This window comes from Micropterus salmoides, unplaced genomic scaffold (genome assembly GCF_014851395.1).
Source record: "Micropterus salmoides isolate LMB-PRFRI ecotype aquatic unplaced genomic scaffold, ASM1485139v1 Ms_hic_scaffold_3, whole genome shotgun sequence".
Classification (NCBI taxonomy): domain Eukaryota; kingdom Metazoa; phylum Chordata; class Actinopteri; order Centrarchiformes; family Centrarchidae; genus Micropterus; species Micropterus salmoides.
Genome location: NW_024042261.1, coordinates 4,964,280 through 5,540,995, shown reverse-complemented (window position 1 = coordinate 5,540,995; position 576,716 = coordinate 4,964,280). Strand labels below are relative to the sequence as shown.

At 40.8% G+C, this 576,716-nt stretch overlaps 4 protein-coding genes, 1 long non-coding RNA gene and 1 pseudogene across 8 annotated transcripts; 2 read left to right on the top strand and 4 right to left on the bottom strand.

The window, feature by feature from the left end:
• Nucleotides 1–211,498: 211,498 nt before the first annotated feature.
• On the bottom strand, nucleotides 211,499–218,829 carry LOC119883062 (dehydrogenase/reductase SDR family member 13-like). Its single transcript, XM_038693556.1, has 5 exons — nucleotides 218,559–218,829; nucleotides 215,923–216,041; nucleotides 215,162–215,285; nucleotides 214,658–214,984; nucleotides 211,499–213,023 (listed from the first exon to the last, which is right to left on the bottom strand). Exons 1-5 carry the CDS (start codon nucleotides 218,683–218,685, stop codon nucleotides 212,764–212,766), a joined length of 957 nt encoding a protein of 318 aa, XP_038549484.1. The 5' UTR covers nucleotides 218,686–218,829; the 3' UTR covers nucleotides 211,499–212,763.
• Nucleotides 218,830–229,147: 10,318 nt separating this feature from the next.
• phf12b (PHD finger protein 12b) lies at nucleotides 229,148–241,591 on the bottom strand. 2 transcript variants are annotated; one of them, XM_038693291.1, is made up of 15 exons: nucleotides 240,917–241,591; nucleotides 240,430–240,611; nucleotides 238,395–238,467; nucleotides 237,823–238,279; nucleotides 237,214–237,334; nucleotides 236,987–237,119; nucleotides 236,692–236,856; nucleotides 236,128–236,271; nucleotides 235,035–235,779; nucleotides 233,763–233,867; nucleotides 233,523–233,669; nucleotides 233,245–233,340; nucleotides 232,451–232,533; nucleotides 232,193–232,331; nucleotides 229,148–230,316 (listed from the first exon to the last, which is right to left on the bottom strand). In XM_038693291.1, exons 1-15 carry the CDS (start codon nucleotides 240,980–240,982, stop codon nucleotides 229,871–229,873), a joined length of 3,102 nt encoding a protein of 1,033 aa, XP_038549219.1. In that variant the 5' UTR covers nucleotides 240,983–241,591; the 3' UTR covers nucleotides 229,148–229,870. The 2 variants fall into 2 exon arrangements, with proteins under 2 accessions (XP_038549219.1, XP_038549220.1); XM_038693292.1 differs by lacking the exons at nucleotides 240,430–240,611; nucleotides 240,917–241,591 and adding an exon at nucleotides 238,694–239,554.
• A 166-nt stretch (nucleotides 241,592–241,757) lies between these two features.
• Nucleotides 241,758–243,540, top strand: LOC119882923. The gene is made up of 2 exons (XR_005440568.1): nucleotides 241,758–241,885; nucleotides 242,302–243,540. It is a non-coding gene; the product is annotated as an uncharacterized LOC119882923 (long non-coding RNA).
• A 10,645-nt stretch (nucleotides 243,541–254,185) lies between these two features.
• On the bottom strand, nucleotides 254,186–479,523 carry sez6b (seizure related 6 homolog b). Of its 3 annotated transcripts, none has more exons than XM_038694227.1 (18): nucleotides 479,138–479,523; nucleotides 396,190–396,765; nucleotides 392,894–393,027; nucleotides 343,637–343,826; nucleotides 312,473–312,658; nucleotides 309,362–309,530; nucleotides 297,375–297,541; nucleotides 293,230–293,424; nucleotides 292,300–292,438; nucleotides 280,142–280,338; nucleotides 273,689–273,883; nucleotides 269,987–270,178; nucleotides 262,766–262,960; nucleotides 258,502–258,537; nucleotides 258,116–258,224; nucleotides 257,163–257,262; nucleotides 255,624–255,632; nucleotides 254,186–254,779 (listed from the first exon to the last, which is right to left on the bottom strand). In XM_038694227.1, exons 1-18 carry the CDS (start codon nucleotides 479,208–479,210, stop codon nucleotides 254,750–254,752), a joined length of 2,892 nt encoding a protein of 963 aa, XP_038550155.1. In that variant the 5' UTR covers nucleotides 479,211–479,523; the 3' UTR covers nucleotides 254,186–254,749. The 3 variants fall into 3 exon arrangements, with proteins under 3 accessions (XP_038550155.1, XP_038550157.1, XP_038550156.1); XM_038694229.1 differs by lacking the exon at nucleotides 479,138–479,523 and adding an exon at nucleotides 410,210–410,357; XM_038694228.1 differs by lacking the exon at nucleotides 255,624–255,632.
• A 12,246-nt stretch (nucleotides 479,524–491,769) lies between these two features.
• On the bottom strand, nucleotides 491,770–502,321 carry LOC119883217 (annotated as a pseudogene).
• Nucleotides 502,322–525,906: 23,585 nt separating this feature from the next.
• On the top strand, nucleotides 525,907–576,403 carry pipox (pipecolic acid oxidase). Its single transcript, XM_038693552.1, has 8 exons — nucleotides 525,907–526,093; nucleotides 533,041–533,189; nucleotides 537,821–538,034; nucleotides 552,980–553,162; nucleotides 559,142–559,294; nucleotides 563,196–563,345; nucleotides 568,590–568,665; nucleotides 575,832–576,403. Exons 1-8 carry the CDS (start codon nucleotides 525,983–525,985, stop codon nucleotides 575,960–575,962), a joined length of 1,167 nt encoding a protein of 388 aa, XP_038549480.1. The 5' UTR covers nucleotides 525,907–525,982; the 3' UTR covers nucleotides 575,963–576,403.
• Nucleotides 576,404–576,716: the final 313 nt, after the last annotated feature.

Here is a 576,716-nt window from a genome sequence, read left to right as displayed (position 1 = left end):
TATGTTGCCTCTGTTTTTGTTAAAGTGAGCTCGTATCTTGCTGACAACATCCTTGCTTGTGTATGTATGTACAACACATGTAAGACACACCTAACTGGTGCTTTTGAAGGTCAGCTTTTCAGGTTCCAAATCTTATTTAGGGGTTGTACCAGAACAGGTTTACATGGTTTAATTTTCAAAAAACACCTTTTTTTTTTTCATACTGCACATTGCTGCAGCTCCTCTTTTCACCCTGTGTTGAAGGCTTCGTTTTAGCTATGGAGTGATACATCTTGTCTCTAAATGATTTTTGTTGGGAGTTGCACATGCGCAGTTCCTAGTTAAGGACTACTAGCCAATCAGAAGCAGAGAAGGGCGGGTCAGTGAGAAGCCGGTAAACACGCTGTATTTCCCCTCACCAGTTTAGCAACATGAACTGGAGCAAGAGATCCAGAGTGGTGAGTTATTAATCTGTAACAAAAGTATCTTTCATCCATAAAGTTTTAACTGAGCTCTGTCTCTACATCACAGTAACAACTTTATGTTCACTGACTACCTGGAGGGTAGCTAGTGTTTGGAAGGGAGAGGAGAGGTGTGTGCTGCAGCTCAGTGTTTTTCCATCTGTGTTTTTGAGGAGTAGCCACTTGGTGAGTGTTATATGACGCACATTGACGTCACAGGGATGAAAGGGAAGCAGCTGGACTACAAACGAGCTGTTTTCCGACAGTCAGACAACAGTTGTTCCAGATTATTTAAAACACTTTATTTCACACCTGACGGTCACTAATAATCCCTGTGTCCACTGTGTCCACTTTTTGCTGAATCTTGCGCATTTACATTACACTGTTGTTCACATTGATATGATTATTTATTTATGTGAATGGCACTGTGAGCTTTGAATCTTCTGTGCCATTGCATCTTGGATTGTTGGCAGGGGTGTTTTTCTTTGCCCACTATGGTATTTTTTTTGTTATGTAAAGTCCCAAGAAAGCTCCTCCTATGGGATTGATCAACACACACATGTGGATGTGATGGAAAAAAACAACAGCCTGAAAATGTTTGATGAATACATCCTTTTTTGTGTGTTCAAGGAATTGTACACGCACATATCTGAACACAGTGATGAATGAAGCATGAGACAGTACAATGGAGTTTTTTCAGGGCAAGCTTAATCACACCATGCTACCATAGAACCATCACCCACTACCTTCTCCCTCCACCCCCCACCCCCATCTGTGGAAATGTCACAGAACAAACTGCGGTCGTGTAGGGACATGACAGCAGCGCTCTTGACAGAGCTGGCCCTTTAAATACCCCCCACCTCTTTATTCAAAGCAGGGGCCTGATTTCTCGTGCCGGTGCCGATAAGAGGTTTGAAAAACAGGAACCCAATTCCCATTATCTGCCTCCCTTATTGTCTGTATTAACCTTCCCCCATGGTGACTTGTTCCCCCCGTAATGCTACACTTGTCTGGCCACAACACACCACCGCCGAGAGCCAATTGCACCATGCAAATGAAGGCGCAAACTCTATTGTGAGGGGAGGAGGCAAAGGGAAAGGGTAGAAAAGAGAGAGAGAGAGGTGGTTTGTCAGGAAGACGTGGGTCCTGCCAGCTGATGATTGTCTTGTCCATAAACGCATGCATACACAAACACTCTAAAAGTGCACCAAGTGTCAGTGTGTCGGTATATGTTTGGCCAGCTTGTACATGAATGTGTGTCAGCAGAAATGATGGAGGGGTGGAGGGGTCTGGAAAGAGAGGAAGAGAGTATGGGGGGTTTGCTTTTTTTGATGCTGGCTGCATTTTCCCTTCTCTTTCCCACGTCCTGAACAGGACAAAAGAGAGAGACAGAGTGTGAGGGGGACACAACCACTGTAGCCATAAAACGAGCACTGCAGTGGTATCAATATGCAGACAGCCCCCCCCCCAAGTACAGCACTTCAGGCCCGATTGAACTCTTAGCCTCTTAGCCTCTGACTCCACAACTGGCTTGGAGATGACCTGTTTGATATGTAAACCTCAGTGACCACAGACTGGGGCTGCAGCCCATCATAATCAGGAAAAACACATGTCACAGGAGATTCAGATGGACATTATGATGATGAAGGGAGACGGTCCCCTGGGCAAGTTTTGTTTTAAGCACATTAAAGCACCATTCATCACATCCCGTCTAGACTACTGTAAGTCACTCTACTCATGCTCAAGCAAAGACAACCTTTCCAGACTTCAGTTCATTCAAAATGAGTCCAAATAACTATATAATAGCTTTAGCTTTATTACACTGGCTCCCTGTGTGTTTAAGAATTGGTCACTATCTGATGATATGACGATCACTTTTAAGGCCTGGATGGGACTGGTTCCTGAGTATATTAATGAATGTTGAATCCCATACAGTGTAGTGCAAGTTCACACATTGCAAGAGCAAGCTGAAAGTTCAATTCACACAGGTTAAATCGAAATAGTTCAAGTTCTAAGTTTACAGTATAGAATTTTGAACTAAGGTTACAGTCCCAAAAAGTGAACCTCATTCATTTCTTCCGTTTTGTTTGTTTAAATGCTGCGAGTTTGACTTGGATGGAGGAAAGTTACGGCTGTTGGTCTTCACGTGAACACGTTCTCTTAGCATGTTTATGAATAACACTGATCCCATATAAGCCCAAGTATAGCTGGGGATCCTCTGATGAGTCCCTTTAAGAGATTCCACAATCTGGTTGTCAAATAAAGACAAAAAGGCAAAATTGCCCCCAAAAGATCTTTAAAACAAATTAATTTAAACTACGAAAGAGAGAAAAACCCAAATTACAATGAATTATGATGTTTAATTTTCATGGCAGCTGTAGTTTGTATGCCGACAAAATAATTGTTGTTTAACTTTGTTAAACTCATAAAGGTTTTACTTTCAAATAGCAATTGCAATGTAATGGATGCTACAGAGGAGGAAGATTTGTCCAAGAAGTAAGATGAAAGAAATGCTGAATGAGGGATTGCACTGAGTTACAGGAGCTGGTGGAACAGAGGCTGGACAGGAGGTGTTGTCATGACTTTGGTTCTCTATTTCTTTTAAAACTGTTGTTTTCTCTTAGGCTCTGTGGACTGTAGTACAGTGTGGACTGTCTCATAGAGCCTGATTCATTCCATTCCAAATTATCAACAAGCAGAAATAAAAATATATTGAATACTGGAAAGAAACGACCAAAACACAAAGTAAATTCCAAAGTTATCTAAAAAAAATGTTACCCTAAAAAGAGAATTCACGCTGGCAAATTACCTGAACACAATAAAATGTCCTAAACTAAGAAAAATGTTGACAACATACAGACTGAGTGAACGCAGCCTGGCCATAGAAAAGGTCGCCACAGACAGAGCTGGCTACCACAAGAGGAGAGACTCTGCTCCCAGTGTGACAGGGGTGCACTTTCTAACCTTATGCCCTAAATATAAAACACAAAGACAAAAACACTTTGCAAACATTTCCCAAATATACCCCGAATACGAATTCATATCAGACACACAGAAACTCCCCTATTTACTGGGAGAAATGCCCAAATGTGAAATAATTGCTGCAAAATATGTTTCCTCATGCCATGAAGTGAGGACAACCAGTAGAATTTTCAAATTATTATTATTTTGATTGTTTGATATTTTAGTAATTGTTTTGTTTTTACATTTGATAACGCTTTCTTTTTATTTATTTATTTATTGTTATTATTATTATTATAATTTTTTAATCAATTAATAAAAAAAGTCTATTATATACACACACACACGTTACTGTTTTATTTATTTATTTTATTTTTAATATTTTTTACTTTTTTAACACACACACACACACACACGTTGCTTATTTATTTATTTATTTTATTTTTTTAACACACATGCTTACTGTTTTATTATTTTATTTAAATTTTTTTCTATATATTTAAATCTTTCTAATACAAACACACATACGCTTTAATTACTTTAAGCTTTAATTACTTGTTTAATGAAATGTATGGGGTTGATTGTTCTTATGTAGTTTGTATGATGCTTTGGCAATATTGTTGTTGTACATTCATGCCAATAAAGCTAATTTGAATTGAACTGATTCATCATAGCCTAGTTTTGGTCAGGGCTTCTTGTGTTTCTAAGTCAAGATAAAGCACATACAAATACAGCAATAGAAACAGAAAACACGCAACAATGTAACGGTGAACATGTGACATTTCAGACAGCGGTAACAATGAGGAGAAACCTGAGGGAGATGACTGGATTGGTGGTGTGTCCTGGCTAGCTGATTCTTCATGGTATAATGTCATCTGCACTTGGGAGTGTCTGTTTAGACTCAGTTTTCATCCTCTGCATGTCACAGCTCTCCACCAGCAGCAGCCTCCACCTGTGGCTCTGTTTCTTCAAGGTTGGAAGGAACAGAGCCCCACATGGAAGTCTGCACTGATCTCTGCCTGTCTTTCATTGTTAAATTATGTTTCTCAGGTAGCGATATAAAAGAGTCAAAAACAAAATCTATACTAATTTGTACTATAAACTACTATGTTGGCAGTTCAGTGATGTTGTAACAGTACCAATCTGGAATACTGCCTTGAATCTAAACCTTCACCTGTATCAGTTATATAATAATTTGAAATGAGTGATCACAGAGAAGATTAGAGGAGACAAAAGTGAGGTTTACAGCAGCTATGCAGCCCCAACTAGACTTATATCATTATTCAAATTTCAAATGTATATTTTGGAGAGAGCATCGTTTAGCTTCGTTTTGGGGCAAGTAGAGGTAAAATTAAGTTTTTGAATCTGCACTAATCAATGTTTTTTAATTAATTATGGGTCAAATTACTAATTTGAAACGGGTTGCTTGAATTGACAAATTGACCACTGTAGATCCCCTCAGCTCTATGGCAGAGATGCTCTCAAGTCTTTGAGCTAGAGTCCAAGTCAAGTCTCAAGTCTTGGAGCAAGAGTCCAAGTTAAGTCTCAAGTCTTGGAGCAAGAGTCCAAGTCAAGTCTCAAGTCACTGAGCAAGAGTCCAAGTCAAGTCTCAAGTCACTGAGCAAGAGTCCAAGTCAAGTCTCAAGTCTTGGAGCAAGAGTCCAAGTCAAGTCTCAAGTCACTGAGCTAGAGTCCAAGTCAAGTCTCAAGTCACTGAGCTAGAGTCCAAGTCAAGTCTCAAGTCTTGGAGCAAGAGTCCAAGTCAAGTCTCAAGTCACTGAGCAAGAGTCCAAGTCAAGTCTCAAGTCACTGAGCAAGAGTCCAAGTCAAGTCTCAAGTCTTGGAGCAAGAGTCCAAGTCAAGTCTCAAGTCACTGAGCTAGAGTCCAAGTCAAGTCTCAAGTCACTGAGCTAGAGTCCAAGTCAAGTCTCAAGTCTTGGGCCAAGAGTCCAACTCAAGTCTCAAGTCTTGGAGCAAGAGTCCAATTCAAGTCTCAAGTCTTGGAGCAAGAGTCCAACTCAAGTGTCAAGTCACTGAGCTAGAGTCCAAGTCAAGTCTCAAGTCTTGGGCCAAGAGTCCAACTCAAGTCTCAAGTCTTGAAGCAAGAGTCCAATTCAAGTCTCAAGTCTTGGAGCAAGAGTCCAAGTCAAGTGTCAAGTCACTGAGCTAGAGTCCAAGTCAAGTCTCGGAGCAAGAGTCCAAGTCAAGTCTCAAGTCACTGAGCTAGAGTCCAAGTCAAGTCTCAAGTCACTGAGCAAGAGTCCAAGTCAAGTCTCAAGTCTTGGAGCAAGAGTCCAAGTCAAGTCTCAAGTCACTGAGCTAGAGTCCAAGTCAAGTCTCAAGTCACTGAGCTAGAGTCCAAGTCAAGTCTCAAGTCTTGGGCCAAGAGTCCAACTCAAGTCTCAAGTCTTGGAGCAAGAGTCCAATTCAAGTCTCAAGTCTTGGAGCAAGAGTCCAAGTCAAGTGTCAAGTCACTGAGCTAGAGTCCAAGTCAAGTCTCAAGTCTTGGGCCAAGAGTCCAACTCAAGTCTCAAGTCTTGAAGCAAGAGTCCAATTCAAGTCTCAAGTCTCGGAGCAAGAGTCCAAGTCAAGTGTCAAGTCACTGAGCTAGAGTCCAAGTCAAGTCTCGGAGCAAGAGTCCAAGTCAAGTCTCAAGTCACTGAGCTAGAGTCCAAGTCAAGTCTCGGAGCAAGAGTCCAAGTCAAGTCTCAAGTCACTCGTAGCTATAATGAATGTTGTATGACCTGCTGCGTTCAATCCAGGCAGCTGTAAGGAATTCTGTAACTGTAACCTGTTTTGCACTTACAGAGCACCACCATGTAATGTGCAATGCAATCAATGACAGCTTATTAACTACTTTAAGTCAAGACATCCCCCAGACTCTCAGACCAGTGAAACATTACTAAATAAAGCTGTAACGTTACATGATCAACTAATAACCTGTGACCTAATTTGCAGAGCACTACCATGTAGCCTAATGTACAATGATTCTCAACCAGTGTAACGTTATAACTAAATAAACGTTAGATGGCCAATGCTAAGCTAAACATATTTAGTAACCTCAGGTTTCTAACCTATTTGAAGTCACTGTGTGTGCGACTTAAGTCGTACTCAAGTCCGAGTCTCAAACTCGAGTCCCCATCCCTGCTCTATGGAGCATATTTGCATCTTTCAGCGCATTGTTTTGGTTCAGTTTAACCTCTCTCATCATCTCTGTTTCTAGTAAAGTTATCTTGAGCATAACGGAGCATTTCACAAATAAAGAATTCGAACCCTGGTCTACGGGATACCAAACATGCAACTTGACCGCAACGCCAAAGAGCCTCGCCCATTTGTATGGCAGTTACAGCGCAAACTCAACCGTAGTGACAGTGGTCCGTCACATGGTCATTAGTGAAACTGCAGCCAAAGGCACTCCAAGAGGAAAGACCAAGCAGTGGTTTTGAACCAGAAAGGACATTTATTCTCTACATGGCCAGCTGTGAAGTCATTTTCATTAAACCGCTGGTCCATTTGCTTGTTAGTGTACACACAAAATGTTTATCCCCCCCCACCCTTCTGTCTCACTGTCATTTACAACATTCCTCCTCTTCCTCACTACCTCCACCCCCACCACCTCCACATCTTCACTGTGGATGCATTTTAATTTATGCCCACCATAGGAACCACTCAATACAGCCCAGTGTCTGCAGTGCAGTAGATAGCTGTTAATGAGAAGAGGTCCCCCCCTCTTTATCTCTTTTCTTCTGCCCCCCATTATCTGGGTGCAGTCTATAAGCGTGCAGTTACCTTACTAGGTCCGATAATGCCCCAATAGGCAACCAGCACTGATGAGCTTTCTATACAGTGTGCCGTGCACAATGCCACTATCAGGAGAGCAGACCTCTGGTTTAAAAAAAAAAAGAGATGGATGCAGTCACACAAGCAGGGCTAGCTCGCTCTGAATATCCTGCAAATTTACAACGGCGGCCCCCATCGAAAAACGACTTCTCACACGCCTGATTCTCTCTCTCTCCTTCTCTCTCTCTCTGCCGGCTGCAGCAGTTTCTTATCTCCTCCCCCCCGCCCCCCCTTTCCCTCTTCTTCCTGGGAGATAACAGTAATTCTTCTCCATGCTGTATCCCGCCACCTCACTAGCCTTGCAGACACACACACACACACGCACACACAAACCGGCACATACACACGAACACACACATCCCATAGTCCCTCCGCCTCTCATCAAGCTTTCCAATTCCGGCACATACTAACACATAGCCTACACACACATATTACTAGCACATGGTCGCACACACATATGGACACACACACACACACATACACACACACACATACACACACACACACACACACTCTCTTGAAAGCTCTCTCTCTCTTTCACACACACACACACACACACACACACACACACACACACACACTCCCACTCCCCCCAAGCCTAACACAGAGAGAGATGCTGGCAATGTCTTTCTGCTCAGTCAAGATAAAGGGTTAAGACTGCACTCGGACGGCCCTTCTTTGTGAAGTTGGGGGGGGAGAGGAGTAAAAAAAATGAAATCAAGTATTTAAGTACAGATTATTTTATCAGTTGTACAGTGTAAAAAACTGTATTTTTCCCCATTCACTTCTTTTTTACTCCCCCTCCTCAATTCCCTCTTCTTCTTCTTGGTCTTCCTCTATATACATATATATATATATATATATATTATTTTTTTTTCTTTCCTTTTTTGAATGTGGCTGAAGCCCGGAGTGTTGCAGCCAGATAAAAGAATTAGTGGTTGCACACAGGGACCCGGGCGCTAAGTACAGCCGCGAATTAGAATGTCTATCTCTGTCGCTCTTGGCTCATCCGCTCGAGCTAGCCGCGCTTCGCACTCGTAAACAATTTAATCTTTTCACTACAGTTTGGAAAGGAGAGAAGAAGGAATAAATGTGAGAGAGAGAAGGGGAGAAAACGAGGAGGAGTCTTGGACATCACCCCCCACCCCCACCCCCCACCCCCCCTCGCTCGCCACACTTCTCCCTCTTTCTCTTCCTCCACATCCTCTCACCAACCTTTCCTTTTAAACAAGAAACCTGACGCAAACGCTTGTAAGGTGCTTGAAGATTGAATCAGCTCGCTTTCATTTTTCTCCCCTCGCTCGTTCTTTTGGGCCCTTCTCTCCATCTTTTTTTTCATGGCATCCTATTCACCCCCCCAACCCCCATACCCCCTCGCTCTTCCTCTTTTCTCCACCGTTTTGAAATTGAAGATGTGTAGAGGCTTGGGCTTTGGGGCCAGAGTCTATTTGAGAGCTGTAATAAAATTCATAGCCTGACACACACACACACACACACACACATCCACATCCACATCCACACACACCTGGTCAAGGGAATCACACTACTGTATATAGTGGTCTCTGCTGTATTACCTTTAAACCATCCTTCATATGTGCAGCGCTTCAGCAGCCACACCATATTTTGTAACTCTCCAACAGTGTACTGTCTTTATTCATAGTAAACTATCAATTCACTGCAACTATATACTTCACAGTCAGCTGTGGGGATATACTGTAGCTAAGGAGAGAAGAATTATGGGAGATGCCAGCATACACACTCAATAATGTTGATTAATTGGCTTTCATGTAGCATAGTGCCAACATCTCTGCAGCTTAAAAGGCATTTTATTGCCACGGTTGTGGTACAGTTTGTATTTTTCTACTCCTACCTGAAGCAGCATAAATAAACTCTACATTATTTGCCTATCTGTAAATTCTTTGGGCATCAAGAGTGGCACACAGGATGGATAAGTTTGCAACATGCATTAAAACAAATTGCAAAACAACAACATGCATGTTGGTAATATACAGTATATAACATACCCTTTATCCCAAACACACCCTTTATATACAAATTTGACACAGAGAAATCTACAAAATTACAATTATCCTTCAATAAAGTGAGGTGAATGATTGTTATTGTGGCCATTTCTACTTGTATTTACTTGCCTTCCTTAATCTGCAGGAGGGAATCTGCTTTTGTACACATGTGGGTGTATTAATTAGAGATCTAGAGATGCATGTGTGTGAGAGATGTATCTGTCTGAGTATTCGGGTGGGGATCCATTTCTTTCTCTCAGTGTGACTTCTGTCCAATTCACTTGCTCATTAGTAGTGAAAGAGACCTGCTGGATGTCTACGTCACACACACAAACCTACAGACACAAACAGGTTTTACACGAGAAATTAAGTAATTAGGGACCCGGCAGGACCAGATATGACACCATGAACCATATGGATCAAAACTGAGGGCGAGAGAGGTGAGGACAGAATAGGACACAGAGAGGGAGTGAGATGGTGAGCAGAGGAAACAGGAACTAAAATAAGGCAAAAATATACAGCCGTCCTGCAGGGAAATATATTTGTGTTAATGAATTGAAATACTAATTTATGTAAATGAAATCCTATTGTGCATACTGTATATAAATCATGCTCATGATTGCATAAAATATACATGTAGGTTAATAAATAGACCCCCTCTGCAGTGGCACTGGAGGTAGTCTGGTAAAATTAGGTAAAAGTAGAAATACTTTAATGGAATATTACAGTGGCGAAAGTGAAATAACTGCCTTAAGATTCAACTTATAGTAAATATCTTAGCATCAGGAAAGAGCAGATATAGAAAGTGAACGGATTATATATGGATTATTTGGTGAATGAATGTATAAATAGACAAAATAATGGATGAAATAAAGGATGGATGATGGATGGATGAACAAACAAAATGATTGGCGAATGAAAAGATGGGTAAAGCACTATTATCAATTGATTCCTATGCAGGTGTTGTTAATGTAAATAATCTTTGGTTGCTGGCCACACCCCAATCTGTGATGCTACAACAGGTATCTTGCTTTTGACAGCCAATGGAAAACCACAAAATAATTCTAGTTTAACAAGGTTGTAGGCTGTATTTAGACACAGCTGTACTTTGAGATAAATGTTAATGTCAGCATGCTTACATGCAGGTGTACCATGTCATCATATTTTAGCATGTTAGCATGCTAACATTTGCTTGTTAGCACTATACAGTAGTTTAGTTTATATTTATTTTCTCACAACGAGGAAGTACAACGAGGCTTAAGGAAATATCGTTAGCTTTGCAGGTATTTGGTAATGTATCAAGTATTGGACAAATTAAGATTTTTGACCTGATGACCTGTCACCAAATTTATAGCAATCTATTCAATAGTGAAGTTATTTCACAAAACAAGGTCAACCTCAGCGTGGTGCCAAGTTAGGGGATTTTTAAGTAAGTAGCATTCAACCTGTGGAGACCATGAATGTCTAAACAAAAGGAATGGTAATTTATCTTACAGCTGCTGAGAGATTTCAGTCTGTGGTGGACTGAAAGATTGACAATGACATCTACAGGGCCATGTCGGCCATGTAGCGTGGCTACAAACAGATCGACTGACACTTCATCAATCAGCTGTCAATCTTCCTTTATATAGCCCACCTGCAACTATTAAATCTGTTTCAAACAAATTGCCATTGTGCTTTTTCAGATCACAAGAAAAAATGAAAGAAACAAAATATAGAACAATTCTGAAGTGTACAGCAGCTGAAAAGCGTTGTATGTTTGATAATGTTACGGTACATTAACGACCAAATATTAAGGGCAAAGTATTTCCTGAATTCAAACACTTAAATAATTTGGTTGGGATGTAAAAATATTACAAAAGGGACCAAATATGGATTGATTTTGAAAAGCCTCCATGTCATTAACCATGTCCCCATTTAATTTCACATGAAAGAAAGGCTGACAATATATATCGTGCAAGTCCCTTTATGATGGATCCATGCCACAGGTGGTTTTCCATATGATACTGTTAAGCTTGATTTATACTCCTGCATAGGGTCTACATGCGTAGCTACGCCGTATGCTACGCACAAAGCCATGCATCGGTGTCTCTGTCATTCTGCAATTACACCCCCAAACGCTAGGCGGCAATAGCGCTACAGCGTCCACTATGTTGACTTTTGGCGGCAGCCTATTTAGCGCTCCGCTAACGTGAATGGGGGTAAAATTGTATACGTGCGGCTGGTGTAGCCTTTTCAAATGTTATCGACCGAATGGATCACATTCTGATAGCGAAACAAGTCATTTTGCTCGGGTTGTGACGGTCAAATATATTGATCCACTGTGTTACAGTCATTGTTTTAGCCGCTAGTAAAAGTTACTTCAAAGCACAGTGCACTTCCTGTCGGCTCGGAGGCATTGCGAGGCTACCCAGCCAACCAATCACAGAGCTTACGGTTCACATCGCCTCGACGTGTAGTTACATTTTTGAGGAGGTGCACGTCAGGCTACGGCGTAGATGACGGGGCTACGCAGAGGCTACGCCATCGATTCAACGCAGAAGTATAAATTGCACTTTACAGTAACAGTTACAGTAACAGTTACCTTGATGACATATTGGAGCTTCATCCAAATCTCCATAAGCCCCTGTCACCTCTTCATCTGGCTTCTTAAATTGGACTGAATAGCACTATGTCATTGACTGTTGAAACGGCCCAATGACATCCATTAGTATTTTTTTTTTTTTACATAAGAAGTTTAGAAATTTGATCTTCTTCACAGTTTTGTAACTTGGTACAGAGGGAGGAGTGAATCATGGGCAGCAGCATGTTTACGGTTGGACTTATATTTCCTTCTATTTTCACAATCTCTTCTCCAACTTCCTCCTCATAGCACTCAAGTGTTTGCAAGCACCACCACCACACCACACTTATATAGCTCAGCCCAACTTCCTCGCTCTCTCCATGTCTCACTTCATTCCTCCCCTCTCAGCCTCACTCTCTTCTCCTCTCAATTATTTTGTACACCCCTTCTCCCTTGTATCTCTCGCTCTCTCTCTCTCTCTGAGCTGTTAGTGTGGGCCCCAGTGAGATTCAGGTCAGAGACGGAGAGGCGATGAAAATTTGATTCCAGCCCCCCCGCTGTCCAGACATGTAGTGGGTGACAGATTTAAAGGGAGGACAGTGATGGGGGGCGGAGGAGCGATGGCAACAATGAAAAAAAGAAAAACGCCATCACTTCTCTGCCAGTCCCCACCTCCTCGCTGCTATGCCATTTTGGATCTGGTTCAGTCACAAACATGTGAGATGGAACTAGCTAGTTCAGGCGTCATAAATAGATATTGTACATTAATGAAAAATAAGTACATATTGAAGTGATACGTCAGTATGTATTTATTGATGATTCCTTATTTTCCATATATATTTATATATCTATATATATTTATATATACATATATATACACGGTATATATAATATATGGGAGTGTATAGGTGCTGATACAATGTTGTGCTATCTCAACTAATGTGTCTTCTGTAGGTTTTCTTCTCAAATAAGGAAAAATCACACACTTGCAAACTTGAGTTTTCAGCCAAAGACATTCTCTCATAACAAGTATGCAACTTTTCAGCATCAAAATTTTGTCTAATACAATAAATGCAAATGCCTTAACTATCACTATCACCTCTTCCCTGACTAATGTTGACACTTTATGTCCATTTACAAGGTTTTTGAAGATTTATTGTCAACATAAATTAAATCATGCAGTCTATAATGATTAATGTGGTACTGTGTGATTTTATTGTACTTCCATACAGTTGAGGAATCAGAATCAGAAGCTTTAAAGCAGCACACATCCTGACTTGTAGTCTGAATGAGTCAAGTTCCAAAAATGCCCGATCTTCCAAATCCACCCCCTCAGTTTGTAATGGAAAATTTATGTTGTAAATGTCTCTAAATCTGAAAACTAGTTTACAGAGTAGGTAGTACTAACCATGACTAATAAAGTGATTTTAACATGTAAAATCACTGTACTTTCCCTTACAGGTGGATATACTTGACATTTTTATAATATCAATGTTAAAATTACAATGCAAAAAACGTATAAAAATGTGAAAGGGGTATCTGGTAGTGATGAACCTACCGAGAATTGTTACCTTAATGTGGCTTTACTGTGCTTTATATTGACTATCAGTTCAGTGTCAAGCTGTCAAGCACACAACTTTACTGTTCTGGTTCACTCTCACCGCTTTCATAATGTCTTTTCTAGCAGCAGGCAGCTGTTTTCAATAAAAAAGCTCTGAAAGCCCCACTGTAAACTACCTGCTCAGCATCAAACAGCAGACAGACACAGTTAGTGGCTAGCTGGTGAACAAAGTGGTGCATTTGTCAGCTGAAAGAGCCAGATGTTTATATAGTCCTCTACACATGCTACTTCACCATGCTCACTGTCACCAGCAGGAACAAAAGCCTGAAAATCACGTACAGTGCCTCCAAAATCATTGGTCTCCCTACAGCTAACCTCCCAGCTCGGCCATCACACACAAAGCGCTTATCATAGCACACAGCCCCTGAACTCATGCTTCACTCTTCTCCCATCTACCAACAGATACAAATTTCTGATCTGTAAAAAAGCACGCTACAGTAAGAGCTCAATGCGAACACCCTAATGGACTCGTGTTCTCCTGTGTCCCATGTCTCTACGTGAATATATGTTATGTTTTATGTTCCTTAATTGTTCAAGAAACACGTACTCAAATGCACACACACACACACACACACACACACACAGGTGCTTAAGAGGCAATTTCTCAGCTCCATCTTACTGCTCCATCAGCTTGATTCTTCAACTACTAACAGATAGGTGCTATAGGTAGCACATACACCTCACAACTAACAGACAGGTCTGATTTGTGACTTAACCCCTCACATCAAAGCCGGCTCATCTAGGCCCCTTTAGCCCACCTTCAAATTAGCCTCAACTTCAGCAAAACACATTTAGTACGACCACACACAGCTGAGATCCCTCATGTAACCAGCCTAGGGACGTGAGGTTAAACACGTGCCATCATAGCTGCCATCCTAGCCTGGTAACAGCCGACCCCACAGGGCAGGTGCCATCACTTCGTCCCATCTCGCGGGTCAGCCCCCCGACTAATCCAGCTCAAACGCTGACGACAGCAGAGCTTAAGGAAAAGGGGCGCAGATGAGGAGAATATGGGAGGTGGCGGATAGATGGTGTGGGGTGTAAAGGTTGACGAGTCGGAAAGGAGAAAGAGGGAGAGAGAACTGTGATGGTGATGGTGGATAAGACTCAATTTGAAAAACCGTGTAGTGGGAAATAACAGTTTTTGCCCCATCATGTCATACAGCAAGGGCACCTACGTGTCAACCCACTGGCTATAGACTGGAAGGGAGGAGTGTGTGTTTGTGTGCATGGCCAACCCCTTCCTTTTTTTTTTTTTACATGTGGGATTTACTTGGTCTGCAGTTAATAGGTGATAAAGTTCAAGGGGGAGGGAAGGGTGGCGGGATTAAAGATGGAGTGTCGTTAGAGTGGGGAGGGGGTGTGGCGGTGAGGAGAGAGTGTTTATCCACCCACTGACAGACAGGCAGACAGATATCCAGACAGGCAAGAGTGCAGTGGTGTTGATGCTGGGCCCTCTGCTGGCCAGAGTTCAGCCATGGTAGATTAAGATAATGAAAGAAAGAAGTTCACAGTTTTGTTTCTTTTTGTGGTTTGTTTAGATGTCTCAGTTTCTCACAGTCAATTATTTTGGTCTTTTGGTGTCAGTTTCTTTTTAAAACAGACACTGGAATGGAAGTACGTAGTGTCTATAACCATCCCTTGGTTTAGAGATGGTTGTTAGGGACTTTAAGAAAACTTAATGTCATATTGGATATACTGTCAGTATTCATGAAAAGTGGCATGAAATATCCCATTAATATACAAAGGAGTCATTTGACATAGTTTCAAAAATCGTTGACAAACACAAGTAAGTCATATTTCATTTATATAGTATATTTTCAAGGTATTGTCTGAGAAATTGATGATCATAACTTTGTGTTACTACTTAGACGGCTGGTGTTTAGGGGCACAGATGTAAAGGTGGGTGAAATGACCATGGATACTGGACCTGCTGAGCCTGTTTGGTCATTAAAATCCACATTGCCGGTACTAATTTCCCAGCTCTGCCCACAAATTGTTGTATTTTCACTATCAAGACATTTGTTTTACGTGCTGAAAATTTATTTTGTCAATATTGGACTTCTTCATTCAGTTTAAAAATACTATGATTCCATTAGCAGAAAAAAATACTATTGCTATATACTGTAAATACTATAGGAATTACTGTTGTTAAAGCAACATTATGTAAGATGTGTTTCTTTGTGCGATTTTCAGTGTAATTCATCGCTGTTGTAAATAAGGACAGCTCAACACGTGCATTTCTTATGAATACATTACTTATGATCAATAACTTGCAAGTCTGACAACTTTGCTAACACAGCCAAACATAAAGCAAGTGCGACAACACAAGACACAGCAAAATTACTGACTAGTCCAACAGTAAGAAGGCCACAAGTGAAGAAGAAATGGTTTGTGCCGTTCCGAATTGTGGCAACAGAACGCAAAAATACAAGAACTTAAATTTTCATCGTCCTTCCTTCCCATGACCTTGAGATTCTGCAGTTGTGGCTAGTTGTACTTCAACTTGATGTGCAAACTCCCATACAAGTACCACATGCTAAAGATTACCGCATTTGCAGCTAACACTTTGACAAGGATGACTACACAGACACAAACACAGCGGGGCCGGTTGAACAAAAATGCCATTCCGTGGACGAAGAGGGGTGCAGCCACTGTGGAGGTAATGTAAACTTTATTTATCCCTCCATTTGGGCACACACGGCTTGAGGAGAGATGTGCAGTAATACCTTTACCTTACCTTTACCTTTTTCGGCAACAGCTGAGTTCCCACGGGACTCCGAGACTAGACAGCTAGCCGTCTAAAACTTTAAAATTTAAACAATGGCTAAGTTGCTAAAAGCATCTTGTTGTCATGTCAGGGCCCTGTTCGTGTTGGACAAACATTTTAATTGCATTTTGTGTTTGTTAAGAGGCACAAAGACACTCTTTATGTATATGCCCCCATAACTGCCATTTTAGCTGAGTGGGAGCTCTGGGCATTAGCTGTAGCAGCTCCGTGTTGCAAGCACTAATCCGGTTCAGTTTTTTTCTATAGACAGCACTCACAAAGGTATAACGATCAAGATTAACTTAAAAACTGCCAGGAGTTCTCCTTTAACTTTCTTCGACAACATCTTTGGCTTCTTTGAAGCCTCTGCCATGATATCCATACGGAGAATACCGAGCTAGCTTCTTCCAAAAAACTTACATTGTACATTCTTTACTTTTTGCTTCTTCTTATAGTTTCCTTGCTGAAGAGTGAGACTGATGTGTTGTGGTGCCATAAAGTATTACGCCATTCTCGCTATAGAAATCCGGCATGGGATTTTAATCTCACAGAATGCCAATACCAAGCACCCCGAGCCAGAGTGGCAAAGACAGACGCCATTCTCCACATTACAAATCAGTGTACCATCAAAATGATTTTGAAGCTGTGATTTAAAAAAAATCTACATAATGTTGCTGTAAGTTAAGTTCTTTATTGTCATATGACAGTTACAGTAAAGCGGTTGTTGGCAATGGAATTCATAGATCTCAGGCCCCCCGCAAAAATGCTCATACAAATATGTACAGTGAGTACGGAAAGTATTCAGACCCCTTTAAATTTTTCACTCTTTGTTTCATTGCAGCCATTTTCCAAAAGTCAAAAAAGTTCATTTTATTTCTCAGTAATGTACACTCAGCACCCCATCTTGACAGAAAAAAACAGAAATGTAGAAATTTTTGCAAATTTATTAAAAAAGAAAAACTGAAATATCACATGGTCATAAGTATTCAGACCCTTTGCTCAGTATTTAGTAGAAGCACCCTTTTGATCTAATACAGCCATGAGTCGTTTTGGGAAAGATGCAACAAGTTTTTCACATCTGGATTTGGGTATCCTCTGCCATTCCTCCTTGCAGATCCTCTCCAGTTCTGTCAGGTTGGATGGTAAACGTTGGTGGACAGCCATTTTCAGGTCTCTCCAGAGATGCTCAATTGGGTTTAAGTCAGGGCTCTGGCTGGGCCATTCAAGAACAGCCACGGAGTTGTTGTGAAGCCACTCATTCGTTATTTTAGCGGTGTGCTTAGGGTCATTGTCTTGTTGGAAGGTAAACCTTCGGCCCAGTCTGAGGTCCAGAGCACTCTGGAAAAGGTTTTCGTCCAGGATATCCCTGTACTTGGCCGCATTCATCTTTCCCTCGATTGCAACCAGTCGTCCTGTCCCTGCAGCTGAAAAACACCCCCACAGCATGATGCTGCCACCACCATGCTTCACTGTTGAGACTGTATTGGACAGGTGATGAGCAGTGCCTGGTTTTCTACACACATACCGCTTAGAATTAAGGCCAAAAAGTTCTATCTTGGTCTCATCAGACCAGAGGATCTTATTTATCACCATCTTGGAGTCCTTCAGGTGTTTTTTAGCAAACTCCATGCGGGCTTTCATGTGTCTTGCACTGAGGAGAGGCTTCCGTCGGGCCACTCTGCCATAAAGCCCCGACTGGTGGATTGCTGCAGTGATGGTTGACTTACTACAACTTTCTCCCATCTCCCGACTGCATCTCTGGAGCTCAGCCACAGTGACCTTTGGGTTCTTCTTTACCTCTCTCACCAAGGCTCTTCTCCCCCGATAGCTCAGTTTGGCCGGACGGCCAGCTCTAGGAAGGGTTCTGGTCGTCCCAAACGTCTTCCATTTGAGGATTATGGAGGCCACTGTGCTCTTAGGAACCTTAAGTGCAGCAGAATTTTTTTGTAACCTTGGCCAGATCTGTGCCTTGCCACAATTCTGTCTCTGAGCTCTTCAGGCAGTTCCTTTGACCTCATGATTCTCATTTGCTCTGACATGCACTGTGAGCTGTAAGGTCTTATATAGACAGGTGTGTGGCTTTCCTAATCAAGTCCAATCAGTATAATCAAACACAGATGGACTCAAATGAAGGTGTAGAACCATCTCCAGGATGATCAGAAGAAATAGACAGCACCTGAGTTAAATATGAGTGTCACGGCAAAGGGTCTGAATACTTATGACCATGTGATTTTCAGTTTTTCTTTTTTAATACATTTGCAAAAATTTCTACATTTCTGTTTTTTTCTGTCAAGATGGGGTGCTGAGTGTACATTACTGAGAAATAAAATGAACTTTTTTGATTTTTGGAAAATGGCTGCAATGAAACCAAGAGTGAAAAATTTAAAGGGGTCTGAATACTTTCCGTACCCACTGTATATTAAAAAGTCATGTCAAGTCAAGAAAAAAACTGATTAGAATCATCAAATACATAAAATGCTGCAGCATAAGAATAAAATATAATGCAAAATAAAATAGAAGAGACTACTGTTGTTGACAGCTGCACAGTAATAAATGTAAACTGAACCATACACCATAATTTAAACAGGTTGTGTAGCAACATAGTAAATGTATGTAAGTAATGAGAACAGGTTATAGAAAGGTATGCACATACTGTATGTAGTATTGTTCAAGAATTCAACAGTCTTAAAGACTGCGGCATGAAGCTGTCCCTTCAAAATGGTTCAAGCTGTTTGTGGCTGGGGTGATGAAGCCCATGACAGTCGTGTCATCAACAAACTTGATGATAGTGTTGCTGAGATGTAGGTGGCCACACAGACGTGTGTGAAAAGGAAGTAAGGAAGATGGCTGAGCACTCTGAGGAGTGCCAGTGGAATTTGGAGGATGGGGTTTGGCCTTTCCACACTGCCTCGGGTCAGGATCAGTCACATAGGGAGGTGTTCAGGTCCAGGTGGGAGAGGGCAGTGTGCAATTTATACTTTTTTATACTGCGTTGAATCGACGGTGTAGCCTCTGCGTAGCCTGTGCGTAGCCCCCTACCCTACGCCGTCACCTATGGCGAGCCTGACGTGCACCTCCTCAAAAATGTAACTACACGTCAAGTTGACGCGGACCGTAAGCACTGTGATTGGTTGGCTGAGTAGCCTCGCAATGCCTCCGAGCCGTCAGGAAGTGTCCCGTGCTTTTAAGTAACTTTTACTATCGGCCAAAACAGCGGCTGTAACACGGTGGATCAGCGAAATGAAACTCGTTTCACTATCAGAATGTGATCCATTCGGTCGATAACATTTGAAAAGGCTACACCAGCCGCACGTATACAGTTTTACCCACATTCACGTTAGCGGAGCGCTAAACTGGAAGTTAGCCGGCTTGGCCGGCAAAAGTCAACACAGTGGACGCTGTAGCATTACCGCTGACAAGCGTTTGGGGGTGTAATTGCAGAATGACGGGGACACCGACGCACAAGTATACTTGCATGGCTACGTGTGTAGCCTACGGCGTAGCTACGCACGTAGACCCTACGTAGACCTGTTTGGCTTGTATGCAAATTGTAGTGGGTCCAGTGAGTCAGGAAGAGAGTAGGTGAAGAAGGTTTTGACTAACCGCTTAAAGCACTTAGTGATGGTAGAGGAGGGTTTTACTGGGCAGTAGTCATTTAGGCAGTGTGCTTTAGTCTTTTTAGGGATATTGACAATGGTGGCCTTTCTGAAACATGTGGAGACTACAGACTGGAGAAGTGAGAAGTAGAAAATGTTTGTGAAGACATCCACCAGTTGAACTGTATACACCTTTAAAGCTCGGCCAGGGATGCCTTAAGGTCCAGGTGCCTTTGATTAGTCCTTTTAAAGAATCTGCACACATCTAGATATTAGGCAGGGGTCCTGGGCCTTTTGTACCTCCTCAGATGGGAAGTTGTCAAAGTGTGCATAGAAGTTGTTCGATTCATCTGGGAGAGATATAGACATTATCTCAGCACTTTTTTTCTTTTCTTGGTCCAGACCAGATGTTCCTGGGTTGTGGGAGGAAAGAGCACCACTCTTTAATATTTGCATCTAATGCATGTGTGAGAGTGAACAGCAGTTAGTTAAATTTGAAATGATCAGGAAAAAGAACACTGTTTTTGGTTCTCTGCATCACTTTTTAAAAACTTATTTTGCTGGTGAAGCCTTAATCACCATAGCGCGTGTTCACCCCTGCTTTTCACAGTGAATCCAGTGGTACATGTTCACATCAGTTTGATCATTTAATGTTATTGGAGAGCAAATTCTGCTGCCTGTTTTAAAAGGTCTGACATGTATAAGCATTGAATGAAGGACGTTGAGTTGGAACTCTCGTTTAATTCTTAATATGCTCACATACTAAATAAAGCCTTCATTAAAGCATTAATGAAGCATTTAATTAACAAAGCATTCATCCGTGCAGTTAGAATGAAAATTGATAATATATGAGAGAGTGCTGGTCAGATTATTACTGTGGTTGTACAAGATGTTTTTTTACCTCTCTTGCCCCAGTCACACCACAAGGGGAAATAGTTGAATGAACTGATGTGAAAAGGAACTCCTTAACAACTTCAAATAGGCTCTTTTACACTGTTTCATAGATTATTAAAGTGATCTGATTTTCTCTGTGCAGAAGAGATGAAGACTGAGATGATCTTAGAAGTTGCAACAGGACGCACATTGCTCTCTGTCTCTGCATGTTACCTTGTGCTGCTGAGGTTACTATTGTAACCATGATCATCCCGAAGTCCTAACCAAGTCGCTCTTGTCATCTAAACCAGTATCTTTTCCTAGCCCAAACCATGTCACTTTTGTGCCTCAACAAAACCTTAATCATAGCTGTGCAAGATCCCAAACCAATTTAATTTTTGTAGTAGTGATTTGCAAGGGTTTTGGAAGGCTTTGACAAATGACATAATCCTGCGAATTGTCGCATCACATCTAAAAACACTTCTATGCGCCATTCAAGAGGGCACTTAGAAACGACACATGCTATCATTTAATGTGGAGGACTTCTATAATTCCACTCAAATGGCGGTGTACGTTGATATATTGTGAACTTGATATATATCAGACATAGTAACATTTTATGGAATTCATAGTAACCATTTATATATTAAATTACCGGGACATACTGTCATTTAGCTAATCCATCGAATTAGATACTTGACATACAAAGGTATTTTATCACATACATCAATCTGTAAATCCAATCATACTATAAGGCAGACCTTGTTGTTGATTTGCAACACTGCCCACAATGTCTGATGGAATTGATATTAAAGGGATAACTACTTTTATATTGTACTGCCCAACCCTAATTACAGTTCATTACAAGCTAAATCCAAAACAAGGTGACAGGCTTCCCAACAGGTCTGAAGTAAGAGTTGAAAGGCAGCGTGAAATATTTATTTCTTATCTGACCCAAATGTACTGTTGTCAAGACACACTGTGCAATGCCCCTGGATTAGCTTCCTCTGCACAATGAAAGTCATCCATCTATCATCTTTTGTGTCTCTCACATCTTTCATTTCTGACTCTTTCATGGGGTCCTCCCATTGCCCTGAATTCCCCCTGTTCTTTTGCTCTCCCATCCCCACCACAACCCCTCTCACCCTGGTGTCTCTCAGTCCATCCCATCTCACTCCTGGAGGGGCATGCGCGGGGGTCGTGATGTCGGGGTGTCACAGTGGACTGCTGGGTGCTGTGATGTACTGCTGCAACCGATCCTCTCTGCTGGTGATGATACCTGCGTGTCATCACTCCTGGCACCCTCTGCAAACTTCACAGGGAGGCTGAAAATTAAACAGGGGCTCCCTTCCCTGCCTGTGGCCAAAGGAAACATGTGTGAGTGGTGTGTGTATGTGTGCTCAAGTACAGGAGTGCTTTTATATTGGGAGAGGAAGGTACATGCGGATGTGTACGTGTTGAAAGACAAATTTTTGGCCTTGTGCTTGCACGTTATACTTAAGCATGACTTTTTACTCATTTCTGTGGCATCATACAATAAATGCTAGTTGCATGTATTCATGTGGCCTTGTAAGTTGTGAACTGATGTTGTGAACGTGCTAAACAAGCAAAAGCCTGCCTGTATTCCTTATTTTCTACCTCGTTCTTTCTTACTCCCTCCACTTGGCTTCTCTGACCTCCAACACTTCTCTGCAGACAGCAAAATCATCACCAAGATGTCAAGGTACACTGGTGCTGAAAACACAAATACACATGCATGTCAGTGAGCATGCACACACAGCAGGCTTTTAGCTAGCCAGCACAACAAGCCAAAGCCAAACTTCACACCTGGGCTGGCTGGCATTTATTGGGTAAGCTCCCACCCGGTGGGAGGGGGGGACAACACCTTGCCACTGCTAAAACAATCTCACAGCTCTGTGACTGGGGGAAAACAAAGGCAGCAGTGCAAAAAGTCAAGAAATGGCACCCATTTGCTAAATTGCATTAACAGAAAATTGTGCTGAAAATGTAAACCCAGCGTTGGGAATTTAATCGCTTCGCTGGCTCATAATGGTCAAAGAATCGTGTAACTTCTCAAGAGGAAGTGTTTGTTCCATCTAGTGTCAAATTCAAATCCATACTTGCTGTTTATGAGAATACACCTACAACTAAAGCTGAACTAATACATATTTTATACCTGAACAATGGATCCAGTGACCATGTAGAATGTGACAGATGTCGCTCATAGTGACAAACCAACAGGGAATTATCAGCAGACTCTCTCTGTCCCTCAGCTCTACAAAGTATTTAGCATCTGTTTTCTGGTTTTCTGGCCTGAATCTTTACTGCTTCGGTTCACTCTCACCACGCTCATCACACTCATTTCCAGATGCAGCAGTCAGCTGTTTTCAGTGAGAAAGCTTTGATAAACCTGCTGTATTTCTCTGTATGCTACTGTACCTGCCCATCACCAAACAGCCGCCAGACAAGCTATAGAGCAGTTGGTGAACATAGTGGAGCATTTAGCTGCTAAAGAGCAGATATTGTTATTTGGAGTTGGTTTCTTGTGTGATCAGAAACATGACTGCAAAAATAAATGCTAACATTGCTAATGTGTAAATACATTAGCCATTACAACTTTTGTCAATGTTGTTATTATAGCTGTGTCTTCTATTGCCGTCAAGTACACACACACACACACACACACACACACAAAGATTTGGCAATCTTTTCTATCTGTAATGATAACCCCAAACTTACACAAGTAATTGCTGAGATCTTGGAAAATGGTGCCAGTCAGACACTCAGACAGGTTGTAAACAAATGGTTTATACAGATTATCTAAACTGCTACATAAAGCTGAAAGTGAGCCCAGCTAAAATGTCTGATTCCTCATAGCACAGAAAAACTGAGTGTTCACAACGATAAGATTTTCCAGAGCTTTCTTTGTTATCACATGACCAAATACTTGATAAAAACACATGATTACAACTGAGCCAACATCATGACAACTCATTTTACTCATGGATACTCAAAGACTCTGGAAAAAGCTATAAAGTGACCCTGAGTCAAATTTCCATGTTCTAATAAACTGGAATTCTTCTGCAATTTTTTTACAAATCTCTTTAAAACACTTCAGGTCACTTTGTTAAGGTCAAACTACCATCCCTGCAGCCACTATGAGTACAAAATGTGCACATTATTTCCAAGTGCCAAGACATCTCCATAGTTTTCAAAATGGATCCAATTTACACTTCCCGCTCAACACTTTATTTTTATGTCCAGCCCTTGAGAAGACAACGACAAGACTGTATTAGACCTTTTATGCAATGGTTTGAGGAGACTTAGTTGTCAAAAATCCTAATAAAACACTTGCTGTGATGGCGAATTCACCATAACCACGGCAAGTACTTTGAAGGTGACCTGTATTTTATCTGTGCTCATTCTTTTTTTCCTGCTGGTGTATTGAAAATGAGTTATGGCAGGGATGGGAGTGAGGGGCGTGTGAAGGGCAGGGTTTTAAAGGGCCGGCGGAGCGAGGACAGGAGGTCTAAACAAATGAAAGGTTGAAGGGCAAAAGGCACACGGAGGGAAGGGAATTGTTTGAAAATGTATGGAGAGGTTCACAATCAGGCAGGGAAACAGGGAAGGAGAGAGGAGAAGGTGGGAGAGCAAATAGAGCTTTGCACTACGCAGCGCAAGGTTTAAACAGCACAATAAACTAACATATTACTGACTCTTATTTGCACCTATAGCATCAAAACACAGCACCATTAAATACTGTTAAATTGGACTTTGTTCAAAAAGTTCTTAATTGATCAAAGACAACATGAAGTAACATGAAATAAGAAGTCTTACAGAGGTCTCAAAGATGATGAAAGCAGGTGTAAATAAAGTTGTGAAATGCACTTCCCATTCAACAGCAAGCCACCAGTAACCAGTAACTGTGATTCTGGCAACTTTTCAGGACAACAAAGAGAAATAGGCAAACTCCTCGGACAGGCCAGTCAACAAACAACCCAGTGCTACTCTCTGTGTTTAGGACTACCGTGTTCTTCAGCATCTTACATTGTGTCACTTTTGTTAAATTAACAAGTGACTAAGATATGTGCCATTGACATTTTCAGTATTTCTCAATAGCAGAGTATAGTCGCATCACACTTGGGCTAACAGCTGTTCCAAAAGCCACAAACTATCTGTTTTAAGATTTCTTTTAAACATGCTCCTGAGGTTTACTATCCATATTGAAAGATAAATCAGTATCTACAACATCAATTGTTAGAATTTGACATTAAAAAGTGAAAGAATTTATTCATAGTAGTTTGTTATTTTTTACAATCTTAGACAGCATTGTGTATATTATACTGTATGTCATGATAACTGATAACTCCAATGTCCAATATTTTTCAATTTTTATAAGCTGAATAATCTCAGCTATCTACACTAGGCTGGCCTCAGTCTGTCATGTGGGCGATGTTTAACCAGTGACTTGAGGTTGTGGGACTGAGTATGTTTAGGCTGCTTCAAACAGAAATGTTGAACTAACAAAGATTTTGGAAATTTGGAACAACTTTCCCTGTCTAGACAAATTAAGTGAACTGAACGAAGTATTATTGAATAAGATTATGTCAGTGACATAACATTATGACATACAACAGTGTGATCTTGAATGAATTTTTCTTCCAGCACATCAGAAGTTGAGGCAGATGATCCGCTGTGGCGACCCCTATGGGGGGCAGTCGTAGCAAGAAGGATTCTATGCATCTTAAAGAAAACTGAGTATTCAAAAACACTTTTTATATGTCTACATATATAAGAAAACTTACACTATACCATAAAACTGCTCTCATCTCATGCATACACGCTGGACACACAGCCTGCCCTGCACTCCCTGTTCTAGTTGCAAATATTATGGATTTTTTTCCTTGAGCCAAACTGGCTTTCCATTGCTGTTATTCTTTAATTATGAAGAACACACAAATATCAAACATCAGTGGAAGCTGTCTAAAAATGCTGCTTTAAAGATGGTGTTTTAAGAATACTGAGTTCCAGATTTCTGTGAAAGATGCAGGTAGCGGTCGGGGACGTCTACAGATGTCTGAGCTCTCATTTAGACGTTAAAGTTGAAGTAGTTGTCAATGTTGGTGCAGCTGTTCTGTCAACATCTTCTCACTGTCAACACACTGGGCTGTGGGGTAGAACAACCGAACTAACAGGATAACAGCAGTTTTATTAGCTTTTTTTTTTCACTTGTGAGAGTTTTCTTTTTATTATTAATCAGTTAATTAGTACCAGATAGAGACCTAGTGAAAATAAGTTTGAACACTGTATTTTAACTGGATATTTACCACAGGAAGATAAAGAAACCACCACAGAGAGAAAGGAGTAAATGTTCAGTGACAGGAGAGACACACATCTACAACTGCTCCTTTCCAGCGACCTTGACTCCAAATCCACAGCTGCAATTACAAACAAAATGAGGTGAGCTGTCGCTGAAAAACACTGAGATTGACCCACTTGCGTGCAGTCAACAATGAACTAGCTTTTCTTTACCTTTTGTTGTTGCCTCGCTCCCTGTCTCCTTTGCTGCTGGGAGGGGGAGGTGTTAGGGGAACAAGGTCTTTGAGTGCTAAAATGACTGTTGTTGTGCGATATTTACAGTGGCCTCAGAATCAGAGCGACAAATTACACTGTCAGGGACACATCCATGTGGGATGAAGAGGAGGAGAAGCTTCAAATGTTCACCATTGAACACCTTCAATAGCTGGTAATACAAGAGGCGTGGCTGCTCCTATTAAAATGTAGGCCTGAATCAATACGAGGCATAATTAGAGTTGTTAGAGCAAATTAAAACATGGCTATTATGTGTCCGTACAATGTTGTTCTGTAAACTGTTATTACAAGGGGAGAAGCTTTGTGTTTATGTGTGTGTGTGTGTGTGTGTGTGTGTGTGTAATAGAGTGAGGATTTGGGCAGTCGGTTAGAGATGGAGGATTAGATGTGATAGTTGCCTCTTTCTACTGTAATTACCACTCCCTTTATTGACAGAATGCTCACTTTTCTCTGGCTTTTGTCTAAACTACAATTTCCTCCATTGTACAGTAGTAATTTTGATGTGTATTTCTGCAGCGGTGGTGCCTCTTTTTCACTGTTTGAAATTGTTGTTATCCTCACCTTAGATGAACAGTAAGCTGCAACACCCACCCTCGTACGCACACACACACACACACACACACACATCACTCAGCCATTGTGTGTTGTCTTTAAACATTTAAAATCTAACAAACATATTTCCGATTAACAGCCGAAGACACCACTTCGAAGTACTGAGTCAGTCTTTCACATGTGTCATCCTCAAACATGATGTAGTATTTTTTTCTATTAAGTGTCGTTCTCTCCTTTTCCACCCTTTGGGAAAATTATACTTTCTGCCTAAATGTAGTTGTGAGAATCCAAGTAACATAAATTGTCAGCTGCTCATGACCTCTGCTGACCACACATAATAGAAACACATACAAATGTTCCTCCCACATGTGTGTTGAATGTCAATGTGGCATGTAGTATGTACAGAATAGTTACTTGCATAAGAAAACTGGAAGACAGGCACTACACACAGTCACACATATACCTGCGCTCTTGTGTGGTACAAATATATCAAACTATACTCTAACACTTCCAGTTAATGTACTACATTTTGTCTTTGGTCAGACAAACTTGCTTCAATATCTAACCACAAGCAGTAGCAAAGAAGCCCCCCCACATGAAGATAAAACAATACCAGAAAATAAAATAAGGCTGAGGTTGGGGTGAGCCAGTGATTGTGTAGCATGGATGAAACACCTGATGCCAATCAGCTAATGCAAAGGCAAATGATTTATTTTATTTTTCAAAATGGCAGAAATCGTTTTCTGCAATTTACACAAGTGACTCTCTGTGTGCAAGCAATGCAGTGACCATGTTTTCCCAGAGAAAAAGTCACGTTGTAATGGCCTTGCTGTTTGAAGTATATATCAATGTGTAGACTAATGTGTAGAACTAAACATATTAAATAGATGGAATTACATGTCAGCAGCAGAACATGTTTAGTTTTATGAAGATTATACGTTAAAATTCCTTTCAGTAATAGGATTAAAATTTATTTCACGGGTTTATTTTTACATTTTATATCATTTTATTGATTTCCAAATGATTGGTTTGCATGTAAATGTACCCAGTACAAATGGCAACATTGGGGTCAGTCCATCCTCAACAGAAAAAAGGGCGTTATAGCTTGATTGTGCAGCGGATGATTATGACCCATATTTAATTGTTTTGTTAGGCTATGGTCTCTAGTGGCAGAAGAAGTAGGGTAATGTAGGGTAAAGAGCGACAAAATAATGTCAGGAGGTTGTGAGGTGGATGGCTGTGTCAAGTAAACTCAGGACTTTCACTCAGGAGACTGCGGTTAGTAGTCCTGTGTGACAGAAAGTTTGACAGTTAAATAACATTTTGTAGATGACTTATGTCACATGAAATACGAAATGTACTTATTTTACCCCAAACCACAATCTTTTCCTAAACATAACCAAATTACCACCATTTCACAACATTTACCATGTGTTAAAAGTCATGTGACTTAGGGCACGTGACTTTCGAGTAACATACTGAAGGTCCACTGGACTTGTACTTGCCAACGCTCGTACACGTTGTTATGGAGAATGGTGAAATATGTTGTTGTGACTTCCAACAAACAGATATGTCATTTTGGAAAACTGTCTTATGTGTCGTTTTGGGACACTTGACAATCAACCTATTTTGTTGTTTAGGTATAAAGACGTGTTGTTACAGTAACCTGTGCTGGTGGGGAAATTAGGAGAAAGGTAGGGTAAGGGTAAGACTCCTCAGTCTTGTCCATCACCTTTTGGGTGTCAAAACCCAGGCGGTGTTTTTTTTAAATGTGTGCTCTACAAGTGAAAAGTTTAGATTTTTAGTGTGCACTTCTCAAACGAAAACACTTATTACAAATTCTCACAATTATCCAACTGTGTTTGACCAGTTATCAGGGACAACAAAGCCAAGCAAGAGGCATTCCCTACCTAAATATGATACAGGACAAGATGCAGCATAATTGTAGAGTGCTCACTGACAGAAATCAATATGAGGCGTGCTAATGGCCAGAGTCCTCCATTGGAGAGTGCTCTCATTGACTGGCACGGCGTTGTATCTGGTAAAGAGCAAAGTTGGAACAATTACAGTAATCTGCGTGCAGAGTGATGGTCCTCCATCTGGAGTGGAGCTGTGATGAGTGGTGCTCAGCTTTGATCAGCCTGCTATGGCAAAAAGCAGTAAAGCAAGGCACAGTTTGGAGAAGTGTATGATGGGACGCTGATGTTCCACAGGGACTGGAGGTATTGATTGAGAAGATTGGCAGTAACTGAAATGTTTGCTCTCATTAAAATAGTTTACAATGAAAATGTGGAGGAGAAGAGGCAGAGTTACAATGGATTCACATGTACTGTGCAGATTTATTCTAGGGCTGAACAATTTTCTGAAAATTTCAATTGCAATTTTTCTGAACAATATTGTGATTATTAAACCTAAACTGGCATTGATGATCTACATCAACAGGCTTGTATCATGCGTAATAAAACACTTGTCAACACCAACACAGGTTAGTAACATTATATTTATTGACATCAGTTAGTAATTCATTGATAACAGTCAGTCAGTTAGGTTAATAATAGCTATACTGTGCTTTGTGTATACCATTTTATCACAAAATGAAACTAAACTAAAGTAGGTTACATCTGACAATAGTTGACATCCGACTGACAATCCCTAATGATACTGTTACTGTCGCTACTGGCAGCTCTGTATTTTAGCTGCTTAATGTTAATGTTAGCTTTACACTGCAGGACAAGCTGCTTTGTAGCCTTGAATCTCAGGGATTCTGATGCAGAGCTTTCAAGTTTAGGATAAAGTGATGATATGAAGTTTAAAAATTTAAATGGAGACTCTGACAACTTCCTCTGTCTTCTGTCAACTTCCAAGCTACCTGCCAGCTACCTATCTAAAATAAATATGAGGTGATCACCTAAATCATTTATCTAGAGAGAAGACTAAGGCATTTAATTAGTCTCAAAACCCCCAAACATAAAAGCCAGGCGTGTGCATGTGATACCAGTGCACAGAGCAGAATGGAATGGAAAAACACTAGTGCAAGGGTGTATTTTCTAATTTGGGGGCATTGTGTTTTTAAAATGGAAACTTCATCAGCATTATGGCTATGAGGATGACTTAAGTAAGTGTAATTGTAATTATCTGAAAATGATGCAAAAATAAAGTTAGCTACTTAACTTGGATTTAACCTGGTCAACCCATCCTATCCTGTTTGTCTCAGTTTTCTTGATAACAGACTCAGACTTCGTGCTTAATCACACACTTGCATCAAAAGTGAGACTAATGCTACATTCAATTAAACCAAAGAATCAACGCATCATCTTTTCAAGCCACATTTTAATTCAGCAGTCAGACCGCAGCCAATGTTTCAGCCTCGTGGGCACCTCCACTCAAGCTACTCAGCCAGATCATTCTCAGGCTTCCTCTCCTCCGTCTGCGAGAATCGTGAAAAGCCAAGAATTGCAATCCACCACGGCGCGCCCTCCTTCTGCATTGGCTGTTTTCATATCTATTAGGGCTGTCCCCGACTAAGGATTTACATAGTCGAATCAGAATCGTCAAGTCCTGCCTATAGTCGACTGCTAGTCGAATCGTGTGTGTGTTTTTGTGCACGGCGACACACAGTAGCTCCGCTTTAATCTTGAGAAGCTGCAGAGCTGCAGTCTCTATTCATTCAACTTAAACAGTAAATCCTTGAATCCTTTTCTCTCTCTCTCTCTCTCTCTCTCTCTCTCTCATTCACCGGGCTTGTGCAGAGTTTTACGTGCATTACTGCTGCCATCAGCTACATGCAGGTCGTGGTTCCCCGCGGGGTTATTTCAAGTAGCCGGCTGTTTAAAAATGATAAAATATTCTTTATGTGGTTCATCTACGCTGATAAATAATCCGAAGGTCTCGCGAGGTGGGAACAACTCGGCACAACACCGTGAAGCTGGGGCTAGGTCTCTTCAGCAAGTGTTCCTCCACTGCCACTACACACACACTACGCTTACACATGCGCACTGACGACTCAGGGTTAGGGTTACAATTTTGGATTTATTCACGCACTTTAAAAACATTTATTGAAAGTTTTACTGTTTTTACATGTTTATTTACAGCATTAAACATTGAAATGTATATTGTATTAGGCTGAATATTAACTTCTTGGGAGAAAACTGGTAGTTCTTTGTAAAATCAGACGTTGAGCACCCCCATATCACCAAAATGGCATGATCCTTGTTTCCGCTGAGTTGAATCAGGCTCCGCCCATCGAAGCATCGAATCTTCGACTATTTGGGGTCAGCCCTAATATCTATCAATACTCATGTGTCAAGAAACACAGAGCCTCCCGCGCTTTCTGCAAGACACGGCTTTACATTTTATAGGGACAGGTTTTTATAGCTACCGTATTCTTTTTGCTACCCAGGCATCAGGGCCCCTACATCAGTTTAACCAGGGAACATATTGGGGTGTTCTAGATTACAAACTTTTATCACATCTTTGCAGATCGTGCGTCTCTCTTCTGCGAGCTGTGTGGCGCCGGGGTCCCACCCCACGACAGCATGCACAGTCTTCGCTCCCCGACCTTACTCACGATCCTCTTCCTCCCAGAATCCCCCAGTATTCAACATTTATTCCCCACTGCTCCCATCATTCCTAAACCCATCAACATATGCCTTTCAGTTAACAATCTCATCCCAAAAGGCGTAGACAAACGGGACGGCCAGTTCTCTACCAGTGATGCAGGATGCTGTGCAACAATTTGAACCATATATGATGCCTGTACCAGGAAAAGTTGCTCACACAACCCAACCACACTTGCAGACTGACTAGCAAGCACCTTGGATGACACATGCAAAATGGAAATGCGCCTCTGGCAACACTTCCTGTCTTCTGCATTCCTTTTGGCACATCCGACTATACACAGAGGCAACTCCTTCTGTTTTGCTTGTTGTTATGGATGGAGATGGTTCGCCACGCTCAGGTCACTCAACACCCGAGACGGATCCCCTAAACTGAGTTTCCTCCCTGGCCTTCAATATATCCATCCCATACCAGCCTAAATGGATAACTTCTTCCCCCATGTTCCTCCCTCACACCCATTTATCCATCTATTTTATTAAACCTTTAAAATCACATGGCTGTGGTGTGTTCCTTGCTAGTGAACTTCCAACCAATCACACTTGAGTGTTCTCTGTGACAATGGTGTAATACAATACATGGTAATTATTATTATAACATTTGGCTTGTAATAATGAAAAAAGTGTTTTTATCTACTGCCACTGAAAACTCACTTTCATTTGTGTCCAATCAAAAATATTACATCATCATGGCGTGCTGTTTAGCTGAGACGAGCATGCGCACCATGTACTAAGGCCAAGTACTCAGTCCAGGTTCGACCCGCGGCTCTTTGCTGCATGTCACTCCCTTTCTCTCTCCTACATTTCCCGTCCCTGTCCCCCTGTACTATCCAATTAAAGGCAAAAAGTCATAAAAAATATAAATATAATATATATTTGCTATTCATCATCCAGAATTTCAGCTGAAATGAAAAAGTATCTTCATTGCATCAAATTATTTTGAACCAGCTCACCTTTAATCAGATTGTTATTAATTCTCAACACCAAGAACCTAAATACATATATACATATTAAATAATCTGAGAAGGGCCAATACACACCCCTACATTCAAACATTTGACTTGCTTACTGTATGTGCACACTGTTCTCATTCTTTGTTTCTGCTCTCCTATCTCTGGCCCTGTTCTAACTGAACGGCTAGAGAGCTATATCATACTCAGCACATCAAGGCTCAGCACATATAGGATAAACAATGCCACAGTCAGAGCCATCACTTGGCTGCATCCCCAAATCAATTCCTCACACTCTTCTGGATTAGCCATGGATGACTTAATTGATTCAGCACAGTCAAGTGATCTTCAAACAAACAGGCTTTTCCAACTTGAAAAGGGAGTGACAGCCACCAAACCTGAACTCTCTGTAGATGACAAATCATTCCTGCAGGCGACAGACGTTATTCTTAACAATGGTGGCTGGCTGCTACTGGAAAGATATCTTCTGCCTGTCCTACATTTCTACATAAAATGGGCGAAGAGCGAACCAAAACCAGCGATGGGTCATTGCTGCCGTTTACTAATCAAGAAGTCTTGAAGATAAATTTCTGTGATAACAGAGACGCCTCGTGGTTGGCGCGTGCCTCTGCGCTGTCTGCGAGAGTGAGACGGAGACTTTTTTAGAGGTTTATCATGACTTTGCTTTTACACCACCGTTTAATCTTGCCTTGGAGTGGCAGGATGACAGACAGAGTGATTAACACTGGTTCTATCAGAGGGCAGTTAAGCGGCAGCCATTCTCAGTGGACTTCTTCTTGTGCCCAAGCCCTAAGGAAGAAGGGTTTTCATTGTAATGTACAGTAATTGCAACTTATTCCCAGGAATATTTCTAAGCTCATTGTCACTCCTCGTGTTCTACATTCAGCACCTGAAAATCATACCATCATATTTATGGGTATCTGTGTTGCCAAATCAAGCTACATTTCCAATTCCCGACAATATATAAAAAAACTTCCTTCAAATGGCATCTTCGACAGAGTCGGGGAGTGAGTGATATGTATCCACAGCTCTGTTGAACATCATCAGACAGGAAACAGGGAAGTGTTTACTGGTCTGCCAGGAGGATGTGCTAGGACAGGTTTCTCCCACAGCAGGCAGGCTGAGTGCGGAGATTGCAGAGGGAGGTGGGAGCAGGGTAGAAATGATGTGAGGCTTAGAATCAGCAGCAATGGAAATAGTGTCAAAATATCCTCAGACGCTAGTACTCTTACTTTATGTACAAGTAGGGGGAAGGTAGTTGGTAGGCAAAAAGATTGGTTCTTTTGCGTTCACATTTTCACTCCTTGAATAACCTTTTGAACTCAAAATGTGCCTACATTGCTTATTGTAATGTCATTTCTGGAGTATCTTTAAAGGCTTCATTTCCCTAACCTAAGGTTATGTTAGTAAATCATAATAATTGATAAAGGTATTGAAATTGTGCCATTTTTCATCATATTTTACTAAATAAATACACAAAACATATTGATCTAAAAGATTTCTAAATGTAGAAACATGAACAAAATATATCTTAACACTCCACAAGTATTTGAACTATGTCAGTTTTGGGGGGATATATGCTCTGAGTTCATCTGCTCATAGTTAGTCAGTGAACCTGGGTATCTTTTCTTTGCCATTAAGAATTGCCAATGCCAATTAATAATTTGTTCCAAAAGTAGCCATTTTGCATTGTCATGTGATTTTTCACCACGTGTAACATAACCTAACACCACGTGTAACATAACCTAACGACGCTCGGGTCAGTTTACAACGTGATGACCCAAATGACACTGGAATGAACACTCCGGTCTTTGCCCGTCTATTCTTGTGAGTCCCCCATCTTTATGGAGATGCAATACTAAAATGATGGGGTGCTCCTTTAAACTATGCTTATTTTCCACACTGCAACATAGTATGGGTTGGTACACTATCTGCAACTGCAACTGCAAGTGTGTTAGAAATATCTGACACATTGATTAAGATTTTCTTCTCAAATGTGTGTTGAATTATTTTGTCAATCTCCATTGCACCTGATCATTGTGTTACTTTATCATAGACACATTACATTAACTATCTGTAGTATACTATTCAACCAATCTAAAGCAGTCAGTCACTGATCACTGCGAATAAGATATTGAAAAACACTATGGAAATGCTTTAATTTTTCTATGCTTTAACTATAACTTTGCAGTCAAATAACATAAAAAACACACATACACACATTCAGCCATCTCTGGAGTTTAAGTGGGGTATAATGACTGTCTGTCAAACTCAATTTATGTAGATTGAATGTATTGAGAACACTGATGTATGATGACTTTTAAATTATTTACATAAATAGTACACGAGATGTTGCCATGCTGCTTTGTGTGATACACGTTTTCAGACCAATTCAAGACTATTATTAGGTACAGATTTATCACAGCACAAGTTATACAATTATTCAAACGTCTTCATTTTTTATCATCTCAGTTTGCTTAAGATATAAAAGTGGGGGTCACGAAGATGCCACTTTAGCAATGTTCTTTCAGAAACAAATTCATGCTGAAAAAGTTGCTAAATTAAGAAACAAGTGTGTGTGGATGGGGCTGACAGTGAGGAGAAAGACTTTACAGAAAATTGTGATTAAAAAGAAAAATCAGTTAAAAGATGGAGGTAGAGAGGTGAGAACATAAACATGTATAGAGAAATAGAGTGAGCTAAGGTGTGTGTGTGGGGGGGGGAGGGTGGTGGTGGTGGGGTTTAGTGTGAAAGGGGTTAATAGCAAAGTGGAGGCTCAGAGCTGATCGAAATGCAGAGCGCGTCCCCCCAGCCCTGTGCTCAGTGATGAGTTGGAGCTGAGATCTGGCGCCCGCTATAAAGGAGCTCATTGAAAATAATTCAGAGTGACGGCTGTGCAGGAAGGGAAACAGGGAAGGGGGTGGGGGGTGGAGGAAGGAGGGAGGGAGGGAGGGAGGGAGAAGGTGGTATGGCTACAAAGGGAGCTAGATGGAGAGCGAAAAGGGTAGAGTGGGAAGAAAGAGAGGTGAAGATTGAAATACGAGGGGAGACGGGCATGGACGACAGCTGATAAGTTGAGAGGGGTCAGAATTATGAAGGCGTCGGGAAAGTAAAAATAACAATCAGCATGAAGAGAAAATGCAGCTGTGTGTGTGGAGAGGTGTATGGTGTATAAATCATACAGGACTCAGCACTACACCTGCGCCAACACTCAAAGTTCTAAGCCTACTACTATTACACCACACAATACAAAAGTACTGGACAGAATGAACAATATGGCATCTTACAGTGTTCATATCATGTGGGATAGAGAAAGCAATGGGAAATATTCCCATGCTTGCATTGTCATCGGACAACTCGACACGGCGGCTGCCAGTCTGATTGTGCTTCTGCTTGTCACTATTACACTTAATAGAAAATCAGCTGTATAAGACAAGTCAAGTCACTGTTTACAAGGATAGGACCCTCTTGAAATTGAGATGATGCATCTCAAGAAGCTATCCTTTAATAAATTCAAATTCAAAATAGACCAAATTAAGGGACAATTTTCAAGGCAAGGTCAAAAAACTGTGGCGTAAGAACAAGCAACACAGATATAGAACAAAGGACTTTTAGAAGTGGGGGAATCAAGACGGGCCTGCCTGCTTATTCTGTTGTAGCAATAAATGGATCTGAATGTAACAGGCATGGCTATTAAACTAAATGTTGTATTTATGGATGATTTATCCAAGAGGAAAAATAAATAAAATGGCTACTGGAACAATTAATGTTATTCATGCAACACTGAGCAATGGTTTAAATGGATGCAGTTGGTCATGTGGAGGGTTAAAAATACTGTGCATGGTACATCACCATGTCCTTTCATTTTAACAGTTTATCTTGAACAACATGTGGCTAGATGTTAGCTTTTTAAGGGACTCACACATTATAATTGTAAATAAAAAGTCAGATGTACAGGAGCTGTCAGAAAAATTTAATTTTCTTAGTCATAGCACAGCTTGGATGTTGACATAAACATTATTTTACTACAACTGGTATTTTGGAAACTGGTAATACAGCATTGCCTGAATTGGGACAATTAATATCAAGCTTGTCATGAGGTCATCCTCTGGGGAGCACGAATGTGCTACATTTTATGGCAGTCTGCCCATTAGATTTGACACATATGTTTAAGTAAACATTTTGGCCTGCGGGTGTTGTTAGTGGAGAGGTCAGGAGGTCATTATAACAACTTTACATAAGAAGTTAGGATTCATTTTCTGGGCAACATCAATATGTAGAGCGAGTGGCATGGCAATCTGCCCAGTGATTGTTGAGACATCCTGCTCAGGACCAAAGTGCTACCAGGGTAGGAAGTTTGAGGATATATAAAATGCAGCATAGAAATTAGTCACAAGCTGCATTGCATCAGGACTGACCATACATGTGCGATGATCAAATGTAAAGCAATACCAAGGACTCTGAGCTGTTCAGCAAATCCCTTCCTCAACACTTTGGCTCATGTGCCAAAGGCTTTGCTCACCTAGAAGCCCCAACACATCAGCACAGTGCTAAAGGCAGCACAAGCCGTCACCTTACTGCGACTGTTTGACCACTGCTGTCAACACACAGAGATGAGAGAAAGAGGTTGTAACCCAGCTGTGGGGTTAAAGTTTACATTACAGCACGAGGATGGACATGTCATCACACCGCCAAATGACTCGTCTCAGAAAAAAAAGAAATAAAGATAGAAAAATTGGGGAAGGCAGGGTGTAGGGTGGGAGGAGTGGGAGGTGTAAGTCATGGCCTCCTCTCAGCGGCCTTACTATATTAATGTGGAGCCCTCCAAGACCTCTATTAAACTGTGCAAAGCTCATCTGGAGGAGCAGGCACATCTTTTACGCTAACGCCACTGTGTTAAGCACACAGGGAGCCTGCAGAGAGGCAGGCGGGGGGTTAATGGGGCTTGATGCACTGCAGGGGGCGAGATGAGGATGGGCTGGGTGAGGCAGGGAGATGGGGGGTACTGATGGTGCGTCAGACCACAGCAACACCCAGCTGGGACTCCCACCCCCTGTTCCAGAGCTGTTACCCTCTATAGTCATAAATGCTGTGTTGAGGTGGAAAGAGTAGGAGCAGGGGGTCGCTTGGATTTTATGCCCCACAATTAAAGGATAATTCCCGGTTAATACAAGTTGGGTCTTGGTTTTATATTTTCAAATTGTGATTATCACTTTTTAACTTGGGGGTACTGGAATTTCTACCCCCTACACAAGATATTAAGTAAATTATGCTAAAATTCTTAGTTTAAAATTCGAACACGTGCATGGATTTACATGTTTACATATTGTATACGTGTTGTCACAGACTTAAGATTTTTAAATATAGAATTTTGAAGGAAATTCATTCTGATTGAAAAAGATAATAGATTAAAATGTCTATCCGTATTCCTTCATGTCTTCCTAATAAAACCTTATTTAAAAACTATAACTGCGGAGTTGCATGTCCACACTCTGTGGGTTCATCACTATCTTTCTCAGGACATATTTGATATTACACATAGTCATTTGGGCCATTGTAAATATAGAAAATATTGATATGTGCAGCTTTAAATACATCTTTGCACACCTCAATGTGACAGGTGGGCTGGAGGGTTGCAGAAGTTACTAAAGTGAAAAAGGTGAACTGTGTTTGCAATTATTATACTCACAATTTTTGATGATATACTTATAGACAGCCTTCTATATCTATGCTCTTTTGTAAAAATTATATAATATGAGACTTCCCCTCTTGGCTGCCAGTGTAATACACTATAACACCAGTGAGTTCACAGGTATATCTCTGCTTATTCAGCTGCATGCACTTTAGCGCCTCTGACAAAAGAAACCATGTTTTCTCTCTAAACTGTGAATGCATAAAAGTATGCAGGATTCACCGGAGCACACATTAATAAATCAGCGTACAATAGTGCATTCACTGGTCAATATAAACACCATACACACACTGTCACAAAGCACGTACGCCTGCGAATAGATAGTTGAGCCTTTGCTCATTGCTTGGGCCACTTTCTGAACACTACCACGTGTATGATGAGATATCGAGCTGGGGCTTCACACCGCACTCTGATTTATAAAAGATCATCTTGGAGCATGCTGCCGTCCTCGCTCTGTATTTCACCACTGCAGCTTTTCAACTTTGAGAGGCGAGGGGAATTCAGAAGGGCAGGGTGAAAAAGTGAGAGGGGGTGTTCAGGGAGGAGAATAACAAAAAGTGCTTGGAAGTTAACTGAGAAATTTCAACTTGGAAGAAAACCAGATTAATTGCAGAATAAGTCTAACAAATCAAATCAAACATGTCGAATATGCCAAACAACTGGTAAGCAGCTTTTAGAAAGAGATGAAGAGAGGGAAGGGAGGTGGGGGTGGACAGGAGGGTGTGTTTGCATCTGAAACTCCTCACTATCTCCAAGTGGGATCAAATCACAGCCGCTCACTCTTTGCTTTTTTTTTTTTTTTTTCAATAGCCGATCAATTTAGCACAGCGCGGAACATTGCAGTAAACATCGACGGAGTCATTTTCTGGCATATTAATGTTTACATCCAATCAGCAGGATGTGGGGGCGGCCTAATTAACTCAATCAGCTGGAGGAATGTGCCAGCAAATGAGAGCCATACCTAGGGACCGCGCACAATTGATCACTTCAACAGACTCTGCACTCAATTGTTTCTTGACAGCACTTCAGAGCACCTGAATTAGTGAGGGTGCATGTGGTGATTAAAAAAGACATTTTTCCCTTCGTTTTTCCTTTCTCATAACTATGTTTGAAAGAGATACTGCCAGCATCATAATCTAAGTTTGTAGAGGGAAGAAATAGTTGGCATACAGCAGCAGCATAATAATCTTTTCAGTTTTTCCACCCAGCAGTTTAATTACTACTAGAGGAGCACAAATGATCAAACTGAATATGTTCTCCATTTTGGAGAAATTATTTCTTTCTCTGGCATGAAATTGATCAAGAATTGATTTGGGATGGGATGTGAAGGTGGGATATGGATGATTGCAGACAATCAGTGAGTTGCACCCAAGTAATGCCTTTTTACTGTGGGCTCACCTATCAGTTTCTCTCATGTAGCAGAGCCAGAAGCTACAGTATGTGAGCGAGTGTCTGGAAGTGTGTGCGTGTTTAGAGGGGAGGTGTGTGTGTGTGGGGGGGGCTGCAATATCAGACCAAGACAGAAAAAAAAGGCTCAACCCAAACACAATAATAAAAACCATGGCGTTATCTTCTACACTCCCAACACACACCACCCCTCTGCCTCTGTCCCTGCCCATCTCTCTCTGTCTTGCTCTCTCTCTTCTTCTTTTATTTTTTTTACGAAACTAGCCTAGCTTCCTTTCCGTACCCCCCTCCATGTGTATGAAAAATCAGCAAATAAAAAGTTACATTAACCCCACAATGACCTTTCCCACGTAATACACTGCAGCCTGATGGGCCAACCCGGGAGCTTCATCGAAAAGCTGTCATTCTCTGCTATGCCAAGCACTGCCTGGGGAACATTTACCGGATAATTAATATATTAAATGCATGAAAAATAGTTACACAGGGGCCCCTTTGTCAGCTCTTCCACCGCACGGGGGAAGAGGGATACAGCCTGTGAACCATCAATATACAAGCATCCTACTTCAATGGGCCATCATAAAAACTGCTCATAATTTTATGGCTTCATTCACGGCCCCCGCTGTAAAGGAAGGCCATATTTCCTCGTAATTCACTGGAGCTCGCGGTGGCTTTTTTATGATTTGGCGGTTTTAAGCCGCCGCCGCAATTATGGTGGTGCTCCTGGCCCCGGTGTGAAGGACGAGCAGGGGTCAGCGGTGAGCAGAGGCGTGATGGAGTGTGACTGAGGCCCACCAAACACATACACACACACAACCTCTGGCTTTGTGCACCTTGGTGCTGGTGGCGTGCGGCTGACACACTGTCAGTCAGCGCTGTTGCTGTCCCCTCAGTCATTAAGAGCTCAGATCAGATGCTATAGATCAGCAGGTTTAAGCTCTCTCTGTGACTGTTTCTGAGGTGGAGTTAAGATGTTGGCCATGCCAGTGCTTATAGGGCCAGTTGACTCATATTACATAAAAAACAAAAAAAACATTTTCTCACTTGACTCTAGTGGTATCCAGCCAGATAGCTTTGGTTATTTGCCCAGGTTATCCCACCCCAAGTTATTTCCACCTCCACCCCAATTAAAATATATATAGATATATAGATATATATCAACAGCAAGGTCTCTGTCCAGAAACAGTGCTTTTGTTACTCCAGACATCACTGTCTACAGTTTATTTCTTTGGAGGTGAAAGACAACTATTTAAGCGTGGAGCGTTTATTGAAAACAAAAGTTATGTTTACATTGCAGTGTGTTGTTTTCCTTAATGTTTGCAAGCTAGCAGTATTTTGTCTTCCCCTCATTTTGATAGTAGAGTGCTGCATTCTGTGGCAAATTACTGCCAACTGTCAGTCTCCCACAGGGTACATTTCAGTACTGTTGAAATTGTATAAGTGCAGAAATGTTTTTCTATGTTGTCATTTAAGGCATTTATTGTTGTTTTCACAAATGGACTTAAAGGATATGTAGAATCGATTTTCTTTGTCTGTACTTGACCCTGAATGTGGATTTTAAACTTTGTCTGTATAAAAGCCCCTTTACACTGTGCGATTTTGGGCAGTCTGAGAAAAAATGTTGCGGTGGTTGCGCTGTGGAACGTGAGACAAGGCCACCAATGGTGGGCATCTTGCAGTTTGTATGGTTTTGTAGTTTTATTTCCTAATTTGAATAATAAGTCACGTGCATTCTGTGGTTTTTACAATTACTGGTTGTTAAACATATGGACATGACATGTGGATTTTGGAGAATAATCTCTCTATGGACTCCAATTCTATGTTGATGTTGATTGCCCTTTTTTTTATTTGGTCTCCCTGAGAGCCCACACCTCACAAAAGAGTGTGCACTAAATCTTTATTGAGACAGTGCTCTGACACTTAAATACTAACCAGGTACAAAATTTAGGTGTGCTCAGTTATCTGAGTACAAAGATCTTGGATTGTCTGATTCCTGCAGCATGGATGCCCAGTCAGGTTTTAAAAACAGTGAAACATGGAGTTTATATCAGTTTGTAACTCGTGTCTCGGGTTCAGTAGGATGCCGATTGTACAGTACATATGTACTCACTTATCTTGTATAAAATTTTGTATCTAATTTAACAAAATCAGGAGGGATTTTCTTTTTTTGCAAAAAAAAAAGATATTGCATTTGACTTAGAAAACCTTGAGTTCATTACGTATGAACACTGCAGACATGCTCCATTTCACAGTCTGGTTTTTGGTGATTAAACAGCAGTGTGCTATTTACATGGGGAATTAACTTGAGACCGTGTGATGGCTATTATCCTCCTACAGACACATGAACAAATATCCAGATACTGTACGTGTACAGACCAGCAAGCGCACGTGCACATAGACAAATACAGGAGCATATGTTATGGTTGTTGTATGGAGTACAAACACACACAGTATGCTTGTGCACGGAATACATATTTGCACACTCTTATTGAGAATTCACAGACATATTCATCCAAATGTTATACAAACACTATATATGCATATTTCCTTGCATGAAATGTGCTCCCACATATATGAATGTATGCATGTTATCAAATTATCACAGCAATAATTATCTGCACACGTGCATGTGCAGTAACAAGGCCTTTAAGATAGTGTGACATTATAGAGAAGTCAACACAATCTAAAGTTAATATTGGAGTATGTTATTATTATTTTTACTGATGTGTGATTATCCAAAGAACACAGTAACACCTGACCCTGTTAATGCCTGAATTTCTCTGTGAATTCCACACTATGCACTCCCATAATCATGCCTGCACACCTATTTGTTACCAAGAAATATACCCTACGACCTAGACGTTGATAATAGTCCTATTCATTAAATATTACTCTTGTCAAAAGGGTGCTGCGGGTAGAAGGGCATTTCATTTCTGATGAAACACAAGCCTGAAGAAAGAGACAGAGATCCTGGAGGAAACCACATTAATTTTCTGAAGCAAATGGCCCCGATTCCTCCAAATGACATTATGTACCTCTAGCATTTTATTCTGTGACATAAATGGCATTGAGGTGTAATTTAATACCAAAATACTGAGATACTCAGGAGAGCTTTCCCAGGATTCAGTGAGGGAAAATCACCAGACTGGAAGGTCAAGCTAGGACTCAAGTAGTGCTTTGTTATTATAACATGTTAGCTCTGGAAGTAAGTTATAACCTTATTAACAAATGGGAGGTAGATTTAGCAGGAGTGATAGGCACAAATCCGATCTATACTGGATTGTTTAACATATTTTGATCTTTCTTCTCTCTAATGCAGGTATTGGCTGAGAGTGGAACTAGCATAATGTCCCTGTTTTGTACCTGTTGAGTTGGGTAAATCTAACACACAGACATCATATCATATTGGAAAGAGACCGACAGCCACAGTCTGGGTTTTAAAAATACTGTAAACATGAGTTAGATTTAATTTCATCCACCAAGTGTTAGTTTGTTTCCATAGACTGTAACTTCCCCCTAGGTTGTTCAAACCCCCTAAAATTCCCAGAAAGAACACATAGGACATGAAGTCCCATCAATGGCAGCTATGTCCTAGCCTGATTCCACAGCTCTGAATCACTGTCCATTTCATTGGTTCAGCGACTTATAGGGTTGGTGTTGTGGAGGCAGGATTAAGAATGGGGATGTCATTTTTCCATACAGTGAAAAACCCAGATGAGAGCGTATAGGTTGTTATAAATTCCCCTACAAAAATATCCTAAATAAACATATTTCATCAATCCATGTGATAAACTTTAACTGCTTCTAGTAACGGATTCCACAGTGTCGACCCCTGCTCGACCTTCACACTGAGAAACTGAATGAAGAAGATTTGGCAATTTAACATCACTTCATTTTTTCAGATAATAAGGCTAGCTATGTAGGTAATGTGTTTAATACGTGTTACCTTTTGTGACACATCAAGGGTCTTCATTCCAGTTAAGAATTCACCACAGTTTAATACTCATCACCTCGTCCTACATATCTCAGCCTCATTTCCTCTACAACAAAACACGTGTTAATCCAGACAAATCTCACTTTACAAAGTCTGCTTGTCTGCTTCATACACCACTCAGACAGTTTAATCAAGCAGTGTGGTATTTATGCAATCAAACAAAACAAATCAAAACTAATTTTGCTGCTCATGAGAATATTTAGTTAGACCAAATGAACAGTGTTACCAGTTTGATGTATTTTTGGGGGGGTCTGGTTTGCATGCTGGTTTACCTGTGCTTTTTTTTCTTTATGTATATAAAAATCTGTAAAAATCTGACTGCAACCTGTGTTTTTAGTCTATTCAAATTAATCCCAATTCATAAACTGCATGGCAAATTAACTCAGATCTCCCATTTAGGCCTGGATATGATTGGCCTCTGCCTCCTCTCAATCCTCTTCTCTCTGCTCGAGGGAACCACATTCGTATGCTCCTAATTCAAAGAAAAAGAGGAGGGGAGGGAAAAAACAGGCTGTTGTAGCCAAACTGGTGAGCCAGCATTGTGAGTGTACAATATGGAGTATAGGTGATCCCGGAGAGCTCACACTAAGCAAGCTTAATCCTGTTGACTAAGAATGGGGACAGGGAGCCATGCCAGCCAGCACTGAGCTGTGGGTATGGAGTGATGACAGGGGAATTACTCACTATGGCAAGGGTGGTCCTCTAAAGCACGAGCTGTGGCTGCTGATGGCTGCCAGTGGGCACCAGCACTGGGACAGGCTTACCAGTCAGCTGGTTACCTGCCACAAATCCCCACTCTCACTGACCGGAAGTGCTGCAGGCAATGGCTTTGTTGGCTTTAACTTGGGAGGTGTTGCATTTCAACGGGGAGTTCTGAAATGTTTCAGATCAGAATCAGAATACTTGATTGATACCTGATGGGAAAATCTTACAGATACTAGCAAGGCATTAAAGGAATAGAAATATAGCAGAAGTTGGTAAGTAGAGAAAAGAAAAGTATGAAATCTAAGAACATAACAATAATAAATGTGGATATTTAAAGTATTATACACAATTAACAGAACTGTACTCATAAATAACAGGAATTAATAAATAGTACAATAATAACAACAACAACAGTAACAACAACAACAACAACAACAATAATAATAATAATAATAATAATGAGACGGGCGGCACAGTGGTGCAGTGGTTAGCACTGTCGCCTCACAGCAAGAAGGTCGTGGCGTTTGCATGTTCTGTGTGGGTTCTCTCCGGGTGCTCCGGTTTCCTCCCACCATCCAAAGACATGCAGGCTAGGTCGATTGGTGACCCTAAAATGTCCTTAGGTGTGAGTGTGAGCGAGTGGTTGTTTGTCTATGTGTGGTGATGGACTGGCGACCTCTCCAAGGTGTACCCCGTCTTTCGCCCAATGTCAGCTGGGATTGGCTCCCCCCCCGTGACCCTGTACGCAGGATAAGCGGTTGACGATGGATGGATGGATAATAATGAGCGATGGTCATGATGAGGTGGCTTAGATTAAAACTAACCCAAGTAATACAAACAGTACAATATTTGCACCATAAGTTATTGCACTACTAAGTGTCTGACACTTTGAGGGTATAACATCATAGTTACATTGGTCGCATAATACCACCAGAGGCTCCTGTACGTGCTGAGTGTGGTTTCAATACTGCAGCTATCATAGGTCAATCCTATTAGTGGCCAAAACGCTGAATTATATTCAACAATGTTTTGTTAACGTCTAAAAAAAATGTAATGTACAAAAACACTATTGTATTTGACGATTGTGCAGGTTACATTTCGACCTTTCAGTACCCATGCAGGAAATAGTGTGTCAATTAATGTAGCAATGTAGCAAAGTTGGAGTGGTGGTTCGGCATGTGGCGGATCTGAATTGCATGCAGAGGACCAGAGTTCACCATGACCATATCACTGTAGCCATGCACACATAAAAAATTTTGCACTGAATATTTAAAAATATTTTCACTGTAAGTAATCAGGTATTTCGGGAATGTGTATTGAACATTACAATTGATGATATTTTGTCATTTGGTTTACAATAAGTGAACTAATTCAAACTTTGTTTCCAAAATATTGGAAAACGACTTGCAGACTTGCATCATTACATCATCATGAAGTCAAAATATACTTTTTTTGTTGATATTGTGCAGACATGGTTCATGTTCTGATATAAAATGTTTTTCTCTTTAAACTCCAAAAAATTAATTGACACACTGCAAATTAGCAGGTAGCACTGCCCTGACGGGAAACATCTTAAATTGCTTCGTATTTGGCTTATAAACATGAAAGTATGGATCTTCTCAGCTAATTCTTGGCAAGAAATTTTGAACTATTCCTTTAAAGTAAGGTGCGCATCACTTTGGCTGCAACATTTTGCAGCTTTGTGTGGGGTCTAATGGACCTAGAAGCAGATTTTTGAAACTAACAACCACTGATTATGATGTCTCAAATCATCTTTATAAGATGGTTTACCTGCAGGATTTTTTTTAATGTAAATTAAAATGACAATTTTAATTAATTTTAATAATTAAGTTTGGCTGTGGTTAAGGTTTTGTTAATTTCACAAAAACTGAGAAACACAGAACTCTTGTAACGCAGCAGAGAGAAGACCGCTCTGGGGAATATGTTAGAACAGCTATACAGACCTGGGATCATTGGTGTCCAATGACAATATAAATGTCTGAATACCTCAGAATGTGAGGGTATTGTTCTCTAGTTTAAGATACCATATTTATAAAGAACAATTATTTCTGAATAGTAGCATGACTGGCAGAATGCTCGCACTAATTCAACATCCAGCCCTGCTCTGAAGGAAGGTCAGGCTTTAACAGCTTTAACAGGGAAAAATCCTATGGAAATGTGCCGACCTGTTGGAATCTCTCACTTCAGATTAGCGCTGTCTAACCGATTAGCACATTCTCATACACGTAGAGCCATAAGGAGCGGAGACAACGCCACTTAAAAGCTACATTGTTCTGCAGAGTGAACATGTCAATCCTAATTCCTTTAGCCGCGGTTAACAACCCATCACCGAGCTGGCAGTTGCAGATTGAACACTAGTTGAGTCTTAGTCCTGAGCCGAGATCTTCCCTAGGCATTACACCAGGATGTCGTCCTCTAATACCATGATCTAGATTGAGGGAGAATACACAAAGGCAGATACTGGACACATTGTCAATGCTGGGCTCTTCTCCAGCTACCCCCCATCCTCCACAACTCACTGCTTCACCCTTAAATGACTGAATATGAGCTGGTTAATCAGCTCCGCTTGAGGTTAGTGAGGTGATACAGTCCAACGTCTTTCTACGTGACCACTACGGGCCGCCGCTTGGTGAGAGAAACGAGATGGGAGGGACTCCTCAGGGGGCTGTAAGAAGAGATCACCTCCACCCCTCCATTAAATCATCCCTCCCTCCTCGCTTCCATCAGAGGAGGCTCTTCTTTATGAGCTGTGTCCTGATGGGCCAGCAGACGGCCGGCTAAAGGCCAGCCGTGCTACTTGGGTGCCTCCAGAAGGAGAGCAAGCCAGCGGAAGGGGCAGTTAGTACAAGCAACACTTTTGCACACACACACTTAGATACACACATATATGAGCCAAAACAATCATTGTGGGGCATTTCCTGCAACTGCTAACATGCATAAAGGCTTGCCCCTGTGAGTGTGTGAGTAGGGAGTATAAAACTTGGTTTCGCATCACAGGCTTTGAGTCACAGCCCTGTTCTGGATCAAGATATGGGGGTATTAGGTATTAGTATCCAGTTTGGTCCAGTTTTGTCTGGTCCCAATATAGAGTTTAAAATTACCATAGGTTTAAATTGTGTATAAATGCTAATGAAGGCCATGAGATGTGGTTTTAAAAGCTAGTAAGTGGACCTTGAGTACCAAATATTTTAATTGTCAAACAGCTATTCCAGAGGTCAAATTCCAAATTTAACATGAAAATTCCTGTGTTGGGTTCAGACATGCTTAAATAATTCCTTTTAGCTGAGAATGAATGTCTACATCCACTGGATTTCATGTCTGTTTTCACATAAAAATCCTGTGTGGAAGGCGCTAAAAAAGTAAAGAATATCACCTAACTGTTACTCAAGCTTCCACTCACCATTACGTGCTCCAGCTCCACCAGAAAACAAAAACACAAAAGCCTGGGAAGCAACAACACATGCATCTTGACATGTACAGTTGAATATAATCACATAAAGGTAGAAACATACTTGGTTTGGCCTCCGCTAACTCCAACAATGAGGGAAATAAAGTTTACAAAAATGTAACTGAAAACTGAAATCAATACTCTTTTTTTAAATGCTAAGTGTAACTTTAAGTTTACAGAGTTTGGTCGAGGCTCGCCGAGCTGTAGGGCTGAGGACTGCAAGGTCATCTCGTCAGTATTTTTTGAAGGTTTTACATTCTACAAAATAAATAATTAAAAGAACATATGAAGGCTTCAGTGCTTCCCCACTAGAATGCAATTCCTGGCAGTGTGGAGAAGTTTTGTAAAATATAACCCCCACCCGTAAATATAGATGAACTGTTAATAATAAATGAAATATGAAGAGTCCAAATCATTTGCAACATTTTAGATCCTTTAATTTTTATGACTGGCCAACATTTTCTGAGATTTTCTGAGGTTACAATGGAACTTATGACCTCAGTATTTTCATACCTGGCTTTAGCCCTCTTTTTCACCAGAAGCAACATCCTTCACATTACACATAGTCGTTTGACCTGCTGTTAATGCAAAAAAAATATTGATTATTGCAGCTTTAAAACTTGCACAAAAGTTTAAAGGAAACATAACCCCTGACATTTTGCTAGGTGGAATACTTAAAAATTCATGTAAGCAGTGGCCTCAGTGGAGCCATAATACTTTCCAGAGCTTGTGTTTCGCTGGGCTTTGAATGGTGTGATTAAGAAGTGGTCACTGTTCTGCATGACAAAAGATGGAATACAATCAGACGGAAAAACAACAAGCAGCAGTCATTCCACTGTCACCAACTTTAGGTTAGAAAGAGTACAAATATGCTTGTGAAATTTTGTGAATAGGAGTAGAGTGTGCGTGTGTGTGTGTGTGTGTGTGTGTGTGTGTGTGTGTGTGTGTGTGTGTGTGCGTGTACGCGTGCATGGGGGACAGCCCCGGGCCGAGCAGCTGTGAGCAGATGTCAGAGTAAGTGAGCAAGGGACTTGGAAGAGAGAGAGGAACGTGGCTGGGCCAACCCTCTAATTTACGCATGAGTGGCGCTGCACCACCGATATTTACATTTAAATTGATGTTTCAGATACTTAATTAAAGACGAGGACTGGGCTCTTCTGGTCGGCGGCGGCCTCTTCCTCATCTTCCTCCTCCTCGGCAGAGTGCACAGACTGCTCACTGGAACCTGCAACACTTCCCTGAGCCCTGTCAACAATATTTCACTGGAGGCCAGTTAGTGACAATGCACCCTGTTTTGCGTCTATGGTAATTTTCTGGGCGCATTATTGAATACACAATGCCCCCTGGTGGTTTGTGACACAGGCCCATATACACACACAACGCAACTCCTCCTTCTGTCCTGTGGTTTGTAAATAATGACAGTTGGACACATACTGAGTGCATCCAGTGTGTGAATTGGGCAGTTGTTGCAGAGGTTCCTGTTGGAAAGGGGTGGCTTCTATTGTCAAACCATTAAAACTGACGTCCACATGCAGCACAGGTGGATCAACATCAGTATAGTCTGGGGTTAGAAGATGCAGATGAAACTTCTGTTAAAATTGTATTTTTTTAGAGTTATAATATTTAGTTCTGACAACATTTTGTCTTAAAATGACTTACATGCAGTGATTTCCCCAGATTTATGTTCTTATCAGAATGAAAAAGCCCTTAAAATCAATTTAGACCATCATATTACCATAAAAGAAGAGGGAATATCATCTTAGCTCATGGAGCTGTACTGTAGCCTTTAGCTCTTACATATATTACTGATGTATTTTTACAGGTAGCCAATCCATAGTCTTGTACTGTTGAACATTATTGTATGTATATGTTAACTGTGACCTGCCAAGGGAAAGCTCAAGGAACAATACACATGTTTTGCACTGTACATTAAATAATAAAATAATAAAATCAAGTCTGCATTTATATTTGTATGTGTCATATTGTTGTGACGTGATCATTCAGTTTAAATGCATATTGATTTGAAAAGTCTGCACTGCATTTCCTCAAAACAATAACACTGACAAAAATGAAAGCAGACTTACTCTTGGTCTGCTCACCGATTTCCATATTGAAATTAAAGGAACATTTATTAAACACAGTAGCATAGTTGCAGTTAGCTGTGGTGTTAAGGATACGTGATTTGTAGTAAATGGGTTAAAATATCAAACACCATTACTGTGGTCATTTAAAGCTGCATTATTTGGCCAAAGAGAGCTGCACATCCAACAGAAATCGAACAATGTTAGTATTTATTTGGAATAGTGCAGCTCCCGAGAAAAATATCTGCTATGCTACTATGTTCACCAGCTGGATTCTACCTGTGTCAGTCTGCTGTTGCTGTTACAAGGCAGGATCTGTACGGTGGGTTTATCAGAGCCTTTCCCCTGAAAACCAAAACAAGGAGCTGAAGGATGCTAAAATGTGCTGTGTATCATTTTTCCTGGGTTTCTCATTATGAGTGAGCCCTTTCATATTATATCATAGCTACCTGATCAATTGTTAATGAATTAGTGCACCTTCAATTCTGCCAACTGGATGAAAGAAGTCCACTCCTTCTCAGTGTTCTTTTTTAAATATAAAACTACTTCTGTTTATTTGTAATATGAACAGATAAACATGTGGTATTGTGGGGCCCTATGATTTCATAGACACGGACAGAATCATGGAATTTAATCCTAAAAAATGGAATCAACTGTGAAATGCGGAAAATGGTGGAATCTGCCAAAATGTGGAAACAATTCATAAAAATCAGGTTTCCCCTAGTGTTATAAGTGTGGGGGGGAGGGGGGGTTTCCACAGAATTTAAGCCAAACAAACTAAAAAAAACTGTTCTGCTGTGTTTTGGAGCCATTTATGGGTGCAGTTTCTGCCCTCTGTGTTACCGGTGCTTTGCCTCCTTCACACGCACACTCACACACCATACCACAGTCACTGTGCTAGAAAGAGCTCATCACTTCTGCAAACTCTCAGCGCAACTACAACAGCAGATGAAGACGCAAACTCGGAGAAAGCTCTGTGGCTGTGTGGGCGTTTTCCATTCTGGTCAAGCTTTGTAAACAAGGAGGAGCGTTGTTCACGTGAGACCAGCCCCCGTCAGACCCACTTACCTGTAATCGAGCAGCATATGGGGGCTGTCCTCCAGAAGATCCGTGGGAAGACATTATCAGCAATCAGCTATGGTAAGAATAGAGGACAATTCACAATACATGTACTATAATAATGCATTCATTGTGTGTACTATTAAATAGTATTATAGTATTTAGTACTATGCTGATGTTCTACTATACTATTTAGTATCTATTAAATAGTACTATAAGTTTTTGAAATATAGAAATATACATATATATGAATATTTCTGTATGCATGTTTGCATGATACATCAAATTCATTGACATTTACATTTTATATTTTGTTATTGAATTGTTGAAATTGTATTCATCCACCACATGATTACACACTCTGTGATGACAAAATGTGCTTAACTTGTAAAAGAAAGAATTCAGAAAAATTTTAACGGAAAACATGGAATTTGGGGAAAAATAAAATGGAGTCTGGAAAAACTGGAAAAAGATTTCATAGGGCCCTACTATCGGCCCAATAGTTCGGGAAACTTAAGTCCAATCTGGGTTTGTGCCTGTACATGTGTGAGCTGTAATGTCTCCTAATGGCTGAAAAGATACACTGCACTGTATTAACAGGGTCTCCAGTGAGGCCAAAGTCCTAATGCAGTGGCACTCCAGTCCTGATGAACCGTACTCCCAGCATGCTCGGCTGTCCTCGCCGGGGCCCTCAGAGGGGCAGCCTGACTGCCCACAGGCCAACTCCTCTCCACCACTTGTTCCCAAACAGCCTTTTAATAGCTTTTAAAAGAGGGTTATTAACATCACCTGCTAATTATGTTAAGGACCTAATTAGGGAATTAGAAAAAAGGCCTTTTTGTCTAATTAGGTTTTCTTTCTAAGTACACTGATAACCAAGGGAATGCTGAGATCTCTGTAGAAATGAGAGTGCAATGAGCCAGTGAGAGGATGCTTCAGAAAAAGAGTTAACCCTTTCATCAGAGCCTTGACTCTATTAACAGGCCACTGGCGGAGTGCAATTACCACCCAAATCGTTTATTTGGGACGTGTTTATCTGAAGTGGGAGTCTGCATCATTTAGCGCATTATAAACTCAATAGTAGCTTCATTAGCGATTACAGTCTGTGGGTGGTATTACCTGCCTGATAGCCGACCACAGCCTGATGATATCAGCTCCCGTCACTGAATTACAAGGCAGGGACCTAATTTTTCAGCCTATGCTGCTCGATCCTTGCTGTTTCCTCCACTCAAGCGCTACCCGGTCGGTGTACTGCCAGCAGCACTTCACTGGGCCTTCAGCTGCAACATGGGAATGGGAAGAGACAACATACAATGGCTTAATCACAAAGCAGGAACAAGAGACGCTAGGGCAGGGAGAGAGGAGTGTATAAAGGAGGAATTGTGTGATATTCCAGCCTCGTCTCATTAAAGTTGGTGACATGACTGGCGTGTCTTACTAACAGGTAGAGGTCTGACATTGAAACAAACAGACAGTATGTGAATGGAGGCTGGAGGGCAGAGGGCAGATATCAGGAGCCACATTAGTTTCTCCATTTCTTTTTCTTATTTGACCAAAACCTGTTAGCAAAATTAATGAAAAGTTTCAGTTGCTTAATGTTATTCCTTTTAATTTTCTACATTCATAAACACAACTATTTACAGACAGCTGATTTTCACAGAATGTTGTCTAATTTGAGTTTGAGGTGTTTTTGTATTTGCACAAATTAAAATCAAATGAGTGACGTAAAACTAACAATGCAGAGAGAGGAAAATGCCCCCAAATTATTCATTCATTACATCCACCTAAATAATATTAAACATTCATGATGTCAAAGATGAGGTTAGCACAGAATTATCTAACAGGCTAAAAATGTATTTAAATATGTTCTGTAGGATTCAGAGAGGTCTTTCAGTTGTATTAGAAAGTAAGTTTTATCAAGAGCTCACGAAGAGTGAATCAGTGAACTGGTCTGAAAATACAACAAGGTTCTGGAGGATTTTCCCTCTCTCATTTGTGTCTTGTGTGTAAAAGTACATGAGTACATATTATAATAACAACACAAATACTAAGTTTTAGTGTCAACAGTTTTTAATCTACTTTTAAGAGTATGCTGACCACAGAAACACAGTATAAACAGCAACATACCACTGAAATAAAGGGCCCACATAACCGATACGCAGCAATGACGAAACAGACCTTCACTAAAACACAAGGAGATGCATGTGGTGTGTAACAACTGTAATATAATCAAATGTGCCAATCCAAATCTTTGACGTTTGAAGTTCTATCACAAATAAATAAATAAAAGCAATTTTGGAGACTTTGAAAATTGGAGACAAATAACTTTTTTTGCTACATTGAGGTTTTGTTACAGCTTGTGAATTCAGTAGTAAGAGCTATAGTACCAAACATCACAGTTTCTCAACCTGAGAAACATTTTCAAAAGTGAACATGATTCTCAATGTTGCTCCACCACTTTTTTTTCACTTTCAAGACAAAGGGAAATGTTAGTTTGCTCATGTAGTTCAGGTGTGACAGGCCTTGGGAAAAGCAGTAAAAGTTTGTTGAAATTAGTGCTCAGTTTGGAAGTGACATTGCTGATGGTCAATTTAATATCTTTAAATGAACATTAACATATTTTTTTATGTCACACATCAACACAGACTCTAGCACATTACATTTTTTCAGTTTTGCCTAAAAAGCACATTTGGATCACTGGACAGTAAAACTGTCAGCTGCAGCACTTTATCAGTGCCTGTTTCTGTCAACTTGTCAAAATGCCTCATTACACTCAGCCCAAGTTCTCAAAGACAGTTAGTGCAGTTCTGATCAGCTTGAAAACATTTTTTATCAAACAAACTATGTCCATCAATTCACCGACTGGCTTCTGTTCTGGGCAGGTTTTATAAAAAATATGATACAGTAGTTATCATGTGTTACTGAGTTTCTGTCTCCACCAAATCTAAACAAGTGACAGTTATGGAAATATTCCTGTCGAAGAGTGGAGAGGTGGCTCAGAGGTTTCACACTGTTAGACATCATAAGAGTTTGGATCTGCTGAGGCCTGGCATCATTAAAGGTCAGCACATCATATTTTCCTGGTGCCAAAAAAAGCAAATAGTACAGTCTCATTTAACAATGAGGAGATGGAGGTAAAGATAGGAGGGTAACGAGGAATGAAAACGAGCTAGTGAGACGCCTCTGGTCGCTTGGCGACGGGAGTCAAGTGTTGGGAACACGCAGCAGCGCTTCCTGTGTGATTACATGTTTAATTTACTTCACATCTCAAAAATTGTCTGCTATGACAGAGCCAATTTACAGTGATCCCCATGTGAGTGTCAGGCAAACGAAAGGAAGGTTGCAATGAAACCGTTCCCCGCAGCCTCTAATGGAATCTCAATGAACCCCGAGCCGGCGGGTCTGGGAGTGCAGACAGCCCCGCCATTAGAGCCGAGGACCCGCTTTACCCGAACACCCTTCGCCTCGGCCTGTCTGTTATTATCGCTTCACTCTCCCAGGGTGAAACGCTGCCAGGCTGAAAGAAGGGGAATAAAGCAGTGGAGAAAAGGGGAGGTACCTTGACATTTGCTAGATCCAGTTCAGTCAGGGTTGTGGGTGAGGGGGAACAAGATAGCAGCTCTCTAAATTGACGGAGCTGGACACTGTGTTTAAACTGATCGCTGATCACAAGGCTGCCCCTGATGTCCAATCTTGAATCCAAATAGACAAGCAAAGAATGGATATTGCACACGGTAAGTATCTATCTGGCTGTCATTTTAAAGCAAGGTAAAAAAGAAAAATCCATCTGTGAAACAGAATTATTCAAATGATTTTAATGTTCTGCGTCTTGGAAAATTTCAGGTCAAATTGCAGAGCTGCGATTGAAGGTTTGCGATGTTATCTCAAATTCATAAACATGTTGTCTTAGAACAGTCCATCGTCCACCAAATTCAATCCTGGAAGATGCAAATTAAAGACTGCCATCAGAACAGCAGCAATACATATGTTAATTCATTTCAATTTAAATGAAATTTTAACATCCAAACTGAGCAGAGCCTTCAGCCTTCAACAAAGATAATATTAATCAAACTATCTTACCTAAAAGTTGATTTGATTACAATAATCTGTTCCCACCACCTCCAGCCTACATTATGTAAAGTAACAATTTACAAATACAACATGTCTTTTAATGTTGTGTGTTGCAATGTCATCGAACAATGTGGAACTAATGCTTTGTGATTTATTAAAAGTTAAATTCAAGTAGTAAAAGTAAGTGAACACTATATGTGTATTCCACACAGTTTCATACTACATACTAACTTATAATGGAGTATGAAGAGTATTCACACTAGAAAAATGACTAAATCAGTATACTCAAAAAGGTCAGTATGCATAAAACATCCTGGGCTGAATCCAAATATTAATCCCACTTATATCCTGAAAATATACTTCAAGACTGTCTTTACTTAGTAGGTCAAAGCCTTAAAATTTAATGCATATAATAAAGTGAAGGTACATTTTTAAAAGGTAAATACGAACATTAAATCTGTCATCAGCCACCACTATAAAACTATTGTTGAATCAGCATCTTTCAGATTACCTCTAGGCTATAAGGTTGGTATGGTTGGTAAACTCTAACAATGACTTAAATCTATTCCACAAACAAAAGTTGATCTAACACCTCTAGACCCCTGGATCTGGTTTAATCATAAGACATGGATTAAGTCTGTCCTGTTCCTGTCTTGCGATACTACCGTCCCTCTGACAGCTCCACACTGAGGCTCTCCCTCCTGAACCTGCTGTGAAACCAGCCTGAACACGTTTCAGTGTGCAGCGTGGAGCTTCACGAAACACAAAGCCCATTTGCGTTGGGGAGGGGGGAGGGGGGTAGAAGGCAGGGTGCTGGGTGTTTACTGTTTGCCGAGACCGACCCCGGCCATGGAGAGACAAGATGAATTTGACAGCTAATGTAAAAATAACAGACAATCATAAATCAAGGAAGCAGGCGTTGTGAGTCGATGATGAGAGTTAATCAATACAGGCCTGACTTTGCCATTGTGCGAAATGGCACTCCATTTATTACAGGGGGGACTTGGAGGAGAAACATTATTCATATTAGAGTATGCACACGCTGGTGGGGGAGAGGTAGGGTGTTGGAGGAGGGACCTGCTTAGTCATTGTACTGCTGGCGCAAAGGGCCTGTACTTAAAGGAAGACTTGACCCAAAAATGAGAAATTACTCTCCATTTACTCAACCTCATTTGTGTGTGAAACCCAACTGATGATTAAATGTCCACACAGCACGTCAGCTAGAGCTGCTCCATGTCAGCCTTCTTGTCTAGACAACTCATGTGGAGCATTTCAGAATGGGCAGTGAATGGCCATCAACATTCTTCAGACACCCACTGCAAAAAAAAAAGTATTCTGTAGTAAAATGATTTCACTATGGATCTAAAAGTATAATATTCACCTAATTCCCTGGGATTTTTCCCCCAAAAAGCTCTGGTCGTACTGCTGCGATCGGGCGGAAGGGTCACTGTGGATCCAAATGCTCCTCGTAAGTTTTAGTGAGAAAGCCACGGAGAAAAACTACTGGTCTGTATTAAAGCACTCCAGAGAGTGAAACTGTAAAATGCATCTGCACAATCTTGCAAAATAGGTGCCAAAAGTTATTTCTGTAAATCGTCTTACAACAAACTGGACAGCTGCATCCGTCTCATTGACACTAGTTACCATTTTTGTGGCAATTTCCCCTTTCATGGATGTAGCTAAGTAGTTAAATACCTCACCATTCCTAGTGTTTCCAACAAAGCTCTGATTAGTTGACTGTTTCTCCAACACTGGAGAGCCATCAATACCAGATGTATTTGAATTGCTGAACAAATTGGACATGTAGGCAGTGATTCAGAGATTGGGAACCAGGTTACCACTGAGTTCAGCATTGTCAAGATTCTAGGATTCAAAGTTGTTGGTCAACAACATAAATTATTTGAACGTTCACCAGAAGTGAAAGTACCAGACAAACTTTCTTTGCCTCCACAAGCGAATTACCTGACTACAGCAATTGATTTTGTCTCAAAATGTCACAGTTATAAATGCTGGTGTTGCAAGCTTATAGTCAGAAAAAGAACGGTCCCAGAAACAAAAGCATATGTAAGTGGTCCAGAGCTACAACTTTGTTTTTTCTAAAGTTGGCCACAAGTTATCTTACAGTGACACCTTAGCTCTCACATAAAATGGATCTTAACCTTTTGTATTAACGCATTTTTGTCTTTGCATGTAGTATAAATCACTCTCTGTGCAGAAGAGATAATAACTATTGAAATTGTATGATCCATGTTTGTTCTTTTTGAAACTATACAACATGTTACTGACTGTATGTGCTAACATAAAAATAACTTTGTCTATTCACTTTTACAAGGGGCAGAAGATGATTATGGAATTTAAATTTCTTCTGTGACATTCCTCAAAGCGACAATATTTTGATGACCAATTCCTTAAAAAATCCAAAAGACTGTGACCATAGATGATCTACTACATCAACTATATTAAAAACCATTTCTTTTAAATCTATAGGCAGTACTGCACTTGAAAATGGCTCGTTCAGTGAGACTAACCTGTAAAACCTCTGACCCACCCATCTGTCACAAAGTCACGCTGTGCTCTTAAACCTACAAAACGCTCTTGTTTAAATTTTATTGAATTTAGAGGAAAAGTGTAGAAATGTCTCTGTCTCCTCTATCAGGACACCTCTGGGTGTTTAAAGCAGTGTCTAGTTAAGGTATTTCTGTAGAAATATATTTTTTTAACAGTTTTAATCACAATGCAGGTCTGCAACAGACAGAAGCATTCTTGGCCTAACTGCCAATAAAATTCTAACAGGACTCTCCTAACTACTTTGCTTTTATATTTTATCCTGTTTGTTTCCTTTTGTTTGAAGCTAACAATTCACATTACATACAATGGCCAAAAATCTCCTGACTTTTAATGAAAACTTGAACCTCTCCATTCAACACAAACACACAGAATTCTGTGATGAATTCAGTTTCTTGCTCACTATTCACTCACAAACACAACAAAACAAAAGCTATGACGTATTGTACAAGTTTCAGTGCAAAGTATTGTGGCATTTAACCACAAAGAAAACTTTATGAAAGTGTTAGCAAATCTCGACTGTCATCAGCATCTGCCATCAACCCCCACCCTTGTACCACGCCATTTTTAGGATATTTGGAGTAGTATTGCCCTTTTGGAGAGTTGAGGCAGATGTAGAGGTAGTAGCAGGAGATTACAGACAGCTCTCTGGCACAAGGGCTGATTTGAGTGGCTGTGGCTGGCCTCCTCTGGGGAAATCGGGCCTTAGGAGTGGGGCTTCTGATTTACTCCAGGCCCTGGCATGTCTTGCTGATGAGCTCCAGGCAGCCCAGGCCCCATGTGGGGATTGGCTCCGACCAATATGTTCCCTTCCACTCAAAAGGACAGGGCTAATGTGCTAGAATCCAGGCCCCAGCACCCCCTCGGCTCCCCTCAGCAAACCCCCCTTCCACCTTCATTTAAGACTCTCTCTATCTCGCCTGACTCTCCTGCTCTCCCATTGCTTCTTCTTCTTCATATCAGAGCCTCTCTATCTGTCGCCACCTCTCTCAGCCTCGCTCATATCAGGACCCTTTTTCCCATCTTCCCTCTTCTCGCCTTCACCCCTCTCTCATCCCTCTCTGCTGCTGCTTCCTGCTGCTGCAGTAATTTTTCCTCACCTGAGGCTCATTCCTAGGTCCGGGGGAATGTATGGCTTTATTTGTATGGCGCCAGTATTTTATTGGATTCCTATTGCTTTGGAACAGAGGTACCACATTCTGAATTCATCAAGGGCCAGTTTAATTCAAAATTCATGAAGTGGGCATCCGTCAAGGTGCCGCCTCCAATGCGCTTTGTGTGTTCTCAGGGTGCCTCCTGTATGCACAGGAGACCATCAGTAACTCCAGTCCCATTTCCCTCTGATTAGAAACTACTGGGTGGTTTCCTTTCGCTCAATACTAGATTTCATCATTGCTTCACTCTGTTGGCCAACATGCATCATAGACGAGTATCTTCCATGGCCTAACTTGAATCTAATACAGTCAATCACCAGTCAAGAGCTGTAATGGTAAATTTGACATGAAGCTTTCTTGTTCTGACACATTTGCATCATACCATCAGTAAAACTGTCTGTTTTACTTATTCTAACTAGGTGAAGCGCTGCTTTTCGCACTGTTTTATGTATGCGAATATGTAATATACAGTCGTGTCCAATTCCATGCACACTCAGAATGATCCATTATTGTGTTAATTACCTGTCAAGATTTTGAGGTACAGTTCTCCATTCTCCCGCTAGAACTTTTTTGTGTCTGTATTTCCAGACTTCCTTCAGAAACTGCCCGTCTTGCAAGGTGAGAGTGCTCGTTTGGGCAATTTATGGGCCCCTGATGGCTTTCTTGTGCAGATTTAGCAAGCTAATATTTGGAGTTTTAATATGCATTAAGAGTTCCTGGAGGCTGGCTGGCTAGTTCTGCTGGAAAGTACAAGTTATAGCCAGAGCTAGTATGATAAATTTAAATAAGGTAAGACTTGCATAAAAAATGTGTTGAATTACAGAAAGAATCTTAATCATAACAACAGGTTTACTGGACTGTTTACTGTAAAATACTGACTTATTCCTCTAAGGGTTGTACATTGTCTCTGTGTGTGTATGTCTTTCATAATTTCTGTTTCAATGATGTTTGAAATCTAATTAGGTTATTGTTACATTTTCAAATAAGATTAATAATTACATGCACTTCTATGTTTTATGGAGGTTACAATATGTACCTTTATAAAGAGGATTTGTTCAATAACCAATAATGCAAGCATATTTAAAAATAGAAAACAATACAGTGTCTCTCTGTATACCTTATGATTAATGTATTAGTTATAAGTTATATATGAATTAGATAATGTTTTACTTTTTGTTTAGGTAATATACATTGCACCACATTTCTGCTGTCATTCTTGTATATATTGTTTGTAATACTTACCAGGTTAAAATGGGTTCACTTAATACCTCTGAAGTTGGATCTGAATACTTGTTGTTCAGCAAAAATCAAGGTGGTACCATGAAAATGTGAAAGAATCCAATCCAAGGGGCAAAATTTTACACATAAAGGTCAGTTTATTAATTACATCGAATACCACTTGGCCTTTGAAAACAGTAGTATAATGTCTTCTGTGGCTCTGGAGGAGCTTTATCTCTAATGAAATAACCCTGATTATGTCATCATGGTTGAGTTGGGTGGGAGATCTCAATATTTGCCCCTAGTTTATAACCTGTGTAATACATTGGGAAGTTGGAGTTTGAAAGATGATGTTATTTAACAGGTAGGGACAGTCTAATGAAAAATGCTACTACTATTTTTGAAGCTTGACCGAAGTCGGTACTGGACCATTCTTTTTTTGGAAGGCCAGTCCTAACAACACAAGCCTGTCTGTGGTTTACTGAGTGAGTGAATGAGTGAGTGATGAAATTACACCAAAGGTTGGTTGAGTGTTGTAGTTTTCCTATAGGCAGTTGCTCTTTCAAAATGAATTGGCAAGAATGTTATGTAGCATAACTCTACATTCTATAGGTATAGGCGTTGCGCTCGCTCACGCACCACTGAAGACGTTTAGTCTGCACCCGCTTACTACAATGGCCCCACCTTGGACTCACCTTGCGTACAATCCACTCCCAAAAACAGCTTTTTTTTAGCTTGTTAAAGGAACCAGTGGGGCCATAGCTTAGAGGGCTGTGCTTATACTCATAGAATCGCTACATAACTAACATTCTATATTTTATGTAGACTTCAACCTCTTTCGAAGTTGAATAAGGGCCAAGATGCACACTCCCACTTCAGGAGAAATCAATAACTAGCCCATACCTTGCCAATGCATCACAGTGCAATTACACATCACATATGCATACATACGGCACAGAGACAGTATAATACCTGAAATTCACTATTAGGGAATGACATTGGAAAACACCATAAAACCTACTGCTGTGAGAAGTGGAGATGAAGGTTACACACTGTAACAGTCCAGCACAGAGCAAAGCAGGAGAGAAAACAGCTCTCCATGGGCCAACAGGCATGAGGGAGTTAAAGCATCCTGTATAGTTAAAGCATCCTGTATAGCAATCACTCTAACAAAACACAAAAAAGAGGGGCATCTTGCAAATAGAACTGAATGAAAGAGCAGGGGAGTTAATAAATAATTACTATTAGTAGTAGTAGTAATAATCAAACACCTAAGATATGAGTGGAAAGTATTGATCTTGCAACTGCATTTATTAAACAAAATTAAAAATATTCAAATGTAGCTTAACCATGTCTTGTGATATGCTACTTCAGTACACTTTAAGAATAAATAGTACTGTGACCACTACAGAGAACTGCAGATAAACATTTATATCCAGGAATTCACATTATAGACACTGCCACTGCCAAACAGTGGCCACAATACACACTGACCATACACGGTCCAGTATTTGTTTTTTTTTCCTATTCTTGTTAAATGTGTCTCTTGCAAGTCCCCCAACTATAACAGAGTTCGCTGCAGCTCATTTGTATCACATTGTGGCAGTTTTCTTCAAAAAGAAAAAAAATAATAATACACATATGTGTATGTGTATTATTATTATTATTATTATTATTATTATTAGTAGTAGTAGTAGTAGTAGTAGTAGTAGTTGTTAGTTATTAATGGTGACTATAAAAGAATTACTAATATTATTGAAACAATGTTACATTTACCACATCACAGAGTTTTCTTGATGGTTTAAATGAATATCCCAGTGAGTCTTTATGCTAGAAACATAGAGTAGTTGTAGAATAGAGTACATATAACAGTGTATCAAGCTGACAGGCCACAGGTAAGGAGTCTGCTATAGCCATCTCCCCTCATTCTGACCTCTGAAGACCATGCTGAAAATTTCACACAATCTCCCTGCACAGCAGTAGTTGCACCAGCGCTGGGAGCCAATATGTTGCCATAATTGGGCCTGTAGTGGGGGCAGAGTCCAAGGCAATTAATCCTTTCCTCCTGTTGTTTGCACCCTGGTTGGCAGTGACAGGGTGCAGCGTAATTGGACAGGAGCACACTTGTCCCCTCCATTTTACATTAATATCCCTTCAACTTCAGACTCTAATCCCGGCCAGGTTGAGAATCCCACTTCTGCCACCAATATCCACTCAGTCTCTCTTTCCTGCTCTCCCACTCCCACCTGTCAACTCTCCTCCATCCCCATGCTGGGCTAATCTATGGCCCAGATGAAGTGAATGGTTAGCTGAGATTGAAGTGGGGAAAATGGGATGAGGAAGGGTGGTTTGTGTGTGTGTGCGTGTGAGAGTGTGTGTGTGTGTGTGTGTGCGTGCGTGTGTGTGTTTGCGTGCAAGCATGTGTAGAGCTAAGCAAGGTTTGGGTTCATAAAAGTGCACAAGTTAGAATTTGAACTGAGGTGTGTTTTCTCACTTTTTCTACAATGAACAGATGGAATGCCAGCAGCACAGCATCTAAAGACCAAATCCATTTTAATAAAGAGTTCTGTGCAAGGTCTTTTTATCTTTCTTTCTTTTTTATTTCAAACAAAACTAAAAATAAACTAAAATATGAAAATACAATAAGTGTGTTGCGACATATAATGACAAATTACATTATAAACAATATGTGTAATATGTCTTTTCCAGAGAGATGTGTACATGAGTAAGAAGAGCACATATTTGCGAGCGTTTCCTTAGATGTAATGGGCGCTTCAGATAGAGACAGCCACAGGCCTGATGGCAAGCCTGTTAGTGATAGCATTAGCTGGAGGCACAAAGGAGGCTAACCCTACCTGCTAGCACGGCCGATGTGCACAGCTGTAGGGTTAGCCAGTCGACATGCATAACACGCTGCGGCTGCAGCTGGTGGACTCACGAGCATTGATTATAATGGCCGCGATTATCTCCAGTAACCGCGGCGTAGCCAGAGTCAGTGGAGTTTAGGGGTAACATTTCTGATGGTTGTCGTAAGGGTAGGGGGCTTCGGGGGGGCTGTCAACACATTTAACATGAACGTTAGCTAGCTAGCACTTCTGGTCTGTATGAGACGCCCCAGAGGGGCACACCTCTGGTGTCAAAAATAACTACGTTTTGTCACTTTTTCTGAAAACTTTGGTATTGGACGCCCTGAGATGAGAACGGGCTCGCCAATTTATGATAGAGTTCAACCATGTTGAGTGCCTTGGGAGGGTCTCTTGGGAAACAAGCCAGTTGTGTGGTCTGCTTTGTGGTCACTTCTCCCGATTGCAAACTGATTTTCAACCTTTGCCAGCCACATTGGTAGTCCTATTGGCCTGTGTGCCATCCCCACCTCTGCCTACAGGGTTAAACAATGCATGCTAATAACAGGAGACTCCATTACCTGCAATGTTAGAGTATCCAAGGAAAGTTAAAATCAAAGGCAACTGGACTTGGTTGAAGATACTTGAAGACCGCTCATCCAAGAGGCTTCTTTAGTTCTGACTGACTTGATTTCAACCTTCCTTGGTTAACTATGACCTGGATGACTGAGAATCTTCACAGACAATGTTAGCATCGCCAACTGCATCATTTACTGTCTACCTGAGGCCTACTGCCTACTGTCTATAAGCTAATCTGAGGGCGCTGGCATAACATAGGGAGAGGTAGTGGACCCACGCACCAGTATCGTTCTATACAGTATATGTACGTTGACTTCCTCTCATTTTCATTTCCCCTCCAGCCAGCAGTCAACATGGGTGACATCACTCACAGTACATGTGGACAGTGTTTCACGTTCCATATATTAGTGCTCACTCACTGTATGTTAGGAAGAGGTGTTAATAACACTTTTGTTTCACCGAGACTTCATTATTGTTATGTTTTATTTTCAGGCCTGCCAAGTGCAAGTACTATAAAAACTCCAAATGGTTCAGAATGCTGCAGCTAGAATCTCAGGGCGGCTGTGGACCAGGGGATAAAGGGCTTGTCCACTCGTCCCCGGCTCCCCCAGTCTGCAGGTCAAAGTGTCCTTTGGTAGATACTGAACCCCAAGTTGCTCCCGGTTTGTTCCATACAAACCATTTGAAATTGTATGAATGCGTGTTTCTGATGGCAGAGGCACATTAGCCTAAAACTAGAAAATTTGATCATATTACACCAATTTTAGCTTCCCTTCATTGGCTCGCATGTCAGATCAGACTTTAAGGTCCTTCTGATGACTGTAAATGGGCTTTCCCCTTCATGTCTAAACTTTATATATTCCACCCAGTGTTCTCTGCTCTTGAATACAGGACTCCTGTGTATCCCCAGAGTTACACAAGAAGTCAGCAGTCTGTAGGGCAGGGGTCGGCAAATAAGTCTGACATAGTGCCATTTCAGTATTTCAGTCTTTTGGATACTCATGTGCATGTTTAGCTCAGTCGGTAGAGTGTGGGACTCCTGTTGGAGGAGCTTTATGATCAATCCCAAAATGCAGCAGACTTTTTTTTCTCCCTTGTTAAACAAATTGATCAGCCTATAAGAATCCTTTTCACATGCTCGCAATAAAGCATGTGCTACAGTGTGTTTGATCCGCATTCATAAACCTATGGACACTAATTTTCATTTCCCTGGGGAAATTCAGGGGAATCCAATCACTCGTTTACTGACGGCTTTTACAGAGGTGTGTCAAGTAAGCCAGAGACTCTTTTGAATGTCCTTCACAACTTCTCAAAGTAAGAGCCCTCAATAAACTCAACATGACAAAAACGTTCTCACGCTTTTATTTTGGAGGCACAATCACTTAAGAGGAAGTGATTATGTGAGTAACTGTTGCTGTCTTGACTGCGGTCTATTTCAGCATCAGCCGCTATCAGTTTATTTATTTTTTATTTTTCTGCTATCAAAGCAATCTGGATGCGGGCCAGATAATATTGCTGGCGGACCGGCCTTTTGCCGACCACTGCTGTAGGGCCTTTTCCCATCACATCCCCTTTTTCTAGAATAACCTACCTACCTGACACCTCTCAATAAATACATTAAGACATAGTACATATTTTCCATATTTGTACTGGGTGGTGATCGCGCAATGGATAAGACTTACGCCTTTGATGTGAGAGACCCGGGTTCAATCCCCCATTGTGACCCATCACCTGTGTGTCCATGAGCAAGATCCCTAGTTGCTCCAGAGGTGTGCGACCTCTGACATGTATAGCAATTGTAAGTCGCTTTGGATGAAAGCGTCAGCTAAATGAATAAATGTTAATGCTAAATGCTGTACTGCTGAAAAACTTATAGCACATTTTCTGGAAAGTAATACATTTCTTCAACCCTGTTTATTTGTATCTATCTCTTTCTCTCTCTCTATTTCTCTCTCCTTAGTTTCTCCTTGTTGTCCCTTTTTTTAACTTTTCTCTGTGCTGGACCATCGGCCTTCCTGGGACTGCTCTCTCTCTTGGCTGTCATTCCACATGTTTTGGATCTGGATCTCCATCCTCCAAAAGATTCAGCCTCTCTCTCTCTCTCCCTTTCTTTCTGTGTTGTGTGCATTTTGACCTTGTCTCTTACTGCCTCTGTGTGTGTTTGTTTCTTTCTCCTTTCTGTGTGAATGGTGTTCATGAGCTTTACCTTTTGTGTTTCTCTGTCTTCTTCCAGGTTCCACGGTGGAGAGGTTGTGTGGCTCAGGTTCTATATGTTCAGCGACCCCTGAAGTTGCTCAACGTCCTCTTGGATCCATTCTTTATGAATGTTAGAATCTATTTATAATTTTGTTATCCTGATTGTCCATTCTATAATTTCACTAGGTCTATTCTTTACACACATCTATAACATGTCAGTCTGTTCTGGGAGAGGAATACCTCCTCTGTTGATTTTCCTGAGGCTTGTAAGCGATACGGATTGTAAAGCCCCTTGAGGAAAATGTGTTATATTGGGCTATCCACTGTACAAAACACTAGACTTGACTTTACTCTTATTTTTTTATTACTGGAGCTGAGGACACACCTTCGAACATGGCACAGAATGACTGGAAACCTGGATAAGGCGTTCACATGTCACAGTATTGTGGTTAGGGCAAAACAACAGACCAAGATAGCAGCTTACACCGGACTACCTCGTAGAGACGAAGCCATTCAATTTTATTTGGATCACCTCCACCTTGGATAGATATGGACACAAACTGCAAGTGTTGGGCACTTGTGATCCATATACAGCACCCGCTGCTGTATTTCCGCCGTTTGAAACCGCCAGGTCCCTGCCAGAGTTCGAGTAATGTTTGTATTTACCTTGTGGGGAATCCCTCACCTAACACAGCTCAGGCTTGTCTCCTCCTCAATTAGTGCATCCGAAAGCACAACAACCATCCAGCATTTTGCCAATGCAAAAGTAACAAATTCAACGTAACAGAGTATCACTTGCTTCCTGGTTGGCAGGCAGTGGAAAATAACATATTTTTTGCCCTCCAAGGGAGTGTTTTTCTTGGAATGTGACGTCACATGAAAACAATTACTTGGTGTACCTCCATATAGAATTTACATTTCTCAAAACTCAGATATGGATTAAATCAGGTTTCTAAACCCAGTATGGGATGTTTACGTGTGCAAAACCAGCATACTCCAAAAATCTGATCCTAATCTGATAATAGTTTTACATAAAAGCAAAGATTGTATGCATGGTTTCTTCAGTGGTCATGTGTATGGTCTTGTTACACACTGAAAGGGTAATGATCCCAGGTTGGGAACCCCTGTATATGACTTATACATTGCAGCTCCAAAATGTTGTTGGGTACTTCACATCAGTAGAAACAAATGAAAAAAAAGTTATCTATTGGAAAGAGGACATTATGTCTCTCTTATTCATACTTTGTTTAACCTCAGACCTTTTGAATTGCATCATCTTCTTCCTCCCCTCCCTCTAATCCCCAAAATTCTCATATTATTTCTCTCCCTTAAACACCCCACCACCCCCCCTCCAACTCCCCCCCCCGCCTCTCTCTTTCCCCCTCTTTTTCTGGGCCATTTCTAATCTCTTCAAGCGACTCTTCTAAGCCTAGGTGTGCTTCAAAAACAAATCAATAGAAGTATAATAGCACTATGCACGCTTTGTAATTTTTATATCATTCTTTTTTTCTTTTTTCCCCCTTCACCAAGCTTACTTCTCATGCATCAAGAGGGAGGGCGGAGTGGAGGGGGGGTTGAAGAGCGGGCGGCATACAGTAGAGTGCCCTCGTAAACTTTATTTAGTATTCTATGAATTTCAGATCAGTTATGTTTCATAATGACACAGCAATGCGGTCGGCTGGTGGAGGGAGTGTGTGTGTGGGGGCCAGGTGGAGAGGAGACAGGGAAGGCAGAGGGAGAAAAAGGAAAAATCAATACAACTAGCACACTTTTTTCCCGGCATGGCAAAGAGAGGGGATCTATTGTGGGGGAATGATGATTTATGTCAGGGGTGGAAGGGCCGTCAGGGTGCGTCGGGGACGAAGGTGTGCGCCAATAATGATTAATGCCCCCCCTCCATCCTGGAGACAACCCAGCCAGCACTCTTTCAGTCTGCCCCCACACACCACCCCATCCCGCCTCCCTCATTCACCACTACCACTCCTCCTCCTCCTCCTCCTCCTCCTCTTTGACACAAGACTGTTACCTCCTTTTCCAGACTGCAGTACCAACCTTCTCACCACAGATACAGACATTTGCAGTTGAAATGTATTGCAGACTAAAAATGAAAGTATCAACCAGCAGTGACTTTTATTTAAAACATAGAAACATCACGTATGCAATATGCATCGGCATCTTTGTTTTGTCTAGCTCAGCCACTTTGAGTTGTGTAGCTTGCAGTTTGCAGTGCTGCAAACTTCCGGATTTACACCAGCTTTACTCATTTGTTTAAACAGGCCACTGGCTAAAGCCATGAAAGTGAAGCAAATCACTCTTAAAGGGCTGACAGTAAATACAAACCAAAATCCAATTTGACTAAGCATAGGCATTATGGTTGGTTTATGGTTCCAATGTTTTGGGCTACATAATTTACTTACATATACTTCTACTAATTTTAGGATAACTCTGCGTTTACGTCATGTTTTGAGGACATTGTGCCCGGTACATAATTTGTGTTGAACTGGATCCAACCATGCTGTAAAAATGACTTGTTTAGCATTAGAACCGAGTATATCTGGCCTGACAAACCTAGGCTTTAACAGGAAAAATTAGTAGAAAAAATAAGGAAAGTTTCAAAACATATTTTAGTTGAGAAATGATATAGTCTGGCTGGTTTCTTTTTTTTTTTTTGGAGAGGGGGCGACTTGTACTTCATCTGATGATGTCTTTATAACCAAATATCAACAGAATTTTGAAATCAGACAATACATGCAAATTAATTTGTCGGGGAAGATGTTGGGACAAAGGGCGAGCTGTATCTCTGCATAGATGTTCCCAATCATGACTAACATGATTAACCTTACTGTCTTCAGCTAAACCAGTTGATAAGTATTACCAAATTTTGGCCAATATAGTGTTTGGCGTGTAAACCAAGAGCTACATTTGAGGAAAATCATTCCAAAAAAATTTTTAATTCTCCTAAACCAAACTATATTGAAAATCTTAAATTTGGTGACCTCGGCGATGTTGATCATTGGAAATTGTGACAGCTGAAGGTTTAATTGATTTAGATTTGGAGTCTCCACAAAAAAGTAGCAGTATCACAAGACAGTTTGGGCTCTAGCATTTAGATGTAAACAAATTACAGGAGAGGGTGAAACGCTTACTTTATCAAGACCAGTTGATAATTGCAATGCATTTCTTTCAAGCACACTGCAGGCTGATAATTTAAATGTTTACATGAAAATAAGACTGTTTAGGTTAAGTACTTTTTGAATGTTGTCTGTCCCATACAAAAATTCATCAACTATTCCCATCAGAAAATGTTCTATGTTTTACATTTATGGTATGTGTTATAATGTCTGCAACCTTGTTAATAGTGCTGCTGCCTGCTTTGGCAAGACACTCTTGGAAAAGAGATTTTTAATCTCAATGAGTTTTTCTTTCTGGTTAAATAAAGGTAAATAAATAAACAACTGATTGTTACCCTGCTGCACTATGGGTTTTACAGCAGGCAAAGGTTAGCTACCTAGTAAACATGATTTAGAACCATCTCATCAGAGTATCTGTAAAAACATATGACTACAGCAACAGGTAGTTTAAAAATGCTGCAGTGAATAACAAATGAAAATGTTAATTCTTTCCTGAACTAGTGTACTCAGTTGCACTCCTCTGGTACATCTGACAGGAGTTTTGAGAACAGTTGTCAATCATATCTGTCAGTCATGTCGAGCCACATCCCTTTTTCTATGATGAAATAATAAAAAATAAAATCAGAAAAATGAACACTTGAACATAAAACAGCGCAATAAGACTACTAAGCTAACAGTGGCAGAAACAGTGATGGTGTGGTGAGAATTGTGCTGCAGGGAACAGTACATGATCAATATCTGACACTGGATCAATGGCAGGAGGTGATCATACTGGTCTTTCTGCAGCGGTTCCAGCAAGGAAAACTGCTATTCTTTTTGGAAGGCAAAGAGATGAAGTGAAATGTCTGAGCAGATGCAGTACTTGCAGATGCACCCCCAAACTGAAATAGACTGGGTGTTATTCCCATGGGAGGTGACAAACATCTTAAGAACCAGCCAGTTGCTCCTTGACAGATGTGTTTCATTGGCCAAGTAGACACTACAGTGGATGCTTTAGCAAGATTAAATGCTGTCACCGATCACTCCCACTTCAAGTCTAAGAGTTTACATTGGTTCTCCCTGCGTGTTAGTTACCTAACATGCAGGGAGCATGCCTGAAAGCGATTATTCATTATTCGATTTATTGACAATTGCTGAAACTTACAACTGAGGTGAAGCAGGTAGCCCAAACAGTGCAATATACGTCCAGAATAGACAATCCAAAAGACACCAGGGAACACAATGAACAGTGCTGAACGCTGGAAAGACTGAGTACAAATTGACAACCAAACAACTGTTGAAACAAATACTTAAATACACAAGAGGGAATAAGATAATGAGTCACAGGTGGAAACACTGAAAGGAACAATGACACCAGAGGCCAAGCAACTTCAAAATAAAACAGGAAACCTCCTTTTTGAATCAGGTTATTTTGAGTCCACCTACTTTATGGAAGTGCAATAAAATGTATAGTCATGTGTTGGTTTAGAGGTGAGGGGAGTAACATAAAATTGGTTGGAGTAATATGAAGAGTCAATTAGTTCAGCATTTCAATTATTTGTTTTCAGATATAGAATCTTAAATATAACATCAAGGATAGCCCTGGCCAAAAAAAAAACAAACCAACCAGCACTGAGTGGAAATAAAAACACAATACCAAATAAACTACTTAAAAACAAAAGTTACAGTCTTAAACCTGACTCTCTATCAACACACAGAAATAAAAAACATGAGATAATCCCATGCCAATGTAAAAGACTCAAACCTGGAAGAATGACTCCTGTCCCATTCTATTCCAGCTAAAAAAAACTATAGAAAACGTTGTTTATTCATATTAGAAAAGCATATTTATACAAAAAATGTACCTGTGATTTCTGTCCCATCAAATCCCATTCACATTTTATCCTGTCCTTTCCCAGTACCGTGATGAATAGTGAAATTGACTCCCATCCTGCAGTAATCTCACAGAAATCCTGTGACCCACATGGGAAAAAAAGTCAGCCTCTAGCAGAGGAGGCTGAGGAGCAAGGCAGCACATATTAATACACATTGCATCAGTTACACACATATAAGGGAATGTAACATGTCTGTATGTGACTGAGCCAACAGCCATTTTGATTTGGGAAATAAAAATAATGGATCCTATACACCGTTAAAATCTCACAACAAGAAAACTATATTAATAAATCCAAGCCAAGTAAATTTTGTAGCTGCAAAATCATTGAGTGTACTGAATAAGAAACGGTGCATTTTATTACTTATGAACTGAACTTCCTATATGTAAAAGGAAGATTTTGTTATATTTTACAGTCATGTAGTAAATATGGTGGTTTAATATTGATGTGATGGTTATTTATCACAATTATTAATTCATCTTTTATTGCACATGAACATTTTAAATTGCTTGAAAATGTATTTTACTTTCCTGCTGTACTTAAAGTACACATAAATAAAAAGCATCAATATGGCACCTGATAAATGTTAATTAATGGTCCAGCTCTATGTTAGCCACAAATCCCTATTGACACACTGCAGTGGTAAGGTAATTTTTGATTTGCAGAATGTGTTGTTGTTAGTTTTCCAATTACTCTCTTTCCACCTGCCCTCTTGGTCTCACACCCCCACCTCCTACCATCCGTCCTCCTCTCTCTCTGTGCTTCTCTGGGTATGCCATGGGGTGATGGATCTCTGGCTCCCCAGCTGTGTGGCTGCAGGACAGGGGCGGTCACTTTTAAGCCCAGCATCAGCACTTTGTCTCTGCCAGAGCTGTCAGCTCTCACCACTCGGTACAAAGAAAAAGAACAGGGTAGCAAAGAAAGAGGGAGGTGGGAACGACAGAGCGGGCTGAGGGTGAGATGGACAGCCAGAGATAGCTGCCTGATGAAGGAAATGAATAGATGGGGGAGACTCAGCAGACAGGAGATGGAAAGAGAGATGAAGGAGAGGAGACAAAGTGCTTGTCTCTTCTGTCATGCCACAGCTAGGAAAGGCCCTGCAGACAGTGTATATATGTGTGTGTTTGTGAATGTGAGGACATTTTGCTGGTCCAGTGTCTTCTGATGTGGAATTGTTCAGCACGCTGTGCAACTGTTGTCACAACTGTGGCCATGCCCCAGCAGATTCCCGAGTGTTTCTTGTGTTTATCCCTCCCCTGTCTGTCTCTCCCTGTCTGTTTGTGTGTTGACTTGGCAGTGGTTTCCCTTCCTCACTCTCCCAGCTCCAAGGTCCATGATTACCTTTGCACCTGCCTTCTATCAGCTCATCTACCTGCAGGCTAGGGTCTCAAAATAAAAGCAATTGTTCCATTTGTCCCAAAAATTAGAATAAACCAGAATTTTGATGATTTTGATCTTCAGTGTAGATGAAGATAATGGAAGTCACAGTCACGAGGACAGGGGAAGTGTAGCTGCAGGCAGCCATGGAAAAGGAAAGATCTGACACACGCACGCGTAGCGGAGACAGATGTGATAGGCAGCAGTGATGAAATGAGTAAAATTAAATAAATGATATGTAACGAATCATGATTTACACACTGTTCCACATTCACCTATTATTTGCCACAGTGGTAGGAAGCCAATTTAGCTTTATTAATTGAACATACTTTAGCTGTGTTCCATGCCTGTTGCAGACCAAGACCAGTAACCCTCCTACAATAAACCTTTTTCTTAACCAACACTTCTTTTCCCATGTCTTGTGTTTGGGTATCTTTTGAGATTGTAAGAGAATGATTTGGCCAACATGGACCCAGCGGACATGGACTACCTTCAAAAAGCTTTCGCCAACTAAGGCAACGTGACCTAGATTGGAACACAAGTCAATATCTTCACCACACCTTTACCCTCTGTCCCCTGCAGCCCAACTCAACTCCTACATACTCTCCAGCCACACCAGTTCCCCTGCTGGAAGACTGCAGACTGAGAAACTGGCTCAAGAGTAGGCTAAGAGCTGGAAGGTTCAGTATGGGAGTCTGGAGATGAGTTCAAAATGGCCAGCATGGTGAATATTGAATAAATGTTCAGACACGTATGGGGCTTCCCAAAACCAGGGTTGAGTGTCTCCTTCAAATGTAGCAATATCCCTCAGCTTAAATGGAATGTCCATTGAACTACACAAATCACAAGAAACTTTAGCCATGGCAGGCCTCACCCCCTTCACTTACACATCCTCAAAAGAAAATGTCATGTCTGCTGGGTCCATAATGGATACTGTCTAGGAAAATTGGAGAGTACAGACACAGGGAATTTGGACCCAGACACAGAAACACCAAGCAGAGAAGGAGCAGTTTCTAGTTTTATTGTGAGAACACAAAAAGGCACAAATTTATGGTGGGTGGCTGGCAGTGTCCAAAATATACCAAAAAAGCAGTCTGGAACAAGAGTGAAATAATCCAACAAGGCACAGGCAAACCTCAAAAGTCCACAGACAAAAGAAAAGCATTAAATCCAGACTGGGAAGGCAGGCGAGAATCAAAGTCCACAGAGAACAGACATATAGGCAAGGGTGATTAACACCCGTGAGACACATTAGACAGTGAGACAGGAAATAAAGATGAACACAAGAGGCAGACAAAATAAAACAGGAAACAAACAGAACCTCAAGCATAACCATGACAGTACTTTGATAGGGTTGTGGTCTAAAATTTTTGTAGTACTTTTCTGTTTTAAACAGGCCTGTGAGAAAGTGGGAAGTAGCTCTCCCCTTAAAGATATGAAGCCATCACAATAAAACAAATGATGCTTTTCCTCAGCATGACAGTCTACTGTAGATACCTGAACAAGCACAAGCCTCTGCAGAGCATGACACGTGATCATGGACTGAGACCTATGGACTGACTAGGACTGAGAAGTAATAGCATTACAAACTCCTTTACAAACATTTTTTTCTCATGTAACACCTTCTGTTTCTTTTGTAGAAATGGTTGAAGCATGGAAAAAAGCTCCTGCACAGGAACAAATAAAGTGGAAAGACTCCTGTTGTCTATAATGTAAATAATGAGGTTGTCCCTATGAGGCGTCCATGAATACAGGGATGTCCTCATCAGGATAATTAATGCCTAAGGGGGGAGGAGGAGTTTGACGATGCTATGCTCAACTACTGAATTAACCTCTCCAGCTCAGTGAAGTTTGTCTAAACACAGGTGAAAGCAGCCTCTACCAACCTCTCTACAAGGATCACTGCATTCGCTGCAGCCTAGATACTGGGTGGTGGTGAAAGACTGAGGGAGGCATCATTGAAGGAAACCACGTTGAACGCTACCATTTCAGGTGTTTCTGCTGGGAAGGTAGCAGAGATGGCATTGTGCATGCACACCAGAAGAGAACCAAGATCAGGACATAACCCGACCCAATACCTGAAGGCAACAACAGGAGAAAATACTCATCTGAGATGGTGTTTACCTTGGAAGGCCAGGACAAGGATGAGATTATTAACCCCAGCTTGCAACTGGTCACTCCCACAATGGACAACAGACATTGACCTGTACGGCAGCCAATACCTCTGGGCTGTGTCCTAAGAGGGGCAATTTGTGCCTTGATAGGACTGACTCTTCTCCTTGTGTTGCCCTTCCTCTGGTGGTGGCACCACACATCAGGTCCCAATATCAATACAAGAACCGGATCTCTGCCCAAAGTTAAAAAACATTCAACCAATTAACAGAAGCCACGAAGAAGCGTTGATCTTTTTCACGCACTGATGTAATGGGTCAGGGATGCCCAACAGATCCAGCCAGATCCAGGGAATGTTCCTAACTAACACTAACCATCTCTATGTGCCCGACTCCTTCCACTCCACGGTCCTCCAGTGGGCACAAACTTCTTGTCAGTCAGTTGCATCCTGTCCCTCCTGAAACAGCATTTATGCTAACAGCCATGCATTTGTGGCCCACGGAAAGGCCTCCCCCCAGCCACCTTCTGGCCTACTCCACCCCTTGCTGGTCTCAGCTACCCATGGTCTCACATTGCTTCTCAACCCTTCGTGAATAGGTTTTTTAAAGTGGTACACTTTGTGGCCCTTCCTAAGCTCCCAACATCCTTGGAAACAGCCGGCCTCCTAGTGTCCCATGTCTTCCACCTTCATGGAATCCCCATGGACATTGTGTCTGACCGTGGCCCCCAGTTCATACCCTGAATCTAAGTTTCTATATTCTGGTAACCACACAAACAAACGGTCAGACCAAGCGAGCCAACCAGGACATGGTAGCGGTATTCCATCCAGCAGCTACTGGATGAATGCTGCTGAGACTGGGGCATCTGAAGTCTCTTAATTGCATCATCGTTTCCAAATCACGGCTCGATCAGTCTGTAACATCTGTAGAGACTTTTGATGGAGTTTGTGTCTGCACACACGTGTAATGTGCTAACTAATAAAGGCACAAAGTTATCACTGCCAGAGGAGCAGTGTTTTATATCTATAGCTGTTACCCGTTTAACAAATACCTGAAGATGAATAACAACCTGCATTCTTTATTTATACTGTGTATTGCATCCTGCTCAGAGGCACAGGAAACATTTCTACCCGCAGAATGCGTTTATTGTTTAATTTTTTATTTGTTTGCATTTGTATTAATTGATTTTCTGATTGTGAATTTTATGGTTTCTCATTGAAAAACCCTGAATATCATTATGGTGTATTTTAAACATTGGAAATGATTTATTAGCTAAAACTTTAAGGGAAATTTGAAATTATGTAACTCTTATCAAACCTGACACTCAGGACTTATAAGCCTCACATGTGACTGAATGGAAATGACAATAAGTGATGTAAAAAAGCGTTTCTTGCTAACAGACAGACTCTGCTACTGCCTGTGCCTGAAACTTTATCCATAATAAAAGTTAATGAGGGAAATAACAGATCATGAAAAAAGTTTAATCTGTTAGCTGGTATGAAACTCCAGTGATGTTGTGAAGTATCAGATCAGTCCGATCAGCTGCAGCCTCCAATCAATAACTGATGTCCAATAAGGGGGCTTGTCAGCCAGTAAAAGACATCATTGAAGGCTGCTCTCATGCATCCTCTCTGATGGCTCCTCCTCGGAGGATCATCTTATTCCCGCCTCCCCGCCTGCTTGCTGTCCTGCCCCTGCTCGCTCCTGCCTCCCAGATATCCACTCACTCCATACTGAACGTCCAGCCTGGAGTCTGCATTACCCACTCTCTCCCCGTTACCAGCCCCAAGACCGCTAATGCTCCTAGAATCAACCTTTTTGTTTGTCCTTGTCTTTGTTTGGGTCCCTCCTGACATTGTCACAGCTGGACCACCTAACCTCTGAAACCACTGCCTATTGTGTGTTACTGGACACACAATAGACACGCCGTGGAATTTAACATTTTCTAAGCTAATTTTGTATGCTTGCTTTGCAAGGATATCTTCTCTTTTTTGGGAAATTTGGAAGTAATTTAGTTTTAAGTAATTAAGTTTTTAAACTTAAACATCTATGAAATATGGTTTATGTAAACATTTTATTTGTATACGTTGAATATTTACGGTCAATACCCACTAAATGCACTCAGTGGAGACTTGCAGGCAGCAAGCTCCATACATATTGTAGGCACCCCCTAAAAGGTGCTAAGGAGTAAAAGTCATTTTAACTATTGTATCCCATGTTGCTTTTGTCTTAATACACAACACAGATTATAATAGGTCCCTCCAGTACCAGTTGGTACGTTGATGTCAATATCGGTTACTTCAATCTGTACATCTATAATTAAATTAAATTAAATTACTGATATATTCAATTTAATATTTAAATGATTTGTATGAATATTTCGATATAAAATGTCCGTCCTTAATCCCATGTTCATCAACATTCAAATGACACTGAGCACATAGAAATATGAACTGTAAGGGCAAAATAACCTGATACATTGACAATCCTTTTTGATATCACCTTTGGTCCACTTAAAGAATGAGCAGGGAGATTGGATTTCCGCGAATGATGCGGCGCACCCAGGAGGCCATTCATACCCGGTACATGTTCTCACTTTGTGTTGGCTATTCAAGAGGAACCTCCATGTGGAAGGCAGCCTTTGGAACAGACCTTATTATTACCTGTGAAGCAGGGAGCGCCCCTGTGAACTATTCTAATGTGTGAATGGGACATGAGGTTGGCGGGAGGAGAGGGGTGGAGGCAGGGAAAAAGGAGGTGAGAGGGTGGAGGAGGGAGACTATTGTGTCCTCTATTGCTTGTGTGTCCATCTCTGCAAACAGCGGAGGATGGTTAATACCAGCCTCTGCAATGGCCTGTTTCAACCTTAAAGGGGCACTGTCCCTAAAACCTTCACCAAAGACAATAACAAGGGGACAATAAGGGATTGCCTGAATAAGTAAACACGTGATGCTGACTATCTAATTTGCTCTGTGTATGCGGGTTTAGATTTCATAGGTAATACTGAATGAACAAGGCACTGGGTACAAAGGCTGAGGGGGGAACAGAGGTGGAAGGGGGGGCTGAAAACCTCATTTCCACCCTCCACTGCCTCCCTCTGCCTGTGTAAGAGATTACTCTACAACCTGATGTGAGTGTGTATGAGTGTGTGTTTTTAGGCAAGAGAGCAGTCCCCTTAGTAAGAAAATAGAAGAGTTGTTGCAGAATGAGAAATGTTCATAATAAGATAACACTGAGAAGACAAAACAAAACAGGAGTAGTGGTTAGATGACAACAGCTGGTAAACTGTATTGATTGTTTCTGTCTCCAAATTATCTGAATGACTAAATTCAAACAGCTTTTTACACTTGAAGCAGTGCAGGGACATCAATTAGAACTGGATTAATACACATCTAATTTATATATACAGTATATATATTCCGAAGAGGACACTTGCTGAGTTTCAAATATGAATAAAGCAGCTTAAACATCCTGCTGATGATGACAATATCAATTTACTTTTCTGGTCATGTTAAAGAGTCATCATGTTTTCTGTGCGTAATAGAGTGTGATTTTAATAATAATAACTACACAAATCTATACTGAAATACCACCATAGTGCCATAAATAAGATTAAAGTACAATTCAAATGTGACATTTCTTTCTATGTTGTATTCTTTTTTACATCTGAAATATGTCATTCAGTTAAATTTGACTGTTTTACTCAAAAAAAATCTTTCTTACAGTCTGGGAACAAAATAGTTGCCTCCTCATAAATAATCCTGGTAATTATACACAAATAAATGACTTTATATTAAACTCTTGTTTCTGGGAACACTATAAAATAAAAGCTCTCAATCACATTTACCTGCGTTGTAATAAAAAAAACTCCTGCCGACACTTTGCCCAAAAGTATGGCAATGAGGTGTGTGTGTCATAGTAATAGTTACTCATTTAGCAGATGTTTTTATCCAAAGTAACTTAGAAATGCTATACATGTTAGAGGTTGCACGCCTCTGGAGCAACTAGGGGTTAAGTGTCTTACTCAAGGACACATTGGTGGATGTGTCACAGTGGGATCGTACACGGGTCTCTCACACAAAAGGCATGTGTCTACATGTGTGTGTGTGTGTTTTGTAAACATGTAAATAATACTTTTGCTTATTTGTTGAGGCTCAGCCTTGGGACTTAGCCTTGAAATGTAGCTCTGGAGCTGGAGTCCAGCCCGTTAATCAATAGAAAATCAGCCCACTGGGGAGAGGACAGAACAAGAATAGAAAAGGACAACAAAGGTGTGCCCTGCTCTCTCCATTTCACCCAGCTGCATCTTTCTCCTCTCACCTTGCTCCATCGACCCCTGGCCCCATGCACGCTCTGAATGTGCCTGTGTAAACACAAAGCTACTTGCCATTCTCTGTCTCTTGACTGTGTGAGTGTGTTTGCAGTCTGCTGCACTTCAACCATTCATGCCCGAATTCTTAACAAATCACAATAAGATCTCATGCCACATTCTGCTTTTCAGATCCCACAAGCTAAGACACTGAAACGGAAAAGGCATTGTTTACTCGCATGTGTTACGTATTTTCAAAACTGCATTCAGCAGATTGTATAAATTTGAGGAACTGTTTAAAATAATCTGTTTGAATTCAATAGCACTTAAGAAGCACATAACTTCTAGTGCTGTTGTGTGAATGGAAAAATGGCGTGATGTGGCAGACTGGCTCAGCATGGACATCACTGGATTTCAATGAATGACACAGCTAATTAGCATAATTTACATACACTTCAGGAGATGTATGGAGTAAGTGAATGGACAATGACGTAAATAAAGATAGGGAATAATGATATTAATGTACAACAATCCTGCAGTAAAAATGGTGCAAAAGGCTGAATGACAGAACAGCCCCTTTCACAGCAAGGAGAACAGCAGTCACATTCATTCATTCAACCTTTATTTAAATTTTGAGGAATCATTGAGGGCATGCCCTCATTTTCAGTGATCAAAACTACAATTAAAACAGAAAAAATAATTAATGAGAAAATACACAATCAGACATCAAAAGAATACAGTTAAAAGAGTTAAATTCAAGAGCGGAGGAGTTTGTAATCAATTGGTACAATATAGGTGCATTTTTGTTTATTTATTGTATTTTGTTGTCTTTTTACAATCCTCTTTGCTTGCTTGAATTTACCCTATAGGGGATTAATAAAGGAATATCTTATCTTATCTTACTGTTTGAGATGCCCACAAAACCTCTTTATACAAGACGCAATGATGAGTAGAGAATAGTATATATTTAGTCTTGTTTGCATTCAGACTAAAAAGTGCAATTTGTATGCAGTATTAGCAAAGCAACACAGAACTGCATCATTCACATAAAGCAGCGCTTGAAGTGGGCCGGTACTCAGCGGTTTGCGTCAACATTTTACTCTTTGGTTTACCGTTAATTTCTCTTGCGCATTGGGACTTCTCTCAAGCTGCCAATCGGTAGCTGAGCCAGGCGACCTCATACTCTCACTAGCAAGTTGCGTGGGGCCCTGTATATTACGCAAAGGCCACTCCCAGCCCAGTGTTCTGTGACTTTGTGCCTGAGAGTCAAATACAACTATTTATAATGTTGTATATGTCAATGTGCAACAGAGTTTATAAACTGCAGCTCAAAACAGATAACCACATCATTCAATTCTATTTTATTTATATAGCGCCAAATCACAACAACAGTTATCTCACAGCGCTTTTCATAAAAGAGCAGGTCTAGACCGTACTCTGTGATGATATTTACAGAAACCCAACAGTTCCCACCAAGAGCAGCACTAGGCGACAGAGGCAAGGAAAAACTTCCTTTTAAGAGGCAGAAACCTCGAGCAGAACCATGGCTCAGGGTGGGCGGCCATCTGCCTCGACCGGTTGGGGTGAAGGGGAGAGAGAGAGAGAGGGGGCAAGAGATATGACTTGGAGGGGTGGATTCATTTAGGCTAACATATTCTCCATCACCCAGCCAGGTTTCAGTAAGACCAAATAAATCAATATCATAATCTGATATTAGTTCATTTACTAGTACACCTTTAGAAGAGAGAGATCTGATGTTTAAGAGTCCACATTTAATTTTCCTATTAGTTTGCACTATTGCTCTTGTGGGTTTTAATTTTTATGAGGTTTTTATGCACAGCTCCTCTTCTGTTTACCTTTGATTTAAATAATTTCAATGGTCGGGGGGGCAGACACCGTCACTATAGGATTTTCACTAAGTAACTCCTGACGACATGCGGCTATACATGTCATCACTGGTCAGATTTGGCAGGGGTCTAGAGAAAACTACGGTGTCCGATATTGTTTTTGCATATGTACACACCGACTCAACATTAATCTTAGTGACCTCCGATTGGCGTAACCGGGAGTCATTACCGCCAACGTGAATAACAATCTTACTGTATTTACGTTTATCCTTAGCCTTAAACCTGATCCGTGAACATGCCTTCATTTCCACCTGCATGAAATGTTTCCAGCAGCAACCTCTTAGCGAACCAGTCTAGACAGTATATGGGCCTGATGGCACTCATCATAGACACACATAATTTTAAAACAAGACAATGATTATCTAATCTCTCATTCAAGGCTTACTTACAATCTAGACTAATGCAAGATAGAAAGCAATGAACTGACTTTGACTAAATTAAATATTGAATTTAAAAGGCGCATTAACTGAACATGGGCAATATGGTTTCACATCTCTCAGTAAATAATAACCTTCAAGTATTCTGCCAAGCCAGAGTATAAATAGTATTTTACATTTGTGTGAAAGTGTAAAAGGAACTCTGGGGGAGCCGGTTAGAATGAGCCTGATGCAGCTGATAAAATTAATAACAGTATTGTTATCTATAATTTACAGGTGCTATGCATCAGTTTGTCAGTAGAAGAAAAGCTGGATCATCAGCCAGTACAAGCTGATGGTCCAGGAGATGACAGATGAGTTAATATTCACTAATCCTATTCAATAAATATTGTTTCTTTATAGCTCATTCTGTCCTGTAGAGGTCTACTTATTCTGAGACCGACAGATGGAGCTAACTGTTTTCAAGGAGAGTGTTGTAGGGGGAGCCCAGTGTGAGGTTAGTCTAAGTAATGTTACATTAACATTACAAGCACTTTTAATACATTTGATATTTTTCTCTAATAATTCAAACTGGGGGGACCCCTGATTAAATAAATAAACATATGTGGTGTCCTAGTGTCTTTTAATTCACTGTACAATTTCAGAATGTAATCCAGCAAGTAAAGAGGCAGAATACTGGCAATTTCTTTTTTCCTCTTCAAGCATTGGCATGAAGATGGGTATTGAAATTTGTTATAAAGGATGTAATATTGTTAATATAAATTGTTAAGACAATAGGATGTAGGCCTGACCAGTGTTATATTTGTTGCTGAATGAATTGTGTATGACAAATGAAATGTAACTAAAGAACTTAAGAAAGGAAAACTAAAGTTGCTCCCCCATTTAACATCGCTGCAAAACCAAATGAATTCATGATGAGGGGGCAAATTCATTACACTCGGGTTTGTCTTACATGTGGCCAAAAGTTACTTATGTTATCTTTAAATGACTACCTATGTAGTAATCCACTACATGTGTCGAATACCACTACAACAAATCTGAAATGAATAGGTTTGAACCATATACATGACTATATAGATAGGTCATCCAAAATAATATATCACACCCATTTAAGGTATATGGAAGAACTCTACATCAGGTCCCTAAATCAGCATAGTGCAATTTCAGTTTAGTCAGTCCAAAATGTGATGGAGGCGGCCGTCTTGGTGATGATGTAGATGGTCATGAATTACTGCACAAAAATGTCTCATGATCATCTATCACTCAATCACAAATTTATAATTTCTAAATAATTTCTGAACTTTCAATGCGCTCAACTTGCAGACACAGCACTTGAATCAAGCAAATAGGTAATCTATTTCTGTGAATTTGTCTTTTTCATTGTTCTTTGTTGTTTTGTCACTTTATTGTTGAATAGTAAAGCCTCATTTGAAAAGTCTACTGTTTTCCAGTGCTATGAGAAGCTCTAAAAATCTAGTTTGGCTGCTGAACAGCAGGGTTGTAGACGGCCATGTTGACCTTCAGCGTTTTATGAAAGACTATAACAACCATACAACATCCACATGTATTTATACAACTGTTATGAATCATTTCCATATGCTCATTAACACCTTTAGTGATGCACAAATCAGCAGATGACATCCTGCACAGACAGGGGATGGGAACACAAAAACCTCTCTCCCTGAGGAGCTGAGACATATCCAAGCTAGAGAGCTTTCCCATCAATGCAGCTATAGTACAAGTCCCTCTTTTCTTCTCGCATCATAAGAATGAACTACTCAGCAGCTAAATATAGAGGTGAGCTTCAGAGTCTGCGTCTCAGGGGCTCTGGACTCTGGACAAGTCTTATTTGATAATTTGACCTAATTTTAAACACAGACACCTAGTAAAGGGGCTAGTGTGTGTGTGTTTGTGTGTTTGTGTGTGTGTGTGTGTGCGTGTAAAAGTCCACACAGCTGGGGCAGTTTCAACTGAGCGAGAAAAAGTGGAGCGGATCCCAGTGGTGAGACTATTAGAGCCTGTGAATTATAAAACTATTAACCAGAATGTAGCTTCCAATTAAAAGATGATTCAATATCAAGATCTGATGGCTGAATTTTGATTAAGCAGAGACCCCATTAGGAGCACAGGGAGATGGACGGTGGTCGGCAACTGGGCCTCCGCTTAAGAGGCAGTGGTCTAATAGAGATTTGTCTCTTTTTGGGCAAATTAAGGTTAATTACTTTAAATAACATGGCTGGGAGCGAATGGAGGGAGATATGTGTTTTAATTCTCTGGATAGTCGAAGGGCAGGTGGAGAAGGTGGACCTGCTTGTCTGCTGGAGGATATTGTCAGGCAAGGGTGAATGGGCACACACTCACACTCACATTTGTTTTTACTATACTGGTAAGGACTTCCCATTGACTGTGTGTTTTCTTTAAAGCCCTCAGCCTAATTTAAACTTAATCCTTATTCTAATCTTGACCCTAAACACAATTTTAACTCTAAACTTACTTTAACCACAGTTCCCACTCTTATCCCAATCCTTATCCGAATCTTCATTCTTTATCCAGACTCTTATCCTGAAGTAGGATTTGGTTTGAAGTTCAGATTAATGCAGACCTCCTAATAGCCCTTAGAGTATAGGACTAAAAGTGTTGTGAGATAGTTTGCCCTGAGTATGGCACTAGACCATGCAATCATTATTAATCATATCATTGTTATGTGCTCCATACATTTAATGTGCTCTCAGACGAGAGACTAAATGTCATGCATAAGGTTGACTATTTTTCCTGGGAGTGGCACACTAGATGAAGAATCAGGGTATGTGCAAAATGGAAAGGGTTCATCATCTGGGGAGCATAAAGGTCTCTTAATTGGATTTTGACATTTTAGTGTATAAATAGAAATGTTAGCCTGACAGTGGTGCTAAAGGAAAGTTCAGTGAAATCATCTTCCGGGGGCTACAAACTTCAGGGAAAAGATCACAGATATCCCATACATTCTAACTCCCAACACATTCTCATTCTCAACACCCCTTTAATGCCCTGGGTCCCCCTTTGGTGTTGTTTTTCGATGTTTAGGGTCAAGTTAGCAATAATAAATATGCAAAGTCCAGTTAGACTTTAAAAATAAAAGTATGTCGGTAAACGTCAAAATTTGATTTGTCCATATGTGAAGACTTGGGAGTAAGAATGGGTTGGGATATCTGGCCCGTAGTTTTTTGAGATATATTTTTATGAGGAGTTGTTCAAGCTGAAATTTAAAGGTGGTGTTGGACCCATAGAGTTATAAAGAAACTAGATATTGTGTTCCAAGACAGCGCCACATTCATTCCAATAACAGTTATTCAACAGGCTTTTACATTTCTTTGCATATGCAATTCTCTGGCTGAGACAGACAACTCCCCTTGGTTGGACGATGTATATATATCAAACAGCAAAATTCATGTTAATTTGATTGGCCTTTAGTTGTCAGATGTCTTAAGGTGGACCAGGATGTTGGTTAGTTCCCTCAGCTACTTGGGCAACAATAATTGAAAACTCAAAGCAGTTGTCACAAAAGCCATTGTCACAAACATATGTAGTCACAGTCAAGTACCAGTGACTGCCGTATGTGATGTTAGACAGAGCCACCACATCCTCCTCAAGTCAAATTGCATATTACATTACATACAGCTGATTGAATGATAATAGAGGACAACAGTGTGCAGACTCTATACATTAACACTGGCAGGCAGGAATCAAGTGTTTGCTTTTCACCTCTTCCTGTTCCATCTCCCAGTGGTGTTATAACTGATGATGTCTGTCATTGATTGGTCAAACATAGCAGAGAATGTAAGAGAGACACACACAAACACACATATACACACAAATCGAGGTAGTCATGTGAATCCTTTGTGGGTTCATACTGCATACACACACTTTACTGAATTACATAACGCTGTCCATGGTTTAATAGAGTATGCTGTCGCTATCTCATTACTGTAATTTGGAGAAAACCTTACAAATGCTGATATGTTTCAAGTGGTGGAAAATACATTTACAGAAGTACTACTTGAGTTATATTATAGTATTTCTATTCAATGCTGCTTCATACTTAAATTTCAGATGGAAATGTTGTATCTTTACTGTAGTCGTGTTTGCAGGGTAAGATTTCCCATTAAAACATGTGATCAGCCTATAAAATAACGGTCAAAGGTTGTGGATATTGAATCAACTTCAAACTTTTATTTTCATATGTACAGGAAACATCAGAGATTAATGAAACATCATAAGACAAATAACAAGTGACATAAATAACAATGTGCAAAACTGATGTAGTTGTGCATGTATATGTCATGTTAACAGGAAGAGGGTGCAAAGTCTACTGAGGTAGGTTGTGAGAAGATGCTTGTGTCCATCCCCGTGCGCCATAGCATTTTCCTGAAGTTAGAAGTGTGAATATGTTATGCTGGCAAGTCTCACTTGCTCTGAATAGGCCTACACTCACAGGAGCCTGCAAATCACCCACTCAAACAAGCAGTGGAGGGAGGCTTCAGCAGACTACATTGGATGCAGTGTGTGAGGGAGAAGTAGATAAATAAAAGCAAGACAAGTGAACAAATGCCATAGAAAAGTGGATAGCTACACACTGCATGCTGATTAGTATATGGGGCAAGATGTTGGTCTTGGGAACGTTTGTAAAATCGCAATGTAGTCGCTTGGGCCCATAGGGTCGGTCTACGGCAGACGTCACAAATAGACGGACCCTGGTCCGGATCTGGACCTAGCCACTGTCCTCTCCGGACCGCTGACCTACAGCCGATTTACTATTGAGACTTACTACCTCGTGATGGAGTGTTTCTATTTTAACCTGCACAACTTTTCTAGCATTTACTGTACCAGTTTAGCCGACCAGGAAACTCACTGACAAATCGCATGTGCTCCAATCGTCTCATGTGACGCTGCTCAGCCTATCAAACTTGCGCATTCCGATGCTTGCGAGTTGAGTCCGCGAGATTCACCAGAGACGTTTTGGAAACGCACACGAATTGAGGAGACGAAAGGGAAAAGACATTTCTCATGGCTTTTAATCAAGAATGTACAGATTTTTACATGTAGGCCTACGTTCCTCCCACGGGCAGTTCAACACCAGAATATCTCAAGGTCTCCAGTGCTAGCTGGCAGGACAAACTAGAGCTCACGTTTCTCACTGAGCAAGAGACAGTAGGTTTATAAGAGGGAATGAATGAGAAGAGGAGGCGTTACAGCTGTGTTGAGTGTTTATGTCAAGTTTGATGTCAAAACTATGCAATATTCTTGAAATATTATTTGATTTGACAGTCCGTTGTTGACTAAAAACATATGTTGATACAACTATACGACTTATGGTACTGAATGATAACGCAAGTTAGTTGTTTTGATGTCTTCATGTGAACAGGTGCCTGTTATGATGTTATGATCAACCGGCAACCTTCCAGTTTCCTGGGTGAAGCTGAACCAGAAATGCCCAAAACAGCCTGGTACAAAAGATGGTTGATTTTGCCTTTCTTGACAACTGTGTGTGTGTGTGTGTGTGTGTGGGGGGGGGTTATAACTCACCCATTTAAATAATATTAAGCCTTAAAATTGTGCATTATTAGGGGCATGGCCACTTTGATTGACAGGTGGCTGCTGTCAGTCAGGAGCTCAGCAGCTCTGCTCTGTTGGAGCCTTTTGGACATTTCTTCATGCAGATTCTAGACGAATAATGGCAGGCTGTGCAATTTAATGGAGAGAAAGGGAACACTCACCAGCCTGTGCTCCAGTTGGTGAGTGAAATTATAGTATTTTAATTATGTGTTACAATAATTAGCAGGTATGGGTACATAATGTTAGCTTGTTAACTTAGCTATAGCTATCTACCTACCTACCTACCTACCTACCTTGAAGCTGGCTAATTAGCAGGCTCTAGTACTGACTCCTTATTTATCTTTATATATTAAGTAGAAGGTAGAAATTGAAAATACTCCTGCACACACAGAAGTAGTACACTGCATGAGTACTTTTCAACATTTCATGTGAACCATGAAAATTTTTGGGAGCATTTTCACTTTTCAACTTGTACTAGACTGATGTCCCTAAGCAAGAGTTCAGCTTTGATGTTTGATATTTTATCTGTGTTGTAAGATTAACTTGTCCTTGGAATTAACAGACATAATCTAAAATCTAACATTTTCAGTCAGTAGTAAAGACAAAATTAGTGCAAATATATTTAGAGAATTTATTGCAATGTGAACCATAATTTATATATTTTTAAATGTGCATAAAAACACATAAGGACAACATTTAAAACTAAATGTAAACGTCACTCCATGCCATCAGATACAGACGTCCAGAGGATGCGTTCCTAGCCATCACAATAAATGCTGATTCATGGCTAACAGGTGACATAACAGGCCATTGTTTTATATAGTCCATGGTTATGATTGTGGCTCTGGACTCTGATGGTAACTTGTTTTAACAAGCTAGATAAAAGGTAGACTAATAACCTGGCAGTGGCAAATAGCTTTGGTTTTATATTTGATTTGATTACATTAATGTTTAAGTTGAGATTTACAAGAAATATTTTATTGCTTCTGTGTAAAGGGAATACTGCTGGTAAAAAGCACCTTATTTGTTTAAAGTGTTCACAAACCACATTTCAGTAGTTTATTTTGGCGGTGTGGCTCTGTTCTGGGACCCCCCTGCCTCTCCACGTGCCTAAATGGAGAGAACAGCAGCAAAGACCCCCCAGGAAACAGAACAGAGCAGCATCAATAATACAGAACACATAGATTGGTCAGGAATTGACTTACAGGAGGAGCTAGGGTGGCGGTGGGTAACAAGCGGCTCGCAGAGAAAGCAGCAAGGGTAGGCAGGCTAGGGCAGCTTAAATAAGGCGCCTTGTATGGCTTTGCCAATGAGTGCCTAGAGGGAAAACAGCTGAGCTGTCAGCTGATGTGGCCTGACTTGACATGGGTTGCTATGGGTCATGCAGTACATTAATTCATTATTAAATTTTATGCATACCCTCGACCCTGTACACAGGATAAGCGGTTGACGATGGATGGATGGAAATATCTGCCTGGATTGAAGGACAGATTTTTTGGGGGGAACTGATGTCTTAAGTTATTTGCAACCAATAAGGAACTCAAGGCTTTGCTGTAGGCAGATATCTGTTGATATAAAGGACAGAAGTTAATTACACAAACGCAGACTTTAATCACTCTTGAATAGACTTTATCAGTTGGCTTGCTCTTTAACCTTCAACTGCCAACATTTGCAGATGTATTCCAGTTTCACTATGTGTCGAAAGCTTGCTCTATGTTATTATCTTTAAATTAATTATTGTAATTACTTCAAATAAACCATCCCAACCTGACATCTTTGCCACCATGATCTTCTGTTGTGGTCAGTCTGTTTACATGCCCCCTGGTTACACTCTTTGTTCAGGCGCCTCCAAGGCTGTTCCTTCTGAAGGACATCCTTGCCTCCACATCTCTTCACCATTAGCAGACCTGACACATGAACCACATTATTGACACAGCCCTTCAAATCCTCTGCTTCACAAACTTTGGCTTCTTTTTTTTTTTTTTTTTTTTTCTTAGAAAAGTCATTGTATAGTGGTGGTTGTAACACCATTTTCTGGCTGTAGAAAAAACAAAACTTTAATAACACTTGTATGGACACCACCCTATTATCAGAGAAATAAACCAAATTAATGAATAACTTGGTTATTAAATTGACCAATTTCTTAAGAATTGACCTTGCCTTCTGCTTCAGAGAAAACACACAGAGAACTTTTTACTGGTTAAATGAGGACCTTTACGAAATGCCTAACTGAATAAATGAAGGATTAATAACATGTAATGTTATATAACAAAGAAAAAGAAACAAGCACAACAGATGAATAGGAGATATTAAGTGATGAATTTAACCTGATCTTATTGGCATTGCTGAAGTGAAGTATTTGATCTGATTAACAATTAAACAACAGCGGTGAGACTAACATAATGCTGGGGCAAGTGTCTTCTCTGAATGGAAATTAATATATTTTCGACACCTCCGCGCTGGCAGAGATGAGATGTTCCTGATGGCTTTCAGGCATTGTGTGCAGGGTTGAGGCTGCCATGGAGGTGTAGGCCTCTCTGTAGTCTCTGTTGCTTAATTCAGTTCAGTTCAATTCAATTTTATTTATATAGCACCAAATCACAACAACAGTTATCTCAGAGTGCGTTTCATAAAAGAGCAGGGCTAGATCATACTCTGTGATGTTATTTACAGAAGCCCAACAATTCCCACCAAGGATAAGCACTAGGCAACAAAAGGAAGTTTTTCCTTGCCTCTAAGAGGCAGAAACCACCAGCAGAACCATGGCTCAGGGTGGGCGGCCATCTGCCTCAACCTGTTGGGGGTGAGAGAGAGGGCAAGGGAGAGACAGAGAGAGAGAGGGAGGGAGGGAGAGAGAGGGGAGGGAGGCAGCCAGCGTACACAATATACACACAGAGGTATAGACAGTAAAGGTAATGTTGCTATAGACTGAATGAAAAATGGTACAGATATTTATAGTAGTGTTAATGATAATAATCATAATGATAAAGATAATAATAATAATTAAAAAAATAATAATAATAACAATAGGACTAGGAACAATAATTGCAGCAGAGGGTGTCAAGCAGGAACACAGGGGCAGCAGGTCACTCGCAACCACAGATCCAGACTCCACAGCTCCAGAAACACCTGCTGGAAGTGATAGGAGGAGAGAGTAGAGGGACGAGAAAGCACAAGACTACGGGAAAGGGAAGAAGTCAAGTTAGTAACATGCATTAATGGGATGCCAGCCCTAACTATAAGCTTTATCAAAGAGGAAAGTCTTAAGCCTACTCTTAAATGTGGAGATGGTGTCTGCCTCCTGAACCCAAACTGGAATCTGGTTCCACAGGAGAGGAGCTTGATAGCTGAACGCTCTGGCTCCCATTCTACTTTTGGAGACTAGGAACCACAAGTAACCCTGCATTCTGGGAGCACAGTGCTCTGGTGGGGTAGTAAGATACTATGAGCTCTTTAAGATAAGATGGTGCCTGACCATTAAGAGCTTTGTATGTGAGAAGAAGGATTTTAAATTCTATTCTGGATTTTACAGGAAGCCAATACAGAGAAGACAGGAGAAATATGATCTCTTTTCCTGGTTCCTGTCAGAACACGTGCTGCAGCATTCTGAATCATCTGATGAGTCTTAATGGACTTTTTTGAGCAGCCTGATAATAAGGAATTGCAGTAATCCAGCCAAGAAGTATTTAATGCATGGACTAGTTTTTCTGCATCATTTTTTAGACAGGATGTTCCTGATTTTACAATATTACATAGGTGAAAAAAGGCGGTCCTTGAAATTTGCTTAATGTGAGAGTTAAACGACAAACCCTGATCAAGATTCCTCACAGTAGTGCTGGAGATCAGGGCGCTGCCATCCAAGGAAACTATATCTTAATTAACCTAATGCTCAGGTGCTTGGGCCCTAGAACAATAACTTCTAAAAACATTTTAACATCCTGAACGCACATTTGAAGTTTAGCTAACTGATGAGTTTCATCTGGCTTGATCTATAGATATAATTGAGTATCATCTGCATAACAATGAAAGTTTATGGAGTGTTTCCTGATAATATTGCCTAAAGGAAGTGTAACAGTGTAAATAATTAACATATGTTTATGGCTAAATTCCTGTTAAACTTGGGACTATTAACCATGGTCTATCTACTCAGTGGTATTTTCTTTTGTTAACAGAAATTCTCAGCAAAACGTTGTTTTGAGTTAAATGCAGTGCATTATGGGTGACCCACAGTAGTTGGGAATGCCATGCTATGGGTAAGTTGGGATGTTTTCTGCTCGGACACATATTAAGAAATAAGTAATGTAGTTTACGTTTCCTATGATGTGTAAAAACTGTCAGCATTCACCATTAATATTGATTTTCAAAGACAAAATGTCAAAATTCGTAGTTATAGTGCTCTACAAGCTATCGTTCGTTGAGTGTGTAGTAACAAATAGCATTTTGGCTAGCTGCTAACGAGTTCTCTGGTGTACGTGACAGACTAGTCTATTAATCTGGAACCTTGCTTTCTAGTTCGAGCGAGAGCGGACCTCTGACCAACTTCTCATTCATGCTGAGTAACTGTGGTTGTGTTTGTGTCCCATTGTTGCAGGTATGTTTATATATAAAATTGTTAAGCATTTTATTGCAGTGTATGTAGTTGACGAGTTAAACTGGCAGGAGTAAATTTGTGTAGGCTGCAGACAGGCCTGCTATACTCCATTGCCACCACAAGGTGGCAGCACAGCATATCCTGGTTCTATATTTGTAAAACGGAGCCTTAGAGTGAGACTGGGTTAAAATGTAATCCATGTAATATGTCTATGGCAATGTAATAGGAGTTATTTTGAATATTGTCATTAAATATTATTGCATTTATTGTTGACAGCTTACTATTACAAAGCCTAGAATATGTTTTAATTTCGTATGTTTTTGTAACCTTTTTTTTTTAATATGTTTATTTATATTCACATTTATGTTTTTTATATAAAACTGTACCACTATACGATTGCATTATGGGTGACCCACAGTAGTTGGGAATGCCATGCTATGGTTCGAGCGAGAGCGGACCTCTCACCAACTTCTCATTCATGCTGAGCAACTGTGGTTGTGTTTGTGTCCCATTGTTGCAGAATAAACTATTCTGAGTGCTCCATCCATCTTGACTCCAGCGAAGTATTTGAGGATAGCAGACAGAACAAAATAGAGAAGGTCACAGAAGCATATATAAAGTGGATTGGTCCGAGCACAGATCCTTGTGGAACTCCATGACTAACTTTGGCGTGAATGGAGGACTCATTGTTAACATGTACAAACTGAAATTGATCTGATAAATAGGACTTAAACCAGCTTTTTTAATGCCAATTAAATGTTCCAGTCTCTGTGATAGGATCTGATGGTCAATGGTATCAAAAGCAGCACTAAGATCTAATGAGACAAGTCCTTTGTCTGATGCAATAAGGAGGTCGTTAGTAATTTTCACCAGTGCTGTCTCTGTGCTATGATGAGCTCTAAATCCTGACTGAAAATCCTCAAACTATTGCTCTGTAGAAAGTCACACAGCTGTTTGGCGACTGCTTTCTCAAGGATCTTACAGAGAAATGGAAGGTTAGATATAGGTCTATAGTTGGCTAGAACATCTGGATCAAGGTTGGGCTTTTTCAGAAGAGGTTTAATTACAGCTACTTTAAAGTACTGTGGTACATAGCCTGTTGATAAAGACAGATTGATCATATCTAGTATAGAAGTGCTGACTAAGGGTAAAACATCTTTAAGCAGCCTAGTCGGGATGGGGTCTAAGAGGCAGGTTGATGGTTTAGATGAAGAAATTATTGAAGTTAGTTGGTAAAGATTGAGGGAAGCAAAACAGTCTAAACATATATCTGGTTCTACAGCTGTTTCTAAGGTTCCTGAGTTTAGAGATAAGTCGGTGCCAGTTGAGGGCAGGTCTTGGTGAATTTTCTAATAGTTAGAATTTTATCATTAAAGAAGTTCATGAAGTCGTAACTACTGAGAGCTATGGGAATACTTGGCTCAATAGACCTGTGGCTCTCTGTCAGCCTGGCTACAGTGCTGAAAAGAAACCTGGGGTTGTTCCTATTTTCCTCTATTAATGACGAGTAGTACGCTGCTCTGGCATTACGGAGGGACTTCCTATACGTTTTTACCAAATTAAATGAGTATTTTCTAGTTTAGTGGAACGCCAATTCCTCTCACGTTTCGGCGATATTTGCTTTAATTTGCAAGTTTCAGTATTATACCATGGAGCTTACCGTCTTTGTTTTATTATTTTCTATTTTAGAGGGGCTACAGAGTCCAGTGTCATTCGCAGCGAGCCTGCAGCACTATCAACAAGATGATCAATTTGGGAGGGACTGAAATTAGCATAGGAGTCCTCCGTTACTTTGTGACTTGATAATGAATTTAGAGCTGATGGAATCGCATTCTTAAATTTAGCTACAGCACTATCAGACAGACATCTTGTATGGAAATTTTTGCCCAATGGCGTGTAGTTCAGCAATACAAACTCAAAAGTTATCAAACAGTGGTCAGATAGAGAGGGATTCTGTGGGAACACTATTAAATGTTCAATTTCAATACCATACACCAAAACAAGGTCGAGGGTGTGGTTAAAACAGTGAGTCGGTTCATGGACACTCTGAGAGAAGCCAATGGAATCTAACAGAGAGATAAACGCAGTACTAAAGCTGTCATTCTCAACGTCCACATGAATATTAAAATCCCCTACAATAATAACTTTGTCCGTTTTAAGGATTAAAGTTGACAAAAACTCAAATTCAGATAAGAATTCAGAGTACGGGCCAGGTGCTCGGTACACTATAACAAAAAGAATTGGTTGCAGTGATTTCCAACTTGGGTGTGAAAGACTAAGAACAAGGTTTTCAAATTAGTTATAGTTTAGTTTAGGTTTCGAGCTGATTAGTAGGCTAGAGTCGAAGATAGCTGCAACTCCACCTCCTCGGCCTGTGCCTCGAGGAATGTGAGTATTAATATGACTGGGAGGGGTGGATTCATTTAGGCTAACATATTCTCCATCACCCAGCCAGGTTTCAGTAAGACAATATCATAATCTGATATTAGTTCATTTACTAGTACACCTTTAGAGGAGAGGGATCTGATGTTTAAGAGTCCACATTTAATTTTCCTATTAGTTTGCACTATTGCTCTTGTGGTTTAAATTTTTATGAGTTTTTTATGCACAGCTCCTCTTCTGTTTACCTTTGATTTAAATAATTTCAATGGTCGGGGGAAGACACCGTCACTATAGGGTTCTATTATAGGGTTTACTAAGTAAATGGAGGAGCAGAGAAGTGTGTTAGACTGCGACTCTGCCTCCTTAAAAGCCCAGCTGCAGGTTGCTGCAGGTCCAGCTCAGAGGTGATTCCTTGAGAGTAGATGGTCACCAAGCAGATGAGATCTCCCAGCTGGCCAGGCAGTCTGTCTTGAGAACGATGAATCCAATGTTCTTGAAAATGATCATTTTAGATAATTCCGGTTTTATACCAACCTAGGTTGGAACTGATGAACAAAACTAACAAATAAGACGTGAGTTGTAATTATTAATGCCTTTTTTTGTTCTGAAATGCACTGTGCAACCTTACATAGACAGGTGTGTGTGTCTCTCTCTAAATCAGATCTAGTCAATTACACTGTGTCACAGGTGGACTTCTACTGGATGAGAAAGCAAAAGGCATGAAAATAACATTTTTCAGGAATTTATTTTTATTTTTTCCATTTCAGTGGAATAGTATCTAGAAACATGTTTCAAATAATTTTAAATTAAGTCTAACGTTTATTCCATGTGCCGCTTAAACAGTGTTAGACACAGTGATCCGACCTGTTGAATAATCAATCTACTTTTTCTATCCACTGGATTCATTTAAAGATCGCAAAATATGAGAAGCTCAAGCTGTGTGTGAGCTAGTGAGTTACAAGGGTGGGTACATGGAACCCCCCCCACACACACACCTCCATATCCCCACCCCTAGTGTCTAGTGGAGCCACTATTCCATCATTCCTATGTGCTACTTTTCAATTTATAGCAAAGAAGCAGTCTGGTCCCTGCCAACCTTTTGTAAGGGAGATGAAGAGCAGCAGTGAGGGGAAGATGGGATGGGAAGGTGGGCTGTATAATTGAAACTGACAGCAAGCAGTCAGCCTTGATTAGTCCAGCCTTGGTAAGTACTTCATTAGCAACCTGGGTTGAAGGGAATGGCTGAGAAGAAAAGATTGAGGAAAGTACAAGATGTGCAGAGACATTTGTGGAAGACACTGTATGTAAGGATGACTGATAATTAAAGCTGCATTAGGCAATTTTGCACCTTGGCGACCCTAAGTTGTTGGAAAATGATTACTGAAATTTGTTTAGTTGTTTATCTAAAAGTTTTTTCAAGGAACCAAAGACTTTTAATTTATTTTTATATGACATCAAAAACTCATTAATAAACAGGTAAGCATTTTTTCTACCTGGTCAGTCAATGACATCAAACAGATAAGAGAGGCAAAACATAGTTGTCCAGCAAACATTCCTCTTAAAGTCATTTCCTGTGTGGGGATTTCCTGAGAGTCTTCATTTTGACATCATGTACAGCCTCTCAGTCAATTTTAGCCACACTAGAGGCGTGGCTAAATGTGGCTCAATGAATAGTAATGTCAGGCGGTCTGTTGGATCAATTACCACAAGATTGCGTTCATGGACCCCAGAGGATGGATCATAATGACATTTCAGTCAGGACAACTTTCATCAAAGAGACTGATATTTGCTCTGCTCCATGTAATGGATGCTAAGAAGGGACTCAGCTAAGCCGTCAGCCATTATACCCCAATGTACAACCCTGCAGAGCTGCATGGCTGTCGGCTCTAAGGCATGGTAAACAGAAATCTCGTCTAGTTAGTTTTAGGTATCAAATAGTCTGGCATTATACATGTTACACAAGTTTGGCAACCAAAACTAATTATAATTAGGAATGGCCTCTTTGGTCTCTATGCGTCCAGTGGAGCCAAGCTGTTTCAGGCTACTGTCTAAAATCGCTACACCTGGAAGTTTACTGTAACATGCTGTTTCTTTGATCCCTGTCAAGAGCAAACGTTAAATGATCTGTAGATGCGAGAGATCTGTTAATGTGGGCAGCGTCAGTGAGAGCACATGAAGACAAGCAAACTGTTTGTCTTGCTCAAGAGTCATCCACATGTTTGCGTTAATAATGGGTAGTTATTAGCAGGGGTGGAAAGAGTACTAGAATGATTTACTGAATTAAAAGTACTGTTGCTTTAAATACATTTTACCAAAGTAAAAGTTAAATTATTGCATGGAAATGCAACTAAATTGCAGAGACATCTTGAAGAAAATCCGTGCATACCCTAACCATTGACGGTATATCATTAGGTCTCGGAGTGTCTTCTCATGTGAGCTTTTCTTCCAGGTTATATGACTCTGATGCTGTCTTTACTTCTTTTTCCTTTGAGAGATGTCTTTACTCAAGTCAGTGTAAAAGAAGTGAAGAATGATGCTGCTGATGGCGATCATCATGGTTTCGTTCGCAGTAAGGTACATCTTCATTAGCTTTTCTTTTCCCAAAGAAATGAAGGAGGGAAACAAAATGGGAAACTGGATGCTCTCCCTGCCGTGAATAGAAGACACTAAAAGACAATAGAAGAGAGAATAAATGTCACCCCAGTCTGTTCATAGTGGGCGAGGCAGTGGGGAGATTGCACAAAAGGAGAAACACATCATAATGTTCTCTCAATGGTGGCTGACGTCAATACCTATATCCTATTATGGTCTATTGAACAGGATGTGGTTGGAAAGGAGAGAGGGGATGATAAGGCTTACATTATCAAATCACTCTGTTTGTCTGTGTGCGTGTGTGTGTGTGTGCGCGCGCGTGTGTGCGTGCCTGAAAGAAAAGATATTCTGAGTCACTAAAACAAAGAAAGATACAGTAGAGAGAACAAAAACAGAGCAGGGACAGCAATGTGTGAGCAGAGGAGTCAAGATAGAAGCAAAACAAGAAAAGAAATATTTAGTGTCATCAGTAGAAGTTAGCCTTGAGAAAAATTTACATCTTTTAAAATTGAGTAATGATCCAACAGTTACTTTGTTATGACAGATACATTTACTATACTACAGTACAGTTACAGTAAAAGGCCGTAACTATGATTTTGGTTGAAAATGTGTTATTGTCCTTTTTGGAAGATTATGAAAGGTAACTTATTGTTTATCATGGGTACAGATATCTTAAGTCAATGTTGTTGTTTTTTTTTGGAGAAAAAAGTGGCTAGTTTTTGCCGCTCAAATTGAGTTAAGGTCTATTATTAAGGTACCTTTGTTTTGTTTTTCTGCACTTCAAAGTGAAGTTAACTTACAGTTTATTGTGCTGGAGTTACGGTTTTATGACCACGTATAATAAATACATGTCATCAAAGCATTTGTGACACACACACAGCTTGACTGAAGTATTATGTTTGAGCACAGTGATTGTTTTTACTAACATTACATGTAGTTTTTAAGAATGGACCATTGCTCTCAAGGGAAAATGTTGGTGGAGATGCAGACTCCAAGATCAAGGAAAAAAGGATTATGCTATACACATTGATAGGCTAGGCTATTTATTTGTTATCTAGCTAGCGCAAGCTAGCGGTAACAGTTAACAAAGAAACTGCTCCTGTATGTGATCAGAATGCAAAAAAATCTTTGGAAACAAACTAGCTAACTAGCGACAGCTTGCCAGCTAAGTAATCATAAAGCTTGAGTTTTGAGCATTAAGTACTCACATGTGTTCAACAGGTTAAATAACAAGTTGTTCTTTAGGATCCTACTCTGACATTCATCCAGAGAATTTAAGCTGGAATTCTGCATTTTGTATTTGTTCTTGTCAACTCATTTGTTTCAAATCAATACAACAATGGAATTATGTAATGCACCTTTGTGGCCTGAGTTTATTCACATTTACATTATATTATATTTAAGTTTATATTCTATTAAACATAATTGTGCCATGATCAGTAACCTCCAGAATTGAGACTGGATTCATGTATTGGCTATCCCCTTTTTTAAAGGTGGTGCCCCAAGGTGAATTTCATGTGAGTTAAATTTTGTATAGTATAAATATTGATTACTTATAATATTCTGAAGTTGAATGCAGTCATTCTACTTCATCTTTTGTACCAATTATGAAATATTGTTATATATTTTGATACTACCTTTATCACAAGTTACACCTCTGCATTTCCTGCAATGTAATGTTAAACATAAAAACCTCAAGAAAAGTGTGAGCACCTTCAGGTAAAGTCTATCGGGATGGACAATATGGACACTGCAATAAGACCAAGAGTATATAGCCTACTACTATATACTAGCCTCCTAGTCTGACTTAGCCTACCTTTGTAAGGATAACCAAATTTATTTAGGATAAATGGATATGGATTATTGCATGTCAAAAACCCTAACCCACACATCACTGCAGTTTTAAGATTAAACACTGGGTGTTCAAGGGCATTCCTGACACTGGTGCATTTTCATTAGATTTGAGGCTTTTTATATAAAACAATTCTGTGCCTGACAAATTCTGTCAGTCAAAATGGGAACTCTATGACATGACACTAATAGTTTGCCACTGTCCACTAAAATATATTCATAATATAAAAAAGAAAAAGTAATTCAAGGAAACATACAGGTATTTGGGTGTGAAGTAAATGTCTTGTCAACCTAGCGATCAATCATCCAGTGAATGTATATGAAAGGGGTCACTCATAACATCATCACCTAATACGAGCATTCTAGTCTCTTTTACCTCATTGTTTAGTTATTAACACATTTGCTGCATGGTTCAGTCTAAAACCTCTCAAGCCCCTTTTCTGAAGGAAAACCAGCTGTACACTACCTGTGAAGCAATAAAAGACAAAGAAAGTTAGTGACAAGCTTGTTAAGAACAAAAATTGCCAAAATTATACCAGTGTTCAAATCTGGGGATAAAAATGATATGTGCAATTATCGTCCGATATCAATCTTGCCCACAGTTTCTAAAGTTTTAGAGAGAGTAGTGTACAATAGGCTATATGGCTACCTTGATAAACTTAATATTATTGCTTCTTCTCAATTCTTCTCAGGTTTTAGGAAGAAAAGAACCACATGTATGGCGGTACTCGATCTGATTGAAAAGATCAATGATGCCATTGATAAAGGCGAGAGTGGTATTGGTATCTTTTTAGATTAACTAAGGCGTTTGATATTATTGATTTCGACATCCTATTAAATAAATTACACCATTATGGAATTAGAGGATTAGCCCTTAGCTGGTTCAGAAGTTATCTATTTGGTAGACAGCAGTATGTAAGTATCAATGAACAAATTTCAATAAGCAAACCCATTAAATGTGGAGTCCCTCAGGGATCCATTTTGGGCCCTCTTCTTTTCTTAATATATATAAATGATTTTGGAAATTCCACAATGGCTTTATACAAGGTTTTATTTGCTGATGACACAAATCTATTTATGTCACATAAGAATCCAGACGATATGGAAGAAACAATAAATAGAGAATTACGAAATGTTGCTATCTGGTTTCGGTGCAATAAATGATCTCTCAACATAAGTAAGACTAATTACATCGTGTTTCATTCCAAACAAAATCAATTGGTAAATAAGTATGTCTGTCTTAAAATAAATGAACAAATTATTCTTTAGTGAATGAGTCTTGAATGAATGTCTACAATTCAAATGTCATATTGACCAGTTAATAACCAAATTATCAAAATACGTTGGACTATTTTTCAAAGTAAGACATTTTCTCCCGCAGTCAGCACTTGTTATCTTATATAAAACATTGTTTGAGTCCCATTTAAATTATTGCAATGTCATATGGTGTAACACTTTTACTAGCTACCTGAAAAAAATACAGTCTTTACAGAAAAAAATTATACGGGTAATGACGTGGTCTGAGCCAAATACCCCCTCGCGTCTATTGTTTCATCGCCTGGGTCTATTAAGACTTACCGAATACAATTCTTTTCATAATGCTTGTATGATATTCCAGGTTGTTCATAAGCTAAATGACCGATTGTGTGAACTTGTCCCAATCAGTCGACCCCAGCATACATATCACACAAGGGAAAAAGACTTAATTACTGGTAAAATCAGACGTTTGAAATGTACGAGCCTGAGTGTAGTCTGTAGAGGTCCGCAGATTTGGAACAAGCTTGAGGAAAACCTTAAATTGGTGCATTCTGTCTCCGTTTTCAAAAAAAATCTGAAGGAAAATTTGCTCTTAACATATACTTTTTGATCATTTTGGAAGTGTTATATTTGTTCTGGGATCGATCTTTTATTTGTTTGTAGTGCTTGTGTTGTATTTATATTATTTGTTCTTATGGCGTGAGTTTTTTCTTGAATGTTATATGTTGTATGTGGATATTGGGCCCCCTCTTAAAAGCTTTAATAGCTTCTTTGGGGTTCCCCCTTTTCACACAATAACCTTCCTGTTACCATTGTAATTTGTCCTTAAAAATGATGATGTGTGTGTGTGAAATAAAAATATGAAATGAAATGAAATGTTAAGAAAATTGAACATCTGGCAGCTAAAGAACCTGAGCTTCATCTAAGGATTGGTAAAGACCACAACAGAGCTAAAAGACTAGTGCACATTACATTCATTAGGCAGAAAAAAACGCAACCACAAATGAAGCTTTAATAATGTTAATTTGACACTGCTTGTTTGTTCATAATATCATTTCAAAAGTAAATGAAGAGAATTGGTCCAAATCTGATTTGAATGACAGCTCTGGCCTTCTATTTCACCAGACCCAGATATGTCGGTGTAATCCACACACATATAATACACAGTGGTGCTCAGAGACAAACAAAACAAAAAGTCTCTGAGGCTTGAGCAAGCAGCCAACAGAAAAAGGCCATCCCAAACATTTCCATGATCTAAATCCTAATCAAACATAATTTACAGCTTGTTTTATTTGGGTCCCTGAAGAGACTGTCCCTCCGCGCATTTTGCCATGGCAACCCGTCTCTCATTTCACAAGTGTCATGCCACATTATCATCCAGCTGGCTCACATACACTCCCGCCTGACAACTTCACCATGGACCCTGGTAAAAAATAACCAGCCTTTTTACACTGCCTCTTCACCTTCCTTTCTCTCCATTTCTGTGGATTCCACACCCTGCCGTACTTACCTGTTCGCCTCCTCCTCTTCTATGCTTCTTTCTTCTCTCCGCAAGTAACCAGTGAAGACTGGATGGGTGATGTATACCTCTTCTAATTGGAAACAAGTCCAAGCACCTGCATCGGTGACAGAAATAGAGAATGATTAGCCAAAAGATGGATTGGACATGTATGGTGTCTAATGTGCATGAAAGTGTAATGGTTTTACATCAAGGTCACACAGAAACGGTTAAAAATCACACAAACATGCATACAATACTGTGGTTGTGCTATGTTGTGGATTCATTAATCAATGCTGGAGAATAAGTAGTTCAGTACAAGCCTGGTTGGCATTGTAATATATCAAAATATATTAACCTAAACTCAGCAATGACAAACAATACCTGTGAACCTCCAGCCATTGTAATTTGTGTTTCACAGTGTCTCCCTCAGTCAATCTTTTCAGCCACTCCACGTTCCCAGGCCCCTACAGTGTTATTATTTCCTTGTCCAGCAGATGCCTTCTCTTATTCACCTTACTCCCACATCCAGCCATCTTGTCTTGCAATAACCCTATTTCCCTCCATTCCCATTCACCTGACCTTCCCCAACCACCAGCCCACCTGTGTCCACTGTCCCTCGTCAGCTCTTTTCCACTCACTCCTTGCTGGTTTGTCAAAGTTGACATGTACCTCATGCTTTTGTGTTCAAGCTAGTACCTAAACCTGCCTGCCTGTCTACCAGTACTGAAGCCTGCCTTCCTACCTAACATGACAAAGTAAGGATGGTTTCAATCTGCTCCCTGAAACCATCATGCTGCCTTTACTGTCTGCATTTGGGTCCTTCCCTGGATGTTACTCTCCATTGAAACTGCTTGTGACAGTACGGAAAAAGGTTTTCCAACTGGTCTGGTATGCATACGCAAAGGTAAAACTGAAATGTTCCAAATATTTTAAACAAAAGCCATGTGGTGGAAATGGTGTTTGATTATTGACAAGGATGGATATTTCATGTCACTGTTGGTGGGGACAATCCAAACTTTTTTAGAAACAATGTCGCATAGGACATAATCTCTCATAATTTAAAAAATGCATTGGACTCATAGCAGAGAACAAAGCCCAGCTTAACATAAAGCAAAGATTGATTTGTGTCCACAGCATCTCTTCTCATCTTCTCATCTTTTCTGATTCTGAGATCCATTATTGAGATTGCCCGTGAAAATATTTTACATGCATGCAGATGCACATTTAATTTAATATTTGAGATGTGCTATGGATTATTTTGTCTGCACTGAGAGCTGGACAAACTGAGAAGGCAGCAAGGGCAGAATTCTCGACAAAAAAAAAGGTAACTTCTGCACGTCCTGTGTCTCAGTTGGCTGAGGTGCCAATTGTATGTGCAACATCGTAGCTTCAAAATGAACCTGGGCTTTTATAGATTGTGAATTCACCTTGTTTCCATTGTGTTTGTGTGTTTTTACTGTGAATTGTCCAATAAAGAAAAAAACACTATAAAACTCATCTTTAATGGGGTAATTCCTCAGACCCGCTAGAGAGGTCTGAGAGGATGCAGCTCCTCTGGGGAGACATTTTTGGAAACCTATTTTCTGCTAGGGGTTTTCAGTGGTAGGTCCACAGCATGTCAAAGGACAAAATATAATCGGCTCACATTTCTCACCAATACAACTACCAAAGAGGACTCTACTTTTTCTACTTTTGAAAGCTAACTGCCACTTCCCACTGCCCCTGATTTATAGTATGTAACTACATTTACCTAATGAAAACAATACAAACTACGATTAAATAAAAAAATAGCCAGGGTTTTTAGTATGTGTAATACAACACCACTGTTGCTGAGAATACGCTGACAATGGATTTTAACAAGCAAGTATTTAACATCTCAGATAATGTGTAGTAAAACACTGTAAAGTTTTTAACCTGGCAGCATGGGTCTAGAGATGGTAATGTTGTATGGACAACACATTCGACGGATTGCCGCTAATGTGCGCATACGTATGATCCTCAGCGGATGGTTCCTCATGATTTTGGTAATCCCCAGACTTTGTGCCATCTTGTGCCACCAGGCAGTTGAAATTTTTTGTTTTGAAGTAAAATGTCTCCATCGCTATTAGATGGATTGCAATTGTGACACTTACAAATGTTTGGTAATGCTTGTTAAGTTGGGATTGTTGCTTTATGTATTTATCTGTGAAACAGCTATTTACAGTTTTTACTGTAATGGTTAAGCTGTATTTCTTGAAGTGAAGTTACAAGCAAACAACATGAGCCAGCCGTCTGTTGACGCCTCAGTGTCCGGTGTGCTTTGCTTTGTGTTTGTTTGTAAATTTCTCAGCTGTGATTCCCGGAGCTCTTTCACCAAAGAAAAGCTCATCAGGGGAACACCTGCAGATTTATTTCCCACTTTTAGATCACGTCATCAGTGGAATTATTGGACATTTTGGTGATGAGCTCGCTCGCTGTTGTTCGGGCATGAAGTGGACGAGGAGAGGAAAACGAGCTCTCTCGTGTTTCCACCACCACAGACTCTGTACAGTGCTAACGGGAATATTTCTCTTCAATTTGTGTTCACTGTGCAACAAACTGGATGAACCTCAGGTATTGGCGGGGCAAAACAGAGACTTTTACTCATCTTCTGTTCTATCAGTTTTATTTCTCTGGCTCATTCACAGAATTTGCTGGTGAACAGATAGATTTACTTGTTGCTAAAGTAACCGCTAACCGCGGCTAGCTCAGTAAGCCGTGCAACACTGGTCATAGCTGACCACGCAGACCTTTTGCTGCATTTGAACCTCCCTACCAGACTAAAACGGCGAATCCAAAGACCTAAAATGGAGAAGTTTGAAAATGCTGTCGACCCTGTTTTCGTTTTCAAACTCCAGAGTAGAGTTTTAGTGCGGACAGGTGAGGACTCGCAAAACAATGTCGATGATGTTCATATTTTGGTATTTTCATTAAATATTTTGCACTGTGCATGTTGCTGTATTTACTTTGCGACGACTCCCAGTCAGTTTCTCCTGCCAAAATCGCTTTATGCTCCCGTGTTACTAACAGTTCCACCTCGTTAAAAAAAAAATCTCTTCATGTGGTTCTTCCCATCTGCAGCTGACCTCATTAACAAGGCACGGGATCCCCACTGACTCTGACTCAACTCTGACTCCGCTCAGTAGTGAATCTCCAAGACTTCCAGTGAGTAAAGACTTCATGACAGCAAGCTGTGGCCATTGACCAAACTCAAGGCTCAGTGTCATGGCTGTCAATGATAAACCACTGATGTATGATGGTTTGGTGGGAGTGAAGATGAGCCAGTAACCCAAGCCTATCAATACAAATGCCATTTCTGATGAGTAGTGGCCCATAGACCGCTGATTGGTTTCAATGTAATTTAGCAACTACTGTTGGGACTGAATGAGGGTACAGATCTCATACCTATTGTGAGTCTCATTTGTGGTTCAGTGAACCTCCAGGATGACAAAGCTACAGCATTAGTTACCTTCATCCAGACTAAACTGTTTTTGTCGGTCAAACTTGCATGATGAGGTTATTCCAGTTGGTCAGGTCAGACATGTTAAGTGCATCTACATTTGACACACAAACCCACTTGTTACAACAGCTGGATGTTGTTGACAGCCTCATAGTGATCTGTCAGGCAAATAAGATATGAGAGTCACCATTCACAACCGCACCAAACATGATGTGACCCTGTCCTGCAGAACACAGTGATGAGCTAAACCTCATGGGGATGAATCCCCTGAAATGCAGCCAAACAAGGAGGGTAGTGATTTACAGGAATGGGACAAACCAGAAAATTGTTAAGAAAATGAAGCGATAACAGTCAGCATTTCATAATTTCAGAAACCATATAACTTCCTCCCAAAACACAAAGGATATTCTGGTAAGAGGTTAGATTGTGAAGCCTAAACCCCCTTACACATCACCTGTAGTCTGTGTGCAAAAAAAGCTGGCATGCTTACACTCTGTATCAGATATCATCTCTTGAGTCAGCAAACCATTCCAGACTGCCACACCTTACCCAAGACCTCACAGATGCTTAGGGTTGGTACAATTCTCCACAGAGGAAAAGGCACCACCAGAGGTTTAATGGTGGCAAGAATGAAGTTTTAGCAACTGAGCAGAGTGGAACTACAGCAACTGAGCAGGGACATTCACAAACCATCACCCTCAGGGCAACTCATCCGAATGGTTTAACCATTCTGTATTGTAATTGCTGCAGACCCTAGGTGAGAAGAAAAAGGAAAGGTGGAAAGATTACCTCCCCCAGATTGGCCATGCAGTGTGTGCCATGAAGCAAATGGGTACGTTTCTTCTTGCTGTTTAGCTGACAACCACGTCTGTCCCTAGACCTTGTTATTCAAGGTGACCACCAGAGCAAGAGGTTATGCTGAGAAATGGGCAGAACGCATGACCGAAGCTTACATTCAGAAAAGAGCAAAAAGTCGAGTGCTCTCTTGCCAGACTGCAGCAGGGTGAACATTTCTCATTTATTAGGATCCTGATTAGCTGTAGCTGAAGCAACAGCTATTCTTCCTCAGGTGGACAGGCTGTGGCTGTGTTAGTATTATCTTTTAATATCCTTTGGGCTCTGCGCAGGCACCCCAACTTAAGCTGCTCTGTAGATTCAATGATCTTTTGAGCGGTTTTAATAACCTGCTGCAGAGTCCTCTGTCCTGGGCTATGCTCATCATATGCTAGTTTGTGATGTTTCCAGTCAGGATGCTTTCTATTGCTCCTCTGTAAAAGTTAAAAGAACTTGGCATTGGAATTGAGTTGTCTGAGTTTCCTTAAGAAATACAGCTGTTTTTCACCAGGGTGGAGATGTGAGATGACCATGTCAGGTTCTCTGTGATTCACAGGAGCCTGAAGGTGCTCATCTGCTCCACCTTAGATCCACTCATGTAGACAGCAGTGTGTTTCTTCTACTGTTTTTTCTAAAAACGATCAGCTCCTTGGTTTTTCTGATGTTGAGCAGTAGGTTGTTTTCAGTGATCCATTCTGCAAGACTGTAGATTTCCTCCAGAGAAACAACAATAAAGTCTCATCGTTTTTTGAAATCCGGTCGTTGGCGGTGGCGTCGTCTGCAAACTTCAGACGACAGTCTTCTCTCCATATCGGATGGCCCCCTTTTCAGGAGGGGGCTGAGAACACAAACCTGTGCTCCACTGTTGAGCAGTAGAGTAGAGTAGGTGTGACCGCCAATCTGAACTATATGTTTGTGAGGAAGTCCAATATCCAGATTAAGAGTATGGTAATTAAGTCCAGAGTGCAAATTTTGGCAATCACTTTCATGGTGGAGATTGTGTTGAATGCTGAGCTGAAATCAACAAACAGCATTCTGATGTACGTGTTGTTTTTCTGAAGGTGTGGAAGGCAGTGGAGATATCATCCTCTGTGGATCTGGTGGTTCTGAAAGCAAACTGGTGAGGGTCCAGTCTGGCTGGGATGTTGTTCTTTGTGCTGGAGAACCAGTATCTCAAAGCACTTCATCAGAATGGGGGTGCCACAGGGCGTTGGTCATTCAGACTAGACACTCGAGACTTTTTAAGTACAGGGACAATGGTGGCTGTCTTGAAGCAGGTGAGAACCCTCTCCTGAGTAGGGTTTGTTTTATATAACAGATTTTGTTGGTACGATTATAGTCTGAGGAATAATCACAGTTTCATGATTAATATGCATTAATTAATTTCACAACACTAGTAATGTCTGAAGTTGATATTTAATTACATTAACAATTATATTTCTATAATATGTAAGTATTATTAATATAAGACTAATATTAACTTCATTTATCCCCCAAGAGAAATTCTAATTGAGGAGAGGAATAAACTGAACTGTTGTTATCAACTCTCATCCAAATTATAGTGAAAATGATAGAAAGAAAGTGAAACATCTCTCATGCATTAATAACTGAAATGCAGTTAATTGGTAGTCCTGGAAGTCTGTAAGCTCCTGATGTTATGTTAATGTTTTACACCTGGCAACACAATGCTCAACACAGCAACAAACCGCCCTGGTCGCGGCGCAAGCCATTGAAAATAATAGGCCTCATAGTGCAGCGGTGCTGTTGTTGCAGTGGGTCGGAAAGGTTACACCTGCTTTGTTTATTTATGTTGCATTAAAAGCTCGACTCTCACCGCTACCGCATCGATTGTAAGTGACACGTTTATATTTAATCCCCTGCCAACTTGCCACATTATTTAACTCAGTTATTATGTGCTAGCTTTACTTGGGTGTGCAAAGCTGGGTGGTGATCCTGCAGGTTCTGCATCAGTATCAGAATCGGCTTTATTGCCAAGTAGTGTTACACATACAAAGAATTTGCTTTAGTGATAAGGTGCTACACGTAGACAAACATAAAGTTGATATGGAATAAACAAATGCAGTTATATAAGAATAATAAAGCAAATAACTGCAGCTGCATATATAATAACAATTAATTTAAATTAATTGTTAGGTTTTGTTGCTTTCTGCAATCGGTGTTTCCCTCTGCTATTTCCTGTTATACACACCCCCCATCCCCGTTCTCTTGAGGGATTGAGGTGAGGGATTCCCCACAAGGTAAACACAAACATTAACGTAGTCGAGCAGCAGCAGGGACCTGGCGGTTTTTAACGGTAGAAATGCAGCAGCGGATTCTGTAATGTTATATGGATAGGATATGCCCAACACTTGCAGTTTGTGTTCATATCTTTCTTTTTCTTAAAGGTCCAGTGTGTAATATTTCTGAGGATCTATCGACAGAAATGCAATATAAAATCCATAACTATGTTTTCAGTGGGTGACCTTACATAATAAACCATTATGTTTTTATTAGTTTAGAGTGAAACATTTATAACTCCATAACCGCAGGCACCCCCTTCCATGAACGTCGCCACGCTACATTGTCATGTTTCTACAGTAGCTAAAAACGGACAAACAGCGCTACAGAGCGCGTTTCGTCACTACGTTCTTCTTGTTCTACTTCTGGTAGAATTCGGGCCGTCCAGACACTCATAACTATGTATGTTAGAAGTAGTAATAATATACTGCAGAGGTCAGCAAATAAGTTTTGCATCAGAGCAGTTTTTTCAACCATTAGATGGTGGATGAGAATATAAGCCGTAATATTGACTTTGCTTGCCATGTTGTTCGGTTAGCTCAGTCAGGAAATGGATTCTGCAGTGAATGTTTCTCAGATCACAGCATGTGCTGCACTGTTTTTGTCTCAGTGTTTGATCCTCATCCATCAAACTATGGACGCTTTTTCATTTCCCCAGTATCTCCAGGCAGAGAAGATTAAGGGGAATCATGTTTTTTGACGGCTCTTTCAGAGGTGTGTCAAGCAGGCTACAGACTCTTTTAATGTCGTGGAGTTTTTCAAAGTAAAAGCTCAGTTCAACTTCAATGCTGCATTACAGTAAACAAGCTTCTCATGCTTTTATTTTGTAGGCAAAACCACTAAAGAGGAAGTGATTATGTGTGTAACTGTTGCTGTCATGACTGAGATCTATTTCAGCACCCAAAGTATTTATTGATTTATATTTTAATGTGTTTCCCTTGTCAATGTTTGTTTAAACTTTATCTAATGTGTTTTTTATAATGGACTGAGGTGCAGAAACAGTGACCGTGTTTCACACTCTTGGCTTACATTTGTACATTTGGCTTACATGTTATCTGTCAGTGGCCACGTCACAATAACATATGGTTTTCCTTAACTTTACATCTCACGTAATGTTTATATGGCTTTTTGTTTTCAATGCATGTGTGACTGAAAGCACAAGTCGGCAAACCACAACCGGACCCAGATTTATCCTGGTTTCTGTGCATTTTGACATGGTGATAAAATCTATAACGTTACAGCGTTTATGCAGATAAATGATATTGTTTGCATAACTTTAAATATGATGCTGCTTTCTTGACAGCGCAAGTTAAGTTCAAATGACGTTGGTTTGGTTAATTGTTTCCTACAATAATATAATTGGTGTTTAACCACTGTTAACGTCTGGTAATTGAGTTGATTTTTACATAACATTAACATTATTACTCACCGTTTGATGTTAAACCACCGTAAAGTTTCACCACAGCTGTCACCGTCCAACCGTGCAACAGCCAGAAAAGACTCCAGAAGAAGGCACAGACATCACAAAAAGTTATGTTACACCAACAGACAACAAACTGAAAAAAAAAATTAACAAGAGATGGACTTAAATCACGACGATACGGCCTAGTTAACATATCAAATACTCCTAAACTTCGGTCAAGCCAGCCAGCCTCTAACATTAGACGCAAAGAGGTTTAAAGTTAAGAGACGTTAACATACCGTGTAACATTAGCTTGCGGCAGAGAAGCATAACGTTATAAATGGTAACATTAAACGTTAACGTCTGTTAACGTCTAGCTAGCGGCAGATGAGCATAACGATAATAACGGTAAACGTTAACAGACGTTAACGTTAGCTAGCTATTGGCAGAGGAGCATAACGGTTACTAACATACAGTCCTAAACACTCTAAAATATTCAGTTAACTTACCCTGTTTTACATCAACCTTATAACGTTAACATTACAAGAGGATGAAACGACCAAATAATGCTAGAAAAGCTGATCTACCTGGGTTAGTTCGCTAATATTTGAATAATCAACAACCAAGCATAACTAACGTTAACCATACCAATGTAACCTTAACAGTTAACTTTACGTTAACATTAATAACCTTTACATTTTATGACAGTGGGAACAGTAAGTTAACTAGAAAATGTGAAATTTTTACATATAACAGTGTAAATATTATAGCTTACTTGTTTTTGTTGAGTTGTTTTTTCTCCTTTGTCCTTTTACCGCCACTTCCAACAAAAATATATCCCCTCCCATTGGTCATTTTTTCGCGGGCAGGTTTATTACTGTAAACTGATTTACAGTAGAGAAGAATTACACTAGTGAGGAAATATTTTCCCATAATTCTTTGCTATTTACAGTAATCTACTGTAAAGTATATATACAGTATTTTACTGCACCTGTTACAGTAAAATACTGTTCAAAATACAAAAATCAGTTACAGTGCACCTTTTGTGCTGTTGTCAGCCACCGTATCTGTCTTACGCTCTTCGAAAGGTTAGGGGGCAGTGGTAGACTGGACAGATGGTCAGTGGGGGACCCAGGCCTTGTTAATGAGGCTAGCTGCAGACGACAAGAAGCTGTTTTTGTGGCGAGAGGTTTTGGTCCTGATTGACTGCAGCCTCTTGTCAGAGGGGAGAGTCTGAAACACTTTGTGTCCGGGGTGGGAGGAGTCAGTGTGCTGAGGTCTCGAGTGGCTCTTTTCCTAGAGGATGGTCGGATGCGCTCCCCCCGTGGCACAGGCCCCACGGTCGCGTCGCGGCAGCTCCGATCCTGGGGATCGCAACGCAAGATCGCCAAGGGTGCCGGAACGGCTGAGGCCTTTTTCCGGTCCTCGTCTGCGGAATCCTCCTCCCCTCGTCCCCGATCGGGAGCCCGTTTCTCGGGTTCTCCCACTCGAGGGGTGAGTCCGGAGAGGCTGACACGATCTGGCTCTGAGGAGCTAGATGTGCCTAGCATGGAGAATGACTTTGGGGAAACGGAATGTCATCAGCCCTCGCCAGGATACGAGGAGTTGTTAGAAGTGGTGACGCGGGCTGTGGCCAGGCTGCACATTGATTGGCCACAGGCGGTGCAGCAGACATCGGTGGGCAGTAAACTAGACGAGCGGTTTCTGCAACACCGAGCGCCACCCCCGCGTCGGCCCCTACCATTTTTTCCGGATCTACAAACCCTTCTCTGCGTGGCTGTCTACGTTCAAGTGAGTCCTGAACCATCCCTTAGTTATGCTGCTATAGGCCTAGACTGCCGGGGGATTTCCTATGATGCACTGAGCTCCTCTCTCCTCTACTTTCTCTCCCTCTGTATGCAACCTCATCCCATTATTGCATGTTACTAACACAACTTCTCCCCTTTCTGGTAGTCTTGTGCTTTCTCATCCCTCACCTCTCTCCTCCTATCACTTCCTGCAGGTTTTCTGGCTCTGGAGCTGTGGAGTCTGGATCTGTGGCTGCGGGTCACCTGCTGCCCCCGTGTTCCTGCTCGACACCCTCTGCTGCAACGACTATTGTTACTAGTCCTATTGTTATTAATGTTATTATATAATCATTAACATTACGACTGTAACCATTAACACTACTATAAATATCTGTACCATTTTTCATTTAGTCTATAGCAACATCACCTTTACTGTCTGTACCTCTGTGTGTGTATATTATGTAGGCTGCCTCCCTCCCCTCTCTCTCTCCTTCCATCCCTCTCTCTCTCTCTCTCCCTCTCTCTCTCTCTCTCTCTCCTTCACCCCAACCGGTCGAGGTAGATGGCTGCCCGCCCTGAGCCATGGTTCTGCTCGAGGTTTCTGCCTCTTAAAAGGAAGTTTTTCCTTGCCTCTGTCGCCTAGTGCTTGCTCTTGCCGGCGCTCCCCACCAAGCCGTGTCGGATGATGTCCGATTTGGTGGGCAAGGATCGGCCAGGCCGATCTCCTTCGGGACTGTGACGTAGGGGGAGGTCCCTCTGAGGAGGACCTGGCGGAGCTCCGTAGAACGACGGACTTGGCTCTCCATGTGACCAAGGAAACGGCCCGTTCCATCAGCCGATCAATGGCGGCTTTGGTGGCTACAGAGCGCCATATGTGGCTCAACCTATCAGGCATCCAGGGGAAGGAGAGGGCTTTTCTCCTGGATGTGCCCCTCTCGCCTTCTGGCCTGTTTGGCGAAGCAGTGGATGCTGTCGTCAACAGGTTCCAGCACGCCAAAACTCAGGGAGAGGCATTTGAGCAATATCTCCCCCGCCGGTCAGACTCCAGGACCGCGACAGCTCAGGAAAGGTGGACGCAGCCTTCGTCCAGCACCTACCGCCACAGCCAGAAACAGAGCGTCGCTTCACGGGATCTCCCTCAACCAACCTGGGACGCAAGACGGCGCTCTCACCCACAGCCCCCCGGGAAGACGGATCTGAGGACCGTCATTCAGTCTCGGCGGGCCCGGGGGAAGAGGTCCTGAGACCTCGAGTAGGGGGACCAACCACCACCCGCCCAACGGACTACGTTCCTAGGGGTGGTGTGGGCCTCAACAACGATGCGGGCCCATTTTGTCCACAATGAGTGCAGTTAGGCCGCACCATCACTGTAAAACACTTTCAGAGGGTGTTGGGTCTCCTGGCAGCAGCGTCCAGTATAATACCTTCCGGACTACTGCACATGAGAGCCCTGCAGTGGTGGCTAAAATCCAAGGGATTCTCCCCAAGGGGAAATCCGCTTCATCTAATACGGGTTACGAGCAGGTGCCAGTGATGGCCTATTTGAATCACCAGGGGGGCTGCACTCGCACCCATTATGCAAACTGGCACATCATATCCTCATGTGGTCCCAGCAGAGACTGCTGTCCCTCAGAGCGATGTACATCCCTGGGACCCAGAATCAAGGAGCAGACCTGCTGTCGAGACAGGGGCTGAGGCCCGGGGAATGGAGACTCCACCCCGAGGTGGTGGAGTTGTTATGTGAAGAGTTTGGCCCCATAGACGTGGACTTGTTTGTGTCCCGAGAGACGGCGCACTGTCCCCTGTGGTTCTCCCTCTCGCCCCCAGTCGCTCTGCTCCCGGGGGCTCTGGAGCGGGTCTGCCAGGACGGCGTCAGTCTACTACTAGTAGCCCCGTTTTGGCCGGCACGAGTGTGGTTCTCGGATTTAATATCACTCCTTGAGGGCCCGCCCTGGCAGGTCCCTCTGCTGCCCGCCCTGTGGCAGCTCTGGGTCTGGCCTCTGAGGGGGCGCAGTTCCTAGAGGCGGGCCTGACGACAGGAGCAGCCGAGACGCTGCTCAGCTCCAGAGCCCCGTCCACGAGAAGGATCCCACCTGGGACCTGGCAGTGGTTCTCGAAGCGCTAGCTGAGGCCCCCTTCGAACCCCTGGAGTCGGCTGAGGCCAAGCACCTGACCCTTAAGATGACCTTTCTCCTCGCTTTCACCTCTCTGAGGAGGGTGGGGGATCTCCAGGCACTTTCGGTTTTTCCCCGATGCCTGGAGTTTGCCCCGGGGAGGGTCAGGGCCATCCTGCACCCTTGTCCAGGTTATGTCCCTAAGGTTCCGGCGAGACTGGCTGGGTCCACGGTGCTGCAGGCGTTTCATCCCCCACCTCATGTGACAGCAGAGGACGGGAGACTTCATCTGCTCTGCCCTGTCAGAGCACTGAGTATTTACACTCTGAGGTCTTCCCGGTGGAGGAAAGCAGACCAGTTGCTGGTGTGTTTCGGGTCCCCCAAGGCTGGGCTCCCCGCTTCTAAACACACCATCAGCAACTGGATTGTTCAGACTATTTCCCTGGCCTATCAGGTGTGCGGTTTGCCTTCACCTATGGCCGTAAGGGCGCACTCTACTCGAGGCATGGCGGCTTCTAGGGCCCTCCTCGCAGGGGCGTCACTCCAGGATTTGTGTGACGCAGCTGGCTGGGCCACCCCTCACACTTTTATCCGGTTTTACAGTCTGGACCTTCCTTCTGCACCCGGCACCCGTGCGCTCTCCTCCTAGTCGTGCCATCAGGTTCTGCACGCTGGGAGCAGGCGGGGTTTCAACGCGGCCTAAGTGGATATCTGGTTCCCATACTGTTGTCACCAACGCAGTTCGAGTTCCCTCGAAGGGGAACGTCTTCCCCGAGAAGGGGATCGAGACACTGCGTCGGTCCGCCACACCTCACCCCACCTGGAGTGCCTTGCTTCATAGAAAGGGCTAATGTATCCTATGTGCCGGCGTGCTTATATACCCCCTCCAGTTACGCCGTCACACACTACCGTTCTAGTAACACCAATAGGATTGGAGTAGTATCATTCATAGTTCAGCCCTCCCACGACCAGAGGCGTTCCCATAGTGTCGTCACCGACGCAGTGTCTCATTCCCCTTCTCAGGGAACAACGGTTACATACGAGACGTTCTTGGCTGAGGTTTCCTTTGTTAAAGGCACCAAGAACAATAACAAGGGAGTCCGGGTTTGTCTGCTCCACACAGTATACGGCTGAGCATCTTGCACGTTGGCCTGCGGTGGAATGTAAACACCGACCAGAGTGATTGAAGCAAACTCACAGGGAGAGTAAAACGGTTTACGGTTATTGATAACAGTGCTGTTGGATCACAGTCATGTCAGTACACCAGTCATTGTTAATATAAAAACAGACACCACGACCTTTGGTTTTGCCAGAGAGTTCTGTGTCGAGGTCCGCTCTGTACAGTTGGAAGCCAGCCAGCTGCAGCACAGATTCCGGTATCAGTTCACACAGCCAAGTCTCTGTGAAACACAGAACAGAAGGTGAATACTAATGACAGCCCTATCAGCATTACTATTAATGCTGACTATTACTATTAGCATCACAAAGATTCTTAACATAGAAAATATTGCCATTGTGAGTGTTGTGCCATGCTGATGTTAGCATTTAACTCCAAGCACTGCTGTATCTGAGTAGCCTCACACAGGAACTAGCATGGCTATTGACTTTGGTATTTTTGGACAGAATATAAATCAATCCTAGAAGCAGCATGATTTCATACAAAGTCAGTGGAAAGAACCAAGTGGGCACAAAATGATGTAAATTTTCTCCCTGCAATGCAAATTGAGGAGAAGACGTGTTTGCATAAAATGTTTCAACTTCAGAATATTTTGCTGTGATCCTGAGGCTTTATTAATCAAATTCAAAAACTTGTGGAGACAAATAGAAAAAGGGGAGAGACTAGAGGAAAATAAAAGACCTAGAGCTCCTGGTGAGTTCTAAGATCATTCACAGAACTGTCACATAAATACAGCCACACATCCTATACACACATCAGTGCATATGTTAATAGCTAGCTGCAGTTATTGGCTAGCTATTGGCTGTTTGGGCTAAATGCTAAATGTGCAGTCCAGTGGTCAGTTTCACACAAGGTGAAAATTCACTTTGCATTCTGTCTGAACACACAACACAAAGTATTGGCACAAACAAGACTAGCCACATCCAATAACTACATCCATTGCAATTTCCACCACAACATGTGACAGGTACTTAGACTTTAATACTCTTGTCTGGTAGGCTTTAGTCTTAAGTTAATAAATTGTAGGAAAAAGTAAAATACTCAAAACCAAAACACCATGTTGTATCACTTACCAAATCCAAAATCATGTGTAACTGCTCAGCACTACTTTCCAAAAACACATGGAAGTTCACTCAGCTAAAGTGAGACAAACCTTTGGGGTGTCTTCTGAATTATAATATATATTTCCCATATCAGTGACATGTAGAGCAGCTGGTAGGCCCTCCCTCCCTCTGCCTAATCATTCTGATAGGCTGCCTTCACACCAGGATCCAGCACATATATGGGATCTCCATTCCAACAATCATCAGAAATGTCTAACAAAGTGCGTCTGTTTGTGTGCATGTAAATAAATAACCATATTCACTTTCAACCCTTGTATTGGCCCCATGACAAATTTACTGTAAAATCGAGCGAGGATGCTCCCGGGTCGGCCACAATAAAGCTGGCAAATTGCATCGAGATGCAAACATCCCAATAAAAAAATCTCATTTCACCCCAAATAAACCACAGGTTCCATTGATTGCAAACCACCACTGTTTTCATATCAAGCAAATCAAATGATATGACAGCCCCCCTCCCCTTGCTTACAACCAAAACACAGCAAGGCCCCCCGGTTAATGGGCCCAGTTCATGCATTTCAGCATGCAATGCAAATTAGGGGAGGGGAGAATGGAGACGGGGCTCGCACTTCCTCTTCTGCTGTTTTCTAGCATCATTGCAGGGTTAGGGCCTGATGAGAGCCAATCACTTTAGCATAATATTTGCTTGCATGTGGATAAACAATAGTGTGTAGCCCTCCATCTACAGTCATGGTGCTGAGATAAGGCATGTCAACATGGCAACTGGAGGACACCAACCCTCCATTCTTTTACCTCCTTACCTACTGCTGTTTGTCAGCTCTTCTTTTGTTGTATTTCTTGTGCAAGGGCTCCCACTGTTAATTAAACACATTAACATTAACCAGAACTATTCCAGTTGTCGTTTTCCACCTCATTTTTAATCCCAATCATATGTTACTGCTCTCCTTAATGAGCCGGGTAATATAGGATATAGGTTAGCGTCAGATCAGGATAGATAAAGGTAAGGGATGGAGAAAATGCATAATAAGAAGGAGGCAAGGGGGCCGGTGGGATAAAGGGAAGAAAGAAGATGTCAAGGGAAAACCGGAGAAAGAGGTAAGGGATGTTGGAGAAATGGAGAAAAAGAAGAGGCTAAGGAGCAAAAAAGATGAAGAACAGGAAGATAGGAAATGAAAGTAAAAGTGGGGAATTGGATGGAAGGATGGAAAGAAAAAAGTGTAGGGAAAAGGGAAAAGGTGGAGAAAGGGGGGGCAAAGAGGTTCAGGAAAGAGGTAAAAGAAGTAGGGCTGGAGGAAGGTGAGAGTATGAAGGAGATGGAAGGAGAAGTCGTTCCCTTTATCCTTGATCTTGTTCATCCCTCCATACAGGCTTCCATCACCCCTTTCCCTCCTTTTCCTCTCTCCCTAGCCTCCTTACATTCCTCCAACCCCACATCCTTCAGTTCTTTCGTGGGTGTCCTAATTCATTCTTCTTCTAACCTTGCCTCTTCCCGTTTCCCAACACTTCCTTCCCTCCTTCCTTCACCCTATTCCCCCTTTTTCCTCTCTATTGCTCCCTAGCCTCCTTCTTTTTCTTTTTCTCCATTTTGCTTCCATCATTTCCTTTCTGCCTCCCCTGAGATTTCCTTCCCTCCGTTCTTCCTTCCTTCCTTTTCCTTTCTTTTCTTTTTCTCCCCTCTGTCCATTTCCCTCCATTCTTTACCTCCAACCTGCTTTTTCCAGACATTTGTTTTCTTTCCTTCCTTCCCTCCAGCCCTACTCTCTTCACCTCTGTCCGGAACCTTCCCATACCTTTTCGTCTTGCCTCCCCTCTTCCCTCCTTCTTTCACCACCTTGACCCCATTCTTCCTTACCTCCTTTCCTCTTTCTGCCCCACATCTTTCCTGCTCTCTCTTCCTTTCCCTTCTCCCATCCCTCGATTTTGCTTCGTACAGTGGCAAAATGAAATTCCCATCATCAGAGGCAGCAATTTTCACAAAACAATGTGAGATTACATGGAATGCTGGAGAGCCTCCACCCCCCACCCCCCGGCCCCTGAGGCGACCAGTGCCTATGTAGATTGGAGGATTAATGTTCTTTCAGTATGTGTGCGAGCGTGTGTGTGTGTAAGACCGAACAACAATGGCAACGAATTTAATAGTATTTTAAGAATTGTATGCATGTGTGTGCACATGTGACTGTGTGTGTGTGTGGGTGGTTGGTTGGAGGAAGCACACACACACACACACACACACACTTACTAACAGGACGGGAGGTTCAGACAGGGTAAATGGAGGGGGTGAGGTGGGCTGTGTCGCCATCTTTCTTCTCAGCATCTCTCTTTTAATATCAGTGTTTTCAAAGGATTGAGCTAAGCTGCCGGGGTCCTCTTGAACATGGGAGACACAGATAAGAAATGGGATTGTGGAGCAGAGCAAAGAGAGTTAGAGTGACAGCGTGACTTTGCCAGAGGAAAGTTTGTCAGACGTAGAAACAAAAGGATGGAGAAGGTGTCACAAGACACTGGTCCAGAATTTTTTGTAAAGTCTTTGTTTCATCGTGCCATCTACTGTACATGCAGAGGCAAGACAAATAATCAGAATCAGTGTAGTATTTGGTAGACCACATTCTGAATTGATAGCTTAGTGAAAACATAGTTGAACTTTTGATCAAATCTGGTTGAAGTATGTTATGCTGATAAAACCCCAGACCTTTTTGGAAATTAACTGCATAAAAAATGGTTTTGGCATGTTTATGGTGTCCATCCATCTATCCATCGTCAACCGCTTAGCCTGCGTACAGGGTCACGGGGGGCTGGAGCCAATCCAATTGGGCGAAAGGCGGGGTACACCCTGGACAGGTTGCCAGTCCATCGCAGGGCCACACATGGACAGACAACCAGTCACGCTCACTCTCACGCCTAAGGATAATTTAGGGCCACCAATCAAGCTACTCAGCATGTCTTTGGACGGTGGGAAGAAGCCGGAGGACCCGGAGTGAACCCACATAGATGCAGGGAGAACATGCAAACTCCACACGACCTGGAACGACCAAGGTTTCGAAACCACGACGTTCTTGCTGTGAGGCGACAGTGCTAACCACTGCACCACCCTCCATTTTTGTATGCATTTCATAAAAATATAGTCTCTTAATCATCAGATCAGAATCAGAACATTTTATTGATCCCAGAGGGGAAATTCTTTGTTACAGATAGATCCTTGCTTGCACATAAAGCTTATTGGGTAAATAGAGTGTAATACTCCTAATAATGATTCAACATAGCCAATTTTAACTCTCATCCCGGGGCCAATGCCCAAAGGCATTGTCCAGATTGAAGGTATAGCACATACTCCTGTGTATTTACTCCTGTGTATTTTCTTTCTAGAAAACCACTAGAAGAGATCTATTTCTGAAACATCTATACTATAATAAGCTAATCTGATCTAGATCTACAGAAATTCCACTGCATATTAATATATTGAAATTGCATTTTATAAGGTGAGTGTATTTAAGTTTAATATCTCTATTTTTAGTGGCCTTTAACAAACACCATTTCCCACAAGCACAAGACTGTCAATGGTGAAATGTCACCAGTACAGACTGAGGTCAGCTGAGGTAAACGTTTTGAGAATGTAGTATAATTTTGTACCTTTTTAAAAGACGATCCCAAAAGAATACATAGAGGAGAAATCCAGTAAAGGATACAGGAATGCAGCAATGTCGTAGAATTAGCATGTGGCCACTGGGAGTTGTAGCTTTTGTACCGCAAATAAATTAATTGCTGTTTAACTTGGTTAAAATCAGGAAAGGTTCAAATTATAATAGTAAGGATAGTTACTCATTTATCTAGTAAATATATCTAGTAAACCACAGGAACATTTTTAACTTTTCCAGAAGAACAGATGACCAACATCTGCCTATTGAAAGTTCATCTAAGGACTTTCTATTTGGTACCATACTGGAATATTAGTTGTCCCTGATTATGAGTAATGAGTCAAGGATTACATTTTTACAAGTAACTTGCCCAATATTTATCAGTTACTGCTTGCCCTGTGATAATGGGACCGATTCTTATTCCTGTGCACCTTATGTGGTGCAAATGGCTACTTGCACACAGACAGACTTTCTGTGCGTGTGTGGAGTGCAGAGAGCCGGGGGAGTGGGACCTACTTCTCAGTCCCTGCTGTAATTTCCTGGAAGGCTGGCAGCAGTGAGGTCGGCCCTGGGCTGCAGCCGAGCCGAACAGCCCTCACCTCACTGACCCGAGTTGCTGCTAAGCTTTTCCCACAGCGGGACGCTGGGCCTGCACAAGCCGCTGTTTCTTTTGTTTCTCACCTCAGGAAGACTGGGGGGGGGTTTACCTCAACTCACTTGTACTTTTTTCTTTTTTCTTAAACCCACAGGCCCATATGGACTAGCACACACACACACACACACACACACACACACACACACACACGCGCACACACACTCTTATTGTTGTTTTAGGTTTTGAAGAGGGATAAGCAACAGAACAGCTCTGGATGTAGCAGAGGGAAGATTAGTAAATCTGCTGGCTGGTGCTTGCTTGTGAGATGAGATGGTGTGATAAACAATGCAATAACCAGTTCTCTTTCGTCATTGAACACAGTAAAAAAAAGTCCTTAACATCATTTGCTAACTTATGTCCTTCGCAGAAAGGCCTTTCAAGAAAAAGCTTCACTTGTTTCTCCATCCATATTTACATATTCCTTATATTTGCATCGGGTGTTTATGGAACACAGAGGATGAATCATCATATTTTTCACTGACCTTTTCTCAAGTGCCACCATTGTGCCAATTCTTATTGTACTAATATGTATATATGATTCCTGACGAAGGTCCATGCCCATGCATTTCTATGCAACTCAGTGTCGGGGAATACAACATTTTCTTTTGCATGATTTAAATTTCCTACACACCTGTCTGCCTGGTGTGCATTAGACAACAATTTATTTTACATAAGAATGTTCAGATCTAATCAGCAGATTGCCATGAAATTTGCTAAGCAAATGCCCCCTTACAGGACAAACCGTTTCCATTTCAGACTCTCCATGACCTTGTCTGTAGTACCGCACACTTTAGCTTCTCTGGTAAGGTTGGATGATAAGGTATTTAACAAAAGAAAATTACAAACAAAATAACTAAATCATTTGGAACTAATCATATACACAGTGACCTATTGACACACTGTCAATTGCAGTAGTTTAGTAGCAGATTGCTTGTCTGTTTTCACATTTGAGTTTCAGAATAAGAATGACTTTTGAAAAATATTATTTTATTTGTTTGATATGCTGTATTACTGTAAATACAAATAGCTACAAAAGTCAAAAGTCTAAATTCCAAAATCTAGAATCTAACTTTACACTAAAGTAAATGGTACATTTTTACAAAATGATGAAAGTGATCATTTGACTGTGCATGTTATTTAGTTTTTTGCACTTTGTAACGACAGAAATTTGTGTTTGAAGGTAAGAATTTATCTTGTTGTGTTAAGAATGTTGTTAAGAATTTTGCAATGTGTCTTCTGGCTAGCATATCATTCAACATAAGAACACAGATTTCATTAACAAAGGAATAATTCCACTGGAAATCAACAACTGCTTATTAATACAGCTAACTTTCTAACTAGGGGCCCTGAAAGGATCACATGCTCAATAAATGTCAATGCCACCAGCCCTTTATATAATTTATGTACAAGCAGAAATTAACATGGCACTACAGAACAGGCATTCATTCAAAAAGCATTAATATCCACAACCAATGTCCATGGTATCCAGCCAATGTACAGTATGTCCCGTATATAGTGTCAAAATTGTGGCTTGAGGGTGGCACAGGAGGTCATCAACTGTCCAAAATGGAAAGGGTTCATTCTCCATGGAGCATAAATGTGCTGAGTAAACATGTCAATCTGCCCAACACGTTCTCATTCCCAAGTCATCATATATGGGCGAATGGTCAAGGCATCATTTTGTAACGCACTGGGGGAAGCCCTGTAGTGTCATTTATAAATAGTAAAGGTCAGTGTGGAATAGAAACTTTCATCCAGGAGACCGGTGTTCGTTTCCCATGTGAAACAAAAAGTCAATATTTAAAGTTTTTATTTAAGTTATGTAGGTTACATAAGTTGCATGACTAGTTAACGTGACTAGTTAACGTGACTTAACTTACGTAAGTTAAGTCACGTAATGTTGTTAGTTTAACCCAAACCATGATCTTTTCCTAAAGCTAACCAAATACTTTTAGTGCTTAATCCAAATATTGTTATCTTTACCGCCGAGCCCTACACATCCAAAAACAACACCAAAGGGGTAACCAGGGTGTTAAAAAGTGATACCAAAGGGTCTTGACCAAGAATCTATATGTGACAACTTGGGAGTGAGAATGTGTCGATCTGCCCATTGTGATATTTCTTGTATACAAATGGCAAATTGATCTGATGGTACTAAAAGAGAGGTCTGAAGGTCAACAAACAATATGATGAAGATTCATATTCTTGTTGATTTCTATGTTGTGTATTGATACCCCTAAATGTCTAAATGATGTGTTTAGTTTGTGTTTTATTATGAGATGAAGAAACTGCTATTACGACTGCATAACATAACACTTAAATTCAATTTATAACCATGATTTATTCTTATCTTTTTCTGTAATTTAAAAATCTGTTTCATTCAAAATACTCTTACACATGGCATAAATGTAGTGTCAAAAATTTATATCACTTTATAAATGTGGTATACTGTGTTGCTGCAAATATTAAGATTCGTAAACTACATCCCTGGATATCCAACAATACTCATACACACACGTTGCACTCCTATCCAGAAGGTGCCCGTCAAACATCAAATTCCACACACCACATTTAGCGAACTCTTGACACCTCAGTTCACTCATAGTGGTTAGAAATTTCACAGCCGCAAATTAGCTAATAACTCACGGACCGTAATGAACCAGGGGGTTGTCATGTAAAATTTATGCCGTGTTTTCAATTGTGTGGGGGGGATATTCATTTAGCTCCAGGAGAGAAAGAAGGGGGTGAGCAGGAAAAAATTAAAGGAGCAGAATTGGAAAACTGCTCTTGTCTGTGTTCATATTCCTCTGTGAGAATTCAGCTAATTGTCAGTGACATTTTCTTATAAATAAAGGCATATTTTGCTCTTCACTCCTAGTGTTTAACATATTGGTGCCCCAACCTAGAGTAAGTTAAAATGTTCATATTTGTTTTGATGTCGATAGTATCACCCACTATAGTTCTGAGGGATGTTTTTAAGATTCAATGTGTGCCCATTGCTATTATGGCAAGTAACTAAGGAGCTAAGCAGACCAAGCAAAAACCACCTAGGAGTGTGATATATTGAGTTGCATGTCAATCAAACAAGCAAGGAGCCCCACAAGATGCCTGAAAGGACAAATCCAGCTATTACAAACTGGGTTTTATTTTTACCATATTGTCCATCATTTCTCTCGGCAATGATTACACTGTAGACACCAATTTAACTGTTGCAGTCTAATAACACAGCATCATACAGGCCCTGATAGAAACAATGGCCAAAAGTACAAAAATAAGGCCCATTACTAAACTAAGATTCTTCTTTAAAACATTAAAGAAGTGGAATTAACTATTGATCCTGTAGCATCTTGTGTATAAAAATATTTGACTTTGTAATTTGAAAGACAAAGTGCAACTTTTTTCTGTACTACTGTAACTATACCAACAGAAAAAAATGGCGAAAAACATAAAGAGGATGAGCACTGCACAGTTTGTGTTTTAGTTGAATAAAACAAACTCTGCAGCAGAAATGACTTCCAGTAAAAGTAAGGCACATTTCTTCTATCATAGTGAAACATGTTAATATTGCTCCAAACAACTGCTCCACGTTGAGTGAATATGACTTTAGTGGGACAGATGCCTCACTGGCTACTGATTGGTTAAGGCAAAAAAAATAAAATAACACAAAATGGCATTTTAGTCATATTAATAGGCCAACATACTTTTGGACTAAGGATGCATCTCTGAAGATCTGTTTCTTTTTGCCTGTTAGTGTTTTTTAGTTTTCCAACTCATTCACCATTTTAATATATTTTCCCCAGAGAATTGTGGACATCTTTACAGAGACTGTCCATATTAAAAAGGGATGCCAACTGGTGTGATAAGCTACTTTAAAGGCGATTGCATTGGCCTTAAGCGTCTTTGGCGGGGAGTATTGTTCAAATGAAATGAGGAGAGTTGTTCAAAGGAAATAGTTAATCCACCTCATATCTGTGAGGAACCAAGTCACTGTAGCTGTTGCCATTGTGATGTTCATGAACTGGCTGACTGAAGCTGCCACAGGACGACATCTGTGCCGATGTAGACCAACACAGCAGATTTACTCAGTATAACATCCTCCAACAAAACACAGTATATCAGTTTTATAGGAGCTGTACCAGCAAACACACACTCACACACACAAAATGCATAACTGTGCTTATTTCAATCAGGTGACATTTGTTAGCAACTAACATGAGGGAGGAGCAAGGCACACCACTGGCTAACCTTTCAGCTGTGAATTATGGGAATTTACCTTCATGCCTCAGTGCGTTTGCTGCCGGTCTGCCTTTCGTGTCTAAATCAAAGGCTGGGATCTGCAACATCGGCACTTTCCCCTTCTTACAAGGGCACGCACTGCACAAACGCCTGATGACGAGTGACATTTACAGCACATTGAGTCTTGGACTGCCACTGCAAACAGCACACACACACACACACACACATATATACATATACAGGAACCCACAACATTGCGTGGAAGGGAAAGCAGAGTCAAACAGCAGTGGTGGTGTCCATTTAGACCCCAACAGTGACTACACATGATTCTTGTGTGTATACTCTTGAGTGTCTCTGAGTGCAAGTATACATATGGGTGTGGAAAATAATTGATTTTTAGATGCATCAATGAACAAATGTCAATAATCGATTATATAGAGGTTAATTTATTTAATGTTGACGGAACAAAAAAGGCGGAACTCGGAAATGTGGAAGTGCAGCTCCGTCTGTGCACACAACGGAGACGTGTGGTTCTCCCCGTTTAGCACAGACAGACAGTTATTGAGTGAGTTACTGCTGCTACTAAAATTTCACATGATCAATAAAGTCAATGTGTAACTCACGTTAATGATTTTCACCTCCACACTGTGCAGCGCGGTAGCTTAGCGAGCGTCCTGGAGGCGATACCTGCTCACGGCATCTACCATCCAGACAACCAGACCAGCCGGACCAAACATCACTGCAAGCGGTGTGATAGAACCAGGAAGAGAGAAAAGCAAGCTGGAATAAGAGCTAAGCTAACCCAGGTCAGACCTAAGGCCACCCCACTACAAAGCCTGCTCCTGGCCATGTCCAGTCTCAGGAAAAAATAAGATTCAGGCTAACTCAGCAATTAGAAATCAGCTGTGCTGTGCCCTCATCTTTACTGAGACCTAGTTGCACTGCAACGTCCTGAATCAAGCTATTGCCCTTCAAGGAGTGCTCAGCAAGGACACAACACGAGACTCCTGAGACTCCTGTTGATGATGCTTGATGCTCAAATGCAGTCGAAGTGACTGGAGAGTGTCTACCAGATGTGGAATTGGAAGATGTCGACAATACTATCTGCCCAGACCATTTACAAGTGTTTTGGTAGTCGGCCAGTAAGAGATGTGATTGGGCCAGTGTCAGTATAGAAAATCACCAGATGGGCAGCTGCTTGTTGGCCCATTTTTAAACAGTTAAATATGTAAATAATTTACATTACAACAGCCCCAAAGGTTCGTTAGCCCACTGGGCATTTGCCCGGTATGCCAAATTACCAGTCCACCCCTACCTAAGAAGTCTGCAATGTCTAGTCAGAATGACTACCGCTCTGTGGCATACCTCCATTCTGATGAAGTGCTTTAAGAAACTGGTTCTCTATCACATAAGGACAACATCCGAGTCAGCCTGGACCCTCACTAGTTTGCTTTCAGAACCAACAGATCTACAGAGGATGCCATCTCCATTGCCCTCCACTCAGCCCTCACACACCCTGAGAAAAACAGCACCAAATCAACATTCACGTTTGGATTGGTTGATCAGTGGAGCTGAGGTGGAGCAGGTGAACAGTTTGAGGTTCCTCAGAATCAGCATCACAGAGAACCTGACATGGGGCTTTTCCGAAACTACACCCTTGCCACTTCCACTCCGACACAGAGTGAACTCTGGTCGGAGTCACCCTCACAGCCAAGTCGAGCTCCCTAACCCACTTGGGTGTAAATACAGCGGACAACTTTCGGATGAACTACCCTCTCCCCCCGGAGTAAACAGGATCTGACGTTACCGCCGCACTCCCTGCTAATATGTGCATCAAATAAACAACAGTGGTATTAAGATTCAGGATTGATGTCGCAATAACGAAACTGAAAGCATTTGTCATTCATTTTGTGTCTGTGTTTGTGTTGAATATTTCTTTAAGAACATGACTTTAGATATTGACGAAAATTAAATATTATATTCTTCTATGAAAAGAATGATATTTATTGTAAAAAAAAGAATATATATTTGGACCTCTTTATCTTAGCTGATATGAAAATGTTACATTCACAAATTCAACATTTCAATATAAATCAGAAATTATGAAGCATTATGTAGTCTGAAGAATTTAAAACAGTTCAAATGTATAAAGACTTAGGCTAACTATTTTTCTTTAATGCCTTTGTTGCTTTTTACGTGATCCCCCTGTGGAGCATGTTGTGTCATGTTCTATTATTCTGTTGTTTACTGAAGGCTATTTTGTTTTGGCTGAAGATTTTCATATAAGATGAATACGATTCAATAAAAACAACAGTTGTATTGCCTTTTTTTATTAGACACAATATAACCTTTGGGCTACATTGTTAACCTGTGAATGGTGACGTGACATACAATGTTAGTGTACTTTTGAAATAAAAAATCCTACATGTTAACCGGCGAAGTCACACAGAACGCAAATTAAAAGAAAGGTCCCCCATCGTGCAGCGAAGGGTGTTACACAACTTCAACAAGCCAGCATTGGCGCTGACTCGGCATTCGAGGGTTTAATAACCCACTACCACTCCACCCTCACTGGTTTGGGATGGCACTCAATGTGGCGGACCCTCCGCATGAACATGCAAACGGAGTGGAAGTATGTAGGGAGAGGGAGTAGCAAGCAGTTTTGGAAAGGCCCATGGTCATCTCACATCTCCACCCTGATGAAGAAAGCTCAGAAATGGCTGTGTTTCTTAAGGAAACTCAAGAAGGCAAAATTCCTGTGGCAAATTCTTGTTAACGTTTACACAGGAGCAAATAATAATAATAATAATAATAATCCTTATTTGTAGAGCACTTTTCAAAAACAAGTTACAAAGTGCTTTAAGACTTAGACTTTAGACTTTGTGCTTAAAGTAATCCCCACTTTTACAAAATGTACCTGTAATCTGATTATGTCTTTTTTTCATTACTGTAACAGATTACAGTTTACAGATTTTTGTATCCTGGTTACATAACGCCGTTACATGTAATCTGTTACTCCCAACCCTGTGTGTAGCCTTAGGACATGGATGGTCTGGCGGCATCTGCTGATGAGTAGCGTATGTTCTAAATACAAGCACAATTTGAACGGAAACAACCAGAGGTGCTTGCCCGCATGTTGGGTGTTGTGCGTTTGGGTATCGATTTTAAAAACACCCCCCTCCTTTCCCTGTCTCCTGTGAGTGTGTGTATACGTGTAGCGCTTTCTCAGTATCATCTAGCATGAGATACAGCGCCCTGGGTTCTTAATCTGGTAATCTGCACCCTATAGTATCAGTTACAACTTTTAACCACTAACTACTTTAGGAACACTCAGAAGAGAATTATATATAGAATTATATCAATTTTACAAAAGAAAATCCTCTGCTTCAAATGTGTATATTTATTACAATGACAAAGAGGTAAATCTTATGACATAGCAGATTTATTTACTAAATTTTTTAAATAAAATAATATTTAAAAAATAAAATAATACAAATAATAATAATAATAAAAAAATAAAGTGACCTTTAAGGTTAAGAAAGATGTCCCCTCAATTACCTTAACCAATCAAAGTTTACAACCGTCCACTTGTTCCCCAGATACTGTAAACTGATAGGTCAGTCTGTACCTTTAAAACTCTTGATGGAAACTTAAAGTTCTCTGCCCTAAACACTTACTGTAAATATCTAAATGTACCTTAGCAAACACTATTTTTTCACATTCCAACTGCTAATGAACATTCAGCAGCAAATACCTCAGATAACTTCATATAAATCCATAACCACAGCACTGTAAATTACTCAGTTACTCTAATGGGCCCAAAAAAATAAAAGCCGGCAGTAAAATAAACAACCCCTGTTGCAGGCCTGAATGCAGCTTGAGCGCGCTGAATGACAGATTACAGAGGAGCGGATGGTCCCTTCGCTCCCTGAGGAGGGTACCAGTGAGTTACTCACTAATGGTGAACAGTTCAAAAGTCCCCTTACTGTTCCAGGCAGGCGACTGTCCACTCTCAGTCCCAGTGATGTTGAGGTAGAAGAGGAGACCACTCCTTAGGCAGTCCCAGTGGTGATGATGAAGAAAAGGAGAACACTCCCAACTCAGTTCCAGTAATGACGATGATGAAGAAGACGGCTTTTCTCCCTTGGAGCCAGAGGTGCACCCGTGTTTTTCACAGGGGGCGCTATCTGGTGTTCTGTCCGGGCCTCTCAGTCCACACACACACGGCAAGCAAGCCATGAGATACTATGCTAATTAGCCTACCGGCCGAAGTTAGCTCAGAGATACACAGTAATGTCCACAGCAGACTCATAGCCAAAAACACACTTCTCTTAAATGAGTCAGGCTAACACTGGGTCTCTACCCTCTAATATTCGTCTTGGTTCGTAGCTATTCGCCACTCAAATACAGTCGCACACTCACGCTGCAGCGTCTACTTCTCTCGTGTGTCTCGTTTTTCTGCTCCTCCAGTTCCTCTGACTACAAGTCCCGCCCTCTAACCAATCATACCTTTTAGAAACTAGATGTCTCTGTCAGTGGACTAATCAGAGGCACATAAATAAAAGCATCAGTTTAATATGTCTCACCTCGTGTTGAGTGATGTACGTTCTAAACAAACTATGAAAACAAGGAACAGCGCCTACTATAGTAACAATGTAGGGTTTACACTGCTGTGTTTAAATGAGCTCTGGGGTTTAACCCAGGGGCTACACCCTCCCCGACTAAACTTCTGGATGTCCCTATCAGACTGTAGGGGTTTTTTATCATGAGGACAGGGGAACTAAGCTGTCAGGTCCTGAGGGCTTGTGCTCTTTTGCTGCACCTGGAGCAAAGGGCTGTGAAGTTGTAGGGAGAGGTAGGGGATTCTGTGACTGCTTCGCCTGCATCCTTAACGAGGTAGATTCTCATTCCTCGGTACACAACGACAAGTGGTGTGTCAGTGGGCTTCCCTGGTTCATCATAACTCAGACGAACGACTGGCTTGACTGTCCATTTAGCCACATGGACACTATCTGAGTCCGCCCCATCATCGGGCTCACTAAATGTTGGGACGTCTCCCACCTCCAGTCCTGTGTCCACCACAGGGTCCTCTGATGGTAGTGTAACACTATTAGTTTCCTCTTCTGCAGCAGAGATCAGATCAGTCAAACTTTCTTCACCAGGAAAAGTACCAGGAGCACCCCTTCCTTCTCCACTACTAGCATCTGGATTGTGATCAGCACGGTTCAGTGACTGGAATGAAGGTGGGGAAATCGACCAGTCACCATTTAAGATTCCTCTGGAAGAATAGTAATTGTCCTCTTCCTCCTCAGACTCTGACCCACTGGCTTCTCGTTCATCAGCTTCCTGTCTCTCCTTCCCTGGTACTCTTGGCTGAGTAGGGACTTTGGAGGCTCTAGTCGATGGTCTCTGAGATGAACAACCCACTTCTTGAACGTATGGCATCCTTACTAGATACCCAATGGGTAAGAGATGGTCTCGATGAAGGGTTTTTACTATCCCTCTTCCTCCTTCTGGCCTCACCCGATACACGGGCAAGTTTGGAAGCTTTCCAATGACCACATAGGGTTGCAGGTTCCACTTTTCCTTTAGTTTGTGTTTTCCTGGGACTCCCAAAGCTCTAAAAAGTACTCTGTCACCTTCTTGCATGTAGTGGACTTGGACTCGGTTGTCATAGCTTCGCTTGTTTTTCTGATGGTTCTTATGTGATGCTTCTGATGGAAGGTGGTATGCATGACACAACTCCCCTCTGAGCCTTTCCACATATTGTTGGTGGCTGGTTGCATCCCCTCCATCCACAGACATGCCAAAACACACATCAACCGGCAGGCGAGCCTCTCTTCCAAACATCAGGTAATATGGCGAATATCCCGTCGCCTCATTACGTGTGCTGTTGTAGGCGTGCACCATGAGAGATACATGCTGACTTCATCTGTGCTTGTGTTTAGGATCGAGAGTGCCCAGCATGGACAAAAGGGTGTGATTGAATCGCTCAGGCTGAGGGTCTCCCTGCGGGTAGTAAGGGGAAGTTCTTGATTTTCTTATCCCCAACATAGTTAGGAGCTCTTTTACGAGGTGACTCTCAAAATCTCGTCCTTGGTCAGAGTGGATGCAAGCAGGAAGACCATAATGGACAAAGAACTTCCCCAACAGTACTTTTGCTACTGTTGAGACTCTCTAGTTGGTGGTGGGAAAATCTTGGGCATACCTACTGAAATGATTGGTGACCACTAGAACATTAGCCACCCCCTGGGAATCAGGTTCGACTGACAAAAGCTCATACATATATACATACGAGGTCCATCGGACCACTGCTGGTGATCTGATGCAATGGAGAGGCTTTATGAGGGGAAGTCTTCTGGGCCACACACCTCCCACATGTCTTGACGTACTGGTCTATGTCAGCGGCCATTTTGTGCCAGTAGAACCTATCCCATACCAGCTCAGTGGTTTTCTCAATCCCCAGATGCCCAAATTCATCATGCACAGACTGAAGTACTTGACAGCGATGCTTTACCGGGAGAACCAGCTGGATCACTTCTTTCCCAGTCGACTTTAATATCCTCCTATACAGGAGCCCATTCCTCAGATGGAGCTTTTCAACTTCTCTTCTCCTTCTCGCTGAAGGAGAGAGATTTCTGGATGAGTGCTCTGAATTGGAGAGGGCCACTTCCCAGCTCTCTTTTCCTGTTTCACCCTCCCGATAGCTTCATCCTGGTCCTGGTCAACTGCTCCACTGGGCTTTCACACTTGGTACACATATAAGTCTGGGATGGCAGAGGGCGGTGCACCAAGCTGATCCACACACCGACTCGGGCGGTCTAGAGACTCAGAGACACTCACTCTTTTGCAGAGGGCCTTCACTCCTCACGGGGGTATCCCTACTCCACATTCATCGCTACATAGCCATTGTAAGGGAAGCTGGACTCGCTAAGGCCCCAAAGAGCCAATTTAGAAATGGGATGAATAGGCAAGTGAGACAGATGTGCTGCGTACCAACTTTCAAATATTATAGTGACACTGGAGCCACTGTCCCTCAGTGCGGTGGCTGGCTGGCCCTCAATGATTACTTTACCGCTGGTTGTTTTTACGGTGTTAGTGGACTGCATGTCGTTAGCTGCTGTGTTGTCGCTGTAATACGAGACAGGCTCAGGAGCATGCACAGGGCTGAATCCAACCCGGAGACCTCACATTAAAAGCAGAATAGTGGCTGATGCAAGCAATGGAGAAAACAGGCGTGTGCTTCATTTCTAAGTGAGTTTTGAGCCCATTGACAATAAGGCAATGAAAATTTTATTTATTAAAATCAAAAAACTTACATATAGCCCCTTTAAGTTAAATAATCTTATTTAATGGCTCTGGGAGAACTTATTCAATGAAATACAGCTCTACTTATTAAATGGGACTGCCGATCACGTTAAGCTAAGTTAAGTATCCGATCTGCTCCGGGTCTTTATTAAATATTTTTGCTTTTATTTCACATTTGCTTTGGCAATATGGCAATAACATACACACACACATGTTAGCTTAAGTGGATCGGCAGCTAATATTAGTGTCGTAACATTAATTCACCGAAAACTAGTATCCGTAAACACTACAACATACAGCCAATCACAATCTGCCACGTCATCATGGCCAATCACGTTATGTGACGTTACTAGCAGGCGCAGGACCCGGAGCAGATCTGACCACCTGAGCAAATCTGACCACCTGAGCAAATCTGGCACCTACACCAGCTAGGGAAGCTAACGAGCTGCCCCCCGGTGGAGGATAACGAGCTGGCCAGCCAGTCAGCTCACAGACCACTGCACCCGACGTAGCAAAGACTCCAGCAACAACAGCAGAGAAAAATACAGCTGTAAGATTTTCAAACGCGTTCTCATCTCAGTGCGTCATTACCAATGCTTTCAGACAGCAAGACAAAGCCTAATTATTTGATGCTACCCTTCAGCATCCATATGAAACGCCACAGTTTGCTACGTCGCAGCAACACAAAGGAGGCTAACCCTACCTGCTAGCACGGCCAATGTGCACAGCTGTAGGGTTAGCCGGTCAACAAGCATAAAGTCACTGACTTAGGTTTAGGCACTAACATTTCTGATGGTTATGGTAAGGGTAGGGGGCTTCGTGGGGCTGTCAACACCTTTAACACCAATGTACAGCACTTCAGGGAGCGTCTCATAGAGACGCACATGAGGCGTCTCACACAGACACTGAAATAACCATGCTTTGTCACACGCATTGGTATTGGACGCCCTGAGATGAGAAGGATCTGGATTTTTGTACCGCTATTCTGTCTTTACATTCTGTGTAATGTTGAAACCAATAGACAGCTGGTGTGTGTGGGTCACGCTGAACATTACATCGCGGCAGTTGTGTGGGCACTGTTATGACGACCAGCTATATTGAGGGGGTACAATCTGGAAATGGAAAACGGAAGAAGGCGAGCCAAAACTGTGTTGAGTCGAGTTGAGTCAAGCTGGTACCAGTGGTGGAAAAGGGGCTCTGTCTTATAGACTGTAGTTTGTGCTTACATGAAACTAAACAAATAGCATTTCTAACCTACTACACACACACTTGTCATGACCAGGCTCGAAGGCCATGACAAAAAGTGGGAAAGACACAGCGATTCAATTAACAAGGTTTATTGTAACATAAGACAACCAAAACAACTGGAAAACAGCATCTCCCACAAAGTCATTACCAAGAACCCACTTCCTCAATAACACCAAATAAATAAATAAATAAACCAGCCAGGGCGTTGCCCAAAAAAAAAGTGAATCCCCTCAAAGGGCAACGCCGGACACACCCCTACAGCTACTTCACCCTGCACCAGCTCACAGCTAAGGACCATTTTGTGTAATGGAGTAGGCAAAACAGTTAACCCCATTCCATGACTCAATATTCGATCACCAGTGTCAGTGGCCTCTGATAACGGCAGCACAGAACCCACTATAAATGAGTCATAGGCCCCTGTATCTCTCAAGATTTTCACTGGGACTTTAGTCTCATCTCCAGCCAGTGACACAAAACCACTTCTAACAAAAGGAGCATATGCAGCCAAAACTTCAGGTTCACAATCAGAGGCAAATAATTCGGAGACTTCACCAGTATCCACAGGCGCAGCAGCCACAGCAGGCTTAATCTTATGTTTGCTGTACTTATTTCTGGACTGCAACACCGGACACTCATCAAAAAAGCATCTGGGTCCTTCTCATTAAACTGTGGTAACAATCATAAATTACTAATGTCAAAGGGGCGTACGCCCGCAGGCCAATGCTTAACACAATCTTCACTGGACCACCTGCCATCTTCACCCAGAGACAGGCAATAACCCTCCAGATCTAACTTAGATCTTTCTGTCTGCTGACGAATCATTTCTACCTCAATTTGTTTTCTAATTTCCAATTTATGTTTAAGTTTCTCATGCTCCATTTGGATCAACAGCAGCTCCTTCTGTTGCTAAAAAGTGAGACCCTGCGCCTGGATTGGTCTAATAGTTGAAATTAGAGAGGGTTCCTCTAGATCTACAGTTATAATTCCCCTTTCTACTAATTCAGATTTCGTAATATTTTCCTTGAGACGTTTGTCCCCGACCAACACTGTAGAATAATGCTCAGCAATTTTAAGCAACTGCTCCTTTGTGCATTTCTCCAAAGCCTCCTCAGACGGAGCCGCAAAGAACGCTTCACAACCCGCCATTTCTACTACAACTTACAGCAAGATCTAAACAAAGAGTTTCCCCGCTAACTAAAGATCAACCTGACTAGCTAAGCTCCCCCCTCTTCATGTAGCTACTTGTGGTCGCTGCGTCAAGAGAGCGACTAGTGAACCAGCAGCCCTCCCGAAACCACGGACATGCTCCCACGCATAACTTCACCCACGTTCGCCACAGCACTAACCCAGATCAGCTCAATGAGCCCAAAAGGGGACCGTTGCTACAGCCTACAAGAGAAAACTCTGCACCGCTTTTTAAACAATAGCACACAAGGACCCACCTGGCACCTGTAGCACCACATCTGGAATAAAATTCTCCTCCCTCAGCTTAAGGTAAGAAAATCCAGCAACACATTAATTCCAAACACAGGCCTATTAAGTGACACTTAAGTGACACTAAATCACACTGCGTCCTTTCCCTCAAACACACAAAGAAACCATCACTTACCAAAGTAAGACAAACAGGAACACACACCAAAGGTCCATCGTACTTGAGCTGCCATGCTCACAAACAAACTGAACTCGATAGCCAAACAATGTAACAAGCGCTATAAACTATCAACTGTCCGAGCAATACTAACCTTCTTTGAAGAAATATACAAATATTTCACATAGATTGTGCTACCCACACAGTTCCAAAACGGACGAGCCCCCATTTTGTCATGACCAGACTCGAAGGTCATGACAAAAAGTGAGACAAAGCGATTCAATTAACAAGGTTTATTGTAAAAACAGACAACCAAAATAATGCTTTATTTATGGGATGGGTTAGTCAGCGACATCAGTAGTGTAAGTGTGGATGGGTGATCGTGGCACATACACCATCAAGCCACACAGGGGCGTCACACAAGGCCAGAACACAGTCTGCATTATCATCACTAATTCCTAATTGTTATTACAGTTTTAATAGTTAGTTAGCTAAATAGTAATTAGCTAAACAGTAACTTAAGGCAAAGGTTAGAAACTAGCTAACTTTCATCCATATCTATTCATCCATAGACACTTGAGACAATCTAACTGCGAAACTCTGAAGGTTGGAAAGTTAAGTGTATTAAACAAGCTAGATAGCTAACTACTTACATTAATCATTAGTCTCCATTAACTTGTTGTGTGACGCACTGGACTTTAATGAGCCTCTGGAAGTGATGCAGGCAGACGTGACCTTCAACTAACATTTTAGGGGTGTCTGAAATCGTATTTCAAGAGGCATGAATATGGAAATTACATTGTAATATTTACAATTACAGGTAAGAAAGACCCTCGTTTGAAATGGTCCAAAATCCTCCCCTGTAATTTGAACAGTTAGGCCTCTAATACCACTAGGAAAGCAACAATCAATTGTCTGCAATGTGGTTAATTTTTTTCAATTTGATGCAAAATGATGCGTTCGTGGATATAAGTGACCTGTGTTGCTCCTTTGCAACATTAAAGATTACTGAAAGTCATCCATGACAGATATTATCTAAAAGAGCTATGAATCTAAGGTGTGAGGCAGAGACTCAAAGACCAGGAAAGCACATAGCAACAAAAGATGCTCAAAAAGCAAGTAAAGACATAAAAGAACATTGTCCTCGGAGAAAGTGGCGGGGTAAAGAGAGTTCCACAAATGCAGGCTGAAATATAGAGAGGGAAAATGAAAATAGGTGAGATTGTTTCTTCCCCTCAATGTCTGTCACGCTGCCTTGGGAAAGCAAGGCGACCGGTGAGCCTGACTTCGCAGAGCTCCGCATCTCAGTCTCCCCACTTCACCAGGACATTTATTATTTGAACAGCTCAACAGGTAATTTTCCAGCTAAAATCCTGATTTCTGCAGACGTCTGCTTCTCTTCAGCATGTATTCTAATTACCGGTGGCTCACTTTGATCTGAGGCCCCTTTACAGCTTCACAACTTCCCTTCCAATCACTTTTCATCAGGCCTCCTAATTTCTTTTTGGCACAGTAGCTTTTTTTTGTAATGGTGGATATGCAGGTTCAGTTACATGGCTGAGATAAATGCAGAAGGTAGTGTTAATAAAACCAAACAGACAGGAGAAAAATTTACACAGCATCCCTGAGTTTGACATGGTGTTATGACAATACTGTGTGGGATAGAGTGAGAGGTCTGAATTTTCACCTCATTAAAAGTTGACATTATATGCATGTGAAATTGTCATCTGCCCCCAATATCAGTCATGCGACAACACACGTGTACCAGAGTGGTAATTAGAGCACTGTTTTTGGAAATGATTGGCGATGTTTAGAGGAATCATTTGCTTTTGTTTCTTTTGAGGTCTTCTCTGTCAGTTCAGGGAAGAGCAAAAGTGACAAATCCTTCCCCCAGACCATCTTTGCTCTTAGTGTCATCGCACTCCGAAAATCCAGTTGTGACTCCTTTGTTTTTTATCCCCAGGCCAGTCCGGGATAACAGCCTGATCAAAAGCTTAACCTAAGTCAGAGTATCAGCATATTACGCTCTCTGCATTACTTGGAGGATAAAACGAGGTTAGACCTTGTCTGCCAGACTGTAAAGGCTTTGAGGATGAATTCCTGTGCATACTTATCTCGTTCTTATGTCATTAGCGCTCTGCGCGGTCTATTCACTCTTCAGCCTACAAGCTGGACTGTCATCGTCTCCGCACAGTGTCCACTGTCTTTAGCCCAGGCAGGATGTCAGGGGGAGAGCTTTTTGTTGGAGCGAAGTGAACAGTTTCAAGCTTATCTCCTGGGGACAGCGTCGTTACGGAGCGCCACATGCTGCAAACCTGCGACCTCCAACCCCCCTCCACACCACCTCCGTCTTGCTGTGCACCCATTAAGGTAGAGTTAATTAAACCTCAACTCACTGCCTCAGCAGGAGGGGGTGGGAGGAGAATAAAAGGAGCAAGCCTGCTGTACAAATATACATTGGCATTTACCTACCATTTTCAATGTATAGCGCCATGGTGGTCACCTCTCAATGCATATGCGACACTCTTACCCCCATGATGCTGCAGTTCAGTGCCTGTATATGGCACGCTAGAAGTCAGCAATGCTTTAACTGTGCATCTTATAAAGAATCTGCACAGGGGCAGGTGGCAGGTGGGCAGGTGACAAGCGACGATGGGGCGAGCCGTTTTGCTTTCGAGCAACAATATGTGAAGCAACCTGTCCATCTGCCAGTCTATCCACACAAGGTCATCAAGTGGGGAGGTGGGGGAGGGGGTTTCAAACACTGTTACCTCGCCATGCAGAGCTGACTATTGCGCCTCTCTTGCCCCCTCTCCAGTCGTCAGATATGCAAGCCCGCCTTTACCTGCTGCGATTCCATTACCCCGGCTGCCTGTTCCGGCACTCGAATATTTCTGTAGCATATTAAACAGATTAATAGAACAATGCTCCAGGGAGAGAGCAGCCTGTCAATCTCTAAAAACACAAAAGCAGAAAATTAAAAAGGCCCATGGCTGAGCTCCAGCACTGATAAAAAAAAAACAAAAAAAGTACTGGAATCTTGCTTGGTGGAGAGAGAGGGGAGTAAAAAACACCACAGATGGTAAATATTTATTCTCCTATCCTGCTTACAGAACACACACACGTGCACACATGCACAAATAGATAGGCCATAGTGGTAGCTGAAATGACAATGGGGAAAATTAGCTCTGAAATTATCAAAGAATGTAGAGGCAAACACGGAGTGCTTTGTTCCCTTTTGTGTGACTATCTCTATATTGGGGATCAGCAATAAGAACTCCAATCTAGAAAACACGCTCCTGCTCTCCGAGGACGCTGCGTTTCATGCCAGATGGACTTTACTTTGTTTATCAGTGAATTCCCACTGTTGACTAGATGTAAAATCTAAAGCAAATCCAGAACGTTCCTGCAGTACAGCCGACGCCGTCGCTCCCGTCTGGGGAGAAATATCAGAGGCGTGCATCTATAGGGCCGCAGCAGGAGGCATAGAGAGGGAAGTATCCTCCAGTGACGTCCACTCTCATCCTGGGAGACTCCAGAGGAAAATTCAATCTGTTCTTCTGCTTGCAGAGATATTGGTAGATTGAGTGAGGCCTGCAGACAGCGGTGAGGGGCTCTGCTTGGTCTTTACATTCATGCTCATGTTGCTTGATGGTAAATACAGGCTGAGAGACGCGGCCTGCATCACAACAGTAAGAACACAGGCTCTGTCCAGAACACAGTGCAAAATGTCTCTGTAGTAGAATAACTCAGGAGTCATAACCAGAGATGGGTAGTTTTAAAATAAAAAATACATTTCCAAGGGATGAAATAACTTCACAAACCTGCGCTCTCTAGTACATAGGCGTAGGCCTGGATCTATTCCTAAAGCAGCACACTGACTCAACTGATGATGAAGTGGTCAAGCAACTGAAGCAGCTTTTCACTGCTTAACAAGACATATTATAAATCTGACATTCACCCCTGTAATCACCCAGATAAATGTGAGTTTAATAACTGCAATATGCAAATACATATATTAAGATAAATATCTTGAAAAATGCATGGTAAAAGCAAGCATCCTTCTGGGGGGCTTGGTGCAACGGCAACTACACTATTGTATGTCATTATAATAAATATGTTGACTAATGCCTACCAAAAAATAACACTTCTATATAACGGCAAGTGTTAAACCGTTCTGTTTTTTGCTATACTTACAAATACTAAGAATGCTCCATTCTCATGCCTCTCAAACAAGCCTGGGCTGGTTTGCATTATACATTATGTGATATCATCAGGCAGAAAGTTCCGGATAGTAAAAAGTATTTTGAGTATTCTTAAAATAGAAAAAAACAGAGCACTGAAATATTCCAATAGAAAATACCAAAGCATTTCTACCAAGTCCATCAATTACAAATGCCAAATATATATATATTTAGTATTTCAAATTTGAGTTTTAAATACATTTATCAGAAATACTGCCGGTCCCTGGTCATAACCCAGCAGACATTTAGATCTTTAGCAGATACATCAACTACATGAAGATTACATGTGGTATCAAATAACCGCTATAAGCCTTTGTTTTTTGTCTGATATTCCATATTATGTCAAGCAGCTTTTAGTTTTAAGTACTAGAGATATACGGTATATTATACTTTTTTAAATAAAGAAGCATTTTGCTGTTTTTGATATAATCAGTCCAACAGCAGATGCAATTCAATGGGAATTAGACCAAGTTTACTTTTTCTTACTACCATTTCAGAGGTCAAAACTTTTCTTTAATGCTCAAACGATAACATTAATTAAGCAAAGATTGATTAATTGATAAATGATTAACTTTACAAAATGTCATCAACCCAAACTAGAGCTGCAACCAAAGATAATTTTTTACATTTGTCAAAATAATCTTGACTCAGAAACTAGTCAGTAGACCTTGAGTAAACATTTTCTGTGAAAAAAATGGGCCTGCACACCAAATAGGCACTCTCAGAGAAAACGTAATAAGTACAGCTGCAATGTTTTGAAATGATGCATTATGTCATTCCATAATACTCAGCACGCAACCAAGAAGGTCCATATGGATGTCTTCTGATGTCAATCCCAGGTCGAGCCCTACAGTCCCTTCAACATGTACACATCAAGATATTTACAGTGTTAACAACATCAAACTCTGAGTTTCAATGTTGTTTTTTTCCTTTTTGCCAAAGCACCTTATATAATTTTGAAACAGAACCAAAGGTGACATCTTCAAATCTTCAAGTTTTCTCACAGAATCTGAATCGCAGAAATATCCAACATACAATGATGTAAAACAGACAGAGAGAAAACAAAGCTTTAATTGAAACATCAAATTCATAAGTCAGTAAAGACCAAATGTGTTATTTCAGCAGCCTGAATTAAAAAGAAAATTCTGGGCATTTTGCAACTTAATGTTTACCTATTTATGTAGCAGCCAGAATAATTTAGACTACAAACAAATATTTGTAACCTTTGTAAAAGGCCCCTTGATGAAAGCAGATGATTTAGAAGCAATCAAAACTTTTACACAATTATCCATAAATATGCAGTAGGTGAATGTAAATACAGAGATCATATAAATCCCAGTAAATAGAACCTTAAGATACTGTTAACACATTAACATTAACAAAATTATTATATGTATTTATATTGATGTTTAGGAGTTTTTGACACATTAATACATTAACTGCTCACTGTTAGTTACTAATCTGTCCACTGACACAATCCTATCCCCCCCATGAACAATGCTGAAAAAAACGGGCTCACGGTTGAACCTGATTGCTGACCCCTCCTGTTTTTATGTATTTCTGAAACCCTTGCTAAGGCACTATGGGTACAGTAAATAGAATTTAGCAGAATAGTGAAAAACTGCAATATACGAGTGGTGCTAATACTTGTAGTCATTCAGACAAATCAATCAATATCCAGTATCAGTTCCGATCCAGATTTTACTATCACCATTGAAAAAGAATTTTGTCCTTAATTTGCTCTTTTATTGCTGAACTCGGCTCTCTTTAGTGCATCAGAGTCCCTCAGAGGCATCCTGGGAACATACTGGTTAGTGGCCTAATGTGCCATGTCTCTAAGACCTACCCCCACCATCCAAAAACTTTGTCGATCAACTTGCTGCATTTATCATGTCCTTCCCGTCTGAGAAGAAAAAAGGTCTTCTAATCTTTATCTGCCCAACAATGAGAGAATAAGGAGTTAACACTATCGTCAGCCAAACTCAGGTCGCTCTTCCTATCTCCTCTGTGCACTGGAACACTGCAAATCATCTTTAATAGTCGTCATCTTGATGGTTCATTACGTTAAACTATCTCTGCTAGCATTCTCTAATCCAATGGCTCTCCTATGGCCTGAGGGGCTATGAGCTCAGGGAGGGAGAAGGCTGCATGTGTATCTGTGTCTGTGTGGGTTGGATGAGGAGGGGGACTTGTGCTCACTGTATTATTAGCAGGTTAATTGCCCCGGTGCAAAAGACTGGCCGGACGGCAATAGGATGCCATTTTAGTTTAATTGTTAGCCATCCTGTACTGTAAGCCCCAAGTTCTGCATCAGTGGCCCCCACGGGTGCATGCCAAGAATCCACCAGAGGCTGGCAGCTGTGTCATACTGTATATGATGCGAGGCACATAATCATGACACAGTGTCAAAGAGAGGAGCTGGCACACAGCACCACCTAATGGGGGCAGAAGAGGACAGCATGCCTGTTAGGTCTGTACCAAACAGTGGCTGCTCTGCAGGATGGTTAAATGGTTAGATCATGTACTCTGCCCAGAATAACTACACTCCTAGATAGTGAAGTAGAACCACTTTTTTGTGTAATTTATTTTACTGTATAATTTTGACAGTATAGGTGTCTTCTGTTAAACTTAATAATTTTTCTTTTTGAGATCTCTTGAAATACAACAATTCTTCCTTACTGCTGTGTTGGAGGGAACATCTGACATAGATTTTTTAAGTAAACAGAAATACTGAGTGATTACTCACAGTCATGCAGGAATACAATAAAGCTGCCTCAAATTGTTCCTGTTGTGGTTTATCAAATCTTGTTTGTAATCCAAACTGTTGTGGAAAGAATTGAAAGGAGGGAAAAGCAAAAAGGCAAAAGAAAAATATCTTCGGTTTACAGATGAATCTGCCACTAAGTGGTGGAAGAAGAAGTCAAACCCTTTACTTAACGTAATGTTTTTAGCAGATACATCAACTACATCATTAAAGGACAACAAAATTGTACAGAAGTATTACTATCATCAATATGTACAGTATCAAGAGTAAAAGTACTCAATATCCAGTGAGGTCCCTGTGTTTATACTCAGCTTTGTTTTATGGAAGCGCATTTTCGTGGTCATCAGCTCTTGCAAAAAGAGTAAACAGCTCTTCATCCACTTTTAGATTCTTGAAATTAAAAATGATGTTCTCATGAAACCTTTTCCCAAGCCAGTGCATTTTGTTTATCTCAAGCTGCAAACACATGATATAATGGCTTTTATATACGACATAAAAGCCAATAACTCCAGTTTAGCCATGACCAGTGATTTCCAAGATCACAGAGACTCTCCAGTTATCTGCATAAAATAGGTCAAGCCACCCTGGACGCTCAGCAAGTTCAATCCATTATTAGAATTTTTAGTGGTGTGGGACAACACACTACAAGACATGTTTAGGATTCACATCTCTAACCTATGGAAAAATGCAGGCTAAAATGGAAAAAGTTACTTATAAAAGGAGAGACGCTTTGACTGTCAGTTTCAGAAGGATGTCAAAAATGTTGTTGAACATTAAAAGATAGTTTAAGTCTGAAATCTTAAAGGTACCCTTTAAAGTTTGTCTTAATTACAAATAGTTACTCAGTTTTACTCACCGAAAACATTCTGTGTATCCCTGAGGTCTAACAAACGTGCTCAGTGCAATTGCAAAGCCAATTTTTAAAGCCATAATGAGTAGGACTTGTCAGTTGCAGTTTGTAAACGCCACAATGCAAAGTTGGTCCCTCCTCCCTGGCTCAATGAGAGAGAGAGAGAGAGAGAGAGAGAGAGAGAGAGAGATTATGTAGTTTGTATGATGCTTTGGCAATGTTGTTGTTACACATTCATGCCAATAAAGCTAATGTGAATTGAAGTGAATTGAATTGAGAGAGAGAGAGTGGTCGTGCAAGCTAGACAGTGAATAGGGAGAGGGAGTAGCATTAGCGAAAACAAAGTGGTAAGAGAAATAAAACACTCTTTCCCCATTGTTTCACGGCAGTTATGTTCTAAAGCACAAATAAACATGGCCACACCTCCGCACAGCGCTGCAGGAAGACGTCATTTTTCCCGATTTTGTCAAAGCCACATTCCATAATGTTTGGGTGTGTAGCTCAAACAGACACACAGTTTTTTAAAGAGTCACTCACACCCTTTGTGCTGCCCAAAGGTTGGCGCCCAGAAACTTTATAAACACAGCAAAATATGCTAATACAGGCAGAGGGCAGGATCTCTGCAGATACAGACACCGCCGCAGCCACACACTTCAGCTGCCTTTCCCCTGATATCTTTTCAAGAACTAAAAGGTTCCTTCAGCCCATTGTTGTGTGCGTTTCCACCGTGGTCTAAAGACCTGCCAAGATTTAGCAAATTTAACCAGCTGACGTAGGCTGCAGACGTATGATCTCAGGTGGACATCGGCGAGACTTATGTGTGCTATCTGACTGTTGATTGTGATTTATTGGTTTGCAAACAACGGTGGAATAGAGAGGAGCAGTAGTAAAAAAAAACATGCTCGATTTAAAGCCAGTAGCCTCTACTCGGCCATTCAGAAATTCACTGTAAGGCAAGCCCCCCCAAAGTACCGGTACTTTCAGAAAGTACTACCCCCTGAGCAGGGACATTTTGGGGGGTACCACACTTCGGTGGAAACGCAGTGAGTTCCTCCAAAGGTTCCTACTTCCGGGGAATAGTTCCTTTGGTCCAAACACGGCTTATATACGTGGTGACTGAGAGGATTTATTTTTGTACAAGTCTATAGACTGCTTTTTAGGAAAATCCTGTTTACATCCATGTTTATCAGCTAGCAGTCTTCTTCTTTCCTGTCTTTGCCGGCACACTGAAGTATATCTTGGCGCATTGCCGCTGCAGATCTACCTCCAACCCAGTGCTGAGATAACTGTTTGTTGTGAATTGCCGCTATATAAATAAAATTGACGGGAATGTTTGTGTGTTTTGTGTCACCCACATGCTTGTGCATTTGAAATATGGTAAGAGCCATACCCTCACTCTCACCCATGATATTGCTCTGCCATACGACCCACTAGCTAACAGTCAGGTGTGGATTCACAGTCCCCTCCAAAAGTATTGGAACAGTATGGCAAATGTCTTTGTTTTTGTTGTCCACTGAAGACATTTGGGTTTAAGATCAAAACATGAGTATGAGACAAGAGTTCAGAATTTCAGCTTTTATTTCCTGGTATTCACATCTAGATGTGTTAAACAACTCAGGACATAGCACCGTTTGTATTAGACCACAGCATTCTTAGGTGAGCAAAAGTAATGGAACAAATAATCTTAAAGTAAATAACATTTAATATTTGCTTTCAATAACTGCCTCAAGCCTGCGACCCATCAACATCACCAAACTGTTGCATTCTTGTTTGTTTCGGGGTGTTTCTCCCTTCAGTCTCCTCTTAAGGAGGTGAAATGCAGCTCTGTTGGGTTAAGGTCAGCTGATTGACTTGGCCATTCTGAAACCTTCCACTTTCCCCCTGATGAAGTCCTTTGTTTTGTTGCCAGTGTGCTTTGGGTCATTGTCCTGCTGCATGATAAACTTCCTCCACATTAGTTTCAATGCATTTCTCTGTAAACTGGCAGACAAAATGTTTCTGTCCACTTCTGAATTCATTCTGCTGCTACCATCATCAGTTCCATCATCAATAAATATTAATGAGCCTGTTCCAGAAGCAGCCATGCACACCCAAGCCACGACATTACCTCCACCAGGCTTCACAGATGAGCTTGTTTGCTTCGGATCAGAAGCAGTTCCTTTCTTTCTCCACACTTTGGCCTTTCCATCACTTTGCTAGAGATTAATCTTGGTCTCATCAGTCCATCAGATTGTGTTGCAGACCTTTTGCAGCTCATCACTTCTTTGCAAATTTCAGTCTGGCCTTCCGATTCTTGCTGCTGATGAGTGGTTTGCATCTTGTGGTGTGGCCTCTATATTTCTGCTCTCTGAGTCTTCTTCCAACAGTGGATTGTAATACCTTCACCCTGCACCCTTCACCTCGCTGCTGATGTCACTTCCTGATATTTTGGGTGGGGGGGGTTTCACAGCTCTCACCATATTTCTGTCATCAACTACTGTTGTTTTCCTTGGCCGACCTGTTGGACGACTGTTGCTCAGTACACCAGTAGTTTCTTTTTCAGGACATTCCAAATTGTTGTGCTTGCTATGCCCAATGTTTGTCCAACGGCTCTGGTCGATTTTCCTTCTTTTCTCAGCTTGACAGTGGCTTGCTTTTCTCCCATAGACAGCTCTCTGGTCTTCATGCTGGTTTATCCTCTTTAACAGGAAATGCAGTCTTTATAGGTTTGAACCAAGGATGAAAACTTAGACTAGTCATGCAGAGCTATTTAATGTTTGGACAATCAACCTAAAAAGCAACATCTGGGCAACAAGAAACATCTGGCAGTCACATGTTCCAATACTTTTGCTCACTTGAAAAATGGGTGGGTTCAAACAAAGGGTGGTTAGTCCTGAGTTGTTTAACACATCTAGATGTGAATACCAGGAAATGGGAGCTGAAATTCTGAACTCTTGTCTCATACTCATCTTTTGATTAGTTTCATCAAAGTTGATACACACCTGAGGTAACTCTATTAACACCCATGACCAGTTTGTGTAAAATCCCTGAAAACAGGAGTATTTGCATGAAATATGCCAGGGCACAAACTTTCCTCAGATCATCTGCATTATTGAGATAACCATATAAAATGAGTAAAATGTGTTAAGTGTCAATATCTACAGTAGGGCCTTCTGGAAAATAACATAGTAGACTGTAGTGTGTAGAAAACGTACATCAAAACTACATTCTAACTTTTCTATCCCCAGAACAAGCACTTGAATTCATATTTTCAACTTTGAATAGAATAGATAAATAAATACAGGATTTCAAAAGATACTGTAACTAGGCTTAGTTCTAATATACTGATAACATATTGCAACTCACTCAGAGACACATTTCAGCAAACATAAATACAGAATACATAATTCAATAAATATTCCTTGCTACTGACAAAACTAAATATTGCGGTGAGAGTCTGGTATTAATTAAAGACCTTGATTAAAGTCTTTCAACCTATTTTTGATATTGCTATACAGGCCTTCTAAATCTGTCTTTTAGCCAAGAATAGTCCAGAGTCTCATATCTGTGTCATTTCTTTTCTAAAGATGTGTGTTTTGTTTTCTTCATGAAGTATTGTGATTTGCAGCCCCGATTCTGCCACACACACACACACACACACACACACTTGCATTCAGACGCTTCTCCGCTATCTTTGGGACTCTCGCCTTGACCTTCTGTCCTATTCTACAGCAGCATTGCCTGCTTTGTGCACTCGTCTGAGTCTGACACCTTCACCAGCTCATCTCACTCATTCCCACACACACCTGATCCCCCACACCTCCACCCTCCCCCTCTTTTATTTTTCACCCCCATCTCTTGTTCACATTCCTCTCCCGGTGGCTTGCCAGCCCCACAGATCATCTCCCAAGCTCCATGTGCCCAGGCCGGGCCCTGTCTGTTTTCATTCCCCTCCTGGAGGACAAGTAATTTGGGGGAGAGAGAGGGAGAGCAGATGACCACTGGCTCCTGACCTTTTCTCCCTCAATTTAACTCCTCGTCGCCGTGTTCGCCGAATGTGGCAATCAGGCTAGGCAGAAGTGACACCCTCATCTGAGCGTTGCTGGGCCCCGCACACAATCACGGTGTCACTTTCCATCTATATGCGGGGGCCGCAGCCAAGTGGTAGTGCTGGAATCAGGGACGTGGAGGTGAGGGAGGAGGTGCCTCAGGTTAAAGCTAGATCCCTGTTAGCTCACTTGGCTTCGTAGTGCTGCCATTCATGCCAGCAACCTAGCTAAAATATCTAGGTGTTCTTTTTTATCACACTGTCACCAGTTTACTTAGTTTTTATTTCTTCACAATCATGTGAGTGTTGGTTGTATTTAAAGGCAGATTTGCAGATTTGTGATACTGTTGGCTCTCTTGCTTCCCATAGCTTCTCTTCAGTCTCCATTAGAAGAGGATTCCTTTCCTTAACTCTCTAGTGTTCATCACCATCTTTTCCACAAGGTGGGTGAACTAGCTCCATAAGCCAAGATGGGGAAAATCACAACATATTATTTTCACGGACCTGCTCAATATGAGGGAGCTTCATGACTGTCATGCGATTAGGCTGGCGTAAGCCAGTGTGAAATATAATGAAACCCAGAAAGTAGAGGAACATGTGTTGGAACATGAATTGCTATGTAATAGACTGGCTAATAAGGAGCCTGAGAGTGGAGAAACATGGGAAGAGGGCCTGGTTTTTTAAGTTAGCGGAACAGCCAATGTGTATCCTCATCTGCAGAGACAGCGAGCCACAGCAGGCCCGGGAGCCCGGTGGTACAAAGGATGGAGGGGTGGAGACAAAGTGGGAGACGGGTGTGGATTATAGTTTGTTGATAGCATGGAAATGTGAGAGAGAAGTGTTATTGGCTTTCCACTTCCTCCTTTGAGAGCAATTTGTCAGAGAGAATCAGCCAGGGAAGATAAAAAGCTGGAAAAATAGCTTTGAATAACATTCAGTGATTGTATGACTCACCCAGTGTTTGTTACACTTTAACAAAGACGACCAGAGAAGACAGTCAATAATATCATGTATGTGGTACTACTGCACTCATGATCCAATGACATCTTCTGCTTCACCTGAAATGCATGCATGAAGCTGCTTTTGTCTTCTGCATCATATCCAGTATGTACATGCATTCCTGCGGACCATGACTAGTATCTGAACCTGAGTTTGATTCCATATAAATCTTGTGGAGTATACATTCAAGTACATTTTACTGTTAATATGTATGTAGTGCTACTAATAGAGTATTTTTACATCATAACAGGGTGCCCCTGTAGCCTGCGATATCACAAGTTCAAGGCTGGCTGGGACCATCGTTCTCCTTTGTTTACTCTCATCTCTCTACTGGCTTTATCTAATAAAGGTATAAAATGCCCCCCAAATATATATATATTTTTTCTATTGCATTACTATTTTATTTTTATTTTTACACAAGTACAGTATCTGTATTCTTCTACTACTGAGGTGAAGACTATTTTGCGAGTAACTTTCATCTACGCTGCTAATGAGCTCATAACTGCAATACACCTCACACATGCTTAACTGTTTTTTCAGGCCTGACCTTGCATGTCCGCACAGAGAGGGGCAGAGCAAGAAAATCTAAATGATGATCCACCTCTGAGGGGGACATTATCATCTGAAAGGATCCAGGTATTGTGCAACTCGTCCCCTCTGTGCTGAAAATGAAATTGTCTGATGTAAGATTTACCTTTGAGACGTTGTGGCCCCTGGACAGGCACTGAGGGTTGCGAGTGCCACGTGTCATATGCTGGCACTGCCAGGGCGCCTCCAATTTACACACCAAGTTGCTCTGCATTTCAAAGGAGCCCCGGCGCTGGCCTACTGTTAGCAATCGCTCTCTGGGTCCCGCCGAGGGGAGATTAGGGCCGGCTTGACAAAATGCTAACCACTACCCCTCCACCCCCAAACCCCGTCCCCTCCTCAACACCCCCACCTCCCCTCAACACATTTACATTATCATATTAGATTTTCCTCCTCTGCTCGACCCCGCCTGTCAACACCATGTTTCTCTTTTGTACCCCCTTCCCTGGATCACCAGTACTCTGTCTTTCAGCCACACCAACATACCAGTTTACCCATGAAGCTGATTTTGTTGTTATATTAAAATAAATGCCGAGAGAAGAATATGATGCTCTTCAGTGGGTTTTAATAGAATTTATCAATACTTCACTGGTTGCCAATAACCTGAACTTATTCTAGTGACACATTTTGATACGATTCCACAAATGTGTTGAGAATTATATATTGTTATCAGTATATCACACATTTAAGGATCACATGATTCCAATGCTATTAAAATGAAGCAAATTCAGTGACAAAAGAATTCTCCCATGATGTAGAACAAATAACTTACAGCTAATAACAAAGGTGAGCATGTTACACAAACTGTCGATTAGATCTGGCAGCGTTCCTTCCTGGTGTGACCTATACTACACCATACCTCATGTAGTTGTGTGCATATTCAGCAGTGTCGGAGTTGAACTGACCATTGTAACACATTTTGCGTGCCTGCATAAATATTTCCACTTCCACAGAATTGTTAATTAGATAATATGGTTATTGAACTCTGGACCAGTCTGACACTTATTTGGAGCTATGTCTTCCACACCAAATTATCCTTTTATATAGCTTGTTTAAAATTTGGGAGGTATAATAATTAAATATTATATACATATGTGCTCAAATGTTGAAAAATCTGAAAAGTGCTTTGCTGTAGCATAACCACGGTATTGTTTAGTAGTGAGTCCCTCGGTAGTTTAGCTGTTGGAACGTGTTTTGATTGATTTGGTTTTTGGCGCTGCATCCATCCATTTTGGAAATTCATTGTTGAAGTGTCCTGTGTTAGATATTGGCACAAAATATCAGCAATCTAGCTTCAGTCAAAGATTAAAAATATTATCATTGATGAGCAAGCATTGGCAAAATAAGTAGTCTTCCATTACATGTAAAAATGCTGAAATAAATTTGAAGTGGATCTGGATCTGAGTTGTGCTTTGCAAAAAAACCCTGTTTCATGCTGTACCATTATGTCATCATTTGTACAGCAATGGACATGATTAACATCTTAAAGATGAATGATTTAAGCATTGATACACATCTTCACAATAGACATACAAAATGTACTTACTAATCAGGCATGCGATTGGCAAAGGGCAAAAAAGCAAATGGAAATATACTGAGACCCCCCCACACCCCGATAAAACTGGGGGTGGCTTTATTATTAGCGCCTGTCTCACTGGCTGTGCGAGGCTATCTCACAGGCCTATGTGTCAGCCGGTGTATCTCCCCTATGGCATCAGGGCGCACTTCCTCTGTGGCATTGCACAGTCGAATGTCGGTGGACGACATCTGCATGCTGGCCTCCTGGTCTTCCCCGTGCTCTTTCATCCGTTTCTACCTGCGGGATGTCATCCCGATTCTCGCTGACTCACTCAGTACTGAGCGTTCTGTCTGAATGATTGTCACCTGTGAGTGCGCGGTGCGCTTCTCCCATCCAGACAGTGGGGGGGGGTTGCTGTCATGACCTCGTCTGCACCTGCAAAGCTGCGGGGTCCCCCAATCCGGTCCCCGATTCTTACACATGGGTCGGTTCTCTGCCTTCCCGTGTTGCGCCATTGGTGATTGCGCGCACGGCGACACCAATGGCGCAGGCTACGGTGGATCGGGTGGCTTATTATGTTGGCTCTGGGTAGGTGGCTCTGTGCTTGGTGGTACCGTATGGGCCAGTGATTCGTTGACTCATCCTGCTTCGCCTCTAAACCCAATAGCGATGGCCTTAGAGGGCGGAGCCTATACGAAATAGAACAATAATTACGTATTGTAACTCCAGATTCTATGAGTATAGGCGCAACCCTCTAAGCAGTGGGCCTCACTGGTCCTTGGTTCTCAGTGCTGAAAAAAAAAGCACGATGGGAGCCGATGGCTGGGTCTCACCATTGTATATATACAAGATGCGGACATAGGAGAGGCCCACACTGTGGGTGGAAAAATCACATCCCTAACCAACCTAGATTGTTCTTTCTATGACTGTCTTTGGCACAATGGATAACACACATGCCTTTGGTGTAAGAGACCCGGATTCAATTCCCACTGTGACCCATCTACCATTGTGTCCCTGAGCAAGACACTTAACCGCTAGTTGCTCCAGAGGCGTGAGATCTCAGACATATTGTAAGTCGCTTTGGATTAAAGCGTCAGCTAAATGAATACATGTAAATGTAAATAATGGCAATACACATGTCTCCTAGCCTGTTTTGAAAATAATTATGTCGTCTCTTCTGAAAATCCCTTTCATAACCACATCAAACTATTGAAACATTATGTAGATGACACTTTCATGATCTATGATGGTCTTGGTGATGTTTTATTGCAGTTTTATGAGTATCTTAATCGCCACCGTGAACATTCACATTTAGCATTAATAATGATTAAATGTGCAGTACAAAATATTGGACCCTGTGCATAGACATTCTCGATGGGCCCCTTCCCGCATCTACGACTATTCATTCTAGTATCTCTTTGGGCCCTCCTCACGAGCCCTGAGTGCTCAACCCGTTCTCACTCCCAGGTTGTCATATATGGACACATGGTCAAGACCCGTTGCCGTCAGTTTGTTACGTATTGGGGAGCCCCTCGGCATCAAAGATCCACGCAGTGGAGGAAGCCCTGAAGCATCATTTGCGCACGCTAAAGGTAGATGTACGATTTACAGTATAACACAAAAGTAAGGAGGTGGCTGTGGCAGAAGGGTGGGCCAAACACCGGACTTTCACCCAGGAGACCAAAATGTCAACATTAAATGTTTATATTTAAGTTACGTAGGTTGTGTAAGTTGAGTGAGTTGTGTAAGTTACGGAAGTAACGTTACTTAACTTAATAGCTGAAGTTATGTAATGTTGTTATTTTTACCCAAACCATGATCTTTTCCTAAATCTAACAAAATACTTTTTGTGCCTAAACCTAACCAAATTGAGACGTTTCAATATGTTAGCCACTGGTTTTATTTTGAAAGTGTAACTGGAAGCTGCATGTTTATTATTGCTAACTTAACAATGAAGCCCTACATGTACAAGTCTTTGAGCTAGAGTCCAAGTCAAGTCTCAAGTCATTTGTGGTTATAATGAATGTTGAATCACTGGCTGTGTTCAATCAAGGCTGCTTATAAAACTTCATAGCTATGAGGAATTCTGTAAACTGTTTTTCACTAACTAACTAAAGCACGAAGCAAGCTGACATTAGATGGCCAATGCTGAGCTAAACAGGTTTACTAACCTCAGGTTACTAACCTATTTTGCGTTCAGCACTTCCTTGTTTCCTTATTGTATGAAGTTTTAAAGCCAAACTTTATGATGAATGGCTCAGCAGCTGCCGGTGTTTGTTGTCCTCTCTCACGTGTTGCCGTGCACAGCTGATACTACGTGTTACGTAGGCAGGTTATAGGTAATGCATGGAGGGGAATAACAAGTCTCAAACTCGAGTCCACATCTCTGCCATATACACCCACCTGATAACGGGAAAAACAATGAAAGTAAGAGGCACTATATCTCGTTCTAAAAGAAATGTTATCTATTTTATCAAATGCTCATGTGATTTCACAGGAAAAACACTAAGAGCAGTAAAAACCCAGATAGCAGAACTTTAAGCTAAATCCAGACCCAGATATTTAGAAGAAGTTTTCCGTGCTCCGTTCTTCATGTATTATTAATTTGTTAATTGTTTTTGGATGTTTATCACCATGGGTGGTTTGGATGGTTAACCACACCTGCCATAAATTTGTGAGCCTGTAGGTGTGCAACATTCTGACCTGACAAAGATCCAAGTGGGATAGACATATTGTCATTATTTAACTTTTGTGGTATGAAGCAAGTGTGCAGGCTTTACATTTTTTCATTCATGTCATTTGTCGTGCACCCAACTGAATTATTACACTGGATTCAGAATATTAAAAATATTAATATAATACTGGCCTTGAAAAACATATCGGTCAAACTATAGTTTCTCCCCCTGCAGCTCACCTTCATCCCTCCCTCAGAAACACAAAAAAGTGGAGGAGGAAAGGCAGTTAGCTCATACTCCCCTTCAAAATCTTCTTATACATGCACTTTGTTTCTGTCTCATTCTCCCAGAAGCCCCTTCCTTTCAGCTAATGGAATAATTAATGAAACTTTTGATGTAAAACAAATAATGGAGTTAGTTGGCTGTGCTGCTTTCAAGTATTTCATCTTTAGGAGCGAGGAGAGTGTTTGAGTGAGAACATAAATAGATCAAAGACTTACTCAAATCTCAGAATTAAAAAAAGAAAGAAAACACATTCAAAAAGTATCGTGAAATTAAACGAGCTCCAGATAACGGCGAGTTCACACGCTCGTGAGAGCCAGAGAGTCGTTTCTGTGAATTGAAGAGTGAGCCCGGGCCGTTGTAAACTCATGATCTGAAGTTTTTTTGCACTTGAGAGGAACAGAAAGAAATTTAAAGACATACAAACTGAGGAGGACATGAAAGCTGGCAACAGGCTCTACTCTGAGAGGCGTGTTCCCGTCATGGGTTATAATACTTTCAAATGCAAAGAGAAAAAGTGATGAACTCCAGGCCCTTGAACCTCGCAACTCTGAACAGAGGAGAGGCTGTCAGCTGAGGCTAGCTATCCCAGACAGGCAAGATGCTAATAGAGGCAAGTGAATCCTCCATTCTGTATGCTACTCTGTCTCTTTGCCAGACATAGTTTACTCTCTCTTGTGGGATATATCATTCAGAGGGGTGGTGAATAGACTTAAATACTAGGCAGAGTGGTGTGTGTGTGGCAGGGGGAGACAGAATGAGAAAGAGAGTTGGACAGAGATGCAGAGTCCCAGCAGATGCACAAGTCTCACCTGCAAACCCCTTCACACCTTCTCTTCTCAATAACAAGTCAACGCAGATGGTGACATCAGAAAGCACGTGGGCTTCTGGTTGGACCCTGATGAAGGAAATATAATGTATAAAACATATACAGTGCATTGTGCATTTGAATTGTGTTGATTTATGGCTGAGCGATATGGCTCATAAATAAGATCTCAATATTTTTAGGCTATGCCACGATATACAACATATATCTTTATATACACACTTTGTCTAAAAGAACATAACGTACATTCTCAAATAGTGCAAACATGATGATCTTATAGAATATGATGTACTGTAATGATGATGTAGATTAAACTACCCAACAGGATATAAAGGAGTTAAAATGAGCTCATCCTTAAACATCGACAGCAGTAAAACGCAACACACACATACAGTGGTAATATTAATTCAGAAACATCAGATATAATAGTAAAACGTTGACCATTTTACTGCATACTGACTGCTTTAAGTTAATGTTACTATAATACTTGCATACTTTTACCTAAATAAGGTTTATAATGCAGAACTTTCCAAGTCAGGTTGGTAGTTTGTAGAACAACTCAGCCTAACAGCACCTGTGTGTTACCTGCCTAGCCTTTACCTTTAGGGAAGGTGGCTTTGTGGGTAACCTGTGTGTCGGAGTGTAGTGGGTTTGTTTAGAAAGAGAGTATTTCCCGGTGTTTGAGGGGTTGTTACGGTAGTCAGCCATAAAGTGTGAGGATGAGCTCATAGCTGCTAAGTAGTTTGTTTTTCACTATCCGGCCAACTCTGCTGTCAAGAATAGAAGATACTGTAGTAACATTACATAAACAGGGGATTTCTATATTTTTTTTCTGTGCTAGCAAACACAGAAGGGACTGTAACCTCACAAAATGATCCATTTGCCGAGTTTTTCTGTTACCTCTGACAGCCAGTATACCTAATCCTATGTGAAGACTGTGGGTCAGATTTTCCGGGAAATCCACTAAGACCGTAAAATGACCAGCTCCCGAAACAGACTCAAAGTCAAAAACTCTACCTAAGGATAAATACCAACAAGTTTTATGTGCTCAAGCCCATCAAGCCAAACAAGAATCAGATCAGCTTTGTTTGAAAACAATCAATATCTGAAAGGCTTAAGTCACTGAGAGACCTCCGCTTTGTTTTGGAACCGACAAAACTGACACAAGTTGGCTTTCATCCTGTTGGACAGGTAAAATAACATTTCTGCAAAGCATGTGAATATATTGTGATTTTGTGCTTTAGTTGGTTCAAGTTAGATACTGTTAGCTTGCTGGCTAATGATAGACAGATTTTTTTTACTTACTGCAATCTAACTGTTATAAAGTGTGGCAACAATCTCATTTATTATATTCAGTCCAGCTCACTAACTGTTGCATTATCATCCAATACATTTAGCTGTGCTCACATTGCTGAGCCTTTGGTGAATGACACATAAATAGTCACTGAATGTCAGCTAAATGGAGTCAGTGAACTAATCCATGCTTATGGCATGGATTAGTTCAACTTCAAGCTGATAAAAATATTGCTGTAATGTTGCAGTGGGAGTTTACCTGAGTTTCCAGCATGTTGTGTGAAGAAGTCTCCTGATGTGTCGGATGTTCATGAGTAGGAGCACACTTGCGAACACACACCAGGTTACAATCTAAAAACCACACCGCTTGTGGCTACAACAGAACTACAAATAGCCTCTTTAAGAGGACTTTTTCACTTAAAGGTGAATGTAATATGTTGGCTGTTGTTTTCATTCTTCTGGGGAGGACAGTCTCAGAAAACACCAGCCAGTTCTTAATTCCCAGGTCATCAAATACCAGCGTTTTATCACGCCCCTCTGCCCTTTATGGATGGGTGGGTCAAACAAACATTTTCACCCAGGAATCTGGTGTTGTTGTCCTGCGTGAAACCAAAAGTCAACAATAACATACTTATTTTAATCAAAACTATGATCTTTTAACAGCTTTGTCTAACTAAACTGGACCGTTTCACAATGTTAACCACATGTTAAAAGGGCATCTTAAACAGATGTTAAAGGGGAAGCTACCTTGTGCATCTGTATGAGACGCTGAAGGGCATGAACAAAGCAGCGTCTGTGTTTGATGACCTCAGTCCACTCGGACTATAGATGTGCAAATTTTTGTGCAATCTCTCCTATAAATGCAACTTGTGTGTAAAGTTGACATTTTGACATGAGGAAGCTGCAGGAGGAAATGTGCAAAAGCATTACTTTGCCCAACAGTTTAACTATAAGTAAGGTATGGTCAAGAGGTCGCCAAAACATTAGGAGTTGCCCTCTGTGGACCATGAATATCCAGTGTTACGTGAATCTGGTCAATACTTGTTGACTTGTCTTGCTGCAAACCAAAATATAACACAGACCAACAAACATCAGCACCTATACACTCTGATTGAAACAGTTTTGAGCTGGTTTCACAAAGCTGGTAAGGTTCAGTTTTCACAAAACGCAAATACAGGTAGCACATACATTCATTTCTAAGGAGTTATGGTCCACTCTGTCATCTACAAAATCCAAGTTTATCGTTACAAAATTCCACACTAACGTATGAAGGTGTTTACCAAATAGCTAAAAGGGCATTCATGCTCAATGAACTTTCTGTTCTGGTATTAGCAGCGTGGTAGACAGAATTAAAGTAACTGTACTGACACCGCTCTTTAAATCTGTGCAGCAAATACTGATACTGAGTGGATTATCCCACTGAAATGAAGTAAATTGAATTGAATTAAACAAACATTTTTGAAAAATGAAAAAAGAAAAGTAATTCCACATCTTTTTGAATTATTAATGTGTGCTGAGCGCAAACATTTAATTTGTATGTATGGGCAAACACAGTGCTGCATAAGGCATATTGTAACTTAATACTTTTTTTTTTTTACAAATAACACAAAGATGAAAAAATAAAGGAACAAGGGAAACATCACACGCAATTTTAAATATGCTTCAGAAAATCTGTTGACAGGAAACATACTTTAATGTTTTAAACACTGCAAATTCAAAAACTCACCCAAACCACTAAACCACATTAGTTCCAGACATTCAGCACAAAATATTGGCTAAACCAAAACTACTCATACCTGCCCCCAAAAATACACAATGATCCGACATGAACACACACTCGTACACACACATTCAATCCCAGCTGTCTGTGGATGTGTTTGTGCTTGGATTAGGGCTGGGATCAGTGCTTGAGAAGAGAAGAAAGATGCGAGAGGGCGGCAAGACGCAGAGGGAAAAAGGGAGGAGAGGGAGGGAGGGAGAGCCTGATTTTACATTTTGTGCATGTTGTCGGTGGCAGACAGCTGACCTTCAGCGCAGACACGCTCGGCTGGGTAACAACGGCGAAATGAGGGCTGTTCCAAAGGACTACATGAAATGGGCCATGTGCTTTAAAGTTGTTCAATTAGATTATCCTTTACAGTTTCTTACATGTGTGCAATCAAGGGACAGATACAAAGCTGGCTACAAGCAAACATCACAGATACATATGCTCCTGAGCAAACACAGTGAGGGAGAGGGGGAGAGAGAATGGAGGGAAAAGACTGATGGAGGGGAACTGAAAGACAGAGAGAGAGAGGAGAGAGAGGATTGAACAAATGTAGCAGTGTGAGACTGCCTCGTAGCTGGACAGCGGTAGTGATTTCACAAATAATGTGACAGGTCACACATTTCTGAAGCTGATTTCTTGTTTGTGGTCTTCATCTCACTGCACAATAATGACATAATTTAGATATACTATACATTTTATAATTTTTGCTATCATTACTAACGGTTATGGTGGCATTTGCTGAGATCTGGGAATACAGCAAATTCGCTAAAAAGAAATCAGGGGGCAGGGAACAAGGAATTGCAGGTGCTGACAATTTTTGTAAGTTTCCGAAACAAACAATCCAAAAAGCATGCCCACTTTAAGCGGTGATTGGCCAGGTTTGTGGAGGGTTTTAATTTAAGCTGTGTTTTTTTCATTCTTCACACAAATACTTATCCCCATTATAATAATTCATTGTGTCTTGTCTTTATGACTGCAGGCTTTTTCCACAACTTCAAGTGTGGTCATTCAGAACACCTAGTGAGACAACCTTTTATGCAAAATCATTCATTCCAAGCATAGTCCAGCCTTTAAAATGAGCTCACACTGTGTCAGAAATGTTTCCTCATTGCACAGTAAAATTTTAAGTGCGCACAGCTTCAATAAATACAGTAGGACACAAATTGAAGCTGAAAGTGGGACATTTTTTGGGGATTCGTTTCTTGGCGTAAAGCATACAATGACGAGTGAAGGCGTTACATTTGGTAACAAATCTCAGTGCACTTATATACAACTTCTAATTTCTTTCCCTGAGCAGTAATAATATCTTAAGTGTTCACAGGCTTCTCTGGCTCCTACCTAGCAGAACTGCATTCTCTTGATTTTATTAGCATTAAAAACAAACTTGAGTTGTGAAAGCTGAATCTGAATAATATTAAAAATAATATTAAAATCAGCCTGCAATTTGGCCACAGCCTCCATAATGGAGAAACCAGCACACTGTATCATCAGAAATGAAAGTTGGCGCCATCCAACTTTTGACCGCCTAAACCTTTAATATAAATATTGTGGACCTAAGACAGAACCCTGGTGTACACCATTACACGTGTTTAGCCAGTTAAGAGATGAGCCCCTCAAATTGGACACAGTGAGGCTTTTCTGAGATGTAATTTACAACCCATACCAATGTCTGGTCAACACTAGTGTTTCAAAATAAGGTGGTCAACAGTATCAAAAGCTTTGGACAGGTCAGTGAATAGAGCTACAAAGCTCTGCGTCATATTCAATATGCCAATGATGTTGTTCACCACCGTCATTGTCACGGAAACAGTGCTATGTTGCTTTCTGAAGCCAGACTGATGTTTGGACAGAAGGGCAGTTTTACATAAAAACAATGATTTAATAATTTTTTTTTATCCCAATCAAAGTACAACAAATCATACAAAAACCCCTATTTTTCATTTCATTTATTTCGGTTTGGTCATTTACAGATCATTCAATCAAATCATTCAAAACATAAACACTATAGATGACCAGGTGCAGGCAGAAGCTAAAGCTTATTGTGCCTGCCCTTAGCTTTATTCATCAAATAGTGTCTCTTTTTATGATGGTGTGCGTTTTACCTTTCAGAACCTTAGTGTCTTTAATTCCAGATATAACACAGTGGTCACTCATATCATTAGGAACTAGGTAGGTAGGTTTATTTTCACAATATAACAAGTTATAGTGAAATTGAGTTTTGTAACTCTCTTCTGCTACAAAGCAGACAATATACATTAATAAAGAATCAATTGTGAAAAATGGTAAACAGAAATAAACTGTCATCACTGGAGCAGTGCTGAGGATAAATTTGAGCTTAAGAGTCTGATAGCTTGGGGGGGGGGGGCTGTTCTGCAGTCTGGTGGTGCAGCAGCAGAACTTCCCTGAAGGCAGCAGGGTGAACAGGCTGTGGCTGGCTGGGTACTGTCCTTTAGTATCCTTTGGGCTCTGTGTAGACACCTCACCTCACCAATATCACTGATGCTCGGGAGATGGGTACCAATGATCTTCTGAGGAGTTTTAATCACCCGCTGCAGAGCCCTCTGGTCCTGGGCGGTGCACATCCCATGCCAGTTTGTGATGTTGTGTGTGTGTGTGTGTGTGTGTGTGTGTGTTTGTTTTTCATTTTCATTTCCTTGCAGGGTTTTGTCGAGTGGTGCATTCCCAATTCTTCCAAACACTACTCATTTATCGTACACTGCCTAAATTATTTTTACCATATTATACATACAGAATACACAATCATTGGTAGTTTTATGGTCTTATCTGTCACTGCCCATCAAATATTTGGGTTCTGTTCTTTGACTTATCTCCTTCTGGCATGATGGTCATTCAGAGACTCATCACATATTAACATTCAGCTCAGCAAGATTGTTCTTCTACACCTACATCTGCATCTTTATGTGTACATCTAGGGTGAGGGAACACAGTTTGTGTGGGGGGGGGGGGGGGGGGGGGGGGGGGGCTACTTTCAGGGGATTTGCAGTAATTATATGACAAAACGCTGGCGAGTCTCTCCGGGTGCTGAGCAGAGGCTCACGGGTCAGGGGACCGAGCACTCTGGGCCAGGTAATTTGTAAATGTCATTCAGGTGGAGTCCTCTGTCAGCCAACAGGGAGGGCAGAGGAGGGGTGAGTGGGGTGTTGAGCACTAGGGAGACAGGGGAGGAGAGGGTGATGCAGTGGTCTTTTCTCATGTAGATTATTCTACAATAGATGCTGAGTCCCACTTCTGCTTTTGTCTGCAGTGATTGCTTTAGATTTTCTGTTGTTTAACTTATTGCATGTTCAGAGATGTGGCTACCAAACATGATCAAACATGGAGGAATATTTTTCACCTGGTGTTTTGTTTTTCACTTTCTATTTCATATGTGAGGTCACAGTCCAGTGGGTTTTGTTGTAATTGTTCTTTATTACTGAATTTATAATAATAATAATAATACATCACATCTTCTGTGTGTATGTAATTGAAAAGGTAATATCGGGCAAAAAAAATCAGTGTTTGGTTCTAGCTGATTTTCTCTGTTTTATATCATTTAAATTAATATATCTGAGGGTTTTTGACTGACGGGCAAACCTTTGGTCCTTCACCAGTAGCTCTGATGTCTCTGGAGAAATGAACAGAGGCAGTGTGGTGTTTATAAAATCTTGTTTTATCTCAAATATACATAACAGTGAAGATAACTGTTGACCTCATGTAACAGTCAATGCTGCTGAAACCTCTAAAGAAGCTTTATTTAATTTTCAAAAAGGCTTTTCAGTGGACCATTGCGTTGAGGTACTTTGTCACAGACCAGCTGTAAAGTTGTGTAATCACCAGAGCCCAGCTAAGCTGGGATCTCAGCAAGAATGCTACTTGCAAACTTATCACAATGTGTCCTCCCATCAGGAGTTTTGACTACTGTGTTCACTTAACAAGTTCAAACTCCTAAAGACACAATTCTGGGCTTGGAGTAGCACAGCTTAGTGAAGGGTAAATTGTGCTCCTCTTTTACTTCTTGTGTGTTCATGTTTCAGTGCTATATGCATGTGTGTTTGTAATCAATGACTCATAGCTAAATGTGAGAACTTTTCTGATTGGACCTATGATAGCCCAGCCGGCACATCAGCCATCCTGTCTGCATAAAGACATTTTTCCCAGTGTAACTTCATCAGTGCAATACAGTCAGACAGCTCCTACTGATGCAGTATTACTATTATGTTTGAAAGGGACTTTTCATTTTTTTCTGAAGTGGCCAATCAGCGTTGCCTCAGAGAGGACTATTCATGTATGCCCGTCCTCCAAATAGATTCACCAACCACAAAGCTGTGCTGTGCTGAAGGGAAATTTTTGCAGGTCAAAGTGTCACTGATTGATATTGAGTTTAACGAGTGTGTTTATCAAAATGGGTTGCACTCTTCCCTCAAAACCTCAAGGACTCAATCAGATTCTCAACAACAAACCAATGCAGACACTCTGAGGCTTATACCATCTGCCCTTTTAGATATGCTCCAGTCAAGGTGCGTTTTGGTGACCGATGTGTTTAAATTTGATTACAGATGTCATTCTCCTGTAACCAGCAGGTTTAAACACTCCAGACTAAGGTTGGTTCATGTTTGCAGATGAAAAAAAGAAACAAAAGGTCCTTTTTATTTGAATTTGAGAGTGATGATTACAGCAGAGCCCAGAACACATGAAGCAGTGACCCCGAGGAAACTAATTATTGGTTGCAGCGATAAAGTGATTAGGTGATTATCAAACACATTATGACAAGGTTCTATGATAACAGCGTTTGCAGAGTTAAAAAAGCATCAAGGTGGTGTACAGTGAAATACTGATAGCAAAGTAGAGTATTCATGCAGAGAAAACATATAAAAATAACCTTCACACATGACTTGAAAGATGTATCATAGAAAGACTAAAAGGATGGAGAGAGATGCTGAATATAATTGGGCTTGAGTCAAAAGGATAACCATGCGGCTACTTAGTACTTGGCACAGCAGTGTTTTGAGCTAAATGCTCACACTGATGTATAGAGGGTATTATGTTTGCTGTGGTCACCATCTGAGCATGCTAACATTTGGTAATTAACATTAAACACAAAGTACAGCTGGGGCTGATGTGAATGTCATTCATTTAGCAGATATCTGGTTCTTTTACCAAAGATCTGGATAAATTTTAAAAAATTTGACCTGATGTGGCGCTAGATAAAAAGTCAACACATAACCAATCTTTAAAGAATAAGTTCACATTTTTTCAACTTTATCTTAATACCGTACTTACTTACATCCCATAAACATTACAAGGATGATAGGTGGCTCTGATTGTTCTCCCTGTTCCTACTGGCCACAAATAAATCAAATCTTCCAATTTCAATGTCAGTGTAAGTGATGGGGTACAGACTCCACATCGCCATCGTTTCCTACATAAGTTCAGCTAATGAAGCTTCAGCTGTCTTAATTTAGACAAATCAAGTAGGTAATATGAATGTGTGTGTGTGTACGGTGTGGTTTTAAGATCGCAAGCGTGTGTGCTCGGACGCATGCTCGCTTGAACTTACAAGCTTGAGGTTGAACTAATCCATGCTTGTTACGTTACATTTACTGCATTTAGCCAACGTGATACATTGTCGTTAGCTCGTCTGTCTGCTTTTCAGTAACCAACACTATTTTTGTGTATCTTTCACTGGAGGCTCAGCAGAGCTAAATTATTCGATGACAAGGAAACTTATTTACTAGGAAAATTATAATGAGATTGTTGTCACACTTTATAATAGTTAGACCTCAGTAAGTAACATTACTGTAGTTGCTCTTCCGTGGTGTTGTTCTGTGCCATTTTGTTGCATTATTTTAGATTATGTAGGTCACCTAAGTTAAGCATTTTCCTTGTTTACGATTTGTCCTTGTTTATGTGCCTGGCTTTTTGAAAAAGTGGTTACATTTTAACATTCTGCCTGTTTAAAAAATACATTCTTAAAAACTATTAAAATGAATAATTAACAATGAGTAACATTTAAAGTTTGAGTCAGGTCTGGACCACCGGTGAGGCTTCTGAAATTAGTAGGCAATGAAAAATAGCACAGGCTACACTGATACAGTTTTAGCTTCACAGTAAGGTATTACATAGCAACTGATGCAAGAACCCTGTACCAAACCAAATACACAATCACAGCTACTTATTATTATTTACTTTACGTAACTTAAATTCTGAGATCCTTTATTTGAGTATTTCAATTATATACTTGTACTTCTACTTTACTACATTAAAAATAAATAAGTCACTAAAATTCTGTGCTTTTCACTTCACTAAATTTATTTGACAGTTTCAGTTACTAGTTATTTAGCAGAAGTTTTTTTTCACCTCTCTGATCAACCGCTGCCTCAATTAGAACATTATTGTGTGACTTTGGTGTTTTTAAGCCTTTAAAACACTACACAAAAAAACAACATCACACAATAACACAAACAAACTTCCAGATTGAAGCAGCAGTACACCAGCGAAGTAAAATTACTATTTTTATCAGAATCTGGTGGGTTTGATGAGAGCAATGTAGCGACAGTTTCTCATTGAACAAAAAGGATGTAACTTTTTTAAAAAGGTCTACCGTAGGGATCCTTCTACAATGTTTTCAGACAGTTGTGATAGCAGTTTGAGCCTGTCAGAGGCAAAAACAAGCACTTTAGTGAACGTACTTTGACGGTGCACAATTGCCCACAAGGATTACGTTGCTGCCCTGTGTAGCTGCTGCTGACTGCGGCGTGCTCACTCAATACTGTTTTCAAAATGTTGTCCCAGTTAGTCACATAGACACAAAAACATGGGAAAATAGGGTCCAGGTTAAAAAATACTGAAGTTACCCTTTAAACAGTATGTAAAATAGTTACAATTAACCATGACCAGCTACTATGTTAAATGTTCAGTGTGTAAGATTTAGAGGCATCTAGTGGTGAGTGTTGTGAATTGCAACCATCTGTCCAGTCTACCACTGCCCCCTAACCTTTCAAAGAGCGTAGGACAGCTACAGTGGCTGACAACAGCACAAAAGGTGTCTCTTCTGAGACAGCAGAGAGTGGCCAGTCAAGAAATGAGGTTTCTTTAGGTATATTTGTTAAGAAATTATAAGTATTCAGTAAAACCATATGTTATTGTGACTTGGCCACTGACAGATAACATGGAAAATGCAAGCCAAGAGTGTGAAACACTGTCACTGTTTCTGCACCACAGTCCATTATAAACCACACATTGGGTAATGTTTATACAAACATTGACAAGTGAAACATGTTTATTCTCTGTGATTATGGACTAGGGATGGGAAATGTCTACAAAATTTCCATCGGACGATGTCTACAATGAAACATCAGGATGGACGATGTCATCGTGTGCGCACGGGGGGGCTGCAGTCGTCTTATGTGCATGTGTTCTCGCACAGACTTCACTCGGGGGGAAAAAGTGGTTTACTGGACTATTAACCTACGTTATATGTCGCGGTGGATATTTTACGCACGGACCAGGTAAAGCAACAGTGAACACACAGAGTGCAGATGTTGGTTTCAATTGTTTGATAGGCTGCGTCATTAATAAGCAGACGTGCAGCCCAACTGCGGCAGTGATAACGGATCGCTGGTGGAAAAAGATGAGTTCTCGGGGGAGAGAGGCAGGGCAAGGTGTGTGTGACTGTGTCAGAGTGTGGGGAGAAGAGAATTCTGAGGCAGGTGCAAAGCATACTTTAAAACAATAATGAGAATGTTCGTGGTCATTAAAACCTGATTTCACAGGCTGGTATAATGTGAAAATGTTAGTGGTTTTTTGCTCTGGGAGAAAGGGGTTTTACATCACGATGCCGCCTCAACGTCGTGATGTCTGGCAGCCATCGTCCATTGGCGATGGCTGCCAGATTATGGTGCTTTGATAGCGGCAAAAAATCTAAATAAATAAATACTTTGGGTGCTGAAATAGATCTCAATCATGACAGCAACAGTTACTCACATAATGACTTCCTCTTTAGTGGTTTTGCCTACAAAATAAAAGCACGAGAAGCTTGTTTACTGTAAGCAGTATTTGGAGTTGAACTGAGCTTTTACTTTGAAAAACTCAACGACATTAAAAGAGTCTGTAGCCTGCTTGACACCTCCAAAAGAGCAGTCAGAAAACGTGATTCCCCTAAATCTTCTATGCCTGGAGATACTGGGGAAATGAAAAGGCATCTGTATTGTTGATGGATGTGGATCAAACACCGAAACAAAAACAGTGCAGCACATGCTGTGATCTGAGAAACATTCACTGCAGAATCCATTTGTTGAAGAGAGGGGAAAAAAAGTTTGCCAAAGGTGGGATCAAATCCTCAGTCCTTGGTTTGCAAGTCCTGCCCCTTACCGACTGAGCTAACACAACAGCATGATGCAAATGTTGTGCAAATGTTAATATTTTGGCTTATATTCTCATCTACCTAAAATATTGCTCCGGTACAAAAGTTATTTGCAGACCCCTGCAGTATATTATTACTTCTTCTTCTTCTTCTTCTTCTTCTTCTTCTTCTTCTAACCTATGTATTCAACATAGTGATGAGTGTCTGCACTGCCTGAAGTAGAACATGATGCAACATGGCGACGTCCATGGAAGGGGGTGTTATGGAGATATAAATGTCTCATTCTAAGGTAATGAAAACATAATGGTTTATTATGTAAGGTCTTTACACACCACTGAAAACATAGTTATGGATCTTATATTGCATTTCTGTCGATAGATCCTCAGAAATATTACACACTGTACTTTTAAAATGCTCATTAATATAAATTTTGTTAATGCATCAGAGATAATATTCTAGTAGCATTTATTAATATAACACTGACAGCAGACATTCTGCATAGAGTACTTCTGATTCTGAAGTACATTTAGCTGAAAATACTTCCAGTACTTCAGCTCATCTGACAAGGCTGAGATAATGAAGTATTTTTGACACCAGGAGTTCAGATCAGTGCATACCAATATCGGAATACTTCTTCCACATCTCTTTATTACTCATTTAGCACAACTTGTTTATTTACTAAAAGAGGTAAAACATCAAGAATTGAAGATGATATACCTGACTTACACTAATCTTCTTAATTTCTAAGCGATCAAAGCATACATTACATGCAAATTAGCAACTGCCAACCAGTTTTAAACAAAACTGCAGTACTTCACCATTAAAATGATCATCAATATCATTATCAGAGACATCAGCTAACATAATGTATTATAGTTTCATATTCAGCCTGCACATGCATCAGCAAGTGGGTACATGTTTTTGCAAACAACAAAGAAAAAAATCTGCTTCTGTCTGCAACCACCCTGGACTCAAACAGTATTAAAAGGGATCCAATTCTTTACAAAGTGTGTGGAAGGACAAATAAACAGCGTGACATAAATTTCCTGCAGCGGGTGCGGCATTCAATGCTGACTTTTATAGCTTGAAAGTGAGAGGAGAGGTGCTATCAGACTATTGGGCTTTATTGCAGTGGGTATAATAGGGCTGGCTGGAGAGTTTTATACGTTTCTGTCTCGCTGAGCACCATCGCATCTCTCCATTCTCCACCAGTGTGATTGTTGCAGCGGCAGGTTGTCTGTGATAGGCCATTGTGCCCACTCTCCAAAAACCCTTCACCTCAGCCGCGATGCCGCCTCTTCTCTCTTCTCCAGCCTCTGCTGATTTTCAGAGACCTCCTCACCCACACTCTCCCCTTTCTCGCCGTCTGAATAAAGAGCTCTATCTATCAAAGCCAGGCCAAGACTCAATCTCTCGCCGGCTCTCCATCCTTCGATCAACTATCTGTGAAAACAGCGGCTTATAGAGCTGAGGCAAATGCAAGGGCTGCCATGATTACATTTTAGATCTACCACAGGAAACGTCATACACACATACACACACACATTAGGCAGCTGTAAGGTTTAAAAAAAAAGCATCTTATTCCTACTGACGTTATCATACATTTTATCCCATGTGGGGAAATTAGTTAAGAGTAGCATGTTTGCAACATTATATAATGCAATATATAATGAAAACACACAACATTCACAACATACAAGCAGCCAGTATGTGCACATTTTAAACCCCATAAAGGAACCTACGGGGAGTTTAAAAGGCTGATCGCCGAAGGACTAAAAGATTTGGAGTGGCGGTTCGTCTTGCACACAAGTAGTGCATGACGACGCCCAGAAGGCAACAGAGAGAATTTGCCTGCCTGCCATCTACATGTTCCTTGTTCCTCCTCCTCTCTGAGCGTGTATCCCATCACCTCAAAATAACAATTAAATAATAAACTTTAGGAAACTCATGGCAAAATTATATTTCTCTTAAAAAACAGGAAACAACCAGGACAATCATATATAAAAATAAAAACATATTATATACATTCATTTCAAAACATGCACAGTGTGAACTCAATATCAACTGTATAATATAGTTTCTAAAACTACTCTTGTGTCTCAATTCCATCCTACATACAAATTATAAGGCAGGTGGACCACGGCCAAGTGACCATGATTATGGACTACGTCTTCAGCAGACCGCAGACTGCAGAGCAGCCTGTCAGATGTTCTGTTGATGCAGAATCAAAATGTATGATGTATGAAATATATATGCATGTATAGATGGAAATATTATTGCCATAATAAAGGATATTGTTACATGATTGCCATTTGTGACATTTAATTAACACTGTCTGTTAGACCTACTGACCTAGGATGATCTTTTAGTATTCATAAAGGTGTTAATAATCCTTTCAGTGACTGAGTAGGTCCAGTTTTAAACATGGAAGCATTTGACACATATTAACTTTAATGATTCTTTAGGAAAGAAATTGGAACCAAGAAAATAATTAAGAGACACAGATCTGGCGTGGTGGATTACAATTTGAGCCAATTGGCATCAGACACCACCTTTACTCTTTCTTACCAAAGTTAATATAACTTGTTATAATCATATTAATGCTTTATAAGCCATATGAATTGCTACAACTTGGTGTCACCATGTCCTGAGAAACAGTATTTTCATTCTTAATTTTTTATCTTTTATTTATTCTTTTATTTTTTAGCATAAAAGTAGGTGAATTTAAATCTGCCTGTGAAATACCACCATTATGAGATATAACCTATGGTATCTTTGGAATTCTTGGGATATCCATTAGAATTTAACATGAGGTAAGTGGCAGCACAGCATGGTTTTTACTGACTGGGCCAGTCAGTGGGTCAGTGGAGTTGAAGAGGTTAAAAATACAGCTATGCTAAATGCAATAAGTAGCTTCAAATTGGTGAGGCAAGCTGTGAAATTGAAAAAGGGCAACTAAGTTACAAAAAGCCTTAAAAGGCCTCAGAAGATTATGACCACTTGAATTAACTTTACCTTTAATTAGTTTAGTGCAGGTAAGCGAAGGGAAATGCATGTGAACCACACAATAACTGAGCAGATTTTACAGTGGTATTGATCGCAGGAGAGGGTACCACTGACTTCCTCACTTGCTTGTTTGTTTCTGTGAGATAGGAAGATTGGCTAGAAAAAAGGGAGGGAGATATATAAAGGTGTAGAGTTTTAAGCCTGGAAAGGCTCAGTGGTTTTCCCTAGTCCCCTCTTCACACTGCAGGCCTGACTGCAGCCCAATATAGTAAGAACGTAATGCCACCAGGGACCCAGCCCATTTGAATGCTCAGGCTTCCTTTATCACAGGCACAAGTGGTGCAGAAAAATTGCTTGGGATTAATTCTGGGGGCCTTGCAAATACACACAGCTAGGATCAGTGCTTACAGCTTTCTTGGAGGTGGCACTCTTTAAAAAGTGGGGCTTTTTCGGATGCTTTTATAAACGGTGGGACGGGCCTTTCCATTGAAGCTTTGCCTTTTGTGGGACTGAAGGGGGTGCCCGATTTGCTAATGCAACTTAAAATGGTGTTATAAAACATAATAGCATACACGTACAAAGTGATAAGGGAATTAAGGCTTTTTCGGCACTCCCCAAAACCCAAGTTTCCACCAAGGTTCCCAAATGTAAAGAGTTTTATCGCCTTGTTGGCTGTGAACTGTGCTATGCTAGTATATATCACCTCCAAATACAGTGCATGGCAGAATTTGGGTGGGTAAGATAGGATGGAGTGCAGTTGTAAGGAGTTTTTTCTCTTGCTACTGCACTGCTTTCAGGGAGAAGAGTGAAGTAGGCAGCTGCAGCCCCAGACATTCCTTGGACATGAGCACAGACTAAGGACTGTTGAGAATAAGAATTCCACTTAGGACTGATTTAGGATTGGAAGGAAACTGAGCAATACATTCAGTCATTATAGCTTGCATTTTTATGTTAAATCTGCAATTTCTATGACTTTATTTAACCTCTGTAACCTCAGGACTAGCTAAAGTGAGAGGGTTAAGGCCAGTGTGTAAATCAAAACGTAATGTTACCTCAGAATGATTTGTGAGTATGTGTGTGCAAGTAATATGTGGTTGGTTTATTTGTTTGCAATGCCCACCAAGACATTTTTGGCTCTCCAAAAGTGAAGCCAAAACACCTTCATGGCCCCCTGGTTGATGGCCGCAGTATAGATCATAGCCCAAACCAACATCTGTCTGTCGTTTTAGGTATTTTTATTACTCTTGTCTGTACAAGTGTTAACTAATTTTTATTCAGTTTTGTTTTAATTATTTATTTAAACCTATAAAAAAGGGGGGTTTCACGTCATGATTGACAGCTGAGCCCTGCTGCGATCGGCCGGGTATATGTGGAGACGTTGGTACCAACCCAGATCACTACTACAACAACTACAACAGACTCTGGCTACATAAACAACAACACCAACACAAGATGTCCAACACCCAAGTCCGAAATATTATGGCTTTATTTTTGTACAGTAGGAGGAAGTGGAGATGCATCATCCATCTTTATATACAGTCTATGCCAAACACTCTCCACACTTTTTTTGTTGGGATGGGGGAAGACATCTTCACCACATGTCACATTTAGAAGAGAAAATGCTGCATATAAATAGAACAAAATCAAATTAACAAACACCTTCACTAATTTGACAACAAATACGTGGCATAATGAAACTCACTGCACGTACAGAAAACACAAGCAAATACAGGAATGCTGCAAATCCAGTACACACAAGGGACATTTCTGGGGGTCCACTGTGAGCATATTAGCTGTATGGTGTTTACAGGGGGTCTGGATTACTTGCTTTAATTGCATTATTAGTAGGCAAATAAACAAACCAATGTCTTTAATTCTTTTTCTTTCTCTGTCTCTAACCGCTCAACAAGGAAAAACAACGTACACACAAAAACACACACACACTGACTGACTGACTGCTGCAGCAGCCTTAAGGTAAAACGCTAGCAGCACACATTGCATCTAGTGGAGTGCACTTTGAGCACCAGTCCACTCCACACAACCAAGCTATCATGAGACTAGTCAGCGTGATGCGCACACACACACACACACAGTTCAATAAACACAGACAATCATTCCCTCCCCCATCCCTTTCTCTCTCTCTCTCTCACACACACACACACACACACACACACACACACATACACACTCAGAGCAATCAGCATGGGCGTTCCCTTCCCTTAATGCTGATGGCATGTTTCCATTTCTGTGGAGACAGTGCTCTGTAGCTGTGGCGATATGGATTCTCATGGCCGACACACTCCATCGGCCAGTGGCTTGCTTCTAGCCACATAGCTTTGTTTATGTGGAAAACCATATCAAAGTGAATTACTACTGAGAGGTAGCTAAATCAAATATGTGGTGTGAGGAGAGAAGAAAAAAAAAATCTAGTTTCCCATTTCAAAGTCATTTGCTGTTGAATGTTGTTCTAAAGCTGTTAATAATGAGTGCTTTTTATGATGTAATAGACGCCAGAGACATCCAGAGCTCAGCTTCCCTGAGGTGAAAGATATGGAAGTGGACAGACTCACTAACCATCAAGGAAAGCATAATTTCACTCAACTCCACCACACCGTGATATTTGTGCACTTTATAAAAGGTCATGTTCAAAAAAGCTTTGTATTTGTTGCACACAGATACACTCAGACAGAAATAAGAGGTAAAACTAGCTGTAGTTGTCTACAAATAAACAGAAGAGAAGTTAGGACGCCATCCAGCTGCCAAAGAGAATGTTAGGCCACCACTTTTCACTCAGCTATTTTAGCTGTTGACAATGAGACGAGTCTAAAGCCCAGATAGTGGCCCATAGAGGATACAATGTCCACTGGACTGCATAATATATACTGTAAGTGTTGGACAGAACACCTTACAGATGATTTTGCTATTCTATTATGTTCATATTGGCACATTATCCCAAATACAAAAACACTGGTAACATTTGGTTATATGAAATTTTGTACATCTGTATAAGGCGCTCTGAGCTCAGTTAAAATGACACTGATACACGGTTCTTGTGTTGTCAGAATGCTGTCCATAGCCCCGCATTAAGTAATTAAGAATTTAATTTAATTAAGAATAAGAGTCAGGCTAGTGGCTATGTGAGGTCATGTTTAGAATCAGTAGTACTGTGTCAAGATACACCAACACCAACATGTTTGCAATAAAATTTAAAAAGCTTGCCTGCTAAACCTTGGGTTGCTAATGTTGTACCAGATAAGGTTTTCAGTGGTTGTAATCATAGTTTGCGTACTGACATGTGCTTATTAGCACTAAACACAAAGTACAGCTAAGGCTGATGGGAATGTCATTAATTTAGCATGCAAGTAAAGTAAAGTATGCAAGTTTTTGGTGAATGGGGATGTAGTATGTCTAACTTGAATGCAGGAAATCATGATTCCCTAACCTTACAGTAAGAGGGAGAGCTCAGCTACAGCAGCTCTCAAATCAGCCAACAGGCCTGCTACCATCTATTCCACTACAGCCAGCCGCGGCCCTCTTCTAGCCACAGACAGCGCGGCTCATTTCAATACACACTGCGCCATCAAGTGCAATTGGCAGAGTAAAGGAAATGCTGTTTGTTTCCTACTCTGCCACTATCTTCTTACTTGATTTCAAACACAGGCTCTTTTTGTCAGGCCCTCACACACAGTCACACACCTTTTTCCTCCACTAAAGATGGGGGGGGAAGAGGATGCCATTAGCTCATGATACACAATCCTCCCCAACCGGCGGGAAATTACTGTCAGCGGGGCAGCCCGCCGCACCACAAGCTGCAAAACAATGGATCGGCTTCGACCAAATTAAAGCTCCATAAATCACAAGGTGTTTAACTACGCCACGCATGTGGTGGCTTACCTCATTGTGAAGCACAAAGGGGGGAAGAAATGGAGAAAGATGCAATGCAGATGGAGGGGTGTCACAGTGTGAGGAGGTTTGGAGATATGTGTGTATGTGGGGGGGGGACTAATGACAGATTCATATGCATGCATCAGCAACAAAGAAGTAGGAGGAGAGCTTATTCCTGTTTCCTAATGGGAGCCAGAATTACTCTGCGGCACCATACAGGCACATGTAAAACTGAGCCACCTATTGCAGCCAGGTGAGACACAGAAAACTGCTGCTTCACCTTCAGGTAGCTTGCACAAAGAAACCCAATGTGCACATATACAGCAGCCCAAACACAAGTATAAAGTGGGTCTGACATCATATTCAGACCTTGCTCCATGTCTGGAAGTCAAGCGTATTCTTATAACACATTCTTTATGTGTCTAATTCATGTCTCTGTGTGTGGTATGTTCATATGCTGGTTTCAAAGTCTAGATATGGTTGTTGTTAAAAGTATAATGTACCTTGGGTATTTTTCTGGAATCCTATGTCTTGGAAGTGGAGGTTCCCACAGCAAATGAACACACCACAACACAGCAACAAGTAGTTTCTGTTAAAGTTTTAGTTAAGGTTAGCATTATTATCACTAAAAAGAGGTTGAATCTACCTTAATTATTCACTGATTTAATGCTCCAACCAGCAAGCAAGATAAGTGACCCAAATCAAACCTGTGGATGCTGGGTCTGGCTAAATGCTAAAATACTCATGGTGGATCCTTCAGTGGTGACTTTTGCATTCACTTAGGAACGTTTACCTTTAGTCAAGTGTGTGAGGTCTCTCAGCTGATTTTGACAATAATCCCTGACACATTGTGATTGCAGAGTGCTCATTCAGCTCCAAGTGTTTTAAACTTTCAGGAGGTTGAGTGGACTGGTGTTATTATGCTTTGAGACTGTATGAGCAGAGAAGTTGAACCTTGATTAGACTGCGGAAGATTTTGCTGTGCACAATGCTCACAGAATGCCATTCTGAGTGAGTACAATAACAAACTCACGGACTGTTGTAAGTCACTGTACAGGGGAGAGCATCAGCAACCACTGCGTTGCCTAGCGACATAGCGTTGCGCGTGTGCACCCATGCAGTGTGTCAAAACTGCAGTCTCCTTTGCTTTAAAGATGTCATATTATGCTCATTTTCAGGTTGAAAACAAAAAGATTTGCACCAGAACAGGTTTACATTTCATTTCATTTCATTTTCAAAAAACACCATATTTTTGTCATGCTGCACATTGCTGCCGCTCCTGTTTTAACCCTGTGTGTTGAACGCTTCGTTTTAGCTATGGAGTGATACCTCTTTTCTGTAAATTATCTTTGTTGGGAGTTGCACATGTGCAGTTCCTATTTAAGGACTACTAGCCAATCAGAAGCAGAGTAGGGCGGGTCAGTGAGAAGCCGGTAAACACGGCTTCGGTTCAGCTGTACATGTTCCCCTTACCAGCTAAGCAACTTGGACTGAAGCGAGAGTTTCAGAGTGGTGAGTTATTAATCTGTAACAAAAGGATCTTTCATCCATAAAGTTTTAACATGTCTCTACATCACAGGAACAACTTCCTGTCCACTGACTGCCTGGAGGGTAGCTAGTGTTTGGAAGGGAGAGGAGAGGCAGCAGGCGGACATCTTGTCACTGTGTGCTGCAGCTCAGAGTGTTTTTCCACAGGTGTTTTAGAGTGTGTCGGACTGGCCGCTTGGCGAGCATTTTGACACGCATTTTGCAGTCTGCAGTCACTGTGGAGTTAATATTGTTATATCATACATCTCTGTGTTGTCTGCTTTGGTCATGTTTTATTCTGCTGTTGATTCTATAAGAAGTGTCCGGCTATTTCATTTATGTGGCTTAATAATGCTTGTTGCACCCTCTGTGGTATCTAGACTTTATTTATTGCCTGTCGTTGTTATTTTGTCTAAGGTTTGTACTCTTTTCTAGTTAATTCTAGTAAGGCTATGCAGAGGAAAGTGAATGTATATTTATAACTGATAATCCGATGTATGTGCAGGCTGCAAAGTACCGCCTAAACAAATTAGGGATGCACCGAATTTTCGTCCTCTGAAATTAATTGGCCTAAAATAGTAAAAACAGCACTTTTGGTGTTCAGCCTAATCTGTCAAAAGAATGAATAAAATTTACTGAACAATTACGTTCATGTCGGCAGCGTGGAAGTATTTTAACATGTCCAAGAAAGACGCAAAAATTGTTGTTTGCAGACACTGTTCTGCTGAATTAAAAAAGGCAAAAAACGATCTGAACAATGTTGAATGTTCGTTCGTTTGTGAGAAGGCGATTAAACTAGACGCACATAAAATTGGAGTGCACACGTATTCAAGCTTTAAGGTAAATCCACTGTGACGGCCCACTGCGAGCTGACCGGCAGGTTAGTGACTTTATCCTGTCATTTTCTCTTATTACAAAGACAAGTGTTGCAGTATGAGAGTCCTACCGGAAGAGAGACTGTGAAGTCTTCTTGTTACGAGATACAAGAGTATACAACATTATTCCCTAAAGTGGGTCAGACTTGATGACTTTAGTGTGAGGATACACATGTGATAACGTCCGGTTTTCAAAATAAGGTGTCTATACAGTATGCAAATAAGATTAATAATATACACAGAAATTATAAAACATATTATGTGTCCAATAAAAGTAAATGGACACATGTAGTTTACTTTACTGGACCCCACCATAGTCTCTCCAAATCCTGTGGGAAACACTGAGTAAAAAGCACATTTTGACTATTTAATTTATGCAATAGTAAAAAAAAATGTGAAAAACCTTGTTTGGTATTCGGGAAAGTTTTTCATTATATTTGGTTTCGGCCAAGAATTTTAATTTCAGTGCATCCCTAAAAGAAATGGAATTTATTGTTGGTTGGATATCAGGGCTTGGTGGCATGATGTTGCTCCACTAGTGCAGTGGTTCTCAAACTGGGTGGTAGGCTCCCCTGGGGAGGGCACAGAGCCACGGCACACCTCCTGAACACCTCCATAAGAGGTTTGTGACGATGATGCTTTTCTTTTCAATGAAACATTAACATGAGTCATTGGAACTTACTATAATTTTTCTGGTGAGGATAGCCTCAATCTGTCAGATACACCAATTTATTACTTCATTGGAAACAAAATCAGTTTTCTTACAAATTGGAGAGGGTGTGTCAGTGCTGGTTTAACTTTAACTCTGGCAAGCACCAGGTACCAATACACCAAATCTTTATGTAAGCATAACTTACATAACTAAATCTGTAAGTGCCTACGCTCACAATAACAGTGCCATTATAAAGTAGTCCTTGAAGAATTCTTATTCATTATACACAATATTATTACGGTAGTGCTTTAGTATATTGAGATTATATTTGGAGCACCTACTTGAAATAAAGTCTCTAAAATGCTGTAAAAGCGACGGATTTAAAAAAAGACCACTTCTGAATGTTTAGACCTGAAAAGAGTTCCCTCAGCTGAGAAGTGATTGGCTTTGAGTGGGAAACCTCCAAAAAAGGACTATAGTTCAGACAAGCTGAGGACAGTTTTATGTTTTATTCTGTAGCAAAAGCGTCTGTTTTAATGAAGAAAGTAAGTTGTTATTGTCAATTGTCTAAAAGTCTGCTGTAACTACCGTGGTCACAGTTATTTCATATATAAGTCAAGTTATCTCTGAACTCTTTCCCACCTCTCTCTTTTTTTCCCCAGTTGAAATAATTGAGCTGGCAGTCGAGGTGCTGCGGACCTCAGATACAACATTTTGATAGGAAGGACTGAAACATTTTTTGTATCATTTTCAAGGGCACTGTGCTGCTTTTACGAAGGTACTCATAGATTTTCAATCAGTACTAACAGCAGTATTTGGTGCCTACCACTCAGGAGAGGCGCTCACACAATATTTGACGTGGGCTTCAAAAGACCGTAGAGTCACTCAGACTTGGGCTTTCCCTTTCTTTCCCTCATTGTGGCTGAATGTAACATTTCAGACAGAATGGAAACCTTTGTGCTACACGCTCTAACAACAGCCATGAAAATGACTTAAAAGATTGCTCATTACTTAAAAGATATTTCCAGCAGTCTTTTAAATTACACAAAGCTTGACAATTGGTTAGACCTGGAATTCGTTTTCACTGAAAAAGACAGGTGGACAATTTTCTACTCTTGTATCTCTCTAGGAGAGAATAAGCCATTTCACTGTGAGGAAGAGGACAATTTAGTGGACAGAATTGTGGGACAGCTTAGTACGGATGAGGAGTTCTTCAAGGTCCAGCTACAGATACACTGTGGATGTTTTTGTAGGCCATGATTATTTACCCAAACAGCCAATATACCAGCTTTACGATGTTAGCTGTAGCTAGCTAGCAATGTGTACTCACTGTGAAACTTTCAACCACCTTGCCTTATAGCTTCGCCGCAGTTCGCACTGTCCAAATTGGGCATACTGGGTGAATTTGCATCCACTCCTGTTTGAATTGCCCACGTTAGTACTGTAGTAAGTGATTATGTCATAATTACACATAATATAAATACTGTAGAGAATGTGATAAGAACTTAATAAAAACTGATGAACCTGTTTAAGGTGTAAAAACCTTTTAATAAGGTAATAAACTTTGAGCATACAATGTCTTTTTTGTAACTTACTACATTTTATTATTGTTATTAATTTAGTATTTCAGTTGCAATTTTATTGTAAAAAATGTAATAAGTTATATATTGTAAAAATAAGTCAAGTTATGATATGATAAATGAAAAGAGTGTCTGGCAGCAGGGTCTCCTGTTTGGCAAGGTATTGTAACTATGGAAACTGGCACTGTTTGTGGGTGGGAAGCCCCCTCTTCAACATGGGGTCTGCCTTCGGTCACAGACTGATGGAGGAGGTCAAGGTGGTTGAGAATGAAAAGTGTAACAGAATTGTTTGCATCCCATATCCTACCAACTACCAATGTTTCTTTTAACCCTGACTTCAGTCTTTTTCAACCTTAACCAAGTAGTATTGGTATTGCCGAAATACAACCAAACCTTAACCACGTGGGTGACATATAGAAAATGGTCATATTTTATTGTTAAGGTATGAGGACGCTTTGATTGTGAGGCATGGACAAACTGCCAGGACAAGGCTGACAGCTGACCTATTGGATGTAAAAGCATAAACTTAATTTTGCTCTATAGATTTTTTTAATTCATTAAATTTGTTTTAGTTTAGTATGCTTAATGTTCTAATAGCATAGTTTTTACAATCAGGGAATTATTTAAAATGTAGTGTGTAGTGGCAGTGACAGTTTAACTAACAAACATAATGTTTTAACAATTCTACCGGACACATCTATTTATTGATAATGACTTGATTGTTTCTGAGGGACTCATATGTGACAATTTCTTCCCCATCTCAGAAAACTGGCAAAAGACAAGACACATTTAATTTCAGTTTATCCATTTAATATTTTCCTTATGATTAGTTTAAAATGTTTCATTTACTGAAAAAGATTTTACAGCAGATTTGTTTGTAATTATTTTTAACAAATTTCTCAAAACAAATATTTCAGAAAATAGCACTGTGTAAGAAACCAGCTCACGTGTGTTTTGCTTGGTTCCTGCAGGTTCAGGCAGCAGTTTTATAAGACACAGTTTAAGCTAATCAGTATTGAGAAAGCAATTGCCTCCACAGATCTTTTTCCATTATGGAGACTTTAAACAAACTTATGATTCGATACACAGTCAGATACTGAAGGCAATGTGCAGCCTGTCAGAGCCCCTGCAATGTGCACTCACAATCGCATACCCTTGTCATTTGTTTTCTCATCTACACTACTCAAAAAAATTAAGGGAACACTTAATCATCAGAGTAAAACATTACAGTCAGTTAACCAGTTAAACAGGGATATCAGTCTTTCCAGTTAGGAAGCATAAGTGATTGTGTATCAGTGTCACCTGTGGTGACAAATTAAAGTGACAACAAGTGCACTGGAGAGGAAACAGCAAGACAACCCTCAAAAAGGGAATATTTTTGCAGGCAGTGACCACAGACATTTGCTCTCTCCTTATCCTTTGTGACAGATAAGAGTAGGTTCACCCTGAGCACATGTGATAGACATGAAAGAGTCTGGAGACGCCGTGGTGAACGTCATGCTGCCTCAACATCATCCAGCATGGTTTGGCGGAGGGTCAGTGATGGTCTGGGGAGACATGTCTTTGGAGAGTCGCACAGACCTCCACTCTAGCCAACGGTCACTGACTGCTGTTAGGTACTAGGATGAAATCCTCAGAGCCATTGTCAGACCTTACGCACCTTGTCCTCCTGGTGCAGGACAATGCCTGGTCCCATGTAGCCAGAGTGTGTAGGCAGTTCGGCACCTTCCCCAGAACTGAACCACCTGGACGTTATGTATCGGTGCATCCAACTCCGACAAGTAGCACCAAAGAATGTCCGGGAGCTCACTGATGCAGTGATGCCCTGATCCCGGTCTGGGAGGAGATCCCCCAGAACACTGTTTCGTGAGGAGCATGCTGAGACGTTGTCGGGAGTCCATAAGGGACGTGGGGGCCAAACACACTACTGAGTCACATTATGAGTTGCCGGTGATTTCACTCTTTTTTAACTTTGATTTTCGGAGTAATTTTGAATGCAGCCCTGAAATGGTTGGTCATTTTGTTCTCAATGAATTATACAATGTACAGTAAAGATTTTAAATTTTGAACTAGTTAATCGAGATCTAGTGTATGATTTGTGTTCCCTTAATTTGTTTGAGTGTATGAAATGATGAGAAATTAGCAATAAAACCACTCACACTCAAAATATGTAGTTACATTTTTATAATTATTAATAATTTCCTTAAACAGTTGGACACTGGTTTTTAACAAGCATTACTCAAACAGGAGTAAATTGTTAGACTGTTTTCAGCTGTGAATAAATACACAGTGTTTAAAGCAACAAAATAATCAGATGAAGCTATGCTTCGGCTAAAACATAATAGGATCACTGGTTCCATCTATGGAGGGGCATTGGGTTTTATGCTAAGGATGGCATTGCCCCCCAATCAGGATGCAAAGCAGGAAAAATCCCAAGGGTAAAATGCCATAGCCTAATAAATTCCATTGGCGTGTGATAAATTCCTAACTTGACTAAACGATAATAATCCCAGTGCCCAGGTGAGAGCTTAGCCTACACTGACTGTTCTATTAGCTACATTAGCAGCAGAGGAAGAAAAACACTACACTTACTGTAACAAGTGTCCACTGAGTTAACAACAAATCTCATTTGATAAACCCAAGTTTTCGCGATGTTGTGATCGCAACTATTAACACAAATTCAACAAATCCCTGTGAATTCAGCACGTCCTGCAATTTTGATCAATCACTCGCCGTTTCCTGCGAAACGTTGTCATACGTCAGCTAGTCACTTCCTTGTTTAAGTTGCAGCAGACGTGTGATACCAACGTCTCACGTGCCGACATAAAAAAAGCACCGTAAAAAAAAGGATCCAGATATTTTTTTACCAAAGCGGGTGTAAACTGTTTTGTAAAACGTGCACTATTGTGGTCAAACATAAAGTAAATAGTGATTGACATACAGAGTGGCAGGAAGTTATGGTGGAGACACAGACACAGTTGCATCCCAGTCAGTTGCAGGTGCTGAAATAATCGAGGTAAGCCAGTTTAAATATGCAGGGTTAGGGTTAGGTCACAAAATCCCACAATTTCATTGCAAAAATGCCCCAAAGCATCGTAACTTTCTTCACCATTTTTTTGAAAAGCTGCTGCAAAATCAGACATTTTAGACAAAACAGGCCCGTGAAATCCTGGAGGGACAGTAAATTACACAGTATTACAGTTAACAACTTAATTTTCCATCTCCATGTTGTGGCAGCTCCCAGTTGTTAGTCCAGTAGGCTTTTTTTTTTGCTTTCAACATGCTGAACGATGTTGACACTGCGTTTTCATTTCTTAGAGTTAGCTGGGTCATTGTTTGCTGGTAGATTTCAGCCACAGCCTTTCTCACCGACCTGACTGTGCAATAACTATCATGCTGTTTCCTCTGTAGGCTTGCCTATCAAAATAACAAATGGTGCACCAGAGAACACGAGGTTGGTATTTACAGGTTGAAAATAACCATTAACATTCCCAGCGCCATACTCAGTTTGAGCATGAAGAGTCTCCTCATGACATGACGTCATCGTCATGTCATGAGGAGAATACATTTATTGTTGGTTTTAGTGTTTTTATGTGATTTTACATTTTAAAAAAACAAGCTCATAACATCAATTCTACAGCTTTTTCGACAGCTTGAGCTTTTCACAAAAAAACATCATGTTTGAACACCTAAAAAGGCAGATAAAGGGCAGCAGACATTGCATTGTCATTTGGTCCCACATAAATGAGCCTGTAACTGCTGAATCAGAGGTGCTTATTGTAACACAATGAACAGCATCAGGTGAATTCCACCACAGTCTTTCTGTTTCAGCGAATAAGACCTTCTGCCGCAAGACTTGGCACCCTCTGAGCCCTATGGGGCCCTATAGGCCTCTGCAACATGCAGAAAATACAGATCCTGTAGAAAATCAAAAACACCTCTGTCTGGTAAGTATGTTTAAATGTTCAGGTGTTGTTTTTTCCTTTGCTCAATTTTCTCTAATTGTTTGTTTCTCAGTGACATGTTGCACAGAAAAAAGTCAAATACAAGAAGCAAAATCATTATGCACAGGGGCTGACAGTAGGATCAGCCAGCTGTATTGGTTGTGAAAGTAGGAAGTACACCACGTCAGTGTGTGAGCTGCCTGCAGTATGATTGCAGCTCCATCTAGTGTTACATGCTGAAAACTCAGACATGAAGCCAGGCAAATTCAGTCAGCTGTAACAATGTTTTGCAGTCACCTTACAGTTACACAATAAATTCTTATCATTCATCAATGTCTGTCATTTCTTCTTACCATTTTGGTCACTGGAGACTAATCCAAGCTGAGGGCAGAATGTAATTTGGCTGGGAATTCAAAATATAAATGGAAACAAGGCTATTCATGTTTACTTAATATTGTATGTTAGATTTGACATTTTATGACATTTCATTTTGTCTGTACAGGTCTGTTGTACTCATGACTACTGCACATTGAGCTACAAAAGGCTTGTTTTTTTAAAGAAATCTACAAAACAGTAAGTTTTACAAATACAGTACAAAAACACAATATATAGACATAATATAGTATACTTATATCAGAGAAAAGATGTGAAAAAAAATTACAAAAGAGAATGATAAAAAAATTTATTAAAAACCTATGTATACAGGTTACGAATATCAGCATTCACATGCATAACTATATGGTATGATGACAGTAATAAAAATAAAAGATGTATTACACATGTTCACAGTTTGGCTTGTATCATACAGGCATTCTAACAAAAACATAGCAAGTAAAACATGACCCAAAACATACCCATTATTTCATGAGAAAGAGATGATTGAAAGAGAAAGGCTTGGAAAACAACATGAACTATTCTCAACAGTGCAACAATTGTATAATACCATTTTAAATTCCATCTGATTCAATTTCTTGGACTTCTTTAGTTAGTTTATTTGACATGGACAACACAGATAGTTATGTTACAAAGGAAGAAGTAATGCAACACACGGCCCCAACCCTGGATAGGCTTTTAATTTCAGGTTCACACAACTAAACAAACAAGTAGATGCAACAGTTTCAGGATAAAAACAACAGAACAGATAAAACAGATTGTTGTTCATGTGTATATGCACAACTGCAACGGAGTATACAGTGTGTTTCCAGTGTTTCTGTTTATGTAGGAAATGTGAATCCATCATTCAGTGTTCAAATCTTTAACGTGGTTTAAGGCACTGTTTTGTTCAAACGTAGCCTTGTTATACTCATAACAATCGTCATGTCACTGTTTATTATTTTTCTCATTTTTTTCTTTGTGTTATTTTATATGTATTGATTTATTTTATTTGTATTCACTACCTACAGTATAGGATAGTTAGTAAAATGAAATTATTTGTCAGGACCTTCTTGAAAATGAGCATTGTGAGGAGCTTATCTTGTAAACAACAAAAATGTGTTAAATTTGTTCATTGAAAGTCAGAATTAGTCTGCTGCAAAAGCAGTTGGTGCCATTACACTGAAAGTACATGATCCAAATGTAAACAAGCGGCAACCAGCAAAATCCAAGCACACAATTGGAACCAATCTCCTGTTAAAAATCTGTATATACTGTACCTCTAAACAATGGTGGTGAAAAAAAGGAAAATATGTTTTACGTGTTATATGCTTAATTTACAAAAAAAACATTATAAGATGCATCCTAAAATGTTTTGATTGCTGAAAGCCACATAAATATAAAAATAGAGAAACACAATTTAATTTAAAAAAGACACAAACATCAGCAAAGTGACTGCATAAAGTTAGTAAAATAAAGTCTATTACAGTGAGCTCAAATGAGAGGAATGGCCCAGTCACCTTTTGTTTCCAGCCTGGGCTTTGAAATCTGCTGAAGGGCCCGGCCAGCAGAGCATATCATACAGCCACATGCTGCCTGTCTGGGAGCTGCTGCATGGTGAAAGACAGATCCTGCCTATAGCGTATACACCTCTCACCCCCACCAGCTTCCCTTTCCTTCCCCGCTGCATCCCAGTCTGGGCTCGACTGCCACTGTCGCTGCTGCTGCTGCTACTGCCGCTGCACCAAGAGGGAATTTACATTTTAATAGGCAGAGCTGCTCACCGTCTCCAAAAGAGGGTATGTGTTCAGGCAACCAGCAGGAAATGCACCCAGCTGCACAAGTTTCCAATGAACCCTCCAGACAATTCCTGGGCCAGGGAAAATTATATTTTTAGCCACTGGGCCTACATAAACATACATACATACATACATACATACATATATATATATATATATATATATATATTACAACACAAATGAGATCTCTGAAATTAGATTTGTTATGGTGCCACCTTAGATTGGAGGTGATAAGGTGAGAACGCAAGGCTGTGTTTGACCTGCAGAGCTCTCTTGTGGGAGTGGATAGAGACAGAGAATGAGCAGAGCGGTGGCGGCAGCAGAAAGGTCTGGCTTCGGGCCGGTGTGATCACAGAGCATGACGGTTCCATCACAGCTGTCATTAGGCACCAAACAAAAGGCACATCAAGAGCAGGACGGAGAAGAAGCCGCGGCGGGGGGAGGATGGTCCGTGTCACTCCTGCTCTGTCACAAGGCGTCTTGATGAAGTGTCCGCCCAGGAGCACGGGGAGGGAGGTCAATACAAGTGCAGCCCAGGAAGAGCTATAGACTGCAAGGAGGGATTCAGGCCCAGCTTTGCAGAAAGACTTTTAACACTGAGGCCCTTTCCACATGCTGTTTTCTGTTTAAACATTTCCAGACAGTAATTTTTTAATCTCTTTATTGACTTTAAGGAACAGTGAAGTTATCACATCAGTTAAAGATGTCACTTTACCCAAAGACCAGACAAAACACCAGAAACATTATACACAGAAATGTAGAAAAGAAAAAATGGCCAAATCCCTTACTGAAAAACTACATGAATTCCCTGTGTTTTCCACGTGTGATGATACAGTAAACATGTGCAGAGTATATGGTATGTGGCACAGATGCATTTCACATGTAATCCCATAGGTTTCAAATGGGAATATACATGGGCTTCACACAGTAGGCTATGCCATGAAAACATGTTTTCCACATATTTCTCATGGGATTTTAGCATGTTTTCACATGTTAGGTTTCACATGTCCCACATGTGGTTTTTCTGTGCATACGTAAGCGTGAGTAAGATCAGTTAGTCACACTGTATTCAGGGAACCTTTTCAAATTTTCTCTTTTTTAAAGCTGCAATAATCAATGGGGAAAATGACTATGTGTAATGTGAAATGAAGCTAGCAATGACGAATTATCACTGCAGTTTCCTTCAGCTCTGTGGAGAGTTTTGAGTCTCTTTAAACTCATAATTCTGGTTTGATGGCCCAGCAGCTGTTTTCTGCAAACAGGCTCTGATAAACCCACTGTACTCTAGCTGCCAAGCAGACAGACAGTTAGTTAGTCGGTTAGAGACTAGCTGGTGAACATAGTAGAGCATTTGGCAGCTAACGAGTCAGATAATGTTCTCAGATATTGGTGGAGACCAAACCAGAGCAAAAAGGAGAGTAAAAATTGGACAGTGATCAGGTGAGCACAGAAATGACTCAAAATGAATGCTAATGCAGGCCTGTGTCTGCTGGATTTGAAAATAGGCAACGGTTTGTTAACATGTATAAGTCCTGAGAGGGATGTGGAAGATTTCGATTTGATAATCAAGAGTCAAGCGAGCAGGGATAAAAATCATATTTTCAAAGCACTATCCTATTATTATAGTAATTATAGTTTGCAATAAAAGCATCACATTGTGTGTATTTTGAAAATGTCTTTCCAATAATTTGCATGAAATGATAATGACAAAAACATCTGTGAAAGATTTGCCAGACATTGATTTAGTCCCTTAGACCCACAGCAACATTACATTTGGCTAAAAGCAGTGTTTAAATGAAACTTAGTGGGGAGTCTCCCAAATGATGTGAAGATGTAAACCAATACAGAGTGCATCAAAAGTACAATTCTGTCCTTATCTCAACTTAATTTCCCAAATACAGGATTACATTTATTTGCCAGTTACTGTAAATCTGAAGTAATAAATTTAACAAAATCTGATTAGCAGATAGTAAAATGAGATTGTAGGTTACATTTCCGATTTAAGAATTTGAATGATTTAGACATACTAGTTTTTGTAATAAAACTTAGCAATATTATGATGTTATTCATGTACTGCACTTTTACAGTCACCTCAGGAATTATGAATTTATTTCAAAAACAGATTTTATACCATTCCAGAACTGGTCAGTGAATTCATTTGTCATTTCCTGAAAATAAATTACTAGTAGCACACTTCCTGTCCACATTTTGCTGTTTAATAGTATGTTTGTAGTTAAAGAGACGTTATCTATGCGGTTACAACCCCAACACCCCCACCCGTCTTTTCACAGCATCTCTGTTATTCTGGAGTGTGAGACAACACAATGCGTCACAGCTTCAGGCGTGCAATCAAGACTGGGGCCCCTCCCCACTCTAATTAATAAATATTGAACACGCCAACAACAATCAACACTAATTAAATTGTGTGCTTGCTGACAAGGGTACAAGTCTCATCAAAAGATAGGAGGGTGTGTGTGTGTGTGTGTGTGTGTGTGTGTGTGTGTGTGTGTGTGTGTGAGATAGGGCGTTGGTGAGGGCCTCAGTTTTCCATAATAAGTTAACGAAGTGCCTCAAGCCATAGTTTTAATTCAAAAACCGCCACAACTACTGACGCTCTGTGACACTGACTGTTGGCAGAGAGAAGCAGGACGGCTCCCACAGCTGCAGCCGGACGATATACACAATACATGTGTGTGTATGTGTGTGTGTGTGTCTTTTAGAGGATATGATCATGGCAGCATCACTTGCCTAAACACTCCTGTCTCCACTTGTGTCTTTTCTATTTACACGATACACAGCACACAGGAACGACATCAGGCTGCAGAGAACTAAGATGAGTACTGGGTGATACATTATTTCAAATGCTTTATAGATCAGTAATAAGTCATGAATGAGAACAACTTTGGTTTGCCAGGGTGTCATCATCTGACTCAGGAGACCATTAATAGTCAAGTCATGAAAGAGTAACTAAGTCGTCTTTATTGAATCAATGACTTATAAAATGATATGTACTGTTACCCAACAGCTGTTTTTGTCTTTTTCAAGAATAAACAAGCAATTCTGTCCTCTAGTGTGAAAAATCTATGATTTGCCTTGCCTACACCACAGCAGCACAGCCTGTGGAAATCTAAGTATTATATACTATCTCCAATATTTACCCAGAGGGTGGTGATGGAGCAGTGGATAAGACACATGCCTTTGGTCTGAGAGACCTGGGTCAATCCCCCACTGTGACATCCACCTATGTGTCCCTGAGCAAGACACTTAACCCCTAGTTGCTCCAGAGGCATGCAACCTCTGACATAAATAGCAATGTAATTGTATTGTCGCTTTGGATAAAAGCGTCAGCTAAATGTAAAAATGTAATGTAAATGTAATTCATAAAACTCTAGTTACATAGATAACTCTCATTTGGAGTTGTAATTTGAAAGGAGTGACCAACAGTAATTTAGTGGCAGTGAAGTGTGAGTTTAATGTGAAACTGGTGTAAGCAGCTGTATTAATGTAAACTGAGAGGGACAATTGAAAAACATGGTTGAGTGGAAGAACTGATATGTTAGTGAGTAATTAATAAAGGGTAATGGCTTGTGGGTTTCGCTCTTTCTAAAAGCCAACAGCAAACTTTAGTAAGTCGTTTGCAATATAAGTCATTAAATGAAAAGTCTGGTAATATTCAAAATTTTTCTTGTTCCCAAAGTCTATCTATAGTGGGGAGAACAAGTATTTGATACACTGCTGATTTTGCAGGTTTTCCTAATTACAAAGCATGTAGAGGTCTGTAATTTTTATCATAGGTACACTTCAAATGTGAGAGACGGAATCTAAAGCAAAAATCCAGAAAATCACATTGTATGATTTTTAAATAATTAATTTGCATTTTATTGCATGGCATAAGTATTTGATACATCAGAAAAGCAGAACTTAATATTTGGTACAGAAACCTTTGTTTGCAGTTACAGAGATCAGACATTTCCTGTAATTCTTGACCAGGTTTGCACACTCTGCAGCAGGGATTTTGGCCCACCCCTACATACAGACCTTCTCCAGATCCTTCAGGTTTCGGGGCTGTTCCTGGCAATACGGACTTTCAGCTCCCTCCAAAGATTTTCTATTGGGTTTAGGTCTGGAGACTGGCTAGGCCACTCCAGAACCTTGAGATGCTTCTTACAGAGCCACTCCTTAGTTGCCCTGGCTGTGTGTTTCAGGTTGTTGTCATGCTGGAAGACCCAGCCACGACCCATCTTCAATGCTCTTAATGAGGGAAGGAGGTTGTTGGCTAAGATCTCGCGATACATGGCCCCATCCATCCTCCCCTCAATACGGTGCAGTCGTCCTGTCCCATTTGCAGGAAAGCATCCCCAAAGAATGATGTTTCCACCTCCATGCTTCACGGTTAGGATGCTGTTCTTGGGGTTGAACTCATCCTTCTTCTTCCTCCATACACGGCGAGTGGAGTTTAGACCAAAAAGCTCTATTTTTGTCTCATCAGACCACATGACCTTCTCCAATTCCTACTCTGGATCATCCAGATGGTCACTGGCAAACTTCAGACGGGCATGGACACGCGCTGGCTTGAGCAGGGGGACCTTGCATGCGCTGCAGGATTTTAATCCATGACGGCGTAGTGTGTTACTAATGGTTTTCTTTGAGACTGTGGTCCCAGCTCTCTTCAGGTCATTGACCAGGTCCTGCCGTGTAGTTCTGGGCTGATCCCTGACCTTCATCATGATCGTTGATGCCCAAGAGGTGAGATCTTGCATGGAGCCCCGGACCAAGGGAGATTGACCGTCATCATAAACTTCTTCCATTTTCTAATAATTGCGCCAACAGTTGTTGCCTTCTCACCAAGCTGCTTGCCTATTGTCCTGTAGGCCATCCCAGCCTTGTGCAGGTGTACAGTTTTATCCCTGATGCCCTTACACAGCTCTCTGGTCTTGGCCATTGTGGAGAGGTTGGAGTCTGTTTGATTGAGTGTGTGGACAGGTGTCTTTTATACAGGTAACCAGTTCAAACAGGTGCAGTTAATACAGGTCTGTGAGAGCCGGAATTCTTACTGGTTGGTAGGTGATCAAATACTTATGTCATGCAATAAAATGCAAATTAATTATTTAAAAATCACACAATGTGATTTTCGGGATTTTTGTTTTAGATTCCGTCTCTCACAGTTGAATTGTACCTATGATACAAAATTACAGACCTCTACATGCTTTGTAAGTAGGAAAACCTGCAAAATCAGCAGTGTATCAAATATTTATTCTCCCCACTGTATCACACCCTGAAATCTCTTCTTCCTCTGAGCCATAGAGCTCCATTGTTGTCCCCAAACTATTAAAACCCATAAGTGAGCCTCACTGCTGCGCTGGGTGACTTGTTCATTCATCACCATGAACACATGCTGTAGTTTATTTTGACTCAGTCCCACATACACTGTCCTGCTGCCCCAAATGTTCACAAGTCCCCAACAAATGCACTATTTCCTACTATTTGAGAAACATTTATTAAAAACTACTGTGTCCAGCTGTTTTAGGTTTTACAGAGCATTGAAACTACACATTTGTGACTATAATAAATATTTTTATACTCCCCCAGAGCTACAGAAGATATTATACAAGTATTTTTACAAGCAGTACTACACCTGATGATAGGTAAACTGATCTTCATGTTGATGGTGCCTCTTAAATGACTTAAAAAGCAGTAATCACTTATTTATTAATCAATCAAACTACTAGTTCCAATTTATAAAGTTATGTCTGCATGTGCTTACGTATTCAGTGATGTCATGTGAACCTTAGTGGAGCTCCACATTTATTGAAAAATTGATTATTCACATGACCTAGAAACCCTTTAGTCGTCTGAAGCCGAGTTTGAATGCCCTACATTCCACCCACTGACAGTTCACTGGGTGCGGCAGTCCCAGTGGAGCCTCAGTAAATGAAAAACAAGTAGCTTAGCCTGTTGAAATGGGACAGTTCAAGGATTTAAAGAATGGTCAATGACACACAGAGCAGGATGGCAGCAAACAGGTGTATTTGTTAGTGTGTGTGTGTGTGTGTGTGTGTGTGTGTAGAGAAACAGGACTATATAAAGTTTGAGGGGTCAACAGGGAGTTTGGAAACTGGAAAGCCAAAAAGGTTTGTGTGTGTGTGTATTTCATGTTCTTAAAAGGGGCTAGGTGTCGCGGTGGCAGCCCGGCTGTCGGTGAGTGTCCTGTTTCTCCTTTCCCTCACATTCTGGTTTCCCCTGTGCCTCCTCTCTCTCTCTGTGTGTGTGCTCTCTCCCTCCCTGCTCCGGAGCCCGGCTGGCTACCCACACCTGCACCTCGTTTACCTCCATCCCCGGCCGCCGCACCTGCCAGCCATCAGCCTCATCACTGCCAGTATATCAACCCCGGCTTTCCACTCCACCCTCGCTCGATCGTCGCAGCTCTTGACCTGGTGTCGCCGCTTCGTTCTGGCTTTATTTCTTATACTCCTTTTGCCTCTTGTCCTCTTGCCTACTAACCCTGTCTCTGTGTTTTTCCCCGCCAGGTTCACTCACCTCTGCCTCCCAGCTCGGCCAGCCGGGCTCGCTCGCCTGCCTCCTCCTCTCGCCGCCTCCACGACACCCCCCCGGCTTCTCTACTCGCACCCCGCCTGGACCCCCGTCACCGTGTCCTCACCTACCCGTCTGCCAGCCTCCCCCCTAGCCTCCAGCCTTGTGCCCTCCGTTCCTCCAGCTTCTCGGTTCCCCGAGTCCTCGTCTGCCTCTCCCCCTCCTTCCACCTGCCCTCGCCTCGAGCCTGTTTTTTCCTCAATAAACCTCTTTTTCACCCTCAGCGTTGCGTTTGGGTCCGTTCTGTCTCCCACCGTTACAGAACGATCGAGCCACTATGGACCCAGCACGCTCCCCCTCTCCCCCCCCCTCGACCGACCCCACTCCGCTGGAAGTCATCCGCGCCATCGCCTCCCAGGGAGCGGTCCTCGATCAGCATGCGGCCCGGCTCCAGTCAGTGTCCGATGCGCTCTGCTCCCTGGGCGAGGAGGTTCGGCGTCTCAGTGCGCGGCTCCCCGACCCCTGCTCCACTCGTCCTCTGTCCCCCTCTCAGTCTCCTCCTTGTTCGCTCTCTGCTGATTTTGTCCCAAGCGCCCCAGTAGGCGCGTTCTCTCCCCGCGAGACACCCGTTTCCCAGCCTGATAAATTCTCTGGCGATCTGGGCGCGTGTGACGGCTTCCTGGTTCAGTGCGCCCTGGTGTTCAAGAGGCAACCAGTGTCTTTCCAATCCGACGAGGCTAAGATCTGTTACGTCGCTGGGTTACTCCGCGACCGGGCTTTGGCCTGGTACGCTGCCGTCAGTGAGGGCCAGCCCCACGTTCTCTCCTCCTACTCCTCCTTTGTTGAGGAGATGCGGAGAGTCTTCGATCGCCCGGTGCGAGGGAGAGAGACGCCTGGTCGCCTCCTCTCCCTCCGCCAGGGTGATCGGAGCGTGGCGGAGTACTCGGTGGATTTCCGTATTCTGGCGGCCAACTCGGGTTGGAACAGTGAGGCGCTCCGGTGCGTGTTCCTGGACGGCCTCAATAATCGGATCAAAGACCTGCTGGCCGTTAGGGACGCCCCGGAGGGTCTCGATGCCTTGGTCGAGGTAGCCACCGACCTCGACAACCGCCTGCGGGAGAGAGAGAGGGAACGTGTCGCCCGCGCTTCCTCCTCCCGCTCCAGCCTCACACCGTCGCGGGCCTCTGTCCTGCCGCCCCCCGCGCCCCGATCGGCCGTCCCGCCTGTGCTCCCTGCTCCCCCCACACTCTCAGCTCCACCGTCTCCTGAGCCCATGCAGCTAGGCCGAACTCACCTCTCTCCGGAGGAACGCGAACGCCGCCGTCTCGCCGGGGAGTGCTTCTACTGCGGGAAGCCCGGTCACCTTTTGTCCACCTGCCCTGTTCGCCCAAAAGCACCTGCTCGCCAGTAGGGTTGGGACTACTGGCGAGCAGGGCCCCCTCCCCCAACCCCCGCGTCCTCCTCGATGCCTCCATCACCTGGGAGAGCATCACCCAGCCTCTCAAGGCCCTGATCGACTCGGGCGCGGACGAGAACTTCCTAGATTACCAAATAGCTCGCCGCCTTAAGATCCCCCAGGTCCCCTTAGACACCCCCCTTCACGCCACGGGTCTAAACGGCCAGCCTCTCGCCATCGTCACCCACCGCACTCCTCAGTTATCTCTTCTCTCTTCCGGCAATCACCACGAGTCCCTCGCCTTCCACCTGATCTCTTCCCCTGCCGCCCCTCTGGTTCTTGGTCTCCCCTGGTTATCCTCCCATAACCCCTATATCGATTGGTCGCGGGGGAAGATCAGGAATTGGAGTACTTCTTGCCATTCCTCGTGCCTCCTGTCTGCCCGAGCCCCCGGTGATCCGGTTCCCCCGGTCTCTCCTCCGCTCCCTCCCGACCTGTCCGGGGTCCCCGATGTCTACCATGATCTGGCCCCGGTTTTTAGTAAGAACCTAGCCCTGTCTCTACCCCCCCACCGCCCCTACGACTGCTCCATAGACCTCCTCCCGGACGCTCCCCTCCCGTCCAGTCACCTGTACAATCTGTCGCGACCGGAGAGGGAGTCTATGGAGCAGTACATTAAGGACTCCTTAGCCGCTGGCATCATTCGCCCTTCATCCTCCCCTCTTGGGGCGGGTTTTTTTTTCGTAGCTAAGAAAGACAAGACCCTCCGCCCTTGCATCGATTACCGGGGGCTCAACGCCATTACCGTTAAAAACAAGTATCCCCTCCCGCTCATGGATTCGGCCTTCGAATCCCTCTCCCGGTCCGCCATTTTTACCAAACTGGATTTGCGTAATGCCTATCATCTGGTGCGGATCCGGGAGGGGGATGAATGGAAAACCGCGTTTAACACCCCTCTCGGGCACTATGAGTACCTAGTCATGCCCTTTGGCCTTACCAACGCCCCCGCGGTTTTCCAAGCCCTGGTTAATGACGTTCTTCGCGACTTCCTCCACCGTTTTGTTTTCGTCTATCTTGACGATATCCTGATCTTCTCCCGCGACCCTGCCCAACACACTGAACACGTCCGTCTGGTCCTGCAGCGGCTTCTGGAGAACAGGCTCTTCGTCAAAGCAGAAAAATGTGAGTTTCACTCGCCTTCCGTCCAGTTCCTCGGTTTTATTATTGAAAGGGGGCAGCTCCGCGCCGACCCCTCCAAGATCCAGGCGGTCGCGGACTGGCCTACCCCCACCTCCGTTAAGCAACTACAACGCTTCCTCGGTTTTGCAAACTTTTACCGCCGCTTTATACGCGATTTCAGCACCGTCGCCGCCCCCCTAACCCGCCTCACTTCCACCTCGGTCCCTTTTGTCTGGTCTCCAGAGGCCGCTGCGGCCTTCTCTCGCCTCAAGTCCCTGTTCACCTCCGCCCCCGTCCTCACCAACCCTGACCCCTCCCTTCAGTTCGTGGTCGAGGTGGACGCCTCGGACGTGGGCGTCGGCGCCTGCCTCTCCCAGCGCTCCCCCAAAGATAACAAACTGCACCCTTGCGCCTTCTTCTCCTGCCGTCTCACCCCCACCGAACGAAATTACACCGTGGGGGACCGAGAACTGCTGGCCGTTAAGCTGGCTTTAGAGGAATGGAGGCACTGGCTTGAGGGGGCTAAACTCCCTTTCCTCGTCCTGACCGATCATAAGAATCTCTCCTACATCCAAACTGCTAAAAGATTGAACTCCCGTCAAGCCCGGTGGGCCCTGTTTTTTGATAGGTTCAACTTCTCCCTCTCCTACCGTCCTGGATCCCGTAACACCAAGCCTGACGCTCTCTCCCGACTCCGTTCCCCAGACGCTCCCCCGAACTCCCTGGACACCATTCTGCCCCGCACCTGCCTCATCGCCTCTATTGTTTGGGAAGTTGAATCCGCTGTTCGCCGCGCCCAGTCCACTGAACCCGGCCCTGGCCTCGAGCCTCCTAACCGCCTCTATGTCCCGTCGAGTGTCCGCTCCAGGTTCTCCAGTGGGCGCACGCCTCCAGATTCAGTTGCCACCCCGGGATGGCCCGTACCCTCTTCCTTCTTCGCCAGCGATTCTGGTGGCCTTCCATGGACAAGGACTGTCGGTCCTTTGTGGCCGCCTGTGAGGTGTGCGCCCGCGCTAAATCCTCCCATCAACCACCCGCCGGCCTGCTCCGCCCTCTCCCGGTCCCCGGTCGCCCCTGGTCCCACATCGCCTTAGACTTCGTCACCGGACTCCCCAGGTCCAACGGGAACACGGTCATCCTCACCATCGTCGACCGTTTCTCCAAATCCGCCCACTTTGTCCCCCTACCTAAACTCCCCTCTTCCTTGGAAACCGCCCGCCTCCTCATCAACCATGTCTTCCGTCTACATGGCATCCCTCAAGACATCGTCTCCGACCGGGGGCCTCAGTTCACGTCCCAGGTCTGGAGAGCCTTCTGTCGCGCCTTTGGCGCCACCGCCAGCCTCTCTTCGGGTTACCACCCCCAGACCAACGGACAGGCCGAGCGAGTCAACCAAGACCTGGGAGCGGCACTCAGGTGTGTGGCGTACAGAAGCCCGGCCTCATGGAGCTTACAGATCCCCTGGATTGAATACGCCCACAACTCCCAGGTTTGCGCTGCCACTGGAATGTCCCCCTTCATGAGTTCACTGGGCTACCAACCCCCCCTGTTCCCGTCCCAGGAAGCAGAAGTAGCGGTCCCCTCGGTACGGGCCCACTTCCGCCGTTGCCGCCGCATCTGGAAGGAGACCACGGCCGCCCTACAGCGCACCGCGGCCCGCAATCGCCGGTTGGCAGACCGGCATCGCACTCCAGCCCCCGCCTACCGGCCTGGACAACAAGTGTGGCTCTCCTCCAGAGACCTCCCCCTGCAAACCTCTTCAAAGAAACTCGCCCCCCGGTTCATCGGCCCCTATCCCATCGAGGCCGTCATCAACCCCTCCGCGGTTCGCCTGATACTCCCCCCTCACATGAGAGTCCACCCGGTCTTCCACGTCTCACGGGTCAAGCCCGTCTCCACCAGCTCCCTCTCTATGCCAGTGGCAGCGCCTCCCCCTCCCCGGATGGTCGACGGACACCCCGCTTACACTGTGCGCCGCCTCCTGGATGTGCGACGTAGAGGTCGAGGCTACCGGTACTTGGTGGACTGGGCCGGCTACGGCCCAGAGGAGCGCTCCTGGATCCCTGCCAGTCAAATCCTGGATCCTTCCCTCCTGTCCGACTTCTACCGGGCTCACCCAGACAAACCGGGGGGTCCGCCTGGAGGCGTCCGTTGAGGGGGGGGCCCCTGTCGCGGTGGCAGCCCGGCTGTCGGTGAGTGTCCTGTTTCTCCTTTCCCTCACATTCTGGTTTCCCCTGTGCCTCCTCTCTCTCTCTGTGTGTGTGCTCTCTCCCTCCCTGCTCCGGAGCCCGGCTGGCTACCCACACCTGCACCTCGTTTACCTCCATCCCCGGCCGCCGCACCTGCCAGCCATCAGCCTCATCACTGCCAGTATATCAACCCCGGCTTTCCACTCCACCCTCGCTCGATCGTCGCAGCTCTTGACCTGGTGTCGCCGCTTCGTTCTGGCTTTATTTCTTATACTCCTTTTGCCTCTTGTCCTCTTGCCTACTAACCCTGTCTCTGTGTTTTTCCCCGCCAGGTTCACTCACCTCTGCCTCCCAGCTCGGCCAGCCGGGCTCGCTCGCCTGCCTCCTCCTCTCGCCGCCTCCACGACACCCCCCCCGGCTTCTCTACTCGCACCCCGCCTGGACCCCCGTCACCGTGTCCTCACCTACCCGTCTGCCAGCCTCCCCCCTAGCCTCCAGCCTTGTGCCCTCCGTTCCTCCAGCTTCTCGGTTCCCCGAGTCCTCGTCTGCCTCTCCCCCTCCTTCCACCTGCCCTCGCCTCGAGCCTGTTTTTTCCTCAATAAACCTCTTTTTCACCCTCAGCGTTGCGTTTGGGTCCGTTCTGTCTCCCACCGTTACACTAGGGAGTTCATTATGTCAAAGAGAGTCCTCAAGGGGATAGTGGAACAAACGGGTGTGTGTGTGTGTGTTTGCATGCGTGCGTGCTTACTTGTCTTGAGAAACATGGTATGGAGCTCTAGGATCTTACAGCTCTGATATTACAACTTGTGCTTGGATCAACAGAATCCAAGTCCTCAAGTTTACAAGTGAGACACTTGACCTCAACATGTTTTCACTGGGCTTTATGGGTCCCAACACTGAAGCTAATGAATCAGCACTTTCCTTTACAGACTTTATTGGTGAAAACAGCCAGAGGAAAGGCAGCAGAGGGTTAGACAGTATATTGCATTTTCTGAAACATCAAGGTTGTAGTTGGTCAGCCCCCCACATAGGTCCAGACTGAAATATCTGAACAGTTATTGGATGGATTACCATGAAAATCTTTCACGACTTGATTGATGTACATAGGTGATCAGAAAGGAAGTACCAGGGACTGACTTCACTGCTCAACCTGACAGCACAAACAATCTCATTCCTTTCATTTCACCATGTTTATAATTTGTATGTATGTGTGAGACTGTGCTGTGCTCCTTTGGGTCAGCATAATGGAGCACATCGTAGCAGTTGTCAAATTAGACCTTCTCTGCTATGACACATGGTACAGGATAATCCAAGAAACTGCCACGGCCAACATTCATTTTCATTCCTAACATCCCACGTGTGGTTAAGGTTAGGGAAAGAATTCAGGAGTAGTTAAAAGAAACTAACTATGACTATAGGAATCAAAATCAGCTTTATTTGGCAGGTATGTACGTATGCACATACGAGGAATTTGACTTAGGACTGTTCATTGCTCACAATGTGCTTACTCATGCAGTAATGCAAAAATAAAAATAAAAACAGACACAGGCCGCAGTATAGAGAACACAAGATATACACACTATAAACAAAAAAAAACAACAATATAGACAGATTGAGACAATAGTGCAATGAGCAGAGTGCAAATAATGCAGGAGTAAATTATTATTATTATGTATATGTTGGAGGTGGATGTGACATACAGGTATACATAAACATACATGTACACAGTGCGATGGAGCATAATGTAAAGGATGCTGGAATAACGTATTATGTGCTTGAGGAAGGTGGATTTGGTATACATTATATACAACATGACACATAACAGTATGAACAGCACTGAAATAGAGCATAATGAATAAATAATAAGTGGTAGCCAGTAAACAGGTGGCTGATTAGAGTCAAAGTTACTGGGTTATTGCACAGGAATTGTTCCTGACATTGTAGGAGTCAGAGACAGCTGTTTATCAGCAGAGTGATGGCTTGTGGGAAGAAACTGTTCCCGAGTATGTTGGTTTTGGCGTACAGTGCTCTGTAGCGCCTACCAGAGGGGAGGAGCTGGAACAGGTTGTGACCGGGGTGAGATGGATCTGTAATGATGTTTCCTGCCGGTTTCCTGACTCTGGAAATGTATAAGTCCTGAATGGAGGGCAGGTTGGCACCGATGATCTTTTCTGCAGTCCTGACTGTCCGTTGTAGTCTGCTCCTGTCCTTTTTGGTGGCAGATCCAAACCAGACAGTGATGGAGGTGCAGAGGACAGACTGGATGATGGCTGTGTAAAAGTGGATCAGCAGCTTCTTAGGCAGGTTGAGCTTCCTGAGCTGGCGAGGGAGGACATCCTCTGCTGGGCCTTCTTGATGATGAAGTCAGTGTTGGGCTCCCACTTCAGGTCCTGGGATATAGTGGATCCCAGAAACCTGAAGGATTCCACAGCAGACACCAGGCCTACAGACGGGATCAACCTCCCGTCTGTAGGCCGACTCCATCACCGTCCCGGATGAGGCCGATGACCGTTGTGTCGTCAGCGAACTTCAGGAGTTTAACAGATGGGTCTCCTGAGGTGCAGTCGTTGGTGTAGAGGGAGAAGAGCAGGGGGGAGAGCACAAACCCTTGGGGGGCGCCAGTGCTAATAGTCCGGGTGCTGGATGTGATGTTCCCCAGCCTCACCTCCTGACTTCTGTCTGAAGTTTGTGTTTGGGTGAGTTATGTGCTGAGGATGTCCGGGATGATGGCGTTGAACGCCGAGCTGAAGTCCACGAACAGGATCCTTGCATATGTTCCTGGAGAGTCGAGGTGTTGCAGGGTGTAATGCAGTCCTAAGTTGACTGCATCATCCACTGACACTGGCAACTGCAGGGGGTCCAGCAAGGGGCCTGTAATGTCCTTCAGGTGGGCCAACACCAGTCTTTCAAAGGACTTCATGACTACAGATGTCAGGGTGACAGGCCTGTAGTCATTTAGTCCAAATATTGTACAGGAAGGAATTTCATACAGCTCCAGTGATTTGTTAAAGATCTGTGTGACAATCTGCACAGATTTTCAGGCAGGATGGTGACACACCGTCTGGGCTAGGAGCCTTCCTGATCTTCTGCCTTTGGAAGAGCTGGCTGGGGGGAAGGTGATCATTTGAAGTTGGAGTGGGGGAGAGGTGTGAATTCTGAAGGCCTCCTCCTTGGTCTTACGAAGCTGCCTGAGTTTCGCTGTGAACCAGGGTTTTTGGTTGTTGTATGTGCGGAAGGTTTTAGTCGGCAGACACATGTCCTCACAAAAACTGATGTAGGATGTCACAGTGTCGGTTAGTTCGTCCAGGTCAGTGGCTGCAGCCTCAAAAACACTCCAGTCAGTGTAGTCAAAGCAGGCCTGTAACTCCAGCTTTGACTCGTTGGTCCATCTTTTCACAGTCTTTACAACAGGTTTAGCAGATTTCAGTTTTTGCCTGTGTGTCGGGATAAGATGAACTAGACAGTGATCAGAGAGTCCTAAGGCTGCACGGGGAGCAGTGCTCCAGTGTGTTAATGTCCCTGGTGACACTTAATATGCTGTCTGTACTTTGGAAGTTCATGACTGAGGTTCGCTCTGTTGAAGTCCCCGAGAACAATGAGCAGGGAGTCTGGATGTTTTTTCTCCACGTTAGTTATCTGGTCGGCCAGGTGCAGTAACGCCTCACTAACACAGGCCTGAGGTGGAATGTAAAAGGCGACCAGAACAAACGAGGAAAACTCCTGCGGTGAATAAAACGGTTTACAGTTTATAAATAATGTCTCTAAGTGAGGACTGTGTGATTTCTTCAACACTGACATCTGTATACCAACCTTCCTTTATGTATAGACAGAGTCTGCCTTGTTTTTCCCTTGAGCTCCGCTACGCGATCCGCATGGGAAGAGATTAAATCCCGGCAGGTAAAGTGTGCTGTCTGGGATGTGCTGGGTTAGCCAGGATTCGGTAAAACAGAGAGCGGCAGATCTGCAAGTCCAATTTAGTTCTGTTGAGGAGCAGCAGTTCGTCCTTGGCCAGAGAGCGGACATTCGTCAGCTGGATCGAAGGGAGTGCCGTTCTAACACAGCACTGTCTCCATTTAACCAGTGCGCCGACTCGTTTCCCACTTCAGCATGATGCAAACAGATGTCTGCCATGTCACACTCATGCTTTGTTCACCCAACATCCACCACAGCATTCTCCCTAGGAGGTTTTGTGGTTCTATAACATTGTCACAATACTTTCATCTTTGCTCATGACAAAAAAAAAGAGTCATAAGTCACCCAGCCTTAAATCTAGGTTGCGATAAGTGTTCAAATAAACAACTAAAGCTGTCATTTGTCTGGTGATCAAAGTCTCATCAAAATATGTTTAACCAAATGCTGGACAGGTTACCTGAGCAATGCACACGTCTATTTATATATATAACAGAGTTATACGTATGGTAAGACAGCATCTTTAAGGCTAAGTTATAAGTTGTAACGTAAGCGAGTAGAATGGGACTAGAATAGTGACATTAAATTTTGGCACTAAAAATAAAATTTGGCACTGAAAAACTGAAAAAGTGCCGGCAAACTAGTGCGGTACTTGAGATTTCGGTAAATTGTTTTCATTTATTTAAACTGTACTAATAGTTTTCTGGTAGCATACACTTCACGGTTTGTGTTATGCTAACATTAGCTCATTGTCATCAACATTTTCAATATAATGTTTAGCTAGTTACAAAGTAGGTCTCACATCACCTGTCAGATTTTTATGCTGTTAGACAGTAGGCTGGGCCTAAACCCAAAATATAGCAACGTTTAAACAAGCATAACCACAAACAAATAACCGCTCGGCTGACGAAGAACAGACTCCCTGTAGTTAGCATTTTTGAGATGCTAGGTTTGTTGATTGACAGAAGATTATCAAACTGTCACTGACTCATCCTAAAATAAGCCTTTAATCCCTTCATACTGGACCAGCTGGTGGTAACGTTACTCCCCGTGATTCTTCCACTTTCTGAGGGTCCCATGTGCTTGTCCTCATGTGCTCATTAGTTAGTTTGGCAGGTATCTGGTCATTAACCAAAGTATTTGACATATTATTATATTAATTCATTTTCATGGCAATCAATGCAATTGTTTTAAGATATTTTAATCTGGACCGACATTGCCATCCTCGTGGACTTGTGTCATGTCAAGCCACAACATAGATTGTGTTTTACCATGCAATACCATGTACACAGGTTTGATGAAAAGTAAGACTATATATATATTTTACCCATACTGTAGGCTTCTCAATACAGATAATAGAGACCAAATTCAGAAATAAAAAAGTCATTATTTCAGCTTCAGACGTCCATACAGTGTATGCCATAAGCAGCCCCCTCTCATACTGACCTGGTCTACTAACAGTGTAGCCTCCTGGCTCCAGGCCCAGACTGGAGGCTTAATTCTGACTGACAGCTACCAAATGGACACTTGTTCCCATGAAAGGCCCCAGCAATAGACAACTGGGTTGGCCTGTGACCCTGAATTAACAGCATCCCCAGTCCTCCCCCTCTCTTTATCCTCCCACCGCCACCCAGACACACACATGCACAATGCCCACCCTCATCAAAGAGCTAATCAATAGCTTGTGACTGATATTGATGACTCTTCATCAGCTGCTTTGGTGGTGGCGGGGAGAGATGGAGGTAGGTTGTCAGTCACACTCACTCACTCACACACACACACACACACACGCACGCACACGCACACACTTGTTGAGAGTGGGCCCTTGCTGACAGATGTACAGTACTGAAGGTTAACAGTCATGCAAACCCTTAATTGTGTTCTTTTAGACACACACACACACACAAAGAATGACCAAAGCAGCCTTGTGCACATTTTGTTCTACTTTTTACTACAAAAATAATAGTTTCACACTATAGAAAACAAAAATTTAATTAAATTAATGTCTGTTCATAAGTATCTTTATGCAAAAATTTGTTGTATCATTATGCATGCCCATAAGCCAAAATAGGCTTGCCAGATAATACAGGGGCAACAGAAAACTAACAAAACAGCCTCTGTCTCACTAGCTGCTGTTATATTTATTTACAACATTACAATGATGTTAATCAAGAATGTGGATAAACATCCAAACAGCTCCTTATGCTGGAATCACAAAAAATAGAAATGGAACAAGTTTGGGTAACACCAACACACACAGTCCCATCCAGGCAATTAGGTAAAGAAGGCATTGTTCAAATCTTTAAAACATCACACTGTCAAAAATGTAATCACACATACTGGAAATAAGGCATCACAGTTTCCATCTAACAACACCACACTATCCAAATGTAAAATAATTACAAAAAACATAAGGTAACATTGAGAACAAAGGACCACTATTAGTAATAAACAAGGTACAAGGTTGATTTATTTGTCACAATACAACAGGTTGTACAGTGAAATTCAGTTTGTAACTCCCTTCTGCTACATAGCAGAGAATATACAGAAATAACAGAACAGAAATAAACTATATTCAATGGAGCAGTGCTGAGGATGAATTTGAGCTTAAAAGTCAATGAATGAATGTACATGTAATTTTTTTACTCCACTACATTTATTTGACAGTTAAAGTTATTAGTTACTTTGAAGATCAATATTTTACATACAAAACATGATCAACATCTAAAATATAAACTGTATCTATAAATATACAAAAACATATTTCAAAAAGTCTTGGCCTCTAAAGTGGAGGAGTTGTGGCGGGTCAAGAAATCAAAAATCGACAAATCACAAACCAATATGTGACCAGGACCAAACCATACACTTCTCTAATAAGATATGGGACTGTGGATGAAAACATTGTCAGAGAGCTCAGGTGCACCAGGTGGCTGTGTCAGAGCTCATCTACAGCAGCTGCCAGATTCATAGCTCCAAATATCTACGAGGAGGCCTCAGAGTAAAAATCCAATTCAGCTGAGTGGGCTCTCATCCTGTAGCTCAGGTGCAGTTTGGTTCCACATTTCTCCTCTCAAGCTACCCCACATCCCATGCTGCATAGATCCAAGAATGGTCTCCCTAAATTAAGAGTACTAATCAGGCTGAGGAGGCAGACATTGTAGAGTTATGAAACCATACACGTAAAAACTGCTGAAACAGTTACAACCCAATTTGCAGGAAATTCAACAGGGAAGATTAAGAGAGATGCAAAAATGAAGAGGCAATGCAAGACTGATGGGAAAGAGTTGTTTCAAGATGTGCATTTGAATGGCACCTTGTAGTGGAGACACACTCAAGTCATGAATAAGTCTACTTTCCCCCAAAAAATCTTAATTTAAGTTCCACTAACCAGCGTTTTCAGGTGATCCATTATCACATGACTGAAGTATACTTAGATCACATGATGAAAACTGAGCTGTCTCCATGACAACTGAGCTGAAAAGGCTTGTAAGTAGACCTTGAGTTTAGATTAGTTTTGTGCAGTTACTTTCTGCAGGATAATCCACTCAGTATCAACAATACTATATGTACCCAGGGGTCGTGGTCCCTACACATAGTGCTATCGAAAAAGCTACAATGCTTCTTGTGTGCAGAAATACAATGTTATTAATATGAGTTTTACAAATAAAGACGGCATCATCCAAAGCTATTTAAATACAAAATGTTGTCTTTGTGGTACCATGAGGCTTGCTTTATAGACATATGTCTAGTGTTAGGTCATGGCTACTTCTTTATTCAAAGGCCGTACTGTCTTAACGTTTCCCTATCATCAAAAGATGGGTGAAGAGGGGATTAAAGAGAGCAATATAAGAAAATCTTTATAAATGTGAAAGATAATTCAGATGTATCTGAGAAAATAAAGTCATGTCAATATCCATTAACTAGATTTGCCATTGCTGCAAAATATATCACATGATCTTAAGCAGCAGATGGAGGTTGACAAGTTGTCATGGAATTACAGATGTTCAAATTTCCATTTTTATGGAGTTCTGACTTAAACGAGAGGTTTAGAGTCCATTCTTGATCTTGAAAAATCTAAATGTGATTGAACCAGCCCATGTCAACAGATTGAGTGCTAGGCAAGAGACATTGCTAGGCAACATGGAAGTTGTTGGTGATGTTTTGGTCATTCATTTATACTCTGCCTCTGTTGGGGGTGAAGTGTAGCTTCAGCCTACTAGCTTTTAGTTCTCCAAAAGATACAACTTTGGTATGGTGTGGCTGTCCAAAACATAACTGTCAAACTGACAAAACAAACAAAAGTGGACTTTCAAGGCAACCCTGTCTTCATTATAAATGTTTGTCTAATCTTTATGCTTTATGCTGACCTCATTTCAGATGTCATAAGTGGAAAAAAGTGAGCTGTGTAAACAACCCAACTCACAAAGGCAGCCACATTCCTGCACTACTCCTGCAGGACAATAGACCAACACCTACAAAAGAACACTTTTTCATGCAGGCTGTTGTATATACAGTGTGGTGTTAATTGTGCAGATAGTTGACTTCGATCTGTGACAGCCAGCTTGGGATGCTTGGCTTTTCTCACCCACAACAATCAGTATCAAATCGATATTGGCACTCTTGCGGAATTTCTCAATCAATTTTCAAAGAAAAGCGGAGAAAGCCAGCGGCCTTGAGGAGCCTGTATTGGTGTCAGCGTCACATCCATGTGCTTCAAAAGCCAACAAGCTGCTTACATTACAGATGTTCTTATATTATTCCTGTTTAAAGTGGTTATGCCTTGCACTCACTGACACACATACATCTACTCAGATGTAGACATAACAACCACTTGTTTTCACACACAGCTTAACAAGGATAAAAGTGCTCAAATCCTCTTTATGGAATATCCACAGAAGAGGTCTTTTGATTTGGTTTGCTGCTGCTTGATTGAATTCCAAGACCACACTATGATCCTTCTTAGTGTCCCCTAACTTGTTAATTATATAGGGGACAAAACTTTTTAACTCCTTTTAAGGAAAAATAGATATTAAGATACAATGTGTAGGGCATGAGGATACTTACTAATGGGTGTAAAGGAAACATTGTACATCATTTAGATTTTTAAAAGAATAAATTACTGTGAAAAATATCAAAAGCTTGTTTTATCTGGCTTTATGAGGTATTTGTGACTTAGAAGGTGGAGTGATAGTTTATTTATAAAAAAAAAGAGAAAACATAAACATGAGGTAATAGTATTAAGTTATCATCCTTAAAGCTGCAATAATCAATATTTTTATATTAACAATGGAAAATATGGAAGTTTAGACTACTCTGAGAAAATTTGAGATAAATGAAATGTTCGCTTTTCAGAGCTTACGTCCTGTTTCCAATAGGTGGCGCTATGTCATTGAGTTACTATTGGCATGTAAATATATTGAGGGAGTGTCTGTTACACATGCAGTGAAGACTGGAGCATTTGCAAGTTATAACAACTTCCTGTTTCTTGGCGAATCATCAATTTTCGACACAATGCCACAGACACTGCCTTCGATGAAAACTCACAGCTAGCAAAACTTTTCATCTTCAGTGCATTTAGTTTGCACAGCAAATCACTTTACAATCATATTACATAAATATATTGTATAATTTTCCCATTTTTTTGTTTTGGTTTAAGAAAAATAAAAACCAATGTCAGTTTTTTTGGTTTTTTGTTTATCAGTTCTGGTTTTAAAACTGAAAAAAAAACTTTTTTGAAAAGGAATAACGAGAAAAAACAATACACAGATTCTTAAGCACTGCATTTTAACTGTACATGAGCAGGAGTCCTCATGATATACTACTATTGTGACTGTTGTGAGCTCTAATAATCACAGATACAACTGGCTTAAATAAGTTTCCTTCAAAGCTTGGCTGAGATCACCCTTAGAACAGAGACGCCTAGCTAGGTAGCTAGCTATGTTAGTATAAAAGGTGTTGGCAGCTTCTCAAAGCCCCTTGCCCATAGCCTAACCATCACAGCGGTGTGTGCCTAAACCTAAGTCAGTGATTGTATGCATGTTGACTGGGGTTACTAGCTGCTAGCCCATCGGCCGTCAGGCCTCCTTTGTGTTGCTACTTTGTTAGATTGTTGTCATTATTAGAAATAAAAAATGTACTGTTGAATAAGGTTTTTCATATCTTAAGTATATTCCTATTACATCATAGTGAACAGTTTAATCTCCCGTGATTAAAAAACATTTTGCTATCTTGATTTGAAAGATTTACTTGGATCATTTTGAATAGGCAGATTTGCAGTAACCTTCTTTGACTGACAGAACCTCTTTTGCACATGGGCAGAATGGATCCGGTAGGCAGTATGGATTTGACACTGACAAAACCAAATCAAAGCTTCAAAACGTCCTTCCAGAAACCAATGAGTGACATCACAGACAGCAGGAGTCAAGGGAGACAAGAGATTCATGGGAAATGTGGCCTTAATCTTGAAAAATGAATTGTTGTTATAGACACGTAATGCTACTCGAAAAATGACATGTTTATATTATACCTATATTCAAGTATCAATATCAGTCTGATATATCTGCAGTACAATAAGGCATAATCATAACATCCCAACTTTCCACCATTGAAGATTCTCAGAAGAACAGTTTAGTTAGTTCTACTCACTGTCTGAGCTGCATATTGCGGTGTTGTTATTGCTGATGTGTAAACCCTGACCTTAGTTGATAGGAAGTGGGTCTGGATGCAAGGCATTATGGGATTCGTGAGGGCAGGAAGCGGAAGGTGTTCCCGGGTGGGGGAATAATAATAAAGAGTTCACATTCAGCTCGCAGTTTGTCTCACACATATATTCTTTTAAGAACACGACACATATGGAACACCTGCGAAATGAAGAGGAAGGTGTTTACTGTGACTCAAGCAGTCAAACATGCGGTGAACACAGGTTAGCAGATGGGAATGTTAATTGCAACAAAAGAAATAATACCCAGAGGATGCTTCTATTTATTGACAACCCTACTGTTACTGATGAGGGCCGGACCTGTGTGTGTGTGTGTGTGTGTGTGTGTGCGTGCGTGTGCGTGTGTGTGTGTGTGTGTGTGTGTGTGTGTGCGTGTCAGTGGATGTTCGCACTGAAAAGTGAGGAGTGTCTGGAGGAAAGAGGTGATGAGAGGGATTTAATGTTGAATGTGATCTTACCAAGACTTTGCTTTGCTGGTTTATAGGTCTCCCACCCCCAATCTAATATAGGAAATATTACAGATTGGACTTTCACATTATATCTGATAAAGTTAATTCTTCAGTAGATTCACATGTTAGGTAAAGAAATGCCCCACAGCTTTTAAATTGGATTATATATCAGTTTCATACATGTTAAAGAAACACCAACCTTTTCAAATGCACAGCACATAGTATTGGAGTCCAGCCTATTTGTGTGGATTCTTTTGAGACTCTTCTACTGTCCCGTTTCACAAAAAATCCATAAATGCCTTACTTGTAAAATGTCATGTGACTTGTGTCTGTACAACACAATTCACAAATATGCTTGTATCTGGAAATCTGGGTTCGTTTCTGTGCTGTAACATACAACTTGTATATCACCATTTGTAAGTTTACTGAGCATTTTTCAAAGAAAATTTGTTGTGAATCTCCACCTTTTCATGTAGATCCTTTTTAGACTGTGTCACAAACAAAATCACAAGTTTAGGGAACACCAAGCCTTTCCAGTAGATGGAAGTATTAAAACCTCTATGGATGCCCAAGCCAACTGCTGTTAAAAGGTGCGTTTGAGTTGACTGCAGCTGACTTGATAGTCAAAAGTAGGGCTGAACAATTCGGAGGAAAAATCTAATTGTGATTTTTCTGCCAGATATTGCAATTATGATTGGATTTGCATTTATTTTTATTTTTTACTGAAGTTTTGCTAAAGTTCAATATTTGCTGCCAGTCTATTTTTGACTGAAGACAAGAGAGCACATGAACCAGGCAGGAAGTCAGACCCAGAACGGCATAGAGATTCCGGTTGATTTTCAAAATAAAACCCTTTGCAGATTCCCGATCACACATCAACAATAAACACAGTTAAGAAAGACAAAAAAACAAACAATTTAACTACGTAACTACTTAACCATGGTAGAAGCACAAAAATCAAGGACAACTGAACAAATTATGAACAAGTCAGCAAAATCAGACAAAAAGCTCTTATTCATAGATCATTCCATGTGGATATGTAATGTTAGCCTGCCGAGTGCTGACAGAGAGCTCTTATCCGTAGTTGAAGCACACAAAATAACAAATTAACAAGACGTCACCAACGTAGGGCAGCTAAACTCTCCGCTGCTTAAACACTTCAGTGAGAGTTCACACCAGACAAAACGCGGCATTACCATGTTTTCCTTTCATTTGTTGTTGTAAAATATACACACCCCGTGCCCCCTCTGATTGGTGAGCGGGACCGTAACAGGAGGCGCATGGCGCTTGTGATTGGCGAGCAGATCTGTCACACAAGGATGACAACAGCATGAATCTGTAACTGCATGACTGTTTCAAATGGGTCAGATGCGCTGTATAATTAACCTACATTTTAATTGCTGTCTTCATGATTAGCTAATCGCGTTCTTTCAAATCGTAATTTCGATTTGTACAAGTTTAATCGTTCAGCCCTAGTCAACGTGAGCTGCCGGTAACTGCAGGGGTGCCGTTTAAAACACTGTAGTCAATACCACCGTGGCCTTTCTTTACTTTTGTAATGATTGTGTTTGGGGGTGAAGTACTTTTGGACTAGTGTGTTCCTAGGGTCTTGGGCTTGATGGATTTGGTGTGGCAGAGTCAGCCTAGTGGCAAATTTTCCAAGTGACCAACTGCAGTAGTGCAACAAAGTATATTCCACCAACACGTTCTCACTCCGAAGTTTTTACATATGGGCACTTGGGCCAGACCCCTTGGCGTCACATTTTAATGCTCTGGGTACCCCTTTAGTGTTGTTTTCCAACGCTGTATGTGAGATCAAGGCCAGCAGGCCTGTCTGAAACCAATAAGTCAGCATTGATGTTTTTTTAACTTACGTTCCGTTACATACATAAATCACATTACATATGCAAGCTACGTAACTAGGGCTTTAACGGTTCTGCAACCAAGACCGAAACCACAACACAAAAGTCCATGGTCTCATGTCGCAGATCTGAGAGTACTGTTACATCATTCAAAGAACGTTTCGTTCATTTGATCTAATCTTGTATATGACTCAGGAGGAACGAGTCGTCTGAAGGAGTAATTTGTTCATTTTCACGCATTTGTGAATAGTCTTGGACTCTTACGTTCACTCATCACATGGCAGCTGCATGGGGTCCATCAGCAGAGGAAACAGAATTGATAAGTTCCCGTCTCATAACTGTGGGTCTCTGGATTTGAGTTGTTCATTTGTCATGTGACAGCTCGGCCGCTGTGGAGCAGGAATGAGCCATGCTGTTGTTTCACAGCTCTTGACTGCTGAACAACCTGGCAGTGTCTGCAATGTGCTCATGTTTGTTTTTCTCTGTCTGCAGAATCTGGACTGCTGCGTTTATATTATGTTTTTATTTCCTTGTACCTCTCTCTGTGCTGAAATCCTTTTAAGAACTTGGAGGCTTTATCCAGATTATTATTAAATTTGTTAAATTGTATTAATGGGGTGTTTATTCATATACGGATGACGTGCTAGCAGACAGGGTTAACTCCCTTGGGTTGCTGTGTGTTACCGCCACCACTCCACTAGATGGCGCTGTTGCAAAAAAAACTACAGTCATAGAACTGAGGTCCCAGGATTGCAGGGGTGCTGCAGCCTCCGGTACTGCAGCTACATAATATTGCATCAGGCAGCCTTCCGTGTTGAGCTTTGCTGTTTTTTTACATCGCCCACTAGAGGGCTGCAGCACCGCAGTAACCAGCCTAGTATAAATGAATGAAATGAACAAAAAGTTTAGTTCAGTTTAATGAACAAGATTTGAGATTCGAGTCATTAAAAAGATTAGAACTTCCCATTACTACTAACAGAACCCCGACACACCGTTCCCTGGACCGTTCAGCTGTCATTAAGACAGTGCAAGCGTGGCGGCGGCAGTGGCCGGTGGGAGCGGTAGCGGTGTAGGCCTATATCATATTTGTATTGACTGAATGACCTTATTTTATTGTTTATTTGCTACTTGAATCTACTCCTCTTCTCCCAACACTAACACACACACCTAGCCTGTAACTCTGGTCTCTAACGGCAAAGACTTGCTTCGCCTCTTTCTCTCTCTCTCTCAATTCAATTCAATTCAAATTAGCTTTATTGCCATGAATGTGTAACAACAATATTGCCAAAGCATCATACATACAACATAAGAACAATCAACCCCATACATTTCATTAAACAAGTAATTAAAGCGTAAAGCAATCAAAGCGTATGTGTGTTTGTGTTTAAAAAAAAATAATGAAATATTAAAAATTAAAAGAAAATAAAAAAATAGTAAGCATGTGTGTGTGTGTGTGTTAAAAAAATTAAAATATATTAAATATAATAGAAATAAATAAAACAGTAAGCGTGTGTGTTTCTGAGTGTGTTAAAAAAATAAAAATATATAAAAATAAAATAAATAAATAAAACAGTAGCACATGTGTGTGTGTGTATTAATAAACAATTTTTTTTAAATAATTAATTGATTAAAAAATAATAAAAAAGAAAAGAAATCAAATCATTATTATCATCATTATCATTATCAAATGTAAAAACAAAACAATTACTAAAATATCAAATGATCAAAATAATAATAATTTGAAAATTTGTACAATTATTTATCAGTCTGAGTTTACACTAGTTGTCCTGGGGTTGTCCTCACTTCATGGCATGAGGAGACATATTTTGCAGCAATTATTTCACATTCGGGCATTTCTCCCAGTAAATAGGGGAGTTTCTGTGTGTCTGATATGAATTCGAATTCGGGGTATATTTGGGAAATGTTTGCAAAGTGTTTTTGTCTTAGTGTTTTATATTTGGGGCATGAGGTTAGAAAGTGCAGCTCTGTCTCTACCTTTCCCCTGTCACACTGGGAGTCTGTGGCGACCCTTTCTATGGCCAGGCTGTGTTCACTCAGTCTGTATGTTGACAACATTTTTCTTAGTTTGGGACATTTTATTGTGCTCAGGTAATTTGCCAGTTTGAATTCTCTTTTTAGGGTCAGATAACATTGTAATTTACTTTGTGTTTTGGTCGTTTCTTTCCAGTATTCAATATATTTGGCCCCCAGATTTCGCTACCATATAGAATTATTGGTTCTAGTACAAATTGGAAAATTTTAAGCCAGATTTCAATTGGAATATATATTTTAATGTTTCTTTTTATTGCATAAAAGCTCTCCTTGCTTTGTCCCTCAGATCTTTCATGGCCATGTTGAAGTTCCCTGTGTATGTAATGTTGAGGCCAAGGTAAGTGTAGTTTTTTGTGTGTTGTAATTTAGTGGTGTCTAAATAGAAATTGTGTGTAACCTGATTTCTGCATTGTTTCTGAAAGATCATTATCTTAGTCTTTGCTGTGTTTACTGTCAGGGCCCAGGTCTGACAGAATCTCTGCAGGAGATTAAGGTGCTGCTGCAAACCTTCTTTAGTAGGTGAAAGCATCGCTAAGTCCTCTGCATACAGCAGACCTCTGATCTCTGTGTAGTTCAGGATGAGGCCAGGTGCCGTGGAATGCACTAATTGGTTTGCTAATTCATTGATATATAGATTGAAGAGAATTGGACTGAGGTTGCATCCCTGCCTCACTCCCCCGGCCCTGGGAGAAGTACGCTGTTTGTTTGTTTCCAATTTTTATGGCACATTCACTTTTTGTATACATGTTCTTAATCAAATCATATGTTTTTCCTCCAATGCCACTTTCAAGTAGCCTATAGAAGAGGCCCTCGTGCCAGATGGAATCAAAGGCTTTTTGGAAGTCAACAAAACTCCCTGTATGTGTCTCTACTGACTTACTCCATCAGCAGTACGTTTCATAAAGTCGCCGTGTTTAATAAACTCCCGTGATTCTGTTTTCAAGTGCGCCGCATGTGGGTCGAAACCGAAACTAACGTTAGTGAGTGACATCTGCAGTGGTGAGTTCACTGTCGCTCTGTAATTTTAAATTTCTGCTGTGTCCGCTTAATGTAATATCAGATAACATAACATCTCTCTGTGTGTATGTTTCTCTGCAAAATGCTAGAGGGTTTCAAAATATACTTGGTGGCAGGTGCTAATACACCATACAAGTAAAGTATGTTGAAAACACTGTATTTAAAGTCAGTGTAAGCTGTAGGCCTATATTTTCCACCTGCATGTGTCACGTGACTATTTTGGTCCAGTAATGCTTAAGTGATCATGCCGGCAACTTCGACCGCATTAATTAGCACAAGATGGAATAGAATACTACTACTAATAATAATACTAATAATAATAATAATAATGATGATAATAGCAATGTCCCCCAGTCAGTTTTTCTTTCACCCAGATGTGTTGATATTGTCCCCATACAATTAACCTGCACACTCCCACAACATCTAAATCAATCAGCATGGCTCCATGCATCCAAAAGCTGCCTAATTGATGCACTAATCCAGTCACTAAGTACTGCAGTGCTGTGGAGTCTGCCCAAAGCAAACACAACCCACAAGTCATCAATGAGCTGCTTCTCAAACAAGAGAGTGAAGCAGGACTGACAGAACATCTATGAACTATAGATCAGGGAAGAGAAGTGCACACTCCTGAGCTGTAGACCTTTGGCCTGAAACAACACAGCTTTCTTATCTAATGAGCCTTCAGGAAATGAGGCTCTTACACATTTTTTAGTTTCTCCTACTTTTCTGCAATATGATTTCACAAGTGTGACTGCAAGGTACGCATTAAGTTTGTAAGATCACCTCACCCCACACATTTTTTTGTGAGTTGGGCGTTTAAGTAACCTGTTGTGCTGGTGTGGTGAGGAGGAAAGTATAATAAGACTTTATAATACGACTTTTTAAAACGAGTTTCTAAAGAGTCTACCTTTTACCACTTTTCCAAAAGCAGGACTGACTTCTAGTAATGTAAAAAGTTACATGATTATAAACAGGTAATATATGCATGAACAACTTTAACTATACCATTACACAGGTGATTCCTATGAAAATCTTAATCTCCACCACCTACCACAACATACAAGTAAAGGCTGACAAGTTTAATAGATTTGCTAAGCAAACAGGTGGGTCTTATGGAGAAAAAACAAAGGCAAAAACATCACGACTGAAAATAAAGCAGAGGTGACTGTGGTCATGGCTGAGTCATGTGTTTCGAACGGAGGCAGATCGCATCCTAATGACTGAGCTGAGTTGGACCCCTGCAGGTTAAATAAAACCTGGAAGAACCAAAATGAGCGAGATAGCCACAGTGAACTTAAGTTGGGGGAGGCTGGTTTTGAGGTGTTTTAGAGATTTCTGCTTCAATCCCAATCCAGCAGAGATGAATGGAATTCTGTTTGTGGTGCTGTTTAAGTGCAACCCCTTTTTTTCAGAAACCTCTATGGATGCCCAAGTTTGCCACTGACTGTTTTAAGAGTAACCCACAGCTGTCTGTCAATCTTGCTGTCAAGAGTTTTCACTGAAAATGTTTGTGTTAAACCTTGTATTCTTGTGTGAATTGATGTTGAACTCAGTGACCTCTAGACTATTACTGTTTGCTGGAACAGGTGAGGTGAAGTGCTGAACTGTATAAAGAAAAGATTGTCATTAAAGCTGCTACTCAAGGAGGATTCAAGTTTACCACAGGTCCTTTCAGCATGCAGCAGAAACAGCAGAGTTGGGGGGGGGGGGGGCATAGTTGAAGGAAGAAGGAGATAGGAATCGATCGTGGAGCGTGTTCCTCCCCACCAATACTGAGGTTAAAGGAGAAGCCTGCGTAGAAGAATGTCCTACTGAGTAATTACAAGATCACCTCTCTTAACACACACAACTGACCTGGCTTTCATGCCTACCTGTGTTAATAATTAGTGCTCATAATGAACAGAATCCATAGGTCTGCTGGGTTACGGTCCTCAACAACCTTGCTCCAAGCAACAACGGCCAAGGAACAGCATGAGGCTGCGGCTTCTGTTGTTAAGAGTTGTGCTACGCTACTGCCCCCCTGTGGACACACTGGACAGAGACAACCTTCAGTACAAATTCAGTTCAGTTCAAATGGTTTCATTTGACTGTTTTAGGAGACAAACGATGATGATGGTAAATTGACCTTCTCATGGGTGTTTTCACGTGTCTTGGTCTCGGCCAGCCATCACCTCTTAGTTGGCATTTGAACATGAATGGCATCTGAAATATCATAGTACCCCCACATTATATCCACAAATCACAATAAATGGCAATGGAACTAAACAGCAACAAGCAAAACAAATATTATGACTTCCTTCTCTGTTATTACCTATGGTGTATACCTGTATGTACATAAATAACTGTATATATTATATGTTTGTCTATTTTGTTGCAAAGTGAAAGCAACTTAATCAACAAAATACACCCACAAAAAAAGCACAGAACAGCCAATCTCAACCCAGAGCCCTCACCCTGAATGGGAAACAACAGGTCTTGAATAAAAAAATAAACAATGAAAAACACAAAAAGGTGGTTATTTGACAAAGTAGTCATTAATAGCTGCTATTCTATCGTCTGCGAGATGAGAGGAGGTGGACTCTGTTTTACATCGATGATGCTTGGTGCTCAAACGCAGTCAAGATGGACTCAGTTTTGCAAATGTCAGCATGTTTATTGTGAAGATGAAACTTTTCATATTATCATCTTGTTGCTGCTGTTTACATTCACCCCAAATTCAGAAAAACGCACTGCGGAATGTTCTTGGTGTATACCTGTATGTACATAAATAACTGTATATATTATTTGTTACCATATTTAATGTACAATTAATTATATGTTATGTGTGTGTGTAGCATGAAGGGACTACAAATTTCATATCATTATGCAGCCTTGTGCTGTATGACGACAAATAAACAACCTTGTACCTTCCCATAACCAACAGTCAGCAGCTGCAGGTACCCAGCTGATACACAAATAATAAGTAAAAAAATAAGTAATATAACACCAAACACCAGTTACTATTGATGGGAGTCACTTAAATGTAAGATTTTTTAGTTTAACCCAGCTCAGCCAGACATCAACCCTTTCAGACTGGATGAATGAACTTTTAAAGTCCATCTCCTGACTTCCCAGTACTTCCACCGGGTGGCTCACCCCACTGCTAACAATATGTAACATCATGTGACCCACGCCTCCCTGACAGAAAATAGTCCATAATGATGTAATAACTGCTTTAAACCTCAGCAACTTTGCATTAAGTCTTTTATTCAAATGTTGCAATTAATAGTAATAGTTTTCCCATATAGTTTTCTAAGTCATTCTGATTGGGTTACATTTGAGTGATCTGATATTTCGCTAGGACATTTTTGAATGACAGCCAACGGGACTGATGATAAGTATAGACAAAATCTGGTACAAGCACATCTGTCCTCATCTTGTTGTGGAAAGTTGCCGAACATGTTCAAATAGACAGAAAGACGAAGTAATGGAGCGGATCATAGGGCAGTATAAGCTGCACTGTAATTTGTTCCCTGTTCCATCATAACTCAGTTTGTACTGACTCAGGAGTGAACAAACATCAACCTTTCCCCACAGCACAGTGTGCAGAGCGTCTCCAACCACAGGAAATCAAAAAACAGAGAAAATGTGGTCTTGACTTTTAAAATACTTGATACAGATAGATACCGCACCAGATTTCATTTTCACAAATCCCACCATTGTCAGCATTTAATTACTAACTCATTCAGGGCCCAGTTTTAACTATTGCAGATGAAAAATCTGCGTTGATGTTGTGTAGATGTGAATTAGTATGTTTCAAACTGTTTCAGCAGGCTTACTTTGAAGGAACACAGATCCCGAGAGCCAAAACTAGAGCCATCAGCTATCATATTAGCTGTGTTGCATCTAGTCTTATAAGTATTCACTTGTTGGTAAACTGCTCCGCTACTACTGGTTTGCAGAATGTTTTGAGGCACAAGTGGTTGGCACAAAAATAGTGCATTCCCTTGAACGTATTGTCCAGTCCGAAGAGAGCAGGTAGCCACTGTCATCAAGCTGCAAGCACCATCTCACCAGAGATGAAATCTGATGTGCCACATTCTGGTCTGATTGAGAATTTATCCAAAGCAGTTTTCTTCTTTATACTGGCCAGAGTAACATTTCACCTTGTTTGGCTACTCACAATGAAAGACCACCAACTAATAAGGTATATCAAACATGTCAATAATGATACAAATGTCCAGATACAGATGCAATGTAGTAAAAAAAAAAAAAAAAAAGTGATTTAAACTAATAATAATAATAATGATCAAGATATCTTTCTGGAAACCTGCTATTTGATGAACAGCAGCAAGTAAAAGGTTATGCAGATTAGAAATAGTAAAACATTGCACTGCTTTATGCTCTGTCATTATTCAAAAGACCCACTGCATCATACATCTAGACAACCAATAAGACATCAACACTGGAGGTCTCTTGAGGTTGGAGCTTCTGGATTGAGATTCAGTCTCTCATGGGAAACTGGTTAACCTCTCACTCACTTCCCACAGCTTCCTTGCCAGGGCATCATCTCGTCCCTTGGCTCCCACTTCTTGCAGTGCACAGTTAGAGAAGTAGCGTCCGCTAAAAGGCTCGATGCCCTCTTGCAGGGCACAGTACAGGGTAGTCTGGGACCCCCCCTCAGGGTCTAGGAAGAAGAGCTTGGCAAAGGGCATCATGAGGAGCTGCTGCCACAAGCTCACACTGCGACACAGTTCTGTGTAGATGACTCCTGGAAGAAATGATCCCAACACGTGTGAAGTCTAGCTGAAGTGCTCCATGTTTACTGTGAAACACAGCCTGGCTTACAGGTAGTCTGTACTTTCATCTGCAAGTCCTGCACTCAGATACGGTTCTGAGAGAATATAATCCAGTGGCAGCCATAGTGGATCTAACAACAAGTGCCAACAACTACTGCTGGAGCTTCAAGATTGCAACGGATTGAAAATCCTCCGTGAGAAAGAATAATATGTAACACTGTGCTTACAGCTTACATTAACCACAGACCTTACTCCAAACCACTGTGAGAAATAAATGCACTGATATCTGCAGGAGCCTATGACTAGATATTAGGGCTAATAGCTAACCCTAACACTACAATGAGATTTGCATTAAAGAGCTGTTGGTGCTACAGTGAAGAACTGGTACTTGGTGATAATGCCAGATGTTCAGTTGTGTCCCACTTGAATACTACACGCTTAACAACAATTCTAAATGTGTTTTTTGTTTGTATTATGTTGATTTTGTTGTGGGGCATTAATATCACAAATACACAGTGTATAGTGAAAAAAAATCAGGAACATCACAGAGACAGTTTAGGAAGCAAAGTATAGCCCCTTTCCAATCCGCATCAATGTCTGTCTGGCCTGTCTGAAACAGATCCCTGGTTACTTTTATGTAAAAGTCCTGACAGCAATCTTACTAGGTCGACCTGTAACACGGCCAAGATTTTCAACACGGCTGAATTGTAGTGAAGTGAAAAGTAAAGACAGCATGTTAAATACGCAGAGGAATAACCACACACACACACACACACACACACACACACGTTTAAAATATAAAGGGTGGGATTAATGTAAAAAACATCATTGTATTCCTGTTTAAGAGCGGAGTGTATGGTACAGCTGTAGTGAGGAAATGAAAACATGTGGCACACTTTGTAAGATGGACAAATACAAAAATATATGCTCACAGTGACATGCTGGCATTAGTATGGTAGGGACACTGTAAGGTTTTTTAAGCTGAAGCTTATCTGTTCACTCTCAGACCGTATAAAATAGGCAGTAGAATAAAATTAAATGTTCTACAAAAAAAATATTAAATAAACTAAATTGATGAGTGATATAAGGGGGTAGGCATCCCTCCTGCTTCTGATGGTCAGTAGTTACGGCTTTAACAGAAGTTCAGTGATGCAGTCTGTGAGAACAGAAAACACCGCTCTTCCTTTCCAACTCAGCAGTGACGCTGCTTCCTCTCATGCAACAGCTACCAATATCACACAGGCACTGGGTCTCTTTCCTTATGTGTCATGTCATGTTTCAATACAGCCGTAATGGCAAATTTACATAACAGAGACCTACGTCTGAATGACAGAAGGCCTGGAGGCTAGACTTTGTGCTGCTGTTGAACTGCATTGGGTTATAAGAAGGATTTGAGAAGAGTGTTTCTATTATTTTGTCTGCCCCATTTCTAGCAATGATGGTAGGCTAAATAAGGTCCAGTTTATATAATATATCTGGACTATAAGCCTTATGGTCACAACTTAGATTAGTTGATCTACTAACTTTCCAGCTTGGTCTTGACCATCAAAAAGGGTAATGGGACATCACACATAATTCCTATATAAAATGTGCAGTGAGCACTGACCTGGGTGGAGGCAGTAGCAGGTGACGCTGGTGCCCTCCAGCCTGTTGGCCAGCTCCCTGGTGAAGAGCACATTACACAGCTTGCTGTTGCAGTAGGCTTGAAAGTTGTGCCAGGCAGACTGACCAGACACTAGATCCTTCTTGGAAGCCAGCAGAGAGAAATCGATGTTGCCAAATCGGTGCAGAAGTGCAGCCACAGTGACCACTCTACTGGGACCGCACTGCTGCAGTCGCTCCAGGAGAAGGTTGGTAAGCAGGAAGTGGCCCAGGTGGTTTACCCCAAACACCATGCCGAAACCATCCTCAGTATGTCCTGGACCCATAAGACCTGAAACACAAACTGGATCAGTCCCTTTGTGTATTACAGAACTGTGGTGGTGAAGTCAGATGTAACTGATTAGAGTTTCCTTTAACTGAACTTTTTCATATTCTTTTTAGGTCAAAAAAAACAAAAACTCAACAAATAATTTATCATGGAAATTCCACCATATTTTAATATCCTGACCTGCATTGTTGATGAGGATGTCCAGTCTAGGCTCAGTCTTCAGGAAGGTTTCAGCAAAGCTGTGAACAGACTTGAAACTCGCCAGATCCAACTGCATGACCACCACCTGATTGTTCCCGCTCTCCTGAAGGACATGCATGCAGAGTAAGTCTGGCTGTTATACGCATTGAAAATCCACTGTAAAAATATGGAAAGTAATGTTTCCTGTGTGGTCTCGTCAGTGTAGAAAAAAATGCAGTCTGCTGAAGGCTCAGGTCATTTCACAGTTACTGTGGTCAGTGATTAGAAAAACATCTGCACATTCTGATCACCACAACAGCTTACTTCCACATTATTACACATGTGCTGTGGTTCTGGTATGTTTTTTCACTTTCTGTGAAATTTATGGGAACACTACACTCAGTTGCCATTTTTTTTTTTGTTTTTATTTGGTACACCAAGCTAAAAAGGATGGTAATAATCTTGAGTTTTGTTGAAAATGTTTTAGGGGGTTGTTGATTCAACTGTGGAGGCTGCAGTTTATAGTGCTCTTCAACTGCATTGGGTTATAATGAGGTATGTCTATTTTGCACCATTTATATCAATGAGAGTAGGCTAAATAAAGTCCAGATGTTTTAGTATATGTGGACTATATGATTTATAGTCACAGTTTTAGGTGATCTACAAACATCTGATTTGGAACTCTCAGTGCTCTTCATGGATTACAGTACAACAAAGTGTGTCTCCTTTGTGATAGCCTCTGTAACTATCAGAGTACTTACTCTGCGGATGTCAAAAGCAGCAGCCTCAGCTTTCTCCTTGTTGCGGCAGGCCAGGATCAGCCTGGCTCCTCTCTTTGCCAGAAGTAGAGCTGTGGCCTTGCCAATGCCGGTATTGCTTCCTATGAAGATTCACATTCAAACTCAACAAACAGCTGGCAACAAGGAGATGTGCTGAACTCAAGGTTTAATTTAATAATACACACTTAAAGGGACAGTAAGTGATTCTGCAGGAGTGTTGATATTTAAACTCAAATGCCAAACAAATACACCCCTCACTCAGTGCTCCCTCAGAAGCTCCGCCACCCAAATTTCAAATCTCTGAGGTTTCTCCAGATTTGACATGCCTTTGCCCTTACCTGGTCAAAGAACTTTCTTCTCTGACGCTTTCCTCTTTGGCTGTTTCTCTGCCATATCTCCTTCTTGTGTCTTGCCTGGAGTGCAGCACGTTACAATGTGCTGGTGTATAGAACTCTCTCTCGCTGCCACCCTCCCCCCATCACTCCTGTGCACAAGTTCTAACACCACCCATTGCTGATTGGCAGGTACAATGTTGTGTGGCAAGCTTGTTGTGTGGCAACCACTTTCTCTGTGTTCCACAGAGCCAGGGCTGTGTTTTTTTTTAAGAGCACAAACTAAATGGAGGGCTGGCAAACAGTGAGGAAATATTTGCTGAGTTTAACAAAAAGTAAAGTGGATTACAATCACTTACTATCCCTTTAAAAACATCTCTAGGCTTTAGAATATCGAAATATATAAAGAGATTAAAACTCAGCAAACCTGTATAGGCCTACTTTTTTTCAGATATGCTGCATTAAATATAGATGTTTCTGTACAAAAAGCCTAGATAGACTAAAATATTTTTGCTGACAGGATAATGAATTCCTTTTGGTGCAGTTTAGTCTGAGCCACTCTTGGCTTTTGTTTTTAAACTTAATAGTTGATGTTTATATGATATGTTACATTTCATATGAGTTCAATGTAATGTGATTGGAGTGATTAAATTCATTAAATTAGCTTAATACTTTTATTACATTATATCAGGAGGAAAGGTCATCATACATCTTTCTATTGCACATTGCTATATTTCTGTTCTTCTCCTCTCCTCTCTTCTTTCCACACTAATGTTTTGATCACACAGTTTAACTGGAAAACTTTCTACTGTCCAGTGACAAACGTTACTGGTGCTTCATTCTGTTTTTAACTATATTAGTTAAAATGTGTGTTCATTGGAGGTCTGAACAACAAAAGCCCCACACAACTTTCTTCATTCATTAGTAAGATTTTTTTTTCTTTTACTTCTCCCATCAACTTTTATAATGGAGACAATTAAAGTCAAAGAGAGTGAGAGAGTCTGTCAGCAAGAAACACGTTTTACATCATTTATCGTCATTTCTGTTCAGTCACATGTGAAGCTGCTCATTCCTGTGTTTAGTCCAAATAGACGACAATTAACATAGTAATAAACAAGTTAGGAGTCGGATACGTTTCTAATGAAGCAAGCAAAGGAAATTAAAGCCTGTACGTTCAGCCATCTCACCTACTGCATCTGACAAAAGCAGTCGGGGCTCGGGAGTAAAATAAGCTGATTAAAGTATGAATGGGAAAAAAAGTCGGTGGACTGATATGATGGAAGGCTGTGATCGATCAGTGATGAGTGATGTGACTAACAAACAAAATTTATGTAGTAGTGTTAAAGGATATCAGAAGAGGAAATAAACGGAAAGCCTAAAACTGAGCGTCGACTTTGACATGAGTTACATCATTTAAATTTCTCTTTTAGCCTAATGAATCCAAGGACACCATGATCATATTCTGGGTTATTTATTAACACATTCAATCAGAATCAATAAATGTAAATGCAGATAATATCAGCATTGTGCCAGTAGAAATGATCCTACGCCTCTGAGCAGGACATACAGTAACCTATAATTATTCTTGTGCCGGTGTTTGTTAAACAGGTAACAGAGAATCCTGCTGCTCTGCACTGATAACTGTGAGACTTTATGAACACCAACACAGTGCACATGTGTGCACATGTGTGCAGACACAAACTCCATCAAGAGTCTCAGCTAGTAGAGCCGACTGACAGCTGTGATCAGGGCTGAGTTCAGCACAGACAAAACGTAGCAAAACGGTTTTTTCAACGGAAACGGTGGTTCCCTGAACACCCTGCTGTGTATGCAAGCGCACTGAATCTTTCTAACACTGTTGTGTTTACAAACTTGTTGCAGCTGATTGGGTAACACCGGAGACACGCCTACCAAACGGGAGAACACATACCTCTAAGCCCGTTGCAGAACGTTGCGCAACGTTCCAAGGAAACATGTTCGATCAGAAAATGTTGCAAACCGGTGCAAAACGTTTTGAGATTGAACTCGCCCCAGCTGCGCCGTCATCAGAAACGGACGTCGCTAGACGTGACACATCAGAGGAAAGAACATCTCATGTCTCTAAAAACATATTTCCTCGTTCCTTCCCTCCTTGCTTGGTTTCCTTGCGTCTCTCCATGCATCCCCGGTGGGCGGGACTAAGACGCAAGGAAAAGACGCAAGTGAGGGAAACGTGGATGCGATTAAGAGGCTTGACGTTACTCCCTTGGGCTGCACGTTAGCAGGAGCTGACAGGAGACTCGTTACCTGTAACGATGACCGTCTTCCCCTTCAGAGTTACAGAGCTCGAGCAGCTCGCTCCTCTGAACACACTGTAGTACACTATCACGTACAGGAAAAACGCTCCTGCCACGAAGCAAAGCAACGCCGACATCTCTGCTCTGAACGAGCAACAGCTGGCTGCTGCTGCTGCTGCTTCTTCGACGAGGTTTTAGGGCAGTTTGCATCCTTAAAGTTGCATTACTGCCTCCTTCTGTCCGCCTCTTTTAAAGGCATGTAATTAGTCTAGTTGCTTTCCTAAAACCAAACAATTTCCTTCCAAACACGCTGTCTCCACCCTCTAATAAACTTTTTAAACCTCTACCCGCCCTGTTCTGTTACAGTGCTGCTGTGGCCTGCCTGAACAGGACTCCTACCGAAGCATAATGATGATTTTATCTGGGTGGCGGGCAGTGGGGGACAGCAATTAGAATATTTACTCAAGAACTGTACTTAATTATAAATATGAAGTGGGCCTACTTGCCTATTGTATTTTCTTTTCATGCCACTTTCTACTTCTGCTCCACAACATCTCAGAGGGAGAGATCAGACTTTATACTTTTCCACATGTATCTGGCAGCTTTAGTTACTACTTAATTGACAAAGTAAGATTTTTACACACAAAACATATGAAGACTTAATAAAATACGTTTTATTTTATACAACAGTTTATACAAGTACAGCTGACCCGATTATTAGATTTACAGTGAAATGAACTGGCAACTATGGTTTAAGACATTTTTCATGTAAAAACGTTTCATGGTTCCCCCTTCACAAATGTGAAGATTTGTTGCTTTTCCTTTTAATTATTTTAATTTATACTAATTTTGAGCTTTATACTGTATACTTATACTGTACTGGTGTGAAATCTGGATGCTGGACTTTCTTGCTGCGAGGCGACAGTGCTAACCGCTGAGCTTCTCTATGTGCAGTGATGTTCTACAAAAACATCTTTATTATTATTCTCCCACCAGTTTTTTGTAACCTTACGCTTTCCACATTTGTCAATGTAGAAACATCATTCCAAGATTAAATTGAAATATTCAGCTCAATTAGGACATTATTGCTTCTATTTAAGTAGATACTAGATCATTTTGATAACTTTCAAACTTTACAAAATATTCCAGGTTTTCCAGGATTTGTTTTGCATGCAAATGAATGGATGGGATGTTTAAAATGTCTTTCGACCACTAAAAGCGCTTTACATTACATGTCACATTAACCCATGTCATAGTCAGCGGGGCCTTCCCTGTGTCTCCCTCATGTTCTGTGTTGTTTTACCCACCCTCATGTTGCTTGTCTGTCTGTGCTCCTGCGCTCAGGTTTTCCACACACCTGCATCTCATCTCAGTCAACTGCTTGATGCAGCTCATCAGTTGAAAGAAGCTAATCATACTCACACACACACACAGATGTCACAGCCATTAGGAGCAGTTTGGGTTTCAGGATCTTGCCAAAAAAACATTTCGACATGCACACTGGAGGAGCCGGGATCAAACTGCCAATTGTCTGATTAGTGGGCGACCTGCTCTACCTCTAAAGTCCTTTTCAGGGAGCTCAAAGATGCTTCAGTGTTTTCCACCATGGACTTGGCCTACTACCAGAGGTGGGACCAAGTCATCATTTTACAAGTCACAAGTCTTAGCACTGAAGTCCCAAGTCCAGACCGATCATGACAGGCAAGTCCGACTCAAAGTCGAGTCTTAAAGTCTTTGAGTTTAAATCATAAAAAGTTATAATGCGCTCTTAAGTTTTTTAGTTAAAAAAATGTATTGAATGAAGCATTAGCCTGTACAGAAAGAAGGCAGAGGCGCAGTTTCACATAACAAATGCTCTATAATGTCATGAATTAAATTAAGTGTTGGGCTGCTAATTATTTTGGCCAATATTGAGATCACAATAAGAGGATAACTCATTCGCTTAGGAAACATTAATCTATTGAACTTTTAAAATGTAACTTCTTTTTTAAAAACTACTATATATGCATTACTCCAAAATCCCAAATAGCCCATGAAATAAGAAACAATAATCCTAAATTATTAACTTTAAGCAGCATCTAGAGTGCAAGAGGACGACAGCAGCCACTGAGGAGGCTCTGTGTGTGGCTGTGTGTGTGTGTGTGTGTACAGGGAGGGGAGCAGGGCAGGTAATAGGTGAACTACTCGAGTTGTACTCTACTATACCCGTTTGTCCTTTAGCCTTATAGTGTAAAATGCCATAGAATTAATGTTGAATAGGAAGTTATAGCAGTTATGATCCCCAGACATGTCGAGCTGAATTAAACATCTGAGGGAGTTTGGGCTTTTAAGGAGGGATGAAAGTCTCAGCTGTAAAGGAAAGGGGTGCGCTGGATTTATAAAACCAAACAAGTGTCATTGTAAAACGGCACCCGGCACTATTATGATTAACTTGTTTTTATAATTGATGGAACAGGGGTGTAGGTTTTAGTGATGGCAAGTTCAACTCTTTTGACAGACTCGAATCTTCAAATCTCGTTATCTCAATAAAATGAACTAATCTTTTTTTGAGTCATTTCGTTCATTTGAACTAGGCTGTTATTGTGGCGCTGCAGCCCTCTAGTGAGCGATTAAAAAACAGCGCTGTTCTCAAACACGGAAGGCTGCCTGGCTTGCTTTAATTGACAAAGTATAATGCACAAATTCACCTCTTGATTACTGTATATCATCATTATATACACCCCCCTGGGCCCACAACCAAATTCAAACCATGTAAAAACCACAGAAATATGTTGTCTATATGCAATCACCACTACTCAGACTAAATATATTGAAGTAATAAGCTTGATACACTATATGAATAAACACACTCTTATTAAAATTCAACCAATTTAATAATAATCTGGATCAAGCCACCAAGTTCTTAAAGAACTCCAGCAAAGAGAGAGGAACAAAGAAATAAAAACACTATATAAACGCAGCAGTTTGGCAGGTCTGGACGCAGAGTGGACCACATCAGGTCCGGATTCTGCAGACAGAGAAACACACATGAGCACATCGCTCTCAAACACTGCAGGTTGTTCACAACAGCACGGCTTTGTTGGTAAATAAAAAGGAAAAGTTAAGTTGCGTTCTCGGGCGGACCGGATCAGCTGTTAGCAGTTTACAGGGCTAAACGCTACGTGGCTGTGTTTTAATGTTTTAATGACCAGGTCTGTTTGTTTTGGAGAGGAGACGACCTCTGTGGTAATTCAGCTCCAGGTAGAACCCTGTCAGGGTTCTGAAGTGGAGCGGACCCACAACAACTCGTCAGCTGTTAGCTGTAATGTTAAACACTAGCAGGACTAAAGTTGCAGTGCGGCTGTGTTAAAACTATAACTTAGCACAACATCACTGCACTGTAATAACGTTATGCTTTATTAAATGTAACATAATTAACAAAATAGCTATATAATGTCAGTCCAGTGACTGTTACCTGACAGCCGACCTGCCTCTCACTCTCCGGCGCTGGAAGTCACTCAGCCTGCCTGAACGAAAGACTGAGGAGAACCCATGTGAGCGCTGAACGAGTCGTTCATTCCTGCTCCACAGTAGGAGCTGTCACGTGACAAATGAACAACTCAAACAGACCCACAGTTGAGAGTCGTGAACTAATCAATTCTGTTTCCTGTGCTGACGGAGCCCATGCAGCTGCCGTGTGACGAGTGAACGTAAGAGTCCAAGATCCTTCACGCATGCGTGAAAATGAACGAATTACTCACTGAGACAACCCGTTCCTCCCGAGTCATACACACGATTAGGTCTAATGAACGAAACGTTCTTTGAACGACACAACACTAGTAGGTTTAGACAGTGCAGCTGCACTGGAGCCCGTACTGTACTGGGGGCCTGTGGCTGGACCGAGTTACGAGCTGGACTTTGTCAGTTACGTGGTAAAAAATGCATCAGATCTCATCAATCAACAGTAGACACCTAGCTCGTACAGTGAAGTATAAAAAAAATAAATTCCACAGAATGAATTTAGTCTTATTTACTTTGGTATCCGTGTCACATAGCCCTCATATGCAGAGGTGATTGCTGGGTAATGTGTATATGGCTGCCCAATCTTAAGTTTCTGAAGTTTTGATCATGTGACAAGACAACAAGACTCCAGAAACCGGGTAAAACATTAAATCTGACAAGTAGATTAGCAGAGTTCACGTGCAAGCTAGAAGCCATGCTATTCAAACATAAAAGTAGTTTCAAGAAGAGACAGGAGAGAAAAGAACAGGAGGACAGGGCCACAAAGCGCCCAAATAAGATTGTTTTGGATAACAGAAGACATTGTCAAAGATTTTGCTCAATGCAAGGCTTGTCGGATGCCATTCAGATAGGTGAGTAACTTTCCAAGTGCCTTTTCAGTGGATTTGGTGTGGCTGCTGTGCCGCTGTTTAAAAGACTTATTATTTCGGGTTCAGGTTGCCGCTGGGCACCTGTTGGTATGGATGAGTGTGTGGGTATTAAACTGTGTGTGCGCCGTGGCTGGTCTGTTTTCAGGACATGATGTTCTTGCCATGATCAGGAGGTCATTGTGCTGAAATTGCCCGTAAAAGTCTGCATCATTTCAGCACCACAGTGGACACCTCCTGCTCAGCTGTTTGTAGTGATGTTTCCGGATTTTGACAATGACAGCACTGGCCATGCTCCTTCTTCTTGGTTCAGTTCTTTATACTTTATACTGATACTCTTATCAGTTATTTTTCATTTCTAAATACTCGCCTTTAATAAAATTAGATAACTGTCGGATTTAATATGTAAATCTGGAAAGAAATCAATTCAAGGAGCTTGAAATTAGGTATTTACTGCATCTTATCTTATCAGTTGTTAAACCGTGCAAAACAGGAAACAAGGCACACAAATTTGCCAATATAGGATTCCCTTCTAGACATGAATGCGGGGTGTGTGTGTGTGTGTGTGTGTGTGTGTGTGTGTGTGTGTGTGTGTGTGTGTGTGTGTGTGTGTGAGCGAGTGCTTCGTAACTGTGTAGCCCAAGGGCCATCATAACAGCCTGCGCAGGGCCCGTCATTTCTACCTTACACTACTGTGGTGGAAGCAGTGTGCAAACTATAGGCCTAACATAGCTGGGGCTGAATGTGAAAATATCAGGCATTGTTTGTCATTATTATTACTATTATTACTATTATTACTATATATAGCCATTTTGCTACAATTAGGCTTCACGCAACAGCTGCGGCAGTCTCTCTACACCAGGGGTCGGCAAATAAGTCTTGGGCCAAATTTTTTTTCAATCCATTATATGGCGGGCCAGAACATAGTCAAATTATTTAAAATCCTTGTATACTCATGTGCATGTTTAGCTCAGTAGGTACTGTGCGGGACTCCCGTTAGGAAGATTCGAAGATCAATTCCAATTAAAGCTGCCTTGGGCGGCCCTCACATGTGTAGCGCATTGTGGTGTGAGGCGGCCGAGTCGCAGATTCTGGAGCTCTGCCAGTGGGGCTTTGAATTTCCAACGCACTTCGGGCGCTGAACAACGTTCAGTGTGATGTTAACCTTCACTTCCTGTGTCTCCTTTATGACGCTACATAGCACTTCGCACTACGACTATAAATGAACATGTAGATGTGTTCGGCCAGTTATCAAGCACGTAAAGTTTGGTCCAGATGTGAGCATGTACATTGAAGTTGAAACAACTTCCTCTTTCATGGCGAATCATTGATTTTGGACGCCACGCCACGGGCACGCTGTTTAACCGGGCCGCTTAACCGGTCGACTGGTAAAACCATTTGTACAACTTTTAATCGTCAAAGGCTTTAGAGTAGACAGGGAAAATCTGACGTCGGTCGGACTAATTCCCGAGGAGGAGTTTGTTAAAGTGTGTAAAAAATCCAAAAATAACCATAAAATTCACATTGGCCGACTTCCTGTTGTGTTTAGGACACCGCTCCAAGAGGCTTTTTTGTCCATCTGGACCACAAAAATTTCATACATGTGGGTAAAACGTGCCGCGGGGGCTGCTTCGTTGAAGATCACTTTCTGTTGCCAGTAGGTGGCGCTATGACTATGGGTGAATGTTGTCTTGTACATGTGTTTAGGGCAGAACTCTCAGAACTCTCTCTAAACGTGTAAAATCTGGTACAGATGTGAGCATCTACAGTCAAGTTACAACTTCCTGCGTCATGGCAAAGAGGTTAAATTTGCCGCCAAGCCACCGCCACACCGTTAACTGCAAAGACACCAGTTTTACAACATACCTTCATAAATCCGTTATGGGTTTTCTGGGACAGTTTTGAAGTTGATATGTCCAACCTGCTAGGAGTAGTACATTACAGCATAAAACGTGTCATTTCCTGTTGCCAGCAGGTTGCGCTGTGACGTTGAGTGAATATTGGCTTGTGGATGTGTTCAGGCCAGGACTTTTATAGTACATTCCAAATTTGGTACAGATGTGAGCATGTAGACTGAAGTTACAATAACTTCCTGTTTTATGATGAATCATCGATTTTGGACACCACGCCACGGCCACGCCATTCCACGAAAACTCATCGTTTTTACAACTTTTAATCATCAATGGCTTTAGACCTCACAGCACAAATCTGAAGTTGGTCAGACGTAATCCCTAGGAGGAGTTCGTTAAAGTACAGAGTGTGTAAATCATCCAAAACTTACCATAAAATTCAAAATGGCTGACTTCCTGTCAGTGTTGGGCAGTAGCGTCGCTACAAGTAGCGTCGTTATTAGTTTAACTACATTTCTCAGTAGCTTGGTGGTAGCGTCGCTATTTTCTGAATCAAATAGCTTTTCAGTAACAAAGCTCTTTTATTGACCAACACACACGTTACATTTTCCCAAGCCTTTCTGAAGGATCAGTGAGTGACGGTGACATCACGTACTGATACTTGGGCTGATGCCTGCGACTTTGCTGCAGGGGAATAAATACATGTGCGTTTGAGTTTACTTTGTGATGGTTATTGTAACACCTCTTGTGAGAAGGATCAGGGTCCAGCCTGGACAGCTCTTCCTCTAGTGAGGAGGAAACTTTGATATGTAGTGGCAGAAACTTGTTTCCATGAGAGGAGCTCTCTCTCTCTCTCTCTCTCTCTCTAAGTTACAAACAACAATGGTTCTCCATTTGTTGCATGAGGAAATACATCACTAAGTAGGAGAGTTTCTGTGTGTCTGATTTAGCTCTCTCTCGCACACGCATACTGTTTGGAGCAGGTTTTTAGTCTTTCTTCTATTGCTAGAATGAAGTTAGTTCAATATAAACTAGGCCTATACTGTGCGTTGTGGTGGCAGCACGGCTGACGGTGTGTGTCCTGTTTATTTCTCCTTTTTTCTTGTGATTCTGTTTTGCCCTTGTGTTTTGGCCTGCCTGTCTGTGTCTCCTCTGCTCCTCTTGCTTGTGTTCTCCCTCTCTCTCTCTCTGCTCCTGAGCCCAGCTGACCATCCACACCTGCACATCGTCAACCACCTCCTCTGTCTGCCACACCTGCCAGCAATCAACTCCATCCCGGCCAGTATTTCAAGCCCGGTTGTCCACACAATCTCTGCTTGGTCGTCGTTGCTCCTGATCTGGTGCCACTGCTTGACTCAAGCCTTTTGAGCTTGCCACATCTCTGTTCCCCTTTTTCAGTTTATCCTGTCTGTCTGTCTGTCTGCCTTTTCCCAGGTACACTCACCTCAGTCAAGTCATCTGGGCTTGCCTACCTGCTCTCTCCTCTTGGGCATCTTCCATGCCCAAGAGGGCAAATTTCAAGGACCGCCTTTTTCCACCTACGTAATATTGCGAAAATCAGGAACATCCTGTCAAAAAATGATGCAGAAAAACTAGTCCATGCATTTGTTACTTCTAGGCTGGATTACTGCAATTCCTTATTATCAGGCTGCTCGAAAAAGTCCGTTAAGACTCTTCAGCTGATCCAGAATGCTGCAGCACGTGTTCTGACAGGAACCAGGAAAAGAGATCACATTTCTCCTGTTTTAGCTTCTCTGCATTGGCTTCCAGTAAAATCCAGAATAGAATTTAAAATCATTCTTCTTACCTACAAAGCTCTTAATGGTCAGGCACCATCTTATCTTAAAGAGCTCATAGTACCTTACTACCCCACCAGAGCACTGCGCTCCCAGAATGCAGGGTTACTTGTGGTTCCTAGAGTCTCCAAAAGTAGACTTGGAGCCAGAGCATTCAGCTATCAAGCTCCTCTCCTGTGGAACCAGGTTCCAGTTTGGGTTCAGGAGGCAGACACCATCTCCACATTTATGAGTAGGCTTAAGACTTTCCTCTTTGATAAAGCTTATAGTTAGGGCTGGCTCAGGTGAGTCCTGAACCATCCCTTAGTTATGCTGCTATAGGCCTAGACTGCCGGGTGATTTCCTATGATGCACTAAGCTCCTCTCTCCTCTACTTTCTCTCCCTCTGTATGCAACCTCATCCCATTATTGCATGTTACTAACACAACTTCTCCCCTTTCTGGTAGTCTTGTGCTTTCTCGTCCCTCTCCTCTCTCCTCCTATCACTTCCTGCAGGTTTTCTGGCTCTGGAGCTGTGGAGTCTGGATCTGTGGTTGCGGGTCACCTGCTGCCCCCGTGTTCCTGTTCGGCACCATCTGCTACAACAACTATTGTTACTAGTCCTATTGTTATTATTGTTATTAAATCATTAACATTACGACTGTTATCATTAACACTACTATAAATATCTGTACCATTTTTCATTTAGTCTATAGCAACATCACCTTTACTGTCTGTACCTCTGTGTGTATATTGTCTAGGCTGCCTCCTCTCTCTCTCTCTCTCTCTCTCTCTCACCCCAACCGGTCGAGGAAGATGGCCGCCCACCCTGAGCCATGGTTCTGCTCGAGGTTTCTGCCTCTTAAAAGGAAGTTTTTCCTTGCCTCTGTCGCCTAGTGCTTGCTCTTGGTGGGAACTGTTGGGCTTCTGTAAATAGCATCATAGAGTACGGTCTAGAACTGCTCTTTTATGAAAAGCGCTGTGAGATAACTGTTGTTGTGATTTGGCGCTATATAAATAAAATTGAATTGAATTGAATAAGTATGAAATAGAATTAAAACAGGTGTTTAGCACTATGTGCAGTATACTACAGTATGTGACAGTGTGATGAATAAAAAGAAATGAGTGCAAATAACGTTGAGAGATGTAATGGATTTAAATCCTAATCCAAAAGCTTGCAGTATTGGGACACATAAACCATAATATTGCACATTTAACAAGTATTGATAAACAATCCAAGTTCCAGTTTCTCAGACTGACACTCCGAGGGAGAAGTTAGACTTTCTACCATAAAATAATAGCTGGAGGAGAGCGGCACCAGTGTTGAGTGTCAGGGCGAGCTGGCAACATAACTTAGCTTCTATGGCGTAACATTAGTTAGTGCAAGAGGTGAAGAGACCTTGCTGAGACATTGTCGCACTTGCGTGAAGTTTTTGGCTGTGTTCGCAAAGCTGTCAACTTGCTAGTTTTGGAAGTAATGTAATCATAACAAATGCACGTGTACAGCTGTCCTTATTTACAACAGCAGTAAGTTACTCTACATCGAAAAAAAAATAACAAATGTTACATATTGTTGCTTTAAGTTTCTTTTAGATACTTTGTACACAGCTCACCAGTCCCACGTTTTTAGCAAGACTGTTTTTGTTCCCAAGTCAAAGTTGTGTTAAACATTTCTTTTGGTTAGATTGAACTACATGTTCAACCAATCGAAGAATTGCTTCAAAGTTTCATACATAATAGCCTTCGTAGAGAAACACATCTTTGAAATAGAAGACCAGTATGTGTAAAACATCTACGAAATGTTTCTACACTTATTAGTCAAATAAATTCTCAGTAAAAAGTACTTTTCCATAAAGTTTTGATCAATACTGATCGATACTCATCATTTATTGTATCCCAGAAAATATATGCATGTGTATTGTAGCGTGCAAGAACAAAGCTTAGATATGTCACTGATTGTTAATAATAGACATATTGTACTGTATATACCATGATTGAATTTTATGTATAGAATCCCAAATCAGGAAAGAAGTTATCGGAGGGCACATTTCATAGACTGTACTCTTTAGAGTACATGCAATCTATGGACTATTATTCATACAAATCTTAAACCATCTGAGGAGGTGCTATAAAAAGTCTGTATGTGATGTTACATGTTCAATTACTTCTGTTGCCCCCTCCCCCGCCAAAAATGACAGTTAAGTAAAATGACACTACACGAGCAAACATGATTCTTTCCATCATATCTTTTTCATGTTGTAAATGTAGTTTGGGTTTTGTGACAAGATCAACTTGTAATCCAGGTCACCATTCACTGATAATACTGGTCACCACTCTTTCTATTTACCAACATAAGATGTCAAATAGTTATTTAACTATCTGCATTCATTGATTTTGTTCCAGCTGTAATTTTCCAGCATTCGTCTTCAGGTTACCCGACCTTTTAGAGAAATATGACATTAATCACAAGCCTTTCCAAAACACTTCAGTACTCAATTATAACCTTTACTAGTATTGTAACTTGAGGCAGAACGTGGCAAATCACAATACAATCTGGAGTGGCCCCACAAAAGCCTGAAAATAAACAAAACACACAGATTCATTGAATTTGTTCTTAGAAAATCTTTCTGTATTTACAGGTTTGAACAGACAAGCAGGTACAGACAAAGAGTGCTTATATACAGAGCAGCACAAGATGTTAAAATGAGTGCTAAAACAATACGGTATTTACAGATGGACTACAGCGGAAAGTACAGACTAAGAACAGGCTTCTTATCACAAATAATCTGGTACTCTACACAGTATCACAAATTCCATGAACTGTACAGTTAAAAACCAAAAAATGGTGAATCTACATGAAATCCAATGTTTCTCCAATTGAGAGGCACTGAATTATATATATTTACATTATATATACATATAGTGTATAAGCATGTATGTTTTCATACATATATAGCTACCTGTGGTGCAAAAGCAGCAAAAGAAATTAGAATGTATGGAATTCAGTACTACAAAATAAAAGCTTTGTGCTAAATGGGCTGACTGACAAAATAATGTTACACCATACATACTGGCAAAAGAAAAATTGAGCGTAGGTAAATAATGTTCGCTCAGAGTCCTAATGGTCTGAAGTCAAGAGAAGGTTACTGTCAGTCATTCAAAAACAAAAGAGATTGTCAATAATACTTCAAGTTCATGCAAAGATATAAATCATTAAAAATTAAAAAATAAACTTTTCCCTGTTGACCAACCAGCTGTGCAGCTTTCCCTTCATTGTGACTTGGAAGGTGCAAAACAAAAAAGAAGGGAGGGCGGGACATCCTGTGCGGGTTATGGAACAGAGTTGGCGTGCAATATGGGCACTTGGTGGGGAGGGACAGTCTCAGTATCAGCCTCGTCCTGGCTGGACGGGCTGCTCACTGTGGCAGTGTTGGGTGGTGGTGGCGTGAAGGTGGTGGTGGGGTTGGTGCTGGTAGTGGTGCTGGTGCAACTGGCAGCAGGCGTGGTGATCTGCTCCTCTTTGGGCTGCTTACTGGCAAACTCAGTGATGCTGAAGACAAACTGGAGGCAGCCCAGTTTGATGTAGCTGCCGTGGTGGAGCAGGGCCGTGCCCTCCCAGCCTGCCCCACTGCCTCCGATCAGGCTGGAGCTGCTCGCCTTACAGCTGCACAACAGCTCAGAGCCGCCCTGAGGCTGGCTGCTCATCACGCCACCAGTCGGCAACAAACCCACCACAGAGTTGGGGCCTTCGTCATCCTCACGCTTCTTACTGCGACCTGCACAGAGAACACCAGGAGCCATTTGGAGACCATACAGGCTGAGAATGCTACCACTACAATTAAGAAAGGAAGGAGGAAATGAAAGCAGTAAAGGATGCACTCAAAAGTCAATAGGATGGTGGCATCAAGTGGTAATACAGTTGTGATGCCAATGCAGAAGTCCGAGGCTGCGTTCAGACTGCAGGCTAAAGAGACCCAAATCTGATCTGATTTTTTTGTTCATGTGGCTCAGATCTTTTTTTACCTTTCCAGTTCAGAAAACAAAAGTTTTAGCCAGGGCGATTTGATACACATACAACTTATCCTGTAAAATAATGGTAACTATTTTCTAGGGCTGGCCAGAATGTCATTTTGAGCTTCAGCGCTTCCGATAGTAATTAACAGCGAAAAATTGAAGCTTCGCTCTTCGCTTAGCTGAGAGAGAGAGCGCTCCGTTTATTTATTCTCATAGCTAGGCTTACTAAGTTATTAGCAGGCTAGCAGGCCTAAGTAACCTAAGTGCAGGACTAAGAAAGGGAGGAGTAAGATGAAAGAGGAATATTTATTGCTATATATTGTGTAAAAGGATCGGACATTGAGCAGGTGAAAAGCGAGACAGAGTGAAAACAGATGCATGCCGAAGGGTTGGTGGCTGCTGTACAGAGCAGGGGGAACCATAGCAGAGAGTCCAGAGTGAGAGACTCTGATCTGAGCAGGTCCAGAGCAGAATCCGGGGATAGTTTAGCCGGGTGGGGGTCCAAGCAGAGGACGCACGGGATGAGCGGTGTTTCCTGGTAGCGGAACTAAATTATTATGCAAAATTCACTTATAAACTTTTATTATAGCGACTAAATGCTCTTCTTCTACAATCAGCCTAATATAATTATTTAAATGCGTTCATTATGTTGCTGTTTGTTTCCAGCCAACAGTTTAGCTACTGATTCATTTTAAAATGTAGAAAAGTTTTGATCTGTAATGAAATAAAGTAATAAAAACAGCATAGCTGCCACACTACTGCTGTCATCAGGCAGTTTAAAGTGCTCTCACACAGCTGAAGGCTTCGTTTTGTTTTCCCTTTGATGTGAACTGGAGCGTTACGTTCACTGCTGTCCGTGGAGGTCAGGCGCACACACAAAAAAAAAATTAAAAAAAAAATTTGATAATCGAATCTCAAAATTGGAAATCGAATGTGTACCCAACGTTCAACTATTCGAATATTCGGGTCCAGCCCTAGTATTTTCAAACTTTAGCTGCTAAGATATCTATCATAGCTCTGTCATTTTTTTACTGTGTTTGGGCCTTTAAGCTGTACTTAAAATAATGGGAGGCTACAAGATCTGACCATATAAAGCCATTAGAACACTTAGGCTTTCCCTGGCTTTACTATGGGCATGCATTACATTTACATTAATTCATTTAGCTGACGCTTTCATCCAAAGCGACTTACATATACATGTCAGAGGTCGCACTCTGGAGCAACTAGAGGTTAAGTGTCTTGCTCAGGGACACAATGGTGGATAGGTCACAGTGGCTATTGCTAGTGAGATAAAGGCAAAGCAGGATAAATGTCCATGCCCCACTGCCCCGTCCGGTACCACCAGCACATACCCACTTCACGGGAAATCAATAACTAGTCCTTACTTCGCCAATGCATCACAGTACATCATATGTGCACAGAGAGTGTATCTGATATTCACCATGAGGGAATCAAACTGAAATACAACCAACACCTACTGCTGTGAGTAGCATAGACAAAGGTTACACACTGTAACGGTCCATACACAGCTGACGCACCCCAAATAACAATCACTAAACACTGATGACCTCCAAACTGCACATACAATGAATACTTGTTTAAGCGCAACTTAAGTGTGTCTGAATGAGATGTACTCACGGATAATGCCTTGGACTTTGGCCACCAGGCCGCTGGGTGGAGACGGCGAGGCTTTCTCAGAGAAGTCACACGAGTAGAGGACGTTGTCCACGGTGGTGCCATGCTCGCTGTAGTTGAGCAGCTCATAATGCTTGGTATTCTAAAAAGGACATAAACCATTTACGCCATGTCCAACGACAACAACAGTGTCTCAGTGTTTAACAGGCAGAGGTGGAGAATTGTGACACAGTAAATAAAATCCAGTTTAAAATCCCATACCTCGTCATAGAAAATACAGGCGTGCTTCCCCGATATGTAATTGCAATGACCATAGTTTGTAAGGCACACGTCCATGTCAGCACCTTTATAGAAAACATTAGAAAAAGAGTGAGTTGTAGTTTTATTGTAAAGCTCAATACTGCTAAGATAATGCTGCACCACTATAGATGTCAAATACACATTTTAGTCCCGTTGGTCTAAATGCCATTTCCAACTGTTCCAAAGAAAGAGGGAAAACAACAGTACAATTTATCACCTGTCACCAAAATTCTAATTAATTAATTGTTTGATACTAATGCCTGTACAATACACAAGTTTAAATCCAGATACCAGAACAATACTTTTTTGATACCCTACTTTGAGAAATACGAAGACATTTTTAAAAGGAAGCCAGTTGTTACATGTCGTCTAAACCAGTGGTTCTCAACCTGGGGGTCAATACCCCCGAAGGTCACAAGCTCTCTCTGAGGATTCACAAAATCATCTTTTTTCTCTATTACCTCTATAAGCCTCTGAAACTGAAACCTAAAACAGAAGTGTAAAATGTGCAAGCGGTCACGAGGACACACTGCTTAACTTCCAAAGAGTCACAAGCCAAAAAGGTTGGAAACCTCTGGTTTGAAGAGAAGAGACTCCAAGGACTTTGTCTAGATAAAATAGTCTTTAATACCAGCACCAGGGGTAGAAAACACATCAGAGACACTACTTACATCTCTATCACTCTGCAGAAGCACATACAACAACACAATACGATGCACAAGACGCAGTTGGCTGATATAGTCAGCATGTCTTACCAGATCCTATGTATAACGTCCTATAGCACATGCTGACAGCTCCTCCTTTTCCTGTCAGAGGGTAGAAGACAGCTCGGGCCTGCACTTTCTTCTGACCTGGTAGGAAGACGATCAGGATTTAAAGTATAGAAATATTTTCAGGAAAAAAAACTCAAGATCAAACAAGGAAATTCCATTCAAATTCATTTTCAGAGTAAAAAATAACACTCTGATCTGCAGGAAATGAGATGTGATGTGAAACAGACTGAATAGCTGTGTGACGGAGGCACGTGTCTTACTGTCAGGGTGGGGTGATGGGGTTTTGGGGGCAGCACTGGTGACTGGGGGAGGCGGAGTGCTGGGCTTTTTCGGGGGGAAGAGCTGCTGGATCCTCTGCCAGGCCAGGGTCTTGATCATCTCTGCATCCAGTTTGTCCAGTTCAATCCCTACACACACACACAGTGTGTAAGGATTGTGCTGGACACACCACCACAGTGGCTCAGTATTGTCACATCTCAGCACTGAGTGAGCAGACTTACCTCCATCTTCATCCTTTCCATCTTTCATGCAGCTGGACAGGTTAGCGATGGACGAGAGCGTGCTGGGTAGCAGTGAGTCCACCAGTTCAGGACCAGCCTTTATGTCTGTAGAGTGGGAACATGCAGAGACAACATGAGGTGAAAGAACTGAGGTTGATCTGGAGTACCGCTCGTGGACATCTGACTCAATGGGGACTACTGATTCATTCATGTATGTACAATCGCCTGTTTTAAACTATATAACATTGGTTTGTCATACACTTATTTTGCTGTGAAACAGCTGGAAAGTCAACTACTGGAAGAATGTAATGTTAATAATCTTTTTCACAATCGTTGATGCTTTTGGAAAATTTAAGCCTGGCCTTTTATTGCTGGATCCTTTTAGCTGCAGCTAAACAAAGGAACGCCTGCACTTCAGCAGCTGACCACGGTGTGGTTTTGTGGGCAGCCATTTTAGAAAATGTTCGTCAAGGAAGTAAGAAAAATTTTGGTTGCAGTTGACGAAAGCTTGGCTATTTAAAAATGGAGGGTTTCTGCAGGATGTCCTGTGTTGGGCAAGTGACTATTCTCTCTCACCAACCAGACTGCGGTGACACCAAAGTACCAGGTACTGTTTACAAATTTCGCCAATGTTTAACAAAAAAGTAAGATTTCCAAGGGAGTCATGCCAAGCCGTGCCGTACCATGCGGTGGAAATGAGGCATTAGTGACTTGGAAAAATGTGGCGACACACACACATTCTATGTAACCAGAAAAAAAGATTATTTGCTTCTGCCAAATGTCTCAAATAATTAAAAATGAATCAAATAAGCTATTTATTCAAAGACCAGGAACAAGGTGAAAGATCGGCATACCTAAGGTAAATCTGTTCTTGAGATATTCAGTGGAAGGAGCAGCATAGTTCTCCTGTCTAAAATGACCCTCCTGCAGTTTTCCCAGATATCATTTGACTCTACTTCTCTTGTTTTGGAGACACAGGTGGAGCAGGCCTAGTGTTAATAGATTTCTGGGAAGGATGGAATAATTCTTCCCAACAGCTGCTTTGCAATTATTCAAAACATCCATCAAATATGGATTCTAAAGAGCTAACTTTTGATGTCTTTTACATTTTACTGACTAAATAATGAATCAAATAATATGTTTATCAATAAAATAAATTAACTCACTGGTTGCAGCCCTTTATGTTAATGCTATATTACACAGTTCTTTTTACAATCCCTCGAAAACCTCAAATGAACCTGGGAAGCAATCAGTGGTGAGTGGCATGTGTACCTGGAGTAGGTGATGATGAACCCAGCTTGGTTGGGCAGTGCTCCTGCTTGCCTTTAGGTGGTGTGTCTGAGTGGGCACTGCTGGTGAGGGAGTGGGGGGGTTTTTCATTGCTGCTCATACGCTCCCCCTGGAACTCTGTCTGGCTCCTGTGGTTCTGCTGGCCGCCGTGGGGCCATATCATCAGGGCACTGGGGCAGTTTTTCTGAGCACAGGCCTCTGTAGTGCTCTCTGGCTCCCTTTTAACGGTTTCTGTTCCTATGTGGTTCACCAGCCCAGAGGAAGGAGCTGAGTCTGAGGGTACCGTACAGGGCTTCAGTCTGTGCTGCAGCTCAGCCTGCCTGCAGGAGTCCGAGGCATTGTTACAGTCTACAGGTCCGTTGGCTTTGGGAGGCTGACGCTCCTCTGCCAGAGGTCCGTTGGGTTTCCTACAGTTCTGACATGGTGTCATGCTGCATTTACAAACACCCAGCTCTGTTAGGGGGGCCCTTGAAAAAGAGGCTCCCTGTGGGTCATCAGGTGTACTGCAGGGTTTTAAGCAGGGGTCAGGGGAAGAAGTCCTTTCTAAAGAGGGCTGAGTTTTCATGTCATCTGATGTTACACGTGATTTAGTACTGGCTTTCTGCTCAGAAACCCACTCTGCTGATGAGGTTACTGATGACAGGGTGGATGCTGCCGAGCCAGCCTTCTGCTTGATGGACAGGTGTCGCATGATGTTGCACTGGAGGGCGATGACATCCTGAAGCCACTATTCAACACAGCAGAACCATGTATTACAACTTAAGAAGCAACCATCAATTCTTTTTAGTACCCTGTCCTAGCTGATGAAGACATTTGCCTCTAAGGAATAAATATCATGACTTCTCTTTTGCTGCAATATTTTGAAAGAACTTTAAGATCTGACTCCCACCACCTCCTGTTCACTCCCTGGTATCTCGCTGCCATCGCTGTGTGAGTGTGTCTGAATGAGCAGCAAAAACCTTGTAAAGCGCTTTGGATAGCTATTTAAATCAAGCTGTTTATGTGTCAATCTGTAATTTAGTTAGGCCAGCAATAAATCTTTGAAAAAGTTAGGAATGACTTTTCTTCTGCCTACCTCCTGCTGCTCAGCCTCTGTGGTGAGGTGCTTCGAGGGCTGATGGTCGGGAACACCGCTACAAACCAGCTCCAATTGGCGTACCCCTACAGGAAGCAGCATGGGGGGAGGATTCTGGTACTGGGACTTGATGGCATCGGGCACCTGAGTCCAAACAGCGATTGTTAGAAATAACTTGAATCACTTTAACTTGAATTTTCCCAACATCTTCTGAAGCCTCTGAATGAACAGGATATCTAACATATGGCTTGTTTTTACTTTTCATGTCAATGGAGGTATTTCAGTTTGTTGAGCCATGACACCCCCCATCTTCTTGGTTGGCAAGAGGAAACCAAAACACGATTAGTTAATTAATAATCAACAAGAATCAATTGTAAAAGATAAGAATCTCAGTCATTACACAAATTGTTTTCCCCACCCCTATCTGTGCACCACTGGCCTGTCTTAGCAATTCAAAGCTGATCACGTAAAAACTATTTATGACAGCCCTTAACAAACCCAAGAGAGAATACAACATGCTACCATTAGACTGTCTACACCCCCACACCGACGCAGCCCGTGTACCTTGATGGTCTTCTTGTTGTGCTGGTGGATGGTGCGCCGGATGGGTGCATTCTGCCGATGGACTCTACGCAGGAAGTCCAACTTGACAGCGTGCTGGGACATCCTGTCCTGGAACTGGTCAAAGAGCTGACAACGGCTGGACAGGCTCAGACTCCTCTGATTCAGCTGGACATCAGACAAACATTTAACACAGAAAACAAATCATTCTGCTGCACCATTATGGCTGAGACAAACTTAAAAAAATCATGGGAAGAAAAAAGCTAGTTTTACTTTGAGCCAAGGCCATGACTCTTACCACTAGGTGCTCAACGTGGTTTGGACACATCCATTTGCCAGCAGGTAAAGCGGTGAGTGGAGGGTCCAGACAGTCCATGTGGAACAAAAGGGGACAATAGTCACACTGGATCAGTGGAGCCAACCTGCAACTCCTGTGAGGGGACACAGTAGGAACTCAGTACAAGGTGTGAAACGTTTTCAGATCTGTGTACATTTCTGAATATACTGTAATCTGGTAGTACTAACCGGCTGCATGAAAAGCAGACTTTGACTGGTAGAGGGACCAGACCATTGGAATCCAGTTCATGCTGAGGCCTCCTGAATGGCTTTCCTAGTAGCTCCTCTTTTCTTCTCCGTTTACTGCTGCCTACAAATCCAAACGAGATGGAAACATTTGAGAAAAAAAACAAAAGGTTTTATGCTCTTAAAAATAAAAAAACAAAAAGTATGCCAGACTCACAGGACAACTTGGCAGCTCTTGAACTATTGGAGTCATTAATAATTTGGGACATAAAATAGGTTACCAGGCCACAGAAGTTTGAAATTTCACCTGTTCAACAAAACTGAATATTTACTACGATGTTTGAGATACCTGAACATGTTTTAAATATCTAACTCAGTTACAGATGAGATTAAACAGGATATCTCCATATGTCATCTATATTCGGTTTCTATCCATAGCAGTATATAGAAATACACCAAAAAACAACACGGACTATGGTCTTTGTGAAAAGCCAACCTTCACCCAACCATGAAGTATGTTACATATTTTTCTTCACCTTTACAATTGAATACTAGTTGAAATACAGGCTCATTTCACAATGAAAGTTTAGGAAATCATAATGGCTTACTGACCTGGCAGTGCAGTGGTGCAGGTGAGTTCACTGGGTAGCTGGAACTGCGTAGGGTTTCTCTCCATAGCAGCTGCTATAAGGAGCTGAAAGGGTCTTTTGAGGAGGCGTGGTGTCGGAACAGATAATGTAGCACCCTCCAGCTCTGCGCCCTGAACTTCATCCTCGGGCTCTGCTGCTTCCTCCTCCCCATCGTTCTGCTCCTCTGAGGGTGTTGGGGTGGATGAAGTGTTGGAGGTGGGCGTCCCAGGCCTGCTGCTTGGCCGGCTGCTGGTCCTGCGATCCAGTAGCCGCACCTGAGCCACTCGTAGTCCGGGCCCTGCCGCTCCGGCCCCTGGAGGCAGGCCGTCGAGCCGCAGGGGGCCAGCATTGAGCTCCAGCTCCACGGCCGGGGACGCAGAGCGCTTAGACGAGGATCTCTCCAGTAGGCCGTTGGTCTGTTCTGACTTCTGCTCTCGCTTCTGACGACAGCGAACGACCAGAAAACAGATTTCAGTCCACATAGCATACAAACAACAGCTTAACTATAACACTAGTGGAGGACTGGGTGTGTAATAGAGAGGGCTTGCTGCTCACCTTTTTTCGAACATTGCAGCGGTGACACATCCATTCCCCTGGGGGAAGCATTTCTTCACTTAGAGGTGGGTTGCTATGATAAGAAGATAAAACACAATCCTCTGTGACCAGGTTGGTAATTACTTCAGGCAAATGAATAAACATCATTTAACTTCCATCTATGCAGTCACACAATTATGCTTCAATTGTGTTTTCTAACTTCATGTGAGAAAGAAAATGCTGATTAAAAACTTTATCATGGTTTTACATACAAGACAAATTACATTAATTTTCTTATTGGTTAAAACCACATTCCCCACCTAGTTATCCAAGACTCCAGTGTTGCTGAAAGCATATAATGATTTTTATTAGATTCAATTACACAACTACAGCATAAACCCTGTCACCACAGTAGTAACCCCCTCTGCCTCCATCCAGTGGACTGATATTTGTATTACAATAAAGAAAGGCCTGACAATGATGTGTAATCTCAATTTTCAAATTTGATTACAGCTGAAACATGAATTATCCATGAGAAAAGATTGAAAATATTCCAATTAACTATACACAACAATAATAATAATACATTCTTAATTTAAATGACCATAGAAATTTTCACCATTATTTAAAGGAAAACATGCTCAGACGACAAATGATTTTTTTAAATAAATAAAATGCTGTCATAGTAAAAACGCCCATGTGCCAAGTGACTGATAAAAAAAGGGGGGGGGGGCAATAACATGATGGATTTATAACGGGCGGGACACACCTAAAGCCAGGACTATAATCTACAGCCTAAAGTCTCCCATTCACAAGCACAGATGATATTAAAGGATAACTTTAATATAAGACACACTAATGCATCACGTCAGTGTACCAAGATGAAGCCATTCACAGGCCTGACCATATATGGATAAAACGTTTGTGTTTGGTCGTTTCCAAGTGACAGTCTGAACGCAACTTTTCCAAACGCTTAAGTTAAAATAATCATGCAAGCAGATGTTCAACCGAGAGCCATGCAAAGCGGCACCGGAGAAACGCTACAATGGGACGACCTTCGGAACATGTTCACAACAAACACCGTCATGCCGCCACTCCATCTCAGCAAATGACAAAACATTTCTTCCATGTTGTTTATGAACGGCTTTTTGTCCTCAAAGCTGAATTTTAAAGGTTGGTAAGATGGCGGTGGAATAGAAAAAGAGAGCAGTGAGGTCGCCATATTGTAAACAGAGGCAGCCTCGACTCCATTTTTAGCAGCAGCGGCTCCAGTGGCTGCAGCCGCGACAGGAGGGGAGGACCGACTGCAAGCTAATTCTAGCCACTTTCACACAAGGCTACACTGACACTTCTTTTTAGCCCCTGTACATCTTATTAACATACCATTTAAGCGACAGCAATTAATTAAATGACGCTCTCTGTAAACGCTCTTAATTATACGACCAGCCGTATCTCACAGCACATAGGCCTATTCTCCAAAATGAGAGAAAACATCACGGTTAGCTACTTTTAAGTTACTCGACACCGACATATATCAAATTAGCTGTTCCATTTGCTCACCAAACTGTATTCAATAACCCTCACGTTTAAAACGTCTTCAGAAAAATACGTATTGATGTTTGCTTGTGATGAGGAATATCAACTTCACACAAGGCTCACTACCGCCCACCTCAGTTCAGTTGTATTAAGCGTGAATATGATGGGATCCACCGATGCTTGCAGTGGAATTTTAACTGAATTAACGGTGGCTTTGTGAAATAGCAACATTAAGGACTGCTAAAATATCTTTATTCCCATCACCGGGGTTCGTTCAACGCTATCAGGGGCAGAATTTAATTCACATAGACCTACTTCCAGTAAAATATCACATGCTTATCTGTGCAGCACCAAGACCAGCAAAAATAACTTCATCGGGGGAACAACCCTCACCGAAGTTAGCATTCAGCATCTAATTTACGCAGCTAACGCAGACTCAAAAGTAGCAGTCCCTTGTCTGTTCTACACTTAGTATGCACTGAACATTACTTGCCCATGTGTCTTAAAGTAACTAACTTACCAGCACTGGAGATGGAAGGCTGCAGGACAGTGGTCACAGCAGAGCAGGTCTCCCCCCTCCCGGCAGCTATCGCAGGTGTCGTGGTTGGTGGCCCTGCCGCTCCTCCGGACGTCTCTCACCAACTTCCGACTCCTCTTCTCCACCTCCTCGGACTTCGGGGGCGCCAGCAGTGTTTGGATTTGCTATAAAATATTTTGAGCTGTTTAATATGAGGCCCTGGCTGATATTTAGTTGACAGATTTGGAAAATATACAGCTTTGAGCCCGCTATGCCATTCAATGCTAAGCTTGGGGAGAGCGGTAACGTTAACTTGTGGCCTCCATTATCAACCCAAACTATTAGTTAAGTTAGCTAACCGAGAGATCCTTGACAACGGGCTTTGGTGGTCTGAAGATGACGGCAATTAATCCAATTGAAAATAAAATAAAAGCATTAGCAATAAGGGAATATTTCACGTAATGAAGGCCTAAGAGCAGAGCAACCTCACCTCCATTAAGCCCCCAGAGGTATCCAAATCGTACACAATCGTCGGGGTCTCCATTTTGTCCCACATTCATCCAGGAGCAGACTCCGCACAAGGAATTTGCGATACAAATGCCTTCTGGGTCCACAGCTATGAGAGCAAATCCTGCAATAAAGTTCTTTTTCCAAATGTTTTAGACAGAGGATGGCTGGCCAAGCGATGCTAGCTATCGTTAGCTGTTTAAAGGAGCTAACTACGAAGGCAAGACGTCAACCACTCAAGGTTGTGAAGCTAGCGGGCTCAGTAGCATGTGTTGTGGGTCCAAAAAACACAACAAAAATAAACGATAACCGTGTAATTAAAGCACTGGCTTCTTAGCACCACTTTTTATATGCTGCGCCAAGCCTACGTAAAGTATTTTATATCAATAGACTGTTGCTGTTATATACAAAATCCATTTGCGGCCTAGCTGGCCAGCCATGATTCTTGTTTCTGCTCCTGCAAAAAGGAGCCTTGTAAATCTGCAAACCCCTCCGCTCCCATTGTCAACAGAAGATGTAGCCAAAAAATACAGAAGGAAGTTCGGCGTGGCGCGGTCCCATGCACAGCTTCCGATAGCGTTCGGAATGTATAATCCTCAAAGCAGGTATGTGGCAACGCAAATTTGGTTGATGTTATTGTTGTGAAAAAGGCTGTGCATCTACACTGGCTGCTAGCAACATCCTCTACCAGTTGGCGCAACCGCGAACCGCCGTACGCGCATGCGCATTGGAACGGATATAGATAACGAGGATACATACCATGTAACAAGAAGCGTGTACATTCTATCCGGCTACTACAAATGTACTATAATTATTATACTAATATATAAACCCGTCACTATCCCTGTCACAGTCTACTTCTGCTACTAGCCATTACTGCTTTCTCCATACTGCTGCTACTGAGAGCAAAATGAACGGCTGCTTGTATCCATAGCCCTATTCCTAACGAACGGTACTGATAAATCTTTAAAAGTCCGCTGTTAGCTTTACAATTAAATTACTACCCATGTTCCCTGTAGCTCGCACTTCTACTAGTGTTGCTAGTCCTAAAATGACCATTTTCACTGTTGCATTAGCACAGCTACTTATGTCAGTAGTAGGCTTACTGTTTTTACAACTGCTAGCACTACTACTACTGTGTCTGTATAAAAAAACAATATTGCTAATAATAATAGGGCAAGTATTAGTACTACAAATCATTCCACAACTATTAGTACTATTATTACTTCTGTTAGTACTATTGTTATTAATTGGTTGTTATGCCTACAACTCTGTATATTGTTCTTTGTTGTTTATTGTTGTTCCTGGTATGTTTCACTTTGTGGTCCTTACTTTGTACTTAATATTTTAATGTTCTTTTTTGTACAGCACATTGGTCAGCTTAGGCTAGACCTGACTACAGCTACTGCTACCACCATAACTACTGCCACCACCACCATTTCTAGCAGTACAGATTCTGTCTCCTGAGTCTGTTATCGACATACTAAAAAACATATGCAAATGGGAGATAGATTGTTGGGCACAAGTTATTGAGCATAGGGATTTACTTGCAACTTGCAAAACAGCTCTGAATTGTGTGCATGAGGGTATGACTGTAAGGTTATCTATTCTTTGTAATAAAAGAAAGGAAAACAAAGAGGACTGACACCACCGCATAACCAAATGGGTGCATGTGGGGGAAAGAGTAGCTGGAAACATGGAGCCTAGGTTTTTCCAGATGGCATTGATCAGGGTGATGTGAACCAGTAACAACACTGCAGAACCAATAGCAACAGGGGCCATCCCAAGATCTTACCACCTTGTAACAGGTCTGTTGTATATATTATACATACATTTTTCAGAAATTGGGACAAAGTCTAACAAAACATCTGTCAGATGATAAATAATAACGTGGCATTCATCATTTTCAGTCTTCCCGCTAATCAGAAAACAAACATCCAATTCTTGGTGGGCCGCAAAACTATTCCAGATAATGGAGACCATAGGGAAAAGAAAAAATGTTATGCCTGGCTGTTTCAAATGGTCCCTACCATAGGTCCCTACTCATGGATGATGGGTAATTTGTAGCCCTTGCCAGCAGAGGGAGGCAGTGATCTGTTCTGTTAGAGTAGTTGGTCAAATGGCTTCCCACCATTTCATTTTATAGTTTTATGATCATCTCCAGAAAGTTTGCTTCAGTAAATGTGTATGTAGAAACCTAAAAATGGACATAGTCAGATATTCTTATGTTGGCTTTAATTGATTTTTATCCAAAACTATCAGTGTGATTAGCCTTCACAGACCTATGTCCCGCACATGAGCCCCACACAGCAGGTCAGAACTTACTACATGTATGATTCCAGTGAATATACATTGCTGAACTGATTAATGAAGGATTATCATAAATGTATTGGTTAAATAGGTACAGATGTACTTGCTTACTATGTAAAGGTGGATTCTTATAGTGTGTAGCTACACAACATGTGGTGCTTTTGTTTTTTCCTGGTTCTCCATTTTTAGAGACAAAGCCTCCCTATGAGCTGTAGGTGAAACTCTCTCGATCACTATTGGCTAGGTGCGCTATATGTTCTCTATGTGCCCGTAAAATAAACATGAAATTAAATTAAATCTGGAATTGCCCAATTCATTCTTAAATTATGTGTAAAAAGCTATTTTGAGGTCACAATGACCTTTTGAGTCAAAAGTGTCACCTATTCAGTGTCTGACCACATCTTCCTCCCTGCTAAATCTGTTCATGCCGCAAAAACTGTAGGACCAAATTACTTCAGTATTGGCAGGTGACCTCAAGGTGTATGGAGCTAGAATTGTGTCTTTATTACATGCGAGAAAATAAATGATCTGAGAGAAAAAAAAAAGTTTGAGAGAAAAAGTTATCATACTGATAGCAAAAAAGCATTTCATGAGAGAAAAAGTTTTCATACCAATAGCAAAAAATAATAATATTTGAGACTAAAAAAAGTTTTGAGAGAAAGTATTTTCTCATAGAACATAAAAAAATATAAAATAAAAATTTTGAAAATTATATTTGAGAAATAAAATCTCTCTCAAAATCTCAAATATAAATTTTTGCTATGGGACTGTCGCTGTTCAAAACACTAGAAAACCTCAATAAACCTCAATATGAAAGTAAGAACACATTTAAACCGACCGTGGCACAAATCAGACAGACAACATGAAGATTTGGACGGTTTATTGAGGTTTTCTAGTGTTTTGAACAGCGACAGTCCCCTCCATGATCACGCTCAAAGTCCTTGCTTTGAACTCATTTGCAGGTGGGAGAGGTCCCTGTGAATCATCGTGCATTATATATATTATTATTACGGTCAGTTCAGAAGTATGTCACTCTATAGTTTTAAAAATATGCTAAATTAACATCGATATCTCCACCAGTGTGTGGCCCTGTGATGGACTGGCGACCTGTCCAGGGTGTACGCCGCCATTCGGCCAATGTAAGCTGGGATTGGCTCCAGCCCCCCGCGACCCTGTATGCAGGATAAGCGGTTGACGATGGATGGATGGATCTCCACCAGTTCTAATGCTACCTAAATTGACATTCTCTAGATGACAGTTATCAAGTATATCAAAAGGTTTTAGGATCGGTCAAACCATGAATCAGCAGGTATTCAATATATTGCTGTAGTTTGTACAGTATGCACAACATTGTCATGTTTGCTCGGTGTTCAAATGTCACAAAAATGTAATCTTAAAAACCGCTTGATCTTTCATCTGCTCTGTGTATTTTGCATTTTTCAAAGTCTGCTGGGACCCCGATCATTGCCACTTGCAGCTATATTTATTATTAGTCCTTTTATTTATTATCATTATTACTGCAATCATTATTACTATTATTACATTTATTGAGGTTTATATTATTACCACTACCAGTACTAATGTTTTACATCTCTATGTGGATCTTGCACTGTGCTGCTGTGTGTGTCCCCCCCCCCCCCCCTCTCTCTCGCTGATGGTTTGTAATATTACACAGTGTATGGTCTACACCTGCCCTTTATGAAAAGTGCATTGAGATAAGAGATTCTGTTATGAATCGGCTATTATATAAATAAAACTGAATAATAGAACTGAATAATGGCTAAAATGGTGTCACAGTGAAGCTGACTGTTTGGGTAAAAAATTTCATCACTTCATCGTAGTATTCCATTAAATGTCTGTGTCCATTTTTGACCTACAGCATCAATTCTTGAGTTATGGTTAAAAAATGTTTGTCAAGGTCATTTTGAGGTCACAGTGACCTTGGCCTTTGAGTCAAAAGTGTCACCAATTCATTGCCCAGACTTTATGACTGCCCAAGGGATAAAGGGCATATTTTCCTTTTATATACTTAGCTAATCATTTTATTCGGAGATGATAATGTGAGATGTTTATAAAGTGCTCCCAACCATGCTCTGTGTGACAGGCATTGATGTTTACCTGCACATCAGCACTTAGATTTCTAGGATAGTTCATGTTAAAAATCCTGTTTATAAGGACCAAAGTTGGGTGTTCTGCTGCAGGTTTACATGCCTGTACTCTCAGGCTTCCACTGTTTAAAAAAAAAAAAAGCCATTAAAGCCTGCTCAGAGATATACTGCTGCCGTGACAAACATAATTCATCATGTTGAACAGCAGACGCATTGCAGTTTCTTCATGTCATGACTTCATTACACAGCTAATTATCACCTTTAATGGGACTATTTCCCCTTCTTCATTACTGCACAATGTTACTGATTTATTTTCTGGAGGCAGAGATCACTTCGCATTCAATTCTAGCTAAAATGAATTACTTTAGTATGACTGCAATTATTGTGTTGTACAAGTAAACATGATGGATTACTTTAATTAATACCATGGGATGTTTTTGCTTACTGATTTTCTTTCTTTTTCTTTTTTGGGGAACAATGGAAGTCATGCCTTACATAGAAAATCATTGTATCATATATCATTGTTTAATAAATCTTTTGAGTTCGTCTTTACTTTTTCATGTATTTGCTTGTATGCTTCTCTTAGTTTAAAATGGAACACATTAGCAATGGTAAATAAAATTAGCAGCAAAGTCATCGGGATTCAGCAGATAAAGCTAACTGAACTGTACAATAGACATGTGCTTAAAAAGGCAGAATCCATCATGTCTGATAGTTCTTACCCCCTTCATGCAGAATTTAAGATGCTGCCTTCTGGTTGTATGTGAACCCTTTGGAATTACCTGGATTTCTGCATAAATTGTACACACATAAAATGTGAACTGGGCCTGTTCTTCAAGCTTCTCAAAGTGCTGAGAATTCATGAAATTTACTTCAAGTATAAAAGCAAGTTATCAAATTTGTTTAAATTTGCTGTCCCCTCAAAATAACACAATAATCACGCAATCATTAATGTTTAAACCGCTGGCAACAAAAGTGAGTACACCCCTAAGTGAAAATGTCCAAATTGGGTCCAATTTGCCATTTACCCTTCCCGGTGTCATGTGACTTCTTAGTGTTACAAGGTCTCAGGTGTGAATGGGGAGAAGGTGTGTTAAATTTGGTGTTATCGCTCTCACACCACCTCATGGCAAAGAACTCTTTGCCATGAGGTGAGACTCAGAACGGACCTCGCCATGGTCGACCAAAGAAGTTGGTCTGATGAGACCAAGATAAATTTATTTTGTTCAGATGATGTCAAGCGTGTGTGGCAGCAACGAGGTGAGGAGTACAAAGATGTGTGTTTTGCCAACAGTCAAGCATGGTGGTGGGAGTGTCGTGGTCTAGGACTGCATGAGTGCTGCCGGCACTGGGTTAGCTACAGTTGATTGAGGGAACCATGAATGTCAACATGTACTGTGACATACTGAAGCAGAGCATGAAGAAGCTGAGGGTAAAGGTGATGGACTGGCCAAGCATGTCTCCAGACCTAAACCCTATTGAGCACTCCAGTGTCAACCTGTGACACTCTGGTGAACTCCATGTCCAAGAGGGTTAAGGCCCTCTCGGACAAGCGTTTTTTAGCAGCTGTAAATACCACCTGCTGTTCTGAGAACGCCTAGCTGGGAGCACTAGGGTGTGCTTTGGAGGTACAGCGTTTTTTTCAGCTGAGATGCTCTGGTTGCTATGAAACATAATATGCATGGAGGCGATTTGCTACAAGTAGGCTATCTAATTTTACTGAATTTAAGGATGCGATTGCATCAGCTCTAAATTCATTATGAAGTCACAAAGTTTTGGCACTCCTATGCTAATTTCAGTCCCTCCCAAATCGATCATCTTGTTGATAGTGCTGCAGGCTCGCTGCAAATGACACTCGACTCTGTAGCCCCTCTAAAAAAGAAAATAATAAAACAAAGATGGTTAGCTCCATGGTATAATACTGAAACTCGCAAATTAAAGCAAATATCGTGGAAACTTGAGAGGAATTGGCGTTCCACCAAACTGGAAAATTCTCGTTTCATTTGGCAAGATAGTCTTAAAACTTATAGGAAGGCCCTCCGTAATGCTAGAGCAGCGTACTACTCGTCATTAATAGAGGAAAATAGGAACAACCCCAGGTTTCTTTTCAGCACTGTAGCCAGGCTGACAGAGAGTCACAGCTCTATTGAGCCAAGTATTCCCATAGCTCTCAGTAGTTACGACTTCATGAGCTTCTTTAATGATAAAATTCTAACTATTAGAAACAAAATTCACCAAGACCTGCCCTCAACTGGCACCGACTTATCTCCAAACTCAGGAACCTTAGAAACAGCTGTCTTTACCAACTAACTTCAACAATTTCTTCATCTAAACCATCAACCTGCCTCTGAGACCCCATCCCGACTAGGCTGCTTAAAGAAGTTTTACCCTTAGTCAGCACTTCTAGATATGATATATCTGTCTTTATCAACAGGCTATGTACCACAGTACTTTAAAGTATCGGTAATTAAACCTCTTTTGAAAAAGTCCAACCTTTAGCCAACTATAGACCTATATCTAACCTTCCATTTCTCTCTAAGGTCCTGGAGAAAGCAGTTGCTAAACAGCTGTGTGACTTTCTACATAGCAATAGTTTATTTAAGGATTTTCAGTCAGGATTTACAGTTTATCATAGCACAGAGACAGCACTGGTGAAAATTACTAACGACCTCCTTATTGCATCAGACAAAGGACTTGTCTCTGTACTGGTTTTATTAGATCTTAGTGCTGCATTTGATACCATTGACCATCAGATCATATTGCAGAGACTGGAATATTTCATTGGCATTAAAGGAATCGCTCTAAGCTGGTTTAAGTCCTATTTATCAGATCGATTTCAGTTTGTACATGTTAACGATGAGTCCTCCATGCATGCCAAAGTTAGTCATGGAGTTCCACAAGGATCTGTCCTCGGACCAATCCTCTTCACTTTATATATGCTTCCTTTAGGCAATATTATCAGGAAACATTCCATAAACCTTCATTGTTATACAGATGATACTCAGTTATATCTATCGATCAAGCCAGATGAAACTCATCAGTTAGCTAAACTTCAAATGTGCCTTCAGGATGTTAAAACCTGGATGACCTGTAATTTTCTAATGTTAAACTCAGATAAAACTGAAGTTATTGTTCTAGGGCCTAAGCACCTCCATGACGCATTATCTAAGAATAATAATAATGCATTACATTTATATGGCGCTTTATCATTGAAACTCAAAACGCTTCACAATGAAGTGGGGGGGCCTCACCTCAACCACCACCAATGTGTAGCACCCGCCTGGGTGATGAACGGCGGCCATTTAGCGCCAGAACGCTCACCACACATCAGCTTGAGGCAGAGAGGGAGGGAAACATTGAGCTAATTACTACGGGGGATGATTAGATGGCCAGATGGAGACAGCCAGGTTGGGAATTTTGCCATGACACCGGGGAACTCCCTTCTCTTTACGAAAATTGCAAAGATATAGTTTCCCTTGATGGCATCGCCCTGGCCTCTAGCACCACTGTGAGGAATCTTGGAGTTATCTTTGATCAGGACATGTCGTGTAAGTCTCACATTAAGCAAATTTCAAGGACCGCCTTTTTCCACCTACGTAATATTGCGAAAATCAGGAACATCCTGTCTACAAATGATGCAGAAAAACTAGTCCATGCATTTGTTACTTCTAGGCTGGATTACTGCAATTCCTTATTATCAGGCTGCTCGAAAAAGTCCATTAAGACTCTTCAGCTGATCCAGAATGCTGCAGCACGTGTTCTGACAGGAACCAGGAAAAGAGATCACATTTCTCCTGTCTTAGCTTCTCTGCATTGGCTTCCAGTAAAATCCAGAATAGAATTTAAAATCATTCTTCTTACCTACAAAGCTCTTAATGGTCAGGCACCATCTTATCTTAAAGAGCTCATAGTACCTTACTACCCCACCAGAGCACTGCGCTCCCAGAATGCAGGGTTACTTGTGGTTCCTAGAGTCTCCAAAAGTAGACTAGGAGCCAGAGCGTTCAGCTATCAAGCTCCTCTCCTGTGGAACCAGGTTCCAGTTTGGGTTCAGGAGGCAGACACCATCTCCACATTTAAGAGTAGGCTTAAGACTTTCCTCTTTGATAAAGCTTATAGTTAGGGCTGACTCAGGTGAGTCCTGAAATAAATAGGGTAGAAAATGCAATGCAAGATTAAAACAGACAAAAATATTAAAACACACACATAAATAAAAACATTTACAAAATAAGTAATTAATAAATAAAGTTGAAGATTACAACGGAAAATAAATAAATAAGGTGATTATTACAACGGTGAATAAGTGAAGAAGCTTATTAAATAGATATATACATTTATGTCTCCTTGTATAATTTAATTACTGCCTACATTTATTTATTTATTTTATTTTTTTGATCGGATGCTTATTTATTTATTGAGCATTTATTTATTTCTGTATTTATTTCTGAATTTGTCAGTATCAGTCCTTCATAGCGGCGCTCCCATTGCAGTGAACTGAAAAAAGACACTGGCCTCCGTAAAAAATGCTTTGGTGGACATTAAGGCAGTGCTTGAAACAATGGTAGCCACACAAAATATTGACACTTTGGGCCAAATTTGGACATTTTCACTTTGGGTTGTACTCACTTTTATTGCCAGCGGTTTAGACATTAATGGCTGTGTGATGTGTTATTTGAGTGGACAGCAAATTTACACTGTTATACAAGTTGTACACTCACTACTTTACATTGTAGCAAAGTGTCATTTCTTCAGTCACTTTTGTGAGATTCTGTAAGTCACAGCAATAGTAAAACACAGTCTGCTTAAACTACTACCACACAAACAATGTTTTCATGTTTTTATTGAACACACTGTGTAAACATTCACAGTGCAGGGAAAAAGTATGTGAACCCCTAGGCTAATGACTTCTCCATAACCATAACGTATGTATGTGTGTATGAATTTCTGTGGGTAAGATCTTGACCCTGAGTCTGTATTAAAAGTTTTTGATTTGATTTTATTACCTAATTTGTCAGGTAGAGTGTCTTCTATTGATCATTAGTGTTTAAGGAATTAGTTCAGAAAACAATTGCAATCACAAACACTGACTTTTATAATTAAAAGTTAATTTCAACTGTAGTCATGTTCAATCTCAAGCCATTCTGTTCTAAATTGTGTCTTACAAACTAAATTTCCGATAACTAATTTCATCAATAGATCACTTATGTCACTGATTCTACACTCACTGGCCCCTGTATTGCTAATAAAGGGGACGGTGAGTGTAAATGGCATACTTTCATCAAGGTGTTGGAAACACCCCTCAGAGAATTTGGCCCATATTGACATGATAGCATCACACAGTTGCTGCAGATTTGTCGGCTGCACATCCATGATGTGAATCTCCCGTTCCACCACTTCTCGAAGGTGCTCTATTGGATTGAGATCTGGTGACCGTAGAGGCCATTGGAGTCCAGGGAACTCTTTGTCATGTTCAAGAAACCAACTTGAGATGATCTGAGCTTTGTGACATGGTGCATTATCCTGCTGTAGGTAGCCATCAGAAGATGGGTACACTGTGGTTATAAAGAGATGAACATGGTCAGCAACAATACTCAGGGAGGCTGTCGTGTTTAAAGACATCATATTGTGCTCATTTTCAGGTGCAAAATCTTATTTAGGGGTTGTACCAGAACAGGTTTACATGGTTTCATTTTCAAAAAACACCATATTTTTTGTCAGCACATTGCTGCAGCTCCTCTTTTCACCCTGTGTGTTGCTTTGTTTTAGCTATAGAGTGATGAATCTTACCTCTTCAAGATCTTTTTTGGGAGTTGCACATGTGCAGTTCCTAGTTAAGGACTACTAGCCAATCAGAAGCAGAGTAGGGCGGGTCCTGAAAAGCGGTAAACATGGCTTTGGTTCAGCAATATATGTTCCCCTTACCAGCTCAGAAACATGGACTGGAGCAAGAGTTTCAGAGTGGTGAGTTATTAATCTGTAACAAATATATCTTTCATCCATAACCATCCATATCGTTTTAAAGAGGTGGTATTATGCCGTCACAAAGAACAAAAGGAAAGGACTGGACTACAATCGAAGTGTTTTCAGGCACTTCAGAGCACAGTTTTCTGTGGGAGATGGGAACTCCCTTTGGGCTGGACTTTGGGCTTTTTCACTTTGCAAACCTGTTACATGCACAAAAAAGGTAAATAACTCAATAAAGGAAAGGGGAAAAGCCAAACAGCATAATATGACCTCTTTAAACGATGCTCAATTCGTATTAAGGGGCCCAATGTGTGCCAAGAAAATATTCCCCACACTATTACACCACCGCCACCAGCCTGAACCATTGATACATGGCAGGATGGATCCATGCTTTCATGCTGTTAATGCCAAATTCTGACCCTACCATCTGAATGTCACAGCTGAAATCGTGACTCATCATTGTAGCCTCAGTTTCCTGTTTTTAGCTGACAGGAGTGGCACCCGGTTTCAGCCCATCTGCTTCAAGGTTGGACGTGTTGTGCATTCAGAGATGGTATTCTGCATACCTTGGTTGTAACGAGTGGTTATTTGAGGTACTGTTGCCTTTCTGTCATCTCGAACCAGTCTGCCCATTCTCTTCTGACCTCTGACATCAACAAGGCATTTTCATCCACACAACTGCCGCTCACTGGATATTTTCTCTTTTTCGGACCATTCTCTGTAAACCCCGCAAGTTGTCTTGACCACGTCTACATGCCTAAATGCACTGAGTTGCTGCCATGTGATTGGCTGAATAGCTATTTGTGTTAACAAGCATTTGAACAGGTGCACCTAATAAAGTGGCTGGAGAGTGTACATACCATAAGCATAACAAATTGGAATTTTTGCAATACTAATAGCCTTACACAATCAAATGGACACCAACCATTCATTGAGCTACAATCCAAACAAGGAGACCAGTGATTTAGCAAATCAGACACTTTTTTTCTGAACAATAACCTTTATTGAAGATGTTTGTGAAGTAGCTTAATCAGTACTTTATGTACAATGAATCAAAAATAGGTTGATTATCATCATTGCTGCCACACCAGCTTGCATGGATACATATTATCATAGGACAATATATATTTTATGTTTGAACGGCAGCAATGATCCAAATTTTGACACAACTGGCAAACAGGCAATGGAAATATGGAAACAGTTTACCTCAGTGTGCATTTTCCTTTTGCTTCATAGAAAGTTTAACACATGGGTTGTCATTAAAAGTATTAAATTCAATTTGTAATGCTAAACTGATGCTGATAAACTCAGGAGAAATCAAAATATATTTGTATTTAATTCTGCATGTTACATATGAATGTATGAAATTTGCCTTCTAAAATATAACCTGAAATGATGATCCCCATCTTTAATGATCCTCATGGGAAATGGATGTTGTTTATGGGGTAACGCTTATTTATTTATAATCTTAATTTATATGTTAACACTGCTTTTAAAGAAAGGGTTCAACATTCTGGGAAATATGATTATTTCCATATATTTATGGTTGTCTTTCTGAGATTGAGATGGGAAGACCGATACCAATTTTAAGTGTGTGTTAAGTACAGGGCTGAAGTCAGGGTGGGGTTAGCCTAGCTTAGCATAAACACTGGAAGCAGGGGAAAACAGCTAGCATGGCTGTGTTCAAAATGTAAAGAAAAACACTACCAACACCTTTACCCACTCGAAGCAAACGAATTGTGCAACATTGCCTTAGCAAGCTAATATGTAGCCTGTTTGATATTAAACATGGTAAATAACCTACAATATTCTCCAACAGTTTGCATGACTTTGCTTCAAGCAGGGCTTAATTTCTGTATCTATAATCTTGAAGAAAGGAACATCAAAAACTATAATAATGATCTTGTTCTCTGCAGGCATTCTTTACATCTGGTACTTACATTAGGGTCTATAAGGTAGCCTCTGGTATAGTATGCAAGGTTCAACAGGCAACATTCACACACCTATTTAGGTTCAACATCTTGCTCAAGGAGACTTCAACATGCAGGCTGCAGGAGCCGGGGATCAAACCATCAGCCTTCACGTTACTGAACGACACGCTCACGCTCCTGAGCCACTATATTGTCAGTTACTCTGCAAATCACTACGTGGCGCCCTCATTTGCATAGTGTTTGGCTAAACAATTGTTATGCTCAAGTACAATTTAACAAGACACAGCATGTATTTTAACCGACCAAAGGTGTAGGTGTTTTTGAACTATGCTCTATGTTTCCTGCTTTCAGTGTTTATGCTAAGCTAGGCTAGCCATGTCCAGCTGCGTAATTTAAGGAGACCTATTAAACTGCTTTTCCAGTCCCATATTGTAGTTCTGTGATTCCTGTATGGCAGCTTTGCATGATTCAAAGTTCCAAAAAATATTTTATTTTCTTATACTATTCTTATTCTTCATGTAGGGCTTCATTTCAGCCTCTGTGTGATACAAGCTGCAAATAATCCGGTGTGTGTAAGGCCCCTCCTCTCAAAGCACACTGTCTTCTGATTGGCCAAGACCTGAAGCATGTTACCAGGCTGTTGTTGCTGGGCAGAACCGTTGCTGGGCTGTTGCTATGCCCATATATGGAACACCAGCTCCTTCTGGCTCCGTATTATGTAGAATGGAGCTCTTGGTAGAAAAAGCAGTTCAAAACAGAGCGTTCAGAACAGGAGGAAATCTGAGGTTTTTGCTTTTAAATACTTGAACCTCATTTTTTGAAGCTTTGGCCATGTTTAACATGAACATCCAACATTGTAACATTGTAGATAAGTCATAAAATATGGAAAAGCATAGTAGGTCTCCTTTAACATACAGACATGAGAATAAATCAAACTTCTCATCTCACTCCAGTATTTAAGAGCCTTTTATTTAAGGCACATTCTGATTTATTATCTCAGAAGGTTGCATCAATTCAAAGAGCAACATTTTTGGTCATACTGATGAAAGCAAATGCAGTTGTTGTACATTTGTAAGATCTTACTCTTATTAGACATCCCAAAAATCCATAAGCATGATTCTTTAAATTGCGGCAAGAGACATACAGTGTATAATGTACATAACATGTGTTATGTGCACTTAATGGTACTATCTTAGCATTGATTCCCTCTGCTTTCTGAGATGGTGCGTAGCTCTGAAAGTCCTCAGGATGTGAGCACAGGATTAAAAACTGTACAGACTGCTGCTGCTGAACCGTTACTGTTGAAGAGCTAGAAAAATAATCCGGTGGCCCAGCCTTTCCAGGGGTGGTGTGGTGTCCTCTGTTGGGTAAATAAAGGGAGGCTCATATTCAGAGAACAGGGTGGGGGTGTCAAGGAAGTCACCAAAGGTGTGATTGTGACAGACATTGAAAAGGCCAGCAGGCTTATTATTTGTCCATACTGAAACACACATGCTGGCGTCTTCAGATTGAAACCTCGTATTCTCTTGTTTCCTGTGAAGAGAATGGAAACATGAGGTTACAGGGAGACGGTTGACTAACGTTGTCTTTAACTCCAAAACAGACTACCATCAGACAACCAAACCTAATTTACATTCTAGTGAATTAAATTCTGTTGAAATTGACCTATTACTCATTTTGTGAGGGAGATTCATGCTCATTAAAACCATGTTGGAAACAATGTCTATGACAATGTATTGGGGCAACTGTCAATACTGCAAGCTACAATGGTACGCACAGCATGATACACTATTGTCAGAGGTCTCAAAAGGGGAATACTGATGTCCAAGAAATCAAGGTCATTTATTTGTCATTTTACAAGATAGAGTTGCACAATGAAATGTAACTTGTAGCTACATACACATAAAACATATATAAATATTTAACTGCATAATAGAATAAACTAAAATAATATATACAGTTATTTACCTATACACATTTTGCGTTTTTTAAATTTGCATCTCGGACAATGTAAACAGCAGCAACAAGACAGTGTTGATAAGATGGGGACTGTGTAAACATACATACAATGATCACTGACTTTTATTTGAATTAAAAAAATAGGGTGTACTATGAATTGCTGCAATAAAATTTAATCAGAAATATAGAATATGAAGGACATGTGTCCTATTTTCTTTCAAACAAGCAGTAAAACACCGGAAGTGACTGAGACTTTAATTTTCAAAATTAAATTAGGTAATAAGGCTATTGTTGTGTTTTCTTTGTGTCAACACATTCCCATGAAAAGACCAAAGACCATGACACTTGATAGTTTATGCAGTTCCTTTCAATATGTACTGTTTCTCACGTCTCAGCATTCAGGATTGGACTAACTCACTTCATTGTTCTTCAGGATTGCCAGCATGGAAGAAGAAAAAGAAACTCATCACAGAAAGAATGTCATTGGTTGGAATGACGCTGTATCTTATTAATGATTATACTATATACTATAGTACAAGAGGGTAACTTAGGTATTTTTCAACATGGACCCCCATGTTTTTGTGCATGAAGACACATTTTCAGCATTTTTACATTTTCATTACAACATTTTCTTAACAGTAAACATGGGCTGGGACGGAATCCTTGCGAGTACGTCCCCTTATTGCTTGTTTTTGCCACTGACCGACTCAGGTTATTCATATCTGTGTCTGAAAACATTATGTAAAGAATGCCTACAGAGTCAGACCTTTTTTTTAAAGAGTAAGATTATTTTTGTTTAACTAGAAACAGTCGCTATATCGCTCTCATCAAACCTACCAGACTCCATTGACAGAAACAGTAATTATACCTCTCTGGTCTACCGCTGCCTCAATCAGTAATTTGTTTGTGTTATTCTGTGACTTTGGCATTTTTCACCCTTTCAAAACACCAAAATCACACAATAACACAAAAGATTGATGTACATGTGTCTACAAAAGGCATGTGTCATTACTGTGCTCCTCCTCAAACATTTTATCTTGGAATTTAAGTCCTGGATATTTTAGTGTTATAGTAATAAAATGTCTAAGCTATAAGCAGATTTACTGTCTCAAATGAGACTTTCACAGAGCTAAATGCTACTGTTGCTGGTCCTTCTTGCTGCCTCTTTTCCTCCCTCTGTCTCATGGGGATTTTGGTACACATGTGAAAATCTCAAACACTGGAGAATTTCCACAACTAAAAAGCAGTTGTTCTGACAGCAAAATAAGCTTTCTGCTGGGCACCAAGGCTAAATTATCAAATGCCCCAGAGCTGGAGAATTCTGTTGTGCACCTATTAACCCTTCCAGTTTCGGTGCCCTCTCTGCATTGTGTATGTAGCCAATTTTCTCACCAAGTACAAAGCACACAACAGACTCAGCATGGCCCCAGGTTCACTGTGTGTCAGTTAGCTGTGGTAATTTGATTAAACACAACTTTATTTAGGAACTTTATTTAGTGAACACATTATAAAGTAATATAGTCAATCTTGAAACTGGATTTTGACACAGCACCCTTCAACAAGACAGGGCCGCATCATTGGAGAACAACGCAGAATCCTAACCATACCCTGATATCTGTGTCAGGTTATGGTTATTAATTAAACCTAACCACATATTTTACATTAGTGGTATCTGTGAAATTTCTCAGTCATCCAGGTCATCATTATCCAAGGAGCCTTAGTTAAAACAAAGGGCAATTGGACTTGATTGAAGATACTAGGAAAATTTAGGGGGCGAAATTCCCTAACAAATTTTAATTAATTATATAACCAAAAACCACTTGATGCACAGTAACCTTGGGATTTTAGTGTCAGAGGAGGAGGGGTGGGGGTAGAACACCCTGCACCCAGTTGAAAATTCCTATCAAAAAAACATGCATATGCAAACGATTTCACAGTGTGACATGTGTGGACTCACTGTTGTCTCATAAATGGAGTTGTCAAACGTATTTTCCCCAGTGATGTTTTCATATGGTAAGCTGGAGGACGGGGAGAGCCGTGTTGGCTTCCTCTGAACCCTGAGCACAGACAGAGAATACATTCATGTGAAAGAAACCGAAATGTATGTTTAACAATATTTTGTAGGAAGTCATTATCATCCTGGAATAATGCATTGATGTAGTGAATACAACTAACTTCAAGTTAGTAGACTGTACCTTTTTAACTCTTGCTGATGTTAATGATGCCAGAGACATTTTACAGAGGAGACACGCCACTCAGTCACATCCTCAATACAACTCTATGGGGGAAACCCGTAATGCCAAAGATGGCAGTTATCCTACCCCTCCCACTAAAAAGCCAAAAGCCGTCTGCTGTTAACAGCCAAAGCGGGAAACATATTTCAGCCAATCGTGTGGTTCCACTGACGTAAGGGTCTGTTGTACGCATGAGCAGTAGAAGTATAACCGGTCAGGAAAAACACTTTTTAAACATAACTTTGTGGCAAAGTCATCAAACTTTTTCAGCGATTTTTATTAGATTTTACTGCTTAATCTGTTCATGTAGTTTTTGTGTCCCGGCTCCCTATTCATTCAGATAGGAGCCTGGTCTTGTTAGTCCTAAATAACTGCCCAGAGGCATTCCCAAGATGGCCGCTGAGTGGCATGACTTGCCTATATGGACTTTGACTATGCTCACCCACTAACTGTCAGTTGTTTGATGCTGCAGGTAGCACACAGTGGAATACAGTAAGAGTGCAGTGCATTTACGGCATGCCTCTTACATTTATATCTATCACATATTTACTTTATTGCTGGTACATATAATTTTTGTTTTTTCTTCGATTGTATCAGTGACAAAGAGTAGTTGAGGCGACAGTTATATATATAAAGGTCAATATTTTTCCCTTCTTCACTGATCAATCGAACCTACTTTGAGAAATAGAGGTAGATCCCAATGATGATGATGAGGAGGAGGATGACGGGCACGAAGACAGCAAATGCTACTTGGCCCCCTTCCATTCTTAGGATTGCAGTGGACACTATTGGAGAAAGAGAGAGGACATGTAATGTATGTGCTTGCCATGTTTCATTACTCTCAGTAGAACTGAACGCATTAGAAACCAATTAGCTAACTTTAAATGGGCAAAATGAAGTGAGGCTGTTTTTTGCAATTGCTGAAGACACATTGGGGATACTTCCTAGAGGTTTTCTTTCAGCAGCAACACAGGAAATATTGTAGCACAAATATACATTACAATCTTTTATGCTCATGCAGACTCAAGGTGCAGGTAAAATTAACTTATTAGCCTAACTTACCATCTAATCTGTGCTCATCATATTCCGCTGGGTGGGCTGAGGAGAATACAGTAGCAATGTTAAATATGGTTTTCCCATTGGCTTAATGAATAAAAAACAAAAACATAAAAACAAAGCAAGTAAACAGGCTTCCCAGAGCTCAGTTTAAAACATTTACCAGCTCAATTTATTCTAACTTCATCTGTCTGACCAGTTTGCAAGGATCACATTTCAACAAACTTTATGCCCTTGACTTGTTGAATGACATGATGTCAAAATGTGAGCAATGTGCACAAACACAAATCTGTAGGTGTTAAATGTTTCTTCAGTGAGCTGATGGAGTTCTATTTGTACCCCATTCCTGAAAGCACAGGAAAAGAATACAGTAATTACATTTGAGCAAACAAAGTATTTTCTTTTCTCAACCCATTGATTTACGCATTTGCTACTACTTATATAAGTGCACAATGATAACAGGAAGTTTGTGGAGTTTGGTTTCATACCTTGTTTAGCAAACCTTTATTACATCCCAATTTAAAAGCTAATTTTGCAAGTCAAGAAAGTTGTGGCTACCGTCAAAGACAGACTGTGAAAATATGTAATCTAAAGGACCACAAACTTTTTCTCACGCACTGAAGCTAATGTTACCGAAGCTAACGTCAAATAGCTTCCATGTGTAGATGATATGATGAAAGAACCAAGACTCATTGGATTAAACACATCAGGTGAGACACATCTGTCCTTTGAACATAGCAAGTAGCAAGCAAGCAATAAACGTTATCTAGCATTACAGTGTTAACACATTGGTGACTTATATTGTGCGATATGAGAGATGTAGTTCTTTGAGCAGTTTTACATAAAATAAAATTTTATTTTTTACAACAATCTGCGACTTTCTTGATGGACAAAATTATCTTTAAAATTTACAAACATCATGTGTGTAATTCAGGGCACAATAAAAACGGAATCAAAAAACGTGTTGCCTCTCACCACTGACTCGGCTACTGGTCAAATGTTTTTCCGAAATAAGGTCCAATGTGGCGGAAGCGGAAGGGAGGGACTAATGCTCTCTATATAGTACAGACAAACTACTACTACTACTACTAATAATAATAATACTATCCAGCCAATGGGGGGCAAAACAGCTAATCAGAAACTACCTGCTCCACTTTTTTAATTGGCTGGAATTTTGGTACATAAGGTTATTGTGAACTTATTTAGATTTTAGCAAATACCTAAATACATGCCTTGAGTACAAAAAAGATATTTGTTTGCTCAAATTAAATATTTCTTTGCATGTATTATAGTTTATATGCTTGCAAGAAATCCCATTACATGCTCAGGAAATAGGCATTAATATAACATCACAAGTCTGTCAGTTCATTATTTTGGGGATGCCCAGCAGGTGGTAGGGCTGTCGCGATAACTGCAAAAATTAAAATACCGCTACCGCGCTATTGATCAAGCCTTTCGTGGAGGATAGCAAGCACTGCAACAACCGCAATGTTCATACTGTACACTTCAGGGCATGTTAAATTAATAAAAGAGTGCTTCAAAAGTTCCGTAACGGTTCAAGGATGGATCTCCATGGGCTGTCTGTGACCCAACTTCAAACTCTGAAGCTGTAAGTGTTTTGTGCTGTTTTACTGTTTATTTGAAAGGTTAGCTGACTTGGCGTTAGCATATTGCGCGGCTAATGTGGCTAGCACGCTCGGTGATTTTGGACTAACATTGTGATCCTGAAGGATAGTCCAGAGAAACTCTGGACAGTATGGCTCATTTGAAGCTCACAAACTAAGGCGTGTGTCGGGAGCCTGCAGCTGTTTTTCATGTTGCTTTCTGGGGAAATTTTGTTATAACGTTACTACAGCGCAGTGATTAGTTGTGGACAGCCATTCTGCTTCACACCGGCGCGTGTGTGCGCGCGCTTTGCTGCGGTATGTAAATTGACTTGATAGGTGCCTTGAAGATAATGATATAGCTACGTCTGAAAAGGACACGGTCAAACTACAAAAATCACTTTGCTTGCCAATGTTGTTGACTAGCACGCTGCAGCTAGCTTGCTCAGACCATGAAGCTCCTGCTAGTGGCTCGCTGTGCAGTGAGGCGACAGACACAGACACTCTTACTCTGCTATATGGCACCAAATTACTTCATTGATGACAAATGTGAAAATACCGCATACCTGACCCCCAACATATTGCCACGGTGGAAATTACTTCACCGCGACAGCCCTAGCAGGTGGGCTGTGAATCCTCAGAGAAATCTCTGCTAAAATCACATTACAAATACACTCTTCACTAGCACCCTGACAGGTATCTCACCTGGTCTGATTGTTTGTCTAATGTTTTCTTACAGCGCCCTGTCTCCCTTAGGTGCTTTGATCAGGGTGCAGGCTTAAACTAAAGGCCACTCTTTTGTTATTTCAGCCACTAGATTGGAACAACCTTCTTTAAAGTGTCAGAACAACCAAATTAGGACAAAAAACTTTCCTCTCCAGCCTTTCACTGTGACTGATGTGTTTATCTTGCTTTTTTGAAACATGCTCGGTCTTCTGTGTTTAGCTCGTTTCAAACTGTCAAAGTCTTCTGGTGAAGGCACTAAATAATGCAGAAGATTTAAGGGATCATGTGAATGTTGAGAGCTCAAGATAATGCTGCGTTCCTGCAAAATATTTTCACTAAAGCCAAACATGAACTTAACAGATCATGTAATCATCATCACGTAATATTCTTCTAATTTCTTCTTTGAAGATGTTGAAGATGTTGGTACAATGAGTATTGTAATATTTCATTTGTTTCACTTTGCCTGCAGATGTTTGACAGATTATCAATAGTATATGTCATGAACATACCTTAGCCAAACCTAACAAAGCCTGGAAAACATTGTTTGTGAAACAGCTGAATTGTTGAATCTTTTGATTTGAATCTTTTGACTATCTGTAGGCGGACTTTCCAAATAAAGTTTAACCTTTTAAAATATTTAGGGTTCACACAAGTTACTTGTGTTTATCAAGACCGCTTTAATGAACTTTCATTGTTCTATATATGGTTTAACAGGAGCAAGAGATCTTGGATTTCTGAAACAAAAGGTAGAAAACTAGGCCGGGGGTTTAATTGTGAATATAGAATTTAGCCATGAAAATTGTTCACTTCATTAATCAGACACAATGAAATTAAGAAATACTGTATCAAGATCTTGACAGTTTGCACCACATCACAGTGAAAAAAAGATGAGGAATGAATTTGTTCTGCTTATTGCAAACATTTCAAAGATCAGCAACATCTACATAGTTCACAATGAAATAATCTTCTTGATTTCAGGTAAATTATAATTACAAGAATATACCTTGAAGTTGCTGGGATGTATAAGGAACAAGGAGAATGTGTGTCAGTGGCAACTGCAGCAGATTAATGCTGGCAGCTCTGACAGTATAGCCCTTTATAAAAAATAAAAATAAAATAAATGGTCTTTTGTAAAAAGCTGACACCAAGAAGTGCGCTGCTGTGCATCAACATTCTGAGTGCAACTGGCAGAGCAGCAAGGGGACAGCTGAGTACAAAGACCAAGATGAGATGTTCATTCTGAATGCATTCAGCCAAGCAAAAGCAGGCAAATGCCCCAGGATCCCACAGGTTAACCTGGCCATGCATTTAAAAGTTCACACCTGTCATCTGGTGGCATTCAAAAGAACAAGTAGCAGACACTATGGAAGCAAAGAAAGACCATAAGGATTTTATTTTGTAAGCGAGTAAATACTGTAAATCTATAATTGTGAAATTTTATTTACAAATAAAATCTCAATAATTACATTAAAATAGCACTGCTTTTATAATATGTTTTACTTTGGAAACCATCTATCTGGATTTATATTGTTTCAATTATCCTCCTTTAAGAAGGTCATTTTAAGTTTGAGTTTATCTTAACATTTCAAAGGTATTGATTCACTAGTGGTATTCAGTTGCTTTTAAAGTTCAAAATATTATGGCCTTTTCTGCTTCCATAGGCACTTTTAATTCATAATATGAAACACTCTTCAACCAGTTAAATGACTTAGCTAGATCTGCCACACAGATTTAACCAGCAGAGTTTATATATAAAAAAGTATGAACTGATTCAACAATTTATTGGCACATTTATGTATATTTATTAATCTTGTTATTTAGGAATTTGTATTTTTCATGGTCTTAAATTAGATCTTTATAAGAAACACACTTTTAAGGACCCTTGAATAACTGAAGTTGACCTGAAAATGTAGAAAAGGCATCAGGCTGCAGTTCCTTACCCTTGCAGACAGGTGGCAGCCCACTCCACTGGGATGGGTGTCCAGGGACACAGTGGAGAACAGGCTCACCCAGCAGCTGGTGGCCTGTCAGGCAGGAGTAGTGGAGGGTCTCTCCAGCCTGGAAATGGAGCTTGTTGGAGCTGGGGATCCCATAGGTGGGGGTTCCTGGGTGACTGCAGGATTCAAAAGTCTCAGCTGGAGATAAAATGGGAGAAACACTTCAGATTGACAATACTGTACTGGAAACATAATCCATTACAGATTATGCTGATATTTTGTCAGATATGATAATGTTCTATTAATATCAGTGGGACCAGTGGAGGATGGTACTAATGTCCAGACTGCCATCAAATTAACTATTCATGGTCTGCCGCGAATGACTCTATCTTTCATTTTTTCTGATAGCACCATCAAGCTAAAATGTCCACTTCAAGAAATTTCAAAATCTAATGAGCAGACTGCCCAGAGGATAAATATAGGCTCAATTAAGGATCAATAAGATTTTGAGCTTATAAAATGATGGTCAGTCAAACACTGTGGGCGCTTATCACCCACTGTAAACAGGTGGAAACACTCCTGAAAAATCAAAAAAAGGCTGTCGATAGAATTCAGAATATCTTAAAATGTGTGCACAAATTCTATCAGCGGTAGGTTACACAAACACACACATTTAAGTTACAAGACATTACTCTGGAAGCAGGGTCAGACATTGCACTATTTAATTGTGTGCATGCCTACTTTAACACCTTCCCTCTACATACAGTGGGTGTGATCGGCTATTGTGTGTTTTGGAAAGTTACAAAAATTGTCGGTCATAGCATCTGCCACCTGAAAGTGGGTTGCAGACACTGACAATCTGACAAGCACTTTGTTCAGAGCACACTGACACCTTTAAAATCATCAGTGCTGAACCTGAACTCAGCTTTGCTGAACTGCACGTCAAAATATATCTAGACATCTAGGTTAAATATAGCAATGGAAAAGCTGTCGAAACAATGGCATGATGGCTAGATGTCTAAAAACCAAGCTTATCAATCACATTTAGCTCAGTTTTAACCACTTACATTACATTACATTTACATTTACTCATTTGGCAGACGCTTTTATCCAAAGCGACTTACATTTGAGGAACAACATACAAGCATCAACAGAGCATAACTGACAATACATACTAGTAAGAGCAGCAATAAATACTAGTAAGAGCTCACAGTACATATCACATCAATGGGGTGGATACCTAGGGAAGGAGGTGAGAGTTAACAAAAAGTGCAATCAAAACAAAAAGTGCAATCAATATAAGATCATTGTAGGGGATAGAAGAAGAAGAGCACAGGAAGTGCATGTTAGAGGTTAGGAGTTAGAGGTGTTATAAGAGGAAGTGTTCTCGGAAGAGATGAGTTTTCAAGAGCTTCTTGAAGTTAGAGAGGGACGCCCCTGCTCTGATGGCGTGTGGTAGCTCGTTCCACCGTCGTGGTGTCACAGATGAGAATAGCCGGGACTGGGATTGCTTTGTGTGAAGGGATGGCAGAGCCAGGCGGCGTTGGAGGAGCGTAGTGGCCGAGAAGGAACGTAAGTTTGTATTATGGAGTTTAGGTAGATGGGTGCAGACTCAGTAGTCACTCTGTATGCAAGCATTAGTGACTTGAATTTGATTCTGGAGGCCATGGGGAGCCAGTGGAGGTCACTGAGTAATGGAGTGACATGAGTCCTTTTGGGCTGATCAAAAACCAGATGCGCTGCTGCGTTCTGAACCATTTGTAAGGGTTTCACCGCACAAGCTGGGAGACCTGCTAGGAGGGCATTGTAATAGCCGATGCGAGAGATAACCATGGCCTGTACCAGAAGCTGGGTGGCGTACTGAGTGAGGTAGGGCCTGATTATCCTTATGTTGTATAGAGAAAAGACCGAGAGACAGTAGCAACATGGTCTGAAAAGGACAGCTGGTCATCAATCATGACACCCAAGTTTCTCACCACCTTGTTTGGGGTGATGGTTGCGGAGTCAATTTGTAGTTTGATGTTATGGTGGATAGATTGCTTGGCTGGAATGACCAAGAGTTCAGTCTTAGAGAGGTTTAGTTGAAGGTGGCAAGCCTTCATCCATGCAGATATGTCTGATAGACAGTCCATGATCCGCGCCGAGACAGTGGGATCGCCTGGCGGGAAGGATAGGTAGTGTCGTCTGCGTAGCAGTGGTAAGTGAAGCCGTGCGAGCGAATGATCGGCCCCAGTGAGGTGGTGTAAATTGAGAAGAGAAGGGGCCCAAGCACTGACCCCTGTGGAGAGGCAGTGGGAGGAGGATGATTGTCCTTGCCACAAAACATTGTAGGAACGCCCCGAGAGGTAGGATTCGAACCACAGGAGTGCTTTACTTGAGATGCCCATTGCTGAGAGCGGATGGCAGGATCCTGTGGTTGACTGTGTCAAAGGCAGCTGATAGGTCAAGCAGGATAAGAACCGAGGATTGGGCTGCAGCTTTAGCTGACCTTAGGGCTTCTGTTACAGACAGAAGAGCCGTTTCAGTAGAGTGGGCACTCTTAAAACCAGACTGATATGGATCTAGGAGGTCATTCCCTGAGAGAAATTCTGAAACCTGTTTGAAGACTGCCCGTTCAATAGTTTTGGATAAAAAAGGTAGAAGAGACACTGGTCGATAGTTCTCAACTTGAGTTGGGTCAAGTGAGGGCTTTTTGAGCAAGGGTGTAACCCGAGCCCTTTTGAAAGTGGTCGGGAAGGTTCCTGAAGCCAGAGAAGTATTTATCACATGGAGTGATTGTCAGGACCACAGTATGGCTTGGAGGAGATTCGTAGGAATCGGGTCCAGTGGGCATGTAGTTGGACGACTACGGGTCAAGAGTTCTGATACTTCGCTCTCTGTGAGAGGAGTAAACGAGGAGAGTGAACAACCACTGACCTGGAAGGGCAGGGGAAAAGATGTAGTAGGACTGCTACAATGGTTGAGTTTGAGTGTTTCAAAGAATTAACTTTATTATATATAATTGGCTTTAAAAGTGGAAAATAATTTCCTTGAGTCAGTGGCACTGCTTATTCTGTCATTATAGAGTGCAGTTTTGGCAGCACTGATGCTTGTTGAGAAGGAGGATAGGAGCAATTGGTAGCCCTTAAGGTCGGCGGGGTCTTTGGTTTTTCGCCATTTTCTTTCAGCCGCCATTTTCTTTCAGCCGCTCTGTGATCAGTACGAAGCCCACGGATGGTATCAGTTAGCCACGGGTGGGGCTGGTTTGGGCGAGCAGGCTTGGTGGATAGAGGACACAGGCTATCCAGGCACGAGCTTAGTGTAGAGCACAGAGATTGTGGGGCATCATTGACCTCAAGTGAGGAAAATGTGTTGAGGGTGAAAATGTGTTGAGGTCAGGAGACAGGTTGCGGAGGTTGCGGCAGTGTGAAACCAATGGTGTTGGAAGAATGGGCTTTTCCTGTATGCATACCATGAACTGAATAAAATAGTGGTCAGACACATGTAGAGGTGTGACTGTTAGGCACTCTGTGGCACAGTTTCGGACAAGAACGAGGTCAAGCACCTTGCCAGCTTTGTGGGTCGGGGGGCTAAGAACAAGAACCCGTGTTAGATCAAAGGACTGAATCAGAGACAGGAAGTCTGCTGAGTTTGAATTGAGTGAATGTTCATGTCACCGAGGACAAGTCGGGGACAGTCATGCTCTGGGATTGAAGACAGCAGTGTGTCTAGCTCCTCCACAAAGCTACCCATTTGTCCTGGTGGACGGTATATGACAATCACAGAGACCTTTACCGGAGCGGACACAAAGACAGCGTGGTATTCGAAGAAGGCATATTGATTCGGGGGTAGCAGCTGTGTGAATTTCCATTTGTTGGAAATTAAGAACCCAGTCCCACCCCCCCTCCCAGACGGCCGAGGGGTGTGGGTGAAAGAGTAATTGGTGGACAGCGCAGCGGGGGTAGCAGAGTTTTCTGGTTTGATCCAGGTCTCAGTGAGTGCAAGTAGCCCGAGACAGTGATGAAGTCAGCTTTGTTGACTGCCGACTGGCAGTTCCATGACCCAACAGACAAGTAAACAGATGTGCCTTTTTTAAAGGCTTGAGGAGTGCCTGGTTTCTGTGCCTGATGGCATGATACCTCTTGCGTGGACCAGAGACTTTTAACACACTTAGAAGTCTTTGAGCTGCAAAATCACCAACATTTACTATGAAGCTTTGTCATTCAATTTAATTGGTGGGGTGGCAATGGTGCAATGGATAAGACTATGCCTTTGGTATAAGAGACCTGGGTTCAATCCCCCACTGTGACCCATCCACTGTGTCCCTGAGCAAGACACTTAACCCTAGTTGCTAGTTGGCCAGAGGCGTGCGGCCTCTGGCAATGGAAATGTCTAAAAATTCAGGTGGCAAGTGACAATTCAAAATATACAATTATAATATAATGTAGTGAGGCTCTCAGGCATTCTCATTGCTTTTAAATATTTTTCTCCTGTAGATCAACTTATTTAATATCATCCCTGCTGAGTCAACACACATAATTAAGTCTTACCTCCTCTTTTGTGGGGAAGTAACCTATTTAAATGTGTTTGTGGCCCCTTTTCATCTCAGTAATAAATTAATCCGTTTTAATTTAGTTATTGACTGGACTTTATTAGCTCATCTGTTAATAACTTATCAAACTTATCTGCTCAAGTTCAAAAATTTATGCACATTCAGAATCTCTCCCACATATCTGAGTTCTCTGACATGTAAAGAAAAAAAGTCGTAATGGGAGACTAACGTCTTTAGCCTATTTAAAGAGAATTCACAATATTTTACTACATGCCCTGTACTGCATTATGTTACTGATTAGCTGCAAGTATCCCTTCGCCGTCTAACAGACAAACCTGAATGAGCGCTCATGCCAGGGGAATAGGAAACTAACCGACACCTGTGATCAGGCAGAAATCTCTAACTCCGTTAAAACTTAAGCACTTCTGATAAAGTGCCGCTTACAATCCCCAACAGAGCAAGTCAGGACTTCAGTCTTTGACGTTACATTTTTATAGCCTACTGAAACTACAGTATATGTCCACTTTGGCGCAAACTGACTGCAACTCACAGCGCAAGGTGGGTCCACGTTACTCGCTGGTGTCGCAGCGCTGCTTTCAAGGTTAGTCCGACAGAAGAATATCCACACAACCACAAGTAGCTGGCAGAGAGAAAATACACAGTGGACTAAACTGGCAGGTTTTAATGTTGCAGACCACAGTTTTTTTGCAAGTAGTTTAAAGTTTAAACTCCTGTTGTTGTGGATCTTAAGTGTAAACCCTTAGAATTTCCAACCAACAAACGACCCCCAAAAGCAGCTCAGCGCCCCCCTTTCCAAAATACTACTTCCAGCGCCCCCCATCGTCCTCGGAACGCCCCCTGGAGGAAACACTAAGCTAAATGAATAAATGTAAATTGTGCCAGTCAGAAATGGGCCCCCAACATGGGTCTTCTTGAGTCTTTCAATAATCCAAAGTGAGTAGTGTGAAAGAAAAGTGCATTAAGAATGAAAAGATATCTAAGAGACAGTTCCACTTTGACGTCGTGACATAATGTTCTCTGCAGTCGTTCGGTCCTGGACCTGAAGAGAACTTTTGGAAGTACAGCTTTCCGTTTTTTTGACATAATAATTGTCATTTCGATATGATCTCCATCTCATGCATAACACATTACCTGGCTTGTCTTCTCCAAAGTAATTTCCATTAAATTCTCCAGTTAAATTAATTATTAGTCAGTGCCATCGTACAATATGTCTCCACCTAGAAAGTAGGTGAGGCAGAGTATGAGGCGTTCATGCAAATGAGGTTAATACCTTCAAGACTGTTTGAAGAGGAAATTATATTTTAGACTGACGCACTTTTTTTCAGCTTTATCAGAAACAAAGGAATGGCACGAGGTCAAGGTACTGAGGTCAGCTGGTGCTGGTGATGTTGATGATACATTAAAATCACATACAAACTGAAAATTTTTCCATCAAGATTACTAATTAAATTACAAATTACAGAACCTTTACCTGATATTTTAAAATGTTTATTTTACACAAAAGCTTTGACCATTTTCATACATGCATGAGGGAGATAACACAACTTGTGTACTTCACACATACGTTGAAGTGAAGTCAATAACAGCTCATATTTTGTACCAATATCTTTAAACTTGACAGTTGTATGATGAAACATAGTTCATTCTTGTCTGTTTGAAGACGGTAACAGATTTAGGCCAGCGTGGGACACTAAAACCCTTAATTCGAAACCAGGTTAATTAACTTTTAATGTTAGTAGCTCTTGACAGAGGAAAAACTCTGTGATATACAGTATTGATACCAGAACCAGAATCTAAGCGCCTAAAGCTCCTCTGGTGGCCCGTAGAGGGTACAATGTTAAGTATACCCAAAATCAAAAGGGTTGAAAAGAACAACGAACATGCTGATGATTATGCTAATTTGCTAAGTTTTTCCAGAGGGTGTTACTCGATGGGGAATGGGTTCATCTATGTGCTTAAAGAAGGGTAAGTAAAATTTAGAGCTTGTGAAATGATGTTCACAAATAATTCCAACGCCTGTGGTTGAGGATCACCGTGTGAAAAAAGTCTGCATGAGAAAAACTGTGTTAAAATTCAGCAATCAGTGTTTTCACACTGTGTTACACATTCACACTCAAACTCTGGCCATATGTTTGGCTGTGGAACAGCATTTAACCTTTGGTCTATGGAGCCACCAAAGTGCTAAAAGGTTCTGTTTTTTGTCTTGGTCACACACAAAATATTATCTTGTAGTAGTGAGGTGTGCACAAAAGTGGTGTTTCTCAGCATCTTTGTAGTCTTGATGCAATTAGTTGCAGAAATTGAGACAATAGCTTCTGGAAGCCACTCACGGTGTAGCAGCCAGTTCTCACACAGTCGTAGCTATGTGAGAGCTTGAGAGAAGTATAAACTCACCTACTCCTTTCCACACCTCTACACACCGGACCAATCACTTCATAAAGTGGGCAGGATTTTTAGATTGTTTCAGAAAGTTACACACATTGTTAAAGGCAGCCCTCCTACCAAGAAGCTGCACTCTGTCTGAAGCATACTGAGGCAGTTACATTTGTTGTTGACACATAATATTCACTTGGTGGTGAGCTGGCTTTCAAATGTAAGTGGAATGTTGTTGCATCATGATTTAATGGAGTTTCTGGTGTACTTATGCATGCCTGAGAAACACTCATACATACGCAGGCATCTAGGCAGCTTCTGGTTCCACTTGGGGCCCGAGGAGCCTCGGTTGAAGCAGGTGAGCAGGCTGTTTCCAGATAGAGTGAAGCCCTTGTTGCAAATGTATTGGATGGTTGAACCCACAGTGAAATGAGGACCTGACAGCACCCGCCGGCTGTGCTCCACCTTTCCAGGGTCAGCGCAAGACACCACTGGATGGACAGACAAAGATAGAAGGTTGCTATTGTCAACCAACATTTTGTGTCTTCCTTTGTCTCAGCTAGACAGAGAGACATAACTACTGTCAGCAAACTGTACAATTCACACTCTTTATACTGAATCCAGCTGCTCTGTAATGCAAAAAAGGATTACATCCATCTAGGAAGATAATAGACTCCTAGCTTCTTTTGATGCAGTACTGAAATGAAAGAACACAAATGGCTGACTGGGAAGCAGAAAAAGAGGCGTCCAAATGCACTCGTCTTTGGTTGAACTGTACATAGCTTAAAGACACATGCAACCTGTGACCAGGGGTCAAATATAAATATTACTTGGCTATAAAGGGTGACGATCTGTGTAAACATTCTGTAAAAATACATTTCACATTGTGAAATAAAGCAATTGCAGATAACATTTGTAGAGAACATGCAGATTTCGACCTTAAAGCAGAAGCTTTGCTTGCATTGGAAGTCGCTACAGAACATTAAAATCCTAATAATTCAGTTCTATCAGGGGTCTCTGATCACATGGAAAAAATCAGCCAATCCAGCTCTGTTTGTGTGAGCCAGGACACATGAGCCCACAGAGGCAGGATTAAGAAATTAGTTGCGTCTGTCCCGGCATCCAGTCAGACCAGATCTGGACCCAGCCCAGCAGAAGATGGGCCAGCTAGACCAGAAACATTGGGTGGAAGTCAGCCATACTGGAGCCGAGGTCCCCGTCTGCTGCCAATGGGGCTGGTCGCTAGGAGTGAGGCATTGCTACTGCTGTTTTTGTGTGTGTGTGTGTGTGTGTGTGTGTGTGTGTGTGTGTGTGTCTGCTGTTGTGTAATAGCCTAATGAAAACCAGACTTATAGTTGCTGTACAATTGAAAACTGGTTTTAGGGCTATTTAATTGAACTATTATGAAAAAGTTTCTGTGAAACCATCAGTTATTCTTTTTGCCCCAAATTATTGTAATTATCACCAAGCTACGGACATTTAGACTAACAGTATTTAACACTCCATAACTTATATTGAGCAGTAATTTGAAAAGTGGGACATTTAAGAATCCTGATTTTGCATCACCACTGAAACATGTCTATAATTTGTATATTGCATGGTAATGTACATGTACCAAGGGAATGTTTGAGGGGACTGTATAGTGGATATAATTCACAATAATAATTTTGACATTGCCCCTGAATCTCTGCTCCCCTCAGCATTACGGATATAACAAGTTTAGAATAGAATATCTTTACTGTCCACCAGGGGACATTTGTCTTAATTGGTTTCAGCTCTTACTCCTACTCACAGCTTTACTGTTTTTGTTTACTCTTACCATAGCATTGTTTTCAGCTGTGGCTGTTTGTTACCAAGAAAGCCTTAAAAACCCGCTGTAGCCTGCCTGTCCAGCACCAAACAGCCGGCAAACAGTTAAAGATAGAGCCTGAAATTTCCCCTGTGAGTTGGTAGAAACCAAAAACCGAGCTAAAAGAGAGTGAATATTGAACTGATAATGTTGCTCTGTAATTGCTGGATAGTGTTGCGTCGTTCAAAGAACGTTTCATTTAACCTAATCTTGTATATGACTCAGGAGGAACGAGTAGTCTGAAGGAGTAATTCATTCATTTTCACGCATGTGTGAAGGATCTTGGACTCTTAGGTTCACTCGTCACACGGCAGCTGCATGGGCTCCATCAGCACAGGAAACAGAATTGATTAGTTCACGACTCTCAACTGTGGGTCTGTTTGTCACGTGACAGCTCCTACTGTGGAGCAGGAATGAACGACTCGTTCACCGCTCACATGGGTCCTCCTCAGTCTTTCATTCACTCGGCAGGCTGAGTGAGTGCATTTTAGAGATATAATGATAGTATAATTTTATATACAAAGCCTGCATATGGCTTGTCTGGTTGTATACTCAGGAAAGATTGTGAAAATGGACGGATTTAGCCGGAGTGGTGGCGAATGCATATTGACATATTTCTGTGCTTTTTACATGGTTTGAATTTGGTTGTGGCCCCACGGGACTTTATAGAAAGATGATAGAGAAAGGCCAAGAGATGATCAATTAAAAGAAACCAATCAGCCTTCTGTGTTCTTCTGAGAAATGCGCTGTTTTTTACAATGTCCACTAGAGGGATGCAGCGGCGCAATGAACAAATCACTCAAAAACAGATTAGTTAATTTTAATGAATGAGATTTGAAGATTCGAGTCTGTCAAAAGAGTCACCTTTACCATCACTGCTGGATGTGTAAATGAGCAGCTGTTCACAATAACATAAAAGGTGATGATATGTCAATGTTGTATTTACAGCTTGCTTCATCAGTTAATGCAGGTTTAACAATCCAGAATTCATTCTTACTGCATTATATTCTAATATATTTTTATATTCTGAATTCTCACCTGCCGCCTGAATTTTGTGTTTCCCTCAATACAAATAAAGACGTTACCACCATAAATTGGTGCAGAATATGTCTCCAGAATGCAGGAAATTAAGTGTTTAATACTCAAACTCTTCTAGGGGAGAAACCCTGTGAACCCCAATACTAAATTTCATGAATCAATTTTTTTTTCTAAATTGTATTAAAATATATACTTGTGCAGTGTAACATCTCGTGGGGTGAGTGTTTTGTCACACCCCAAATCTCAGCCCTTAATGCCCCCACCACTTTTCAACACAAAGTGACACCCTTGGGTAGTGACAATGATTAGGCTATGACATAGTAATAACACTATCATTAAGTAAGACTGTCAACTGCTAGTGATCACTCACTGTCAAACAGCGCTGCATAAGCTATTAGACGTTGTTTTTGTGGCTAGCACAGTTACCTAATGCAGTCTTAACTTTGGCTAACTTTTTTGTCACATTCACAGATACATCTCTTTGTCCTACATTTTATTGCATTCTAGCTATATTTCATCTTGTGTGTTTTGTTTTTGTTTATTTCTATTTGCTTTTGTTTCTTGAATGTTGCATAAGAGTGAATATATCTCCAACCTCTTCTTTATAACTCCACATCCTTCAACATATTAGCTATTGATGGTGATATTGGTTATAGTTATTATTTAATTATTAATCTAAATCGATACTTAAGTGTATTTTATGAGACTAAATTGGTAATTGGCTATCAGTTTTCTCTCTAAGAGTGGATTTAACACAAGCTAAATTCTATTATTAAATATTAAATAATAGTAATAATAATTATTATTATATTATTAAATTTAAGTATTGATGCCATTTAAACCCTAATTCCCAACATTATATATAACATGGCCAACTAATGTCTAACTGAAAGTCCCAGAAGGCTGAAGAATAAGGTTTGAATAAGATTAAAACTCAATTAAAATGTGTTAATTTTGTGGGATTATTCTGAAATGACCTACCACTTTTATCTTATCTTATCTACATGTATTTTCTAGTGGGTCTGAGTTGAGTTGTAGATATTGAGCGTGTCTCTTCCATCTTTCCCATCTCAAGTGGATAATGCAGTAGTGGCAGTAGTGTTTTTGTACTCACCTCTCTCACAGCTTGGTAGGTCACCACTCCAGGTGAGGTCCCATTGGCACATGAGCAGCTCAGCGCCCACCACCTGATAACCAGGATAACACTGGTAGGTCACCACGGTGCCCTGAACCAACTCAGGGTGAGATGTACTCTTCCAACCATTAGAGATCTCTGGAAGCTCAGGGCAGGTGTCATTACGAGCGACTTCTGATCAGAGAGAAACAGTAGGGAGGAGAGGAAGACAGGAAATTAGGAAATGACTGTAAGGTTTGAGTGATATGAGCCTGTAAAGGCTGACGCCTTTTCTTTTTTTTTTACATAAAGATACCAATGTTTGCCCAATACTTGGCTTTACGTGTGTTCCCTCATAATTTCCTGCTGGCATTATCTGGGGCTGTCAGTTGTGATATCAGCCGTTCTCATCAGCTGGTCACATCTATCCAATAGCACAGCGACTCACCTACATTGTTGGCCAATCATGCTGCTGTCTTTTTAAATACGATTCTCTCATTTTAAACATGATTCTCTCTCTGCCCCACCACCTCCCCATCACTTCCCAGTCTTCGTAGATCCATCAGCTTCATCATTTCATCAGCCTATCAGCAGAGTCCTTAGCTATCACCACTAACAGTGTCTGGACTCCATGGGGGGATTAAACTTGCTGCTGCTCATGGCTGATGCCTCATGATTACTGAAATAATGTAAGTGTCAAATTGCCATGAAATATATTTGGCACATTAATGCTGCTAAAAAGATTGACAGGTTGCAATTTAAACGCTCCAGGACCAAAGTATCAACTTTGCAATAAAAATATCATTTGTGTCATAGTTTATGTTCATAATATGATGAAACATTTTAGGTTTTAGCAGCAGAATCATTGATCATTATGTCTATCATTGGGCTTTAGATGTTTAATCTGCCACATTGCTCCGTGTTCCAGTGTAGATGCTCATGTGCCCATTGTAGGTGCTTTCAGCATTGGACAGCGGTCAGCATGGCACCCTGACTGGTCTGCAGCTACGCAGGCCCATAAGCAACAAATGTGATATGATATGACACCTTTCACCAACATGGAGAGAACTCCACTGTGAAGTTTGTGGATGACTCCACCATCATCAGCAGGATTTCAAACAATGATGAGAATTCTTGCAGAGCGGTGCTCAGAGAACAACCTACTGCTCAACGTCAGCAACACCAAGGAGCTGATCATTGGTTTTAGGAAAAAGGAGGTGAAGACACACACTACTACATCAGTGGAGCTGAGGTGGAGCAGGTGAACATTTTTAGGTTCCTGGGAATCAGCATCACAGAGAACCTGACATGGTCATCTCACATCTCCACGCTGGTGAAGAAAGCTCAGGAATTAGAGTATTTCTTAAGGAAGCTTAGGAGGGCAAATTTCCCAAATATTACATTTACTCATTTAGCATACACTTTTATCCAAATTCTTGTCAGCTTTTACAGAGGAGCAATAGATGTGTGGGATGTGCACAGCCCAGGACCGGGTGATTAAAACTGCTCCGAAGATCATTGGTACCCATTAGTAATATCATTGAGGTTAGGTGCCTGCTGAGCCCAAAGAATACTAAAAGACACACCCAGCCACAGCCTGATCACCCTGCTGCCGTCTGGAAAGAGATACAGAAGTATCTGCTGCACCACCAGACAAAGCAGCTTTTTCCCTCAGGCTGTTAGACATGGATGTCATTAGGTCTATTTTAGGGGGCTGAAGCTACCTTAAAATGGTCCACAGCCCCCAAATAATAATACAGTGCAGACATGTACCTAAACAAAGAGAAGCAAGAATATTGATAAATACGATAGGATAGGACCCTGAGGGAGGCTGCATTTTGTCGCTGCTGGCAGCTAGGCTATACATGAGCATATACGCACAGATATCCACACTAATAAAATGAAAGCAATCATACTTAAAGTACATATAGTAATCTTTACTCCAGATCTTTTATTTCTTCTACCATCATGTTATTAAATTCAGACAGTAGCCACTTTAAAAAGGGGCCTTATCAACAGCTTACATGATGAAGTATTTATTGTATGCGTATATGTTAACAGTAATTGGTGTAATTTGACCTGTAACTTATCTAATAGAAAAAGGAATTGGATAAGGTATTACTTTATCACACATTTACATGAGCAGCTGGAGTATTGAAGTTATAGTATACAGGAGAACTCAGTATGGCCTTAGTGAATTCCCCCCATGCAGCCTTGGTGTGTCTAAAAAGCTAACTTTTGTAAAAACAGAGAAGAAATGTGTCTCGCTTTTTACCTGTTAAAATCTTGGCTTCTTCGTTGATTGTTGGCATAAGTGTAGTTCTAATACAGTAACAAAAGATTAGAGTGCAGAGATTTCGCAAGCGCAATTAAAATATACCCTGGTGGCTAAGCCCCCCCGTCTTTCAGTCCTAGTGAAGTCCCTGCTGTGAGACTCTTTAATTCATCCTCAGCACTGCACCATGTAAAATAGTTTTATTTCTGTGACTTGTATTTATCCACTCATCTAGTGTATATAATTTTACAGTGTAACAATGTAACAATGTAACGTTTGATTTTTGTGAATAGCAACAAGGGAACTAAAACTTCATCTCGTTATACAACCTTGTGTTGTAAAATGATAAATCTACCTTTTACATTTTAAATCACTGCAGTTTGAATGTATTTATTTCTAAGGCTGTTTACAATTTCCTTTCATGCCATGTTGCAATAGGTGCTTTATTATGAGAATTTGAATTTCTAACACTGTGCCTAAATCTCTAATTCCATTGTCAGCTGATGTCTCAGGATTGTTGTAATGGTTTAACAACCAAAGATTGTGTTGAGTTTCTCCCAAGGTTGTAAATTTTTGTCTGGGCCTTAATATGTAAAACTATCAAATGCTTTAATAATAAGACGTGAATATTCTTCTGGTAGGTTTTCCAGTTGGCATCTAACTTGATTGATAACATAAAATGATCCATAAGGATATGATATTGTGTTAGAGCTTGAAAACAAGGGATGCCGTCATGGAGCATTATGTTTCCAGCAACTCAAATGAGCTCTCCTGTGGGGTAACGCTAAGCTTCCAGGCCTGTTGGCTTTGCTCTTCTCATTTCTAGGCACACAGCAGCAGATTCAGGTCCTCTGCTAAGGAATCTAATTTGGGCAAACAGACTAAAGTAATTGCACTTAGGTACTAGACAAGCACAATTCTCTGACACTTGCCCAGGTTGCTGTTTTTTGTTTACATTCCACCAATGAGATTCATGAAGAGACTGTAAAAAAAAGCTATCCCTCCCTTTACTCCTCTTTGTCGATCATCTGTATTCTGCAGCCTTTCCTTCTCTGAATTAATTAACTCTTATCAGTGTGCTGGCTATTGGGATGGTGCTGCACTGATGGAAAGGTCCCACCTTCCTCCTTTTCATTTTGCCCAACTTCCCTTTTTTACTGCATTACTGTCCAGTTTGCTGTCTGACTTTCACTGAGGGAAAGTCCGAGGTGAATGGTGAATGGATGGAAATAGCAATGGAGGGGCCTGGTGAATTAGGAATGTGGCTGGAGAAGAGGGACAGAGAAAAGGACCGTGAGCTGGAGATGCTGCACAGAAACGCTGGGTGGACAAAAAAGTCCCAGCAGACACATATCTCCTTCCAAAAACAACAATTTGTGGTACAGATGAAACGCATTAGATACATCATGTTAATTAGTAAGCTTTAAAGGTGTTCATATGTGTCTTTGAACTTTGCACAGAACCAGGATAGCTGTTTCCCCCCCTTCTTCTAGTCTTAATACTAAGCTAGGTTAACCCCTCCCTGACTCCAGATAAGTATATTTTCCATAATGTTAAACTATTCCTTTAATAATCACATATCAGCATTTAATGTTGTCTACACTTCTTTGTCATTATATATAAGATCAGGAGGGGTCATGGTTATGGTAGGTTAGGCAACTAAAACATGTATTTAAAGTTTGGGATATACATTACATAACTGATATTTGTGTTACAGCTGGATTCCACAGGTTTTGTTCCGCCCTCTGCACAGTATCATATCCCACTGGAAGCTTTTCAGGAGTGTTTTGCCGCATTTTTGACTTGTGGCTTTTTTTGTGCTTCTACTACCCAGCACGGCTCTCTGCAGCCCAGTTTTGTCCTCTGCACGGCTTAATCCCCCACAGGAAGAGTTTCAGAAGCAGAGCGTTTGCCTGCATGACTTAGCTGACTTGCTCAGATTTAGTTGATTTGGTAATTTGGTATTTTCCTGACCATGAAGTTGTCTTCCCCATCTGTGTGCTATTTTGGTATCACAGAACCATGGCTGTTTCTGAAGCAACGTCACTCCACTGCCACTTTGGTCAATTTATCAAAAAGAGCAAAATTAAAAATACGGGGAAGAAATAAACAGAAATAATGAAATGATGCTTAAAAAATAAACTATAGTTTACAGTTTTTCACAATTGCTAAAACACACTAAACCCTATTCTCTGAACCAAATGCTCTGTGTCCTAAATCCATTTGTCGAATCAATCACTCTTTTGGCAAAAAGTTCAGGTAGTTGGACACTTTTTGCAAAACTCTGAATACATTGTCACACACTAAAACACATTTTGCACTTGTGTTGCAAAATGATAAATACGGGCAGCAAAAAACTACAACACAGATGTCATCGTGTTCACACATCAACTCATAATTCTACACACTTGTTTCTAATGATGTGATCAAACCAATATGTGGCCAAGTCCCTGTTTACAAGCAATTCATAAATGTTTACAGTCCACCTTGCAGCCCTTTCCTCAACCCGATAGAAGAGTTTTTCTCTGCCTGGTGGTGGACAGTCTATGACTAAAACCCATATACTAGGGAACAAACTCTTACATGCAATGAAATTGGCCTGTGGTGAGATGGGTGTGGATTGCTGCTTCAGTAAGGCTGGATCCAGCACACCAGAGGGTTTTTCCACCGTCGCATAGCAAGGGACAAGGGTGTTGCGGACGAAGTCGTCTGTCTGGACCCAGCACAAAGACGTGATGCTGAGGCAGAATGAATCTCTCATTGACTTTGATTTTGCAGCTGTGCAACATTTTTGAGTGTAATGTGCTTTTCATTTAGTTTTCTTTATTTTTGTGCAAGTGCTGAATAAACAGACAGTCAATACTGTATTACAGTTTTTTTACAACTGCTTACACACAAAATCTTTACATGTCACACGATTTTTGAAACCTCTCACTCAAAGAGCAAAACCACACGTCAAATCTCCAAAACCATACGCTGTTTCTTCACTCAGTTTTCAATTGCATAAAACACTTTTTTCAAAACACTACATACAATTCTCTACCTAAGACACAAAAGGAAGTGACCTGCTTTTCTTTTCCAAACACAATCAAAATGATACACTTATTCACCAGGTCACACAGTCACTCCTCACATGTGCAAACACTAACTGCTTAACTGATCACTAACCAATCACTGCTTTAGTATACAGCAGACCTATACATAGGTCAAAGGTCAAAGGTCAGATTACCTGTTTTTAACAATGGATGCCAACAATGGACAGAGAGCAAGGGGGGTAGGAGGGAGAGGCAGGGGACGACAACAAGGACAGGAGTTAGTAGGAAGAGTTAGTAGAAGAGGAGGAGGACGACGATGATGAGAAGGAAGAGGATGAGGGCAAAGAAGAGAAGGAAGGAGAGCCATCACTGATGAGATCAGGGCCACACTTATTGATCATGTGATCAACCACAGGTTGACAATGAGTGAAGCTGGACTGAGAGTCCCGCCCAACTTGAGTCGCTTTACACTGGCATCCATAATTTGAACGTTCAGAAATTAGAATAGGTATGCAACAATCTAATGACTATTTCAGCATTACTGAATTGTAAAATAATTATTTTTGGCAATAAAAGTAAAAAAATATTCTTTTTGTTTACATAAGTTTCTTTTTCTTGTATGTTGCTGTACACGACACTGTGTTACTGTTGCAACAGTAATGTTTTGCCAAATAAATGTTCTATTCCAAATACTGTAAATGTAAATCTGTTTCAACATTGCATTGGTATTTACAGTATACTTTTCAGCACCTCTCAGCAGATTACTTTCACTCTCAAACATTGTAAGGAAATGTACACATAAGCCTATAAAATACAAAAGAGCTTTAGATTTAGAACAACAGTGTGCAAATGGTATATTTAAAAATTTACTATTACAAAAAAAATGTTTAATTTTGGGATGTGTTTATGGCATTTTGAATGCAGTGTTTCATTTTGAAGGACATATGAAGCATTTTGCGTTTTGTGTGAGCAGTTTGGAGAATTGTGTGTAGAGTTTTGAAAAAAGGAGACATAGTTTTGAAAACGTGTGTAAGCAGTTGTAAAAAAAAAAGCAGTAGCTGGAAGAGCTCCCTGATGAGCAAGTCTTGAAGTTTAAATCTCTGTGTGGTTGTGTTATCTCTGAGCACTGGTTCCATGGCTTACCAAAGAAGTGGACTATGAAACCGTTGCCATAGCCATAGACGTTGGTGGCAGGGTCCGACTGGAACTGGATGGTGACATCTGCAGTGGAGGTATAGAGCTTGAATCGGGACTTTGATCCTCCATACTGACCCAGAACTTTAGCTGTAAGGTCGTCTCCATCATAAAAGGTCAACAGGTCATTCTTCCCAATGTTCAACCTGGAAAAGGAGACACACACAGAAAAGTCTGTATTCCATCTCGACCAGCTTCGAAACCATTTTGGTGATACAAAGCATTTTTTGTTTTATGTTCATTAAAAACAGGTGGATATAAATGTACTTCACTCCCTGCTCTCTCTGCTCTCATTGGCCCGACCTTAAAACTCTCTCTTGCAGTGAAAGATGTGCTCACAACCTACAGGTCAAACATCCCCTCTGTACACACCCTGCACATGCATACATAACTCTTTTGCCCGTGCCAGATGTCTGACATAACGTTAATGTTACGCTTCACAATGTATTCTTGCATTTTCAAAATGACAGTAATTGCACAAAGAGGGCCGTGAGAACTCCAGTTCAAACCAAGGTTACTTATTACTGAGACAGATTATTACATCATTCATGAGAGACAGAATGGTTTTTCCTTGCTCCTGAGGAGAACACTGTCAGAATAATAATGTGAGAAGGTGAGATCTTGCGGTTCTCATTATATTATATTTAGAGAATACTTATGGGGTTTTTCAATCTGGGTTTTATTCTTATATTTCTGAGCATTATGACAGGGGCCATGATAACATTTTACTCACCACTATGGTTGTAGAGATTATAGAAACATGGAAACCGGCAAGCACAACACTGACAGTGATTAGCTGACATTTCCCTCTGAGATGAATGAATCAATGTCATGCTGAATTACCACACACACTGTCACAGTTTAACTGTCAAAGGGCCATATATTTGTGCTGATTTTACCATAGCCTGTAGAGCTGGAACTCTCACAAACCTCAAAGCTGTTTAAAAATGTCACATGGGGCTGACCTATCTCTTTGTAGAGAGAATATTTAGAGCGTGGAAGAAATGGCTTAGCCCGAATAAAGCGGTGACATGCTCTTTGCTGTTGCTAATTAATCACCTGCGGCTACTGATAAAACTCATTAGCCAGCCTGAGATTGAGCTATTAATCACTATAGGAATGCTGGAAAATCAAAGGTTCAAGAGGCGTGCATTCAATCGACATATGACAAAGCCTAACAGAAGATGATTATTTTTTTTTACCACAGACTGGAGGAAATGGAAAGTACTTACAAAGCAACTTTATAGTCTTCTGACCACTCATGTCACATTCACCCCATTCACACACATTCATACACGAATGGCACCGCCTTCAGTTTATTTGTCACATACAGGGTAGAAGATCTTCCTGAGCCTCTCATTGCTGACATTGTGTATCTGGTACCTTCTTCTTGACCGCAACAGTGAGAAAAGGCTGTTATCCAGGTGAGATCCTTAACAATTCACCTAGCTTTAGTCTTACACCGCCTGGTGTTTTGTCCTTGAGGCAGTGTAGAGCACTGCCTACAGTATGTTCAGCTCAACTAACTACTCTTTGCAGGGCCTTGCGGTCCACTTCCATTGCTGGCATTGATGTTCCCCATCATGACTCTCTCATGGTGAAGGAGTATAAATTCCTCAGTATCTGAGGGGATACCCGGAACTTCCTCAAGCGTCTGAGGTGAAAAAGTCTCTGCCTTACCTTTCTTACAACTGAGTCAGTATGCAGAACCCAGGTCAGGCCCTCGGTGATGTGGACACCAAAGTTTGTGATGCTGTCCACCCTCTCCACTGAGAGACAGTTGATACAAAGTGGGGCGTAGTTCCTCCCCTGCTTCTTCTCAAAGTCCACTATCAGCTCCTCAGTCTTGCTGATGTTCAGGAGGAGGAGGGTCAGGTCCTCTACTTCCCTTAGGTAGGCCTTTTCACTGTTATCTGTTACCTGTCAGGCCCCCCACAGGTGTGTTGTCAGCAAGCTTGATGATTGTGTTGGAATCAAAAGTGGCTACACACTGGTATGTGTACGATGGGTACAGCAGGGGGCTCAAAATACAGCCCTGGGGTGCTCCATGTCAAGGATGAGGATGGAAGAGGTGTGTCTACCCACCCTCACCACCTGGGGTCTGCCCATAAGGAAATCATTGACCCGACAGGACTTTATACGATAAGTAAAATCCTGCATTCAGTAGGAAACTCATCTCATACAATGAAATGTCTCCTAATTAATGACATATTTCTATTGTCTTACATACAGTAACTTCAGATCTATTTTTTAATATTTGTTATTTCCCTAGTGGTGTCAGGTAGTTTATTTCATCTTAGACAAGCCTGACAGGAGAATGCTTATTTACCCTTCCCTAATATGGGTGGCTGTGGCTCAGGAGGTAGAGTGGGTAGCCTGTTAATCAGAAGGTCAGCGGTTCAATCTTCAGCTTTTATCAGCGGTATGCAGCAGAGAGAGTTCCACCTCCACTGTTGGCTGACTCCCATCACTGAGAGAGTCTGGAATCATCACTGATGTCCTTTAGTATCTTCATTTTAGTATCTTTCACAAGTATTCCCAAAGTATCTTTCTGAGACATGTCCCCATTCACTTTTTTGAAAGCTCACCTCAATAAAGCTCCAGCTCTTCAACAGAGCTAACACTTTATGAGTTGTAGGCTGCAGTGTGTGCTTATAGCATTCATGGTTTCTGGTTGTGAAATTATTTAACTTAAGAATAACCTTCTATTAGATACATGGTGGACTCCATAGGTCCAGTAAAGTGATACATACTGTGGACTGGATTTGGTTTTGGCCCTTCCCTTTGTACTGCTGTTGCAATTCTCCTTGACTGAGCTTCACTAAATATTTCTACTTAAGACATCCTGAGTTTCCTGAAACTTTGAGTCACTGAGCTAATATTATGTTTAAGCTGTTTTAGTGAAATCTATTTTAGGATTTTACAGTTTTTCTCAATTGTTTACACACAAATTCTGGTACTTGAGACACAATGACCACAACATGTAACTCATTCACCAACCCTCTGAACCAATTCTGCTAAACTACAAGCACAATTCCTGCTTTACACTCAAATTGCAGTTCTAAAACACACTTTTTTCAAAACACTACACACAATTCTCTGCTTTTGGCACAAGTTTCATGCAGAAAATATCTTGTTTTCACAAGTAACACACTGTCAAATATGCACACTGACTCATCACAAGGGCAAACACCCGTCACACAGTTTTCCAATTAGCAATCAGAGCTTTAGCATAAAAGGGCAACAGGTGAGGTCTTCAAAGGAGCAATGGATGCCATGTCAAGTATCTAGGAAATGTATACCTACTTTGTATTTACAGTATTTTACTATTTGTCTGGCAGAACTGAAAGATTACCAACACAAGGTGGTCGGGAACGTCTTCTGTCTCCTGAACAGGAAACTGAAATCATAAACATGGTCCTAGAAAACAACGCCATAACATTACAGCAAATACAAAGAAAAATAATAGAAAACAATGACATATTTCAAAATATTGATAGGGTAAGCTTATCAACACTGGACCGTGTGTTGCGCAGAAATTATCTCAGGATGAAGCAGGTCTACAGGGTGCCATTTGAACGCAATTCAGAAAGTCAAAGAATTGCGATATAACTATGTGCAAGTGAGTCCCACAATTGATGCATACTCTCAACACTGTATACAGTAAATTATGGTGGCTACAGTGGAGCACCAGTTCATCTTCATTGATGAGGTTGGGTTCAACATCACAAAAAGACGAAAGAGGGGAAGGAATGTCATCGGCCAGCGTGCCATTGTTGAAGTCCCTGGCCAGTGCGGAGGGAACATCACAATGTGTGCAGCGATTACCCACCACAGCGTCATCCATCACCATGCTACCCTTGGCCCCTACAACACCGCCCATCTGATCACATTCCCACAGGGCTGCTCTGGTTCGTAACTGGTTCACTGCCCACCGCACGCTTTTTAGTTGTTTATATCCCTCCATATTCTCCATTCCTCAATCCTATTGAGGAATTTTTTTCTGCCTGGAGATGGAAAGTGTGTGACCGAAATCCACAAACGCGTATACCTCTTCTCCAAGCTATGGAGGATGCATGTGGAGATATAGCAGCTGATGCTTTTCATGGCTGGAATCGCCATGCTAGGCGATATTTCCCCCGCTGCTTGGCCAGGGAAAACCTTGCTTGTGATGTGGATTAGGTGCTGTGGCCAGACCGCAACAGAAGAGAGGATGCAGCATAGTTTGTTTTTAGGTTTCTTTTTACTGTAACTGTGTACAGTAAATTCTTCTGCTGTAGTGTATGTGCAACTTTGTGTTGGTTGGGAATGGGATGTACACTGTGTACATTGTTTTTGTGGGACAAATAAAGTGTATTTGTGTGTTCTGAGTATAAAAACAATATTCTCAAATATTTTCCAACACACTTATGTATGTACTGTCTGTAGTAATGTACTGTCTGTAGTAAGTGAAACACTGAACAAAGAAAAGGCCTAAGTCATTATGATGAATGGAGAAGTGTTTTCCATTCATCATAGTGTTTTACATTGAGCACATTAGTGTTCAACTGGTTCTTATGAATGTCTATTCATATGATGGTTTGTGTGTGTGTCATTTGAAAACAAAATACCATTTTGAGAAGAAATAACATTGTTTTGAATGTAAAGTTTCATTTTGCAGGAGAATTAAAGGGTTTTGCCCAGTGTGTGTGTGTGTGTGTGTGTGTGTGTGTGTGTGTGTGTGTGTGTAGAGTTCTGAAATTGAGGCATTCTTTCAGAAAATGTGTGTAAACAATCGAGGGAAAAACTGTAACTTGAGTTTATAGGGTTATGATTTTCCAATATAAATCAATCTCTGTGGTCATTCAGAGGTCTGGACCGAAGATACCAACAACACAATCCAGAGCACATATAATGGAATCCTTACAGCTGAAAAATTATAGATATGAATGCTGATATTACAATGGTATGTTATTTCCTCTATTTTACTTTGTTTGTTCTGTTTCAAATACTCCAAATAAGTCTATCAGTGGTTTTATGTGTGTTGGTTTTACAGCATTACACAACCACCACTGAGAGGAACTACATAACGTCATCATTCAAATTCACTCTAGAGGTGTTCTCATTCTCAAAGGACAATTTCCATCCATTCCTTTATAAATAAGTCTCATTTCCAACTCTGAGACTAAAAATATTTCCACCTCAAAATGTTGCATGCATGTTGAGTAAATAGTCTCTGAAAATCATAACCCTACAAACTCAAGTTGTGATTTTACAATAGTTTTGACCTATAGAGCTTAAACATAATATAACCTTAAGTCCTACTCTTAAACTCACATCATGAGGTGAGACCTGTAAAAGTGGCTTCACCCTGATTAAGCTTGAGTCCTTCTGAAGGCCTACAGCAGGTCCTGACAAGTATAGTAAAATGAGTATGCTGCTTCTGAACTCATGGTGTTCCATTTTTATTTGATTGCTAACGGATAAAGCTTCTCACCTGCTCAGAGAGCGAGGCAGATTGAGAAATATTGTCGGCTGGCGTCAAATTTGTTGTGATTAAGCTAAACAAGGCTTTGTGCAGCTCTGCAGTGCATCTATAGAGAAAAATCAATCACAGCCTCCATTCCCTGACACTAATTTGATTTAGTTCAATTTGAAAAACCGGGGCTGAGTTTGGTTTGGCCACCGGGACCTGCTACCAACACATTTTACGACAACTATTGACTTTGTGATCTGCTATCTCTCCTACAGTTGGAAATACAGGATAAAAATATTTGGCGGTACTTTCCACAGCTTTTCTAAATATCTGAATGTCTTTTACAGGACACACTGGTAAAATCACTGCTGATGTTTAGCAGGTATAATGTTTACCATAGTTTAGCATTGTAGCATGCTAACATTAACTAGTTAGCACTTAAGACAAAGTAGCTCAGGCTGGTGGGAATATAATTAATCAGCCAGTTAGTTAAGGGAGCTCACTATCAAATGAAGCTGCACTTAGCAGCAGTTAGAGGTTACTTTAGCAACAAGTAAAGCTATCTGTCCATCAGGAAACTCCGTAAATAACAGAGTTGAGAGAGCAGGATGCCAGGGGTGACAGGAGCAAAACCAAGAAAACCATCTCTGTACTGTTTTCTCTGTATTCCATCCCTGTCGTCAAACTGGGCTTGGAGGCTGTGTTCGGGCTTGCTGCTTTGGTCTGAATCTGTGAGCTAACCACACCCTGTTCATTTGAATATAACCAGTGCTGTTTCTCCACCTTTAATTTGGTTTTATTTTAAATAATACATTTCCCATTTTAAAAATGTTCAGCAATAATTTTTTTGATAAACTTCAATCTTGTTTCTGCTCTCTGTCCAGCGCTGTGACTGCTCTGGTCAAGGTCACAAATTACTTACTGCTTGCCTCCAACACAGGCTTGGATTCAGTTTTGATTCTCTGTGATGTGTGCTCAGCCTCTGACACAGTGGACCATAACGTCTTAATCGACTATCTGAAAAACTATGTTCTGTGCCATCTGTGACGTGGCTCTGAACTTGTTCATCTGTCAAACAGGTCCTTCTCTGTAATGTTGGGGACAAGTCTCATCTCTTGCTCCCTTTTATTTACCATGCTACTCCTGGGGCAAATCATGCATGGACATAATATTGACTTTCATTGCTACGCAGATGACAGTCCCTTTGAAGTCTGGTACCGCCGATATATCTATGCCTCGCTGAAATTAAGAATTGGATGTCCAATCATTTCCTGCAGCTAAGTAACTCCAAATCCAAAATAGGTATTTCCCCCTCTGGCCCCAGCACTAGCAACATTAACAATCTCTCCTCTAGTCCTGGTGGCGTTCCTCTGGTTCCTCTGTAGATTTAGAAAAGGTCACCCTTGCTTTTATCTCCTCCAGACTTGAGACTAACTATGTGAAGTATCTATTGGGTGTTGTACAGTGGCAGTTAACCCCAAAATAAGTCAAATTCACCTAAAACACAAGAAACTTGAAATTAATCAAGTTCCTAAGAAAGATTCCCAAGAAAACACTGACCCTCGTCTCCGAAACCCCAGGTGCTAAATGTAGAAGCAAGCACTTTTCAATTTTCACTTGTCAAACAGAAACCTTTCCATAGCATATCTTCTCCACTCAGACCAATTGTAGCAGAATATTGAACACCCAGTTCTAAAGAATGCGTCAAAGTTCAACGTAGCAGTTTTATTTGACTTCAGAGCTGAGCAATGCCCAAACAGAAGATCACTAAATAAATTTAAAACTTCCCCATCATGGAACACAAAATGTAAAGAAATGACAAATATCTATCCTTGGCTCCTACCAAAGGAAAACAAAACACAAATGGCTTCTCACTCCTACTTAACCTACTACTAGGTGCTCAATATTTAAAGATTTCTATTTACAATGAACAGTCTTCATTAATAGATTCAAGCTCGTCACATTTATCAATCACTAAAGTCACTAAACCCACATCACTGAACTACACAAATCAAATGGCTGATCTGCAGTTGCTCTACTTACAAAGCCTTCACATAAATAAAACACACAACTAGAGACTGGCTCATTGTTGGTAGTGGCAGAGTGAAGAGGGCAGATTGTTGTCAGCTGGGGGTTAAGAAGGCTGCTGTCATCTATTGGACAAATGCAGAGGCAGCAATCACATCGAATGGACCAATCATAGGGGCCCACCTGTTTATCATTACACACTCACATACACACTGAGGGGGAAGAACAAACTGTCATCACAAAGCAAAATGACAAATATGACCCCGGGTCATAACATGTTGCTCAGTCAAGGTGTCTGTAATCCACAGGTTTACATTTCCAGATGCTGTGTGCTAGATGCAGGGGCGGACTGGCCATTCAGGAGCAATCCCGAACAGCCGGCCCATTTCAGGCCGAACCGGCCAGGGGTCAGGAGTTTTTACTTTTCAGTTTTACTTTATGATCCGTGACTCCGCCGGCCGACCAGTCTGCTGCAGCGAACACTGTCTGTGTCTCTGACTGGGCCATACCAATTCTTTCAATATGGTGGGGGTGTAGGAGCGGCCCCTCCCAGCTTGAACCGATCTTTGTGTTTGCTGAAATCTGATTGGCTAAACAGGGCCGATCAAAGAAGTTTACTTTCCATTTGGAGCGAGTTTAATCTCCAAACGTTTCGTCGGGGCTGAAGGGCTGTGTGATAGGCTCAATAGCTCGACGACAAATGTGGAGAAAAGAGGGAAAGAGGGAAAAGGAATGTGTGATTACGAAAAAATAAGAATTAAGAGGAAGAAATGTTGGCATAAGAGGCAGCTAAATGTGCCACATTAACCGAGGAATCTCTGTAGCCTATGTCTTTATGTATAGCATAATTAGCTGTAGAGGTGATGTTGATGAGGAGGGAGAGAAGGGACAGGAGGAGCAGCAGGAGGAGAAGGTAAATGGAACCAGACAAAGCAGAGAAAGGTACAGGGCCAGTGTGTTATTAGAATTAGAGAATGGATTATTGTAAGTCATATTTATTACTGATGTTCTTCTCATGCATAGGCTATGTAGCTGTACAATCAGTAAAAGCTGAGCCAGGGAGAGGCCTACTCAGAGATAAAGATGAGGGATTTGATTGTTATGCACACATATACACACTGCTGGATTTTATGGGAATGTATTGTAGTTTTTGAGTTTATTTAAGTAGATGTCTATGAAGATTCTCAGTCATCCAGGTCATAGTTATCCAACGAAGGTTAAAATCAAGGGCAACTGGACTTGGTTGAAGATACTGGAAGACGTTTCGTCCCTCATCCAAAGGACTTTGACTTTGAGTTTATTTAAGTATTTTAGCACTGACTCAGGTTTGCCTGACCTGTTATTGTTCAGTGCAGAGCTGCCTTGCTTATACAAACTGAAGAGGCAGGTGTCATCCTGAAGTTTCTTAAAGGTCTTCAGCATAATCTGATTCACTGTATACAACAAAAACACTAATATGTATTAATATAACTGCAGAAAATATTTATGTCCGCCCCCAAAAGTGCGCTCGCATAAAAGGCCTCTCCGTCTCAAAGTCCCGGGCTGAAATTCAGTCCCAGTACATCCCTGGCTAGATGTCTTGCGTGAGATTCACACGTAAGTTAACATTTTGTTACTTGGGAATACCACATTTGCATAGGTCTACGTGTACAAAATTCCCAATAAACCCAGACTGTGCAAGAACGGTGGTGTAGCAGAGCCTCTCAAGGTCAGTGGTTAGCTCATATCACCGTCGTCGTTGGAGGCAGCTTTGAGGGGTGAGATGCACTGGCTGTGATCATCCGCAGACTCGATCAAATTTTGATTCTAGTGCTCTGATGGACGACTACAATTTGGCCTATAGTGCCTCTCGTTGTTGTTCAAGCAGCATGGTAATGGCCTCCACTGTTAAACTACTTGACTTCACAGAAATATGACTTCACAGCTTTTGTGGTCATATTTCTGCAGTTGCTATAAATCCCCCCAAAAAATGCACTTTTCTCAATTTTAAGGTTGTTCATTTGAAAAAAATGAAGGGGTAACAGGAGATTGAGATTCTTGCATTAATTCCATGCAAACAATCTAAAATAATTTTACAATGTAAAAGCATGTCATTAATTACCGCTTTGTTACTGTTATGTAAAAAGGCAATGTTTTTATTTCTATCCAGAAGCGGTGCACATTAGTCTATACTTTGTGGGGGAGAGGGTGGTTTCAATCATTTTGCTTGCTTCACTTCACTTTAACCACAGTGCTCACTCCCTCCTCTTTTATTTGAAGACCATCCATAAAAGTAATTTGACACACCCCTGTGATAATGTATCTCCTGCCATTACGTAGATGGAGCAGAAGATATGTGCACATGTGCACAGGTGTCTGTGTGGACTGTGATGAACCAATAACCAGGGAACTTGTTAAAGGCCTCATATATCTCTGTACACTGTAACACCGAGAGCTCAGGGAGAACAGCTGTTACTGAAAAGCTTCATATAAATGCTCAGACACCTGCTAGGCATATGTTCAGACGGCGAGGATGTGTTGTGCTAGATTAGAATGCTTCTCTCTGTGGAGATCTCTATTTTGGTAAAATCCCATGAGTGCTTTCTGGGAAACTGGACCACAGTATGCTGACACCTCAAGTTTAGTTTCAGCTACAGACTTTTCACAGTTTATCCCTGTATACACAGATTCTCACAATACAAACAATGAACAAGGCTAAAATTCTAAATCCCCACTAACAATCCATGAAGGCTGCAATATTTATCACATGCCACAACACAAAACACCAGAAAGATATTGCTTTTATAAGCATCCAGGGGGCTACAATTTAAATGTTGACCTTACTGTTGTACTCCAGACCAGATTATGCAAAGAATGAGTTTGACTTCCAAAGTGGTGTTTGACACAATCACGTTAGTGGTTGTCACTTCAGACGTCAGTGGTTTTGACTTCATTAAAACTCAAAACCTTACATCAGTCTACACTAGACTAATGCGTTATGATGAAATTAATTATTGTGCTTTCCAACAATCCAATTAAAAAAAGGTACATGGCTGAATTGTTGCACTACCCCTGTCCTATGTCACATTTAATTTCATTGATTGGCTAGTAACAGGTCACCACATGTACTTAATGTACATGTGGTGACCTGTTACTAGCTGGTACAGCTGAAAGGCCTGTGTGGTTGTGCTAGTGCTGAATACCAGAAACATACATCCCGGTATCTCCTGAGAAATCCTGTCAAAATCTGTTCTAGTTTCCTGAGACAAATCCCAGTGGAACCCCTCAATTTTTAGCGTCTGTGTGCACCTATATACTGAACTGATCATGAACACTTGCATTCAACTGTGGTAGATAGAGTCTAACCTGAATTGCCATTATTGCAGTAATCTGGATGTGTTTTACATGAATTAGTTTCTTCCAATTCCTTTTTATTTTAAAAATGGTAGTTTATTATTAAACAAGTACAATATATGTGGCTGTCCTCTAAGCAGACAGTTCAACAAATGGCTTAATAAAAAATTACCTGGCACTTCTATTAGGTGAGACAGGTGTGTCAGAGGGAGATGAGCAGGTAAAAGGTTGCAAAGACTCCCACAACTGAAACACCATGAGAGAGAGATTCAATTGATATGAGCGCTCATTTACTTTACACCTCCTTGCAATGGCAAGTTTGCAGAAAATCATTTGTTAACTTAAAATAAAAAAGGTTAACCATTCTTTTCACAAAAACATAGGTATAATATTATAGGTAACAGGATGACAACACATGTCATCTTCTCCTTGTTTTGGTTCCATATTAAACTAGTTTTTACACAGTAGTATTGTCTAAATGTTTTCACAGGGTACCTTCACTTCTATTGAAATCACCTGCTCTGCTAAATGAACAGCAGCAATTACTTATGTTGACAGACATCCTTTTAAAAACCAGAGGAAGCCATTAATCAATGTTTCTCAAAGTACAACAAGAGCACAGGTGCTGTTCAGAGAGAGAGAAAGAGAGACAAAGAAGGAGAAAAAACAGAGCTTAAGATGCAACCTATGCAAATGAGCCCTCCTTAATTTGCTTGCAAATGGCAAATGATTTTCTACGGCTGACTGACTTATCGGGCCCTGACACGGCGGGGTGTGTTGTTCTGTTTCTTCACCTTGGCACTGCAATCACAGGAAACACACACTCCCTTGCTGCCTTGCTGTACACTTGCACCCTCTACTCCACACAGCAGCCATTACAGGAGTGGGGGGAAGAGTGAGAAGGGTGGTGGTGGATGTGGGGGGCTGCCAAAACAAACCCTCCCTGATATAATTAGTTTTCTCCACTGCACCTAATTAACCTTTGTCTGTGTGGCACTTACGCATCTCATTCACAAGCCAAGCACTCTTTCATTAGCAGCGTGTTGTGTTTTTAATGTGTTTTACCAGTCATGGTGAGGTAGCTCTTTGTAATCTTCTAACTGCTTCTATGGTGCTGTTTGAAGCTGGGGACTGGCATGCGTATAAGAACAGGAGATGAAGTGGGTTTTATGATGATTAGATTCAAAGAAGCCAATGAAAGCCTTTGTAGTGATGTGGTTTCATGGAAATCAAAGGTCAAAGGTGACAAGGCAGATCAAACTTGTGGAACACGTGGAAGGTAGATACATACACTTGAATGTCCAGCATGATCCTCTTATCCTCCTCGACATGGACTCCCCAGATACAGTCCTGGCCTTTATCGTAGGCTTCAGGCCAGTTAGGCGACAGCACCACTCCAGCTGAATCTGTGATCTCACCACTACACACAGCTGGAAAATGCACACATACACAACCATCCATATTAAGACAGGCAATGCTGAGTGTACGTACAGTTCTTTTTATCAGCACACATACAGCAACAAGTTTCTGTGCCAGTACCAAAATTATGCTAAACTATACTGTCGGAAATATAGATGTTTTTTCTACAGGTTTAACATTCTCAAATGTTAAGTGCTATCTAAACACAAGCAGCCACACAAGAATGTGTGCACTGGATTTGACTTTCATTCATTTACTTTAAGTGTTTATTTCACCTGGATGACTATGATTCCTTTGTTGTAATCAAGTATAAAATAAAGTCCATTAAAGAGCAAAAAAACCAGCCAATCTATTTGTTGCAGTACTGAATGGTATCCATAGCAATCAGTGTGGCTGTGTGAACTATAGAGTTGTACTGAAACACTGAGGGATGTACATGAACAGTTTATGTGAAAATGACCTGATCTTTTTTTATTTCAATCTCTGTTTCAGGCCAGTCATTTGTTGCATATTCGCAGCAGTAAGTTGTTCTCGGATCCTGTGTGATCTAAATCATACTGTATTCTTGTGTGTTTGCAGACTTAAACACCCATCGTTAGTAAAGTTGTACCCGACCGGCTATAACTGTACCAACAGCCATGAGTCCTGCTGAAAGGTCATTGGTACTGGCCCAATGTCTATTCGTTTTAAGTTAATTGTGTCAGATAAATGCCAAAAATAAATGTGTGATTAAAAACAGGATGTAACTGAATGTGGATGGTTCACTACAGTACACACAAAACACATACACAGACATACTGACCTCTGCAGGCAGGCTCGGTCTCATTCCACTGGGGATTGTTAGGGTCCATGCATTCAATGGTGATAGAACCCTGTTCCAGAGTATAGCCCGGGTCACAGGCAAACTCCACCACAGCTCCCACTGCCCAAGTGTTGTCACTACTGGTCAGGTTACCGTACTTCACAAAGGGCTCGTAGCAGTGGCCTGCTGAAAAGGCTTTGGCACAAAGACATGCTCAGTGTTGGAGTGGACTCAGCTTTTACCCAAAAAATTGTGAGTAGCTATGCTTGCCAAAGGAGTTAGCATCTCCATAAATGATATGGCTAAGAGGCTACGTGACATTTCTAAGGTCCTTAATAAATTGCCAAATCCAACAGTTAATGCAAATATTGCATTTAGAAACAACGGGCTAGTAATCAGATTTATATCAAGGGCCCTGGTTTCCTGTGAGGCACAGTAAGAAAAAAGTCATATGATAACAAATATGTGAAGCTGTGTTATAGGACAGTGTTTGTTTCATATATTCAGGGTTTTGAGAAGATCTACTACTTGGTTTTGACATTGTGGTTCCTTGAGGATGAACTGTAGGCTAACACCTGAAAAATCAGCCACGACTGTTCATTGTATATAGTGCTAACTAGCAAATGTTAAAATGCAAAAACCTTAAACTAAGATATTAACCGTGGTAAACATTACCTGCTTAACATCAGTACGTAAACACTTATTGTGAGCATGTTAGCATGCAGACCTTTTATCATTTATCTGTTCCTTATGCAGCATTAATTTCAAGGGCGGGAAAACCTCTTGTTTTACAAACTTGCGGATATTCATACATTATCTGGTTACTCCCACTGCTAGAATTGTAGTCACATCATTAAAATAGCCTAACTACTTCAAACTGTGTTTATTTTATTTAAGACATGGCATTAAATTACAGCAAGGGTTCCACTGTAATAGGATTGCTAGCTGCCTTTGCATCTCTTTTATCCACCAAACTGACTGGCACATCTCTGTGAAGTACACTTTTACAGGATCTTGTTATGGTTAACAATTAATTTAATTAATGTTATTGGTCAACCTCCGCAACTAGGTTGTTACCTATATTACAATAAAATGGCATACAGAATTGCTGAAATAAGGAATTAACTGGATAAAACAAGGCATGAAAGCAATCCAAAATAGTTCTTTACTGGGCAGGACATTATTGTGAGCATGGCAAGGCAAAGCAGTGGTGGCAGTCTTTACTCTTGGTACTTCTACTCTTGGCCCAATCAGTAGTATGGCTGGGAATCTCTTGGTACCAGACTGACAACCTCTAAGCCTGGTATCCTTTGCAAGCTATATCCGTTGGGGCACGTATGAAGCAGTGAAGCACACCAGGACGGGGAAATAGTAACACCAGTGAAAGTGGCCTCCCTTGAGGTATTTATATCCGGGGGACGATGTGGGAAGTAACTGCATTGGCCAAATTGCATGTGTGAGGTAATTTAAGCTACTGGTTACACTTGCATTGCTCCGAATGGACACACTATTGAAGATGTAATGACAGTTAGAAATGGCTGATGGAATGCTCATGAAGGAAGTTAGGTGTCTATCAGGATAAAAGAGGGACCATCAAATGTGTTAGAGATGAGCTGAACAGCATTAGGTCCTGTTAATGGCCATAATGAGTTCTGTTGCTCCCTTTGGACTTAATCCCATTTGCAGCAGTGAAGCGAGGCCTAAGCAGATTACACTGATTGTATTTCCAAGTGGTCCTCTTAGACCAGAGACGAGCCGCCTATTTGATGGTGAGTGCTGAGACAAATGTGAGGACAAAAGATAAGGGAAGCTAAGTGATATCTTACCCTAACCTTTAGATAAATCCTTGTTCTTTGAAACAGTGTAAGTTATCGTATAATACATCATGGATTCTCGTGTATAAGAGTATGCTGGTAGAAGCTGCAAGTTGATATTTTGTACCTGAAAGACTGTCCTTAATTATTTCATTCCCAAGCAACAGAGAGGCAAAAAGTAAGACATAACTCTGCTGGAGGACTACACTGAGAGTGTCTCTCTATTCAGTGGCTAAAAGCAACAGATATAAAAGGAAAAAATAAAAGGTACCTTTCAGATAGTTATGGATGTGTTTAAATGCGCCCAATAATGTATTTATTCCACAAACTGCAATGACGGCAGTAATGAAAAGGAAAATTGTTTTTGATCGTCTAAAGAGTAGAAATGGGGCTTTTTCCCCATTCCCAAATGTAATCAAGTTTCTGTGCCAATACCAAAATTATGCTAAAATATACTGTCTGAAATATAGATGTTTTTTCCACAGGTTTAACATTCTCAAATGTTAAGTGCTATCTAAACACAAGCAGCCACACAAGAATGTGTGCACTGGATTTGACTTTCATTCAGTTACTTTAAGTGTTTATTTCACCTGGATGACAATAATTCCTTGATATTATTATTATAACTCATTAATTCATTATTATTCCCCATTCCCCTTTCATTGAGGAGATATTAGGTTTATGTTTTCCAGTCCAGTTGCAGAATGAAGCAGTGAGTGAAAGCAAACTTGTGAGGCTGGCTGGGATGTTGTTCTTTATGCGCTGGAGAAGCAGTTTCTCAAAGCACTTCATCAGAATGGGGGTTCAGACTAGAAATTGCAGACATTCTAGGTACAAGAACAATGGTGGCTGTCTTGAAGCAGGTGGGACCCCGCTCCTGAAGAGGTGAGATGTTGAACATGTCAGTAATAACATCAACTAGCTGATTGACACAGGTTTTAAGTTCACAGCCAGGGATGTTATCAGGCCCCTGCTTTTGTAGCCTGTGATGTTTTTGATTGCCGGCCACATATTTTGGGTGTTGTTGGTGTTGGCTCTGGATAGAGCCCTCACCTCTTCATGCATCCTGGCCTTTTAGTTGGGCATTGAATTTAATGTCTTAGTGATCACCACATCATCAACACATTTGCTGATTTATGATGTCACTGATGGTGTATACGCCTTAAAGTTAATGTTGTTATCCTGAGTAAAACAGTCCTGTAGAACTGCTGTAGATTCATCTGTCCACACCGTAACTGTCTTTTGTGAATGGGTTGACTTTTTTTAATCAGCAGGGAAAAAAGATCTGATAACCAAAATGAGGATGGGGAGGTGGTATTGTTTCTACAGGTGTGGGTGTGGACTTGTTTATGAAATTTAAGTGAAACATTCTGTGTGACAGCGAATATGAGTAGAGCAGAGGAAAAGGTTAAAAGTCAAGTTGGCAGTTTAGTAGTTAATGTAAAGTGTATGTTGCAGTTTGTCAGTGAAAGAAAAGCTGTGTGCTGTTTCCCAACTGCAGGAAAAGTGAAGGGGTCATCGCATTGTCTCATTGAAAATGACATCAGGCAGTTTTGCATGGGAAAAGTTCAGGGGGTACTATCTGTAGTGGAAAATGAAGTACAGAAAAGTACCTGGTACCAAAAGCTAATAGAGTCAGGTTAAGTGAAGTGGAGCTGTACCAGGCAGTGGAAACACCAGAGGATGACTACATCCATTCTTTCAAATTTGAGTCTGAGGGAATGTAAAAAGCAGCAACAAAAACACTGGGCAACTCCCTGGGCAGATAGTAAAGTCGACATCTTAACAATAAAATCACTAGGGAACATTGTCCATTAACTTTAAATGTGTTTGAGCACCAACTATCATTGATGTATAAAGAGTCCACCTCCCCTCTTCTTACTTTTTACTTACTCTTGTGCTTAAAAAAACAGTCTCGGATTTCCCACTGCTGAGTGTTATTTCATTCATTTTATTTATATGACTTGGAACTACAACTTCATCTCATTATACAGTGCTGTGTTGTAAAATGATAAATAAATCTATATTTTACTTTGTACCTTTCCTGAGATTGGACAGCCAGAAGTAGGTTGGGTAATGGAATAGCCTTGGGTCCAAGCTGCGTTAGCTTAGTCCTAATCCCGGCTCTCTTCCCCCATCTTTCTGTGGCGATTGAAACACTTGCCATGACATTTGTTTCAGCATCGTCTCCAGGTTCTGACTGATGCTAAGCTGTTTTTTCTCCAAATATTTACAATTTGTGACATCAAGCAAAAGCCCACATGATCTTAGCATGAGAAACATCATGTCACCACGTCCTGTACTTCATTTAATCACAGCTCTGATGCATACCTTGATACCTGATGGCAATGCCAGTGGATGTGCCTGTAGCGTCTGTGGTCAGCTCAATGAAAAGATGCCTAGATGCGCTGAGTAGACCTTCATTGGGCAGATACTCCACCTCGTATGAATCATACAGGGCTGCTGCGTCAATGCTGTTGCCATTCTTGATCAGCACCCTGGAAGAAAGTGAACAAAGAATCATTTAGCAGCATTCATTTAACATGATTACTAACTAAAAGGAGTTTGACGAGATATCGGGCCACGTGATGTCGCAATATTAAAATGTGATAATGTCTGATAATGTCGACTTGCTGCGCGAATTACACCCAGCTGATGCGACACTGGCATATGTTGCCAGACAGTTTGTTGCCAAGGGGCACAGAGCTGGTAGAGTTTTGCAAAATCTGAAGAGGAACCTTGCTCTATTTGGGACTGTGAGGTGCACTTTATCAGAGGTGCTGAAGTTGATATGTGTGTGGATTCTGCCTGATCACAAGTGTTTTCAGTTGGTTTCTGTTTCCACCTTTTTGTCCCATCCAGTTCTGTGTCATGTCAGTCTGAAGGGGATACTACCATATCAGCAGAGAGGTTTTACTGCTTTGAAGATTTCTTAAAAAGGGTGTTTGTTCTTGGTTCTTGGTGCGTTCCTCGATTATTTGGTTTCGAAACCGAATTGGAAAGACCAAAAAATCAAGTTGTTTTTCCTTTTCCGTTTTAAAACAAAAAAAGACATCAGTTTTGTTTTTCTGTTTTAAAACCAAAATGGACACAGCAACAGTGACACAGCAAACATGAACTGTTACACGGAGTAAAAGGTTCGGGTTCCCAGAGGGAACGATCACTGACTGACCAGTGTGCCTTTTCCACTGGCAACACAACTCATAGTAGGTCTACCGGAGAGGGAGCGGGGCGCTGCACTGTACAGGGTGAGGGAGAGGAGGTCACGGGAGCGACCTGGTGCGTGGCGGACGGTCAGTGATCATTCCTCTAGTTGGATGAAGCCTGACACAGACCACAGCTGTTGCAAACAACAGGTGTGTAATTACTCTCACTGCCAGAAGAAGAGACAAAAGTTCCACAATGTAGTTTTAAAGAAGACCTATTATGCTTTTCCATATTTTATGAGTTATCTACAATGTTACAATATTGGATGTTCATGTTAAACATGGCCAAAGCTTCAAATTAAAGTTAAAGTATTAAAAGAAATCCCTGTGAGCCAAAACCTCAGATTTCCTCCTGTTCTGAACGCTCTGTTTTTAACAGCTTTTTCTACCAACGGCTGTGACACACGGAGCTAGGCGAAGCCGGTATTCCATATATGGTCATTTGCTCCGCACAGCAACATGCTTCAGGTCTTGGCCAATCAGAAGACAGCTGTGAGGGGGGGGCCTTAAAGAGACAGGAGCAAACAGAGACTGAAATGAAGGCCTACATGAAGGGCCAGTGTAAGATAGAAAGTTATTTTTTTGGACTTTGAATGATGCAAAGCTGCCTACAGGAGTCACAGAACTATAATATTGGACTGGAAATGCAGTATAATAGGTCTCCTATTGTGAAAGAGAAGCTATCATAATGCACAAAAAATTATTACAAATGTTTTTTAAAAAATACGAATAAAACATTTGAACAATCCATCCAAACCAGATGTGCAAAATGAAAATAAAAAGTAGGTGCTAAACATTCCAGTAGTTATTTCTTCTACATTTACTCAGCTGTGATGCACCATGACATTAGCAACAGTTACAACCTTGATGTAAAATGATAAATAAATATACCTTGTACTTTCTACTTTCTACATGGGATCCACCAAGTTACAAAGAAAATTAACAAAATGTAGCACAAGTTTCATAAAGCTGCACAAACAAGCAGAGGCCCAGCTCTTAGATCTTCATTATAAAATAGATGAAGTTAGTAATTTTCCTCCTCCTATGGCAATTTACCCAAAAGTCTCAAAACGCCAAAATGGACAAACAGGTATCAATGTATAGACTTGTTACTGGATAAACAGTTGAGAGTATTTTAAAAACCTGGCAATTACAATAAAATGGAAGTTTATGTTCATTACTGGAAAATGTTAAGAGTGAATCTTGAAGTGAAAGATCTGTCTGTCTATCAGCAGCTGGTACAAAGCAGCATATTTCTAAACATAGTTATCGAACACTATGAAATTTTGTGACATTCATGTTGGCATGACCCCATGACCCTCCCTCTAGCCCCACCAGCAGGCCCAGTAGGAGTAATCTCAGTCCGGGGCTCTCCCTTCTCTCGAACCAAGCGCATGTAGGCAGTTGAAAGTGAGTTACCATGGTTTACAAATTATAAGTAAGAGTAGCCGAATTGGAAAAACCTCCCTATCAGCCTCCTAGTCGTAATTATGAGTCTGAGATTTTGGGAATTTCTGATGATGACGATGTCTCCCACTCCTACTGTAAAAAATATACAACACTGGCAAAATGGATGCAGATCCTACATCACTGACAGATACATTAAATAAAATCAGATATTAACAGATTCTGACAACTCATGCAATTGAAAATGTATTTATTGATCATTTTAAAAGTAGCTATACATGTTTGTTTGAATCTGGATTCACTTGTTGCTGAACTGCTCCAACTGACTATTTAAATTGTGAGACTATATGGTGGGTGTGGGGGTAACCATCCTGAAAAAGACTCCCAAGTCAGAATAACACAAGGAGTTCTTCCCACTACTGGCATTGTGTGATTGCACCATGATTCACAAGCCATCAGATGATCAGACTCATTGTAAACAAGACAACAGTTTAACCACATGGTGATGGGAGAGCACGCTTCCACAGCTGAGCTGACCAGTACAGTCACTGGTGTTTTTTGCTACAGCTGGGAACAACTGTGGCAGTGGGTGCAGGAACTACCAAAGGGAATGTAGGAGAGGAGTGAATACATCGCCAAGAGAGAGGTCAATGTGCACGGGTACGATGGAGGGTCCAGGTCAATGGGAGGCGGGTCACCTCTGATGCTGATCCATGTTTCCTCCTCAAGCAACTAAGGGCAAACGGGCTTCAGTCGTGTGTGAGGCCTGCTGTGTTTTAATGAAACTTCACAAAATTATACAATTTCTATTTCCTCGCTTCGAGTCGCAGTGTTAGGTGATCCTATGAGAATGGATCATGATCGCGATGAAAGCTGGTGGTGTATGTATCAATGTAAACAAGAGATGGTGCAAAAACTATACACTATTGAGCTTCTGTCCTCGTCTTATAGACCTTTCTACCTCCCTCCAGAGTTTGGACAGTTATTCATTACTGTTGTTTATATTCATCTGAAGGCAAACACCTGAGCTGCTGCAGATGTAATATACCTGATACCCCCAAATTTTCAGGATTTCACTGGATGTTCCATAAAAACATGTACGGGCTCACTTTCCCCACTATTTTATGTGTTCCACTAGAGGAGAGAGGAAACTTGAGAGGACACTCGCTTTGGCAACATAAAAGATTCGTATAGGGGTTAGCCAAAATGACTCAGACCCTCTGAATGAACAGCCGCTTAAAACCAGAAAGCCTTATTTGAGAACCATCCAGATATGAAATGATGAATCAGTGGATTGTGGTAAGACTATATACTATTTTTGTGTAGACAATTTTATACCAACAAAATGTAAAAAGATTTTACATGAAAGATTTTTTTTTTAAAGCAAAGCTTTCAGCAGGGTGATAGCACACAGGCTAGAGTTTTACAAAAGGAAATTAGGAAATTCAATAGGTGTCAACATAAATATAAGATAGAAAGGAAAGTGAAGGATAACTTATAGAGCCACAGCTCTATTGAGCCAAGTATTCCCATAGCTCTTAGTAGTTATGACTTCATGACCTTCTTTAATGATAAAATTCTAACTATTAGAAACAAAATTCACCAAGACCTGCCCTCAGCTGGCACCGACTTATCTCTAAACTCAGGAACCTTAGAAACAGCTGTAAAACCAGATACATGTTTAGACTGTTTTGCTTCACTCAATCTTTACAGACTAACTTCAATAATTTCTTCATCTAAACCATCAACCTGCCTCTTAGACCCCATCCCGACTAGGTTGCTTAAAGATGTTTTACCCTTAGTCAGCGCTTCTATACTAGATATGATCAATCTGTCTTTATCAACAGGCTATGTACCACAGTACTTTAAAGTAGCTGTAATTAAACCTCTTCTGAAAAAGCCCAAACTTGATCCGGATGTTTTAGCCAACTATAGACCTATATCTAACCTTCCATTTCTCTCTAAGATCCTGGAGAAAGCAGTTGTTTAACAGCTGTGTGACTTTCTACAGAGCAATAGTTTATTTGAGGATTTTCAGTCAGGATTTAGAGCTCATCATAGCACAGAGACAGCACTGGTGAAAATTACTAACGACCTCCTAATTGCATCAGACAAAGGACTTGTCTCTGTACTGGTTTTATTAGATCTTAGTGCTGCATTTGATACCATTGACCATCAGATCCTATTACAGAGACTGGAACATTTAATTGGCATTAAAGGAACCGCTCTAAGCTGGTTTAAGTCTTATTTATCAGATCGATTTCAGTTTGTACATGTTAACAATGAGTTAGCTCCATGCACGCCAAAGTTAGTCTACAAGGATCTGTGCTCGGACCAATCCTCTTCACTTTATATATGCTTGCTTTAGGCAATATTATCAGGAAACACTCCATAAACTTTCATTGTTATGCAGATGATACTCAGTTATATCTATCGATCAAACCAGATGAAACTCATCAGTTAGCTAAACTTCAAATCTGCCTTCAGGATGTTAAAACCTGGATGACCTGTAATTTTCTAATGTTAAAGTCAGATAAAACTATATATATAAAAAAGTTATTGTTCTGGGGCCTAAGCACCTCCGTGTCGCATTATCTAAAGATATAGTTTCCCTGGATGGCATCGCCCTGGCCTCCAGCACCACTGTGAGGAATCTTGGAGTTATCTTTGATCAGGACATGTCGTTTAAGTCTCACATTAAGCAAATTTCAAGGACCGCCTTCTTCACCTACGTAATATTGCGAAAATCAGGAATATCCTGTCTAAAAATGATGCAGAAAAACTAGTCCATGCATTTGTTACTTCTAGGCTGGATTACTGCAATTCCTTATTATCAGGCTGCTCGAAAAAAAAACAATTAAGACTCTTCAGCTGATTCAGAATGCTGCAGCACGTGTTCTGACAGGAACCAGGAAAAGAGATCATATTTCTCCTGTCTTAGCTTCTCTGTATTGGCTTCCTGTAAAATCCAGAATAGAATTTAAAATCCTTCTTCTCACATACAAAGCTCTTAATGGTCAGGCACCATCTTATCTTAAAGAGCTCATAGTATCTTACTACCCCACCAGAGCACTGTGCTCCCAGAATGTAGGGTTACTTGTGGTTTCAGTCTCCAAAAGTAGACTGGGAGCCAGAGCGTTCAGCTATCAAGCTCCTCTCCTGTGGAACCAGGTTCCAGTTTGGGTTCAGGAGGCAGACACCATCTCCACATTTAAGAGTAGGCTTAAGACTTTCCTCTTTGATAAAGCTTATAGTTAGGGCTGGCTCAGGTGAGTCCTGAACCATCCCTTAGTTATGCTGCTATAGGCCTAGACTGCCAGGGGATTTCCCATGATGCACTGAGCTCCTCTCTCCTCTTCTTTCTCTCCCTCTGTATGCAACCTCATCCCATTATTGCATGTTACTAACACAACTTCTCCCCTTTCTGTTAGTCTTGTGCTTTCTCGTCCCTCTCCTCCTATCACTTCCTGCAGGTTTTCTGGCTCTGGAGCTGTGGAGTCTGGGTCTGTGGTTGCGGGTCACCTGCTGCCCCCATGTTCCTGCTCGACACCCTCTGTTCCAATTATTGTTACTAGTCCTATTGTTATTTTTGTGATTATTATCATTAACACTACCATAAATATCTGTACCATTTTTTCATTCAGGCTATAGCAACATCACCTTTACTGTCTGTACCTCTGTGTGTATATTGTGTAGGCTGCCTCCCTCCCCTCTTTCTCTTCTTCCATCCCCCTCCCTCTTTCTCTCTGTTACTCTCTTGCCCCCCCGCCTCTCTCTCTCTCTCTCCTTCAACCCCAACCGGTTGAGGCAGATGGCCGCCCACCCTGAGCCAATGTTCTGCTCGAGGTTACTGCCTCTTAAAAGGAAGTTTTTCCTTGCCTCTGTCGCTTAGTGCTGCTCTTGGTGGGAACTGTTGGGTTTCTGTAAATATCATCACAGAGTACGGTCTAGACCTGCTCTTTTATGAAAAGCGCTCAGAGATAACTGTTGTTGTGATTTGGCGCTATATAAATTAAATTGAATTGAAAAACTTATAGCAGTACACACAATGACAGAATTGCTGGGTCCCTGGTCTATATGAAAAGTGCAATGAGATAATTTTGTTATGGATTAGTGCCATATATGAAATTGAATCAAATTTATAGGACAGGAAAATAAGAAATCAATCTGCAGGTAATCATGGGGACCCTAACCTATCAGATGGTTATAGTCCTTTTGACTGATAGATCACAGTGTGTTAGAGTAAATGATGCAGTGTCATCCCCTATTATTTCCAACACTGGGGCCCCACAAGGAAGCGCCATCTCTCCAGTTCTATTTACTCTTTATGGGTAACGTACTATACTGTCCCATACCATACATGTATGTACAAAGCAGACAACTGTGACCCAGCTGATGCTTCATGGTGTATTGTCATCTGCAGTAGGAGGTTTATTTAAGCAGTCAGACTCAGTGTCATACTCTGCATGTCACAGCCCTCCACCAGCAGCAGCCTCCACCTGTCGCTCTGTTCCTTCATGGCTCCCCATGGAGGTCTGCACTGATCTCTCCCTGCTCTGCCTTTGATGGCTTAAATTATGCTTCTCAGGTAGCAAGAAGACAGAGAATGTAACAGAGAGCAACAGGGCCTTTATGTCAAAATAAAATCTATATTTACATTTATTCTTTATGTTTCCATTCACACTGACTGTAATATGCTGAATGTGAAACAGTTCTTCTGTTTGGTTTATATATCTGAAGTGGTGAACAGTCTTGTTTCCTTCCCAGTTCAGCTGAAAACAATTGTATGCGTTGAATACAAAAGGGCCTTTTTAAACGACCTGTAGGGCATGGTCTAAGTGGATCAGCTCACTGCGCAGCATTATTTTAAACTAAGATGAACTGGTCATAGGTCACATCTCTAGCTTACAGGTGATTTCCTTCTTGTGTGTGATGTTGCTGTGTGAGTGTTTTCTTTAACAATTTATTTTGATGGTTAGAAAGGCTACTGTCAGTAATTTTAAAGTAGTAAAGTTACATGTATGCAAAATGTACTTTTTCATGTGTTTTCAACATACATACAGTACTGTGCAAAGGTTTTATGCAGGTGAGGGAAAAAATGCATTCATCCATTGTCAACCACTTATCCTGCATACAGGGTTGCAGGGGGCTGGAGCCAATCAGGTACACCCTGGACAGGTTGCCAGTCCATTGCAGGGCCACACAACCAGTCACACTCACATCTAAGGAGAGTTTTAGAGACATCAATTAACCTAGCCTGCATGTCTTTGGATGGTGGGAGGAAGCTGGAGCACTCAGAGAGAACCCATGCAGACACGGGGAGAACACGCAAACTCCACACAGAAAGGCCGGGGTTTGAACCCACGACCTTCCGGCTGTGAGGTGATAGTGCTACCCACTGCACCACTGCACCGCCCCAGAAAAGCAAAAATGCTTTCAAAAATATAAATGCTAATAGTGCTAATTATACTTATAAATTAAAGCAGTAATATGTAGTTTTCAGAGGCCACTAGCAGTGCAGTTTTTGGACTGCAACCAGGTGTGTGCTCATGCGTGTGCTTGAACCAGAGGCTTGGACTTATGAGCGAGCATAATCCGAAACACTACCACTTTCATACAGAGATCCCGCCATAAACGTGGAAACACCAGCATGCCATCTGTGGATTTTCTCCAGACATGTTCAGACTTACGTTGTTACTTCAACGTTCTTGGCTCATAAAGCGCAACGAGCCGGCATATTGGCACAATACTCCCAGAAAATAAGACAGCGTGACAGGGAGACAGCTTCACACAATATGCTGGAAACTTGGGTAAACTCCCACTGCAATGTTACAGTAATATTTTTATCAGCTTGACGTTGGAGTAATCCATGCTCATTAAATGATAACATTACAGTGACTACATTTAGCCGACATGCTACATCAGCGTTATCTCACCTGCTGCTTTTCGGTAACTAATACTATTTGTGTATCTTTCACCAGAGGCTCAGCAATGTCAGCAGAGCTAAACGTATTGGATGATAACGAAAAGAGTTGGTGAGCTACACTTAATCTTATAATGAGATTGTTGTCACACTTCATAACAGTTAGACCTCAGTAAGTAATATTATTGTAGTGGATGGGTGTGGTGTTGTCCTGCGCTGTTATGTTGCATTATTGTAAATTATGCGGGTCACATAAGTTACAGTGACAGAGAGGTGGAGAAGCTGTGTACCTGAGTATTTGTAAAACCACACTGAATCTAAATTGAACGTTACGAAGCAAACAGCGCAAGTCCGAGCTAATGTAGCTGGCTGCTCCTGCCTTGCATCAAGGCTAGTATAAACAAATCTCTCCACATTTACTTTGTACTGTTACATCCTTTCTTGCAAGCTAAATCAACACTTTGACATAATACTGGTGGTACACAGGATAGTAACTGCTGGTGATAAAACTTTGCACCACATGACATTAGCAAGTGCCTCTCTCCATGATTCCAGCCTTTCTGATGTTCACTATTTTCACTCAACATCATCTGAATCTCGTCTGACAGGCTACAGCAAATAAAACTTTATTGTTGTTTTTATCCTTACTGGAGTTTGTGTAGGAGTCTGTGTTGTACTGGGAGCATCTTGTTTTAATTTGTCAGTGGACTACATGTCGTTAGCTGCAGTGTTGTTCTGTAGTCTGAAAGAGGCTTGGGAGCGCGCACAGGGTACGTTCCGACCCAATACCTTCCCATTAAAAACAGATGTTCCAAGCAACAGAGAAAATTGAAGTGTGTTCATTTCTAAGTGAGGTTACAGCCGATTGATTGACAATAAGGCAGTAAAAATTTGATTAATTAATGAGTGATTTCACTGAAAAACTACATATATATACTTCAATATACTTTTTTCTTGAGTTACCAGTTCCTGGGGAGTTGCTGCTGGGGGTCTCTGCTTAGCTGACAAAGGGACATCCAGCTGAATTGGATCTGTTTGAATAGGGTAGATGGACAATTGGGCTGCACCATGTTCTCCCACATCATGAGGACGGGCAGAGTATTTCAGTTTGAGTTTTGTTGTCCTTTCTTTGCTAGTTATGCTTTTGATATTAGCATTATTATTTTATTGATTACCATTAGTTAATATTAGGTAGCTGATAGTTTGTAGTTATTGTACTAACATCAAGTAAAGCTATCTGTCCATTAATGGCGATCCAACATTAATTAGAATGTTAATTTTTATGACCCGGCCTACCCAATCCGTGGATAACTGTCATCTGTGCATCACTAGCAGTGTTGGGCAGATACTGCGACCAGCTAAAAGCTTTCAACCGCAAAAATTTGTACATCTGATTTATTGAAGCATCTGCTGAAGCAGCACAGCGACGTGAAACTTACAGAAAGAAACTCCGGCAGCTGCTGTCACTGATGCTTGGACTTGTCAGGAGAGAGTGGCATTAATGTAACGTTTTGTAACTACTGAATACTGCTCTTATAAACAGGCTATGTGTGCAGAAAAGCCGCTGTTTAAAAGTCGGGATTTACTTGCTTTATTTTTTTATTTAATGGCTAGGCTTATTGGTTAGGCTTATATGCTTTGTAATGCTCTGTCGTTCTCTCGTGAACACGCTGACCAAACCTGCACAAACCTGTCCAACCTTAGAATTGGCTGGAAATACTGGTCCATCCTGTGGATGTGGGGGGCAGAGGATTCTGCTACTACCAGATTGCTCAGAGACCTGGGAATCAGAGGCCAGAGCCTGTGCTTAGCCATCAAAGTTGCCTTTAGGCAGCAGAGAGAAGCATCCAGTGGCTTTGCATGAGAGCTAAGACCCCTGCTGTGCCCAGAAGTGGCAGGCCAAGACGATGCAGAGGGGTTGTTTCTGGGATGCCAGAATTCACTGTTGCACTGTCCATAGGCATTGTGGGCTCATCAATAAAGCATCCAGGAAGGAGGGTGCTCACTTGAGAACTCCTCTGTGTCAACCTGCCATCATATGTCACTTCATTGTTGCGTTCATCATCAACAAGACTCTCTTGTAAGCGCTTCTACAAAATATATTGTGTGAAATCTGTTATATATACACCCGATTGCCATCTGTGTCACTTTATTTTAAACAAATAGTGCATCTAGTAAATCTAGATATTAGTTACTTTCTGTCTTATTTGAGAGTTACCAAAACCGTTCCATGAGCAGACTTTAATAACTCTGATAAATTTCTTGATCTGGTTTCTATCAATGGTGATTTTTATTTGATCAAGCGTGGTAACCTAATTGCCTAAATTATGATCAATTATGAAAAGTAATTTAAGTAGTAAGTATGACCAAAAATCAGATGGATCCTTCCAAAGAATTCTTCTTTGAAAAGCGAGCAGACCTCAGCTTTTACACTTGCCAATTATGTATCTTCCCCATGTCATCACTTCTTTCTGATCTTTTCAGTTTCCTCAGATCTGTCCGGATGTCTCCTTATATCTCTGAGGACTATATTTGTAGCAGGAGTGTAAGAGCAGGCGAGATCAGCTATTGGCTGGTATACAAAATGGATTATTCAGCTAATTTCCCCCTTGCGACTCTTCCTTTCAGTCCTCTGTAATGAGAGCCCCATGCTGCTAAAATGACAGTCTACTGTCCCTGCTATAAGCTGCACTGACAGCCAGTTGTTACCCTGTAGAGTCCTCAGAAATAATGTTCTTACAGGGACAAAGCAGAAGGTACGAAGCATGTGAGGCCAGATGATTGAACATAAGTGAAGGAACGTGCACAAGTAAAAAGGAGGGTAATATATCACAGGACACAAATGATGAGACAGTAGTTACATTTGCCTGTGACTAGCTCATATGTCTGACATTATCTGATATAGACCAACTGAGCCTGGTTTTCATGTTTAAAAGGAAAGAATTAGATTCTAGTGTGGGTATCTCCACTGAAACCGTTCACTGCAGATCATTTCCCACAGCTTCTCTGCTCTATCTATCTATCTATCTCTTGGTTGTTGGTCACTGTGAACAGGCTACCCAAGTAAAATAACTGAGCTTAAATTAGTCTTTTTTTACAAAACTCCATGAATTCATATATATTTTCTATGTACTGAATATATGATTATATTTGAAATGATTATCAATGAAAAAATATATGTGAAAACTGGGTTATAAAACTATGTTTTTGCTGCACAAACATGCTATATTTTCAAGCTTCCATCTGGAGATTTCTTGTAAACAAAAAAAACGTTAAGTTCACATTCAGTGCACACTAAAATACACATCTGAAATTAGATTTTTTTTTTTTTTTATATTTTTAAATCCTGCATTATTTATATCCATGTTTACTAGTTTGCAGTCATCTTCCCTGTCTTTGCTGGTTCATTGCTATTTTTCTTGGTGCATTACTCTCATCGGTAGAGTGAAATCACCCCTGTGCCTATTGCATGTGCTTTCTTGTGCATGTGCCAGAATGAAGGAGAGACCCATTCATGAAAAGAGAGCTCTATAGCGCTACTAATGGTCAGAAATTCCACACAGTACCTTTAAATTGTATTTCTGATGATACTGCACTGGGAGGGTCAAAGTCAGATGTTTTTCTAATTTCACGCACGGTCACTTTAGATGAAGATTTAAATTTCATAAATGCTTCCATGCTGAAAAATGAAATGATCAAAATTTCACTGCAAGTTTAATACACAAGGTTGCATGTTTATAATGTTCAACCATCCTCACACAAAAGCTGAAAGTCCTGCTTACCGATCATCATCCTCAGCCAGCGCTACCTTCTCAAAGTGGATGTGCAGTCTCTGGCCCTCAGGGGCCTCCAGCAGCCAGTGGCAGGTCAGATTGTTGCTGTAGTTGCTGGGAAAACCAGGAGAGACGATCCGACCGACTGTGACGTTCCGGATCAAACCACCACAGGCAGCTGAGAGAGGACACATCATTTTTCTTATTCAAAATACACTGAAAGTCAACCAAATGCACAAACTGGCACTGAGAACATCACATCTCCATGAACCTACTGACCACAGATTAATGTTGTTTGCCTAAATTAAAGTCTAGTGTCAGCACAAACAGGAAGTAACTAGGCCAGAAAGGACATGATCCTGTTAATTTCTCATTATTGCATTCGTAAAGGACTGTAACACATAGGATTTTAAAATCTCCATAAAATTGGGGTCACCTTTTTACTTTACTTCCACCAAATCAAATTACAAATACATAGCTGGGAAGACATTGAAGCAGGTCAGAAAACAGGGAGGCTTCTCACTCAACTACAATGAAATATACAACAGTAGGATTTGATATAAAGCTGCCTCTAAAGTAAGCTTGTTCTCTCAGGTGAGGTATAACAGACCTTTAAAGCAAAATTGGTATTTAAAAATCAACACATGCAATATGTGTGTAATCACAGAATCTACACTCCTTTTAAATTTAATGTCCCCAAATTCCCAGAAATACTACCAAAGACATGGTAGTGTCTTGGATCAGACAGGACAGAAAGTGGATCGTAAATTACAGATTTATCAGCCACCCATCACTTTTGATTATAACTTTAAGAGCACGGAGGGAGCCAAGATATTATGTGAGAAAGAAATAAGAGATATAATCAGATTTATCAACACACAGAAAATCCTTCTGCATCTATAGTAAGTAAGGTGCGTGTGTGCGTGCGTGTTGTTTCCCAGCTGATCAGGTCAAGGTTACTCATGCAGACAAATCTTAATTAAAACAGAGCAGGAAGAGTAAACCCAGTGGCATCCTGCCCAGACTTCAGTAATCACACCTCGATACACCTTTATTTTTATGCTCTGACACACACACGTGCACACGCATGCATGCACGCACGCACACATACACACACACATGCACACGCTCGCACACACCCACACACACACACAATCAAGATGGCAGAGATACAGATGCACAAACTCCATCTTTGAAATTGCTTTCAGAGAAACATTCCCTGTGCTGTGAATCAAAGTCGATCAGAGTGGTCAAGAGTAAAATGGTCACTTATTATTCATCAGCCAGCCTCATCGCTACAAAGACAGAAAAAAAATAATTCACCATCCACACACTCCTGGGAGAGTCCAGGTTTGTCTGTTTCTATACCCGTCATGCAAAATCTATCTATCTATGCAAAATAGATAGAAAGTCCTCTAAAAAATAACACAAAATGCTGTGATTGTTGATGGGAATTGTGGGAAAGGCTGTCAGAGAATGGCTGACGCATATTCAGAAAACCAATACTGAAAAGTAAAAGTAAAACTCCATTATGTCCTAACAAAAGCAGAGTTTAATAACAATACAAAATGCTTATTCTAAGTAATGGTGACAATAGTTATGCTAATACTGATGATAATGCTAATATTTACTTTTAAAAAAAAGATTTCTAATACATTTCTGTTATAAATATTACATGTATTGCATTGTTTAAATAATGTATTATTAAGATCTAATGCACAATGATTTAGTAGTAGTTTTGAAGTACAAAAATAATAACGCTATTGCTATTTATATTAAAAAATATATAGGTTTCATTGTTTCATAAATTTCTACATATGAATAATTTTATTTAGGTTAATAATTAGCTTTTACTATGTAGTTTAATGTATATGTGTACCGGTATTACTATTTTAGATGTGATGCTAATACTAATAATAATTGTAGCACTATCACTGTATAGTTACATTTCTGTTTATAAATTATTATTCGTTTTCATTATGTAGTTTGAGGACACATTATTAATCAGATGCAATGGAATATGTTGAAATTGTTTCTAATAATAACGATAATTCTAATAGTGTAATTTCATTTCTGCTTATAAATAATTAATTTGTAATAATCTCTGTGATTAATACAACTTGAAGTAATACATGCTTTTTAACAATAACAATGCTAATGCTAATAATTTGCTCACAATTAGCTTATTTTGCTCACAGTAATGGATACTGACATTGTAAAGAAATACTGGTTTTAATTATCCATCTATTTACTATTAGTATTATAAATAATATATGCATTATGTATGTATGTACGTATGAATGTATGATATATTATTTCTAATATGTATTATTATATTAGATGCATTATTATATTATATACACAATAAGTAATATATACATATATTGGTTTAATTAATACATTTATAAATAATGTATATTCATCACTTGCTTTAAGTAATATCTGTATTATTATAATATCACATCATGTAGTTTGCATCTACATGTAGCTGACACTTTTATCCAAAGTGATTTACAATTGCTGTCAGAGGTCGCACGCCTCTGGAGCAACTAGGGGTTAAGTGTCTTGCTTAGGGACACATTGGAGGAGTCACAGTGGGGGATTGAACCCGGGTCTCTCACACCAAAGGCATGTGTCTTATCCACTGAACAATCACCACCTACCTAATAACATGATTTATTATATGTATTATGTTAAGCTAAAGGGATTGCCATAACAAAATGCATGAATAATTATTATTAAAAATGAAATTAATTATTAGCAAATATCACAATAAATATAATATATGTGCTATGTAGATTACAAATGGTTTAATCCTTAAAGGGAATACATTTAAATATTTTGTGCTTGTATGAATTCATTCTTCCTTCTTGCTTTCTTCAATAACAACATGTTACATGTAACATTGATTAATACAATACAATCCGAGTGCAGATAGAATACATGTATCATTAATCTGTAAATGACCACAGATAATTAGAAACATTTGTAAAGGCATTTTCAAATACACTGATATCTTTATAATTATTTGAAATTGTTTGGTTGTCCTTCGTATCTATGGGCTGTGGATACTGAGGATGTGCTTTTGATTGTGCTTGGTCCTGGTTGAGGTGACCTTACCTTGGCAGTGTGGTTCTTTACCACTCCAGTAGGGGGTGCTAGCATTGCGGCAGGTGAGCACACTGGGGCCCTGCAGCTGGTAGCCAGTCAGACAGGAGAAGAAAGCCTCCCCTCCAGAGTGGAGACTACTCACTGATACATCACCACTGAGAGGCCGTTGGGGGAAGACACAGCTCAAAACAAAGGCTGCAGAGATAGAGAGATAGAAAGAAAGAGAAAGAGACACAAAGACACAGAGAATTAAACTGAAAAGAAGCAAGATTTCAAGAGAGCTGAGGTTTGGTTTCAGAAGTTGAAAGGACTCAGTGAAGTTAGTTTAAGCTAGCAGCTCGTGTCACACCTAAAAGAGCTTATAGATACCCCCAAAAGCTCCAAGAATAAAGTGATCTTGGTTAGGCTATACATGGTTTTGGTTAGGGTTTAAGGTGGGATTTGTTTGTAGCACATGTATCTGAACCCAGGGACATACATCTTCCAAAACCGAGGCTATAACAGCGTGTGAAACAGTGGAAATAGGAAAAACTATGTCCTGATTTTCAATTTAGCGCACTCACTCAATCAGATTTTGGTGGCTGGGCATTGAGAGTACTACTAGCTGCAACTCTGAAAGTGTGTGCATTCTGACCTCTGGGGGTAACTTACTTAAAGAAGAATAAGGCTATATATTTACTGAGTATATTTACTGTTTAAACAGGCTTTTCTCTGCTTGACTGTGCTCTGTCTGCTGTGTTGCTCAACAAATCGGTCTGTGGGCTGGTGTTCCGGTGTTAGTAGACTTGATTAGAGGAACTGATGCTGTTTTGAAGGCCATGGGTGGTCACACCAAATAATGATTTGATGTAGATTTTCTATTGTTCACTCACTTTCTATTTTGTCTCCTCAGCCTACCCCTTCACCTAAACACCATGAGTAAAATCAGTTTACTTTGCTGCTTTTATGTTAGATGTTGGGCTACTGTCAATACAACTCAATGCATCCTGCACATGTTTCACATTAAAAGCTTACCTGGAGAGGGAGGGATGAACCGCTGGAAGCCTATCAATGTGAAACATCTGCACAGTAAGAGATTCATTGATAGTAGCTTAACAGCTTTGAAAAAACAGCTATATGAAATCATTAGGGAATGAGAACAGTATTTGTTTTAAATCCGCCCAAAAACTTGGCTTCAGATCTTTACTATTTTTCCATAGCACTGAATATTAATGACTGACTACGCAGCAATCAGTTCAAAGTTAAAAACACATCTCAAGGAGTCTTATTTGATTTTAACACGCCAAATATCAACGCAGATCTACTTCGTCAGGATGTGAGTGCGGAATGACCAGACATGATCCTAATATGTGCATGGGAGTTTGTACCACCTGCTGGATCGGTACAGTAACATTTTCTCCCACACACACACTTAACACAAAGACTTGTCACATCACTGCCAATATATGGAGAACATGTCCAGCATGGCTCTCAGGTGACCAGTTAACTAACAGGCTTTTTTATTGCCACTGATTTGTCTTCCTCCAGCATCCTGGCGTTCAGCCAAACATATTAATAATATATTTCTGCTAAAGACTCTGATCCATCTCACTGTAATTGTCCTAGTTTTATTGTTAGCCCTTGGATGGCTTGGCAGTAGCGCTGCTATTGATTCTGTCTGTTGGGGACAGCACTGTGCCTCAGGCGAGGAAATATGTAGGGAGATTAAATAGGCCAATAAATGACAACCTACGACCTCAGCTGCTTCCAACACTCTGTTAGTGCTGAGGGATGTTTGCCAGCTCTATAGTGTCTCACAGAAATGGAGATAAGAAGAGCAGTGTTGGTCTTTATAGTATTTCTCATTAGAGCAACATCCCAGACTAGTGCTGCCATAGCAGCAGCCGCTGGAGCTGTGTCCTATCGCTCCCTGAGCTAGTCATTACCATGGCCAGCTGTACCTATTAATAACCAGGCCAACCAAAAACTATGAAACTCACAGGCTCACTGGAGACTGAAAAAGAGATAAAAGAGCCATCATGGTAGCATTGTGGCATCATAACACTGGTGCGAACAGAGAGCTATCACAGAGACAAATTGCCTTGGAGCGGTAAAATGCTTGCTAAATGCTACATCACTTTGTCTTGTCTTCTTAGACCTTATGGCCATTTATCATGTTTTGATTTTAATGAAAGGTTATTGATAACCACTGCATTTTTTTTTCACTTTCATACTAGAGGGTAAAAGTTGACCTACAGTGTGGTGTTCAGCTGGATCACATGGATAGTTTGTGTCCTTATAAATTTAAGTAGCATAATATAAAGCTGAAAATGCATTGAGGAAAGAAAATGTAGAGTAAATGTAAAAGTAACCCTCATTGACTATTTTTGATTGTCAGACCCTTGTGATAATTGGACATGTATTACATGTTCATATTCATGTACCTTTTCACAGCTGTAATTCTGCGAAACATTCTCCATAGTGCTGGTATCCCATGGTTGAAATAGTGGGTTGTGTAACTTTAAAAACAAATGAGTACACAGCAGGGCCAGCAATAAAAGTGGAAAAGGACAAACAATATAGGCTACAATGACTGAAGTGAGCCAATATGTTTAGCTTAGCTTTAAAAAAGATAAAGCCCTGGCTTGCTTGATCTCTTCTAGTTGTTTGTTGGTGGGGTTGTGGGGCTCATTGCAAATTAACAGTCTGCTGGAGTCTTAACAGGTATCACTGCAATTGTCCAACCCAACCCGTTCTCACTCCCCGACTCATCACCTATGGACGAATGGTCAAGACCCATCGGCGTCAGTTTGTAACGCACTAAAGATCTCTATAGCGTCATAGCAGTGGGGGAAGCCCTGTAGCGTCAGTTTTTGATAAAGGTAGGTATATCATATTTAACATAAAAAACTGAGTGATGTGGTTGGGATGGATGGAGGGCCAGAACCTGGACTTTGAACCAGGAGAGTGGTGTTTGTGTCCCGTGTGAAACAAAAAGTGAACATTGAATATTTTTATATAAGTTAGGCAAGTTACGTTAGTGAACTTATGTGTTAACTGACATAGGTAGTTATTTTAACCCAAACATGATCTTTTCCTAACCTTAACCAAGTAGTTTTGTTGCCTAAACCTAACCAAGTCCTTATTGTGCCTAAACCTAACTAAACTGTAATGTTTCACAACTTTAATAACATGCCTTGAAATGGTGATGTTTCAAAACGCTAGCATTTTATTTTGAAAGTAACTGGACATTGCATATTTATTGTTGCTAACTTTACTGGGTGTTGCATATTTGTTGTTGCTAGCCCTAAATGTCTAAAAATGCTGCAAAAGGAGTACCCAGGCAACGCCAAAGGGCCTTGACCAAGCGTCAATATGTGACGAATTGGGAATGAGAATGTGTTGTGCAATCAGACTGCACTCTTGTCCATGATTGTCAAGGGTAAGCCTTTAAAGCTGCACTAGTCAATACATTTATGTATTAAGTGACTATGTTAGATGTAAAAGGTTTTGCTAATGATGAACCCACGGAAAATGATCACTAACTGCCTCAGCTCTATTGAACTTCTTTTGACGGATATCAGAATTATCAACTCATTACACTCCATTGCAGTGGGGGAGGGGGATTCAGTGTTCCCTAACCAATCACTAGAGATCAACGTATCCACCTGAATATGACATAATTTTAAGTCATTTTAAGAGTGAGGCAGAGTAAAGTCAATATAAAACTACTTACTGTTAATTGAGTTAGAACAGCCTCAGTAGCATCTATCTTATCTATAGTAGTCGCCATTGTTGTCATTACTCCTCATTGGTTCTGGCACACAGCTTGACAACAGTTTGACAACAGTTTGGCGTCAGTCCTACCCGGTATTGGCTATTCGTTGCCCCCCCCTGTGGTGCTCATTGGATCGATAATTTTTTATTAAACCGCTGTTTAATGTCATGACCAGAACCAGAATCAGTCAACATGGGGGAGTGGGCAGATTCAAAGACAGCTATTAAAACACTGATCACTCATCACAGAAAACTCTACTGTGATTGCTGCATTGTGACTTCGCACTGTAAAACCCTGAATATATATCTCAAAACAATATATTTCTGGAAAAAATAAATAGGTGAAAATACAGTCACTCTCATTCTGAATAAAGAGTTGCTCAATGAACAGTTTTGCACATGTTAAGCTTTCCTGTGTGTTAATATGTGCCAGGGCACATGCATCACCCATGGCTTCTGTGGGGATTGAGTAATATTGAACAATAAGTAATTTTTTGGCCCCACCCCTGGATTCTATCCATCCATTTTCTGCTGCTTCTCTGGGGCCGGGTTGTGGTGGCAGCAGGCTAAGCAGGGTAGTCCAGGCGTCCCTCTCACCAGCAACGTTTTCCAGCTCCTCCTGGGGGATTCTGAGGCTTCCCCAGGCCAGATGAGATGTAATCTTTCCAGCATGTTCTGTGTCTACCCCGGGGTCTCCTACCAGTTAGATGGGAAACAACCAATGGAAGGCTGCCCAGGAGGCATCCTGACCTCAACTGGCAAAGGAGCAGCAGCTGTACTCAGAGCTCCCTCTGGATGTTTGAGACGTCAGAGCTCCTTACCCTATATCTGAAGCTAAGCCCAGTGACCTACTCTACTCCCGACCGCTTCACACTTGCAAACCACCCTTGTGCCTGGAGGTCACGATCTGATGAAGCAAACACAACCACATCATTTGCAAAAAGAGAAGCAATTATGAGGTCTCCACCCTGGACACACTCCGCCCCTCAGCTGTGCCTTGAGATCCTAACTGTGAAAATCATAAACAGATTCTGTGACAAGGGACAACCCTGACAGAGCCCAACACCCACTGACCAGTGGATTCCATACAGTAAAACATATTTTGCTTGGCCATCGTAAATAAACCAATCAGGCAATTTGATTGTAAGTTGCATAACTAGATACTTTAACCCGGTGTTTGAGCAGTAGCTGTGCTATACTGACAGAGAAAGCAATAGTTCTCCTGCTGGCTAAACTATACCGGCAGTGCCAACATGTACCAGGATGCACTGCGTGCAAGCTTTTTATGCCCACGCCAATCCAGCAAGCCACTACAAGCTCAGCAAGCTAGCTGCTGGGTGCTAATCAAAGTTAAATAGCTTTACCAAGCAAATTAATTTGTGCATTTGACCATTTCTTTTTCACACATAGCTATATCGTTACTGTCAGAGGATCTCCATCAAGTAAATTTACATAACGCAGCTAAAAACTAATGCTAGCTGAGCTGCAGTATAAAGTTCCATTGTCACGTCAAATGACGGTGCTGTATGTATGGAAGAACTACTTGGCGAACTATATATATACACATATATATCATGATGTTATGAACTGGTAGGGCAGGTTTGGTTATTTGCAAATATCAAAGATATTTAGATATTTAGATACATAGATATTTAGAAATATTAATAAAGTTATTAATATGTAGCTCCACACTGGAATCAAGGACCAATAACTAAACGTGAAAACAATCTCAAAGAGTGGTTTGCCCCCCTATGAATGCCAATAACACTATTTTACATCAATGAAGGGTGAATCTGAGCACTGACCGTTACAACCAGCTGTTACTACAACACAAAATTTTATTTTATTTAATTTTTTTAAAGCCAGTCCCTAACATCTGTTGTAGGTGGACACTAAAATGACACCAAATTAATGATAATATTGCTCTGTGTCTGTGGGATGTGTGAACAAACAAGTGTTTACTAACAGGTTCGCCATATCAAGACCATCTCTTAATACTGTCTGAATTTTCTACTCCATCTGAGGCTTTCAGCCCCAGGGGCACTGGCGCCTACTGAAGACGTAAATATTTAAAAACACCTCACACATATTGTTTCCTTTAAAAAAAAGACCAGCTGGCCACTGTAGTTTTTAGCTAATGTTACTAAAACAGGTGGCAACTGTCCAACAGTACAGTCATTTAGGTGAATGGAATGTCCTTTAGGCCATGGATAAATCTGCAGCACACTGAAGTAATTGACATTTAAAGCTGGAATGCAGGACTTTCACATACAAATGAATGTCAGATTCAAGCTGTTGCAAAATGAGTTTTTAAATCAGGGCCCGTATTTATCAAGCTTCTCAGAATTACTCATAAGAACACTGCTAAGAACTGACTTAGGGCCCGTGTCCACAAAGCGTTTTTTGCCAGCTGAAAACGCCAGTTGCTCTTCTGAAAACGCCCAGCAGGAAGCGCAAGCGGGTGTTTTTGAGGAGTGTGTGGGTTAGACGAGTACCGCCGTTTAGTCCAAGAGCTGAGGTTGGACAAAGCCCAGTTCCAGGATAGTAACCGTTGTTATGGTGTGGTATTTCTCCCGCCCCTGCTCTACTGTGATTAGATTGAAAATGTTTCAACTCTCAGCGACTGGAAAAAAACGATCAGCGCCTCGTCACACTGCTGCCATTTTTACCAGCTTGTAAAAACACGGCGCTCCCATTGCAATGAATTGAAAAAAGACGCTGCCGTCAAACGCTTTGGTGGACGCGGGCCCTTAAGAGCATAAAAATTCGGCTCAAAGCTGTGCTTAAAAGTTAGTTGGGAAGCAGAAGAAACGCATCACAATGAGTGAAGCTGTAAGTGCCATAATTGTTTTCATGACAATTCAGCTTATTGATGGTTGTGACGGCCAAAATCATCAGTTGCTGCGTTTGTCCTGTGGCAAAGAAACAAAGCGTCATCACCGAAAGTTTATGATTGAGAATTGTTTATTTTGTTTATTCTGTTTGTATAGTTTGTGCTACTATGCTTTGGCAAAGTTGTATGCAGTAATGCCAATAAAAGTAGTGTGAGTTTATTTATTGGTCAGTTCAGTATCTGTTATTTAGTCCTGCGTTTTAGCTCTGTGTCTTAGTTCATGTCTTAGTATTTGTATTTGTGTACTTATTTTGACATTTTGCCCATGTCTGCTCCGTTTTCGGTTCTTAGTTCAGTCTGTTTTGTCTTGGACCTGTACCTGTTGGATTACCTGTTTTGTTTGGATTGTTTAATTTGGATTTCTTTGGACTCCAGTTGCTCGCCATTTGTTTCGCCATCAATAAATACCTTTTTTGAACTGTACCTACTCCACTCTGTGTCCTGCATTTGGGTTCACTAACCTTCCCTGCACACCAAACCCTGACAATTACAGTAAAAAGAAAGAAAGAAAGCTGTTACATTTCCTCGACTGTTTCTGAATACTATCCTGGAGTGAGCTCACTTACATCAAAAGTTCCACACTGCAGGTTTAAATGGACCCTGAAACTTATGTACATTTCAGAACCTTATTTTGAATAACGCTCAACATACATGTTATAACCTGTGTAAATACTTCTGATCCATTTTCCATTACATTGTTTATTTTGACTTGGTATGTGGATTTTTACATTAGAAATTCAGTCCTTCTAGAAATGTGAAATCTCATCAGTTATCAGTACTTGTACTTAAGTAGTACTGTACTATTTTCTCTGCTGCTCCTGAGCTAAACCATTACATGAGCCCCATTCTGGACATAAACTGGCTCTCTACAACTGCTGTGAGAAAATGTTGGCCTCCACTCTATCTAATCAGGCCTCGTGGCCACAGTGTAGATCACAGGGGAAGAGCAATAATTTGAGATGCTTAATGGTCCCCTGTACCTAGCAGAGGTAAATTGAATTGATTTGCAGTAGTATTGTGATACGGCGTTGATCCTTAGTGGCTCAGCTTGAATCAAACTAGTTTGCTCCCTCAGAGCATTTATTATTGCTGACCACTGGCCTCACATTACTTAGCTGACAAACTCTGCAGAGATGAATGCATCTCGCAGCTCTGTTTCTGGGTTTCACTCTAGGATCTCTGTGCCACAGAGTTTGTGGGCATATACACCAGTTTTTTTCTGAGTGTATCATGCTTCATTTATGGTACACACAGTTGTCCGAAAAGGTCACTTAGTCACAAAGGCAAATGCCAGACTATAGCCGCGTTTTGACCAAAACTAGGAACTAAAAGGTTCCTTCAGCCCACTGTTGTGTGTGTTTCCACTGTGGTCTAAAGACCTGCGAAGATTAGGCAAATTAACCAGCTGTACGCCATACAAAGCCATGCACATCATTATTTGTAACCACTATCCATGAGCAAAATGTATAAATATCAGATTTGATTGGAATATAATGAAAAACTATAGGCTATGCTTGTCCATTAAAGCAGCTTTTTTGTGTGGGAGACACGCCATAAAGTTTGTTACACATTTAATAACAAACTGGATAAAGCCATAAAGTTCTTAAAATAACTCCAGCACAGAGAAGGTTATTACGACATTTCCAGCCGACAAGAGCTTCAGATCAGCTGCAGCACGTCTGTGTCTGCCTGAGCGTCGGAGGAACGTGACTTTAAACGAGCTTTATTACATGCTCTTATGCTTGTTTTGGAGAACAGGAGACCACTGCGGCTCTTTGTAAAAACTTCCTGACTGATGAAAACTTAAAACGTAAGTTCGGACCCAGTGTAGCGTAGGCTACCTCCATCAGGCGTTCGCTGTAAAAACACTGCTGCAGGCTGGTTGCTGTTTTCGAGCAATACATTTAATGCCGACATACCACCTCAAAGCGGAGGTCCCACCAGGCTGCCGTAGGCTACATAACACATGACGGTTGCTAAGTGACATACACCAAAGGCTAGAATTATTTATTTATATCTATTTGTACGTTGCCATTTGTTTTGCAGCCACTAAAAAACTGTCCAGCGACAGTAGATTGACTTTGGTAACTTGAACTTATATGATAATGTGCTTAAATAAAAAATAACACTTTAATATTATACCTACCAGAAAGGACGGAATTGCGTCTCTCCTTGAGCTTCAGTCTTTTGAACAGGCTATTAAAACTTAAACTTGCAATATCGCAGACCAATCAGATTGCTTGATTTGAGCTACCCGTTATAAATTTATTCAGTCAACCCCAAACAAGATGTCCCAACACATACTGACCAGATTGCCTTGACATTCAGTGTGGTAAGCTGTATCCCCCTGGTTACCCCCTGACCTTTCCTTTTGCACTGCTTTAAATCTAAATTTTGGATTTGGATTGAATTTTGGATCCTATATATATGAGATTATTTTCTTATCATTATTCAAGAGCGTGGTCTTCAATTTGAGGGCATGACTTACTGATTTCACAGTCAAATTTTATAATGCTTTCTTTCAAAAGCCTGCCCTTACACTCAAACAGCCCTTGCTTGCACTTAGATATGAGTAATTATTTACGTAATTGTTATTATAAATGCAGTTGTAAGAACAATACTTTCCACTCATATATTAAAATGTTTGATTTGAAAGAGAACTTATTCTAAATATAACTATTCTAATTATCTATGAACTCCCTGTGCTCTTTCAGTTGTTTTTATTTGCGAGATGTCTCTTAATTTTGTGTTTAGTGTTTTGTCAGTGATTCTTTTTTGAGATGCTTTAACTGTGCAAAACTGTACAGTGTATAACCTTCATCTCCACTTCTCACAGAAGTAGATTCAATGTCTTCCAGTTTCTTTTTTTCTTATTTGTGCAGATTTATTGGTCTCAAAAGCCACGCAATCGTGTTTTAGTTGCACAACTTTGCGAATAAAAAATAAAGTGTAATGTTTGTTCCAGCCAACACTTTTGGAAATATTCTAACGTCTAAACTTAGTGTACCTCATGAGATTCCTTTCAGTGAATTAGCAGCTTTTTACAGTGGAGTTGTACTAATCTATTTTAGACTTAGAGTAAAATCATCAGTACTACTGTTTCTCTGCTCAGACATCTGACATCAAAAAATCATATTAATGATGACAAAGCAACAAGATATATTCAGGAGCAGCGGCTTATATCAGAGGTAGTTTTAAACAAACCTCCTTGTACGGTGTTTTAACTGTATTCCTGACATGTTCTGCTTTGTCCTAAATTCACTGAGATCCAGTGGGAGAGCAGTCTTGACAGAGAGAACAGTAGTGAAAAACAAAGAGAAAAATGGAGAAGACCTACAGTAACTCCTCTGTGGAGACTCCAGTGGGACTACACCCCTCTCCTCACCATCCTCAAGAGGCCATCAACTATGATAAATAGCCAGCAGGAAAGACAGAATGAAGGCACAGAAAGATCCATATAAAGATCATATATAAAGCAGAGGACCACAGATGATACAGAATTAGCCAAATAGAAAAGAACAAGGGAAGAAATAAATTGCTGGCACACTGTGGTCTAATCTATGTTGCAGTGAAAACACAGCTCTCTTCTTTATTCCCCCCACTCCCTGAGAGTCAATGAGCCAAGGAGTGGGCTTCTGACATCAGTACAACTCCCACACACCCCCTCCACCCCTGCAATCCATTTTATTTATGCTTTATTGCAGCAGCCTCTCAGCTCAGCAGGGGCCTGTGACTGCGGGGTGTGGACATGTTGTTATAGCAAGATCACCCTGCCGTTTCTCTTTCAATTAGCCGAACATGGTATGGAGCGCTGGCCCTCCCACCCAGAGGTAATCACCCACTAGCAGTTACAGCTCTTGTCCGCTGATGGTCAGCTGCTCTACGGGCCAATGAAAGGACACATGGGGTTTGTAGGGACCATGAAAAACACATGAGGTGAACCACCAGCAGCTGATGCTAACGTCTGTTATTGAAGCCCACCATCGTGAATTCAGAAATTATGCACTGTCCAGTCCTCTAATGGACACAATATTTGTATAAACATGTTTTATCAGTATGTTTCTATTTTGGCCCTGCATGACAACGGCAATGTCAGTATATCTGTCAGTCGAACACTTTGGTCCACAGCAAGATATTTCAACAACAACCAATCAGATTGACATGGAAGCTGGTATGGATAGGGCTGGGCAATAAAACAATAATGATAATTAGAATAATTTTTCTCTATAACAATAATAACAAATGTTTAATAAATGTTTGTTTTAATTCATTTGAATCACAAACAAATTAGCACAAATATTTTCTATTAAGATATTTATTTTTTGAGGAAAAGGGATTGGAAAAAGATTGTACTTTATTCACTAATTTACTCATGCATACTTGTTGAAAAAAGATTTTATCATAATTGTTTTGAATGTTCTACCTCAGATTTGTGAAGTGAACTGTTTGACAGTTTGTCATGTTCTGAACATAAAGAGAAGTTTAAAATCACAAATAACCATCTGTTTTTTTTTTTACTTTCACTAAGGAGCAAAAATCAGATTTTAAACTTGGAAGAAATAATTATTTGCTATTTATTGTGATATTTATCGATATCGAATGATATGAAATGTTTTATTGTGATAACATTTTTGGCCATATCACCCAGCCCTAGTATGGAGAACAGAGTCTCAAATAATAACCAGAACAAATAAATAAAGGACGGTTGATATAGTCATGTTGTACTTTTCACTCACTCATTCCAGTTGCTTCTAATCTGTTGTTTTTTCAGTTGTTGTTAAGCTGCCTTCAATGAAACTCAACACTTCTGTGGTTTGTTGAATTTCAGATGATTTGGGCGTGGGTGATGCAGAGATGCTTTTGTAAATGGATATTATCCTACAAGAGTTGTACTTTTCAGAAATGAAAGTAAGCTTATATACTACTTTGAAACATTTTTTTATATTTATTTTTATTTGCTCCCTTGTCTGTTTCACACTGTCTGTCGCAGCTGTTACAAGAAATTGTTTAATTGTTTTTTTTATGTGAGGCTGAATATTTGAAGCACATAATTTGGTTTTCAAATTAAGTTTAATATTGTTTATTATAGCTTTAGATTGCATTTCTCTATTATCAAAACTGGCCATGTAGCGCCCCCGTTTCCTATTTGTGCACAGGTAATGTGCAATGAGTTTTCAGTAAATGTTTTGAGTGTGTTAACTAAATAAATCTACTCTTTGAAGTAATGAGAAGTTCTTAAAGTGAAATAACGACCACCTATTCAGTGCACGTGGCTTTTAATGTGTTCACACAACGGCTGCAGCTGAAAGAGTAAGTCTAACAATTTCCACATTCACACAGTCTGTGATCTTCAGTCTGCACTTGGCAGCTGCAGCTGTGTTGCTTTTAGCCTGGATTATGTGTTAAACGTCTTTGTCTTTGTCTACTATTAGAGTTTGCTCCTTGTTTGTAAAATATGCCGCTCTGGTTCCAGTAGACTTACCCATGTTTGTAATTGGTCATTTGCTGCAAAACACTGTGTCTTTAAACGCTCTCATGGCTGGATTGGGCAACCCTTGGCAGATTTGATCATCAGCTTTGTGTGATCGCTTATCCTGATCACAATTGTTAGGGTTAGTGAAGCCGGAAAAAAAGATATCCTGGGTAGGTTAAACTCAGGTTATTCACTTAAGAGCCTGAGCCTATGTGACAGAAAGTTAAAGTTGACATGTTTGAAGTTATTGTTTCCTAAACTTAACCAAACTACAACCGTTAGCCACATGTTAAATGCCATGTCAAGTCAAGTCATGTTTAGCACATTTAAAAACAACCAGACTTGACCAAAGTGCTGGACAAGTTATACAGTAGAAGACATACAAATTAAAACCAGATAAATTAAAACAGGCCAAACAACTGATGACATACAGCAATAAGATAGAAAAACAACACAGTTAGATACAAAATAGATTAATAAAAACATAAGCGCAGGTGCCCCTAAGCAGACTGAAACGCAAAAGAATAGAAATATGTTTGAAGTCTTAAAAGTGTCGATGGTGGGAGATGATCTAATAATCAGGGGTAGATTATTCCACAGTCTCAGGGCCACCACTGAAAAGGCACAGTCACCCTTTGTTTTCATACGAGACTGTGGGATTGCCAAGAGGGATTGGTTTGATGATCTGAGGGGTCTGGACGAGTGATGAAATATTAGGAGTTGTGAAATATAAGATGGAGCCAGTCCATGTAACGCCTTAAAAACGACTCAATTCAAATTAGCTTTATTGGCATGAATGTGTAACAACAATATTGCCAAAGCATCATACAAACTACATCAATCAACCCCATACATTTCATTAAACAAGTAATTAAAGCATAAAGTAATCATAAAAAAAACTCTATATTTGACTGGTAACCAGTGAAGAGCAGCCAATATTGGGGAAATATGGTCCTTGTAACAGTTAACAATCTAGCAGCTGCATTTTGAACAAGCTACAAGCGTGATAAAGATGAGTGACAGATCCCAGAGTACAAGGAATTGCAGTAATCGATTCGAGACGATATAAGAGCATGCAAGTTTCTAGGTCCTTTACAGAGAGAATAGGTTTAAGTTTAGCTATGGTCCTTGAATAAAAAAAGCTTCCTTTAACAACAGAGTTTTTATATTTGTTGAATTTTAAAGCTGAATCAAAGATAACCCCTAAATTCCTAGCAAAGGGTGGTACATTCATGGACAGGGGGCCCAGATTTTTTGATTATTCCTCAATTGAGTTAGGGGAACCAAATAATATTACTTCTGTCTTGTTTTCATTTAGTTGGAGAAAGTTTATTGCCATCCAATGCTTAATATCATTTAGACAGTTGGAAATGGACTATAAGGACTTTGAAGAAGAGGCAAGTACAGCTGTGTATCATCAGCATAGCAGTGGTATAATATATTATGTTTACGGAGAATGGAGCCCAAGCGGACAGGTTGCCAGTCCATCGCAGGCCAAGGGGAGCATATACAAAGAAAATAAGATTGGCCCCAGGATTGAACCTTGAGGTACTCCGCATTTAATTGCTGCTGAAGAAGAGGAAATTCTACCAATGTTAACAGAAAAGGTTCTATCTTTCAAGTAAGATTGAAACCACTGTAGCGCGACACCCATGTAACTTAGGTCACAATTGACAGAAGTCTGTTACTTGCCAACGCTCTTTCTGTTGTTTTGGGGAATGGTCATATATGTCGTTGTACTTTCCAATGGACATATATGTCATTTTGGAAAAAGGTCTTTTGTTGTTTTGGGACACATGACAATCGACCTATTTTGTTGTTTAAGAGAAACAACAAACTGTATTTTGCATGAAATGTTCTGAGAACATTCATGGTCAAACCTTTTGTATTTTTGGTGTTTAAAAAAGTTAGCATGGCTGAAATAACCAGCTAAAATGTCAAGAGTTTTCAGGTGACATTTTGAGAAAATTAGAACTAGGTAAAGGTAGGTAAAGTGTGTGTGTGAGTTGGCAAAGTCCCTGCTTTGTAACAGTGACCAACTCATAGCCATGCCGAGTGCCACCACCATTTTGCGTCAACTGTGAATTGACTATTTTGCACCATTATCATTATATGTATGTATGTTTCAATCAATTTAGTGACTTGTGTGACAGTTTCTGAGCGTAAGCTATTTTGTGGTGACAGTTATACTAGAAAAGAATATTAGAAAAGGTATAAAGTAAACAGGTAAATGTTTTCTAACACATTAGCAGTTGTTAGCCATTTATCGGCTGCTTAACTGATGAACATTTTCTATACGTTTGATACTGTGTTCATATATAAATTTCATACATAAAGTTCTGACTGAAGAAACATCTCTTGTGATTATTCCTCCCTATTTTTCAGGGGCGTAACATGTAGTTCATGTGCTTCCCTTGTCTTTTGTAAGTTCGTCTTCGAACATCTCAACAGCATCTTTGCCTGTACCCACAGGGGCCCCTGGGCACTGCAGCTCCACATTGTCGATAACAAAGCTATTAACACCCAGCAAACAACAGGCAGGTTCGTCTTCGTCATCACGTCAAGAGTTCCAGTCTTGTTCCTGTGGTTTGGACTTGTGTTTTATTTTGAATGTTATGCCTTATTTGTTACATTTTAATTGTGTACCGGGTTCTGACCATTGCCTGCTTCGTATTGCTCTAAGCAAGTGTGCACCTTTTGATTTATTATTAAACTTTTTGAACTGTACTTCTTCTGCCTTGGTGCCAGGGTTTACTCCATTGTGTACCTGTATCCTGCTCAACAAACTCTGACAGTTTCTAAACCATATTACATGGACTGTGTTTGCTTAGTTGCTAAGGATATGGATCCACTTAAGTGTTGTGAGTGTGTGTGTTGTGATTGCACAGACCCATACTGAGCAAATGCCATCCACTGAAGAAAAAGAAAAAGCCAGTAAGTGGAGGTGGGTTTGTTTTATTAGACTGCTCTTTCCATCATTTATCATGACTTATCATTAACTTGAATTTATAGCCTACACAATTGAGAAGTATAGGTGCCAGGAAATAAATAAAAGTAGCCACAGATCTGACATCAAAAGATCTATCTCCATGAGCAAACTACATTTCTACATGAAAGCGCTGTAAAAAGCTATTCACAGCTATTCAAGTTCACCTTAAATTGTTTTTAGTTGAACTGAATGTGTGACATTTGAAAGACGAGGGCATTTACACTGGCAAGCTGCCCCTGTGATGGAGGTTGTTTACAAAAAATGAAGTCTCATTATGATTGTCTGTTTTATATGTCAGTCTGATGACTGGCCAAGTAATGATTGGAAGGAGGCCACAATGCACTGTGGAGATTAGCTACTGATAAAGATGGGTGGGCATACAGCAGGTGGTTTACTTGGTACTTTTTTTTGTAAGAACAAGTTGAGATAAAACAGTGGAATTAATTTGTAACTGATCCATGGTCAGATAGGTTGTATCTGCGAGTGTAACGTTTGTGTTTGTGGAAATGGAAGCGGCAGCAACCGAAAGCCCAGCGGAGTTACCAAGAGAAATAAAAAAAATGGATAAGGAAGAGAAAGAAGCGGCTGCAATAAAAAATTTCCCGCTAATAAGAAGCTTTTTCAAAGCAAGAAATGAGCTAGCCAATGTTAGCTTAGAAGCATCGTCTTCTCTACTACCTATGCTCAGGCTCAGTAAGATAACTGTAGCTAATGTAGTGGGACAATGGTGTGGATTTGTGCATTTTATATTAAATAAATTTGGAGCTACTCCAAATTCCTCTTTTCCTCTCCCAGAGAGGAGCGGGGGGGTTAAACATCAACTTCAACAGACTGCTAAAGAGACCCCAACAGAAAGGGGGTGGAAAAGTTGCTTTCTCTAAGTGCTATCCCTGAGCAGCCTGATCATAAAACTGGCACGTTTTTGATCTACGAAGCTGATAACGCAGTGCCTGACTGTTAAACTGACAAAAGGGAAATTAACCAGAGATTACAAACAGCCTATCGGAAAGGCAGGAAATCCTAAACTGCCCTTTTGGGTTAATCTAAGCTTTCCTCATGTAACCTGAGCTCCCCCAAGTGGACGAAATAAGTATTACAGGCCATCGTCGGAAATGCCGTTAATGTATAAATGTCACCCACTTATTCTGACCAATAATGTGACAATAATTTCCTGTTACCAAATGCTTAACTTAGAACGGTACAACTGTTTGACCATTGAGGTTTGATTGTGGAAAATATTTGATTATAATACGCGCAAATAGATTTTCCTTTTAGACATTAAAGTTTAGAAAGGCAGTCCCTCGGGAAACCTGAAACGCCCCCTGGGGGAACCACACCCCAGGCAACAAAAGAGCGACACACGACGTCATTCTCTCTCTCTCTCTTGGCTCCCCTCCTCCCCTCGTGCTCTGGTCTTCCGCTCTGCTCTCTGGACGCTTCGGCACGCATCCGGCGTACCTCTCCAGGCAACGCCCTAAGAGTTCGACCAGCGCAACGAGGCCTTTGTTCGCTTGAAGCTACACACGCGAAGTGCCACGACATTTGTTTGTTTTATTTCCTTTGTTTGTTTATTTTCTTTCTTTCTTTTGTTTTGTTAAAGTTATCAGTCCGTTAAGTTATACTGGACTAATTCAGGAACGACCAAGTTCCATTTTTAAGCCTTTTCGTCAAGCCAACTTCACCGAGGTCAGACCAAGCCACGTGGTCTCGCCAGCGGCAACAAAGGAAACCTGAAAACAGCCGAATTGCCATATACGGAGAACCCCGGAGAATCCCTAGCAAAAAGCCAGGATCGGGCAGCTAGCGTGGGACCCGTGCAACAGGCCAAAGCAGGCCGTCGACAAGCCGTAAGAACCAACAAAACATTCTGTGGTCAGGAAAATGATTCCCACAATCGAAACTCCATTTCTCATTGTTCAGCCATTGTTTATTTTCCCTGTATTTAACCACCCTTTTATATCGCATTAGTTAGTTAATAAATTCACTGTAATCAAGAACTGTGTGTGTTGCCTATTTCCACGTCCCTGCCAAGAGAATTGAACCTTTAGATATGAGACTGACTGATTGATTTAAGATAATTTAGCGATTATTAACCAACTGATCAATAGTAATAATTGTATAATTATTAAAAGCTACCTAGAGGTCCGGAGACTCTAGGATTATAACAACTCCGGTGGTGCCCTTTTTAAACGACAGCTTTTTAGGGTAATATATTTTTGAATATTAAAATTCATAATTGGGTATTAATTCTCATAAATTTATTAAAATTCATAGCTAAGTTTTAGCCATGCTACACTAACTTTAGGAAAGAAACGGAAAAAGACAGAGGTGACGCCGGTCAGCAGACAGAACGAGGTAACTCCACCTCAAGCTCAAAGGCAGTGGCATCTCTTAAGAGCCTGCACTATAAGGATCGATTACAGAGAGAGTCCGGAGGGAAATTCTTCTCAAAGGGATTTCAGCTTTCAGAATCTTGTGGCTAACTATCCAGCATAACGGAGGGGGAACAAGGCCTGAGGAAAGACACGCTATTATATTACTATTATATAGTCACCATCCACCAGAAAAGTATATTGCTTTGTGTCACGCTCTGCCGGTCAGCCATTCTTTGCGTTGCACTTTTGAGTTTAGTATCTGCCTTATAGTATGTTGGGTTTTGGGGGTCTGTCTTGTCTGTCGTCTAGTGTTTAGTAACCCTTGTCATGTCTGTTACCCCAGTTATCCCTCTGCATGTCTGTCTCCCCTGCCTGTGCCTCGTTAGCCTCATGTCTTTCACCTGTGTTGCTCCCGCCCTGCTCGTTAGTCCCTGTGTGTATATATACCTGGTGTTTCTGTCTTGTCTTTGTATGTTGTCACCCTGTGTAGCAGTGTGTTGCGTGTCGTCAGCCTCACTCGTCAGCCTCACTCGTCGTGTCTCCCTGTTTCCCTGCCGTTATTGGATTTTGTATTTCTGTTGGACAGCCCTTGTTTTTGGACTCAGTCTATCAGCCACTCCGTTTGTAAGTGTGCTTGCTTTTTGTTATATTAAAACCACTGAACTATACCTGCTGCGCTCTGTGTCCTGCGTTTGGGTCCTCCAACCTGCTCCACCCTGCCTTCACCACAAAACCGTGACACTTGTTGCTAGCTGGACTTTGAGGATTTGATCAGCTACTTTGCAAACGAAAAGTCAAAAACATAAGAACTCCTAAAGGTGAGAGCTGTTATGCTATCTGTGAATCAGGAAACTTAGGCTAATAATATAATCTCATTGTGTGACCAGATAATGACATTTTCTGCTGAGTTTCTATGCTTTTGGAGTGTATGAAGTTGCCCAGCTCACTTGGTGACGTGTTGTGGTATTATTATTATTATTATTTATTATTATTATTATTGCAATTGTATCTTCAGTCAGTCATATTTCATAATTACTAGTGCGCTTTCTGCTTGGGTGATTTTCAGTGAACACTATTTTGCCATAGTCTTGAGCCACACACTGTCTTGGGATGATTGAATTCATTGTATAATTGAATTGTGATTTGTTAGTTAGATGGCAGTACTTGGTATATTGAACTGGACAGGCATACTTGCTGCCTACTCAGCTGGACTAATCAACAACTTTTCACCAATATGTGTGTGATTTGAAAGGCCAGCTTGGCTGGAAGTTCAAATAGCCAAATTAAGGTGGGCCTTAGCATCGTGTGTGTGTCTGTGCGAGTTGGTGGAGTCTGTCTGATGGGGAGAAGGTTCTATAAGGTGCCTGTTTGCTAGGTGTTAATAGCTTTGTTATCGACAGTGTGGAGCTTCAGTGCCCAGGGGCCCCTGTGGGTACTGGTAAAGATGCTATTGAGTTGCATTATGGGAAATGTAGGGTCCTGACAAGGAACTTAAAATTTGACCATTCTTTTAAAAATGTGTCATTTGCAAGTCCTCTAATTTTCATCACAAATATTGTCCCAGTCACCAGTGCCAGTATTTTATAAAATATTGTACACATTTTAGTTTACTGCCCTGCATCCTGACAGCCCCGCAGATGTTCTATATTTATAGTGTCATGAAATTTCCTTTTCCTAACAAAGACAAATGGTCTATTAGCCGTCTTCTATTTTACATGGGCTAATGAAAAATAGATACATCTTCTACAGTGCCTGGACATCAATAAAGAAACTGACATAGGGGATTCATTTATGCCTCCTCTCATCAGAGCTCATTGAGAATAATTGGGCGTGACAGGCTTATACAGGACAGGACAGTGTGGGTTGGAAATATCCTTCAGTGATGAAATTCAATTTCACACAATGTCATAATCTCTGCCATGTGGGATGGGACTGAGCTTTGAAATGTGGTGTTTGAATGGAGGGGTGGTTTTGTGTAGAGTCAACTCTTGACTGCAAAAAGCTATTTTTACAGCATAAGTATTATTAAGACCTCTCTGGACCACATGGCTGTAAAAAAAATAAAAATAGATCCCAGAGCAGGTGAACTACATTGAACTTGTATTTGATGTCTTAAAGTGACAATGAGACACAATAAAAGAAAGAAAGGTGTTAATGTCATCCAAAATAATATGATTATATTTAAAAAATATAGAATGCCCCATAGATATGGTGGTGATGGCACATAGATAAGATGCTTGCCTTTGGTGTGGGAGACCTGCGTTCAATTCCCACTGTGAGACATTCACCATTGTGTCCCTGAGCAAGATACTTAACCCCTAGTTGCTCCAGAGGCGTGTGACCTCTGACATGTATGGCAATTGTAAGTTGCTTTGGATAAAAGCATCAGCTAAATGTAATGTAAATGAATGAAGGGCCTGTGGTGGAAACTAAACCATTTAGGCAAAACAAATGAAACATTGACATCTCTAACTGCCGGTTAAGACATGATGCAAACTCATAGTTAGTCCATTAGTCCTTTACGGAAAGTCAAAATAAAGCTTTTGACTGCCTCTGTGAAAAATGGACAATCCTACATTTTCAGATTTAATTGCTTGCCAGTTTCAATGGAAATCACTTTTAATTATTCATTTAACACAGCAGGTGCTAAAAAAAGAGAGCCTAAAAATAACAAGAGCTTCATGACTGCTGTCACCTCTTGTCTTACGGTTCCCTACTAATTAATTAAAGATCAAAAAGAGTTCCATTTCAAAGCGAGACTCGATGATACTGCTTATTTTTTGCAATGGCTGTACAAAGTTATAATATGTAACTTTTTTCAAGTTGGAATTTTCTCGTATGTGCCTGTGAGCTTAAATCCAACTAATTCCTATTAATATTATACATATTAGTGTCAGTGGGAGAGTTTGATTTGGCTGATCAGTCTCAGCCATAAACAACAATGCAAAGAGCAGCACAGCTAAAAGAACACACACCCACAAACACAGTGAGCATCAGTATTGTATTTGTTTGGTTATTTATTACAGATTGGCTGCATCCCTTGCGTGTGCAGTGGCTGATGCTAAAGAAAAAAGCTTACACTGCTTAGCCAATGGAGACTTGTTAAGGCAACATTAGTGGCAATTCCAGAAACTCCACCTTTTCTACCCAGAAAACAACATTGTTAACTCCTTGTAGGAATTTCAGTGATCGTTAGAACACTGAATTGAAAGCAGCAATGTGGAAAAATAAGACAATCCTTTTGAAAATTAGTGCAGCCTATGTTTTTTAGCCTCAGTGTGCATTAGTATCTCTTTTAGTATAACAACTGGGGGCGCCAAAATTGGAATTTTAAAATTTGACACAAAAACGATTTAAAATCAATCATTTCAGATTAACAGTGACTGAAATGACGGTACTGTTAAAGTGAGAGATCAATCTTAAAAATTATGTTACACACTATACCACTAATTTGTTTTGCCAAAAACGTTTTGAGGGGAGCGTACTTGCTCCAAAGATATGTTGGGACGTTTTGTTTTCGTGTACTTGATAATTTTTATTTTTCCCAAGGACCTGCTGCAGAGGTTTCTTGGGTTTGCAAATTTTTCCTTTTTCCTTTTCGTTAAGTTTTTTTGACCTACAGGCTTGGATCCCAGAAAACCAAACCAGACGCCTTATTACAAGTGTTTTGCAAGGAAGAGGATACGGACAGAGTACCTGATACTATTGTTCCCAGCTCTTGTGTAGTTGGCTCCATCTCCTGGAACATTGGGAGGGAGGTCAGAGACCCTCTGTGCCACCCTGGTATTGCTCGTACCTTGGCTTTTCTCCATGGGCGTTTTAGGTGACTGTCTATGGAGGCTGACACCAAATCCTACATCTCTGCCTGTCACGTCTGTGCTCAGAACAAGAGATCTAATCTTTGATACTCTGGACTACTACACCCCGTGCGCATTCCTCAGCGTCCTTGCTTCTACTTAGCTTTAGATTTTGTAACCGACCTGCCGCCTTCTGAGGGTAAGACAGTGGTCCAGTGCATTGTGGTGTTCTGTGTCACTCTCCTGGCAGTGCTCGGGGGGGCGCGCCTATCTCTGGCTTCTCACACACCTGGCTCTGAGGTCGTCACCACACCTGCAGTACTTAAAGAGCAGCCACACATCCAGTCGCCACCGGAAGTATTGAGAATCATCCCTGGAAACTCAGTCCTGGAAGCTCCATATTGGAACCCAGTCTGTCTGCTTAGCTCACGTTTCAGTAAAGAAAGCCATAGGCTTCAGGGTTGGTGGTGGATGTAAAAAGCACAGGACTTTTACTCTGAAATCCTGACTGTGCATTTGTTTAGAACCTTCTACGTACAGAGAGGGTGGTTTTGCATCAAAGCATATTACAGAATAAGTCAGGGGCCAAAGTGGGAAAATACATGAACAGTCCATCGCCCCTACACGTTGAAGATACACACCAGTTTGGTCATGTGAAAACAGTATAGTTTTCACATCACTTTATGGATTTGCAAACAGAATGTAAAGGTTGGAAGTGTTATAAACACTTCCAACTTTTACATGCAGGTATTTTCTTTCCTCTGCAGCTGAACACTGTGTAATTTGTCAGTGAAGAGATCGCCCCGTGCCGTTTTTATGCATGACCGGCTCAACTGAATGCCCAACCTATTTGTGTGTGCTGTTATTTATGCTAATTCCTGATATGGAAGTAATTTAATGCAGAAAAAATATCAATTCAACCCCTCATAATTAATTAATGGAAAAATCATGTTGCAATTACATCTTTATAATAACCAAAAGAATATTAGATACATGCCCATTTTAAATTAATTTTACAGCATGTCAATGGTTTATAATTATCCAAGGAACAGAATGAGCTGGCCCATCTGCTGCTCAACATTTAGCTCAATATTTCAGCAACACTCCTATGATGCAAGAGTCAAATGGAAGATAACTGAGTGTTTTCCATCAAGCGATTAGATGAAGCATGCAGTTCTCAAATTTACTTTACATAATCTACATCAATTGTATTGTATTCTAATTAGGGTTTTGAAAAGAAGATACTGACACCGGTAATTTTAAATTGAAGCAGTCAAACGATGGCACTTTTGCAAACATTTAATATCAATATATTTGGCAGCTTTTTTTTCTAATTACCCAATTTTTCATATAAAGCGCCTTACAAGTGCCTTAAATACTGCCTTATATGGCCACTAGCATGAGGAAAAAACTGAGAAAACTGTGTTGAAGTCTGTGTTGAAGTCAGTCCAAGCACATACTCAACCAAATATGCGCTCAACCGAGTAGGCACTTGTACTGCCATCCCAGTGAGTTTGGCTCTTTGGCAGTGTGGTCAAAGTTTCATGTGTAGTACCCTGTAGACCTTTGTTCTAATCCTGTCCTGGCCTGTTCTGGTCTAGGGGGGGGCTCTGTCACAGGAGGTGGATGTGGTAGGCTAGTTGTACTGGTACAGGTTTAGCCGTGTGAGAGGGCTAATATGGGCCGGACTGTCTGTACAGATGGTTCAGACCATCCAGACGGCGAGAGTGGGAACCACCACGGCGAGAGTGGGAACCACCATTGCCTGCTACAAGGCTAAGTGGTTTGCATTCCAGCTCTGGTGTAAGGAAAGGGGGCTAAATCGCTTGACTTGCTCAATGCAGTTCTTTCTTTCCTGCAGTATATGCTAGAGAAAGAAGTATATAGCAGCCGTTTCTTCCAGCAATGAGAGCTTTGGTGACATTTGGCACCAAAGCTGTCACCACGTGATATTTGTCTTTGCCCACCATCTCAAGAAACGGGGGGGTGGAATGTAGCCTGCCTTTACATATGGCTGTATAGTAGATTCCTGATAGGTGAGAACATTGATTCAGGATGAGGTCAGAGTGTTCATAAAGATGTTGTATGCATGTCTAAAGTGACAAACTGATGTGAATGACCTGAGCATAAACATGTTCTGAGCATGTTCAATTGTGAATACAATCACATATCCATGACGCCTGTCTGTCATTCTCCTCCACTGCTGCCAGGCCTGCATTCTCCTTTCTCTGCTTGGGAACAATAAGTGGCACAAGCAACTCAATGTGATGAATCCTATCTGAGCCAGCACACTCGCTCATTCACTGCTCAAGCCAATGCAATCCAAAAACATTGAATGTGTTGATCAACAGCCTTTTTTCAGTATTTTAGACAAAAGGCCAGGGAGGGAAGGCTAGCTCCTGGAGGGATTTAAATGCTGAATTTCTGTGGTGTATATCTGTGCATGGTTTATGGGAGCTAGCACAAAAGTTATATTCACTCACCATTTGTTGAATGCATCACATATTAGCCTGCAGTTTCCCATCAATTTTTCTTCTGATTTGCAAAACAGGGGTGTAACATTTTTCTGTGTTAAAAATATATTCTTGTGTGTTTTCATGGTCTTCTTGTTTCTAATATACATTTTTGCTGTAAATAGCTTGTTTTTAGTTGAAGGAAAATGTATTTGGAAATGTTTTGGGGTATAAGAAGATGTAAATGCTTGAAATTATGTTAATTGTATTTTCCTATGAAATTATTAAAGCAATAGGACAGTATTTTAAAGACTTTGCCTTTATAGAATAGTCCGCTGATCCTGGATCAAAACAACTACTCTTGGCGAGACTCACCGTGGAGAGCGAGACCAGCAAACATCACAATAAGTGTTGGAAGTGGAATGCTAAGGACTGCGGATGATATGACTATTCTTAACATTTTCATCACACTCAACGCATAACATTTCTGATTGAACAACTACGTAGTTAAAATGTCCTTCAATCAGACAACTTTTGCTACAAATGAACACTGGAAGAGAACATTTAAACTGAAGAGGCAGACATCTAGGCTCTAGTCTGCAGAGTGTAGCCTATTCAAATAAATACGACCTGAGTTGGCTATTTGGTGTCACGATTGTGTGAAATTACTGGGGCGGGTTTTAAATGGTTTAAATTTAGGATTTGTGGGCTTTCCATTAATGTGTTGCTGCTGCTGCCCGCTGTTACTAAAAACTCATTAAACACATTAACATTAAAATGTTTCTTGTAGTTCAGGGAGCATAATTCAATCCCTTCATGCCTAAACAGAAATTGTGACCTGATGATGACACTAGTCATAAAAAACACAAGATTCTTTCACAGGGAACAACCACAGCTAATTTCATTGTGTAAGATATATATAATAAAGATTAATGTATGATTCTTACCAGCTATGTAATCCTCGACAGTTCGTAGTCTGAGGGCCTTTCCTTTTCTTTGGTGCCTCTTTACAGACAGACATGTGAAGGCAGCATGTTTCTGTTCCATCTGCTGTCTATCACTGGAGTGATGTCAAGCCACAGTTATGCACGGCAGATCTGCTGATTAAATTTGGTGCTGTCGCATAATAATGAGAGAATCCATTGTGCATATGTGCACATCAAACTTTGATGAAACAAACTTTGTTGTTTTCATTAATTGTTCTACACAGTTTGTCCTGAAAATCAACAAAGGTAGAGCCCCGGGTTTAAAAGGGATGTAGGTACCTAATGTGATTGGCTCTGACTACCACATCTTCTAACATGCCCATCTATAATGTTTTATGTTTTCTTTCTGATATCACCTCATATCCGAGTAAGCCACAGGTGTACCAGGTGAACCTGGCCACAAAATTAACAACAGCGTGCTTGGCACTCCGCACTGCAATCTGTGCCACACACAGAAAATGAAAATAGAACCCTGGATATTAAAATTAACATTATCATAAATGAAGCAAGGAGGAGGTTAGGTTTGTGAAATGAACTGCACCAGCAAACTGTGTTGGCATGAAGATATCTGCAAAGTAACCCAATGTACTTGAAATTTCATTAAATGTGTTGTATTTGACACACATTGAAATAACATACCTGAGCTAGTTGAACTGTTGAACTAGGAGAAAGTGAAACTGACATGACATGATCAGCTAGAGAGAAGACATATCACTCTGTTGGCGTTATGAGAAGTATACTCACTGTAAAGTGTTGTTACAGAGAAGAGCTTCTTCCCTCGTAAGCGGTTGTTGGCTCAAACACTGACAGCCAAGACAACAGACAAGTTTCCTTTTGGCAGCTATCACTACTGATGAAATTAACATTGAGCAAGAGTGATATGACCTGCCGCCGGTGACATCTGACATTTAACCGCCGGACAGTGTCGGCTGAAAAGGAGAAACTGCTACCTGAACTGTTTTTACACTGTCCTTTACTAATAATGAGAGTAAAGTGCAAAACCCAAAGATGTCCAATGATAAAAAATTAAAAACTGGAAAATCTTTTGATGAATGACTTGCAAGATTAATCAATTATCACATGGCTATAATTATCCAGTTCCTTTCAGTGATCAGTTAAGTTTGATATATTTTCATAAAGCTTGTATGTTCTTTCCTGAGACATTCTGTCATATATATAACATGACTGAGTTACTGTTGTCATATAGATGGTGCTGTCTGACACGCTTGCTAGGACCTGGGCAGTAAAGTATACTGACCCTTTAGTAGAAAGTTGATTTCAGACACAAAGCTCTGGGAGTCCACGATTGGCTCACAGCCTTGCTGGCACACACACAGACACACGCGCAGACAACTATCAAAGCTTTATAGTTCTTCTCCCATTTCGCCAGCGGTGGTGAGAAACTTGCAGACAGCACAGATTGCTTTTATGCAGCAGGTAATGATGTTGATGCCACTATTTAGCAGGGGAGACGATTGCACATGCCATCTGCGCTTTGGAGAGCAATCAATGGAAACAAGGATAAATGAAGAGATATCAAGGAGAGGAATCTCTACACCGTTTTCATAAAATGAATTTTGACCAGCAGGACCAGAGCTGACCCCGTCTCTTGACAGATTCTACATTTACAAAACCCTTCACGGATTTCCACTCAAACAAAGGCAGAAAATGACTTTCAGTACACTCCTCATTGGCAGGCTGCAGGATAAAGTCTTGAAAATCTTGTCTCTCTGACAGATCCTGTACTGTAATTGATAAGTAAAACTGTTTCAAAGATAATCTGTTAGTTAATCATGTGGCTGATTGATAGCACAAGTCATTTTCTGGCTGACAGCGACAACACATTGTGTTAACAAGTGATAACACACTCAGCTACACTTCACCTACAGCCTGCCAGGAATATGAGACAGGTAGACGTTACATGAATAAAGTCTACAGTAAAGAGATCCGACTTGTATTAGACATCATTTTATACATTCTGGTTGTGATGAATTGATCTTACCGGGAGAACAAACTGGATACTAAGCTCAATCTATATGGATCTTGAAATCAGTCAGTATTCAGGGTCAAATTTGGCCACATTTGTTCGGCCCTCATATAACTACATTTGATTCATTTTACGATTTAACAGAGGACCGACATGACACACCACTGACCCATTCTGCAAACATGGTTTAACTAATTCAGGCTAACATGCTGTTATCAGGCTAAAATTATCCTGTTAATTCTCATTTAACTAAGTGGGCTCTAAAAAGACAGACGGATTGATTTGTTAATCCTGGATGAAGTTATCTTGAATGACAGCATGGTCTTATTTTGAAATAATAATTAATTCCAATTTATACATAATACTGTCAATGGTTAAATGACAGTAGTTGAGGTTGATGTGCAGCTGCAGCTGTGAGGCCCTGCTCCTCCTCTGCATAGCCTGTACCAAAAACCTCACTTATGTCTTTAAAATCCAATGAACACAAACGAGTCTATTTGCCAAATATCAATCAGTAGAGATTTGCTGGTTAGTGCGTAGAGAAGCTAAGAAAGGCTAGTTACCTTAAATCCTGTGTGTTGGAAGATTGGAAGATTTAAATAATTGCTGAAGGTATGTGCCAGCTGTGCGTAAAGTGTGCAGGATTTTGGAGAGGTGTGAGTGTGATCCTCTGCCATCGAGTTGAGCAGAAGGAAAAACAAGCGAACAAAATCCACAGAAAAACATGGAGGAGGAGTGATAATGCCTCCACAAAGTGCCCTTTCAGTACATTTTTATTTTCATTATTTATTTTTATCTTTTATTTATTTTGTCTTGGCATGTGCTCCAACATTATCCTGCACCCCAAGCTTTTGTCTGAGCACATGGGTCAGGACAGGGCCGGTATTTATCAAGCTTCTCAAAGTGCCATTTGAGTCTTAAGTGCTGAGAATTCATGTAATTTACTTCTACTTTTAAACTTAAGAATAAAAGCAAGTTATGAAATTTCTCAAAGCTAAGAATCACTCTTACTCTCCCAGTTATTTAAGACAGCTCCAGAGGTCTCTCAAGTGGTTAGGAGCTGCCAGTTGGGCTTGTGATGGTGCTGTGGAGACATGCACAAATCTTTCAGGAGAGGAAGAATGTTTTTGAAATATTTGACGACGTGCAGTTCATAAGACGGGGTCGGACAGCGCAGTCATAAACTCTGTCAGCGAGTTGGTGAGGGACGTCATCTCACCTGTGACTTTACACAGTAATGCGTTTTCAGTTAAACTGAAGGTGGTGATGACGCTTCGTTTCTTTACCACAGGACAAACGCAGCAGTGCTGATGATTTTGGCCGTCATAACCATCAATAAGCCGAATAGCCATGGAAACAATTATAGCACTTACAGCTCCACGCACTGTGAGCGTTTCATCGACTTCCCAACAACACCCCCCCGTAATCGGACAGAAGCAAACACAGTTCATGCATAAAGCCGGCAATACAGGAGTAGTAGGGGCCTTTGATGGCGCTCATATAAAGATAAACCTTTTTATCTTTCATTTATTAATGTGTAGGTCTATATCATAATGTATTATCTTGAAAATTCTTTATTGTTAAACGTGTGTTGAATATAAACTCCTCTTAGGAATTTCACCATTCAATGTGAATTTATCTGAGAATTTTCTTAAATAAGGAAATCTATTCAGTGGTTGGTCCTTGGCTACATCGTCATGCAAAATCCTGTTTGCGGCACAGCAAAGTGTCGTGAATCAGCACTAAGACTGACACCTAATATTTAGTCCTCCACTTCACTCAAAGTAGGACTATGATGCTTGATTAATAACTTTTAGGCACAGCTCTGAGCCAAGATGTTTTTGATTCTTAACTCAGTTCTTAGTAGTGTTCTGTTGAGTAATTAAAAGCTTGATAAATACGGGCCCTGATCTTACATTAACAGGTCGAGGGGCAATTGATGAGTTGAGATAACTGCAGGTATCAGAACATGTTGAGCTCTGAGGGTTCGGGACTGGTGCAGGTTTGCAAACTGGCCCCCAGCAGAACTCGCAAACTCAAAATAAAACCTCACATGTGTGAACTTTTCGTATTACATGTTTTATTTGTTCGCAGTAATCATTTTGTGTTGTAAGTTATTATGATTATACGCCTCCCTGTATGGCATCCTGGACATTTGAGTGGCTAAGATCATGCTCAGAATAATTATTGTATTAATGTATTTTGTTTTTTTAGCTTGGTCTCGCCACTGTTATTTACCTGGTTAATATCATTTAAAATGCTTTGTGTCACTTTTAAACAAGGGAAAGATATTTGTTTTAGCCAGTGGTTGTCAGCAGCTGCTTTGGTATGTTAGTGACTGGCGGTCATCCTTGTTTAGAAGGAAGTGAGCCCAGTTGAAATTCATCTAGCACCTGGATGGACAGTGCCATCATTCAGTGTGTGTAACACATGCACATAAGGAACTGCATATATTTATAAACATATACAAATGACTAAACGGATTCTCCCTCACTGTAATAATCTCTCTTCACAGTCCGGTCTCTATTGAGTTAAAGAAAGCAGAGTTTGGATGTTTGCTTATGATAAAAATATGTTACACAGTCACAGGATAAGCGGTAGACAATGGATGGATGGATGTTACAGAGTCTGACTGAAAGCTTTCCAGTTTGATGAAAAAAAAAACATTATCTAGTGTTAGATCCTGACCAATCCTGTCGCCATGTGGGGAGATTTAAATGATTAATGAAGTTGCTGCTGTTGTGCCATTCATGTGTAAAATTACTCACAGCCCTCTCTCACATCAGAGTTATTAGACAAAACATTCATGTTTCCGTGTGATGAATACAGGTGTTTTATCAACTGCACAGAAAAGAGCCGACATTCGACAAGTTGTTGCAGGAACAGAACACCAGTACTGACGTTTCTACAGAACCTCGGGTCATCCGGTATTTAGTTAGGTAGTTAGGTAGTTCTATTGTGGTTCCAATATGAAATACATGGTCAGTTTGAAGGATAAGAATATGTTTTCTACTTAAGTACCCTGACGTGAATACATGCCTTCACCTCAGCTAACAACACAAAGGTGGCCATAGCAGATTAATGGCGCAGAATGTAACCTAAAATAGCATACTGTATTTCTTCACTTAAACTAAAAATAGGCTCTATGCAAAAAAGGGACACAGTGTCCATAGTGACAGTGAGGCTGCATGTTATCTGCACATCCACAGGTGTATTTATGCAGAATATACTGGCTTTCTGCCTGTGAATCCAGTGTTTTCTTATTTTGTTGAAACTGAATCTTGGTGTCCACTTTTGACATGTGGAGGTAAGGACATAATAATAATGACAAAGCAAATGCTTGGTGCAGGGAAAGCACAGACAGCTGCAGCTGTTTGTCCTGTCTGGCATGTTTTGTTTTTTTACTCGTGTGTCTTGGTTCATATGAGATACCGAAACGGAACAGAAATTTGTTGTATCAATTGCAATGACAATAAACTTCCTCATATCGTTATGTCCTGCTGATTCTGAGGTCATTGTCGCGTGATAAAAAAACATGCTGAATAAAACACCAGTTCCAATGGTAATTAGCCTGTACATGCTAAGGAATGTAAGTAGCACTACATTTGGTGCCAGGAAAGAAGCAAAAGGCAGGAAATGGAGCCCTTTATGTTTACGAGTACACTGCTATCGCTCCATGAACTTTGTAGACATGTAGACATACCTCATGACATGGTAAAGTAACCTCAGATCGTACACACTTTTAAAAATACTGGACATTAGATTTCTATTTACCGTTACCTCTTATAGGCATTTTTTTGGACACTGTTCAGCTTTAGCAGTGCAATGTGACGAAACAGTGACAAACAAACAATGCGGATTAAGTCAGGAATGACAGACGCTCTGTCTCTCAGCCGTCTTTCTCGCTTGCTCTCTCTCACCAAAATACCTAACTACTGCATAAAAACAGAAATGTTCAAAACTCCAGCAGATTATTTTTAAGATCATTTTGCATTCCCTACCATCTTAATACAGTCATTTAGTTTTACACTTATTAGCAATAGGTCTGTGATCGGATATCACTTGGCAAAAGTCTAGTTTACATTTCCACAGAATGTCGGCGGGGTCTAATGTATTTGTTTGTCCCTCGCTCTTCTCCTGATCTAACAACATGGGTGAGGGAAGTGTGGAAGGAGGGACGCCAACAATCCTCTACAGCTCAGATTCACTCTACAGGACCTTTTTGCTCTGTATTCACTTAACACTGATGAGCCAATCAATTCTGAAGGATTTGATTTAAATCCCTCTCATTATTATACCCCATTCAGAAGCTTGACACTCTACTTCACTGCTGCTTCACTGTTACTTATATATATATATATATATATATACTTTTTAAAATTAATTTTTATATTATATTTTTTTAACAGCATGCAGGTTACATTATTGTATATACTATATACTTATTGTATAAGTCACACTTACCTTGGTATCTGAGCAGGACTGAGCCACCCTGAGACCTCTGGCTGTGGAAGCGGATAGAGATCTGATTGCTGTGGCTTCGTACTACCAACCCTCTTATCAGAATGGACTCATTGGCCAGCATGGTGTTCTCCCCGTGGCCCACATCTTCAAACACCACCTTGTCTCCGTCAGATAGATTCACATTCATCACCTGACAGAAAATAGAGTAGGGATTAGACCATTTATGAGTCATATAAAAACAAAACACCACAAGATCTAGATTCTAGGGTCTAGAGTCACTGACTATTTAAAAAGGCCTAGGCGCTTCCTACACCAGATGATGTTCAGTCTGAGAACATGGTCTTGTTCTGCACAGCAACTTGACCAACACTGTAGTTTCACCATGGTATTTCCAAAATGTTTTGATAGATTAAATCCACCTTTTGGTGCTGAGCCAGAAACAGGTACCAGTATGTATTTATTTTGTCACTGCCTCTCCTCATCTGTGTTTTGGAGGGACATAGAGAAGTTTGTTTATGACAAAACTGGACATTCTATAACAATCATGCCTAAATAAATTATTATTTAATTCAAATCAAAATGTAATAAACCTTTGAGTTACCGGACAAATCCTGTACTTGTAGTTGGTAAATTACACATACATAAGACATGAGGCAAGATTCTCTAAGTCCTTCCTAAGCCTTGATATTTTCCTGGTTAACTTCAATGTGCATGTAGATACATTAACCCTTATGACAAACAAAAAATTAACACATACTGGTATATTTTAAAGAATTATCTTTTGTGGCCCCTGATTAAGTTATATTAACTTTTATTGAATTTGTTACTTTTAGATTCCTTTGATTCCATGGCATCTCTACCAACTTAATGTCAGCTGTATGTTTATAATGTTTAATAATGAAAGGAAGCCACGTCAATCACATCCACAATCACACAATTACGTAGCCTAAGCCTAAGTACAGTAGGATTCTCTTACCACCCCGGTTACCTTTTTCTAAGTCCTTATGAATTCTCCTGCACATCTTTCCTCGACCTCATGATGTTTTTCATCAACTTTAAGGAAAAGTGTTTGAGAAAAGACAAAGGATGTCATTTTTTGACAGTTCGGCCCCAGTCCCAGTTGTACTAGTTGTAAATTCAAGGGCTTTCATCAGAGGGCCATAGGCTCAGTGACCATCGTGTCACCTCATTTGGTGATAGATAGTGACTTACTTGTGACTAGTGACTTATTTGAAGAAAAGTTTATTACTTTAAATACATGTAAAATGGGGAGGGTCAGACGCACACATTACACTCTAACACTCTAAAATGAGACGTAAACTAGTAAAAATTGAAAGTCAGTGAAAGTTAGGTTCTTGGTCCCACATCCCCAGAATATGTGAGATGTGAAGGACTTAATAAAATGACAACCCTGCAAACTCCATCAGCAGAGGCTGACCGTCAGATGCAGCTGAAAAAGCTATAAGTGGATTTCTCTGTCAAGCTGCTGTTTCCAAAGTCAAGAACGGTTATTTCTTATTATACCATATGTGTTTTATTATTCTTTACACTGTTGTATGCATACTTGTTATGTTTATGCTGGTTTATCTTTGTCATAGCTGTATGTGTGTGTTTTTGTACATTTGTTCTTAGCACTGTGTGTAGGGTTATTGAGATGTAGTGAGTCAAAGTGCTCATATTATAATTGTAATTCCTTGCTTGAAGATACTTGACCAATGCATTTATACATTTCATTCTGATTCACCAAGGGAGTGCAGAGACAAACAGAACACCAGGGGTGACCATATCAGAAAGTCATACTGTTTACTAACAACATAAAATGAGTTGAAAGCTGGTCATAAACAGAGCCTCTCTCTGCCTGTCACAGCCATGTATATGTAAATCAGATGTAAATTTCACTATTTACATAATATGCATTTGCAGTCACTGCCATTTACATCAAAATTGCCCCAAACTTGCTAACACTTTGCGACAGCAGTACCCCACATTATGCAGGATAATTTCAAAAGCGGCATAAAGGTTTTGCACAGAGTTTATCCATTCAGAGTGGCAGCCATTGTTGTTTCCACATTGTGTACCATTCGTCAGCCAGTGAGACAGCAAAGCAGAGAGTTTTTCAATTTCAGATCAGATAATAAAATGCTCCTATTATGAAAGGGCTTCAGGGCACAGGAGTGTCTGCCTTTATGGATTTATTTTACATCTGAAGCTATTTGCACTTGCAATTTGTGATGAAAGGGTTATTAGTTGCACAGTTCAGGGGCTTGTTTGCACTTCAAACTTGCATGAATTTCCAAGTGAAAAAAAATCAGCACTTTGGTGAAGTTCAGAATGTTGACCTGAGGGACTCCTTAGGTGATCTTGACCTCTGTTCAAGCACTGTCTCTGACAAGTGTAATGCAGGAAGAGACAAATATTTTATCACTGATAACATAGCATGTGTCATAATAAGCAGCCCTGGAAGTCTGCTTTGCATAGCGCGTGTGCACAAATCAAAAGAAAGAAATATGGGAAAAGCCAAAAGGACAATGTAGAGCTTAGTGATTAGAATACAGATAGGCCTGATAATTGTCAGCTTTTCTCCTTTTTCTGACAGCACGTCAGGGGGGAAATGTTGATTCTATCAGCTTTTTCATTCAGGCGTTAAAAGGAAGGCGGCTTCTTGTCTTCACACAGCCCTCCATAGATTGTATCGTCTGCCTCCTATCTCACCTAGCTGGGAGATGAATCCACAGTTCTCCTGAGAAAAGCTGCTCAGGCAGTCTGTGACGTGTCCGTTAACAGTATGTTCACATTATGTGAATATCTAAACCAAACTTCAGGATATTCAGGTCCCTGTTTTCACAGTGTAGCCGTACATGTTGGCAAATTACCAGTGATGGGGTTGTAGTGTTGTGTGGAAGAGGGAGCTAAGTCTGAAGGTGAAGATTTTACAAGTAAATTAACATTCCAAACCTTTCCTGAGTTTTTGGTAGTGACTGGAATTGTATAAATAAGCTTCCACAATTAGTTTCTTTTTCTGGTTTTCATAGATATTCAGTCCGCCAGGGATGTTTCAACCTTAATCTGGGCCCTAGTGTACACTTTTAAACCACAAAGCAAACACAAAGTAAGTAGGCAAGTGTGTAAACAACTGTCAATTGTCTATCTGTTTACAATGTAAAGACCAAGTCCTCATTTTGATCAATCAGACCATATATCCCTGCTTCTCCTGCTGTTTTGAGTGCACAGATAAAAACATGTTCCTCCCAGGAGAACCACATTAATCTTGAGGATGATCAGTGACATCAAACATCAAAGTCAACATCCCAGCCAGTCTGGACCCATAAGCTGTATAGAAGAAGTGGATGTAGTCATGGTGACGTCACCCGTTGGTTTGTGGACTACCATTCTGAAGCCTCGAGTTTGGCATTTTGGCCATTGCAATCATGGTTTTTTGCAACAAGGCACCGTACATGATTTGGACCAGAGGGTGGGGCTAGCTAGCTTGGTAAGCTAGGTGCATCCATAATTCACGTTAAGTGTGATTTTAATCAAAATGGAAATTTTGGTTGAGAACAGGCTTAAAGCTGAATAGCGCAGGTCAAATTCATACATCAGCTGAGAAGTAGGTTCATTTTGCCATGAAGTCTAATGCAATCTGACTTCTTCCTGCAACCAGTAGAGAGGCCACCTGCTGTCCATTAGAAAGAATGCAGGTTTATGGCACTTCCGCATTGGCTTCACTGTTTTAGACCTGGAGGTTCACGCTTGCCTGGACCCTCACCAGTTTGTGTTCAGAACCAGCAGATCCACAGAGGTCAACGTAAGGAGGAAGTAAGGACAACCTGGGAACAAATTTGTTGCCTCTTTAATTTATACTGCAACAATAACATTTCTGTTTGTGGAAACACCACAATAAAATACAATATAACCCAAACACTCTCTATCACATGATGTTACTCATCACAATCAGTCTACCTGTATTGTAATAAAAATGTGGAACTCTGGGAGGGTTTGGCAGACTCATTAAAAAAAAGATGACGCACCCAACTGTTCTGGATGGGAACACAGAGCGAGGACTGGCAAGAACTGATGGTCTTGAGGGAGTTATTAGCAGAGAGAGAAGTCCAACCTACTACTGATGAAGATGATAAGATGCAGCTGAAAGCTCTAAGGAGGAAAGCTAATAATTGGACCTTAGTTATATTATTCTGTCAAAATAATCGTCACATTATTCACATTTATTCATCCTCCTTTCACAAGTTGTGAGTCATGCCGTAAGTAGGCAGTCGGGGACTGTGTTACAAAGTTTTTCTTTTAGCTTAAAATGTAAGATGAGGGAGGAATTGATGACTGTCATCACTTAAACCCACTTAATGCTTATATAATATGCTGTACATACATTTCATTATTCAATTACAGTGCACTTGTTTAAACTGAAACTTTACTTTCAGCCCACGTACAGTGGGAGCCTATCCAGCCTGAACGCAACATGAATGACTCATACTGTACGAGCTCAGCGGCCTCTGCAGCATGCTTGTGTATAACAAGTCATAATGTGCCGTTAATGAACTCATGGACACACCATCAGGATAATAGTGTGCTGAACAAAGGGCATCACCAAGTAATCACATTATGCCTCCGGCTCAGGGATAATAAAACACTTGAGGGAACATTGGGAGACTTAATCCAATTTGCCCTGGCACCAGTCCACCTTCTGGATAACTAACTGTACCTCACAAATATAATCATGAGTGGAGAACCCGGGTCTGGAAAAATAGTTTTTACTCTGTCAACATAACGGATCACAATGCACTTTCAAATCATTGGCTACAGTAAAAGCATCTTGAGGTATCTAAGGAAATTGAGACATATCAACACATTACTATAGTAAAATCTATTGAAAGCTACAGCAGTGGTTGTGGATGCCCTTTTTTGTTGTACTGCTGTTTAGCTGAGAGCACAGCATGATTACTGAACTGAACTGCCTAACACAGTCCTGAACAATTCTTCTAAAACTGTCAATTCCACTTGCTACAGTGCATTAGCTTTAGCCTTTATAAAAACAGTAACAATAAAAAAAAATGGTTGGAAACACTATAGACTGTTAATTGGTTGTTTTGAAATACTGAACCACAGAATATTCTCAAGAAGAAGAATAGTAAAACAGGACTAAGTCTACAGTCAAGTCAGCAGCTCAAAGAGCCTGTAAAGTAGTATACTAACAATAACAATGCTAACAGCTGATGCTTAGCAGATATTGCAGGTATTTGGTATCTAAACCAAAGCATCAGACAAACTGAAATTTTACCTGATGATGCCACTAGATGAAAAGTCAGAAAATCACTTAAAGTTCAAATTAGAGGAACATAAATGTCGGAAAGTCCGTGACAATCCATCCAAGGTATTGAAAGATTTCATTCAAAATCAAAAACAGCTGGTGGCTCTACAGAAGTCAGGGCATCCCAAAGCCATTAATATATGTCCTCAGAGGATGATGAGTATCAAAACACTGAGATATTTCAGTTTGGACCAAAGTGGTGGACCTCCCAACATTGCCATCACTAGAGTAATGGTACTAACATTGCTACAGACGAACAACTATGTACACAAGTTAACGTTCTATCAATTTTGGAACCCACTGACTATCGTCTGATGACGATTTAGCCGCTGTGGGTAACGGCCAATGTTCTGTGGCTTCAGGTGTAGAAGTATAATGACTATAATAACTTAATCTTTCTTGCACTGGTCTGATTAGCAATCTAAGAACCCGTAGGCTATCATCTGACGATGATTTGAATGCAGATACATTTTTAAAAGCTAATCTTGTTACTTAACTCACACATTGTGAAGAGGTGCTGCTTTTGACATCGGTAGTGATGGAATCTTGGCTAGGCTATACAATAACTATCCAAAAATGTTGAACATTCAAACACTGAAGTTTATCACTCCATACAAATTATGTAAGTCAGAGATTTTCATAGTGGGAGGTGGGCCTCCCCAGGGGGGATCCAAACAGTTTCAGGAGAGGCTCAGTAAATAGAAGTGAAAAATTACATTAGTTGTGAAAAGGAGGGAACATAAATAGACTACATAGACTAAATGTGTGTGATTTGGGTTCAGAGATACAGTAGTGATGGGGATGTTTAATGTCTTTCCCAAAGTCAGAAACAAATGAATGCCTAAGCACAAATCTTTTTTGAAAGCTCCTGATGAGAGTGATAAAACATTTAATCCATGTCATCATTATGATATAAGTGGAGGCAAATAATATGACTGTGACACAGTAAGCTCATGATGTGTGCGAAGAGGTCTGAGACTGGGTGGATGGATGAGCAAGTGGTAACCACCATTGCTGACTGTGGTAATGTGTCGCCTGTACATGATCCAAAAATTTGACTTTTATATTGGAGAAGTAGTTCTCCATAGCCACCAAAATACACATTAGCGGGACCTCTCATTTTTTTAAGTCAGGATCTAGTGGCCAGTGGTACTGCATTTCTACATGTGTGGTTTTCAGCCTTGGTGGTAGTCACTTTGCCTGACCACAAGTAGTCACTTGGGAAATGTCAGATCAGTTTAATTAAGCCTTGGCTATGTTAGTTGGAGAACAAGCCATAATAACAATTCTTAACCCTAAAGCAAAATAAATCATTGTTAATGTTGGCTTAAACTTTTCCTGACAAGTGGCCTCTTGTGGTCATGCAACATTAGAGTCCTCTCTAACCTTCAGTTACACAGGTTATGTTTTTTTGAGGACTTGTATGAGGAATTATTAGAAATTACTAGCATCTGATTTACCTCGCTGATTATGTTGTAATAGATTACAACATAATCAGCGAGGTAAATCAGATTATACTTTGCTGATCAAAAAATTATGTAAAGGCAAAACTGATTATCTCTAAAAAGCAGTGCGATGGGCAGATGCAAACCAATACAAATTTAAAAATGTGTGTGTATGTAATATTGGGTATATTAGCATGCAATCAGTTGTTCAAAATAACTTTTATGAAGAACTGATGTTACACCACATAAAAGCCCTCTACTGAAATATATTCCTCTTTATTCCATCATGTAACTAACATGTATATACTGAATAACTAAAGCCTCATAAAAACCTCTTGTCTCTTGCAGCAATGCAGCAGAGAATAGAAAACACTGTGCGCTGTGGTGTAAAGAGAAAAGCCTCTCTGACATCCATTTTCTTTATAAAAGCAACAAATGACAGCTGAATAATTCAACTGACACTCCCTCATTAAATATAAGCCGACAAATTTGGGGGACAGCATGGAGAATGAGAGCAAAACAGGGACAGATGGAACCCTGGGATATGGTGTTGACTAATAGATCAAAGTCTATAAATGTGTGTGTAAATGTGTGTGTGAGTGTGTGGAGAGACGAGTGAAAACAAACACAGCAACACAAAGAAGGAGACGGAGAGAAATAAGGGGGAGATCCAGTGTAAGGCAAAATCATATTGAAAGTTGTCGACTGTTTTTCTGGATTATATATTCTTGTGTTCTCCTTTGAGACTCTTTGTTGATTTTATTTTGTGTAACGCAGATAGGAAGTCAGGCCCAGCACAGAATAAGAGGTCTCTTTACCTCTAATTGCTCACCTCCTTCAAAACATCACACTGCCTCTCTTCATCCCTAATTACAGCTTTATAATCTGCTAAACCTGTCTCTTAAACGCATCAAACTGTGTTTTATGTATCACCCTATCATAAAACTGAAATACTGTATAGTCCACATGTTTCTATAAGGAGATGTATGATGTGACTGAGTGTGTGTGTCTGCTAATTGACGGCAGTAATTAAGAGGGAGGTGAGTAAATAATGGAGTTGAGGGAACATCTGTTTCAGCAGGAGAAGTTGGTCACAGTGAAGAGAAAACAGAGTAAATGCCACTGATGAATGACATTTTTTTCTCTTCTTCCTAACTCTCTCTGAAGTAAGAATCCCAGCTGAGAAAATATTAACAGGTAGAGTAGCACTGAAAACTAAATTCAGACTTCCAATTACCTCACAACCTATATATAGGTTGTCTCCATCTGTTTAAAGCATAAGTCTGGTGTTTTATGTATTAAAATACACAAGAATATGGACTTATATATATACTGTACTACTGTGTATATATATAAATATATACTATATACTGTAGATCAAGTAATATTACTTCCAAACACAAAGTTAATCTCATTACAAATGGAATAACCACGTCCAAAGGATCATGTGACCTTTCAAATAGACATTTGTGAAAAAATTTCAAAAATCTATTATGTACAAAAACACTGCATTCAAGTTAATATAAGTTATATTAACTTGAATGCATATTTTATTATTAGTTAATATAAACAAGCTATTCAGCAGAGCCACTTTGCTCTACACAATGATTTGATCAGAAACATTATATTATATTAGATATACAGTCATAAATGGACCATTTCCAAATCACTTTCCCCCGATGGCTATAAAAGGGCATTATATCAACTAGTAAGTAGCTTACATTAATGGACTGTACAGTACTTATCAATAATGAATAAACTGTTGCATATTAATTGCACTAGAATTCTTTTATCATTTTCCCAAGAGTGATTGTTGCAATAGATTGCACAAATGTTCCTATTTTTGAAGCACTGAAATCTTCTCACAGTCCGTCAGTGTGAGACATGCTAGTGTTTTAGTAAAAAGCTCTCTGCAGCAGTCTGCCTTAATGACCAGAAAGAGATAAGATTATAATGCGGCAGGGCATTCAGTCAACATTCACTAATCCTTTAACCAGACTGTTACCTTTATTGTTATTGTAGTGCTTGTGTTTTCTTATTATATTAATTTGAATAGAACACAAATAAGCTTACTCAATTACTTTAAATTTTTAGCTTATTTTTCAAAAGCGAGATTAAGGCTGGATTTTAATTACTTTTACTGTAAATGCCCTGAAAACACATTTTCTCAATCAGCTTCTTACTATGAGTAGCAGGATTCTGCATGAACACACTACTTTCTTAATTTTTTTCTCTGTGGACCAAGCTCAAGGCCAACTTATACTTCTGGGTCAAATCTACGCTGCAGCCTGACTTGCACCTCCCCAAAAACGTAAGTACATGTTGTGGTGACCAGGGGTGGACTAATCTGGCATACTGGGCAAATGCCCGGTGGACCGATGCATCCATGGAGCAGGTATAACGTAAATTAATTATTTATAAAACTGTTTAAAAAATGGGCCAATGTACTGGCCCAGAGCACGGACAGCGGCCCATTGGTTAATTTTCTATACTGATACTGGGCTGGCCCAATCCCATCTCTTATTAGCCCCAAGTCCTTCTCCCTCTGGCCAAAAAAAAGAAAATCTTGAGATGGATGCCGGCAAATGTGCCAAAATAACCCATATGAGACTGCATTAGTTTTAACATAAGCTTCAGTACCCGACACTGTGCAGTCACAGTCAGGAGTAAAGGAGAGCTGTGGCCACTGCCAAGAGGAGGAGGCGTGTGACAGAGTCACCGCGATGGCCGAGGAACACAGAGAGCAGGAGGAGAGTGGAGGTGAAGCGGTAAGCTTGAAGTAGCTCAACCTGTAGGGAGGGAGCAGGGAGGGAGGGTCACAGGTGTCTTGTCTTGTACTCGTGACCCCAATATTACGCATTGCCACGTCCTGTTGGCTAAGTGTTTCCTCACACCCCTCATCTGAGCCCTTAAATGTCCCCACCACTTTTCAACACAAAGTGACACCATGTGTGCGCCATGCCATAATGATAATGATTATGATTACTTCAACTGAGGTCAATGATAATAATATAATCGCAACATCATAAAATGAGACTGTCACCTAGTGCTGGTGATTACTCGCGGCCAAACAGCGCAGCATAAAGCTATTTGACATTGTTTAGACACTCCACCAGCAACTTGCATTTTGGTGGTGAAATTGCAGAGCGACACAAGAACACCAAGGCACAAGGATAAATGCTCATGACCGCCTACACTTTCGGATACGGCTTAGAAACGAAGCAATTGGCCTTTAGTTGTGAGAAGGTGATGTCATGTGTTTCCGGGTGTTACAGGGTTTTGTAAAGGCAACTTCCACACTGGTGTCATTTGCATGTAATTTAATCAAGATACTGAACAGCCGTGCGTAATGGTGCATGCGCTCTGCAATCAGAGGCTGCAGATATATAAACTGCCCTCCTACCTTCAGATGGCTTAATGAACAGTCACATTAGCTTTCTTAGTTTCTTATTGTAGTAGCAAGATGATGTCTGAATCCTCAGCCTAAGAACAGAAATATCTCTTCTTCCTTTTCACTGCCTCATCTGCTACTCCAACACCCTGACCGCCACCATGCAGTCTCAGTCTAATTCCATCCAAGCTATCCACGCACGCCTTCAGTCCCCAGAACATGTTTCAGCCACTGACACAGCATCAGCGTCTCTCTTCACTGCCAGGTCTCGTGTTCAACAGCACTTCACGTTCAAACCACCCTCATTCTCTGGCCTCCATAGCTTCAGCTCTCACAGGTGGGCAAACACCATAGCCAGAGAAAAGGCAATAACTTATTCTTTTTCAGCCTTGACTGGCAATCTGAGTCCTAAATTTGCCTACGGAAGTAACATTGTGTATCAATATCTCAAATCATTCTCTAGCAGCCGTTTTCTAATTCCAATCAAATACAATGCTCTTCTTCAGTCAGTGAAATACTGGTCATGCTCACTGGAGGTTCCCAGGCATTTCCTGCAGGAATCATGGGCACCGAATGTAGAGGGTCCAAGTGACCAGTGGTACAAAATGCATATTACTAGTGGTGGTTCAATTGATGTTGTGTGTGAGGGATCCTAAATCAGACAGGCAAGGAATATTCCTTTCATTCTTGGGTGCATAATGGATTGATTATTTCTGGTAGATGGGAAAAGATAACCTTAAACATAATACAAAATACTACATAATTATTATCTTTACAACAAAAATATTAGGGATAGATTTGACCCCCACCTTCTTCCACCTTCCACTGTACCCTAAATGCTGAAATTACATGTGAAGAAATAATAAAAATCAATTGATTCGCTGAAAAATGGGAAAAGTCCCAATCCAATTGGATTAGGAAATTTACAAGAATGTTAGGGGTCTTCAAGACTCCTACTTGAAAGAATAAACAAGCATATAAAGACTGTATATTGCCACAAACACAAATGAAGCTACGGTATTATTACCCTAATACCAACAAAGGGCAAGATTTGGGGGTGGTAGGTTCTAAAAGACCTCTCACTATTGAACACAAACCAGCTAAAAGACTCATTCTCCCAATGGGTAAACTTGTGCATGCAGAGCCAATGGGTTTAGTTCCTGGATAAAGCTCTTTTCTCAACTTCAGCAAGCTGATTGTTGATTTTAAAATAGAAAAGAAGCAAAGACACACACCTCTGTCTACATCAGTGGAGCTGAGGTAGAGCAGGTGAACAGTTTAAGGGTCCTTGGAAAAAGCATCACAGAACCTCTCATGGTCATCACACATCTCCCACTGAAGAAAGCTCTGAACCAGCTGAATCTTAAGAGGGCAAAACTCCTGTGCCATGTTCTTCTTAACGGAATGGCAGATGGCCGCCCACCCTGAGCCATGGTTCTGCTCAAGGTTTCTGCCTCTTAAAAGGAAGTTTTTCCTTGCCTCTGTCGCCTAGTGCTTGCTCTTGGTGGGAACTGTTGGGCTTCTGTAAATATCATCACAGAGTACGGTCTAGACCTGCTCTTTTATGAAAAGCGCTGTGAGATAACTGTTGTTGTGATTTGGCGCTATATAAATAAAATTGAAATTGAAAATTGAAATTGAATTAACCTTTACAGAGGAGCAATAGAAAGCATCCTGAGTGGGAGCATCAGAAACTGGCATGGAATGTGCATAGCCCAGGACAGGACGGCTCTGCAACGGGTGATTAAAACTGCTCTTAAGATCATTTGTACCAAACTACCATGGTACTGGTGAGGTGCCTGCGCAGAGCCCAAAGGATACTAAAGACAGTACCCAGCGAGCCAAAGCCTGTTCACCCTGCCGTTGTCTGGCAAAACACACCAAAGTATCTGCTGTCGTACCACCAGACTTCAAAGCAGCTTCTTTCCTCAGGGTGTGAGACTCCTAAATGCATCCTCGGCAGTGTAACATGTAAAATGTTTTTATATCTATGACTTGTTATTTATCCACCCATCTATATCATTTGTATATAGTGTATAATGATAAATGATAAATAAGCCTACCTTGTGCCTTTTTAAATTCATTCACTCTAGAAATCCGGAAGACTTCAAATAAGACATACTGAGTCTAGAAGTTTCAGATGGGTGATAAGTTCATTTCTTGGTCAAAGTATTGTATAGCAAATCTACGACAAAGATATTCACAAATCAGATGCTATTTACCCAATTTAGGCTTTGCAGAGGCACTAGGCAGCAGTGCATACTTAGCCCTTTAATGTTTGCTTTAGCCCTGGAGCCACTTGCAGAGGCTATTTGATGTCATCCTGATATACATGAATACAATGCAGTACACTATTAATAAGATGTCCTTGTACGCAGATGATATTTTGTTATTTGTATCCTAAACAATATCCCATCAATATGAACTGTAATTGATTTATCCAGCACCTTTTCTGTATATAGGGTCCATTGTAAGAGTTCATTGATGCCCGTAAGACTGGAAAATTAAGATTGGATTAAATTACTTCCCTTTAAATTAACATTAGTTAAAGATAGCGATAGCTAAAAATAGTTAGAGATAGCACCAGAGGAATGCCTGTCATACTCTAGTGATGCGGTCATTTTATCAGTTGCTCTTTACAAAACATGCTATAAATGCAACCCCTTAATACATAACACAATAGGGAGATGGGGAACAGCTATCAAAACATTTCAAACTGAGAATGATCTCTTTCTTGTTGCCAATATCAGCCAATCCTTCTTTTTTCCCGTCCAATTTAGATGTAGCTTTTAACATGTGGAAAGAACTGTGGACATGTATTCAGGGGACTTGTATATAGACGGAACATGCACATCTTTCTCTCAGGGTCAAAAAGAAAATGCAAAAAAAATAAATTTTTCTGATTATTTAAAGTGAGAAACTGTGTAAGTACATATACCCCAGTATGAGAATGCACAGCCAGATAGGCAGATAAATAAAAAGTTACTTGAACATTGAGATAGTGTGGCTGGTTATGGGTAAGAGGTCGTTTATTACTTTATTACTACAATTATTGTTGTTTTCCTTTATTTATTATATACTATACATATATACATTGCCTGATCTGAACCAGAGTGGTGTCTTGTTATAGGACTTCTGTGCTACTTGTGGATTGGCCATAACAAACACCATGTTCGAGCAAAAAGTCGTTCATAAGTGTACGTGGTACCAGAACACCTTAGGCCAAAGATCAATGATCAATCAGTTGGATCAGATGGTGGGGGAGGCTGCCGGACAGACCTGGTAAACCCAAAGCGAGGGTAAGCTGGCAACCTAAGAATCCGCTGTTGGACACTGGTGGAAAAGGAAGCCATCGAGCTGAAGAAGGAGGCCGTTGGATTTGGTTGACTCAGGGGTCTCCTGAAGCAGCAGATAGGTACCAGGAGGCCTGAAGGGCAGCAGCTTCTGCGGTTGTTGAGCCAAAAAGCCTGGTGTGGGTGGAGTTCAAGGAGACTATGGAGAAGGACTTTCAGTTGGCCTCAAGGAAGTTCTTCGACGACTCAGGAAGGCTCTCCCTTAGAGATAGGGTGAGGAGCTCTGACATCTGGAGGGAGCTCGGAGTAGAGCCGCTGCTCCTTCACATTAAAAGGAGCTAGGTGAGTTGGTTTGGGCATCTGATGAGGATGCCTCCTTGATGCTCTCATTTGAAGGTTTCCAGGCATGCCTAACTGGGAAGAGACCCCTGGATAGACCCAGAACTTACTGGAGGCTAGGGCTGCAACTAACGACTGTTTTGATAGTCGATTATTCTATCGATTGTTGAAACGAGATCTACTATTCGGTTTATGAATTGCAAAATTACACCATGCCTCTTATTTAGCTATAAGTTGAGGTTGTTTTAGGCGTGCGCTAATTAAAAAAACAAGACAATAAAAATTAATACTGCTTTCAAAAATACATATTTTAATGAACGTTTCTGCGGCAGCAACAGAAATTTCCACTGAAATCAAGTCCTTTCATGGACCAAACCGGTATATACAGTAAGAAATCACTGCACAATTACTGTCAGAGCAGCTTACACACCAGTATTGCATCAAACTGGAACAAACTGATAATTTGTTTTAATTGCTTAACTATTCTTCAGACCATATAATGCTTCAATATAATGTTTGATTTCTAGAAATTATGATGTATTTGTGGTTTCTTTGTAGACGATTTGTATTTGTGAATGTTATAATTTCCATTTAGGATAAAGAGGTTCAACATATCTAGTCTAGTCTTTTATAATCAATATCACTCTTATCCTAAAAGAATGTGAGGTCTCTTTTTCATAAATTAATAGCTGAACCAGTCAATGGCTTGAAAAAATATTCTAAATCTAACCAAAGCCTACAATAAATGACAAATGGTTTTCAGTTTTGTTATTGCAAAACACACAGTTTTCCTCAATATATTTCCTGAATCTTAATATGACCATTGTTTGTTTGATAAAGGTGTGATTGTAGTGAGCGACTGCAGTGGTAACGTCAGATCCTATTTACACTAGGGAGAGGGAAGTTCATCTGATAGTTACCCTACAGGGGTTAGGGAGCTTGATTTGGCTGTTAGGGTGACTCCAACCAGAGTTTACTCCGTGACCAAGTGGAAGTGGCGAGGGTCTAGTTTTGGAAAGGCCCCAAGTCTAACTCTGAAGCTCCTAGTGTTTGAACTAGCAGACATGGTGAACCTTTATACTTCTTCTACAGCTGGGTGTGGAGACAACAGATGTTAACTCCACAAGACTGACAAACTTCTGGTAGAATTACCTGAGTTATAAGCACACAAGCAGGAAGCAGAAGAAATGTCCTCTGGCTTTCAAGAAAGACAAAGGCTTGGTATTATCGCAAGCTTTGGACTGCAGTGAAGCCATTATCCTTGCCAAGGTTGCGAAGATTTTGTGAAGGCTCATACCCGACCACAAATTTACATTTGATGGAACCTTCTACAAGGGTTGTATTGAGGAGGCTATTCCACCCAGTCTTCTTTCATTTGTGGGAATGGTTGAATATGTCGCTGATATTAAGTCTCAACTTAGATTTGGTTCACCCAAAACAGACTTAGCAGTTGTCCAGTTGCTGCAGTACAACTGCTATGCAAGGTACAAAGAAGGCGCAGCAACTTAACTTGATGATGCAAGGCTGGACATGTTTGCTCAGAAGCAGAGGCCATACGAAGCCATGCCTCCTACTCACGATGCTCTACTCCAGCATTTAAAGCGACTGTACCTCAGGAGGTAGAGTGTGTTGCCCATTAATTGGAAGCTGATGGCTGTTAATGACATCCACAGCACAACCTGGCAGTACCTGTTTTTATACAGTTTGAGGAAGAAGCGTCATCCATCTGTATATACAGTCTATGCTCATAATGCATATCATAAAATGGCTAATACTGCTGAAACGAAAGTCTTAGCTTTCCAATAGGCTCAGTAAATAAACATTTACACACAACCACGAGAGTTCCTTGAAGATACAGTCATAAAGACAGATGCACATGCAGAGAGATAAACATGTGCACACACCTACACACACACACACACACACACACACACACATATATATATACGACCAAACGCGTAATAATATTCTCTCCTCAAAGGTTTCATACTGTCAGGGTTGAAAAGCTTTGCGTTGTGGGTTTTTGCATATGAACAAATACTTTTGCACTCAGTGTACATGCTAATGGAGTAGCAATAGAGACAACATAAGGTGAGCATTGCCTTCTCTTTGTGCATAATAGAAAAACTGCAAAATGCCCTGTCCTTGAGTCACCCTGTAGTCTCAAGCTGGTGTCACACAAGAGCCTCGGCTACAAACACAAAAGAGAGAGGCTCGAGATTAGTCTGGCAGTTTGAAAGGAAATTGAACATTGTGTCACAGCAACCAGACTAGATGAGTTTTCTCTCTCTGTTTTATTCCTTTTTTCCCTCAGGACAGCCTGGTAATCATTGCTTCTTGGACAGTATGAATGCAGATTGGCAGAAGGTCGCCTGAACAGAGGAGTGTCCTGCTCAAGGTCAAGACTGGAGAGCTTGTAAAGTCTGCCTTAACATAGACAAGAGAAAACTTGCTTAGTTGCGCAAATAGGGAGGGAGGGAGATCTTGAAAAGAAAAAAATCACATATAAAATATCACATTCTCTCTCAAAACCTGATATTTTCAGGACCTAATGTCTGTCAGGTTAGCCTGCACAGGAAGCCAAGTATACAGTACAATGACTCCTAAAGTATATTTGTGATGTTTGCTGTTATTTTATGAAACCCGGGAGGTAGAGGCGAGATCTAGGGCTAACCCAAGATCTTTAAGAAGGGCTTTATATTTAACCCTTTGATGGACAAGCTATCCAAACCCTTCCAATGCCAATTGTGGGTCAAAAATTACCCTTATTCAATCCCTACATTATTTCATGCATGACTGAGTATTTCTTTGCTATATATATTTTTTAAAGAAATCAATTTTATAATTTAATGTTCCAAGTATTCATTATATATCTTGTTTTTATTACCACAAATCATTATTTTCATTTTTGCTTAATTACTTAATGTATAAAATGAGTTTTTGTAGTACTACATCATGCTTACAAAAATGAGCCATGTGACAAAAAAGACATAGAATAATAATTATTTTGTTTAAATACATACATTTAATATACTTTATATCTTTATATGCCACTTTGTGACACATAACATACACAGATCACTGATAACTCTGATACTGAACTGTATTTGTAGTGTGGTGAACTGTGGTGAATGTCATTGAATAAAAGAAAATAAATCGGATGAAATATAATCAGATGGGTACAACGCATCTCAGTGCTTACATGCCTCAGAAACAACTGCATGTTTGTGCTCCTTGCATACAGGCCTGGTGCGCTGGTAACACCAGCTGCAGATCTTGCAACTCTTCACTTGGCCCTCCTGTCTGATCTCCTCCTGTGGCTGGGTGGTGGCTGCATTTTATTTTATCCCACATCTTCCCATTTCCTCTCTAATATGCTTTTGGAGGTGGGACGTGCCCTCCATGCACCTCTTCCTTTGTGACATAACAACCTCTTTGCCCAGCTCTTTGATGAATAGTTGCTGTGTATTTGTCTCACAACACATGTAATCAAGGCGTTGTGCGGGGTGTGAAGTTAGTGTAGGCACTAGGGCTGAATGATTAATAGCATTTGCGACATTATTGCGATATGATAAAATGGGATTTTCTAATCGAAAGGCTTTACACTGTGGTCAGATGGCACACGAGAGGAAGCATCAACTTTACACGCTACGCTGTACCTTGACAGAGTTGTACCATGGCCTTAAGCCTGACAGAGGCTGACACTGCAGAAACTTTAGTGTCAAACAGGGAATAAACTTACTTACAGTATAATAGATAGGCCTACCTGATGATATTATATGATATTATTTGATGCCATAACTTCACTCTCAAATTATCTTTCTCTTTAAATTATTATAATTTGATATTTCTTCTCCACTATTGCTCATAATAATAATGCATGAATTGTATGAATTGCATGCATCACCTATATACATATCTAATACTGTGTTGGTCATACTGTACACTGATTTATTGCTTGTTCGTTTTGAATAATACAGAAGATAAAGAGCTTAAAAAATAATCACATATTAAATCACAATTGCAATACTGGTAAAAAAAAAAATAATTGCAATTAGATTATTTTCCAAAATGGTTCAGCCCTAGTAGGCACTGAGGATGGCACCATCCAGCACATTTTACCAGAGAACCAACACCAATCCATTTTTTATGCTTTTACAAGATATCAAATTTTGACACGTGTGTAAAATTGATGTAGAAATATAAAAAGAAATAAAATAAAAATAAAAATAATTATTTGGGGTAATCCAGAAGAAGACATTGAATGAATATTTGGAATAGTAAATTATAAAATACATGTATTCTAAAACTAAAGCAAAAAAACACACTTAAGCGTCAGTAAATGCTTGTATTTGTATCTTTCTAGTCTTTTTGACCACTCAAAGCGCTTTTACACTACATCTGCATTCACCACTAAGTGCTCAAACAGAAAATAACATTCATACACTGGCAGAAAAGCCAGGGATTGAACCACCAAGCTTCTGATTAACATGCAACCAGCCACCACTTGGTTTGCCCTTGGCTGGCCCCTTGGCCCCCTCTTTGGTTTGCCGCTAAGTAATAACGGTCATATTAGCAGAAACTTGATCACAACTCACAAGTCTGTGCCTTTTGTTGCTAAAAACATCAGCTTTAAAAAAAAATAGACAAACGGAGGGAACCTGCTCTGGCATTGTTTTGAGTGTGTGAGGTGTACAAACATGCAGGAGACAGGGAAAGGGAGATCTGTGTGGGCAGAGACCCTCAGAAAGAGGACACACCGCTGGTAGTAGCATACCAGTTGGTCCAGGGGCTTCGTCTTTTTAAGTCGGTTTAAGGCTTATTTTCGGATGAGTCAGGGACAGACTGCCAGAAAGGTTAAGAACTCCTGATCTAATATGTTACTCATTCTACTTACAAACTCTGCCTTAATCACATAAATAGTTGTATTTTGACAGACATTTCAAGAGGGTATGCAATATATGCAAACCAGTAGAGATGAGTAAAGGAGGAAAAACTCAAGCAGCTAAGACTAACACCGGAGATAAAATAAATACGGTTCTCTCTCATCTTCCATCTACTTTCATTATTAAAAACAGCTCCAGTGTCCGGATGCTGCTGAGCTGCGGTAGTTAATTAATTGCTCATGGATTATCTGTCCTTTCCTTTTGTTTGTTTACGGACGTCTAAAATGTCTTTTCAGCTCCTCTTAACGAAATTGAAAGGGGTCCCTCCCCGGATAGACAGACTTAAACAAATGTGGAATTTGAATCATGTTGGACATGCATCAGTGATGTCAGGTGGACCCGGGAGGTCAATCTGAGCTTTTTATACACTAAGAGGTGGATTTCTAATTTGTTTTATCAAGAAATCACCCTCATTAATCTACTTCAGGTCTTTATTAGGCCTGGAGAATCACAGCGACCTAATTTGATTGTCTTTTTTAACAAGATAAGCTGATGCAGGACTTTGATAACATGGATTATTGGGCCAAGTTTGGACCCCTTTACCAGGTAAGAACCCCAAAACCGGGGGCGGAGCAGTAACGCTCTGATATCTCCCACTCAGGTGAATGGATGGAATTACAGCCACCAGTCTGAAGTCCAAGTTTACTCTAGATATCTTCACGTCCAAAATTCACAGCACACTGCAGATTATAGATTATAATGTAAGATACTGGAATATAAAATATTTTGCACATCCCTGCACAAAACGATACAGTAAAATGATACTCTCTTTTAAACATCAGTCAAATTGTATATATTTTATGTTTTATAACATTTTTTCAGATTGTGAATTGCCAAGTTTCTTGATTTGCAGTACTCACTTTATCTTTTTTTGTATGTTCTACTTAACATGTTTATTGTTAAGCATCAAAATAAAGTTTTACAAATGCAGCAGCAAGAACAAAACTTTTCACTCTTTTCTTCAAAAATTATTTTAATTATCTATTAATTCCCCCTGCCCTTTCTTCGTTTCTATTTGCGGTATGGTACGGTACAGAGCAGTTCCAACACTTTAGGGAACATAAATAACTATAAGGCTTTGAAAATTGTGTGTAGTGTGTAATTTAGCTTTGGCAAAAATTCATCATCTGCTTTCAAGACAGCAAAGCTTTTTTGAATTTTATGGGCAGTGTTATAACAGACCATTTTAAGTCATTTAACTATGTGAATAGAAACATTCATAAAGATATACATTGTAGACAGACAAGATAACTACATTATATATTCATATAAACAAATAATGATAAAATATAAATGTGTATTTATTTACATGTATTGTACCTAGACGTGCAGAGAGTATCACACTTACCATGTGAACCTGGGAAAAAGGAAATTCCATGTTGAATTTGCTTGGGTAAATGTGGTAAGGTCAATTAATGAAGAAAGCTGTCTCCGCTAACTATTTTGAAGTGTCCTAGAGCAAGGCATTGAAATCCCAACTGCTCCAGTGGCGTAGGTGAATAGGTCATAGATCTGCGGATGTACTGAGAATCCTTCAGTGAGAATGTGAGGATCTGGCTGGAAATCTTTTATTCTTGTTTACATATATGTACACAACTGCATCCCGTTTACCTTTCTTTACTCACCAAGCAGGATAAAATCCAAATTTTCCTAAGCAACAGAACATCCACTCACTTTATGGGTCTGCACTTATCTTGTTTTAACATTCACCTTGCCTATTGCTGTTTCATTATCACCATAATCCCTACACGCCTGTCAGAAAATTGGTTTTATGCAACACGGCAGGAAAAAAGAACACTGTGCAGGCTGAAAAATAAAATAAAAAGAACGATGAGCAAGTAAGGTGAAGGTGTAAATGAAAAATATATTTAGGCTCACTGCAGTGTAATGTATGTGAACAAAAACAGATTGGAATTTGCATTCTCATGACAATTGGAAATGGTGCTGAAGAGAATAAATTGCATAGAGGGAAATGAGTTACATATTTTTGGGGAACTGCATGCAGATATTAGACACTAGGATATAAAGCAGAATTGAGAAACATGGATATGGCATGATAATGCTATGACTGTTCTAAGAATCATATTGGGAATTTTACGATGATACTTTATTTACAAGCAATATTCAAAGTAAACCAAGCATTGATAATTGTCTTTCTAAATGGCTATCTATGTCCCCGGTGGATTCAACAGCATCCGACAGAGAGAGGCACATTAAATGTTGAGTCTGTTTTTTCACCAGACAAGTCTCCCATCAAGATCTCATAATTACAAGTTGGGTAATACAATTTGCCAAGGACCCTCAGATATATAAATTCTAAAAAATGACTAGTGACAAATCTAGCAAGTTATTCAGAAGTTGGTAGAGACCAGAAACAGTGCTAACAGGAGAGTGTGTATTCTCTCTTTAGTAACTTTATTATATTTACTAAAATCTCAGTCAAACCTTATTTGCAAGGGCACAAAAATGGTATTTTTTAAGGATAAGGGAATGAGTATGAGTAATGAGGGATTACTATAAACTACTCAGTATGATGCACCACTATATTTGAGGTGGCACAAAAAAGTAATGAATATGTGAGTAATTATAAATGAATGAATAATTATTAGGGTTGTTTGTCAAACTTTATTTTTCTTTATTTTCTTTATGTTTAGTATTTTCTGTGAGGCGTAAAACTTATACATATATAAAGACTATAAATGGCAGTAGGTTATGGTAGGATATTATGTAGCACATTAGGCAGTCTACACAATTTCCAACAGTTTCCAGTACACTTCCCGCACCACCTTTGTATATCCAAACCTGAATATGGATATTTTGATTAAATGAAGGGATACACATACAGACACAAATAGTAGTTTGTCTGACACTCATTAGAATAGAATAGAACAGAAGAGAACAGAAAAACTTTATTAATCCCCAATGGGGAAACTCTGTTGCCACCAGCGTACATCACACAACATACAGTATAAACAGAAAGGACAACCAGTACAAACAAGACAACAAAAAACAAAAACAATGTACCCATTTAAAGCCTTTAGAACCCTGATTAGAGCTGACAGGTTTTTAAAAATGTGACCAGCTGAAAAGCTTAAAGACAAAAATCAGAAATATTCATAAAAAAATCTAATTGCTGTAAATAAATTTGTGTAGAACACCTAGGCATCTTAAGTCGGCCACTGAAGGAACTACTAAGTGTCTTAAGGAAACTGTGGAGTGGGTGGTCTACAAGATCCATGATATTAACAATATTGTTGTTGCATAATTTAAAATTAATTCATTTTTGGGCTAAAATGTGTGGTTCAATAGTGTTAAATGCACTAGAGAAATAAAAAAACATAATCCTGACTGAACTGGCCGTTGGTGACTATAAATTTTATGCAGCATAAAAATCAAGGCATTGTCAACTCCTTCCCCGCTCCTATATGCAAATTGCAAAGGATCTTGAAAGGCTGACACTTGTTTAGACAAATGACCTAGGGTAAACCTTAAGTAAGCGCTATGGGGAGGTTAGTGAGGTCACAACAGGACACTTTGTTTAGGAATTGGTACAAGGCAAGATGTTTACCATATCACTGGAATCTTTGATGACCATAGAGACAATGAAAAAATTGTGTGCAGTGCTGAGCACAACTGGTCTGCACAGACTTTCAGGGTGCGGGGATGGACACCATCCGCTCCGGCTGCTTTATTATGTTTGAGGAGCTTCAGCTGCTGTCGGACCTCATGAACAGTAACAGAGATCGCTGGGCTACCGCCCTCCTGACCACATGATGCCAGAGATGAAAGAATGCTCTTATGAGCAACGGAAAAGTCAAGGTCATCAAACCTAGTAAAGAACTGATTTGCCTCATCCACATTAATCTCATAGCTGAGGGGGCGCCGACTACTGGTTCCATAGCCAGTAATGGATTTCATACCATCCCAAAGGCTACGAGAATTTCTATTACACATCTGTCCCTCCACCTTATCCCCATATTTACGCTTGCCCTGTCTGATTATTATTTTCAGCTCCTTCTGAGCAATTCAGTCTTTGTCACTGCTAAAAAATGCAGCTTTTTCTTATTAATAGCTGCCCTAACTTCCCTTGTCACCCAGGGTTTATTGTTGGGGATGGTTTTGATTTGTTTACAAGGAATGACGGACTCAACACAATAATTAATGTAGCAGGTGACTTTGTCAGTGATGCTGTCAATATTATTGTCATTAATATCGTTTTCAAAAGAGACAGCCCAGTCAGTGCATTCAAAGCACCTTCTTAGGATTTCACATGCATCATCTGACCACACCTGCACACTCCTGGTGAGAATCTGGTTGTCAAAAATATTAAATTATGGTCCGAATGCCCAAGTGGTGGTAGCATTTGTGATGAGAAGCTTTCCTTAAAGTTCGTATAGAACAGGTCAATAGTTTTGTCACCCTGCGTAGGACATGTCACCATTTGTTTAAAGGAGCAGTGATTAAATTAATAATAACCAGAGCATCTGGGGAGGAACGTTGCAAGTCATGTGTTACTATCGAAATTATATCAGTGGCTAGCTTCCCATTACCTGACAGAGGAATGTACACAACAGGTACAATTACATTAGAAAACTCCCTGGGCAGGTAATATGGTTGGCAGCTCACCGCAAGCAGCTCAATGTTTGGGTCGCACAATCTCTCCTTCACCGTGAAACGGGTAGGGTGACACCAGCTTTCATTCATATAGGCACAGACGCCTCCTCCCAATTTCTTCCCGCACATCGCTGGATCTCTGTCCATCCTGTGCAGTGAAAACCCTTCCATTTTGACATGGGACTCTGGCACCTTGTCTGACAGCCAAGTCTCCGTGAAACACAACAGGCTGCATTGCCGGTAAAGGTGGTTGTGCCTCAGGTACACTTCCAATTCCTCTGCCTTGTTAACCAGGGAGCGAACATTCCCCATAATGACCGAGGGGAGAACAGAGACCGAACATTTCCACCGGCTATTTCTCACCCTGACCCCTCCTCTGTGTCCTCTCTTTCTGGTCCTGAGTTTGAGATCAGGCATGATGCCATAAGGATCTGGACCATCTGAGATGGACAGCCTCAGCTAAAGGAGCTCCTGTCGGCTGTAGGTAATGAATGGAGGTGGGCCTGGCTCCAAAAAAGTATTGCACATAGCCACAAAAGGCACACCAAGTTGAGATTATTCAGTGAAGCCATGATATCATCGTCACAATCCGGACACACTCAGTCAAAAAAGTCAAAAGGCTTTAAAAACTATACAGAATACATATAACACAACACATAGCCATGAGATGTGCAGGTAGCTGAGTCACCAGAAAGGGGGCGGCGCCTAGATCGTGGCATTAGTGAGTCTTTAATTACGATGTGAGCCCACTTCAGTGAGTCCAAAATGTGCAGAGTATTTTCATTTGTTGTGCTGTTTTCTCATTCTTCTCAGTGTTTCTGTGAGGTTAGCAGAGCTGCCATATCTCTCTTACTATGTCAATAAAATGTTAACACAAGACCAGTTTTAATCGATTGAACAACTTGAAGCAGAGAGGAGCCTGCAGGTAGCTTTACTAACACTGGGCCATCACTTCATTCCTCCTGCAATATTTGTAGCAATCTCATGAATTCTCTTTGTTCCATTAAGAATTATCTTTCCTCGTGGCATTAATTACCATTATGTCACCAGCACTGAAAGAATGTGTCTTTATGTGAACAAAGGAACCTCTCTTTTTCCTAAATCAGGCGTATGTAAAGGCTGAGGAGGCGGCTGGAGTTTCTCAAAAAGCCAAGTGAAAAGTCAAGGACAACAAGAAGGAGACTGTGTATGAAGGTGTGTGTACCTGCACTTTGTGAGGTGTATGTGAGGTGTATACTGGTGTAATGTTTTTATGCAAGTGTGTGTAAGTGCAAGTGTGTGTGTGTCTTTGAGTGGTGAATCAAAGGCCTTGTGTGCAGGGCTGCACAGAGCTGATAGCTGACCCATCAAGCATGGCCCACCTAAAGCAGAATAAAAAACACCCACATCAGAAAAAGCACTAGCAGAGAGAATTTCTAAAGTGCATCGCTGCACTGTGCACATCTAAAAGGCCTACCTCAGCCACAAACACATGCCTCAAATCCTCAGCCAACAATGGGCGCTTACAAAAGGCGGAGCTGAGGGCAAAGGGACTGGGGAGAGAGAGACGGGTGGAAACAGTCTTGTGTCCTTCACTCTTCAATCTCCAGCCTTTCATGCTCAAGCTCTATACTTCCTGTCAGCAACACACTTGTACTCTATGTTGTCTGGAGTAGAGGCCAAAGTATCCACTACCCTATCTGTGGAGATCAGATGGATAGACCACAGCTGAGTCCTGAGTACACAGGTTCAGTTGTACCAGAGCTGTAGACCTGACACTTGCTTTTGAGTCTGACTGAAGTCACAAAAATGAGGACTTGTGACTTGACTTGGGCTTGACTGCTATGAGACTTGACTCCCTAAAGATTTGACTTGACTTTAGACATAAGAGCAAAATATCCCCAGTTGTAGAGTAGTGCTAATGTTTACTTTCCATTCATGTTTCCATTCCATTCATTACTTCTCAAGTTTTAGCTGTATAAAAAGCTTAGTTTACACACCTTTTAAAGGAAAATGTTCAAATGTTATGTCATTTTAATGGTCAGCCAAACACAGCTGACTTACCGATTTTAAACAGTAATTTAACAGCAGGCTTAGCAACAGTGCTTTGTTGTCCTCTCACATTAAATGTTTCTAGCATGTTTTACCTCTGTCCACAGTCTCATTGATGGGCACTCAGTTGCACCTATAACCACACCAAGCAGTGATTTCAATGGTTCCTGGAGTTCACCTGTACATCACTGCAGCCAGGTGAGGAATATAACCGCTGGAGGTCAGCAAAAAATTATTTTGAGGGGTTGTTGAGTTACTCCTTAAACCTGCAACAAGACTGTTTTGGCCACTTAGGGGGCAGTATTTATTTTAAATTCTCTTAACATCCAGACAGCAGTGAATAAATCAAATGCTCACTAATGGACTGTTGTAGAACTGTAACTGAACTGTGTCTACCTACCTGTGGGGAGTGGAGACCAGAAGGGAGGGGGTGGGATTTTTTTCAGTTGGATACTTTCAAAATCTAGCTCTATCTCTTGGTAGTTTCTCTAGTGTTACCAACCCAGCGTTGATATGAGAGTTGCTAACACATTGACAACAGTTGCTTTTTTACACATCGAGCTATTACAGAACAACTTTATCATGTGGATTTGTGTTTTCAGCCATCTGGCATATGTAAGTCCAATATTCACTCTTTTTTAAGTTTGAATTTTGGTCTCAACCTACCGCTGAGGTAAATACCTGTTTTTTTTTAATCACATAAATGCCCCACTATAACCCAGCTGTTCTGACAGAATATATTTATCTTTACTTGAGAGATAGTGGCAGAGGGACTCATTTTTCTTATTTGGTTACCGTTGTCCTTTATGGCGGTGCTCCTTCAGTTGTGCTCATTTGGCTCTGCATGTCTGCACAGTGGTCTCCATTTTTCATTTATACATCAAAAGTGAAAGCAACATTGTTTCCTGTCAACTGCAGTATACACCTGCACTTTAATGAGGAAGGATTATGTAAACGTACCGTGGATTGGGAAAACAGTAAATAAGTGTGGAAGAGGAGCAGCAGGATTACACAGTCCAACTTGGGTTACAATTTAAAGAACCAAACCTGCTGTGAAAGCTGCCCAAATTATATCTGGTCTCATGAAATGAATCTGTTGCTACTGTAGATATGAATGAATAAAGCAACGGCACTGAAATCTAGCTGCAATCTCATTAGCAGCAACTTAAGCCATTAGCTTGTGTTAAGCTTACTACCATAGTCATTCTAGAAACATCCCTTCAGCACAAAACTGATGAAAATACAGCAGCTCTTGCCCAACTTGCTTTTTGTGGAGAGTTGCAAATTCAGCCGAGAACAACCCCAATCAGTGTCGCTGCATGTTTTTCACACCATTGCTCTGGTTTGTGGTGGCAGGAACAATCACAGCCAGATGATACAGTCTCGACTCCCCCGCTGCCAAATTAAGTGCAACTCCATGTTTCTCTGCTCCCCCAGAGTGATGTTAAGTGAGGCTACACATGGAAATCCTATAATTGAACCTGTCTCAGGTCTTTGCTGGTTTTTCTAAGGCCTACGTCCCAGCCAAACAGGAGAGAAAAACATTGCCAGGGAGGAAAACACTTGTCAGTGAGCTCTCTTCTCCCCACACAGGTTCAAACTTAATTCTTTTGCAATTTAAAAGGCAACAAACAAGAGTACATTATCATATTACAGCAACAGAGTGGAAAATGGTCAAAAGACTTCACTGGTCTGAAGAAAAAAGTGAAGTTGGGAAATAACAGACAGTATTTCAGACAAACAGTGTTAAGGAAAATGTAAATTCTCTGAATACGAAAAGCACTTTATGTTAATTATGACATCATGTTACGTACTAAATACACATTGTTCTACATTTTATTTATTTTTGTGACATCACATTGTACTGCAATTAGTTGACATGATATAATATTGTACAACATTTAGCTTATTATGTTTTACATTTTATTCAAAGGAAGATAATATTGGACAGCATTTTGTGTATTTAATGTGATACCATGTTTCACTATGTAGTGTTAAAGTGGAAGTAGGCAACAATTGAACAATGCAAAACTTTCCACAACTCTCTCTGCTGCTTGTCACTCCACTCAGCCCCTCACGCCAAACCCACAAGTCCATACGGCAGCAGGAGGAGCCACTAACCCTCTACGGCCTTGCCAAGACTCCGGTCCCTCTCACTTTTTCTTCATTTCTGAAATGTAATATAGTCTTAACTCACCAAATTAACGTAATAAGGTGTTCAACCATATTTGGTTACTGTTATTATGGTTCTACAAGAAACACATCTTAAATCCACTCAACACCATCACCATAGTCTTTCACTCTACATTTCAGAGTAAAGCCAGAGGTGTAACCATCCTCATCTGACATAATGTGCAGTTTAGCCCTATTAAGTATTACAATTTTCTAGTCAACCTAGGCTGAAGGTTGTGGAGATTGAACTCTCTCCTGCTATCAGATAAGAGTTATGTCACCATTTATCATTTGGGAATCACTTAAACATATATCTGTGGCCAGATTATCTCCCATACTCCCTACATCACTAATCGAAGTCCAAATTGTTGAAACTCCAACTAATTTCGTGACCTACTGTTAAGTCTACAGAGGACCTAAATTTTGATCTCTCAGATCTGTTCCCCTCTTGGTGACACCCTCACTAATCAATCTGAGATATACAGCTGCTGTTCAGACGACTACTCTGCCCTTTATCAATCAGAATCAAGTGCAGATACATTGTCACATTGTAGTCATTTAGCTGATGCTTTTAAAAGCCAAAGCAACTTTTAATTGCTACACATTGTTGCAGTGGGAATTGAACCTGGGTTTCCAACACCAAAGGCATGGCTTCTTCAGTCTGTATCTCAAAGTGTCCTTGGGCAAGATACTGAACCCTAAATTACCCCCGTTGGCTGTTCCATCAGTGCGTGAATGTTAGTTTCTGTTCTGGGCAAGTAGGCTCAGTGTATGAATGTATGTGAATTGGTGAATATGATGTAGTGTAAAAGCGTTTTTTGTGGTCTGAGGACTAGGAAGGCACTATACAAGTACAGACCATTTACCATTTACACCCTCCTCTACGCCCTTACTTTTTTTTGCGAGCTACCCCTCACCATAGCCATCCTTTCCTCCTCCGCCCTTCCTCTGTCCTTAACAGGTCGTATTAAACTAAAAGCTTTGCCTCCTCAGCTGCTGAAAGATACTATTTTGAATAAACAGCATATCCTTGCTGCCTGAAATCACCCACAGAGTGATAACAGAGGGCCCGTGTTAACCCAGGCTTAAATGTCATGACTGGCAATCATCATGTACAACTTCTGTTATTATGAAGAGACACATAAGATAACCCTGTTGATACACAATATACTGTATGCAGACATATATGAATATGTACTGTACATTTATATGCTATATATGGCAACACGTTCTCATACCTAAATGACAGAATAGGTCAATTGTCAGTGACCCGGGTTCAGTTCCCACTGTGACACATCTACCATTGTGTCCCTGAGCAAGACACTTAACCCCTAGTTGCTCCAGAGGTGTGCGACCTCTGACATGTATAGCAATTGTAACTTGTTTTGGACAAAAGTGTCAGCTAAATGAATAAATGTAATGTAATGTAACACATATGACAGTGCCACAAAACGACACATTTGAACGTTGGAAAGTACCAGTGACAGGCGAACCGGAACTGAAGTATGTTACGTTACTCATGTGACATAAGTCATGACATTAAACACGTGGCTAAGCAGTTTGGTTAGGGTCAGGCAAGAAAATAGGCTGCTAGCAAACTCGACCTATACAGCTCTTTTCTGGTGAGGACATGCTGGCATATAGACATAGCAAATGAAACAGTAAAAACATGTCAGTATTCGTTGTATCACAGGCATGTGCTCTTCCCTGAAAGGGATGTAGGGGAGGAGAGGCAGCAGCCACACACAGCATTTCAACTTGCATTTTCTCCTCCTACAAGCTGTGATCAATTCACTTGTTCTACTAATGGTCTGCTGTTTTCTATCACACAAAAACCCATCCCCTACACCCCACACCGCAATAATTTGACATAGCCTCTGGTAGGGCACATTGTAATGATCTAATATGACCAAAGATAATGGCAGTGAGTTCACACAAATATTGGTAGGGACAATTCTGTCCTGCCAAAATACTGGTTAGGATATATGCAAACCTACGTCCTTGTTGTAATGAGAGCTTGCCCCGTGGAAAATTTGTCCTTTGTCAATATACCTTCCATTAGTGTTCACCTTGAGTCCTGCAGGGGTGTTTTGTGACCCAGAGGTAATGTGAATCACAAAATCTAGACAGGTTCACTCTTTCTCAATAAAAGACCATCATCATCATCATCATCATCATGCCACAACTACACTTTTGTGAATTTGTGAAGTTATTCATGTTATCACCTCTGTCCAGGCCCATAGGACATCGAAGGTCATGTTAATATTATATATTTTTTTTCTTTAAATATTAAATTAAAGTGATAAATTGCCAAAACAACTTAGTTGTATGTTGTGTTGTGAATAAAGGTTGGCATCATCTTGCCAGCAGACCTGACATAGCGTACATATAACAAGTTGTGAATATACAGTACTTTCCTGTCATTCACTTTGTGGATGAGTGGGCTGTAACCTACATACATGCAGCACTTACTACAAGATCAGTTAAAACATGTTTAAATACAAAACATGTTTGAATACTTTCAAAGCACAATGGCCTAATATTGTTTTGGTAATATAGATGTTACAGATCATCTTAGATCATTTAAATACATCATAGACTAGCTATAATAAGGAGGGACTACCGTTATGGAGCCTACCTCTTGAAAGGAGATTGGTCAGTGCCATGAATGACAGGCCCAGCTATCCTTCCATAGACTGTATTCTACCTGACCTGCACACTAAAACAAGTAACTATGAGTTTCAACAAAAGAAACAACTCAGGATCTGAGCTCACAAACTATGAACACATACAGTGGGTACGGAAAGTATTCAGACCCCTTTAAATTTTTCACTCTTTGTTTCATTGCAGCCATTTTCCAAAAATCAAAAAAGTTCATTTTATTTCTCAGTAATGTACACTCAGCACCCCATCTTGACAGAAAAAAACAGAAATGTAGAAATTTTTGCAAATTTATTAAAAAAGAAAAACTGAAATATCACATGGTCATAAGTATTCAGACCCTTTGCTCAGTATTTAGTAGAAGCACCCTTTTGATCTAATACAGCCATGAGTCGTTTTGGGAAAGATGCAACAAGTTTTTCACATCTGGATTTGGGTATCCTCTGCCATTCCTCCTTGCAGATCCTCTCCAGTTCTGTCAGGTTGGATGGTAAACGTTGGTGGACAGCCATTTTCAGGTCTCTCCAGAGATGCTCAATTGGGTTTAAGTCAGGGCTCTGGCTGGGCCATTCAAGAACAGCCACGGAGTTGTTGTGAAGCCACTCCTTCGTTATTTTAGCGGTGTGCTTAGGGTCATTGTCTTGTTGGAAGGTAAACCTTCGGCCCAGTCTGAGGTCCAGAGCGCTCTGGAAAAGGTTTTCGTCCAGGATATCCCTGTACTTGGCCTCATTCATCTTTCCCTCGATTGCAACCAGTCGTCCTGTCCCTGCAGCTGAAAAACACCCCACAGCATGATGCTGCCACCACCATGCTTCACTGTTGAGACTGTATTGGACAGGTGATGAGCAGTGCCTGGTTTTCTCCACACATACCGCTTAGAATTAAGGCCAAAAAGTTCTATCTTGGTCTCATCAGACCAGAGGATCTTATTTATCACCATCTTGGAGTCCTTCAGGTGTTTTTTAGCAAACTCCATGCGGGCTTTCATGTGTCTTGCACTGAGGAGAGGCTTCCGTCGGGCCACTCTGCCATAAAGCCCCGACTGGTGGATTGCTGCAGTGATGGTTGACTTACTACAACTTTCTCCCATCTCCCGACTGCATCTCTGGAGCTCAGCCACAGTGACCTTTGGGTTCTTCTTTACCTCTCTCACCAAGGCTCTTCTCCCCCGATAGCTCAGTTTGGCCGGACGGCCAGCTCTAGGAAGGGTCCTGGTCGTCCCAAACGTCTTCCATTTGAGGATTATGGAGGCCACTGTGCTCTTAGGAACCTTAAGTGCAGCAGAAATTTTTTTGTAACCTTGGCCAGATCTGTGCCTTGCCACAATTCTGTCTCTGAGCTCTTCAGGCAGTTCCTTTGACCTCATGATTCTCATTTGCTCTGACATGCACTGTGAGCTGTAAGGTCTTATATAGACAGGTGTGTGGCTTTCCTAATCAAGTCCAATCAGTATAATCAAACACAGATGGACTCAAATGAAGGTGTAGAACCATCTCAAGGATGATCAGAAGAAATAGACAGCACCTGAGTTAAATATGAGTGTCACGGCAAAGGGTCTGAATACTTATGACCATGTGATATTTGAGTTTTTCTTTTTTAATAAATTTGCAAAAATTTCTACATTTCTGTTTTTTTCTGTCAAGATGGGGTGCTGAGTGTACATTACTGAGAAATAAAATGAACTTTTTTGATTTTTGGAAAATGGCTGCAATGAAACAAAGAGTGAAAAATTTAAAGGGGTCTGAATACTTTCCGTACCCACTGTACGCTTTCAAAACATGACATGTCCAAACTTTTGCACACCGAAATTACATTTGTCATGACATTTTCAGTGGCAAAAATATTCAAGGTGGGTAATAGGCTAATACATTACAATAATCTTACACTGCACGGCAGCAGCATGTGAATAAAAATGTGCCTACCTTGCTGCAGTTATGCTGTCCGTTTCGCCTACTGCAAAAGTGGAGCTAGTCAAGTTTGTGGTAGTGAAGGATCGCATCTGCGCATATAGCCTAAATATGTTCACATGTATGAGAGAAGTCGGTCTCTTATGGGTTGTTATGAAGCTAAATATTTTAGAATGACAAGATATCCTAATTTCTGATGTATCAGACATTTTGCAAAAAGGAAATGTACAAGAAATGAGGCACAAATAGATAGTTACGTGATTATTATTGGTGATATGTATGGCTATAATTCATTGATCAATAATGAGAAATACCTCTTCTTTTTATTTTATTGCAAATAAAAATTACTATTTTTTACTACTTATTATTATTTAAATGGGGCACATTATTTATTAGTATACTGTATATTAAAAACATATCAGGTCTATGTATCTTTCACCAGTTTTATACAACTTTCCTGAATCTGTGGAGCTTGTTTTTTTCTCAAAGAAACAAGTCTGAATCTTATTTTTATTACACTTATTTTTCACTGTCATGCCCTGTGTAACTTTTAGATTATGGCTTATTGTTTGGAGGAACTTGAGTAATGAGCGTTAGAACACTTGTCAGGTAACTTAGTGCAGGCACAGGACTCGTGACCACAGTATTTCTAAAATCCTGGCTACGGCCCTGCCTCTATCTGCTTTAATAAATAACACACCTAGGGAGAAGTATGGAGTGTGTCTACTGTTTATTGACTGTATATATCCTGGATAGAGCAACAACAACACCAAAATCTGTATTCAACTATTGTTGTGATAAATAGTTCATTTCACAACAAGACTGAAATAGTGTCTCAAAGGCTTTTCTACCCTGACAAAAATATTCTTCTAAGGAGAACAAAGAACTCTTGAATTGTAGGGATACATAGAAGGAACACAAATATAATTAAAAGAACTGGACAAGTTGAAGTTCATTTATTTATTTTTTTAATGATAACTTATTTTATTTTATCAGATCATTTATCATTTTATAGATGTTTCTATTTCTATATTTCTCTTTTTGAATATTAAGCTGGGAGTTTATCTCGTTGGCAATATAGGTCATTTCCTCAGCTTATTTAATATGTTGGTAAAGCTTATCCAAACGGAACCGACGACAGAAAGAAGGAAATATGAGTAAATGATTGTGGATAAAAGAGGGCTGGGCAGAGAGAGAGAGAGAATCGAGCCTGCCACCACAACAGACTTGTTCCAGGCAGTGGCAGAGGAGTGCAGAGGTTGTTTTATTGAATGCTGCTGTCTATAGAACTGTTTGACTGCTGTTCATTGAGCTGCTCACTGTGAGTGTAAACACTGGAGTCATGAGGGAGAGGCAGAGGCAGCTTTTCCACAGATGAAAGGGAGATCGGCCTGGTTTAGCGTGGGCTGTGCATCGTGGGAGTATGAACAGATACAGTATTCTGCTGCAGTGCCTTACAAACGTAGGGCATGAAACCACAACTACTCTCTGTAGCAACTGGTGATGTAATAAATTCAGGATAATGTAATACTGTAGCTGGTCGAAGTGAGGTCACATGGAATGATTTTCTCTTCATAAATGCAGCCACCTTGCTATGTGGAATGTCTCATAAATGATTGCTTGTTCTGCTTGTTTGTAAACCTCACTTAACCCTCAGCCAATCAGGTACCCTATGAGAATTCAAATGACATCAGTTCAGCCTATGTGCTGCTGATGATTGAGAGGTATTGGTGTATTGGTGAAGGCAGCGGGGATGGGGGGAAATGAAGGGATGAGGGAAGCAAGGAAGAGGGGATGATGGGATGAGGGAAGAGAGGATGGAGGGAACAGAAGATGAGTGGATGTGTGTAGGGATGAATAGATGAAGTGAAGGGAAAGGGAGGGTGGGTCGAGCGATCTGACACAGTGAGCTGTTGAGCGTGTGCTGTTGAAGGCGGATCATTGTCTGTCTTGCGTCGAACGATCTGAAACAAGCGGGGCAGGCTGAGCGGTATATGTAGCCTGACAGGTGATTGGAGGTGTGGTTGAGGCGTGGCCCCGCTCCCGAACCTAAGTTAACAAGTTAACTTCATTTGTGGCTATAACAACGCTGTTGACACAATGTACCAATAACCTGCAACCCCTGCTGGAGCAACAGAACTACACAACGATCAGTATTTAATGATTAATTAGGCTATAGTCAGAACTCATGTTAGGTCTAATTTTCGGGACAAATCGGAAAGGGGTCGGGATAACTGCTCGTAATTCGGGACGTCTGGTCACCCTATGCACAGATGTTTCATATTCAAAGCTAAAATGGCAAAATGATTGACTTTAGACTTTAATGTAAAAGAAAGGAGGGGAAATCTGCATACTATGCTATGATCTAGAGACTGACATTGTAGCATTATTTCTTGAATGCCAAAGCGTTGATCTCTATAATATGAAATGAATTGCACTTCAGTTGTAAGTGTGTGGCTCCCTCTCTTATCTTGATGTCCACCTGCCATTGAGCACCTCACTAGAGGAGGTGTGGGGTTTCTGCCAGCTAACAACTAACACCTACAGGAAGTATGTTGTGTTAATTTTTAAAACAGGGATGAAATATGATATAATGTCACTAGAAAACAGGAAAATAAAAATACAAACCTGTCTCTAATATAATCCTAGAAATAAAGGCCTGGTTCTCTCTGTAGTTGCAGTTAATTGCAGCACCCGGCCACTATTTATATATATAATCAAGTAATCTATCTACCTGACAGACCTGCAGTCCATTATCTGTGTCCCTGTGTGGATCAACAACACTGACAGAGCAGCCTACAGTTACAGAAGCCAGATACTGAGCTCCTCTGTCCCTCCCCGACTCAGACTTTGCTGGTGTGCAGCAAAGTTTAATGACCAACTATTTAGTCTTCATTGCTATAATAGCTCCCAGTGCAGCCACTATGGCATCAACCCTTCCAATTATTATCAACTATACCACAACAAATTTAAGCTTCTGAATTTGTCTGACTAAAGTCTAGCGTTTACATTTCCCTTCCAAATATGTTTGAAATTATTTTTTATTTAGTTAATACAATTTTCCCTTTATATATTTCTCATCTTGAGCCTAAAATCTTGTCTCAAACAGGTCTGAATTCAATATTTGCAGTATTTGGCTTTGTTAAAACATTAACAAATGAATTGATGATTGACATGTGAGATGTATGAATAATATTTTTTGTAAATGTTAAAAACTATGAATGCATATATAAATAAAGGCATTTCTAAACATCCACAGGTAAACTACAACCCTCAGAGATGCAAGGTAGGGGTAAGCTGCAGGAGGTAAGAACAGAGCTGCTGTGTTCAAATTGCTGGGATTGGCTGGCAATGCTTAAAGCCAGCCAATCCAAACCTTTCTCTTTATAAACAAAGACCTTTTCACTTCACTGATTAGTGTAAGTAGTTGGTAACACGTACTTTTGAACTTTTATAGGGCAAACACACCTTTATGATTCATACAGTGCACAGTGGTGATTCAGAAAAAAATCAACTTCAATCCTCTGCAGCACACACAAACAAGCTTCATTAGGTGAGGAAATGTAGATATTCATTCCTGTGCGGTGTCCGTTGTGCTGCTGCCTAACAGCGTATCCTTTCCTCTGGTCAATGAGATCTTGACAGGCTGCTGCTTTCTAATCAACCCCTCGACTATTTTAATCCTCCAGCCCAATCTTTTGCCGTCTTCAATTTCCTCCTCTCAGAAATGCAATCACAGAGTGTAGGACATTTATATTAATAGCTATTTGGCAGAATGCACTTGAAGGCACCATGAGCTCAGTACAAGGATCTTTCATTAGATTGTCATCTATGAGTGATGTGAAGCACTCTGAGTGGCACAAGGGCAGGGGCAGAGGATGGTAGAGGTGTGACCTTGCTCACATGATTTCTCTGCAGATGGATAAATACAACAACTGCATCTATGTACCTAACCCATACTGACTCTAATATGACACACTCCCTAACAAGAATGTCCTTTGTGATTAATTGTGGCCGTTGGCCCTAATTGACTCATTCAGGACTAGTATTCACCATTTCTGACAAGCCAAACAAGCTATAGTCCAAATGTTGCTGCAGATTTCATGGCATGTACAGAAATAGCTTTTATATGTGTTTTTTGTTAGTAATCTGACATTTACTGTGTGGCATATTTGCTGCTGCTGGGTAGAGTTTTAATGCATAGTAATCATCATTCATTTATACTCTCTGCTATCCGTCTATTCAATTCTTTATATCTCTCATGTGAATGTGTTTTTTTGAGATGCACCTGTATTTTCTGATTTCCTATCTATGGAGCACACTACTTTCTGTGTAAACAGTTTAGGTGTGCTTCAGATTAGGTGCTTTAACTACGGTGGTCCTAGGAAATCAAAATGTCCTTGCTGACTTTGAGGCATGATACACACAAAGAGTGCTGATGAAGGCAAACGCTTTACATGCCCATCCTCTACCCCGACCTCGATCCCCTTTCTTCACTCTGCACTGTATGAAGGTCACCCTACCTTTTAATGTACATCTAAAATGGAGAAAAACTGCATATGAATGTAGTTTATAAAGGACTGGTTGACATTTTAGTGATACTGATCGGAGGAAAAGACAACTGGAAAGCCATTAATATCTCTCAAAGACTCAAACAGCTTTCCTTTTCAAAAGTGGATGCTTGGTTGTACACACACAGCCACAGAATGAATGAGAAACTAAAGTGTCCCTTTTACTGTACAGCTAATAAAGTTTAGCCTGTGGGGACAGTTTGGGGAATTTGTGTTCAACCATTTTTTCAACGTCTAACCAATGCAATTAATTCTTTGAAGGAAACCCAAGTTGCCCTCTCCCTCTCTGATGGTGCAGAAAGTAATGAACGAGCCAAAGGGTAAAGATATGCATGTTTATGGTAATGAAGCTCATACATAATATAGCATTGGCATGCAGCTTCAGTTGAATTAATTATCCTCTGCTTTAGGTGTCCTTCCTAAGTATGTCATTTTCTCTTGTTTCTCAGCTCCTCTGCCATTTAGCATCATGGGATTATTAGTCCAGGTGACAACACGATAAACCTACAAGCCTCAGCATGCACACATGGTTCAGTGGTTTTGCAGCAACAGCACGCAAACTCAACAAGCCATTATACACTGACGGCTCATTATTACAACAGCTATGTAGAGGACCTATGAGAAACATGCACATATTGAAAATTAGCAGGAAAATGCCTAAAAGTGATGGGGCAGCTGCTCCCACAGGACACAAATGTTACCTGGTCCTCTTGGAAACTGTCTTAGCTTTGACAAATGCTTCCTAATCAATCTCTGCCATCAGTCCAGACAGGGACTGAAGATAGGAAGGTGCTTTATTGAACTGAGGTAGAGTCTGGCACAGCTAAAGCAGTTGAGGGTATTGATCCACCAGTCAATACTCTGCACTATTCATGGCCATACCTTTGCTGACTGTTGTTTGTATCTGTTTCGAGCTCTTTAAAGGGAGATTGTTATTTGGCTTTGGCTCTCATCTTTATATGGTCAGCTGGGATTCATGCTCGGGCTGCACACCCCGGGAAGGCTCTCATTAAACAAGAAGACTGTCAAAGTAATAACAATACCTAGTATCACAGGTCACAGCAGTATCAATAGTGAAGCCAATTTACTTACAGAGCACATTTAAAAACCACAAATAAGTGATGCAGAATTAGTAAAGCATGTGAAATATGAGCGCCACTTAAGGGGTCGTACTTTTTTAGACTGTGTCCTTCACAAGACTTCAGACTGGCTGAAACCCTGAAAGGACAAGTGAGACAAGTGTAGGCATGTGACTGGCATCCAGTTGATTTCAGGATATGGGAGAACACAAAGTACACACCAGCTGAGTCCTCAAAATGTACTCAGATAAGGCTACATTTCTCTGCTGCATCTAAAGGAGCTCTTGCAATGGGTCAGCCTCACTGACACTTCGAGCCTGGGAAGTATGTGATATTGACGCACAGACTTAATAGGCGGAGGCCCCTGCACTTCAAACTTTGTTGAAGCAATGTCACCATGTTCCCAGGTCTAAGCAACTTCGGTAAGTACAATGTTCATGAATAATAAAAATGATGTCAAAACAACAAAATTAAGATGCAAGGCCAAAGGACAAGGTAAGGTAAAGAGCAGAATACGTACCAGAAATGCAAAAAGGGCAAGTCTGGTAAAGTGGAGCTGTAACCAGAGCTACGGCTGTGCTCCTAAATATGCTCCATTAATACCTCAGAATGATTATCATATTACTTATTAATAATAGGTTGCTGGTATGACAGCCACCGTGCTGGATTCTGAGTGAACACTTCATGACCTTGTAATAAGAGACTGTGTATCTATCTCTGTAACGTCATTGTCTGGAAGTGTAAAAAAAATACCTGAAAGTGTTCGAAACGGTGTTTTCTCACAGTCCAAGCATTCATTTCTTCTCTCTCAGATGTAATGCCGGCTCCTTGTTACCACAAGGTCTTATTATATCCTAAGATAAGAACTGTGACCCCAAAGCTCCTTCACATTTCTGGGGCGCGTGACCAGGTGAGGGAGAGGAGACTGAACAAAGCTCACCCCAGGGCTGCTTTACCGGGGTGATGAACTCTCTTTTCTCCTTTTCACATATTCCGTGTGCAGCCCCAACCCAGATTCATACACTGAGAGTTCAGCACTTCAGACCCTTAGAACCCGCAAAGTGAGAAGTTACTAAGGAAAATGAAATAGAATTTACTGGAATAAGAAATTACCTTCTTACTGATAAATGCATTTCACCAGGCAGCCTGAACAGGGCTGACACAAAAAAACACATTCATTCTTTTGGACAGTCAGGTGGGAGGAACCAATATGAACAAAGGAAAGACCGGAACTGAGCTGTTGGCTCTTATGCTAAATTATCTGTGTGGGTCTTCACTGTCCAAATATCTCTTCACCAGGAAGGACCACATAATCAACAGATAAGATTAAATGATTTATTAATGATCAAAACAGAAAGATGCACGAGGCTGGCAGTTGCTGAACAGACATTCAAAAGCGTGTCATTGTAGCACCTGGGACAACGGAACCTCTATAGAGAGGAAGAAGGAGATGAGGAGACCAGGAAGAGAAAGGGGTGAGGGGAGGAGTACGGAATGCTAGTGCTAAGAAGAGGAGATTTATTTATGGGAATGCCAGCAGTGACGTGATTGATGTGTGGTCTCGCTCCTGAAACTCTGCAAATTAGCTCCACTTCTTTTCTTACTTCTAATAAACCAGTTGACCACAAATACTACTACTACTAACGTTACTTGTTCTTCTTCTTCGTATGTATTCATAGTAACATAGGGGGGCCAGGTTGGGGCTAGTTGTGTTGTCAGAGGGGCACAGTCAATCCAGGACAAAAGAGACAAAGGCAATGTTCAAGCTTTCAAAATGTCTTGTTTAATATATACTGTAATGTTTCAGTAACTTGCAGTCATTTGTTTCTGTAACAGGATATTTTCTTAGTTATAGTTTTACTGAATTACATTATTCAAAAAAAAAAAAAAAACACCTTCCTGTTAACTTTAGCTCAAGTTACAGGACATTCTTTGATGCAACACTTCTTTGTAAGGCTTAATGAACAGTTTAAGCTCTAGTGTACTGTGACATTCTCTGGATCCCAGTTTGTATTTTGTATCCCACTATAACTTTTGTTAGGAAAATAGAAACTTCTCCATATTCACCCCTGTTATTAGTCCTGATGTGAAGTATACACAAAATAAAATACTAGGCCGTCATCTGTGCATTATGGACGGGGATATATACTTTGGCAGACTGCCTGTCCAGCCTGGTTTGACCAGTAGGCCACTGTTATTGCTTTTTGTGAATGAAAAGTGCTGTATAAATGCAATGCATTATTAAATTGTTATAATAATAATTTACCCTGTAAAGGAGGGGGACTCAGCAATATCCAAAGGCTATCCATGTAATGGCAACATGGATTATAAGGACAAAATATTGTCTACAATGCTGCATTCAGATTAATGTACATTTCGCAAAATAAATGTTTTTTTTTCTTGTTTGTTTTTTATAAATAAATGTTTGCTTTACAAGGGAAATTATATGCTTGTTTTGTTTAGACATTCTCAATTCTGTGCAATGAATAATACGGAAGTTCAATAACAAGTAACGTTAACGTTAGCCTATAAAAGCGTTCGAATCCATGTGCTAGCTTTTTCTGCAAAAACCTCGTTGACAAAACAATATTAAAACGATTGAAACAAACTTACCTTTGTGAAGGTGCTATAAACTATTTATAGGGGAATGTGTTGCTCTCAGGAGGAGCACATATTGGCACTGGCCTCCTGGCTTTGGCTAAATCTACAACTGTCCGCTGCAGAGGCTCTATCCACAACCTGGAGGAGGAGCTCGTGCTAAAGATAATGACCATGTAGCTGTACACTGTTGTTTGTTTTCAATTGTTAAGACAGAACATTTAGCACACCCTCATGGCTGTTCCTAGTGCAATGACCAAGAGTCAAAAGCCAACCAACTCAGCAGTCAAGATGCCATGCCATGACAAACTGTTTTATTCATATCATATCAAGAGAAGTGGAAGAACGGGGGGACTTTTAAGAGAAGTAAATATTATGATACAATATTTTATACACTGGAATCACCAAAACAAAAGTATTTCAATTTCTGAATTTAAAACCATCAACAAACTGCAACCAATACTGATCACTGCTCATAGGTAGAGTTGATTGGAATAGTGCAAATAGAACTGTCATTTTTAGTTTTAGTGTAACCTTCGACTTCAGACTGGTGGCTGTAATTCCATCCATTCACCTGAGTGGGAGATATCAGAGCGTTACTGCTCCGCCCCCGGTTTTGGGGTTCTTACCTGGTAAAGGGGTCCAAACTTGGCCCAATAATCCATGTTATCAAAGTCCTGCATCAGCTTATCTTGTTAAAAAAGACAATCAAATTAGGTCGCTGTGATTCTCCAGGCCTAATAAAGACCTCTGAAGTAGATTAATGAGGGTGATTTCTTGATAAAACAAATTAGAAATCCACCTCTTAGTGTATAAAAAGCTCAGATTGACCTCCCGGGTCCACCTGACATCACTGATGCATGTCCAACATGATTCAAATTCCACATTTGTTTAAGTCTGTCTATCCGGGGAGGGACCCCTTTCAATTTCGTTAAGAGGAGCTGAAAAGACATTTTAGCCTAGGCACATTTAAAGACGTCCGTAAACAAACAAAAGGAAAGGACAGATAATCCATGAGCAATTAATTAACTACCGCAGCTCAGCAGCATCCGGACACTGGAGCTGTAATAGCTGTGAGAGCTGTAAGAGCTGTAATAATGAAAGTAGATGGAAGATGAGAGAGAACCGTATTTATTTTATCTCAGGTGTTAGTCTGCTTATCACCTCCTCTGATTCTGTTCCCCTCGGTTCCCCCCCTGTTTTGCTTATCTTTTTTTCCTGACCTATCCTCCTCTCATATTCTTTCTGCTCTCCCTTTCCTCCTCATCCGCTCCTCACTCTGTACCCTTCTTTTCCTTTAAAAAATGCAGTCACAGTATAAAGTACAGACACGATCAAAATAAATAAGCTTGTGTGGACAAAATAGTGTATTGACAAAATTGTGCAAACTTCAAATCTACAATACAAATCTCTTAAAGGCAATGTGCTAGCTGCCTCTTACAACACAGGCCAAAGTTTTAAAATATTTTTTTTAGTTTAAGGTCTAAGGTCAGGCAGATGGCCAATTATAGCTTAGAATAATGGGGTGGCACCTGGGGTTGGCTTATCAGATTTAGGTCCAGGCACACACGTCTGATGTTGATATTGGATGATTCCCAAGATGAAACACAAGATTACATTTCTTTCTTTCTTTTTGCAATGTCTGAGCATCGTAATTTAATGGCCACTTGGTCATTTGTCCTTAGTTGCAGAATGTCAAGAAGGCAGGCCTTATCTAACATGAGCCTGTCAGAGGAGAGACACTGAAGGGTGAAGAAGAGAGCGTGAGGAGGAAGAAGGAGACACGGACGCTAGAAAGTTGGCGTGATGAAGGTAACTCTCTAGCGTCCGTGTCTCCTCAACATCAGACGTGGGTACCTGGACCTAAATCTGATAAGCCGTCCCCAGGTGCCACCCCATTATTCTAAGCTATAATTGAATTTTAATGGTGGGATCAATGCATGGCGACCAGACGATGCTGGGCCCTGATCCCACCATGCAGTGAGTGAGCCAAACCTGCAGGAGACAAGTGAAGCGACTGCAGGGGACGAGCTGAGCTCATTGGGGATCATGTAGGCCGAGGTCTTTTCTTTGTAGCCAGCAACTAAGGCATTCAGTACAGTATGTGGTTGCCTGTATAGCCGTAAGGATTAGTTTTAATTAGTCTACCCACAAGTAACAACAAATTATTCTTCCAGTACTACCAGTGACTTGGCTGGTTGGTATGGTTATGGAAAGATCTTGGTTAAGGCAAATAAACTATGGTTAGCGTTAGGCAGTTAAAACATTCTGGCAGTTTAAGGAAAGACAGGTGTTAAGTCAATGGATTAATTCAAATTAATCGCAGGTCTGTTGTGAGACGCAAACTCCAGTCTCCTACATAACAAGTAAGCTGTGCCTTCTATACCTTTACTTTCTGCCTCATTACATTAAGGGCACATTACTTCCTGCACTGGCACTGAACTTTATTATCAGGGACTTTGAGCAGTATGGCAGGACATGATACTTTACATGGCAAAGAAAAAAACATATTACAGAAATATATTCTGTAAATTGCAACTAACTGTAACCCTGACCCCAAGCTCTGCAAACACATGGGCAATCTTTCATGGGTCAAAGCTAATGTAGCTACAATGGACAAGATGGGTAACACTTAGTTTGCTTTAAAATATTACCTTTGTACACAAAATAAGTGGTCTTTAGGCACATCTCTAATAGTTGGATGATGTATTCCAAATGCATGTTGGTTCTAGCTTGCCAGTTATGGTCCTGGGTTTGCCGCTGTCTAATGACCTCTACTTCCTCAGTGGGGATGCTGGTAAACAACACACGAGCATCTAAAGATACCTGCCCCTGTGAGGAGAACAGGCTAGGCAAAAGCACTGCTATTCACATATCTGCAGGTTATTTCCCTTTTAGTTGTTGATTAACAATCCACCCTGGATTGAAAGTAAACCTATACACCCTTGCTCTCATTATGTCTCTTCATGTTCTTCTATTTGGCCTCATCCACCTCCCCTCTCTTCCTATTCCTTTTATTTTCTGGTTCGCCGGTATTGTTTCCCCTTCCTTTCCTTTCCTCTCCACATCAGTGACAGGAAGCATCTGGGAGACGTCATTGACCATGATATGCAACCACATATTCATTTTTTATCCTAAATATATTAGGCCAGGCATCTGGAAGGTCAGCGGCGTAATGGCCATTGTATATTTTATGAGCAGCAGGAAGCAAAGCTCTTGGAGTTAATCATGTGGATGAGGGGGTTTTCAGGTAGAGACAAGGGCGCTACTTAAATCATCACATAAGCCTCCCCAAAAAGGTCAGACGCTTCAAAACGACAGTGAATGCCCTAGAGTGGATAGAGTAGCTGTAATCATTTGGAGCGTCTCTCATTGTCTACGGGCCAAACACATTTGTGGAGGTGACTTTGGACATCTACAGTGCATTTTCACGACCACTATAATGCTAGTATATGCCAATCCTCGGCACGCACAATCACATTCCAGAGGTTTTTCCTTCATTCATGTCTTCAATGTCTTAGAATCTTTATACCTATTTATTAGGTACAGTTAGCCATTAAGTGAGGAGAATACAGATACATCCATGTTTCTACAGGAAATTTTTGGTTCGAAGTGCTGCATATTCACACTTGAGGAGAGAGAAAACTGAGCACATTATTTCACAGTGAGAAAATAAAAATGTCCAGCAGTGCTAAAGCTGCTAAATAGTAAGTAACTAAAAACAAGATAATGGTAAAGATGTTGTCTTTCGTATAGTTCTCCATCTTTGGGCTAACCATAGCAACCTTCTAAGAGCCAAAAAATATCTTCGCTAATTCAAAATGCTGTTTCTGTGAACCTAAATTTACAAGTGAATTGATGATGAATGGTCATTAACAGTGTCTAGAACATTATTGGCATGGTTGAAAAATTGACAAACTGACAAGCAAACAGAGGGACACTGTATTCATAGTAACATGGGGGGGCCAATACTGATATGCACAACAAGCCCATTCTCCTTCCTGGGCCGTCAAATGCAAGTGTTTTATCAGGTCCTCTGCATCAACGTACACTAGTGCATCTGTATAACTGGAGCAGTTGCTCTGAGGGTCTAATGTTGCTGCGGATGGGTACCTTGTGCATGTTTATGAAACACCAAGGGACGTTGACAAAGCATCAGTATTTGGCCTCGTTTCCACCACAGGAACTCCGGAACTAGTAACATTTGGAATCCTCAGGAATTTGTTTTAGAAGTTCAACAGCCACATACAGTATGTGTAGATGAAAACCCAAGTCAATAATCATGGGTAGATCAGTGTGATCAAGATACTTGCCAACCTCCTGACAGCCTTACTTTTTTGACCAAACCTAACCATGTATTGTGGAGTCTTCCCCCACAAAATCCATGTGTCAAACCAGAGAACGTAATTGTTATTTAATTCTAGAGAATGAAAGTTCATAATAAGCAAGACCGTAGGTTTTCCTTTAGTAATGGATGAGCCACTTAATTAGGCAGGGAGTCTGGGGGCCCTGCCTTTTCTGCATCAATTTATGGTGCAAATGTTTTTAGGCTATTTCAATGGAAACACAAAACACAGACAGCAGGTGACAATTTAAAATATAAAATATACCAGAATATAATTCAGTAGGTGTGTGGCTTTCAAGCATTCTGTATTTATAGTCTTCCCTCCTCTTTGTGGCTTTGCTTGGGGAAGTTCCTCTTTAAATGTGGCACCTTTTCACCTCAAGGATAAATTAATTCATTTTAATTCAGTTAGAAACACCTGGACTGAGTGTTCAAGACTTTTTGCATCTATTTCCAGAAAGATGAGAATAACGTCATCATTCAATCACAATGTTTCAAAATCTCCCCGTGCTATAATCTGCTGTTCATTACTTGCTCTGCTGATATGATAGAATTCCAGACAGACACAGAACCCGTTTTGGGACTGTCTGGCTGACTGACCTGTGCAACGAAACTAACTGAAAACACTTCACCACAAATCCACACACGTGAACTTCAGCAGCTCTGTGCAGCTCACATTCCCAACAGAGCAAGGCTGTGCTTTGGATTATAAATTGTTATATAGCAAAACCTTACGTTACCTGATCATGGTCTGCCACTCACTGCACAAGAGCGGGTTTGCTTGATTCTTGTCACAGCATCCACCAGTGTCGTATCAGCTGGGTGGAGTGTAATCGCGATAGTCGACACTATTAGTTATAGGCTACATTAGTTTTTCCAGTGCCTGAGAAAATTGATGTATGGCGTGAGGGCGTGTGAAAAGTGTCTCACGCTCAACGCATGAGAGTTGGCAGCTCTGGTCTGCACTAAGGGGACCGCTGCCATGACGGGTAGTACCAAGGGTTTCATCAATATGCGAAGCATTCACTGCTTCTTTCACAGGGAGGCACTAGTTGCAAAGACGCTGACGAAAGAACTTTCAGGTGTACTGGATAGCGAGGTGGACATGTTAATTTCATTAAGACGCGACCGTTAAAGAGCCTTCTGTTTTCTATTTTATGCGAGGAAATGGGAGCAGAACATCATAGCTTGTTGCTCCACACGGCCGTCCGCTGGCTTTCATGGGGGAAGGATTTGGGCCGACTGTACGAGTTAAAAGAAGAACTCAGAATGTTCCTGATGGAAGAGAATTCTGCATATGCGGAGTTGATTGCAGATGCAAGATGGTGTGCGAAACGTACTTGGCCGACATTTTTAGGCAATCTCAATGAACTGGATGCTAAAATGCAAGGCAAAGATGAATATCTTCTCGCCTCGTCTGACAAAGTAACCACTTATTTATTACCATTTTTAACCACTTATGGTGGAAATGCTGCTATTGAGGAATGAAAATAGGTTGTTTGAACTACTACTTAATAACATGCCACACCACTCTCTCTGCTCTGGCAGGATCTTAGAGTCAACGTTTACATTAAACGTGAACAACTCTCAAAAAGTAAAATTTACTTTGCTTAAATCTATGTAAATCAATGTATTGTTGAATGGTACATTGAGTACATACACACAAACAGGACAGACATTTGGTGAAAGATGAAAAATTCCAGCCCTGCTTTTAGTGGTGTTAGCATTAGCATTTTATCATGATTTCTTTACATGGTTTACTTTCGTATGGAATTTCATCACTAAATCCACTTCTGAGAAGTTTTGAGGTGAGAAATCAGCTGTGTAGATTTAGAATATTGACAGTTTTACGAGAAGTGATGGCGGAACAAAAACGTGCTTGAATATTTTCGGAGTTGAGGAGCTCCACGAGTGGCTGCGGGAGAAGCCTGCGCCAACCCGCGGGAGGAGCATGTGAGGCCGGCCAGCCGCCCGCTCACAGAGCCCTCTGCTCCCTCCGTCACACAGACCGCTGCAGCAAGAACGGCAGAGGAAAACACAGCTGGAAGGTTTTCATACCGCTTATCTGTCTTTACATTCTGAGGAATGTTGAAACATTTTAACTTAAAAAAGAGAAAGCTGTGTGGATTGCTGGTGTGTGTCGCATTGAACATTACGTCGCGGCAGTTGTGTGTGGCATCACTATGACGACAAGCTACGTACTATCTCTGGGTACTATCTACAATGGAAAACGGAGCAGGGACGAGTAGAGTCGAGCCTATCGATGGTAGCATTTTTCGTCAAGGCAGCCTAGATCGTCAGAAAACAGTTCAACGTTTAATCCTAAAAGACGATGCAACTCCGACTCTGTTTGGGCCTGGAAATTCACAATCACAACCTGTAAGTATGCTTTATTGGTTGTGAATTATATTTAAAATAAACACGGCAATGTAACTTCACAGACTGTTCAAGTGCCGAGTTGTTGTAAATGTTGGCTAACACAGCTAAAGTTATAGCTATAATGCTAACGTTACACCTGATGTGAAAGCTACTGAGCAAACGTTGTTGTTTGTAGTTTGTTTGGCCAATATTTATGTAAAATTTAGTTGAAATATGGTGATTTTTGTAGTGGTTTATGGTCAGATGTGGAACAATGATGTTGTGTGGTTGAGTTATACCATCTGCTAGGTTACAGTCGCAGTCTGAAGCGGCTTTGATTTGGATCACACTACCTTGTTTCTTACGACCCGCCCTTCTCTGCTTCTGATTGGCTAGTAGTCCTTACCTGGGAAGAATTACTAGATGTAACTCTAGTGCTATGAGTGTGTATGTTGCTTTGTATCAGTTAACCAAAGAACCCTTGCTCTCTAGTTAACAGACATACTTCATGTTGGATATGCAATACAATCACGTTGAACTATCCATCACGACTCTTGTTCTCATTTCCTGTGTGAAGTCAGCGCCTGTCCTGATACTTTAGATGTGCATCCTGGCCTTACGTAGTGTTCTAGCCCACACTCCAGGTGGAGAGCGGTGAAAAATATGACTAGTGACTTACAGCCCTGTAACCCAGCTGTTGTCTCACTAACATTCTCCTTTGCTTTTATACAGCATGTGTGATTATGGGCAGCAGTCACTGTAGATTCTATATTGTTTATACATCTCTATGTTGTCTTAGTGATACTATTCTACTGAAGAAGAAGAAGAAGAAGAAGAAGAAGAAGAAACATTATTAATCCCTCTAGGGGAAATGTATTTTTTTGTTGACATCCTTGACCTGCATGACTTTCCTCCTCTGGCTTCAAATTTGACTGTCTAGTCATTTACGGGTGATTGTTGTATAAAAAGATATAAATATTAATGAAAAATATGCCATGAAACTCTCTGCTACACTTGATATGTTTGCACTGATTCAGAAAGTGAAAGAGCCGTCCCATAATAGAGGACACACTCTTGCTAAGGGTGTTAACATCTCAAATGTCACTGTGTTTGATGTTCTCTATTAGATCATTTCTGTGTATTCTTTGATGTGTTTAGTACACCAAAGATCACCATCAGATCTGAAACTGTTAAAAAATTTACATTAATGAGACTACCGGGGCATTATCCACGGAAGCCATCAAATCTGATACTGTCCCAAACTCAAGTCATCTTGATGATCTACTGAATACCTTCAAATCTAACACTTCTGATGTAATTGAGGCCATTTCTCCTGCTAAAGATAAATAAATATAATAAAGATAATATAATATATTATATTATAGAATATTATAAAGATAAATTGACTGGAAAAACTTTCATTTACTGAGAGCCCAGTAAAGGGAGTGCAGAGAAGATCATCAACAGTAATAACTACATTATTGTTTTTATCAACACATTACTTTGCATGTTGTGATTCTCCGACGAAGTTGACTTGTATGATTCTGTGTCATTCAAAATAAGTAGCATGGTAATTACTGCAAAATCTGCTAAAACAAGGTTATATGAAGTTATATAATTCTTATTTTACTTTTCTGTTTATTTGTTTTGGCCAAATGACACTGTTTTCTTGCAGCCTTTTGGAAAATATTCTATGACCCAGCACCAGTTTGCACCCAGTGCTTGGGAACCACGATCTAGAGGTCATATTTACAGTTCTCTCTGGTAATAGCAAATAACTTTTAAATAACACCGTAGAATGGGACTAGAATTAGTTGATAGTATAAGTGCCTGTGTTTATAATTTACTAACTCAAAAAAGTGGATTCAGTGTTTACTTACTGTTAGAACAGTCTGAGCGTTAAGTCTCTAAATGCTCACAGATTAGAAATGAATTATTTTTGAGTGCTAGACATTGTAGTTTAACAAGCAGCCAGCCAATGGTTGTAGGTATTGCCCATCAACAGTTAGCTTATCCCTGTGTCCCATGTTTCACTTGCTTTGATGCTCTGAACAGCTGCCGTGGTTGAGACCACAAAGTACACACCCATATCGTCAAGAAATGTAAAACGGTAGTGCATTTATTAAGAGTGTCAAGAGAAAGACTTATGCTGGATGAAGGGATGTATGTTAGCCTGGCTCTTACCTGGACCTCCACTCCAAAGCCCAAATAAACAGTGATAATGTAGCTACAGTCCGTAGTGGAGTGAAAAGCAGAGCTGGACTGTGGTGGAGCCTCTACGTATCCTTCTGGCCCAGTCAGGTTCTGCTGGCAGGGAACTGCAGGAAGAAACAGCAGCATGTAAATAATTCTGATGGAAGCAGTGAGAACAAAAACACACACACACACACACACACACACAATGGAACGCCATTCACATTCCATACAACAGTTTACTAATCTATGCAAGCTAAAGTTGCTCTCACAAGAGTTGGATATGGCTGGTCCATCATCATTTTATTTATGGTAACAATGTAAGTCTGTCAACACTATAGGACACCGAAAACTCTGGCCGATGTCCACTCCCTAACCATGCCAGATGATTTTAGTTGTTGTAATGATTAAATGCGCCATTTTGGAAGGCACTGAAAGCATTATTGTGTAGGTATAGACTAGAGGTGTCCCCGACTAAGGATTCACAGTCAAATCAGGATTATGAAAGGAAAAAACTGAAGCTTATTGTTGACCCTTTTGTCTCTGCTCAGCTACATTCACTGTTCTTGTGCAGAGTTGTGCATGCCGCAGACTCACCAACTATTGTATGCATGTCACGGTTCCTCGCAGGTCTATTCCAAGTGCTGTTTAAATAACAATAGAATATTCTTTGTGTGGTTCATCAATGGTGATAAATGATTCGAACATTCTGCAAAGTTCACGCACAACTCAGCACAACAACGGCGAAGCTGGTGCTCTGTCTCTCTTCCTCTTCTACCACACACACATACACACACACGCCACACATGCACACTGACGCCCCCACATGTTTATTTACAGCATTATACATTGATATTTATATCATAATAGGGTGTATATTAAGTTATTGGGAGAAAACCAGTAGTTCTATGTAAAATCAGACGTTGAGCACCCCCATATAGCCAAAATGGTGTGATCCTCGATTGTGAGATTGGCAGTCAAATCAGGCTCCTCCTATCGAAGCATCGGATCTTTGACTATTCGGGTCACCCCTAGTATAGACAGTCAATCAACAATGCTTTTCACACCCTCCCCACTCTGACCTTTTGATCCTGGTCCACCTGATTCCTGCATATAGGCAGAAATTAAAGCTCTGTCAACCTGTTGTGAAGACATCAAAGCAGTGGACAAGAGAAGCTATGGATGACCTACAGGTGTGATTGGACTGTTCTGACAGGGATGTTTTCAGGACTGCTACCAACAATGGTTCAGAGGCTGTGACGTCCTACATCTCTCCCTCCAGGATCCTCTTTGTGGACAGATCCACCTTCTGTATTATTGTCCCGGCTTTGCTGCAGGACAAGCTCTACCAAATGAGTGTGCCTGACTCCTCTTGCAGGTGGATTACAGACTTCTTGTCTGACAGAAGGCAACATGTGAAGCTGAGGGAACACATCTATTGACTCCTGGACCATCAAAATATATATCAAAATGATTGGCAAGCATATTTCATCATTTATCAGAGTCACATAATTTTACATCAGTTCATTTAGCTGATGCTTTTATCCAAAGCGACTTACAATTACTATATAAATCAGAGGTTGCTGGCTAGAATAGACTGGTCTCTGGAGCAACTAGGGGTTAAGTGTCTTGCTCAGGGACACATTGGTGGATGCGTCACAGTGGGTATCGAACCCGGGTGTCTCCAACCAAAGGTGTCTTATCCACTGGGCCATCACCACCTCTTTTTATGTATAATCATATATCATTTACATAATCTGTGATAGATTATCAGTGTCTTCTTGCCAGATTGGCTCACGCCGCATGGAGAAAATACAACAGACACCGAAATTTAGATTTCGAGGTGGCTGTGCGCCCGGTGTAAAACGAAATTAAAATGAGAGATGGTTTGATGTCTGGTCTAGACATGGGGTGGGCAGGAATGATAGAAACATCTGTTGCAATATAGGGGTGTTTGTGGGTACAGTGAATCACAACTTATAAAGGGGGGGTGGGGGTGGAGGGTGGCGATACAAGCCAGACCACCTCCAGACAAGCCGTGCGTTCTGCATGTATATGTGCAATAACATGAGGTCCCCTGTCAATACCAAATGTAAATGTTTGGGAAAAGATGAGCTAATGAATAGGCATCAGTGAAACTGTATTGCACATACTGTGTGTACAGACATTGTTATAAACGCAGACCCTATCTGACTTTGTTTGAAGGTTTTCTGCCTCTCTGGCTGTCTTTCTAAGCAGCTCAGCCCTGCGATGAGACAGCTGAGGACAGAATATTTCCTAGTGGCCTTTGGGGGTTTCTGCTTCCCCACCTTCATCCCTCCCTCTCTCTAAGCAAAAAAATAAACTTTTGCTTCTTTGTTCCACATCCTCTCTGTGTCCCCTTGGCACTTCAACCAAGGGAGTGTCCACTCCAGCATTATTGAGACAAGTGCAAGAGTGCAAAGGATAATTTACTCCTGCATCCTTGCACTATTGTCTCAATCTGTCTATATTGTTTTTGTTTCTGTTTATAGTGTGTATATATTGTGTTCTCTATACTGTAGTTTGTGTCTAATTTTATTTTATTTTATATATTTGTATTATTGTATGAGTAAGCACATCATCAGCAGTGTACAATCCTATGTGTACACATACCTGGCAAATAAAGGTGATTCTGATTCTGGTTCTGATTATTACTGTGCTTGTCATTTACCCTGCGCCTGTATGTCTGTGTAACTGTGGAATTTTGTGTACAGTCTGTCTGTGCTGCACACAGATGAGCTGATTAATCGAGCTGCTTCCCTCTTGCTCTTCCTGACCTGCAAAGTCACCACCCTGATATTTATTTTCCCCATCCACTCTCTTTATAACCAACAATCTCAGGGTGTTGTGCTGTGGTCGTCTTGAACATCTTGATTAAGGGTTAGTGATGCAGTGATGCTGTTGTAATTTATTTCAGCCCCATGGCTGTGTGATCGTGAGAGATGCAAATAGAGAAGATATTAGTTGAGGGTGTGAAGACCGCATGGGTGCACTCAAAAGAGAAAAACATCCTTTGGTAGTCTCATAAGAGAGAGGACTACTGCGGTGTAAGTCAGGAAAATGTTTTGGGGTTTCTGTGTTTTGAAGGATTCCAAGTAATAAATATTTAGAAGATTACATTTTATAGAGTTACATTAGTATCCAATTAAGGATAAAAGAAACAAATAGCAAAAATATGAATGTTTGTTTTGATATTACAAACAAAATACCTGGCATGGTCTATATTTATGATGGCAAACATGAAGAAATCATAAGACGGTTCTTACCTAGACTCTGCATGGTGGTGGTGATGGTGGTGGTGGTAATAGTGGTGGTGGTTGTTTCATCTTCATCACTGCTGGGCCTCGCATTCTGCTTCAGTCCAGGCTGATCTGGCCTCACATCCTTCTCCCTTGCAGCAGTAGCAGAAGAGGGGGTGATGGCAGCGTGTCCTGGATCCTTTAAAACCACACTGGTGACTGGAACAGGGATGGTGGAGTGAGAAGTGGCTCCTAATGCCTGCATTACAAGGGTTGTTTGTATGTTAAAGCCTGCAGCAGTCTCATCTGAAGGCCCTTTATCACCACTATCCAGTGGAGTCCTGGATGATGAGGTGGAGAATGTGGGTTGAGAGCTGTGGTGTGAGCTGGATCCCCCGCTGTCTTCGAAGTAGTTTAGCTGACTGTGAGGACCGAATGGGGCCTGGTGTTGGGGGGGATTCCTGTAGAGGGAGTGGTGGTTCGGGACATTGACAGGTGGGGCAGTGGTGACCATGGGGAGCCTCCTGCCCGTGTCCTGGGTTGTAGAGTACAGGCTGACCCCATTGTTGGTAAAAGACGGACCATCCTCAGAGGCAGAGGCTGCTGAAAATGAAAGAGAATAATATATGTGGTTGGGTGGATGTTGATTCATTCCACAGTCTCAATAATCACATGGCCATGCAGGTGCAGAGATTTCTGGCTTCACTTTCCTGCCTGTTCTCTGCTCGAGACCTCTCCATGCACAGCCGTTTATCACACTGCCAATCCCATTTTCAGTGGGTTAATGACGGAGAAAGCACCCAGCCTGTGTCGTAACACATCTGTGCAACAAAGGCCAAATAACCCTCAAGCCAAAAATCATCTAGCGCAAATTCTACCAATATTTAACAGATTTAACATGGTGACATGGCACCTTTTTACTTGGCAGTGACACAGTAAGAAATAATGCACAAGGCTTTATTGTGTTTTTATCATTTATGCGTTTTAATTATGCATAACTGTTGCCGACAGTGCAGAGTTATACTATATTTATTATTCATTAAATAAAATCAACTAATCAATCAATTAGCCTTCACAGAGCATGTCTGAAACAGTCAGGGCCAGCTGTCAGGAAGCTTCAAACAAACAAGTGCATGTCTGAAGAATTTTGGGTTGCATTAGACCATTTCTCTACCTTTATGAAACCAACAACGTGACATTCACGGCCACATCAAGTAATCGCAACACCATGAATGCCTTCAAGGAGGCACTGTGCAAAATGTGGAATGCGCCGTTGTTCTAATTTATCACTTAATGACCGGCGTACACATCAAGTGTAGCCGTTCAGAACACAATACAATGAGTGTATATATGACGATATGGTGCTCAACAGCCCTGTCAAAGGAAGAGACCATCAAATTTCAAATATTCAGTATAGCAGTTTTCCAGTTCCGTGTCACTGATTTATCTTTCTTGAAATGTACGTTTTATTTCACAGAGCTGCAGTGATTTTGACAGCAGAAAGTATAAGTTCATAGCCAGAGAATAAATCTGAAATTCATTCACCCTCTTTATCTCTCCCTTTTCACTGCTCTGCTTCACTGTACTTGACTCTGACTTCAAGGCAGAAAGAACCTTGAATCTCCTGCCGCTGGATGGAGACAGGAACATTCACTCAGCGCTCCCCAAAGAAGTCATTCCATCTTTCAAAGCTGTATTTTAGCCATATTTCCTTTCAACACTTGTGAAGCAGTGCCTTAGTGCTGCTACACTACTGTGAGTCATTTGGCAGACTGAAAACGTCTTGTAAAAAGCTAAGCGGTACAACCCAAACAATTCCCGTAAATTGCTCACATCAGTGGCTTCTTCCCTCCCTATCCTCCTCATAATAAGACTTAATATTCATTCCTGAAGCGATTTGATGAGCCGCTATAATTCTCCCAGTGTAATGATCAGCGCTCCCCTCCCAAGTGCACCTGTGAGATCTAATCTGAAGCCCCTTCAGGAGCTGAGGGAAGTCTTATGTTTCTTTAACAATGCTTCATTTCCACCATAATAGCTCCCACACTCTGGCAACTAATAGCTATCTGCTTCAAACAATCAGGCTTTATTGTAGCTGTGCAACTTCCCACCAAGCACCTCGCTTCTCAAACACACACAGCTCTTTGAAAAGAATCAAACACACTGGCAAGTAAATCTTCAAGAAACATAATGAATAAGTTCCAAATAAATCCCAAAATGACTGAGTGGAGGTCTGTCATTACCCTGCTGCTACAAGGCAGGAGAAGTAATGTACGCACTCGAGGTGAGCACTCAAGTGTTTGTCAGTACCTTTGACTCAAATGAGATCAGATATGTGGATGAAACTAGACAGATGCTGTAGGAGGAGACAGCTTTGAAAATGTATATCCACAGTCAAGAGTTTAGGTTTGGTATCAAATATGAGGGAACATATTAGAGTTAGGGATTCTTCAGCTAGCCAAAATAATGTGAATGCTGTTTTATGCGTATATACTAGGGGTGACCCCAAATTTAAGATTTAATGCTTCGATAGGAGGAGCCTGATTCGACTGCCAATCTCACAGTCGAATCTTGGTAGCAATGTTATAAAACGAGGATCATACCATTTTGGCTATATGGGGGTGCTCAGCGTCTGATTTTACATCAAGAACATCTGTTTTTTTCCTAATAAGTTCATATACAGCCTAATATGATATAAATATCAACATATAATGCCTTAAATAAACATGTGAAAAGAAATAATCTATTAATAAATATTTTTAAAGTGCGTAAATCCTAAATTGTAACCCTTACTCGTAAGGTAGGGGGCGTCAGTGTGTGTGTGTGTCTGTGTGTGTGGTAGAATAGGAGGAGAGAGCACCAGCTCTGCCGCTGATGTGCTGAGTTTTATCTGAACCTTCCGGGACGTTCCAATCGTCTATTACCATTCATGAACCACACCAAGAATATTATATCGTTTTTAAACAGTACTTGGAAGTCAGCGGTGAGGAACCGCAACATGCACGCAACTGTCAGCGGACATGCACAACTCGGCACAAGACTGGTGAATGCAGGCGTGCAGAGCAGAGAGAAAAGGGTCAACAATAAGCCTCAGTTTAGCTGGAAATGTACAGTGTAAGTTACAGTGACTAATGAATAGAGACTACAGCTCTGTAGCTTCTCAAGATTAAAGCGGAGCTACTGTGTTTAACCCCCCCCTCCCCACAGTCGACCATAGGCAATCCTTGATAATTCTGATTGGACTATGTAAATCCTTAGCTGGGGAAAGCCCTTAAATATAGAGATAATTAATATAATATCCATAATTTCTTTATACACATCTCTTGACTGACTTACTGGATGCTGACAACAGGGTGGACCATAATGCCAAGCATTCTTTAGTTCCCGCTTCTCTATAATACTATTCCATTGATAAATGATTGTAAACTGAATATCTTTGGGGTTGGACTGTTACTCAAATACATTACATTTAGCTGACGCTTTTATCCAAAGCGACTTACAATTGCTATACATGTCAGAGGTTGCACGCCTCTGGAGCAACTAGGGGTTAAGTGTCTTGCTCAGGGACACAATGGTGGATGTCTCACAGTGGGAATTGAACCCAGGTCTCCTACACCAAAGGCAAGCATCTTATCTATGCACCATCACCACCCACCTAAAACAAGACATTGTAAGATGTCACCTCACGCTCTGAGTACAAGTAACAATTTTTTGAATGATTTTTTGAGAGTATCTGCTATTCACTGCAAAAATAATTGCCAACCTGATGAAGCCTGACGCCCCCAGTTCTGGGGGGAACGAGCGATGAAGTCCAAATTTAGAATGATTTCAACCTATTCATGTGACACACCTAGCTAACCTAAAGCTAGGACCAATTTTATCTAAACCAAACACACATCAAACACCAAGCAACTTACTGAGCTTCAAGCCAAACACATTATCTGTCTTAACACGAAGCATTCCTGTACTCACAGCCCTTGAAATTGGAATATTAAGGGATCCAAGCATTATTCTTTCTTTCTGACTGTCACTCAGGAGGTAGAGCGGGTTGCCCGTTAATAGGAAGGTCGGTGGTTCAATCACCGGCAAGTGTCCTTGGGCAAGATACTGAACCCCGAATTGCTGGTGGCTGTTCCACCAGTGTATGAATGTGTGTGAATGGTGAATGCAGATGTAGTGTAAAAGCGCTTTGAGTGGTCAAAAAGACTAGAAAGGCGCTATACAAATACGGAGCATTTACTATTTGTCACAGCTAAAACTGTTCGTGCAGCAAAACTGCTGGACAAAAACTCACTACAATAGGCCTGTGGGTTGGATTCCACCCACTACTCAAAATGACAGACTGACCTCATGGTGGTGCAATCATCTTTATGTTTTTGCAATTATCTTGAAAATGGCTTGGCTTAAAGTCAATATTCATATATTCATCGTTTCTGCTCTGAAAATATCAAATTATGCGACTTTTTCTCACTTTTCTCTAAAACCTATTTTTGTAAACTTATCACAGTTAACTCAACTGGTCCGAAACTTTGGCAGGATCATCTATGGACTTTGCTTATCTTAAGAAAAATTGTATATATCTTAATTGGCTGCAGGGATTCATATGAAATTTGGTTTGTATAATCTGCAGTGACTATTGAGTTGATGCATAAAATTTGGTAATGAAAATTTAAAGTGGACATAGCTTATTACAACAAATGTAAATTTCTACACATTTCTCAATCTAGACTTTAAAAATTCAAAGAAAATCACCTGTAATTCCTAGAGTGCTGAAATGTTTTCTGCACATCCACTGACATGTGACAAACGTTTGCCTCACTACAACCTACGGTCAGTTCAGAAGTCCATCACTCATTTTTCAGAATCAGAATATGCTAAATTAATTAACATCGACATCTCCACAAGTCCTCATTCAAATGCGACCAAAATTGACAGAAATATTCTCCAGATGACAGATGATGACAGAGACACCATTCACACTATTACAAGTCAGTGTACCATCAAAATGATTTTTCATCATAGTTCTATAAAATTTCAGATAAGAATATAACATGGTATGTAAGTATAATATGTGAAGGTTTATAACATGTGATAAACATTATAATATGAGGAATTCATAACTTTTGGAATAACATTACAATGTATTTCAACGTTTAGTTCATCTTACAAAATTCCAAAATATAGCAGAGATGTAATTGGTTAAAGTAATTAAAAATCACTCTCTGTGTCTTATACACCATCCATCCACCCTGACCCCCACAGTAACAATGGACGCTTGATCAACACCCTTGGCAACGCTTTTTAAAACCCTGCGTAGGCTTTAGTGTTGTTTTCGCATGTGTAGGGCTCTGTCAAGAATAAATATGCAAAGTCAGATTTCTGCTCTGTCAACTCTGTCTCATGGAAATTTTATTTAAATACAGCAAATGGGTAACACTGAATAGGTTTCGAATGAAATATAATGCTGATCTTGCTATACAATGTCGACTTGTAGTGACTACAACATTATTTCCTTATTCTATCCACTGTCCTATCAAATAAAAAGCAAAAATGCCCCAAAAATACCTTTCAAAAAAAAAAGTTGCCGGTAGCCTTTGAGCAGCAGTCTACAGCTAACATTAACTTGTAAAGATGAAAAGCAGCAAAACATCCTTTCATTCATCATTCACTCTCCTGACACTTGTGTGCAGGGGCGTAAGTCATCAGGCGCAGTCTCGGTGGGCCCCCTTCCTCTCTTGGTCCCTGTCTCTCATGCATCTTTAGAAAAATACTGAGATATAGTTGAGCCAACAACTCTACACATTAAACTGTGGTGGTGATTAGAGTAGTAACTAATGAACCGTTCTTACCACATTTAAACAAGTAATAACAAGGGGACATAAGGGCTCAGATCGGGGGCGTGATGATTCCACTGGGTTGCGAAGCGTGATGATACATGAGAACAACATGAGAAGATTCTAATACTTTTTGAAGAAATATGAAATGCTGAAATATTTTGCTGAAAATTGGAGCATTAAACACTTAATTTCCTGCATTCTGGAGACATTTTCTGCTCCAATTTACAGTGTAAAATGTCTTCATTTATATAAAGGGAAACAAAAGGTTCAGGTGACAGGTGACAATTTATAAAACTATAAGAATATAATGCAGTAATCAGCAGCTTGTTTTTTTTAGCTTAACTTACTTTTGTTGGACTATATAAATTGCATTGCATGTTTCCATATTGTGCAAATAAAGCTTTCTCAAAGCATTTTCATTTGTTTGTGCTATTTTTCAGAACATTTTTAACAAGAGGGTATACAACTTTCAGTCTCTCAGCCAATTAATTCAGCCAATTGTACCTTAGATATGCAACTTCTTGCTTAGAAATAAAACATTGCAAACAAAAACAAACTTCTCAGACCCTGGCTAGTCAGTCCCTCTTCCCCCCCGACTTCGAAACCTTTGTCTGTGTAAAATGAAACATTACCAAGCCAGCCTGCTAAATTTAAAGTGCAGACACTGCATCCTTTCCTGTCTTGAATGCTGCTTCATCTGCTCGGCACAAGTAAGTAAATTAAATAATTTAAAACACAAACTGCATGCGTTCATTTGCCTGTATTGATTAATGCAGAGCTATTTACAACCCACGACATCCATGTTATCACCAAATACTACTTAGCTAGATGATTTAGCTGCCTTCCGCGTCAGATTCTCAGCATGATGAATAGTTGAATAATGTAAACTTGTTACCATAGGAACAGCGGTTACATAACCTTATAAACGAGCCATAACTTAACCGTATGTGTAAACACATGCCCACGTGATAGGTGCGCTTCGGACTTAAACCAATAAAAATACACCTCTTGGTTTAACATAGAAATAGTCTGCAGTGACTTAATGCTGTATTTAATTTAGCTCGGAAGTTGGAGCTGGAAATGACGCCACACCCAAGTTGACGGCTTGGCTATAAAGAGTATATTACTAGAGCTCTCACTACTGTTGACGCTCAGAGCAGCCATCTTAGATTTTGAGGTTGGGGTAAGCTCTCCTGAAATCTGACTTCAGTTCCAGTTGAAATTTCTGATTGGAAACTGGGAAATTCCAAATTCCCATGCCAAATGGAATGCAGCATTTGACACAACATGGTTATTAACTTATTGACGAAACCACGATCTTACCATAACCTCAACCAAACTTGTTGTCTAAACCAAACCACAAACACAAAACCCATTCTCTGGTGTCACCCCTTCCACCTGCAACGCTGGTGCAATAGATAAATGTACAGTAGCAGTTAATTTACTCAAAAACAGGTTGCTTCTGAACATTCTCTCTCTGCACAGTGAAATAATGAAGTGAGATTTACATCTGTCAACATGATATCAAAAGACCTTTGTATTAAACTTATTTAAATAATCCTTTATGCCACTGAGCTGCCAAGATGCCAAATGCCTGCTTGTTGGCCAAAAAGATTTGATAGCTGAATAATTTATATCAAAGCAGTACATTAACACAGTGTCGAAGCCTCAGCCTGTGTTAAATGTTCATCTCCACAGAGGACACAGTTTGTGCTGCTCCTGTTTTTTGCCTTTTCTTCACTTCAGCAGCAGTTTTCTCATCTTTATGATGCAGCAAGAGGAAGAATGTGAAAAAGGGCAAAGCACCTTAAGGGACACTTTGATGTCTTTCCCCTGGGCTGTCAAAGAGCCACAACAGAATTTAAGCCTCCCTTTGAATAAACCATGAGTCCAATACAAATCCCAATCATTAAAGGTCAGACGAGTTTACAGTAGAGACAAAACAGCCAAGAAAAAAAGGATCCACCATCTGCCTCCAAACCTGATCACTGGATTATTTTTAAACTCTCTCTATGGGCCATTCATGGTCATTCAACAGAAAACTACTGTATACAAAATACCTTTGTCATGTATCCTAGTTTTTGGCAACCAACATCAGTGCACTGGGGAAAGGTGATTTTTTTTTTCTCTCCACTGGAAGATTCACTTTTTCTTGTCTCCCGAATGAACAAAATAGAGCACTTATTCAGTGTCTGTAGCAAGGAGCATCTGGATCAAGCAGTTGTCTTCTGTAGATGAACTAAAACAGACATGAAAGAAAAAAGAAAAGCAACCCCCTTCTGTGCCTTTTAATAGGATTTCTTTGATTTTGGCTTCTCCTGCTGGATTGGCTGACCACTTAATGTGTGCAGCACAAGAGAGGACACAGAAGCACTGAAAAGACACCAGCAGGCCTGGGCAACATGCTTCTGACACTTTAAGTACAGTGGTGAAAGGCTCAAGAGTTTGTGTGTGTGTGTGTGTGTGTGTGTGTGTGTGTGTGTGTGTGTGTGTGTGTGTGTGTGTGTGTGTGTGTGTGTGTGTGTGTGTGGTTTTGTGGTTTTGTGCTACAGAAGATGTGGACTGGTGAACAATGTCTAGATCTTCTTCGATTGTGCAGATAAAAGCAAGTTTTCCTAAACCCAACCAAGTAGTTTTGGTGCCTAAAGCTAACCAAATTCCAACGTTTCACGTTTCACAATGTTAACAAAGTGTCATTTCACAACGTTAACCACTAGTTTTATTTTGAAAGTCCAACCGGACGTTGCATATTTTTTGTTGCTAACCTGACCGCACATGTCAAAAAATGGCACTAAAGGGGTAACCAGGGCATTAAAAGGTGACACCAAGGGATCTTAACCAAGCTTCCGTAAGTGATGAGTTGGGAGTGACAATGTGTTGGTTTCTGGCTCCAGACCTGTGGTCATATCATTATTAGTCCTATTATTATGATCATTAACATTTTCATCATTAATAGTACTATGTATTCTATTAGTACTATTATAGTACTAATTTTTAATGATGTCTCTTCCACTACCACCTTTACGGTTGTATTGCTTGTCTGTGCTGATATTGCGTTGGGCTGCTTCTCTCTCTCTCTCTCTCTCCCTCTACCCCCAAACCGGTCGAGGCAGATGGTCACCCACCCTGAGTCACGGTTCTGTTCAAGATTTCAACATCCTAAAAAGGATTTTTCCAAGCCTGTCACCAAGTGCTTGCTCACGGTAGGAATTGTTGGGTATCTGAAAATAATATTTCAAAGAGTAGACCTGCTCTATATCAAAAGTGCAATGAGATAACTTTTGTTATGAATTGGCGCTAAGTATATAAAATGGAATTGAATTGAATTGAACTAGAAACTAGCCTAGAATATAATAGAATAGAACAGAACAGAATAGAATAGCCTTTGTACAAATATACACCATGTGTGAGTTTCTAATTCCCTGAAAAAAATACCAAGGAAATGACTTCTTTGTCCTCAATGCTACAGCCCTTATTGTCAAGGTGTAGGTTTGCCAGGTCAAGCCATGGGGGGGTGGGGTTGGGAGGGGGGCAATAAGTTCTTAAAACCAGTATAGAAAAAACAAATAAAAAAATGTGAATGCTATTTATATATATATAATCTTTTTTCAATCAATCATTTGAAATCAGGCTTTTCAAATGAATTAATATGTGGAAAACTGTAAATGATATGTTCATTAATATTAATACACTCATGCTAATTAAAATGACATTTGTTTTTCATTTGAGACCTCATACTTTATTTTATTATACTTTATTTGATAAATATTGTGTATAAATCTTTACTACATAGAGCACTATTTTTGAATGATGTTCAGTTCTTGCATCATTTAAGAAAATGTTGACTATGATCAACATCATTACTTTCCCGAAAGTCTGGAAATCACTCAGTTCTGCTTGTAAATCTTAACTGGTGTGAGCAAATGAGTAACTGTGGCAACCTGGAAATGCTTATCATCTCCTTTCTTCTCTTTGAAATATAGCAGCAGTAACAAAACGCTGTTTAGTGAGTAAGTCAAAACTGTCAGCACAACCCCAATAGAAATTACGCCCTTGCTGGTTGTTGTGCTGATGGAAATAGTGCTAAGGAAATGTACATTTTCTCAAACTTTCAACACAACAGGTAAAATGCTGAGTTTGCATCAACAGCAAATTATTGTTTTCACAAATAGACGCCTCCCTAAAATATAAGCCTGTTTCAAATAAATACCTGGTTCTCTCTGCAGTTGAGGCAAATAAGGTAGAGGTGAAACGAAAAAGAATATAAGCATAATTTTCATTCATAAACACAGCGTATTTGCAGCATGTTTTGGAGTTTCATATTAGGCAGAATTGATTGCAAGGCCGCTCTGTCACTCTGAATACAAACCAGACTGTTAATCCAGTGTTGCCTGTAGCAAAATGTTACCCACTTTAAAATTTCCCTTGTCGTATTGATCCTGCTCCATCACCCACAGCGAAGAATACTCATTCATGCAATCTTAATAATAGCAGGTATAGGCCCCCATCATTTAGTCCAAACACAAGCTTCTCAGCCTCTCTGTGGCCCATGAAAAATTTAACACCAGGAATATTACAGTAGTCATTATATATTTTATATTTTGTCTACATATTTATTTTAGTCAACTTTGTCACAACTGTTCTGTTTGGGATGAATAAATAAATCTTAACTTGTCTCACGTTGTAGTATTGCTACTTGTATTTAAATATGAATACTCCTCCTGCTATAAGTATTACTACTAGAACCACTATTACTCTGCTATCATCACAACTACTACTGTATGTAGGTCCATTGCAACAATTATTACAACTGCTAACATTAGCACCTCTACATACCATTAAAACTACAATATTTACTACTGCTACTCCTGCTATCACTACTACTTACCGCTACTAGAACTTTTCAACCAACTGCTTTTCCTGTAGTCTCTCATTACCACCACAAACTAAAGTTCATCAATTACTACCATTACTACAGTACATGACTACAGCTATTATTACTACTCCTACTAGGACATCCTTGTAAAAGAGATAAAAAATCTCAATGGATTTCTTTCCTGGTAAAATAAAGGTAAAATAAATACTTCACATACTACTACCGTACTTTCATTATACCCATTATTGCTAATGTCACTAATACAAATACTCCAGTTAATACTGACACTAGCACTGCAACTATTGCTATTGCTGTACTGCCATTTCCACTAGTGCTAATACTGCTACGAATGCGGCTGCTGCTACTAGTACTGTCACTACAATAAAATCACTCTTCTTTAAGCCTTACAGATAAAAAGAAAACAAAAACACTTGATTGATGGTACAGTAGTGGGAGTTGTAGTAGTTGTTGTGAACAAACAGTGTGGATTTGTGCATTTTATATTAAATAATTTGGAGACTCAAAATTCCTCCTCTCTCTCTCTCTGAGAGGAGACATCAACTCTCAACAGACAGCTGAAGAGACCCAAAGGAAGAGGTGAAGGGTTGCTTTCCCTAAGTGCTGTTTCTGGGCAGTTCGATCATAAAACTTGCCACCTCTGATGCCGCAGCCAGATAACGCTCGGTGGCTGACTGTTAAAATGACAAAGAAACACTCACCAGAGACTAGCTTTCTCCGGAACTCTTCGTAAGAGAGGGCAGGAAACCACGGCAACTGACCTTGCTCGTTGTTTAATTACCTCACATCGAAGGATATTTTCCTCTTCACGCCCAGGTGTGAGGAACTCCAGGACACCAGAGGACAGCCCTGAACTCTTTTTGTCTAAATAAAGAGTACTGTCTCCTCAAACCTGAAAGCATTACCTTGTTTAATTAAATAATCTTTTAGTTACTTGATTACGTTTGCCTCCATTTGAGTAGTTATGTTACCATGTTGGTGTTATTTAGATTCTTTTCAACAACAAATAAGATAATTTTGCAGTGTTTGACGAGAAACGAGAGATTTATGGATTCATATTTTCTGAATATTAAAATTCATAATTTGGTATTAATTCTCATAAATTTATTAAAACATAGTAGACATGCAACATAGTGATACACAGTAAATTAACCTCAGTGTTTGTGGTCAGTCTTGGCTCATAGAAATCATTCTAACCAGTACTGTAAAGAGTGTCAGTGCCTTATTGTCCTGAAAGCTGTTAAACAGTCTCCTTTCCACTCTGACACCCAGGGAAAAGGTCACTCTCTCATCTCCATAATTACAGAGGACAAAGGCAGAGGCAGAGTGGATCAATAGGCAGCTCCAGCCTATATCAGTGCAGATGCATTGATCTGCTGCTCAGAGAGAAGACGAGCAATGCTCTGAGAGATAGTGGCCTGCCTGTTTTTCTAGCTGCAGATAAGAGGAGCAGTGGCACATGTGAATATCCATTCCCCTATCAGTGGTTCCCAAACTTTTTCAGCTCAAGACCTGAAAGAGAAATCTGGTGTCTCCCTGGGACCCAGATTTACAAAAATACATCTACATTTACAAACTACAGATAAAAGGCAAAACATACATGTGTATAAAATTTATCAATTTTCTTATACGGTCTATTTTCCTTTCTGTGTCTCACCCCTTTCTCTACATCACCAATCTCACCACTGATCTTTACTCTGAGCTCAGTTTTTGAAAGTGCCATTCTGAGTTCATGCTGAGCATTTAGTCTGTTTATGAATTGTTTTTTCAGGTATGCTAGAGTCAGAAAGCCAGATTCACACAAGTATGTTGTGCTGATCTCAACAGACAAGCGTCACAAAAATGAACGCTCATTCACATATTTACGTGTTGTCACATTGTAATGAATTTTACAATATTTTCTGAAATGGCGACCCATTTTGGGTCCTGACCCTAAACTTGGGATACATGGCCCTACATTAAACTTCAATACAGACTACAGACTAGCTAGAGAGAGTGGATTAAGTGTACTTCTCTGTTTATTCTCTTTTCAAAATAATTGTAACTCAATTATTTGCTCAACCCCTTAGCCTGTTTTTATTTTCCATTTAACTCTTTTAACCTTGATTGTACACTGCACTGTAACTTTTACTATATTTTAATGTGTATATTTTCAATTTCCCTATGTTGCTTTTAAACTTTTTTATATTTTCCTGTTGCTTTTATGTTTTATGTAAAGCACTTTGGATGACCTTGTTGTTGAAATGTGCTATACAAATAAACTTGCCTTGCCTTGCCTTCAATACAGTAAAGCCTATATTGAGACTGTACATCCATCCATACAACCGTGCTTGGAAAAATAGTGGGAGTTATAGTATCTTAAAATGACTCTCACATATACATATTAACTGATATGCCTGAGCTGCAGGAGTCATCAGTTCCTGTGTTGTAGCAGTCTGCTGCTGTGGATCTGCCTTTGTTGCAGGTCTCTATTTGCAGAATAAGCAATAATATTCATATGTACTATATGTTTTCATTAGTGTATAATCACCTGAAAAGAAGAATGTTTGTGTTTTCATGTCATTACCTTAGAAAAATGCCTTTATATCAACACAGGGAGAGGGTCTCCTTACACGGAGATGCCACTTAATCCACACTGCTCCTTTACATCTCATCTGGATTTTACACAGATAAAAGACAATTGAAATTGAAAGTGTAAATGGGGCTAAACCAAGTCTACAGTAGGGGAGAAAATCAGTGGCCCTCTCACAAAGGTATCCTGTCCTACTTTGGCAAAGTTCAGCAGTATTCCACAAATCTTATAAAAGGTGAGGAAAATGCAAATAATAAAAAAAAGAGATTATTAAAGGGGAAAACATCTTACCTGGCTGCAAGTGCTCTACAATAACACAACTATGCTGAACATACTATTGCTCCATATGATTACAAACTATGCTGTAAGTACTATTCAGTGTCAAGCATTGTTGCAAAAATACTGACAATATCATTTTTTTTCGAATACAGTTTTTTCCAGATAGTTTTGTTAACTAGAATGTGTTGAAACGTTTCAACAAACCTTTTAACACATGGGGTCGTTTAACTCCAGGTCTCAAAGGGAAAGGCCCTTCTACATCTACATTTATGTCTGACTTCTGGGAACATGGCGACATTAATACGAAGTCCAACGGGGCGCGGAACATGAGCAGCCAGTTGATCACACAGTTTATCCGGATTGTCTAAACCGCTTTATTATATTACAAAAACACTTCAATCACAATAACATTTCATTTATAGAACTTTGATAATGCACCAAGTAAATCAGAGGACAGATTTTTACCTCCTTGCTGCCACTGGCTGATAAATGTTATCAGTATTACGTGCTTGTCCTTCACCATCCATCGCACCAATCCCTCTTTTTTCACTTAGTTTAACAACCATAATCCCATTATTGAACTTTTTAAAGAAACTGCCAGGACATATTGCGATAGCTAGGATATGTAGCAATATACAGTAGTCTACCAATGCCATGGCTAAAGCTTGCTAGACAACAAGGTCATGCATGAAATCAAAAACAAGACTACTAGACAACAGCTAATTAATATGCACACTGCCACCAACTGGACAGGGGGTCTACTGCAGGTGGTCTACACTGGTTATTGACAGTGTGAATTACTGTCAAAAGAAAGAGCCTTTAGTCATTCCGTCATTCTGACAAAAACATTCAGACAATGTTGGGGAAACTTCAGTTAACAAGCCCTGATCCCTCCATTTGCACTGACTTTGATGTCACTGTGTTACCAGATTTCAGCCATTACTTTAGTGAGTGCAATGTTACACATTATGATGACAGCAAAGGTCGGAAGTTTCCCTTGATAGAACAGTCCTAACTGATGTGTTATCTATGGATTCTGACTCGAACTTGCAGACTCATGTCAAGATAAAACATTTAGCCAGCAGCTAAATGAAACTGTGTTTCTTTGTCATCAACTTTGTTCAAATCCTCCTTCCCGAAAGGCCTTTCTTTCCCCTCTACCTCTCTTTACATCTTTGCTTGTTTCGGCACAAACATTCACCCTTGAGCTACAGATTAGCAATGCCAGCTCTTTGTGAAGCTGTACAAAGCCTGAGCAATTAAAGGCTCTTCTCTCGCTTAACAAGCTCTAATCCAGACATGCTTTTATTGCATTTGATTTTGTTCGCTGCTTGTGCCAAAAACGCTGAGAGACAGGGACCCTGCTCTTGCTCTAAGTGTAGCAATAATCAGTGAGGATTCAGACTCTGCTCAGGTTCTGGCTGCTGTCACTTTTCCAGCCATGGATGGCAAACAAATTAATGTAAAAAAACAAAACAGCCCTAGAGAAAAGCCTTTATCCACCTATCACACGGCAAATGGAAATTGTTTGGCAGCCTTATGCCTCAGTAATGCCAGGAATTGTGATTTAGAGGGAGAGTAGTTGCTGAGACAACACAAAACAATGCTCTCTTTGCTGAATATTTCTGACCTAGCATAAATTCATTCAGACCTGTGGAAATGATTGAATGCTACCAGATTGATAACTAGATGTTGTGGGGTGCACATAGATATATGATGTTAACGGGGAAGTAAAATGGAAGTGGCCATTGCCAATGTTTGTGTGCAGAAATAACAAGCGGGGGGGGGGGGTTATTCTTTCTGTCTTCAGCAAACCTGTAGAAGCACTATTCACCTGTTTAAACACAAGCTGCAGATTTGTTTCAAACCTCTGCAAAAACATACATTTGAGTCTCTATGAAACACAAGTAACCACATGTTTAGAATAAGCCCTGGCATTCACTATGCAAAACTCCATTCAGAAAATTACATGTTTTCTCTGTTTTCTTACATAAGTATGTTGATTCCAAAATGTTAACTATTGTCGAAACACGTGCAAGAAGTATATAGAAGTATATAGAAGTATAAGAACATTAAAAATCTGACCACATATTTGAAAATCATATTATGATGATATTATTTTTCTACAAATTTCTTAGTCAGAAACCTCCAGGCTCAGCTACCGATTATAAGGTCAGCTTTCTATGGATGTGCTCATTTGCTCAATTTATCATTTATGTTTGGTGACCATTCCCAACCAGATTTAAATTTCATCAAATGGGATGCATGACAAGCTCCATCTCCTCATAATTATAGTCCTGTAGTTATCAGGTTTTAGGGGAAAGCCTACCTGTTTTTCTTAACTTCATTAAATCTTCATACAGAATATATCTGCCAAACATTCACTGCTAATTATGCATCCATGGTCATTCTTTACTTTTTTTGACAAAACAATCCCACTTAAATGTACACTGACTAGCTTTCACAGAGATCACAGAGTCCTCATCAGCAGACAGATTTTGACAAAAATATGATAAAAATAACAAAGATGAATTCAGATAATGAATGATGACATACAGTAAAACTTAAAGGTTCAGCATGTAATATTTAGGAGGATCTTCTGACAGAAATGCAATATAATATCCAAAACTATGTATAAAGACCTTATATAATGAACCGTTATGTTTTATTACCTCAGAATGAGCCATTTCTATCTACATACACATCTCCAAGTTGCGCCGCCATGTTTCTACAGTAGCCCAAACGGCTCTACAGAGTGTTCGTCACTACATTGAATACGTACGAAAAACAAGCAGAAGTAGTAGCAGTAATAGTAGTTGTAGTAGTAGTAGTCTGCTTTATTAGAAGTAAGAAGAAAATTGAAATTTGGACAAATGGAGGACCACACATATTTTTTAGCACAAGAGCCGGCAGAATGTGTCGGCCACTGTAGCTTCTTGTACGCGCTTATGAAGGGAGGGGTAAGCAGTTGGTTGCAATCATGTTGCAATTCGCAACCCTCAACACAAGATGCCACAAAAACCTATACACTAAACCTTTAGTTAGTGGCAATGTGCTTTGATTATTAAAAGAAATCCTTCCTCCTCCTGCTGCTAACAATAAACATAAATATGTGTCTTAATAAGCAGCTTGCACAGACAACCTATATGGCTGTATTTTTGTAGAGGACAGTCGGGATTTAGTTTGTTCACTAGGTTACTGTGCATGTAAACATCACCATTGACAGAGAACTTTATTTTGGTTTGATGGCACTCAGTCAAACCTCTGATCTGGAGTTTTGATGTAAACCCACCCTCCCTCTGTCAGTCTGTCTGGTGGGCTACACTGTATCAGTCTGTCAGCTCCACTGTACTGTACTGCCAGTGTCCAGCAGCTATAGTCCATCTGTCACCTTCGATCTGTAGCACCTACTGTCTGCATCAATCGTGAGATCCAGCAGCATAACTGAACAAGATGTTCCCTGCTGACAGACTGCTACAAAAACAGTGTGCAGTCTCACTGGAGGTTGGACAGAGACTATTTGACTTCATCAGGGGCTGAAGGGGATGGAAAGACAAAAAGAATGAGAGAAGAGCTGCAAAAGAAAACAACCACTAATAAGAGAAAAGATAGATAGATACAGACAGAGTGAGATGGAGGTCAAGAAAAGAAAGAGACAAATATGAATGGATAGGAAAAATTAGGAAGCAAAGTCAATACTGAGGCTGTGTCAGGGAGCCCGGGGCGAGTAATCAGCGGCAGAATGCCGTAAATGAGGGGGAGGAGGTGGTCTTATACAAATGAGACGCTGACAAGCTGCAGTTCAATTAGATGAAGAAATATGATGAGTGCTGTGCTGAGATGTGGGACCTATCAGCGGCTTGCAGCTTTGGGGAAGATCAAGCACTTCACCACCTTGGCTGCTTACTGCTGGTAAACTTGATGGATCACCTGACAAACACACACTCTAGACACACACATACACACTGTAAACTCATTACAGCCTGTACAAGACTTTTAAAATTGTTGTAATCATGAACGTTGGGGATACCATTACTGTGGGATGCATAATCTTCAGGAAACACTGGATGGAGATTGATTCCAAACAGTACAAAACGAAGATACAGTGATTATACACTGGTGATCAGCTCTGACGTCACCAGAATCCACATATGTATAAATCATCCACCCACCCGCATGGACATTTCTCTCCACCTCTACCGGTCCCTGTAACTTTCCAGGGGATTTCTTTACTGTGTGCAGTACTGATGTACGGGTGTTTCCTTTAAAGACTTACTTTGATGATTAGAGAGGCTGCTGTCAGTCATTTAAAACATTTCCATGCGCACAGCAATGTCACAGCAAATATCAAGTAACATTAAGAAAACTATAGTTACAAACATGACAGGTCAGAAATAAAATGTTTAGATATTAATTCATGTTTAGATGCTCTGAAGGAGCTCAGGACTGATCAGGAGGACGGCTGCTTTACTCCAAACAGTTTCACTGTATGAACCTGGACTGTGTGTGAGACCTTCTGGATGTGCAGAAGAACACAGAACATTAATCGACATTAGATCCCGACTGATCCTTTCAGAATCTTAGGACAACATCGGTGAGACTTGTGTGTGCTATGTGACTGTTTATTGTGAATTATTGTTTTGACGGTGGAAAAGAGAGGAGCAGTAGTAGCAAAACACCTGAAATGCTCCACTCGACCATTGAGAAATTTACTGCAAGGCAAGCCCCACCCCCCAAATACCTTCAAAAAGTACTACCTCCCGAGCAGGGACTTTTTGGGGGGTGAAATAAAGTCTGTAGAACTTAATTTAGACCCTGTTTCCTGCGGTGGAAACACCGTGATTCATCCAAAGGTTCCTAGTTCCAGGGTATAGTTCCTGCGGTGGAAAAGCAAATTTAAGGTGTGCTTTAGGGACAAGGCAAGTCAGTAAATATAGATTTAAATAAGTTTTATATCGTCGTCAGGTTTTGAAGTTTAAGAGTCTACAGCCACACTAGTGGCTCTGTAACACTGTACTTGGGTTAAATGCTAATGTTTACTATGATCTTCATCTTAGTTTAGCATGTTAGCAAATTATTGCATGACTTTGTGTTGAAAAGTGGTGGGGACGTAAGGACTCAGATTAGGGCATGATGATCTACTTGGATCACAAGACTTGATGATGGTCAAAAACAAGATGAGAAGATTTTAACAGTATTTAATAATATGAGCATTAAACACTTCTTTCCTGCATTCTGGAGACATTTTCTGCACCATTTTATGGTAGAAATGTCTTTATTTATATAAAGAGAAACAAACAATTCAGTGTGACAAAGTATAAAACATTACAGAATATAATGCAGTAATCAGCTGCTTGTTTTTTAGCTTAAATTATTTTTTTGTACAATGCACATTTGTTTCTTCAATATTTAAATTGCGTGTTTTCTTATTGTGCAAATAAACCTTTCTCAAAGCATTTTCATATTTTAGTTAACATTTCTTGGTGCTAGCTATTTTTCAGAACATTTTTAACAAATGCTTTCAAAAAGTGATGGGGACAATATCAGCCATTACAAAATGTGGTGGGGACATGTCTCCAGCATCCCCAGTGTAACTAACACCTATCAGTATTACAGTAAACCACACTAACTGTTAGACCTACCACCAGTAACCACGGGTGTCACCAAATTAACAGAATTGAAATCTTAAGGATTACAACGTCAATTTAAGACAATAATTACAAGAAGTGTGGGTGTTGTGTAAAACACAAACACATAAAATGAGAAAATATTATAATAAAATATACTTTAAAAATATTCAATAGCCACACTTGCAGCTCTGTGAAGCTGTTAAAGCATGCAAACATCATCTTGAGTGGGCATGAATATCTGTACCAAATTTCATGGCCATTCATCCAATAGCTGTTGACATACTTCAATCTGGTGAAGCGACCGACTAATGCTGGCAGCCCCCCAGCCACACTGCGAGAGTGGTTTTCTTACACTTAAAATTCATACAATACAAAAGACCCAGTGCTTGAGTGAGTGTTTCAGTTCAACTACTACAACTACTAGAGTTGTGTTGATACTAAGTACTGTCTATACCAAGAGCAAACAAATAAATACAAATACAAAATGTAGACCTGGAAACCAAAGTTGTAATAGACAAGCTACATAACATATCAGATCTGTGTTTTTTTGAGTTGTCAATTGTTGCTCAGGTGACTAAGGCCACATTCAGACTGCAGGTCAAAGCGACCCTAATCCGAAATTTCTTTGCTCATATGTGACTCAGATCTGATCTTTTTACAACAGTGTGAACAGGCCAAGTCACATTGAACACACTTTTCCTGTTTGGATTTGGGCCAGATTGGATCTTTTTAAACGCGACCTCAGTCTGGAAACTTGGATCGAAATTGACACAAATTTGACATCACTCTTGAGCAGCTGTTGTCACAGTCCTGCTGTAGACGGAGCTGCGGTGAATGAAAAGCTCCACAAAAGCCATAATTAAACATGTGGCAGTCTTCCTCCTCTACCTCGCTATGATTTGCTCACAAAATCGCGAGCTGTCTTCTGAGTTACGTGCAGTTAAGTTTGGCAATATTGTTCTTCAACATTCATGCCAAAAAAGCAAAATTGAATCGAATTGAGTGAGTTGTGGGGCAGATGTGTTGTCTAGCACAGGAAACCGTAATGAAAAGGGCAGGAAGTTCTGAACACTTGTCATAAATGTGGCCTGTGAGAGGACAATAAATAACAGTGTCCCATGTCTCCCATGAAAATCGGGAGGGTTAGCAAATATGAGCTAACCGGAGCTAACCACTGTGGCTCCTTGTTTACTTCTGTACCACAGCGTGCTGCTGCGTGTGATGTTATTCTTCTGCGCATGCGGGTCACTTTCAGGCTGTGGACAGTACACACTGGAGTCTGATGTGGGCCACATTTAAGAAATAATGTGAACTGTCAAACTAAAAAATCAGATCTGGGGAAAAAATGGGAATTGAACATTAAGGCCTGCAGTCTGAATGTAGCCTGAAGTGGTGCAGTCGTGCTTTGTCCAGCAGAGACACTTAACCAAGATCAGGTTGTTCCTTTTCTCTGCAGATTTAGAAAACCACTTCATTCTAGAATCAGCAGGTGAAACAGCAACTTATACAAAGCGCTGCAGCCAGGCTTTTAACTGGTACTAAGAGAGACCGATCCTTGCTGCCCTTCACTGGTTACCTTTAAGTTTTAGAGTTCATCTGTGACCTACTGTGAGCTGGAGTGCTGCTTGAGATCCTCTGGCAGGGCCCTACTAATGGTTCCAAAATCTTTGAGCTGGCACTAAAGGAGGGCCCCTCAGGCAGACAAACTCAGTGTCCTCTTTTAAATCTTATTTTAAAACTCACTTTTATTGTATGGCTTTTATGACAATATAAATTATTTAATCTTGTTTTATGTTTTATGTTTTGTATAGTTTGATTGTTTTTATTGTAAAGCACTTTGTAACTTTGTTTGATGCTATATCAATAAAACTACAAATATTATTATAAAGACTATTTTATGTATGAGGACAAAAGACTGATAGCGATTTTGATGGACAGGTGAGCATAAATTAATTTTGAACACACAGATATTGGTCTCATAAAAAAGGAAAAGATAATTTAATCCTTTTTTTAAAAGAGTGGCTAGAGGGAAAGCTTAAAATAGCTTAAAATTGGACAGTTGGCCAAATGTGGAGTGGCAATGGATGGGTGCAGTGGATAAAACCCATGCCTTTGGTGTGGGAGACCTGGGTCTGATTCCCACTGTGACACATCCACCAGTGAGTCTTAGTTGTATCAGAGGCTTGCGACCTCTGACATATATAGCAATTTTACTTTCACTTTGGATAAAAGCGTCAGCTAAATGACTAAGTATTTATTATTATATATGATTTCACCCTCCAAAAAAACAAAATAAATTGAAATCAAACCCAATGACATCAACACAAATACCAGTACTGATTAATATCAATAAGTTTTAAACATAACAGCAAAAGCCAACACAAAACAGCAAAAACTGTCCAGGATGGCATAGAAACAATCCTTAAATATACACACTGAAAACAAACTACTTCAAGGACCATTTGAAAGTCAGTCAGAATCTGGACAGAGACTTGGTTGTATTTCATTGCCCCCTACTTTCTCCCATCTTTCCTGCCACTTCCCAGTGTCTACTGTAAAATAATTCAAAAACGCAAAAGCAAAAAACAATCTTCAGAACAAAAATAAAAGGATTTGGAGGGGCGAGAGATTGGAAACAGAAGAAAGAGAAGGACATGGCTGTGTGCAGAGAGAGAAACCCCACCAAGTTATTCCAACGAGAAAGAGAATAGAATTCCATTTGGGGATTCAACACTGTAATCCCCCTCACTTCATTCACAATCACCACTGTCTCTCCAGCCTGCGGTCCATAGCATGATAGAGCTGCTGTCATTAATTCTGTAGAATGGGGTGAAGATGAGAAAGGCAGCGAGTCACAGTCTTCACAGCCACATATATGGAGCCGGCCTCTTTTCATCTCTCCCAAAAACACAAAGATAGCATCTACTATGCCTGAAACCCATTTCTCTGTACCATTAGGAGCTGAAATAGGTCCTTCAGAGGACCTGTGTGCCTGGAATCAACCAAGCATATATGTTACTGAGTGATTCACCTCCATGAGTGGAAAACTGGATACAAAGATTAGGATCAAACTGGCTTTGATCCATTGAATGAGACTGGTATGTTGCATATCCAGTGACACAGACAATACAGGTTTTTATTTCCTTGCATTTTTGTAAGTCAAAGTGAAAACATTTGAACCCATTTTTCAGACAGCTTAATTAGCCATTCCTGTTCATCAGATTATCAGAGACAGAGCAAATGTTTTTTCTTCCTTAACTGGAAAACTGTGTATACTTGGTATAAAACACTTGATGGATGTCTCATGAGGTACAGACCAAACCAAAGCTTTAGTGAACCGTTGCACTGTTCAAAGATGCAGCGTAAGCTCCCTAAGTAGCCAAAAGTCAAACTGAAATTTAAATTCTACCCCCTTTTGTGTGAGGAAATAATGACAAATAATCTTTACTCATCTATACATTATAAGGTCAAAGATTAAGTTGGTAATGGGACCCATCCCCCAATAATAATTAGAATGTTTTTATTTTAATTTCAGGCAGGGTTATTCTCCACAAATGTTCAAAACTCAGCTATTAGTTACCAAAACACAATCCTTGACAGAAATTCACTAATTAAAGGTATTAGAATTTTGAAGTTGAAAAAACAGCTATATATTTGTTTAAAGCGCTAATTATTGTCTTTTTACTACTTTTTGACTTTTGGCTTTGTTTTTTTTAGGGGATTTTATGCTCCTACACATTAAAAAGATGTAGTGGTTGTTGCTACTGTGTGCCGAATTTACAGTACAGGTTCCTCACCTGAGAGGTAGTGATTATTCAGCAGATCAGCTCCCCTCCAAGCCACGAAATCTATAAGATGACTGCCAATAATGCTTAGTATTTATATATTTATATAAAAAAAAATTCAAACGTCCAGACGTCCATGAATACAATCTAAATTACTTCACTCCCTTCTTTTCCCATCCACCTGATTCTCTACCCTCCCTCTACGATCCTTCTCCACACAGACACACCGATCCAAATTATGCCAAGTAAAACAGACAAATAGGATAACAGAAAAAAGAACAAAAGGAGAAAAAGATCTTAAAAAGGGTTAATAATAGCAATATCATACTGATGGGGTAGCTTTAAGGAATGGTGAAATTATCAGAGTGCAAATCTTCCACAAATGAGATAAAAGGTTTCCACGTTAAAGTGAAATTTGCAGTTGAGTCACTGACTGTTTAATCTTTTCTAATTTTAGCATCTGCATAATTTCTTAAATCCACAGAGGGAGTGATGGAGGACAGCTGGCCTTTCTTTTAAAAATGAAATATTACTATTGGCTTCGTTAAGGAATATGTCCTCAGATGCCAGCCCAAATATTTTTGTAAAGGCTGTATGTTGTATGTGCCTGTCAGTGACCTCTGAAAGAGTATCCAGCATAGATTGCCAGTACTTGTTAAGCTGATGGCAGGTTCCCGTTCGCATCGGTCACAGGTCAGGTCCAGGTCAGACTTAAACTGTGGCAGTTTAGCTGTTCAGTAGAGCTGGTGAACTATTTAAAATTAAATGATAATATGTCTAATACAGATTAAGGAAGAGTGAATTTTATCCAACACTTTCAGCCATAAGGGATATGATATCTCAACTTCCATATCCTCCTATCCTATGCGTGGGCAGAGTGCACCCAGGTAGACGTGTCTGAATCAAATGATTGGCCGGGCTTATTACAGTTCAGCGACAGATCTTTCAAAGTGTGATTTATTGAGTCAGGATGTAAAGAGAATTTCAACAAATATAACACAAATGCATTTTGTGGATATGAGGTCAAATTCTGTTTGAAGTGAAAGGTGTTCACCTGTGCACCTGGAGATGATGATCTTAAAGTCTGTCACTAGGATTTTTTCTCCATCAGTTCCTTGAGGTTTTGTGTTTTTCTACATACACATTATCTGAGATTATTTGACCTCTCATGCTTTCATTGATTCCCACAGGGTGGAACAAGACTTTCTTGGTGTCTGATTAATGTCTAAAAGAAGATAAATTTGTATCTCCAAGAAGAATACCAACTGTTCATCCGAGAAAAGAAGGTGGTTAAGGCACCAGGGGAAGTATTCTGGTTGAGTGCAGAGAAATGTAAGTTTCAAGGTTAACAGTGCATGATCGGAAATGACAATTGCCTGGTAGTCGCAGTCCTTAACCAATGGAATCAGCTTGTTGCCTAGAAACACGTAGTCAGTGGGAGAAAAATACTTGTGGAAATCTGAGAAAAGAGAAAACTGTCTGTTCATTGGACTGTTCCTGAGACACTATATGTTTTAAGAAATGAATGAATTGCCAGAGCAAAGTATGCTGTACTGGTGGACCTATGGTCTAGTCTGGGAATAATAACAATATGAAGTAATGGGAGTTTAGGCAGGGTAGAAAAGAAAATATATATATTTTTCATCCCAGATTGGAGTGTACACCAGGATAACTGGTATATTATACAGTCTACCAGTAATGATAGGGTATGGCCCCATTGGGCCTGATTTGGAGTGGGATAGAGAACGGCACAATAAGAAATGCAGCCCTCCTTGCTTTAGATTGAAATTTTGAATTAAAAATCTGCGCTAACCAAACTCTCTGGAAAGTCACCCTGAAAGAAGTGGCAAAAGGCCAGGATGGGTTGGGGTTAGGTTTGTAGCCCGAGCCTTCTAAGGTTTCTGGATGTCCTTTAAAACAAGAGAAGAGGGTGAACCGGAGACCCTCGATCCCACAGAGCTGCTATCAAATGGCCTTGAATGCCGCACGGGCAACACTAGTGGTGTAGTCCGGAAAGACAGCAAAAGTCATCCCCCTTGCTTTGATTGGTCTCTGTTGTCTTGCACGGTGAAGGATATCATCATTCAGGAAGATCTGGAAGTTGAGTACGGCTAGATAAAGGCCAAGAATTACTACGGCAGACCCTTACGTGCTGCGATAAGTGTTTTGTCACATTTCTAGTTGCCGGTGTTTGTGGTTCTCTGCTAGAGTATTTTGCTGCTGTTAGATTCTTCATTACTCTAGTCTAATTATCCTCTGTACATTTAAATGTACAATGGCTCAGCTCAAGCACTCATAGCTTTCTCTTTCTTTTAGCAACTCTCGCTAAATCCCAGAGTTGCTTACACTCAATTCAGTTTTGCTAGCTACCACAATTTAGCTTAGCAGCCAGCAATGGCTTCTCCTCTCCCTCTAACACTTATGCTCTCTCTTGCTCTCGGTGCCAAATGGGGACATGTCCCCAGCAATTTTTGAAAGCAAGTTTTTGCTAAAAGTTTTTTGAAAATTAGCTTGCAACAAGAAATGTTAAATACCAAGCCACTGCTATTTATTTCTCTTAGCTCATTGAATTTAGACGAAGAGTGACGGGTGGTGTTCCCGTGGACGGGATATCATATTCGTATTGCATCCGTCTTTTTCGATGGGGGAAATGTTTGGGGGTTCCCCTTCTTCGGCCATCCTGCACACAGGTGACTGGCTACTCACACCAACCGGAGGAGGAGGGGTCGTGTACCTCTACGCTGCACACGCTGCACACAACCTGCGGATCTTTCCGTTTTTGACAAGACATTAAAAAAAATGCTCATACAGCAGCAACGGCAGAACGGAAATTTTTTGTAGTTTTGAAACCTTGACTTTTTCATCCCACGGGATACCTTGAAACCGGTAATCAGCCCATGCCTAATAAGAAGAAATACATAAACAAACAAAAAAATCGTAGAATTCTGTTTTTAAAATAACTAAATATTTTCCAAAATTAAATAATCAACAAAATAGAAATTTTTACAAACTGCTTTACAATAAACAGAACAATAAATAAGAAAAATACAAATTCTCATTAAAATAAGAAATTTAGAATGCCCTTACTAACAAGGACATTTTTGCAGGGTGAAAAATAATAGCTGGTACCGCCTGTCCAGGGTGCAGACCATTTTCTGTCCGTTTTTCACGTGGTCTCCTGTGTGCACCTCTATGCATGCTCTGTACTCTCCAGTGTATACTTCTTACACTCACGTGACCACACACGCCACTGCTTAAACAGAGACTGATTGGTCATATCTTTTGTGGGCATGGATAATAAGCAGACTGCAGTGCACACAAAGACTGGAGTGTCACTCGCACAGCACAATTTTTATTTATTTAAATCGCACCTTTTTGTGGTTATGTAATTGCACAGAGTGACATTCTGACTACAATTGCAATGAGATTGATCGTGCAGCCCTAATTCCATCAGCGTTTAATTCAGTATTATGTCTCTATATAGCAGAGGACTCCTATCCTAGCTTAAGTCCCTCCCAAGTCGACTCTACTGACCGTCTAAAATATAGGACAAATGTTAGCTCCATGGCATACAGCCAAACTTGCAAATTAAAGCAAACATCGTGGAAACTTGTAAGTATATATAAGCTTCCATCTGTTCTATAGGCATGGTTGTGATGCCTTGTATTTTACGTGTATAGTAATTTTCAACAACAAAAACAGCAAGGAAACAGTAATGTGTTTCTCAACATAAGCACAACATTACTGTATATAGACGTGTACTCTCAAAAAGAAAAGAGCAATGGCAAGTCACACAAAACATAACCTCTAAATGAGGTTTAGAAGCAATACCACTGTTCCCTGGGAGGGGAGAGAAAACAGGAAAAGAGTGGCTCTCGCAGCCTTGAAGCCAGCTCTCTTTCCACTGCTGGGAATGCTGTGCTGTGTTCCACATGGCTGCCCTCCGTCACCAAACTGACAGCCACAAAAATGAGTGTTTACTGCTCTCCGGCGGAGCAAGATAAGCCCACAGATGGGCCTCTCCACTCCAACAGGTCGAGAGGAAAACCATCTCGAAGTGGCAGAGGGTTGGATGAAGGAGATGAGGGGGGCAGGGTGAAAGAAAGGCACAGGGTACAGATGGAGAGATTTAGAAAGCAACTGGCAACATTTGAACCAGTTCAACACAGAGCGATTGCTTCTGACCGACATGTGGTTATTGTGTCAGAGCATGCTCTCTATGGAAAGCTTAACATCATCAGCCATGTAGTGCTCCATTTAAATTATTACTATACACTACTGTTGTGCACTATCCTCAAAGCACACAACCTGCATCATGCATCATGAATTAAGGTCTCTCATATCTTTGGATAAAAGATGATTATTTAGGCTGCAGTACACAACTTCAAGAATTCCTGGTTCATGGTGTTAGCTACAGGAAGTGTCAGATGAAATCAATACAGCAGAATATCGAGACAAATGTAAATAAGCAGCACACATAGAAATGCTCACCTTCTACAGTGGTAAATTGTTGAATACAAATAATAATTACGACAACAAAGAAGGTGGAAATGAGATACACAAACACAAAAATATCAAATTGTATTTTCAAGCAAATTCCAACGAACAAATCAAATGTGAAATTCATTTCACTTGTGAAAAATGGGCACAGGTGATTTTCAGATATGTGCGTGTGTGCGTAATGTGTGTGTGTGTATATATATACAGTATAATGAAATAAATCTATATGTAGATGTAGCTAAAATGTTACATCCATTTCACATATGATATAACTCACATAAGGGCAATCATGGAGTCATAATGAAAAAGGTATGATGAGTTATTACAGATCTCTGGAGTAAAGGAAGGGCATGCCTTTTACAAAGTTTCTCAGAAAACGGGACTGAACAAGTTATTCTAAAAAGAAAAAATGTATGGCGGATGATAATTTCAAATTTCATGTATTGAGCAAGGAATCTATTCTGATTCCAACATTCAGGTGGTTTGGACAGATGGGTTGTATACATTCAGTTAATACAAACTAACACTGACTGTTGGTAGGAAAGGGAAACAGTGATCTCATGTGTCAGTCACATTCATTGTTGACCCAAACATCAACCCTAACCGCCTACACTGACCTGCAGATGTAGTAACAACACTATCACAAGAAAATCTTTTAGGTAAAACAATGTATGTATTGTATGTGTAAATGTATTGTCAGGCTGTGAATCCTCAGATCTCAGAAATGAACCTGGTCAATAAAATAATGACCAATAGGAATGATAATCAGAACTATGAATATAAGATCCAGGCTTCAATCACATCAGGGGACTCACAAATCCTAATAAACCCCACAGCAATTAAATGTGCCTCTGCCGCATTTCACACTGCACAATGTCTTAATCAAGATAAGTGCCCTTCATATGGATTTGAAATATGCTTAGTTAAAAATAGATGAGCAGGAATGGGACCTGTTGTGACCACTTCAGCTTTAACCTGAAGCCATCAAAACACAGAGGGGACGGGAGGCCGGGTTATGCTTAGATGTGCTTGTAGCTGTTTGAGGAATCAGACAGCGTGACAAGTGTGAAATGTGAGTGAAGCCAGTGGAGTGGAACCGAAAGACTGTCAACATCCTGTGACTCAGAGAGAGGAGGGAGCCCAGATGAAACACTGGTGCTGTAAAGACCTTTGAACTTAAGACAGAAAGGGACATTGGTGCCACTCTGCGGCAAAATAAGCCATATGCTGATGTCTTACAAGGTTCCAGTCTTGTTTCACCAGCCACATTTGAGGCGATCCTTGATTTCCCAAGTGTAATTTTTAATCACTGAAGTGTAAGAGAAGGATAGCCGCAGGGATTTATCTCAGAACAAACAAACAAACAAACAAGCTGGTTGTAGGGGTGAATTGAGCTATTATTTCTAAAAGTAAAAACATTGGAGGAGTTTGTTTAGAAGGGGAATGAAAAGAGGAAGGATCTCAGTCTGCCGTGATTAAAATACTCCCCCACTAAGCAATCTGCATATCGGTGCAGTGACCAGAATAATTCAAATATTTGAATTAGGTGCACAGAGTCAGCTGCAAGTGGAAATTCTTTTGAATTATCAGGAGCAGAGAAGGGAAAGAGGGAGGCTTCATTTACCTTTTGTTTAAGAGGAACCTGTCAGTGGCAGAATCAAGTGTGTGGCTTCCTGTCTGTCTTATCAGAAGCAGCACTACCTGACGATTTCCCCAACACATGGGAGATAACTGACAGCAGACAACTGCTGATTCAGTCGGAGATGGGCATGCAATCTTGTCCCCTTGAGTCCCTCATCTCACTGCACAGGCAGCCACACTGGGTGAAGATAACAAGAATGCAGAGCCAGGGAACCATGTTGTGGTCTGTGTGGATACATTTCTCTCAACAGTTGTATGCCGTTTTAATCAGACAAGTACAGCTGTAAGACAACAGGGAGATAGAGAATAGGTGCCGTCACATATGCACCAGTACTGACAAATACAGAGTCAAAATAAAAGGCAACATCTGCAGCAATGAGGAGCTACTGCCTGTGTTGTTTTGTACAATTAAAACCTGAACATCTTTCTGCTATCATCCCAGAATGGTGGTTGTACTTGAATGCTGTATTTTACCATGCTGTGGAATGTCTGCGTATTGGATTTCAGAGAAGTAGAACATCTTTATGAGCAGCTGGCGTTGAAGTTTGATTTGTAATTTGAAATTGTGTAAACTTTTATAATTGGTTTGGTCAAAATAATATGTATTTGATATTTTGAATATGTATGTAAGATTTTGAGGCTAAATTAAGTTTCACAGATCACAGTAAATGGAAAAATATATTTAGATCATTTAAGGGATAATGACCTGAAAACCTTTCTATAATTTTCCTCCAGGTTTCCTCCACTGTCCTCTTTTATCTGTGGTCCATTAAAGATAGAATATGCACACATTTTTCACTCAAGTTAAAACATCTCAACCTCAACTCGACTTCATATGCATTTGAGCTTTATCCAAAATCTGCTTTACGTTCAGTCTGAACTCATCTTAAATAAAAGTAAATTAGTGGAAGTGTAACATGGTGTGTAATCATGGACTGCTGAGTTTGAGTTTGCTGCCCCTGTTTCTCAAAAGGTTACCACAATGTGAACATTTTGTTTTTATTTCAACTAGTAAATATATCTGCTAATAACTATATCAGTCCTTACATTGGTGTCTGGCGTCTTGTATGTTGCTTGGTTTGCCTTCTGGCTGTAGTGTCATGCTGCCTTCACTGGCTGCTGCCACACTAATACCACATTAGAACCAAGGAAATAGAAATTCACTTACACTGGCTAAAGCAAGTTAAACTGTTTCCTATCAGATAAACTGGAGATCCACTCATCAATCCATTTAAAGCAATAAGATAACATTAGATGGAGCACATATGTCTTCTATACTAAGCAATTCTCAAAATGATGCCAGTTCTGTTAGAGTCTGTATACTGACAGACGCACACAGTTTGAGGGTGCTCTGAAGTTCATAGAAAAGGGCATAAAAAAGAGTGAGAGGCCAGGAAGAAGCAGGAGTAGATGTTTCGTTTATGTAAGTTCATTTTAGTATTCCCTTTTATCGTTTAATACCCTTTGCCGTGTTATTGTAACTGGTCTGTACTCCTTTTGGCTCAAACAAACTATGAGCAGACATTGCACACAACATAACAATGCAGTGCTTCAACTGCAGTGACAACGTCCTTAATTCATGCCAGTAAAGTTTTGGGTCTAGCTCAAGAAAGCAAACACAATTACCAAATCAATTATGTTCCACTGATTACTCTTGATTTATAATTACAGAGCTCGGGGCCCGCTTTGCTTTTTAACATTAATTTAATAAGCTTGTTTGTGAACAGCGCTGGCTTGCGGCAGCAGATTGGTGGTTGGAAGGCTGTGCAGGTGCAGGTCCTCGGCCTCTGTTTCCTGTTTGACGGCCTGCTAAGCAAAGTCACAGGGATGGACAGGCAATGTGAGGTCCAAATCTCTTGGGATTAGCAGCACTTTAAAGACTAAGCAAACAACAAAACACAACTTTTGCTCAACTTCCCTTACAGAATTTCCCTTCGGGGATCAATAAAGTATTTCTGATTTCTGATTTCTGATAACAGTTAACAATCAATGAATAACGGCTGTGATTGGTCGGTTCACGAAAAAAGACATTGATGAGCAACTTTATGCACATGCTTGGATAAAAAAAACATCAGATTTTCTCCCTTCCTATGTCTCCGCTGGTGGAGAGGACAGGAAAGAGTACAAGCACGAGTAAGAGCAGTGCAATATAAAAACGCACACACTGAATGCTGAATACATTTTGGGCGATTCAGATATCCCAGTCAGACGCATTTTTTAGCTCCCAAAAAGAGTGTCCGGGTAAAAGAGAACGTATGGTGACCCTACAGTATTCACATGATGTTCTGACCAATCATTAGGCCCTGCAGTGGGTAGCAGGCTGTGCTGTCATAAATACCTTTTAGTTAAGTCAGGGCTAGATAGCTCTCAAGCCTCCCCGGTATCGGGGGCAGCTAGAATCTCACAACATATTCATGCTGCGCACCCACTTAACAAGATGAAGTTAGTTAAAAGCTCACGCTAACCATTTTTACTTCAATGGAACACCAAGACAAACACCAAGCAACTGACTGAACAAAAGGCATCCAAAGGCTATCCACACAAACAACCCCTCAAATGAATAGCGAGACTCCTCAGATTCCAGCAGTATAGCTCATATCACTGTATGACTGGGTAAAATGTCAGAGAACAATTAAAAAACTTAAATTTGTACATTTACAAACCATGGGCATCACTTTGTGTTGAAAAGTGGTGGGGACACAAGGGATCAGATTAGGGTAGTGACGATACACGTGGGTCACGAGACGTGGTGATGCACAAGAACAAGAGGAGAATATTTTTAACACTATTTTGAAGAAACATGAAATATCAAAATATATGAGCAGGGGGTCTGGGTGTCCTCCCCCAGAAGAATTGGAGCATTGAACACTTAATTTCCTGCATTCTGGAGACATTTTCTGCTACAATTTATGGTGAAAATGTCTTTATTTATTTAAAAGGAAACAAAACAAATCTAATTGGTGTCTTCTAAATTTAAACTGCATGGCGTGTTTTCTTGTTGCGCAAATAAATCTTTTTCAATGCATTTTTATTTTATTCTTTTTCAGAACACTTTTCCAAAACCTTTCAAAAAGTGATGGGGACGAAATCGGCCATTTCAAAATGTGGCTGTGAAAAGCTCCTTCAGCGTCCCCAGTGTAAATGACACCTATGTTTCCAACTATGAACAGTGTCTTTGCTGTTTTTGTAGTCAAAAGTTGTGTCTGGATGCGTAACACCACTATTAGTTACTACTGCAATATCTGGTGTCCATGTTGGATTCAGTCAAACTGGGTAGCTTTCATTTGCATTACATAGTGGAGGAACTGCAGTAAACGTTACCGCAACATTCCATTTGCATCTCGTGGCTGATAGATAATTGTCATTTGTTTCTTTCCACCTCTGTCAAGGAGTAGGAGAAGACATTAAGTTGCATTATTATCTACAGGATCTTGGTTATAATAGGGATATTCCCTTTGAAGATTTAGATTTTATACAAGGCAAGGATGAAAATTACAAAAACTTAACTTTTACTTTATTGCATCTCCATGGTAAAGAGTTTACTTACAATGGATTCCTTATTCCTAAGATTCTGTTATTCCTGTTATTCCCATGTTATCTTAGGAGTTTTTTCCTGGGTACCTGGCCAGTGGCGTAAGTTAGTAATGACAGGCCCCAGTGCAGGTTATTATGATGGGCCCTTGGGCTGCACAGTTAGAAAGTACACACTTAGGCTACACACACACACACACACACACACACACTGCATTCATAGAGAACCCTATTTTGGCAAATGCATGTGCCTAATTTCTTCATGCTGCATGGTATAACAACACTTAAGATAAGATGCAGTTAATGCCTACCTACTTAATTTAAAGCTCTTAAAATCAGTCTCATGTCCATATTAACAAATTACACAAATATAACACACGCCCAGCCGCAGCAGCCCAAAGTACCATCATGTAATGGATTTTCCAGTGTGTAACCCAGACTAATGTGTTTTGCAAAGTTAAGAAGTCAAAAAGAAATCGTGAAACGTGACTACAAACACCTGAGAGCTGTAGGGGAGGAATCCACTGTTCTTAAATGACCGCAGACTTTTTCGGGCAATTTTAGCTTAACAATAATCTTATAAATTCAGTGTGAGTTGTTGTTTGTCTATGTGTGGCCCTGCGATGGAACGGCGACCTGTCCAGGGTCGCCTTCCGCCCGATGTCAGCTGGGATTGGCTCCAGCCCCCTGCAACCCTGTATGCTGGATAAGCGGTTGACCATGGACAAATTACAGCAACCAGTTTCCTCTTCAACAGAGAGGCAAGAGATTATGGTAAATAAGACAGAAAAGCGGCCTACTTATCAGCAACACCATGTCCTGAGAACTGGCCAGCTACATGCACAGTTTAACACCCACAAGAACATTCGCAGGCAAACAGGTGCTCGACAGCAACCTGACCTCGAAACGATAACAGCTTTTTTAAATAGAGGCTCTGCAGCCCGTAAGATCCACAAAATCCCTTGCTCTGCTAGTCTGCTTGTCATATTTTCTAGTCTTGTCACATGATCAAATAGAAACATTTACACATATTACCCAGCATTCATCATTGTGCATGTTAGGGTTGTAGTCAAGACCGCCCAAACTGAGACCAAGTCAAGACCAAGACCAGAGTTTATCGAGACCGAGACAAGACCAAGACTTTTAGGGGTTGAGACCAAGTCGAGACCGAGACCGAGGGAAGGCGAGACCGAGTCAAGACCAAGACCAGTTCCCCATTACATTACATGACACACAATAAAATGTGGAACGAGATCATAGGTACTTCTCAAATTGATCTGAAAGATCCACATTCCCATTAAAACACCCACATACAAACACTAAGAGCTGAAATCAACGTAAGGATCTTTATTCAACACTCCTTTTCCATGCTGACCATCGCGGGGAGGGGGGACAGTTGTTAACAGGAACAACACATATTTAATTTAACATCTAATTTAGGATGTTAACAAATAAATCAGACAATGCAAAAGCAATTTATTGATATTACCAAAGTTATGGTCTTGACTGGTCTTGAAATAAAATCTCGAGTCCTCAGTGTCCGAGACCAAGACAAGACCAAGCACCAATGCGGTCCAGTCCAAGACGAGACCAAGACCATCAATAAGTGGTCTTAAGACCTGTCTCGAGACCAAGACCGGTCTTGAGTACTACAACACTAGTGCATGTAGGCTTTGTGACACAAATACCAAAGAAAATAAGACAATATTCATTCTGTGGAATCAGTGGAATATATTTTTATTATGCTTTGTTTGCTACAGACTGTTTTTAATCAAACTACTGACTGACACCATGACAAAGATGGATTTGCACATTTAAGGATATATATATATACCACATGATCTCAGAAACAAACTTGAGTGAAAGGTGATATGGGATTTTTTTACGATGTAACTAGTTGAGTCCACCTCAAAACATTGTGGGGCCCGCTCCCATGAAGGGCGCCTGTACAGTGCGGGCCCTAGAGCGGCTTCACTGTCTGCACTGTCTATAGTTATAGTGGCCCTTGGACCAGGCTGAACTACAGTGTGAAATCCTGTCATTTCATTACCATTATAAAATGTTAAATCTTCTATCTAATTGCTATTGAATGAGCAGTGAAATTGCAGATAAGTTATTGTAGAGATACATTTTGACATATAGACAATATAGAGTTCATTATTTAATTTGAAGTCTTTTGTGAGTCTTTGAGGCTTGATAAAATATTAAAATTAGGGTGGGGCACGTTGCGATGCGATTAATCGAGATTAAAAATTTCAATCGTTGTCCAGTACTAATTAAAATCCAGATTTGTTATTCCAAATGTGGTTCCGTTTCAGTTTTATTTATATAGCACCAATTCATGACGTACTCTGTTTAATATTGTTTACAGAGACACAACAATTCCCAAACAATATATGACTACTACTTTTTTGAACACAGATTCTATTTCATTCACAGTCAACATAAGCAAGATGAAAGGAGATATTTGCTAAAAAAAAGAATAAGTTGAAACTTTTAAGTTTCATGAAACTTTGAAGTTTCAACTTGAAAGAATTAGGAATTAGAGATGATAATGCAGTCTGTATTTTAGGAGAGTGTCTTTGGTTCTGGTTCAGCATCATGTGGCTCTATATTTGAGCAGAAATGATAGTCTGCTGTTGTGTGTGCAGGACTGACTTGCTGGCAGTTTTGCTCTAGAATACGTGACCCCTGTCTACATACAAAAGCTGTTTCGTGGTATGGGGCACCTATGAACTGGTGTAATGATTTATCATCATCAACAGACTGCAGACATTACGTTAAGCCAAATAAGCAAGGATTTTGTAAGCACTGTGAGATTTTAGTTAACTAAAGCAAGCGCCTGCGCTGTACTGGGTTTCCTTTTGACATGGAAAAAAGGTTGACCCGCCGATTGTCATAGTATTATTCACAGCCTGGCCCATTTGGCTTGATAGTAAATCCAGTTCCACTAGTTTTGCCAAATGCCACTAGTTAACAACAGCTTTGCTATGAGAAGCCTTTCATAAATGATGTCCCTTCATCTGTCTTAGAAAGAAAAGAACATGTTTTCAATATGAATATGTTGGTGTAAGGTTGCAGACCATTTTCCATGGGTGGATACCCTGTCAGTGTTTTCAATTTGCCATGTCTACAACATCATCAGCTAACACCATTGCATAAAAACACATAAAAAGCATAAAACTAGGCCAGACACTGTTAGTTTGTTACTTAAGCATCTAAGAACTAATTATGTTCATGTCTCTACTGCTGCTTTCGTTATAGTTATTCCATTAGAATGTGAAATGTAAACTATGAAAAATATCATCCTTCAATGACAAGGCATAGGAGAAGGACAGAAGTACATTACAATGTGAACAAGAAGAGAAGATTAGTTACAGGCTGAATAAATAATTCAGACTGCAGCATTTGCAAAGCAGATTTTTATGAAGCCTCAGACGACAAGGTGACACCTGTGAGGGAAAACAGCTCTGTCGCCTTCGTTTATGAAATAAACGTAGCAGAATATTTTATATTTTACTCTATATTGTCAAAAAATTTAAAGACAGGTACAGAGCAAAAAGAAATATTGATACACAAAGTCAAAGTGAGGTCTCATAAGTGCCAGAAGGACAGCAAATATTCATTCTGAAATATTTTCTTAGGATATCTTAAAATGAAAAGACAAACCAGCTCTGCAGTGTTGTGTGATCTAGATTAGACTCTGTTGCAGAGTGGAGCGCGCTTCAGATCAAACGGCAAGAGGGGACATGTGAGTTGATAAGCCTATTGATTTGGAGAGATAACTTGACCAAGAGATGACCTACAGCGATGTGAAGAACCTGCATGAAGATCCTGTTGGGATTGTTTAGACACAAAAAAGACAGCACAAAGTCTGTGATTTAGAATGTCAGTTCAAGATGACTGGAATTAAACATACTGCATAACAAACAGGCTGATTGCAGAAATATATGTATTTATAACAGTTCATGAGGAAGAACTCTTCATCAGAAAGTATTCAGATCATTTGGTGTAATTTAAGCAGGAGCCAATAGTTCCAAGAGTTCACTCATTGGACTGAAATTTCTGTCAGTTCAACAGAAATGTTTTAGTCACACATTGTTTTTTAGCATAGAATTCTATGCCATCTTAACAGGGATTATATATCCAATAATTTCTGTTAATTAACCCATCCATCGTCAACCGCAAAATATTATACTCACTTGCATCGACAGTCGAAGGGCAATAATATGCATGATGAAGTTTGAAAACGCTAATCTCTGAAAACTGCATAGCCAGTCCCAGGGAGGAAGATCAGCTTCCTGTCACATGTGCCAATGTACTTTGGGCAAACTGCAGAAACAGAATGTCACACTTGAGGGAGTCAAATGCTTTGACAAATAACATCCATTGCAGTATCCAAACTCACAATGTGTCGTCCTCTGCAGAGCATTAATGTGTACTATAAAGTTCATGCAAATTAAATTTAAGTATTTCATATGAACAAGTGAACAATTTGGGTTAACAGTGGTGCTAGTGGAAAGGTCAGAGGATCATCTGGGGACTATGAATATTTAAAGTGAATTTCATGACTGTCAGGCCATGAGTTGTTTAGATATCTTGATCTGGAACAACCAGCCAACCAATGTCATCATATTGGAAACTTTCACTAGCATTTCAATGATAGGGATGTGTACACATGTTCAACATTCACAAGAGCACAAGAGAACCAAATGATTTTCTTGTATAGCAAAAAAATACATAGACCTCCATCAACTGTATGAATTGAATCTTTTTTCTACTAGCTTAGACATGTAAGCAGTGCTTGCTCCGGTTGGGAATTGTTGACTTTCTGTAATAATATCAGAGTACAGTCGAGAAACCTGCTCTTTTATGAAAAGCGCTATGAGATAACTGTTGTTGTGATTTGGCGCTATACAAATAAAATTGAATTGAATTGCATTGAATAAAACCTTGAGGGACACTACTAAACATTAATGTACTTGAAGATATAATAGAAATAAACTGATACCCATGAACGGAGAGGTGCAGTGTTGTGAAGGCAAAGACCAACAAGGTTAGCATTGAAGAGTGGAGTAAGGGTTAAACTGTCTGGCTGTAGTGCTGCCTTCCAGGTTCTGTGGAGCATATCTATTTTAGAATAAGGCACACTTACAGCTTTACACACATATATACACACACCGCACTCACACTGAGGTAATGGAGGCATTACTGTGAGTGATGGGCCACGCTGGGCTCCTCCACTCCATCACCTGCCCATCTCGAAGACATCTCAATTTGCTCACCACATCTCAACACTCATACAGTGAAAAGAAAACATAAACATACTTGCACAATAAAATATTCCACAATTCTGCTATGTCCAGGAGACGTTAATACATGGTGTATGCATTCTATGCTCTGTCATATTTTTGAGCCATCTATTTCTAGGATGTGCTAATCCAGTATCATCTCATTCCCTCAACCGGGCTCAGTGCCATGAGCTGTGCTCGGAGCTTCATTTCTCACCTGAATGGCAGGTTCAGACATCCACACCGTGCTTGGTATTCTGGTTGGGCAGTCACCACACACACTGCTAGCTCATCTAAAGCCTGCATGCATTTCTACTGTAGCTGCCCGGCCATCAGTATAGTGACTTGGCTCCTTGCATCTTCTGTGAGCCCTTAAACACTCTTGGCTTTATTTATAAACCAAAAATCCATCTATGGTAACACCACAACATATGGGTGTGGTGTTAAACTAAAAAAAAAAAAATCTGTAACATAAACAAGTATGTGTGTAGGTACACTAAAATGGTCTCAGAAGAAATTACTTTGAAGAAAGATTCAGTTTAAATAACACGAAGAAATCTGATATAATAGTGAAGAAGTGTTTAAAAGTGTTAGAAAGTGGTCATATTATGCTCATTTTCAGGTCCCAAATCTTATTTAGGGGTTGTACCAGAACAGGTTTACATGCTTTAATTTTCAAAAAACACCATATTTTTTGTCATACTGCACATTGCTGCAGCTCCTCTTTTCACCCTGTGTTGAAGGCTTCGTTTTAGCTACGGAGTGATGGATCTCACTTCTAAAAGATCTTTGTTGGGAGTTGCACATGTGCAGTACCTTGTAAAGGACTACTAGCCAATCAGAAGCAGAGTAGGGCGGGTCTTGACAAGCTAGTAAACACGACTTCGGTTCAGCTGCATATGTTCCCGAATCAGCTCAGCAACATGGACTGGAGCAAGAGTTTCAGAGTGGTGGTTTATTAATCTGTAACAAATGTATCTTTCGTAGGTAAAGTTTTAACTGAGCTCTGTCTCTACATCACAGTGACACAGTGTCCATTGACTGTCTAACATTAGGGAGAGTGGGGATGAGAGGAGCCAGCAGGTCTGCGCTGCACATCAGTGTTTTCCCCCCGGTGTTTTTGACAGCGTGCCTGACTAGCCGCTGAGCTTATGACACGTGTTACCATGTGTTGCAACATGGTAATGGAAGAAAAGGCTGGACTACAATCGAGCTGTTTTCAGGCAGTCCAGAGTAGTGTTTTCTGTGGGAGATAAGAACTCCCTTTGAGATGGGCTTTTTTACTTTGCAAATCTATTACATGCACAAAAAAGATCTACAACACAATAAAAGAAAAGGAAAAGGCAAAAAGCATAATATGACCTTTTTAAAATGAAATGTCATTGCAAAAAGAGGATAGTAAATCATTTAGATATTCGTTTATTGTGCATGGGTGACCAATCGTGTGCCATTTATTGGGAACAGTCTGCAGGTTTTCATTCAAAGACTGTACAGACCAAAGACTGTACCCACTGTTCAACACGCCATCAAGTAGAGTAAAATAACTCTGCTGCTGAGGGAATCAGATCAGGGAATTAAAGTCAACTATGTTGGCTCTCTGTGGCATATGGTTGGCAACCACTGTTGTGGTTCAATTCAATAGAACACTCAATTAGGGTTAGGTTGAGAGATGGTGGTGCACAAGCAAAATGATAAAACTCCTCTAATGATAATAATACAAAATATTTTAAAGATGCCGGTAAGGTGGGGGAATAAAACAATGATGCCAGCCTCCCATGCTCCCTGCTTAGCTTTTATCACAAGTCTTGTTGGATTGCATACTGATCCCATGGGATGGGAAATACGAGTTTGAGGCAGGCCAACGGATTCGGGTGAGATTGAGGTCAGGTACAGGGGAAGGAGTGTGGTTAGGGTTAGGCAGAAAGGTAGGAGGGTGTTTGGGACAGGGTAAGAGTTAGGGTTAGGGGTGGTGATTATGGTTTTAGAGTAAAGGTCACAAATATCATAGAATTCATTGTCTTTGGGCCATGAATGCCCATACCAAATTCCATTGGAATCTGGGACAAAGTTGTTGAGATGAGACTTTAGGCAAATGAACAACCAATGTCTTGATTCTTAGGTCATGTAACGTTAGCAAACAATAACTCCCTATAAACGAGCTACTGCATATCACCAGTGATGGTTGTTTGGTTTCCATTTAGTGTGCCCTCTCCTGATTCAAAATAGACATCTGTGACTTTTCACTTTATCTGTGACATTTTAGTTCACAACTGGGTGCTGAACTTCCTTACCCAATACAGAAAAGGGCTCACTCATTTCCAACATTATCCATGTTGTTGTCTATTTCTGTTCCTATTCTTTATAATGTAAAATTGTGGGTGGAAAATAAATAAAAACATCCCCACAGAATGCGAGAGGCTACACCCGGTTATTGATATATTTTCTTCTCCTTTTAAATTTTGTTTGCAGAGAAAACATTCATTCGAGTTAGGCAGCTACATGTATTTGGTCAAGTTTGGAGTTAATATTTTCCAATATGGGTAATAAAGCCAAACTCTAAAAATAAGAAATTCACTCACAGCAGAACATGTGCTTGCACAATTTATCATTGACCCATTGGATCTGAAAATAAGTACATCCACTCTCTCAAACACCCCAACCCACAGTTTCCTGCACCTTTATAATAATCTCTTCCACCTAATTTCCTGCCGGGGAATTGTATTTCTCCTACCTTAAAACAGCATTTAAGATATTTGAGCTCACTTCATTTGTTTCAATTTTAGAAAGAGCGGGGTAAGGCAAACAGAATACTGCAGAATTTGCACTTCCTGTGTGGAAAATAATCAACCAAGTATGGTCGCTATATGATTATAGGCTCTATGACTGTTGTATACAACTTCAACAACAATAAAACAATGATGCCAAAGAAAATAAAACAGAGGGATAAACAACTGTTGAGTAAAAGATTGCATAATACATAATGCAGTATATAGGCACTTACATTAAAAGGGCAGTCACAATGCCTGATGATGCTTAAGAATGTGCTGACATGCTGATATGTCAAAGCATGACAAGTGCATCATACCATGACCAGGCAGGTATTTCTTATTAATGCAAGAGAGAGGGCCTTGCAGCTAGCAGGCAATCAACAGTTTTCAATCTTTTCACAGCTATACAGGAAACACAGGAGTCCAAACAGGCGTTAAGTAAGGCTGCTGTTGTGTCTCGTAAACATAAGAGGCTTAATGGGATTTCACGATTATCCTCCAAGGCTAGATACTGCAAATCTCCCACACATCCCTGTGTACAGGTGAAGAATATTAATGAAATCTAGGTCGGCTGAAGATGTTCTCTGGTCAAAAGCCAAATACCTTGCTGCAGACGCTGCTGGAGGGCCACATTCTCTGTGGCGACCGAATAGGGAAAGAAAAGGCTTTTTAGCTAAACTGAGACTGATGAAGCTTTGGAAGCTGATAGAAGACATCTAGAACAATCGGAAAACTTATTGGATGGGTTCTGCACCTCGGGTTGGGAGATTTCTAGCTCCTGTCGCACCACTGCAATATCTGCACTTTGGGCTTTGTCCAGATGTAGTGCTTTCCCCGAATTTCCCTGAACTACACAACATATTGTTTTTTGGTACCAAATGCACGGTGCACAGGTGGGAGAAGGTGTGTGTCTTCTTAAACAATGAGTGATGAAGTTTAGCAGTCGCTTGTTTTCTGTGCACCACCCTGCAAAATTATTAATTTCCTCACTAAATGAAGTCTCATTATTCGAGTTCTCTCTTTGTTGGGGTGTGCAGTCGAGGCTGTACAGCGTAATATGATGTGACCATTTATAATGGGAAATATTGTAGAATTAGACCTGAAATAGCCTCTGATTGACGACCCTCATTGTACAAGTTGTATTGTAGAAATTGTAGAAATCTGCCGGCTGTGTGATATTGTGTTTTTAGGCATTGCTGCTCTGTTAATAATATAATTTCCTGAAGAAGCATGTTTCCATTTGTTAAGCTGTTGTTGTCACTGCGATTGGCTCAGCTGGTTCAGAGCACTGAGATCAGTGATGTGACTGCCTAAGAGTGTTAATTAATCACCACACCTTCTAATTCCAGGCCTTTTGCACTTTGTGCTACTGCACATTGCTGAACCAAAATAACAGGTGCACTTGTTGTTGCGCTTGTGTGGTTAAAATAGGACCCTTAGTCTTTCTAAGCTAAGCAATCTCAACACTGTTGAAATGTAGCACGTACATTAGTAAGCAGCACATTGTAATAGCATGTCTTCTTTTTTTTTCTTTAATTTTTAATGAGGAGGTAATGTACTATATATAACAACTAAGCTTGCAATGCTGCGTTTGGTCCGCTGCAAAAAGTTACTTTGTTCAGTGACAGTGATGATTCAGAATAGTCTGTTCATTTTGAAAACTCTTTCGGACAAGCAATAAACCCCATTAATCAGGGGTATAGAGAGTTTCAACCCTATTTATTTTGTGGATACACTGGTCTGGGATGTGTTACTGTGCATTCAGACCAAATAGGAGGTAAGCTTTGGCCACAACGCAATCACAACCAAAGTCAATGCAAAGACGCAGAGAGACATGAACAGGGGGGAAGACTCGATGGTTGCGGAATCATTTCCTATGCTCATTCACTCAAAAGTTGTGTGATGCTCTGTCGCAATAGCCTATCAGCGATGAGATTGTCCGGACGTCACTGACGGCTTCAGGGTGTTGAGTGGAGAGGAAAGTCTCTGCTGCTAAGCTATGGGGAGCTCTGGAGGAGAGACCTGGGGGCAGCACCGGAGATTTTGGACAAATCAACCCCCGCAGTGGGACTGGATTCTGCTCTGATAACAGAGCTCAGAGTTCATTTCTTTGATTAAGTTAACTTTTCACCTGTAATTTTTGGGATTAAAACATTGATTTATCTTACTCGCACATCTCAATCATGAGCCACCATAGTGTCCGTGGGCACCCAGAGCTCTGTGATACTACTACATTTATACAAAAACTGGACAAAACTGGACAATGCTTAGAGGAATGTAAGCAAGGAAGTTGAACTACCTGGTAAGAAAATATGTGTCCTTTACTTGATTCCAGCTATCATTGTACTGTACTATCTAAAAAAGGTTAAAGTCGAGGGACGAAATGTCTACTAGTATCTTCAACCAAGTCCAGTTGCCCTTGACTTCTTTGGATAACTATGACCTGGATGACTGAGGACCTTCACTGACATTGTACTGTACTATGAACAACTTAGCACAACATAGGCTTGATAGATCTGAACTCCATTCAGAGAACAAGCATTTTAATAGTTGTTGTCTTGCTGTCGTGCTGACAGACCTGACAAAGCATGAATTAATATGTTTAACAAATTGGCATCATGTTGTAGTTATTTCATCATCATTTTGATCAATTTATTGCAATTAAATCACAGCAAAATATTTACATACTCTTTCTATTAGACCACCAGGCGAGTAGTCCAGCAATCTAACTCACACAAGTCACGCAAGGGGAAGATTAAATTCATGTTTGGTCTGAATGCACAGTTAGCTTGACACAGTGGCTGGAGGTACAAGTATACAAATCGCCCCTTCCTAGCTTGCTAGCTAGCCACTTGTAAGCCTACATTTAACAATCACCACCAGTTTTATTCAGAGTTGAACAGTGAGTTGAGGCCTCATGTAAGGAAGAGAGGGTGTAAACTAGGGAGTTCAGTACGCTTGAAACTAATTAGTTTTAATGGCGTGCCATCCAACCACACCTAAAAGCAAAAGTGTTTATACATGTTCAGAATTTGTACATGTGAAAAAGGAATATGAGCTTGAGAGAGAAGTTCAAATCCTGCCTACTTTCACACGTCCACAAACCTGGCCATTTGCTGCATAAAGTGGGCGGGTTTGTCAGATTGTTGGTCTTTGGATTATACAAGACACAATGTGAGGATTTTTAGTAAATTGCATAACACTGGTTATCATGACCAAGAATTTAGCACCATAAAGACAATCAAACTACATCAATGGAATATCTATGAATTAACACCATACACACAAACCTCAGACAGGTAATATATTGGATATATTGGATTTGCAGAGCATACAGGTATTAAAATTACAGTAATGAAAACATTAATTTAATCTTAATATTGAATCGTAAAGTACTTCACGCTGCTTCCCAAAATGAATGAATGGTGCATTGCATTGAGGTGATTTTACTGGTCAATATTAAAGTTTTATCTACTGATAAATGGAAAGAGATGTTTGATATCTTTACAGATGCCATATTGAAACCTACGGTTCATGGAGCTCATATAGGATTATGCCTCCTAAAAGGTAATATTGCAGATTTGGAGAATGTCAGAATACTAGTTTATCTTAAATGTCTTTGATGCAGGCTGCTTAGATCAAAGCTCTGTATGGATGCTGGCATTTCCTTGTTACACTGGGATTAGCAAAGCTAGCTACTTCTGGATGTGTATGGGGGGGTCGGGCGGGGGGGTGGCTCTTACCCTGCTGCAGCTACTTAACCCTGCTGAGTTTTCAATAGACTAACCCTCCTTCCTCAGCCTCCTTCCTCAGTCTGTCACAAGTCACTGAGCAAAGCTTTGAGTCAACCACTGGATCTCCAGAACATGTCAGGGGAAATGAAAAAATGGCCTTTGCAGTAGCAATCATAGTGTTATTTGATTGAAATGTTAGATGTTGCTGAGTTTAGGCTGTTTTGACACAAAACTGGTTTACACACCAGAGCGCAATCAGCCCAGTAAGGTTTTTTGAAAGCCATTGTGGAATTTAAAAAAAGTCCTCCAACCCTCCAACCTAAATAATGAAATAGGTACTTTATGATTGGCTTCCATAACAACCAATATAAGCTTAACAAAGATCAAGAATGAATCTTTAATATACCCATATCCAAAGGAGGATTTTAGTCAGTTCATTCCCAAACAAACTATATACAAAACCTTCTCCTATGAGCATTTCTATAACTGCCACATCTTTTTTGTTTTTCTAGCTCTGGTCATCTGTTCTATCAGTTATGATTGATGACATTGTACTTCTCAAAGTATTTACTTAGATCTAAATATGCAGAATTACTGCTAATATAAGTCTAACTCAGAGACACAAGACATAGCACTATTGCATCTCGTCCATGTTTGACTCACCTGGAGACGTTCCACTGAGCCATATCAAGAGCTCTGTTTGAACTCCAACTGGTATTATTGAGCTGTGTTTAAGGTATTAAGTAAAGCTCTCTGGATCTGTCCACTGTGCAATGATTCCCTTTAATTAAAGAGTGCACTGAGCCGACTGGAGGTCTCAGGGGAGAGTCCACTGGTCACACTCTGCTCAAAAAGTCAAACACTGCCACAAGTCGAAGATCCACTTTAAAGCTCATTAATCTAGCCCAACCCATTCACTGGGAGTGCCCCGAGGGACCTGCAGGGATTTGGGCTGACCAGTTTTCCCTAAAGCAATATTGAACCTGAAATCTTCAGGGAGAGGTAGAGCCTGTCTTGACTCCAATTTTTGCTTCATTAAATCACAAGGTACTCTCTGGGTTGAGCCTTTCAGGGAACACTAGAATGATGAAGATTCAATAGTGAGAGCCAAGCAGTTTGAGGAATGACTCGCAGAGATGAATCCAACCATAACCAGTGTTTCCTCCACCATTGTTTTGGGGGGGGCAGCCCGACCCCATAAAACGACCCCCTGCTCCCCCTGAGAGAATGAAAAAACTATATATATTTAGGCTATATATTCCAACAAATCCAAGTTATCCAATAAAATCATCATGCCAAAACAACAAATAGAGTCCAATTAGTTGTTTTTTTCCCAACACTTACTTATATATCATATATATATATCATCATCATTACTGTAGGTGTTCTCACTTCAATCTTTTGGCAAAGTGTTCCAAGATCCAAAGTGTCCTGTGACACAGGATGTGAACTAGAGACTCATTCAGGCACTTTGTACACCCAACCATCCACCATGGCCTACTGATTTGTGAGTGTTATACAGAAGTCCTGCAACTTCTGTCTTCGCCTCTGCAAGTCATTGTTTGCATAACCCAACCCCTTCTCCTATAAACATGTTGTTTATATTCTACCAATACTGTTTGTGTTGCCAAAGATGATGGAAACATAATCACCTGGATTATGTTAAGTAGTAGCGCATGGTTAGATTAATCCTCTATGGTACGCATTATTTTGCCAGAGGGTAAAAAAATTATTATTGTGGGGTTTTTTTATCATTCAAAAATATATATATTTTGGGGATAAATTTTGAGGTATGTTGTCTTAAAGCAACACTGTACCATAATAGTAAAGAATGGAAAAAGACAGTTATTATTTATATAAGTTTGAGTAAAATTTATTAAAATACTCAATGAAAAAGATTTTAAAATACAATCATTGTAAATTTGAAAATATAAAAAATAAACTCTCTACATAGGTTTGTTTGTCTAAACGTTACCCTCAGACAACATTGTACCATTGTGGAACCGCCTACAGGAATGAATGCGTAAAAGAGACTGAGGTATACATTCAATACAACAAAGCATAGAAAGTCAACAAAATGCATCATAGTATCAATATGTGAAAACAAGTTATTGAATAGGTTTCCTCCCTATCTTATACTCATACCTGTCACTGCACTTTTATCCTCAGTGCTCTTCTTCACTCTTTTCCTCATCTGCATTCTTAGATTCATCCTCACAATCACTGCCACTTTTCTTGCAGGATTTCCAGCAACTCACTGTTTTCCTCACTACTAAATCCTTATCCATCCTCACTACCATCAACTGGAAGTGCCATTTTCTTTGATGAACCATAGAAAATGTTTTTGTTCATCTTCTTAATGGAAGAACAATGTGTTTAAAATATAAGCATGTGTTCTGCAGGCAGAACAACAAAGCGTAAGGTTAAATTATCCAGTGTAATAAAAAAAATTATTATGTAACTTATTACAACTAACTAATTATGAAATGTATAATTAATGAATTATTTAATGTAAAATGAGAGAAATTTTTGTTAATTATTTGTTAACTGCTTTTGAGCAGTATATAAACCTAATGCAAAAAATGCCATGGTGGGATTCCAGAATGGTATGATGTTGCTTCAAGGCAACATTTGCATTCTAAGCATTTTCCATTATATAATTATCAAATAAATTATTTTAAATAATTAACAATGAAACTTGACTCACTAGTTATTGTATATTTACTTTTATATATTATTTTTTCTGGGTCAAAAAATGGCATAAAAATATGTTTTGAGGGTAGTTTAATGCAGAGAGAAAATGGAGCTGAACCATGTGTCAAAGGCAGTAAAAGGATTCCTAATGGGCGCCAGAGAATCATGTGACAAACTTTAACAATGCTATTGGTTTCCTTAAGGCCCTGCAATGCTTTTAAAGTAATACATCATATTTTGGGATGTTTGGTGGAGGGTGTAACAGGCCAAAAATGGGTATGTTGCCCAGAGGCAACACCGTACCATAGAGGGTTAAGGTAATAAAACCACTTTGGTTACAGTTAGGAACAGATTATGGCTTTGGTTAAAGGTTTATACAGTCTCATGTTTCAAGTCACTTCTGACTTGTCTGATGTTTAAGCAAGACCGCCATCTTTCCCTAACCATATTAAAGTGTTCTGAGTGCCTAACATGAACATTAATTCAAAGTTTAATCATGCTTTAGTTGCTACGAGCAGATATTTTATTGCAAGATGATACTGTAGGAAAACAAATGATATGTTGTCAGTTAACATTTCACTGATATGTTCAATATCAACATTTTGCTACTTGTCATATTAAATTAATATTAACAATGTTTCCTCATTAGGTCGACATAAACAGACTCTCCCCTCTGGCAAGAGGCTGCAGTCCATCAGGACCAAAACATCTCACCACAAAAACTGCTTCTACCTTGAAAACAGCTAGCCTTATCAACAAGGCCCAGGTCCCTCACTGACACTCCCCCCTCTCAAATAATACAAATGTCTCTGCACGTGTAAATATTATTTCATTTAATTTCATATCAATCACAAACCTGGCACATTGCACGTATTTGTTGACAATTGTAAATCGTTGTTGTTCTGTATTTTTATATTGTCAGTTTATATATTTATGTACACCATATTCTTTTCCATTGCAATAAGACTGCACAACACAAACCACAGTAATGCACATGTAAATATCTGCCACATTGTTCTTTCTCTGCAAATAGGCGTATTATTTTTCTCTATTCTTCTGTTATTCTTATATAACTTGCATTTGTTTATTTCATATTTATATATTCCTACATTTATTTATGTCAACTGTAGACATGTTTGTCTATGTGTAGCACCTTATCACCAAAGCATATTCCTTCTCTGTGTAAAACACTACTTGGCAATAAAGCTCCTTCTGATTCTGATTCTGACTCCATGTTTTCCTTTTAAGTGGTCCTCTTCAGGTTTTGTTTATGTAGGTGTTTTTATTACTTCCTCATTTAGATGTAAAAAGCACATTTTGATCCATTACTTGACAAAATAAGTCGAGATTTACAGCGCTGGAACTCACTTCCTATTTCTCGGTTGGGGAGAATAGCCTTAATTAAAATGAATATACTACCTAGGCTTCTCTATCCTATTAAAAAGTTTTCAAATAGATTGCTGAAGGATTTGAACAGTTGGCTTAGCTCCTTTAAATGGAGTAAGCGGAGGCCCAGACTGAAAATGGCTATATTACAATTGCCTGGACCTATGGGAGGGTTAGAGGTGCCAAATATAAAGATATATCAATTACGTGCTCATTTAAGGTAAATGTCTGACTGGATAAAGAATGATACTACCTCCATATGGCTCATTATTGAGTTATCATTATCAAAATACCAATTAAGTGTTTAAGAGACAACTGTGCCAACCCCATAACAATCAATACGTTTAAGGCATTACGATCAGTCTGTCGTTTAGAAGGGAGAACTAAACTAACTTCCACTTTTACTCCAATAATCTTCCCTTTCACCAATGTGTCTCAAATGCAAATAACAGGTGGGAACATTGACTCATTGCTTATAGTCATGTGTCAAACTGCAGAGATACTGGTCGGAGGTGCTGAGGCAAGTTGGGAGGATTCTGGGTACCCAATTGTCCCTTCGTTAAGTCCAACAGGCTATCGGACCTCTCAGACTTTTAGCACGGCGCTGCCACTGTCTATTACTGCACTCCCCGGAGAAATACTGTCTAATTTGTTGGGAAAAGCGATCTCAGAAAGAAGCAGACAGTTTTGCAGTTGCAATGTACATTTGAAGGTTGTATTCAGGGTGTCAAACTGACTCAAACTGATGTGAAAAAAATAATGACAAAAGAGCAAAAGTGTATAATCGTTAAAAAGCGGAACAGTAGGGCTTTATAATTATACAGTCAGTAGTAAATTAGCCAGTGTTAGCTAACTAACATAACATTAGGAACAATCCACAGGCGACATTTTTCTGGATTTATTTTAGGTTTTGGAAAGAGAATAAATCCTACTTCTCCCTTCGACCTCTCTGGGTAGTGACTGTAACTATTACAAGTGCCCCTGGAACAGCGTTTGACCAGATCTTGGAAAAATACGGCAAAAGAAAGCTAGAAAAGGACTCCTTTTACATTAGAGTCAATGGAGCGCAGCCATGAAAGTGTCGGTCCTCAGTTACAGCGAGTCCTATACTGTGCTGTGATTGGCCAGTCACGTGTTTGCGGCGTAGCTTAGCAAAGGGTCATTTGGAAATGGACCCAGTGTCCCTGGTATTGGGTCTTCCAATACCATTACTTCATTCACTACAAGACAGGACCATGTAAAGACAAAGAGTACAGAATGAAAAGAGACAGGGCCAATAATCTAAAACAGAATTTATCAAAATTATTACAGAACCATAACAGTAGCTGAGTCTGTGAAACAGAACAGGAGGCTACACAGGAATAGACACGGACAAAAATGGCAGGTTTAGTCAGCATACAACTCATCAACCCTGGGGTGAGGGATAAACACCAGTTATTGCTGTCTCCTTCACCAGCAAGAGCATCACTCAGTCAGTCTGTGTGACCAGAGAGACTGCAGCTGTCACACAGTCCCTCTGGAGGCCAATTGAAATTGTGTGACCTTGAGAGAGTAGATTGAACTAATGTGTCAGCCTAGGGCCAAGAGAGGATTTCACCTTCCTAATGGAAAGCTTCCAAAGAGCCGGCAGAGTGATGGCTCGGTGCGAGGTGCCACCTATTTGGATTAATAAAACCATGAGACATTAGGAATGAGGCTGATAGTCTGTCCTCCTGTGTACACCTGTAAGCAGATGAAATGTGTGCAGCCACACACAAACATCCACACACATAATGCCTAAAAGACACAAGAGCGGTTTTTAAACACCTGTGGGATCGGCTGTTGCTCAGGAGGTAGAGCGGGTCATCCACTGATCGCAGGGTTGGAGGTTTGAGTGTGCTTGAGACACTGGACACTGAACCCTAAATTTCTCCCGACATATATCAGGATTTTGAGAAGAGAATCACTGCTACCTTGAGGGTCAATGCAGGTGTTTCTGGCTCTGGAGCTGTGGAGTCTGGATCTGTAGTTGTGGGCTTCCTGCTCGGCACCTGCTGCTACAATTATTATTACCACAGCCACCTTACTACTGTTTTACTGTTCTTTTTGGATATTGCATTGGGCTGCTTCTCTCTTTTGTTATGAATTGGTGCTGTATAAATAACATTGACTTGAAGTGAAGTGGATTTTCAAGGGATGTAATGCAAAGCTACTGTTTGTATCTGTATTTGGCTTGCACGTTGGTGGTTTGATATTGCCTAGTCTGCTTTATTTTCTGAATTGTATTCTACTGCAATTTACACTCTTCATACTGTATCTATAACTGTAGCTGACAACACAATAACATCATATTTTTAAAATACCAAGTAATAAAATATATTTTGTATTTGAACCCCATCTTGAAAATAAAGCTGTGTAACTGTTCATGGTCCGGGTGGAAATCAATAGTGAAAACAGTACGAGAGGCTAGTGGGAAATATACAAATCACAAATGCATCGCGCCATATTGCATTTTTCTTTAAAACTGTTTGTGTATATACTGGGAAGAGGTCTTGCTCAATATGAAGTTGGTCTGAAGTGTCACTGATGAAAAATGAGAAAGTTATTGACAAAAATCTGAAAAGCTCCCTTGGCCCATTAGCAGTTTCCTGTTTCCCGTCAAGTAGTGCAGTGCCAGGCTTCAATATTTGATCATGAGGTAAACAAAAAACACCTGTGGCCACAACAGTCAGCTTCATTCAATGCATACTAAAATGATTATGTTTATTAGGTTATTGGGGATGGCATCGCTGAATAAGTGAGTATTAAACTTTAACAAAAGTGCACTTCTGTGTTTATAGTCTATAGCTTATGTGTCTATTTGCATCATGAAATGTCATGCTGCTTTGGCTATTAGCCATCCCTGTTCACACTGTGCAGACAACAACCACAGAGGTTATTCTGACACTGAAGAAACAGTCTGAATCTGATGATTATGAGACAAGATCTGACGAAGTTATTAGAAGCACCTTTCTATGATTTCTAAACGTATTTATGATCTAGCTCTAATGGACATCACAGATCCTGACAGCAGGAGTATAGAGTGAATTCCACTGATTATAACAAGGTGTATAATATCTACGTGTTGACTGACTTATGACTATGAGAAGAAGCAGTATTACATTTGTGGTGAAACTGATCCATCCCGGCTTCCCACAATCCCGAAGTGTCCTTGGGCATGATACTGAACCCCAAATGACTCCAGAAGGCTGTGCCATCAGTGTATGTGTAAAAGGGATGAATATGTGATGTGTAAAGTACAGTCCATTTACCATATTCATTTACATCTCTACCGTCCAAAAGGCAACGTCCCCCTCCTATTGTCAATTGTTCATCAGCATATCTGCTGATACAATACAATTTTTCAGGGTTAATACAATATAAACCTCACACAAATTGCAACACTTTCGCAATTTTGGGGAGGATTATATCTAGCCCAAAAAATCATTCACTTTGGACAAAAGCATCTGCCAGATGAGTCATATAATAATCAGCTACGCTCCAGACTACACTCACTGCACTTTACTGTGCAGTGAATGTGGTCATGAGACCGAGTGAAAGAAATGGTGAGGTAAATAAATATGTAGGTGGAAGGAAGTGAAAATGGTATCATTTGTTTGCTACTGTATCATATTTTTTCAAATGCTATTATATTCATGTTCATTGTGTAAATCCCTACATGCTAAATACGCAGACCAACAATCACAACAACCTGTCACACATATATTAGATACATAATAGTTATGTGGTATTGTAGTAAAAGTTGTCAGTAAAAGTTGTCAGATGGATAGACTTACGCTAGATGGGGAACAATTCAATTTTCTCACAATTTAGAGCAACCAAACACAACTGCTGTCCAATTTAGCTGACATGTAAAACTCATAACCAATCAGTTCTCAAACACATTTATACCGCAAGGGTAAGACTGAATGATACATCTGTGGCATATGGAGCATGCAGAAGACAGACAAGAGGCAAGGGGCAAGAGGTGAGGGTGAGAGGAAAAGGGAGAGAGGGGCACAGAGGACGAGGAAGAGCCAGAGAAAGGAAAAGACACAGAGAAATCTCAAATGAGACACAGGCAACAACTATAGACCATGTAATCAACCATGGCCTAAATATGACAGAGGCTGGTCAGAGAGTGCAGCTTAATCTGTGTGTCATGACTGTCATCAATACTGTTCAGCTGCCTAAATATACAATGTTAACAATTGGACAATATTACATAGTGGGTAACTACCACACTTTCAGAGTCATTTGACAAGATGTCTTTGCATTTTGACTGTCTTGGTCTAAGCAATGATAAAGGAACCTTTTGTTTTGATTAGAATGATTTATTCATTGATGGATTTATTTACATTTGAAACATGAGGTAATCCTTTTGATTGAGTAATCACCTTTTGCAGGTCACATAGAGTGGTGTGGGGAATGTACCACATGGTGTGAGGATTGTACTTAGTTTTTGTAATGTGCCAAATCAAAAAAAACTGTAATGTAATTTTTACACTGTTACACTCCATCTCCATCAAGAGGCCAGATGCAGTGTATGCGTGTAGGTTCACAACTAAAACACAAATACACTGTTCACTTTTTTAGTCAGATTTGAAAACCAGTATGCATAGTTCTATTGTATACATGCACAGGCCTCATTTCCACACCCACAGTTAGTTATAGATGAAGACCTAGTGCCTGCTCCACCAGTTTTTCCATCGGCACATTGGCAATGCTCTACAACAATGCCGTATTAGCTGTGGCTATTTACAGTGCCCATATCACTGCAATTTATCCCATTTACCTGTAACCACCATCCACACATCAGAAGTAATTCATGTGTCTTTGATTTCATTTTACAGATCACTGCGTGGACTACAAAAACAACCTATTTTATTTATATGTTATTTTTCATCTCCACCTCACCATTTGACATTCAAATCACTCTAGAAAACCATCTGGTCTGAAGTATGTGTGAGGTTTTTGCACTCACAACACATTCAGTTTTTTATGGATATGAGTTTACATGTGGGAAATGCTGTGGCATGGTCCTCGATAGATAGATAGATAGATAGATAGATAGATAGATAGATAGATAGATAGATACAATTAAGTACAATTCATTCACCCATTCATTCAGTGAACCTGATGATGTGCAATGTGCTTCTTATCCAGGTTTTTCTAAAAATGTCCTTGGAGTCAAGGTTGCCCGGAGTCAACCGGAGGTGACCCGAGCAACACAAGTAGTCTGCAGCCTCTCTCTCTCTCTGACACCTAGCTCATTTCCAGTGACAAGTGGAGCACTAAGACAGCAATCCATCAGCACTAATATGTTTGACTCAGCCAATCAATAGCACCGTGCAGTATATGGGAGCTAAGAAAAGAAGCTCTTAAATGAATGTGAAGCAGACAAGAGTATAACTGCCTGGAGCAAAGAGAGGTCTCCCCACTATTAATATGAGCAAAGCAGACATCTCCAGGATGAGTCTGTTTAATTTATATCTTCTGCTTCCAGCCATTATGAACTCCAATTCAAATCTAGAGGGAAATAAAAGTCTGGATGGTGTTGACTGTAAAATATATTCAAGACATTAATAGAATTACTGTTTTTGCAGCTATAATGTTGTAGATCTCAACGCAGCTTTTTGCTTTGGGGCTAGGTAAATCTAGTCCTCCATCAGGGCTGATGATGTTTTCCCAAAACACCCTGCAGTAAAACAATTTGAAGCCTCTCGTAATGATAAAGCAAATGGCTAATGGTGATTGTAGTGGCATTACCCACAGCCCCACCAATCATAATCAAGACGGTGCTGATTAACATGCTGCGCTCCTGCATAAACAAACCCTGGTGTTGGCTAATGACAGAAAGAACTCTGCATTAAATAACAATTATGCTCACTAGGATGAATTCCGCTGCTGTGCTCTATGATATTTTCATATGATATTTCATTTAATTTATTTTACCACTTGTTTTACTCTTTTGTCCTTTTTGATTCTTAAAACATCTTAAATAATTTGTTCTTGATTTTAAAAAACTGCTACTTCAGCATTTCAGAGGCTAAGATGATACAAAAAAAGCAGCTCAATCTGGTCACACTGTTCACCTCTGCTATGAAAAAGGAATTATCTTTGACCTGACTGGCTCTGTCCTCCATTACAAGCGAACTAAACTATACCTAGCACAAAAGCAAGAGATTAAAACCCTATTCCAGAAATTCATTTGGATATTTGAATTTCAAATACAGCATATTCTCACTCCACCTCTGTACTGCACTTTGTTTTACTTCGCTGTTTGCCAGCATTAGCACTGCAAACAATCCTTTAAATACAGTAGATACAACATTCACACACTGTCAGCCCTGGTTTCAGGCTCATAGCTCAGCTCGTGAGTCTGAGAGATATTGTTCAAACACATTCCCCTATGAGCGTACAGACTGATCTGTGTTAAAAGAAGCAGAATAGAGAAGAGTGCCAACATACGTAGCCTAATATAGCACATTTGTAATGCATATTTAAATACATTACTAATACAAAACATTAATAATTTAGAATAATTAATTCCTTCACACAAGAGACACACATGTGCCAAAACCTGCATTAAAAAAGTGGCAAAAAGGACGAGAGAATGAGCTTCTGAGTATGCTAAAAGGTAGGGGAACACATGTTACACATGCGTGCATTTCTTAGCCATTCTTTCCCCAAGACGAGAGATGGTTGTCTCATTGCTTTTCTTTGTTAGCCTTTGAAGCACTTTGAAATCTTTCTATTATTTATTTCCATCTTCAGTACTAATTAACTGTAAAATAGTTTCTTGCCTGTTACATTATTCAAAGGAACAACATGTCCTTCCTTACTAATCGATGATCTATGCTTTCATATGATACTACACCATCATACAAGATACTCAGCCATAGCTGTGCGCACAGAGAAAATGTAATTTAAAGATTTTACTGTACAGATAACATTAAACTGAATTTAAAGAATGTGCTGCTGTAAGGTTTTGTGTTGAACTAGCACCCAGTTACATTTTACCCTGAGGTGCTACAATATGGATTCATTGCTCCAGACTGAATACTACAGATGATCAGGTATTATCCCTGAGGACACTGGTACTGTGGAACAAGCTCAGTGAGAAGCTTAAGTTTTTTTTAAAAACTTTATGTTATTTTCTCAATAAAATTGCTCTTGGCAGTTTATAATATGCATATTAATGACACTATTAATATTACATTTTAACACTGGTAATGGTGTGGTTGTCTAATTGCTTTCCTTTGTTATTTTATGGGGCACTTTTAAATCCTATCATGTAAAGTTCTCTTCAAATAAAGCTCATGAAGCATGGTCCTACGTTAACTAGTGGTACAAAAAACTCTATAATGACATCAACAATACCACAGTATTTCAGTGCTTTCCACATTCTTCCTACTGCAAATGATCAGCAATAGTGACCCAGGTGAGACAGATCAGTGGCTTGGCTCTAACGACATTTTAATGGGAAACTAATGGGGGTTTCTGCAGACAGAGCTCAGTGGGTTCAGTGTGAAGTCAATGAGGCATGAGAAACATGCTAATTGCTGCTTCATAAAGGCTGTGTATAAAAACAGATATTGTTCTGCTTGACCCTCTCTGGGAGGTACTTTGCTCCGGGTTGAGGTTTTATGCTTGTGTGTGCCAGGCTGTGTCCACTGATGCAAAGACTGAAGTTTACTACATGTAATACAACAATATTCAATTACAAAAATCAAATTTTATGGTTCCTGAAGAGCCAAAGCAATTCAAAAACAATTTGTTTTCCCATCTCGGCGTTTTTTCCAGACTATATTATTAATTGTTTCTCTATGATGTACAAATTCATCAAATATCTTTATGAAGACCATGTTAAAATTGAATGGTTGATTGGTATGATTCAAACTGAATTTACACTTTTACACTGAATTATGATTTAGAAAGTGAATAATATGAGATTTTACTTTTTTTTTTTTTACAAACCAGTAAAAAATGTTTTTTAACATCCTGTCAGATGACATCACATTACAGAGTTGCTTTGCCCACAGCACACTATGTGGTAGAAGGTGGTATTAAGTCTGAGGGCTCTAGTTTGTGAGCTCATAAGTGCAGCTCAGTAAATCTCAGGTCCGTCTAGCCCATCAGCTGAATCTTCCACATGTTCAGAAATGTGAATTTGACTTTAAACCAGACATTATCTTCTCTTGGCAGCATATTTGAGCTGCTGTATATTCATTTTGCAATTCTGCACATTCTGCATAATACTCTGCAGAGGCATCCCAAACTGTCAGTGCGTCATGGTGGGAACAGTCATGAGTTAAAAGGGGGGAAAGTGGTAAATGTGATTGGCTCTGTTTGTCACAGCCTTTTACATGCCCACCTATAATGTATAATAATGTATTCTTTCTGGCCAAAATATTATCGAAATCACCCCCAGCACAGGACATCGAGTCCACAGTTTCCCTAACAGAAACAGACGGGACATGACTGCTGCATCTGAAACAAAAAACGCAGTCATGTGCAGTGTTCAAGGAACTAAGCATCTCTCATCTCCTCCACTCTCCCTCTCTCATTCGGTTGAACATCAGGACTGCAGTATTATGTTACATTTTGAAATGTGAAATATGTCAGACCTAGCAAGCTGATTAGTTTCTGTTGTGAATATGTATCAATGCTCCTGCCAGAATTAGCTGATCACTACTGGCTTTGGTACTGCCTAATATGTGACAGCAACTAGCAACACATTAACTAACTGGGGATGGCCATTTTAAATTCAAAGCAATTGCTTTTTTAAAGATACACTGATTTTTCTAGCCATACCTCAGACATGTCCTGAAATGATTAAGCACCAGAATAGTCATTCGTCATTATTAATGTATCTCAAGCACAATGCAGTTTTACTGCAAGGTCAACATGGAATTCTAGAATTCACAGCACAGCCTGTGATAATCCCCTTTTCTGTAAGAGTTCAGCAGGTGAAGGAGTCCCCAGAGTGGTGTGTGTGTGTGTGTGTGTGTGTGTGTGTGTGTTTGACAGTATTTCAGCATGCTTTTCTTTACTCCAGCCAACCAACAGAAGTTAGCATGGCTGTTCTGTCAGAAGCTTAAAGCTGTGGTGTGTGGTCAGAGGTCAGGCTGCAGTTAATGCTGCTCTAAATTGCCTTTCCTTGGAGATTTGCCCCCATCGAGGCACCTGAGAAAGGTGGGAAGGTCACGCTGTGAGGAATAGGGTGAAGGAAGTGGATGGGAGTCTCAAAGAAGCACATGCAAGGCCAGTTAACATGTCCACTATGCTGACTATCACCTTATGACCATGGGCTGAATTTTGCAGCCTGTGCTATTATCTGCTCGGGTTTTCTTTGGCTGTTTGTGTCTGATTCTCTCCAAATCAAGAGGAAAGCAGGTGCCAAAGGCCAGACAGTTACTTTCATAAGTATTATGTTATCATAGCCAATACAGAACCGAAAAAAATAAAAATAAAAAATCCTACAATTCTTTTAAGTAATTGTACTCATCACAATTGCATGGATGAAGGGCGTACAAAGCGTGGGACTTGAAACCAGCAACAAAAATAACATTTTTGGCCACTTGGGGAACAGTGAAAACAAGTTCTTAACAAAACGTTGACATATGATGTTTCATCACCTTTAAGTTAACATGGAGAATCAGAATAAGAATGAGAGAATAAGAATAAACCAAAACAGTAAAGTTGCAACCGGACAGCAATTTTGCTGTTTGTGTCTCTAAAAAACTCATTATAAAGCTCCTATTTTCACATTGTCGTTTGAAATATTGATATAGCCCCTCTAGAAGAGTACTCCACTGATTTGCATTGCACTTCTCTAACACTCATGATGGATAACTATTTCAAAATTGATGCAGCAGAACAAGAGATATCATTTTTGTTATTCTATACAATGTCCTTCTTCATCAAATTCTGGTGCCTACATTACCCTCAATGCAACTCGACCACCAGTTCAGTTGGACATTGGGGTGTGTTATGCTAGTAGTGGCTCATGTAGCATCTCTGCGTCAAGCAGAGATGAGGAGCAGGCTACAGAGGTCTGGAAAGCTCCACAACCCCAGATTTTGTTTTTGCAGTCTTCTGACCCAACTGACTCTGACAGAAGTGATATCACATGAGGACATTTATTAGACTTCACACAGCTCTCTCTGGAGACACAAAAGGCATTATGGAACTTTATTTACATTTGCAGTCGTACTACCCAACACCTGGAAAGAGACTTTGATGTGTAAAATTGGTGGTGTTCCCCTTTAAGGAAATTGTCCTTGTTGAGATCAAATAATTTTGGTTCGGTACCTAATATATTAGGCTAGATATTTGCTAACTCCTATATTGATGTTGTTTAAAAATATAACTGATAACTAATAATGTTTTATTTGATTGAAGTATGAAGTATTGAAGTATGCTCATTTGTTAGGGGACATGTGAATGAATATATGCAAGTGCCAATTGCCAAATAATATGGTGCCATCATAAGGTGTGTATTTTCTGTATTTTGAATTCTGTCTTAAAAAGGGTGATGGAAGGTGTTACATGCAGTAAGGCAGTCTACTGCTTAATTTTACCTGCGGATATCTTCCCAAATCTCTCTTCTAAAAAGAGATCATCTATTTAATGACTTCAACTATGTACAGATGGTTAGGGCATTCTAAGCTACTGTACAAAGGTTGCATGCAACCATAGAAATCTTATACAGTGTTGTATTAATAAATAAGAGAGAGCTGATGTAACCTTGCATAGCGTATGTTGCCTCTGTGGACTTGCGCAGTTCTCCCTCCAGTACTCTCTACATTCACTTTGAAACTAACAGAATCAGGTCTACAGTGGTAAATATTTCATTGTACCTTTCCTTGTAACTGTTATTCTGCTACAGCAACAGGGAAAACTAAAGAAAAAGAAGCCAGTGTGAGGAGACACCTGGCTGACATGTATTTGAATCTTGTTGAGGCTGTGGGAGTGTGTTTACCTCTCTGCACTGTATATACACTCTACTGTACCACTTCACGAAATACAACAAGGAATTTAGAGAGCATAACTCCGTTGGCAAGTGACTTGCATTCATGTTTTCATTGAATTTGCAGAAATGAAGTGATGATTAGCCTTGTATTCCATTCAAGATTGAAAATTTCAAAAGGGGATCAGCTGAAAAGAAGTGCAGAAAAATACCACAGCAGTTGACCTTGTAGATGTGGAAATGAATAGCACACAGTGGCACTGAGCCTTACTGTAATTTGTGGGGGGCTACAAATGCAAGGGTTGAGAAGAATGACACTGAAAGCACCTTCCGTCTGCACTATGGAGCAGAAGCCATTACTGGCTATAGTGTTGTCAGCCGTTCAGCATCAGATCCTTTGAGAATGAGGCTTTCAATCAATGTATGAAAAGCCAGAATCTCTGTGGAAAGAATGAGACAGAATAAGTGATGACGGGGGCAGCGGCAGCAGTCGAGTGAGTAGGTGTTCAAAAGCAATGCAACTGTCTAGAATGAATTGTCTCGTTTTTATCCATGCCATTGGCCTCGCTGCATTGTTTGTGGTAATGATGGCTTTCTTGGCTGCTGTTATATTTACAAGGATGACATTCCTGGGCAAAGTTAGCGTGACCGGACTACATTGCTGGGTTGGGGTATTTTATATATATATATCAATATCAATATCAATATATTGATAGCCTCATATATATATATATATATATATATATATGTATATTTAGAGCCAGGCACGTGATGTGTTAACGCATTAATTAACACCAACAATTATTTTATCGCACGTTAACGCTGTTTTTATTGTTATAATTTTTTTTTTTTTATTACTATTATTTTGAAAGTCCGTTGCTCACTGGCTCTGAACACACTTACAGTCAAACCATGGGTCACAGGAGGGGCGGGGGGTGTTGATCAGCCTGCAAATCACCCACCCAAACAAGCAGCGGAGGGAGGCTTCAGCAGACTAGGCTGGATGCAGCGTGTGGGAGAAGTAGATAAACAAAAGCAAGACAAGCGAACAAATGTCATAACGAAGGGGTTGCTCTTTGCTTCGGTGATCAGACAGGGAGACAGCACTCCGCGAGTAAACGACAGGTGCTTTATGGATGGTAACCATGGCAATGGCTTCTATGTGTGTTACGCAGCTATGTTTAACTTCAGTTAACAATTATCGCCTACATAACTTTACCTGATAGGCCTTCATCTAGTTTAGCAGGGCTGCTCTGCCATGTGAATTCGCTCCTGTTGATGTCCTGATAACTATTTAGTAAACAGTAATAAGTTCTGGAAACTCACAAACAGCGAGGATCAGTCTGTCTTCCAATGATTTGTGCTCTGCGTCGCGTACAAAAGGTTCAAGACAATTCAACTTCGGCAGCGGGCGGGCGTGTGCCAGAGGCGAGCACTTCACCTCACTCTGACAGGGACACTTTCCACTGAACATAGACTGTTGATACCGGTTCAGAAAAGAGAACAAGAAATCAGATTTAGCCTATGTGTGTTGTGTATGTTGTGTATGTTGTGTATGTATGTTATGTTATGATGTTCTGATCGTGGCTCTGGACTCTGGTGGTAACTTGTTGTAATAAGCTAGATAAAAGGTAATGCCCTGGCAGTGGCAAATAGCTTTAATATTTGATTTGATTACATTAATGTTTAAGTTGAGATTTACAAGAAACACTTTTACATTTGAATGTACATTTAAATTAAAAGTGCGCAATACACTAATTCATTATTCAATTTTGCGCATAACTATGCGATTAATTCCATCCATCCATCCTCAACCGCTTATCCTGCGTACAGGGTCGCGGGGGGGCTGGAGCCAATCCCAGCTGACTTTGGGCGAAAGGCAGGGTCCACCCTGGACAGGTCGCCAGTCCATCACAGGGCCACACATAGACAAACAACCACTCACACTCACATTCACACCTAAGGACAATTTTAGAGACACCGATTCACCTAGCCTGCATGTCTTTGGACAGTGGGAGGAAGCCGGAGCACCTGGAGAGAACCCACGCAGACACAGGAAGAACATGCAAACTGCACACAAAAAGCCAGGGCAACTGGGGTTTGATCCCACAACCTTCTTGCTGGGAGACAACAGTCCACTGCACCACTGTGCCACCCAATATCATAATACATTTTTTAATTGATAACATTAAAGAACCGTATCAGAGATTTTACTACTTATCACATATGCAGTATACCGTATACTTAAAATTATTGGGACAATTTTATAAGATTGTGCATGGCTTGGTTCCTCCTCCCTTAGTGCTTTTATAAAGCAGAAAACAGCTGATGGTAGACAAGAGGGACGAAGAAGACTGCTTTTTCAGTGAGAGCAACTCACACATGAAACAGTCTGCCAACACTTATCAGAGACTGTGACACATATTGTTCATTTAAGATGTATATATGGTGGTTAGAAGACAATAAAGTGTGTGACCATGCTCTGTAACTCATTCAAATAACCTGAAGCGTGCTTTGTTTAATGTTGTCTGTGCTGTTGTCCTTGTTTTAAAGCATTTTATGTGTTCCTATGAGGTGTGCTCTTCTATACGTACAGCATTGCTGTTCCAGTCAGTATACCTGCCCAGGGACGGGAGTGGAAAATTTGCTACGATGGCTATTTACAGAAATGCATATTAATCTGCACTTTCCCTGTAACTTTAAACTGTATAAATAAAATTAAATATTTTTCATGTGATTTAGGGCAGCTATTGATTTCCATGATTTTACATGAAAATCATTCATCGTTGTAGAGACATACAAAAGTGATTGACTGCAGTGTAACAAGTAACATCAAGAAAAGTCACTGTGACGTTGACTGTGATAAATAAAGCAAGTAGTTTTGTCAAATTAATATTTATTATATTATTATTATTATATTATTAATATTATATTATACTTAACTTTAAAGGCCACACTGATGAGAAGTCCTAAAGGCTCTATAGATGAAATCATAAGAGCATCTCCTTCAGCAGATTAACACTGTGTGATATGACAGGATTGCTTTGTCTGCAAAAGTCTGCAGGCTGCATGGAAGGTTTGGAAAAACAGAAAAATACCAAACAGCATGGTATGGTTTGGGCAATGGTGAGCAGTAATGTAATCTTTACATTAACATAGTATTAGTAAATAATAGATATTACTGATCTTCTGCTCTCTCTTTTGTAGCAGTAATTGACTCAGTAGTGTCATAATTTATCTCATGGAGAGCTGAACACTACTGATTCTCAACTGAGGATTTAGGTACGCTGAGGGAGTCAGCAGAATGTATCAATTTTACACACGTAAAATTATTAACTAATAGTTTATGCATTTAGCATAAAGGATAATTTCTATCATTTCTGCAGGTTCAAGCACATGTGTTTCGTTCCACTCTGTCGGGTGGAGGCAGCATTACCACAGAAGAAACAAAAGTGTGTATATCACACCAAGACATTGTATTACTCAAACAACACTCGCAGAACCATGTTGTTGGCAGCATGTTGGTGTTGTTTTGATGCATTATCCCCCACAGCCCTCCACACACACACACACACACATACTCACTCTCTCTCTCTCTCTCTCTCAGATATTTCCCACATGGTCTCATCCAAAGTCTGAGTGAGGATTTCATATTATATTGTTATTGGTCCAATTTTGATGACAGTTGTATGACCAAACAAAGCTCAGCTGGGGGAGGGGCAGTTAAATTGTGCCTCATTAATGTGCACATCAAGAGGCTATTTTTCCATAACACACTCTATCAGATGTTTCTTGTGTATAGCCATTTTGTACCCTCATGTTTTGTCCATCTCCTTATTGCTCATAGAGTGTGTAATTCACAACACTCACAAGGAGGAATGTGCCAGCCTGTCACTTGCAATGTGGGAGTTTTGAATAGTTGCCTTTAAGGAAACAGAGGCCAGTTACTTTAGGGGGAGCAGAGCAATCTAACTCAGTCCTCCTCACTTCCGCCAGCCATTCAGAGTACACAGTCGGAGCCGGCCGAGCCGCTAAGCAACCTTTGCGGTGGCATAGGGCCCCGTGGTCAGCAGAGAAGAGTGGCAGCAAGAAGATAAAGGTATGTAAGCCCACAGGCTCCATTTTCCTATGCCTGTATTTTTAGATAATCTGAACTAAAGATCTTACTTTAGCCTTAGTTTACTGCGCTGGTATTAACATTGCTAACCGTGATTGGCATCACAACTTTTACAAACTGCATAAAATTGGTATAGTATTAGTATTATACCATACATATATAGGCCAGGTTTGAACACGGGCATGTCACCAAGTTGCTGACACTGCTGGTAAGGTTTGTGTTAAACCTATAGAGATGCCCTGTTCATCTTGGGTGGCGCGATGTCCGGGATGCAGCATCACTGTTCTTGCAAAATTGTGTCGGAAGACAGCAGAAAGGGAGGCGAACTCCAACTGAAATAGTCAGCCAATAGCATGCTTATACCCACATCCTACTTCCTGTGAGCCAGACTATTGTTATGTAGGAAACTCTATGCAGATGCGTGCACTCCTCACACACTCCGGCATTTGTCTTACTTTTGCAGATTTGCAATGCCAAGCCATTGCCAGCCATTTGTTTAGCTTCAGGCGCTGCTCTGCAGCTCACTCTAAAGGTAAATAATGATGCAGCTTATTTCTTCTGACAGGATTCTGTGTCTCTGCATTTGCATGTTTTATGTTTAATACAGCAAGAATGAGAGCCCGGGGTGTACTGTCAGTGGCATTTTACTTGGTCAGTTCATTACATTCACAGCGTGCCGCTCTAAAGCCTATCCCCGCCCTTCATTTTCAGGGAAGTGATTAATACACATTTTGCCTGACTCTTTTTCGCTGTACAATATTTCATTGAATTTAAGAAGTGTTGTACTTTAAATCAGAAACCCAACAATATAGAAATGGGGGTGTATCTATACTTTATGTCAGGTTCCCATTATGTGCCATAAAAATCCGGGGAACTCAGGACAATACTTTAGTAATGTCACAAAGTTGTTACACTGAAGATAAAAATAAATACTAGGAAAAATAGGGAAATTGTTTGATTTGTTGATTTCAGAGCAAGCAGAAAGACACACCAAAAAGTAATTGATGTAGAACTGTCCTGGAACTGAACCTGCACAGAGATCCTTCACAGCTTCCAGTAGAGCTTGGTTAAATAAATCCTTCTTATATGATAGGTGTGTCACTTGTATTTTGTTGTGCTCCATTTCTTTGATTGTTGGCTATGTTGTTGTGGAGCCCCCCCTCTGACAGCACAAACACATCTAGCTCTTCTGTCTACCCCAACACATTCAACTGCTAAATATATGTGAAGAGAAAAAATAGCATTAAACCATATTGCACGTCAGAGCAGATTCAGCTGTTTTCCTTTTTTAATCCATTCATAAAACTTTGTTTTGCAACAGCAGCTTGTAAGGGTCTCAGCTTTCATATCATCCTCACTATAAAGCAAATGGCTTGGCTTAAGCGTTAACAAGCAACAGTTTGGCTGTGATCATCTGCAGTGCATACTGTACTAATGAGACCATTACAGGGAAAAAGCAAGCCCCTGGGCCTCACAGATGTCACCATTCCACATGTACTCTGCTGTAATCAACAGTACATGGCTGCTCATTCACTACAGTTTTCAACAGATATACTATTTAGCTTCTGCTATATTAATCAAATCTATGGGAATGTATCCTCTTCAGATCTGAGCTTCCAAAAACAGGCCTATGCTCTAATTAAAACAATTTCTTTCATAAAATACACTTTTTATTAAAATAGTGTAACTACTATTTGCAAAGCTTGCAATGACAATGCAATATAACAGAAACACACCTCTGTAATAATAACAGAAAAAGCTCACTATCCAAGTGTCACTGAGCAAGACTCATGATGGCAACTCTGTGTCTTACAAAATACCTTTCCTACTAGTCCTAATTCATTTTGCCAAATACATTTTGGGGGGGGAAATTCAATTGCTGTCTGGATTATGTTGTTTGGTTATGTTTTTTCCAATCCAAGAAGTGGGACATCCTTACACTGCAAAGAAGACATAGGCAAGACTGCAGCGGTTGCAGTTACCCCAGCTCCCCAGACATTCAGCCACAGACACATGTTGTCTGTATGACAAATTCTTTTATATTTCTTTGGTAATATGGACCATTGAAGCATTGACATGGTAAGGGATCATTGGAAACATTGATACATTATTATAGAATTGATACTGAATGTTGAACATGTTAGCAAACACTGCCTGTTTACATGTCCAGCACACAGAGCAGCATTAAAAAATATGTATCATGTTGTGTTTGTTTCCATCTGATTAATGTAATTCCAATGTTTACTCAATTTTGAACTCTGGTTTGATCTCTGCTCTGTCTGTCTGCTGTTTTTGTCTGTGCTAGTGTAAAATAGTATTATTTCTATGACTTCTAATTTATCTACCCATCTACTGTATATCAATTTTGTATATTGTCACATCATGAGAGGTTTCCAGAGCACGTTACCGGGTGGCAGTGACACTGAAGGCGAACAAACAGTCAAAAAATAGGTTTCCAAACAAAAGTAGGCTTTATTTTTCCTCATGGCAAACAAAACACAATTTGCTCATCCTCTTTTCCTTAAACAACTGTCCAACTTAAAGTGTCCCATCGAAGAATAAAAACTAAGTTCACATTTACACATTAAATAAATATGGCTTTGTGGTCAACAAAAAATCAAACTTCCCTTCACGTGGGTTGTCTTTTGCGGCCTATCTGGTGACTCAGAATCCTCCTGCCATGTGCTTCAGGCTTCCCTGCTCCCTTTAGCTGCCAAGGGGGTAAGCCAAGGGATCGGACAGTGAAGCCGACCAAAGCCCGCAAGGAGGGATCCATGTAGGTCCAAAAATGCCCAAAACATCGTGACACCCCGTCGCACATGAGAGATGTAACCGTATTGCTTAGATTATAAACTCTCGGCAATCTAAACTATTTGCCGATCAGTGGCACTGCGTTGGTGTTTGACAGGTGAGCCTTGTAGGTGGGCTGATTAATCAGTGACAATCCGAGTCAGACAAACACACTGAGCCATGAGACTTGTTGTTGGCGCAGCTATGCAGCTACCAGAATTACGGTGTTTCTGCCCTTGTTCTACGTCATTAAACCATGGTTATGCTGCGCGATCATGCACAGTAGACGCTGGTGCCAACAGCAAGTAGCCCTGTAGTAATATTTTATTGGTCCAAAACTGGTTTCACTGCTCTCCATTAAAATCAGCGGGGTGGCTTCGTTCAGTAATATACTGTAGATGGTCCCTGCTCTCTCTGTGTCCTTCCTCAATCAGGGGTTTAAAACACCTGCAGCTCTCGGCCGTGTGTGGCCTTCTGGGATTTGTAGTGGGAGTGGCAGCCATCTTAGAATCATGAGGCTGATGCATTCTGGGAGATGTAGTGGGGATGGCGGCAGCCATCTTGAAGCATGCCATCCACCCATATGACGGAATGTAGTGCCCCCCTACAACCTGTCCCCTGGTGATGCCACAATATACACTGAGCAAATTAGAAATGCAACACTTTTGTTTTTGCGCCCATTCATCATGAGCTGAACTCAAAAAGGTACACAATCGTACACAAAAGGCCTATTTCTCTCAAATATTGTTCACAAATCTGTCAAAATCTGTGTTAGTGAGCACTTCTCCTTTGCTGAGATAATCCATCCACCTCACAGGTGTGGCATATCAAGATGCTGATCAGACAGCATGGGTATTGCAATGGTGTGCCTTAGGCTGGCCACAATAAAAGGCCACTCGAAAATGTGCAGTTTTACTGTATTGGGAGGGTTCGGGGGGGTCCGGAAACCAGTCACTATCTGGTATGAGAACCATTTGCCTCACACAGTGCAACACATCTCCTTCACATAGAGTTGATCAGATTGTTGATTGTGGCCTGTGGAATGTTGGTCCACTCCTCTTCAATGACTGTGCGAAGTTGCTGGATATTGGCAGGACCTGGAACACGTTGTCATATACGCCACTCCAGAGCATCCCAAATATGCTCAATGGGTGTCATGTGCGATGAGTATGCTGGCCATACAAGAACTGGGATGTTTTCAGCTTCCAGGAATTGTGTACAGATCCTTGCAACATGGGGCCGTGCATTATCATGCTGCAACATGAGGTGATGGATGAATGGCACAACAATGGGCCTCAGGATTTCATCATGGTATCAAAATGGCATCAATAAAATGCACCTATGTTCGTTGTCCATCCACACACGCCCATACCATAACTACACCGCCACCATGGGCCTCTCTATCCACAACGTTGATATCAGTAAACCGCTCACCCACAAGAAGCAAACTCCAGGCATTGAGGAGAAACCGAAAGTGCCTGGAGATCCCCCACCCTCCTCAGAGAGGTGATAGCGAGGAGAAAGGCCATCTTAAGGGTCAGGTGCTTGGCCTCAGCCGACTCCAGGGGTTCGAAGGGGGCCTCAGCCAGCGCTTCGAAAACCACTGCCAGGTCCCAAGTGGGAACCCTGGAATGAGTCACGGGTCTCATTCATCCCTCCACGGAGGAAGCGCACGACCAGTGGAAGCCTCCCCATAGGCCCATCCCTCAGAGGGGCATGGAACGCTGCCATGGCAGCCACATACACCTTGAGTGTGGATGGGGAAAGGCCAGCAGAGAAACGGTCCTGGAGGAACTCCAGTACCATAGTCACCGGGCAGGTAACTGGGTGCACCGCCCGTTCTCTACACCAGGTGGCAACATTTCACTTCAGGCCGTACGTCCTTCTCATGGACAGGGCTCTGGAGCTGAGCAGCGTCTCGACTGTTCCCCTCAGGGGCCAGACCCACAGTCTCCACAAGGCGGGGCAAGGGTGAAAGACCTGGCCCTCCGCCTGAGACAGTGGGGGGCCTCCAGGAGCGATATTATGTCCGAGAACCACACTCGAGCTGGCCAAAACGGGGCTACTTGCAGTAGGCTGACACCGTCCTGACGGACCCGCTCCAGAACCCCCGGGAGTAGAGTGACTCGCCACGTCTGCACCATGGCATCTAGCCATGGCGGGGCTGGGGGCGAGTGGGAGAACCACAGTAGACAGTGCGTAGTCTCTTGAGACGCAAACAGGTCCACGTCTATAGGGCCGAACCTTACGCACAATAACTCCACCACCTCGGGGTGGAGTCTCCATTCCCCGGGCCTCAGCCCCTGTCTCGACAGCAGGTCTGCTGGGACCACAGGAGGATCTGATGTGCCAGCTTGCATAATGGGCGCGAGCGCAGACCCCCCTGGTGATTCAAATAGGCCACCACTGCCGTGTTGTCGGTCCTGACAAGGAAAACTCAGAAGAAGAAAACTCAGAGCTCTGAAAACCGCCAACATTTCCAGGCAATTTATGTGCCAAGAGAAATGATGCTCCTGCCAGGAGCCTCTCGCAACGCGGCCGTCCATGACTGCGCCCCACCCCGTGAGTGAGGCGTCGGTCGAAATAATGTCCGGTGACATGACGCTCCCAACACGGGACCCTCGGACAGGAACCAAGGTTTCCTCCATACTGACAGGGAACGAAGGCAGCCTGTGTGTCAGGCACAGCCTGCGGCCAATCGAGCTGGAGCTTGCCCACTGCCCGTGTCACCACCTCCAAGAGCTCGTCATAGCTGGGCGCTGACTGATGACGTTGATCGGACAGCCGCAGCCTCTCCGGGCTCACACCTCGAGCGGGAGAAGCCGAAAAACGGGCTCCCGAACAGGGAAGAGGGGAGTCGGAGCCAGCAGACGAGGAACGGGAAAAAGCCTCGGCGCTGGGAGCCCCATGACCAAAGGCGCCGCGCTGCCTCAGCGACCGAGCCACGGGGAGAGCGCATCCGGCCGTCTTCCAAAAAGAGAGCCGCACGGGACCTCAGCACCCTCAGGGGCAGGGCCTCGCAATGCAGCCCCCTCGAGAGCTGCCTGGGCATGCGGCATTCCCAGACAGGTAACACACAGGGCATGAGTGTCCCGAGCCGTGATGTAGCGCGGGCATGGAAAAACACACTGCCTGAACTGCTCACCAGCCATCTCCTCTGCTTCTCCTTCCAGGTAAGAAAACTTCCTCTCGTGGTTGCTTTTTTTTTTCTGAGTAGTCTCGAACATGCCAGAGTGCCTGCTGAAAAGAAAAAAGCTAATGTGTCCGGTGTGCTGGCGTGCTTATATACGCCTCCAGTTACGCCGTCACACGCTACTGTTCTAGCAACGCCAATAGGATTGGAGTAGTTTCATTCATGATTTCAGCCCTGTCACGCCCAGAGGTGTTCCCATAGTGTCGTCACCGACGCAGTTCGAGTTCCCTCGAAGGGGAACACCTCTCCAAAGTGCCAGATGCCATCGAATGTGAGCATTTGCCCACTCAAGTCGGTTACGACAAACTGCAGTCAGGTCGTGACCCCGATGAGGAGGATGAGCATACAGATGAGCTTCCCTGAGACGGTTTCTGACAGTTTGTACAGAAAGTCTTTGGTTATGCAAACTGATTGTTGCAACAGCTGTCAAGGTAGATGGTCTCAGACGACCTTGGAGGGGAAGATGCTGGATGTGGAGGTCCTCGGCTGGTGTGGTTGGATTCAGATTCATTCTTTATTGTCCCCAGTGGAGGAAATTTGTTTTCACAGTCTGTACAAAGGGCACCTTCAACATTTTATTTTTTATTTTACCTTTATGTAACCACAAAGAAAACTCATTGAGATTAAAAATCTCTTTTCCAAGAGCGTCCTGGCCAAAGCAGGCAGCAGCACAATTAACAAAGTTGCAGACATTAAAACATATAACATGTAACATAAACATAAAACATATGATGGGAATAATTAGTGAGTTACAAGAACATGAATTCTACACACAATCTACATATAGTACATATACACAGACAATTTACACATATCTACATATATAACACAGGAGTGACAACATTAACTTGTCTGTAAGTTTAACGCTCATGCCAGAAGGGTGAAGTATGAGTTGACAGGGTGGGGATTTTTGGTTACATGTGGTCTGCGGTTGTAGGCCGGTTGGATGTACTGCCAAATTCTCTGAAACGAATTTGGAGACGGCTTATGGTAGAGAAATTAACATTCACTTCACGTGCAACAGCTCTGGTGGACATTCTTGCAGTCAGCATGCCAATTGCACGCTCCCTCACAACTTGCGACATCTGTGGTATTGTGCTGTGATGGAACTGCACATTTTCGAGTGGCCTTTTATTGTGGCCAGCCTAAGGCACACCTGTGCAATACCCATGCTGTCTGATCAGCATCTTGATAGGCCACACCTGTGAGGTGGATGGATCATGTCAATTGAAACCTTGAATGTGCTCTAACTGTCAGACACCTAACATTGTTTAGGCAGAAAATGAACACAATTGTGTCTTTAACTTTTCTAAACTAACTCATCCCTAAGAACATGTGTCTGCATTTGCCATAAACCCTTTTGCTTCTTACCCCTGTCCCTATCCCTGAGGAAGATAACAATATTGAAAGCAAAATCATCAATGTTCCTCCAACTGGAACATTTCATCTGCCATTGCCCTAACCTGTGAGATCTGTTCCGACTTCATGATGAGCCCTCAAAGTTGAAAGCTCCCCTCCCTTTTGCGCTGGAGTGTCAGCACCCACTTATTTGATACCATAAGCAATCCCCCTTGTTGCTGTAAAGATATTCAGCTCATTTTCTGCCTAATCTGACTCAATGTGAGGCAAGCAGGCAGCGCATTCCCCATGTTTGGATATTGTGTTTGTCTTGATATGACTGCTGTCCACATTGTATTGGACTATAATATTGTACTCATTGCAACATGTTCCTTCTGCTCCATCTGCATCTACTCCTTCCTTTAAGTTCATTACACTCACAAAGAAGTCAACATCTGGTACATGTGTGTTAAATACTGTATACTATTAATGCATACAATTCAGTATGTATAATGCTGTCAGACTTTCACATCAAACTGAGGTAAACCTTTGTAGAACTGGAGATTGTTTTCCTGTTTTTCTCTTTTGCTAGAAAAAAATAAGAACAAAGTAAAAGAGGTAATGTGTAGATGTCTAACCAGGAAATTAATCATAGCTTGTAATAAAAGTAAGGTTGGAAGATCACTGAAATATATACTAACTTGTACTAATTTTATTCTCCTTATTAATGTGCCTAGGTATGCACATATATGTAGATGTAAACTTACTGTATGCTGTACATGATGCAGGATATGACTTTTTAACCTGGTACCACTTCTTATTATGCTTTTATTATCAAGGTGGATGATACTCTGTTTATTCCTAATATGTTTGGTATCAGGATAATTACACATGTATTAACTTTATTAATTCTTTATTTAAAATTAGAACACGTAAGTAAGGATTAAAATAGGAGAGGGTATAGAATGGGAGAGACTAGACACCACTACCCATTTCCAGAAGACTACAAAAATCAAGAGGCAGCCTCTTGCCATCGCTCTTGTTCTCTTGTTTAGGTGTGTTCACTGGTCAGAAACCAGAGGAACAGCAGCTAGTCTGGAGATGACATCGGGACTTTGGCTCTTTTTTGGGGGGGTTTGATCTTTCGTGACCATACACATATAACTTTGTGATGTTGTTCAGTCTTTCCACTTTGATCATTTGCACACTAAAGGTATTTCTTTTCAAGTTTGAATGCACCTTCGAAGCCTGGCAGGTAGCTTAATCCTTGTAAAACTCAATATTTAGATGCTATGGCTGACCAGTTGGAAAAGAAAATTTCCTTTATTTTTTTTTCTTAAATTTATGCACACACATTTTTTGCATTTTAACAGATTTCCAGACATATTTTAGCTCTGGACATTGTATGCAACAGGTTTAACACTGCACAAACCAACATTTTCATTCTATTATAGTATGAAGGATGCAGCTGTCACTACAGTTACTTGTCTTCACATTTGCACCTTTTATAACACTGTTATGAGACATATTCCAACAAAACCAACAAGAAACCTGCAATTATAAAAACTACATCATCTGATCCTGCTGTAGTCTCAGGCCCACAGTTTCATTTGTTCACTCCTCCTCTCATTTGTTCCTAGCTTCTTCCCCGACCAAAATACTGGTTTTCCATGGTAAGATTTCAGCTGAGCTCCGTCAGCTGCCCCAGGCAACTCCTCTTATCTTTGGAATATAGATCCAAAGAAGTGGACATGAAACAAGGATTAAAATCACAACCTTTCCTGACAAGTGTTGTTTATCTCTTTTTCTTTCTGACACAAACTTGGACTTATATATACAGAGGCACACACAAAATGAGCAACTTCCATTGCGGCTGCCACTGAGCATCAAACTATGACCCTCCTCTCCTCGCTCACCCAAACAGCTCAGCGGATGTGGAGCGGCAGTCTAAAAGAGAGCCAAGCCTGTCAGAGTCCTAATTGTTGTGGAGAGGCCCTTGGCTCTCTATGCGAAGCAGACGCCAGCCCCAATTAGACAGGTGTATACAGTCTGCCAGTGCATGAGAGGAGAGCAGACAGGCCCGATTTTTTGCACAAACACTGGTTCTGCGCCACCGCTACTGGATCGATGCAGCTCTGGGACTCTGAGAGCTGGACTTGGAGGCTGTGCAGCAGGCAGCAGCGGTGGCTGAAAATATGCCTCAGAAGGACAGATGAGATGTTGACAGAGGAGGAAGTGAGAGATTGTCTGGGAAATGAGGAGTGGTTGATACCGATTACAAACGAAACTTGTCAAAGTCAGCTGAGTCTTTACTTTACTTACTTTCCCAAGTAACATTTTGACAGTGAAAATACGATCAAATCAAATGACAGTCTGCTCCATCACCCAAAGAGTGTGTAAATATAAAGCCATGTGGAGAGCTGAGGCAGCTTCTTTAGCTGCTACCAGCATCAGGGGTGAAATTGTTTGTAGTTGGTAATTTGGTTATTTACAAATTTTAGTCTAGACCAAACGGGAACTTTCAGGTCCCCTTTGGGGTCTGAGCTCCAAGAACAGCTACCTGTTTTAACAGACTGGTAATCTGGCCTTGCTAGTTACAGTAGTAACTGATTAACTGACAGCCTTTATAAATCCTTTTATACAGGCTTTCTGTGTTGTTAAATAGAATTTATGATTTGATGTTTAGTGAATGTTTTATTGGTCACCTCCTGCTGACCACCGTCCATTATATCTTCCCTGTTTTGTGTCAATCAATGGCAGTTACAGGCCATAGGAGTTGTAGGGTTTATTGATATTATTCTGAAACAAGCAGTGAGAGAGCTAGCAGAGTGTTCTTTAGGCTGAGCCAAGGCATTTAGCCTAACATAACTCAGATTGGCCATTGATTTGCGAGAAATATCCCCAGGTGCCTTGGCCTGATGTTGACTGACAGCTGCAACATGACAGCAATCAATTAGACGATGCTATTAACGAACCTGGGAATTATTCTGAGAATTACGGTAGATTTAAATGTATCTATGAGCAGGATTGGATTCAAAGACTGTTCTATTGTCACATTTAGAACCAAATGAGAGACATGCAGCTCATTCTGTGACTATTTGCATCCTGTGTTGGGAGAGTTATTCAAAGACCAATACACCAGAGAGCTGAAGCAATGTTCAAAGATGACAGGATGTGGGATGTGACGGTGACACATAAAGCAGGTGCAGTTCAAAGCACATCACATCCCATTTGCATCCTCTCTAATTTAACTTAGAGAGGCTCTGTCATGAGAAATCTCAAACAGGGGAGGAGACAGAGATATTGTAAAGCAGATGAATGCAGCCTTCAGGAAACCAGCTTTGACTGACAGAGACGAGGGTAAACACTTCACAAGCGCACCGCTTGCTTCAGAGGGACTGTTATGCAAAGAAGGGGATCGACAGAGAAAAGGGAAAATGAGAGTGCTCTACCCCTCCGCCCCCTCAGCTCCTCTCTGGAGGTGTCAGGAGCTGTGTGTAAAGAACCCAGTGCCCCCATTTCCTGTGAGAGGGAGTAGCGCTGAATTTTGATAACACTTGTTTCCAATTGAGCGCTTCAAAGAGGAAAAGGCTCGAAGACAATTAGAATGAGAGCGTAGCCTCGGCACCCTGAATAGCCCTTGATGAGAGCAACGGGTGAGTTTGGATAGGTTAATCAGCCGTAATCGGAAAGCAGGTGTTGAACACACAACCTTACAATCCCCCCACCCCAAATTATATGATCGTCACAATCCCAAAAGTGAGTCTTTTAATTAAACACGGTGTCCTTTCCTGTCTTTTCCTTATTCAAAAGCGTGAAGCATCGCTGATTGCATCAGATCAGTGACATCAAGAACAAATTGCTTTTCTGCCGTGGCAGGGATGATGAAGGGGGTGGGAACAGGTTGTGAATGTGTGTGTATGTGAGTGTGTGTGTGGGGGGGGGGGGGGGGGGGTGATTGGGTGAGAGTGTTGCTTATCGCAGGAGAGGCACAATGGCGACTTTAATCTGAAGATGATGCAAAAAAATGACTGTGCAAAAATCATCTTCTCAAGCCGTGGAAAAGAGGATTTCAAGTTTAATTTTTAACCAGGCCTGCAGCTCACATCCAGGTATAATGTAAAGTGTGAAAATGTAAAGTGCATTAACTGACATGTAAACAAAAGTCTTCAATGAAGTCATTCTAATATTGGAATGTTCTCAAATGACCAATTGTCCTTCAGTTATGAAAACAGCTTGCTGTTCATTAAATGTTATATTCTATGATTAAACGGAGATTTGGTGAAATAATTTCAGTACTTTGTTCAATATTTAAATGTGTTGTGAAATGATTGTGATCATTTGTTTTGTAATGGTTAGTCTAGTGCAATCTTCACTAATTGTGATCACATACATCTTAAAACATGTCTTTGGATGTAAATAAACTTTTGTAATTTTTTGGTTGTTTTATCATTTACATCATATACATGTAGATCAATGGGAACATGTCAAATCTAGCAACAGGGTGTCCTGGGTGTAGTGAGAGAATGAAAATGAATCTGTAGTTACTCCATGACTCTTATGACTCTATAGTTAAGTTCACAAATAAAAATCCTGCAATCCATCAGGGCCATGATTGGTTGATTGATCAGCAGACTGGAGCTGGAGTGTGGGTTATTTTACAAAGATCTTAGGGTAAGTGTTTGGTTTTCTGCGACAGTGTTGCACACATGTAGGTTTTACAAGTGAAAGAGTAATAAAACTGCACTGTTGTAGGCTCAGGCTCTTTGAGATGAAACACCCCAGCAGCTGATAGAGGTCATGTGTGCTATACAAAGCAAATAGGAAACTTATACCTAAAGTTATATTAATTTTCATTATATCACACCCCATTTAACAATACACCAATGCAATGCAGAAGACAACGTTGAATCATGAGTTGAGTTTTACTCATGATGGGCAAGATTGTTGACGCCGTTAGTTGGTGTGTGATGTGATAAATCCTCACAGTTGATGGTTTGTAAACAGAGTGGCACAGTAACAGAAAGTAACATAACAACATGTCTAACTGCAAGGTTCAAGAGCAGCTCAAAACCGACGTGAACAGAGGCCAGAAAAGAGTATAAAGTGAGCCAAGCACTGTACTAATTCTGTGTTCCAGACAACTCAGAACTCAAAATTTCCGACCTCCAACAAAAAAAATTACAAAGGAACACCAGTCAAAGTTCCTATTTGTGAACTCAGAGCAAACCAGCCCTGACTTTATGAAGAGGCAGCTGTCTGATGTCACACAACAAAGGCAGCAACCATGGAAGTGCATATTGTTAATGGTAAATCAGCAACCTAAAGGCAACATAAAGTATATTTGCCTGTTTTTAATTAAGATAATACCTACTATCATATAGTAAAACCTTTTCTGTAAGTAAATTGATGTCAACATATGTCCCCAGTGTGATTAGGTAGCTGGTTACTGTAAACAATCTCTTAAAGTTGTCTTCTCACAGAAGTTATTCAGGAAAATGTTGAAAATACCAAACCATGTCCAAACATTTACTTTCAGATAACCAACTGATGTAGCTAGACAGGAACACAGTTAACGAGTAGGTATACGTATATTTTCCTTTTATATTACTTTGAGGTCAGAAGTTGGAAACGACATCTGAATGTGACTGGAATGCAGCATAAATGCTCACATCAGCATGCTAACATACTTTCAGTAATAATGCTTGATGTTTAGCAGGAATAATGTTTGTCATGTTCACTGTGTTGGTTTAGCACGTTAGCATGCAGGAATTTGCTAATTAGTACTAAACATAGGGTACAGCTGAAGGTGATGAAAATCAAGATATTCTGGTCTGGACCAAGGCGCTAAAAACACTGATCTATATGTGATAATGTGCATAGAGTGCAGAAGCTCAAGCAAATAGTATCCAGTTCAGATGGCTTCTATTGACACCTCGACTGAATAAAAAGCCAAGAGAAATAATGAATGTCTTCCTGACAGGCCCTAGGAGGAGCATCGAATTGATGAAGTCTGTTCAGATTCTACGCCTGGTCGATACAATGACATCTCAAACTGCAGAGGGCCACCTCTCACTCTCCCTTCATTTTAACATGCATATACCAGCCTTTGACTCATATATTGATGTGCCAATATTGTCCCTTACTTTGGGATCTGATATTAGTTTGAAGCAGGGTTGTCACCTGATGGTTAAAATACAGTTTTTAAGGATTTTACACTCTTACAGTACAATGATTCCAAATGGCATATTTTGCAGTATAATAATGATGAAATAATATATATGATATTCTAACAGTCACCATCTTTAAATTTTACAATGTGCAGACAAAACATTGTGTTACAGTAATTCTAAAGAATTTTGTGTTTCACCAAATGAATTATTTTCCTGGCAGTGTGAAGAAGGCTTTAAAAGAGCATTTATACAATTAGGCATGGCTGGATTAACCCACTAAGGGAGCTGTGGTGCCCTTATTATTTCATCCTTATTATTTCAGTTTATATTGAAAGAGAGAGAGATCTGAACTGATGACATGGTGCATTTTACTTAAAAAAAATAATTGTGCCTCATCCACCTACAACAAGCAAACTAATACATACTTATACATGCACAAACAGGAGGGGTCAATAATGGCCCATAGTTCATTTTTCTACCAGAGATCTCAAGTGGGTAAATCCAGCCCTGCTTTCAACATCTCCAAACTATCCTATTTACACATTTGATTTTGTATTTTCAATGGTTCCATAAAATTGTAGACTGGAGTTGTTTTTCAGGCGATAGAAACCTGCAGTAATGTGTAACTGTTTTTCTCCCACGCTTGAATGTGAAACTCTGATACTGAAGAACATACTGTTTCCTCAGAGAAAATTTGTCACATGATAATTTCAAACTTTGAAAATGTTGGTGGTTTAGTGACTGTAAAAAGAGAAGCAGTGTTTTAACACAAAGATAAATGCATTCTTTACTTAGGCCAACAGCACTGAGCAGCCCATTCCTTCACATTATGAAGACTGTGGTGTATGTATGTGTGCTGAGCTGTTGCTGTTGTTGGCCTAAAATAAAGCCCCTTTTGCCCAGTCAGCCTTGCAGCAGCCATTAGTTTGAGGCAGCTCTCGCAGCAGAGCACTGACAATGATGACAGGCAGTGGCAATGCAAGCAGGCCCCGGGGGTGGGACTGCAGGGGCATCGCTTGCTCTGGGTCAGCCGGGGCCAACGTATTTATCTGGGCAGTAATCTGAAGGGAAAAGAACAGAATGCCTGACCCCAAAACCTTAGGGACATCATCAAAACAGCTCCTATTTCAGGTCCACCATAACTCGCCATGTCGCTCCACGCCTGCCCTCAGACAGCACAGACTGCTGTAACCAGAGAGACAGAGCCGAACTGATAAATATCAGAGCAGCAATCAGCAGTGAGTGTAGCAGTCAGGGTAAACTGTAAAGGAGAAGCAGGACTAATCACTCATGGATCTGAGCTTTGAGCTGAAACTGGCCCAAAGCTGAAACTGCAACATCGTCACCTCAATGCTTACTGTACAATGATTTACTGCAGACTGCAGACACTTCTTCACACTGCTAGCTAGTACATTTGTAATGCTTACAAGTGCTGTAGTATTACTTGATGTGTTAAAAAGTACTAGTGCAGTTCTTCAGTAATATGAATATATGTTAATCACAAATTAACATTGTCAGTGAAATTCTAGATCTTAATGGACCGTAACCAATTCTTTTACATGTTTCAGCCACAATGGTAGCCTGCCCGGGGCTCCAAACCTCAAAGGGCCATGGCTCCCAAAAGCCCAAGAGTATTAAGTTGGTTTGTTATAATTTAATTAAATGCAAAATTGTTTTCCAATTTTTGAAATCCATACTACTAAACCACCAAATCAATTAACAACTCCTGCATCATTACCTAATCCTGAGGGCCTGCCTTCTATTGGTGGAGTTTTTCTGAATTTTAGGCTTTAAGAATTAATTGTCACTAATTTAGGCTGATTTCCTTCGTTTTCACTTCCTGTTTCAAAAGTCACTACATGTCTTAGCAAAGTATGCCATACATTTTTGTCAAACTGCCATTTCCCAGGCCCATAATGAACCTTCAAGTGCAGTGTCATATATTGTTATGTAGCCTACGGAATATATTGGGCTACTCAGAAATGCTAGTGAGTGTAATACATACAGAAGATGTTAAGAAAAAGGTGATATGTAATGTCTGTATAGGAAAAGGTAGAGGAAAGTGTTGCTGCTGTTTAAGAAATGTATTGATATTTTAATACCAAAAAGCATATTTTCATGGATATCCCAGGATTCAAACAGGAAGTGCAAGAGTCAGTTAGTTAGTTAAGGGCTACACCTTTTTGTCACCTTCTATAGCTTAAAATTAGAGCATGGGACTTCAGCCTATCACCTCCAGGTACATTTAGGTATTCGCAGTATACCGTGGTTTCTAAATCTGGTGACATTCCCGTGCTGGAGAACCAGTAGTGATGTGTTTTATGCCAGCCAGCAATGATTGGTTGAGCTGAATGGGGGAGCAATCTGGCTATGGTTAGCCCAGCCTTGCTGAACATTTTCCAAAGTACATTTTCCTACCTTCTACTTAGCTACTGATTACCATTCATTTCACTTTATCATTATCAAAGAAAAACATGTACTTAGAGAAAATGTTAATTTACTAAGTTTGAGTTCGTATCCATCTGTGGACATCACATCCAGCTGTGAGGTATCCATCACAGTGAACATCATGTCTGCTTTTATGTCTGTTGAGTTACTGTAAATGCCTGTGCTTCATTAGCAAAGCAGACATGAAGACCATTGTCTGCACACATTGGTTTTCATACCATGCAGACAGCTGAAGGCTGAAATACAAAGACATTCAAAATCTAAAACATTATGACATGCTTTGGAAGGATACGTAATGTCAGTTTTTTATGATTAATTATATTAATGTGATTAATGGGATAAACCAGATTCCTCTTGGAAATTGTGTGATTTTAAAGCAGAACTTTATGTTATGCAAGTAAACTGTTTGCCTTCCAGAGAGTTCAGAGGTCAAGGTCAGCTACAGACTGTCAGCTCTGAAGGCAGCTGTGACTAAAAAAAACATTCTCTCTAACCTCTGCTGTTCCAAACACACTCCATTTACTTTATTCAAGGTATATTTAATTGAGTGAAGCTCTCAAAGAGCGGCTGTTTTGTGCATCAGTTACACTGATGAGCTTTGAGTCAGTATCATGGAAAGAAGAGGCAGCCAGACGAAGAGGCTGCAGGGTCCTGGCACTGCTGATTACAGGCTAATCAGGGGGCAGGGTGAGGCATGGCCACTGTTGATGTGAAGTATCACTAGCCTTGGGTGATACTTGTCTATTAGAGCAATAATAGCATCTCATAAAGCTGATTAATCTTAACAGTACTGATAATGGGTATAAACTGAACCTTGAGAAGACCTACTTTACATGTACACAATGGGAAAAAGTAATAGAGTAGATTCTTTAGAATATGCTGCATATGCATACTACTAAAGCAGCGGGGTCTGATGTTTAAAAACAAGGCTGAGAGAATATTTAAATTTGATGATATGCAGATTTAACAATCATCAGGGTTTTGAAAATGTCCTCATTTCATCATAAACAGTATCTTCAATAAGCGATTATAGCGTGTCATACAGTGTGGAAAACAATGCAATTTCACTCTATATAGCTTTACAGTTGAAAGATCATGCAAACAACATTGGCTGTGTGTAAAATGGCATAAATGGATCAGAGTTAAACGACATAATCAAGGCCATTCATGAAGCATAAGAATTATTTTGAGAAACACATTTTCCAACTGTTTCTTCATAAAATAAAAAAATTCAGACTGTGAAAAATGTTGACAGTTCTGAGTTTAGTGGCTGAAAATACCGACATCTATGCCAATCATATCGATGAAAACTGATTCTACGTCACCGTGATAGTATAGCATAGTAAATGTTCCGTTACGTGGAATTTTATGTAATGTAATTGCTATTAATACATTAAAAAAGAATTATTTGGTTAGTTGGCTCTAAATTTATGTTAGTCAGATTGGGTACGGTGAGTAGGCTAACAATAACCATATTAGTTAAGGCTAGCTCTAACATTAGCTGTGGGTACATGGGCAAGGATATAAGAATTACTTTACTGTCATTTCAAAAACAATGAACATATCCAAACAGAACTGATGAAGGTAATGTTTACATTCTTCTATTATGGCGCTATGTTGTGGTACATCGCTGTCTCGATTCTGAAGTAAAGAGACAGCTTCAGCCTGAGCTGCGTTGTTGACTGCCATGATGCGTTTTGCCTCCACCAGTGTCTCAACTCCTTCTTCTTTTATGTTTACTGGCAGTGCCACGGTGTAGCAACATTCGGTTAAAGTATGGTGCCTTCCGCATACATACATTCATATGCAACCACACACATGCGTACTAATGCGCACACACTTATATAAAATAAATCTCGCTGAGACTAGCTTATGCATTTCCCTTTTGTATGATATTGTGGGACAATAGTGCACATCAACAGTACAGGGTAGTCAAAAGCAGTTTTAGTTCACATACTCATGTTCCTGTGGGAACCCACTACAGACTCAAATCTGCTTAGAGTCAGTTTTTAGTATGTAATTAGGACACGGCTCTGTTTATGGAAGTGTAAAAATAAGCAAGGACCTCTTGTATTTGGTTGTGTGTGTGTGTGTGTGTGTGTGTGTGTGTGTGTGTGGGCGTGCGCGTGAACTAAAAGGGTTTGTGTGTGAAAACATTGTGATGGTAACCACACAACCTCATCATTGAACAAATGAGTGAAGGAGGAACCGTTAACTTTTCACTATAGCATCCCATTTCTGAACGACTGATTTTATAGATGAAATTCACTGCTCAACTTAAAAAAAATCCACAAAACTTTCAATATTTGTACTAGATATTAAGCAGCTCAATCCATCTATATCACAGTTATTCATCTGCTTTTAGCCACACTCACAAACATGTCAGCAGTCAGACATAGACCTGAATGCACAAAGCCAGTCAACACATTTTCTTGATTATGCAAACACAAACACAGGCGTAAACATCTATCAGAACCTGAATTGTGTCTACAGACACACGTTCAATTAAAAGACCACTGACTGATGACTGAGAAGGAGCTTGTCTTCAGATAACTTCTTCTTCAGATAAAGTTTATTTCTTGGTATCGCTCCAATACAAAGATTAATTGTCTGAAATTTGGATAATAGTTTTTTTAATGCACCGACTTTGAAGTGTGAGAATTGATTTAATAACTCTCTAGGACTTAATTTGAAGTGCAAGGAAGTAGAAAATATTGAGTGATTGTTTAAATTGCTGCAAATATCCAGTGAGACAACTCTCTAACATCACCCATGTTTTGTAGCCTTCTCTATTTTGTCAGGGGATATGAATAATGCAGGGAGGCTGCAAAAACACTATCAGCCATTCCACTATTGTGACAAGAGCACCAAGAGATAGGCTGCATTCATTTGGAGCACTTCTAGTTTTTTCCAAGGCTGGAAAATGACATTTTTATCAGCCTCTTTGCCTACTCTATTTTTTTTCCTTCTTGAAAACTGAAACTTGAGGAAAGGATAATTAAACTATAGAGGCATCATATAGGCTAAGAAGTCTGAATTGTTGTTGGACTGTGATTCCTGTAATATAAAATGTGTTTTGACTGATAACTTTAATAAGCGTTGAGGATTTGTACTGTCTGTAGGCTTGATGATCACAGCCTAAAATATAATAAAATGTCACGTTATTGTTCGTGTTCAGGAGTTCATTACATTAAGGAGCGTGTTTTCCCAGGAAAATCAGTGAGCCATGTGAGCACATGGAGGGACTGACAAAAGAAAACGGTGAAAAGGGAAAGCTTCGATTTTAGAAGAGGTCGGGCGGCGAAAATTCTCTTCTGATCACTCTCATTAACCGCGGACAGAGAATAATAAATTAAAAGAGTTATTTTTGACAATTCTTACCTTTAGCTTCCATGTCCGTCACGACCGCAACCAGAACAACCAGGAGAGGGAAATAATCTCTGATCCCATTCATGACGGTTTTTTTCCCGTTTTGCGCTTCTCCGGCTTTCCGTGGTGAACGTCCTTGGGATCAACACTTTTCCTCTGGCGGACTGAAACACTGAGCGCCGCCGAACACCGACTACACACACTGAACACTCCTCTCCTGACTTCAGCCCGGTTTGCAGTCTGAATTCACTCACTGACAGAGACGAAGGGCTTTTAGTTTCGGTCCGCCACCACGACTACAGACTGCTGGCTGTACTGACTCCACTGAGTGACGGCTGGAGACTGTGGAGCTGCTGCTGCTGCTGCTGCTGGCCCGCTCTGTGCTCGGTGCTGGGAGCATCCTCTTCAGGGCAGCGCCGCCGCCGTGCATCAGCACCACGGACAGCTCCTAGCGTTGGCCAATGAAACACAGGGAAAGCAAACGAAGCTCCGAGTTTGGTAGTCAGGCCACTAAACTAAACACTATAATTACATCATAATTCGGATATGTATGTGAGGGCGCTTTGATTGTGTTAACTCACATGACTGAATATTTTCTATACTTTTTTGTTTCCATACAAAATACAAAAGTAAAGTAAAAGTAGTAATACCACAATAAAATAAAAACCCACATTCAACATTGTACTTAAGTACAAGTAAAGAATCACCTAAATATACTATAAGTATCAAAAGTAAAAGTAGCCCTACTCATTGTGCATTATGGTCCCAGTTTTATACACTCAGCTGCCAGTTTATTAGGTCCACCTAGCTAAAACTTATAGACTCATATTAGTATTTACACAGTTCTTTTTCTGGTCTACTGAATACTCAAAACAGTTTACCACCCATTCACACTTCATTCATACACTGATGGCAGAGGCTGCCATGCAAGGTGCCAGCTGGATGGAATTAGGAGCGATATGGTGCTTTCTTTCCATAGTGCTCATCCACACTCACAACAGCACAGGCACCGGGAGCAATTTGTGGTTCAGAAATCGAACCAGCCACCCTCAGATTACCACACGACCTGTTCTAACGCCTGAGCCCTGCCAAATGCAGTCTAATACAACAGTCCTGATGACTGTAATGTGTCAAAAAAAAGTGCTATATTTTTAATATACAGAAAAACACTTATCACTTAAAAAGTTAAATATAATACCACTGCTACCATACCAGTGCTCAAAGAGGCACTTCACAAATGAAGATCACACATCACTGTACCACTCAGCCAGTGAAAAATGTCTTCTGAAGGAGGTTTGTCAATTCTGAGAAAATAACCCTGATGATGTGATCAGGGTGATCAAAACCTGGATACTAGTGTGTTACGTCCAAGGTCTAGAGGCAACTTGGATGCAACATATAGTGTGGCTCCCCACTCTTCCCACTCAAGGTCAGAGAACAAAGGGAATTTACAGATTAACAGTTGAAATTGTATAGAAAAGATGAAGCACTAACAACCAAGCCTAACCTAACCTAGACTGAGTAAGGAGGTGGTTGGGGTGGATGGAGGTCCAGAACCCGGACTTTGAACTAGGAGACAGGAGGTTGTGTCCCATGTGAAACAAAAAGTCAACATAAAATATTTCTGTTGAAGTTACGCGAGTTAAATAAACTTGTGTAACTGATGTAGGCATATGTAGTTATTTTAACTCAAACCATTATCTTTTCCTTACCTTAGCCAAGTAGTTTTGTTGCCTATACCTAATCAAGTACATTTTGCTCCTAAACCTAACCAAATTGCAACATTTCACCACTTTAATAACGTGCTGTTTCAAAATGGCAATGTTTCAAAGCGCTAGCATTAGAGTCTTATACATCTAAAATTGACTCTAAAATGTTACCCAGGGTGTTAAAAAGCGACGCCAAAGGGCCTTGACCAAGTGTCAATATGTGATGAGTCGGGAGTGAGAACGTGTTGGAACAGGTGACAGTGAAAGAAAACAAATGACAAATATGACTCCAGGGCCATAACAAGTCGGAATGTAAACATATTCAGTATTTCACAAAGAAAATAATGGCAACCAAAACTCAAAGCTAAACAAAACAAAGTTATTTTCTTAACAATGAATGTCAATAAAAACAAAATAAAATAATTATTTCCATGAAAATAAAACACAAATATATATGCAGATAATTTCCTGGACCAGTCCTTTTGAAAAATACATCGGGACTTTGAGGTATATACTTAGTTAATTTTCACACTAAAACTCCAAAGCAATTGAACTAAACCCCTCTCACGAACAGCAATTGTCCAGTCATAGCTTACTGTAACTAAGCATGGCAGACTTGTCAAGTTCTGGATTTCTCCACTTGTTAAAGCAGTGTGGGTAGTAGTAATACAGCAAAAAGATCAAATTTGTAAGGAGTATCTTACTCTCTAAGCGAATACTCTGACACGCCCTAAAAAACACAGATGGAAAAACACTGAGCTGCAGCACAGCTCTCCTCTCCCTTCCAAACACTAGCTACCCTCCAGGCAGTCAGTGGACATAAAGTTGTTCCTGTGATGTAGAGACAGAGCTCAGTTAAACCTTTATGGATGAAAGATACTTTTGTTACAGATTAATAACTCACCACTCTGAAACTCTTGCTCCAGTACATGTTGCTGAGCTGGTCGGCAACATGTACAGCTGTCTTCTAACATTACGTGTTATAATTTTTTTCCAACTAACAGACCTAACGATAACTTAATTAGTTAGCTAGCTATAGCTAAAAGTATCTGCCAGCAACAGTTTGAGAAATAATGCAGAATTTGAATGGTTAATCTATCTAAGTGTATATATATATAACAATTGTAAAACATTGCAATAAAAAAATGAAAATGAAGTGTTTCAGTCAGTCAGAAATTAGCCATACAATGAACTCAAACATGTTTGCTCTGGAAATAGCTAAATCTGCATAAAAGTGAAGAAACACTTGTGAACCATACATAAGTATACACTGTTAAAAAAAAAAAAAAAAAGGGAAAAAAACGGAAATATTCCGGCAGCTGGGGCGCCAGAAAAATACCATTGCATAACAGTAAATAACCCACTCGTAAAAATACGGTAATATTCCATAATGACAAGTCTGTAACTTTAATTTTACATATAATCTTGTGCAATTTTTGGGGCTTTTATTGTTTAATTAAGAACATATACACATGTAAAAACAATTAAATTAGCTTTAAATATAGTTGAACACTGCTATAATACAAATAATCAGGGTTAAATGTATAGTAGAGTGCTGCTTTTAATTGAGTATTATTATATAATTTGACATAAAAATCTTGTTAATGTAATCAATATATTGTAAAAAAGAATGATACAACACCTGCAAATACTAGATTTTCCTTTAATAAAAACGTCAAAATACTGTTCTAAAACTGGTAATCAGCTGTGTGTGTGTGTGTGTTCATTGGACTTTTGGACCATTCTTCTAGAAGGGCATTTGTGAGGTCAGGGACAGATGTTGGATGAGAAGGCCTGGCTCGCACTCTCCGCTCTAATTCATCCCAAAAGTGTTCTGTTGGGTTGGGGTCAGGACTGTGCAGACCAGTCAAGTTCTCCACACCAAACTCGCTTATCCATGTCTTTATGGACCTTGCTTTGTGCACTGGTGCGCAGTCATGTTGGAACAGGAAGGGGCCATTCCCAAACTGTTTCCACAAAGCTGGGAGCATGAAATTGTCCAAAATGTTTTGGTATGCTGAAGCATTAACAGTTCCTTTCACTGGAACTAAGGGGCCAAGCCCAACCCCTGAAAAACACCCCCACACCAAACTTTACACACTTCACACAATGCAGTCAGGCCAGTACCATTCTCTTGGCAACCACCAAACCCAGACTTATCCATCAGATTGCCAGACAGAGAAGCGTGATTCGTCACTCCAGAGAACACGTCTCCACTGCACTAGTGTTTAGTGTCGGCGTGCTTTTCACCATGTATCCGACGCTTTGCATTGCACTTGGTGATGTAAGGCTTGGATGCAGCTGCTCGGCAATGGAAACCCATTCCATGAAGCTCTCTACACACTGTTCTAGAGCTAATCTGAAGGCCACATGACGTTTGGAGGTCTGTAGCTCTTGACTCTGCAGAAAGTTGGCAGCTTCTGCAGATGCGCCGACCCCGCTGTGATTTTATTTGGCCTACCACTTCAAAGCGGAGTTTCTGTTGTTCCAAATCGCTTCCACTTAGTTATAATACCACTAACAGTTGACCTTGGAATATTTAGTAATAAGGAAATTTCACAAATGGACTTATTGCACAGGTACCAAGCTTGAATTCACTGAGCTCCTGATAGCGACTCATTCTTTCACAAATGTTTGTAGAAGCAGTCCACATGCCTAGGTGCTTGATTTTATACACCTGTGGCCATGGAAGTGATTGGAACATCTGAATTCAATGATTCGGAAGGGGTGTCCCCATACTTTTGCCTACATAGTGTATACCGTCAGATCACACTGTCCTATTTATCAATGCAGTTATATTGTAAATCAAACGCTGTCAAGCTTTTTGGATGTAAAGAACGGCAAGCTAGTGTAGATCATCTGCCTTTTGCTCATTGCTCACACTTAATGGAAGAGCTGGTGGTGGAGGGGGAGTGGTTATCTGATCTGTCATTTTTGCAGCCATGTAGCCACCAGAGTTGAATTCTTCCCCAATTCTGTGGAGAGGGCTATGGACTAACACATCTCCAGAATTTGGTCGCCATACCAATTATTAAGGGAAACATACTTAATGTCTTGCAGACCTTGGATAGATATACTGTTGATTTTGTTTGCCGTTGTTTATGTTTTCCAATTGAGCTAAGAAGTGGTTTCTTTAGGTCATCCAGAGGTGTTGTTGTGCAAAGTCAGTCGAATCTGAAAATGTATTTTTGGCTTGCATACCAAAAACTTACAAACAAATGAATTCATTTAGACTGCCAAGAAAAACATCACATTCGCACTTGTCTTTCTACTGCATATATTTGCATCTTTTTTGTATACCAACTTAATTTAGAAATTTTTGACTTCCCCAACTCCCGTGCACAATTGTGCACTGCCTTGCAAGGCCAGGTGGACCTAATTCAGCAATCAGCTGTAGCACTCCTGGGGCAGAACTAGAGGACAGAAAAGGAACAAGGATGCACAGCACAGAGAAACACATACAGCGGTAACAACACTTACCAGATACAAAAACTGGCTTTAGCAAGTCATAAAATATCATATTGAAACCCGGGAAGAAGTCTTTGGATACATCAAGTCTTTGCCTTTGGTGTAAGAGACCCGGGTTCAATCCCCCACTGTGACCCATCCACGTGCGACCTCAATTGTAAGACGCTTTAGATAAAAGCATCATCTAAATGAATAAATGTCTGAGTTTGCTCAAATTAAGTACATTTAAGGATGTCTGAAACTGTCATAAATAACCAAAGTACAAGATTACTCAAAATGGGTTTCTGGTCTCTATTATAGGATAAATGGATATATCTAAAATAATGTGAACAATGAAAAAACAGGATTTAAAAATGTTTACTTTAGGTTTTGATAATACACCTATAGCTAAGACTTTTCAATCAAGTATCTGTAAAATGGCATTAAAATTAATTTTTCATCACAAACCCGTAATTTTACAGGAAGTTTTCTTTTTAAACCCCATTAAAAGGTGTGAACGCCTGTCATTTAACAATAAATTAAATATTACCTAACTGTAATTTTACCACTTTGGGGCAATTATATACTATGTTAATCTAACTTTTATAATAAATGAAGAAGAATTATAATAAAAGTCAAAAGCTGTGAAATTACAGTAATTATGGCTGTTTTCAATGATCAAAACTGTGTTTCGACAGTTTAACAATACTTGTAGACACACAACTCTATACTGATTAAAATAACATTTATTCAATGTTTTTATTTTCCAAATATCAATAATTAAAGGAGATATTTGTCAGTTAACAAGAAAATCTATGTCAAGTTACAGAACAAATGTTTTTTGTTGTTAACTGTTACTAATTGTACCAAGTTTAAGAAATGTTTTTACAGTATTAAACTTATTTTTAACAGTTTTTTTCTTTTAAATAATAAAATTAATATTTGTGAAAATACAGGAAATTGTATTGTAACAGTTTTTTTTGTAACAATTCTTGTTTCTTTAAAATAACGTTTTAACCATAATGTTATGGTTAATCACAGCTACATGTTTTTTATGTTATTTTATATTAGACATGTAAATTCACAGTTTATTTTTGCAATTTTTTGATATTTTCATGTATTTCAAAAATACAGGAAAAAAACTGTAAAATAAAAAGGAATAAAACTTTAAAATCACAGATTTTTTTACAGTGTAGACAATGGTCTTTGGGGGATTAATGCAGAATTGTTGAATGTATTGCTTTGCTTTTCAGCTAACTGATGATATATAAGCTTGCATCTTGTCTGTGAGCTTCCTTTTGGAAATCTACATACTCCCTTGATTTGTCCCCCCACCTGCTTTGACTCAGTGAGCATAGGTTAGATTTTTAACAGTTTTTTCTTTTAAATAATAAAATTAATATTTGTGAAAATACGGGAAATTGTATTGTAACAGTTTTTTTTGTAACAATTCTTGTTTCTTTAAAATACCATTTTAACCATAATGTTATGGTTAATCACAGCTACACGTTTTTTATGTTATTTTATATTAGACATGTAAATTCACAGTTTATTTTTGCAATTTTTTGATATTTTCATGTATTTCAAAAATACAGGAAAAAAACTGTAAAATAAAAAGGAATAAAACTTTAAAATCACAGATTTTTTTCTTTTTTTACAGTGTAGACAATGGTCTTTGGGGGATTAATGCAGAATTGTTGAATGTATTGCTTTGCTTTTCAGCTAATGATGATATATAAGCTTGCATCTTGTCTGTGAGCTTCCTTTTGGAAATCTACATACTCCCTTGATTTGTCCCCCCAACTGCTTTGACTCAGTGAGCATAGGTTAGATTTGACAGTGTTTCATCAGCAGCCCTCTATCAGCACATTCTTTTGCATCACTTTTTTTGAGTCATCCTACTACCTCACCTCTGGCTACTCAAAACCTAATGAAGGCCTTTGGGCAGCAGATCTCAGCTCTGGGTTCTTAAGCTTTTGCAGCCAAGGTGCTCCACATCGCTCCAGTATGTGTCCAGCCTTGCAGCTGCTGCTCACCTCACCAATAGATGACTCACTACATCAATGCGGGAGAAAGTCTCCAACTCAGTGAAACACAGTGTTGAATCTCCTCAACATATTTTCTGTGATTTACGCACCTTTGCCTCACAGCAGAGAAGCTATTCATAGATTCAACACTCTGTATGTAAAAGGCAAGTCATGCACAGGCACTCATCACATTAAAGGCCCAGTCAGCAGCAGTCTTTTGACCATATATATGTGAGGTCTATTCACATACATACAGTAACTATACAGCTGAGTTTGAAATGTATTAGATACATTCCATTGCCAATAAAGAATCAGCCTGTTATAATCCTGTTTACAAATGTTGCTGATGTAAACAAACTTCATGCGTTCATTCAGATATATAATCTCAAGTTGGATGTGCCTGTACACTTGAGTTTAAAGTTAATACGCTTTTAATCATATCAGACACAATTTTTTATATTATTTATGGCCAGATATTTTTCTGCAGCAGTAGCAATTCAATTTATTTACATTCTGTGATTGCAAAATACTATCGAGAAGCATGGTTACTGGCGAAGTCTGCCTTTGCCACGTGGGATTCAACAAGTGTACTCCGCAGGAGACAAGAGTTCATGTTCAGTCACTGACCTGCAATTAATGTTTTTGTTTTACTGTGACCACAATCTTTCTCTTACCTTAACTATCACTGTCATATTCCTTATATTGTATTTAAAATGTTGGAAGTGAATGTTAAAGGGGCTATATATATATAAGTTTTTCAATGAAATTACATATTGATAAATCAAATTTTCAATGCCTTATTGTCAGTGGCCTGAAAACTTCAAAATGAAGCACACACCTGTCTTCTCTGTTGCTTGCATCAGCCACTATTCTGCTTTTAATGTGAGGACGCCGGGTCGGATTCAGCCCTGTGCTCGCTCCCGAGTCTCTCTCTGACTACAGCAACAACACGCAGACATGCAGTCCACTAACACCATAAAACAATGACTCCAACATAAACTCCATTTAAGAATAAAAACAAGAGTAAAGGTTTATGTGATGATGCCTGTCAGACCAAACGAGATTCAGATGATGTCAGGTAAAAACAGTCACACCAGAAAGTCACGTTAGCTCACCGGCTAACGCGGAGCAGTTGCTAATGTTATTCGATGCAAAGTTGTATCGCTTTTCACATCAATATTACTTCATCAGCCAACATGACCCATATTACTATCCTGTGTACCACTGGTGTGACACCAAAATGTGTGACTTATCAGATTCTGTGACCCAAATGGGAAGTTAAGCACCAGAGGTTTTGCTGATGAAGTAGTTGCCGTTTGGTTAGGTTTAGTCACAAAATCTGATAGGTCACAGACTTTGGTGTTACACCGGTATCATGTCAAAGTGTTGATTTTTGCTTGCAAGAACAGATGTAGCTGTACAAAGCATGTCTGGAGAAAAACCACAGCCTGCATGCTGGTGTTTCAGCGTTTATTGTGGTATTTCTGTATGAAAGTGGTTGTGTTTTGGATTTGCTCGCTCATTAGTTCAAGCGAGAACGCGCACGAGCACACACCTGATTGCAATCTTAGAACTGCACCGCTAGAGGCCGCTGAAAACTACATAATGCCCCTTTAAAAAGGTTGTAAACCTGGGATTTTGCAGAAACGTTCTTGTCTGGTGTTAGAGTTGGTGGGACCTGTGTAATTATTGTATTTGTTAACATGCAAACTCGACTAAGCACCTTTAAAGGTTCAGTATGTCGCCTAACTTTTTGTCATATTTGCTAAAACTTTTCATATTTCCGAAGGTGGCGAGATCAGGCAGGAAACTGGCTAGTCTAGAACTAGCCGAAAGGCTAGCTGACTGAAATTAGTGCCTAAGTGATTGTAAAAAACTAATATAACCTATGTTGTCGTTTAGGTTGGAGGGCTTGTTGCAATAAACAGACGTAAGAAAACAACTGAGGGAGAATGAAAAAATCAGGAAGAATAAATAAACAACACAGCACAGCCATAAGAGGGGAAATGTTGACAGTCACTGACAACATAAATTGTGTGGGGCAGCACCGGGAGACCACCCCCCGCTGGACAAGACCCCCAAAAGGACAGATCCCAGGCCCAGGGACATGCCACACGCCCCAGACATGAGCAGCCCACCCCCCACCCCCATATGTATTCTTCTCTTGTTCACTCCCTTTGTCAGGCAGCCATAAGTGTGTGAGACAGTAATTAGCAGGATTTAGAAAAAGCAGTACACACCATAGTGACAGATGTATCCATTCCCTTCAGATCAGAGTAGAGCAAGTTTATTGGATGTGGTGTGGAGTAGAGCAAGTGGCTCAGTTCTCCTGCCTCCTAATAACGGCATCACATTAAGGTTCCTCTGCACCTTTGCTCTGGCACTGGGGTTTATTTGTCTTAATAAGCAATAGTGTCGTGGCTGCTTCTATTAGACATGTGATAGGAGCGAAAGCATTTCCCTTCGGAATCAAGGATAGATTGCCTCGGTGGCTCCTCCTGAAGTTATTCTGGTAGTGCAGGACAGGGGAATTAGGGAAAAACATCTAATCAAGGTTTCATTTTTCAGTATATGCTCTGGCTATAAATAATAGCCACAATGCTAGTTTACTCTTGTTCTGCCTCAATAGGCATAGATGTCTTGTTATGTAGAACACACTGGATGTATGTGACAACCGACCATCATAAATATATGGTAAAAACATTTAAAGATATTATTACTTCACCTCTAACCACATCCCTCCCTGTGTGACTTATTTATCTACATATCACATCATTTAAGTGTCTGACATGACACATAATTCGGCTGAGTTTTATATAACAGTGATTTTATAGTTGTTTCAACGATTGTGCAGTAAGTTACTTACTGCACAAATTGGCTCATTCAGTATGCCACTGCATGCATCCACTGCATGCTTCCTTGAGCAGTCCAGCAAGGCTACTGCTTAGTGAAGAGAGGTCAGCTAATTTCCCTCTTTCTCTATGTGCCTTGACCAGGTGTGACCTGCATAGATGAGTCTCTCTAGAGTCGAGTTCACATTGCAAAAAATGTCCCTGTTTAGCTGTTGTTTATCCCTCATGTGATGCAGATCTGATATTTGAGATCAGTGTGACCAGCATAATGATGCATGAAGTAAGCAGGTTTTCGTCTTCTGTCATGAAATCAAAATTACCTGCTAAAGTTCAGTGTGCAACTTCCAGAAAAACCCGTTAACTGGACTGTACTTGCACTCTGTAGGCTTGAGAGGGAATCATTCTGGGCACAGGCCAAAACACAATATAGGACTTGTTGTCTACTTCCTGTAGTCCACAATCAGCTCCTTTGTTTTGCTGACATTGACATATAAATTGTTTTCCTGAAGTGAAGTGGTGGGTGCTGTGCACCACCAGTGATCTGGCCATCAGGAAGTTCAAGATCCAATCACAGAGAGTGGTTTGAACACAAGGCCTCTGAACTTGGTGACAAGCTTAGAGGGCAAATCGGTATTCAATGCCACACTGTAGCATTGTCATGTAAAGTATCTCACAAACATACGCACAAACACTGAAGAAATGACACTTTGCTACAATGTAAAGTAGTGAGTGTACAGCTTGTATAACAGTGTAAATTTGCGGTCCCCTCAAAATAACACATCACACAACCATTATTGTGTAAACTGCTGGCAAACAAAAGTTAGTACATCTCTTAAGAGAAAAGGCTTCAGATCTAAACCCTATTGAGCATCTGTGGGGCATCCTCAAATGGAAGGTGGAGGAGCGCAAGGTCTCTAACATCCACCAGCTTCGTGATGTTGTCATGGAGGAGTGGAAGAGGACTCCAAGAGGGTTAAGGCAGTGCTGGAAAACAAAATATTGACACTTTGGGCCCAATTTGGACATTTTCACTTAGTGGTATACTCACTTTTGTTGCCAGCGGTTTAGACATTATTGATGTTGTGGCAGAAACGAGCGGTCTATAACACTCGAGAAGCTGAAAATGTCCGACAACGCCACTTGGGATAAGCCCAAGACCTTTAAAGCACACAGATCGTTTTATCAAAATTAGGGGGCAGAGACAATCAAGTTATGCTGTCCTCACTAAAAGTTGTTGCAGGCAACGTATTTTTCAGCTATACAGCTAGCTTAACATTATATTCTCCAGCATTGCATTCTCCAAGGAACAGGCAGGTTGTTGTGTTTGGCAGGATTTAATGAAGGGAAATATGTAATTTGTAAAACTGCAAAAAGGACACAAAGATACAAACATGTAAGTACCTTATATGTACTAAATAATGTCTCTAGTACATTATCAGAGAAGGAATACTATCACAACAACAGGTACTGACTGTTACCAGGTACTGAAAGTAGGTATGTCAATCCAACAATACACTAACATCATCTACCAATATTCATAAATAATTTGACTACACTCAAAAACAATACCACTGTATATTGAAGATGACTTACGGATTAATCCGTTTGGTGGACTTAAAGACACAGGATTGCGAGGATTGTTAACTGTGATGCTTCCTCTACGAGCCCATGTGGAAAAGGAAGTTCCTAAACACCACTTCCTGTCATCCTGACTATTTACAATTCGCTCACTTCCTCTTCAGAGCAGCTTTGTAATCACCACTAGGTGGTGCTAAGAACCTACAAAATAAGCCAATAAACTAGTTCCAATACACAAGTAATTATAAAAAAATTACAATTTTATTTTTCTTTTGTCATATATTTAAATAGCAACACCTGCTCTATTAAGAAAAGATATGTAATGCATATTAGAGAAAAAACACAAACCATTCAAATCAACAAACCCGCATGCGTAATTAAAGGATCAAAATCAAACACAAAGAAAAACACAAACAAACCCACATGCAATATACATCAAATATTTACAGAGCCAATGTCTGGATATTCAAATATCCAGACACTGTATCAATACACAGCAGAGTTTTATACCGATATCCAGAACAGCAAGAGTGGGAGGAGAAACGCGCCGGGGAGTGTTAACCTCTTAGATAACTGTCGCACCCAGCAGCCTCGACAGCAGCATGCACACGGCTGTAGCTCGGTCCCGCTGTGATGTGAACAACAACAATGCAAACACTGAAAGGCAAAACAAAGACTTCCTTACCACTCCACAGTAACCTAACAACCTCTGGCAACGGCAACAAACGTGCAGCACGCCAGCCCAGACACGTCTCCACACGCAACCGGAGAAGACAGAAACCCATATGAGTCTACCACACAGGCTTAAAAAGGCAACTCCCCACCTCTCCCAATCAAAGGGGATGAGCCCCAGGTGTGCTGGTGTGCCTTCCCGTGTCCAGGTAAGAGGGTGGGAAAGAAAACCTCATCCTGCCACATCTACCCCCATTTTTTGTGTCGTCGTCCCGACGATAAAGAAGGCCCTTGACGTCATGACCACGGCCAAAAAATGACAGTTTGAACGTTTGACGCTGGGTCTGGAGGTCTCCCAGTCAGACCACCTGCCATACTACTCGCAGGCTGAGGAAGCCGATGAACATTTGAATGATGACCGGCAGTGGAACGGGTAGTCCGGCGCATAGCTTGCCCACTTGTACTGGGCTGCTCTGAGGCCAAGGACAGCGGCACTTGCGGCTGCGACTGAAAAGATTGAAGCAGTGGGCCCTGATCTGGCCTAGTTGCTGCAAAAGATTCCAAGGGACCAGACACCTGATGTAGTGTCGGACACCCATAGCCACAGGTCACTGTTTGAAGACTCATCAAATTGAGCCATACCCAAGGTTAATGGTAGTTCAGTTGGAGGGGGATCAGACTCAACTGGCTGTACCACAGCCTTCAACATATCGCGATGTACATTCCTTACTTTATGCAGTGCATTCACAGGTGCCACAGCATAAACTGCTCCTCCTGATAAAGTGGTCACCACTTGATGGATCTCCGAGCTCCATAGGTCTTTCAGTTTATGGCGGCCCCTAGCACCATGATCCCTCACATACACCAACTGTCCCACACTCAGCGGTACATCTCGTACCTGTTGGTCATGCTGCTCCTTCCGACGACTTGTAGTTGCTAGCAGCCACTCACGAGCACAATCGAAGGCCACCCTTAACCTCTCCTGGTGCTCTGCCACCCAACCTCATCCCCCGGCCTTGGTTCTTCCACACGCCCCAAGAGGAAATCAATCGGGAGCCTTGGTTCCTGACCAAACAGGAAATAACAGGGCTCAGGAGGTGGAGCGGGTTGGCCGTTAATCGGAAGGTCGGCGGTTCAATCCCTGGCTCCCCCTGGTTGTGTGTCGAAGTGTCCTTGGGCAAGATACTGAACCCCGAATTGCCCCTGGCGGCTATTCCGCCAGTGTATGAGTGAGTGTGAATGTTAGTTTCCGTTTGAGCACTTATGAATGTGTGTGACTGGTGAATGCAGATGTAGTGTAAAAGCGCTTTGAGTGGTCGAAAAGACTAGAAAGGCGCTATACAAGTACGGAGCATTTACATTTTACATAATATGGGGACTCCCCAGTACCCTGATGGTGTGGTGTTATAGCAGAAAAGGACATAAGGTAGACAGGGAGCCCAATCCCGCTTCTGTGGCAGGGGCAGTGTTCGAAGAAGATTATGGAGCGTACGATTGAAACACTCACATTGCCCATTTCCAGCCGGATGGTAAGGGGTACTGCGAGATTTAGTTACACTATACATCAAGCAAAGTTGTTGGATCAAAGTGCTTTCAAAGCTCCTCCCTTGATCAGAATGCAGACGGCTTGGCACGCCAAACTTATAGAACCACTCAGCCACAAGAACCTGGGCCACTGTAGAGGCCCTCTGATCACGTGTAGGCACAGCTACTGTGAATTTGCTAAACACATCTGTCATGACCAACACGTTTTCAAACCCATTTCGAGAAGGCTCCAGCAGTGTAAAATCAATGGCCAATATTTCATTGGGTCGAGAGGTAGTAGATGGCCCATAAAACTATGTGGCACCTGCCCAAAGTCCATTGTGACCTGACACCATTTACACTCTTGCACCCAATTCCGGATGTCCGCAGACATCCCAGGCCAGTTGCCGGACCAACGCTGTGGTCCTTTCGATACCTTGATGACCATGTTGCTGGTGAAGCAGACTCAGGGTCTCCTGCTTGAGAGCTGCAGGCAGCAAAAATTGGAGAGCTCCACCAAGCGCCCCCACTGGTGTAACATTGTAGCAAACCTAAAATTTAGTTATGCAATTTAATAAATTTATGAGAATTGATTATGAATTTTTAATATTCATAAAAAACAATGTTCCTCGTTAAGGGCACCACCGGAGTCGTTATAATCCTAGAGTCTCCGGACCTCTAGGTAGTTTTAATAATTACAATTACTAGTGATCAGTTAGTTAATAATCGCTCAATTATCTTAAATCAATCAGTCAGTCTCATATCTAAAGGGTCAATTCTCTTGGCAGGGACGTAGAAATAGGCAACACACACACAGTTCTTGATTATATTACAGTGAATTTATTCTCTAACTAATGTGATAAAAAGATGGTTGGATACAGGGAAAATAAACAATTGCTGAACAATGAAAAATGGAGGTTCGATTGTGGGAAACATTTGACTCATGGCATAGAAGAAATAATGAAAGTAAGCTAATGCTATGAGTTTAGGAGTAAAAAAAAAAAAAAGGGACATCCCAGAACACAGAATGTGTCTTAAGTCTTACTGCTTGTGGCGGCCTGCTTTGGCCTGTTGCTGGTCCCACGCTAGCTGCCGATCCTGGCTTTTTGCTAGGGATTCTCCGGGGTTCTCCGTGTCTGATTGAAAACGCCTCCTCCGTCTGGCAACTCTGCTGTTTTCAGGTTTCCTTCGTTGTAGCTGGCAAGACCACGTGGCTTGGTCTGACCTCGGTGAAGTTGGCTCGACGAAAAAGGCTTAAAATGGAACTTGGTCATTCCTGAATTAGTCCAGCGTAACTTAACGGACTGGAGTAGCTCCAAATTTATTCAATATAAAATGCACAAATCCACACCGTTGTTCACTACAACATCAAAGCTGGTTTAGAAAGATGCCGCTGTTCAACTGTGGTAGGTTGGGATTTCTGTCGCCAGAACACCAAAATCGCCTTCAACAGGGGATCATCCTGTTGTAGCGACTGAAGGTCAGAAACTGAATAAGCTGGCAACACAGAGACCAGGGCCAATGTAGTTACTACAGGCTGCTCTGACGGTTGGCAATGCTGCGGATCAAGAGAAACTTGGCCTCTCGGCAACAACGGTACAACAGACCCTAAACCCGAAGCATACTGCCTGGAAAGAGCATCAGCATTCCGGTTACTACGACCGGATCTGTACTTGATCTCAAAATCAAAAGAAGCAAGCTGAGCTGCCCACCTATGTTCCGTAGCTCCCAGTTTAGCAGACTGGAGATGGCTCAATGGATTGTTATTGGTGTACACCATGTACTTGTGACCCAACAAATAGTCTCGAAACTTCTCCGTCATAGCCCACTTAAGGGCTAAGAACTCCAACTTCATGGAGCTGTAAGTCATACAGGAGCGGAAACAAGCCGGTCTTTCAGTCCCTCAAAACTCTGCTCACATTGCGTGGTCCACACAGCCTCCAGAGCCTTATTAAGGCCCTTCTTGGGCTTTTTGCCCGACATCTCAGCAAACCCCTCAACAAATCGACGATAATAGCTGGCAAACCCCAAAAGGGAGCGCAGCTCTGACACATTCTGTGGCCGCTTCCACTTAGCCACAGCCTCTTCTTGGGGTCAGTAGACACCCCCTGGGCTGAGATGACCTAAGTACTTTACTTCTTGCTGGAAAAAGGAACATTTCTCCAGCCTAGCCTTCAAGCCTTCAGTCTGGAGGCGCCTGAGCACCATCTCAAGACGCTGTTTGATCTACAGGGGATGAAAACACGATGATGATGTCATCAAGATAAAGCAAGAGAGACTGACCCTGCTGGTCACCAAACATCCTCTGTATCAATTGCTGGAAGGTGCCCGGCGCATTGCACAGGCCGAACGGCATGCAATTAGACTCAAAAAGGCCAAAAGGGGTACAAAAGGCTGTTTTGGGCCTATCTTGCTCTGTAACAGGGAGCTGGTTGTAACCACTGGCAAGATCAAGAGTTGAAAACCAGCAGGCCCCCGACAGCGCATCAAGGCTTTCCTCTATTCGTGGCAAAGGAAATGCAACCTTCCGAGTCTTGCTGTTCAACAAGCGATAATCCACACGCAGGTGCAGACTTCCATCCTTTTTCCACACCAACACAATGGGAGAAGCGTAGGGACTACAGCTTTCCCGTATGACCTGGGACTCAAGCAACTGATTGATATGAGTCTTTACTGCCTCATACTCTGAGGGCGGAATGCGGCGGTATCTCTGCCTGACTGGGACCTCATCAAGCAAGGGTATGTCATGAGAAAGAAGAGTGGTACACCCCAAGTTGTTTTCATGGGTGGCAAAGACAGAGTCATACTTGACCTTGACTTACATGACCTGACTTTTTCTCTATCTGGGTCATCCAACACTGGCAGAGCCACCGACTCCACCCGATCAGCCACAGAGGAAGAAACCGTTTGGGCGTTAGCAGTCGCCAATGTAGTCCTATCCTCAGTCACACCCGCCGGCAGACACCTATAGTAGGTTTTGGTGGAGAGACCTGAGGGCTGGATTGAACACGACCCCGGACACCACACTGAAGACCAAACGCTCAAGGCAAAGAATAGCTACGACCCCGCGCCCCACCCGGTAAACCCTCATGTTCCCACCGCATGGCTTCGGCACGAAGTTTCATCATAGCTATAGACGGATCCCGACGAACAAGTTGTTTAAGCTCACGGTGAAGACAGCAGTCAAGGACATGTTCAATAAATTGGTCCCGGAGCAGCACATCAGCGTTGGGCATACAATCTGGGGCTTGCTGTTTAACATGGGCCATTAAAGACATGAGGGCTAGAGAAAACTCCTGCAACGTTTCACCCTTGAGCTGTCGCCGGGAGAAGAAAACCTGTTGCAGGGAAATGTAACACTTATCACACCCATAAAGCTCATTCAAGACGGCAAAGACTTTAGCGGTGTCCTTTCGGTCAGCACTAGAGCAGAATTTAATTTCTTCCTTCGCCTCTCCCTCCAAATGATCAAAGATGAAGAGCCTGGTCAGCGGCAGCCAAGTGCTGGGCACGCATATGTGGCAGAAACGAGCGGTCTATAACACTCGAGAAGCTGAAAATGTCCGACAACGCCACTTGGGATAAGCCCAAGACCTTTAAAGCACACAGATCGTTTTATCAAAATTAGGGGGCAGAGACAATCAAGTAATTATAAAAAAAACACACAATTTTATTTTTTCATATTTTAAAATAGCAACACCTGCTGTATTAAGAAAAGATATGTAATGCGTATTAGAGAAAAAAAAACACAAACACCATTCAAATCAACAAACCCGCATGCGTAATTAAAGGATCAAAATCAAACACAAAGAAAAACACAAACAAACCCACATGCAATATACATCAAATATTTACAGAGCCAATGTCTGGATATTCAAATATCCAGACACTGTATCAATACACAGCAGAGTTTTATACCGATATCCAGAACAGCAAGAGTGGGAGGAGAAACGCGCCGGGGAGTGTTAACCTCTTAGATAACTGTCGCACCCAGCAGCCTCGACAGCAGCATGCACACGGCTGTAGCTCGGTCCCGCTGTGATGTGAACAACAACAATGCAAACACTGAAAGGCAAAACAAAGACTTCCTTACCACTCCACAGTAACCTAACAACCTCTGGCAACGGCAACAAACGTGCAGCACGCCAGCCCAGACACGTCTCCACACCCAACCGGAGAAGACAGAAACCCATATGAGTCTACCACACAGGCTTAAAAAGGCAACTCCCCACCTCTCCCAATCAAAGGGGATGAGCCCCAGGTGTGCTGGTGTGCCTTCCCGTGTCCAGGTAAGAGGGTGGGAAAGAAAACCTCATCCTGCCACATCTACCCCCATTTTTTGTGTCGTCGTCCCGACGATAAAGAAGGCCCTTGACGTCATGACCACGGCCAAAAAATGACAGTTTGAACGTTTGACGCTGGGTCTGGAGGTCTCCCAGTCAGACCACCTGCCATACTACTCGCAGGCTGAGGAAGCCGATGAACATTTGAATGATGACCGGCAGTGGAACGGGTAGTCCGGCGCATAGCTTGCCCACTTGTACTGGGCTGCTCTGAGGCCAAGGACAGCGGCACTTGCGGCTGCGACTGAAAAGATTGAAGCAGTGGGCCCTGATCTGGCCTAGTTGCTGCAAAAGATTCCAAGGGACCAGACACCTGATGTAGTGTCGGACACCCATAGCCACAGGTCACTGTTTGAAGACTCATCAAATTGAGCCATACCCAAGGTTAATGGTAGTTCAGTTGGAGGGGGATCAGACTCAACTGGCTGTACCACAGCCTTCAACATATCGCGATGTACATTCCTTACTTTATGCAGTGCATTCACAGGTGCCACAGCATAAACTGCTCCTCCTGATAAAGTGGTCACCACTTGATGGATCTCCGAGCTCCATAGGTCTTTCAGTTTATGGCGGCCCCTAGCACCATGATCCCTCACATACACCAACTGTCCCACACTCAGCGGTACATCTCGTACCTGTTGGTCATGCTGCTCCTTCCGACGACTTGTAGTTGCTAGCAGCCACTCACGAGCACAATCGAAGGCCACCCTTAACCTCTCCTGGTGCTCTGCCACCCAACCTCATCCCCCGGCCTTGGTTCTTCCACACGCCCCAAGAGGAAATCAATCGGGAGCCTTGGTTCCTGACCAAACAGGAAATAACAGGGCTCAGGAGGTGGAGCGGGTTGGCCGTTAATCGGAAGGTCGGCGGTTCAATCCCTGGCTCCCCCTGGTTGTGTGTCGAAGTGTCCTTGGGCAAGATACTGAACCCCGAATTGCCCCTGGCGGCTATTCCGCCAGTGTATGAGTGAGTGTGAATGTTAGTTTCCGTTTGAGCACTTATGAATGTGTGTGACTGGTGAATGCAGATGTAGTGTAAAAGCGCTTTGAGTGGTCGAAAAGACTAGAAAGGCGCTATACAAGTACGGAGCATTTACATTTTACATAATATGGGGACTCCCCAGTACCCTGATGGTGTGGTGTTATAGCAGAAAAGGACATAAGGTAGACAGGGAGCCCAATCCCGCTTCTGTGGCAGGGGCAGTGTTCGAAGAAGATTATGGAGCGTACGATTGAAACACTCACATTGCCCATTTCCAGCCGGATGGTAAGGGGTACTGCGAGATTTAGTTACACTATACATCAAGCAAAGTTGTTGGATCAAAGTGCTTTCAAAGCTCCTCCCTTGATCAGAATGCAGACGGCTTGGCACGCCAAACTTATAGAACCACTCAGCCACAAGAACCTGGGCCACTGTAGAGGCCCTCTGATCACGTGTAGGCACAGCTACTGTGAATTTGCTAAACACATCTGTCATGACCAACACGTTTTCAAACCCATTTCGAGAAGGCTCCAGCAGTGTAAAATCAATGGCCAATATTTCATTGGGTCGAGAGGTAGTAGATGGCCCATAAAACTATGTGGCACCTGCCCAAAGTCCATTGTGACCTGACACCATTCACACTCTTGCACCCAATTCCGGATGTCCGCAGACATCCCAGGCCAGTTGCCGGACCAACGCTGTGGTCCTTTCGATACCTTGATGACCATGTTGCTGGTGAAGCAGACTCAGGGTCTCCTGCTTGAGAGCTGCAGGCAGCAAAAATTGGAGAGCTCCACCAAGCGCCCCCACTGGTGTAACATTGTAGCAAACCTAAAATTTTGTTATGCAATTTAATAAATTTATGAGAATTGATTATGAATTTTTAATATTCATAAAAAACAATGTTCCTCGTTAAGGGCACCACCGGAGTCGTTATAATCCTAGAGTCTCCGGACCTCTAGGTAGTTTTAATAATTACAATTACTAGTGATCAGTTAGTTAATAATCGCTCAATTATCTTAAATCAATCAGTCAGTCTCATATCTAAAGGGTCAATTCTCTTGGCAGGGACGTAGAAATAGGCAACACACACACAGTTCTTGATTATATTACAGTGAATTTATTCTCTAACTAATGTGATAAAAAGATGGTTGGATACAGGGAAAATAAACAATTGCTGAACAATGAAAAATGGAGGTTCGATTGTGGGAAACATTTGACTCATGGCATAGAAGAAATAATGAAAGTAAGCTAATGCTATGAGTTTAGGAGTAAAAAAAAAAAAAAGGGACATCCCAGAACACAGAATGTGTCTTAAGTCTTACTGCTTGTGGCGGCCTGCTTTGGCCTGTTGCTGGTCCCACGCTAGCTGCCGATCCTGGCTTTTTGCTAGGGATTCTCTGGGGTTCTCCGTGTCTGATTGAAAACACCTCCTCTGTCTGGCAACTCGGCTGTTTTCAGGTTTCATTCGTTGTAGCTGGCAAGACCACGTGGCTCGGTCTGACCTCGGTGAAGTTGGCTCGACGAAAAAGGCTTAAAATGGAACTTGGTCATTCCTGAATTAGTCCAGCGTAACTTAACGGACTGGAGTAGCTCCAAATTTATTCAATATAAAATGCACAAATCCACACCGTTGTTCACTACAACATCAAAGCTGGTTTAGAAAGATGCCGCTGTTCAACTGTGGTAGGTTGGGATTTCTGTCGCCAGAACACCAAAATCGCCTTCAACAGGGGATCATCCTGTTGTAGCGACTGAAGGTCAGAAACTGAATAAGCTGGCAACACAGAGACCAGGGCCAATGTAGTTACTACAGGCTGCTCTGACGGTTGGCAATGCTGCGGATCAAGAGAAACTTGGCCTCTCGGCAACAACGGTACAACAGACCCTAAACCCGAAGCATACTGCCTGGAAAGAGCATCAGCATTCCGGTTACTACGACCGGATCTGTACTTGATCTCAAAATCAAAAGAAGCAAGCTGAGCTGCCCACCTATGTTCCGTAGCTCCCAGTTTAGCAGACTGGAGATGGCTCAATGGATTGTTATTGGTGTACACCATGTACTTGTGACCCAACAAATAGTCTCGAAACTTCTCCGTCATAGCCCACTTAAGGGCTAAGAACTCCAACTTCATGGAGCTGTAAGTCATACAGGAGCGGAAACAAGCCGGTCTTTCAGTCCCTCAAAACTCTGCTCACATTGCGTGGTCCACACAGCCTCCAGAGCCTTATTAAGGCCCTTCTTGGGCTTTTTGCCCGACATCTCAGCAAACCCCTCAACAAATCGACGATAATAGCTGGCAAACCCCAAAAGGGAGCGCAGCTCTGACACATTCTGTGGCCGCTTCCACTTAGCCACAGCCTCTTCTTGGGGTCAGTAGACACCCCCTGGGCTGAGATGACCTAAGTACTTTACTTCTTGCTGGAAAAAGGAACATTTCTCCAGCCTAGCCTTCAAGCCTTCAGTCTGGAGGCGCCTGAGCACCATCTCAAGACGCTGTTTGATCTACAGGGGATGAAAACACGATGATGATGTCATCAAGATAAAGCAAGAGAGACTGACCCTGCTGGTCACCAAACATCCTCTGTATCAATTGCTGGAAGGTGCCCGGCGCATTGCACAGGCCGAACGGCATGCAATTAGACTCAAAAAGGCCAAAAGGGGTACAAAAGGCTGTTTTGGGCCTATCTTGCTCTGTAACAGGGAGCTGGTTGTAACCACTGGCAAGATCAAGAGTTGAAAACCAGCAGGCCCCCGACAGCGCATCAAGGCTTTCCTCTATTCGTGGCAAAGGAAATGCAACCTTCCGAGTCTTGCTGTTCAACAAGCGATAATCCACACGCAGGTGCAGACTTCCATCCTTTTTCCACACCAACACAATGGGAGAAGCGTAGGGACTACAGCTTTCCCGTATGACCTGGGACTCAAGCAACTGATTGATATGAGTCTTTACTGCCTCATACTCTGAGGGCGGAATGCGGCGGTATCTCTGCCTGACTGGGACCTCATCAAGCAAGGGTATGTCATGAGAAAGAAGAGTGGTACACCCCAAGTTGTTTTCATGGGTGGCAAAGACAGAGTCATACTTGACCTTGACTTACATGACCTGACTTTTTCTCTATCTGGGTCATCCAACACTGGCAGAGCCACCGACTCCACCCGATCAGCCACAGAGGAAGAAACCGTTTGGGCGTTAGCAGTCGCCAATGTAGTCCTATCCTCAGTCACACCCGCCGGCAGACACCTATAGTAGGTTTTGGTGGAGAGACCTGAGGGCTGGATTGAACACGACCCCGGACACCACACTGAAGACCAAACGCTCAAGGCAAAGAATAGCTACGACCCCGCGCCCCACCCGGTAAACCCTCATGTTCCCACCGCATGGCTTCGGCACGAAGTTTCATCATAGCTATAGACGGATCCCGACGAACAAGTTGTTTAAGCTCACGGTGAAGACAGCAGTCAAGGACATGTTCAATAAATTGGTCCCGGAGCAGCACATCAGCGTTGGGCATACAATCTGGGGCTTGCTGTTTAACATGGGCCATTAAAGACATGAGGGCTAGAGAAAACTCCTGCAACGTTTCACCCTTGAGCTGTCGCCGGGAGAAGAAAACCTGTTGCAGGGAAATGTAACACTTATCACACCCATAAAGCTCATTCAAGACGGCAAAGACTTTAGCGGTGTCCTTTCGGTCAGCACTAGAGCAGAATTTAATTTCTTCCTTCGCCTCTCCCTCCAAATGATCAAAGATGAAGAGCCTGGTCAGCGGCAGCCAAGTGCTGGGCACGCATATGTGGCAGAAACGAGCGGTCTATAACACTCGAGAAGCTGAAAATGTCCGACAACGCCACTTGGGATAAGCCCAAGACCTTTAAAGCACACAGATCGTTTTATCAAAATTAGGGGGCAGAGACAATCAAGTAATTATAAAAAAAACACACAATTTTATTTTTTCATATTTTAAAATAGCAACACCTGCTGTATTAAGAAAAGATATGTAATGTGTATTAGAGAAAGAAAAAAAAACACAAACACCATTCAAATCAACAAACCCGCATGCGTAATTAAAGGATCAAAATCAAACACAAAGAAAATCACAAACAAACCCACATGCAATATACATCAAATATTTACAGAGCCAATGTCTGGATATTCAAATATCCAGACACTGTATCAATACACAGCAAAGTTTTATACCGATATCCAGAACAGCAAGAGTAGGAGAAACGCGCCGGGGAGTGTTAACCTCTTAGATAACTGTGGCACCCATCAGCCTCGACAGCAGCATGCACACGGCTGTTGCTCGGTCCCGCTGTGATGTGAAAACACCATTAAAAACAGGGCCACGATAAATTGTAGCAAACAGGCAATCAAGGTACTTACCGCTTTACGGGACACGCCACCCTCAGACCCCGGCAGGGGGGGCAAGCAATCCACACAGCACCCAGCTATAACAAATAAGACTATCAGATCTTGATAAACACCAAATAGGACGAAGAGGGAGGCATGCAGCTTACCGAGATACCCAATGCCAGCAGCCCAGTATTCATCTATCCACACGGGGAATATCCACGGCCGAAACAAAGTCGGCTCTATGAGAGAACGCTCATTAGTGCCACCCGCCCAACAAAGCAAACACTGAAAGGCACAAAGATAAAAAAAAAAAAAGACTTCCTTACCACTCCGCAGTAAACTAACAACCTCTGGCAATGGCAACAAATGTGCAGCACGCCAGCCCAGACACGTCTCCACACCCAACAGGAGAAGACAGAAACCCAAATGCGTCACACAGGCTTAAAAAGGCAACTCCCCACCTCTCCCAATCAAAGGGGATGAGCCCCAGGTGTGCTGGTGCGCCTTCCCGTACACAGGTAAGAGGGAGGGAAAGAACCTCATCCTGCCACATCGTGTTATTTCAAGGGGACAACAAATTTACACTGTTATACAAGCTGTTCACTCACTTCTTTACATTGTAGCAAAGTGTCATTTCATCAGTGTTGTCACATGACACCCTGGGCCACCTCTGAAATTCACCTTGCATTCAGTCTGAACACACAAGTCTATAACCACGCAAATGCTCTGTGAGGTTGTATTGTACAGAAAACCAAATTGCTAGATAAAAGTTGAGGTCCAGAATCTGTTTTTAATTTTTAGCAGTGATGGCGAAGTAAATGTAAAAATTTGCCAGATAGAGGTGTCAGAATAAAGGCCTGTATCATCAGGGTTTATCATGTGAATATGCAAGTATTAAGAGATGTGTGTGGCAGTACATACTGTATTTTATTTGTGTGAGGAAAGTGTAAGCAAACAGGTCATCATGTGAAGTAACTTTTTTGAGATTTGAATGTAGTGTTGGGTGAGCAAATAAGCAAAATAGATAAGAAATACAGCATTTTCTCTGAACCTTTGCGACATGATCTATTTATAATATTTATGGAACCGATTCTCATTTGTGTATATCTTTACCATCATCATCATCCTAAATTAAACTATTAAACTTGCTGAAAATTTGACCTGAAGTTCACAAAGGCCTTGAATGTCTGGATCAAAGTGCATGGAAATCCATCCAATAGATGTCAAAAGATTTCACTCTGAACCACAAATGTAGAGGAAAAGTCAGGGGATTACCAAAGTCAGTAAGATTCATCATGCAAATAAGTTTCATGGAAATCCAATCCAATGTTTAGGCCTGCATTAGTAGAAGTACAGTAAGAAAAATAGAAAATATCTCCAGCCTCATCCTTTAAGTAAATTATCCTAGTCCTAAATGAATCCCACCTCTCTAGAAGAAATAATCAGGTCTAACAAGTAAAAGAGAACTGAGCTTGATGGTTCTGTGCTTTGAGCAGAGCCACTGTTACTTTTAAACAGGCTGGTGTTGTGAGGGCTTCTGCTTTTAGGTGACAAAAGAAAGACACAAAGTTTTAAATCCCTCCACTCAGCTTCAAGATCCTCCCTCCATCTCCAGCCACACATCTGTCACCAGTGGAAATATACTATATTTTGTCTGTGTCTGATGGGAAATCAACATAATCACACCTGGCAGAAACAATTCCTTTGGAAAGAAAAGCCTTGCAGCAGAAAAGAAATGTTTCACATGGCTCTTCCGTGTTCACGTGGACTGAAAAGTACTGAACCTGCAGCTTCTCGGCCCAAACCTCATTTGTTATACAATCATGTTTATTAAATGTTTATTCATTTTGCTAGGTCAGCAGTTTGTTGCTCAGGTGCTTCTCTTATAAACAAGTTATTTTGATCCTTGTAAACATGTGAAACTGCATTATGGTGCCACATCTGTTCATATAAAATAACATATAGTCATACAATGCTTTTGACAGAGAGGGAGCAGAAAGTGGAAGGATGCTGCTGGGCTGTGAGAAGTTTCTTTAGTAAACTGGGACAGTCTGGATAGGCTATGAGATATGTGACTTTTTCTGTAGATATAATTAAAGGAAACCTTACCTGAATGTGTCATTCTAACCCATAGTGCTTTGATATCTAGCAGTTATCAACACTCACAGTGTATACATTATACATTTATCCTGACATTTGTCATGACTTTATTACTGAGTCATGGTACACACTGCTGACAATAGATATTCTTATCTGATGCGGTTAGGTTTAGGGTTTTGGTTCTATATCAAGGGTTAAAGGGAAAAGTTCACTTTTATTTGTATACAGGGAAAAGAATGAAGCAAACAATTAGCCAAAGCATATATACATTAAAAAAAAAGAAATGAAAATGAAAATATAAAATGGCAAAAGTGGAATTGTTCAAGAAAAAACATTGCATGTAAATTCTCAGTCATCCAGGTCATAGTTATCCAAAGAAGGTTAAAGTCAAGGGCAACTGGACTTGGTTGAAGATACTAGAAAACGTTTCGTCCCTCATCCAAAGGACTTCTTCAGTTCTAGTATCTTCAACCAAGTCCAGTTGCCCTTGACTTTAACCTTCTTTGGATTTCATGTAAATGATTTACATGAAGGATTAAATAAGATAAAGATAGATGTGGAAGGATGCACAAGTACAAAGAATCATAAAATCTATGATATATTTTGGCCTGAGGACATCAGAGAAATCTAAAAGATACCCAATGTAAGTTGGGGATAATTTATTCATATCTCTTGGTCCCAGGTATAATTTAGGCAGCACCATTCTGCACCGGTTGGAGGAGCTCTGACTGATACCAGAGTACTCATAAGATATGCAAACACAGAAAAAGTCAGGGGATCACCAAAGGCCGTAGGATTCATCCTCTGAGGACCTTGAATGTCATGGCTTTCATTCATCTTGTAGGTTAGATACGTATGTCAGTCAGGACCAAAGTGGTGGACCGAACGACAGAGCCATGCCATGTTTTTGAAGGTATTTATAAATATGAAAATGTATTTAAAAAATGCACAAAGTAAATAAAGTGAGTATGTTATGAACACTGTATGGAAACTGTGGCAAGATGCTGTTCATATGACTGCCTGGGTTCTAACATAGTCATTTGCAGGCTGATGCAATAGCAGCAATGTCTTTTTTATTAGAGGGCTGTGCCTGTCTGCCAGCTCCAGAGGGAGGGATGTCCCTCTGTGTCTGTGTCACCATCCCCCAACAGAGACTGCAGTCTAAGATATGCTACAGTATCCAGTGAAAATGACTTCTTCTTTTCTTTTTTCTAAAAAAATAAATAGAATATTATTGCTTATTCAGAAAAAACATCACCAGGTAGTATGACTTTAAAGCCAGAGAAAGGCATCTTTATGCCAGCATCTACTGTACACACAGATAGGGAGTACAATGAGCAGTCTGAGCGTATCCATAAACACCCTCATGAAGCAAAGGTAATCCTGTTCCCCCTCAGTGAGCCCACATCTATCTGATGAGCAAAGAGCAGCCATTAAAATTGGCAGCATTAGGGGCCACAGTGGGAGAATGAAACAGCTAATCCTCCAACAATTCATGTACAGGAGAAAGCAGTCAAACAGAGTCATTAACACAGCAGAGGCAAAGTGGAGAGACTATTCTTCAGGTCAGAGGTGTCTCTTTGCCATGGCCACTGAAACAATGCATTATCACGGTATTGCTCGGTGCCTGCACAGTCTGTACCTGAAACTGAAGCAGAGGGGGAAAAGCTGTTCATTATTCATGAGGCTTCAGTTATTCATTAGATGTTCCTGAGCATACTCTTGTCCTGTTGGTATGGGCCATCATCATGAATATTTACAAGAGGTTCTTGATATTTAAACATGACTCAGAATACATTGCCAGCAGTAAATGCCAGGTAAATAGTGGAGTAGCACTAGAGTCTCGGAGAGTGCTGTCTTTTTTGTATGACCTTTTCTCAAATGAAGCTTGTGTCACCGGGTTGGAATTTCGGCCAAATAATATATTCAGGCAGCCAAATAAAAGAGAAAGCTGTCTGTCAGTGAGTGCAACATACATATAGTATGTCAAAAATCTAAAAACTCAAAATTCATGCTGTAATTTAAGTACTAATCCAGGACATCACCATATCAGTACATTTATTTTTGCATTTATCACCAAATCACTCATTTGGTTTTTGTTCTTTAAAACTTATGTTGGAAGGAATTTTGTATTTCCAAGAAATTTGTTTGCAAAGGCAGCAGTAAAGGCCACACACACACCACACTGTTGAACTGACAAGTCATCTCTACTTAATGTCCTATCTGTAATAAAGGAACACGTTGTCTCTAATAAAGAAACCAAGACCACAAGGTATCAAAGAACACGGCAAAGACTGAGCCAAAAATACACTCGGATGACAGTTTATTGGGTACGTCTAGCTAATCCAAAAATCCTGCAATCTTCATGAACTTTATAATGTTCCGTTTTTGTGAAAATTGTTTTAGAGAGGTGTTGATTCAACTGTTTGTGTTATGGCAGACTAGGCAAATGGACTCAAAAGCAGACTTGGGACCGGTGAAAATCCAGGAATTTAAAGTTTATTGAAAAGTGGGGTGAGAGCAGAGCAGAGGGCAGACCAGGGAATGGAGACCAGCGAGTAAACTTCCAGGCGGGCCGTGAGCTGAGTGAGGCAGTGGCAGGATTTCCAGGCAGGCAGCGATCCTGAGCACAGGGAGACAAGGTCAGTGATCTCACAAGAATCAAACAATTGAATATAACACGAGACCACTGAGGTAAGCTGACGATCAGGCAACGAGTGAGGTGAAGAACCGGGTTGATATACTGCAGAGTCTTGAGTGGAATGTGGATCAGGTGTGCAGGTGGAGCGCCAGGCCCAGAGTGAGAAGCCACGCCCAGACAACACAGAGAGACAGACAGACTAACAGGAGACACAGGGAGGGGAGAGAACATAAACACAAGGGGTCGGGGAGGAGAACTGCAGACTCATAACAGTATGATTATTCTAAAGGCTGCAGTTTGTGGTGCTGTTGAACTGTATTGCATTATAATGACAGGTGTTCCTATCATTCTGTCCACCCCATTTATATCAATGAGAGAAGGCTAAATTACAGTTTGTATAATAAGTTCAACAGCACCACAAACCACATCCTGTATAATGATTTCACCTTGTGCCTGATAAAATGCAGACACACAACATGTCACATTACCACTTTCAGGTGAAGACAATGACAAAACAGCGTAGTCAGAGCACTTCTTTGTTGCTGAAACACATCAAGGTCATTATTATTGTGGTGGAAAATAACGTACAAATACTCTGTTACTGTACTTAACTTGTTTTTTCTGTAATTGTACTTTACTTGAGTATTCTTAGTCGTTGCAACTTTTTACTTTCAGCTCGCTACATTTCTAAGCCAAATAACGACTTACATTCTGCACGAGACATCATTATTAGCATGCAGCATACCTGATTGGAGCAGCATTTAAAAACAAATGTGAAAATGATAATGCCAACTCGGCACGAATCAGCTTCGCCCAGCTGATGGTATACCGGCATACACAGTGAATCAAGTCACTCTCGCACAGAGCAGGAGGGCCCCGCCTCACTCTCATGTCAAAGGTGAAAGTGAGTGATAATGTTTACTTTTTAACTTTGATCAGAGGATGATGTCTGTCTGTCTGTCCTACTAACCAGCTGAGCAGTGCAGCTCTTGTCTGTCTGTTTCTTGCCGACCTGTGACTGAACAATGTTAGAGTGAAATACAAGTATAAATATTTATTACATTTGATTAAACAGACCACGTTGCGTGTGGAAATGCGTTCATATGCGTGTGCAGGAAATGAAACGCGTTCCAGCAAGAAACATCTGTGGGACCAGTCCAGACAGGATGGGCTGGCACTCCTCCAACATGTTCTCATCTGAATGCATCATATCTGACGCTTTCAGACAGCATGACAAAGCGCATAAAGTCATTGACTTAGGTTTAGGTACCATTTCTGATGGTTGTGGTAAGGGTAGGGGTCTTCGGGGGGTTAGGGTTAGGACTAGCTAGTTAGGACCTATCAGTGTTTCCCACAGGATCTAAAGAGACTATGGTGGGTGAGCCGCAGACCGTGTTGGGGGATCCGGGGGCATGCCCCCTCGGAAGAAAACTTTTCTAAATTTTAAAGTTAAATGCATTAATTTGGTGCAAAATTAAATGTACACTTGTAAACAATGTTGTGCTCTAATATATTATTTAACCATAAACCCACTGTATAGCTATAAATGGTGATGAAACAGCAACAAAAGTCAACAAATTTATCTTTATTTTATTATGTTTTTCCAAGAACCCTAAATCAAAGAATACAAAATATAATAGGTAACTTCCCTAACATGTTATTGTTGCTGTTTTACTTTTAATGGACACATGTAATATGTTTTATACTTTTTGTGAAAATGATTCAATTACTCTTATTTCCATACTGTGTAGACACCTTATTTTGAAACCTGAGCGTTCAAGTCATCAAGTCCGACCCAATTTGATAAATAATGTTGTATGTTGTTCATGTATCGCGTAACATGAAGACTTCCCAGCCTCTCTTCAGGTAGGACTGTTATACTGCAACACTTGTCTTTGTAAAGAGACAAACTGACAGGATAAAGTCTCTAACCTGCCTGACAGCTCGCACTGGGCCGTTACAGTGGATTTAGCATAAAGGCACTCCAAATGTAGGCGCGGCTAGCTTAATCGCCGTCTCATAAACGAGTGACAGAAATAGGCCGTTAAGGTTACCGTAGTTAACGTTACCTCAAAAGAAAAGTGGTTGACTTGAGCCGGATGCCAGAGCGTGCAAGCTTACAGAAGCGCCCACAAAACACAATGTTAGAGGCCTGAAACGTTATTATGAGATGTGTGCTGCCCTTGCAAAGCTAGACAGCCAGTTAACATTCAAAAGTCCTCCAATAAACTCACAAGGCTTGACTTTTCTTGTATTTTACTGAAGTTGTTTCCTCTTTTGGGGCTGGCACGGTGGTACAGTGCTTAGCACTGTTGTCTCACAGCAAGAAGGTCGTGGGTTCTAAACCCCGGTTGCCCCTTTCTGTGTGGAGTTTGCATGTTCTCCCCGTGTCAGCGTGGGTTCTCTCCAGGTGCTCTGGCTTCCTCCCACCATCCAAAGACATGCAGGCTAGGTGAATTGGTGTCTCTAAGTTGTCCTTAGGTGTGAGTGGTTGTTTGTGTGGCGATGGACTGGCAACCTGACCAGGGTGTACCCTGCCTTTCGCCCAGTGTCAGCTGGGATAGGCTCCAGCGACCCTGTACACAGGATAAGCAGTTGACGATGGATGGATGTTTCATCTTTTGGTTTGTTTTGTAAAACTGAAACATTACAGAATAAGAATATATATATATCACTACCCAAAACATGAACATATGCATACAGAGATTACATATGATACACATAACTATGTTACTACACAATTCCCATCAAAGTGTAAAACATGCACTGTAGCCTACTGTATACAACAAGCGATGTAGCCTACTGTATGAGAACACAGTTCACTTACCATAACATCTACAAGTCACAAAACAATTAAAGAACAGGCTAGCTACTGCTGTGCTGCTAGTTAACAGAGCACATGTTTTACCAAAGCATAAAAACGTTTCTAATATGACATTCCTTACAAATGCAAGTGATTGAAAATGATTTACACATTACTTACAGGCACATGGTCTCCAAGGCAAAAGCGGATCAGAAATACATTAAGCAACATGAATCCAGCACTGTCTTTCTTGCCTGTCTGTGTTCAACTGAAGAGTGTGCTTCACTGAATTATTAACTCTGACCAGTAGAGGGCAGCACCCAGCATGAACCCCTGTAAATTAACATTTTTTTTTTTTGGTCTCGTTAATTAATGGGAAACACTGCCTATTGTACAAGTCGCCCCAGAGCATCTTATAGAGACGCACCCAGAAGCATCTCTATGAGACACTGAAGGGTACCTTTCTATATCTATAATTTACAGGGGCTGTGCTTAATTTTGTCAGTAGAGTAGATGCTGGATAATCAGCTAGTACAAGAACAGACTCCAGCCAGTCAGCCACTACAAGAAGAGTCGATCCACATCCAGCCTCAGCCAATACGAGCACAGACCCAGTCCAGACAGCTTTAGTAGGTCACAAAGACCCAAGTGAAACACAGGCAGCCTGTACAAGCACAGCCAGAGATGTAAAGCCAGCATCAGACTCAAGCAGCTCAGACCCTAATGAAACAGTTGCATCTCCACCATATGACCCAACAGTTTGATGGTGTGTTTGTCCTGAACCTAAACTGGAACCTAGTTCCACAGGAGAGGATCGATCCTTCCCGCTTTCTTACAGTGCAGACTTTTTTTTTTTCTGCTAGAAATTATGAGCAGTGGCTCTTGGATACTTTTAAATCACTGGGGCTGTGAGATAAACTAGGCTATTGCCATACTTTAAACACTCGTTATGTGTGAACTACTCAAGGATGCGTCAAAATGGCATTTCTGACACATCGCCAACGTCTGCCAGATATCTAGCAGGCTAAGTTTCTGGAAGAGTCTGGCGACGCGACGTCCACATCCGCCGAATGAGAGCAGGCAGCTACTTTTTCACAGCAGAACACTTTTTACTCCCCTCCAGCTCTCTCAGTAGCACAGACAATCCCTGCTACCTGCGTGTGTTAATCCATTCATTCACCCATATTTTTGGTCTTTATAACTGGTATCTTTACAATAACAAACAACAGCTGTTTCGTGTGTAGGTTCGCGTCATTTCACGTTTCACATTTCACGTGTGTTTTCTTGATAAAATGTGATTTGGAGAGTCGCTGTCAGCTCGTGTAGTGTGTGACCCCCTGTCACTGATCAATCACATAGTGTGAATGCCACAACGACGTCAGACTCCCGTCACAAGACGGCAAGTTGTGTAGTCTGAAAAGTACAGCCATCAGCCGACGCTGAAAGTCGTGTAGTCTGCATGAGCCTTTAGTTAATGTCTTTGTATTTTCTCCTTGTTCTGTGTCTGTTTTTATTTTGGTTTTGTCTGCTCTGTGCTCTGTTTAATCCTTGTATGTCCAAATATGAAATCCTTAGTTGGGAAAATCTTTAAAAATTTCGTGATATCTGTCTGGTGTTTAAGATTCTAAATGGAAAAGCTCCTCCACCACTTGGTACTTTTATTAAGCAGAATAATTACACCAACAGAATTACAAGAACAGCTCTAAGTCTCAAGGCCTGTTTTTTGAAAAGTCAAACATGTGAACATTTCTAAACTAAATATTAAATTGCACTTTTAATTTTTATTACTATTTACTATTTAACCTGCTGCTAACATGTCTCATGCCCTCTGCCCATTGCCAGGGGGCCAGTTTTGCATGGCTTGGTAAGACCAACATAATGATTGATGTATTTTACTTATGTGTACTGTTTGTTGTTGTCCTACATGTTTGCATGTGACAAAAGTAGGTTGTGTGTTGTTGCTTTGTGTTATTTGCATTGCTAGCTGTGTCTAAATTGTGTCTGTAAATGCTGTTACTGTCCTGATGTTTTACTGTTTCAGAATGTTTTTATAGTGTTTCGATGTACTTGCTCTGTACATTTTATCATTTTTTTAAGGTTTCAAAACATCTTGCCAAAGAACTATTGAAAATTAGCCAGTAGGCTAACACTGGCACATTTACAGTAATGTTGATTAAAGTGTGCTGTCCTTATAAATGAATAAATAGAAATAAAAAAACTCTTAAATGTGGAGATGGACTTTATTTGACTGTCAGATAAAGTAGGCTATTGCCATACTTTAAACACTTTTATGATCTTAGTGCTACGCGAGGGCAGCCTATCAATAGCACTAGCCTGTACTGCAGTGACTGGAGTTATAGCTAATGCTAATTAGCAACAAGATGCCCCCCTTCTCCACGGACGACTTCTACAAACTTCTACAGAAAATTGCAGTGCTGGAAAAAGATCCACAGGTTAAAAGTGAATGTGGAAGTAAATAGACTTTGTGGGAATGACACTACTTTACCGTGGACCCAAAAGAGCATGCTAACACACGGCTAATTAGCACCAACAAGACTACCAACAAGCAGGAGGCCTGTGTTCTGGGTAATAAATCTGGAATGCTCTTGGTGTAAAGCCTAAGAGTAAATCATTCAGTGTGCTGAAATGGGAGGACAGATAACAGGCAGAACCCAGCGCCCTGAGATTTGTGATGCGACTGGCTGGCCTGCATTATCATCCAAGAACCCCTGTTCTTAGTAGGACACAGCCGTGGACAGCTGCGAAAAGGAGAGTTAGCAACAAACCTCCCCAACAACCAAGCATGCTACAGCAGAACAGATTTTCACCACTATTGCAGGACCCTGGATCTCCATCTGATGACCTGGATAACATCCCGTCCTCACACAGAAGGGTAAAGACTGAGAGTAAATCAGAAAGTAAAAGGCTGCAGGGAAAGCTAACGACTGGGCCTCAAACTCTGATTGTGGGTGACTCTGCTGTAAACGATGTAAGAAGCATGTGCAGTAAGAACACCAAAATACTCTGCTTTCCGAAGGATACGGTGTCTGACTTGGCAGAAAGAATCCTGTATATCGTGGCTGAACATCCTACTGTGAAAAACATCATACTGCACATCGGGACCAATGATGTTGTGAAGCAACTGTCTGAAGTGTTGAAAGAGGACTTTAATAATCTGTTGAACACAGTCAGCTCTTTGAATGCTGAGGTGTTTATCAGTGGCCCTATACCGCCAATCCGAAGAGGAACTGAGATATTCAGCAGATTGATGGCTTTGAACATGTGGCTCTCAACGGCATGTACTGTCCATTCAGTGCATTTCATCGAAAACTTTTACTTTCTGTGGGACCACAGACATCTTTTAAGGCAGATGGACTTCGCCTTAACAAGTCAGGAGTAAAATTGTTCAGCTCCAACCTGTTTTACTTTCTGCGTCACTCATCTGTTCCCTCTGCCAAGGACAAGAGACAAGAGGAATCTAAACAAGAAGACAAAACACAACACGCCAGAAACCTTGAAGGAGAGCCACCTCAGCCCCCGCCAGAAGAGAGCTCTGATCATGGGAGACATCTGAGCAAAGAGGAAGAGCCTCCACCTCCCTCACTGAAAACCAACAGTGAGGATTCACCATCTCTACCCCCCAATCCCCATCCAGGTCACCCTTATATCCAGACACCCTTTCTCCCCTCTCCCCCCTGTTGGACTTCACTGATCACATGGAAGACCTGGTTAGAGCTTGGACTAAATTTACTCCCCGCACCTTACCTCGCTCTACTCCCATTTTCTCTGCCCTAAACCCCCCCTCACTGTCCACCTCCACCACTGGTTCTAAGTCCTCCAGGTTTGACACATGTGTCACAAATACAGCACACAACCCGCCCTCCCGCTCCGCAATGGCGAAAAAGCCCAGTAAGTCCAAGTCTGATATGTGCTGGGTCCGGGCTACAAGGAAAATAGCACTCATGACTCTTCCCAGGACAAGCCGGGGCCAATGTGCTGGTAGTCTTCTCCATCCCTGTCTTGACAGGTAGCAGAAAAAGCATGGTGAATGTGTTAAGAAACAGGAAGAACTCAACATATCCTGCAAATTTAGTATTAATCCCTCATCAGCCTGTTGAAAAAAGTGGAATAATGTTTTTAACACACTAAAATTAGCTTTGTTAAACGTTAGGTCTTTGGCAGGAAAAACATTTTTAATCAATGATTTTATAATCACCCACAATCTGAATTTCATGTTTTTAACGGAAACTTGGTTGGACCAAGATAACAGTGCAGCTGTCCTTATCGAGTCTACCCCTCCCAACTTCAGTTTCATGAGTGAAGCTAGAGTGCATAAGAGAAGAGGTGGAGTTGCCATTTTGTTTAATGACTCCCTCCAATGCAAAAAGATTTTGCTTCTTTTGAATATGTGGCTCTTCAGCTGAATTCCTCTTCTCAAGCTATTTTTCTAAATATCTACAGGCCCCCCTGTGCAAACTTTTTTGATGACTTTGGTGAACTGCTGTCTATAATCTGTATTGACTTTGACTGTGTGGTTATTGTTGGTGATTTTCATCAACATCCATGTTGACAACCCCCTGGACAGAGGGACTAAAGAACTGTGTTGTGTTCTTGATAATTGTGGACTGAACCAACATGTGACGGAGCCCACACACAATAAGGGCCACACTTTGGACTTAGTCATCTCCAAGGGTCATAGGGGTACAATCAACAGCATTGTTCTATATGAATTTCAAGCAACATATGACATAAATCACCCAAACATGAGAAGCAGCATCAAATCTACAGTCTTTTTTAAGTCATTCTGATGGCATATGTTTCTGGAGTTGTGAAAATATGTGTCCTGTCTTTGTTGACACTATAACAAGGATCACCAAAGTCAAAGGTATTAAATCATTCAAATCACTCTTAAAAATCATTTCTATACCAGAACAAAGACATGAAATGAGTAAAGTAACTTTAACTGCTACCCACTCCCACTGACCCTGCAGCACTCACATGGTGCACAGCTGAGTCATGCTTGTTTACCTGTATGATAACTCTGCGTCGGACCACCCTGGTGGTTGGCACCTCCTCCTCTGAGCTATCAGAGGACAGCAACCCTAGCTCCTCAGCTATCTCCTGGGAGACAGAACACAACCAGCATGGGTCAATATATGACTATAGCACACTCCTGCAGGCAGCGGCTATTCCTTCTTTTCTCTTTATCTCACTTATGTGTTCGCTTATCAAAGAGTTCATGTACAGATAAATGGAATTCAAAATAAAGAAATTCTATGGCTGTACACAATAGTGAAGTGAGATGAAGAGAAGGTACAGTTATGCAAACAATTTCAACTGAAACAAACGTGCAAGGATGGGTACCAGTGTGCGAAATATGGGAAGTCTCAGACACCTCGATTAGGTTGTGGTGACTGATGTTGCTCTCTCTGATCATTCCTATGTTTTCTTTGAGAGTGCTATCTGCATGCTCAAAAATGTACAAACAGAGGTAATCACAAAACGGCATGTCACTAGTGAAAAATTTATTGAGGCTTTCTCCTCGACACGTGCCCTCTCATGGGTCTCAGTCAATGAGCTTGTAGATAATTTCAGTTCTAAAATTACAAATGTTATTGATGCCATTGCACCAGGTTCCAGATTCATTCACTTTAACTTTGCATTTATAATTTAGAACTGAGAAATGCTAGGCAGTCCTTCTTCTCTGACATCATCACCAAAAACACTAATAATGCACGTGCCCTGTTTACTACTGTCGACCGGCTAACCAGCCCTCCTGTGTCTGTAGCCTCTGACCTTCTGTCCACCAGGGCCTGCAATGAATTTGCCTCCTTCTTCACAGACAAAATTCAAACAATTAGACAAGCAATCAGTGCCTCCATGTCAGGATTTGTCTTGTCCCTGTGTCCACTTAAAAACAATTCATATAGCATGAGACAATTTGATTCTATTAACCATAAAAACCCGGAGGACATAATACAACATCTGAAATCCTCCTCATGCTGCCTTGATATTCTGCCAACAGGTTTTTTCAAATATGTTTCTAAATGCATGGCCTCAGATCTACTACAAATTGTCAACATGTCTCTCCTCTCAGGTTTTTTCCCACAGGCCCTGAAAACTGCAGTCATTAAGCCACTCTTAAAAAAGAGCAATCTAGACAGGTCACTAATGAGCAATTATAGGCCCATATCAAATCTCCCATTTTTAAGTAAAATCATTGAAAAAGCTGTTTTTCAACAGCTTAGTGCTTTATTGGCACTAAATAACTGTGATCTCAGTGCTGCATTCGACACGGTCGACTACAACATATTAACTAGACAGACTTGAAAACTGGTTTGGACTTTCTGGCACAGTACTAAACTGGTTTGAATCCTACTTAAAGGACAGGGACTACTTTGTGTCTATAGGTAATCACACATCTGAGCTCACAAAAATGACATGTGGAGTTCCCCAAGGTTCCATTCTGGGGCCTATTTTGTTTAAGATTTACATGCTTCCACTGGCTCAGATTATGAAAAACAACAAAATATGTTACCATAATTATGCAGATGACACACAGATTTACATAACCATTTCACCAGGGGACTATGATCCCATACAAGCGCTGAGTAACTGTATTGAACAGGTCAACGGTTGGATGTGCCAGAAATTTCTTCAATTAAACAAAGATAAAACTGAAGTTATTGTTTTTGAAGCCAAGGAAGAACGATTGAAAGTCAGTGCTCAGCTTCAATCTCTAATGTTAAGAACCACAGACCAAGCCAGAAATCATGGCGTAGTAATGGACTTAGACCTGAATTTGAGGAGCCACATTAAGACAATTACAAAGTCAGCCTACTATCACCTGAAGAATATATCAAGGATTAAAGGACTTATGTCTCAGCAAGACCTGGAAAAACTTATCCATGCATTTATCTTCAGTTGACTCGACTACAGTAACAGTGTCCTTACAGGGCTCCCTAAGAAATCCATCAGACAGCTGCAGCTGATTCAGAACGCTGCTGCTCGAGTCCTCACTAAGACCAAAAAAGTGGATCACATCACTCCAGTTCTGAGGTCTTTACATTGGCTTCCTGTATGTCAAAGAACTGATTTCAAAATCCTGCTGTTAGCTTATAAAGCACTAAATGGTTTAGGGCCAAAATACCTTTCTGATCTTCTGCTTCGTTATGAACCATCCAGACCTCTCAGGTCATCTGGGACAGGTCTGCTTTCTGTTCTCAAAACTAAACAAGGAGAAGCAGCGTTCAGTATATATCTGGAACAAACTCCCAGATAACTGCTGGTCAGTTCTTTTAAATTAAGACTGAAGACTTTTCTTTTTACCATTACTTTTAATTAAATATTTACACAGTGAGAAATGAGTAGGTAATTGAGTGAAAAGATAATGAGAGTGAGATTGAACAGAGTGAAGGAAGTGGTCTTAAATCTCGCGCCCGAGTGATTTGCAGGACCCTCTGTCCACCTGTAAATGCGCAGGTGGGTCCAGAGTATAACTGGATCAAAGTGGCCTGCGGACAGACATGTCCTGGTTTCTCTGTAGTGTCCGAGGGTTTTTGGAGTTTCAGTGGACCCAAAGATTGCTATGGACCTGAGTACAGTCTAGCTAGAGAGAGTAGATTAAGTGTACTTCTCTGTTTATTCTCTTTTCAAAATAATTGTACCTCAATTATTTGCTCAACCCCTCAGCCTGTTTTTATTTTCCATTTAACTCTTTTAACCCTGATTGTACACTGCACTGTAACTTTTACTGTCCTGTTTTACCCTGTTTATTATTATTATTTTAATCCTGTTTTTATTTTCTATTTCACCAAAATTATATTTGAATGTATAATTTTTCAATTTCCCTATGTTGCTTTTATGTTTAATGTAAAGCACTTTGAATTGCCTTGTTGTTGAAATGTGCTATACAAATAAACTTGCCTTGATCTGGCTCCCATTCTACTTTTAGAGACTCTAGGAACCACACTCCACCCCCCCAAACCCCCAAACCAACTGTCTGTGGCAGATGAGAATTGAATTGATGAGAATTTTTATTTTTTGACTTGTACAGAGAGACAACCACCATACAGTTCCCATTAAAAGAACAGCCAGTAGCTGTTTGTAGTCCGGGTCCTTCCTTCAATCATCACAGCTATAGAACACAACCCAAATCACACAGAACTTAATGGATGTGCATCTTGCCAGATATAAGGCTACTACAGGCCAGGCACGTCCATTACAGTGGCAAGCCTCTGCCTTGTGCACAGAGGGAATAAACTTTCACTACCAGCAGATGGACATTTCACTGTCCCAGTAAGACTCCCAGATCATAAACAGCACACTGATGTCTCATTTTATCTTTCTGTGGGGCTTTGGCGAGTCAGAGTCACTGAAAAGCTTGTCTGACTCATTTCTACAAACCAGATTAAAAAATGAACCATTAAAATTATATTATACTATAACTGACCAAAAGTATTAACATATTATAGATAATGTGTTTTAAAGCTTGTGGGTTTTTTATTGATGTCACCTTGGTCTGTCAGATGATGAATGCACAGGTTCAGGAATTATGGTGAGTGGCCTCAACATTTGTTATCCTGAGAGGGACACACAACCTTTGGCACACATTCAATGTAATACATCAGTTTATACCTCTAACCCTGCAAAGATTAAGAAAAGCTATTTTTGTTCCTCCAAAACGCATTGGATGCATAGCAATCACTGAACTCCGGTGGTGTTCATGTCAATCAGCAATAGTGAGCACAGCTGTGCACGGGGCTCTCAAGCATGTGCCACAGTTTTTAGTCACTCTGTATCCTCTGATCACTCACGTATTTGCACAGGTACTTCAGCTTCAACTTTAACTTTATTGTCCATGAGGAAAATGTCTTACAGCCAGAACACACAGAGACTTAAGGCCACTTCAGACACTACGCAACAACAGCACTAGTGTGCTCTGAAACCAGTTATTTCCAATGACTTGTTCTGCTGTTGAGAAATGCAGTCAACGCAGCTCAGCGCACCACTCGACAAGTGTGCTGAACACAGCAGCGAGCGCAACTCAAATCACGTTGTATCTGAAAGGGCCTTTTGGCATGGATATTTAACAGTATGAGGACCTGAGAGATAAAAGAATTATTCCATCCTGTCAGGTCTGGCCTTTGGTAGTCTAAATCTCCATCCAGAGGGGAGAAGCTCAAACTCTCTACAGAGGATGAAGAGGACACTATAAAATATCTCAAGCCTTAGAAGTTGCTCTCTTATGGAAAATATGAGACAGATCCCACGCATAAGCACAACTTGGCTGCATGCTGTACAAAGGAGTAAGTACCTCAAACAGCCCCACAAAAAAATCCCTAACACTAACCATAGCGTTGTTACCTCATAAAACAGATGAACTTTGTTAAGTCGTGCTGAGTAAAACATACTGCTGGTTAAACACCATCATGACCATTTCATAATTGTGATTTATTTTGAAAGTTCTCTTGGCTAGACATCCAGACGGGGGCAGAGCTAGACTTTCAGCACAGTGGGGGCGGTGCTTCATCACAGGGCCCACCTGCTTACAAGTCATTTATACATTTTACATGACCCCGGAGTCACTCCAAAAGTCCACTGAGTCCATCTGCGTTGCTGCTTGCCAGAGCTGATAGCAGCCATTCTAGTCAATGCTTGTGCTCATACCAGAAGTGTATCTGCGCTCCAGAGAATATGCAGCCAGTGTATTTTTGACGGAAGACTGTAGCTGTGAAGAAGGTAGTAGAAGTACAAAAGGACATTAACGTGGAGCGGGCTACACGCTCTGCTGCTGAAATGCTTCTGAGAGGCTTCCAGTGGAAGTTGATGCTGGACTGAAGACAGATAATAAAATATAATATATATACATTATGTATGTGAACCCAACATAACTAGTTCAATAGTGTACATTAAAAACATATCTAGACATATTTAAACACATGGAACTGTACCTCCTGCATTTGTAGGCCATAGTCAAGCTGTAATGCAAATTGTTTTCATCTGTACATAATGCAAATCTATTTTGTATTATCTTAAATGTCTTTCTTTCCTTAATGTCTTTTTCGCAGAGCTGAACAATCCTGAACCAACGAGATTCTTTCCACACAAACTTTAATCAAACACACACATAATATAATCAAACAGCAAGCAGAGACACTGACTAGAACTATCGAACCAGTGTAAAGTTTAAGTTTGCCAAATTAATGCATCTTGAGTTTCACACTGATGTGGAATAAACTGAAACCAATGGATGTTTGGAAACATGAATACATCTACAACACTACAGCATCCATTGGAAACGGGTTAGCAGTACAGAAGCATATGCAGTTTGAACTAAATGTGCTGAAACATTCAACATTACTGATATGGTCCTTCAAGGTAGAGCTGTACACAGAGGGGATGAATAAAGTGTGTGAGGTTAATGTTCTATGGCGTGATATAGCAGGATGGACGCTGTGGGGGGTTCACACTTCATGCGTGTGTGACACAGTGGGACAGTGGGGTGTTTGACCAGCTGACCCTCTGCAGGTCTGTCCTGCCTCAACATCCATCTGCTTGGCCTGCTGTCTTCAGACCCCTGTGGAAGGAACCGAGGCCGTCAGCCATCAGTTTACCACAATTTACCACACATAACATAAACCACTGGTGTGGTTACACAGGCAGCACAGTGTGCTGTACATGTTGTTAGGAATTCTTGTATAACTGCATTCAACTATACCTATACTCAGTATTTGTATAGCGCCTTTCTAGTCTTTTCGACCACTCAAAGCGCTTTTACACTACATCTGCATTCACCATTCCTTCACTGAGCCTAAGTGCTCAAACAGAAACTAACATTCACACACATTCATACACTGGCACCAGGGGCAATTCGGGGTTCAGTATAGGAAGATGTCGGGGATTGAACCGCCGACCCTCCGCTTAACAGGCAACCTGCTCTACCTGAATACCCAGTATTCCCAGGTGGTTTCCCATCCAAGTACTAACTTGGACTAACTAAGCTAAGCAGAGCCTTATTCTGCTTAGCTTCCGAGATCGGACAAGATTGGTGTGGCCGTAACACAATGGATTCCAGTGTGTGAAATACAGGTGATCTCAGGGGTTTTAGACACCTAACTTGTTACTTACGACCTTCTAAAAATCTCAAAATGCATTTTTGTTGCAATGTCAAAATAATGAAAAATGTTAAATATGTTATAATGAAACATTTTGAAATACAATATTTAAATAATAGTGTATTTAAATAAAAATATTTAAAGAGGCTATAACAATCAAATGATGTTGATGTAATAGGGGTTACTCAAAGTGATCACCAGAATAAATAAATGGTAGCAGTACTCCTGATGCCAGCCTATGGAAATAAATACGCCTGAAGTGAGTCTTGCTCACTACGTCCAATAAATGTGAACCAATCCATATAGAAAAGCAAAAGTGCTTTATCCCTGGGTACAAATAACAACAGTACATTTTCAGTTTCATTTTCTTTCTTTCCATATAAGAGTTTATTTGGATCGATTGGCTGAGGCCTTGTCTGTTCTGGAAGCACCACAGTTGGAACATTGGATTTCCACACTGCTTGCCTATGTATCCTGAATTCTTTTAAAGTGTTGGTTGTGCACTTCCTTTGAAATGAATGCTGGGCATCCACAAGATGAAATTAAGCCCATAAATTGTAGGGGAAGTAGGTTAAGATGTGAAGTAAGGTCAGCAGTCCTCCACCAACAATAGAGGACAGTTTTTAAGAGAATCCAATATAGCTTGTTTGCAATTACCCACGTTTATATAGTGTCTATCACTGCCATTTTTTCTTCTGTTATCTCACATTTCCAACATAGTAACCTCCATGAGTTTAGATATGTTTACATTGTAGAAATTAGAAGTTTTCACAGTGGATTGGCGTCAGCAAGCGATGATTCAACCTTGATTCACCTACTTGTGGATATACTTGGTATGAACATTCAATCCGGTTGAAGTTGCTGATGACTGTTAGTTACTTATATGAGATACCGTTAAATTTGCCAATCAACTTATCCAAACCTTCCATGTTTTTTGACATCATTTCAGGTTCAGGCCTGTCCATGCTAGGTTTACTATTTCCAACATATATATACTCATCAAATTAACATTTGTTCATATTCACTGAACCAGATCTCATGTCCATAACTTATTTTCATGTCCATTCATAAAAAAACCCACACTGAAATAACTGAATAATTACTGTGTAAGAAATGTAAATAAAGGCCATGACATCAAGACTTAGTTATAATTTATATACAAATAAAGAAAATTCAAAAAGTAAGTGCAGAGTAAGTGTACTGCATATATGAGTAACGGTTTAGGTCAAGTTGTGGATTTAGAGGAGACTCTGCCTTACCACTGTTCTTGTGTTGCAGAGGTCGATGGGGATGAGCTATCTCAGCACTGATCGACTGCAAATGAGAACTGTTCAGACTGAGGCTCCAGCTGTCCACAGAATGAGAGGAGAAAAAAAATCAATGAATGAATGCTTGAATCTCTCAGCCCCCATCAGAGAAAACTCCCGTGCCTTGGAATAATAAGTTGGAATATAGTTAAAATTTTAAAAAACTAAGTCTGTTAACTGTGTGTAGCAGAAAACCTGTGAGCCTACCAGTATGTGTCAGTGATCCAAAAAAAGGTTCATATGGAGCTGAACCAGCACTAGCCTTCACTGGTCAAACATATAGATTCTTACACAATCTGGAATTGTACTGATGACACATCAGTTGTGGCTGTAGTTGCTGCAGTAGGCACAGCAGTTTTTTGAAAGTCTGCTGAAAATAAAGTTGCTGAAGTTGTTCATGTGCAGTGCATAATAAAGTTAAGCATGTGAACTGAAGGTGCAGTCTGCAAGTTCTTAAACATTGGCTGCGAGGAAGGAGTTTCCTTTCCCACCTCTTTTTCCATTCCTTGCCTTGCACGGCGAGAGGCCACTTCCATGGACTTGCTGCCATTAATCATTTGAAACACTCATAGCGGCCATTGGAATAACAGATGTTAGTGACGACCGGAATAGAGCCATGCTCATACACAACCTGGGCAGCAAGGTTTAGCAGATTTTTAAATATATATAATTTAGGGGCTTTTAACCTTAATTGCAGATAGGACAGTTTAAGCGCGACAAAAAATGGGGGAGAGAGGGTGGATGACATGGAAAAAAGGGCTGCAGGCTGGACTCAAACCCAAGTCAAACTCCAAGGACTCTGCCTTGTACAGGGAGCTCGCGCTTTACCAAGTGAGTTGACTGGCATTTTTACGATTCATGGACCCGCCCCTACATACATGTGCCACAAAGCTGTCTGGACATTACGCTGACTCAAAGAACATTATTCTCCGGCAGATCGTCTTCTGCCAGAGCTGGCACCAGATTTTGGGAAAGGCAAGGAAAAATGTCAGGAGGTGCATCAACCTCAGGTCAGGACAAGGCTGTGATCCCAGATAAGTATCCACTGCCCAGTGAATAAACTGACTGGCAAATTCCATGGCTCCTCTGTGTTCCACAAAGTCGGCCTTCTCTAGGGCTACCTGCAGGTCCCACTGAACCCGGCAGCCGCATCCTTACAGCTTTTGTGTCCCACGCTGGGATTCTTCACTTCATCCACACCACAGCTTCGCCCCCAGCTGCTTCCAGCCCTACACAATGAGTGGCTAACTAGGGTGCTCAATGTCATCACCCGCAACAACCTCACACTAAATGGAGAATGGAGAAAAATGCCTCTTTGCTGTGCCCGCCATTTAGTTTGAAGGGTTTTGCTGACCGCTGTCAGCCTCAGCCCACTTAACTCTAATGTGGAGGGCATGCAGTGTGGTCACCCAACTGGCATCAGATGCTTTTCCTTCCCCAATACTGCACAAAGTAGCTGCCCCACTATGAGAGGTCCTGACAAAGGATGCAACCTGGATTGGACATGGACTCCTACCTGCTCTGTTGCTGTTTGCCACCTCAAGGCAGCTCAGCCTGTACTTGCCCATTTTGACCTCACAAGCCCCCCAATCCTGACCTGTCAATACCTCCAGTACAGTGGTTGGAGCTGCGTTGTCTCAAATCCAGTGCGGTACTGAATGCCTTGGCATTCGCATCTCATTTCCTCACCTCAGCTGAACAGGGGTACTTATTAGGAGAGTGGGAGGTGCTGGTCTGTGTCTAGGCACGCGAGCAGTGGCACATGTACCTGTACGGAGAGCACTTTACACTGCAGATGAACCACCAGGCCGTCACATCATTGCTTGCTACAACTGTGTTGGGGCACAAACTTCTGAGGATCCACCGCTGGTGGGAGAGGCTTCAGCAAGAGAGAACATGGTGGCAGACCTGCTCTCAAGAGCCACACTCAACCCCACACCGAACCACCACACCGGAGCATATCCATATGTTCCACACCCCACTCCAGGCCACAGTCTCCCTACAGGACTTCAGCTCACATCACTTTAGGATGCTACGCTCTCGCAGGGTCGCCCTCCATAGTCCCAGAGGCGCTTGCGCATTTCCATCGAGTCAAGGATGATCTGTCCTGCTGGAATGATGCCTGTGTGACCTGGGGACTCCAGATTGCTCCGGATGGCTGCCCCATTGTGTGAGTGTGTGTGAACTGGGTGAGTGACCTCTGGATTGAGGAGGCTGTTCATGGTTATATAAGCAGTGCTGGAAATGGCCAGAGGAGGAACCCTAGCCCTGATGATCCACTGTGTCAGCAACAGCCCAACAGACCTGCACACAATATGACAGATTATACATGTATCTACTACAAGATAAGCTTGTGAAAAAACTTTTAGGACACGCAATTAGACTTATTTGTTTGCTTTGACTTGATTAATTATTAATAAAGCTGTTATGCAGACGTATGTATAATTTTTTATGCTGCAATGTTTTTTGTTGTTTTGTTTGTTTCCAAGTCCCGAAGGGTAAATGTAATCCAGGTATCACAGTTTATATAAAATGGCTTTTCAACTCTTTTTCTTTGTTACATTCTTTACCATTCGCAACATCCCAAATACAGTAGCATGCACACTAACTCTGCTTTAGTACAGTTCTATCTAAAAACAACACTTTGAAAAGGACCATCCAATGAGTATTAACAAATATTTATTATTATTATTATTATTATTATTATTATTATCATTATTATTATTATGCCCATTGACATATTGCTGTATTTTTTTGTTAGTTTTGGATTTGTGTATTTGTGGACATGTTTCTGACATGTATGTTTTATGCCGGGGTAAAATAAAATAAAGTTAATTTCACTGCTAATAAGATACTTGTTAACTTGAAATTTGTAAATTTCTATTGAGGAATTTGTTTTACTCAGTAATTTCCACCACAGCTAATTTTAGATCTATCCAAAGTCCGGTAAAAACATAGAGTAACAGGTGCCATAGACAACACTAATGACATATAGTCGAATTAACAAGATTAAATTGCATTATTTTTTAATACTAAAGAGTTGGCTACTTTTTCTGTAAAATGGTGGCGGAAGTAGACGAGTGCTCTTTGCCATATGGCAGGACTGTCAGGCACTTGTGTGCGATCATGCTCCTTACAAATCCCATTTTCCTCTAAAACGAGTGCAGACCCAGACCCCAAACATGGCCATAATCAGGATTATTATTGTATAATCTAACCTCAAACAGAGGCTTGGTTTGGGTTGTGGTCTGCGCCCCTAGCAGGCAATACTCAGGGCACAAATATCTAACAAGTGTCCGTTCCTCCTCCTTCTGACGGGCGTATCTGTTTCAGCAGATTGAAAAGAAGTGAAGTACGTCTGCAAACTGCATGCCGTCAGTCAGTGCAACATTACGAGCATGTCGACTAAAGGAGAGTATGACTGCATAGTGATCGGGGCCGGTGTCCAGGGCTCCTTCACGGCCTATGAGCTGGCAAAAGAGAACAAGAAGACTCTGCTGCTGGAGCAGGTGTGTCTCACGCACAAATTTGTTCCAGAGGATTGTTATTAACAAGCGCAACTAAGAGACAAGTATTAGATAGAAGTATTCAAACATTGTGTATTGTGGAATTAGGTTTATTTTCCATGACCAATTGTGCATGCATGAATTAAAAAATCATTATCTGTGCAGAGGTAGTAGACGTAAAATAGTACTAAAATTCTAATTTACCAGTGCTGGAAGAATTCTTTACTTTAGTTAAAGTAGCAATAGCACTGGGTAGAAATAGTTACAAGTGAAAGTCCTGCATTCAAAGGTAAAGTAAGTGTCAAGTAAAAGTACAAACGTATTAGCATATACAAATATACTTAAAGTACCAAAAGTGGAAGTTTCAGGGTTCAAAGTTCAAAGTTCAGGCTTCAGCTTTATTGTCATTATACAACACAGGACTGCACCATGAAATGCAGTTGTAGCCCTCCCCTCTCCACCCTACACTCACTATATGTAGCATATAAACAAATATTAAATTAGAATAAATATAAAATAGTCAACAAAAGATGTACAGGAGGCTATATCAGCATAATATGAGTAGTGTTAGTTATAGTGCAAAAATAGAACTTTGATTATAGTGGAATGAGGGTAGTGCAGATGGTAGTGCTATGGTAAAGTGCAAAAACCAGCATAACACATAAGGTTCTTATTATGCAGAATGGCCCGTTTCAATATATTATTGGATTATAATCATTTATAGATTAATGTACATATCACTTGTAATGTAAACTTATTTTAATTACTTATAGCTTTTAGCTTTTGTTTTCACAATCTGCAACTCAAAAGTAACTACATTTATCAAATAGAGTATATAATGACAACAAAGTAACCTTCCTCCACCACCACCATCAGCAGCATCAACTCGTTCACCTACAACATTGCCAAACACATTTCTACCATCTTTGCTCCGTTGGTGGGAAACACGGCTCACCGGTATCCCCGATTGTGGCAAACATCTACATGGAAGAAGTGGAGAACAAAGCCCTTCAGAGGAACAGTACCGAGCCACTGGTACAGATATGTGGACGACACCTGGGTCAAAATCAAAAGCCAGGAAGTGCAAGCCTTCACAGAACACATCAACTCTGTGGACAGTAACATCAGGTTCACACGAGAAGATGTTCACAACAACAGTTTGGCCTTCCTGGACTGCGCTGTACACATTGAAGAGGATAGGAGACTGCAGATTGGTGTTTACAGAAAACCCACACACACAGACCAATACCTATTGTTCGATTCCCACCACCCACTGGAGCACAAGCTAGGGGTCATGAGAACACTGCACCACAGAGCGGAAAACATACCAACAAGCGCCCAAGCCAGAGAGAAGGAACAGAACCACCTGAAGGGGGCACTTACAGCCTGTGGATACCCTAAATGGACCTTTGTGAAAACAGCCACAAGATCCAAGAAGAACAAAACTACAGGGGAGGAGGAGGAGAAGGTCAAACACAACAACATTGTGATTCCATACGTGTCTGAAGTATCAGAGTAACTCAGGAGGATTTTCAACGTGTTTTTTAAACCCAAGAACACACTAAGACAGATGCTGGTACACCCCAAAGACCGCACACCCAAACACAAGAAAAGCAATCTAGTGTATGCGGTCCAATGCAGTGAGGAATGCACAGACCTGTATATTGGGGAGACTAAACAACCACTACACAAACGCATGGCTCAACACAGAAGGGCCAACTCCTCAGGTCAAGACTCTGCAGTCTACTTACATCTGAAGGACAGAGGACACTCGTTTGAGGACCACCAGGTGCACATTTTAGACAGAGAAGATGGATGGTTTGAAAGAGGTGTCAAGGAAGCCATCTGCACCAGGGTCGAGAAGCCGTCATTGAACAGAGGAGGGGGTCTACACCACCACTTATCCCCCACTTACAATGCTGTCCTTTCATCACTTCCCAGGAAACTCAACAAACGTAACCTATTGGCCTCAGGTGAAGATACTAACGATGGTCGTTCAGTCTTACCATAACGACTGTTGTTACAACAGCCAGGAACACTAACGAACCAGCAGTATCAATGACCCTGACAAACGACCCCACTGAGGTTAAATAGCTGAGTTTCCCTGCCAGTCAGTCAGAACTGAAGAAGTCCTTTTTAGATGAGGGACGAAACGTCTTCCAGTATCTTCAACTAAGTCCAGTTGCCCTTGACTTTAACCTTCGTTGGATAACTATGACCTGGATGACTGAGAATGTTCACAGACACCTTCCACCACAAATCTTATGTTCAAACTAGTGGTCAATTTAATTAAATTGAGTTCAATCTGATTTATATAGTGCCATTTCAGAACAGGAGTTCAATGCACTTTTTATTTACAGCAGGTCTAGAGTGTACTCTTTGTAATATTATTGATATTGATACCCGGTCTTTGTGCATGGTGTATGTACTAGTAAGTTAATTAGTTGTAAGTTGATTAAGCTCAATTTTATTTAGCAAAATAAACCATGTAAGCACAATATAAACTGGCATCCTTTCAACTGAAATTATTTTAACTCAGGGCCCCTCTACAAGAAGGTTCCTCAAGATTATGTAATAATACAGGTGCTATTTTAATGCCCTCGTCATTTCCAGTTACAAGGTGCTTTGATGGTGCATATATAAGTGCACAAATCTGTAATTAATAAAATACCAGTGAACAACAACATTGCCATTGCCAAAAGCAACAAGTCTTTGTGTCCCTTAGGGTCTAAGGGCCCATAATTTCCTGCTTTGCTCTAGTCCTGTTAGTAATCTAGCCCAGCTGATGTGGTGTACGACTTTAACAACTAGTCTTTTTTTGTATACTTACCATTTTGTGTGTTCTCATTACAAACATTATAAAATACTTGCCACTTCTACTAAAAAAGGCCAGCATGCACACTTTGTACAACACTGGAAAATAGTTTCTGTTGTGTATGTTGTGTGCTGGTCTGCTAACATGGCTCCAAGTTAATTAAAATTATTAACTTACATTTGATCCAATCCTGTTTTCCAACTCACATGAAATCATCACGTTTGTCTGTCTTTAGGCAGTCTGTTGCGAGTGTGTGGTTTGTGTTTAGTGTGCTTGTCACTTGTGGCATGTTGTGACGTTAGCTGGTGAGCTGTAGTGCAGTGTTTGCCAGCACTTATCTGGTTGAGGTCCCACGTTTCTGCTTCTGCTGGTCTTTGAGCTTTTTCTTCTCTTATCTCACTGTTTTATAAAGTTTTTAAAAAAACCATGCACTATGTGGTCGAAAGTATGGTCGAAAGTATGCAGACATCTATATCCACACATGGATATTAATGTTTAGTGTGTAATTTTGGTCGGGGTCTGTTTTTCCTGGTTTGGGCAAGACCCCCTTCTCATTATGCTGCAGCATACAATAGTATTAGAACTATTCAAACAGTTTGTGTTTGGCCCTTTTCCTGGCTCAACATGGCAATGTGCCCATGCACAAAGCCAGGTACATAAAGAAATGTTTTTTTCAGTTTGCTTCAGAAGAACTTGTCTGGCCTTCACAGCCCTGACCTCAGTCCCATCCAGCACCTTAAGGATGAACTGGCCGACCTCACTAACCCCTAATGCCCATCGGAAGTGACTGCATCGTTTTCTGGCTGACAGAAATGATCCGCTGCCAGAGCATCCAGTGTGCAGATGTCTAGTGAATGCATGACAGAATCTCGCTTGCGGTTTTTCTGTTCTTCTTTACATAGCTGTCTAATTTTGCCAGAGAAGCTTACATCTCTGAAGTGTCCACTTCTCTTATGTATATAAAAGCCAAATTTACCGAAAATTTGGAGCAACTCTTTCAGTATCCCAGAGTTTCATTTCAATTCTTGGGGTCATGATTCAATTTAAAGCTGGCAGCTGAACTCATTTATTTTATTTGCCAGTGTAGTTTGCTAACGTTAGCAGTGACTGACTAGCCAGTAGCAACACTGCTCGCTGCAACTGGCTTACAGAAGCCGGAACCGATGCCTGGAAGTCAACATTGAAAGCAGTGAGAAGAAAAGTGGAACTATACTTAGATGAAAAACGTTTTAAAAGGTCAATTTTTGGAAGTGCTAATGTTTTCACAAGGTTAAAAGAATTGTGACTCCTACATGAATACATTTTCCCCATCCCTACACTTTTGTTAAGTGAATATTTATTAATGCATTTCATTTGTTATTAACTTGGCCTTTACATACAGCAAAGCTACTTGTTAGTTTCCATGAACCAGGAGAAAAAATGTCCTGGTTTTCCTTCTGCTAATTAAGCAATAGCTCACTACAGGCTGTGGTAAACGCTTATTATACCACAGTTAAGGGGCGTTGTGTGCCCTGACGCGTTGTTTGGGCCAGCCTTTTATAAAATGGTTACAAAGTATGACAAAAAGAAAGTAATAGACAATTTGAATTTCTTGTATTTCATGAATATAAATTTTTTTATGAATACAAAAAATAGTCCCACCTGGCTGCCTGCACATAGTGCATGGGAGTTGCTATGCAACACTCATGAGTTTGTCGACCTCCTCTTTAGTTGGCTCTGCATGTCATTTCACAGGTGTCTTTTTTCCGGAGATACCTGCTCAAGACACTCCTCCACGGTAAGGCCTCCCAGGAGGTCAAAGTTTACATTTGGAGTGTCCATTTCTGTCTTGGCCTCCCTCCACTGGCTACCTGTCCATTATAGGATAGATTTTAAGATTTTATTGCTTGTTTATAGGCCCTAAATGGTCTGGCGCCACCTTATGTGGCTGATCTCTTACACCACCATTCTCCAGTTGACATCGACCCTGTTCAGCACTTTGGTTAACTGTTGTTGTTTTTAAATGTGCTATAGAAATACATTTTACATTGATATTGACATTTCCATTACGTTTCAAGTTCCTAGCAAGCCAGTTTGCCAACTTTTCTGTCTAATGTTAATGTTATTGTTTATTTCGTTGTGTCGCAAATCCCACACTTTACCGTAATATTTTGGTGATATTTGGTCATATAACTTGTTTCACAATTCCTCAGACCTTTCCCTCTTTGGCTGTTTCTCAGTAGGGGTGGGAATCACCAGAGGCCCCATACGATATTATAACATTTATGTTGCGATTCGATTTTATTGCGATTTTAAATATATTGAGATATATTGCAATTTATTACCTTTTTCCAACTTCCAATTAGGTCCCTAAAGTCAAACTTTGTCAACATCTGTTCATCTAAAAAGATACATTTCTCTGTTTGTTCATATCACTTTTTCAGTCTATATGGTCCTGTTAAGTTTTCTAGTGGACTAAAAAAGCAATAGATTTTATTACTGGTTGAGGCAGATGGCCGCCCACCCTGAGCCATGGTTCTGCTCGAGGTTTCTGCCTCTTAAAAGGAAGTTTTTCCTTGCCTCTGTCGCCTAGTGCTGCTCTTGGTGGGAACTGTTGGGCTTCTGTAAATAGCATCACAGAGTATGGTCTAGACCTGCTCTCTTATGTTGTTGTGATTTGGCGCTATATAAATAAAATTGAATTTAATTTAATTTAATTATTCTAGTACCAAAAAATTTAACTCCCATCTGCAATTTCTATAATAAAATATCCATACTTGGCATCCGTGTATCGATACAGTATTGCCATGGCATATATAACGATACTATGCTGCATCGATTTTTTCCCCCACCCCTATTTCTCAGCCATATTCTCAGCTATAGAGTCCCGTAAGAAGTCCAGCATATTTGAATGTACCGCTGCTTGTTTACGTTCTCTCTCCCACTGCTTCGAGCGCACCACCGCTACCTGCTGCTCGCTCTGAGCAGCTTTGTTTGTGATCAATTTTTTTTCAGAGCACACAAAAAAACGAGAGCTTGCGACCCATGAGAACATATTAGCTGAATTTAACAAAAAGTGTATTGGATAAGAATCGCTTAAGTATCGAACGAGTATCCCTTTAACTGGTTAAGTGAAGTACATAACCAAACTTTAAATTGACTCCATTACCACACATAAAACATGGATTACTAACAATCACATTTAACAAAAGTATAAACTTTGGCTTAACAATAACTGTCAAGGTTAGTTTTTTGCAGTCACCATTATTAGCTTAAGCCTATGCCATTTTACACAGCATAAATTAGCCGAGCAGCTAGCGGACTTTTCCTCTCTTCATAGCTTAACAAATGAATAGCTTATTATTCATAGTATTTCTTACTCCCCGCTGGTTAAATCACTGCATCACCACAGTTGAATTTCCAGCCTGAATGTAGGTTTTGTTGAAACAGAGCAGCTGATAGTGGTAATAACTTGCTCCTTGTCATGCATTTACCGTAAAGGCTTGAATATGAGTGCACTGCAGATTTAGCTGCGGCTAGCTGACCATGTGGTTCTTACAAACAACGGTTCATTTGCCACAGTTCTCTGTCCCTGTATGTCAGAGGGTCCGTGCAAAAAAAGAAGGAAGACATGGCAGGTATTGTGATCAATTAGTTAGTACCTCAGTTCTTTTGTGACTGTGTGAGGAGCAAGTTTGTAGAGTTGACCACTGTCATCTGACTGGTCGACCAATAGGCGAGAACCCTTGAGACACAGCCCCCCTCGTTTGCATAAAGAGGCAGAAATGCATAGAGAAATGTGCAAAAGTGAGACAGCAATAAATGCAAAGGAAGAATAAAACAGACAAAAATATTAAAACACACACATAAATAAATACATTTAAAAAAGAAGTAATGAATAAATAGAGTTGAAAATTATATCAGACAATAAATAAATAAGATAATTATATAATACAATACTGATGAAAAAAAACATATGCTTAAAGACGCTCTGGCGTGCCTCCAGTCAACATAGAAATGCGATGGAGACGTGACCTTCCATCTAACTATTACACATGGGTAAAATGTTGCTGCCCACATACTTTTTGCCTTTTGTTGTTTGTTATTCCCAAATTGTTGAATTTGAACCAATTGATAGTATGTTCATCTCTTCCAGTTCATCCTGCCCCACACTCGAGGGAGCTCCCATGGCCAGACCCGCATCATCCGCAAAGCCTACGAGCAGGACTTTTACACCCACATGATGGAGGAGTGCTACAAGCTATGGGCTAATCTGGAGAGGGAGGCGGGTGTCAAACTTTACAGGTAAGCAGTCAGCAGAAACACAGAGAGAGTAAACCATTAAATGGAACATAACAAAAGCTTTGCAAAAACAGAGATTTGTCACATTCAAGGTGCTAGGCACCAAGAGCAGCAACTCAATCTACGGGAGCCACAAATGCATGACTTTCTCATTACCTCCGGCATCACTGAATCACCCTTTGACAGCTCGCATGCCTTTGAATGTGGAACAGGGGCTTTTCATCTTGCACACCCTTTTACTTTCACTTGCACAGTGGGAAGGAATTTGTGTGTTTATAAATATGACAGTGGCATCAAACTGTGAGCAACCTTCTAGCAGCACTTTAGGTTTCCTGCTTGAATTACCTCTGAGCACACCCTGTTTGTTGTCAGTACCAGATATCTGAATAACAAATTTCTTTATTATTCATGTATCATGGTAATTGCTCATGCTACTAAGCCACACCCACATTATGTTCCCAGAACACAGTGCACCTCCCCGTCCCCTGTGCAGCCGTCCACAGCTCGTAACTGATGGGTCCACATCTGAAGGCCACCTATGCCCTTGGGCTGGCAAAAAATGTCTGCAATGAGAAATGATCAAGGCAGGGCTGGTGTGAGCATTGCCTCCCACTTCTGCTGCTGCCTCTGGTACAGATGGAGCCATCGAAAAAGGGCTGGAGGAAAGCTAAATTCTACCGACCAACCTTTTTAGTTTCTGCACCTACATGACAACATGTGTGCACATCCACCAGCTGAACTAGCGCAACCAATCACCCAGTTTGACAGGTTGGACTAGATGAAGTATCATATTTACGATCCAACATACACTCGCGTGGCTTTTCCCACCGTCACACACTCGTAAACACACAGGCACACAGGGAGACATGGTCATAAAATGTTCTGATGAATGGCTGACGCCTTTAGCTGGGGATGTCTGTGCCTTATGGCTGCTGACAGATTTCAGTGCAGCCTTTAGAAAACACTGCTGGCAAAGGGCAAGTCAGCCATCTATCAGGCGGATTACTGAATTAGACCCTGTGTTTCACATGCTCTCACTCTGGGACTCAATACCTTCACACTGGCGCTACGTGATCTGCTGTATTTCTGCCCAACGGTCATGTGATGTCCAGTCAAGCACAGTGCACAGTGTTCGTGGGGGCCAGGCCTCAATGATGACTGCACAAAAAAAATGATTAACTGCTGTAAGTGCAGATGTTGGTTTCGATCGTTTGAGAGGCAACATCATTAACAAGCCGGCATGTGGCTCACCTGTTGCTGTGAAAACTTTTTTCTGTTTTTCGGCGACTCTGTAAAACATACATGCATGCCTTCATGTGAGAGAGAGACAGAAGGAGGCAGAGCAAGCCGGTGTGTTTGCAGTGAGAGGTGTATGTATGTATATATGGGGGGAGAAGAGAAGACCAAGGCAGATGAAAGCAGGTAGATTATAGTAGGTAGATATAATAAGCACAATGCCGGCTCAACATTGTGATGTCTGTCAGCCAATGGTGATGTACTATGACATCGTCTATCAGCCCAACCCAATGATGGACATACCCACAACACTGTAAAAAAAAAAAAAAGTAAGTAAAAGTAAAAATAAATAAATAATAAGAATTGGCCCTATCTTTTTAATAAATATCCTTGAATATACTAAAGACCTGTTTTACAGACATCTCTGTGATTAGGCCCCACCACTAAGCCAAAGAGAAACTCATGATGCACTTGCATCATTACATCAATCTTCACAGGTGTCTTCAAAGGGATGAACACTTCTGTGCCTCCTTTTCGCTTTTCCTTAAAGTCTGGATAAGTGAATGTCTGTTTATAGCCATTAGCCTTGACTGAAGGGAGTGTTAAAGAGAAGCAGAGGTTTTGGATTCTGGTAGATGTAAGGTTCAGACCAGGTTGGATGAACTTGAATGGTCTGTATTACCCATCTTACATAACAACATTCATATCTGTTAATATTAAAATTACATTAAGCCTATAATCGTACGCATTTGTGGCCGCAAGCCACAGATCAAAGCATCAATCGTCATTCATCTAGCAAATGCCCAGCATGCAAAATAAATTAAATCATCAAAACAGGACAGTGTTTTTAAAAAGTGAAATGTAGTAATGGTTGAACATTTCTATGTGCAGTGTGTTGTGCATGTCTGACATGGGGTTCTGGCCAATCCACAGCAATAATGTCTTCTAAAGTGTATAAGTCATTAAAACAGACTTGCTTCAATTTTTAAAAAATGCATGCTATTTTAGGTCAATATGCGACCACTTTACACACTTAAATAATCTGTTCTTTCTTCTTGATGGTCTTGATTGTTTTGATAGGATACGTAAGTAGTATACATAAAATCTAAATTCTTGGTCACATTGCAACATACAGTAGCTAATAAAGAAGCAAATATATAGAGTTAAATAAAGTGTCTCTTAAACAGCAGTGAGTGGGTGCCCTGGGCTGAGATAGATGTTATTAGATTATTTTCTCGCCCATCCCAAAGAAGTACAGACCAGATGGGCTGCTACACATAAGTACAGTTTAGTGGCATAGGTTACAAGTTTCTGGGTTTGGCCTTGAAATAATTTATGTCTGTACTAACATTTGAAAGAAAACACTTACAACAAAACAACAGGAAAAAAGACAAAATTGTTCCCGGTTGACTAAATGTTATCTGTCCTCACTGACTTTCACTTTACTAAATTAGACAGAATTAGACCTATGAATTGAGATTTAGATTAAGACAAGAGATAAAAAAGAAATTAATAACTGTGCAATATTACTAAAGTGACAGTAATATTACAGGATACAGAATGGCTCTTCCATATTCCCGGAACCTTAAATGCTCCATAGTCTTTTCGACCACTCAAAGCGCTTTTACACTACATCTGCATTCACCATTCACACACATTCATACACTGGTGGAACAGCCAGAGGCAATTCGGTGTTCAGTGTCTTGCCCAAGGACACTTCGACACGTAGCCTGGAGGAGCCGGGGATTGAACCGCCGACCATCTGATTAACGGGCAACCCGCCACAGTCCCCACTGTGAATATTTGAGCAGCTGTCTCGAGGGAGAAAGCCACCTCACTGTCAATTGTCAAGGTTAATTGTTTTTCAAGGGTGCATGGGAAGGGTGAGGGGGTTTGTGAAGCAAAACTTTTGTGTTGATGACCCTGAGCCCACTTCACCCACCCGCATGAAGGCAATATTAACCAACAATGATCAGATTACTTGAATTTTCAATGGCAAAAGCAGTTAATTGAAAGGGTAGGGAATGGAAACAACAGGGTCAAGATAAACAGTGTTGAGATCTGATAGGGAAGGTTTGGTTATTAGCAAAATAATATAGATTTAGAAGTATTAATAAAGTTATTAATATTGCTAAAATTATATTATAAAATTCTAAAGATTAATACATAGGGGGCACCTGGAATCAGGGACCAATAACCAAATGTGAAAACAATCTCAAAAAGAGGATTGTTTTACACTAATAATGTGGAAAGTGAAGGGTGAATCTGAGCACTGACCGTCACAAACAGCTGTCACTACAACACAATACACAAATAAGCACAGGTAACTGCTCTTTAAAAGGTACAAAAGGATTTATTTAACTTCAGCAAAGATCAGTGATTGACAACTTCAGCCAATAAACCACTATCATCTCCTCTATGCACAATAAAAGCATACAACAATAAGCAAGAATGTGGATGTGTGCCCATCTGTGTGCCCATGGGAGTGTTGGTCTTAAAATGAGGAGTGGTCAGGTGCATTGTTGGCTCATATCTACCATAAAGCAAAAGAAAGCGATTGACCAACAAAATCCTTGTCTAAAGTCAATTGCACTTTATTTTCCTGCTATTTAAAGCGTGCATTATTCAGATTGTAAGATGCTCCCCATTAAGAGAGATACTGTGCGCATTTTGAGACAGCAGCGGAATTTCATCAAATATTTAAATATCCCGACATGGATCGGTGACGACGCACTGACAGCCGCCTCTCAAATCATTAAAGTAAACTCAATAAAGAAATCACGTGTTCATCATTTTTGGGTCATACTTGCTGCAGTCATACTCTTTGGGCTCTTTTTTTATTGCATTATGGTTTTTATGCACCATTAATCCACAATTTAAGTAAAAGTGCACCAGGTGCAGGCACACTTGGCTTGTAAAGGGAATGCGAGATAACACTGATTGGTTTGATTCATGTTACGCCCAGAACACACCTGAATAATTAAGAGACTAACTACTTCGCACCAAGATTATATGCCATTTAACAAGCAAAAGTGGAGTTGGACACTAATGCACTTGTGCCATGCACTTTAGATCTTGCTATAGATCATTTAAATACAGTCCTTAATGACAACAGTCATAAATAATTATAAATACTCCATCATGTTCATCCTAGGTGTCATGTCAGTCTTATGCACACTACTTCACATAAAGTGTCACATGCATACAGAATTCTAAGCAGTGATGATTTTACTAATAATTTGGCTGTGCTTAAACTTACGCATCAGACCTATCTCATGTTGACTTTAAATTGTTCCTTTTACACTAGTACTAATAATGTTACAGTTGATTTGTAAAGTGTTATGTCTTGACCATTTCTTACCAAGTTGCAACCGTAATCTTCATGAATCTCCCTTTAGACAAACAGGACTCCTGGTGATGGGACCAGAGAACAGTCAGAGTTACCAGCTGTTGAAGAACACCCTGCAGAGGAACAAGGTTCCTATGGTGACCCTGACACGTGACAACTTCAGCCAGCACATCCCCCATGTCAACCTCGCTGAGGGAGATGAAGCTGTGGTGGACATAACTGCTGGAGTTTTGTATGCAGACCGTGCCCTCAAGACTGTACAGGTACAGCACAGAGACTGCTAATAGAGCATTAAGTATGTTAGCTTCAGGAACTAATGATGAGTCCAGGCCAGTCATGTTGTCCACTTATGATATGATGTGGACCGCTAAGGGCAGTGCAAATTGAGACAAATGTGAGTTTTAAGGGTTTCAAATTGAATAAAGAAACATGTTAGTTGCACATTTCTATCTACTATTGCATGGATAATCCGTACATCTGCATTTTGGGGTGAGTCAAATTCATGGGAATAATGCAAGGGGAGAACACACCTTCTAACATGCTTGTACCAAGAGTACATGGCAACATCAGCTGTACCTGGAGATATCTCCACTACAGATACTGGGTGAATGAATAGACATTTTATTTGCCAAAAAATGCCTCCAACCCAATAATTGCTTCTAATATACCTATCCATAGATCTGCATCAGGTTAGGCAATCTTGGAAAACGAAGGTGAATGATAAATATTACCCAAATGGTATGTGGTAACCATTGTAGCATGGTCAACGCAGATTTTGATGAACATTTTGTTTTGCCATTGATAAAAAGACTTTTCAGGACTTTCACATGACCACAGGTTATCAAAAATGTTGCCTGTCATTCACCCATTCACTCACACACTGATGGCATCTAGCTACCATGCAAGGTGCTGGCCTGACCATCTGGAGCAATTTTGTGTTGAGTGTCTTGCCCAAGGCCACGTCAACATCTGTACAGGAAGAGCTGGGGATCGAACTGAAAGCCCTGTTATCAGTGTACCTGCTCTACCTCCTGAGCCCAAAACTCACCTCTGAACTGAACTATAGGAACTGTCCTATAATGAAAACCTCTGCCAGCACATGGATATAATGAAATATTAAAGAAGCAAAAGGTTTTCAGATTTCATGTACAAGAACTAGATTAAGAATTTGGTTAAAAAATACCAAAAGGTAGATAGTTCCACATTTTCATGCCCATTGTTTTAATTTAATTATAGCTCACACCAGGAATATCTTTAGCAATAAATTCACATTACAGTGTCAGCAGTGTGAAAAAGCACTGGCAGAGACACAGACTCATCCACGGCTGCTAGGTCAAGAACAAAATGCTGCTTTGTTATTTGTTATATCAGTGAAGTGCCATTTACAATTGACTGGACAGATTGTTCACTCACTTTTTTGTGAAGCAGCTGACGATTTATAAATTAAAGTCATAGATGCCTAATACATCAGTAGATGTGTGCATTTTCATTCCATGGCTCTCGGATAGCCTCTCGCTTTTAATATTATGTCTTAATATACTGTATGGTTTTGTTACGTTGTCACAGAGTAGCATGTCTTTTGTCTCTCTCTTTTTTTAAAAACTGACTGTATTCAGGGCCTGCTCAGGTGTGTTAGGGGCCCTAAACAGTTAGATTACCACAGCCCAACATTCTGGATCAAGTCACTACACTGACTACACTGTGTGAGGCACAGTAGTGCTGTAGCAAATGCTCAAGTCAGCAGCTCGCCATAACAATGTTCACACACTAATGTTAAGCTGGTATAATGTTAATGTGCAGTGTATCCATGTTCACCATGTAACTTTAGCAAGTTAGCATGGTAACATTTACTAATAATCACTAAACATAAAGTACAACTTAGTTTGCTGCATATGTCATTACTTATGCTTGTTTTAAGTTACAAACCAAAGTTATGGACAAATAGAATTTTTGGCCTGATAATGGCGCCAGATTAAAACTCCTGAGATCACTAAAGTTATTACGACGTATCCTCTGGGCACCATGGATATCTTTACCAAATTTCTTGTCATCCTTCCAGTAGTTATGGAGAAATTTCTCTACCACAACTGTCAACCCCATGGTGGTACTAGAGGAAAAGTCAGAGGATTGCTAAAGTCATTAGGTTTCATCCTCTGGGGAAGATTAAAATCTGGACAAAATGTCTATGGCGCTCTGTCCAATAGTTGTTGGAATTTCAGTTAGAAAAAAGTTATGAACAGACCAAAATTGCCATCCCTATGTCCAGGCCACTACCATGGCTAAAACAGCTTTGCAATCTGTTTTGATAGAAGTATTATAGCAGTTATACAAATATGAGTGAGAAGTGGTGTTCTGTATCATTCCTTCCTGACTGCCCTTAGCAGCAAACAGGGTGGTTGTGTCTCCTCCAGCTCCCAGCAGGGTAAGATCATATATACTGTATATACAAAGTCACATGTGTGAAGAGTAGGCTACTCACAAGTCCCAGCTATAAATACCACGTGAAGCCTACAGTAGGTCTCATAGCTGCTGAGATATTGCTGGAGGTCTAATCACATTCTGAGGCCAGCCACAGTTCTGTCTTGGATTATCTGGCTAAACAGGTGTCTGGTGGCATTTTTGTATAATTTGTCTGCTAGAGATTCTAAATCAGCTGCAGTCTAGACAGAGTTCTCATTCAGATTTCCTAGCCCGATTCCCAATATGAATTGAAATGGTGCTGGTCTTTTTGAAAAGCTCAACTTCAGGTTGAGGATGGCCATGAGTTAGGGATGATGTAATGTCAAGGGCTTACAAACAAGCGTTAGCATACTTAATTTATATTTAACATAAGCACAATTAACTAGTTACCAGTAGGTTGTTAGTGCCATTCAACATTAGCAATGTCATGCACCGGGTCGCTCGTGCGTCTTCGCCGGCGGGGACTCCGCACACCGCTACCGGCAATATTTCTCTCCAACGTGTGCTCGCTGTGCAACAAACTGGACGAACTTCAGCTTCTGGTGGGGAAAAACAGAGACTTTTATTCATCTTCTGTTCTGTGCTTCACGGAGACTTGGCTGTGTTAACTGATTCCGGACTCCGCGCTGCAGCTGGCTGGCTTCCAACTCTACAGAGCGGACCGCGACACTGAGCTCCCCGGCAAAACAAAAGGTGAAGGTGTTTTTATATTAAAGGGGCTATATGTAAGTTTTTCAATGAAATTAATCAAATTTTCATTGCCTTATTGTTAATGGGCTCAAAACTCACTTAGAAATGAAGCACACGCCTGTTTTCTCCGTTGCTTGCATCAGCCACTATTCTGCTTTTAATATGAGGTCGCCGGGTCGGATTCAGCCCCAGCCCAACAACACGGCAGCTAACAACATGCAGTCCACTAACACCATAAAACAACCGGCTCACAAAAAAACACAGGCTTCATGTAAGGATACAAAACAACAATAAAGTTTTATGTGCTGAAGCCCATCAGACCAAACAGGTTCAGATGATGTCGAGTAAGAACAAAGTGAGCATTAGTAAAGCTGGAGAAACACAGAGAAAGTCTGTTAGCTCACCGGCTAACGCCGAGCAGTTGCTTATGTTATCCGGTGCAAAGTTAAATCGCTTTCCATATTACTTGAACAACTAACGCGACCCATGTTACTATCATGTGTACCACTGTTGATTTAGCCTGCAAGAAAGGATGTAACATTAACGGTAAAAAGTAAATGTGGAGCAACGTTAGCCTATAGTGATGCAGCCAGGAGCAGCCAGCTAACGCTACGTTTGCTCGGACCTGCCGCTGTTTGCTTCGTAACGTTCACTTTAGGTTTATTGTCATTTTACCAGGTAGACAGCTTCTCCACCTCTTAGTTGCTGTAACTAACGTGACCCACATAATATACAACACTGCAACAAAACTGTCACAACACAGAGGAAGAGCCATCCACTAACACTAGTTCCATTCCAGCTCACTAACCGTTTCATTATCATCCAACACATGTAGCTGTGCTGATATTGCTGAGCCTCCGGTGAAATATACACAGATAGTAAAGACAAAGGAAATCTCAGCCAAGAACTCCCCAAATACAGACAGTTAATAAAGTGTCCAACGAGAGAGGGGAACACTTTGGATCACTGCTACACCACAGTTAGCAGTGCCTATCACGCCGTCACATGTGCTCTACTGGGACACTCCGAACACATCAGGGACCATCTGATTCCTGCTTACAGGCAAAAACTAAAGCTCTGTAAACCTGTGGTGAGGACATCAAAGAAGTGGACCAGTGAAGCTGTAGAGAACCTCCAGGCATGTTTGGACTGCACTGACTGGGATGTTTTCAGGACTGCTACCAACAATCTGGATGAGTTTACAGAGGCTGTGACGTCCTACATCAGCTTCTGTGAGGACACCTGTATACCAATATGCACCAGGGTGAGTTATAACAATGACAAACCCTGGTTCACAGCTAAGCTCAGACAGCTGAGGTTGGAAAAGGAGGAGGCATTTAGGATTCAGGACCGAGTTGGGTGCAGGGCGTTACAGTACAGTTTTAACAAGGAGGTGCGAGAAGTTAAATGACTACGCAGAGAGGCTAAAGAACCAGTTCTCTGCAAACGACGACACTTCTGTCTGGAGGGGGTTCATACAGATCACTAACTACAAAGTCCCCCATTCCATCAACGACTCTCGCTTGGCAAATGAGCTGAACCAGTTCTACTGCCGCTTTGACAGTCAATCGTTCACCATGACTCTTCCGCTCAGTTTCAACCCCAGTCCACCATCTCCTCCCCCTACTCCTCAGAGTTGGCCAACTCCACCCCCTCCCCTCCTCTCCCCATCTCAGAGGGGGAAGTCAACAGACTATTCAGGAGGCAGAAACCCCACAAAGCAGCTGGGTAGGACTCTGTCTCCCCATCCACCCTGAAGCACTGTGCTGATCAGCGGGCTCCGGTGTTCACAGACATTTTTAACACCTCACTGGAGACATGCCATGTGCCAGCCTGCTTCAAAGCCTCCTCCATCATCCCTGTCCCCAAAAAACCAAGAACCACAGGACTAAAAGACTTCAGACCCATCGCCCTGACCTCTGTGGTCATGAAGTCCTTTGAACGCCTTGTGTTGTCCCACCTTAAATCCATCACAGACCCAATTCTGGACCCCCTGCAGTTCGCCTACAGAGCCAACAGGTCTGTAGATGATGCAGTTAACATGGCCCTTCACTACATCCTGCAGCACCTGGACTCCCCAGGAACCTACGTCAGGATACTGTTTGTGGATTTCAGCTCTGCTTTCAACACCATCATCCCGGCGCTGCTGCAGGACAAGCTCTCTCAGCTGAACGTGCCTGACTCCACCTCCAGGTGGATCACTGACTTCCTGACAGACAGGAAGCAGTATGTTAAGCTGGGAAAACATGTCTCTGACTCCAGGACCATCAGCACCGGATCCCCTCAAGGCTGCGTTCTTTCCCCACTTCTCTTCTCCCTGTACACCAACAGCTGCACCTCCAGTCACCAGTCCGTCAAGCTTCACCCTCATTGGGCTCATCTCTGGTGGGGATGATTCTGCCTACAGGTGGGAGATTGACCATCTGGTGACCTGGTGCAGTGAGCTCAACACTTTAAAGACAGTGGAGATGGTGGTGGACTTCAGAGAGAGCCCAGCCCCAACCTCACCCATCATCCTGTGTGACTCCCCCATCACCACTGTGGACTCCTTCCGCTTCCTGGGCACCATCATCTCCCAGGACCTCAAGTGGGAGCTGAACATCACCTCCCTCACCAAGAAGGCCCAGCAGAAGATGTACTTCCTGCGGCAGCTGAAGACGTTCAGCCTGCCAAAGACAATGATGGTGCACTTCTACACCGCCATCATTGAGTCCATCCTCACCTCCTCCATCACCATCTGGTACGCTGCTGCCACTGCCAGGGACAAGGGCAGGCTGCAGCGCATCATTCGCTCTGCAGAGAAGGTGATTGGCTGCAATCTTCCATCACTTCTGGACCTGTACGCCTCCAGGACTCTGAGCAAAGCAGGAAAAATTGTAGCTGACCCCTCCCATCCCGGTCACAAACTGTTTCAGACTCTCCCCTCTGGCAGGAGGCTGCGGTCCATCAGGACCAAAACCTCTCGCCACAAAAACAGCTTCTACCCATCTGCAGCTAGCCTCATCAACAAGGCTCCCCCCCCTTGCAAATAATACAAATGTCTCTGCACATGTAAACACTATTTAATTTCATGCACAAACCATATTGCACACATTTGTTGTTAATTGTTAAATCCTTGTTGTATATTTTTATATTGTCAATTTATATATTTAGTTGCAATACGTCTGCACTACACATACCCAGAATAATGCATATGTTCTGCAAATAGTTGTATATTCTGCAAATAGTTGTATTATTTCTCTATTCACTTTAATATTCTTATATAACTTGTATTGTCTATTCCATATATATATATATTTCTACAATTATTTATGTCAACTATATGTTTGTCTACGTGTAGCACCTTATCACCAAAACAAATTCCTCGTATGTGTGTAACACTACTTGGCAATAAAGCTCCTTCTGCTGCTGATGCTGATTCTGATTCATCAAAGCTTCTTACCAAATTTCTTTTCAACTACCAGTGCGAACTACAGGAGAGCTTAGCTCCTCTTAACAAGAAATGACATGCTATTTTTGCCATTATTTTGTATTTTTCCGTGTCATCATGGATCATGTGTAAAATCAGGAGCGTCAGGATTCATCCAGCCAGAGGTAATGATCACCGACCGTCCGCAGCGCGCCGAGCTGCTCTGCAACTTCTCTCCCCAGCCCTGTCCACTCCCTCTCGCAGTGGACGGTCTCTTGGCAATGCATAGGGCAGTGAGAAGCATGTATGATGTGTCCACCTCTATACTAATGTCACTTAGGTCCCCCAGCATGCAGAGTGATGGGAAAACTGGGACAGGGTACCTTAGCCAAATATCAATTTGGCTAAGGTACCCTGTACCTATATGATATGATTTGCATATCTTCTGCCAGAACTTTTGGACAGGTGCACATTGCCACATAGCATGTATGTAACTATCAGATACGTTACCTGAGCAGTTCAGGCAGATGTTTGACTGCATAAGACCCATTCTGAACATCCTTTGTCCTGTATAATGTGTTGTATGGAGAGTTTCATACTGTATGAGTTGTAGATATGGATTTTTTGTAATTCTAAATGTTTTTAAACCTGTTTCCCCTCCTTCTTCTTCTCTGGCCCCTTTGCCAACTGGCAACAACAAGGTAGCATCTACTGCCACTGACACCCCCTTGTGGAAGGTATATAGCCATGCTTCCATAACTCCAGTCCACATTGGGAGGCCGGCTTGTCACATCGCTGCCTCATGCATCCCTAAAATCCCTGTATTGACTTCGCATAGGCCTGTTAAACGAGACAGACACATTCGTTTCAGCGATAGTAATAACTTAATTGGGATACAAGCTTTATCGTCGCCTCAGGTCATTATGTCTGCTTTACCACAGTATAGATCACTAGAGTTGGCTCTTCTTAATGTTAGATCCCTCTCAACAAAACTTTCATTTTAAATGATTTTATCTCTTCTGCTGACTTAGACTTTATGTTTCTGACTGAATCCTGGCTAGGTCCTGGTGATCACAGTCAGCTTATTGAATTATGCCCCCCGGATTATGACTATTTTAGCCGCCCCAGGGAGAGTGGCCGTGGGGGTGGCATTGTGGCTGTTTTTAGAAAGCACTTTAAATGCACTCAAACTCTGTGTAACGATTACTCTTCTTTTGAAGTGCTCTTATTCAAACTTGGTGGCCCCCCACCGGTCCTAATTTCTGTCATCTACCGCCCCCACAATCCAGCTGGTCCCTTCATGCTGGAATTCCCTGAATTTTTATCTGATCTTGTTTAATATGAGGACAGAGTCCTTATTTGTGGAGATTTTAATTTTCACGTTGACGAGTCTTCAAATTAAGGACATCTTTATATCTGATCATCAGGTCATTCATTTCCACTGTGAACTACAGGCTGCTAGTGTTGTCCAGTCTTTATCAAAACAAACCCGCAGTTTAAATGAGCAGAGCACCTCTAAATTTGGTGGCCTCTTCAGTTCATTTAGCAATGTGCCCCTTGATATCTCCTCCACTAATGATATTGTCAACTATTTTAATTCCCTCTGTTCCTTAACCCTTGATCTCATAGCCCCTCTGAAAAACAAACAATACTTCAAATCTGCAAAGCAACCCTGGTTAAATGCAGATATCAGAAGCTGCAAACGGGAATGCAGAAAAACAGAAAAAATCAGGTCTCCGGGTCCATTTCACAGCCATGAAAGAGTTACTATCTTCATACAATAGGTTGGTGAAAGATGCAAGAGCTCACCATTTCTCAAATCTTATTGCGGTCCACCAGCACAATCCTAGTTTTCTTTTTAAGACTCTCGATCTGTTGGTGAACCCTGCCTCTCCCTGTGCCTCTGCTGATTGTGATGCTGATTGTGAGATATTTTTAACACACTTTGTCAGTAAGGTGGAATTATTAAGAGCCGGTATTAGCCCAAACCCTGCCTTTGTAGATGTTGTGCACCCTACCCAGGATCCTTGGAGTTCCTTTTCTTCTATTACCATGGCAGAGCTTATGGAAATTATGTTGAAGATGAAGCCTTCCTCTAGCTCTCTTGATCTGATTCCTGCAAAGTTTTTAATAGAAGTTTTGGATTATATTAGCCCACACCTGCTTTTAATTTTTAACAGCTCATTATCTACTGGCTGTGTCCCGGTCTACTTCAAGACGGCATGTGTACAACCTGTCTTAAAGAAAACTACCGCCCAATCTCTAAACTGCCTTTTCTTTCAAAAACCCTTGAAAAGATAGTTTCTAAGCAGCTCCTTGCTGTAATGGAAAATAATTGTACCTTTGAAAAGTTCCAGTCTGGCTTCCGTTAACATCACAGTACTGAGACAGCACTCTTGAAAGTTACTAATGACCTCCTAATGAACGCTGATGCAGGCAATACTGTGTTAAGTGCGGCCTTTGACACCATTGATCATGGCATCATGTTAAACAGACTGAGGCACTGGGTGGGGGTATCTGGTACTGCTCTGAACTGGTTTGCCTCATACTTATACAATAGGAAGTTTTGTGTCTCTATAAATAATTTTAAATCTTCTTTCTCTACCACCAACTACGGTGTGCCTCAGGGGTCAATACTTGGACCTATTTTGTTTTCTATATATATGCTCCCCCTGGATATGATATCATACGCAGGCATGGTATCTCCTTCCATTGTTATGCTGATGATACACAGTTATACCTACCTGTACAGCCCACCGACCTTAGTATGTTGAGTTCATTAAAGGACTGCCTTACTGACATAAAACATTGGATGTCGAATAATTTCCTACAACTTAACTCCAATAAAACAGAAATCCTGGTTATAGATAACCAACATCTCTGCAATCAAATTCTGCTCTCTTCTTCTACAACACGTGAAGCCTGTTGCAAGAAATCTTGGCGTGCTATTCGATAGTAAGTTATGCTTTGAGCATCATGTTTCTAAACTGGTCCAGTCCAGCTTTTACCACCTTAGAAATATCGCAAAAATAAGGCCTATTTTAAATGTTACAGATGCAGAAACTGTTACACATGCTTTTATCTCCTCACGCATTGATTATTGCAACAGCCTCTTCACTTGCCTTAATCAGAAAACCCTAAATAGATTACAGACCGTACAGAACTCAGCTGCTCGGCTCCTAACTAGGACAAGAAAATATGATCATATCACCCCTGTTTTAGCATCATTGCACTGGCTCCTTATTTGTTTTAAGATTGATTTTAAGATTTTACTCATTACTTGTAAGGCTATTCATGGCTTGGCTCCTGATTACATTTTAGATATTTTAACTCTGTATGAGCCCTCCCGTGGCCTAACATCTTTTGGCAAGGGCCTCCTGTCTGTTCCTGGAGCCAGACTAAGAACAAAAGGTGACAGAGCATTTGCTGTCAGGCCCCCCAGGCTCTGGAACGACTTGCCTGAGGAAATTAGGCTGGCAGGGTCGGCTTCTTCTTTCAAATCTCTTTTGTAGCATGTCTACATTGTTTTAATAAATTTATGAGAATTAATTCCCAATTATGAATTTTAATATTCAGAAAATATTAATCCATAAATCTTCTCGTTTCGCGGGGCACCACCGGAGTTGTAATTAACCCAGAGTCTCCGGATCTCTGGGTAGCTTTTAATAATTATACAATTATTCACTAGTGATCAGTTAGTTAATAATCGCACAATTATCTTAAATCAGTCAGTCAGTCTCATATCGAATGGTAAATTCTCTTGGCAGGGACTTAGAAGTAGGCAATACACACAATTCCTTGATTACAGTGGAGTTTATTAACTAACTAAGGTGAAATAAAAATGTGGTTAAATACATCAAATAAATAAACAATGGCTAAACAATGAGAATGTGGGTTTCGATTGTGGGGAGCATTTGACTCATACGGCGGAAGAGAACTAATGAAAGTAAGCTATGAGTTTAAGAGTTAAAAGGATAATTAACAACTATGGGACCTCACTGATCACAGAGTGCAGGGTTTTGGTCTTACTGCGTGTGGCTTCTCCCAGCCGGGTGTTGGTGAACGGCCTCACACTGGCTGAGATCCGTGCGTTCTCAGTTAGGACAGCTTAAAGCTGTCGGCCAGATGCTTTCTCTGCCAGGGAATTGCTCCGGAGGTCCGTCTTTTGTCGACTTTAATGGAGAAACTCACAGTGGGGCCCAACCGTGGTGCGGGTCAAAGGTTTGGTCGTCCTATGTTACTGCTGGCGGGCCACGTGCCTGGGTCTGAGGAGGGATCAGTGGAAATTAGCTCGACAGATACAGCTTAAAAAAGAACTTGGTTGTTCTTGAATTAAAACTAGTGTAACTTAACGGACTGATAACTTTAACAAAACAAAACCAAAGCAAATAAAACAAGTACGCTGCTGAAACGAGGGAAAGCTGAGGTCGCAGCACTTCACGTGTGTAGCTTGAAACGAACAAAGGCCTTAGCTGCACCTGGAGACGGGGCGCACTGGGCGTGTGCCGACGCGAAGTTTGAAGAGGCCAGGAACCAGCTGGGACAAGAGAGAAGCACAAGAGGGCGAACCAGCGCGTGTGTTGCGCTTTTGTTGGTTGGGGCGTGATTCCCAGAGGGCAGTCCTTGTTTCCGGTTTCCAGAGGGACTGTCTTTCTAAACTTTTAATGTCTATAAAGAAAGGAAAATCTATTTGCGCATATTGTAGTCAAATATCTTCCCACAATCAAACCTTAATTGTCACATGGCTGTACCGTTCTTAGTTTTAAGCACTTGATAAAAAGTGTCAGATTATTGGACATGATGAATACCGGGTGACATTTATACATTAAACGGCATTTCAGACGATGGCATGCAATACTTAATTTGTCTACTTGGGGGAGTTCGGGTTACATGAGGATAGCTCTGATTAATCCTAAAACAATCTTCTCAGGAGCTGGGGAATTTGGTTAGTTAACATTAAATTCAAGCTGGAACATTAATCGAGTATAGGATGACATTTCTTAATCATATCCTTTCTAAAGGAATTGTCAGAAAGTACTGTAAACAAGCATTGGTTACACATAAAATGAAGGAATGTTATTAACCTTGCTGAAAATAAAAACACTGCCAAATTAACTTATTTAGATTCTTTTCAACAACAATTAACAACTACATGGTAACATAACTACTCAAATGTAGTGGAGAGACCTAGTCACTAACTAACTAAGAAAACTAAAACAAGGTAATGCTTGGAGTTTTGAGGAGACAGTGCTTTGTTTACACAACGGAGTTCAGGGTTGTCCCTGGTGTCCTGGATTTTCTCACACCTGTCCGTGAAAAGGAGTATCTCTTTGATGTGAGGTAATTAAACACAGAGGAAGGACAGTTGCCATGGTTATATGTTTGGGGGGCAGTTTAGGGTTTCCTGCCCTCTCTTACGAAGAGTTTTGATAGGCTGTTCAGGAAAACGCTAATCGCTGGTCAATGTTCCATTGTCAGTTTAACAGTCAAGCACCGCGTTATCTGGCTGCGGCATCAATAGGTGGCCAGTTTTACGATCAGGCTGCTCAGAGACAGCACTTAGGGAGAGAAACCTTTCACCTCTTCCTTGGAGTCGCATCAGCTGTCTGTAGAGGGTTGATAATCAAACTCCCTCCTCCTCCTGTCTGGGAGAGAAGAGGAATTTGGAGTAGTCCAAATTTATAAAATGCACAAATCCACACTGTTGGTACACTTTTAAAAATTTACTTTTACCGAAAAGCATATCCAGATTTTATCTGAGCTGCCACTCATTTTACTATTCCTGCTCTACCGTTCTTATTACTTTGTTTGCTTGTCTTGTCTTTCTTACCTCCTACAGAACATATTTGTTATACTTTATTGTGATCCTTGTTCTTATATTCTGTATTTTATCCTCCTGTATCTTTTACCCACGTGGTTATTTGTTTTTGTATTTTATGTGTGAATTGTTGTGAAGCACTTTGTACTTTGTTTGATAAGTGCTATATAAATAAAGCTTATTATTATTATTACTATTTGCATCCAGAAGTTTGGGTCTGGATTAATGGATAGATCTGTCTCCCACTTTAAGAATGGGAGAGAGATTGAACCATCTGTTTTCAACAGTAACATGTTTATCTTTGATAATAGCTTTAGGGAAGAGAGTTTAAGAAAGTCTGTTAATATTGGAGGTAGATCTAAGTCCATTTTGACTTTGACCGAATTATGGATTTAATATGGAGATATTTATTATTGCTAATTCCATATTGTGCCACCAGATCCTGGAATGGAATAAAGTCACTGCCCTGGATTACATGCTCTAGATGCCTTCCTTTATCCCTTTATCATACCACAATGGGGAATTTGGCATTTTCTTATTTTGGAGGATGTCAGGATTGTTCCAGACTGGAGTAAGTCTGCATGGGATAGGTGAAGACCTAGATATTTTGAGAAAATTCCACCAGATTGCCAGGGAAGTGCTTAATTTAATGCTTTGCAGTGCGGGTAAATTTTAAATGTCCACATTAGCGGACATGGAAAATGCATAACAGAAAGACACATAAAGTTAGTGTGTTGTGGTGATCGGCACACTCGCCTGCGTTACACACGCAACACATGCACACAGCCCAGTCAACTCAGGGAACATCTGTGGTGGGGTTTCAAACTAAACTCACCAGTCCGGAAGAGGCCCTACATGACATTCAGTGCGTCCTGAGTGCGCAGCTTACGAGTAGCACTACGGACTACGGGAGGTAATTCCGGTGTTGTGGGAGAATTACTAAGCCTGTCTATCAGATGCGAGAGGCGTCACTTGGTTGTATTTTCGTTGGCCAACTTTTGAATTTAAGCTCAGAATTTTTTGTTTCCTTGCTGGGATCCAGAAGAGGAGGTTTTTGCTGAGATAAGGACTCACCCATTGGTTGAACCGTGGGCTTTGTATTGAGCTCTGTATAATACACTGTGGTAGTGTTGTAGTCAAGACCGCCCAAACTGAGACCAGGTCATGGTCAAGACCAAGACCAGAGTTTATCGAGACCGAGACAAGACCAAGACTTTTAGGGGCTGAGACCAAGTCGAGACCAAGACCAGTTCCCCACATTACATGACACGCAATAAAATGTGGAACAAGATCATAGGTACTTCTCAAATTGATCTGAAAGCTCCACATTCCTGTAAAAACACCCACATACAAATGCTAAGAGCTGAAATAAATGTAAGCATCTTTATTCAGCACTCCTTTTCCATGCTGACCATCGCGTGGAGGGGGGACAGTCGTTAACGGGACCAACACATTTTTAAACAGGGTTATTTGTTGCATTTGAAACAATACATTTTACATCCAGTCAAAGTTAGGATGTTAACAAATCAAACAATGCAAAAGCAATTTATTGATAAAAAGTTATGGTCTTGACTGGTCTTGAAATAAAATCCTAGAGTCCTCAATGACCAAGACAAGACCGTGTACAAATGCAGTCGAGTCCAAGATGAGACCAAGACCATCAAAAAGTGGTCTTAAGACTTGAGTTTCGAGTACTACAACACTACACTCGCACGGTCGTGCTTGGGCCCTAACTATTGATTTACTCCAATTAATGGAGTAGTCTGAGATGGATGAGAATTTATCTGTAAGTGTTATTGTCTCAGAAAGATAAGTTTGGGAGTTTAGGAGGAGTAGTAATCATCTGCATAAAGGTTTATCTTGTAGTGTACATTTTCTTCAACCCTGCTTGGTGCCCTTCTGAAGACTGAATCTTGGAGAAGTATGATTATTTGTCCTGACAGAAGCTCTTTGGGAACTGTATAATGTTTCCAGTTTACCCTATCAAATGCTTTCTCTGCATCTAAAGAGATCACTGTAGTTTCCAAATTGTTAATAGTGGAGTAGTATATTACATTAAGTAGCCATTATACACAATAAAATAGAGTAAGATTAAACAGCAGGAGACGCATTAAAGAAAAGGGGACCTGTAACACTTAGTTTGCCCTCTGGGGGGGACACGGGTTCCATGAGAGAACAATTGATCCTCTCACTAGGGAAGAAATTGTTATTTCACATTAAATTCGAGCTGGAAAATTAAGTAGCACAGGATAACATTTCTGTATCATATCTTTTCTAAAGGAAGTGTCATAAAGTGTTGGGGATAAAGCATTAGTTAAAACATAAATTGAAGGAATGTCAGTGATCATTGCTGAAAATTAAAGAGCACTGCAAAATTTACTTATTTGTGGTTTCTTCTTTTCAACAGCAACAACGTGGTAATATAACTACTCAAATTTAATTAAAACAAGGTAATAGGCAAGTTTATAAGAGACAATATTCATTTGTCCACATAAAGGAATTCGGGGCTTGTGCAGGCGTATTTCTATACCACAAAGAGTCTTTTCCTGTGCAGGTCACAAAGGCCAAATCTTGGGAGGAGGCCCCCTTGGGTAAAATAACCAATCTCACCTTTCTCTCAGGGGATACAAAGTGAGATATTATAGATCTTCCTTTTTGGCATAAAATAATAAAACACACTGGCTGGTCCACTACACATTTAATACCAATTTCACTTTAAATAAATAGGGCAATTAAGATGGTCAAACATTTTTAATAGCCATTACTGATTCATGTATCAGTTAAAAATTATGCCACTGAAAGATTTTCATTAACATTTTCTCTTTTCCCAGGGGCAGTTTCAAAAGTTTGGTGGGGTCATAAGAGACAAAGAGAAGGTAACCGACATCAAGCCTGGCCCTGTTGTGACAGTGTCAACCTCTGCTGGTGTTTACCAAGCCAAGAGTGTGGTGATCACCGCTGGACCCTGGGCTAATAGACTGCTGGCCCACACTGGCTTACATTTGCCACTAGAGGTATTCAAACTCTTGATGTCCCACGTGCAATAATGTTCATACAGCTGTGTTTATATGCAATATTGCACTTTAAGGGCCTGATTTACTACTAAAGGTTTGCGTGAGTAAAAACGTGTGCAAAGTTGATAACACCAGCAAATTAGCATGTAAGCTGATCTACTAACAGTGTGCACGCAGAATGACGTCTTTCAAAAGCGCAAGGTAGTACCTGTTTGTCATTTAGTACTTTTGCCTTAATGAATATGCAATTTGGGGCGTAACATGCAAATACATTTATTTACTACACGCAATGTGATCTACCAAGCCTAAACGCAATTTCACGTGAGTGCAACAGCCTCTGTATTTAATATTAGTAATTTGAAAGCAGTTAAGCAGAGATGGCTGCTGTTATTGTTACCAGAAGGAGACACAGCCGTAATGAAAGAAAACGTAGAGAAATTAACATTAGATAATATTATTCTATATCCAATATATAGAAAAACAATTATTTTATTTTATTTATTCAATGAACTATATGAATAGATTTTTTTATACTTTCCTTTAGCTTTGGCAATACTGTTGCTTTAACATTCATGCCAATAAAGCAAATTTCGTTTCGACCAGATTTCTTTTCTCCGTGAGATGGAAGAGTTGAGAAAGTTGCGTGACGCATCTATAACAGGTACTAAAATTGCATGTGCAATATTTTAGAATATAAACGCAATTTAGCAACATGTTAATGATAGCAATTACACCTAGCGTTTGGTAACACTTAAGCATAGATTGCACCTTGTGATCAAAACTAAAGGATATTATGTGTTGTATGGATCTCTAAAGTATAATCTGTAGCCGCTTTTATACAGAATATCCGCAAATATGCCACATTCACTCATTCATACTGAACAAAAGTTTGCGTCAAAATCCCGCAACCATGTGTGCTTTCACATAGTGATCGGGCCTTATGGAACCCGGAAACATAATACCGACATGCCTGCTGTGGCTTTTCACACAGACATCGTTCCGTCTCTGTTACTACCAACGTTCCTGACCCAGAGGTACATCAAATCGGACCCCCTTTCTTGCTCCGTACCTTTCATACAGCACAGCGAGCCAGCATATTGGCACAATACTCCTGGAAAATAAGGCAGTGTGAAAGTGGCTTGTGGTTTATGAACAGATTGCTGTCCAAGTTGCAAAATGCAACCTAAACCTAACAGCCTTGAGTTATTACCAAAAGCTAAATGTGCTGGCTGTATACCATACTTATCCCACCTAGCATGGTATTTCAAAAAGTTTCAAGTGTAGCAAAACTATAGTTCATTTGTCACAGCGAAACAATTGAAGATGTTAGTAGGGCTCTCAAGCCTCACGCATTCACAGTGAGACACACGCATTTCAGCCAGTTCACATGCTCTCACACCAGACCTTATATTTCTCACGCTGAGAAGTAGGCTAAGTTAAGAGATAACGCCCGCGAAGTTGTCCCGCTATATACAATTAATGGACGATCCTTTTTCTGCTGAGTTCATAGCTTTCCCTGTACTAAAATGCCAGAACACACACGGAGTGGAAGTCGGAAGCACAAGACCCGATGGATGCAGTAACTGTAGGTGCCGATTCCTTTTTTGTTCCTGGACGAAGTCACTTGTCTGTGATCAAATGTAGTGTATATATAGACAAATTTGTGCTAAATTATTATTGATTCAATCAAAAACTCTCCACCCTCTTTGCAACCAGAAGCTTTGGCTTTTTTGGCCACTGGTGAAAAAAGTAACATAGGCCTATTCAGATCCTTTTTTCTTTTTTAAAATAAAAGTAGGCCTACTAATACCTCATTGTAGAAATACTCTGCAAGTACTGCATTGAAGTAAAAGTATGTAAGTCGGCTACAAAGCAGAAAGAAGAAAGAAAAGCATATTATTATATTATTATTCCTCATGCATTAATGTAGTTTTTTGAAGTTCAACTATTTTGTATCAGACTGCAATTAATTATTACTTTTATTATATATTTATCAGTTGATTATTTTCTCTATTAATCGATTGTAATAAATTCTGAAAATAGTGAGAAATGCTGTCACAGTTACCCAGAGCCCTGCGTGACACCTTCACAATGCTTGTTTTGTCAGTACAAACCTCAGAATGATTTAAAATACATTAAATTAATCAAAAGTAAAAACAGCAAATCTTCACATTTGTCTAGCTGGAACCATGAAAAATGACTGATACCAAACAGTTGCCAAAAATCAACTTAACTGATGTAGTTCTACTAGCTGGACTTATATAAACTGTTAAGTAATTTAATTTGTATCAAAAATACCATTTTCTAAACTCTCTAAAAAGCTTACTGAACTGAAGCTGTCAGATAAATGTAGTGAAGTAAAATGTACAATATTTCCCTTTGAGATGTTGTGGAGTAGAGTTAGAGAAAGTGGCATGAAAAGAAAATACTCAAGTTCAGTACAAATACCTCTAATGTGTATTTAAGTACATTACTACTTTGTTACTGTCTATGTTTTGGCTCTGGACAGAGTGCTATTATCCATCATGATGGTGAAAATGGCTGGCCTTGAGCCACAGTGCTCTAAGTGGGAGCCCCCTACTCCTCTCATCAAGGCATTAAAATGTGCAACAAACAATTACAACACAAAACACCATTCAGAAGCTGAAATGTGTAGCCTACTCTCTTTCTCTCTCAAACACACAAACACAGCTTGGTGTACATGCGTAGGGCAAGTTCTGCAATCCTACTGTTGGCCTATGTGTACAATATACATTGAACACTGCTGTTAAGTGGGCTCGTTTGGGGCCAAATTTCTTTTTATTTTTGATACATTTGTATTTTCAAAATATCAGTATATATATAAATAGTCTTTGTTTTTTTCAGGTTAATTATGAATAGGTCAAATTTTACAGCTAGTAAAAACTTGAGTGAATTGGCTGGGGCCGAGGGGCCACTGCTGCAAATATTTGACCACTGGGAATACAAAACCAAGGTATTTTTCTTGCCGGGTTAGGCTCTTGGCACCCCAGGGCTGAGTCAGCTAATAGGACCGGTAGCTGCACGGCTAACTAAGCTAACTAGCTACAGATAGAGATAGATAATGTACAGCTAGCAACAGTTAGTGGTTTAGCAAAACGTAAAGCTACCCATCAAGATCTTCCATCAAGAATCTCTGTAAATCATCTTGTTACTTAAATCTCTGTAGGTCTTTGAGGCTGTGTTGTGTCCTGTTCATGCCACGTTTACTAGGTTTTGTTGCCCACTCGCCCGGCTCTGGTTCCCAATCAGGCGCCCCCGACATTATTCCCTGCTGGGTAACCACTAACACTCCGCTGGTGCTCCGAGCTCCCGGTGGGGCAGAGTAAGCTAATTTGACCACTAGTTGCACCGTTTACTGAGCAAATTAGATAATGGCAGCTTAGCAGCAGTTAGCTGTTAACTTACTTCAGCAACAAGTAAAGCGATCTGTCCATCAGGAAAGTCTGTAAATCACAGACTTGAGGCAGAGCAGCAGGGAGACATCAGAGAGAAAACTAGAAAAAATTTTCTCGATCAAGTATGATCCAAACACTATGCTTCAGCAGCATTATAAAAATTTAGAAAGCTTTCCATTGGACGCTAAATTAATAAACGCCCTGAGTGTAGAATGAGTCTAATTTTCCAGGAAATGACAGACTCTAAAATATCTTCAAGAATACCTACAATACAATATTTTTGTCACTGATGTGCCAGACACTGGCAAATTGTTTAATGTATAGTGCAAGGCATATCATGTAAAACATTTAAACATTGATTTTGATTATTGCATGTTTCTGTAAAAATACACTCAGCAGACAGTCCATTTTTGTTACCAAAGTTCTTATACTTTGGTCTTTGTTTGCATATTTAGTAGATAATCCAAAAGTAACTAAAAGTTATCAGGTTACATTACTTTTATATTGTGGTACTTTATTACTTTAAGTAATCCTCACAACACTGCTGACTGGCTTGTAAACACAGCTCGGAAAAATGAAGAAACAAATCATAAACCTAGAGACATCTGAATGTGACCGCTGTAACTGACACAATGATCTGGCATTGGATGGGTGAAGAGCTTAATGTTGAAATACTGCAAGGCTGATGAACTGGAACCAGGAGAGTGAGGAACACACAAACACAGACAGAGAGAGACCGAAAGGGAGCACTCAGAGACACAGTTTTCCCTGTGTCTCCTTTCCTTTCACCAATTGGATATTGCCCAACCTACCCTTAAATGCCCACCTGAAGATGCCACAGAAACAAAAGCATTACTCCTCCATATTTAAACAGCTTAGAGGCCTTAGTCAGCAAAGGAGTCTTTTCCTTATTGCAGTATGCCACCCAGCTTGAAAAGAGAAGGTAATGGGAAAACAAGCAGACAGCTGTTAGAGTGGAGAATTGGAGTTGATATTGGAATTGCATTATTCAGGCTTGCAGCAGGCTGGGGGGCCTGGGGAGTGCAATGCCTGAGTGAAAAGGTAAAAAAGCACAGGCTCTGAGCTCATTCACTCGCTTCTGTCTGAATTTTTATGCTCCCTGGGAATGAGTCCACAGCTGGTGAGTTCATTACATTGAAAGCTCCTGAACAATGTTCTCTTTATTATTGCCACCCTCAGATGGACGTCATTTGTACAACCATGTGTACATTTCATTAAATCCTAATTCTCATTTCACCACCACGGAGCTACTTTTGTAATTGCACTTCCATTAGACAGAAAAAACTGATGAGGGCGATGGAGTAGGTGGTGTTATGTATGTTTGTATTTTAAGGATTAACCAGTATGGGTTTTTATTGCTGGTACTAAGGTCCAAATTTTGTGCCAGTGTGTATTCATACAGATTTAGGATTACTTGCATCACTTGTGTGATGTATTGTTCAGTTGTACAAGTGTTGTATTGTTCAGTTGTACAATAAATATATAATCAATTAATGATTTCTATAATATCTGAGGTAGCCCACACTGACTACTACCAAGATTGTCTTGACATTTGTATGAACATTGAAATACCAATTCCTAGGCCAATGAGAAGTCACCTGGAAACCGTATGATTCCGTTTTATATTATGATTATGATTTATATAGAGATTCCATATTTATATTCCAGGATCCTCTCCCTTGCTCCACAGCTAGGCCAAATTGTCAACTGTGTATGCAGGCCATCTCTAATCAAACAGGCAAACTGACAGCTTTCAAACAGCACATAAACTGTTGATGTTATTGGTCCCATTTTCCATCACTTTACGCCCCCCTCAGGACAAATTTTCCAGTTAGCACAGCTGGTGTGGCTCTTTCAAAAGTAAAATTAGTGAAATAGTAGTAAATAGTAAAAACTAAATGTATTTGCTGCTTTTATATCTGCTTGTTGCCACAGCAGGTTATTTTTGTTGTGATGATGGGGCAGCTGTGGCTCAGGAGGTAGAGCGGGTTGGCCGTTAATCGGAAGGTCAGCAGTTCCCCCAGGCTGCATGTTGAAGTGTCCAAGATACTGAACCCCGAATTGACCCTGGTGGCTGTTCCGCCAGTGAATGAATGTGTGTGAATGCAGATGTAGTGTAAAAGCGCTTTGAGTGGTCGAACAGACTAGAAAGGCAAGTACGGAGCATGTTGTGATTTTGCATGTTGTTACCAACATAGGTGTGGTCTGACCATAAAATGACAGTAAAGATATTCAATAGTAAAGCTTTTGAATTTACCTATTAAACTATTAATCATAAACAGAATTTGATTAAATGCATAACAACATTCCAAACTAACTAATGGGTTCACATTTTTTCCAACACAACACAAAGAGGGAATTTTGTACTGAAAAGACTGAAACTTGGGAAACCTGCTGAATTTAAATCAAGGAGTTTTGTGCATCAGAGTTAATGCACAGTATATACTGTGGTCAATGGTTAGGTCTTTAGTGACAGCCAGATCTCTGGGGACTTGTACTATGGGGAACATTAGGACTAATGTTTTTCCTGGTTTTCCTATAGGTGGTGAAGATCAATGTGTGCTACTGGAAAGAAAAGGTTCACGGATCATATGATGTGAAACAGCGTTTTCCCTGCTTTTTGCTGACTGAGGGTGAGGAATCCAAAGAGCACATCTATGGCCTCCCGTCCAATGAGTACCCAGGCCTGGTAAAGGTATGTCACAGTACTGGACCTCATGTGTCACTTTACAGAAGAGAAACTCTGGATTCTGGACAGACCCAGATAATAATATAAAATAGACTTTATAAATTACAATTTATTTTTGACTATAATTTCATCTGTCAACAATAGTATTTAAACCAGAGCTGTGTGTACATTGAAGGTAATACGTGCAAACACTGGAGCACTACTTACAATGATGTGAATTACACCAAAGCATGTGTTGTCTTACAACCAAAGTACCCCCTCCATGAAAGTGTTTAGGCAGCAATATCAGCTTTGGTGCAATTTGGTGCTCCTCATTCCTCTTTACAGAGCTATCCAAGCTCTGTCAGGGTGCATGGGGAGTGTGAGTGAACAGCCTTTTTCAAGTCCAGCCACAAATTTACAATTGGATTGAGATTGACTCCCACTCCAGGACATTAACATTGTTGTTTTGAAGCCATTCCTGTATAGCTTTGGCTTTATGCTCGGGCTCAGTGTCTTGCTGGAAAATAAATCTTCTCTCAAGTAGCATGTTTCTTGCTCACCGCATACGGTTTTCCTCCAGGATTTTAGATTTGTAATTCATTTAGATTGCTTTGTCGTTTTCACTTTGACATAAAGGGTGTCTTTTTTTGTGATCAGTGTTGCAAAAAGCCAACATTCAAACATTAAACTTTCAAGGGGGATGAATACTTATCAGCACTGTATATTATACAATATATTTCAATTTGTGGTATTTTTCAAGTTTCTGTATTATTTGTTAATTAGAATTAATAGTAATTTACACAGATTTTTACTTTTTACTTTACTCTTTATGTATTTTAACCCTAAACCTATGAATGAAGGTGACTCTCAGTCATAGGTGAAATATAATAAACTGCAGAGTAAAAACAGAGAATGATTTGTGCAAACTGTCTGGAAAGTTGCTGTGGAGAACCACATTGTTACGGTGGTACAATTGCTGTCCATTTTTAAAACAAAAACACTGCTGCAAAGTCAACTATAGAATGTGATTTGTCATACCTCAGCATCAGATTAGTTGTGGAGTATTGCTGGGTTTGAAGTCATCTGATGGCACATCTCTATTTCAGGCATTATGGTGGGCCAGCAGGAGCTCACAGCCTAATAGCAGACCACATGCATGGAAGAGAGTGGGGGACAGATGGTGATGCCACGTCCCATTATTCACCCAGAGACAGAATCACCAGAGCTACTGTATGTCCAGAGTTTGAACTATTTAACATAGATTGAAGAAAATCCCCAAATGAAGCAGAGAATATATTGTAATTACTTTGTTTTGTTGTTTTTGTGAGGGTTTTTTAACGGCATGGACCTGTCAGAAAGTTTTCTGAAGCAGAAAATCCTGAAGAAAAAAACTGCAGTTCTTGTAATCCCTCAGCCTCCTCGCTGTGCCTCTAGTGAGACCGTATGTGTCAGACCTGGCTGACAGGAGCAGCACAAGCTGCTTTGGAAGTTTGGAGTGAGCAGACACCACTCCCACTCCACTTTTGTAATTTACCTTTCTAAATAGCAATAGGAGCCTAAATAAGTAACATTGACATGTGAAACATAATTTTTTGCCTTATTACTTGACTTTACATTAAACATTGCCTGACTCATTTCTAAATAACCCCTTTCAGTGCTGCATAAACAAAGCTGTTGGATTTACATTCTTCAGCCTGCGTTTGTACATTGAAAGAGTATTGGTTATTGGTCGCTGTAATTGTTCCTTCTGCAATTTCTCAGGTATGTTTGGTACTACAAAGACTGGAACTTTAGAAGAGTCCCACTTAACAAGCTACTGAAGCCACACATTGTTTCATTTAAAGAGGTGGTATTATGCTCATTTTCAGGTTCAATATCTTATTTAAGGGTTGTACCAGAACAGGTTTACATGGTTTAATTTTCATACTGCACATTGCTGCAGCTCCTCTTTTCAGCCTGTGTTGAAGGCTTCGTTTTAGCTATGGAGTGATACATCTTGTCTCTAAATGATTTTTGTTGGGAGTTGCACATGCACAGTTCCTAGTTAAGGACTACTAGCCAATCAGAAGCAGAGAAGGGCGGGTCAGTGAGAAGCCGGTAAACACGCTGTATTTCCCCTCACCAGTTTAGCAACATGAACTGGAGCAAGAGTTTCAGAGTGGTGAGTTATTAATCTGTAACAAAAGTATCTTTCATCCATAAAGTTTTAACTGAGCTCTGTCTCTACATCACAGTAACAACTTCATGTCCACTGACTACCTAGAGGGTAGCTAGTGTTTGGAAGGGAGAGGAGAGGTGTGTGCTGCGGCTCAGTGTTTTTCCATCTGTGTTTTTGAGGAGTAGCCACTTGGTGAGTGTTATATGACGCACATTGACGTCACAGGGATGAAAGGGAAGCAGCTGGACTACAAACGAGCTGTTTTCAGGCAGTTCAGAGCAGAGCTTTACTTTAACAGAGCTTTTGTGGGAGATGGGAACTCCCTTTGGGCTTTTTCACTTTGCAAACCTGTTACATGCACAAAAAAGATATATAACTCAATAAAGGAGAGGGGAAAAGCCAAAAAGCATAATACCACCTCTTTAATAACTGTTATCTTGCATGCTTCAAATTTTGTTTTGGATTTATTAATATTTCTTTCACTTGCGGTTGGTATGTACTGTACGTATACCATGTGCCTACATGTATTGATTTGTGTCATTGCGACTCCCCTGCACAAGTTGTGGCTAGCTGCTGGGTGGTCTCTTCAACCAGGCTGCATTGTCAAGGTTAACGTTGAGTGCGACAGGAATAGGTACCAAATACAAGACACAGGCAGGATCAGTTCTGATCATTTATTTTAAAAAAAGCATACCCACAAAACAGAGGCAGAGTTTAGATAAATCCAAAAGATAATATCCAAACAAGCAAACATCCAAAAACAGGTGACAAAACTATAATCTAAACTAAGCAGGCCTATCCACTGACAAGGAGAACAAACCAGCAGACTCACTCCACATGGAAGACAACGATCCAACAAGGACTGAACAAAACAGCAGGCAATTTATACAGGGGCAAACGAGCAGGAAACAGGTAACTAAGCTTGAAACAAACACCAAAAACAGACAATGTCAAAATTAAAAAGGAACAAACAGATACAGACCAAACCATGACATTCATTCTGAATCCCTCAGCTGGTCTTCTTTGCCCATTTTTGAATTAGCCAGAATCAGGCACTGCGAAGATGGGCAAAGCTGGAGCCGCCCACATTGAGCTTCACAATCGCTCTTCAGAAACGTATGGATGATGTCACAGAGGCTGTGTCAATGTTTTATACAGTCTACAATGTTGACCCTGCGGGGATGGTTGGCATATTAAATAAATATGGCACAATTCATCTGCTTTGCCTCTCTCATGTCATTGCACCATACACCGATTTGGCTTTGCGGTTGGTGTGATCCCATCACACGATGGTCTCTAGTTAATTAGGATGCTGATCACTGCATATCAGCTGTGAAACTGTCAGTACAACAAAGATTATGGATTTTGGGAAGTACTTCCAGCTGTTATTTAAAGAATCGGTCTCTCTGCTTCCCTGCAACATGATATGATAATCATACCAGTGCTGCTCAATAGAACAAAGTAAAGAGCTCATGGTGCACCTGCTCCTTTGAACAGGAGTGGTTCTGCAGAAGACATGTGCTTGAGGAGGTCCAAGCTGTGTCTGTTTTGGAGTTGTTGTTATTCAAATGAAGGTAGTGGCAGTAAACATCAAGGCAGAAATTACACAAAGTGCCTGGATTACTAAATACACAATTAAATAAAAACATTATGAACAAAGTGAACAAACAAGCCTACTGATGCTGCTATTCATTTAAAGTATGCAGGGTTGCCAAGCTTTTATTGTTTCATATAAAAATAACATTGATGATGTCATTCTGTGTGCAGATATGCTACCATATGGGCAGTGAGACAGACCCAGACCAGAGAGATAAGCAGACAGACAGGTCTGATATTGACATGCTCCAGCGCTACATCTCCCGCTGTTTACCTGGCCTGGTCCCTGAACCAGCTGTGGTGGAGAGCTGCATGTATACGGTCAGTATCAACACTCCATATCATAGGGTTCATAATGGTCATCCTAAACCATCAAAGTGTTAAGATTTAAGCCTCAGGAGGTAAAGGAATTTGATATGTGTGGGTCATCAGGAAATTTCACAAAATTTAACAAATCGGTCACTAGCCACACCAAATACATTTATTTAAGGGCATAAGCTAATGATCAACCATTTTACTCATTTTACAGGGTAGCAGAAACTAAACTTCAAATCTCTTTGTCTTGTTTTATTGAGGACATCATGTAGTAATCATTAACATCTATTTAGTTTAAGAATCAGAAATTACATAAAATTTGAACAAGTCAACATTTATTATAGTTTGTGATCTTGTGGTATCCAATATTTGTGCATTTGACTGGTAACAGTTCAAAATAGCACTGTAGCAGCAGGACAGAGGGTCAGTGACCTCCTAAGGGGAGAGCAGTGATTGGTGGTTATGTAGGGACTGAACTGAAATTTGACCTCTAACCCCTTGTTTTGTTACCTCAGAATAGTACTGTACCCTTCTATGGGTCTGAGCTTTATTTTGCAGACTCAAACCCTGCTATGGTACCTAACAGATACCTACACATATCCTATAAGCTGTGTTTGATGTACAGAGAGACAGACTGGCCATCGGACTGGGTCACTCTCCAAGCTGCTGCAGAGCTTGTAATTGATGCTGAACTCTTTGATTTAATAACCTTTTATGATCAAGAACAGTGTCAAGCGGATTTCTTCTCAATACATCATCGCAGCATTATTGTTACTCTTTAAATGGTGAAAACCATTAATGATACTATTTTAATAGATATATTTACAAATTAAGTGGTAGTTGTGGTGGTTGAGTGTTTTTGTTCTGGGATTCTGCAAGGGTAGCTTGACATGATTCACAGTTTTTAAAAATACTTATTTATCTTATACTGGCCCATTCATCCTCTGTCTGAAACATAGACTGTATAAAAGAAGTAGCTACGTGATGTCACCCATTGGTTTGTGTGCTACCATTTTGAAGCCTTTTGAGTTTTGGCATTTCACCATCTTGGTTTTTTTTGGGGGGGGGGTTGGAACCAGAAGTGATCATATTCAGACCAGCTTGGGTAGTAAGGTATATTCATAATTCATGTTAACTATGATATGGATTGAGATACAAATTTTGGCTAGCGAGTGTCTTTTAGTGAAACAAACACTGAACAAGACGTTTATGCAACCAAAATGTTACAATTCACTTTCATGAAAAAAACAAAAATACAGACAACACAAGTTCACGGCTAGCTAAATGCACACAGTGCAGTGGGTACCATTTGCTTCTATCCTGATTGACAGGTCGCCATGGACAAGGTAGCCACACCATAAAGCATGCGTCTAAATGTAGTAGAATTTACTAAATGAACATCACGCTGTGTTGAAGAAGACTTGAGACAAGCAATTGAGGCCATGAACTAATTAGAAGTGCTTACTGAGGAAATAAATCAGATAAGAAGTAGTTTCATTTTGTTATGTTATGTTGCTCCAATGCAATTGTTTTTTTTTTTGCAACGAGCAACCCCTGAGAGAGTGCAGATTTAAGATACTTCTGCATTGGCTTCACTTTTCAGATCTAGAGGTTGCCGCATGGTCTGAAACAAGCCCACCTTCTTCTGATTGCCCAACTTTTCAGAAGCCTGCCAAGGGGCTTGTGAGCCGCTGTAACTTAAGTTCTCTTTATACACCCAGTGCTGTGAGCCCACAGCAGTTTAAACTTAACTTTGAAAATATCAATATGGGCCATTAAATCTGATGAATTTACCGTTTATCAGACCACAAATGAGAGTTTGTTTCAAGTTTCAAAGTTGATCTGCTCGGAGTCTCACTGACTACTGCAGAAAAACGCACAACTTTTTAGGGCTGGACCCCAATATTCAAATTTTTGATCATTGGGTATTGATTCGATTTTAAATTTTGAGATTTGAATATTGAGGGTTTTTTTCGCCTGACCTCCAGTGAATGTCACGCTGCAGTTCACATCAAAGGGAAAACAAAATGAAGCCCTCAGCTGTGTGAGAGAACTTTAAACTGAGTGACGACAACAGCAGTGTGGCAGTTAGGGCTTTTATTAATTTTACAATTGCTTAATTTAGTTACAGATCAGAACTGTCCAATACCCTACATTTTAAAATGAATCATTAAACTGTAGGCTACCACAAACAATAACATAATGAACACATAAAAAAATTAGATTAGGCCGATTGTAGAAGAAGAACATTTAATATGCTATAATAAAAGTTCAAAGCAAAGTTGTTTTAGTTCCGCTACTGCGCTCATCCCGTCTGCTCTAGCCCTTGATCTTTGTGACGCCTACCTCGTGGGGGTTTTATCGCTTGACTATTGGCAAGTGTTCACACACAACGCGATAATGCCAATGAACACAATCTGCGATTACTACAGCTGTATGAACCCAAAGTAAATATTTTGCTATGATTTAATTGCAATAAATGAATCAAACTGATGCCGAAATAACTACAACATGATGCAGATTTGTTAAACATATGAATTCATGCTTTGTCAGGTCTGTCAGCAAGACAGCAGGAGAACAACTTTTTAAATGTTTGTTTTCTGAAAAGAAAAAGCTGCAGCATTGCTCCCAGCTCTGTTCTCGACATTTCCCCGTAGCTCAGCAATTGTCGCAACTCAGCGACATGCAACTTTCTCACTCGAGTTGAAAATTTTCAACTCACACGAATGCCTTTGCGCCCCCTCTGCCCCGTCCGACAGGAAATCTGTCTTTGCATTGACTTTGTCTGTAATCACTTTTGGTCTGAAAGCACCATTAATCCTGCTCTTGTAGGAATATGCTGTAACAAGTTAATGTAACAAGTTAAAAACTAAGTTTTGGTAATAATAACTTGCTGTTTTAGTTAGCCTACGCAATGAGAATAAAGAAACGGAGCTCTCTCTCAATCACACGCACGCAAACAAAGACAGTGACTTACACACACCTAAGCCTGCTGTTATCTCTCCACCATCCGATTCTCGCTCACTCACGTCATTGCCAGAACTTCTTGGGCATTAATCCTTCTTCTGCTGTTCTGCTTCTATCTATCAAATAGCCTACATCACTGTAGCTCATGCAATGACAGCCTACTTATCAACAGAAACAATCGACCGCTGAGCGGACCCTCCCTAAGCTAATATGCTTTATTTAAAGTTTATGGTTAAAAACAGGTTCGAAAAACAACAACAGTTAAAAACAAGAACGCAAAAGGAAATTTGGAGCAGAGAAGTGAGATCTAATCGTAAGTGGTCACTTGAGACACATGTGGAAACATAATAGATAAATATGTATAAACAGTTTCAGGTTTTCTGTTTAAAGTAGGGGTAGGCAACTTTGGAGAAACCAGCAAGAGACTGTTAGAAAGTATCTAACTGAAAAAATCCCATCCCCTCCTTTCAGGCCTCACTCCTAAGCCACCCCCCAAAACACATGTCATTTGCAGTGAGGGCAAGCAGGTAGGCCAGCCAATCATTTAATTCAGACCGACATGCTTATTACAGGCCTGAGAGGAAATATAACAAAAAATATAACAAAAAATGCTTCTAAAAAAATTGCCTACTCTAGCTTTTAATTTAATGCCGGATGTTACTCTCCAATGCCATTTTCAGGTGTTAGCCTATGCCGAGTGTGTGTGTGTGTGTTGCAGGGGTGGGGGGTTGTGCAGCCACTCTGCCCTCCAGCAACACAGCAAGCTGCTTTCACCACAATCACATACTGAAGCTGTAGGAAAACATCATTTCTGTGACCTTGTCCAATGCCCCTGAAAATCCTGACAGTCATGCTCTTTTCTCACGTAACAGCAAGTGTTTTGTTCCATTACCAGCAATTCTTAAAAGAGGACAGGTGTCTCTACGGTTGTGGGGGGAAAAAATACAAGAGATTATTAAGTATTCTACAATAGACTCTTTAATCCAATTAAACACATTTTTAAACACATTTTGCACAAAGACTTTGACAGGAACAGCTCCCAAGGCCACATGGCCATATGGAGAGAGAGCATGTGGTTCCCAGGACAATCTGCAAATGCTCAGTTCACTGTCCATGTCTCCATATATTGGAATGAAGAGGCAGAAGAAATAAGGCTGCAGCTCTCATGACTAAATATGCTCAAGCTGCACTACTTTTAGCAGACAATTTGGCCAAATAGTTGTCTGTGAGATCTGAAGTCAGCTCTGTAGTTCCTAATCTGAACATCTTATAATTTTCAAACTAACAGGTTTGCAATCAAGGTGTAACTTTGAAAGCTTAGTCACAGTGAATAAGTTTCTCCTACAGTCTGGACCCTCTCATTTTAGGGTGCTTTCACACCTGTAGTTTGGTTCATTTGGTCCGGACCAAGTGAAAAAAATGATACACTGTAACCAGAGAAGTAACCATGACGTTACACAGACGTTCAGGTAACTTGTTGATTGGACAGCTTTGGCGATTGTCAACCTGCATCATCAGGACCCACGTGGTGAAATCAAACTCCAGTGAGTGTCTGTGCTGCACTTTAACGCTTCTGATCTGTATGGCAAAGAGCTCACGAAGTGATAATTTATTATAAGCATGATTAGTAATGCTAGACAGCAGATCGACCACATAGCCTATTATGAATAATAACATAAAAACAGGACATGTACAGGAATAATTCGGGGCTTATTCGCCTATAGTATACTCTGGTATCGCTGTTACACATTCTTTATGGACTTAACGAACAGGGTAAACTACTACTTGCCTTCTTTTATTTTATTACTATAGATTTTAACCTATTAATCAGGGAAATACCCGCGCTGACAAGTAGGCTATACCTTATAAAATTATTTTCATAAACATAGCGGCTTATACAGATCAATTATAAGATCACTGAACACATGTTGCTGTCAGCAGATGGATTTATAAGAGTTTTAGCTCTGGAATTAAGGCTCAGATCATCTCTGCTATCATAAAATCCTGTGTTTGGTTTGTTTGCTTTCACACCACAAGCGAACCGCACCAGAGTTCGTTTGAAAGCGTACCGAGACCTCCTTGAAGAAGTGGTCTCGGTACGCTTGTTTGGTCAGCTTTTGGTGCGCACCCAAGTGCAATTACTGCATTCACACCTGCCCAAACGAACCGCACCAAGGGGGAAAATGAACTCTAGTGCGATTCAACCGAACTAAAAGAGGCAGGTGTGAAAGCACCCTTAATCTTGGACTTTGTTGGCTCTTCATGTTTTGTTGTTTATTGCAGCTAACGCCTGACCGTCATTTTGTGCTGGACTGCCATCCCGCTTACAACAACATTGTGATTGGAGCAGGATTTTCAGGTACAACACATCACAAAATACCAAATCAAAAAAAATCTAAGGGATCTTTTATGAAAAGCCTTGTGTGTAGGGGTGCAGTATCCCACTTTACCATAGTCACTTGCTAACGAAACATAACTACTGTTTGTGTGGTTTGTTTGGGGAAGTACACAGGTTGAAACATAACTTGTGTGCTGCATTTATTTTGGGGTAGTATACAAGTCGAAATTCCTGTTAAAAAGTGCATCACATTTAAGGTAGAAACAATGCAAACCATACTTAATGCTGTGTTTTTCAGCATATCCTCCAATCGTAAATAAAACGTAATAATATAAAGTGCCCTTCCAGTGGACAGTAGCAATTCATCCTAGTGCCATATACTGCGTTGTATATTACTGGTGCCCTTTTTATTTTTTTTCCGCTCCTGCCCCTTAAACAGCTTGAGTTTGTCACTGGTCCGATCAGTTTTAATACATAAGAGATACATAGAGCAATGTCTGATGTGTTTAAATTCCCAATTTGTATTTAACAAGAGGCAGTGATCATAATTATTAGTAATTGCAATTCATCCTCTGGGCACCATCAGTGTCCATTCAGTAGTTGTTAAGATATTTCAGTCTCAATCAAAGTGGTGGGTTCATCTAATATAAATGAGGATTTCTGTGTTCATGTCCACTCAAGGACTGTTGACATGGGCACTGTATGTCACTTTTATCTTCAGTTATTTATTTATTTGTAAAGATACTTTTGGGGCATTTTTGCCTTTATTTTACATGACAGGACAGTAGGAAACAGGGAGAGGTAGGGGGCGACATGCAGCAAAGGGCCACAGACTGGACTTGAACCCGTCGTTCAATCAAGTGAGCTAAGTACGCTCCTTCACAATCAGTTATTAAAGGCAAAATGCCGTGAAGATGCTCTTAAAATATGAACAGTGTCTGGTACTGAACCTGATGGATTCAAGTAGATATTGTTAATGATAAAATTAAAATGTTCACAGCTCGACAAGACAAAGAGCAGAAAGTAGTGTATTTGGCACCTTGTAAGCCAGATGTGTGCTGATGCGTGGCAGCACAAAAACAGCGGCAGTCAAATGAATTAGCATCACTTGTGCCCTCGTCACTTGGGAAGAGCACAGAGCCAAGCAGTCCAGTGCTCAATGAGCAGCACAGAGAAGAGTCCACCACTGCTTCTGTCAGTTTTAATACTAATTTTAATACTAATAATAAGAGTGGTGATATGAGTGCGTATCAGATATAGCTACAATCCAATTATAATGTGTTTAAATTCCCAAATTGTATTTAATAAGAGGCAGTGAACATTAGAATTAGTATTTGTGTGTGTTTGAATTAGAAAGAGGTCTTTATTTTAGAGTTTTCCTGTTTTATTAGTATATTTTATAGGGGTTTAATGGTAGAGACAATTTGTGTAGTGGGACGTTTTTGGCAAGTCACAATATGTTGCAGGACTCACAAGGAAGAACAAAGAAATTCTGAGAGCAAATTAGAGATGAAACTAAGACAGAATGTTATTTTTTACCCTCATTTGGTAAACTGAAAACTTCACCTTCCAATATCCTGAGATCTGGACTTCATCAAGGACTCCTAAGCCTAAAAGATACAAAGAAGAAAATCGACTTGCCATGCAGAATCAAAATGTTCTGTTTCATTAACAATATAAGAAGAATGCAAAGTTTTGAGTTAACATTGCATTTGAAGGGGCAATAAACCTAAACTAACAGGAAATCTTTCATTACATGAAAGAATCAAATGTCTGGGATATTTTTAAAAACAGCTCACCATTTTGTTGTGACCCAAAACTATTTTTCAGTGAAATGTCTGGTAATTTGGGGCACACAGCTCCATTAGTGTAGGCCACTAGTTTCAACCATAATGACCTATTTCAAAGAATATTTCTTAATCTTAACTGTTATATTACCTTAAATATATGTTGTGTTATGAAATTCTTACTATCTTAATGTTTTAAGTTAGAGGATAAAGTTATAGTTACTATATAGTGCATTCTAAGCCACTTTTGTTTAAACTCCTCTATTGGCCACTCTTTCTATGTATGCTTTAAGAAACACTATATATAATGTCTTAATGCGTTTTAAGGTTTAATATACTTTAAGAAACACTATATTTAGATTGGGTTTTGATGTGTTCTAAAGTTTAAGCCACTCTCCCTATGTGGTTTCTCATAATGACCTTGCATTCTTTAGTGCCTTTGAGGGAGGAGATGAGGTTTGAGAGTCTACATGGGGGAGTACACGCTGACCAATTTTTATGCGGTAAATAGTGTGAAGGGCGCATGAGAAACACGAAAGGATGGGCTGAGTTCACGTGGAGCTGTCAAAATACATGTGAAGGGAAAACACCTGAAAAATCTGCCAATGGTTGTGGAACGACTTGGTTTGAGCTGGTCACTGCCAGAAATTTCCATTTCCACATTCCCTAAGATTCCCCTAAAGAAAACATGTGTTGTTATATAACATTGTTATATAACAAAGAATGATGGGTTTTAAGCAATAAGTGATATATTTACCAATAATATATAATAGTAATATATAATAATTTGTCCTTTTGAAGTAAAGGGGTGATGGCGCATAGATAAGATGCTTGCCTTTGGTGTGGCAAACCTGGGTGACCCATCCACCATTGTCTCCCTGAGCAAGACACTTAACCCCTAGTTGCTCCAGAGGCGTGCGACCTCTGACATGTATAGCAATTGTAAGTCGCTTTGGATAAAAAAAGCATCAGCTAAATGTAATTGTATGTATATTTATATTTTAAAAAGATATATAATTTGACTTTCAGAAGTTCTGATGGTGAATATTGAGACTAAATCATTCAACATATATAACATCATTGTGGTGAAGTTTGACTAACAAAATAGCTAATTTTAACATGTAAAAGGACTCCAAATTGCTGCCTAATTTAGCAAAGATTTTTATAATGGTGAAGATATGTTCTGGGTTTTCAACTGGCCTAGCCCCGAACCTTTTCTTCATCGCCATTGTTAGATACATGTTTGTTCAAATTCACATGCGTCAGCATTTGTACGCTTATTGAAAAGGTGTGGGTTGCGGCTTCTGCATGTTCCAGGGGTTGTCAACCCACCCTGGGTGAAGGTACATTTGTCAGCGGAGAATTTAACTCCCTCTGTTAGCTACCAAACACTTGTGACAGTAGAGGTTTGTTACTAAAAGGGGGGAATAAACCTGTTGTTGAATGAGTTAAAGAAATATAAAGTTGTTGAAAAGTAGAAGTGACTAGGTGTAACCATAGACTGTATCAAATGTAGTGTAAAGTAAGGAGGCACAGGTTTCTGAAGATCTGTCGTGAAGCTCAATGTGGGTGGCTCCCGGCAACTCTGGCTGTCGCCATATTGGCAGTGCCTGACTCAAGACACGGAGCTGAGACCGAACCAATGAAGCCTGGTTGCTGAACCACCTAGAATCTAGCCACCTGAGAGGAGGACCCACCTGTCACTCAAAATGGCCAAGTCTTTAAATTTTGGATAGCTTTAAGCTTTGATTTAAATACAAATTCACTCTGTACAGTTGTCATGAATGAGGAAATTAGCTACAGAGACCAAGGTCAGGTCAGTGCTGTAAAGTTGGGAATTTCAACATGGTTACAGTCTGAAGGAACTAAGCCAACTATCTAAACAGCCGAACTTATCTTAGGTACCATGATAAGCCTGAACCACACCTTACTCTGTGGTCACTAGTGGAGGAAGAAGCAGCATAGTAAGTATGTCTACTGTTGTAACTCCACCAATCTGTTTTGTCTACATGTCTACAAGTTTTCAACACAGACAGTATCTGTATGTGAATAACTAGAGGAGAGTGTCAGTGTTCAAGGAATATAAGAACCACACTGATGAGACATTCTGAGCCTGTATGTAAAAAAAACAAAAAAATAAAAGGTTATATTAATGGATCTTGTCACTCCTATTTTTATTCTTTGTATTACTTCTTTATAGAGGATAATCATGCTCTTAAGTTTTGGAGTGACAGTTTGCATCACTAATGCAGTGCTCGTTCACAGGGGCCGATGTGCGCTTTTTGTTCAAAATGCATCTCACATTGGTTTGACCTACAGCAGTGATTTATTAAACTCATACATAAATAAATACTTTAATTGTAACTGTTGCTGAAATAGATCTCAGTCATGACAGCAACAGTTCCTCACATAATCACTTCCTCTTGTGCCTCCAAAATTCAATCTCTTTTTGGCAGCAATGCTTTATTTTGAATTGAGAGCTTTTACTTTTTAAGTTCTGAAATACAAACCTCTGAAAAAGACATCAGGAAACATGATATTGGATTCTCCTGAATGAGAAGTGCAGGACTTTCCACCGCATGGAGATGCTGGGGAAATGAAAATAAGCGTCCATAGGTTAATGGATTTGGATCAATCGCCAGGACGCACACACTCCAGCAAATGCTTTATCGTGAGCATAGTTAATTTGTTGAAGAGGGAAAAAAAATATGTTTGTGCAAGGGGGGGGGACCAAATTCAAGCAAGTGCTGGAGTTATAAGGAGTCTTTTTTCTTTAGTCAGACTTTTCCTAAACAGCATTTATGTACAGTGCAGTGAAGTTTTTATGGAACATATTTTTAAAAAAGAGGGTTTTACATTTGCAACTTGCTTGGGAGGCCCCTGGTGACAACTGGGTCCTAAGCAGACACCTAGACTGTGGAGGGATCGTCTTTTTTGCTTACGAAGGTTCCTAACTGAGTGAAAGGACCTGGAAGGATCGAAGTGGCAGCCACGATATGGTCAAATTCTCGAAATGTTAAGGAAAGGTGCTTCCATGCTTTTTTCCCCCCTTTATCTTAGGGTATACTGGACCATCCTTTACCAAAGTAAGGGGGAGATAATGCCATCCCACAATTCCCTGTGGCAGCAACATTAAAGATGATGGTACACGGAGCAACTTTTAGAGCAATGGTGCTGGGCAATGTTGCTGTCAATGGTAATGATTAAAGATTACTACCGTAATCCCCTTCCCCCACCACTCCGCCACCCGCCCCGCCCCGCCACTATCCGCAGGAGTGGTGGGGGAAGGGGATTACGGTAGTAATCTTTACTCATTACCACTGACTGCAACGTTGCCCTGCATGATTGCACTAAAAGTTTCTCTGTGTATCATCAGCTTTAGGCAATTTCTTTTTTTTTTAAAGAATTCCCCCTACTTTTTAATATCCTCCATGCAAGCTTTCAGTGTTGATGAAAGTCAAAAAGATTTTGTTAACTGAATCTGTATAAGAAGCTATCCTTATGTGCTCACACAGTGTTCAGAGCTACAGGATATCCAGAGAGTCTAACTGGACACACCAAACCTTCCATGGATTCTAGGGACAGACTTTTAATGAGAAGTGCTTGTCCATTGTGAAAGGTGAAAGCGCTTGTGCTTTGAGTCTACACTCATGTTCTTCCCTAATTAACATGGCGGAGGCACCCAGAAGGCCGGCCTGGCTCAACCTCTCCTCTCCTACAGTTACCTTCAGTGTCTCCTGGCACTTTTCCATTTCAATGCAGTCATGTCCTTTACCTAATTATATCTGTAATTAATATCCTGCTCACAATTCTCTGCTTTCAGAGGAGCTTGCTGGGAGAAAGGGACTAAAAGTCTAAAGACCTGCAATACAAAAATGCAGGACTAATTAATTATATACTAATGATTTTTGCTATTATTTGAGCTTTAGTGAAGCTGAAAGTGTTGGCTTTCACAACAAATGCACAATAGTAATGATGTGCAAAGTAAGGTCATTTCAATGAAGGGTGCAGCAGCTCTGTACTTGGCTCCTGCATAGCCATAGCGGCATGCACTGCCCCGAGTTTCTGTCACGATATTAAAGGCACAAAAGAGTGAACCTTTTCCATTTTTGAAATCCAAAAAGGAAATGGTTTATCTCCTTGGGAGCATGCTCAGAAAATGTAATGTCAATCTTTTGCCTAGAGGACAGACCAGGTGTTCACCAATATCTTTAGTATTCATCCTCGATGAATTTCATGGCAATGTGACTAGAAGAAATGTTTTGCAAGTATTTAGACACAGGCTATAGCAAAGTATTGGACAGATTGAAATGTTAATTTGATGATGATAGTTGTGGAAATTATTACAGTTCTTTCTGTAGTATATTCAGTGTTATAGATGTCACATTTTGTACTGAACCAACAATGTTCAGTACAAACACTCAATGCATCATGGGAAGTCTCCCAGCAGTCTCTGTCTAGGTTTTAGCTGATCGAGGGGTTGAGGTTCGGCATACGTGATATTAAGCCAGATACATTGGTAACTTTCACATTTCTCACACACTTTAATGTGGCACTATATTCACATCATTTCTTCAGAGAACAACTTTAAGCTCAGCTTATTCTGTTTATTGGTCAAACAGAATAAGCAGCTGTTTGTGCTCACTTTCCAGCTTCTCTGCTGCAGCAGTAACAATACTCAGAGCCGTATTGGATAAGTTCACATGGCTTCTTCTCAATACAGAAAAAAATGTATTTCCTTCCTTCCCCACCTTCACCTCGTGCATTTGTCATCAAAGCCCGACACAAGTGCATTAAAGCTAGTATGGGGGGTTGCCATAGTTACAACAAAGTCACCCTGTGGGCTTGGCCATCTGTTGAAGTTTTCCATTCTCCTTCTCTGGCAAAATCAAAATTCACGTGGCCAAACTGTCAGAACCAAGCTTTTATGAGTTCAAAGCCTGGCAGAATCCACGGGAGCTCAAAGACCTTTGTCAGATGGCAGTGCTGCATTCCTCAAGCCCTGTTGACATTCACAATTTGCCTCTCAGACCTTAGCAACAAGGACAATCAGGCGGCTGGATTTTGAAAATAGACGCTCTCTCATCTCACTCCTGGGCTTGAGCATGTGAAGCCATTATGCAGAGAAAGGACAAATCTCCCTTAATTTAGCATTTAGTTCACCAAAGTGAATAGATGCTCAGTGACAGGCATCGCAACAGCTTTGCTCTCCTTTTATGTATTCACTCATGTGGGGCTCAAACCCATCGCCTGACTCAGACAAAGGCCCACAGATGCAGGTTATTTATAGGCTAACTTAAAAGGTGCAGGGCATGGATTTGCTCAGGACATTGATTCATTTGACATGATTTGATGACCTACGTATGTACTTTGCTCACTGAAATGACTTCTCTTCTCCAGGTCACGGCTTCAAGTTTGGACCAATCATTGGCAAGCTTCTGTGTCAACTCAGCCTGGGAGAAGTGCCATCCCAGGACCTTTCACCTTTCCGAATAAGGCGCTTTCAGGAAGTGACCAAATCAGCTTTATAGAGCTGCGCTAAATACTCAGACCATCATCAACGAGTCTTATCTAATGTAATTGTAGTATAATTTGAGATTGTCATGGTATCTCAAATTACTAAAAACACAATCACACAATGGTTGCATGTTTTTCAACTGCTTTATTATTTTATGTGGTAATTGTGTGTTGCCAGTTCCACATAGTGTAATAAGCTGTGTTGCACTCAAGTGGCATGAAACCATTCAGTGTATGTACATGGGTTATAGTCTGCAGTAATCTGATTTCTTAAAGGAACATGCATTTTGGTGAACAGGTTAATTCACTTTCTTGCCAAGAGTAAGAAGATGAGAAGAAACTCAATATGAAGCTACAGCCAGGAGGCAATTAGCTTAGAATAAAGATTGGAAGTACAGGTAAACAGCTAACTTGGCTGTGTCCAAAGTAAAATAAAAAATTTTTTGACTCATTAACACATCTCGTATGTTTAATTCATACATAAACAGAAGTGCTAAAATGACAATTCAATTAAATGCCGAAGCAGCAGCATACCTACCGTATATGCAGGGAATGCAGTTGCATAGGGGCCCGCAGTCATTGCAGGGCCCGTTAATAACATCTCATTTTAGTATAATCTTAAATTTGGTAAAAAAAACTGACAACTTATTCTGATATCTTAAGTAAACAATTGCTTTTTTGAGTGACACGGTGGGTATTTATAGTAGTCAGTAGTAGAGTTAAGCCTCTTACTCCACGGTGTCTCTGTCTCACTTTTCATTCATATTC

Bases quoted from the DNA above. Each gene is read 5' to 3' on its own strand.
- LOC119883062 (XM_038693556.1), bottom strand. From the start codon at position 218,685: ATGTCGGCGTTGCTTTGCTTCGTGGCAGGAGCGTTTTTCCTGTACGTG. The intron at 215,286-215,922 runs GTAAGTACTCTG...CATGTCCTTCAG, and splicing joins CTGCTTTTGACATCCGCAGA to GAGAGCGGGAACAATCAGGT. The intron at 213,024-214,657 runs GTCAGTGCTCAC...CATTTCTTCCAG, and splicing joins CTGCTACTGCCTCCACCCAG to GAGTCATCTACACAGAACTG.
- phf12b (XM_038693291.1), bottom strand. From the start codon at position 240,982: ATGTGGGACAAAATGGAGACCCCGACGATTGTGTACGATTTGGATACC. The intron at 237,120-237,213 runs GTTAGTACTACC...GTCCCCTCACAG, and splicing joins GTCTGCTTTTCATGCAGCCG to GAGTTGCAGGTTGGCTCCAC. The intron at 232,332-232,450 runs GTATGGGATTTT...TGTCCTTTTTAG, and splicing joins CCTGTATTTTCTATGACGAG to AATACCAAGCATTATGAGCT.
- pipox (XM_038693552.1), top strand. From the start codon at position 525,983: ATGTCGACTAAAGGAGAGTATGACTGCATAGTGATCGGGGCCGGTGTC. The intron at 538,035-552,979 runs GTACAGCACAGA...CTCTTTTCCCAG, and splicing joins GTGCCCTCAAGACTGTACAG to GGGCAGTTTCAAAAGTTTGG. The intron at 559,295-563,195 runs GTATGTCACAGT...TTCTGTGTGCAG, and splicing joins AGTACCCAGGCCTGGTAAAG to ATATGCTACCATATGGGCAG.
- sez6b (XM_038694227.1), bottom strand. From the start codon at position 479,210: ATGAATGGGATCAGAGATTATTTCCCTCTCCTGGTTGTTCTGGTTGCG. The intron at 312,659-343,636 runs GTAAGTGTGACT...CTATCTCTGCAG, and splicing joins AGTCCTGCTCAGATACCAAG to CCTTTGTTTTGAGCTGTGTC. The intron at 292,439-293,229 runs GTCAGTATGTCT...TGCATTTTCCAG, and splicing joins GACCGAGCCTGCCTGCAGAG to CTGTGTGTAGTGGTGAGATC.